A 576,716-nucleotide genomic window follows, 5' to 3' on the forward strand; every position below is an offset into this window, starting at 1 on the left:
ATATATAGGCTACACCACAACACTTAAATACAGTCCAAAGCCTTTCATCAAATACCTGATCAAAACTGAATACAGGGTCATTCAATTCAATCATAATGCTAAGGTACAGAGAAAACACTTTGAAGATGTACCTCAGATCAATCTTCATGAACTCTCTGGTTTGTGATTGGTGTGTGTGTGTGTGTGTGTGTGTGTGTGTGTGTGTGTGTGTTTAATCAAAGCCATAAAACACTTGCAATAGACAAACATGATTCAAAGGCCCATAAGGTGTTGAAGCAAATTTGAATAAGACCATAAACTCAATGAACATTCATGAACACTTTTTAATAATGAAAATAGAATCTCTAGAGCTAACGATATAAACATCGAAAGAATTGTCAATTTTTTTCTAAACCTTGACTCTCATTTTCCTTTGTAATTTATATGATTGGTCATTCTTTATGCTTGGGTGGATTAATCAGCACCTTTCCTAGGCAGATTCCCTCTTTCCTATAACAATCGAGAAACTCAAGAAAGAGTTGCACCTTGGTTTATGATTTCTAATGCCCTGGAATCACTGTTGCTGTGAACACAAAAGGGCTCAGGCAAACTAAGATCTGTGATGAGTGATACGGCTTTGGGATTCTTCTGAAATATGTTTTCTTCTTTGTACCATATTTTACAAAAGTCATTTTAGTAGATAGCTATTTTTTTAAGTTTATTTATTTTGAGAGAGAGACAGAGACAGAGACAGAGAGAGAGAGAGAGTATGAGCAGGGGAGGGGCAGAGAGAGAGGGAGATAATCCCAAGCAGGCTCCATGCTGTCAGTGCAGAGCTTGATGCAGGGCTCAATCTCACAAACTACAAGATCATGCCCTGAGCTGAAATCAAGAGTCAGATGCATAACCAACTGAGTTACCCAGGTGCCCCTGTAGTAGATATCTATTAATTGATCTCTTTGTATGTAAAGTATGACATAATTAACAATACAAGGAATATAATTATTTTAATTGCTCCTTTAGTTTTTGGAGACAAAGGTTACATAAATGTAGCATAAAGGGATTTCCTGGAAGTGTTGGCAGCTAGACCAGTGTTTTTTGCCTCCAAAACTACGACTTCACATAAGAATTTTATGGCATATCACAGACATTGCCAGCATCTTTGTTCAGTAAACTGACATTAGAACCCTAAAAAATTAATTTAATTTTTTTTCCAACGTTTATTTATTTTTGGGACAGAGAGAGACAGAGCATGAACGGGGGAGGGGCAGAGAGAGAGAGGGAGACACGGAATCGGAAACAGGCTCCAGGCTCTGAGCCATCAGCCCAGAGCCTGACGCGGGGCTCAAACTCCCGGACCGCGAGATCGTGACCTGGCTGAAGTCGGACGCTTAACCGACTGCGCCACCCAGGTGCCCCTAAAAAGACATGCTTGTAAAGTTGTGTGGCAAGACTAACATACTAAAAAATTGTTGATTGTAGAAGATGTGCTTCACCTGCCAAAATGATAAAGTCTAGAAAGCTTTTATTTCTTCTGAAGATCGCAACAATTTGGCTCTCAGACATATAAGGAGAGTATATTTATAAAAAGCACAAAAAAGACTTTTAACCCAGTGAGTGCTGGCACATTTTTTGAGGTATACCAGCAAGGCTTTCCCTTCCAGGAAGGTTTTCCCTTCCAGGAAAACAGCATGAACCATTCCCTTGATCCTACTATCATGGTGGAACTCATGCTCCAACTCATGCTCTGCTATAACAACATTTTATTTTTTTATTTTTTTTTAATTTTTTTTAATGTTTATTTATTTTTGAGACAGAGAGAGACAGAGCATGAATGGGGGAGGGGCAGAGAGAGAGGGAGACACAGAATCGGAAGCAGGCTCCAGGCTCTGAGCCATCATCCCAGAGCCTGACGCAGGGCTCAAACTCACGAACCGTGAGATCGTGAGCTGAGCTGAAGTTGGATGCTCAACCGACTGAGCCACCCAGGCGCCCCAACAACATTTTAAAAATAAGTTATTATTATATAAGTTGTAAGTGTATGGCTTTATAATTCACACCTGTATACCCTATGAAGTGATCACCACCACAAGTCTACTTACCATCCATCACCATTTATATATAAAATATGGGGATGAAGGAGGATATAAAGGTAAATATTTGGAATATGCTTTAAATTAAGTTGCTATCAACTTAAAACAGACTGCTATTTACATAGGGTGTTTATGTGACCCCATGGTAACCGCAAGGAAAAAACTTAAGTACACAAAAGAAAATGAAAAAATAATCTAACCATAAAACTAGAGAAAGCCATACAACCACAAATAAAGAGAGGAAAAGAGAAAGAAAGAAACAGAGAGGAACTGCAAAAACAGCCAGAAAACAATAAACAAAATGGCAGTAAGTATATACTTATCAATAATTACTTTAAATGTAAATGGACTAAATTTACAAATCAAAAGACACAGAATGGCTAAATGGATAAAATTATAAGATCCATCTGTATTCTGTGTACAGAGGCTCACTTCAGAAGTAAGGACACACACAGGGACACCTGGGTGTCTCAGTCGGTTAAGCATCTGAGTTCGACTCAGGTCATGATCTCATGGTTCATGAGTTCATGCCCCTCATTGGGCTTTCTGCTGACAGCTCAGAGCCTGGAACCTGCTTCAGATTCTGTGTCTTCCTCCCTCTCTGCCCCTCTCCTGCTCACACTCGTTTCTCTCCCTCAAAAATAAACATTAAAAAAAAATAAAAAAATAAAGAAGTAGGGATACATACAGACTAAAAGTGAAGAGATAGAAAAAGATATCCCATGCAAAGGAAATGAAAATGTATCTGGTATAGCTATACTCATATCAGATGAAAATGACTTTAAAACAAAGACAGCAATAAAAGACAGAGAAGGGCATTCTATGATGTTAAAGGGATCAATCCGGCAAGAAGATATAAATTTATAAATGTGTATGCACCCAACATAGGAGCATCAAGATATATAAAGCAAATATTAACAGATCTAAAGGGAGAAATTGAAAGTGATACAATAATGGTAGGATACTTTAATACTCCACTTTCATCAATGGGTATATCTTCTAGACAAAAAAAATCAATAAGGAAACATCAGCCTTAACACATTAGAGCAGATAGACTTAATAGAAATATGCAGAACATTCCATCCCAAACCAGCAGAATGTACATTTTTCTCAAGTGCACATGGAACATTCTCCAGAATAGATCACACATTGGGCCACAAAGCAAGTCTCAATGAATTAAAAAAATTGAATCTCATCAAGCATCTTTCCCAACCACAATGGTGTGAAACTAGAAATTAATTACAAGAAGAAAACAGGAAAAACACAAAAACATAGAGATTAAACAACATGCTACTGAACAGCTAATGAGTCATCGAAGAAATCAAAGGAGAAATTAAAATTTTTTTAACGTTTATTTATTTTTGAGAGAGAGAGACAGAGCACAAACAGGGAAGGGGCAGAGAGAGTGAGGGAGACACAGAATCCAAAGCAGGCTTCAGGCTCCGAGCTGTCAGCACAGAGCCCAACGTGGGACTTGACTTCACAAACCACAAAATCATGACCTGAGCCAAATGGGATGTTTAACCGACTGAGCCACACAGGGGTCCCTAAAAGGAGAAATTTTAAAAATGCTTAGAGACAGATGAAAGTGGGAATATGACATAGCATAATCTATGGAATACAGCCCAAGTGGGTTTGAGAGAGAAGTTCACAGCAATACAGGTCTACCTCAAAAATCAAGAAAAATCTCAAATAAACCATCTAACTTTGTACCTAAAGGAACTAGTAAAAGAACAAGCCCAAAATTAGTAGAAGAAAGGAAATAATAAAGATCAGGGTAAAAATAAGTGAAATAGAGACCAAAAAACACTAGAAAAGATCAATGAAACTAAGAGCTGTTTCCTTGAATAAATAAACAAAATCACCTAGACTACTAACCAAAAAAAAAAAGAGGACTCAAATAAATAAGTTCAAAAATGTAAGAAAAAAAGTTACAACTGATACCACAGGAATAGAAAGGATCTATGAGACTACTATGAAAAAGTCTATGCCAACAAACTGGTAAAGCTAGGAGAAATGGATAAATCTCTAGGTAGATATAATCTAAGACTGAATTATGATGAAATAGAAAATGTATATAGACTGATGACTAGTAAGGAGATTGAAAAAGTAACAAAAAACTTCCCAATAGGGACACCTGGCTGGCTCAGTGGGTACAGCATGCGACTTTTAATCTCAGGGTTTTGAGCTGGAGCCCCACATTGAGTGTAGATATTACTTAAAAATAAAATCTTAAACAAAACAAAACCCCAAACAAACGAAAGTAAACTAAACTCCTCCCAACAAACCAAAGTACAGAAGCAGGCAGTTTCACTGGTGAATTTTACCAAACATTCAAAAAATATTTAGTACCTGTTCTTCTCAAACTCTTTTCCAAAAAATCGAGGCGGAGGAAAGCTTCCAAACACATTTTATCAGGCCAGTGTTACCCTGACACCAAAATCAGACAAGAACACCACAGAAAAAGAAAATTACAGCTAATATCTTTGAAGAACATAGAGGTCAAAATCCTCAACAAAATATTGGCAAACTGAATCCAACAATACATTAAAAGGATCATACAACACAGTCAAGTGGGATTTATTTCAGGGATGCAGGGATGGTTCAACATCCACAAATCAATCAACATGATTCATCACATTAACAAAATGAAAGATAAAAATCATATGTAGCAATGTTTTAATAGTTGGCTAAGACTCCTTGCTCCACTATGATAGTACTGGGTGAGATGAACAGATCAGACAAACGAGCAAGAGCCCTGATTATCTAACTTCACTTGTGGGATAGAAGTCCCACTGATACGTCATCTTTTTTCTAGATGAGTGCAACAAAAAAAGCCACAACAAAGAGGATATATAGCTCCAAAGGCCACTAAATAAGATTCATTTCTCTGAGGCATTGTACCTTGCTGATCCTGCTGAAGACTGCCTCACTGTCAAGCCCCAAGTAAAAGTCCCCTGATTGTATTCCCAAGTGCTGATTACAGGCTAATGCAGTCAGTAGGTTAAGTAAGAGTCTATTCAGAATGAATGACCCAGAGAACCAAGAAAATATTAAAGACCTAGATCAGTGCTGGTCAATAGAAATATAATGGGAGCCACATGCGTAAGTTAAAATTTTCTAGTAATCATGTAAAAAAAATAAGTAAAATTAATCAAAAAAATTTTTTAATGTTTATTTTTGAGAGAGAGACAGAGTGTGAGTGGGGGAGGGGTCTGAATCTGACCTGAAGCAGGCTCCAGGTTCTGAGCTGTCAGCACAGAGCCTGACATGGGGCTCGAACCCACAAATGGTGAGATTATGACCTGAGCCCAAGTCGCATGCTTAACCGACTGAGCCACCCAGGTGCCCTGGTAAAATTAATTTTAATAATAGATTTTACTTAATATAACCAAGATAATCTGTAGATCTTAAACAAATTTCACTAACTATGCCACTACTGATACGTTTCTGGTCCAAGATCCAGTCTGGAGTCTCCTTGATCTGGAATGGTTCCATATTTTTTAACCTTTTAGATCTTGACATTTCTGAAGTGTCCTGCCCAGTTATCTTACAAATATCTCTTAATTTCGGTTTGTGTGATACTTCCCTATGATTAGACTTAGGTTATATATTTTGAGCCAAAGTACTAAAGAAGTGACATGATGTCCTTCTTCATGCATCATATCAAAGACACATAATATCAATTTGCCTCACTACTGGTGATTTTAACTTTTAAAAATTGAGTTGTAATTGACACACAACATTATATTAGTTTCAGGTGTATAACATAATGATACAACAAATGTATATATTGTGAAATGATCACCACAATAAATCTAGTTAACATCTATATCCGCACATAGTTACAATACTTTTCTTGGGATGAGAACTTTTAAGATCTACTTTCTTTTCTTTTCTTTTCTTTTCTTTTTTCAATATATGAAATTTATTGTCAAATTGGTTTCCATACAACACCCAGTGCTCATCCCAAAAGGTGCCCTCCTCAATACCCATCACCCACCTTCCCCTCCCTCCCACACCCCATCAACCCTCAGTTTGTTCTCAGTTTTTAAGAGTCTCTTATGCTTTGGCTCCCTCCCACTCTAACCTCTTTTTTTTTTTTTCCTTCCCCTCCTCCATGGGTTTCTGTTAAGTTTCTCAGGATCCACTTAAGAGTGAAAACATATGGTATCTGTCTTTCTCTGTATGGCTTATTTCACTTAGCATCACACTCTCCAGTTCCATCCACGTGGCTACAAAGGGCCATATTTCGTTCTTTCTCATTGCCACGTAGTACTCCATTGTGTATATAAACCACAATTTCTTTATCCATTCATCAGTTGATGGACATTTAGGCTCTTTCCATAATTTGGCTATTGTTGAGAGTGCTGCTATAAACATTGGGGTACAAGTGCCCCTATGCATCAGTACTCCTGTATTAAGATCTACTTTCTTAGCAACTTTCAGATATACAATATGGTATTATTAACTTAGTCACCATGCTATATATGACATTTCCAGGTCTTATTTACCTTACTACTAGAAGTTTGTTTCTCTTAACCACCTTCACCCGTTTCACTTACTCTCCACCTCCCACCTTGGTAATATTGACTTTACTCACTTGATTCAGTGGTGTCTATCGGACTTCCCCACTGTAAGGTTACTAAATAATTTGTGGGGAGATACTTTGAGACTACAGATGGTCCCCAACTTAATGATGGTTTGACTTACAATTTTCTTACTTTATAAAGGTGTCAAAACAATATGCATTCAGCAAAAGCTTTACTTCAAAGTTTGACTTTTGATCTTTTCCTAGGATAGTCATTTGTGTTCAATACTCTCAGGATGCTGGGCAGAGGCAGTGAGCCACAGCTACCAGTCAGCCATATGTCATGGGGGTAAACAACTGATGTTCTTAAACCATTCTGTACCCGTACCACCATCCTGGTTTGTTTGTTTGTTTGTTTGTTTTACTTTGAGTACAGTGTTCAATAAATTACATGAGATATTCAATACCTTATTATAAAATAGGATTTGTGTTAGATGATTTTGCCCAGCCTTAGGCTACTGTAAGTGCCTGAGAACGTTTAAGGTAGGTTAGGCTAAGCTATGATGCATGGTAGGTTAGGTGTATAAGTGCATTGTTAGCTTATGATACTTTCGACTTATAACAGGTTTATTGGGATGTAACCCTATCACAAGTCAAGGAAGATTGTTCTGTAGATAGTTTATTATACTTTTTTACTCTAATTTTAGCATCTGTTGATGATTCTTGCCTGAAATAATTATTACTGTGATGTTTGCCAAATGGCAATTTCCTATTTTCACCATTTTTTTCCATATTTATTAGTTGGAATTCTATTGTGAGGGAGGACTTTCTCTTCTTCCTCATTTGTTTAATTATATTAGTATGGAGTTGAATTCCTATTTTTATTCAAAGAGTTATAATCCACTGCTAAGATTATTTATTTTGTTGCTCAAATTGCTCCTGATTGGCCATTTGGAACCCCTTAACATTGTTTCCTGTATCCTTTCAAGATATATTCATCCTTTTTTGAGCACTTCCTTACTTTTTGTCACTGCAAGGTATCCCAGGATCATTGTATAGTTTTCTTGTCCAGACCTGGAATCAACCATTGATAAGGAACCTTGGTTCCTTTTAGCGATGGTATTTAGAAGACAACATCAGTATGTTAGGTTTGCTCATTGCCATGAAGTATTTCTGTTCCTTGGCCCTCTTCATGAACAGAAGTAGGTAATACATGTGTATATACATATACATATACATATACATATACATATACATATACATATACATGCACACACACCTGTATTTACATCTATATTTATTTCTGTATATATCTATATAAGCGAAAATCCATAAATTCATGACAATACCTCCAATTCCAATCCAACACTAAGAGGTTGACTAGTTTTCTCCTTTTCTATACCTATAATTCTTTTCCAACAGTGAGAAACCTAGCCACAATTATTTTTAATGTATTACTCCTTTGATCAATTCTCCTATATGTAACCCATCTCCTAGAAGCCATCACCACCCCTTTTCTTGCATGGATGCCTGCCTCACTACACTTAGGCTATAACATGCTGTCAGTGTGGTCCTATGAACTGGATGCCTTCCTCATCCTGCTTGGACTCTGACACTTTGTGCCTGGCCAGCCTTCTCAACCCTTTACACCTTAACTGAGTCCATAGTCACCTGTAGAGGAGTAAACATAATCAGGGCTTAGCAGAAAAGGAGGGGAAAGTGAATTTTGGACAGGTTGCCAACAATGCCTATTATGGTACCCATTCCCATTTTGATATTAGTAACCCACTTTTTCTTTGGAAAACTATGCTTCTCAAATTGTTTTGTGATCTGAGTGAGGCTCCAGTGAGAGTGGGCTTAACCATATTGCAAGCATTTGACCACTGTGGTTGGTTCAAGGATGGGCACATGACATAAGTCCAGCCGATGAGAGCTAAAAGGATTATATAGAAATAGAATCTCTTTCTACTGGCGTTGCCAAGCCTGGGGCTGCTGATAATCATCTTGCTTATCCATAAAGAAAGCCAGCCTAAAAGAAACGCAGACCTATGACTTGGAAAGAGAGAAAAATTTTGCTTATCATTGTTAGGCATGTGGATCCAGCAATACTGGAAGCTAGAATACTGCTGGGCTAGTCAGTTATATGAGCCAATAAATTCTTCCACTTAAGCCTATTTGACATGGGTTTCTGTCACTCACAACCAAAAAAGTTCTAACTGATACAGCTGGGCCTTAGATGACTTTTATATTCTCCCAACAGCTCAGGAGGGCTTAAGTACCATAATTCTTAGCCTAATATAGTGGGATGAGACAAAAATGAAAACATGGAAACTCCAAGGAAAATCAAAGTGTTAATAATGATTTAAAAAAAAAATCTCTGTGGACCCTAATATATTTTAAAATTATATGCCAGTCTTATACTTAACCAGTCTGTTTCCTTTCCATGTGTGAAAATGGTGACAACAATACTAAAACTTTCAAATCACTCTGCCCAAATATCAGGCAAGGAATTATGAGCATACATGTTAAGGCAGCTTCAATTCCTCAAGAGATCCAGCTAGGTGAACTCTTCATCCTCTTCTCTACTGTGTTTCTATTCATCCTCTAGATGAACAACGGCCAGAAACAAATACTGTTATTAGACTCTTGTACATATGGCTTACATAACTTTTCAAAAAGCAAACTCCCGTGAGAAAGAGACTTTGAAGGCCACATCTGGGCATCTCAAGAAAGAAGTTCCAAAAAGAAATCAGAAGCCACAAATGAACAAAATGGGTGCTGGAGTCCAACGACAGGGATTTGGTTTTCTATGTTGATGTAGTCATCCGCCTGGCATTGAGAGGGAGGTCACCCACCCCCACCCCCATTATGCACTGCAGCATCTTGCCTTGGGGTTAGCAAAGAAAAGCAGACAAAGAGAAGCTGAGTCAGCATGACCCAAACGGCAACTGTGACAAGAGAAATGTGACGTGAAGCAGCTTTTCGTACAGCTGTACATCTGACGTTGTCTCTTCAAACCTAAAAGGAGGAATTTTAGTTTTCTTTATTTTTTTCTTTAAGATGACAGATTTCTCTTTTCCTTTGTCTCCTGCAATTTCTGCCTCCACCTCACCCTGTGTGTCAGCCCCGCCCTGGCTTGAGGTGGTGGTGGCGTGTGACCCAGCCCTGTGGCTGAACCCCACAGTGACTACTCAACTGCCATTCAGTTCCCAGTGGAAAAGACTTAACAGCTGTAATCCTATAATCTTTTCTTCAGACAATGACTCTATTTCACTTGAAGTAGTTAAAATGAATGGCTTTTGTCATTTAGAGTCTGGGCACGTATGGATTTAAAAAATGAAACCATTAAAATTGCAAAGAATATTTCTTGCTTTGAGGACAAATGTGATCTCATCATATGAAACACATGTTGGAGAGCTGTTTATTCTTATTTCCTCATCCTTCTGAAGTTTTCAGATAGCAAAGCTACTACTCTGGCTCATGCTAATCAGGTAAGGAAGATTGTACTGAGAGGGAATATAGGTGGAGGAAGTTCTAGCCACATGGTAATTTAGAGGTTTGCTAAAGAGAAAACAAATAAAGCTTCATATATGGCTGTGTAAGGTCACTAGCAATTTATTATTAATTATCACAAAAAGAATAACTTTAGTGGGTAAATTTAGATTTTTTTTTTTTTTTTAAAGACAATGGGTCCAAATTTTCTCCTGGAGACTACAAATCCAAAGCCCGAACCCAAGGAAACCCCTGGATAAAAGAGAAGCTTCACGACTCAACTTTTTACTGAACTTTCACACTTCTAGAGTGATCTAAGGAATGAATTGATTTTGCACCCCAGTGAGATCTTTGGAAGATGGAAAACATCTCTTGGTTCCTTTGCGCCATTAGTTCCTACAAAATCAGTCACCACACCTAACAGAGTCCACTTCCTAAAGAGTTGTGGTGTTGGTTTGCTCGTCTATAGCTCCATTTGTTCAAGGCTCTGTTATTTCTCCCCCCAGTTACTGCAAAAGTCTCTTAGCTGCTTTCCTTGCCACAGTCTGGAATGAGCTTTCTAGTCTGTATTCTGTACCGTCCCTCCTTTGCATAACTTTTATCAGTGACTCCAAATTGCATCCATTGTAGAACACACACAGTCCTTTTTTGTCTGGTCCCACTTGTTCCTCCTGCCTCAGTTCCCCCACTATCCACTGCTTGTTACTCCAAGATACTAAATTACTTGGGAGCTGTCCTCCTTCTCTGAAGAGGAAGGAAGACAGCCTTCCTCTCATTTGAGCCTTTCCATTTGCTGCTTCCTCCCCCTAGGAACTCCTTTGGCCGCTTTGTCGCTGGTGAAATGACTGCTGCTAGAATTTCAAAACTTAGCTGAAATGCCAACGCCTTTCTGACATCTTCCCTGACTTTTCATCTGCTTCCAGGTGAAAAGCCTTTCCTATTGCATCCTGTGTTCACTTCCATTATGGCACTTACATTCTCAGTAGTAACTTTTCACTTGTTTGTCTTACACATCTGGCCTGGGAAAGGCTGTTTCTTTTCCTTCTGCACTCCCATTATCTACCAGATTCTTGGCTTATTGGTGGTGTTCCAATGTTGAATGAATAAATAAATGATGTGGAACATGGAGAATTGGCTCGATTATATAAAGTTTAATATTTTGTGTTTGGTTGTTTTTAATTAGGAATGGCAATGACATCTTTAGGTCACATTTAAATCTATTCAGTTGGACATTTTTAGTTAAGTTTTTAGAAGCTTTGAAGTGTATCTTGAATCTCTGTTTTAGTCAACTGTAGCTGCACTAAATTAAGTATTCAACACAGAACACCGGAAGGCAAACGCATAAATTCACCGTATGTAGCCAACAAAATGTGTTGGAAACAAAGGGGAAAGTTACTGATAAAATGTGATGAGGTTTTGAGACAGGGGCAATATTTTCTACTTAAATTTCAGAGACTTTATTCACAATCACCAGCAAACAAAGGAATATATAAAGTATACAGATTTGTTTTGGAGTATTTGGGAGATGGAAATAGTCCTTCTACTCCCGGTACCTGAGTTTTGTGATCAAACTTTATGCCTTACCATTCCCCTATCTGATCTTTATACCCTAGCAGGGCTAGTTTCCTTACTATTTTCTAAATTTATGATCTTCAGTGCAGGCTTCATGTCCTTGCTCATATATTCCTCAATGTTCTATTTTCTATCCTTTGACTAATCAACCTAAGTTCTTATCTGTTCTTTATTCTCCAACTAAGTCCTATCACCTTCAAGGAAAACTCCTCCAACTATTCTGGCCCGTATGAATAGTACCTTTTCTGATTTTCCACAGCTCTCATGTAGCCTCTTCTCATATCCTGATTCCAACAGTCCGCATACTGGCTGGAATCTACAATTCATTGGCACCTTTACACTGTCCCACATCCCATATGTCTTCCCTTTCTACCTGGTGCAAGTGACCTTCATGATCAACCACTATAATCACTCTCTTGAATATATTTCAACTGTACTTATGATGCTTACTTAGCAAAACCCCAGTCCAGGTCCGGCACTCTCTGCCTGTGGTACAACTGCGTTCACATAGCTGAGCATGACTAGAAAATGTCACCAGGCCAACAAGTCTCATTTGAATACATGAACACTAACCTTGAATGGGTTCTTAATACTGCCTGGCAATCTTTTTATATTTCCCTATTTGCATTCACTGTCCCATTCTCCTAGACAACTGTATCATGTTGTCATGTGATTATATATTGGCCTGTCCTCTGGTTATTTAAAGAAACCTGTGTTTGCAAGGCTGTATATCACTTGAAGGCAAGAGCCCATTGTCAGAGGCCCCCTTTATATCCTTAATGATGGTAACCAAGCACAGGAACAGCGTCCTGTAAATGGGCCAAGGTCCTTGAAAAGCTCCCATCCCACCCTCAGGATATGGCAAGAAATTCTGAGAGGCTCAGAAGTTCAGCTAAAAGTAGAAGGCCTAGAGCCATTTGAAATTGCCCCTTACAGAGAATATTGATAGTGAGGGTGACAGGAGAGAGAAAAATGAGAGAGTACTTTATGTTCACTGGAGGTTGCCATCAAGGAGGCAAAAAAGCTAATTATCTGGACAACCGGCCATAGATTCAGACTGCCTGAGTTTGCTCCATTACAGTTGCTCTATTACTAGCCAACCATGTGATCCTGGGTATGTTCTTTTTTTTTATTATTAAAAATTTTTTTTAATGTTTATTTATTTTTTAGAAAGAGAGAGACAGAGTACAAGAGGGGGAGGGACAGAGAGAGAGGGAGACACAGAATCTGAAGCAGGCTCCAGGTTCTGTTAGCACAGAGCCCGATGTGGGGCTCGAATCCACAGACCACGAGATCATGACCTGAGCTGAAGTCAAAAGCTTAACCAACTGAGCCACCAGATGCCCCAATCCTGGGTATGTTCTTAATTGATCTTCATATCTATTTCCTCTTTGGCAATGAGACTAAAAGTAATACTTAGCACATAATGTTTAGAAAGTTTTGGTGAGATACACATGTCAAGCACCCGCACATACATTTAAATGTCCAATAAATACTAACTATAATTTTCAGGAATCAGGGGGAGGCTGAACAGTTTTGCTTGAGCTTCTCCAGCTTAAAGGCAGTGTCAATCCTCTCATTCTGGTTACAATGAGCGTTAGTATATTATGGGGCATTAAGTTTTTGAGACCCTAGACACTTTGTTAAGCTCTCTAACGCCAGCTTTCTCACTGTCACCCAGTTCATGGACCTTCAGTTAAAGAGGCCTGTGGGGCATATTTGAGCTATTTAACTCTTCACATCAGACCTGGGTCTTCCAGTTGGTACCACTAGCAGCTGGCCTAGGTGATAATAAAACTTGATGGAGTAAATTGGATTTTGAAGAAGGATATAGGAGTTGACCCTGGCTGCAATAGAAATTTATAGAATTCCCCTCACTTCACATTATGGTAATTTGAATGAACAAACATACAGACAACTTCTGATGAGCAGAGAGAACTCTACAATGGGCCAGTCAAAATCCCGGAAGATGACAGAGCTGGCAACCTGAGCCAAAAAGAGCTTTGATGCTGTTTGGATTCAGTGTATGATAGTCCTCTCTGTGCATCTGATATGTCCTCCTCTTAACATCTATCAGTCTCTTGTTAAGTTTTGTGCTAGGTGCAATGGAGAATATAAACCAATGCACAACATTGTCCTGTCTTCAAAAAACTCACAGCCTGGCTGGGTCAGAGACCCTCAAATTCACGCACTCGAAGTTGGGGATATGGCGTGGAGTCAGATGTTAGACTATGAGATAGTGCTCAGAGAAGAAAGCAATCAGAGCCTACATGTGGCAGGAAGGATTACTAGCTGACCCTCATCCGTAATATTGCTATGTATGTATCTGTTTAGAAGTTTGTGTGTGAATGTCTGCAAAATTTAAGTGTTTGATCTAGAGATCTAATCTTCTGGTAAACACCGGCTAGGATAGCTTTCTGCTTTAAAAAGCAATATAGAGTCTCAAGGGTCCATCAATTTCACATGTATACAAAGTTCTTACCACTTTCTTCAATGCCAGACACACATACAAAGGCTAGACCATCCCATTATATGCCCCAGGGAGAGAATATATTGATAATGTTGTCATATACTAAAGGGTAAACTCTAGCTGCAGCTCTGTGAGAGAATATAGAGAGAACAGTTGTGTAAAATAAGGGAGAGAAATGAGTGGGGACAGGTGATCCAAGGACACACCCCTCACATACACCTTTCCTTTTGCTGCTTGTCTCTGCTGTAGCCCTTCAAGGTGGACTCAATGGAATTGGGTAGTGTTCGTATATGACAAAGTCTCCAGAATCCCTGCCTCCACGGAGAGTGAGGGAATAAGTGGTAGTTTCTGGGTACCCAAGCTTAATTCATTCTTTAAATCATTTGTTCTTTTTCTATTCAGTCACTGCCTCTCTAGCCTCTTTAATGTTGAAATATTATATTTGTCTGGGTAAAGATGGAAGGAACAAGTGATATTAATAACTAAAAGTGCACTGTAGAGAGAGGCAGTAAGGAGACACATTGTCCTTATAACAGCATTCTTAAAAAACATGCCTGGGCTATAACTTCTGACTGAAGTCACTCATCTCAGTAGGTTTTTCCCTTCCCTATTAACTCTGCCACAGTCTGATAAACTAGTCCACACTACATTTTATGAGATTTCTTAAAGGAAAAAAAAAAGCAAAACCTTCTTCTGTCCAATAAAAATTTTCCTAAAATTTACTACTGGATGAGGGAAAAGCCAATGACCCAATTAGCATTATTATATTTTGGGAAGAATCTGAGATCTGCATCTGGTTTGAATTAATTTGGAGCAGTTAATAATCATCATTTAACACTTATTTTGTCAAAGTCATGTCCCAGCAGTTACTAGTCCTAACCTCATCAAATGCAGATGATAATAATACTTGCTAACGTTTTGAGCTCTTACTATGTGCCAGTCACTTGCTGAGCAAGGAGCTCTAATTGTATTGCTGTTGATTTAAGTGAACAGGGGCTTTAGGCCTCGATGTGAATCAGCTCATCAAAGAGAGTTGACTGAAGTGGAGAAGCACCAAAAAAAATGTTGCATATATCTCTTAAAACATTTTGTTTAATTAAAACATAGAAACTCATATTCATCTGCCAGTCTTTTGATGCTTACCAATAGCTTTTCTTTTAGTATAGGTCTGCTGCATGGAGTTTTGGATGTTTTTGTTTTGTTTGTTTACCTTTCGTAAACAACACCCATAATTAAAAGTTTGTCGTTTCCACATTTATTTTCTTTAAAGAGCAGCAAGAACGTCGGCATACTTGGGAAGCATCTTAGATGCAGAATCCTTCCAGATTTTTAAGATTGTTCCCCAATCTTTTACAGTCATCCAATTCACATAGCAATTGCTTTCCTTTTTTTCCTTTTCTTTTTAATTTTTTAAAATTTCAGTATAATTAACGTATAGTGTTACATTAATTTCAGGTGTACAATATAGTGATGCAACAATTCTATTTCTCAGTGCTCATCATGATAAATGTATTCTTTTTTAAAGTTTATTTATTTATTTGGAGAGAGAGCACCAGTGGGTGAGGGGCTGAGAAAGAGGGAGAGAAAGAATCCTAAGCAGGCTCCATGCTCAGGGTGGAAACCAATGCAGGACTGATCCTATAACCATGAGATCACAACCTGAGCTGAAATCAAGAGTCGGTCACTTAACCAACTGAGCCACCCAGGTGCTGATAAGTGTACCTTTTTTTTTAATGTTTATTTATTTTTGAGAGACAGAGCACAAGCGGGGGAAGAGCAGAGAGAGAGGGAGGCACAGAATCTGAAGCAGCCTCCAGGATCACAGCTGTTGGCACAGAGCTGGATGGGGGGGGGGGGGGGGTGGAACTCACACACCAGGAGACCATGATCTGAGCTGAAGCACTTAACCAACTGAGCTACCCAGGCACTCCCCGATAAGTGTACTTTTAATCTTCACCTCCTCCAGTCACCTCCTCCAGTTACCTCCTCTGGTAACATAGGTTTGTTCTCTTGTAGTTAAGAGTCTGTTTTTCTGTTCTGTCTCTTTTTTACCCTTTGTTTGTTTTGTTTCTTAGATTTCACATATGAATGAAATCATATGGTATTTGTTTTTCTCTGATTGACTTATTTCACTTAGCATTATACCCCTTGATCTGTCCATTTTTGTTGCAAATTTGGCAAATTTCATTCTTTTTTAAGGCTGAATAACATTCCATTGTACATATATACTACATCTTCTTTATCCATTCATCTATTGATGGATGGACACTTGGGCTGCTTCTACAATTTGGCTATTATAAATAATGTTGCAATTAATATAGGGATACATATATCTTTTTGAACTAGTGTTTTTTGTATTCTTTGGTAAATAGAATCCAGTGCAATTACTGGATCATAGGGTAGTTCTAGTTTTTTCAAGGAACCTCCATCTGTTTTCCACAGTGGATGCACCAGTTTGCATTCCAACCAACAGTGCACAAGGGTTCCTTGTTCTCAACATCCTCACAAACACTTGTTGTTTCTTGTGTTTTGATTTTAGCCATTCTGACAGGTGTGAAGTGATACCTCATTGTGGTTTTTATTTGCATCTCCCTGATGATTAGTGATATTGAGCATCTTTTCATGCATCTGTTGGCCATTTGTATGTCTTCTTTGGAGAAATGTCTGTGCATTTCTGCCCATTTTCAATTGGATTATTTGTGGGGTTTGGTGTTAAGTTGAATAAGTTTTTTATATATTTTGCATACAAACCCTTTTATCAGATATATCACTTGAAAATGTCTTCTATTCAGTAAGTTGTCTTTTAGTTTTGTTGATAGTTTGTATGCTGTGCAGAAGGCTTTTATTCTGATGTAGTCTAAATAGTTTATTTTTGCTTTTGTATCCTGAGGAGACATAACTGGAAAAGTGTTGGGCAACAGATGTCAGAGAGATTACTGATATGTTTTTTTTCTAGGATTTGTATGGTTTCAGGTGTCACATTTAGGTCCTTAATCCATTTTGAGCTTATTTTTGTGTATCGTGTAAGAAAGTGGTCCCGTTTTATTCTTTTGCATGTAGCTGACCAGTTTTCCCAACACCATTTGTTGAAGAGACTGTCTTTTCCCCCATTGCATTTCCTTGCCTCCTTTGTCATAGATTAATTAACCATTTAAACATGGGTTTCTTTCTGGTCTCTCTATTCTGTTCTATTGATTGATGTGTATATTTTTGTGTCAGTACCATACTGTTTTGAATACTACAGTTTTGTAGTATATATGAAATCTGGGATTGTGATACCTCCAGTTATGTTCTTCTTTTTCAAGATTGATTTTGGGGTTTTTTGGGGTTCCTTACAAATTTTACTGCTATTTTCTCTAGTTCAGTGAAAAATGCTGTTGGTATTTTGATAGGGTTTACATTAAATTTGTAGATTGCTTTGAGTAGCATAAGTATTTTATCAATATTTGTTCTCTCAGTCCATGAGCATGAAATATCTTTCCATTTGTGTATATTATCTTCAATTCTTTCTTCAATTCTTTTAATATTTTATAGGTTTCAGAGTACAGGTCTTTCACCTTGGTTAAGTTTATTCCTAGATATGTTATTATTTTTGGTGCAATTTAAATGGTATTGTTTTCTTAATTTCTCTTTCTGGTATTTTGTTAATAATGTATAGAAATGCATTGGACTTCAGTATACTGATTTTGCATCCTGCAACCTTACTGAATTCATTTATCAGTTCTAGTAGATTTTTGGTGGAGTCTCCAAGGTTTTCTATGTATCTGTCATATGCAAATAATGAAAGTTTTACTTTTTCCTTACCAATATGAATGCCTTTTATTTTTGTCCAATTGCTGTGGCAAGGACTTCCAGAACTATGCTGAATAAAAGTGGAGAGAGAGGACATCTCTTATCAGGAATTTTGTTTCTGATCTTAGGGGGAAAACTCTCATTTTTTCCCCATTGAGTATAATGTTTACTGTGGGTTTTTATTTATTTATTTATTTATTTTGTAATAGAACTTCTTTTTTTTTTCAATATATGAAATTTATTGTCAAATTGGTTTCCATACAACACCCAGTGCTCATCCCAAAAGGTGCCCTCCTCAATACCCATCATCCACCCTCCCCTCCCTCCCACACCCCATCAACCCTCAGTTTGTTCTCAGTTTTTAACAGTCTCTTATGCTTTGGCTCTCTCCCACTCTAACCTCTTTTTTTTTTTTTTCCTTCCCCTCCTCCATGGGTTTCGGTTAAGTTTCTCAAGATCCACATAAGAGTGAAAACATATGGTATCTGTCTTTCTCTATATGGCTTATTTAACTTAGCATCACACTCTCCAGTTCCATCCACGTTGCTACAAAGGGCCATATTTCGTTCTTTCTCATTGCCATGTAGTACTCCATTGTGTATATAAACCACAATTTCTTTATCCATTCATCAGTTGATGGACATTTAGGCTCTTTCCATAATTTGGCTATTGTTGAGAGTGCTGCTATGAACATTGGGGTACAAGTGCCCCTATGCATCAGTACTCCTGTATCCCTTGGGTAAATTCCTAGCAGTGCTATTGCTGGGTCATAGGGTAGGTCTATTTTTAATTTTCTGAGGAACCTCCACACTGCTTTCCAGAGTGGCTGCACCAATTTGCATTCCCACCAACAGTGCAAGAGGGTTCCCGTTTCTCCACATCCTCGCCAGCATCTATAGTCTCCTGATTTGTTCATTTTGGCCACTCTGACTGGCGTGAGGTGATATCTGAGTGTGGTTTTGATTTGTATTTCCCTGATAAGGAGCGACGTTGAGCATCTTTCATGTGCCTGTTGGCCATCCGGATGTCTTCTTTAGAGAAGTGTCTATTCATGTTTTCTGCCCATTTCTTCACTGGGTTATTTGTTTTTCGGGTGTGGAATTTGGTGAGCTCTTTATAGATTTTGGATACTAGCCCTTTGTCAGATATGTCATTTGCAAATATCTTTTCCCATTCCATTGGTTGCCATACTGTGGGTTTTTAATATATGGTATTTATTATGTTGAAGTATGTTTCCTTTAAAACAACTTTACTGGGGTTTTTTATCATGAATAATGTTGTACATTGTCAAGTGCTTTTTCTGCATCTATTGAAATGATCATATGCTTTTTATGCTTTCTCTTATTGATAGGATATATCACATTGATTGATTTGTTAATATTGAGCCACCCTTGCATCCCAATAATAAGTCCTACTTGATCATGGTGAATGATTTTTTTAATGTATCATTAAATACAATTTACTAATATTTTGTTGTGGATTTTTACATCTATGTTCACTAGAGATATTGGCCTGTGGTTCCCCTGACCCCTTTTTTTGTGGTGTCTTTATGTGGTTTTGGTATCAGGGTAATGCTGTGCTCATAGAATGAATTTGGAAGCTTTCCTTCCTTTTCTATTTTTTGGAATTGTTTGAAAACAATAGGTATTAACTCTTCTTTAAATGTTTGGTACAATTCACCTGTGAAGTCATCTGGTCCTAGACTTCTGTTTGTTGGGAGTTTTTTGATTACTGGTTCACTTTCATTGCTGGTAATCAGTCAATTCAAGTTATGTATTTGTCTTGATTCAGTTTTGGGGGAATGTATCCATTTCTTCTAGGTTGTCCAATTTGTTGGCATGTAATTTTTCATGATACTGTTTTATAATCCTTTGTATTTCTGTGGTGTCAGTTGTTATTTCTTCTCTTTCATTTCTGATTTTGTTTATTTGGGTCCTTTCCTCTCTCTCGCTCCCTCTCTCTCTCTCTCTCTCTCTCTCTGTTTCTTTCTCTTGATGACTCTGGCTAGAGGTTTATTAATTTTGTTGATCTTTTCTAAGAACCAGCTCCTGGATTTATTTATCTGTTCTATTGGTTTTTTAGTTTCCATTTTGTTTATTCATGCTCTAATCTTTATTATTTCCTTCCGTCTGCTGGTTTTGAGTTTTGTTTGTTCTTTTCTAGCTACTTTAGGTGTAAGGTTAGGTTGTTTATTTGAGATTTTTTTCTTGCTTGAGGTAGAGCTGTATTGCTATAAACTTCCCTATTAGAACAGCTTCTGTCTCATCCCAAAGATTTTGGACTGTTGAATTTTCATTTTCATTTATCTCCATGTATTTTTTTATTTCCTCTTTGATTTCTTGGTTGACCTATTCATTATTTAGTAACATGTTATTTAACCTTTATGTATTTGTGTTCTTTCCAGATTATTTCTTGTGGTTGATTTCTAGTTTTATAGCATTGTGGTTAAAAAGATGTATGGTATGACTTAGATCTTTTTGAATGTATTGAGACTTGTTTTGTGGCCTAATAGGTGATCTATTCTGGAGAATTTTTCTCATGCATTGAAAAGAATACACATTCTGCTGTTTTAGGATAGGATGTTCAAGATACATCTATTGCATCCATCTGGTCCAGTGTGTCATTCAAAGCCACTGTTTCTGTGTTGATTTTCTGTTTGGATGATCTATCCACTGATGTAGGTGGGGTGTTAAAGTCCTCTACTATTATTGTATTACTATCAATTACTTTCTTTATGTTTGTTATTAGCTGCTTTTTGTATGTGGGGACTCCCATTTAGATGCATAAATATTTATAATTGCTTTATCTTCTTGTTGGATTGTTCCCTTTATGATGATATATTGCCTTTTTGTCTCTTATTACAGTCTTTATTTTAAAGTGTCTTTTGTCCAATTTAAGTATTACTATCCCAGCTTTCTTTTCACTTCCATTTGCATAATACACTCTTTTTCATCCCTTCACTTTCAATTTGCATGTGTCTTTAGGTCTGAAACAAGTCTCTTGTAGGCAGCATATAGATGAATCTTGTTTTTTTATCCATTCTGTCACTCTATGGTTTTCAAATGGAGCATTTAGTCTATCTGCATTAAAGTAATAATTGATAGGTATGTACTTATTGCCATTTTGTTAATTTCTCTCTTGCTGTCTTCTCTCTTAGTTTCCTAGATTTCTTTAGTGATGTACTTGGATTCCTTTCCCTTTATTTCCTGCATATTTATTACCAGGTTTTGATCTGAGGCTACCATTAGGTTTATATATAACATCTTATACATATAGCAGTCTATATGAACTTGATGGTCACTTAAGTCTGAGCCCATTCTTTACTCCTGACCCTCCCCCTACCCACATTTTAGGTATACGGTGTCATATTTTACATCCTTTCACTTTGTGAATCTCTTGACTGATTTTTATAGACATACTTAATTACTGCTCTTGTGCTTATTTTTCTTACTTCTGCTTATGGTTTTTCCTTTCCACTCAGATCTCCCTTTAACATTTCTTGTGAGGCTGGTTTAGTAGTAATGAATTCTTTCAACTTTTGTTTGTCTGGGAAATTCTTTATCTGTCCTTCTATTCTATATGATAGCCTTGCTGGATAAAGTATTCTTAGTTGCAGGTCTTTTCCTTTCAGCACTTTGAATATATTATGCCATTCCCTTGTGGCCTGCAAAGTTTCTGCTGAAAAATTAGCTGATAGCTTTATGGGATTTCCCTTGTGTGTAACTGTTTTCTTTTTTCTTGTTGTTCTTAAAATTCTCTATCACTATTTTTTTTTGCCATTTAAATTACCATGTGCCTTGGTGTGGACTTCCTTTGGTTGATTTTGTTGGGGATTCTCTGTGCCTCCTGGATCAGGGTTTCTGATTCCTTCCTGAAATTTGGGGAATTTTGAGGTATTAATCCTTCAAATAAATTTTCTGCCTTCTTCACTGCCTTTTCTCTCCCTCTGGGATCCCTATAATATGAATGCTATTATCCTTGATGGTATCATTAAGTTCCCTGAATCTATTTTTCTTTTTTTCTTTCTCCTATTTTGCTTGATTACTTTCCATTACTCTGTCCTCCAGATCACTGATCCATTCTTCTGCTTCCTCTAGTCTACTATTTATTCCATCCAGTATATATTTTTCAAAGTTTATTTATTTTGAGAGAGACAGTATGAGTGGGGGGAGGGGTAAAGAGAGAGGGAGAGAGAGAATCCTAAGCAGGCTCCACACTGTGAGCATAGAGCCCAACACAGGGCTCCAACTCATGAAACCATGAGATCATGACCTGAGCAGAAACTAAGAGTCTGATGCTCAACTGACTGAGCCACTCAGATGCCCCATCCATCCAGTATATTTTAAATTTCAGTTATTGAGTTCTTCACCTCTGATTGGTTCTTTTTTATGTTTTCTATCTCTTCAGTAAGGATATCACTGAAGTCTTCCAGTCTTTCCTCAAGTCCAGTGAGTATCTTTATGACCATTTCTTTCAATTCTCTACAAGGCATCCTACTTATCTCCATTTGGTTTAGCTCTCTTGCTGTGATTTTTGCCCTGTTCTTTCATTTGAGTCATATTCCTCTGTCTCCTCATTTTGTTTCATTCTCTCTGTCTGTTTCTATGTGTTAGCAAAGTCAGCTATATGTCCTGCTCCTGAAAGTAGTGGCCTTATGAAAAAGAGGTCCTGTAGTGCCCTGCAGTGCAATGCCCACTGTTCACCAGAACCTGGTGCTTCAGGGGTATCTCCTATGTGTGTTGCATGCACCCTACTTTTGTGGTTGAGCCATGTTTGCTTTCAGTCCAGTCATCTGCAATGCCTCTGTTTGCCTGTTGTAGGAAGGTTTGTATCCCTGTGTTGTTAATGGACCAGTCTGGAGTCTCCCTGGGCTCAAGCTCAGTTGGACCACGTGTTTGGCAGAGATACAGTAGCATGGAACTGCATCTTGCCCCTCATATTTTTCCTTGAGAGGTTTTAGTGGGCAGACCCTGCGGTCAGATCAGACGTCTGCCCCCCCAACACTGCAGGGGCTGCAGTTGAACTTGTATATGTGGTTATTTTCCCATCTTCCCAGGGCAGAAGTCACTTTGGAGTAGTGCTGCCCCCTGTCGGAGCTGCTTCCATACTGCCACACTTGTGGTGGCACTTTGGTGGACTCCTGTCAAAGATGTGTTGGAGGGAGTGGTCTGCAAGAGAACATGGGAGTTGGGTGTGTCATTAGCAAGCTAGGTAGAGAATGTTGGCTCTGCACTGGTTCTTGTGTCTGTGTATCTAGGCTGGGGAGGGAAATTGTGCCCACCAGGTCTTTTGTTATTGGAGAAGTCTACAGATCTTTGCCCCTCCAGTACATGTTCTGAAATTAGTAAATAGATTTCCTTCCCATATACCCTGGGCATTTTTAAAACTGCCACTTCTGTGCTATACTTCAGCGGGGTTATTTGTTATACTGTCTCTTTAAGGGTGGGGACTCAGTTTCCTATTGCCCTCTAGATCTCCCAGTGTTGAGCCCTACTGATTATAAGAGCTTATGAAGTTAAGCCCCTCTGGTTTTCAAAGCCAAATGTTATGGGAATTTGTCTTCTAAGTGTGGGTCTCCTGTGTCTGGTGTGCCTGGTGTAGGGTCTGCTCCTTTCCCTTCCTTGTGCTTTCAGTGTCCCTCACTCTCACCGACAGTCTTGCAGTTCCTGACAGTTTGGTTCCTGACCATGTCTCTGCCCTTCTGATCCTTTTGATGTGGCCTGCTGTCTACATTTAGCTGTGGACAGACTGTTCTGCCAGTCTTCAGGTCCTTTTCTGGGTTATTTCCACTGTTGTGGGTGTTATCTAGGTGTGTCCATTGGACAAGGGGAGCTTTAGATCCTCCTACTCTGCCAACTTCCCAGGAAGTCCCCCACATAACAATTACTTTTCAATGATTTGCCTTTCCTGAAATTTTTCAAAAGCATTCAACTTGATTACATGCATTTTTTACATTAAATTTTTTACAGTTTACATGTATTTTTTATCTCTTTAATTAAATTAACCAATTGCAATAAGTACAACAGTCATAAACAGGTTTGGGAATAAACACAATGACTTATTAAGAATTATAATTTAATTGGTGGGGGCAGAAGTGTGCATGCATGCAAGAGAGTAGATTACTAGCTTCAGCCAATAACTCTGCAGTTACCCTAAGATCATTGAGAAGGGCAATTATTTAGCCTCTCTTAACCTTAGTTTCTTCATCTTCAAAATGAGGAAGATAGTCCCTACTTGTAGGATTGCTACTGGGATCAATGAAATAATTTATATAACATATTGGCACACAGAAGGAGCTTAATAAATAGTGCCTCAGAGGAAAAAAGGGCCAATGAATTCCTCCCCTTTGTTCACCATTGTAATTATAACAGAGCTATTTTTCTTGCCTGAAGTGCCATTCCTCTGTCATGGTTCATCTTATTCCTAATTCTTACCTATTGCTTCGTTTGGCTGGGTTATTCCATATTTATTCTTCCCTTTTAAATAACTTACCATATACACCACTTTTTTTGCAGTTCAATTCAATAAATGTCAAAGTCTTACCATAAATAAGACTGTAGTCATAACTTCAAGAGATATAATGGAGAACAAGACACAGACTCTGTTTTCAACAATTCCCAGTCTAATTAGTGATATAAAAGATGTACACAGTTGGACTTCATTAAAATTAAAAACGTCTGTCAAAAGATGACATAAGTGTTTAAAAAGGCAAGCCACAAACTGGGGATATGTTTTTTGTAGACTATATATCTGACAACGTTTACACCCAGAATATATAGAATTCCTACAAATCATTGAGGAAAATAAAGACTTGACTGGGTACTTCACAAAAGAGGATATATCCAATAAAAGTGTGCTTCACATCATTAGTCATCAAGGAAATTTAAATTAAAATCACAATGTGATACCACTTTGTATCCAACAAAATGGTTAATAAAATGTTTAACTGAATATTTAATTGTTGAGGATATGAAGCTACTGGAGCTCTTTTCCACTGCTGGTCAGGGTATAAATCAGCACACCCCTTTTGGAAAACTGTTTAGCAGTATCCACTACACCTGAATGAACACTTACCCTATTACATATCAGTTCTACTCCACAGACACACTATCAAAAATATGTATCAAATATATGCACCAAAACATATGTACAAGAATGCTTATAACAGCATTATTTATAATATCACCAAACTAGAAACTACTCATAGCAGCATTATTTATAATATTAACAAACTAGAAACCACCCAAATACCCCTTTTAAAGACAAATTGTGATGTATTCATAACATAAAATGTAATATACAGCGATGAAAATTTAAAAAATTGTTGCTACACTTAAAAACATGGATGAATTTCAAAAATGCAATATTGCATTAAGGAAGACATACATAAAAGAATCCAAACTGTATGATTCCATTCCATAAACTATAAAAGCAGTTAAACCTAATCTGTGGTGATTAGTTACCTTTGCAAGCAGTGACAAAGAAGGGAATTAAAGGAAGCTTCTAGGTTGCTGTGATATTGATCTGCATGGCTGTAACACAGATGTGTTAACTAGTAAAAGAATCATCAAGCCATTCACTTACAACTTGTGTACTTTTCTGTATGTATGTTATATATCTATAAGAATCTTTACCAAAAAGGGAAAAGAATTAGCTCTTCAGGGAGAAAAAAAAGATGAGCACAAGAGAAAACATGAGAAGTGCCATAAAAAGATTACAAAGTGAAATGCTGTGGAGCAAGAGAGACTGTATCAGGATGGACAAAATCATGGAAGCTGAATTTAGTTTGCCTGGGAAGGACAAGGGTGAGATACGACAGGGCAAGAGTATTTCCACTGGGAGAGATAGCAAGCGTGAAGATATAGTATATGTCCAGGGAACCACAAATATTCCAAGTTGGCTGGAGTATCACAAGAGGAATAATGGGGGAAAACAAAGTCTGAAAAATAGGTTACAATTCCATTGAGTGAGGCCTTGACAATCTGGTTCAGGAATATGCATTCTGTTCAATAGAAAATAGAGAGCCATTGAAAACTTTGAGCAGTTTACACCTTTGTACAATCACATGAATGGTAGTAGGAGAAAAATGTAGGAGCATAGGAAGTAGAAGCCAGGCCATCAGTTAGGAGTTTATCTCAAATGGACTTAAACCTTAGGACTTGAACAAAGTTGGAGGCAATATGCATGGAAAGGAGATGTTGAGTGCAGGTGTTGACATAGAAAGACACTTCATAGAACTTGCAAAACTGACTGGACATTGGAGCAAGGGAGACAGAGTGGTCAAACACAGATACCCAAACAGTCTGTGCAGCAGGATAAGGGTGTATTCACTGTGAGAAAACGTTAAACTATTAAATCTTCTTATTTCCCAATGTTCTATTTCAAGCTTCAGATTTTCTAAGAGCAGAGCACATGTTATAATTTCTTATATTCCCAATTCTTAACCTGATGCCTTTCATATAAAAGTATTCATAAGGACATTTGTTTTTGATTGTTATCATGACAGGGACAGCATGTGGCCAAGACTTCCCCTCACTGCTTCTAGGTAGACTACAAGTTTGACTTTGCTTTCAGTTTTAACATTGCCAAATTCAATAGTGCTCTGGCCCTACAAACTAGTTGAGCAGGAAAGTATTTCCAAAAACAATCCAAGAGTTATCACATGTCAAACACTCTTGAGTTAATATCAAAAGACATCTGGATATATGAGTCAGGATTGTTCTCCCCAAAAAGTTCTTTATTCAACCAATATGTATTAAATATCTTCTATGTGTCAGGCACTTTAAGGAACCCACAAGATTTGTAAAACTCTTTTTAAGTGGATTTATGGGGTTTCAGATTTTAGACATCAGAAACAAAGATGTCAATGGGTACCATTAATGACACTTGGTTGGCAGAATATCCTTAAGTAACCATATGTTCAGGCCTCAGGGACAATTTAAATTTGTCCTACAGTCATCTTGGTTCACTGTTTTGTAAATATAATCCTTAGACTTTGTATTATTTTCTTTAACTTCAGCACCTGGGCTATTCATTAAGCCAGAAACTGACCTTCTAAAATACCCTCTGAAAAGCTGTGTTGAGTATTTGGTCTACAAAAACAACTTTGAATTGTTTCCTAAACAAGACTGTGGTTTTTGTTTTCTTTGGATCTTATGAGCTAGACCAGTGCTGTCCTAAAACATTCTGTACTGATGGCAGATGTTCATTTTGAGCTGGCTAGACAATAGCCTGTAGCTACTACTAAGCACTTAAAATGTGGCTGAGGTGACTAAGGAACTAAATTTTTATTTTATTTAAATTTAACTATATTTAATTTAAATTTTAAATAGCCACATGTGACTAGTGACTACCATATTGGACAGCACAGCCCAGGGCGTTAGTAGTTAGCTCTCTCAAGGGTGCTCAACCATCCTACCAACAACACAGCTTAATGTGGAGTATATTCTGTGCAGAAGATGCTGGCTTTCGTGTTTAGTATAATGCTGAAGTTTCTCAGGAACCTGGAGGAATAATAAGAACTTCTGTGTAGTTCATTGATTTGACTCCACAAGCAATTATTGGCCACTTTCTCAGTACTGCACCCAGTACTAGTAAAATGGTTCTTGTTTGGAGGAAGCCCACAAACTAGATAGAATCAAATAAGCAGATAATATACATTCAATGTGGAAAAGGTAGAAGAACACAGGAGGAGAATACTTCACCAAGGGCTTTCTGGTCAATCCTGAACTGAATCTTGAAGGCTCAGTATGAGTAAGCCAGGCAAAGGGACAAGGGATAAAGATGGAAGGAGAAGAGTATTTAATTAAGGCAAAGGGAGAAGTATGGGCAAAGCTCAGTGCTGAATCAACATTTTATTGTTGCAATGAAAAGTACAAGGAGAAGAATGGCAAGAGACAAGGCTAGAAATGTAGACATGGACCCAGATTCAAGGGGTTGATTCATTTAACAAATATTCATTGAGGACCTGCTATGTACCAGACATTATTTGAAGCTAAGTTCTGAGAACACAAAGATGATCACATGACTTGTCCTCAGAAAGCCCAATATCCATTAAGGAATACAGAAACATACGCAACTCTACAAAATTGTGAGATACTACAATAGACTAAAAACAAGATGCTTTGAGGACACATAAAAGGGGTACATATCCAACATCAGTGTGGGGAAAACCTTCCTCAAACATTCCCAAGAGTTACAAAAAGTCAAAATGAAAAGGCAGAGGTTGTAACTCTTGTTGGAGAGAGAGTTGGACAACTTTCCTTAGTGGCAGGATTGTGGAGTACAGAACAAATGGGTACATCCCAAACAACATTTCACTTAATTTTCACTTATATATGTAATGTATAAAAATTGTACTGCCCATTAATTCCTCTGGTATTTTGTATAATTCAATATCCCTGCTATAGACTGTGGAAGGAAAAAGAGATCTAGTAACTGATAGACAGTTGGGACTTTTGAAATAAAGTATCTTTTAGGTATCATCTCTTTATTTTCACCAAAAATTGCTCTATGACTTATGATTATGTTTGAAAATTAAACTACTAAGTTCTCTCATTTGTATATTGCTTCATCCAACATTTGCTGAGGGCTTTTTTTTTAATTAGAGCTTTTTGAGGACCGAAACCCTATCATTCACCTCTTTTTCCCCAAGCATGGAGTCCAATATACAGAGTTCAAATAATATTTGTGGAAAAAATTGAAAGAATAAGTGAAAGAATGCCAGGCAGGTACTAGATGTTACAAATATAAGAGTTCAATATAATGGCTTCCATTGACAAGCTCATGGTCCAAGAGGGAAACTGGAGACATACTTCCATCTAATGTAAAGTTGCATTTTTTAGAGTGTGTTTTATGGAACTTTGGTGTTGAGACATGATTTAAGAAAAGATAAGTCCTGGGTCAATTAAGTATGTGGAAAGTCATGTGTAACATATCTCTTCTTTTATGGATTTGCAAATCACACTAAGATATAAAAAACCCTGAGAACTCCTGTGATAAAGAAACCTGTTTAGCCAACCATTTGCCAAACTAATGTGATCTATTCTTTTTGCATAATATCCATTAACATGCCACAGAGCTAATGTCCTAAAGAGAACATTTTGGGCATTTCTGATAAAACGTGATAAACACTTTTTTACACTTTTCAGAGATATCATAAATATATAATGATGTTATCTGTTTTCATGAATGCAATGCTTATTTAACATTTAAAATGCAATCAAAGTAATTCACCATAGTAACAAACTAAAAAGAAAAACATGTGATCATCTCATTATATGCAAAATAAGCATTTGACAAAATTCAGCACATTTTAATGATAAAATCTCCTGGCAAACTAGAAAAAGAAAGGAACTTCTTGAACCTGATAAAAGGCATCTATGGAAAACCTATAGCTAACATCTAGACCAAATGCTGATCTTGGTAATCACTTTATAATGCATATGCTTATGAAATCATCACATTGTACCCTTCCTATATTTTTCAATTATTCTTCAATAAAGCTTGGGGAAAAAAGACTAAGTGCTTTCCCACTAAGATCAAGAAGAAGACAAAGATATCTGATCTCACTGCTTCTATTCACCATTGCACTGGAGGTCCCCAATGGTCAATGAGGAAAGTAAAAGAAATAAAAGGTATCCAAATTGGAACGAAGAAGTAAAATTCTTTATTCACAGATGTCATGAAACTCTATGTTGAAAATCTGACAAAACCAACAAAAAACCTTTTAGAACTAATAAATGACTTAAGCAAGATTGCAGGATGTGAGATCAATAAATAAAATTCAATTATATTTCTATATACTAGCAATAAAAACCAAGAACCAAGTGATAAAAATATCACTTACAATACCATCAAAACATAAAATACAGAAAGATAAATTTGACAAAGACATGCAAATTATAGAACATTGCTGAGAGAAATTAATGAAGAGAATAAGTGGAAAGATATACTCTGCTCAGAGATCAAATAGTCAATACTTTAAAAATATCAATTCTCGGGGCGCCTGGGTGGCTCAGTTGGTTAAGCGGCCGACTTCGGCTCAGGTCATGATCTCACAGTCCGTGAGTTCGAGCCTCGCATTGGGCTCTGTGCTGACCGCTCAGAGCCTGGAGCCTGTTTCAGATTCTGTGTCTCCCTCTCTCTCTGACCCTCCCCTGTTCATGCTCTGTCTCTCTCTGTCTCAAAAATAAATAAACATTAAAAATTAAAAAAAAATCAATTATCCCCTGTTTAATCTACAGATTTGAGGCAATCCCAATCAAAATACCAGAATTTTCTTGAAGAAATTGACAGCTTGATTCTAAAATTCAAAAAGAAACACAAAAGACCAAGAATAGCACCTTCCCCCCCAAAACCTTTATAAAACAGCAACAAAATCAGAGGACTTACAATGCCCAATCGCAAGATGTATTATAAAACAACAGTAATCAAGACATGGTATTGACATAAAGATATTTGAATAGATCAATGGAATAGAGTATATAGAGTATAGAAATAGACTGACATATATAGTTAATTGACTTTTGACAAAGATGCAAAAACAGTTTAAAGGAGAAACATGTCTTTTCCACAAATGTTTCAGGGATAACTCAAAATCCATGTGTAAACAATCTAGTCCGTACTTCACGCCACATATAAAAATTAATTCAAAATAGATCATAGGCCTAAACATAAAACCTGAAACTGAAATTTCTAGACAAACACATGGAAGAAATCTTTGCGATCTTGAGTTAGGCAAAGATTTCCTAGACACAACACTAAAAGGAAAACGTGATGAATGAGATTTCATCAGAATTAAGAATTTCTGCTCTTTGAAAGACACTGGTGAGAAAATTAAAAGATAAGCCACAGACGCTAGAAAATATTCACAAATCAGAAATCTGAAAAGACTAAAATCCAGAATGTATATGAGTACCTCAAAGTTCAATAGTAAGAAAACTCAATTTTTTTTTCAATATATGAAATTTATTGTCAAATTGGTCTCCATACAACACCCAGTGCTCATCCCAAAAGGTGCCCTCCTCAATACCCATCACCCACCCTCCCCTCCCTCCCACACCCCATCAACCCTCAGTTTGTTCTCAGTTTTTAACAGTCTCTTATGCTTTGGCTCTCTCCCACTCTAACCTCTTTTTTTTTTTTTCCTTCCCCTCCCCCATGGGTTTCTGTTAAGTTTCTCAGGATCCACATAAGAGTGAAAACATATGGTATCTGTCTTTCTCTGTATGGCTTATTTCACTTAGCATCACACTCTCCAGTTCCATCCACGTTGCTACAGAGGGCCATATTTCGTTCTTTCTCATCGCCATGTAGTACTCCATCGTGTATATAAACCACAATTTCTTTATCCCTTCATCAGTTGATGGACATTTAGGTTCTTTACATACTTTGGCTATTGTTGAAAACTCAATTTTTTAAGTGACTAAAAGGTGTGAAGAAAACTTCATCAGACAAAATATGTGGATGGTAAATACGTGGATGATAAAAAAAATGCTCAACATAATTTTTTACTAGGGTAACATAAATTAAAGCCACAATGACATACCACTGCATACCTTTTAGAATGGCAAAAATGAAAAAGCTGATCATACCAAGTGTTGTGAGGTTTTGGAGTGACTGGAAACTCTCATACACCACTGTTACAAACTCTTACCTACCACTTTGGAAAACAGTTTGACAGTTGCTTAAAAAGCCTATCTAGTCCAAAGAGATGGAGTCAACATACTTTTTCCTATTCCTTCCACTAAGTGCAGCTATAACCCCTGCACATTATGTATAAAATAAACATAATAAAATTCTGAAAGGTAACGAGAAAACAGACTGGTTAGGAATCTTGGACCTGGTGTGGCAGTGAATTCCCTGGGTTATTTGTCTGTTTGTTTGTTTTTTCCTTCATATACCCGTTGCAAGAAGCTTATAAACCAGAAAACCCACTAAGTATGGTCAAAACAAAAACAAAAACAAAAATGCCTCAAGAAAGGCCTGATCACGCTAGCCAAAGAACAGGAGAGGGGTATCCTAACAAGACAAAAAAAAAATTACATAATAACTGCTCTATTGCAGCCAAACACCACAGAAAAACTATGACCCTATCCATGACCATGTGGAAAACCTTGCCAGGCTGTAGTGAGGTACCCAAATACCATTGCTGGGATGGTGTCAGGAGGCCAAGTATGGAACTGGGACTTTCATCTCTGCTGGATGGTAATGAGGTCCTTCTTCCTCTGCAATATCAGTAGAGACTCCTTAAGGAATCTGGACTTGTACCTCCACACAGAAGTGACAAGATACCCCTCTCCCTTTTCACTAGGTGATATCCAAAAAAGTCGAGGGCAAAGTTAGGACTTTCCTCATAGCCCAGGTGCTAATAGGGCACCTCCTATGGTGTCAGTAGAGACCACAGTGGAGAGCTGGAACTACTACCCCACGTAGCAGTAATAAAATTGAGTGTGGAACCTGGATTTCTACCTTCATCTTCCAATAATGAAGCATTACCCTCTTGCCTTCTCCTACTGGATTAGTGTCAGAGGAAGTCAGCTAAAACAGAATATTTTACCCAGAGTCTCATAATATCCTAAATATTCATATTTCAATTGGAAATCACTACTCATATCAAGAACTAGGAAGGTCTCAAACTCAATGGAAAAAAAACCTCAGTAGATGCCAACATTGAAATGAAATTGAGATGTTATAATTATCTGACAAGGATTTTAATGTATCCATCATAAAAATGCTTCAACAAGCAATTATAAATACACTTGAAACAAAATGAAAATGTAGCATCTTTCTAAAGAATTGGAAGAGATCAGCAAAGAAATAGAAATATAAAGAAGAATCACATGAAAAATTTAGAACTAAAAAAATACAACAAACCGAATCAAAATGTCAGTGGGTGAGCTGAACAGCAAAAGAGAGGGGGCACAGGATGAAGATAGAACAATAGAAGTCACCCAAACTGCACAGCAGAGAGAAAATAGACTGAAATAAAGAGAGCTTTTGGGACCTACAAGATTATAACAAGAAATCTAACATTCATGTTATTGGTATCTCAGAGGGAGAAGAGCACTATCCCAGTACTTGTTGTGGTTTCCACAGGACCTTTCCACCACGCAACTGAGATAATCAAACAATAGTTTCATGGACATTAAAGGATGCAGGAGATTAAAACATAAAGTTGGGGTGTTCTCTTGCAAATGAGCACCAACATTCAAAAACTGAGCAGTGCCTTCTCAAATGTTTAACCCTATGAACAGCAAGGATGTAGGCCAGTGTTTCCTAAAGTCTGGGACATATACATAAGGACAGGCTGAAAAATAGGGGTTGGAAACTTTCCAAATTTAGCAAAAGATATAAGCCTACAGATTCAGGAATCTTGGTGAATTCCAAACAGGATAAATTCCAGGACATCCATACTAAGATGGAGTAGAATCAAACTGCTGAAAACAAAGAGAAAACAGAAACAAAATCTTGTGGTATTTGGTGGGTTATAGGACTACAGGAGGATAATGATATTTGTCTACCACAGGAGGAAAATTATAAATGCATAATGCTTTGAGAACCTTCATGTAAATCTCCATATTCTCTTTCCAAGCTTCTACTATGGTTTTGAGGCATGTGATAGACACTGACCAGTGCTAATCATGACAAATAAAGCTATTCATTGTAGAGATCACTCACTTAGAAGTAAAGGTCGATCTAAATGCAGCAAATTCAAAAAGTCTTTTTAATAATTTGTGCTTACCAGGGAAGGGATCAAAGACTTGGAACAGAACTGAACCTATTGTATTACATAACCCATTGCATATGAAGTATCTTCTAAAACAGTCCTTCTTCCTGGTAGTAATTGTTGGCATCATATTTCAGGCCACATGAATTTCTAATATTGACATATGAGCCATAAAAGCAGGCTTTTAAAAAATGAAGTGATACCTCTATGATATACGTGCTGAAGGCCATAGCTATCAGTTGCTTAACACTTACTGTGTAGGTAGAAACTGCTTTAAAAAGAACATTATAAATGCTGGTTCTTTCTTTTTTTCTTTATCCCACCTCTGGTATTATTGGCAACGATAATTGAATTCCTTACGGGAAAATTCTTGTTCTGTTACATGTTCTGGCTTTATTGATATGAAAATCTCAAAGGCTTTCCCTCACTGAGGCTTTGGCTGGGTGGCTTCAACTCTGAGAAGATGCTTAATCATGAATGGCTGTGTCCAAATTCCATTGTTAATTTTGTGATTTTGCTGTGAGCCATGGTGGGGTTTTGTGGAACTGTCATGGGGTTTTTGTTGTTGTTGTTTGTTGTTTGTTTGTTTGTTTGTTTTGTCCTTGAAACTGCTTCCAGGTTTTACTTCATTTGTCTGTAAAACATGGACTATGTCCATAACCTCCCATGCTTCGTAGCTTGGGATGATCATAATAACATCATGTATTTTATATAGACCATTATATATACATAGATATCTATTGTCTTCATACTCTTCAAGGCAGAGATTTTGTAATTTATCCAAGTAACACATTAAGTCAATGGCAGAACCAAAATACGAGCTAGAATTTCTTCAATTGCACTGTTTTGCTCTTATCACAACCCTGAATTTGCAGACATTGCAAATAAGAATAAGGAAGAAAATGGGGCGCCTGGGTGGCGCAGTCGGTTAAGCGTCCGACTTCAGCCAGGTCACGATCTCGCGGTCCGTGAGTTCGAGCCCCGCGTCGGGCTCTGGGCTGATGGCTCAGAGCCTGGAGCCTGTTTCCGATTCTGTGTCTCCCTCTCTCTCTGCCCCTCCCCCGTTCATGCTCTGTCTCTCTCTGTCCCAAAAATAAATAAACATTGAAAAGAAAAAAAGAATAAGGAAGAAAAGAAGAGGCAGCTTACCGGATTGAGGTAACAATGTTTTCCTAGTGACAAAGAAACTTCTAGTGAGAAAGAAATACAAGGTCCTGCCCACTCTCCAGCTTCATCTCTTGCATTCTTGCCAGTTGCTTTCTCACTGGCCTTCTTTCCATATTCTGGAAATAGATCAAGAATAGATCTGGAATAGACCAAGCTACTTTCCACAGCAGAACTTTCAAACAAACTATTTGCTTCAGGTGGATGCTCCTTTACTCCCTCAGCCTCCCTCACCTGACCTTTCATGTTTTTGTTGACTTGTCCCTAGTTCCCAATCTAAGTAAGACCCATGTCACACTTAACTCAAATTTCCACCAGAGCAGAGCTAGAGACAAAGACTATTGTATAATAGGAGTGAGAACAGGAGAGTAAAAGAGGGAGTGCATTACTGAATTGACCGCAGCTATGTGCGACTAGTTGCTTGGTCACACAGGACTTTCTGGGAATCTTATGAAATGCATTTGGCCACTTAGCCATTCACTTCTGTGGGGCATTGGCTGAAAGAGGTTTGGCCAGTAGCTCAATGCTACATGAGGTTTAAAATTCTCTAAATAACACTCTATTTTTAAGATAGTGCAATCTCGAAAACAGATGGGACTGCTGATCACTGGGATCTCCTATACCTTTGGGCCGCTCAGCCATAACTAAAGCTGTAGCACGTGGATAGAACCAAGACCCGCAAGTTCTACAATCCTTTCACTTACCATACTACATATTGCTCGTGTTACACCTACCACATAACCCAGTGGTTCATGTTCCATTTGAATTTCCTCCAAATCACCAAAAGTAGTAGTCTCAGTAATTGTGATGCTATGGTTTATCAGCACACTACCAGCAACAAGTTGCTCATTGCCCTCTAATTGGCAAGTTGATCTAGCTCCAAGTTCACATTCTTATCCTTGGTTTCCCTTCCACCCAAAGCACAGTCTAAGATAAAGACTTTTATATGAATAAGGAACAATGGGATGCTGATGAATGTTTAACAACCAGCTCTCCAGAAAAAACATATATGTATATACATACATGTGCAAAAGTACTACAAATTTTTATGGACCTAAATGATGCACAGTAATTCCTCCTTATCCGCGGTTTCACTTTCCCCAGTTTCAGTTGCCTGCAATCAACCATGGTCAGAAGTAGATGATCCTCCTTCTGACGTATTGTCAGGTCAACAGTAGTCTAACGCTACGTCACAGTGCCTACATCATTCACTTTGCTTCATCTCATTGTGTAGGCATTTTATCAACTCATGTCACAAGAAGAAGGGTGAGTACAGTGCAGTAAGATATTTTGAGAGACCACATTCACTTACTTTTTCTTGCAATATATTGTTATAATTGTTCTGTTTTATTATTGTTGTTTGATCTCTTACTGTGACTAATTTATAAATTAAACTTTATCATAGGTATATATATATATGAAAAAACATAGTAAATATAGGGTTTGGTAGTATCTGCAGTTTCTGGCATATCCCTGCAGATAAGGGGGGGCTACTGTATAGTACAAAATTCCCAATTTATGATAAAATGTACAGTTCTCTTTACAGTAAATTCCATACAGCTTATTGACCCACAGAATGCTTTCATTGATTTTTGCAGAAGTTTTATATCCATAACCAACCTATGTTTGTAATTGACAAGAAAGTGCAGTTTCAATATGACTGTTGATTTATTTACGCTAACAAGTAAAATAAAAGGGAAACTGGGAAGGTGTGTTCAATTTCATTCATTCATAAATTATGTGAATGACTTGCTGAATCAAGTGATAGTTTAGGACACAGTGTTATGTGCTATTCACAATGTAATTGCAGGAGACACAACACACTTCTAAGTTCAACCTACATTATTAGCATTTTCTCCATCATTTCCTAAAGTCTAGACAATCAAAAAAAAATCAAATTTTAATTTGTAGCGTTTGCCTATTTCTGTGATACAGATACTTCAGCTATGGCTAATATCAAGCTACTAACATAATGTCACTGAATATGCAGGTGGGAAGAGATGCAACATTACACACTGTTGTATAGTATTTCCACCAAACAGATACAATAATAGATGTCAATAACCTCAAGAGCACAGATAATAATAAGATGGAATAGAATAATTAGGAACCTTGAATATTTATTTGTTTTTAAACATAATTTAATTTTAAATTTGTATGAGTTAATTTTAAATAATGCCTGTGTTTACCACCAAATGGCAAAATTCCTGAGATTTGACAACTGGCTCTCGCCGCACACCGCTGGGGTAGGGGAGTGAATGGTGGAATGAGGGAGAGACAATACAAGGATGCATTACTGAGTTGAACACTGCTATGAATGACTGTGTACTCAGTCTCACAGGACCTTCTGAGAATTCTTGGAAATGTGTCTCGAAAGCTCCTGCCATCAGACTTCAGAAAGAGGGAAGCGTTGATACAGTGGCTCCCCACATGGCATTAATCCTCCCACACTCTCGGTTGCACATGCATGAGTCTTCAGTGGATTCTCAAAGTCATGCTACACCATGAAAACTGAGAAGCTCCGGGTCAGGAGCCTGGACACCAGTAGCACAGGCCTGGTAGAGTTGCAGTCACCGTTGTACTTGCATGGAACTCGTTGAAGCCTGCTTGGAACTAATTACCATAGCAGTCCCTGGAATAGGACATGAGGCCAGATGGATTTGAAGTGGCAAGCAGGCAGCACCTGATTAAATCTTTTACTCTCTCACAGCACGCAGCTCTTTCCTTTATTTTTTTTTCATGGTACTCATTTATGTCAGTAGTTTTTTTTTTAATATTTGTTAATTTTGAAAGAGAGAGAGTGTGTGTACGTGCACCCACACAGCCACACACCCCACACTTCCCCCCCCCCCCCCACACACACACACATAAGCAAGGGAGGGGCAGAGAGAGAGGACAGAGAATCCCAAGCAGGCCTCGCACTGCCAGCACAGAGCCTGATGCAGGGCTCAACCCCATGAACCTGAGCCAAAATCAAGTGCTGGGGGCCCAGCCTACTGAGCCACCCAGGCACCCCTCAGTATTTTCTTTATTACAGTCATTCCACTGCTTGGCTATAAGTTCTGTGATGTCAGAACTCTCTCTTTGCCTTCTATGGCCCCCAGTACCTGGCACTTGCACTTTCCCCATTATAGGTGATGAATACATTTGTTGACAAACAAATACATAAATAGGACATGACAGGAACTCTTCAGTCATCCTTTAACCTCTCCTTCCCTCCCACAGTTACCTTCCACCTTGATAAACAACAGCACAAAAATCAAGTTTAGGTATGTAGTAAACATTACTAAAGTTGGGAGTAATGAAAAGATGCAGCCACATCTGTTTCCTCCTCTGTCCATTTGGGCGGGGGGGGGGGGGGGGGGTGGGGTGGGGGTGGGGTTCCTGTCATCAGGCTCCTCCCACTAATGGGAACACAATTAACCTTTCTTGCAGTAGTTGGCTCCTTCTCCGCTCCCAGAAACACTAACATGCTCTGCCCAGCAACAGTGAATTTGCTTCCTGTCCCTGTCTCTAGAAGCACAGAAACCTCACCAGGAGGATTGAAATTCCCTTCTTTTCATTTTCTTCCCTCTTTCCCCAGTCTCCTCTTGGAAATGAGCAACACGGAGATTTATTTCCCCACTGATGTGAATTATGGTACTTCCCCCAGTGAAAAAATTTCCAGAAGGAAAAAGCACCTATGGCTAGTTTGGGTTTGAATTGTCAAAATTTCCAGTCTTCATCACAAATGCCTAATACTTGGGAGAGTACTTCACACATAGCAGAAACCAATATCAATTCTGTTTACTTTTGCCAGTGTTTCTCAAACCTCAATCATTCCCATGGAATTTTCACATTTTTGACATATTTGTATGCCACCAGAAAGACTGCTTGTTTCACAGTTTCTTTCAATCATGTCACTTTTTTATTTAAATAAGTTTATTTAAGTGGTGAATTGTATATGCCTACCATAAATAGAGCTTTTTGAATTACCTGTTATAACTAGAAAGCAACCATAAAACATATTGTTATGGATTGAATGTGTGTCCCTCCAAAATTCATTTTTTGAAGCTCTAACCATCAATGTGATGACCCTTGGAAGTGAGAACTTTGGGAAGTAACTGGATTTAGATGAGGTCATGAAAGTGGAGCCCCTATTATGGGACTGGTGTTCTTATAGGAAGAGGAACAGGCCAGAGCTCACGCTTTCTTGCTCACTAGAGTGCTCAAGCTTGTGTGCACATAGTCTCTCTTTCGTCTCTCCCTCCTTTCTCTCCCTCCCTCCTTCCCATGTGAGGATAAGTCTAGAAGGTACCCATCTGCAGACTAGGAAGATGGCCTTCCCCAAAACCTGGATCTGCCAGGACCTTGATCTTGGACTTTCCGGCCTCCAGAACTGTGAGAAATAAATTCCTGTTGTTGAAGCGCCCCCTGTTCGGGTATTTTGTTGTAGAGCCTGATCAGACTAAAACACATGTATATCATGGCAAGCAATTCATTAATCAAGTACTAGCTTGATAAATACCTGATAAGTGCCTGGAGTGTGATGCCTGTTCTCTCATTGTTTAAAAAAATAGGTTAGCAAATGTGAGAAAAGTTTTTAAGAACATGGGAGATTTTTCTCTTGACATCATCAGAAAGATTAAAATGGAATTTAAAAGGGAGTGACTTCCCTACTATGGAGGCCTATGATTTGTAAAATTGTGTTTGTGTACTCCCCCAAATTGTCTTATGCATGCATATGTCCCAGACTTTGGGAAACACTGGCCTACGTTCTTGCTGTCCCTAGGGGTAAACATTTGAGAAGGCACTGCTCAGTTTTTGAATGTTGGTGTTCATTTACAAGAGGACACTCCAACTTTACGTCTTGATCTCCTGCTTCCTTTAACGTCCATGAACCTATTGTTAGATTCTCTCAATTGCATAGTGGAAAGGTGCTGTTCTAAACCACAACACATACTGGCAGGGAGGGGGGCCTGTCCTTCCTTCAGGCTACATAAAGTGGGCAGATCCCTGAGCTAGCTTTGGTTGCTCTACCTATAAATGGGGTGTCACAATCAGTGGGAGAAATGAGGCAAAATGACAGGAAGGGAATGTAGAGATTGATCCTACCCCATGTTCTGACTGATCTATGTCAAAGCTTTTAAAACAGCTACGTATAACCATGGGAAAGTGCGTTGTTGTGAACCTTATCTATCACTAGTATTGTAGCAGAAAAGCTGCTGAGAATACGGAACCAAATCATTATCCCCAAAATGTGACAGGCATTGTTTTGCGAACTGATTTGAGGTGGCACACACGTACAAACGTATCCGCAGTCGTAATAGTTCTGCATCAGTTTTTACAACTGCCTTGCTAATTATGGAATAGAGGAAGTTTCTATTTAAAATGAATGCACTTAAGGGGTGCCTGGCTGTCTCAGTTGGTAGAGCACGCAACTCTTGATCTTGGGGTTGTGAATCTGAGCCCCATGCTGGGTGTAGAGGTTACTTAAAAATAAAATCTCGGGTGCCTGGGTGGCTCAGTTGTTAAGTGTTTGACTTCAGCTCAAGTCACCATCTCATGATTCATGAGCTGGTGCCCTGCTTCAGGTGAGCACAAGCCTCACTTTGGGTAAGCTCGAGCCCACTTGGGGTGAACAGGACCCCCACTTCAGGTGAGCCCCTCTTCTCTTTCTCTTTCCCTCTCTCTCTCTGCTCCTCCTGGGATTCTCTCTTTCTCTGTCCCTCACTCACTTGCGCCCCCCCTCAAAAAAAATCTTAAGAATAAACAAATAAATAAAATTCATGCATTTAAGTAATACAGGTGAGTCAGTTTAAAGAAATACACTCCACTGATGAACAAGGCATGACATGTGAATATGACCAAATCTATGAGGTGGACCTCAAGCAGCTGAAGCTTAGGAAATGCCAGCTCGATCTTTAAGACACTTTTCATCTAAAGCAGTAAAATTCTGTGCCTTACTTTCCCCCAAAGTATAGTAGAAATTAAGACGCTCATCTATTTTCTAAGATGCTGTGAAAAGTAATTAATAAAAAATAAGGTTGCAAGGGCAGGAGGCTTATGGGAAACTCTGTACTTTCTGCTCATTTTTGCTGTGAACCTAAATCTACTCTCACAGATAAAGTCTATTTTATTTATTTATTTATTTATTTATTTATTTATTTATTTATAAACGTTTATTTAATTTTGGGACAGAGAGAGACAGAGCATGAACAGGGGAGGGGCAGAGAGAGCGGGAGACACAGAATCTGAAGCAGGCTCCAGGCTCTGAGCTGTCAGTGCGGAGCCCGATGCCGGGCTCGAACTCACGGACCGTGAGATTATTACCTGAGCCGAAGTCGGATGCTCAACCGACTGAGCCACCCAGGCGCCCCAGATAAAGTCTATTTTAAAAGAAACCAAGGGGTGCCTGGGTGGCTCAGTGGGTTAAGTGTCTGACTTCAACTCAGGTCATGATCTCGTGGTCTGTGAGTTCAAGCCCCGTGTTGGGCTTTGTGCTGATAGTTCGGAGCCTGGAGCCTGTCTCCGATTCTGTGTCTCCCTCTCTCTCCGCCCCTCCTCCACTCACATTCTGTCTTTGTTTCTCAAAACTAAATAAACATTTTAAAAAATCAAAATCAATAAATAATAAAAGAAACCAAAAAACAAAACCAAAAACCAAAAAGTGAATGGTAAAGCATTTCATGTTATAGGCACAGAAAACTTAGTAACAAACACTCTCCTACTGCAGTTACATGAGTAACCCTTTGTTATATACAGAAGATATGTGTTTTGACCTCTAAATAAGCAATCTTAATGACTCACTCTTTACTGTATGATATTCCTCTGAGGTTACATAAGGCAATGTATGTATGTATGTATTTAGTGCTTCTTTTTTTTGTTAAATATTTTTTTAATGTTTATTTATTTTTTATTTTTGAGACAGAAAGAGACAGAGCATGAACAGGAGAGGGTCAGAGAGAGAGGGAGACACAGAATCTGAAACAGGCTCCGGGGTCCGAGCTGTCAGCACAGAGCCCGACAGGGGGCTTGAACTCATGGACCGCGAGATCATGACCTGAGCCGAAGTCGGACGCTCAACCGACTGAGCCACCCAGGCGCCCCAGCGCTTGTTTTTTTAAAAAAATGTTTATTTATTTTTGAGAGAGAGACAATGACAGAGAGTGAGTGAAGGAGGGGCAGAGACAGAGGGAGACACAGAATCTGAAGCCGGCTGCAGGTTCTGAGCTGTTGGCACAGAGCTCCGTGTGGGGCTTGAACTCACAAGAACTCACAAATGGTGAGATCATGACCTAAGCTGAAGTGGGACGCAACCAACAGAGCCACCCAGGCACCCCATTATTTATTTATTTCTAAAAAATGTTGATTTTTTTTTTTTATTTTGAGGCAGGGGGGAGGTGGGGTTGGAAAGGGCAGAAAGAAAGGGAGAGAAAGAGAATCCCAAGTAGGCTCAGCTGTCAATGCAGAGCTCAACACGGGGCTTGCTCCCACAAACCATGAGATTATGACCTGCGCCAAAATCAAGAGTTGAACACTTAACTGACTGGGCCACCCAGGCACCCCTACTGTTTATATTTTCCAATGCCAGTGTTAACCATAAGAGCATGAACTCCTACAGAGAATCACTGAAATTACACAGTTCTTATTTCACGGCTCCTACATGCATACGCATTTCATTCTTACCAGAATTCTAGAAAAGCTGCACAAAACTAATTCAACTGTTTCTATTTCACTTCATGATATTGGCACATTCTACCAACACACTACTTTGCCTTACTGGTGAGTAAGGAAGAGCTGAAAGGAAAAGGATCCATGGGTTACCTTATCTTCCCCTTTCCTTCTATGTTGTCTTTTCGAGTGTCAGTGGCTGGCTAACAGGGAAGTCCTCCTATGAGGGAGAAAGGATGTGATAAGGTTCCTTGGTTTTCATGTTAGAATGCCATCACCTTCGGGTCCCTGGGTGTCTCAGTCGGTTACGTGTCAGACTTCGGCTCAGGTCATGAGCTCATGGTTTGAGGGTTCATGCCCCGTGTTGAGCTGTGCGCAGTCAGTATAGAGTCTGCTTGGGATTCTCTCTCTCCTTCTCTCTCTGCCCCTCCCCCATTTTGTCTCTCTGTCTCTCAAAATGAATAATCTTCAAAAAAAAAACCCTAAAAATATAAATACTAAAATTCGTGCTAATAATGAAGAAAACTTTTTTTACTTAGAATAACATTAAATAGCAAATAAAAATCATCACAAGTCAAAAGAGAGATCACAAGAAAGGAAGAACCTTTATATTTCAGTACCTTTAACACTACTTTTTTTCCTCTTTTTGAGCAAAGGGTTCCACAAATGATGTAGGCTTCCCTGTTTGTGAGAATGGTGTATATATACAATCTTGGCTAAACACAGAAAGATAGTGTGGTTTCTAAAGATACTTTTCAGCCCAAATATTTCCTAATTCCTTGTACCTTAGATAATTCTCATGGATCCTTAAAGGATCTTCTAGGCCTGTACTACCGTATGGGACATTTAGAGGCCTTCCCTGAGCATCTCTGCCCCAGGAGAAAGTTAACCAGTACCCCTCTGTGCTGCTACTGTACCCCCTACTCAATTTTACTGTTGTACTTAGAATAAGATGTTATAATATGTTTATAGATGTGTTTTCCGTGATAGACTTTGGGCTTCTTGAGGAGAAAGACTTAATATTTATGTCTGTAATCCCAGGAACCTGGCTCAGAATAAATACTCAGTAACTGTTAGTAAATCATTCAAATTATTTTTTAATTACTTATGTATAGAATAGATTAAGGAATGTCTCTAGAGTTTCTCCCCTGAAATATCTGTGCATTTGTGCCAGAACAGCTCTGGACAAGCACAATACCAAAGAAAGTGTTACAGTGGGATTTGGATTCTAGTGTCTCCAAAACCGATATCCTTTTCACTATATGGCACTGTTTGCAGTCAGGGGAGAGCAGAATAGAAAAGCAGGAGACTGCCGATTGTGGTTCTACCCCTTGGCTAGAGCTTTCCATATGGCTCAGGGGCCCGACGGTGACCTCATCTGTCTTCAAGCCTGCCCTATATAACGAAATTGAAGGTTGGTTAGAGATATCTAAACCCCACACAGTGTTGAGTTGAGAGTCAACCCTATTTCAGTCAAATGTCTTACATTTGGAAAAGATGCTCATTTGTTAAAGTTATGTTAGCTATCAGAAATTTAGGTAAATCACGCACATAGTGTGACTTGCATGGGAAAATGCAAACAGTATCAGCAACAAAGATATCTCAGAGCAATCCAGGAGCTGTGGAGAATAGTCAGGCGGCCTCATGTTTTAGGGCGTTTGGACTTAAAGTTAGCAACAGTCAAGAAGGCATTTCTGAATGTCTTGTCACCACATAGATGATATGCTTCCTGTTAGTCTAAACCCGTGGTGGCAGAAATAAGAGCTGAGTGAGCTCTCAGTGGAAAGGGAAGGTAAAGGATGGGATTAGGCAGACCATCAGATCCCTATCTAAGATAATACAGAGTGAGGAAATCATGCTATAATCCAAGTTACCCAGTTAATAAACCAAATCATTATGCCCAAATCATTTTTGGCTTGACACACAGAAATAATTAAATCAAAAAATAAAAATAAAAAATAAAAATAATTAATTCATTCTTCCCTTCCGTCTGCGAGTGGTAGAAATGGATAAATCCTAACACTTTGCAGAGAGCTCTCTGATTTCTGTGTGTAGCTGTTCTCATGAGGCACAAATCATAACACCTTCTTGGAATCCTATAACCCCTGGTACAAATGAGCAGTAGCTTTTCTTTCTCTCCCCCTTTTTCTTGTTTCCTTCCATCTCACATCCTTAGCCTAAATATATTTACATAGATGCTATAAGCCAGGTTCACTTTTGTAAAGTAATTATGTATATTCCTTTAATGACAAAATATCTGGTTCTGACTGTCGTAAAAAGGAACGTCACTGGACTTGATAAATAATAAAACATCCACTGCAGCAAACATAACTTTTATTCTCAATGCTCCTTTCAAGGTAACAGCCTTGGGCATACTAATAGGCTCAAGTCAAGCAAAGCCAGGAAAATTCCATTGATGTAGCAGATAATTTGCCCCTGGCAAAATCCCAGGCCTAAGACCAGTGTTGACTTGGCAAATCAACCTGTATTTTTCAAGTGCTCATTAACTGTAAGTCTTTTAAAAATTGCTTGGTTAGTGTATTTTCGATCACAACCTCCAGGTATAGGCTTAAGAGGACAGCATGAGAAATGGTAGCCATCATTAATGGTAACGCTTGGATCATCTTCATACTCCAAGTCTGTGGGGTGTGTGTGTGTGTGTGTGTGTGTGTGTGTATGTGTGTGTGTGTGTGTGTTGTGTGATAGAGACAGAGAGACAGATAGGTAGGCAGGGGAGGGAGGCAGGGGAAGAGAGATAGCCAGTTACCATCCCACAGTTCACAAATGGACCAGTTGTCTTCACAGCAGCAGTGCAGCAAGGAGAAACCACCAGACTTGCTCTCAGGAGACTTGGGCTCTGGTTCTGCCTCTGCCACAAGATGTCAGGGAGTCTGTCAAATCCTGCCACTTCTCTGGGACTCTGATGTAATGAAGAGTTTGAATAAAATATTTGAGTTTCCACCAGCCTATAATATTCTGATCACTAATTCTGAAATTATTGAAGAGACTTCACATTCTCTTCTTTCTGTGCCTAGTTCATCCCTCTCCAGCAGGAGGTTCAAATTAGCATAAGGGGGCTTCCTTCGTCATTATTCCTCCTGCCCGTGCTTGCTCCTGCACCCCAATCTGATTCTGAATCTTCTAATTTCTCATATACGTAGACTATATTACAATGTACTTTGTTTCTGAGCCAAGAAACAATTTGCAGAAGCCTCTCTTCCCCAGTTAGGCCAGGCTTAGTGTGGCAGGATGTGCTTCTAGGCACCAAAACGTGGTGCCCGGTACTAACCACGGGGCACGTTCACTGTGCTCCACGTTGCAAGTGCCCTAACATTCTCAAGCTTCTTACAATAGGCCCCTGAATTCCTTCTCTTGACTACCAAAATTTTGAAAAATTAAAGGAAAAATAGAGAAGAAACCATAAACCGTAATCCCATTACCCAGGCAACCACCCTCAAATTTTTGGTGTTTATCTGTAGCAAATTGTTGCAGCAAGGACCCCAAATGTATCCTCACCTCCCTGTAGGCTCAGCCTTGGGTACTCTTTTCTCACCACTGACTCAGGGATTGGCCAATGGGACAATAGCTAATGTATCACAAGCAGAGACTTAGAAAATGCTTATAACTGTGCTTACCCTCTCTTGCTGCCCTTGCAATGTACTGCCATCCTATAAATCAGCCAACGCTAACCTTCTGAGTGACAAGAGATACATGCCTAGTTACCCCTGTCACATCAGCCAACACTCAGCAAATCCCCATAAGCAGAGCTGCCTAGGGGAGTGGCAGGTGAACACAGACACTTTAGTGAACCCAACCAAGACCAGCAGAAGAACCACCAGGAAGCCCAGTCCAGAGGGCAAATTCCCTGAATCCCAAGCTAAATAAATGGCTCTTCTCTAAACCAAGAAGTTCTATAGTCTGTTATGCAGCAAACGCTAACATAAAATAACCCTTTATTCTTTTCATATATAATAAAGTCAAGTATACCATACATAGTATTCTACACCAGCTTTTTTCCACATGATATTTCCCAAATCTTTAATAGTATTTTCCTTCTCACATAAATTCCACCAGAGTGAGGAATTATACCTCTTTTATGCAATGCTGTATTTCTAATACATAGAACATACTGCAAACATAGTCGGAACTCAATAAACATTTGTCGAATGAGTAATAGAGGATACGATTTTTTTTTTTTGGATGATTGAATAGTGTTATACAGAGTTAATCACCTTTGCCACGTTCTGAGTTCTTGCTGCTCTAATAGAGTTGGTGTCTCAGTTTTCCACTCGCACTGGAATTCAGCTGTGTTCTTCCTATCACCTAGAAACTGGACTTTTGATCCTAGATCATAGCCAGGAGGAGGGCTTTGTTAAGCAACCTTCAAACTTCAGTTCAAATAGCATGTCCTGTGAGGGTGTACTTGTCCCTTATCAGGGTTTACATATTGTGTGATACAGATCTCTACCATGGCAAGTACATGTCATTGTATTTAATTTATGAGTCTATTTCTTCTACTGCTTTGTGAATTTCTGAGGGTAAAGACTCAGCTCCCAAAGTGCCTGGGACATAATAAGCACTCAATCAGCGCCTGTGGGACAAAGGAAAAAATTAATTCACACATTGCAAAGGACTTCTCTGACAGCAGTACACCTGCAATTTCACTCATTTTTTAAAAATGTTTATTTATTTTTGAGAGAGAGAGTGTGCACATGCACGTGAGGAGAGGAGGGGCGGAGAGAGAGAGAGAGAGAGAGAGAGAGAGAGAGAGAGAGAGAGAGAGAGAATCCCAAGCAAGCTCCATGCTGTCAGCCCAGAGCCTGATACAGGGCTTGAACTCATGAACCGTGAGATCCAAACCAAGAATCGGACACTTAACCAACTAAGCCACCCAGGTGCTCCGCAATTTCACTCTTTTTAAATAAGAAATGCACGTTTACTACAAACAATAAATACATTAAGGATTATAATAACATTGTGCAAAAGCATACTTATATCCAAAAAAACCTTAAATAGGACATACCACCATGGAGGACATTTCTTCTTTTTTCTTAAATTTTTTTTAACGTTTATTTAGTTTTGAGAGACAGAGAGACAGAGAGAGAGGGAGACACAGAATCTGAAACAAGCTCCAGGCTCTGAGCTGTCAGCACAGAGCCCAAAGAGGGGCTTGAACCCACTAACCATGAGATCATGACCTAAGCCAAAGTTGGATGCTTAACCAACTGAGCCACCCAAGTCCCCCTCTATTTGGATCTTTTTAAAGACATGAGGAAATGAAACTCGGAAAGGGGGAAACAGAAGTGGGACATAGAAAGAGAGCCTAATACTCTAGTTTAAGTTTACAATAGTCCATTATCTGCCATCGATAGGAGGCAGACAATATCAGTTTGCATATTGGTTTAAACACAGTTAAAACATAGAGGTTAAAGCCTGAACTCGGGCTAATGTCAAACAAAGGGGATACTAGGTCTGCCATTGATTAGAATTCTTTTTGGGATTCTTTGTTGAAGAGAAAATGCCGTGCTTTTGTGAAAACAACCATTCTGTGAAAAACTATCTAAGAATAGGACTTTGCCAAGGAATGTTAAGACTTGCATTATTCATGCACATGTACACATGTGAAATTCCAACACATTACTCTGATTGCTGTAATAAACTTAAAAGACTTTGGTTTAGACAAGAACGGGGCTTTGTTATAATAAGCATAAACTCTAATTAATTAATGTGTTGCAGTTCTCTCCTTTTAAAGGACATTGGCTTAAGTTCTGACTTCAACTGAGTATAATTCATACACGTGAACATTTTAATATACTCACCATATGTAAGTCTATGCCAACAACATTGTTGGTCATTCTTTAACTATCAGAGGGCCGAGACAACATTCTTTGAAACTCTCTTAGGCCATGGAAGCAGCATTTACTAAAAGTCAGCTTTGGTTCCAGCCAGGGTTTTATTTTATTATTTTTTTTTAATTTTTAAATGTTTATTTATTTTTGAGACAGAGAGAGACAGAGCATGAGCGGGGAAGGGGAAGAGAGAGAGGGAGACATAGATCCGAAGCAGGATCCAGGCTCTGAGCTGTCAGCCCAGAGCCCAACGCAGGGCTCAAACTCGTGAACTGGGAGATCATGACCTTAGCCGAAGTCAGATGCTCAACCGACTCAACTACCCACGGCCCCTGAGTTTTATTTTTATAGCATAAAAATGCTTTTATTGTATTTTAATTATTTATTTCAGTTACTCTTTGACATACTCAGTTCAAGTAAATTGGTAATTCTATTTAAAAAATAATAAATTAAATGGGTCCAGGAAACAGGAAACAAGAAAGGGATGGAGTTAGGAAAAGATTTTAGTTGTGACAAAGAGATGAGTAAGACTTTCAAGTTTTTATCTGGAAATAAGTGTTAGTTAGAGCACTGTAAGTACCAAGATGCTAGCATTTGATCTTAGAGATTTTGATGCTGATTTCTAACTTTGTGCTCATTTTGACAAAACAACAGAACAGAAAATTTTCAGTTAGCTCACTTTTTTTTTAATTTGTCACTCAGGTTTAATAACTTAATATTTGGTATTGTTTGCTTCAGATTTTTTTTTTACACTTTTAAAAAATTGCAGTATAGTTGACACATAATGTTACATTAGTCTCAGGTGTACAATATAGTGATTCAGTAAGTCTATACATTAGGCTACACTCACCACAGTGTAGCTACATCTGTCACCATACAACACAATACCACTGCCTATATTCCCCGTGCTGTACCTTTATACCTGTGAGTTATTCATTCCGTAATTGGGAACCTGTATCCTCTACTCCCCTTCACCCATTTTGCTCATTCCTCTAACCCCCTCCTCTCTGGCAATAATCAGTTTGTTCTCTGTATTTATGGGTCTGTTTCTACTTTTTTTTTCTTTTTTAAAATTTATTTTATTTTATCTTATTTGTTTAATTTACATCCAAGTTAGTTAGCATATAGTGCAACAGTGAGTGATTCCAGGAGTAGATTCCTTAGTGCCCCTTACCCATTTAGCCCATCCCCCCTTCCCCAACCCTTCTAGTAACCCTCAGTTTGTTCCCCATATTTAAGTCTCTTATGTTTTGTCCCCCTCCCTGTTTTTATATTATTTTTGCTTCCCTTCCCTTATGTTCATCTGTCTGTGTCTTAAAGTCCTCATATGAGTGAAGTCATATGACATTTGTCTTTCTCTGACTAATTTCGCTTAGCATAGTACCCTCTAGTTCCATCCACGTAGTTGCAAATAACAAGATTTCATCCTTTTTGGTTGTCAAGTAATACTCCATTGTATATATATATACCACATCTTCTTTATCCATTCATCCATTGATGGACATTTGGGCTCTTTCCATACTTTGGCTATTGTTGATAGTGCTGCTATAAACATTGGGGTGCGTGTGTCCCTTTGAAACTGCACACCTGTATCCCTTGGGTAAATACCTAGTAGTGCAATTGCTGGGTCCTAGGGTAGTTCTTTTTTTAGCTTTTTGAGGAACTTCCATACTGTTTTCCAGAGTGGCTGCACCAGCTTACATTCCCACCAACAATGCAAAAGAGATCCTCTTTCCCTGCATCCTCGCCAACATCTGTTGTTGCCTGAGTTGTTAATGTTAGCCATTCTGACAGGTGTGAGGTGGTATCTCATTGTGGTTTTGATTTGTATTTCCCTGATGATGAATGATGTTGAGCATTTTTTCATGTGTCAGCCATCTTGATGTCTCCTTTGGAAAAGTGTCTATTCATGTCTTTTGCCCATTTCTTCACTGGATTATTTGTTTTTTTGGGTGTTGAGTTTGAGAAGTTCTTTATAGATTTTGGATACTAACCCTTTATCCGATAGGTTGTTTGTAAATATCTTGTCCCATTCTGTTGGTTGCCTTTTAGTTTTGCTGATTGTTTCCTTCGCTGTGCAGAAGCTTTTTATTTTGATGAGGTCCCAATAGTGCATTTTTGCTTTTGTTTCCCTTGCCTCCAGAGATGTGTTGAGTATGAAATTGCTGCAGGCAAGATCAAAGAGGTTTTTGCTTTCTCCGTGAGGATTTTGATGGCTTCCTGTCTTACATTGAGGTCTTTCATCCATTTTGAGTTTATTTTTGTGTATGGTGTAAGAAAGTGGTCCAGGTTCATTCTTCTGCATGTTGCTGTACAGTTTTCCCAGCACTACTTGCTGAAGAGACTGTCTTTATTCCATTGGATATTCTTTCCTGCTTTGTCAAAGATTAGTTGGCCATACGTTTGTGGGTCCATTTCTGGGTTCTCTATTCTGTTACATTGATTTGAGTGTCTGCTTTTTTGCCAATACCATACTGTCTTGATGATTATAGCTTTGTAATACAGCTTGAAGTCCGTGTTTCTACTTTTTGTTTGTCCATTTGTTTTTTGTTGTTGTTTTTTAATTCCACATATAGATGAAATTACATGGTATTTGTCATTTCTCTGACTTGTTTCACTTAACATAATACCATCTGGGCCCATCTGTATTGTCACGGATGCCAAGCTCTCGTTCTATCTTACAACTGAATAATATTTCATTCTATATATACATTACATCTTCTTTATTCATCTATCAATGGACACTTAGATTGTTTTCATATATCTTAGCTATTGTAAGTAATGTTGCAATAAACATTGGGCTGCGTATATCTTTTTGAATTTGTGTTTTCATTCTCTTTGGGTAAATAAGCAGTAGTGGAATTACTGGATCATATGATGATTCTATTTTTAACTTTTTTTTTTTTACAAGTCAAGAGAGCTCTATCAGATATTTTTTGCCACGTTTATTTCAGACCTTGTCATGTTTTTAATTTATTTTTTAATTTTTTAATTTTTTTTATGTTTTATTTATTTTTGAGACAGGGAGAGACAGAGCATGAACAGGGGAGGGTCAGAGAGAGGGAGACACAGAATCTGAAACAGGCTCCAGGCTCTGAGCTGTCAGCACAGAGCCCGACGCGGGGCTCGAACTCACGGACGGCGAGATCATGACCTGAGCCGAAGTCGGCCGCCCAACTGACTGAGCCACCCAGCGCCCCTATTTTTAACTTTTTGAGGAAATGTCATACTGTTTTCCACAGTGGCTGTACTACTTTACATTCCCACAAATAGTGCATAAGAGTTCCTTTTTCTCTACATCCTGTCAACACTTGTTCTTTCTTGTTTTTCGATTCTAGCCATTCTGACTAGGTGTAAGTTAATACCTCATTGTGGTTTTGATTTGCATTTCCCTGATGATTAGTGATGTTGAGCATCTTTTCATGTGTCTTTTAGCCATCTGTATTTCTTCTTTGGAAAAATATCTATTCAGGTTCTCTGGCCATTTTGTAATTGGATTTTTTTTCATGTTAAGTTGTATAAGTTATTTATATATTTTGGATACTAATGCCCTTATCAGTATATCATTTGCAAGCATCTTCTCCCATGAAGCTGAACTGGATTCCAGCCAGGATGTCCTGGGATGCTCCACGTAGGGGGTGCCCTTGCGAGGTGGCTAGACCCAAGGGGTTTTAGGGTACTCCATGCAGGGGGTGTCCTAGCAATTGCCACCCAAGGCTTTTAATTGTTCCAGAAGAGTTTAGGGGAGTTGTTTCACCTCCTTTTCCTGGATTCAGGCAAGCAACTCAAATGGTATCTAATTCATTTGTTTACATTTTCTCATAAAATTTCATTCAAAGATAAAAAAAAGGTTTTATGCCCTGGGTGCCAATAAGGATAAAGGCTTCAACAGAATCCTTCAAACTGCAACTCTGGCCTGTGGCTGCAGTCCCATGACCACAGGCTGCACCTGGAACCCTGGCTGTCCATTTTGTAAGTAAGAACCCTAGACTCACAAGAGGATGAAGAAGAGAGGCTGGGTCAGAGCAGATGGCAGGGAGGCCAGGCTAGAGTCCCTTGGCTGTTCTTTCAGTACCAAGATTGGAAATAATGGGAAGCACCTGTACGGTAGACACTGTTAGTGATATAACATACATCTAGTAAAAACAAAAGGTATTACAATAACATTGTAAGGAAGCATATTTATATCCAGAAAAAAAAATTAATTAGGAAGTACCATCAAGGAGGAAATTTCCCCACTTCTGCCTTGCTAATAAAACTTTAGTTTAGTTCAGGGCATCAGTGTTCGCAGTCCCGGGCAAAAATAATAATGACTGATCTAAGTTATTCTTGGCAACCCTATTTTCTCCTTTCTCTGCCTTTTGGAGGGGGCAGACTTTATTTTTTAGGACAGTTTTGGGTTTACAGCACAATTGAGCAGAAGGTGCAGAGACTTGCCATATACCCTCTGTCCCCACATACTTCCCGCCACCCCAACTATTGACATCCCACACCACAGTGATACATCTTTTACATTCAATGAACCAACATTGATACATCATTATCACTCACAGTCTATAGTTTACATTAGGGCTCTTGCTTGGTGCAGTGCATCCTATGGTTTTTGACAAATGCAGAAGGACATATATCCACCATTTAATATCATACAGAGTAGTTTTATTGCTCTAAAATCCTCTATGCTCTGCATACCCATCTTTCTGCCTCCTCCCCATCCCTAGCAAGCAACTATTCTTTTACTGTCTCCATAGGTTTGCCTTTTTCAGAATGTCATATAGTTAGAATCATGTAGTTTGTGGCCTTTTCAGATTGGCTTGTTTCACTTAGTAATATGCATTTAAGTTTCCTCCATATCTTTTCATGGCTCAACAAGTCATTTCTTTAATTTTTAGGGTTTTTTTAGGTCATTTCTTTTAAATGCTGAATAACGCTGCATTATCTGGATATACCACAGTTTGTCCATCCGTTCATGTACTAAAGGGCATCCTGGTTGCTTCTAAGTTTTGGCAATTATGAATAAAGCTGCTATAAACATTCATGAGGTTTTTATGTGGATATAAATTTTCAATTCATTTCGGTAAATAAACAATGAGCACTATTGCTGGATGGTATGGGCAGAGTATGCTCAGTTTTATAAGTAACTGTCTTCCAAAGCAGCTGTACCATTTTGTATTCCCACCAGCAATGAATGGGAGTTCATGTTGTTCCACATTCTACCAGCATTTAGTGTGGTCAGTCTTTTGGATTTAAACATTTTAATATGTCTATAGTAGTGTCTCATTGTTTTGATTTGCAATTCCCTAAGGACATATGATGTTGAACATCTTTTCATATGCTTACTTGCCATCTATATATCTTCTTTGGTGATGTATCTCTTAGAGTATATTGCCCATTTTTCTAATTGGGCAGTTCATTTTCTTATTGCTGAGTTTTAAGTGTTAGTGTATTTTGGACAGCTGTCCCTTACCAGATGTGTCTTTTGCAAGTGTTTTCCCCCAGTCTGTAGATTGTCCTGTCAATCTCTTGACAGTATCTTTTTCAGAGCAGAAGTTTTTAATTTTAATGAAGTTAAATATCAAATATTTCTTTCATCAATTAATTTCTTTGGTATTGTATCTAAAAAGTTATTGCCATATCCAAGGTAATCTAGATTTTCTCCTATGTCATCTTCTAGGAGTTTTATACTCTTGCATTTGTTTTAAGTTTTACTTTTTTAAGTAATCTCTTCATCCAACTTAGGCTCAAACTCATGACCCTGAGATCAAGAGTCATGTGCTCTTCAGACTGAGCCAGCCAGGTGCCCCTCTACTTTTGCATTTTATATTTAAGTCTATAGTCCATGTTGAGTTAATTTCTATGAAGGGTGTAAAGTCTGTCTAGATTTATATTTTGCATGTAGATGTCCAATTGTTATAGCATCATTTTTTGAAAAGATTATTTTTGCTCTGTTGTATTGCCTTTGCTTATTGTCAAATATCAGTTGACTATATTTATGTAGCTGTATTTCTGTGCTCTCAATTCTATTTCGTCAAGTTGTTTATTTCTACTGATTTATTCTTTCACCCATATCACATTGTCATGACCATTGCAGCTTTATAGCAAATCTTTTTTTTTTTTTAATTTTTTTTTCAACATTTATTTATTTTTGGGACAGAGAGAGACAGAGCATGAACGGGGGAGGGGCAGAGAGAGAGGGAGACACAGAATCGGAAACAGGCTCCAGGCTCCGAGCCATCAGCCCAGAGCCCGACGCGGGGCTCGAACTAACGGACCGCGAGATCGTGACCTGGCTGAAGTCAGACGCTTAACCGACTGCGCCACCCAGGCGCCCCGCTTTATAGCAAATCTTGAAGTTGGGTAGTGTCAGTTCTCAAACTTTATTCTTCAATATGTGGTGGCTACTCTCATTCTTTTGCCTCTCCATATAAACTTTAGAACCAGTTTGTTAATGTTTACAAGATACGTTTCTGGGATTTTGATTGGGATTGTACTGTATCTATAAATCAAGTTGGGAAGAATTGATATCTTGACAATATTGAGTCTTTCTATCCATGAACATGGAATATCTTTTCATTCATTTTCTCATCAAAGTTTTGTAATATTTTTTAAATTTTTTAAAATATTTATTTATTATTGAGAGACAGAAACAGAGTGTGAGCAGGGGAGGGGGAGATAAAGAGGGAGGCACAAAATCCGAAGCAGGCTCCAGGCTCCAGGCTCCCAGCTGTCAGCATGGAGCCTGATGTGGGACTTGAACTCATGAACCGTGAGATCATGACATAAGCTGAAGTCAGACACTTTACTGACAGAGCCACCGAGGCACCCCATGTAGTATTTTTTAATACATAAAACTTACACATATTTTACTAGATGTATACCTAAATACTTAATTATTTATATCAAAATATTTTATTGGGGATGCTAATGTAAATATCTATATTTTAAATTTTATGTTCCACTTATTCATTGCTGGTATATAGGAAAGCAACTGACTTTTGTATATTAACTGATGTAAAATGCTGGGGTCTGGGAGCAAACAGTCAAGCAAGAATTCTTGAAATATCCTCAGTGCAAAAAAGGTGGGTTTTATTAAAGGACAGGGACGGGACCCATGGGCAGAAAGAGCTGCATTGGGGTTGTGAGGAGTGGCTGATTATGTACCGTAAGTTGGGAGGGGGCTAGAGGAAGCATAAGTCTTTAAGGAATTTGGTAGCAAGGTTTCCAGGACCTTGAGGGGTCATTTACTACTGTCTAGTTAAACCTTAGTGATGAGACCCATCAGATGTATATCAGTGGGCCATATGTTTGGAGGATGATTGCTAATATATATCTTGAGGTGGGTAGAGATAAAGGAAGTTTCCAAAGGGGGATGTTCATATGTTAAAGAAGACTTACAGGATCCTGGAGTTTGGGCTATTGTCAAGCTAATGTTTATATTGAGGCAGTTGTGTTACTGGAGGAAGGCCACTCTGCCTGTCTCAAGTACTTGACAATGGGCTGTAAGTTGTAAGGAAGTTTTTTTTTCTCCTATATTTATTTTGCCTTTGTTTTCCACATCATTAACCTAGTATCCTGAAACCTTATTATAATCTTATATTAGTTCCTGGAGGGGTTTTTTGTTGTTGGTGGTTCTTTCACATTTTCTACATAGTCATGTCATCTACAAACAAAGACAGTTTTATTTCTTTCTTCCCAACATGTATGCCTTTCATTTCCTCCTCTTGTCTTACTGCATTAGCTATGACTTTTAGTATGATGTTGAAAAGGAGTGGTGAAAGAGGACAATCTTGCCTTGTTCCTGATCTTAGCAGGAAAGCTTCTTGTTTCAAATTATTAGGTATAATGTTAACTTTAGAGCTTTTATATATGATGATCTTTACCTAGTTGAGGAAGTTTCTCTCTGCTCCTAGTTTGCTGAATTTTTATCATGAATGAATGTTCAATGTAAAAAACAATTATTTTAATGTTTATTTATTTTTGAGAGAGGGAGAGACAGAGTGCAACAGGGGAAGGGCAGAAAGAGAGGGAGACAGAACCCAAAGAAGGCTCCAGGCTCCCAGTACAGAGCCTGATGCGCGGCTTGAACTCACAAACCCTGAGATCATGAACCGAGCCAAAGACAGACACTTAACCAACTGAGCCACCCAGGTACCCTGGGTGAGTGTTCACTTTTGATAATGCTTTCTCCATTGATATGATAATGTGATTTTTATTCTTTAGCCTATTGATGTGCTGTTTGCCCTAATTTATTTTCTTCCTTTTTAACAGCTGGTTGGTGGTGGGCCTTGTGACCCATTCTGTTCAACATGGCCCTAGGGGAAGTCTGCTGGGCTTGTGTAGGAGGATGTGTGAAAATACCACTGCCACTGCTGTTTCCTCTTTCGTTTGGTTTTGAATGTGGATGGAATAGCTGGAGATACAGCAGCTGTCTTGTTATCAAATGGAAGGAAAAAGTAAGGGGATCAAAGGTGGCTCAGTCGGTTAAGCATCCAACTCTTGACTTCAGCTCAGGTCATGATCTCACAGTTTTGTGGGTTCAAGCGCCGGGTCGACGGTGCAGAGCCTGCTTGGGATTCTCTGTCTCCCTCTTTTTTCTGCCTCTCCCCCACTTGTGCTGTCTCTGTCTCTGTCTCTCTCAAAATAAATAAATAAACTTAAAAAAAAAGTCAGTAGAATTGCAGAGACATTAGCTGTGAAGTCATTATGGAATCTTGTGTGAACACTGACTTCTAAACTTCTTGTTATATGAGAAAAATAAACTTTTTGTTTAGCGACTATGGTTGGGTTTTATGTTATGTGCAGCCAAACCTACTTTCAACTGAAACTCATGTCATATCTATAACAAGACAAATGGAAGTCATCAAAGAAGACTACATTATTGCTTTGTTTCTGAAAGTGGTACTCTATATTTGTGCAAGACTGGCCATGAAGAAGCTGACAGGGTAGGGAGGAAAGTGGCTGAGTAACAGGAAAACAATAGAGCATCTGATTGCTAGGGAACTCCTGGGTGAGACCAATTCAGAATAGGAAGACTAACACATGGCCAAGAATAAGGCACATGTCTTGGGGAGGGCAGAAAGGTGTTTGAGAGGTCGCAGAATAAAGTGAAGAAGCAACATGGTAGAGTAGAAAGTAGATGAGCCTAGGGACCAAAGAAATGGTAAATTAAGTCCTGGATCTGCCATTTCTTAGCTATATAATTTGGTCCAATTATACAAACACTATTAGCCTTATATTAGCCTATCTTTTCTGTAATATGGGAAGAAAACAGTATGCCTCACAGTCACTGCAAAGATTAAAAACAATGACATATTTGGAGTTCACAGTTATATCACATTTGCTCCATTTCTCTCTTCACGTGTTCAATGTCAAAGTAAGTTTAGCGAAAAGATCAAGGTGACATCTGTTAGGAAAACAGACAGGAGGGAAACTTGAGTGTTAATGAGTTATGCTGATAGGAACTAAAGGTCTCTTAGAGTCAGCAATCCAAAGTGTCTACCTGGAGTCATCCAGCATTGAATGACTTGCAACTAGGGAGCATAAAGAGCTTTCAAACTTAACTGAATCAAGAAGTCAAAATTAATATTCCCAGAAAACAATAAGAAATCATTGGCTTCCTTGTACGCACTGCCTGTGAAAACAATCTGAACATCTAAGTACAGTCAATATTTGTTGAATTAATGATATGTTAAAACACTAAAACCTATTTAGTAGTCCCTATAACAATATTTACCTGGCTTATAAAACCGTTTTGGTATTTCCTTACAGTCATAATTGGAGAAAACTCTTATAGCTTTTACCTAGGAGGAGGTCTAAACCGAATTAAAGAACACCTTGAGAGTTTTGAACCAGTTTGATATGATATTTCATCGCAACCAATGTAAATTAAATTACATTATTTTAGGAAGAAGCAAAATCCAAAGGAGATTTAAGCAGTTTAACCCATGAAGGAATGAGGATTATACTAATTGAAGTTGGTATTATGGTCACATTTAGTGATAATTGCAAATATTTCCTTAGAGTAGGGAAGATTTCCCATGACTGGATTTCCTTCTAACATTAGATTTATTCATTCTTTGACCCAAGAAGCAATTAGTGATAATCTTCCAGGTGCTAAGCACAGAACTGGAAGTACTTGTAATATAAAACAAAAAACAAAAAACAAAAACACCTTATGATTATAGTATCTGTTCTTACAGTACAATGGTCCCAAGCTCTGTATGCATAAGAATCACCTGGTAGCTTATTAAAAATGCATTCTAGGGGCACCTGGCTGACTCAATCAGTGGAACATGCAACTCTTGATTTCAGGGTTGTGGGTTCGAGGCCCACATTGGGTGTAGAGATCACTTAAAAATAAAATATGAAAAAAAGTATACTTCTTGGACTTATCTTAGAAATTCAAATAGAATTTCAGGATGGAGCTAAAAATGTTTACTTTCATAAAGCACTCCAGATGATTCAAGGGCAGATGGACTGAGAATCACAATGTGAAGCACATTGTTCTACAGGTAGAATATATAAGCTAGTTGGAAAAAATAAGAAATATATATTTCAGGAGGTCAAGAACACAAGATGGCAGATTAGAATGAAAGGTGTCAAGACAGAGGCAGAAAATCAGAACAAGCTGGTTTAGGGAGCAGATGCACCTGATATTTTCTGGGAAGCTGTGATCATGAGTAGCTTAGAGCGAGACAAAGAAACAGTCTCAATTAGAACATATAATAATCCTACAAATTAGGGCAAAGCAATAATTGAGACTAAGCAGAAAACCAGAAGAACCAAGGGCAGTCAAGAATTACAGATTTTTTTTTAAAAGACTAAAAATAGACTCTGATTTGGGTGATAGTTAGTCCTATTGAAAAAGTCCTTACAGGGGTGCCTGGGTGGCTCCACTGGTTGAGCAACTGACTCTTGATTTCAGCTGAGGTCATGATCTTACATTTCATGGGATTGGGTCCCACGTCAGGCTCTGAGCTGATGGCGTGGAGCCTGCTTGGGTTGCTTTTTCCCTGTCTGTGTGTCCCTCCTCCACTCACGAGTGCTCTCTCTCTCTCTCTCTCTCAAAATAAATAAATAAACATTTAAAAAAAACTACTAAAACCCAAAAGGTCCCTACAGGTCTCCCACTGGGAAAGAAAGCAGTTCTGGGGTGAGGCTTGCCAACAGGAACGGAGGAGTGGTACAGAGAAGAAAGTGAAGGATTGAAATGGAACCATGGAACCTGCTCACTTTGGGAGAGCAAGAAGGAAAGAAGCCTGGGAAAGGGAAATATCCTCTGGCTTGAGTTTAAACTCCTTCAGTGTGGTAATGTCCATTTCACCAACTTAGCAACCAACCAGTAACTAAGACATGTTGATGGATAGAGGTGGCAGAGAAAACTGAGGAACAGCCACTTCTCTTAAATCCAACGGGCCAACTGGGATCTCGGTGAATAGTCTTCTTTGAAGGTAGATTTCAACATCATTCATCAGTTTCCTCATCCGCAAAATAGGAATAATACCAAATTCATCTAGTGGCAGTAAGTATTAAGGATGTAAACCACTTAGCTTCCTGCCTGGCCTACCATTTAGCTTCCCAGAAAGCCTGGCCTACAGTTAGCACTCAGGACAAACTGTTTATTTGTTATTAACCCTGCTTTGGATTTCCACTTTTCACCATGCTTGAGGTTTTCCTCAGGTTAAAATTGTAGTCAAGTGTCAACTTAATTTGGGGATATTTTTCTTTTCTTTTCTTTTTTAAGTTTATTTGGTTTGAAGGGGGGAGAGAGAGAGAGACAGAGGGAGGGAGGGAGAGAGGATATGAGTGGGGGAGGGGCAGAGAGAGAGGGAGAGAGACAATCCCAAGCAGGTTCTGCTCTGCCAGTGGAAAGCCTGATACGGGGCTCAAACTCACTAACCACGAGATCACGACCTGAGCCAAAATCAGGAGTAGGACGCTTAACTGACTGAGCCACCCGGCGCCCCAGGATATTTTTCTAATAAACAGTGCCAAAGCTTTGTCACATCTTGTCTTTTGAATGCTGGTCCCACTCCTGTAGCTTACTCTACAGGACCTCAGGTCTAGGGGTGCTTACTGGTTGACATTTATTGAGTTCTGTCCATGTGTTGAGTCCAGCATTCAGTGATTTGTATAATTTATCACAATTTGGGGCACCTGGGTGGCTCAGTCCGTTAAGCGTCGGACTTCAGCTCAGGTCATGATCTCACAGTTCGTGAATTTGAGTCCCGCATCAGGCTCTGTGCTGACATCTCAGAGCCTGGAAACTGCTTTGGATTCTGTGTCTTCCTCTCCCTCTGCCCCTCCCACTCTCACCTTCTGTCTCTCTCTCGAAAATAAATAAACATTAAAAATAAAGGTTTAAAAAAATTATCACAATATTCCTCACAAAAACCACTTGAAATAAATTCTACTACAATTACCTTGATGGTACAAAGAAACTGATTCTTAGAGAGTTTTGAAAACTGTTCAGTTTACCAACTACGTTGTTGTTAAGTAGGATTTCCAGACTGATCTTTCTCCCCATCTCCACCTCTCCACTTTTACATCTGCTTCTTTTCTCTCTGCTTATCAGTCACCACTGTCATCAACCACATTTCAACTTTATAGCCTATGGCTTCAGCCACCTGAGAAAATGTAATCTGATATTTTTAGCCCCAAATCCAAAAATCACAAAGGAGGGAGAAATCCCACCTTTCAACAGGTCAACTGTGGCCAAGATACCCACAGAAGTATGGCAGCTCCAGGGATCTGGGTGGCTCAGTCTGTTAAGCATCTGACTTTGGTTATAATCTCAGGGTTTGTGAGTTCGAGCCCTGCATCAGGCTCTGTGCTGACAGCTCAGAGCCCGGAGCCTGCTTCGGATTCTGTGTCTCCCTCTTTCTCTCTCTCTCTCTCTCTGACCCTCCCCGGCTCTCACTCTGTCTCTCTCACAAACAAACAAATGTTTAAAAAAAAATAAGAAAAAAGAAGTATGGCAGCTCCTTTATTAATAATAGCATGAAATAGAGGGAAGAGCAGTTTGTCAAAGAGGGTGTTTTCTTTTTTTTTTTTAATTTTTTTTCAACGTTTATTTATTTTTTTTGGGGACAGAGAGAGACAGAGCATGAACGGGGGAGGGGCAGAGAGAGAGGGAGACACAGAGTCAGAAACAGGCTCCAGGCTCTGAGCCATCAGCCCAGAGCCTGACGCGGGGCTCGAACTCCCGGACCGCGAGATCGTGACCTGGCTGAAGCCGGACGCTCAACCGACTGCGCCACCCAGGTGCCCCTAAAGAGGGTGTTTTCTAAAAAGGGGTGTTGGACAGCCAAAAAACACATATCCACTGCATCAATCTGGGCTATGCATTCCCCACAACCTCACTGCATTTTTAATGTTTTGAACTTCCATTTTTAATCATTTGCCAGTGCAACAGAAACTTAAGAGAAAAAAATACAATGTTTTGGTGACTTGCTTCTTATAGATTTCAATTCAGTATTTTCAATGGTTTTTTTAAGTAATTTTAACACCTTCTATTCCCTAAAACTGACAAAACAAAGGAACCAGGCAATGAGAACTGGACCTGAGACAAGTCTGTCTGGCCCCAATTGTAAGCACTTTTCTAATAGAGTTGGATAAGGTTAGCGGAGTTCAGTTCTCTTGAGGGAGGGTAAACTCTGCAGGTGTTTGTCACCAGTGATTACAGAGCAGGCAAAGGGCTTGATCCTTTGAGGGAGATCTTTTAGCTCTACTAATTAGCCACCCAGCCCTCTCCCCTTCCTTCCACGAGTGAATTTCCCTTTGATCTTAATTGTGTACGGAAAATGATTGTGATTAGAATGATATAGTACAACAAACATTTGCTAGTAAAATAATTTGATAAAATCAAAATGCAAAATGGTGTAAGTAGCATTCAGTAGCTCTGGACAATTTTAGTTCTTCCATGCATAATGTAATCTTTGGCATCTATTCAGTCTATTTTTGCATATAAATGTGAGTTTGAGGGCAAGAAGAAAACAGCATACCCAAAATTCCTCCTCAAAATTTGGACACCTGACAAATCCTCTTCTGGATAAGTCACGGACAATTTATACAATGATGCTTTGTCCTCTCCCAAAACGTAAAAAGCACAACAAATACAAATATGAAAAAGTACTGACATTCAAAAAAACTTTAAAAATTTGTGTAAATGTATTCTAAATGGAACAATCCCTCTGATTGAAATAATAGCTAATTCAATTTTTAGAGCAGTGTATATAATTATTCAATGGCTTTAAAATAACTTGGCATTGTTCCTTAAGCAGAGGCATTATTGCTTAATTGCAGATGAGTCATTTCCCAAGTCCCGAGTAATTAATCAGTGTTTCCTAAACTTGCCTAAAATAGGAACCATCTGGGGTTTTTGTTAAACATACAGATTCCCAGGCCCACCCTAGACCTACTGAATTAGAGTTTCTAGGGAAGGCACATGGGAATCTGCAAGTTCAATAAGCATCCCAGGTGGATCTTATCAGACAGGTTTGGGAAATAGTTTGGATTCCTTTGCCAGTGGCATTAAATTTTTCAATTACTATTGTACTGGGTCACCAGGATAGAGCTTTATCATTGGAAGAAAAGAAAGCACTCGTGGGCTGTAAACCAAAGCATGTTCTATTTTATATAAATATATCTTCCTGTTACCTAAAGCGAGTACTATGTGTTTACGTATTTTCCCTCTACCCATTCGGGTACTCAGAAGTTGCTATTGCTTTATGAATAACCCCAAGATTAAATTCACGACCATCTTGAAGAAAAGAGCATAAGGAGGAAAATATGTCTTATTGAGACTCTCACCGTACATCAGGCATGATTTTGATAGTTGGTTTACATAAGTTATTTCCCTTAATCTTAACAGTTAATGGGTGGTGTATTTACTTTCATTTTATAAATGCAGAGGGGCACCTGGGTGGCTCAGTCGGTTAAGCGTCTGACTTCGGCTCAGGTCTTGATCTCAAGGTATGTGAGTTACAGCCCCGCTTTGGGCTCTGTAGCTCAGAGCCTGGAGCCTGCTTCAGATTCTGTGTCTCCTCCTCCCTCTGCCCTTCCCATGCTCATGCTCTGTCTCTCTCTGTCTCTCAATAATAAATAAACGTTAAAAAAATTAATAAATGCAGAAATTGAGGCTTGAAGAGATTAATGAATTTTCCCACGATCACCCAGTAAGCAAGAGAAGCTGGTGTCAAGTCCACTTAGCACTTGCTCTTACCGTGATACTGGCCTTTAGTCTTTAAATTGGAAGTCCAAGAATTCAAATTTCACCAGGCAGAATAATCATGGGTTTGTGAAAATTTCTTCTCTTAAGGTCAAAAAAGAGCAATTTTTTTTATATATTTGGGCTGAGCCGGAGAGGGAGGAAAAGACAAATTTCTGAAAGTCTGATTGCCTCTTATAGGATGATAAGCCTCCTTTTTTCTTGTGATCAGAAAGAAATCTATGGTTCTTCCCTAAAAAGTAACTCTCCCAAAGGGCAAATGAGAAAAGTAAATAAAATTGTAAATCTAGATGTGTAGTATACATCTGTGGAACTAGATTTTACTCTATCCAACTCATTCTCTGTCTTAGTCTCCCTGTGCCGTTTATTCTGGTTGAAATGGTTGCAGCCGGAAACAAAAATGCCCCCTTTGGGCTTTCTTGTTTTAAAAAAAACCTTTTTTAAAGGGTTTGTTTTCTCAGGCTTGGAAGCTGTTGAAAGGTGCCAGATGGATAGCCATGGACGCTGTGAGTTCTGTGTTTATCTGCAGAGCAGGCCGGTGTGGATGGGGCTCCCTGGGCTTCCCACGCAGCCGAGCTTAGGAACACTGGCCTCCTTGATGACAGTTAATATTAAGTTGGGAAGCTGGAGGACTCCCTGAAATAAAAGCAGACACTACAGGTCAGCAGCACATTCCTTCATTGTTGCCATTGTTGTTGGTATCACAGGCTAAGACCTGGCCATCCAATCATTTTTAAAGTAGGTTGTTAAGGAGGATTTTGGAGGAGGTAATCCAGTACAGGAATGCAGGAAGAAGGGAGAGAGTAGGTGACAGAGGGGAGAGTATGGCAAAAAATAGTCTGAACTTGACTTTTCACACCAGGCTATCCATGTTTTGTGATGCCTGTTTGCCTGCTTGCCTTTCTCTCCCTTCTTTTCTTACCTTCTTCCTTCCTTCTTTTCTCTTTCTCCTCTTTCTTCCTTCCTTCCTTCCTTCCTTCCTTCCTTCCTTCCTTCCTTCCTTCCTTCCTTCCTCCTTCCTTCCTTCCTTCATGTATTTTGATTTCTATAGAGATATACCTTTTTAGTATATTAGCTTTTTTAATTCTTTTTATTTTCATTGTTTTGAAAAAAGTTTCAGTATGTTCTTTATGTATATATATGTGTATATATATATGTATATAAACAAGTGCATATTAAACTTATATAAGTGAAATTAAGTTTCTGTGTTACTATTTCCATATCATTCAAAAATGACCCAGATGGGAGTGCCTGGCTGGCTCAGTCAGTAGAGCATGGGTGACTGTTGATCTCAGAGTTGTGAGTTAAAGCTTCATGTTGGGAATAGAGAGTACTTAAAAATAAAATCTTACAAAAATAAAAAGACCCAGATGGATTTTTACCAAATTTGAAGATATGTTTATGTGACATGGTGTATACTGTGGGGCCTAAAGGAGGTGGAATTGCAGAGATAGAGTCAAATAAGAGCTGGGATTTGAAAGCCTACAAATAGTGGGGATGCCTGGGTGGCTCAGTTGGTTAAGTGTCCAAATCTTGATTCCGGCTCAGGTCGTAACTCACAGCTCATGAGTTCGAGCCCCACATTGGGGAGCTGGCTTGGGACTCTCTCTCTTGCTCGCTCTCTGCCCCTCTACCACTCGGTCTCTCTCTCTCTCTCTTTCTCTCCCTCAAAATAAAAAAAATAATAAACGTTAAAAAATAAATAAAATAAAAGCCTACAAATAGTTAATGATTCCTGGAACAATGTTGGAGATGACAGAACCTACTAAAATTTTTTAAATTATAAAGGTGGCATTATTTAATGAAGATATAGTTAAAATAAAATTCCTAATGCCTATTAAAACAAACCAACCCAAAAGAAGCAGATGATAGGTTTCTATCAAAATGGTGAACAGAATATATATCTATTTTTTCTCTCTTCCCCAAATCTTTTAGAGTGATGGAATAGAGCAGTACTAAAAAAGAACAACCAGGGAGTGAAGTCAATGATATTGTAATAGTGCTGTATGGTGACAGATGGTAGTTACCCTTGCAGCCAGCATAGTGTAACATAGAACTTGCTGAATCACTAAGTTGTACACCTGAAACTAATGTACCATCGTGTGTCAACTATACTCAAAAACATTATAAAAAAGGAGACTAAAAAATAATAAATAAAAGGAAACAGGCAGACCTGGCAAAGAACTGGAACTTCTACTAGAAAGTTCTTCAACTAGAGCTTCTACCAAAATATCATCAGTGACGTTTAAATCTCCATGAGTAAGGAAACCAGAAAGAAAATGACACAATATCTGTGTTTAAACAGAAATCACAATTACAGGGACAGTAGATTTCTCATCACCAACGATGAGGGCTGGGAGATAATGGAAAGACGTCTTTAGATGGAGAGGGAAAAGAACTTTCAGCCTGACATTCTACAACCAAATAAACTATTCAAGAGTGTGGGCAAAAAAGACGTGGTTAGATAATTTTGTCATTCACAAACTCTTACTGAAAGACACACTAAAGATTGTTCTTTAGGAAAATGAAATCTAAATCCAGAAGAAAAAGGGGGAATGAAAAAAGCAAATGAATGTCTAAGCATGTTGGTCAACCTAAGGATTGGCTATACTGGTAATATTACTACTACTAAAGGCTAATGTGAATAAATAAAGAGGAGTTAAAATAATAGACAATATTAACATGGGAGGCAGGAGGGGAGAGATTTGTTAAAGTTCCTAAGTTCCTTGAAGGATGAGGAGAGAGAAAATTATTGACTTGACTTTTATTTTTTGTAACAGCTTTACTGAGCTATGGCTAACAAACAACAGACTATACATATTTATAGTTTATACTTTGATAGATTTAATATATGTCTATGCTCATGAAATCAGCACTGTAATCAAGTTAATGAATATATCCATACCTCCAAAAGCATTGTCTGGTCCTTTGGAATCCTCCCTGTCTCTTTCTCCCAAACAAACATTAGTGTGCTTTCTGTCCATATAGACTAATTTGCATCTTCTAGAATTTTATATAAATAAAGTCATACAATATGTCCAGTTTTTTTGTCTGGCTTATTTCACTCAGCATAATTATTTTGAGAGTCAACCATGTTGCTTGTTTATTTTTGACAGAGAGAGAGAGATAGAGAGAGAGAGAGAGAGAGAGACAGAGCACAAGTGGGAGAGAGGCAGACAAAGAGGGAGACACAGAATCCAAAGCAGTCTCCAGGCTCTGAGCTGTCAGCACAGAGCCTGATGCGGGGCTCAAACTCATGAGATCATGACCTGAGCCCAAGTCAGATGCCTAACCGACCGAGGCCCCTGGGTGCCCCAGTAGTTCATACTTTTTTTTTATTGCTGATTAGTATTCCATTCTGTGGATATACCAGTTTCATCTGTTGATGGACACTATCTGCTATGAACATTATGTAAAAGCCTTTGTATGGACGTATGCTTTCATATTTCTTGGGTAAATATCTATGAGCAGAATGGCTAGATCACATGGTAGGCGTAAGGTTTAAATTAAAGAAAAAAACTCCAAAGTCTTGTCCAAAGTGGCAGTTTACAATCTCATCAGCGACATATGAGAGTTCTAGCTGTCCCACATCATTGCCAACATTTGGTATGGTCAGTCTTTTTAATTTTTGCCATTTTAATTGATGTGTAGTGGTATCTCATTGTGGGTTTAATTTGCATTCTTCTGATAAGGCATGATGTTGAACAGCTTTTTATGTGCTTGAAGCTATGGATGTATTTCCATGTGTGAAGTGTTTGTTAAAATTTTTGTCCATTGTTTTCTTTTTATAGAGTTATAAGAATTCTTTATGTGTTCTGGGTACAGGTCCTTTATTGAATATACAATTTACTCACATTTTTCTCTTAGTCTGTGGTAGGTCTTGATTCTGTTAATCGTCTTTCAAAGAACAGATGTTGCAAAATTTGGTGAAGTCTAATTTATCAAATTTTTTCTTGCTGTTTTTTTCTAAAAAATCTTTTAGATTTTCCTATTTTCTTCTACATTTTCTTCTAGAAGCTTTTTATTTTATGTTTTGCACTTGGGTCTCTTGTCTATTTTGAGTTGTTTTTCAGATGGTGTGGGGTAGATACTGAAGTTCATTTTTCAAATGTAGATACTTAGTTTCTCCACAACCACCATTTCAACCACTTGTTGAAACGACTATGATTTCTCCCCAGAATTGTCAATACACTTTTGTCAAAATCCATTGTCAACTTATGTGTGAGTGTGTGTGTGTGTGTGTGTGTGTACTGTCCATTCTATTCCATCAATCTATCGGCCTGTCTTGATATCAGTAATCAGTACCATACTCTCTTGATTACTGTACCTTTACAATAAGTCTTGAAATCAGGTAGAGTTAATCCTCCCATTTTGTTCTTTTTCAAAGTTGTTTTGGCTCTTCTAGGTCCTTTGCATTTCCACATGATTTTTAGAATTGGCTTGTCTATTTTTACAAAAAAGTCTGCTGGGGTTTTGTTTTGTAATACGTGAAATCTATAGATCCATTCGGGGGGAATTGGCATCTTAAAAATGTTGAGTCTTCTGACCAATGAACACAGTATACTGTAGTTTTCAGTGTACAGGTCTTGCATATCTTTTGCCATATTTATGCCTGGCAAAAAGAGAAATTTTATGTTTTATGTTTTTATATTTTTGATGTTGTCATAAATGGTATTTTATAATTTAAATTTTTGAAAGTTTCATGCTGTATAGTTATAGCATATAACATTTTTTCCACCCTACAATGCTATTAAAATACCACTGACTATATTCTCTATACCTTTCATCCCCATGAGTTATTCATTCCGTAACTGGAAATCTGAACCCATTTTGCACGTCCCCATATTTTAATTTCATATATCAATCTTGTGTCCTGAAACCTTGCTAAACTCACATATTAGTTCCAGTTACTAATTTATAGATTCCTTAAGAATTTCTACATAGATCATGTCATTGTGAACAAAGGCAATTTACTTCGTTTTTTCAAAACTGGATGGCTTTTTGTTTGTTTGTTTTGTCTCTTATTACATTGGCTAGAACCTCCCACACAATGTTGAATTAAAATGCTAAGAATGGGGATACCTGGGTGGCTCAGTTCTTTATGCATCTGACTTCGGTTCAGGTCATGATCTTATGGTTCATGAGTTTGAGCCCCACATCGGGTTCTCTGATGTCAGTGTGGAGCCTGCTTTGAATCCTCTGTGTCTGTCTCTGCCCCTCCCATGCTTGTTCCCTCTCCCTCTCTCTCTCTCTCAAAAATAAATAAACATAAATAAATAAAATGGTGAGAACATATATTCTTCCCTTTTTCCTGATTTTAGGGGAAAGCATTTAGTCTCTCACCATTAATTATGATATTAGTAGTAGGTTTTTTGTACATGCCTTTTATCAAGTTGAGGAAGTTCCTTTCTGTTCAGACATCTGGAGTTCTTGCAGCTTTTCCCCCCCCCAGTACTCTGTCCTGAGAACACTAGCCTTTTTAGGTTCTCTGGACTCTCACCTCTGCCTTCTCAAGTCAGGGACTCTGTTAGGCCCAGTCTGGGTTTCTTCTCTGTGCACCGTGATCTAGAAACTCTCCAGGAAGTGAGCTGGGGTGATTGTAGGGTTCACTTCATTTTTTTCATTGCCTCCCAGAAGATAGAGTTGAGTTCAGTCTTCTTTGTAAAACACTGGGAACAAGGCTGTTATGGAGGAATAAGATAGCTACAGTCAAAGATCATCTCTAAAGCTTCCCCAAATACTCTTTCTATCTCACATAACTCTTGAGGGACATTGTTTAATATATTTTGTCCTGTATTTTATTACTTTCAAATTCAGTCTGGTCCCTATTACTCTATCTTGATCAGAAACAGAAATCTCATTATGCTTCTAACTCTAAATGATAATTTTAGAGAACTACTTTTTAAAAGTTTATTTATTTATTTTGAGAGAGGAGGAGGGGCAGAGAGGAAGAGAGAGAATCCCAAGATGTGGGGCTCCATCTCATGAACTGTGAGGTCATTGGCCTGAGCCAAAATCAAGAGTCAGACGATTACCTGACTGAGCCACCCAGCTGCCCCAAGAGAACTATTTTTTTTTTTTTGAAGAAAGGATACTGGTTTGGAAATCAAAATACATAACTTGTAACTCTGTCACTTGTATAAACTAGGGAAAAATCACCTTGTTGAGCTTTAAATTCCTTGTTGTTGTATTGACAGGATGAAATAAGATCAAGCAAGTAAAAGTATTTTGTGGAATATGAAGTCCTATGCAAATATAAAGTCATATTCAAAGATGTGAAATGTGGGGGTAGGAGTTAGAAGATGTTGCTGTCTCCCCATTTCTTACTCATATCTATTCCCTTTACCTTTTATCTGAACCTTGATTCTATCCAATTGAGGAACTGTGACCTCCCCAGGTTTTATCTCAGTCTCCCAGGTCTTCCTGTAGCAAGGGATGACTGTCTCATTCAGTTCTGGAACATGAGGAATAACGGACTTCTGATCTCCTGATAAAAGGAACAGACCTCTGAACAGACTTGAAATCACCTCTTCCCCACTAGTTGTCCCGAGCACATCCTTGATTCATGGCACTCTAGCGGCAATTTTGTAAGTATGTAGGAAAGACCAAGCCATCACAGAAATACTGGTCCTAGCCTTCCTAAGTTGCTGCACTAACACTAGCATCCACCTTTTTCAGGATTTCAAGTTTAATGAGAATATATTATTGAAGCCGTCATTACTTGGGTTTGGAAACTGAATAAACCATGTTTACATTTTGTTTAAAATCAATGGGAGTATCAGGTTCATAGTAAGCGCTCAATAAATATTTAAAAAAATAAATATAGATAGATAAATCTTTCAGGACTCTTGTGGATGTAAATTGACATAAAGCAATCACTCTAAAATCCCAGCTATCACTATTTCATAGTTTTGATTCAGGGCTATTGATGGCTTTGTTCATCGTAGGGTGCTTGTCTCATTTCTTATAATTACACACACAAGGAGAATCTTCTTACACCAGTGCCTTTTTAAGAAGTTAAGTGAACTTAGCTATAGAGCACCTCCTTACATTTAAAACTTGAGGAGATACCAGTGAAACTCAGCTGACCTTGTAGGAGGAGTATTTGTTTTGAATGGAAGAGCTTCTTTGAAAGCAATTACACCATTATGGGGGAATTCCTGATCAAGCCATCCTTGGCATAACTTGCAAATGCCTAGTACATAGAATATAAAGTTCTAACATTTCATTTTCCATGGAAGGTGAACGGATAGTTTTAACAGTTAATTTTTTGCCAATATTTTGCAACAGCAGCTATAACAAATCGTATGTCTTAATAATCAGAAAACGAAATACATATTTAAAAATGATCACCCCGGGCTGCCTGGGTGGCTCAGTCGGTTAAGCATCCAACTTCAGCCTAGGTCGTGACCTCATGGTTCGTGAGTTTGAGCCCCACGTCTGGCTCTTTGCTGACAGCTTGGAGCCTGGAGCCTGCTTCGGATTCTGTGTCTCCCTTTCTCTCTCTCTCTGTTCCTCCCCCACTTGTACCTAGTCTCTCTCTCTCAAAAATAAATAAACATTTAAAAAAATAAATAAAAATGGTCAACCAATTTAAATTTTGTGGGGAGAGTTTAAGAGTGTTACAGTCAAAGAAATGTCTTCTTCCTCCTCCTCTGAGCCCTCCTCCAAATATTGTTTGATAGAAATTCTTACAGAAATTGTATAATGGAGTGTTTTGTTTATTTTTATATTTAATAACACTCACAAATAATAACCAAATATTAAAGATTGCAAACCTTGAAGTGGCTGAGTTCTTTTGGTTCATGGATTTGCACACTTTGTCCTTTGGCTCCTCTCAAAGTGTGACATTATGAGAGAGACTAGATGTGATAAGACTTAAGGGGAGAAAAAGGTCCTGGTTACTGGCAGAAATATGGCCAGAGGGAGTCATAAATGTAATAAAAAAGGATTTCTCAAGTGCAGAAAAGAACTCTAGCTTCTCCATGCAGACGGTCAACCCCCTGGGTGGGCTGATTTTGTGTCAATCAGATCCAAAGTATATGTCTAGAGATTGGAAAGAAAACAAATACATTTGTGGGTCAGAAATGTCTCACTTGGTTTGAACTAACTGCTTTTCTTTCTCACTCATTTTCACTAGTTGGGGTATGTGTATGTATCTACATTCCTGTTTTTCTTTCTTTGATGGGTAACATGCTTACCGTTAACTTTGATACAATATAGTTTTGAAATACAGGTTGCATCTATTCAGACTTTTAATTTGAATTTATTTATCCTCTCTTCCTTCTTTTTAAAAAGACCAGAAGTCATTTATTTAATAGATGATACCCACACACGAAGTATTTATGTGAGTATTTGCTCCATAAGCTTTTGGTGAAACCCATTTGTCAATTCAACAAATAGTCATTGAACATCTACTATGCTCAAGGTATCTTGGGCTTTATAAAGCTAAATGAAAAATGGGGTCCTTGATGTTTAGTCTTGGTGTGTTACCTTCTCCAGAAGCAGTTGCTTTTTAACAACAGGTAACAGCTTTGGTTGCATATCAGAATGACCTGGGGAGCTTGTTAAAAATACACCTGTCCGTGCTCCAGCTCTCAGCTCCGGGAAATTCTGAATAGGCAGGGTCCAAGGTGTGTGGCGTTTCCACAACAAGCTCCCCAAGTGACTCTGATACACCAGGATTAAGAAACATGGCTCCAAGCGCAGAAAGAACGAATTACAGTTGTTCAGCCACAAGTCAACCAGGTGGATGCCCTTGAAATCTACAACATGGGCACCTGGTTAAAGTCGTTTATAAGGTTGGTTCTATTTCCACTGCTTTAATGTCGGATAGTGATAATCTGGAAAGCATCCCAGAGATAAGGCTGGATCCAATCTTCTTTGTAAAACACCTGGAACAAGGCTGCTATGGAGGAATAAGGTAGCTACAGCCAAACGCCACCTCCCAAGCCTCCCCAAATACTCTGTCCTCCTTTCTATCTCACGTGAGATATGGTTATTTGTGTAAAATTTCTCCTGCACTACATTGTGAAGTATTCCGGAGCAGGAGCAATCCTCTTTTTCTCCCACGAAGGAACCCAGTAACCCATACATAGTAGCTATTGACCGGTGTTTTGAATCGAACGGAATCCTTCTCTTCCAACTTCTAGCGTCTGACCATATATACATACAACTATAATGGATATTTATAAAGAAAACCCATACAAGTATGTATTTGTTTAGAAAACATTTCAATCACACAAAAATGATTTACGTAAGGAAGAAAGAACAATCAAATAAGCACCCACGGACCCACTCCCCAAATCATGAAGCAGGACGTTGCCAATACCTTTCAGGCCACCTGTTAAGCTAGAGCCTTTTGAACAGTAACAAGCTTCTGAAATTTAAATCAGAATGCTCGCGTTCAATCACCGGTTGATTGGATCATGCATTCACTTGTCAGGTGTGCCTTCTACGTCTCAGAACCCACGTAGACGAGGTGGTTATTTCTACCGTGGGAGTGAGGAGGGGTCTAAAGGGACGTAAGCTGCAGCCAGGAGCGTGCACACTGCCTCTGCGGCAAGCGGTCCTAACCCAGCTCGGCCCTCTCCGGAGCGGGCGGGGTTTGCTGTGCGGACACTTTGGGCAGAAACTACGCGTCCCGGCAGTCCGCGGGGCGAGTGGGCGGGGCCGGGCCGGGGGCGGGGGCCGGGCGAGGGGGGCATTGTGTCGGGAGCGCCGAGCCGCATTTGTCTGCTCGAGGTGCTTCGCGAGAGAGCGTTGTTTTCGCCGGCCGGGGGCTGCAAGTGTCAGCGGCGGCCGCGGCCCGGCGCAAGACCGAGTCCGAGGACGCACGCGCCAGCTGGCCGCGATCGCAGGCAGGGGGCGGCGTGCCAGAGGAGCAACATGCAGATAGGCGCCCGGCGCCCTGACGACCCCTCCCGAGGCAAAGAGGCCGGGGCGGCGCTGGGGCGGTGGAGAGCATGAGGGAGGCCGGGGGGCGGCTCGGCTCGGAGCGCTGCTAGGGAGCGGTGCGCGCTGCACACTCGCCGGGGCGCAGCCGAGAGCGGGGAGCCGGGCGGGTCGCGCCACGGGGCGGGAGCCGGCCGCCGGGAGCTGTTCTGATTTCCGAAGCGAACGCGAGGGGCCCGGAGCAGCCCCCGGCCCCGGCGTGCAGCCAACATGGGCAACGCGGGGAGCATGGATTCGCAGCAGACCGATTTCAGGGCGCACAACGTGCCTTTGAAGCTGCCGATGCCCGAGCCAGGTGAACTGGAAGAGCGATTTGCCATCGTGCTGGTGAGTGCGCGGCGGGGCTCCGGGCGGGGAGGCGCAGCTGACCCCCGCCCCCTCTTCTTCTCCCGGCGCCGGGAGCGAGCCTCCTGTCCCAAGGGGGAGGCGCCCACCTTCCCCATTGTGGCCTCCCCGGCCTTACTCTTCTCCGCTCCCCTCCAGCCCCCGCGCTCAGCTCTCTCGGGGTCCCGGGATGGGGCCGGGGGCTCGGGGCGGGCTGCCTGGCCAGCCCAGAGCCCATTGTCTGGCGGGAGAAGCACCACGCAGCGCGTGTGCCGGGGAGGTGCGGCGTGGGCGTGAAGGGAAGGTGGCGCGGGCCGGGGAGAAGGGGGCGGCGTGCCGCTAAGGCTTTTTGTTAAAAAAAAAAACAACAACAAAAAAATAAAATCCCAAAGCCCCGCACCCCCCGAGTCCCTGCGGACCGTCCGGCGTGCGGGGTCCCGGGCAGATGGGTGCATGTGGCCGGCGGCGGGTGGCGCGCGAAGGCGAACTTGGAGGCGGACGTAGCGGCTTGGCCGACGAGGGGAGCTGGCCCGAAAGGGAAAGATAAGGAAACCCGCGGCAGTGCGGCGCCCCGGTCCCTAAGCTGGGAGGGGCGGGATCTGAAACCCGGGCGGGAGAGCAGCTTTGCCTCAGCTCGTTCCTTTTGGTCTTAAACCTTAGACCACAAGAATGTGCAGTTTTGCGGGGACGTGTTTCGAGCTGTTCTGACATCAGGGTCGACCCCTTCCCTCCCCCCCCCCCCCCAATCCCCGGCACACACAGCAAAATCCCCGGCTCCCTCTTGAAGTCTGCTTTTAGCTTTTTAAATCCAAGACACTGAAGACTCCCTTCTTTCTCCCTTCTGCTGGGACTAAGTTTCTGAGCCCCTCCCAACCACAGCTTGTCAGTGCTGTGAGCTCCGGAGGGTGTGGCGGCCTCCCCCTCGACCCAGCCAGAGTCTGTACTACAGCTGGTCCCCAGACTTCCGATTTTTAGTGACCCAGCCTCCTTAAAGGGATGTTGGAAGGGAAACCGGCAAGATCCGACGCGTTCCTATTCCTTACACTTGGACATTTACCTTTTCTTAGCTAGTTACCTCTAAACTCTACGAGGCTAGGCAGCAAGAGAAACTTGTGCTCAAGGCAGTCAAATTTGCGTGTGCCTGCGGGTGTTTGGCGTGTAACCTCCTAACTTTGGGAAGGGTTCTGAGTCTGAACACCGGGACATTTACATTTGCCTTTCTTCAGGCCTTTTAAAAGGGCAGGTTTGACAGGGGGTATAGCGTTCTGGAGGCTGGGTTAGCTTTGTGCTCTTCGAGACAACAGAGGGCAAAAGCTTTTTTCTCGCCACCCGTAAAGTCTGGTGTGGCAGTCGGGAGATAGATGAGGCCGCCTGTCTTGCTTTGCATCTTCTGTGATCTCCCACAGCTGCTCCTGTCGTTGTGCAAGATGGGACACCCTGAAATGAAACAGCATAGGCTTAATTACTTCTCAAGGCAGCCTGGGTGCATACTTGACCTGTCTTTCCAGAGACAAACGTTTTTATTCAAAATCCTCTTCCTTCCAGACAGATGGTTCTTACCTCCCAGCTCTGGGCTTTCTGTCTTTTCATCCTGTGGTGCTGTGTGTATGTACGTGTATACTGGAAATGGAAGGGCCAGTGACACAGGAAAACCAGATCACAATAATGCAATTAAGCTCTGCTCAATTGGGATAGCGTGTTTTGCCTGAGATTTCAGTTATGCTGTTGATTAATAACACATGATATGAATTAATCTTTAGAAAAATGTTTCATCATTAGCATGGTGGATTTGTGTTACTCAAGTCTAGCAGTCACAGACTTAGTATGTCACATTTATGATTCTGCATGACAAACTCCTTGGGGCAATGGTTGGTTGTTGTGGTTACTTTTACTCTACTGTGTGTCACACACAATTGCTGGATGTGGTTCTTAATTGTTGATGATATTTAAGCACCTCACAACAAAAAACGAAACCAAAAAATATCAGGCTGACCTTTTCGGAATAGAGACAAAGCTTTTGGAGAAGTCTCAGCTTGGGGACTGCCTTGTTGGTGATGCACTTGGACGTTAATGTATTTATTGGAACTCCCCCTAGTCAGCTGTAGCTGCTGTTTGGAAACCTACAAGAGGAATTAAAAGGTGTCCTCTTTCTGCGCTAATGGAAGTCCAGAGTTAAGGTGATTTCTCTTAAGATAATTTTTTTTTTTCCCTGAAGTTATACAGGTGATGCTCTCAACTTTGGTTTTCTTTGTGAGTTGCTTAAGTAGTCAACTCAAACCATTTAATTCTAGAGATCAAGGTAGAAGGATAAATTTTAGGTGGCATATTTTGAGGTACCTATGTGGAGAAAATTCTTTACCCTGTGGCACAGGGAATCATATTGGCATTATTGATACTAGACTTCCTTATGTGATAAACATATATGTGATTTGGGAGGAAAACTGGATAGTAGTACTGTACAGGAAAGCATACAAGCACCTCGTTGTAAGTAAGTATGGTTTACGTCAATAATTAATGAGACATTTCAGACATGGAAAACAATTACACTCTCAAGCTCTAGCATACTTAAAGCATTGGGAAGGAGTAAATAAAAATGAAAATGACAAGTCCATCTATTTCTGGAAAATCTTGAGACCAAACCTACTCAGAGACTGTTTCCTTACCTCTTCATCAGTCTAAGTTACATTGTATGACTCTAAAAAAACTAATAGATATGAATGGAAAGAGGAAAGGAGTGAGTTAGAGATTGTGGAATTAAGATCAGTGGAGGGGTTAACTTTAAAAAAATAGTGATTTTTTATAGGAAAAGTTTTGAAATAGATTTGAATTCCTGAACTTCCTGTAATTAAAGACTAGTAAAAATTGGATCCAAATCTTAGGAGCTTAATCTTCCTAAGGAGAGTCTCTCTCCTTGAGCTTGTCTTCAGCACTGTCATAGTAGTTATAAAATGTACTTCTGGGAAAACATTACTCCTTGTATACATGTAACTGTTTGCATCTTTGTACCTACCTTTCAGATAGGGCAGTAAAGTGGTGTGCCTTTGTGCATACGTGTGTGATGTTTTTGTTAAACTGTTCGATAGAAGTATTTCATAAACTCGGTCACCTACTTTTATTCCTTTAGGGTGTGTATGTCACAAATTTTACAGGTAACATTGGTGTGTATGTATTTTTTGGGTCCTACACATTTATAATTAAATATCCATGTGGCTCTTCATTGTATTAAACATTGCCTAAATGTTGGAAATATACATACATACATATACATACACCCTCCTCTGCCCTTTATTTTCAAAGATGATGCTATGAAGTTTATTTTGGGGTGGGGTGAAGAATTGATGGTCTCTGTCCAAGAACACCTTTTTCTACATTAGACATTCCGTACCATTCACTAATTTTTGGCTTGAAGTCATTGTTTACAAATGAAATATAAGTTCCCTAATGCCTTTGTCAAGGAGCTGTCGCAAGGATTCGTTCTTTGAATGTCAGAGGAGAGGATAATTTTAAGCCCTCTATCCTAGCTGCTATATCTCTGTGTGATATCAGATATCAGGCTGCTGTGCAAACAGATTCAAAAAGACGGATTAGAAAGTGATGGTTTAGGGCAGTATTATGTCTGATACTGAGAACTACTTGGGTGTGTGAATAATTTGAGTCGATTTCTTTCCAGTTTTTTTTCCTTCTTGCCCTGAGGTTGAACATAGTCATTCTGCTTTAGGAAGAAGTAGGAACATTTTCTGAGTACCTATTATGAGTTCCCCCCCCCCCCCCCCCATGCTTACATTATTCATTTAATCCTCACAATCATTCTGGAAATAAAATTACCTAAGTTGCCCACAGTCCTACAGATATGGAATAACTGATCTAGGATTTTTAATCCAGATTGGTCTCTCTGCCCCCTCTCCCCCACCCCATATTATATTATACTTCCTGAGGCCTTTGAACTGGAAAGGGGGAAAATGCCTGGAGCTAGCAGTAAAGCTGTTTAAGAAAAAAAAAATCCCTAAATCTGATAAATGCAAGTTTCAAGCTGTATAAAATAGACAAAAATGTCTTAGAAGTGACCGCTGTGAGGTGCGCTTGATGTTTTATTTTCAGTGTCAAACATTTTGGCATCCTCACTATGCCGTTCCATTTTTCAGGCATGGAGTTAAATACTGATTTGGTCTGAAAGTGTGCTCTTTGGTTTTTTCTATCAAGGCAGACTTGAACTACCTTGGTTGGGAATTTAGGATTTCCAAATCAGAGGAGAGACAATCTGTCAGTGCCATGCATATACTGTGAATGTAATTCCTTGTGAAAGGACAAGGAAAGTCAAGTTTTAACGTTTAAGTTTATTTCCCTTTGCAAGGTGTTGTTCTCTTTTAACCACTTCCAAGGAGAGCTCTTGCCATGCAGTCTGCTGAGCAGATGGATGGGTGAGAGTGTAGTTAGGTCATCGTCAGATGCTTGCTGACTTTTCTCACATCCTTTCTCCTATTACGGAAAGGAGGTAGAGAAGTTGGGCTGGGGGCAGGGTGGAGTGTGGTAACTTTGAGCCATTCTAGCTCATCCTAGGTACTATCACTGAGCCGCTTTATTTCACCAAAGTTGGGAATATATGCTTTTTATTGGGGTGCATTCCACCTCCCATAATGCCAGTATATTTGGATATCCAGTACAGAAATCAATCAGAGGTTATTATCTGAATACAAATGTTTGGCTCCAGTAAGAGACTGGCAGCAACACAAACTGATGACCTTTGGGAAGAAAAGGTATGCATGCCCTTAAGTCCTTGGGCGATAAGAATTACTTTTGCTGGTGGCCTCTCATTTAGCAAATAGCATTGGCCTGGGAGGCAGGAGACCTAGTTTCTAGAATTAATCTGCTGCACCAGGTTGAGCAAGTTAAAATCTTTCCTCTGGTTCTTGATTTTCTTCCTCTGTAAGTTGGAATAAAATTTGACACAACTATTAAGATAGGAGATTTTTTTAGATGATAGCACTTGAAAGTGTAAAATTTCCAGAATCTACCATCCTGTGCTGCATCAGCTGACTTTGCATTTTGAAGAGCTTGGTGCAGGACTGTGTTTTAGCTGTATTCTGTGTGGTCTAGAGAGTAGAATTGCCAGGGTCATTGACTGAAAGCCCCCTAAGCTTAAGGAAAAGTATATTAACATTTAGAGTTGTCAAAGAAATGAACAGTGAGCTCTCCGTTAGAGTTGCTCACACAGAAGCTGTATGAAAAATGCTGGTGACTGGAAGTTCTTTGCAAACCCAAGACCTGGCTAGTGTATTATTGGCTTCAGTGGTGCCCTCTTTGAGGTGAGCCTGCTGTCGGCAGTTTCTAGACCTAGAATCCTAGCACCTGAGAGTGGGGAAGGATCCCCTCCCCGCCGCGTAGAGTCCTCCTGGGCTTAAGAAAAAAGTGTGGGCTCATGTTTGTTCTGGAAATTCATTTTACTTTACAGAAACTGTTGCTTGAAGGGCTTGGTCTTAGAAGTGTGCTCCTTTTTTTCATACTTAGGACTTGGGGCAAAAGGGCAAGGTGAAGTGGGCTTCTTTATGCTTACGGGTAACAAACATGTGGCATGAAGATGGCTGATAGAAGCAGTGCTGATTCCAGATGATCCTTTCCACTTGGCAAGAGGGTGCTGGCAGTTGGAAGCCTCTTAGGAACAAAGCACTGACACCTTAGAAAAGAACAGACTGAATTGCTTAAGAGTGGGGGAGTGAGTTGCAAACTGTCTCTTCCCTTCTAGAATGGGGATGTTTCTTCCCTTTCCCCACCACGAGAACTATGTCCCCAGGCTTTGGGGTCATGATTTGTATAGAGAGACTTCATGCACCTTGTTCGCTCTCATCTACTTGAATACTGCTGGCAGAGATAACTCCTGTCTTTTCTTTCCTTTAAGATAGTGCCTGCACAGACTGCAGGTGGTCTCCCCCTTTCCGAGTCACCCTGTCCTCTTTTCCCGGAGCTTTCAACCAAACACCAAGGAGTATGCAGTTTCCATTGGATATAATTTGGAAGCAGTGTCTAGGGAAGAGCTGGTAGGCCGGAGAGCTATGATGCAGCGGAGGCCCACAAATGTGGGCCAGGATGGCTGGGAATTCCTACTTGAGGTTTAGTGGTATTTGTTGTAAACAGGAGAAGTGTACTTTCTGCTCACAGTCTTAATAAAAAAAAAACCAAACTGAGTCACATCTTCGTGCCCACCACACACAAAACAAAAACCCATGACCAGTGGCAGAGCTTACAGATAGTCACCTCATAACAAACTTTTTCTAGCTTTTAGGACACACCAAAGGTGTTCCTCAGATCACATTTTTGGTGTTCTTGTGCAGCCTGTAATGGGCTTTAGTGACTTGGAATTCACACATATATACTTTGTTCTTTGAGGAGTTGCTGTTTGTAAGTCCCTCTGTCCGTTGCTACAAAAGCTGAAAGCTTTGAGGTGTTTAGATCCTGCTATAGCCGCAGGTAATCTCTCTCGACTGATTTCTGTGGGGTAAATGGTGCCCGTGCCTGGTTTATACTAAGAACTTGTTGGCTTTGGGAAAGGTGTCCGATTGTTTACATTTTTGGCCCTGTGGCTCATGTTGGGCACTAAGGTATGCCTGTTACCTGAAGGTCCTGCCTTGAATTAAGGATTTGCGCTGGAACCTGACTTCTTTTCTGTGTTCTTTTTTTGCCCTTGGGAGTTGCGCTGAATGCTTTAAGGCCGGATAATGAAGGGATTGACAAGCCTAAATGGTAGTCCTCAAACTTGGCTGTATATTGGCATCACCTGGGAGCCTCAAACCATAGATGCCTGGGTTGATAAGTTGGGTGTAGTAGGAAAGGAATTGTTTAAGAAGTACCAAAAATTATGGGGAAATTAGGCTAAGTGGAGAAGAGGTAAAATAAATAAATAAATAACAAACAAAATTTTCCCCCCAAAATCTTAAAGACCTTTGATTCAACTGAAAGCATCAAGATGAGAAATAAGAAATGGATCCAAGTCTGTTGAATTTTAGACTCATTTAACTATTTAAGAAATGATCATCAAATAATCATGATGAAAATTGACGGAGAAAGTTCTATATATTATAGCTCAAGAGTGAACAATGGCCCTGAGGTGTACTTCTGGAGTAGGAAAATCAATAAATCAATTGTATTTTTGCTTAGGCCTCTATTCTCAAGCTTAATTGTTTGTTGGTTCAATGTAGGCCTTTTGCTTTGATCTCTGGTTTTACCACTTACAAAGACTTGATGAGCTTGGCTTCCCGGAGAGAAATTCAAATACACTTGTGAAATGTAAACAACATTCATTTATTAAGAATCCTATAATCAGGGCAAATTGGCATGCTTATATAAGCAATTAGCTTTGAGAATAGAAAGATAAATAGGATGGTAGGTCAAGAATGAGCTGATTGTTCTCCATGCAAGACTCTAGTTATTTCTTCAGTAGTTATAAGCAAATAGACATTCCTCTTATTCATAATCTTTAGCATTTGTGGTTTGGGATTTGAGGACAGCGTATGTGGTTTTTTGAATTGAGAGGATAGAAGCAATTATTGTCTCATTTTCATCTAGAAATATAAATAAATCATTCAAGGAAATGTAGGTAGTTTATAATCAGATAAAACTTTGCAGTAATTGGGAACAGGGCAAGAGAAGGTTTGGATTTAGATGGGAATATTAAAGAATGATAATGGAGTTATTTTTATTTTGGTGGGGAAGGTAAAGAAGATGACTTACAATGGCAGAAAGATGGAAGATAAGCTCATTTATTTACTTTTAGGGAGTGTGTGTGTGTGTGTGTAGAAGAAAGCATTAGGATAACTAATAGGAGACGTTGGTAGGACACAATTAGATTTGTTCCATGGCAACATTGCCCAGTGAGGTCAGTACTGCCCCACCTCATCTCTGTGAAAGCTGGGGAGCCTACTTGCAAAGGCTAAGAATCCGGTCGATGGGTTTTGTAGGTTAGTTTCACTTCTGGCCCTTTTAGTCCCCAGTATGGTCAGTCTTGTGGTTCTTCCGAGGAAGCTGTCTCTTTTTAGTGACAGTGGGCTATCTTGAATAATTGGGATTTGTTATCCCCAAGGACTTCTGCCTGGTGAACTTAGAAGGCCAAGTCAGTCCAAATGTCTTGGGACCGGGAAGCTATAAACTTGGAATTGGTGAGTCCTCGGGCCTTATCACACAATCCTTATTCCACTGCCAACGAATGGGGCCCTCCAGATGTGAACCAGTAGGGACTGTTTAGAACTATGTGGCCTTCTGGGTTTGTGGAACCATTAAGCTTGCCAGGTTCATTCTCTCCAGTGTCCTTTCTCAATAGCAGTTTTGAGTGTCAGAGTTGTCGGCCTTGTGGAAAGCATTTGTTTGCTTTAGAAATTTCTAGATTGTGAATTTACCAGATCCTCATTTAATGGAGTACTTCTTTAACATTAGTATTTTTTAAAAATAGGTTTTGTTTTGTTAATTTTTTTTTTTTTTTTTTGAGAGAGTGCTTGGCATGCGTGAGTGCCAGGGGGTGGAATGGGGGGGGGGAGGGGAGAGCATCCCAAGCAGGCTCAACACTGTCAGCACAGAGCCTGATGATATGTGGCTCGATCCCATGAATTGTGAGATCATGACCTGAGCCAAAATCAAGAGTTAGACATGTAACTGACTGAGCCACCCACGCACCCCTTGAAAACTTTTTTTGGTTGTTATGGAGGAGGATATTTCCAAATCAGCCTTTAGAAGATCTTTTTATTGAAGAAGAAGATACAAACAGAAATGGGCCCATATCATTAAGTATGCAGGTTGATGGATTTTCACAAACTGAACGCACTGTTGTAACTGGATCAGGAATCAGAATCTGTTTTCTGGTTTTTTTCTTCAAACGTGGTTCAGCTTGGCTCCCTGCTGCCCAGCCACTGTCACTCACCTGAACTTAACTTTCTGCGTGGTCAGACGTACGTGAAAGAGTAGACCACAGGATTGTGCCTTGCGGTCTTCTTGTAAGTGACTCTAACCATGAGGTTTCCACTACTTCCTTTGAGAGATTTCCTCAGCCCAAGTAGGCCTGACCGTTAGGAAATATTGACATTGTAGCATCTTCCTGTTGTTTGTGGTTATCTCCTCATTGATAACCCTAATGGTATTTCTTTTGTGTGTGTAGCATCTCTCTTTTTCATAATACTGAGAGGAGGACATTTTGATTTGTGTTCCTAGAGCAAAGCGTGGATGAGGAGCATTTGCACTGGGGTTTCACTACTTGGAATTCTGCACCCATAGATACAAATTTTGTTTATTCATTGTAAGCCTAAATTCTGGCCTTTAGCTTTTGCCATCTTCCTTGATTCCTTTGAAATATTGAAAGGTATCAGAGTGCAGATTTAATCTTGTGGCCCAGTTTTCCTGTCAAAGCCCTATCGTGTTATTCTAGACATTGGTGTGATTTGAGAGGCTCTTTGGCCATGTTTGTTGTTAGGGTTTCCCTTCCACACTCACCTCTGTAACTTCTGTATCCCTCCCAGAGCTGTTCTCGAAATCGTCCACAGTCTGGCCAGACCCCTCTCCTCTTCTGTCTCCTTGCTTGAACACTCCCTGCACACAGAACTTTCCCTCCATTATGCCTTTTCTCGCAGTGACTCTCCTGCATGGCAGGTGCTTCTTGGCTTCTCTCTTTCTAGGATTCTACCCAGCCTTCAAGGCTCTTCTGAAATCACTCCTCTTCCCAGTGTCCTTGTAGGCCAGCATCAGCTTGGAGGAGGTGGGAAAAACAGTTCTCCTCTTTTTGATCTTTTTATTGTATGAATAGTATGAATTATTTCTCTTACTCATCGGGCCCTTGATTAAATACCACCTTGTATGAGGTGTGATTGTAAAATAAAGGGATGCTTTTATGTGTAGCTTCGTAGCCATTCATTATACTCTTAGCCATCATTTATGTCTGTTTTATTTGCCAATTCACATTGTGGGCTCCTAGAAGACCAGGGTCATATCTTACAGGCCCTGGCACTTTTCCTTATTCAGCACAGCGCTTGGCCCAGGGAAGAGTCTCAGCAGGCATTTACTGACTTGGCTAGAGAAGGATTTGATATGGGCTGAAACAGGACAGGAACTGAGTAGCTGACCACACTGGGCTGACTGTTAATTGCACATAACTTGCCAGTTGTGTTGAAGTGACACTTTGTAACAGATTCTTACTCATCCTGGTATTCTCCATATCATTCCTTTGTAGTAGGCGCCCAGGAATACTAAGCGTTCATAGTAAGTTGACATCATGCTTCACATGACTCCTTGTGGAAAACTGGTGAATTAAAAGAGGAGGAGGACAGTGAAATGGCCAACAAAATCTATTTTTTTTCACTGTCACCAAGCCAGATCAGTCTGTCATGATGTACCATCATCAAGGGAGTAGTAGTAGCCCAGTAGTCTAGGGCTTTCTAAAAGCAAAATGTTCCTTATGATGCTTTATTTGGAGTCAGGCACGTTTAAGTGAGCAGTATTCCCTATTTGGGCAATTTGGTGCTTTGCTGTTTGTGAAATGTTTTCAAATTATCTTTTGTGATTCTATGAGTTCTTTTATTTTTTAAGTTTATTCATTTTTGAGAGAGTGTGAGCACGTAAGTGAGAGAGGGGCAGAGAGAGGGGCAGAGAGAGGGAGACAGACAGAATCTGAAGCAGGCTCCAGGCTCTGAGCTGTCAGCACAGAGCCCAATGTGGGGCTCGAACTCATGAACCATGAGATCATGACCTGACCCGAAGTTGGATGCTTAACCGACTGAGCTACCCAGGCGCCCCATGATTCTAAGAGTTCTCAGTAATTGAGGCAAATGTGGCATGAGGGTGTGTGGCTTGAAGTTCTACAAGAAGGTAGGGAGGTTTGTGATCCCATCTAGGTCCTTAGCACCAGAACTCCAGTGGGGTTCTTATATTCCATTGTAAGATAAGCCACTCATGTGCTTACTCATGTTCTGTCTTGTGCCTCATAACCATTATCTCTGATGCTCTCAGCAACCTTTGGAGGGAGATACTATCTTCCTTTTACTAATGAGGCAGTGGGGCTCAGAGTGATGTACCAAGTGATGGAGGTAGGATTGGAATCCAGGCCTGTCTCATGAAAGAACCTGCTGCTTTCTCCTGTACCACCCTGTATTTTCTGAATTAGCTGTGAGATGTCATTAAATTTGTGTTTTCTTCATTTTTCATATACCTTCTGGATTAAATGCATTAATTCATACTCTTGATGTAATTTGTGAGTCCCGTGTCCACATGGTTGTGGATACACTAAGCTCTAAGGGTTCAGAGGGAAAGTGCTGTTTCTATATTTTGACTATTTAGCAAAAGTTTCCTTGGAATAGGAAGTAGAGGGATGCCAGCTTGGTTGTGCCCACCGTGAGGCTACGTTTTTTATTCTACATTATGCAATCGTGCCCATTTGTCACTGCTTAAGAAGGGATTGTACTTGAATCAGAGTCCAAGAAAATTTATTGAGCACTTACTATGTGCCATGTAGTGTTGTAGGATGCAAAGGTGCATGAGGTTGTCTGGTCATCTGCCCTCAAGGAGTTGATGATCTAGTGGTAGGGGAGGACAGTGGGTGGGTCGGGAGCTAGACATGAAAAGCGTACACACGTATGTAACTGTAGCTGTCCCGTTGCTGCAAATTGCTATACGGAGTATAAAATAGGAAAATGTGAGGTGGTGCCTTGTCTGTAAGATCTGAGGGCTGGGGAGTAGGCAGCCCGCGTGTGAAGATCAGGTGGAAGTCCTCCAGTAGGAGTAGCAGCCAGGGCTCCTTTTGTTTCTTCCCTTTATGGCTCAGTATGGGGTTCTGCGGACCCTGGAGCAAATGAAGGGTGTAGCATGTGGATGTCTACTCGGCTTTAGACCTTACCTATGGGGAAGCCTCAAGGTGGAAGCCCAGGAGTCTATTTCCTTTGTCCTAACAGAGCCGTTTCTTGTAAATGGCCTTGTGCAGTCACAACTCTGCCGCTTGTTAAATTCAAATGACTTTTTTTTTCTCCCACCTGACTTCTAACAAATGATCATTGCGGTACTATCATTGTTCTAGACCCATGGGACATACCATTTAAGAATGGAATATTTGATTAGTGTGAACAGTGCCCTGTAAGTAAAGACCCTCTGAAGGCTGGTACTTGGAATGGCCCATTTTATCTGCTTGAAACCAAAGGTTGACCTGGGTCAGGCAAGGTATACAGAGAAATTGCATTTTTGCTGTAACTTGCTACTAGCTTATTGCTCAGATTCTTTTTTTTTTTTTACTACTTTTTTGATATCTGATTTATTTTTAATTTTAAGGGCATCTAAGAGGTTTGATTCTGAAGTTAAAAATAAAAGTTGTATGTAGCTAAAATTATCCCTAAAATCTCCTGAGTTGCTGTGAAGGTACAGCATGCACAGTGCTGGGAGATACAAGCCTAGGACGTAATTGTTACACGTTAAAGTTGGAGAAGCTGCAAAAGTGTACATGCAGATGTCTGGGCATTCAGGCCATTCTGTCTTTCTCAAACCTCTGACCATGACTGGACAATGGGTGGAGAATGCTAACATCTTGCTTGCCTGTGGATTTACTCCATTCCTATCACAGGGATCCTTTAAGTCCATACTAGTGAATTTGTTTCTTTTTTTTGGGAATTTAAGAGAATTTTAAGGCAGTTCTCAGGTTAAAGGTTGTTTTGATGCATGGATAGCAATAAAAACAATTTATGGCACTTACTGTACATTTCTTTATTTATGGCAGTAAGCATGAAGGTAACTCAGGATCCCTGGAAGGTTGGTGTCACCCCTGTTTCATATGAGAAACTCAGAGGAGTTAAGGGACTTGCCTGAGGACACACATTTGTAAAAGACCTTGAAGCTGAAAATCAACTACATTGACTCTAAAGCTGTTACTAACATACTGTTTTTTTTTTTTTTTTTAAGTTTATTTTGAGAGACAGAGTTTTCCCGCACATGTTGGGGAGGGCCAGAGAGAGAGGGGGAGAGAGAATCCTAAGCAGGCTCCGCAGTGTCAGCACAGAACCTGATGCGGGGCTCCATCTCAGGACTCTGAGATCATGACCTGAGCCGAGATCAAGAGTCGGACGCCTGAGTCAGGCACCCAGGCGCTCCTTTAACATACTGTTTTGATTCCCAATTGCAAACATATAAATATGATAAACAGCAATGTAACGGTTCAAAGTAAATTGAAAGCCCTGTGAGGGTAAGTTCATCTTTGTAGCCTGGATTAATTTTGTTGGTACCTACCCAGAGCCAACAGTAACTATATATACCCTTCAAAAAAGTTAAAGATAAAATAAGAACTGGATGAATAAGCCACTGTCCACTGTTGAAATAGTAAAGGCCAAGTAAGCTTGCAATCAAATTGGCTTTTTTCTAGTAACAGTTGTCCTCTGAAGCCTTTCTGAAGGCTCTCTTTCAGACAACTGTCTCTGAACCTTTGTATTTTTTTTTCCTTAATGTCCCTAGTAAAATGGCTGTGTTGTTACAGCTTGAAGCCTGTGTGGTAAGCCTTTTGATCAGCCCTCGGTGATAACCCACAGACTTGGGCTTCCTTGTGCTGGGAACAACCATTATCTTGTGTTAATTACTGGGCTTTATGTTGGGGGTTGCTTGTTTTTAATATACAAATTTTATGTAATCCCATTCACTTATTTAGAAAATAATTTGCTCAAAGCCATATGCTCTTAAGATGCTGGGACACAAAAGTGAAAAAAGCATCATCTCTACCTTTGAGGAGTTGACTGCCTGGTGGAGGAGATAGATGTGAAAATGAAAATAGGACTTTTAAAGGCATTTATCATGTGTATAAGTGCTACATACATAATGCGCTATGGATGGGTATATTAAAAGCAAAGTCTTAAAACATGTTAGGTAAGCTGATGAATCTGGACAAGTTAGTTTGGCTGAAAGGTGTAATTCATAAAGGCTAAACAAAATGAATTCTCTGTGACTGAATGCTTAAAGATTCAGGTGTGTTTGTGCAAATCATTTGGAAGGAACTAGTAAAAAGTCCTAATTCCCAGGGACAGATTTTCAGGTGGTAGACGATTCTGCCCCAAAGAGTAATGGACTGTGAGGCTTATTCCCCTGCCTTGCATGCGTCGGAAATGGAATCAGCTGCTTTATTTATTTATTTATTTATTTACTTATTTATTTTTTAATTTTTTTTTAATGTTTATTTATTTTTGAGACAGAGCGAGACAGCATGAACGGGGGAGGGTCAGAGAGAGGGAGACACAGAATCTGAAACAGGCTCCAGGCTCCGAGCTGTCGGCACAGAGCCCGATGCGGGGCTCGGACTCACGGACTGCGAGATCGTGACCTGAGCCGAAGTCGGCCACTCAACCAACTGAGCCACCCAGGCGCCCCATCAGCTGCTTCATTTATGCTACACTCACTTTGCTAGAAAGCTTGCAGTCATATCTACAAAGCTAATCATGGGAAGCGATGGCATTGGATCACTAGGACCCAGAATGGGCATTTAACTGAACTGTTGAAAAAAGTTTAACTTAAAAAAAAAAAATGCTTGTTTATGAATACAGTGTTCGGAATTAGACCTGAGTTGGAATCAGGATGTTGCTGCGCGTTAGTGGAGTGTCCTAAGTCCGGGTAGCCGTGCCTGTCGCATAAGCTCAAGCACTACCTCTTTGGCTTGCTGCGAATATTAAATGATGTTGCTTAGTACAGTCAAGTTGTGGCGTTCAGGTGAGCACTTCACAAAAAGTGGTGGTTCTGGTTATTTGGCACCTGTCATTATTTCACTTCGTTAAAGTGCTGACGTTAGGGGTTAGGCTGTGGACTCCGATGGAGCTTTAGTTAAACCATCATTGACGCCAAATTCAAAGAGGACCCAGAGTTGAACTGATGGTAGCTTGTGCTTTATTATTCTCCTCCTAAGATTGTACTTACTGAACTTTTATTTTATTTTTTTTTGAATGTTTCCTGATCCATTGTATGCAGCCTCTACTTGGATATTTTATCTTGATCTCTGACTTCTATTTTGTGCTGTCTAGAAAAAAAGTCTGATGTTTCACTTGTTAAGCTTAAAAATAAGGCAGTCATTTTACTAGCAAAAAATGGGTTTATTTGGGAAATAGCCGAAAATTAAAATTTGGGACATGCCAGCTACAGCAAAACTAGAGGCAAGTCCAACGAGCAACAAGGAGAGGAACATTTTATTTTATGGAGAAGGAGGAGGAAATTGGGTGGGGCTGTTTTGAATGAAAGTCCCATTGGAGAAAGGCAGTGTTTAAGGTAATGACAATTTCTCATGGGCTGAGATTGTGGATTTCTTGTAGGAGATGCAATGCACATCTTTTCCTAATAGGTTCTGTAGTTGATTCCTTCCTGTTGACAGTTCTGTTGAGGTCTGTAATTGACAGTCTTCCTGTAATCGGTGTGGAATGGTACCTCCTGAGAACTCTCCTTCTCTCCTTTTCCAAGAACTCCGGAGTAGTGACGTTTCCCTTTGTTAATTTTTGCACAGGGTGTTGGACTGTTCCATTTCAGAGCCTAATGGAAGCCTCAACATTTTCACAATTGGAGTGGACAACCACCATGCAGTGTACAGCTGTGACCCTTAAACAGCTAGTTCACATGAGAAAATACATTCAAGGTCATGACCATCTGGGCCCTGAAGGAACTGCTGTTGAGATTTTGTTTGGCTCCAGCTCCATTCTGGGACGGATAGAGTCCTTTGGACTTCATTCTGAATTCCAATAATGGCAAAAAAGATTTGTGTGACTTGTGTATAGATGGCCTTCTGTTTGAACTGATTGAGATTATGAGCATTGTTTAATAAAAGCTTTGTCCTTGTTTCAGATTAAGAATACAATGCCATCTGATTTGATCTAGAAGCAAAGTAATAGTCACGATGGTTTGCATTCCCCCAATTACCCCTTGTTTTATTTTTTCTAGAAGGGTCCTCAGTTTATTTGGGTTACATCCTACAGAGTTAATCTTACTGAATCAGGTAGAGCTAAGCTTAGGAAATAGGCTTGTCTTACCTCAGATCAGTACACTACTACCATCTAGAAATGAGGGCCTGAAATTTTCTAAAGATACCTTTTACACACTCTTTTTTTTTTTTTTTTTTTTCTCATTTTCCAGTGAGGAAAATTGTTCCTTTTTCTCCCAGGTGATAAATGTCACTTTTGCCCTAAATTTTAAAGTGGGATTCTACTTTTAAAACTTAGATAAAAGAATATTTGATAGAACTGTCAGACTAGTACAAAATAAAATTCTCTCTGTTCTCAGAGCCTTGAGGGTCTTTAAATCTCATTGGCTGAAGCTGCTGAGTGTTTCTGTTGGTGCCCCATTTCCACATCATGGAGCTTTAATTTTCGGATTTTAGTAATGAAGGTATGAACCCAATCTGTCAGGTTTCGTGTGCCGTTTACTATAGCCCTTAGCTTAGAATTGAATGAAAGGAAGTAATAAGCCAACTCTGAGAAGGTCCAGATGAAAGGGATTATAACGTGGTACAAAAATATTAGCATGCCCAGCCCTTCCATGTGACTCATTCCTTTCAGAGTATCCATTTTGACAGCTTTTTTGAATCACACATCAATCACGATGTTGGTATTTTTGGCGAGGTGGTAGACCTTACCCTGATGTTCACAATCATAACTGCCAAAAGTGAACAAAGAGGAGAATTCCAAGTGAAACATAACAGCATCACAAATATTTAGTTTTGTCTTGAGCAGAAAGAGAATCAGGAGTTAGAGGATGTCCTTTACATTGCCCTAGGAAAGCCACTGCTTTATTCCGGTGAAACTAAGGCCCTAATGGGTCTTATCCAGCCTTCAACTGTAGGAACTATTTTAATTTTTTGTAAATTTCTTTTATTCTTTTAATGTTTATTTAAGAGAGTGAGACAGTGTATGCGCATGTGAGGGGTGCGGAGCCCGACACAGGACTCTATCTCATGAACTGTGAGGTCATGACCTGAGCTGAAATCAAGAGTTGGATGTTTGACCAACTGAGCCACACAGGTGTTCCCCCCCCACCCCCCGCCCCCTTTTAAATTTCTTTTAGAGAGTTTGTGGGGCAGACGGGCAAGGGGCAGAGGATCTTAAGCAGGCTCCACGCTCCGCCTGGAGCCTGACACAGGGCTCCATCCCACAACCCTGGGATCACAACCCTAGGTGATATCAAGAGTAGGATGCTCAACTGACTGAGCTGCCCAGGCATCCAGGATCTATTTTTATGTTAGTTTCCACTCCAGAGTTTCCCTTCTCCAACCTTCTCTCCTATCCTAGGAATAATTCATTTAGGGCTTAAGGTTTTTCCCTTGATGTCCTGGGGACTAAGCTTGCTCTGGGATCATTCTACCCTGTGCTGCATGTATTCCTTCGGGGAAGAAAATCCTATCACTTCAAAGGAGCAGCGGATACCCAGGGTGTATCTAGAAATAAAAATTTGACCCTTTGTCTCTGTCCTTTTCATCCCTCTCTCTTGCAGGCAGCCTTTCCTTCTGTGCAAACAGACCGTTGTAATAGTGGTAGTCTGTCATGCTGTTAGATGATTTGCATCACTGCTCCAAGTGGATGCTGTAATTTCATCCGGAAATCTCCTTTCATGCAACTGACTGCTGTAAAGTGCGCATGGGGCTTGCAGCACATGTCCTTCGATGCTGAGAAATAGCTTTGATGGACAAGGTCTTGAGAAAATAGTCCCAACGTTGCAGAATATTTGGGTAAAATACCCACATACGTAAAGAAAAGAAAAAGTTGCAGATGACAGTTCAAGCTTCTCTGTCCTCATTTCCTTCTTTCCCTCTTCTAAGGAAAACTGTGCCGAATTGGCGTTCCTGTGCACATCTGGCACAAATAATTTACAGTTTGAGTTTATAGAAATGGTATCTCCACGCACATGTACTTTTGAATCTTTACGCATTGGGTTTGAGAAGTACTCCTGTTGATGCATGTAACTTTGGGTCCTTTAACTTGTAAGTCTTATTTGTTGAGTGAATGTACCATAAATTATTTACATTGGGTCCTCATTATTTGTGGACCCTTGATTTGCAGGTTTGCTTATTCAATGAAATTTATCTGTAACCCCCAAATCAGTACTTGTGCTTTTGTGGTCATTCATGGATCAAGGGTGGTGAAAAATTGCAGTCACCTGATGGACAACTTACCAGATGAGGCCAAACGAGGTGGTCCTCTGCTTTCTTGTTTCACCTCTCACTACAAGCAGTTGTCCTTTTTGCGTTTGATTTAGTGTCATGTTTTTCACATTTTGGTGCTTTTTGTTGGTGATTTTGCTATGTAAAAAGGCAGAGTGATCCAAGCAAAGTGCTGAAGTGTTCTCTATGTTCCTGAGCCCAAGAAGACTGAAGTGTGCCTTGGGGAGAAAATACATGTGATAGATAAGCTTTGTTCAGGCGTGAGTTAGCTGTTGGCTGGGAGTTCAGTGTTCATGAATCAACAATAGGTATTAAGTAAAGTGTCTTCAAACTGAAACATGCATGACAGTTGTATGTAATGATGTGACCAGAGGTTTGTGGAAACCTAACCCTGTATTTCTCACAGGAGCAATGCTTCAGTATTTGCTAAATGTTTCCAGAATAGGACCATTGTGAAGTAGGAGAATCAAGTTTCACCTTATTGATGGATATTTAAGTATTTTCTGCAGTTTTTAAATTGTTACAGTCCTTGTCTAATGTCAACCGATGCATAGGTGTTGGTTTCTAAAGGTTATATACTTAAAAGTACTGTTGCTGAGACCTGGGTTCGCCCACCTTCAAAGCAGAGTGACTATCATCGTAGTGCTCCCTGTGGTGGTTAATTTCCCCTAGTGGAATTGATGCTAGTGAGTTCATCCCTTAGGCTACTCAGATCATGCCTGTGTATCAGTGAACTAACAAATATGTTTCAGTACCTACCCGGTGTTAGAGATTGAATAATAGTGGTGAGCTGTCATCCAGGAGTTTATAATCTATTTTTTGGTTATAAGATTTAGAAACATAAACTGGCTGCCATCCATTTTAACCTTTATCTTTGAGATGAGTATAGATTGAGATTTTTTGGGGAATGGTTAATAATAGCAGCTAATACTTATGGACTTCCCTTTGTATTGGACTAGACATCTCTTCATGTATATCATCTTAGTAATAACCTAAGAGAGTAGATGGATGTTATTAGTCTTACTAAAGAGGGAACTGAGGTGCAAAGAAATTGATCATCTTTGTCCAAAGTCACACAAATAACAAGTGACAGGATTTGGACTTAGGCTCCCTGGTGCCTGAGCTTCCATTCATAACCGTTGTGCAGTATGTCCCTCAGTTTACCATTTAATTTCCTACATGTAGCCATGGCCTAAGAGGTGATCGGTCTTTACAGATAAAAAATACTTAAGGAAAGTTGGGGAATCATGTAGCAGGAAGTAGGTATGGGGTTGTGTATGTGTTTTATTTTAATTTTTTTTAAAGTTTATTTATTTTGAGAAAGTGTGAGTTGGGGAGGGGCAGAGAAAGAGGGAGAATCTCAAGCGGGCTCCATGCTGTCTGCGCTGAGCCTGTGTGGGGCTCTAACTCAGAAAACCGTGAGATCATGACCTAAGCTGAAATCCAGAGTCGGATTAACAGCTGAGCCACCCAGGCACCCCTGTATGTGCATTTTGAACCAGATGTAGAGGTGAGGTGGGGCACACCAGAGGACCATCTTGTCCTCTGCCAAGTCTGGCTTCAGTACTGATTATCAAATCCATCTTTTATACTGGTGAAAGGGATTCTTAATGTCTAGCTATTTTCATCACCATTTACAAGGCCATTGAGTAGTTTTGGAAGAAGGGGAAAATTTGTGTATTCTTTCTGTCCTTGTTTTATTTGCTCAGATGAGGGTTTTGCTACTTCTGCGAGACGGCGTTGAGAAACTTTACCACTTTTTGAGGGCTTTTCTGTGGACCAAGCAGTGTGTGAGCACTCTGTGTATAGTTCTGAGAGCCACGTTGTAATGCTGTAATAAGTTACTTGGTGTTGAGAAGGGTTTGAACTAGGTAGTCGACTCCATAGTCGACACTTTCCACTACTCTGCATTGACTCCCTTGGTAGAGATGGATGGTGGGGTTGGCAGGGGTGGGGGGTGGAAGGAGCCTGAAGTAACTATCACTTAGGAGGGTGACATCCCTCCCTGGTAAGCTGCAGGCTGCCACTCCGTGGTAATTTCTCCTCAGAAAGGAGAAACTGCGAGTGAAGCATTGCATTGCAGAGGGTCTGAGGGATTCAGAGAGCCACTGATAGTGCCATTGGAGATAGCTTTGGAGATAGCTTACTTATCCCCAGGAAGGTGGACGAGATGTTGGAGATGTTCACAGTGAGGTGTCTCAGAACAGTTGCCGCCTCGTTTCTTGGAACTGGTCACTTTTTTCTTATTAACACGTGAGCTATACATTATCTTCTGAGAGCAAATATTCACGGCCACTCAGAGCTAAGATTATTCTCTGAATCCATGTCTTTCAAACTCTTGATTGCAGCCTGTGCTAAAACACAGGTTACATTCATGGCCCAGTATATACAGGGTCTATAAATCCAAATAAAAGATGCTCTTTCCTAAAACAATATTTATCTTTGCTAGGTGAATGGCACCCCATTTCCTACACCATTTTATTCTTCTAAAATATGGTTGACTTTTAGATGGAGAAGATGCACTTATATGATTTAAATTCCAGAAATTATTTGTACTATAGTATTGAAGCCACCTGGTTGGATATCATTTAAACTCCTTAGCTCATGAAGCCCAAACCAAAGAAATTGTTTACTCTTGAGATTTGATCATGAGATTATTTAGGTCTTTGATGAATTGCCAATGTCTATTCCTTGTGGTTATGCAGAGATTGGAAACATTTGTTTTATAAAAGTTTTGACTGCATAATAAACACTGGAGAATCAAGACTCAAGAGGATATTAAGAGAGCCTGTTGCAGCAGGTATGTTACTATATTTAGATCCATAGTCTCATTTTTTTTTTCTAGAAAAACATTTATCTGGGAAATATTGCACTTCCAAAGTAAAACACATTTTTTTTTTATTCTTTGATAACTTCTGATGTAGGTCTTCTGATGTATGATGTTTTGCACATGTGGGAATCTAGATCCTAATAACACAACTTAATAAATTTTCGTTTGAAATTTTGCTTGATATCTTCAACTTAATTTTTACTCAATGAAATAACTTCCGCTGAAATAAGAAACCAAAATCACAGGGCAACCTTGTGCAGTGTCTGTTCTGAATTGTTTGTGGGTGACTTCTGGGGCTTTTTGCTTTGTTTCAAGTATACTTTTTAAAACTTTCTGGTGACTTTGTAAGTAATTGTCCTCATTGTTTATGCCTGTATTTCTATCCACATCTGCTCCTCTTGACTTCAGTAGTAAAATATTATCACAGTGGGAGGTGGTTTGATATTTTGTTTCTGTGTGCCTAAATTTTACACCTGTAGACGTCACAAAGCAGCACAGTTCTCAAAAAATTATTCCTTTCCCTGGGTTTATTTTTCTGATTTACACTTGAACCAGGAGGGCTGGAATGCTTAAGCCCAGGGGCTTTAATCCCAGCCTTGCCATCCACAGTCCTGAGATCTCCTGTATTGTAACTTTATCATCTGCAAGTGGGAATAAATACTTCTCTTGCATCCCAGAGCATTGATGTGGGATAAATCCTGAAAGAGCTTTGATACAGGAACATTCTTCTATACGTAATAATATGGAAAGAGGCATTATGCTGACTTGAAAGTTACCAAATAGAAGACACCAATTTACACTCAGTGTGAATGCTAAACATATTTAAAAGTAATTTTTTCTACTAATGTGAGTAGTGTATGCTCATTGTAGAAGATCAGAAAATGCATTTTAGAAACAAAATATCAATGTTTCTAATTCCATAGCCCTGAGACCAGCCCTGTTAACTATTTTGTTACATATTCTGCCCATATGATTTTATTTTCTCTCATGTTCACGTCAGCAACATCTTTTCTTTAACTAGAATTTCTTGAGTGCTTGCAAACTGTTAAACTGATGGGTATTTCACAGTTAATTGAACTAGTTCCTTGTGGTTTGAGTCTCAGGATGGTCTGTCTCTGGCTGCCTCTTCAGTTTCACCAAGATGAACATCCCTGTCTCTGAGTCTTGGCACACATTCTAAATCATTTCCGTAGGATCACGTTGAGTACAGTTTAAAGAGGCAGTTCGGAGTGGTGAAAATAAAATGGGCATTAGGAGAATTAGGTTTGACTTTTACCTTCTAATTGTTACTGTAACCTTTAAATCACTTTCTTTCCTGGGCTTCATTTTGCTTCTTAGTTACAGGGGTAAAGTGAGCTAACTCGTGAGGGGATTTCATTCTGAGTGTAATCACTTGGGATATTTTACAGATGGGGAAACTTGGAGTGAAAGGGATGAGCGTCTCTTCTTCTTTTTTTTATTTTTTTTTATTAAAAAAATTTTTTTTAACATTTATTTATTTTTGAGACAGAGCATGAACGGGGGAGGGGCAGAGAGAGAGGGAGACACAGAATCAGAAGCAGGCTCCAGGCTCTGAGCCATCAGCCCAGAGCCCGACGCGGGGCTCGAACTCCCGGACCGCGAGATCGTGACCTGAGCCGAAGTCGGACGCTCAACCGACTGAGCCACCCAGGCGCCCCGAGCGTCTCTTCTTCTAATGAATACCGTGTTTGGTAGTTGACTCTGGTGGTGTTGAAGGCACTGAGCAGCCTGTGGTGCTTTAGAATAGACGTAGCTATCGTCCTCGATATTCCTGGGTGATGATGAATGGTGTCTGTCGCTGAGCCGGTTCTGGTTTCAGGGAACCCCTTCACTGACAAAGTCCCACTAGGTAAGTTATTGACTTCAATGTTGTTTCCTTTAAAAGTCAGGCTCCTCACCTGATGAGCAGATAAAATTGGTCTGTCCATAAAATGGAATATTATTTGGCCACAAACAGGAATGAGGTACAGGGACAACCTGGATGAACTTAGAAAACATTATCTAAGCCCAAGAAGTTAGTCACAAAAGATCACATAATATGATTCCATTTATATGAGGTGCTTGTAACAGGCAAATCCATAGGGACGGGATGTTGATTTGTGGCTGCTTAGGGTGGGGGGACAGAGAGGCCCTGGGGGGGTTGGGGTGGGGGATGCTAAAAGGTACAGGTTTTCTTGCTCACATGATACAAATGTTCTGATTTGATTGTGGTGATGATTACACAAATCCTGGAATACACCAAAAACTATTGGATTGTATCCTTGAAATGGGTTAATTACGTTTCAATAAAGCTGTTACCAAAAACAAAACAAAATTCTAAAAACCTTTTGTTTCTAGATGTTTGACTTGTAGCTGAGTGAAAACCGATCATATTAAACTCCTCATGTGTTGTTACTTCATTTCCTGAGAATATCCATTTGAATCTCAATATAGGAAGATGACTGAATTACAAGACTCTTCTTTCCCATTTGGAATTTCTTTTGAGGACTTGTGTTAGTAAGATGCCTCCTAATGTCAGCACTTTCTCATCTGTCTCCCTTGTTTGTTAGGGTTTCTGAATTGCTTTTGTGACACTCACTTTGGCTGCTCCTGAAAAGTCAGTATTTTGATAGCTTCAGTGGTGGCTTGAGTTTTGTATTTGATATCTCATAGATAAAACTGTGCATTAATTAATTTGCCATTGCAGAACCAGATAGGGAGGGGTTAATACTTTGTTCTTGATGCTTACATTGCAGTTCATAGCTTTGGGTTTTCTTGGTGAGATTGAGGAGTTGCCCATGAGGTAGTCGGCTGAGGAGCCCCAGACACTTGGTCTCTGTGAAGGCACTTCTTCCTCTTACCTGTATTAATTATGGAAAAGTGAGTTCAGCCAGGGACAGCAGAAGTAGGGGTAGGCATTGGGTCCCTTAGAAATTCAGACTGTGTTTGGTCCTTTTCAGTGAAATTTTCACATCCTTCAGGAATTTCTACCAGATCCATAAACGCTAAGATTAAAATTCAGTCAACAGATATTGTTTGTTTTTCTTTACAAGGGCCTGCAAAACGTGCATGGAGTTCTTTAACAGTGAATTACCTAAGGGGTGAATGAAAGAAAATGCTGGCGGTTTTGTCTTATGCCTCTCTTGTTCTGCCATTGCATTTTGTCATGATATCAACCAGAGAGAGTGAGGCTTTTAAACCAAAACATGAGTGAACCATAAAATGTATCTTGAGACAATCTAATGTAGCAATAGCAAATTTGGCAGAATTTCTGAAGCAGCCTCATGACTAGTATTTCCAATAAATCTATTTAGATATGTTTGGGGTACTTTTCTTGGCGAGATGGTGAATTGTGCAACTAGGAGGGACTAAGTCGGATCTTGGAATTAGTTTGAGACTTTGATCTTACATAAATAAGTTTCGATCATGTTTCTGTTTAGTATCTAAAATCAGCTTCAAGAAAGTTTTTAGCTGGACTATTTTCTGTGTTGTTACTGAGAGGTCAGAATTGTCTCCTTGGTGAGTGAAATTTGTTAATAGTGGGTTCTTGAAAATTGAGACCTTTTTTTCTCATCTGGAACATCCTCCCTGTAAACTGTAAATAACATCTTGATTTAAGCTGTGAGGATTCAGAGAATTGAGATAACAAATGAAGTACAAGTATTTTTGAAGACTTTTCAGTACACATATGGTATGGCACACCTACTATGTGCCCAGCACATAACATGTGACTTGCCGGTTCATTCAGTGAAGATTTATTGGGGATTGATATGTGCTGGGTACTATAGTGAAGTTACAGAGATGAAAAGGCAGTGTATTTATATATTCTTACTATAGCATTTACTGTATGTGTAAATGACAGTCCGGAGGTCGTATATGTTCTTTGAGGGCAGAGATTGACAACGAATTAGAAAAGAAACTGAAGAAGAGTTGACTCCTGAATTGGAGAGTGGGACATGAGTGGGATGGCTTGGAGTTGGGGAGAGAAGGGGAGCAGTTTGGGGGGGAAGGTGTTCTAGGGAAAGGCCTAGAGGTAGTGGTGTGTTTGCAGGGACTGCATGTGGTTGATATGCCTAGAACAGAAGATGCCTGTAGAGGTGACAAGAGAAGTGATAAAAGTTATGTTTTAAGAATGTAATCTAGGAACAATCTTAGGGTGACTTACAGCGGATACAGTCAGAGTTAGAAAGCCCAGTCAAGTCTGCTCTCATAATCAGGCAATGAAGGACTGTGGAGATAGACAAGGTCTTGAAAGAAAGAAGGAAGGGGAGACCAGGAAGGTGGTGCCTTGGAAGAAAAGGGCAGGACTTGAATTCCTGCTGGTTCTTACCTAGCAGTCCTAAAGGGACTCCTTTCAGATTTTTACGAAATTTTTGGGTCTTTATATCAAGAGAGGTCCACAGATCTGTCTTCATGTAAAAATCAACACGTGGTCCAAAAACTCATTCATAGACTATCAGAGGTCTGTGGATCCCAGATTCAGAAGCCTTGATCCAATAGAAGGATGGAGAAAGGAATAACTCCCATGGGAATTTGACATGTTATTGGTACAGCCAACAGACTGGGCCAATTGCATAGAGTATCTTAGAGGATGAGGATATATTGAGATTTTTAGAAGTATTGAAATTTCCTCATAAGCACAAGAACTGTGCACTTGCCTCTGTTACGTGTTTATTGAATACATACGCTGTGCTAGAGACTGCCTGATGCAGGGGGTGAGGTTAATAAAGTGTACTGGGCTAGATACAGGTCTATACACACAAATAATTCTAGTAGAACTGTGGCTTTACATGTAGTGTACCCTGGTTTAAATGCTCTGGGGTGGTTTTATTTTACTTGTTTGGTGTAGGAGGCTGCCCTCTTACTGAATATTGTCTGTCTTGACTTTAGGTAGTATGCTTTTTATATTCTTTGATGAAAATGTGACTAATTGCTGGAGACTATTCAGAATAAGGATGGAAGAAAAGGGGATTATCACATCTAAGCAGGTCCTGTTTGTACACATCGAATGCCTTTGCACTCAAATGTTCCATATTTCAGTTGACAGAGTTCTTAAGCAATAATTTCTGTATCTGAGGCATCGCGCTTGGAGAGTATCTTGGATTCCTCAAGATAATTTGTAAAACAGGTTGGAAGGGGATTGTGAAATCAGAGTCTGTCTTCCAGGTGTATGAGGTCATCTGTCTTGCTTCCTCTCTACCAGGTTGAAACCACACCTCAGGGCTCCAGGAACCTATGCATTTGGTTCAAAGAGATTTTGTATTCTGGGATTTCACAATTACTTTTCGGTGTCCTTTGTAATTTCCATCTTAAGTCTCATTGATGAGGAAGGTTTATATGATCTACTCCCTTTAGGCTAGCTTCTTGATCAATACCAATGGGTGTAGCTCCAGCAGTCCTTTGGAGAAATGCTCAGCTGAATTGAGAGTTAGAATGAACAGTCCTGCCACTCTGGTCTAGCTCCTTGCCCTCAAAGTGTGGTGCCAGGATTAGGAACATCAGAGTCACCTGCAAACTCGTTACAAATGTAGATTTTCAATTCCTGTTCCTAATTTACTGACTGAATTTATATTTTACCAGGATCCTACAAGTGATTCATGTGCATGTTAATGTAACGTTTGAGACTTACTAGTTTACCTGCTGTACAGGAGCCTGGGGGGGGGGGGGGCGGGTCTCAGAGCCCTTTTGCTGAAGTTTAAGCCTTTTCCCATTTGTTTTCTACTTAGAGGTAATGGGGGAACATCTGGTGATCATCTTTCATATATACATTTTTGTGGATGATTGGGGTGCCTTCTTAGCCTTCTCTTTTTAAGGTTAGTAACTGAAATTTGTATAATATCTCCTCATAGAGAAGATTGTCTTCTACACTTTTGCTTTTTAGAGAGAGAGGGAGGGAGGGGCAGAGAAAAAGAGAGAGAGAGAATCTTAAGCAGGCTTCACGCCCAGCCTGGAGCCCGATACAGGGCTTGATCTCATGACCCTGGGATCATGACCTGAGCCAAAAATCAGAGGTTGGACACTCAACCAACTGAATTACCCAGGCATCCCTGTTTCCTAGATGATTTTTTTTTTTTTTTTTTTTAAAAAGCAGGCTTTACACCAAGCGTGGAGCCTGGTACGGGGCTTGAACTCACAACCCTGAGATCAAGACCTGAGCTGAAATCAAGAGTCAGATGCTTAACTGACCGAGCCACCCAGGTGCCCCTCCTAGATGACTTTTACAAAATATTTCTGAAATGGGCAAAATATCAGGGTCTGGTTGCTGCTAAGTAAGCGAAAATAATTCCTGATCCGTGTGTTTTATGTTCCTACTTTTAAGGTCTAGAGGCTTTTGGCCTCATTTTCAGTTTCATTTTGAGAAGTTATTTTTTAAACATGAAAACAGCAGCTAATTCTTCCTTGAGGGAACTTGAGACCGAAAAAGTACTGTCTTCTCCTCCTGTTTCTGAAGGGTGGAACAGGTTGACCAGTGGTCTTGGAGTCTCTCTTGGGTGGCATTTTAGGCTTATTGGAAAAAAAAAAGAGAGAGAGAGAGAGAGAGAGAGAGAGAGAGAGAGAGAGGAAAGAGTAACAGGAGACAAGAAGGGAGGGAAGGGAATAATTCAAAGCTGAAGAACTATCAGTTGGTCAGATGGGAAAGGAGGAGTTTGATGTTGGTGGAGGTTTTATACATCTTTTGGTTTTTGGATTTGAAGAATTCCTTGAAGAATTAACATTTTTCTCCTGATTTTTTTTAATATCAGAGCTTTATCCATCTCTTGTTTATGTAAAATTTGAGTTTTGGTGAAGGAAAAAAGGTCATAAAATACATCTGCTGTGGTAAAAAATTTGTAAGGCATCAGGGATAATATCAAAGTTTTCCTTTTGTATATTCTCAGTCTGGGCATCTCTGAATTTAATGTAGTTTATAGCTCTGCATGAGATGCTCCTTAACTTTCTGCAATAAAGCATCCAGTTGAGAAAGGGATGGCAGTCTAGGCAATATCTTTTAAAGTGATGCTTTAAATCATGCCTCCTGCCCCCTCCACCCCCCAAAGGGTATTTGTATAATTTTAAAACATTATAAGAGCTGGGGGAAACCTGGCACATTTGGGATTTACTTGAGCATCTTGTCACAAAGGGAGGAGATAGTAGTGGTTAATTCATTCATCACTTTCCCTCACATTTACATAGGGTTTTGGGTTCAGCATTCCCTCGTTGGATTATAATGTAATGAACGTGACCAGTTTTCTTTATCTTACTAAAGTCCAAATTAGTGCTTACAAAAGCCGTGAGGCTGTTTGGCAAAGAAGACTTGGACGAGTGCTTGCTCTGCAGTTAAGTTACAGTCTACTCATCTTAAGTATGGCTTTCATTGTTCAGTAATGACTATTTGCTTGAGGTCCTGCCTTTGATACTTCATTTTATTGATTTTGTTTGCATCCCTGGTAATCCTCAAAATTTGTAGGTCTGGGAAGGCTCTCTGTTGAAGGAGGTAGAGGTTCATTTGTGCAAACACTGCACGCCGATTGCCTAAGCCACTGAGACCTGCAATTTAGCCTTCCATGACTGGACATGTACCTAGTTAACATGAAAGCATTTCTCTTTTCCCCTCGGCAGACACATGGCGTCTGAGTTAGTGTGAAAGAATGCAAGGATGTGGGACCTCATGGCTGTTCTTACTGCTTCTGTGTTCCTTGGAAAACAGCCATTGCCCTGTTTTTTGAAGACGGGGGAAGCAGATTATTTTCTAGGGATTCTATAAGAATCAATAAGTATTTCGTGAAAAGACATTTATGACAAATGATGAACCATTGTTTGGCTGTTTATGTGCATCTCCTTGGGTCTTTTTGATTTTATGGTTTTGTTGGTTCCTTGTTTGCTCAATTTTATGAGGTGGGGGGAGCGGGTAGAGCGATGAAGCCTGAGGGCAAGAAGGAGAGGCATTAGATGTTCTGGGATTTGAGTTGGTTTAACAAGGGAAAGTTCAGATGACTGCAGATTATTTGTGTACACCTAGTTTTTGCTTCATATCTCTTCAAATAATGTGAACTTTTGTTAGCATTAGGATGGACTATATGGATTGAGTTGGTTGAGGTGGATTTTCAGAAGTAACTTCCAGCACGTGTTGGTCCTGTGAAGAGATTGGCTTGAACCACCGGAAGGGACACAATTAAGAACAAACGGTGCTATACTCTTAGTTCTGGAAGGTTGAGTTAATCAGAAAAAAGTATATTCATCATCTCTTGCTGTGTGACAAATGACTTCACAAACTAGAGGCTTGAAATAATAGTAAACATTATCTCAGTTTCAGAGATTTCTATCTCCAGTTCCCAGGAATTTGAGTGGTTGTGCCTCAGGATATCTTGTGAGGTTGCAGGCCTGTGAAGGGGGTGCCAACATAGGAAGGCATGATTGGGGCTTGGGGATTCACTTCAAAGCATCTCATTTGACATGGCTGGTGAGTTGCTGTTGGCAGTTGCCAAGAAGCCTCACTGTGTCTCAGTGAAGGTGTTTTCATGGACTGCTTGCTTGTGCCCACAACAAGGAAGTTGGATTTCCCCAAAGCAAGCAAGCAGTCTGAGAGGCAGGAAGATGGGAAACGCAATGTCTTTTACTCCCTAGTCTCAGAAGTCCTATACTATCACTTCTGTGATGTCCTATTGGTAACACAAGGCAGGCCTGTTCGTTATGAGTGGTAACTATACAAGGCGTGAATAAGGCTCTTTGGGGCTCTCTTGGAGTCTTTTTAAAAAAATCTTAGATTTTTTTTCCCTTAGATGCTTTTCTCTTTCTAATGGTCAGATAACACAAATTTACAGCTTCCTTAAGCTCATACATGGAGTGGAATATATGGAAGACCAGAGTTCTCAGTTTGGTTAGGAGAACTCATACGCTTTAGGGTAAGGATTTTCTTAGGGCTAATGAAAATATTTAAATGAATAAAAATGAATATACTAATTGGCCTCTATTACTAGCCATATGTATTACTGTTAAAATTTTTGAGCTCTGAGATAACTTTGTAGGGAGATGAATTATAATTAGAGGTCCACCAATGGAGAGTCTAATCTAGTATTTGAGGCAGATTTATTGTTCATAATCTCTTCATTATATGAGAGATTCTCTTGGAGACTTGGTCAGTTGCCTGCCCTAAGATAGCTTAAATAAACTCTGCACAGCATCCCTTGTGAATTCATACTTATTGTCTTGATAGTTGGAGGTTTTGGTTTATTTTTAGATTTTAAGTTTGGCATAGGATCCTATGGGAGAAAGTTCATTACTTTCGGTAATCTGTCATTACAGTTCATCTGACAGATGACCCATGTTTATTTTTGGGATGCCTTCTACATGTTCGTACAGAGTTTACATTCTGTACTTACTTGCCTTGATGAAGACCTTGACCTCCCTCATTGTGTTTTAACCTTGGCAAGATCTTTATGGCTGACCTTGCACTTCTCAGAACTTCTTTGTCGTTTCCTCTGGGCCTCCTGAATAGTGACCATTTAATAATAGCAGTTGAAGGCAAGAGCTGTTCCTCTCAATGGATAGTAATTAGTTGTTACAGTCCATATTCCAGTCATCTGAGATGGGGCTGCTTTCTTTATTTTTACTGAAGACTATCTAGCTCCTTTTGTTGTTGTTGGCTGATAAAATTTGACGAAGAGGGAAATGCTCATTTGAGGATAGGGCTATTCTGACTTTAAGGAGAGGTGGCTGGGACACAGAAGACGTGGGCACCGTTCCTACCTTATTGTGGCTGTGTTGGGCATATAAGAGAACATGGTGAAATCAAACAGCCCAGGATCCATGTCAGGGATCAGGTTCTGGTTCCAGCCTTCACACTAACTGGTTGTGTGACATGGAACAAATCATTTCCCCTCTTTCTGCACCAGTTTTCTGATACATTAAATGAAAGGTGTAAACCAAGTTATCTTTATTGTTCTTCTGCCCCTAAAGTTCTGTTAAAACTTGGCTGTTCTTCTAATAGATGACATTCAATGTTATGAGACCAGTCCAGTCTAATTCTTCAGCTTGAGGGTTTGAGAATCAGTCTCTTAAAAGAAGTTCTTTGGGCATTTAGTGGTGATGGGAAAAGTCTGGTCCCTCATGACAGGTATAATTAGTGGAAGATTTTCTCTATGAACAGTTTGGAAGAGCTTGACTTTGTTCCAGAATGTAGATAGAAGAGTAGAATTGAGTTTGTTGTTTCTGAAGCACTTCAGCTCAGTGGGATTTTAAAGGAAATCCCTAGTTAGAGAGGATTATTTTTTAACTCTTAGAAATCTGAGATATGCAAGTTCAACCTAATTTATGAAGCATGATTTATCTCTGTACTGCTTTTCACTGAAAACCAGGGCACAGGATTGGGTGAAGGTTTGTCTGCATTGGAGAAGTAGGCTAGGAGATGTTCTTGGCATACAAAATAGAATTTCCTAGGTGTTGTGATTGGTTGAAACTATGGTTGATCGGCAAAATTCTGGGCATATAGAGGATTTGCTTCTAGGTACTTTTCCCTTTCAGAGTGATGTTCAGCATAGAAAACATCTCAGTTATGTATGTAATAGTCATTAAATTAATAGTACATGAATGAATGAAGAGATTTAGTAACAGATTTATCATTAAAAGAGATAGGCTGCAAGGGGGAAATCTTTTACCCTAAATTCTGAAGATTGGAGTGGGGGATTAACAACTTTGAGGCCGGGGTATTGTTTTTTTCAAGTGCTAAAAGGGAGAGAAACTATCATGGTTGGCATATGGGTGACAGTTTCAGTCATCAGGGCTCTGTAATATATTCAACCATTCATTTGCAACAAAAATCACATACCATGGTCTTTAGCACTTAGACTTTCTTCATCAGATAATACTTTGACAATGCCAGAAAACTGAGTGATGATCTTGTTTCAGTTGTCAATATTAGTTTAGAAGATGTGAGTTCTACCAATGGCCAATTTCAGTTGAGGTGTTTGAAAAAGAGGTAGATAACTGCAATGAAGGTCAGGTAGGCAACTGAAAAGTCTTAATTTTAATGGCTTTGCCTTTATTACGTAGGTTGAATTAAGGCTGAATAACTTGAGGCAGAGCAATTGGAGACCGGTGAGAATATGCTTTGCAGTTGATTTTCTCTGGGCACCCCCTCACTGCCATTTGGTGAAACCTACTTTCCTTCTATTTGAATCGGGATTTAGGCCCATCTTTTCCCTTTGTCTCCAGATTCCATTCCACACACTGCTCTGTACACCCCTCTTCTCACCAAGCCCACATTTATAGACTCTATCAGAGGCCCCCTTGCTCTTTAGTCCAGTTTTGGTTAGCCTGTTGAAATCAGAAAGCAGGGGGTGAATTGGCACCCGCTTTCTGTCCTGCTCCTGGCTGCTCTTGCCTTTAGGGCTTGACATGATCGCCTCTCTTCACTGTTGCTGTTGACTTGGAACTATAGTTTTCCATTGGTGGATATGAGATGTTAGTCAAGTTTTCAATATATACATGTTTTTCATACAAACAGCTCAGTTATTTTTATTGTTTCTATAGTGAGTTAAGTCATTGGAGAGCTGAGTTTTACTGCTTTCTAGCACCCAAGAATAGTACTACCTATTTTTGTTAAAGAACCTTTACAGGGAGGAAGAGCTTTGAGATTGTATCAGTTTGCAGTGAGTGAGAAGTAGTATCCAGAGCACTGACCAGATGTTGGAGGCCAGACAATTCAAGTCAGGTCCACCATTCACTGCTGGCCAGCTTTGCTACCAGTAGTGGCTCTTTCAGACCCTGAAGGGATAGGCACATGCCCTGGAGCAGAACCCCATATAACCCTAAGTCTCATGCCTGAAGATGGGGGTTAGTAAGTGTTATAAGATCATGTGTATGCTTAGAACAGGCGTTGGCACGTGGTAAGTACTCAGTGACGGATAATGATCTAGTCTAATCCATTCATATTTGGGGAGGAAAAAAATAGTAGGTGGGAATGTCAAGTTTAATGCAGATGAGAGTTTATTAGAAGGTCTTTCTGACCTCTGTGTGGGTCATCTAAAGTTAAAGGTATATGTAGGACTTTGTTTTCTATCTCTGAATAAATCTTTAAACTCTTAGTTTCCTTATCTGCAAGTTGGAGATCCTCTTGGCTTTTCTTTGACCTTTGTGTTTTTTTAAGGTTTCAATGAGAAACAATTTGTGAAGTTTCAATCTGAATTTAGGGAAGACTTCTGGAAAACATCACCATTTGGCTTTCTACCAGTTTAACTACAACTGGGTTGGGTTCTACCCCTCTGGGCTCCTGCCATTACTTTGTTACGGTTATCTTAAGAGGTTGGTTTCTTTTTTTTTTTTTTAAATTTTAAATAACTTTATTGAGATATAATCTTTATACTGTAAAATTTGCCTCTTTAAAAATTCAGTGGTTTTGAGTATATTCTGAGTTGTGTAACCATTGCCAGTGTTTAATTGTAGACTATTTTTATCACTCCATAAAGAAACCCCTTCCCCATTATCTGTCACTCTCTACTTCCTCCTAAGAACCACTCTTCTACTTTCTTTATAGATTTACTTCTTATGAGTATTTCATATCAGATGGTATGTGGCCTTCTGGGACTTGGCTTCTTCCATGTAGCACAAGCTTGTCGAGGTTCATCTGTGTTGTAACATGTATTCGTACTTCATCCCCTTTTAATGGCCGAATAATATTCCATTATATGGATATACTCCATTCTCTTTATGCATTGATCAGCTGATGGATATTTGAATTGTTGTTTCTGCTTTTTGGTTATCGTGAATGATGCCACTGTGAACATTGATTCACAAGTTTTTGTGTGGACATAGGTTTTCTTGGGACTTATTCTTGTTTGTTTCTAGCTGAGCCTTCCAGTGCCAGGATCATTTGAAGTCTGTATGTGTCTCTGGTACCATCAGAGGAGAGGAGGATTCCCCTGAAGTCAGGAGGATCTGTCCTGGGGAATTCTACAAGGCTGTCCCAAGGACTGGTGGGATGTAAGGAAGGTGTTTTGAGCTGGGAATGTCTGAGTGGACACACAGGCACAGCTGTGCAGTATGGCCTTTTGGGAGATGGGTCTGTCTCATCTGTAGGGGAAGAGCGATGTTAACTACTGAAAGTGTCTGGAGAAACTAGTGAGGATTGGCTGTTGGTTGCTCTTCCTTTGCTCTCCTCTCAGAGTTAGCCCCGCTGTAGGGTTTAATATAGTAAGATCTTTGAGGAAGCTAGAGAAAGGGAACTTGCATTGCTGTCTTGGGAATGGAGTATTGTCCTTTGCTTGGTTAGGACAAACGTAAATCTCCAGCATTCTAGGTGGAGAGTACCAGGTTTTTGAAACTTTGGGGAGCATGTGATCAGCCACGTTATTGAAAGTCTGAGGCTCAGAGGACTGAGAGCTTGAGAAGGACACAGTATGGTCCTGTGAAAATCTGCTGTCTGGAGTTGCAGAGATCTGAGTTGGAATCTGGTTTTTGCCAATCTCTCTGAAGTTACTTGATAGGAAGAGGGATGGTTATTTGTCAGAATTGTAGGGAGGATGAAATAGGAGCTCAGTGTAAAGAACTTGTCACAGTGGCTGACACATAATAAATTATTTGTAAATATTAATTCCCTTTTTCATGTGGTTCATTGCTGAGCTTGTAGGCAAACTATCATCTTGGAGAGAGATTGGTGTGGAGGGCCAGTGTAACTTGTAACTGTTAGTATTTATTTGACCTTAGATGTGACTTCACTTCCCTTTCCTGGAACTTGAAGTTCTGTGATAGTATTAAAATTCTTTGGGGAGCCTGGGTGGCTCAGTTGTTGAGCATAACGACTCTTGATTTTGGCTCAGGTCATGATCCCCGGGTCGTGGGATCGGGCTCTGTGCTGAGTGTGGACCCTATTTATGATTCTGTCTCCCTTTGCCTCTCTCCCTCAAAAAAAAAAAAAAAAAATTATCTTAGATATGCACCTGGTCTTATTTTTAGAATTCTAGGTGGGACTCTGGCCTCTTTTAAAGGGTTCTTGTTGAATATTATGCATTTCTTTTACCTTCTTTTTTTTTTTTCAACGTTTATTTATTTTTGGGACAGAGAGAGACAGAGCATGAACGGGGGAGGGGCAGAGAGAGAGAGGGAGACACAGATTCGGAAACAGGCTCCAGGCTCCGAGCCATCAGCCCAGAGCCTGACGCGGGGCTCGGACTCCCGGACCGCGAGATCGTGACCTGGCTGAAGTCGGACGCTTAACCGACTGCGCCACCCAGGCGCCCCTCTTTTACCTTCTATAGTTGTTTTCTCCAATGTCATAGCCACCAGCACCATATGTGGCTATTTGGATATAAATTAATTAAATGTAAAGAAAGCAACAAATTCAGTTTCTTAACTGCACTAGCCACATTTCAAGTACTCAAGATCTACAGATGGTAATAACCTCCATATTTGTCAGTATAGATATAGAACATTGCTTTCATCTTAGGAAGTTTTATTGCCCAGTACAGTTTCTCTTCTGTAGAAGCTATAGAAGTAGGAACTTCAATAGAAGCTCATTCTTAGATTCATTTGTATGAATCTCTGTGAGGCTAAAACTTATTCTCTCACTCTGGATTACCAAAATGGTTGGTACCTGCAGTACTGACCCATAGTAGTGTCTCTGTTCAGGTACTTGTTTCTCAAGTCTCCTTAAAGTTTGAAACTTAAAAGATACGAGATAAATTTAGCGTACATTTACCCTGTAAACAATCTCACCAGATCTCCAGACCTTCATCAAATCAGAGGGATTGATTTGTGTGCTTGGGTGAAAGTTTATATGCAAGCATGTTCTCAAGTAGGATCATTTAGAAAGAATGTGTTTGAATTGAGTTTGCTTCAAGTAGTACTTAACACATGAATATCCTTTTCTATTTATAGAAACATCTAAACTAACAAGATTTATACATCGTTTTCAGAATTCTAGTACTTTTTTTTAGTGCTGGAATGACTATATGTCCATATCCTAACATGGACTTATAGATATGTCAGGCTTATCGCATTTGGATGTAAGTAACTGGATATTTATAATATGTATTTGATTTTATGTTTTATGTTGTCTCTGTTTTTGTTTTCTTCTCGGCATTGTATTGGTAGTGAGAAGATCTAATGTTTATTCGACCACTCCACACCCCTTTCTTGCTTTCTTATTAATTAAACATTGTCTTTGGGAGTTGCTGAGAATGTGGAATAACCACAGTGTGGTTTTGGCTTTGGAGGGGCTCCTAGTTCCTCATGTGTGAGTGAGGATGGTAATACATGGCCCATGTGCCTTCCTGCTCTGTCAGTGTATTTACCAAAATCTTAAGTGTGAGGTGCTGTGTAGACTGCTCATTGTTATACCAACATCAAGTATTATCCCTTTTTATTTTATCTTATTTTATTTTTTTAATATAATTGTCAGATTGGTTTCCATATGACACCCAGTGCTTGTCCCAACAAGTGCCCTCCTCAATGCCCATCACCCACTTTCCTCTCCCCCCCACCCCCCATCAACCCTCAGTTCTCAGTATTTAAGAGTCTCATATGGTTTGCCTTTCTCTCTCTCTGTAACTTTTTTCCCCCTTTCCCCTCCCCCATGGTCTTCTATTAGGTTTCTCAAGATCCACATATGGGTGAAAACATATGGTATCTGTTTTTCTCTGACTGACTTATTTCACTTAGCGTAATACTCTCCAGTCCCATCCACGTTGCTGGAAATGGCCAGATTTCATTCTTTCTCCTTGCCAAGTAGTATTCCATTGTATATGTAAACCACATCTTCTTTATCCATTCATCAGTTGATGGACATTTAGGCTCTTTCCATAATTTGGCTATTGTTGAAAGCACTGCTGTAAACATTGGGGTACAAGTGCCCCCATGCATCAGCACTCCTGTATCCCTTGGGTAGATTCCTAGCAGTGCTTTTGCTGGGTCATAGGGTAGTTCTATTTTTAATTTTTTGAGGAACCTCCATACTGTTCTCCAGAGCGACTGCACCAGTTGGCGTTCCCACCAACAGTGCAAGAGCATTCCCGTTTCTCTACATCCTTGCCAGCATCTATAGTCTCCTGATTTGTTCATTTTAGCCACACTCTGACCGGCATGAGGTGGAATCTCAGTGTGGCTTTGATGTGTATTTCCCTGATGAGGAGTGACATTGAGCATCTTTTCGTTTGTCTTTTGGCCATCTGGATGTCTTCTTTGGAAAAGTGTCTATTCATGTCTTCCCATTTCTTCACTGGATTATTTGTTTTTTGGGTGTGGAGTTTGGTGAGTTTTTTTATAGTTTTGTATACTAGCCCTTTATCTGATACGTCATTTGCAAATATCTTCTCCCATTCCCTTGGTTGCCTTTTAGTTTTGTTGATTGTTTCCTATGCAGTGCAAAAGCTTTCTGTCTTGATGAAGTCCCAGTTGTTCAGTTTTGCTTTGAATTCCCTTGCCTTTGGAAATGTGTGAAGTAAGAAATTGCTGCGGCTGAGGTCAAAGAGGTTTTTTCCTGCTTTCTCCTTTAGGGTTTTGATGGTTTCCTGTCTCACATTCGGGACCTTCATCCATTTTGAGCTTATTTTTGTGTATGGTAAAAGAAGTGGTCTAGTTTCATTCTTCATTGCTGTCTAGTTCTCCCAGCACCATTTGTTAAAGAGACTGTCTTTTTTCCATTGAATACACTTTCCTGCTTTGTCAAAGATTAGTTGGCCATACATTTGTGGTTCCAATTCTGGGTTCTCTGAGTATTATCCCTTTTTGATGGGTTAAGTGGAAGTGTGAGCTATTCATGAGATTTTTTCATTGAGTTTTCTGGAGAGATTTTCAAGAGTGAGAAGAGTTGTGCCTTGGGGCCGATGAGATGGGAGAACCTATTCCAGGTGTTGAGATGTCTCGGGAAGGCTGGAATGGAACAGCCATGAGACCCACCCAGGCAGAAGACTGGAGGTGAAACCCAGCTATCTGTCCTTCTGCATTCTTGGAGGAAAAATGCAAACTTTATCAGCAGAGTGACATTGAGCCCTGCTGATGAAGAAGGGAGATTTGTTTAGAGACTGTTAACGGTCTGTGCAGTGTGTCCATGTGCTAGTGATCCATTTAAATCAGAAGCCACTGTCCTGTTTTGGGACAGGTGCTGGGATGTGGAAGCTAGGAACATAGTTGCAGCACTTTGTTGGTTTATTGGTTTATCGTTAGTGCTTCCACGTTGTTGGTGAACTCTGATAGATAGGACTGTCAGGTAGCCTGTTTGCAGTGACTTCCTTTAAAACTAGGATGGTTTGTAGTGAGGGAAATACATTTCCAAATGGTCTTACTTAGTCTTACTGGTCTCAGGGTTAGATATCTGGCCATCTTGATGTATACATCAGTGCTTGATTAAGTGAAGGGTCATATTGGAATAGGGTTAATACTCCATTGTTTGTTAAGCTCCTCATCCTTTAAATTCTTAAATTTGTATCTAGTGTTTTTAAGGATGTTAACATCATTTTTACTTCATTTTCCTTTTAAAACCCAACTATTTTAATTACCTGCTAAAGATGCAGTAGTACTAGAAGGGAATGCTTTGTCTCAGGTTTAAGAAATAATCTAGGAGCGCCTGGGTGGCTCAGTAGGTTGAATGTCTGACTCAACTCAGATCATGATATGACGCTTGTGGGTTCAGGCCCCGTGTCTGGCTCTGGGCTGATGGCTCAGAGCCTGGAGCCTGCTTTGGATTCTGTGTCTCCCTCTCTCTGCCCCTCCCCCGCTCACGCTCTGTCTGTCTCTCTCAAAATAAATAAACATGATTAAAAAAAAAAAAAAGAAATAATCTATTCCCAGGACCATGTGGGTGCCGTGCCGAATCCCTAGCTATGGTAAAGGGGATGCTAAAACAAAACAAAACAAAAAAACAAAAACTTGAAAGAGCAGTCTTAAATACTGGGAAGGATGGAGATACCGTGCATTGTCTTGACAGTTTTGAGTTGACTCTCTTCAATAGATAACAGGGCACACGGATGTGGGGAACGACACAGAACTGGTATAAAGGCAGTTGTTTGAAACACCTCTTAACTTGATCTAGTTGATAATTTCTCGAAGATGTCACCGTCCTAGAAAAAAGTAATGAAGTCTGTGAAGACGGTAGGTTTATGAAAATGTCTACAAGTATGTAAACTAGAAATAGATGCAGTCATATCGGAGGTAGGCCTACATGTGGACAAAAAGGTGAATCAAGGAAATGTTTCTGCTCCTACCCTTAGAACAGGAACCTAGTTAATGACACTAGTCACTCCCTATTTGCTATTTTTATGGCATTCATTGCCTTTTAATTATAGGGGCTGCCTTCTCCTGGGCTTTGAGCAGCCAAGAATAAGGCCAGTTCATCTTTGTATCCCCAGCATTTAGCACGGTGCCTGGCACCTAGAAGGCTTTCAGTAAGTATGCATTGAATGAATGAACCATTTGTACGTGCAGAATCGGATCTCTGTGTTTCAGCCAAAGGAGCCATTGTCCACCTCGGTGAGTGTGCTGCTGGGAAAGTTTTGTGCTTGTGTGGTGATTGTAGCAGCCGAAGTCTTCTGTAAAATGTGAAAACACCTTCAAATGACTACTCTGTGATCTTCACGAAGACAGCAGTATCTTATCCGTGCTCTACTACTTGTACATAGTAACTTCTACCTGTATCTAGTAACTTCTCAGAAATTCATGAGGTACTTGGAACCTTAGAATGTTTTATGACCCTGGTGTGGAGAAGCGGGAATGAGGTTGAAGGAGCTTCACACCCTGGGCTCTCCCCACTCTGTACTTTTACTCATTTTTTTTTCCTTTCACCTGGAATGCCTACCCTCTTGCTTTCCTGTGGCTGTGCCCTAATAGATTACTCTGGAGGTTATAGCCATCCTTCTGGGCTGAGCTTCTATCTCACTTGTGTTAAAGACCGTTTTGTTTTGTTTTTGTTTTTGTTTTTTTTTAGTTTTTACTTGTGAAGAGAGAGCATGAGCAGGGGAGGGGTGGAGAGAGAAAGAATCCCAAGTAGGATCTGCATTGTCAGCATAGAGCCTGATGTGGGGCTCAAACTCATGAACCATGAGATCATGACCTGAGCCGAAAACCAAGGTTCAGACACTTAACCGGCTGAGCTAACCAGGCGCCCCTAAAAGACTGTATTTTGGATCAGTGGGGAAAATTTTTTTTTTTCCTTCCCCTTATACCCAGTACAGTTGGTTTGCAGATGACTGTAATTTGTTTTACACAGTGTCTCTTACACTGTGGTGACTTTACGGTATCTGTGATACCACCCCAGTTTGAGAGCATGAAGGGTAGCAACAGGGAGATACTATTGGCATTGTCAGTTGCTAACTGTGCAGTTTGTTTATGGCTAATCACTAAGACTGAGCCTTAGTTTTTATAAGCAAAATGGAAACTTGGCCTGACCGAGTGGGAGAATGTATACAATGTTTAGGGGAGGCTCTCAGTAGGTGCTTAACAAGTACTTGAGATTCCTTCTTTTTGTTTCAAATGGAAAAGGAGGTAAAAGGAGCCTTAGGTGCTAATCTCAGGAAGCCTCACCAAAGGATATTGGTTGCTGCATATTTATTGTCATGGTTTGATAACACCTGATTTGTTTTTGGAATTGTTGTGGAATTTATTTAAGCATGTGGGATTGATATTATAGACGATGATAGTTTCACAACAGTCTGGTAGCTTGAGAAGCAGAAATGACGTGAGAGCAAGAGACACGGAAACTCTCTGCTGTGGTATATTTCATAAATCTCAGACATGGTGTATTTCATAAAGTTTAGATTAGTGTCCAGGGCTGCCCCAAGGAGAGGAGTTTCATGATCCCTGAGCTCATACGCATCCTTTGCCTTCTGCCTGTTTGCGGGAAGGGAAGCCAGATCTCCAAGCACACTCGCTCCTGGGGCAACAACGAGAGGAGGTCTTTGTTCACAGCAGAGATCTTATTTGAAGTTCTCTTCAGCAAAAAGAGCAGAATGGAAATGATTTCATATTCTTGCCCTTGGGGATTCCACCCTGCGTGGGGTCACACGAGTTACAGCCTTTATTCTGGTTCTCGAAATGACAGTTGTTTCATTTTGTAAAATGCATCTCATGGTTTTGGGAAAGCGAGAACTGTTTCTGTGAACTTCCTGATTGGCTGTACTCAACACAGTTGCTGTGGCATTTTTGAAAAAGAAATTGCAATGCAGTGATGTTTCAAATGGGCCACGTTAAGAAACCATGTAACTCCTGATTATTTGGCATAGCAAGTAACAAAACATCTTTCCATACCAGTTTGAACTATTTAGTTCTATTTTTTTTTTTTTGAAGCACTTAAAGTAAATGTGCTTATGGAAATGACTTATTTGATGGAAACACATAGCCATGAGTGGTTCCCAAAGAGTTGACTCATCCTTAAGAGTGCTCCATTTTTGTATGGAGGTTTTTTTGTGCCAGCCAGTTGGGTTTATTTTTGTGGTAGGCTTAATTAGGATGCAAGGGGAGGTTGCCTTTAAGGAAAGTGTGTGTGCCTGTGCCTTTACTTCTTTCGGATGTCCTGAAGTGAATTATTCTGGATTCTCCAAAAGACATTCCAGGAAGCTTGGGTTAGTAAAGCATGAGCAGCATTTTTTGACCTTCAGCTGTGTTTTCTGGGTCTTAGGGTGAAAAGCCAAACTTAAACAGAGGCTAGAAGGGAGTCCATCCCCCTCCGCAGAGAGCCTGATGCCAGCAGAGGCTGGCTGGAGAGTTCCTGTAGGCTTCAACTCTGTGTTATTAAGCTCTTAAAAGTAGAAATGTGTTGAGGGGAGGACTAAGAGCAGAGAGAAGTAATAGTCTTAATTTCTGGGAGGAGAGATGCTGGTGTTAAGTTTCCTTTGCTTAGGAACTCTGGAAAGGGGCAAAGCAGGTGGGCACTGGAAATCTAGAGGAAGCTTTTTAGGAGGTGTAGACTCTTGAGAGCCAATACTTGTTTGGTGGTTTGGGTGGCAGTACTGTGGTAGGCTCTGAATTTGGGTTTTGTAACTTCCTCTTAGGATATTTCATTTTCTCTTTTGGAATTTGTTTCTTGCAGTTGATAATCATTTGCTCTTCATGCGGAATGTTACAAGCTTACTTAAACTGAGTGTAGGAAGTACTCCATAAGAACAAGCTGCTATGAATAATTGTATAATTATGATGATAGCATGTTACTATTAGTTATATTTCCAAAATGGTTGTAGTGGATTTGGTTTTCTTTCCTTGTGACATTACCATAAACACTATCCTCAGAAATCCAAGAAGCTTGTGGAAGAACTTGTAGCTGCTCCCGAACTTCTAGAAAATAAAATTAGGAAATTCTCTTCATCTTGGAGGGTCTTGATTACTTACGGTGAAGAAAAAAGCAGAAATCGTCATGTAGCTTGATCTCTAGCATCTGTTTTGTTTAGAGAATTTTGACATCATAAACCAGGAATTTGTAAAAACTGGTGTGTGTGTGTGTGTGTGTGTGTGTGTGTGTGTGTGTGTACGTGCGCGCTTGGGTGCGTGTCTGTCCTGCACCAGGGTAGCAACCGCGTGTTGTACAGATCTCAGCCTTTACATTTCTAGAGTTGTATAGTCAGAATTGTGTCAGGTAAAATCTCACTCTTGACCGGTATGCATTCACAATTGCCTTTTGACATGACAAAGTCATGGGACTATTGATTATCACTTACCGAGTGCTGACTTGGTGCTTGCTTAATTTTCATAGCAGCTCTGCAAAGGAGGAGTTTTATCCCTCTTTTACAGATGAGGAAACTGAGATTCTGAGGAGTGAAGTCATTGGCTTCAAGTCTTGTGACAGATGAATAAGTAAGGGTACCCAGTTTGGAACCAAGGATTCCAGAGCTCCTTTTCTCTTTACTCTTTAAGTGGTGAAACTTACATGTAACCGATGCATTGTCCTCACCCCATAGTTTAGGTTACTGGTTTCTGTGGAGTCCAGTAGAAGTGGGGGCTGTTGAAGTAGGGCTCTGGCACTGGGGTACAGGCATCCGTATTGTTGACCATATGAGGACCAGGCCATGGAATGAGGATGGGTAGAGGTCAGCTTGTGGAGAGGTATGATCTGGTAGAAGACTGCCATTACTGAGTGGGAGCAGGGTTCTCTTGACCAGTGCCTGGTTTCCTAGGGCAGGAACAGAAACTCTCCTTTAGGCTTAATGAGTGGGAGAGCCTCTTTCAAGCATCACACTGAAAGATGGACTCTTCTCTCCTTGGCTCAGGGAAGCCCGTCTTACTGGGTCCGTCGGGTTCTCTTTCAACCTGGGACATCTCGGTTCTTAGGAAGTTGTATCTGGATTTTGGAAAGCAAGAACTTCTGGTGGGCGCGTGGGTGGATGGGGGGCATTATGCCTTCAGCAAAGGTTGGCCTTCCCTGGTCTGGGGCCAAGACAGTGTTCTAAAATCTCTTAAACTCCCTCCTGCCCCACCAAAGAAAGAAAAAAATAGCTACACCTTAGGTTTCTTGTTTAAGGACACTCCTTTAATTCCTAGTCCTGAAACTCTAATCAGCACATCTAATAAAGTAATCCATTTTAATGTGGATAATAGAAACATGTTAGAGGCAAGATTCTTTCATTATTATGATTTTTTAAAAACATTTATTTATTTATTTATTTTTGAGAGAGAGAAAGAGAGCAAGCTGGGGAGGGGTGGTAGAGAGAGAGGGAGAGAAATCCCAAGCAGGCTCTGCGCTGCCAGTGCATGTGGGGCTCAAACTCATGAACTGCTAGATCATGACCTGAGCAGAAATCAAGAGGTGGACACTTAACTTACTGAGCCACCCAGACACCCTGAGGAAGAATTCTTTTTTATTTTTAAAAAAAATTTTTTTTTCAACGTTTATTTATTTTTGGGACAGAGAGAGACAGAGCATGAACGGGGGAGGGGCAGAGAGAGAGGGAGACACAGAATCGGAACCAGGCTCCAGGCTCTGAGCCATCAGCCCAGAGCCTGACACGGAGCTCGAACTCCCGGACCGCGAGATCGTGACCTGGCTGAAGTCGGACGCTTAACTGACTGCGCCACCCAGGCGCCCCAAGAATTCTTTTTTAGCAGGAAACTCCAAAGGCCGTACTCTAATTCACTGGTGATCCTGGCAATGAGAATTTTAATCTGGAGGCTCCAGGGAGACACCCCTCCCCCCCAGAGGGCCGGGTTGCTCCTGTGTTCTGATCCTGCCTGTTTGCTGCAAGAGTTAATGGTGACCCTAAACAATGAAGCATCTGTTTTTGGTGCCAAAGGCACACACATGTGCAGGAAGCCAAGTCTGCCCTGGGAATGAAGTGATCTGCTGGTGATGTCAGTCGGGAGGTACCTGCTCTTCCAGAGAGGGAAGATGAAATAGAATTGCATCCATAGAAGGCAGAAGGGAGGGAGGGAGGCTGGGGGTGGGAAATGAGCTCGGTGGGGTTTTCGAAGCCTTTGTGGCTTTGAAGCTCAGGCTGAGGCCTTTCACTTGTCTGTGTTCTCACAAATATGCTTCCAATAAAAACAATTTGAAAGGCAAAATATAAAATTCTTCCATTTTAAGAGCACCTTGCTGAGATCAGGGTAGTTGTTTAAACTGTGCTGTGATTGGAACCATACTCTGTGAATGTGTAATATGTTGTCAGGCCAGATGGTCTTATAATGTTCACTGTCCTGGTGAGTTTGTAGTAAGAAGACCCAAGGTGGGGAACCTTGTCTGGGAAAGGCAGGGGAAGCCCAAAATATATTGTTGTCTGTCTGAGGGGCAAACAAAGCATTCAGCTGCTTTGATGTCTGCAAAAGTTTACCATAGCAATCGGTCAGGATTCCTTGCTTTTTAATGTTAATTGGGGTCTTGGTCACGTGCTTTGTGGTCTGTCCGGGAAGCCTTTTCCTAAATGACTTATGAGAACTATCAAGATGGTTGCTCTGAAGGCCTAAATTATGTTCTTAGACTGTAGACTTTTTTTTTTTAATGTTGACTTTCTGCTTCAGCAGGTTGGCTGCCCAACTGTGGTACAAGGCTGTCCGTCATGACTCAGTTTATCTTTCACCCTCCTGGACTTGCTGTCTTCTTCCTTAAGTCTAACTGGCATGTGCTCCGTGTTGCAGACAGCAGTCTGTGCTTCAGCATCTCAGAGGTAGAGGTCATAAGGTCCCCAGACATCTCTTGGGAGGGAATGTGCTTGCTTGTTAATGTAGCAGAGAAGAAGTTAGGAATAGGAGTATCAGGAATGGTTCCATAGTTGGTGACAGTAGAAGGCAGGACAATTGTAGGGAGGCAAGGAAAATGAGATGAGCTTATCTTTCCACCTGCACACCTTGATGAGATTTATGGGAGGCACCGTCATGGATGGTTATCTTGGAATTCCTTCACCAGTGGTCTCAATGAGATAGGAGCAATTTATGGAGTTCTACTCCCCACTCCGATCCTGGGTGCATGCTTTTGTCCTTGATCTGTAAGTGGGAGTGTCAGATGGATTTCATTGAATATAAAGCTCTTTTGAGCACCTTGAATGTTGTCTCACTATAGCCTCCCTTTGGTCACTTGTGTGTTCTTTCCTTTTGCTATGTTACTTCCTTGTTAAGGGATCTCTGCTGTTTGCTCCTCCTGTCTTTTCTCCCTTAGGTTACACTTTACTGGTTGATAAGTTCTGTGATTTTATTTTATTTAATTTTTTAAAGTTTGTTTATTTTGTCTGTGCTAATGGGAGAGGGGCAGAGACAGTCCCAAGCAGGCTCCATGCTTAGCTCAGCTTGGATCCCAACAGGGGGCTTGATCCCATGACCACAAGATCATGACCAGAACTGAAATTAAGAATCAAATGCTTAACCGACTGAGCCACCCAGGTGCCCTGATAAGTTACATGATTTTAAAATACCTCTTAACTTGGAGCATGTGGGTGGTTCAGTCAGTTAAGCATCCAACTTCAGCTCAGATTGTGATCTTATGGCTTGTGAATTTGAGCCCCACATTGGGCTCTCTGCTCTCAGCATAGAGCTCGCTTTAGATCCTCTGTCCCCCTCTGCTGCTCCCCTGCTGCTGCTTCTCTCTTAAAATGAATAAGTATTAAAAGTAAAATGCCTCTTAACTTGGTAGGGTCAGTAAATGAGGTAAATGGTTTGGCCATTTATTCATTAAGTTATTCAACACATTTCAGGCTTTAGTTTATCACTTTTTAATTATCATCTCCTTTGCTAAGTATCTTATTTTGACTTTCATGCTATTGACCTTAAACATACCTGCTTATCCTTCTCTGTAGGACTTTGGTGACCTTCCTTTTCCACAGCAGTTTATTGTCTATCTGATCTAATATTACTGCTTTGAGGCTTGGGGACTTCTTACACAGAGGTGTTTTCCATTAACCTGGATAAACTCAGAAGTAAGTTCTCATAAATCACTGACTTTCAACATCTCCCCACACCCCATTTCTCTGTTCATTATTCTCCATGGTCTAATGAAGTCCATTCAGTAGTAATACAGAATGAAAAGTTTCTGGTTTCAGAGTGGATTTAATTCCTTTCAACAACAGATTGAGATAAGCTTTGCTTCAGGAGACTAGATGACTCTCCTGGACCAGGTTTGCTGCTCTTCTTCCTCATTCCTCCTCCTCCTTCTCCTCCACTGAGTGTCCAAGAAGCTTGAAAGAGGATTGGTTGACAAGAAAAGGTCATGAAGAAGGACTGGTTCCCAGATATTTCAAGAAAAAGTGTGGCTTGTCTTGGGCTTAAGCCCTTCTTTGGGAAGTAGGAATGAGCTTTGTAGAAGACCACACACTATAGATGCCTTACAAGGTCTGGGTTACATACTAAAGCCCAGTCTGCTCTCTGTGAAGTCTGTGCGGTTTCCAAGCTCTCAGTGAAGTTTTAGTGGAACAGACCCCACTGTGGTTGAAAATGATTTGTATTATCTCTGTTGGATGAGTGGCTAGCCTAAGTTTCTACCCCAGACAGATGCTTTGCTTAATGACGGGCACCAGCCCAGAGCCTTGCATCTTTAGACCTTTGATAAATGTTAAAATTTAATTGGGTGCCAAATTGTTGATGACTGAGTTGTGATTAGTTTAGCCCTAATACCTTGTAACTAAGAACTGTTACTCAGGCACAAAATGGGAAATTCTCTTATTCTGAAAATGTATGAAGTAAAGACAAGCCTAATGGAGGAAGATTGTGACTTACCCAGGGGAAGCCGGGTGTCCTGTTTATATTGCATTCAGTAGTAGAGGTTCAGTTTTTAATGTGTAAGTTTGAATTCCATGCTTGGTTGTTTTTTAAAGCGTTTTAATTGAGCCTATCAAGTGGAGGTCTGAGTAACAGGGCAGAATGCACCATGTTAAATATGCTTCTCTGGAACACGGTGCACAGAATATAATGTGAGGAGCACATTGGAAAATTCCATGCTGGCCGTTCCACTTTCCCTTGGGATGGGTAGGAACAATCATGTGGACACCGTGTTGCTCCGTGCTGGGCCTGTTGAGAACCCAGTGGCTTCTCTGATGGCCATGTTCCCCTGGGCTTTCCTGTTCTTCTGGTCTGTGTGGAGAGCCCTGCCTGCTAGCAGGCGTAAATTTCCTATTCTAGGGGGGCATGGACTGATTCCAGCCATCAACCAATGCTTTTAAAACCATTTTAAAACTAAATAAATACTAGTATCGTAATTAAGAGATTCCTTAGTGTTTAATCTTAAAAGAAGTGCTTTTCTTTATATATGTTCCTCATCTGCCTTTTGAGCTAGGTACTGGTACTGTGATCCTGGTAAGCCTAGAGATCCATGATTTCCATGATGAGCTTTGTAAATATTACTGTCTGTAAGTCCAAGAGCTACTTGAGGATCTTAGAGCTTCTTATATCACACCTGATTGTAGACCTTCAAGGGTAATAGTTTTTGTGTGTGTGTGTGTGTGTGTGTGTTTCAATGTTTGTGTCTTTATTTTTGAGTGAGAGAGCGAGCATAAGCTGGGGAGGGGCAGAGAGAGAGGGAAACATAGAATCTGAAGCAGGCTCCAGGCTCTGAGCTGTCAGCACAGAGCCCAATGTGGGGCTTGAACCTACGAACTGTGAGATCATAACCTGAGCTGAAGTTGGACCCTTAACCTACTGAGCCACCCAGGCATCCCGGTCTCTTAGTTTTTAAACTAAGACATTCTTGAACTTGCTTTCAAAGTTATTCTGGGTGTTTACCATCAAGTTATCCTTCCTCATACTTGTCTTGGATGCCTGTGACTTTGTGCCTTTTCTTTGAACATTTTTTTTTTCCTCTTATAGAGAAGCTTCTTTGGTAATTAGGCTAATATTTTAAGACTTGGGAAAACTCTGTTTTATCATCTTTTCTTAAATGACCAAAATTCATAGATTCTAGTGGCATTTATTTTGCACCTCCTTGTAATGATTAGCACTGAAAAGCTGTAATGGAGATGAGCTCGCACAGAGGAGGAAAATGCCTGTGGGCTAGGATCAACTTACATATCTCAAGATATGTGAGCACAGAAGTGTTATCCTCACCCTTATTCTGCCTGAATTAGGAGGCTATCTATAATAACTGAATAATTCAAGTGCCTAATGTCACCACTGGTTTTTTTTTTTTTTTTAATTCCTGATTTTTCTAATGGCATCAGAGGACCTTCTGATTGATAGTTTGTTCACAAGTCTTGAGCTCAAAGGAAGTTGTTGTCATTTTCAAAGAGATTCATGAAGTGAAGTGCTATTAGAACCAGTGAGGTAGATACTGAAAATTACTGAGGTAGTCACATTTCTGGATGTCGGGGACTATCTAGTTCTCATTTACAGAGCTCATGACTATGTTTTAAATGAAAACAATCACCTCAGTCTTCACTAAAAACAAGGATTGTTAAGAATATCAAAGTTCAGGGGTGCCTGGGTGGCTCAGTTCGTTGAGTGTCCGACTTCGGCTCAGGTCATGATCTCACGGTTTGTTGCTCGAGCCCTGCATTGGGCTCTCTGCTGTTAGTGCAGAGCCTGCTTGGGATCCTTTGTCCTCCGCTCTCTGCCCCTCCCCTGCTCATGTGCTCTCTCCCCCTCCCCCTCCCCCTCATGTTTAGTTTATGTTAAACTAAACATAAAAAAAAAGTTAAGGTGGCCAGCAATAGGAGGCAATAAGTCACGAGTCAAGTGAAAGTGTTAATGTCCATGGCTTCTTTGGTTAGAGTCTAGATACTGTTTCCCAGCTGAGACAGAGCTGACAGGTGGTGTGAATGAAGGTTCACGGGTCATGAGGGAGGTACTTAGGTCTTTAACTCTGAATTCTTAGGTGCCTCTTAGAACTGATTTCCTCATTTGTAATGGCAAATTATAATGATTAAGGTAGTTGTTCAGCTAAGGTATGAAAATATATGAAATATGTGAAAATATTGGAGACAAAGGCAGATAGGATATTGGTAACTTTCATACTCTGTTTGAAAGGATTGTTACCGTCCTTTCTTGGCTAAACTGAGGCATAAATAAATACACAGTGGCAACCACACTCTTGAATTGTATTTCTTCAGATTATTATCTCTTCCTGCAGCTTAAATAAAGCACAGATTACCAAACTCCCAGTCTAATTTACAGCATTATGTCTTGAGGACTTGTCGATAGAGGTGGAAGTCAGCATCTAAGTTAGATTCAGCCACTCATGCCTTTTGGGCGACTTCACTTTGAACCCTCAAAGTATGACTTAGAGAATGCCAAATAAACACCCTGGTAACTGGTAATGATCTTCTGGGAGATTCTGATAGAGTGTTCACAATGACCACAGGTAAAGAGACTTAATTTTTCAGAAAACAATTACTAAAAAAAACCCAAATGTACAAAACAACTTGTGAAGGCAGTGAGTGTGCTTGAAACGTATAGAGGGACAAGTTGGGAGGAGCACAGTTCACCACACATTTCTCGTGTACCAGGTTGGGAGGTGTGAGTGGGGTGGAGAAAGGAAAGGAGAGGGTGTGAGAAGGCATGGTGGTAGGAGTAAGGCTGAGTGCTAGGGGTGGCCAGTGGGCTCTCTCAGTTGGCACCACGAGTCTTCGATATAGTGACTTGAAGCAAGGGCAGTTATCAGGTCTGTAGTGCCAGATCTCTGAGGGTCTCTGATGAGAAATAGTGAATTTAAAAGATCTACACGAGGGGCACCTGGGTGGCTCAGTCGGTTAAGTGCGTGACTCTAGATTTCAGTTCAGGTTACGATCTCATGGTTTGTGAGTTCGAGCCCCGCGTTGGGGCTCAGTGCTGACAATGCAGAGCCTGCTCGGGATTGTCTCTCACCCTTTGTTGTGCCCCTCCCCCACTCTCATGCATGCTCTCTCTCTCAAAACAAACATTAAAACATAAAAGGTACAGAAAAGTGGGAACTAGAAATTGATTCTTTTTAGCCCCACGGAGTCTGGAAAACACGAGTTTATTTACATCTTTGTCTTCATCAGCTCCTTGATTTAATTTGCCACTTACCTCTGCTATTCGAAATAACTTACTCTTTAATATGGTTGAAATGAGATCCTCTTTTTAACTAAAACTGCAGTTATTTGTAGAACATATTAGTTGTGTGTAAACATTGTGGAAAATGTTTTCTTTTATAACTTGTTAGGGAAAACCCAAATGTTGGACTTTTCAAATCCCTGTTTTCTCATTTCCCATCATCAGAATTGTTTTTGAGGTGACAAAAGCCACTTAGGTTCTGGTTTATTGGGTGATGGAGGGTGAGATCCCTTAAGCTTTTGAGATTTACTCCTTCCCACCAATTGTCATATTCCCCATTGGGTGGTAGGGAGAATAAGACGGTTATTCCTTTTCCCCTCCCTGGATGTGTTCTCTGCCCTCCTCTCGGGTGAGCAGTGGTGCTGTGTCCTCTATGCTTTTGATTAGATTGGCCAGTGGGGGACTTGACAGCTGAGGGTAGGAGAAGTAAGGTACCAGACGTCCTGACCCCTGCTGCCATTTGACTATGTCCCTTCAAGGAATCATTCTGCTTGGTGGGCACTCTTCCAGGGCTCTGGTGGCACTCTTTTCTCCCTTTTGTCTTCAGGTTGCTCTCTGCCCAGGTATATAGCCCTTGTTGGTTCCCTTCACCATCCCTGCATCTTTGTAAGTAAGCCCTTTAATCAAGTCTCTTGTGTGGAACTATGTAGTAGTTGCTCCCATAGGAGACACTATTAATTAAAATTTTTTTCAATGTTTATTTCAGAGAGAGAGGGAGAGTGCACATGAGTGGGGAAGGGCCAGAGAGGGAGACAGAATCCGAAGTAGGCTCCAGGCTGTCAGCAAAGTGCCCTTGAACCCCCGAACCATGAGACCATGATCTGAGCCGAAGCTGATGCTCAACCGACTGAGCCAGCCAAGTACCCTAGTGTGTCACCATTTTAATATGAAGAAACATAGTGCATTAAATGTACCGGATTATAAGATATATCTTGATTGCACCTACATTAAAGTTTGAAAAAAGAGTTGAGTGAAACTTATTAAGCTAATGGTTTTTCATTGTATTAATGATACTGTAATAATACCTTTGGATTCGAATTTGCCCATATTCCAGGTTCTGTCCTGAGAAGCAAGTTAGGGACATTTTTTAGACTTTTCTTTTTGCCAGATGGCTTTCTCAAGTGTGGGACCTTTTTAGAGTGTCACCACCAAAGTGTTACTCATTGTATCCATGACCGCATTGTGTTGACTTTTTCAAAAATCTTTTTTTTAAAGTTTATTTATTTTGAGAGAGAGAATGTGAGTGGGGTAGGAACACACACACACACACACACACACACACACACACACACACACACACACACACACAATATTCCAAGCAGGCTCTGTGCTGTCAGTGCAGAGTCTGACACCAGGCTCGATCCCATAAAACATGAGATTGTGACCTGAGCTGAAATCAAGAGTTGGATGCTCAAGCGACTGAGCCACCCAGGCACCCTCAAAAATCTTTCTTAATTTGACACGTCACAGAGATTCCTTTAACCTGGCACAAAAGTGAACATTTTCTACGTTGTTATTGTATCTTTTTTCTAATTTAAAAAATCCCCTTTGCCTACTTCTTTATTGGGCTTCATTGTTTTTCTTATGCATAAGCTCTTTGTATAAGAGGTTAGAGGTCAGCTAAATTTTTTTGGGAAGGGCCAAACAGTTATTATTTTAGGCTTTGTGGGCCATGCAGTTTCTGTCCCAACTAACTCAGCCCTGCCATCGTAGGGTAAAAGCAGCCCCAGACAATCGGCAAGTGAGTAAGTGTGGCTGTTCTCCAATGTGGCCACTGAAATGGGGATTTCATATAGTTTTTACATGTCCTGAAATCTTCCTCTTGATTTTTTTCAACCACTTAGCTCGCAGATTGTGCAAAAATGGGGAGAAGGCTGGATTTGGCTTCTGGGTCACAGTGTGCCAACCCCTGTAACAGATAACTGATTTAATTGTTGACGGTCTTTGCCACTTCCCTTTTTAGAGCAACATTTTAGACTTGCGGAAGTTTAACCTTCCTACATAATCAAAAAATTTCAATTTTGATCATTTTTGTCATTTTAAAATTTAGGATGTCCTTGCTCAAGATTGAATCCAAAAATCTACAACTTGACTTTAGTTTTGGAAACTTATTTTTTAGAGAATTAACTTTTACTCATCTGGAATTTATTTTGGTGTATAGTTGGATCTGGAGGTCTAAATTTATTTTTTTCCAAGTAGCAAACCACGAGTGGATCATTTTTGAATACTCCTTATTAGTATTGGGTTCCCAGTGCTGCTTTGGAGGCTTTCGATCTCAGCCTTGCACCATGATAATGCCCCCACTTTTCACTTCTGTGCAAGAAGTATGGCACCAGCCTGTGACATCAGTTCCGCTTCTTGGCTTGTCTGTTTCCATTTCAGCTTTATAGGACAGTCCGTTGGAACCTTTGTAGGCATAGTAGATACATATGGAAGTAGTTCTCTAAAAAAGGCTTGTTTTATGTACACAAATATTATTAATGAAGCATGACAACCTGATCTACACTAAGAAATATGCAGTTCGGTTAATAGTTTATATTACAAATGTTGTTTTTTTGCCTTTGGGAAATAATGTATTTTAAATCTATCATCCATCCATCCGTCTGTCCATCTATCCATGTGCCCATCTGTCCGTCTAGCTATCTATCACAGGTTTACCCTGTAAGGTTTGGCAGGAATTACCTTTTAGGTAGTGGTTATAGGTGTGCCGAAGTGACTTGAAATACAAATCGAGGATGAGTGTAAACCCATTTTACTGAGATTTACAAAGCTCAATACGCGGGAATGGTGTGTTTACTCTTGAGAATTAAAACTTGCCTGTTCTCAGTTTAGTTGACTATGAAGAATAGATAAAATTTTTTATTTTCAGATAGTAACAAGTTAGTCCTGCTGAACCAGAATGTTGTTAGAGTGTCATTGATGAATTTCACTTTGTGTTCTCACAAAGCTATACTTTTTACAAAATCTTGAAGATTTCTAATTCTTTGGTTCACGGAGGAAAGACCGTGCTGCAGAAGCCCTCCTCCGATGAGACTGTATTTGCAGTTAGAGGGTTCTTTCAGGCTCAGGAATGTCTGTATGTTCAAGCAGGTTGCCATGGTGCTGTGTCACTCGAGGTGGCCAACCCCACACGAGAGTTAGAGATGAGTAGTTCTTGGGATACAGATTATGGAAAGTACAACTCGCCAAGATGTTCTAGGCAAGAGGTTGGATGAAATGTCTTAATCCAAAGAGGAAGAGTTATGTTCCAAGGTGCCTTGGGTTTAAATGAGATTCATTGCTTGATTATTCCCCAGATGGGCTGTTAGCTTCGCTTAGGAAACTAGTTCCAATTTTGTGTCTGCAGTGGTCCTCATGTACCATCTGGACTGGTCTCTTAAAATTAAAAGTTATGTTCGATATGATCTTTGGATTTGAAATTTGAAACCTGTTTTTGTGTTTACCCGGACTACAATGAAATAGTTGGAATTTTTGTTCAACATCCCCCACTCTGTATGAATTTGGAGAAAAGTAGGAATGAGTGAAAAATCAACAGGTTCAGATAAAATGAGAGGGCAGTGTGGAAATCTCCTTGAATTCCTGTTTATAAGCCAAATTTATTTTTATAAGCCTTTAACAGAAGACAGCATGTTCTTATTTGGATAATTTGCCCAGGCTTTGTCCTCCTTTTTCATCTGTGCTTCAACCAAATACTCAACTGTGAGATGAATAGGAAAAATGAATTTGAGAAGTAACAAAACAAAACAAAAACACCTTGTTTTTTCTCAATGTAAAAGCAGAACAGTCATGTGGACGCTTGTGTTTTTAGTAATTCTCATGAGCTGTTGTCTTTCGACAGTCAGAAAGTTGTTGTTGAAGCATATTTGTCACTACAGAGAGTAAATGGGATTTTGAAGCCTTTAATGTGGTTCTGTAAATGTAAGCCTTGTTGTTTAATCAGGGCATTGCTGCAGAAATGAACTGTGCCTGCATTTCTCTCTCTTTCTCATTTCATTCGGTGTCTTAGATCTAGACTAAGCATTTGAACAGCCACCGCTAAGTATTTCCACATTGGAAAACTAGAAGAACTTGGCTGGATGTAGTTCTGATTTTCACGGGAGGGAATTATTTTTCCTTTTTCTGCTTTAGAAGTCATATGCTATATACTTGCTATTAGGGCTGAACTGGCTTGAAAAGTCAAACAGGAATGAGTCTAGCTACTAAATTTAGAGAAGGGATTCATAATTTCTTGATTTTATACAGTGGACAGTATTGTCATTGACTGTTTCATTGTTTCGCTGCTTGCCAAATCTAGAGTGAAATCCAGAGCTGTTGCTCAGCCCTCTGTGGCTCTGGTAATTCATTTCTCCGTGTCCTGCTCATTGCTGCAGATGACTTGTCACCAAGGGTCCTGGCTTAGTGGCTCCTGCTGTGGGCAAATTTCTTTATTTCAGAATTCACACATTGTCTTATCCCCCCTACCCAAACTAACAAGTATGTTTTTACTTAGGGCAAGCTTGAAAGTTCGAGTGTCATCAACATTTTCTTTTTTTCTTTTTTTTTTTTCCTCCCACACTTTTTTTTTTAATTTTGGGTGGGGGGTGAAGAGGGACAGAGGGAGAGAGAGCAAGAATCTTAAGCAGGGTCCACACTCAGTGTGGAGCCCCATGCAGGGCTCCATCCCATGACCCTGGGATCATGACCTGAGCCAAAATCCAAGAATTGAATGCTCAATCGACTGAGCCACCCACGTGCCCCTGTCATCCACATTTTCTAAGCCTCTTTTCAAGTATAGCTAAGCAAGATTTAAAATAGCTGGGAAGGGGTGCCTGGCTGGCTGAGTCCATAGAGCATGTGACTCGTGATCTCAGGGTTGTAAGTTAGATTCCTGATCTCGAGATTATAAATTTGAACCCCGTGTTGGGTGTAGAGATTACTTAAAAAATAAAATCTTAAAAAAATAGCTGGGAAATTACTTTTTGTATTATTTTTTCTTTATTCTCATGTGACCTTTCCACTTACCATTTAGAGCAACAGTTGTCAGAGCATTACCTAGATTGTGTCATTTTAAGAAACTGTTCCCCCATCTGCACACTACCCCCATCACTATTTCTGAAGTTCTCTAAATGCCTGTCTCGCTTAAGGAATCATAAGACCGTGGAGATGAAGTGCACTTGGCTTGTCGTTCCGTATTCCATGAATTTGTAGACTAAATATATTATTCTTTCTGTGGCTCATCCAGAAGACGTCGTCATCTTTTAAAATTGCAATTAGCATTGTTGTAAAATCGGCCAATGGAAGATGATATATTAAGGTTATGTATGTTTTGGATTTAACGTTGCTTTACTTAAGGATGTTAGAGTTGACCTAATCCTGCTTCACCTGGGATATGCAGGAAGGAAAATTGAGAATATATTTTTTAAAAATAGTTAAATTATAAATGGAAGAATTTGGTAACTGGGTTTGAAGAATTTTGTTTAAAGTCACAAGCACAGATGGTTCACCTGGATAATTTGCAAGGAGACCAGATGGGCAGAATGCAGGGAGAGATTTAGGGAAATAGTCTGGATAATTCAGCTCCCTCCTCTTTCACTATCTGTGTCACTTAGAATAAATTGAGTTTTTTTGCATGTCAGAATTACCTGCTTGAATTGTATGTGAACTTTCCAGAGTAAACATCAAAAGGGAGAAGTTTAATTTTCCAGTATGACATAAGAAAATAAATAAACTGAGGCGTGCTGGGGAAAGTGGTGGAGCACTTCCAGGCTGTGAACCTCTGGTGATTTCCTGGCCATGTCTTGCAGCTTATAGTTTCCTTGTCCTTCCTTCCTCTCCCTGTTTCTCCTTTGCCTCCTTCTATTACTGCTTCCATTTATCAGTGTAAGGTCTTTGGAGAAAATACAACATCTGTAAATTTCTGATTCCTTGTGGTCCTTCCCTGAGAGCTGATAGAAAATCTCAGCCTATTTGTTCTCTAGCCATGAACTTGCCAGGGGGAGCCTGGTATTTATTCATTGTTGTATCCCAGGGCTACATGAATGGGGAGAACTGCACTTTATAGAGGCAGTGGGCTGAGGGGAAGGAACATAACATTTGTAGTCAGATTAGTTCTCTGACTTTGGGCAAAATGCTTAATTTCTCTGATCCTTATCTGTAAATCAGGAATAATACCTAATTCAGAGAGATGAGGGAACTACAAGTTACATAGGGGGTAAAGAAAGTACTTTATATATTGTGGGTTGCACATGGTGGACCCTCAAAAAACGCTAATTTCTTTCTTGCTAGGCCTTAATAATTGTCCTCTTGGATGGCTGAATTAACATTCAGATGGTGGTTTTTGAGCAATTAAAATGTAAGACTTTGAGCCTTAAGAGAGGGATAAAACATAAATGATAGGTAGCAGGTAGCATTTGGGTGCACAGGCACTGTTTTAAGCCATGGACGCATTTTCTCAAGTTTAATCTACTCTGCATGACTGAGATATGCATCATTATTATCCCCGGTTTCTGGATGAAGAAAGAACATGGAGAATTAATTTACTTGAGGCAAACAGCAAGTAAGTGGTGAGTTCGGCTGAGGCAAAAAGATAAACTAATGAATATAATACGAGGCACGATATGGCACTTACTCTAAAAAAGTGAATCATCTGCAAAATGAAAAGATAACCTACCAAAGGGGAGAAAATATTTGCAAATCAGATATCTGACAAGGGCTTAATATCCAAAATAAATAAAGAACTCAGTAGCAAAACCCCCAAACAATTCAGTTAAAATTGAGCAGATGATCTGAATAGATGATCTGAATAGAAAAAATAGATTTTTTTCAAAGGAGATCTGTATAGCTGGTCAATTGGTACATGAAAAGATGTTCAACAAAACTGATCATCAGGGAAATGTGACCTAAGCCACAACGGGATACCACCTTACAGCTTTTAGAATAGCTGGTATCAAAAAGACAGTTAACAACCGTGTTGGCGAGGATGTGGAGAAATGGGAACCCTCTTACACTGTTTGTGGAATGTAAATTGGTGCAGCCATTACAGAAAACAGTATGGAGATTCCTCAGAAATTTAAAGATGGAACCACCATCTTGTGTGTATTTATCTAAAGAAGGTGAAATGCTAACTCGAAAAAAATACATGCACCCTCATGTTCACTGCAATACATTCATTGCAATAGCCAGGATATGGAAACCACCTAAGCGTCCATCATTGGATGAATGGATAAAGAATATATGGTGTGTGTATGCACACACACATAATGGAATATTACTCAGCCATAAAAAGGATATCATGGCATTTGCAACCATATGGATAGACCTTGGGGGCATGCTAAGTGGAACAAGTCAGAGAAAGACAAATAGTGTATGATCTCTTAAAGGGGAATTAAAAAAAAACGAAACGGAACTAGTAAATACAGAGAACAAACCGGTGGTTGCAGGGGTGGGGGCATGGGCAAGAATGGGTGAAAGGGATTAAGATGTACAAGCTTCCAGTTATAAATAAGTCATGGGAATGTAATGCACAGCATTGGTGACTTCAGGTAATATTGTATGTACATTTGAAAGTTAAGAAAGTAGGTCTTACAAGTTCATATCATAAGAAAAATATTTTATAGCTATGTGTAATAATGGATTTAACAAGATTTATTGTGATGATCATTTCACAAAATATATAAATATCGAATCATTATGTTGTACACCTGAAACTAATGTGTGTCAATTCGGTCTCAAAGTGAAAATGACCAATGATTGAAAAGAGAAGACCATTTTTTCTTTGGCGTGGGTGGGAAAATGAGGAAGGGCTTTAGGGAGAAACTATCATTTCAGGTGGGTACAGAATGTGTGGGTGTATTGTGGAGAAGTAGAGATGGGGCCAAGGAGGGAAGAAAGTGATGGTCACAGAAGTAGGAAAGCTTGGGAAGTGCCCGGGAGCAGCAGACTAGCTGACTGAGGAATACTGAATGTGTGATAAGCAATCCCAGAAGCAGCCCCTGGGGCTTGCGGGCAAGGCTTCCCTTGCCTGTGTTGTGGCAGTGGTGGGGGCTGAACATTGACAGAAGTCCAATCTGAAGCCAGGTGACTATACCAAGAAAAGTTGTGGAAGTGAAGGGTAGAGAAGTAGAAAGTGGCAGAACACTTGAGCGTTGAGGACATGAGTGAGAATGTTTGAAGTAGTAATTGTAAGGGGAGCCTAGAGAATTCTCTGAGCCAACAGTAGTCTCCACTGTCTTTTTACTCTTTTTTATTTTTAAATGCTTATTTTTGAGAAAACGCAAGCAGGAGAGGGGCATAGAGCAAGAGGGAGACAGAGGATACAAAGCGAGCTCTGTGCTGGCAGTGGTGAGCTTAATGCAGGGCTCAAACTCAAAAACCTTGAGATTATGACCTGAGCCAAAGTCAGATGCTCAACCGACTGAGCCACCCAGGTGCCCCTTATATGTGTCTTTTTAATAGGTGCTGGTGATTCTGGACACGGGTGGGTGCAACTTATTAAATGTTATCTTTGAAGTACTGACCACCGGTAGGAGACCAGAGGTTCGAAAGGTAACTTGGAAACCTCGAATCCCAAATACCAGTGTCCAGTTCAGAGTGGAAGAATCTAATAGGTTGTTGAATGGTTTTTGGGGGGTGGGAAGGGGGACATAGTGTCAAAATGGGGATTATGCTCAAGGACGATGGATTTGACGTTTGTATGGGGATGCTTTGACTTTTTTTGAAAGGACCTTTAAGTTGGGTGCCTTTACATCTGGAAGTGGAATTCATAATTCTTTGCAATTGATTTGATTGGACAGTGGAAGATGAGGAAGGAGTAAAAAAAATGACTGTTTTTAATTGTTGCTTCATTTAATAGATACTTGCATGAATTCTATGTGGTAGACCGAGTGCTAGGTCCTGGATATGTGGTGCTAAGCAACTGTGTATGTGTGGATAGGTGGGGAGGGATAGAGTGAAAAGTGGCTCTTTCCAGGTTTAAACCTGGGTTTGGGGAAAGTGGTGTAACATTTACTGAAGCAGGGCAGGTAATGAGTTGGCTCCAAGGTCCTGATGATGACTTTTCTCTCAATGAGTTGATTTGCTATGATTGACCTCAGACTCATCAATTGTAAAATTAGACCTCTTGTGCAGAGGCTGGACATAGCCATGGATGGACAGTGGATCAGAAAACAAGGGTCATGTAGAGATGCAAGGGAAGAGGGCAGAAGACAAGACCTTGAGAGCAAGGCTTAAACTTCAGGGGACGGAAGGAAGAAGCTGCAAGGAGGATTGAGGAGGAATCTGTGTAACTTACATTTTCCTACATGGACTTTTTGAAAGGCAGTTTTCAAGGTCTTTTAGTTTGTTTTGTTTTTGTTTTGTTTCATTTTGTTTTAGGGCTTTAGAACAAGGTTTCTTAACCTCAACACTGTCTTGGCATTTTGGGCCAGATAATTTGTGCTGTGGGGCTGTCCTGTGAATTGGAGGATGTTGGCGGTGTCTCTGGCCTCTACACACTAGGTGCCAGTGGGTATTCCTTCCTCCTCCCACTTGTGACAATCAAAAATGTCTGCAGACCTAGCCCTGTGTGCCCTGGGAACAGAGTCACCTGTATTTGAGAATCACGGCTTTAGAAGTGATGATTTTGTCATTGTCTCTGATTTTTTTTCATGTCTGTCCCTCCCAGACCACAGCCAGAGCGGAATTATGGGGCAATGACAACAAAAGGCTTGAACCTTTATTTGGATGCAAGTGTTTTGTGACTCAGTTCCCTAGAAAGTTAGAGGGGAAAGGACTGGAAGTTGCACTGGGAAGCTGGTTCCTTACAATGGAGGCACAGACTTGTAGGACTCTTTGCTTTCAGCTCTTCAGTATGTCTGGGCCCGTGACATGACTGCGCTTCCAGACATCAGAGAGGAATGGAATGGGGGACTTTAGCTTTGGAAGTTTGGGGAATTTATCACTTTTAAAAGGATTATTATTTCACAGAAGTCCCTGTGTAGTTCTTCAGTGTTTTTAGGAAAAAACCATGCATTTAAATGTGTCCTAGCAAAAAAAAACATAGATATGTGTGTCCTGATAAAGTTCCCTTAAAATTCACATTGAACATTTCCCTCTTCCCTCCACCAAATAAATTGACATGAGAAGTGTATACAGTTCCAGTGGTTTCTCTGTAACCAGCACAATACCTTTTCATTTAGTAGATGAACTGAATGGAAATCCTGGCTGTCTGTTACGCTGGAGGGCTTCTTCCCTTTTGATCTTGAAAGAGGAAAGAGAAGTGCTGGGAGGCAAAAAGCATTAGCTTAAATCTGTGCAAGATATCAAAGACCAAGCTCGTGACTATGTCTGCAGCATCTACGCTTTCACTTGAAACTTTTATTTTCAGGTGGCCTATGGATTTCGGTGTGCTTGTTAGGTCAGCAGATGGGGGGAGGGTATGGAATCAGGATGTTCCTCCCCTTCCTTGGAGTTCTCCAAGTGCTCCCCTCATGCCTTTGAACCTCAAATTGATTTCTGACAGGTGCTTGCTGAAAAAGTGGTTGCTGTTACCCGTTCGGTTTCCTGAGCTATTCATGGAGCTGGAGACATTGTCAGGAAAGAGAAGCACACAGAAAAAGAACTATTTCTAAGTAGTTTCAGTTTTGTGTTTAATCCCTCTAGAAGCCCGCAAATGCCAAGAGTTGGTTCTCATTTATAAATAGTGGTGAAACAAAAGCAAAGAGATGTGAATGCATGTGCTCTTACTCAGAGGGCGGGGCTAAGAAACCTAAGCAGGTTTTTGGGGAGCAGGTCTGGGGATCTGTTCTGTCTTTGAAAAGTACAGAAAGTGTCCATTTCACTTCTGATCACTGAATAAGATTGGGACTATCCCCTGAGTGTGGTCCAGCTATTAACAGAAGCAAATGCAGCCCCCAACAGAGTTTTTTGCCTTCAAGACCTTGGGTGGTGGTTACTAGTCCCCAAAAATAGTAGTGAGGGGTAGGAAGTGGTGAGGGAAGATAGGCAGTTGCCGCTGAAGTGAATCTGGCCAGATCCATCCATCTGTTCCCTTTTACACCCTGCCCTCTCATTCCCTCCTCTTTTTTGTTTTCTTCTTATTGTAGAACAATTTTAATTCTTAGAGAAACTGAGACAGTAGTACAGAGTGCCCATATCGTTGTACCCAGTTTCCACTATTATCCTACCTTAGTATGGTATGTTTGTCACAGTCAGTGAGCCAATACCGATGCATTATTATTAACTGTAATGCATACTTTATTCAGATTTCCTTAGGTTTTTTTTTTTTTTTTTTTTTTTTTTAACCTCATCCAGGATATCATATTATACATTTAGTTATCATGTCTTTTTAGGGTCCTTTTGGTTGTGACAGTTTCTCAAAATTTCTTTGTTTTTGAGGACGTTGGGAGTTTTGAGGGGTGTTGGCCATCTTTTTTGTAGAATGGGCCTCAGTTGGGATTTGTCTGCTGTTTTTCTCTGATTAGACTAGGGTTATGGGTTTGTGGGAAGAAGACCTTATCATGTCCTATTAAGTACTGTTAGCATGAGTTGTCACTGTTGATATTGACTTTGCTCACTTGGCTGAGGTAGTGTTTTCCAGGCTTCTCCATTGTGATCTCTCTCTCTCTCTCTCTCTCTCTCTCTCTCTCTCTCTCTCTCTCTCTCTCTCTCTCACACACACTCACACACACACACACACACACACACACACACACACACACACACTCCCTCACTCCCTTCCCATTGCTTCTTTGCATACTGCACTCTTAGGAAGGGAGTCATTTCCCAGCCCATAGCCCAGGAGTGGAGAGTTAGGCTCCACTGCCTTCATATGGAGTATCGGTATAGGTCATTTGGACTTCTTCTATGAGGAAGATTGGTCTCTCCCCACCACCCCTCCTTTATTTAAGGTATTCTTTATGTCAATAGGGACTCAGATATTTATTTTTTTCTTTGGGTTATAATCCAACACTATTCTATTCAAGTTGTTCTGGTTTTGGCCACTGAAAGCTCTTCATTTGGCTCCTGTGTCCTTTGAGCATACTGTCTTCATTGTTTTATTTATTTGTTTTATGGAAGCTCTTCCTTATTTTCTGACATTACAGGTTTCTCTTTGACTTTTTCTCTGTAATGCTTTCTGCACAGCATGTAGTAGTGACAGGTTATGTTTTGGTCTCATCTCAGCCGAACGGTTTCCCTCATCTTGTGATTGTTTTCTCTAAAACAAATGTACCACAAGTCTTTAGCAAATAGAATTGTAAAAATCAGATGAACTGAAATGTTTTCAGTCAAAATAAAAAGCTCTGCTTTACAGCAAAGAGAAACCAACAAATTTAAAGGCAGCCAACTGAATGGGAGAAGATGTTTGCAAATAATATATCAGATAGGGGTTAATAGTCCCAAAATATAAAAATAACTCCTACCGCTCAATACGTAAAACCCCCAAATCCAATTAAAAAATGGACAGAGGTCTTGAATGGACATTTTTTCCAAAGAAGACCAACAGATGGTCTATTAGACATATAAAAAAGATGCTCAACGTCACTAATCATCAGGGAAATGCAGATCAAAACCACAATGAGATACCACCTCACACCTGTCAGAATGGCTAGTGTGAAAAAAAACAAGAAATAATGAGTATTGGTGAGGATGTGGAGAAAAGGGAACCCGCATGCACCATTGGTGAGAATGTAAATTCATACAGCCACTGTGGAAAACAGTGTGGAGGTTCCTCAAAAAAATTAAAAATAGAAATACCATATGACCCAGCAATTACCCTTTTGGGTATTTACCCGAGGAAAACAAAACCATTAATTTGAAAAAATACATGCATCCCTATGTTTATTGCAGCTTTACTTACAATAGCCAAGATAGGGGAGCAACCTAAATGTCCAACAATAAGTGGGTAAAAAAGATGTGATAGGTCTACAAAGTGGAAAATTACTCAACCATAAAAAATGAGATCTTGCCACTTGTGACATGGATGGAACTGCAGGGTGTTCTGCTAAGTGAAGTAAGTCAGACTGAAAAAGGCAAACACCACATGATTTCACCCACATGTGGAATCTAAGGAACAAAGTTAACAACAACAAAAACCAGACTCCTAAACACAGAGAACAGACTGGTGGTGGCCAGAGGGGAAGGGGATGGGGGATGGACAAAATAGGTGACAGGGTTTAAGTATAAACTTCCGGGTATAAAATCAATAATTGATGAGGATGAAACACACAGCATGGGGAACATAGTACTATTGTAATAACTTTTACAGTGGTACGTGGTAACTACACGTGTGGTGGTAAGCATCTCACAATGCGTATAATAGTTGTATCGCTATAGTATGCCTGGAACTTAGAATCTTGTATGACAACTATACTTCAATTAAAACCTGTAAAAGGGACGTGGAACTTCAGCATGTTATGAGGCTCTGCCTATTTTTTGACTTTGAAACACATCTTTAGGATTCTATCTTGGGCCTTCCCACGGCTCCAATATGTGCCTTTTGAATGAACCAGAGCTCATTCCGTGAATGCAACTCCTATATTGCATTGTCAGTTGTCTGACCAATTTAATGTATATCGGTTAACAAATTTTTGCTTTCCTACAGAAACATTTTGGGTTAAGGTAATTTTCTTGTGTCCCCCTCCCCACATACAGGATAGCATTGTCTCACAAGTACTGACATCTACAGAGAAGCAACTTATGGAGAAAGTAGACCCCAAACCGAGTGTAAATATGAAAAACAATGAGGGAACATAAATAAGCTTTCTGGTTACTGTCCTCTCTTCTTTCTTCCTATTACCTCAACCCTTAAAATGATCTCCTTTATCGTAATCAAGTACTTGTGTCGTTAGGTTGCCAGTAATGGATGGATGAATGAGTAAATGCATGCTGGGAACCATGCAGAATTCTGATTTGGGAAGGGATTCAAAAGCTTTATCTTTTGGATAATTCATCTGAAAGATTTTGTAGACTCCAAATGGTGAATGTGGTGGTGGCATTAAACACAGCAAAGGGGGAATGGAAAGCCTTATTTACATTGTTAAAATCCAGTGGGGATTTGGGATGTGGTCAGCTGCAGTCCTAGAGGAAGCACAGGAAGAGATTTGTAACTTTTAATGTTTATTTTATTTATTTTGAGAGAGAGCATGTGAAGGTGGGAGGAGCAGGGAGAGAGAGAGAGAGAGAGAGAGAGAGAGAGAGAATCCAAGGCAGGCTCCACGCTGTCTGTGCAGACGAGCTGTGAGATCATGACCTGAGCCAAAATCAAGAATCAGAAGTTTACCAACTGAGCTACCCAAATGCCCCAGATCTGTACTTTTTATCTGTTTATAAATAAATCTATATCACATATACATATTACGATTTTTTTTGTATAAAGAGGAAAAGGTGGTGAAACGTGACATTTTGTAACATATATTGCACTATGATGTGAGATGGAGAGCATTGGCATTGATGTTTCTCGAAGGGGTGAGTTTTGGAAGGTCAGGTGAGCAGTGAGCCCTCCCTGGGATGGGTTTGAGGCTGTTACTCATCTTCTTTCTCTTTGATTTTTTTTGCATCTGTCAGGGGTTCTCACTGGTCTTTGTTCACTTTTCCTGCTTCTGAAGGGCATGGTGCATGCAGGACTCATTTGCATTCTGGCATGTTGAGGAGAAAAATGTCTGCTTGGGGACAAATGAGGAAATGGCTGGTGGTCTTGCTGGCATTGGAAAGCTGTCTTGTCCACAGCATCTAGTTGCATGTGTGGACTCTAAGGTTCTAGAAGTGAGTTCTTCCACTTTTGTTGTTATTGCCAAAATGAGGCTAGAAGGCTGGATTAGGAAGTGCTTGGGAAGCAAAGATTCTTCTGATATTCAAGGCTTCTCCCTTTCTGGTTTTTCGTCTGTCCTCTGTAGGAAGCCAATCTGGTTCCTGTCCTCTTGCTGACCGATACCTAGAATGTTAACAGAATGACTCATGTTCCCAACATCCTGTCCTTGTTCTAGAGAAAGGGAACTGTTTGCCTTTGGAAAACAAAGCTTACCTCTGTGGAAAACCCCCAAAACAAGCATTGCTTTGACACAGTTCTTCTTAAATGATGTCTTGTGATTTGTTTGGTGTGACTTTTTTAAAAAAACGTGAAAGTGTTAGGTTTTTCTGTGTGTGTACTGTGTGCACCAGGCGATGGAGAATTCAAGAACTCTGGATGTGGGAAGGACTTGGGAGACCATCTGGTCCAACTCCCTTTTCTCCCTCTTCTAGAAACAGGCCCAGGTGAAGTAAAGTGATTTGAGGTCAGGAAACTGGTCGGTGATCATCAGGACTGAATACTACCTGAGTCTCCTGCTTCCTGGTTTTCTGGGCCATGACTTTGTGGTTCATGGTGGGATTTTGAGTATCTCATTTGCCTCATGAGAGGTTCTGACTATGTAGAATGATCTTGATGTCACTGGGTGTTTACAACCTCATATAATCTAGTAAAACGGTTAAGGATACATGACATTATATATTAAGTTGTCCCTCAGAAGCTGAGGGGATGGAGAGAGATGAGAATTGTCCTGAGGGTTAGGACATTCTGTCACACTGTAGCTTCCAGACAGCCTTTGAGCAAGTCTTCTCTCTTGGGACTGGACTCAGAAAGGTGCTGGATTTGATGATTTTTGTTGTTGTTGTTTCAAGGTCTGAAACGTGATCTCGTGTTTCTATGAACATAGGTTGTATATCTTTTTTCCCCACAGTGAAACAAAACATCTGCAAAGTGGGTAAATCGTTTTTCTTTAATTGCAGTGTGCTAGAACATGGGTTTTATATTATTTACACAGGTGTTGTTTTTCTTATGTTTGTTTTGAGAGAAAGGGTGCACGAGAGGGGGAGGGGCAGAGAGCGAGAGGGAGAGAGCGAATCCGAAGCAGGCTCCAAGCTGTCAGCACAGAGCTTGATGCGGGGCTAGATCCCACGAACTGTGAGATCGTGACCTGAGCCAAAACTGGGAGTTGGATGCTCAACTGACTGAACCACCCAGCTGCCCCATAGATGTTGTTTTTCTTGTCAAAGAGGGGGCTACCTCAGTTCTCAAAGTTACCTGCCATGTTGACTAGCGTTCTGAGAGAGGAGAGGTGTAGTCATGTAGGGCAGAGTTGGGGTTAGAACAGGCAGAAGAACCCTGGGAGAACAGGAGGCAATTAGTGTGGGAGTTATGGACCCATCATGTAATCTGACCCTTCTGGTGTCTTAAATGCTGTGCTTACTCATAGGTGGCTGGTGCCATAAAGACAGTGGTGGCAGTTCCTTCTGAGCCCACACTATGGTCTTCTAGATGTGGACTTTGATCATCGTACTAGAAACGGTCTGAACGGTGCTGGAGAGTGAATCACAGCTTTTGCCATTATTACCTCCATTTTATAGATGAGAAATTTGAGTCCTAGGGAACGTATGTACTTACCCCAAATCCTGTAGCTAGTGTAGGTGAGATCTCTAACCCACGTCTTTCTGACTTAGGGTGTGTGCTAGTACCTTCCAGGTGCTGTGTGCTGCCTGCCGGATTGTCAGTATTCCATGTGTCATTTGCCTTTTTTTCTTACTGATGAGGAGTTCACAGTTTCTAGCGCCTGGCATAGAACTCTGACAGAAACATTTTTATTGATGATTTAAAGGTAGTGAATGTAATGAACTGAAAGGAAAATGAAAGGCCAAGGCTGCTGAGTTACTCAGACGTATACTGGCTCTGTCAATCTGTAACCTTGGGCAAAAAAGTAACTTCTCCAAGAACCAATTTCGTTGACTGAAAGAGTAGGGAAACTGGTATTTGCTGCACTGGGCTGTTGGGACATTGAACTTGTTGCGTAGTGCTTAGCCGGAAATAGGTAGTGAGTGGTCGCCATGATACTTAGGTTGATGTTTAAACTAATAAAAACCTGAAAGATTGCTTTGACTTTATCTTTTTTTTTTTTTTTTTTTTTTAAACCTCCTAAGGACAGAACATATCATTTCCCCTAAATGCCTGCTCAGAGTTCTCAGTAATAGGATGGACATGTCATTGATGGAATTAGAGGGTTAAATGCTATCACATACCTTTTTTTCGTTGCCTCTTTCCTTTTCTTTCCCAAGTCATTTGGGAAGAACTCCTGCAGCCTGATGCCCTGTGGAGTGCTGGCTCCAGCTTGGCAGGCTGACTCCTGGCAGGGCCCCCCTTCAGGGAGCGGGATGGAACTTGTGTGGTGACCTCTCTCTTTTCTTCAAGCCCCTTTGCTCTGTTCACTTTTCTTAGCTCTGTGGAAAAGTCCCCAGAGCTTTACTTCTGCTCAGTTGTGGTCCAGTAGCCGGAAGTGGCCATTGCATTAAATGGAGAGAAACCTGCTTCTGCCCTTGTTTTTCAGCACTTTGGGATTGGAAGTTTGGTCTGTCACACTGGTCTGTTGGCTCCTGCTGCTGCTGTCACTGACTACCTCTTCCTTGTGCTCATAAGCCACTAACGGTACCCTTCTCGTGGGTTGGCGTCAGCTCATTCATCAGTTTCATCTAAGGAATAAATCTCGATCTCCTTTTCTTCAATTTCCTGGGAAAAATGGATTTTATAGGTAGACAAAATTTATCACGGTGATAAGAAATAAGACCAGTCATCAGTGCAGTAGCTGGAACAGCACAGGTACTCAGTCTGTGAGAGAAACTCTAGGTGACTATAGTTGTTGTGGCTCTACAAACACATTCAGTATTTTGAGAGACTGAGAGATCTGTCAAGGATGAGAGTTGCGGGGTGCCTGGGTGGCTCAGTCGGTTAAGCCTCCGACTTCGGCTCAGGTCATGATCTCACGAGTTCGAGCCCCATGTTGGGCTCTGTGCTGACAGCTCAGAGCCTGGGGCCTGCTTCAGATTCTGTCTCCCTCTCTCTCTCCCCCTTCTCCATTCATACTCTGTCTATCTCTCTCTCTCAAAAATAAATAAAACATTAAAAAAAATAAAGGATGACCGATTCAGTAACTTGAGTTGGAATTTTACTGTTCCATCTCTCTGAGTGACCCATGAGGATGGGAAAGTGCCAAGGAATAGCGGTTGGGTGAGTGGATTAGTGTAACTCCTAACTTGGAATAAGGGACGTACTGGAAAATTAACAAAGAGCCTTGAATTAGCTGCTGCTTGTAGAATAATGAACACATGTTGAATAGTTGTGGTCGGTTATGATACATACCACTTGTTTCTGTCTTAAAAGAACTTTTAAAAAAAAGGCTTTATTTTATTTTTATTTATGCATCTTTGGGTGCACAAGCAGGGAAGAGGGGCAGAGGGAGAGTGAGAGACAATCTTAAGAGGGCTCCATGCTCAGCACGGAGCCGACATGGGGTTTGATCCCGTGACTGAGATCATGACCTGAGCCGAAATCAAGAGTTGGACACTTAACGGACTGAGCCACCTGTCACCCCTAAAAAAACAAAAAAAAAACCACTGTAAACAGTGACTCTACCTTGTGTTCATCAGAGCCTAATGTTCGCTTCCATGTTTTTGTTGTGTTACTTTTTGTTGTGTTTTGTTTTGGTTTTTTGGTTGAGCGAGTAAGCTTTGCCACTTGGTTTGTAAAGCATCTCTGAATGTCAAGTCTCTGGGAAGTGAGAGTTGAAATGATAGTATCTAGAGCTTTACATTTGCTGGTAAACTGCTGGCTTAGCATTCTTCTATTTGTTTTTCCCAGGCTGTAGACTCTCTCAATCAGAAATAAAATGCAACAAATGTGATTTTTGTGGGTTTTTTTTCTTGAAGTAGTTGGTTCTGACCGTCAGACTTGAGTGAAATGCTCGCTGTGCGTTGATTTCTTTTGTGTGTGTGTATGTGTGTGCATTGATTTCTAAAGCCAATCTGTAGCAGATACTGAAAAAAATTGGGAAATTTTTTAGTTCAGAGAAAAGAAGGCTTTGCAGTCGGCTTCATAAAGTTTTCTGTGGCTTTGAGTTGTGAGTCCCGAGCTGTTGTTGGACACTATGCATCCTGTCCCTTCTTATCTCTTCATTTATTTTATTTTTTTAAATATCCATTTATTTTTGAGAGAGAGCGTGCGAGAGAGACAGAGCATGAGTGGGGGAGGGGCAAAGAGCGAAGGAGACTCAGAATCCAGAATCTGAAGCAGGTTCCAAGCTGTGAACTGTCAGCACAGAGCCAGACACGGGGCTTGAACTCATGAACCGTGAGATCATGACCTGAGCCGAAGTTGGACGCTTAACCGACTGAGCCACCTCTTTGTTTATATAACAAGATACTTAGGTGGTCCAAAGAAATCAAAATATGCTCATTCCAGATGATTAACTGTTTTCTGCCCACATCTAACTGCCTTGTGCATGGCTTACAAACATTCCCTCTCCAGGGGCGCCTGGGTGGCTCAGTTGGTTGAGTGTCTTTGGCTCAGGTCATGATCTCACAGTCCATGAGTTCAAGCATTGCTTCGGGTTTTGTGCTGACAGCTCAGAGCCTGGAGTCTGCTTTGGATTGTGTCTCCCTCTCTCTCTGCCCTCTCCCCTCTGCTCACACTCTGTCTCTCGGTCTCTCAAAAATAAACAAACATAAAAAAATTTTTTAAAAATTCACTCTCTGTGGAAGATTAGGAAAATGGCAGCTGGCAAAACCAACGTTGTATCAAGGTGATATAGTACCCCTTACTCACTAATTCTTTGTATATAGCAATGTGTTTCTTGAGTGAGGAGATAGAGAAGGTAAAATTGTGGCCCTTGCCATAGACTAAATTATGGTCTGAGAGTTTTAGAAGCTTAAAGAAGAGGCAAAGAGCAAGCAGTGAGTTTTGCCAACTGTGGAGGAAGTGAAGGAGTGTGATGCAGTCATGGGAAAGGGTAGGGGTGGTGGAAGGTTTTATCGTCAGTAATGTAAGCTTCCTATTTGATCTTGGATCTAGTTGAATATTAAATGAAGTGGGCGTCTACAGGGCTGCTAACGGTGACTGTGGGTGCCAGAGGCATGGTGGAGTGGTCAGTTCAGCAGTGATGAAGACCCGGTTTACCACGATGCAGCTGCTGATACTGATGCTTTATCAAGCACTTAGCACATGCAGAGCACTTGTTTGCTTTTCCCCTTTAATCCTCGCACTGACCATTTTCAGATGGTAGTTTAGAGGTGTAAATCATTGGCTCACAATTATGCAGCCAGTTGGAGCTGAGATTTGAAATTGTGATGTAACACTGACCCCCCCCCCCCCATGAAGTCAAGGTTATCAACATAAAGAAGAATTAAACTAGAGGAATATTTCAGAGACAGAAGCCACAATGTTTAGTAACAAGTGTGTGAACTTGAGGCAAAATAAGGACAAAGATGATTAAAAAAAATTTTTTTTTACATTAATTTATTTTTGAAAGACCACACAGGCGGGAGAGGGGCAGAGAGAGGAGACAGAATCCGAAGCAGGCTCCAGGCTCTGAGCTGTCAGCGCAGAGCCCAACATGGGGCTCAAACTCACAAACTGCGACATCATGACCTGAGCTGAAGTCAGATGCTTAACCAACTGAGCCACCCAGGTGCCCCAGGAAAAAGATGATTTTTGACATTACAGTTCTGAAGGAAAAGCAAGATCATAGTGCTCGTGATGGGGTATAAAGAGTAAACAACAAAGTTCTGTCTTGGGCATGTTTCTGGACTCCTCCTCTTCCTAGAGAACAGCCTTTTATCAGTGTTAATTTCATCTTCTGGCTTTCAGAAAACAGCTGTCACTCCAAGTGTTTGCTGTCAACATGGAACACAGGTTGTGAACATGCTGCTTTTGTGCCAAACTCCTGTCACATGAAGATGTTGACTGTAGCAGCAGACCAGTCCCCATTGCAGTGGAGCCCAGATTTGTGCATCACACCATCACGTTGTCCACTGATTTAGCCAGTGATATTACTGGTGTCTCTTTCCTGCTGTGAAGTGATTGTCCGTGGTTGAGAAGACCCTCCTCTGGAAGGATTGCATTTATTCTAACTTCTCCAGATGAGCCTTTGGTCAGAGTTGACGCTGGGTGGATGCAGCATTCTGAAAGGCATTGTGGGAAGGGCTCCGGCATTCTCAGGCCTGACTGAGCAACATATAGCTGATCAGATTTCTCCCTGACTTGGGAACAATGCTGACGAAATCTGGAGTTTGGTATTGTGACTTCGTTAGTGAGTCTGTCAAGGGGCCCAAGCCTGTTTGACCACCGTCCCTCCCCACCATGTCTGTCTGTGCATGGCTGTTTGGATTTACCATGAATCTTTAAATGTTTTTATTTTCTTCATACAAGCTTATTTTCTTATTTTACTGGGTGAAGAAATCAGTCTTCCCCACTGAAGGATTTACTTGATTAAAAAGTCTCCCCTTAGAAGAGAATATTAATGTTGTGAGTAACGTGGCCTTACATGGCTGGCCACCTGCTTAGAGGCGTGCTTCTGCCTTTTGCCCTAAATTATTTCTTCCACCTGCTTGCTACAAAAACCACTGAGTGTGCTGGTAACTGTTAATTACCTCCATTTAAAGAAGAGCAAGCAAGCCACCTGCCTCCCAGGTAGTCTCTGGAATGCTTAAGGAAACACTCGTGTAAGGAAATATTTTCCTTTCCCACCCTGCTCACCCCCAGCAAGTATTTTTAATTAGGAGAAACACAGGAAGCCATTCAGTTAGTTTGCATTTCCTTTCCTAAGAGACAGCCAGCCAAATATGCAGTCCTGAGAGAATTAGGTACAGGCAGTAAGTTTTTGATAAGAGTTGTGAAAAGAGAGAAATTCTGCGAAGGGAAAGTGAAATGATGTTCCCCAATAAAAGTCTGAACCAATAGTAGACATAATTGCTTGTGTGTTTGGGTGTGTGTGTCAGTAATGTGGTGAGGGTTTTACACACCATCAGGGGAAGAAGAATGTTGGAAAAATGGCAGATGTTTACTCCAGACAAGAAATCCATCACTTCCTTTCAGAATCTACCCATTGCCCACATTTGCTCATAATATCCATTGATTTAATTGACCACACTCTCTTCACAGTTAACCCACTTTGGGCTATGTAGGTAAGCCAGCAGGATTATAGTTGAGCTCAGGTACTGGGGCCTGATCATGTGTTCACTTTACCAGCTAGGGCTTGGTGCTTTCCCTGCCCCCAGCTTCACCTCCATTTTACTCCAATAAATCTCAGCAAATTCCTAGCACTCTGAATGGTGCAGGTTACGTCAGTAACTCTTGGGTAGCTGAGCACATGGTGGTACCCTTTTATTTGATGTCATAAAATAACCTTTGTACCTTTTGGATTCGAGCTTTTAGTTGAACTTCTAGTGGGTGGTGGAACATTGAAACCATTAACCAATACTGAGTTTTAAGAGAATGTAACAATGTAATGTTCCTTTCAGTTCATTGGTGTGTGTTAACCCCATTGGTGTGTGTAGCTTGTGTGATCAGGGGAGGTGACCCCGTTGTGGTGGCCTCTACTCCCCAGCTGAGATCATAAAAGCACCCCAAGCGTTATTTGGAAGTCAAATGCTAGGTCACAGTCCTTTTGGGGGTTAAGCTCTTATGATTTCCCACCCAGGGGTTCTTCATCAGCTGGAATGCTAACTAAACTGCCATTTCCTGTACTGTGTTATCACTTATTAAATTTGTTCTTCTTTGTATAACCTGTACAGATGAGGCTGGTTCTTGATCTTCTGTGCTGTCTTTGAGCTCATGGCAAATGGCATTTGGAGCCCTGTGAAGGCTGACCTTGTGTATTGTTTTCATAAGGTAAACAAGGCACAGAAAGAACACCAAAAGATAGGCTTTTCCCCAAAGGGTAGGAGGGGAAAAGGAAGATAGACAATTTGCAGTTTATAGAAGAATCTCATTTGGGTGCCATTTACAGGAGAGTATTTTCTGATTCTGTCTTCAGTCTTATATCCTACCCTTTCTTTCCTCCATACTTGTTACATAATGTATTAGTTTTTTAAAAAAAATTACAAACAAAATTTATGCTAGTCTTCTGTTGAATTGATTTTAACTTTTTCCTGGATTAACCTATTTTTAGAGCTTCTATTAATAAGAGACATATGTGTTTCTAAAGACAATAAAATTCATTTGGGACAGGGGAAAGGCAAAAAGAATTTTTGGTTCTAGTCTGATACATATTCTACAACCAGATGGTTAGGGATTCAAAGATTTTTGATCTATCAAGCAGCAATTTTATAACAGGCATTTCTGACAGTTCAGTATTGATGAATATCAAAATAATTAAAGACTGCCATGGAATATTAAGCCTGTCCATTTCCTTCTGTCCTGCTTCCTTCTTCCACATCCATTTCCTGTGTCACCTCTTTCTCATTTCTGTAGTTTGTCCATGCTAATTCAAGTATTGATGTGTTTCTATTCTCCTTTTCTTCCTCCTTGTGCCCCTCTGTGTAGAAGGCAAGACCGATGTTAACGGTCTTGGTAATGTATTGAAGTTGTTTCCATTTTCAGAGAATGGACGGGGAATAGTCTTCATCTCGGTATTTCTTCATCGATAGGTGAAAAGTTTTGTGTATAACACAGCAACCCTTCTCCCTAACAAAAAACTGGAGAGACCTTTTGGTAGGGAAAAATGGAGAAACTTGGATTGACTGAGGCAGAAAGTTACAAGAATACTTGTCTAACTAATATCTGTGTTAAAGAAAAAATCATTTTTTACAAGTGAAGAAATTTATCTCTTAATATGGTAATGTTAAGGTAAATAGAGGTAAACTGAAATGGGCATTTACTTTCATAATCTGTCTCAACCAAATGATCAAACATTTCTATTGCCATTCGTTTGAACCATATGAACCTGCCATTGTTACAGGTCAAAAATAGTGGAATAACAGGAATCTCAGGTGGTTCAACCCATCAAACCTGATGAGGAAATGGAGACCCAGGAGGGTTAATCAGCTACCGCTTGTACCCTCCCAACTTTCTGTCCTTGACCTCAGTAAGCAAAGTTCATTTGATTCTCTCTCTTCCTTTCTTTTTCCTCCTTCCTTCCTTTCCTTGAAGAATTAACAGATATAAAGGAATAAAGGATATCTTTGTAGGAGAGACTGTTGGAAAGTCAAAGTGACTGATATATTGGAGGGTGAGCGGCAGCAACAAAAACTACCTCTCAACACTAGGACGATAATTACACCAACATTTAAAGACAAGGATACAATGGAGCCAGCCTCTATAGAAATGAGTGTATTTAGTCACTGGTCATTTTGTTGGATTGTCTGAGCCACATCATGTTGTCCTTGAGGAGCACGGATTGTGCTGTTTTTCATTGCATTCTTGACATGCTTAAAACAAGGCTGCTACAATCTACTGTAGTTGATTGATGCCGGGAACGGGAACGTTTGCTGCACCTAACAATAGCCCTTCTCCATGAAACACTCCATTGATACTTTTAGAACTCATTACTGCTAACCAAACAGTAGTGGTTTTATTACTGTACTAACGGAGCCTGGTACTTGGAGGCTGGGACTTGGGGGAGGGGTGAGGGCGGGACAAGGAATGTGGGCAGGGAAAAAGGACCCCTTTCCACGATCGGTAGTGTCCCCCAGAAAAGTTGTTAGGCAGGTTCCAATAACACAATGTGATAATTTAGATACAATGAAGGAATTAATATGCATGTGCAAGGATGCACTAAATGAATTATTCCTAGCTGGGAGGAACAAGGGCTCTCTCAGTAAAGAGTCAGCAAGACAGCAGAGTTTTCTATGGCCTTTCCAATAAAGTGATTTGCTTTCTTAAACAGTGCATGGAGGCAGACAAATGAGTTGTGAAAGATAGAGATACTGATGCACACAGGATTGTGCTTGAATTGGCAGGCTCCTCCTTGTGGGCACCAAGACAGACCCAAGTGACAACTTTTAGCCTCTTTTCGTATTTTTTGTAATGTACTTGCGTCTCTCCTTCTCTCCTTTGTTTTTATGTTATTCTAATTGAAGTAGTTTATTCACTTATCTTTCGTGAGGTTACTGATATTTGAGGTTTTATCTACCATCTTACAATTTGTTTTCTATGTAACCTGTTTTATGTTCTTTTCTCTCCTTGACTTTTTTTGGATTAAGCAAAAAATTGTGGTTCCATCTTTCCTGGTTATTGACTTACTAATTCTTTTCCTTTTTTTTTTTTTTCCTGTGGTTATCTCCAGGAGTACAGGATATATCTTTGACTGCAGTCTAATACAGACTTTTCTTTTCTGTCTTGGTTTTCATACTGCTTGTATTTGGACAAGTTCATGGTTTTTAACGAACCTAACTGGCAGTAGAATAATTATGTCCATATTTCCTGCTTGAATCCCTCCCACAGGAACTGTTACTTACTGAAATTGCTTATAGTAACTCTCATTAAAGCTCTCGTCCAGTGTCACCTGCCCTTGGAGATGCTCCAAGTGGATGTCCCCACTGCTGACTTGTTGGCTCTCTGGAATAAATATGGAAGCTTTCTAGTGTCCCCATGAAGATTCTCAGCTCTTCAGCAACAAGGATGTTACTATCCCTTGTGCCATGACATCCGGTGTGCAGCAGTCCATCAGGGGAAATCTGAATAACCAGGCTCACTCAAACCAGATACTAGGGCCCACCTTAGAGTCAGGGTGCATGCTGGAGGGCTTTAGCCCATTTTAGTAAGCTCTAATGGTAGAGCTCTACCAGTTGCTACCCGTCTCTTCTAGCTGTTTCAGTTGAATCAAGGTGGTCATTGGCTTTCTTATCTCTGGTCATTCTGTTCCACGCACACATTAACTTTCAGCCGTAGTCACTCACTGGTGGCCACCTGTAATGCTATTAAAATTTTTTTATGAAGTGACTGAACCCTTGAGTATCTATTTGCTGCCATTCCAGGGAAATGTGAGGAAAGTGCATGAACATAATGTATAGAAAGATCCTTAAGTTTCTCTGGGACTTGTTGAGATTTGTGTGCCCGAAGCGTATAAATATGATAAAATCCCAATACACAGTATCTCCCCACAGAGTCTTCTGTGTGTAGGCCACTAATATTTAGGTTATTTTAAGCTGTAATGAAGAAAACCCTTAGTAGAGGTGTAAGCCTTGTCTTCTGGTGCAGCTTTATGTCAGGTCTGTTATGTAATTGGTTTTCTTTAATAATCCTAGAGATGACTATATATAATATATATGAGTATCCACTTCTCAATGACAGAAGGCTTTTTTGAATCATGCAGGTTCTTTGCTTGGAGACAGTATACTCTCTGCAGAAACAGTTGGATTTGTCAAAATCTAAGTTCCCCATCCAGCTTTCCTAGTTTTTGAGTCCCTGTGAATAAGCTGTATTCTTTCTTACCTGTGCAGTAGGGATAATACTCAGCTTATTTCATAGGCTTCTTATAAGTCTAAAGTTCTATATTGGTTCCTAAAAACAGTTTTAAACACTGTGAGTCACTCTGTAAATGCGTTTTCTGCATTTTCTCCCACTAGGTGTTTTCCATTTGGACAACTTAGAATATAGGCACACTTCCAATAGAGCTTGCTCACGTTTATTTATTTATTTTTTTTTAATTTTTTTTTCAACGTTTTTATTTATTTTTGGGACAGAGAGAGACAGGGCATGAACAGGGGAGGGGCAGAGAGAGAGGGAGACACAGAATCGGAAACAGGCTCCAGGCTCTGAGCCATCAGCCCAGAGCCTGACGTGGGGCTCGAACTCACAGACCGCGAGATCGTGACCTGGCTGAAGTTGGACGCTCAACCGACTGCGCCACCCAGGCACCCCTCACGTTTATTTTTGAAGTGGGTGGTGGAACATTGAAACCATTAACCAATACTGAGTTTTTTTTTTTTAATTTTTTTTTCTCCACGTTTTTATTTATTTTTGGGACAGAGAGAGACAGAGCATGAACGGGGAGGGGCAGAGAGAGAGGGAGACACAGAATCGGAAACAGGCTCCAGGCTCTGAGCCATCAGCCCAGAGCCTGACGCGGGGCTCGAACTCACGGACTGCGAGATCGTGACCTGGCTGAAGTCGGACGCCTAACCGACTGCACCACCCAGGTGCCCCAATACTGAGTTTTAAGAGAATCTCTTTCTCCCTTTTTTTCTTTTTTAATGTTTATTTTTGAGAGAGAGAGTAAGAGTGGGGGAAGGGCAGAGAGAGAGAGGGAGACACAAAATCTGAAGCAGGCTTCAGGCTCTGAGCTGTTAGTACAGAGCCTGATGCAGGGCTCAAACTCATGAATGGTGAGATCATGACCTGAGCTGAAGCCGGACACTCAACTGACTGAGCCACCCAGGCGCCCCTCTCTCTCACTCAGCATAATTATGCTATACTTGGTAGCTTCTCCAAGGACATTAAGTTTGTTCCAATTTGAGCCAATTTGGGGCTCCATGATATATAATAGAAGTCAGAAGGGAGAGTTATTCTGCTGCCTTTAAGCACTGTAAACTTTCAGAGAGGAGTTTTCTCAAGATAAATTAGCAATAAGTTGTTTCCTTAGACAAAGGCACCCGGTTGATGTGAATTGACTCTCCAGAGAAATATTTACCATGGCTTCTTCTGCCAAAGTGAATGTGGTCACCAGGGGCAACAATATCCAGACAAGTGCAAGCCCTGAATTCAGATGCTTCTTCATGGGGCTGCCAGCTGGTCTGAAATTTGGAGTGCAGGAAATGGATGAACAGTGTTGGCTTCCCTGGGTATTGGAAAAACCCTGTTTATCGGAGCATCTGCTAAGCATGGATGGAGGAAAACTCCTTGAGAGACTAGTAAGTAGAGGGATTATTGTATAGACATACTGCTCAGACTGTTTCGTAGGAAACTTTTTAATGTTTATTTTTGAGAGAGAGAGAGAGACCAAGCACAAGTAGGGGAGGGGCATAGAGAGAGAGACAGATAGACAGAATCAGAAGTAGGCTCCAGGCTCTGAGCCCTCCACACAGTGCCCGACGTGGGGCTCAAACTCGCGAACGGTGAGATCATGACTTGAGCTGAAGTTGGACGCTTAAGAGACTGAGCCACCCAGATGCCCCCAGAGCTGTTCTCTTATCAGGATCCTAGGAGGGCTGGAGAGGGGTGGTGGGGGAGAGAAGGGCATCTCTCGGAAGAGGGTGTTTGGGGTACTTACCACATTTCTGGAATTGACTTGGAGGAGTGATGTTCACTTCTTTTTTCAGAGCAAGATGAGTAGATAGTGACAGTAACTAGTGGCTAGTATTTTTTTTTTAATTTTTTTAACGTTTATTTATTTTTGAGACAGACAGAGACAGAGCATGAATGGGGGAGGGACAGAGAGAGAGGGAGACACAGAATCGGAAGCAGGCTCCAGGCTCTGAGCTGTCAGCCCAGAGCCCGACGCGAGGCTCGAACTCACAGACCGTGAGATCGTGACCTGAGCTGAAGTCGAACGCTTAACTGACTGAGCCACCCAGGCGCCCCTAGTGGCTAGTATTTTTGTGTACAGCTTTTATGAGGAATGCGAACCCATCTTGTAATTTCTGTAAGAAACTGCATCATTGCTTAGCCCTCACTGTAGGGAGTTGGCTACGTGTTTGGCCCAGCTTCTTTAAAATCGCACGGGTTTCAGACAGATGAAGCGAAAGACCACTTCTTACCCCCTCTCAGCTGCAGCCTTTACAAACGTAGCGCAGTTGGAAGTGCCTGAATCCAGAGCTGTCCGTGCTGTCCTCTAGCCAAACCAACACTGTGACACTTCTGTGATTGGGAGGAGACTTTCAATGAGATTAGGTTTTAGTTGCTATATTTAACATTTAATTATACTCTATTGGGATAAGTTTTAATTTCTTAAGCGTTACAGCCAAAGCATGAAAAAAATGGGTCAAGTAAGCCAACAGAATTAAAAAAAAAAAAAAAATTCTGGGATCCATTGTATCTCAGGTAATTAATTAGAGCAGCGTGTGGTTATTGACATGTGTAAATGTTTCACGATCTAGAAAAATAGTCCCGTTATCTCCTCGATTGAGAGTCTGCTTTTGAAAGGACTTGAAATAATGAGATTCAGGTACGAGTTGTCCTCTGTGGGTATCTGCAGTGAATTCCAATTCTGTGTTGATTTCCACGTTGTTAGTTTCCATGTTTCCCTGGTCTCACTGGGGAGTATAGAGTTGCCGGAGCAAACCTAAGGTAGCATGGACAAATCTGACATGTGCTAGGTTCCCCAAGTTAAATAGAAAATATAAGCGTTTATCTGGAATCCAGATGATACAGGTCCCTTTTCTGCCCCTTGGGGGCCTGTGATTGAGAGGTGACTTCTTGAGGTTTGTATTGAACTTGGGTTTGTAGTCTCCAGATAAAAAATGTCAAGGTTGTGGCTTAACCAGAAGATTTTGGGAGTTCTTTGAGTGGCATGGACACACACAGAAAATCCCTTGGCTTTCTGTCAGCTGAATCTGCTGACTGGTTAGGCTCTTGGGGCAGGGGAGCAGCCTTGCTGTTGGTCGGTACTGTGTGCTGACGGTGGGGCCCAGAGGGTTTGGGGTGATAGTCTAGGGCTTTGGGGGTGTTGGATGTGCAGACACACAGGTATTCCTGTGATCTGTGCACATCAAGATAGGACCTTGGGGCTTAGAATTGATAGAATTGAGGGGCTGGCTTTTAAGACAAAAAAGAGAAGAAGGAAAACAGGTCAGCACATGAGGTGTCTTCTCCTTTGCTCTGTTACCATCTTCGTTTGTGGCTCCAACCTATAACCTGGCCTTCCATGTGCCTCCCTGAGTTAGTGCTAAACTCTCACTGACCCTGAACTGTTAGTTTGACCTGCTCCATGTGCTTCTCTGTGCACCAGTGAGGGTATGAGTTAACGCACCGGTTTTAAAAATTATAGCAGCTCTTGGCACAGTTGGAACCCAGAAAAGTCACTCATTATTCTATTACCTTTCACATGGTAATTTCCTTTTCTCTTAATTGATGTACATAGAAACTTTTTGCCACATTTATTCTTTTAATTGTGGTAAAATAAGGATTTTACCAATTTGAGCATTTTTAGGTATACACTTCAGTGGTATTTAGTACATTCACATTGTTCAGTCATCACCGCTGTCTATCTCTAGGACTTTATGGCTCAATTTGAAACTCTCTCTGCATTAAGAAACACCTTCCCAACCCACTTCCCTCCAGCCCCTGGTAATCTTCTATGCTACTTCTCAGTCTCCCTGAGAAAACTGAAAATTTGCCTATTCTGGGCACCTCATATAAGTGGAATATGTCCTTTTGTGTCTGGCTTTACTCAGCATCATATCTTTAAGGTTCATCCATGTGGTAGTTTATATCAGAATTGCATTTTTTTTTTTAAGGCTGAGTGATATTTTATTGTATGTAGAGGCCACATTTTGTTCATCTATTGATAGACATTTGGGATGCTATTACCTTTTAGTGTTGTGAATAATGCTGTTGTAAACATTGGTGTGCACGGGTCTTCGTTTCTGCTTTCAGCTCTTCTGGAAATGTACCTAGAAATGGAATTGTTGGATCACGTGGTAATTCTGTGATTAACTTTGCACAGTGGCTGCACCATTTTATATTCTCATCAGCAGTGCACCGGGGTTATGATTTCTTCATGTCCTTGCCAACACTTGTTATTTTCTGTGTGTGTGTGTGTGTGTGTGTGTGTGTGTGCGCGCGCGCGCGCGCGTGTTTTAAATAATAGCTATCCTAATAAGTGTGAAATGATCGCATTGTGATTTTGATTTGCATGTGTGCATAGATTTAAAAAAAGTGTTTAAACAGAGCATACTTGTCTTGTGTCCTTGCTCAGTTAATATTTTATCATGTTCTCTTTTGCCTTTAGAATGACGTTTTTAATCGTGTCTTTCTGGGATCCATGTTGAAGTTGAAGTTTCTCTGAAGAATTAGATTTTGATCCAAGAAGGCATATGAGGCCTTTGCTACAGACAAGAAAAGGACGGAGTAAAACTGTGTAGATGCCCCTGAGAATATCCCAGCAGGAAACTGTAGGGCTTTCAGGGCCCCTTTTGGGCCTCTGAAGCACTTCACAGTGAACATGTGCGTTGGATGTTCCAGAGTATGGGCAAGAGTCTGGTTGTGAGAGGCAAGTTTCTGGTTAGACTAAATGGATTAGACCAAGACCCCGCCAGGCAACAGAGACAGAGCAGAATCATCCAATTTATCATCCTTTCTCCAAGGCTGAGAGGCTACTAAGTAGTTTGGGAAAACTTTGAAGATGTAGGGAAAGCTTGAGGATAATTGAAAAACATGTCCCCTGCAGGCCAGTTTGTTAAAAGCCCAATTTTACCAAAAGGCTAAGGCAGTGATTAACAAAGCCTTTGAAAAAGAATCTTAAAATACCCCATTAGGAGAGATGACAGGGTATGGTTATAAACGCCAGAGTATTTAAAAGGGAATAATCCTGCAAAAATGAGTGCTTTGTGCGAAGAGTAATTTGGTCACCAAAAATTATAGAAACTTTCAGAAGATACTGAGAATGCTTGTAAGCAAAATAGAACTTGGTAGAACGGAGTTGAAACATGCTTACTGTGGAGCTTCATTTGTAAACATGATTGTTAAGACTAAAGCTGAATATTACTTTAAAATGGTAGTAGGAAAACACCCATACCTCTTTCCTAGGGACTACTTTTTAACTTGTAGTTTTGGAAAGAAGCATCTATTTGTGAGTATTGTCTGGGGTAGGGGAGGGAACACCAAAAACAAACAAACAAACAAACAAAAAAACAACCATTAATCAGGTCCCTCCCAGAGAATGGAGATGTGTCCTATGAGGCAAAAGTGACCAGGACCACACATAAGCCTGGGTCATTAGGCATCAATGGTGAGCTCATCCATGCTTCAGGAAGGAGCTGATTAACCATCTCTGAGTCCAAAAATTGCTAGCCAGACACAGTCTACTCTGAGCTGCATGGTCATTCCAGCTGACTGGGTAGAGATTTGCAGATGAGAGCAAAGAGAGGAGTGAATTGAATGGACCCGAGGGACTTTATCCACATCTGTGGAATCCAGCTTCATGGAGGGGTTACAGAGGTGGCTTCCTTGAAGACAATCCCTCCGTAAAGATACTTAGAAACACCGTGGTGAAAGGAATTTGACCAGGTTCCACTCTGCATCTCAGTTGTAGAGGAACGATGAACACAAGATTAGTGATAGCAGACCTGGGTTCCGGATGTGGGTTTGCCTGTTGTTTGCCTGAGATGTCTACTGTTGGATGATTAGTCATTCTGGAAGGTTTGTAGGCAACTGTCGGATGCATCACACGTGTGGGAACATTCTGGAATGGTAGAATACTGTAAGCATTGTTACTAGTAAGTCAAATAGTAAAACTGATAAGGAAGAGTAAACTCCTCTGTCCTGCTCTGTCCTTAACTCATTTCCTCCTTTGATATTACTTAGGGTTCTCTAATCAGTGGATGAAAAGCCCCCATTTAAAGTCTTTGGCTCTGAAGACCTCAGAATCGAATGAATGACTTCAGAGTTGGAAAAATAAATGATTGGCCTAATGTGGACCTTCTGGCGGTTTGCCTAATCCCAAAGCCAGTAACGTGAGGTACTTCAACTAGAGGAAAAATTAGTTCTCTTTTTCTTTTCTGTGACAATGTTAAGGTTGCAGGTCAATACTAATGTGTCTGGGAAGCTTAGGAACAATTCTGAAATGTAGGTGTCCGCGCACTGGCCCTGCAAAGAGGATGCGTATTGGAGTGGCCACTTAGTTTGTAAAATCTACAAACGTGGCCAAGAGTAAATAGTTGATATGTTCAGACTCCCTCAACTCTTCCACATAGGGTTTCCTCCAAGTGCTTATCAAGGGACCCTGAATTCAGCTAGCAACTTAAAGAAATGTAAGAGGACTCAATTCTCAAGCATGCTTTCCTGTTGTGAATCTCAGCTTCTGTGGAGCTCATTTCCTTTTGTACTGAGTAAAGTGCAGTACAGAGAGAGTACCAGGGATTGATGTTGTAGGAATAATGTCACTGTAGATAAATAAAATTGCTCAGTTGCCTTGTTATTTTGCACTGTGATATCTTCATTTATATGTGTTCTGTTTAAATATAATTGCAACGTAATTGCTAAATATAGCACTACTATGTTTGAGCATCTATCACGCGCCAAAGTACTAGGTGCTTGACACTTCCTGTTTCCATTCCTGAGTAACACCTACAAGGTAGGTGGTTTTCCTGATGAAGTAACTGTCTTGGACAAGTCCTATGAAACTGTTCTGGGCCACTGGTTGGGTTTGAAGTGAAATTTGCTTTGCAAACCTCACAATTCCTGAGTTGGTTAAGTCCTGTGCTGCCTCCCATATTTAGCGGAATAGGCTTAAGAAATTCAGGAAAAGTACTTTCTTGTTGAGGCATGTTTTCTTAGTCACAAGTGCTTAAATTGTTTTGTGCGTGTATGAAACATTGTTCCCGGAAGCTGAAATCTTCCTAGGGATTCTCTTGTTCCCATGTTTTACCAGTTGTTTAAGTCATGGATACCGGGTGTGAGGAAATCACATGTGTTTACGATGCCTTGCAAAGAGGCGCCAGGAAGAGGGGTTTGCATCTTGGATTCTCATCCCAACCTAGCTTAGAATTTTGATTTTCATTATTTTGACTAAATAGTTGATTGAATTAGGTTGATTGGTGGTTGTCTCAATTTTTTTTAATGCTTTACTGAGGTATTACTTTTGCCACAACCCTCTCATTTTGATGTGTTAATGCTTCTGTAGTAGATTTACAGAGTTGTGCCAGCATCACCACAGTCTAATTTTAGAACATTCCTGTTGCCCCCAAGAGAAATTTTGCTCTAGTTATCCAGTCTTTTAAGTTCTTCTTTATGGCATTATCCTCTGATTTGATAACAGGCTTTTTAGCTGATGGTGAAGAGGAAGAAAACATTTTGTTTGAATTTTATCAAACATTTAATACAGTATTCATGTCACGCACTGTTCTGAGTGCTTTGTGAAGATTAACTCACTTAATTCATTGATTCCTCATAACAGCCTTTGAGGTAGGTACTCTTATTATATGAAGAGATATATAGAGAAGTGATATATCCTGACTAGTGGTGCAGTGCCAGTCATGGTAGACTCAGGAATCAGAACACGTCACTCTCAGTGTTCTAAAGCACCCATGAAATGGGAAAGAGTGGGGGAAGCAGTAGTTAGCCAGATGTGTGAAGTGAGTCAGAAGGAGTAAGCTAGTAGTGTGCAGGAAAGATTCCGGGTCTTGAGTGAAGCCCTGCTTTTGGATGCCTTAGTTACGTGTTAAATAAGTTCTGACAAGTCCATCCTGGTAGTCTGCACGGCACTTCTTGTCATCCAGGATTCATTGCTCTGTTCACTCTGCCTTTTGCCTTGGTGTTCTAGGAAGAGAAATATGCTTTCGTGGACTTATTTTGGTTTATATATTGGGCGCCAAAGAGGTAGACTGTCGGGCTAGAGGTCCCTTACCTGAGAGGGGTATGTGTTTTGGTGGGGAGGATGGGGGCTGTGTTCTGGTCAAAAGGTCCTTGGCAAGGATCTGAGAAGCCTGACCTGGAATGATCTGTGACAGGAACTGGGCACAGTCCATTGCCCTGTGTCCTGTCCTTAGACTGGCCCCATTCTTATCGTGTACCTGGTTGTATCATGGCTTTGGGGGTCTTCCCATTAAACTTGTTTGCTTTGAAGCCTGGGACCTTGTCTCTGTTTAAAGATATGGTCTCTTGTTGTCTCAGGGCACTAGAATTCTGGAGAGTCAAATGCATAAGGATGGTACAGTGCTTGAGTTCAGCTGCCCACCAAAAATTTCTTGGGAAATGGGGAATCTGGAAAACGCGAACCACGGTAGTAATTCCATCCTAGCTTTGAAGGGGAAAGCTGTCACTCTAGTTTTTGCTTAGCATTTCTTTCTGTCCTTAGTGCACAGGAAGGTGGTAGAAATATTGAAGTAGCGTGAATGAGACCATGCCCTTCCCATACTAGATATGTGTTCACATTTATATTTAGTAAATATTGATTAGTGGATTTTGTGGGAGGAAAATCTATTGATGATTAATCTGTAATATACATGGGATTCAGTAATTGATGTATTGGCTCATTTCAAATATACTGGCTTCATGGTTTTTTTCAGACCTATCATCCTTTCATTCTGCCAGGTTATGGCCCACATCTTGCTTCTGGCAAATTATCATCCAGTTGAAGTTATCCGAACTTACTGAAGATCACAGGAGGGTGCCCAAGAGGGAATCCGACAGTCTGTGGAATGCAGGGCAATCTGTCAGAACTGTTTGGATGTATTAAAAATTAGAAAATTGCTGGCTTTGAAACGTCACTGCTTTTTTCTTTCTTGCATGAACTTGTGTGGATTTGTTTTTGGACTACAGACGTTAAAAGCAAAACTCAGACATAGGATCTATACTGACTGAGGCCCAGTGAGAACTTATGCCTTTAATAATTTATTTTGATCAGTGTTCAAAAAATTTTTTAACGTTTATTTATTTTTGAGAGAGAGAGAGCACAGAGGGGAAGGGACAGAGAGAGGAGAGAGGGAGACACAGAATCTGCAGCAGGCTCCCGACTCTGAGCTGTCAGCACAGAGCTTGACAGGGGGCTCGAACCCTTGAACCATGATATCATGACCTGAGCCGAAGCTGGATGCTTAACCGACTGAGCCACCCAGGTGCCCATATATTGATGAGTTTTATAAGTAGAACAACAGCAACAGTATTTGGGTACCTTTTTTGAGTGGGAGATGCTAAGAATATATGAAATGTAACAAAACCATTTCTCCTGATCTAATGAGTATAATGTAGCTTCTCTGTCTTGCATTAATCAGCTTCTTTCTGTTGGAGTCCTAGATGAGGTGTCAAGCTTAGTCTCTACTTGTAGAGATTAGGTAACTGATGATGACCTGACCTGGTAAACAGCCCTTTCGTCTGGATTTTGCAGCCTCTGCTCAGAGAGTGGTAGGATGCCATCCATGGTATTAGCTCAGGGTCAGTGTAGTTTTGGAGTCTGGATTGTTAACCTTTCTTAGTCTTCTCTGTGTGGACGGGGTGAGGGGTTGGGGTGGGAAGGAGATGGGGATGACTGGCCCGCTGCATGCCTTGTGGCTCTCAGTGGGTTTCTATTAGAACCACATTTGATCCAATGTTTGCTATAATCTTCAAGTGCTAGATGTTAAGTCTTGGCTTGACCTGTGAAACAGCAGAGCTGAACTTTGGGAGCCAGAAAAGGGAGGATTCAGGAGTTTGAAAGACCTCTTTTCACCAGATGATGTGGATTGGGTGATGGGTAGCTCTTTTGGGGACTCAGGACTGAGGCTCCAGGCTTTGACCTTTATTTAGCGTTTGCCCACGAGTGAAATATTTGTTTTTGTCCTTCATTTTTTAAGGGACATTCTTTGGCAAATATCAGATGTCCAGGTTAAGAGACTTTCTTGGCATTTGCCCCTACATAGGTGCAGTTTCCAGTAGTGCAAAAGGCCAATATAAGCTTAAATTCAACTCTGGCTTTCTTTGGATGTTTCCTTAGCTTTGTGTGACACATGGTCATGCCAATTAGTGTAAAGACCCCTAACGTTCTGACTTGTGCAGTGGTATTAGGTACCTCATGGGTTGACATGTGGTTTAAATTAGATGAAACTAAAGCACTGATGATAGTTTTTGTTATTTGGTAGTCCCATAATTATTTCCTCCTGCCACATTCCTACAAAAGACTATTCACTGCATTTTCTACCTCTTGATTTTCGTGGACCTACCTTTCTGTGTACCCAGCTCATTCTGTCACATGGTCTCACACTGCCTTGCTCAGTAACCTAACTGCTTCACATATGTGTGTGTAAATATTTACATTTGTAAAATATCTTTCCAAATTTGTAGAGTTCAGGAATCTGGCCATTCCTTTCTGCCTCCTGCAGGGTCTGGTACAACAGGCATCGGCCAGACACCTACAAGGAACGTTGACCAAAGACGTGTTGGTGAGATTGGTGCTGAGTCTCTAATGTTTATTCACTTTTAACCTTTCAGGTGTCCCCCCCGCTTGTAAATTAGAAGAGGTTTTCAAGCTGTAAGGAACTTTAAGCAAATCAAGTGCAATGTGCTCATGTTACATATGTATGCATGGAAGCCTAGAATAGTTTAGTCAGTTTTATAACATTCAGTAAGGAGTTAGATGAAGTGAGCAGTCCATTGTCCTACTTAATTTTCTGCCACTTCTTCAAAATCCAATATGGAGTTTGATAATAAAGTCAAGGACACCGGCCTGTGAGATCTTACTTCCTAGATGATGATGCCATATGCTACCTCAACAGTGGATCGGAGACAGAACTACTTGGGATTAAGTAACTGCACGGTTTCCCACTGTTCTGTGCTGTTGATTAATGCTAAATCGGACTTAAGGATTCCCGCTGCATGTGTTGAAAGTGTTGGTAAAATCTCTATAAATGACGGGTAGAATTCTTACTTATTACATATTTTTCTTACAGCTCTTCAATTCCTTGACTTAATTGCCAGACAAAAACCAGAACTAAAAAATGATCAGGAATGCTTCTTACATTTGTACGACTTCTATTCCTTTTTAGTAACTGAAGTAAAATAACAAAAGTGCTTTATCTTAATATGCCAGAACCAGTTAGAGTTTAAGTCCCATTTACACCAAGTATTTTATTGTGAAACATGTCCCCTAGTTACACCTGAATGGAGTTCTAGTTAGGTGATGTCTGTAATGTTGGGAAGAGATAGGAATCCCCCCTTAGGCTGAACATTCCAAGAAGCAAATTGTGTGATCTTTGACAGAATATGCAGAGCGGTTTGCAAGACATTTTAGCGATGTTTTTTGGAGGATTCTGAGTTGATTCGTGGGACATACCCTCAATTAACGTTTGGTTATACATTATGGAAGATGTATGATAGGGGCCTGTCGTGTCTGGGATGATGGTGGGTTTTTTTTTGTTTGTTTGTTTGTTTTTTGTTTTTTGTCTTTTTTTAAATCCCTCATTGCCACCATGGAAAATTATTAAAGAGTTACGGCATCTGAGTAAATGGAGATGGGAGATAGAGAGGAAGGGAATAAGGAAAAGAAGGTCAGGGTGTTTTAGGCCACAGTGGACCTTGAGCTGTGTGAGTCATGGGGTACTTATTTTCATAGCTGTCTGTGGCTGAAACCCCACCAGAATAGCTGTAGGTGTTAGGAATAACAGTCTAGCAGGGTATTTGTGTATTGACAAGACCTTTATTAGTGCTGCTAGTGGCACAGACAAGCAGCCAGTGGAAAGACACACAGACAGCAGCCCCTTCAGTATCTTGTATCACTTATTTTGTTCACCTTTAGCTCCAAAGGCAGTGTTACTGTACCCTCTGAGTGCTCAAGAATTGTTTGTGTAATCCTTGGAAATTCAACCCTCATTTCGTCAAATAACAGGATGAACACATACTCAGCCTTGATGTGAAATGTGTTCTTTGATCATCAGTGAAGACACCCTAGTTCTGATTTCATTGGTCTGAGGTGTGGCACGAAGAGACTGGATTTTTTTTTTTTTTTTTTAAAGCTCCCCAGATGACTTTGATAGGCAACTGAGGTTGAGATGTGTCTTTCTTAGAAGACACGAAGAGGCTTACAGAGCAATGATATATTTTACCTATGCTCACTGCTTGACAGTTTCAGAAAGGCTGTGTATAGCCTATTGCTATTGTTAATTTGAATTACCATAAACTCAACCTTTAAGTTTATTTCCTTATCACCTGTTCACATTTAGATAATTCCAAGAAACCTAGAAGGTATTTGTATGAACAGTAAATTTTTAAGCACAACTGAACCATCTGAGGAAACAAATAGTCAAGCGCTTACAGCATACAGGGCCTGCTCTCTGTGTGCTGGTCCCCAGCTCTTCACTGCCCCCCACCCCCAACACCCCTCCAGGCAGGTGGCTCATGTAATAGCAGACCTGGTGTTTTGTATTCCCAAACCTTCAGTGGACCTTTTCCTACCCCATAGGAGAGGATCATGCCAATCTGGTTTGTTTCTCCTAGTCTGATGTTGGAATGATTGGGAACAGGAAATGATTCTGATTAGGCCCCAAACAAGCATAATATGAAAACCAGTGCTCTAACCACGAACTTCTAAAATAAATTATGCAGAAGAATAAAGACAAGCAGGGAAAAGTTAGTTTAAAAACATTTGTTGTTTCACCTTCTATATCTTTACTTTTCTTCCTTCTAGCAACATATCTCTCTTAAAAGGAGATTAAAACTTTCAAAGTAATGTGTGCAGTGAAAACGTGTCAAAAGGTAGAAGATGAAAAATAAGACTTTTACCCTCTTGATGTGTTCTCGAAATGCAAATTCCATTCCCCAGTATAAGCAGGTAATCTCTGAAGTTTTTTTTTATAAATCAGAGTTTTAGATTTTAGAGCAGGGCCCCTGGGACCAAATAAGTGGATTGTATATAGGTTACACTATGGATAATTCCCTGTGGTGTTGGATGATGTATACCCCCCTGGCCATATGATATGCTTGCTCTTTATAGAGTATACATACATTGCCTTCAAAGCAAAATGAAGTAGAATTGTACTTAATGTACTGTCCTGTCTCTTGTCTTTTTCACTTAATAGTGTATAATGGAAACTTTGCCTTTGTTTTTATTATTCATTTAAAAATTTTTAAAAGATGTTTATTTTTGAGACAGAGCATGAGCAGGGAAGGGGCAGAGAGAGAGGGAGACATAGAATCCAAGACAGGCTCCAGGTTCTGAGCTGTCAGCACAGAGCCCGATGCGGGGCTCAAACTCACGAACCGTGAGATCATGACCTGAGCCGAAGTTGGACACTTAACCGACTCAGCCATCTAGTAAGAGTATTACTGTATTGCCATGTTGCCAAATTATTCTTTAAGAGGTACTGATTTACATTCCTATCAGTGTGTGCAAGTACTTGTTTACTTGTTTCCCCCGTTCTCACCAACTTTGCATTTTACCAAATTTGAAAAATGTTTGCCTGTTGTTTGGTAAAATGTTTATTCCAAAAATGTTTTTAAGTGACTCCTATGTGCTAGGTTTTGTGTTTGGTGCTCGAAGACCATAGTAAATTGCAGGCCTGGTTCCTGATGTTATAGAAGTTCAGGGTTTATATAAGTGAGGGACAAAAAATAAGCAAATCACAATTTACAATTAGTGTATAAATTTATCATGGAAACAAAGGGGCAGCTGTAATAATCTGTTATGGTTTAATTTAAAGCTTAAAATGCCACAGAAATAGGCCTTGTTGCTGCAGTGTTTTTCTTCTCCTTTGTAATACATTTTCTGTTTGATTTCTTGTTGTATCTTCGAAGTAATCTATGTCTAGAATTCAAGAACCTTTTCCTTTCACTCCAGATGCATTAAATATACAGTGGATGCCAACTCTTCAGACTCTCCTTTCAGAACATTTCTGAAATGATACCATTTTTCTTTTTTAGGGGCCTACTGTACAGTGCATTGTGAAGATGAGAAAGTTCTAGTAATTTGAAGTAAGAGTTGATAGAAAACCTTGTGTTTTAAATAAATTGTGTTTTATAACTCTGTAATGTGCGTATTGGTCTCAAATAATCGGTGACTTTGGATAGAAATAGCTTAGGTTGTGGGATAGCAAGAGTTCCTAGTTTTTACTGTGTGTCATATACACCTTAGTGCAATGTCTGATGTCCTTTTTCTGGTCTGTCTAGAGGTTTGCCTAACATTGTTGCATGAAAATGCTTAAAGCCTGAGGCTTTGTGCAGTATCCATCCAGATGTGCCCATGTAGGGCTGTTCCCTCTTGGGCTGATGCCCTTGCCTTAAATTGTGTGTAAACCTCTGCTTCCTTATTACTAGAGTCTGGTTCAGGGCTTCCTCTCAGAACTGGAGCATGAATTGGCAATAAATGTCCTGCCTGTAGCGATTTATTTTTCCTTTCTACACCGTTTCAGAGATAGAAATTTTCTTGAAATTTGAAGGGAGAAAAGACTAAAAGCCTAACATTTCAATTTGCCAGCTATTGCTGACTCGTAATAAAGCACTGCTGTCAAATTAGTGTGGTTAGTGTTTGTGAACACATCCCTTAAATGACCCACTTCTCTCACTTCCTTCTCGTCGAATGCTCTTTGTAGTTCCCATCTTCAAGTTGCTTTCCATTTTGGTGGAATTCTTTCACTTTTAACTTCTAAGTTTTTTTAAGAACTTGATCTTCTCAAATTTGTATCTAAATTGATACAGAACGTTAGGAATCCAAGACCTGACCTTGCTCCCGAGAGCCATGAGTGTTACATTAAACAGGTTAAAATTTCTATGCTGTAGTTTTCTTCTCTGTAACAGGAAGATGTTGGACTAAAGAGTCACCGTCTTTTTTTTTTTTTTTTTTTTAAAGTAATCTCTTCACCCAACTTGGTGCTTGAACACACGATCCCAAGATCAAGAGTCTCAAGCTCTACTAACTGAACCAGCTGGGTAGCCCTCCATCTTTTTCATTCAGGTCAATAATTCCTTGCATATACTGCATCTACCTGTTGGTGATGAATTAAAAAAAAAAAAAAGTGTTCGAGCAGGTGTAGACTGTGAGCAGTCACTTCGGGATGTTTATTTTATCAAACAATTATTCCCTCACTTACAGAGTGAAACAGTATTCATTTTCCATGTGGAAGTTGAGAGATTATAATCTGAGTTTAGGAAATGTGTTTTCCTGTTAGTCTGCTTTAGAACTTGGGGCCAGGCGCTTCTTTGTGTCTTGGCAAATGGACTCGGTGTGTGCTGGGCCTTTTACATCTCTGTTAATGTTCTGGTAGGTCTAAATGAACACTGTACTGAATGTGTTTTACTAAAGTCATTTAGTTGGGATGAAAGTGAAATATCATTTTCTAATGGCCTTTTAGATGACATAGACTTAGGTCTATGGAGCTGGTTGAAGACAGGAACGCTGCATGGAAAGTTAAAGTTAATTCACTTACTTTTGTATCTGTTAATCCCTTATCTTTCTTTAAAGTTTTGTTTCAGAATTTATTCAGGATATATTCCAGCAGATCCTGAGATTACAAGACCCTAATTTTTTCCCCGCCTTATTCATGGTTAAAAGTGGACCTGAAAAGTGCATTTCTTAGACTGCTTTTCCTCTGTTTTGAATGCTTGTGTTTTGCTTTGCAAAAAGGGCAGAGTGACTTTTGGGCTAAATGCTCAGCTGGTGTTTTGTTGCTTTCTGCAGAGATCTTGAAAATAATGGTTCTTTTAAGGTCAATCGTTATTTTCTTTATCATATGAAGAAAAAAATAAGACCTTTAGGAAGCACTGCTTTAAATGATCTTCCTTGAATATTAGTTTTCTGTTACTTCCTCCCAAAATGGAGGAAATCACCTCCCCTTATAGGCTCATTGTAAGATTCAATTGAGATAATGATGTGAAAACATTGAAACCCAGACCTAAGAGGAATTGAGTTAATCTAGGATTACTTATCAATGTCTCAGTAACTGAAAGTTTAAAATGTGTTTTGTCTACCAGCTTACTCCATGTGTGCAGTTAATCCAAGAGGCTCTGTTTTTCAGCAAATGGAGAAGGAGTCATTTCTTTAGGGATCATAGTATGGGATGAAACATTCTAGCTGCCACAGGAAACATGTTTTTTTTTTTTTTTTTTGAAACCAATGCAATTTTGACTTAGTCACTTAAACACCAAGTGACACTGTATTTAGCTTCAGGTACCATAATTTGTGTTAGCATTATGTAAAACTTATAGCACCTTGGCTAAAGTGTAGGAATTAATGTGCCATGTGCCTGTTTTAAGATTAAATCTGAACATTTTTAGTCTGAAAAGTATTCTGTTTTTGAGAAAAGATTCTCTCTTTGCATGAAACTTTATGAAATATGGTTTATGCTATTGTTATCAGTGTTTGGCTACTATCTGTGTAAAAGGAAAATGGTGTCCTTGTATGCTGAGTGTGTGTGTGTGTGTGTGTGTGTGTGTGTGTGTGTGTGTGTGTGTTGACTCCTGAATCGGGACCGGTGGTTGCATTTTTTAGAATCTCAGATGATTTGAGTCTTCACCTCCACTTTACTTGCATTCTGGTATGGCTTGTGTTGATTGAGCGTGTTAAAGCTTGACATCATGATTCAGTCATTTTCTGATTTTGCAATAATTCAAAGTGGAGCGGAAGCATCATGAGAAAATCATGCCAGTTTTCTTAAGGTCTGACACACCCATCTTAATTTACAGTCTTGTTCTAAGGATGCACCGGAAAATACACACATAGCCCAGTGAGACATCTGAAGGGACTTGGCTACCTCCTGTCCTTTTCCTGTCTCCTCCCTTTGTTTTCCAGATGCATCAGCAGATGGCTGTTCAAAGCTCTAAATTTGTACCTTGTGTGACCTTTAGCCTGGAGAAGGGCAAATCTCTTCTGAGGGTGCACTTCCAGGCCATTCCACAAAGCTCTCTTGTTAGTCGTCTTAAGTAAACTTGTTTTTGGATGTTCCTTTTGAGGTTTAAATAGAGTAGCCTTTCTTGGGACTATAACACATTGAAAGGTGAGTGAGACAGACCTGGAGAATGTTCCATGATAGTTGGCTTTGAAGGAATTTTTTAGCCTTTGAATCGTGTTGTCAGGCTATATGGCTGAGGAGGTGTTATCTTTGGAATCCGGCAGTCCTGGGTTTGAGTTCTACTCTGGCTGTATGCTATCAGATCATACCTCCTTGAACTGTTAGTATTTGATGAGGTCCTGTACATACACAGCCCATCACTGATCGTGGACCTAACAGGTGCTTGATAAATGGTAAGTCACTTAATTTCCTGTCATAAGAAGTTATTCTTAAGTCTCTGTATTCAAGGGCAGAAGGCTCTGGAACTAATGAAGGAAAGGGAAGTAGTGTGTTGCCAAGTGGAGAATCAGAAAGAGGATCATGTGAATAATTTTATTAGCTTTTTATCTATTGTATAATTCATTGCCTTAGGAGCTTTTCAGCTGTTAGTATCATAAGCAGAGGACGCAAGTTGTCTTGAAGAAGTGGCATGCCCTTGTTTGTGACGACTCATTTTATGGGCGAACTCATACAGGGTTAACATACGTCCATAGGCCAAAAGACCTAACGTTGGTCGGTCATTATGGAGGAGAGAAAATAAACCCCACCTCCCTTGCCTTCCCACTGCCAGGCTGCAGGGTTAGCTTGAGAATGGGAAATCTTGTGTAGTGAGTTGACTCTTACTGTCCTGTACTAAGGATATCAAGGTTGGTTTGACAGTGAAGTTGAATGTTTCTGGGCATGCTGTTCGCTTGCAAGTTGAAGAAGTTGGAAAAAAGGTGCGTGGGGTTGTTGAGCATAATGGCCTAAGGGACCTTGGGTAAAATGTCACCACATTAGGTCGGCTATGACTGTTTACATCAGAGAGTGGTAGAGAGAGCAGGGTCAGCATTTTGCTTCCCTCCTTACTGTATTCTTCTAGTCCTCTCCATTATTCGCCCTGCCCTTCTCTCTCTCTCTCTCTCTCTCTCTTTCTTTCTTTTTTTTTTTCTTTCTTTTTTCTTTCTTTCTTTCTTTCTTTCTTTCTTTCTTTCTTTCTTTCTTTCTTTCTTTCTTTCTTTCTTTCTTTCCTTCCTTCCTTCCTTCCTTCCTTCCTTCCTTCCTTCCTTCCTTCCTTCCTTCCTTCCTTCCTTCCTTCCTTCCTTCCTTCCTTCCTTCCTTCCTTCCTTCCTTCCTTCCTTCCTTCCTTCCTTCCTTCCTTCCTTCCTTCCTTCCTTTAATTTTATTTTTTTAATTTACATCCAAATTGGCCCTGCCCTTCTAAAGAAAAATCTGTGTGGACAGCAATGGGGGAAAATTAGTCTGATGTAGTCTGGAGAAAATTTGTGTCCCGCCCTACTTTCTTCTAGTTTTGAAAAATCTCAAATGTAAGGCTAGACAATGAATTATTACTAACATGATAGAGGAAACTGGTACTATTAATGTCATGTAAGGAGAAAGCCCATTTTGAGTAGAAACAGAAGGACATTTATGAGGGAAAAGTTGGCTGGCTATGGCAAAACTGAGTCGTAGGAAATTTAACTATAATTATTCCATTGAATTTTTTAGACGTGCTCTTCGAACTGTTGGAGGTTGGCTAGTGATTAGCATAGTAGCCATTAACACCAGGACACTGTGACCTAGAGCAGCAGGGAAGGGAAAGGGTCAGATATGTAAATTGTGTGCAGACTATGTTGTATAGCAGGAAAGCATGCACAGTGAATTTCCACATTAGATCAGCCTCGTTTAAAATTTACAAATGCCAGGGGCTGTGGGTGGATGAAGGCATTAGGATTATATGTGATCTGGTGGCTCTTTGAAAACTGCATGTGTGGGGTTTGTGTTTCTAGTCGGAGCTAAATCTGAATTTGAGATTTTAATCCCCTTGAATCGAACTGGGTATATTATAAGAATTAGACATTTGATCTCCTGCATCTTCCCCAGTACACAGGAACTCTAGTGCTTCCTAAACTTCAACAGAATCTGGATCCCAGCTGGCCTTTGATTTTAATTTGTGTGCAGTGATTAGGTGGCACCTTGGTGAAGGCGAGATCGTCCCACGAAACCAAAGAGCCCCTGCAGGACGTAAAAGTGGGTTTATTAACCTGCCTACCTCTTGCTTGCCCCACTGGCCTGGAAGTTGGCTTTAGGTAGCTGATTGGTGTGGTTTTGGCCATAATTAGGTAGGTAGGCTTTGCTCTTTTAAGTATTCATGCCACTTTGAGAAAACATAAGCTGCCTATTCAGAGTTCCAGGGCCTGGAAGAGGGCGGGAAGTCTTTGGCTAGACCAGCTGCAGGATTAGCATTAATGTGATACTAATCCCTGGGACGGTGCCTCAGCACAGTGCCCCCACATGTTTGTTTTTCACGTCCAGAGTCCACAAACACACTCTCAGTAAAGCTGAATGGGCTCTACCATGCAGTATCTAGATTACATGGTTTATGGCTAAAGAGGTTTGGAGCATTTGTGAGAGTCACGAGTATAGAGAGAAGATTAGAGACAAAGTCTAGAAGGTGTTCTTATATTTAATGTCTCTGTGGAGCACCGGAATCCTGTGGCCTAGATTTCTCAGGTACCTGTATACACACACCATTCATTGCACTCTCCTCACATACCATTTAAGGATAAATGGGATGAGTTCTATAAAAATCTGTTGGAATTTGGTTGAAATTCTGCATCCAGCCAAAGTCATTGATTATATTTAGATATCCCATATTGGTTACACTTGGGCATCTTTTTCTGTTCCATCCTTTGGGCTTAGGATTTGTCATACGTAGTAATACCTGAGTACTGTTTTTGAACAGTATCCTTTTGAAAGGATAGTGTCCTATACCAGTTAGTGGAAGGTAAGCTGCTATTGGATAGAACCTCAAGGAGACTGAATAGAAACGGCTAAAAAAAAAAAACAAAACTTAACAAGGGATGGTACATTATGTATCCACAAAAATGGCAAATGAGGAGAAGGGATTTCAGTATTTGTTCCGGTATTTTTTCCCAGTATTTTTGTTTCATTCATGTAGGGAGTGAGAGATGCAGCTAATGGAATCATCAGGGAGGGGAAGAAATGAAAAGTAATTTAACAAACTAAATTGGTAATTATGTCCTCTGCAAGTGATTGTGATATCCTAGCATGCTGTTATTTGGTACCTTATTGGACTTAGAAGGACCCTGGCTGTTCTGTCTCTGGAGGGTACAGAGGCCACCATCATCATGTGCCTCCTTGACCAGCCTGCGTGCATGTTGTTCAGAGCCCCAAGATTGTTCCCTCCACCTTTTTTTTTTTTTTTTTTTTCAGTCTTAACACAGAGTGTTAAGCTCTACAGGATATGTTCATAAACCGTTGTCCTGGGGCACCTGGATGGCTCAGTTGGCTAAGCATCTGATTTCAGCTCAGGTCATGATCTCATGGTTTGTGGGTTCAAGGACTGCATCAGGCTCTGTGCTGACAGCACAGAGCCTGGATCCTGCTTTGCATTCTGTCTGTCTGTCTCTCTCTCTCTCACCCTCCCCCATTTTCTTACTTTCTCTCTCTTTCTCTCAAAAATAAACAAACATTAAAAAAAGAAAAAGTTGTCCTTACCACCAGAAGTCTTGTTTATTTCTCTCAATGTCATGCAGTACTGCAATCCCAGGCTTGATGAACTTGCCCCATTGGATTTCCTTGCTCTAGTATAAATCTAGTGTAAAAGTTAAGAACTAAATGCTTATCTGCTATATCAAACCCGAATTTCACTGGCCTAGTTTTTTTTTTTTTTTGTTTTGTTTTTTTGTTTTTGAGTGTGGGGAGGAGTAGAGAGAGAGGGAGACAGGATCCAAAGCAGGCTGTGTGCTGTCAGCACAGAGCCTGATGCGGGGCTTGAACTCCAGGACATGAGATCATGAACTGAGCTGAAGTCAAACACTTAACCCAGTGAGCCACCCAGGCGCCCCTCATTGGCCTGTTTGAATCTCACTCATCTAACGGCTTCACACAATGTTCTTGGTAGGTGGGAGGGTTGCTAAATTTCCTTCTGTGTCTTACTATTCCTGTGGCTTAGGAATCCTCTGAATGTAGCAGATGGGGAAAAGAGGGTGGAGATACTCTACTTCCTTGCCATCTTTACCCAGAAGTGATGTGCATCACTTCCGTTGGTAAGAAACAGTCCCAGTATTCCACGTAGATGCAAAGGCCCTTGGGTGCAAAACCACGTGGTAAGTGACAGGTTGACAATATGCAGGGGAAGGAGGAATCTTGGTGGACAGTTAGTCCCCTTTGCCCACAACATTTATATATTCAAGAATCTAGATTGGATACTGTTTGGATATCTCAGGGCTACGCATTAGGTTTGTCAACATGCATCCAGCATGAAGTCACGTTGTAAACTTCTTGGGATATATTTTACCACCTGCCATGCCTGTTAGCGTAGGCATATTGTACAGATGATTTGAGAGAGAGAGCATACTGAGAGGAAATACTGTGGCTGCAAAGCAATGGAATAATGACAGCACACTTTGCAATGGAAAAGATGCTATAGCCCAGCAAAAGTGATGCTTCATGAAACCATTCCCAACTTGCAGCAGATTGCTGGATTGATTTAATGCTGTGTTTTTTGTTTTTGTTTTTTTTTGAAAACCTTGATTATGCCTTTTTACCGGGTATCCGTTTGTCTGAAGCTGACTGTGTTTGTAACCAAAGTGACAGTGAGAACAGCTGGGATACCATAATCCCTTAGTAAAAATCTCAGATTCAAACAACAGAAAGCAAAGTGACACAGCAGTCCCTTCTTGGCTATTCCTTGTCACACCTACACGAATTATATGGTTTGGTCTTTGAATATCATTGCCCTTTGACTGTTTCTTGGATTTATCTACTAAAAGAGGCCAATTTGGGTCCATTTACTCAGTGTTTTATCACTCATGCCTGTTGTGAAAGACATTAGAATGTGTGGAGGAAGAAAAAAAAACAGCCCTTTATAAAATGTATACTTGAAACCAGAGAGATGCTTGCCTTAAATTTGGCTGTGATGCACAAAGGAGACTTAGATGAACATTTTGGAAGCTATTTGTAGTGAATTTTGCCCTTAAAGCCTGTCTCGTCTCTTAATGCCCGTCTCGTCTCTTAATGCCCAAATGAGAAGGCAGGGTACTCAAATGCTAGCGTTTGATCCATTAGAAAAGGGAAAATTTGCATAGAAAGTGGGAAATGTGTTCAAATGAGAACAACACAGACATTGGGGAAAATAAGAAGGCCTGTTAAACCCTGGGTTTAAACAGAGTAAGTAGGAAATGGTGTCATGCATTGTTGACTCATCCTTCTGGGAACAGGCATTCAGAAACCAAAAGCAATTGACTAGCTTCCCCTTGTTATCTAGAAGTATAAAAGGGTCACCAACCCAGATATGCGCCCGGGGCCATGCAGATCACTTCAGTGCATGATGCAGTTTTGAATTATGAGTGGCAAATGGGGAGATCAAGTTCCTGGAGGAAGCGGGAGAAAGTAGATATTGAAGCTTCACAGAAGCACAGGACTAGTCTTGTCAGGTCTTCAGATTTTTGGAGAAGCTAGAAATGTGTGTGTGGGATGGTTTTGTTTTGTTTTGGAGACATACACTGTGTAGGTTAGTGAAAAATTGTCAGCTTGTCTCAGTTGTCCTGAGAGCCACTTGTCTGTGGCTCCTATTTTAGTGGTAGGGGAAGGCATAATTGCTGTGGGCATGGGATAGACAGGGCTCTCTGGTTTAGCAACACATTCTTTGGGTAAACAATCGGGCTCAGTTTTTGCAGTCCTAGCCTCTGGGGGTTAATGCTGTTTGGAATCTACAAAGTTGTAGTGGCTATATGGGGAACCTGCTGTTACTTGATACTTTTTCATAAGCAGAAATTTTATTTCCTTTATAGAAATGCCATAATCGTCAGTTGCCCACACTTCTGTTTTTAGTATTTCGGTTTAGGAAATCGGCAACGATGGTTTCCTTCCAGATTGAAAGCATTATCAGTTTATAATCTCCTCAGTACAGAAGGAAAGTAGAATACAAGCATTCAAGTTCTTGGCTGGTCCATAAAGTGGATGGAATTCAGTTTAATAAATTGTGTGTGTGTGTGTGTGTGTGTGTGTGTGTGTGTGTGTGTTGCCATAGCTAATTCCAGTGTGCTAGGTTTACTGTTTCTATCTCCTTAGGAGGTTTGGCTTTTAGGGAAAACATATTCTTGGTGCAGAAAAAAAATAATCATGTAACAAATGGATATTGACAAAGATGAAATGTAACCAGAGAGAAACTCTGCTAGGGGTGCTATGTGCCTGTTTAAAAACTGCTGGTTTGATGATTGAAAATTAAACCAGCTACTCCTTAGAAAGTAAACATTGACAGTAACTCAAACCAAGGGTTGAATGTTGTGTTACGTTTAAGATTTTCTTTTTTAAATGTTTGTTTATTTTGAGAGAGAGAGAGAGAGAGAGAGAGAGAGAGAGAGAATCCCAAGCAGGCACTCCAGTGCTGTCAGCTCAGAGCTGGACAAGGGGCTGGATCTCACTCACTCACTATGAGATCATGAGCAGAGATCAAGAGTCAGATGCTTAATGACTGAACCACCCACATGGCCCAGGTTTAAGATTTATTTATTTGCTTTTCAGAGAAGACAAGTCTTATTGGGTATATGTGTGGTCTGATTTTTTTTTTTTTTTTTTTTTTTTTTTTTGTCGAGCCAAGTTTCATTTTACTTTACATATTGTGTGTAGTAAAGAAGAAAACAGCTTTTAACCACCCCCCCCCTTTTTTTTAAAGGGTGTTTGGTTGAATAATGCATGAAAGAGCTGGGCACCTGGGTGGCTCAGTCAATCCAGCTTCCAATTTGGATCCTTAATCCCCCCTCTGCCCCTCCTCCACTCAGGCTCTGTCTCAAAAAAGAATAAACATTAAAAAATATAATGCATGAAAGTGACTCTGTAAGTTATTGGGTCTCTCTGAACCTTCATTTGTAAATTGGGAATAGTTTTCCCTATTTTGCCGATTGCTCCTGAGTATTTTTTTTGTAATTTTTTTTAACGTTTATTCTTTTTGAGAGGACAGAGTGTGAGTGGGGGAGGGGCAGAGAGAGAGGGAGACAGAATCTGAAGCAGGCTGGAGGCTGTCAGCACAAAGCCCTATGCAGGGCTTGAACTCGTGAATTGTGAGATCATGACCTGAGCTGAAATTGGCCGCTCAACCGACTGAGCCACCCAGGTGCCCCGCCCCTGAATATTAAGTATTTACATAATGTGCCTGTTGCAATACATAATAAGGACTCATTCCTTTCTTCAGTGTCTTTGGGGTTAAAGATATCAGGGTACTCTGACTCCTAAGGAGGTTACCATAACTGACCCTGGCCAGGGAAAGAATATAGTTTAGACCTTTTTTCTTTTGGGTCATGTTTGACTTAGTTTTCCTTGGTGTGCTCTGATTATAATTCTTATGCAGCATTGACCCCTTTTCCTAAACTCCCCGGAAGTTACAGGCATATGATACAGCAGGTGTTTAGAGTGGATTTTCCATAAATAACTTGTTAAAATCACACCCTTTGTAGAATTGGACAGAAAAATCATCTTAACCATCAGCAGAAAGCAGATAATAAACTTGAAATACTACCAAGTGGCCCTCTCTACTGAGAACATCAAGAAAGAACCACAAACTGAGAAGTGGGCTTGAAACACCCTTCCATCAGCCTGCCTTCCCAGATGGAAGAGTTGGGGATTTATTGCATATTAATTTGTCATTTAAGCACCTAACTCTACTGTGAGGTTGCTTGCTTGTGGGAAGACTTGGAAAAGAGAAATGTTTGAGAAATGGGTGTGCTGTTACTTTATGCTTGCAAAAAACCAAAATCTTAACAATTGTTATTATGGTTGTAAATACTAACATGTCCTGCTTCTTGACAAACAGTACTGATAAGGACAAGGGAAACAACATGACTTTGACTGTGTTTGGGGTCAGGAATTCTTCCTCTTTCTTTAGAAAAAAAGAAAAAAAAACAAAAAACAGTGTTTTCTTGGAACATGACCTTTGAAACTGCCTTCACACAGTTCAATCCTGTGACATTAGTTGGTTTCAGAAACCCTCCTTGATATGTATCCGTGGTTCACAACAGTGATTAACTTTGTGGTTAAAAAACAAAAAAGAATAAGTTGTTACCGTTAGAGCCAAGTGGAGAATGCTTGTTCAAGCTTTAAGTCTTCATGGGTGATTGTGCTTGTAGAAGACAGAGACAAGTTTTCCTTCTTTGCCTTTGAAGTGTTTTCTATAGACTTCTCCCACCCAAAATGGGAGACTACTTGTATGGGAATGATAAGGATGCTATCATGGAAGGGTTATTAAATTCTTGTTTACTTAAATGTGAAATATGGCTAAATCTTACTGTAAGATGTGGTTGAAATGTAAACCTCCACAGAATGGTGGGAATCAAAGAAAAACTGACATACCTTGCCTTTTTTAAAGAGAGAGATACAGGGAAGGCAAGATTCTTCCTCTTGAAGACTTTTTGGAAGTGTGATTATTGGGGTCTTAGTCAACAGCATTTATGGACTGTGTAATGTATGCATAGCACTAAATGTGACTATAGGTAATAAATCTTTTAAGTTGGAATTGACCTTAGTTGTCATTTTATTGAACCTACTCTTGACCAAGGAAGAATTTACCAAAAATGACAGCTCAAAGACATTTACTTGGGCAATTAGAGTTGCAGTCCAGAAGACACAGATTCAGGAAGAAACCTACACTGTGCACTGAGGAAGACAAATTGGAGGGCAGAGTTATGTAGGCAAAAGACTAGGGGGTAGTTCTCATTTAGGTCTTTTGTGTGTAACAGGGATTGAAACTAGATTAACTAAATTGGTTGAGTTACTATGCAAATGAGGGTTGAAACTTGTTAAATCACACAGGCTCCTTTCCAAGTGAAGAATGCAGATGATTTGGGGTTACTGTGAGGAGGAAGTTAAGTTTAGGCTGAAGGCTTGGACTTTCAGTTGGCTGAGAGTTGTTTTTTTTTTGTTTTTTGTTTTTTGTTTTTTGTTTTTTGTTTTTTGTTTTTTTTTTTTAATTAAAGTTCATGGTTTCAGGGTGGCTGGGTGGCTCAGGCGGTTAGGCATCTGACTCTTGATCTCAGGGTCATGAGTTTAAGCCTCATCATGTTGGGGTCTGAGCTGGGCATGAAGCCTACTTTGAAAAAAAAAAAAAGTTCATGATTTCTCCAATGAGCACATACATAAATTCTTTCTCCCTTATGGCCTCCCGACCCTGATTTAGAAAGAGACTCTCCTAGACAGGCTTGCTTGCTCCATTTAGAAATCTCCTGTTACACTACTTATATTGAAAATGAGGAATTGAGAAGAGAAACAGTTTTGTCCTTGAGGTAGTTCTATTGAACGGATGCATATGTCTTTTTAAGTATTCTTGAGTTGTATAATGTAGCAGCTGATTGATACTTACACAAATAAGTAACCGTAATGCATTTATGTACTGAGGATCTATAGAGTGATAAATGTGCCTGACTAGTGATATACTTACACCAATTTTAGTAAAAGGTGAGGGACTTTGGGCAGTAGGGTTAAAGTAGATGTAGAACCGTGATAGGAAATGAGTAATTGGCGAGGACCTTAAAGGCCAATTTGAAGTGTGTGTGTAATTTGTAGAAGCAGACATTGATAGTGTAAGTTCTTACTATTAAACTTTTTTTTAATGGACACTATATATACATATATGTGTGTTTATTCTATGTATACTCTAATATACACATACATGTGTGTGTGTATATGTATATATGTGTGTATATATATGTGTATATATACATATATATGTGTATATATCTATATATTTTTAAATTTACATCCAAGTTAGCATATAGTGCAATAATGATTTCAAGAGTAGAATCTGGTGATTCATCACCTACATACAATACCCAGTGTTCATCCCAGCAAGTGTCTTCTGTAATACCCTTTGCCCATTTAACCCATCCCCCCACCCACAACCCCTCCAACAACCCTGTTTGTTCTCTGTATTTAAGAATCTGTTTGTTTTGTCCCCCTCCCTGTTTTTATATTATTTTTGCGTCCCTTTCCTTGTGTATCTTAAATTCCACATATGAAGTCATATGATATTTGTCTTTATCTAATTTTGCTTAGCATAATATGCTCTAGTTCCCTCCATGTTGTTGCCAATGGCAAGATTTCATTCTTTTTGATCGCTGAGTAATACCCCATTCTCTCTCTATATACACCACATCTTCTTTATCCATTCAGCTTTTTTTAAAATCTTTTTTAAAAAATAAAAACAAAATGGTGGCCAGGAAGTTCTGTATGTGAAATCTGTGTTGTGGAAGATTTTTTGGTTAGTGAAAGTGGGACAGGATGAAGAACAGATCTACTTGTGACACATGAGAAAAGAAGGGGAAAAAATTATCATTTGCCATCATGTTCTTGGACACCTTACCTTTTCAGCTCCACCTCTTGAACATTCTGAATATTATAATATTGAGAATATATCTCAGTGTGCTGTATTTCTCTTTTTAGACCTTCTCACATGCTGTTCCATTTGCCAATAATACATTTCCCATCCCCCCACCAAAAGGCTGACTCATTATCTGGTCATATGTCTGTTTCATCCTACTCACTCTAACTCTCATTTTGGGGTCACTGTTTCTACAGTAAGTTATATGGAAGAATTCGGTCTTTATTGTAGGAACAATGACAAACCTCTGCAGAATTACATTTATGTTTTTTTAAATGTTTGTTGTGTGAGAGACAGAGTGCAAGCAAGGGAGGGGCAGAGAGAGAGCGAGATACAGAATCCAAAGCAGGCTCCACACTGCCAGTACAGAGCTAGAGCTGAATGTGGGGCTTGAACTCACAGACCGTGAGATCATGATCTGAGCTGAAGTCGGACGCTTAACAGACTGAACCACCCAGGCTCCCCACTACAGGTTATATTTTAAAGCCTTGGCTCTCAAACTTTTTTGTGTGTAACAATTACTTGGAGGGCTTCTTAAAACCGAGATTGCTGGGATCCACCCCCACCATTTCACATTAAGTAGGTCTGGGTGGAGCCTGAGAATTGGCATTTCTTCTTTAAAAAAAAAAATTTTTTTTTAACGTTTATTTTTCTGAGAGAGAGAGCAAGCAGGGGAGGGGCAGAGAGAAGGAGACACAGAATCTGAAGCAGGCTCCAGGCTCCGAGCTGTCAGCACAGAGCCTGATGCAGGGCCTGAACTTATGAACCATGAGATCATGACCTGAGCCAAAGTCAGACACTTAACCGATTGAGCCACCCAGGCAACCCGGGTACTGCTTTCTGAGATTTGTTTTCAGCTGTATCTTTTACATTGCCTGGTAGCTTTTTAAGTCATGTTAACACATCTTTAATGACGATGAGATTGGTGTGCTTGTGATGAGTGGGATTCAGTTGTTGGGACACCGGCATTAAGCTCAGAGGTGAGTGAAGCTGCTGATACTACTTTGGGAATCAACAAGTTGACCCCTGATAATAGGTGAGATTAGCTAGGGAGGGGAGTAAGGAGAGCCTGGGGCAGAGCCCTAAGGGTTGCAAGTAATTAACAAAAGTAGAGGAGAAATGGTGGCAGGTGATAAAGTGCCAAGGGTGTGCACTCTTTCTGACCTGGAGGTCAGGAGAAGTGTGTACTTTAGGAGGGAGGAGAGGAGAAGAGACAGTGCCAAAGGCTGCTGATTCGGCAAGGAAACTAAGCACTGAGCTGGTTCCATTTCATTTAACTACATGAAGTCCACCATGCATGTATTCAGTGGTGACTAAGCCTGTTAGGGACCGGGCTCTGTACACTGACACTTCAATCATGATGTCGAATTTTCAGTGACTCGGAAGAGCTTGAAGCCAGACAGCAGTAGATTTAGGAGGAGCAGGACAGACTGTTTAAATCTGCACTCTAGAAAATCGGGTGGTGACGGAAGAAGAGGGCACAGTTGGTGGAGCAGAGGGAGGCCGGTGGCATGAAGTTTGGGAGAAGGTTTGTTTTGTTGTGATGGAAGAGACTTGAGCATGTTTAATAGATTCGAAGGAAAAGTCAAAGGTTTAGAAGGGTGGGAAAATTTTGAGAGAGGAATGTCTGTGAGAATATGGGATGGGAAGAAGACCACAGCACACACCCCCGCCCCTCCAGCCCCACGTGGGTGGTTTGCCTGTCTGTCCCACATATACCATGGAGGCCAACTTTAGACCAAGTGATGCTGTGATTTGGGGGTGCCCTCATCTAGGTTTTCCTCACTTAAGTGCCACACAGCACTAAAGATTTATATCTTTGGACTGCTCTGCTTAAGAACCATCAAAAATATTCCTCGGAGGGATAACCTGTTACAGAAAAGACTCTTGAGCAAGTGAATTCTCAGCTCCCCATTCATTCTGATGGGAGGTGGTAAGCTTCGAGCACTGAAGGAGAGAAAGGAATCTTAAGATCCTTTCCTAGCCTGCCTAGTTGAACTTCGGGTTCAGTGCAGCTATGTGCAATATTATACAGTGTTTACAGCCATCTCCTTGAGGTCAGTACAGAGATGGTATTAAAATATGATAGAGTCCGTTGAATGTGCAGCAAGCATATGGGTAAGCTGGTGTCCTCTACTCCACTGCCCTGTGGGAGGGCACACGGAGGATACACATGAGGTCATATATATATATATATATATATATATATATATATATATGTATATATATATATTTTTTTTAATGTGTAATTATTTATTTTGGGGGGGAACACAAGTGGGGGAGGGGCAGGCAGAGAGGGAGAGAATCTCAAGCAGACTCCATACTGACAGCACTCTGTCCCACAAATTGTGAGATCACGACCTGAGCCATAATCAAGGGTTGGACACTTAACCAACAGAGCTACCCAGGTGTCCCACACGTGAGATCATATTAGTGTTACTAGTCAACTGCTGGCCAACTCCTTGTGCCTGCCTAGCCAGTAGGCAGGATCTCCGTCCTCTTGACGTCTCTCGTTTGTCCCTGCTGGCACTGTGATGGTTCACAAACAGTCCTGTCCTGTTCTCCTCCTCGGCCAAAGCCACCGGAGGCAGGTATCTGCCCTCTGCTTCTGGGAGGATGGAGAAGCCGCTCTGGAGTCTCATGGAATCCCCGTCTACCCAACTATTGAAGAACTGGTTTATACTGATACTTTTGTTCCTACTGCCTCAGAGTCTTACCTATTTAGAGAAACCAGTTTTACTTCCTACAGTCTGTGTTGCACAAAGTCCCTGGTGAGGACAGTAGCTTTAGCAGCTGCCTGTAGCCCCATCTGTTTTCCATGGACCTGGACCTGGCCTGTGTGGCCACACGGGACAGCAGTCACCATACCCTTTACCTTTTTCTCCAATTCTCTGATTTCCCACTATGGAACCAAATCATGTACCACACACCCGGAGGCCAGAGTCATAATCCCACTTTTAGGCCCCTCAGTACTAGAGAAGCCTTAGAGTCCATGGATTGTAAATTAAAGCTCAGTTTAAATGCTCTAGACCACTGTTGCCCAGGGGAACCTTCTGTGATGGTGGAGATTCGGTCTGTAGTCTGCACTGACCCATAGGGTAACTACTCGCTACCAGCAATGAACTGAATTGTTAATTCTATTTAATTTCAATTACTTTAAGTAGCCACATGGGGTTCGTGGCTACCGTGCTAAACAGGCGATTCTGAAATTTTGGTGTACAGCAGAATCTTCTGGAGGGCTTGTTGAAGCGTAGATTGCTGGGCCCTGTTCCCACAGTTGATGATTCAGGAGGTCAGGGTTAGGACTTGAAAGTCTGCAGTTTCTGACAGGTTCCCAGGTGATGCTGCTGGTCTGCAGAAGACACGCTTTGAGAACTGCACTGTAGGCCTGTTTCTAGGATCTAATTTTCATGCTGATTAACATTGATAGACATACCATCAGCCCATCTTGAGGGCCCTGGTTGGCTAGTTGCCAAGTAGCCTAGTACCCCTCCCCTCCCCCAAAACCCACACTAGATCCTTTTTCCAAGTCATCACAGCTGATCTTTCAAGCTGACTCATGATATTTTCTGAGCAGCTACAGTAGCTGAAACAGTGGCCTTCTGGGGAAATTCCAGCCTCCAAAAGACTTTGGTTTTCATTCCAGCTTTATTAATTTGTTCTCTAACCTTACAAGAAATAAGACCATGTGTGTGGTGTATGTAGAGTCTGAATAATTTTATCTTTGCCAAGTTCATGCTTGGCATTATGTTGAATGATCTCTGCATCCATTCTGACTGGTTCTCTGGACAGGGCTCAGATGGACTGTGCCTAGGATCCTGTTTTTAACCAGGAGCTTTTTATTTTAAGCAAAGGATAGTCAGTTTTTAATACCCAGGCTATCTAATAAAAAGTTTCTTGAATAATAAAGCATTATCTTGTGGGTGATTGCTTGTAACAAGGTCGTTGTCAGAATGCATGTTGAGGTATTTACAGATGAAATGCTCTTTGAGGTTCTCTTTAAAGTACTTGGATTCTAAAACATTGATGATTCTGGTAGGTGCCTGGAGGTGTGGTATACTATTCTTTCTGCTTTTGTGATTCTTTGGATTTTACATAAGTTAAACATGGATCCTTTTAGAGAATCAAAATGGAGCATCTCTCTGAAGTACCAGGTGAAGAGTTGAAAATGCAAAGTAGGTTGGTGGTTTTGCTCTGGGGAATTCAGATGAACAAAGATTTTCATTCAAAGGATGATCTGAAGTAAATGGAAGAGAATTGCAGTTGTTTAAATGTAACGGATTACCAGCCGTCCTTAGTGAACAGTCTGCAGACGAGTGTGGTACTTCATGTGTGTTGTGGTATTTAAGTAGGGGCACACACTCCCTTGCTAATGTTCCTACATACTGTTACAGATCTCTCCTCTTACAAACATACATCCCCAACACAGCTCATGCTTACTTTGTAGTTTTCTGTGATTTGGAGAAGGCGAAGTTTAAAAAAGAAGAGGGTCTACGGCACCTGGGTGGCACAGTCGGTTAAGCGTCTGACTTTGGCTGACAGTACAGAGCCCGCTTCAGATCCCCTGTCTTCCTCTCTCTCTGCCCCCCATTCCTAAAAATAAACATTAAAAAAATGACAAAAAGCAAAAGGGGGGAGTTCTGGAGAAGGAAAAGGTCATGATGAATCACATTGTACGATTCTGTAGGCAGCTAAGCCCTGGTGGATAGCTACGTTGAGAGTTTTCCAGTATAGTGATGATGTTTACTCTGATAGAGAATGTAAGATTTTTTTAGACTTTTCATGATCTTTTAAAGGCTGTTCTTTTTAAAAAAATTTTTTTTTTTAACATTTATTTATTTTTGAGACAGAGAGCACATGAACTGGGGAGGGTCAGAGAAAGAGGGAGACACAGAATCTGAAACAGGCTCCAGGCTCTGAGCTGTCAGCACAGAGCCCGATGTGGGGCTCGAACCCACGGACTGCGAGATCATGACCTGAGCCGAAGTCGGACGCTTAACCAACTGAGCCACCCAGGCGCCCCTAAAGGCTATTCTTAATAGGGGCACCTGGGTGGCTCAGTCAATTAAGTGTCCGACTTCAGCTCAGATCTCAACAGTTCGTTGAGTTCAAGTCCCATGTCAGGCTCTGTGCAGACAGCTCAGAGCTTGGAGCCTGCTTCAGATTCTGTGTTTCCCTCTCTCTCTGCCCCTTCCCCACTTGCTCTTGTTCTCTCTCTCTCTCAAAAATAAACAAACATTAAAAAAGGGTACTTGTGCAGTGTTAACAAGGCCCCCAGTCTTCATTTAGTTTTGTTACTTACCTGTAATTTTATAGGGAATAAGTTTTGCAAAGGGGGTATCTTCATCAGTGTGATGATGCATTGCCCCCAAGCCTGTTGGCTGTACAAGTGTTTCCAGACATGTTTTTTCCTACATCCATTGAATTCACTGAAACATACCTGGCTGCACCTGTGAGGGAGTTGCTTAAAATAAATATTTGGCAGCATAGATTTTTGCACCTAGCATTTGGCACTTGAGAAAAAGGAATGACAAAAAGCCTGTTCTGTACTTGATTGTTTCTGCAGCCCTTGGTGTTTAAGTATTTATTACTTTTATTTTTAAATTTTTGGATAATAGGATTTGTTTTAAGCTCCTTTAATAGAGCTGTTTCTAAGACTGTGTGCAGAGCATTAGCCGGCAAGTGTTTCTACCTATTTGGGTTTTACATGTGAGTGAGTGAGAGAGAGAGAGAGGGAGTGTGTGTGTGTGTGTGTGTGTGTGTGTGTGTGTGTGTGTGTGTGTGTTTTAAAGGACATGGTACCTTTGACTCTTGAATGGAGTTTTAGTAATATTTGTACAAGAGTGACATAAAAGAGTCCTCTGGGGACATGAACTGTTGTCAGGACAAGCCTGGGCTGCTCCTCAGTCAAACCAATAACGCTGAGGGGCTTGCTCATAAAACTTTTTCCTTGACTGACCTTGGAAGAACAGGCCAAACATGGAGTGTCATTCTTAGTTTTTTTTTTTTTTTTCTCTCCCCCACCCCCCATATTTATTTATCTCCTTCCTTCCTTCCTTCCTTCCTTCCTTCCTTCCTTCCTTCCTTCCTTCCTTCCTTCCTTCCTTCCTTCCTTCCTTCCTTCCTTCCTCTCTCTCTTTGTTCTTTTCCTTCCTTCCTTTCGTAGTTTTAGTATGGTATAAATGGAAACCTTTTATAACTTCCTGAGAATGCTCTCTGAGCCAGGATGCATTCATCAAAGCGTTTGTTGAACACCTGTGCATTAGGTTCTGTGATTCTCTTGAAGCCCTGCACCTTTTGTAGTAATGAATTTAAAAGTGGGTCAGTGACCACTTTAGGGCTAAGAAAAAATTTTTTGAAAAAAAGAAAATCCTTGGGGAATGCTGCTTTGGTAAGTCTGTGTTTGCCTCCTATAACTGATGAAATAAATGCACGTGCCTGAATCTTCTATATCTCTCGTGCTCTTGTCCCTTGAAGAGTCCTTAGAATACAGAATTATTTGGTGCTTTTAAGCCTTGCACTTCAGCTTTGTGGAAACAAAACTGAAAGACTTGTGCCTGACAAAGGTAATGTTGAAGCCTGTAATTGGGTAAGGTGGTGCGGAGTAGTCAAGGTCAACACTGAACTCATCAAGCACCAGCCAAGGGGGTGGGGGGAGGGGGGTATTGAGTGTTTCTCTTTTTGTAAATACCTTTGTGCCTCTTACTCGCTAGAAAGGAGAAATGTCTATTTTGAGAACACTTATTTCTTTCCATCTTTCTTTCGTCTGTCTTTCTGCCTGTTTCCACTCTCTGGTTTCCCTCTCTTGAATTTTCCTCTTGGATTTTTATTGCATGAGGCCCCTTAGAAGTGTGACCTTCAAGGTTAATTTGTGTTCATATGCAGGCAACAGACTGTGTTTGACTCCACTCATAGGTCTTGGGATAAAAGATCCTTTTCTAGGATTTTCCTACCATGTGATGGATTTCTGCAAAATTAACTAATAGTGTAATATTTCTCAGTTTTTTCTTGATTTCTCCCCTCCCAAATAACTTGTCATTTTAAGGCAGGACTTTGGGGCTTTCACCCTTATAAGGAAAGACCAATCAACTTTTCTCAAGGTAAATGCCTCTTTCAGACATTTAAAATTACCTGCTGTTAGCTTCTAGACAGGAGGGAAAACCATTCATTTTAGATCCATTCCATTTGAGAGGGATGGACTTCGGGGTTGTACAGCATAAATGGTCTTACTTAGGTCTTGTTTTCATTGCTTAGTAATGTAGTGCAAATGGATATATGTAAGCGTTGTGGCTTTTAAAACTAAAGGCAGTCCTTAAAAAATCCAGAGGCTTTAAAATGAAATTTGCTTTTAGAAGAAGCTACTCTAATATGGTGTCAAAACTATTTGCTAAAACATTAATGTGGTCACAAGTTCTACATTTTCCCAGAGTGGTCTAATAAATTACGACCATCTTCATACGTTCCACCCCAGATACAAACTTCAGCTTATTCACACAGATTTCAAGGGTGAGCCCCATCCCATTCCAGACGTCCCAAGTGCTGCCTATTTCCCCTTTCCTCCAAATTTAGAGCCTCTGTAGCTCTAGGTCTTTCTCAGGTACCCACAGAGAAATAATTTAATTCATGAAAAGAGCCCAAGATCAGTTTCAATCACTGCATGCCCAGGGAATTAAAACCAATTTTAATATTTGCGCTGTCAAAACAATGACATAAATATACTATAGATAATGATACACATTTCAGAACCCAACACAAAAAAACCTTATCAATCAGAACTTGTAGTTACATCAGATATTTTTCTCTGCTTTGTGTTAAGACACAAGAAGAGCTAAAAGGAAAGAATTAACAAAACACAAGCTTACTTTTGAGTAATGTAATGAAGTGGAGACATGATCAGCTTTAATTTTTACTTCTGTAATAGTATCTACAGTGAGAATTGATGTAACAGCCCCTTAAGGTACTACACGCTTTTCATGTGTTGTCATTACAGCTGGAAACTTGATTAATACATTTCTGCATTATATATAAGGATGAAAACAAAATATCTTTTATGCCTTTAACTAGATTGATTACTCAAAATTCTTCTACAGTTTGTTAAAAAATGGTTAGTCTTCATTATTTATAACACACTGTACCACACACATATAAGAATCCCTACAGTTAGAGGTCAGAAAGCAGAGTCCTCTTTAGCTCTTCTCTCCCACCTCCCCTCTCCCACCTTCTAAGTCAACCTCCTATCTCCTGTGTTGCCCAACTCCTGTCTCATTCCCATCCGCCCTGTTTCACTGTCTCCTGCCTGAGCTCTCACAGAGTCTCCTACCCAGACTCTTAGGTCTGCACTCCATCCATCCAAGTCATTGGCTGTTGTCCTCTCAAAAGACAAAAACATACCCAGAACAAGATCATGAGATTGGGTCCCTGCTCTGTGTGTTCGTTGCCTGGGGTGATGGTTTTCAAAGGTGTTTCTCAGATGTGGCAGGGTCATTGGACCTCCAGGTAGTATCCCCCCTACCCCCAGCCTCAGCTGGAATAGCTACACTTTTGCCTTTTAACTTGGGGTAAGATTCTGTTGAACAAAATGTTTCAGGATTACAAAAAGAAAAGTTTGAAAACCATGGGATCAGATAACTGCTAAAGTGCTTTTGTCTTCCTCCGTGTTCTGCTGGAGATGCTAATTTTGACTTTTTAGCATGTTTTTTTTTTCTTTTTTAATATTGCATTTTTAAAAGTTTTTTTTAAAAATTTTGAGAGGGAGACAGCATGAGCAAGGGAGGGGAGACACACACCCACCCACCCAAGTAGGCTCTTTGCTGGCAGCACAGAGCCCAATGTGAGACTTGATCCCACGAACCATAAGATCATGACCTGAGTAGAAATCAAAAGTTGGATGCTTAAATGACTGAGCCACCCGGGTGCCCATTTTTTTTTTTTTAAAGAAGTTTTTATATTGTTCCAGGATACATGTGTTTATGTTCAAATCTCTCAGTTCTCCAGTTCATGGGTTTGTGTTTATTGAGTGCTTTTGTGACTAAAGTTTATAGGTGTATTCATTTATTTAATCTGTACCTGATTGATAAAGATGCTGTTATTTAGCACCATTTTAGGGGTGAGGAGACTGAGGCACAGAGGTTAACTGTCTTGCTCAAGGTTATACAGTTAGTAAGTGGCAGAGCCAGGATTCTGACCTCAGTGACTTTCTGCAGAGAACCCACACTCTTGGACACTAGTCTTGTAGAGCAAACTCGGTGCATGAGCATAATGAGGAGGCTTTTAAAGACTTGATTGGAAGAAGCACAGCCATCAGACACTTTGAATTTGGGGCTCAGTAGGCCCTTACGTTACTGTTAAGCCCAGGCTGGCTGGGGCCCTTGGAGAGTGTACAAGAATAGGAGCAGGGGAAATGGACCACGAGGCAGAGAAAAGAGACGCATCAGACCAGTGCCCCCAGCCCAAAAGGCTCTGGTCAGTAGGTTCTTGACCTTGTTTTGAAGTCTCTGGGACCATTCACTTGTACGTGCATGTAATTGCTGATGTCAACACAATACCTGCGGTCCCCCTGCCCCAACTGTATGGTTCCCCTGTCCTCTAAACTGTTTACTCCTAAGTGTGTAAGTTGTTTTTTTGCCGTTTTGGTCACTGGAGGTGTTAGAATCTTCTGTCCTCTCCCCATCCTGAGAGACGGCTGGGGGCTTGTGGATGGATTCTGAAGAAAAATCTCTGAATCGCTGCGATGAGGTTTTCAGGAGTGTAGCTCATTTAAAGTCTCAAAAGCAACAGCAGAAATGCTGGACAGAAGGTGGCCTCTATGCCTGAGGCCCCCGCCTCCTGCCTTGGGTAGCATTTCAAAACAACAAAAGCTTGTCTGTGTCTTTTCTCACACACAAAGTTTTGCTCCCCGGAATCATCACTGTGGGGGCTAGTCAGGGCTGCCACCTTATTTTTTGTGGGCAGAAGCCACTACGTAGTGGGTTGATGGAGCAAAAACTTCTTTACAAAGACAAATAAATGTGGGTTGGTAGGAATTTGTGCAGGAAAAAAAAAGGTCTTTTAAAAAATGCTTTTGTAATGGTACAAATGTGACTGCTCAGATCGTTCCCACATGGCTGCTTCAGAATATGTTCTCTCTCTCTCTCTGTCTCTCTTTTGGAGGTGAGGGGGCAGTTTAAATATGTGGGGGAAGTAACTGAGAACTCTTTGAGCTGGAGAGGAAGGCCGGCCTGCTTTGGGCCCAGGGCTTCCTTTGCACACTTTGTCCAGGGCCAGGCTGGAGGGGTGCTATGCCAGGTGACGTGCAGTTAGTGGCTAATCTCACTTCTGGAAGCCGCAGGGCTAGGTTCTCAGCTTCTCTGTCCAAGTGTAAACCAGAGTTTAGCCTCAGTGTGGTGCAGGATTAGAAAGAAAATACGGCGGAATGAAAGGTCAGGAGTGGATTCTGGGGCCTGGCTGACCCTGTGCGATTGTGAACAGACACCTCAGCTAGGAGCAGAATTCTGCTAAGACATACCCCCCATAGATGTGTATTTAAAGGGAGCTTTCTGCATCGTGCCTGACATGTGAATTATTGGACATTATTAACACTTGGTGGGGAGGGCCCTTGTCCTCAGAGGAAGGGACAGTCCAGTTTGTGGATTGCCAGGATGCTTGTTTTTGTTCTTTTTCCTCCCCTGCTACCCTGCCTTCTGGCTGTTTTACTGCTTATTAGCCTCTTTGTTAGAGGAAGAAACAAACAAAAGGATTTTAAAATGCAACTTCTGGTCTTACTTCTGGCTTAGCACCTTTCAATAAAGGTTATTTGGGTGGGTTAAGAGTGCGGAAGGTAATGATCTAAATTATCTCTAAATTATCCGTTCCGGTTATCGATTAGTTTAGACTGCCTGCCCTCTGTCCCTTGCAAGTGTCTCTTTGCGTGTACAGCCATAACAAGCTGAAAGTGAAAGGGGAGATTCTTTGTAACAAAAGGACAAGGCGTTAGAGCCTGATTGTAAAGTATGCATGCCCAAAATGTGCTCCCATGTAGCCAAGAACATGGTTTCAAAAACATGAAAACGGAGGACTATGCAAGTGAAGAATCCTTTAGAAAGCTCCAATAGCTGAGATACTGGATGGCAGGACATGAACAAGTCCGTATTCGGATTGAGTTTGTCTCTGCAGTTGGGAAAAGATATGCAATAGACTGATAAAGACAGCTAATTTTCAGTATTTTCTTAATCCTTTTTTTGTCTTGTATTAAATTTAAGACTGTAAGACTTATCACTAGTTCTTGGAGACACGTAGGTGAAAATCCTCACACATCTAGCTGAAAATATCTCTCTTTGGGCGGGTGTAATATTTCACTTGAAAAGAACTGTTAAAATCCTGTGGGATCACAGGTGACAAATAGAGTGCAAAAGGCACAGCAAATCCGTGCTTTTGACTTAAGGCGTTCTCTGAGCCTATGGCTGGTTACAAACTGTGTTATTCCTGCTGCCGTCTGTCCATATTTGCTCAGTGCTGGCTTGCTGTGAAAGAATGTGGCATTAAGGGGATCCCAGGAGCTGCTCATTAAGCTCAGGCTCCCTGTCTTCAAGGGCCACTGAATGATTGGAACTTTAATCAACATGCATGAAGGAGGGACCTAGGGTAGCTGTTAATACCATTGAATTAATCAGAAAAAGGACCACAAAGAAGGGGGAAGGGGCGGTGATGAGTCCCCCTCCCCTTCACTCCCACAAAGCACTCACCACTTGTAGCTTTTTCTCCTGTGACATAAAAAGCGGTGTCCCTGGAGGAACTCTACATCTGATGCAGCCTCAGGGCAGGGAAAACCCTGTCCTGATACCTTCCTTTGGAGTAGAGAGCTGATAGAGAGGGTCTCCAGGCTTTTGTGGGGAGTCCCCTAGACCTACCAGGGCCTGGGGTGGAAGCTGTTGCTCAAGGGAAGGCCTGGTGATATTCAAAGCCCACCTCAAAGGTTGTCTCTTCAGAGGAGGATCCCTGCAATGGAAGGCACACCCCTTTTGTATCGATGGCCAGAAGGGAGGTCAGGGAAGGAGGGCGAGGGGAAACCATGCGCCAGAAGGCAGACAGAAGAGAGAAAAATGAAACAGATGGGGAAAGTGCACTTCAAAGGGATGCGAGTGGGGGTAGCCATTGAAAAGGGGGAGGGCCTCCGGGAGGGAAAGCAAACAAATAAGGAAATTGAATCAAATCAGATGAAGTCCTTTTAAGGAAAAGATGGTGTTAACAAAACAAATAAGTCTACTGGAGGAAAGTCCCAGCAAGTGTGAAGGAGAGAGGGAAGCTCAGATTTGAAAGCGAGGCTAGTGCTCTTAAGGAGGTTGGAGGCTGGGACATCTTTGAGCTGGGGGTCATGGAAGCTTATATATCATGTCATGCTTTTCTTCATTGATGATGCCTGGAAAATTCTATATATTAATACATTTAAATGTAAAGGTGGAACCTTACATCCATGTTAAGAAGGGAAAGTTGTGAGAAGAGGGACCAGTTTTGTTCTCCTTTATTTGTGTTACTTTGACACACTGCTATTTTAATCAGATTTTCTTTGCAACCGTCCTGTAAATAGTAGGAGGAAGACTTTGTTAGCCTCATTTACCAGAACCATAGATTTGGGATGCGAAGTTTGAAGAGGTACAATAAAGGAAATGGGTGCCTCGATCTCTTTGCTCACCTGTGCTGTGAATCAGAAGCAAAGTACAGAATGGTGCATTGTCTGTAAACTAGATTGTAGACACAGTGGTATGTTGATTTCAGCCAAGACCATTTATAGTAGGCCCATTAGTTTATTCTTGTTACAAAGAAATTAGGAAGAAGTGGTCTGTTTTGAAGGCATTTGCTAGTTGATGGTAGTTTCATTACTGGGATATTTTTGAGTGATAATGGATGCTTGCTGTGGCGATTGGGTTATGATCATGGACAGCCTTCAGGGCCAGAAGAATGGAGTTGGCTATTCATTTGGGACTAGTAAAAAATACTGAAATATCAAGTAAATATCTAAAATAGGATCAAAGTTGGATAAGGGTAAGAAAGAATCTTTGAGAGTAAGACTTGTCTGTCCCTTTATTGAGCACTTACTATAGGTTAGACACTGTGCTCAGATCTAGTAAAATAAAGCTGAATAGAGCTTCATGGTGATTATTCGAGAATGGGGAGACAAACATAAACAGATGCTTTTAAACCTTACCATGATCGTAGTGACCTGGGTCGGCCTCAAGAAGACTTTGCATTGTTTCTGGAGATGAGTGACCTTGGGGGAGAGGTATATAAAGATGATTGATGTAGGATGAAGGCACACTCATTCTGCTAGTGCCTAACTGCCCCCTTTTCACCCTTGTGACTTTAAATCTCTGAAGCGAGTGACCCGGGGGGGGGGGGTGTCTGTGTACTACTTGTCGTGGGTGGACATAGGTCTGAGAGCAGTGTATAGTGCAGAAGGCCTCGGTAAGGAAAAAGGAACAGAAGATGTATGAGTTTTCTATTGCTGCAGTAACAAATTGCCACAAACTTAGCTTTTTAAAACAATACAGATTTATTATCTTCAAGTTGTGTAGGTCAGAAGCCTGACGAGTTCACTCACTGGACTAAAATTGCGGTGTCGGCAGGCCTGCGATCCTTCTGGAGGCTCTGGGGAGGAACTGGTTTCCTTGCCTTTTCTTGTCCATATTCCTTGCCTCATGGCTCCGTTGCTCCATTTCGAAGCCAAGTACTGTCAGGCCAAGTCCTTCTCATGCTGTCATCTCTCTGGTTTTCTGGCCATGGCCTTGAAAGGTTGAGCCCACCCGGATAACCTCAGGGTAATTTCCCTATCTCAGGGTCCTTAACTCTCACCATCTCTGTGAAATCCCCTTTGCCATGGATGGTAGTATGTTTCCGTGTTCTGGGGATTAGGGTGCGGACATTTTTGTCTGCCAGAAAAGGACTGGGTTCTTACCGCCGTGTCTTTGGTTCTCTAACCCAGCAAAATGGGCCTCCAGATTTTCTTGCAAATGTTTACACCACTGCCATAATTGCCAGGCAGCTCTTTTTGATATGTCCTTCCTTGACTCAGAAATACTCCTTGGCAAGGCATGCAAAGGAGGGTCCTTCGTCATTGCTTCTCATCCTGGTCTTGAGCGAGAACTATGTGTTCTGGTTGAATGTGTTGACTTGCCATTGCCCTCTGTCCCCTGTTCAGTTCTGCACGTTCCTGACTCCATGTCTTTGCCTGAGTAGTTGTGTCTGCCGGACCGAAACACTCTCTTCCCTTATTTCTGCCCATCCTTTCTATAAAATCTGAGACTTTGGCCATCTTTACTCCACATCTGCAGTTGATCATAATTAGCTAGTGCTATTATTTAACTTCTTCATGAATGCATTTGATCTTTCCCTCTAGACTAGCCATCCTAAGGTGGTTAAAAAGCAGAGTCCTGGATTCACCCTCAGAGAGATTGATTGAATGGTCTGGGATGGGGCCCAGGAGTTTGGCTTTTTAACAGACTCTGTGGGCGATGCTGAAACAGGCAGCCTACAGGCAACATGTGCTGGAAACTCCTGGAGTGGGAAATGAATGATTTATCTGGACATAGTGATAGACATCATGCTGTCCTTGTAGGGGGAGATTATTATGTTTTTGAGAAACGAATGCCTGTTTTCTGCAGATGAGTATTAAATCTAGAAAGAGAGTGTCTTGTGGGAAGTGTGAATTAGATAGAGTTAAGGGCACCAAACTGTGGACCATCTTTTTGGAGCTAGTGTTGAGTTGGAAAAGTTCTGTGCACTCCAGCGGAAGTGGGTAAGACAAATAGTGCAGTTGAGATTCGGGGATGACCTGTTTAGGATGGCAAAATTGCCATGCCTTCAGGTTTACTTTTTTATTGAACTTTGCTTTGTTTCAGGGGCCTGATGTGAAATATCAAAAGCAGAAATTCTGTTGTGGAAAGAGGGAAGATGGCTAATTCTTGGGAACATGCACAGGGAATTCTGTACTTTTAGTGCATTCTCATAACAAGTTCTTCTTGACAATTGGAATGCAAAGACTACCCAAAAAATCTGAATTCCCACTGAATCAAGCATTTTTGGAATGAGGTCTTTCATGAATACGCCATGATTTTGATTTCTGATTTTGTTAAAATTGGAATGGAGTCTTTGTTATTTTACATTATTTCCTAGACCCCTTAGAGGGCTTGGGTCCAAATGATTTATTGTATTTATTTATTTATTATATGAAGTTGATTTTGCCTTTTCACAATTGGGGGGGGGGATCTTATTACATTAAATGAAACTATTACAAGGCTCATTAAGCAAAATAGTCTTTTGTTTCAATTTTCTACATTTCATTAATTTTTCTGTCCACCTTATGGCAGAAAGAGAAAACATTAATTTTTATTAAAAGAAGAGCCTTAAATAATTAGCTATTTTACAGTTCCTGTAATGGGTTCTATCTATTGTAAAACATTAAAGGAAATTAATCTGGGCCAGAAGAGGAGGGTATTCAAATTAACACATGTTTCTGTGAGCTAGAAGCTGTCACAGAGGTGATACAATTGAATTGGAAAGCACCAAAATTTCCTTTTGGTTTCCTAGTCACCAAACAAAACATATTGTTTTTAAAAATATTGCTTTTTTTTTGTTGTTGAAAGGAGAAGAGCTATTATAAGATGAAGTGTGCTAGGCACTTTAATAACCAGGCTTTGATTCAATTTAAGCCAGTTCTATGTGTGCCTGTTAAATAAAAATAATTCTGTAAATTCAGTAAATTGTGAAAGTTCTTTTTTTTTAGTGAGCTTATTTGCATACTGGGTCATTTCATTTTCAGTTGATTGGTAAAGTTCTATGGCAATCTTAGATTCTGATTGAATTAAGTGGGACCGAAATACCATGCTCTGTGCATGTAAAGCTAAATTAAAATATTGATAATTAAAATATTTTTTAACATTTATTTATTTTTGAGAGACAGAGCATGAGTGGGGGAGGGGCAGAGAGGGAGAGGGAGACACAGAATCTGAAGCAGGCTCCAGGATCTGAGCTGTCAGCACAGGGCCTGATGTGGGGCCCGGACTCACCAACTGAGAGATCATGACCTGAACTGAAGTCTGACGCTTAACCGACTGAGCCACCCAGGCACCCCTAAAATATTGGTAATTTAATTATTTGGTTGTGAATGCTTGATCTTTCTTTCTTTCTTTTCTTTCTTTCTTCAGCAGCCATTATATATACAATGTCCTACCAGGTAAAATAAATTAAAAAGTTGGAGGAAGTTACTATTTGTCTCTACATACATTATTTCTTCTGCGTGGAAATCTACAGTTTGTTACAAAACTCAGTTAAAGTTTGTTCCAGTGTAACCAAACTTAGGAGCAATCAAAGTATTTTGGCCCTGGTATTGAATTACATTGAGTCAGTATTTGTTGAATATCTTTCCTGCCCACAATGCCTCTCTCTGTAGAGAATAAGAACAGAGTAATTATACACACACACACACACACACACACACACACACACACACACACACACACACACACTTTGCCTTCAGAGAATTGGTAGTCTAGAACAGAGCTGTACAATAGAAATATTATGAGAACCACATATCTTATTTAAATTTCCCAGTCGCCACATTAAAAGACAAAAAGGACAGGTGAAGTTCTTTTTAATCCTATATTTTAAACCCTAGATTTTTAGGCTTTTATTTTTTATTAACATAAAAACACTTAGACTAAAATATCAAAAATATTTCAACATGCAATCAATATAAAACTTATTAATGAGATGCTTTACATTCTTTTAAAAATCAGTCTTCAAAATCTGGTGTGTGGTGTATTTATTTATAATTTTTTTTTTTTAACGTTTATTCATCATTGAGAGACAGAGCATGAGCAGGGGAGGGGCAGAGAGAGGGGGAGACACAGAATCCGAAGCAGGCTCCAGGCTCCAAAGTGTCAGCACAGAGCCCGACGCGGGGCTTGAACTCACAAACCATGAGATCATGACCTGAGTCGAAGTCCGACGCCCAACCGACTGAGCCACCCAGCCACCCCTGGTGCGTGGTTTATTAAAGCACATCTCAATTTGGTTGCTAAATTTTCATTGGAGGGTTCCTTGGCTGGCTCAGACGGTAGAGCCATGTGACTCTTGATCTCAGGGTAGGGAGTTTGAGCCCCATGTTGGGAGTAGAGTTCACTTAATTAAAAAAAATTTTTTTTTTCATTGGAAATACTAGATCTTTACTTAGGTTATAAAATGTAGAGTTGAAAAAGTAGATTCACATGTTGAATTTGTCCTAAACATACCTAAATGTTGTCCAGTAACTGAACTGAACATCTGTTTTTAAATTTGAATTGAAAATTAATAATAGTAAGAATTTAGTTCCTCAGTCACTCTAACCACATTTCAACTGCCAACAGCCACATGTGGCTGTATTGGACTGTACAGATTGAGATGTTGAGATGACATTTTGTACCTTCAATACTTAAATAATTGAAGATAGTATGTAAATACAAAATGCATTCCTATCCATTTGTATAGGATAATGAAGAGAAGTATGTACTAGAGCAGTTCTGTCCAATATAACTTTCTGGGATGAAAATATTGTACACTGGCCCAGCTTAGTAGGGTAACCGCTAGCCCATGCTTTTGAACACCTGAAAGACAGCAAGTTCAACTAGGAACTATATGTGACATTTAATTCAAATTCAGATAGTCACATGGGCTAGTGGCCAGGGTATTAGTGCCGAAGAAGAGTCTAATGGAGTAGCTACAGTGTGAATTAGTGTAGGTGGTGAGCAGAGAGTAAGACATTACCGAGTGGGGAAATAACATGCACCAGTGGTTCCCAAATATTGCTGCATGTTGGAATTACAGGGAGATCTTTATAAAAGACCTGTACTTCTCTGCCACATCCAAATATGCTGATTTAATTGGTGTGGGTGACCTAGTCCATAAGAGTTTTCAAAGCTCCCCAAGTGATTGTTATGTACAGCAAATTTGGAGACAGATCTGTGCCAGTATTATACATTCTCCACAAATGTAATTCCTCCCTATTCATATCATACATAATTTTGCTAGGAATAAACGGAAATAAAGAAGGAACCAAATGAATGCCTGGTATTTTCTACGTTCCTAAGATTGTCCGACATATACCCTTATTTGATCATACAAAGGCCTGTGTACTGGATGGAACAAGACTGATTCCCATTTGGCTGATAAAATGACAGAGACTTAAAGGTTAGTTGGCTGAAGGTCACATCCATGGGGTGTCCTGGAGTCATGTTTTGAACCTGGATCTTGTGTTTCTGTCACCACATGCGCAGAGCAGTATAGAGTAGCCTCCTCCAATTCGTGGCTTGTTTTCTCTCTTCATAATAGAGCCCTTGTGCTTAGATTTATAAAGAATGTTTCTTTTGATATTTAGGAAAAAAAATCTCATTAACAATTGGATATTTGTAGTTCAACAGATTCATGATCCTCTAAAGAGCACTGTGCTGGGGTGTTGGGAGATCTCTTTTCCTGGTGCAACACATGAGCTTGGTGACCTTGAGCCGGCTGGTTAGCCCTTTAGTAAGTACATCAGATTTCTAGTTGTTAGAACAGGAGTTCTCAAATCCACCTGTACCATAACTTAAAGGATTGCTGTGAAAAAAATGTCAACTGCCTTAGAGAAAAGATTGTTTATCCTTCTTCAGATGGTACTTCGAATACTTAAGGAAGTAAAATGTTTGTTTTTGTTTTTGTTTTCTTTGACTGTGTTTAAATAATAAGGAGCACTATTTGTATGCCAGACTTGAATTAACTCAACCCTTAAACACCGGCCTCCTCCAGAGATTGGGCTTATTTCCCCTCTGACTGATAAAGAAGTTGAGGGTTCAGTGACTTGCCCAAAGTCACACATCTTAGGAGAGGAGAGCTGACATTAGAACCAACTTGGTTTTGTTCCAAAGCCTTTGTAATACCTACTCCAGAGAACTAAGTCCTACCCCTTACGGCCTGAGTACAATTTGCCCTCAGTAGGATGTTGACCTTGTTCTGTGGTAGCAAGAGGTGGCAGGATTGATTAGTGACTTTGAAGTTCTCCCAATCAGACTTAAAATAGTTGGTGGCGGTTTCCTCAGTCTCACATAAAATTTGAATAAAAGCATCTTTAGGAGATACTGCTATTTACATGGTTTAAACTTTAAGAGCAGTTAGCTTGCTCTATGCAAAGGCAGCTTTCCTTCAGCCTTTTCTAATACGGATTCTGGAGAAACTCGTACTATTCAGCCAGAATTTAATTCGAATTGAAATAGTTAATAACTAATGGAATGTTGTTTTCTCTTCTTCCTGGCTCCTCCCCCTTGGAGAAAAGTATTTTATTTTTATTTTTTATTATTTCAATGTTTATATATTTTTGAGAGAGAGCGAGCGAGAGAGCAAGAGGGAGTGCACAAGCAGGGATGGGGCAGAGAGAGGAGAGAGGGTATCCAAAGTGGGCTCTGTGCTGACAGCAGACAGCCTGATGTGGGGCTCGAACTCACGAATGGTGAGATCATGACCTGAGCCAAAGTTGGACACTTAACTAACTGAGTCACCCAGGTTCCTCGGAGAAAAGTAATTGAAACCTAGAATAGATATTTGCCTTATTTCATGCTTAAAGTTCATATATGTCTTTCCCCCGTTCTTTTGCTTTTCTGTTTGGCAACAAATAGAATGGATCCTTTTGTTATCCTTATCTCATTTGGCTAGTGTAAAACATGTTGTTCTTTTAGTTTTATCACTTTCCTACAAGCTTGATGAGGACTTTTTTTGTTTGTTTCCCATTCACCAGCTGTGACAATTCTCAAAGTTTCTGTAGCTCCTTGGGAAATGCATCTTTATGAACTGAACTTCATCTACTCCATTGAAATTGTTTGGGAGAACAGGGAGCAGGATACACCTAGAAGGTTTCTTCTGGCATTTGTTGATGAGCTTTTATAATTGGCATTTTACTGTCTTTGCCCCTGGAGGCTAACCTTGGATCTTCGTGTAGGCTTGATTGAGTGTAAGTTGAGTTAGCACGAGTGGAAACAGGATCAGTCCATGAGGAGGGGTCTCACGCACGAAATCCTCTAGTTGGATGAATTGAAAGCATTTCCCTCAGAGCCTCGCTGGGAATGCCTGTCCTGTTTCTTAGAGAAAGAAGTTACTGAGCTCATGCGGTTGCTGTTGATGACTTTGATATTTGTGCTCAGTTCTGCGGGGAATACAAAAAGTTTCTCTTATGTCTGGCCTCAGGAAGCTTACAGAATTGAGGTTGGGGGTGGGGACCTTATCTGTTAGACATGCATCTAGCTCCTCTCTGCTAGACACAAGATTCCCGAAGATTTGAAAATGCTTCTCTTTTGATTTACAGCTTAGTGGAGAACTCATCCGTGGCTTGTAATGGTGTGATCAGTACTGCGATAGAAGCATGAATAAGAAAGTGAGGGCTCACAGCCCAGAGTGAGTGATGAACTTGCCAAGGGAATCAGGGAGACATGGCAGAGAGGTGGAGTTGAGCAGACTTTTGAAATGGTTTTTCCTCCGACTACTGGGATAGAGTGTTTTTGGAGACAAGAATACCATGTGCAAAGGTACTGAGGTGTGAAACAGCCTGGTGTGTTGGTGAATTACCACAGGTGTAGAGGAGAACCTTAAGTACTATTTTGTGTGTGGGAGGCAGTACAATGGAGCCCCAGGGTAGGAGAGCTGTATTACCCAGACTTGGAAATACATTCCTGGGATGCTCCAGATTGGTGGGCTACATGGGCAAAATGGTTAAAGGGGGATAAAGGCCCAGGATGGGCAGGAATCATGGAGGGAAAGAGAGACATGGCTCCTTTACTGCCCTGAATGAGGTTTTGGATATTAGTCTCAGTGCAGTGCTCTCTTTGCATTGCTTTAGCTCCTATTTTTTTAAAAAAGACATATGTTACTCAAACCCCACTAATTATTCCAGATGATGACAATGGATCTATCCTCCCTGCTACCCAAACTGAACAGTTTGCATGAGTAGGGAACAAAGACTCAGCACTATTGACGAGAAATACTTTTCTTTAAAGAGGCCTCAGTGGGAAAATGATGTCAGCACACTAATCTTAGTGCCCTTGGCCCCTAGACATCAGTGGTGTTGTGTACCTGGAACAAAGGAATTGGGTTCTTTAGAATTTCCTTTCTGCATTGGCAATGTACAGGCATGATAGAATATCTTTGAAAAGGTGTCCGTTTATGGTGGAGATGAGAGTTTGTGATAGAAATCAGAATGATTGCTGGTAAAGGTTGCTAAATGGGGAATTAGGGTTTCTTTTTTCTTTTTTTTTTTAATTGCTTTAAACGTTTTTATTTATTTTTGAGACAGAGACAGAGCATGAGCAGGGGAGGGGCAGAGAGAGAGGGAGACACAGAACCAAAGCAGGCTCCAGGCTCTGAGCTGTCAGCACAGAGGCTGATGTGGGGCTCGAACTCATGGACTGTGAGATCATGACCTGAGCTGAAGTCGGACACCCAACCGACTGAGCCACCCAGGTGCCCCGGGTTTATTTTCAAGAAACAACTTGATGTGTTGTGGAAAAAGCATGGGACAAGGATTTGGGGTCCTATCCTGCTTCTAACCTAACTAGTCTGAGGACCCTGGTCTCTGCAAGCCTTCATTTCCTAATGGGCAAACGAAGAAAATAATGTTGGAAGAAGCAAAAGAGCAATACACAAGCCTAGTCAACCACATAGCACCTTCCAGGTTGTGAGCTCTGCCTGAATCCTGTCATTTGGCACCTCCACCTGGCCTCTGCTTCCCGTCCTCCTGCCTGCCCTGAGGGAGAAGGTAGTCCTGGTGGGCCGGGCCTGGACCAGCCTCCAGGGGACTCCCTGTAGTTCCACAGATCACCTTCACTTTGAAGACAGCATTTTCATTACCTGTAAAACCTCATGTCTTGAGTTTATTTTCTCTCTATGGTTTTCTTAAACTGAGATGATTTCAAAGAAATGTGTGGAATTTTCATTCTCCCTTCGCCCTTTATAGCCTATGTATCTCCAGTCACCCCTTCAGAATTTCTAATTAATGGCACGTCTAAATCTGGGCCACTTTATATTTGAGTCATCAAAATGGGAGTCTGGCCAGTAATTTGGTTTCAAGAAGTGTTGAGCCGAAGTCACCTCATGAAAGAAAAATGGCACAAGGCCATTCTGTTAACATGTGGCCTCCGGTTGTCCTTCGCTCTCATAAGGCCCCTGGGGTTTTAGTATTGAGGGGCGGGGAAGGTGGTGGTGTGGACAGCCCTCTAGCTGTGGTATTCCTGAACTAATTACCTCTAAAGCATTATAAATTCTTACACATTTCCTCCTTTGTACTTTATAGAGCAAGTCTTGCTTTCTCAACCTGATCCAAAGAAAGACAACATCTGCGTTCTCCTGAAGTGTTTGTTATAAACCAGAGGCCAGCAGTAATCGTCAGATCTTTCTGTGGAGTTTGGTTGTGCTGTTGAGCCCGTGGCTTTTCTTCCTGAGGATCAGGCTGCAGGGGTTGGGTCCCTCAAAATTTTGATGGTGTGGAGGATTATTCCGTCTGTCTTCTTCCCTCCTCTTCCAGCCTGGGAAGCCTTACTTGTAGCCTCAGGGGCTGAGGGAGGCAGAGCTGCTCTGGCCGTGAGGGAAGCCACAGTGTTCTTGGACTTGTCTGCTTTTATTTCTTGCCTGGACTGACACCGCCTTACCTTAACCCCTGAGTAAGCCCAGTGCCCAGGCAGAATCTCTGTTCTCCTTCCTTGCTGGTTAATTTGGCTCTTTTATCCCCAACGAGAACTGGAGCCCTGTGTGCCCTACCACCCCACTCCTTTTTCCTGGAAGTGCCAACACATTTCTGTATGTGCTGAACCTGTTCATCAGTAATTCTTGATGGATTGTCCTTCCTTTTGGCAAACTGAAATAAAACACAAAAATCTCAAAATAGAAGTAACCAGACTCCTCCAACTTAATAAATACCATATGTGCTTATACTTGGAATTCACTTTGTCCTGTTTGGTGAGTGGTACCTCTCTTGTGCTCCTGCCTCTTCCCTACCCACCCACCCCCCAATTTTCTGCAGATGGAAGGCTGACAGATCTTTTCCAACAGCTCACGCCTGTGTAGTTACGCTGCATCTATTTTGGATCTCACGAACCCTGTTGGATAGCATATATACACTGTTAAGAGAGCCGTCTGTATATTGTTTGTGGAGGATGCTAACAGTATAGGATTGATTCTGCTTGGCATCTGCATAGTGAGCTAGCTGCGGGGTTTTTCCAGTGTGTGCCTGGCATGTGCTTGTGCACATGATGGGTTCTTGCCATGTGGTGCTTGACTTAGAGCAGGTCTGGTGAGAGGTTGTGCAAGCCAGTAGCATTGTCTTACCGAGTTCTTAATGTGGACGAGGCACTGTGCTCAGCTGTCTGCATTTGTGCACATTTGATCTCAAAATAACCTCATTTGGTGTAGGTATGGCTGTCGTCGTCATTGTCGTCATCATCATCCCATTTTCCCATTGTGGAACCCAAGACCCAGAGAGGGTAAGCTACTTGTCCAAGGTCCTGTGGCTAGTGGTCTGGATTTTCAACCCAATCAGTTGGGCCCCAGAGCCCATGTTCTCACTCAGATCTAAATTGCTATACCAAGTTACCATTTGAGGAACTCACTTAACCCCTGAATGAGAAAGCATAGACTAGTCATGGTTTTGATTTAACAGTGATATCTTTATTTGAGAGATTCTGAAGAATTCCGACTTCATTACCTCCCTTGAGGCCTATAATTAGAAACAACTTTCCCTCATACATAATGAGATTCCTGCCTGGCTTCCTCAAGAGGGAGTGTGCAGGAATCCAGAATCCGTATTGTCCGATACGGGAGCCGCTTACCTCATGTGACTATGATGTGTTGAACTGTGGTTGGTATAACTGGTGGCAAACATTTTCATTTTTATCTCATTTTAATTAATTTAAAATTAAAGATGGTTACTTCAGTTAATGGAAAACTAAGTGTTCCGTATGTTTGGAACACCTCGTATGAGAATGTACTTTTTCAACTGTATGTTTTGTGAAATCTAAACATGGATCAAGTATATCGGATGGAAATTTAGCATCTGAATTGGGATGTGTTTTATGTTTAAAATACTCTCAGGATCTTAAAAACTAATTTTGCATTCTTTTTTGGATATTATCTCATTAATAACATACTGTCTACATGATGATATACCTTACTTCAACCAACCAACCTGAAATAGTATCATTGAAATCATTTTCACTTCATTTTAATTTTTAATGCAGCTACTAGAAAAATTAATCCCACATGTGGCTCACATTGTAGTTCTATTTGACGATGCTCTTCTTGAGCCTAGATGTGAATGCCCCCCTATAGGATAATATTTTGCTAAAGCAGGTGCTCAAAAGATAATTAGTGAATGGGTGATTTGTTGATAGAGCTGCCTAGAAGAACAGATTCAGTGGGGAGGGCTGATGGAGGAAGCTCATTGCTTTTGTTGGAATTGGTATCTTATTTTCAGGATATAACTGAAGTAATAATGATGCATAATATGCTAGGCATAACATACATAATGTTTTATGACCTTTTGAATAAATTACCACTTTACATATCATGTGATAAAATGAAGGTAGAGAAAATTAGCATGAGTCCATTATTCTCTTGGTCAAGAGGAGTTTCCTGTTTCTGCTGTGAGCTGAATTACACTGTGGCCCTTGACTTGTTTTTCCTTCCCTTCGCTGGGATTTGGCAGTGAAGTGTATGAAGCCCTCGTGAGCGGCCTCCTGCCAGCTTCTGTCTTCTCCCCTGCTGCTCACCGTTTCTCTCATGATCGGAGAATCCCTGCACATACAAGCCGTTTTTGGCCTCCTCGGGATCCTGCGTGACACCCAGGAGGCAGGCAGTGTCCCTCGAATCACAGTGAAGGGTCCGTGTTGCCCTGGGAAGCAGCGCACCCTGCGTAGGGACACAGAGATGTTGTACCACCACCCTCCCGCTGGCCATCTGCCTCCGACTCCTCTGTTCTGGCCTCCTGTTTAATGGTTCTTTTTCTACATGCCCCTGTTGGTGTACTGCTGGGCTCGACCCTCCTTCCTCCTCTCATTTCTCCTGTATTCTCCACCCTTGCTGAGTTTCCCAGGCTCTTGGGACTTCGGTTCCCAGTGGCTCATCAGATGGGTGGCAGCGCTAAACCTCATGAGTCCTTGCACCCTTCTTGGCGTTGGGTCGGGGGAGGGCATCCATTTACAAGTCTGTGCTTAGTTGATCATGCAGTTAAAAGTCAAAATTCATGTTCTGATGTTTTTTTCTGCTTTTTTTTCCTAGTCAGCATCATTTTTTTTTTTTTTTTTTTAGTACCGTTAATGTCTTGGTTCTTTGTTTCCTCCATTGTAAAACGTGAGCATTTCACAAAGGAGCATTATATACAGCACTGGAGAGAAACTCAGTGACTGCAACTACATTTGGCTTCGTGCTGAATTTCGGATTAGCTACCTGCCTCGGCTTTGAAACAGTACATTAAACTGAGACACTGGTTTTACCAATGAGAGTTTATCCCCATTAAAGCTCTTTGAAATTGGATGTCTTATTTGTCTCTTTCCTTTCTCTTTTCTGCCCTCACCTCCTGTTTTGTTGTCTGTTTTATTTAAAAGTCTCAAACAGATTTGAATAGCTCTTACCTTTACAGATAGTCTTTTGCTTCTTCCCTCTTGTAGAGGATGAATGTTGAAGAGGCAGGTGATATTGGAGGCAGAATGGTGCCATGTTAAGGGCATATATTTAGAAAGTGGAGAGATCTGGGTTCTAGTTTCATTTCTGCCTATCCCGTCATGGTGTGAGTTGAGGATGTTCCTTAGCCTAAGATGATCTGTATCTCCCTTACAGCTTGGCATGTTATGCAGCAGTTGCTCAGTAAATATTATTGGCCATTTTCTTAGAATGTCACTTGTAGATTTAGATGAAAGTATTTGAAAGCTTGCTATTTATGAAGTGTCAACCATGGTTAACAACAAAGACAATGTACTTAGGTCTTAAAGAGAAGTTGGTAAAAATGAAAATATTATCCATAATGGGGATAGAAGATTTCTTCTTCTAGGTGAGAAACTGTAGATAATATTCTACAAGAAAAAAATTGCCCACTCAATCTGTTTCCCCTTAATGGCCATAATTAAAACATAGTCCTGCCAACAGAGGTTTAGAATGTAGTCTTCTCATATTTTTAGTTTCCTTTGCAGGTTGAATTCCCGACTGTACACAGGATCTGCATTGCACTATGGAATCAATGATTATAATGGTCAGAAACATTTCCAGTAAGGAGTGAATCCTATGTTCTAGTTATTACGTGGATGGGAGACCCAAGAATTCAGTTAGCTAATTTGACATCGAGTTAGAGAAAACTGTATCTAAAGGAGAGAGTACAATTCTCATTTGAGAATGGGAGCATAACCGGAGCTTGAGAGCTGTGTGTTCTTTTAATGAAGGCTGTTAATTTAACTGTTTTTTTTTTTTTTTTTTTTAACAAAACGAAGGATTGGCTTCCCACTAACAGTTAACTGGCCTTGATCTTGATTTCTCATGGTATGACCAAACTGTTCTGTGGAAGTGTTAGAGAATGTTTGGCTTCACATAAGAGACCTCCCTTTCATGTCTAAAGAGGCAAGGAATGTAATTTTCAGTTGCTTGGAAGATTTAATTTTCAAAGCTGTGCCATAAAAAGGAATAGAGCAGAAAAGTCCTGTAGGCTGTTGGTTTCTTAGTTTTATCTGAGTTGATTTGGCCTTGCATCTTTGCCCTTTGGACCGACCATCTGAACAGCCAGGGGATATCAGTTTAACTCCCTTGGCAATTTGGGACCATATTCTGTCTTTTGGCGAATGTAGTTACAAGTCACGTTTTTTACAAAACAAAGTGAGGCCGTTCAGCCCCTTATTTTGATCCTCTGAGGAGTGAGAGACTGTTTACATTGAGCAAGTAAGATATATTTATTCTTCTTGACAAAGAAAGCCAAATTATTTAGCAGAAAGCTCTTTAGTTTCCTGTACCTAGCACTTGACTGCAGGGTGCCTTAAAAAAGCAAGGGACCAAAAATAAGCAAAAGAATGAGCTCTCAGTACAATCCTTGTGGGGGTGGGGGGTCGGCGCCTCTGTATGGTTCTGCAGCAGCCCCACTCGGAGCTGGAGCCAACATTTGTTTCCTTGTGGTTAGATTTAGAAACTTTTAACCCTGCCTTCTTGCACTCCCTGAAATTTATAAATAGGAACATTTTCTCATGGTGGATCACTTGGAGGCCTGTTAATAGTTCTGAAGGATGATGATATTTTGGGGAGTAGTGCTCTTTGCTCGCAATGTTGCCAGGATGTTTGAAACAGGGAGCCCACCTTGGTGGGTATTTTAACCCCATCGTTCTCAAATGTGGCTGCACAGTAGAAGCCTCTGGGGAGCCTTTGAAAACTCTCAACAGCAGGCTGTACCCTGTACTGAGCCTGTACTGACTGAATCACAATCTCAGGAGAGGGACCCAGGTGTGTTTCTTAAAGTCTCCCAGGGGATTTCAAAGCACTGAGAATAGGTGATCAGATCTGCTCTAAAGATTGGCTTGTGCACTACCCACAAGAAGAAATGATACGCTTCCTTTCAAATACAATGTGATGGTATAAGGTAATGTTCTTACCATACTATGGTCAAGCGGAGTGATTTCATTGCTTTGATTAATTGGTGTTTTTAACATTATAGTAGCTGAGGCTTTATGACTCAGACACATCATAATCTTCCTTTATTGAAATAGAAACTTCCCAGTGGCATTTTGAAATGTCTTCAGGCACCTTCAGGGAAGTACTTTCTAATTACTGGTGATAAAAGATCAACACCTTCTAAATGTCCAGTTGGTGTATGTGAAACTACTTCGGACACCCATGTCTCAATTTGTACTTTTCTGTACAGGTCCAAAACTCTGCATTTGTAATTCTGATTAAAAAGCTTCAAAAAAGAATTTTTCTTACCAGTTAATTAAAATTTACATCCAAATTAGCATATAGTGCAGCTTTTCCCAACAAGTGTCCTCCCTTTAGCCCATCCCCCCACCCACAACCCCCTCCAGCAACCCTCAGTTTGTTCTCTGTATTTAAGAGTCTTTTATGTTTTGTCTCCCTCCCTGGTTTTATATTATTTTTGATTTCCTTCTCTTATGTTCATCTGTTTTGTATCTTAAATTCCGCATATGAATGAAGTCATATGATATTTGTCTTTCTCTGACTAATTTCTCTTAGCATAATACACTCTAGTTCCATCCACGTTGTTGCAAATGGCAAGATTTCATTCTTTTCTTAAAAATTTTTTTTCAACGTTTATTTATCTTAGCGAGTGTGAGTGTGGGAGGGGCAGAGAGAGAGGGAGACACAGAATCTGAAGCAGCCTCCAGACTCTGAGCTATCAGCACAGAGCCTGATGTGGGGCTCAAACTCCTGAACCGTAAGATCATGACCTGAGCTGAAGTCAGATGCTTAACTGACTGAGCCACCCAGGCGCCCCTTCATTCTTTTTGATTGCTGAATAATACTCCATTGTATGTTTGTGCGTATGTGTGTGTATATATATATATATACATACATACATACATGCATACATATATACCACATCTTCTTTATCCAGTCATCTGTTGATGGACATTTGGCCTGTTTCCATACTTTGGCTATTGTTGATAGCGCTGCTGTAAACATTGGGGTGCATGTGCCCCTTCGAAACAACATACCTGTATCCCTTGGATAAATACCTAGTAGTGCAATTGCTGGGTCATAGGGTAGTTCTATTATTAATTTTTTGAGGAACCCCCATACTGTTTTCCAGAGTAGCTACACCAGTCTGCATTCCCACCAGCAGTGCAAAAGGGTTCCTCTCTCTCCACATCATCGCCAACATCTTTTGTTTCCTGCGTTGTTAATTTTAGCTATCCTGATTGGTGTGAGGTGGTATCTCATTGTGGTTTTGATTTGTGTTTCCCTGATGATGAGTGATATTGACCACTTTTTCATGTGTCAGCCATCTGGATGTCTCCTTTGGAAAAGTGTCTATTCATGTCTTTTGCCCATTTTTTCACTGGATTATTTGCTTTTTGGGTAAGAATTTTTCTTTTAAAACAACTCATTTGGTTGGCAGAGCTGGGCACAAGCTTACCTGGCATTCAATCTGACCCCAGCGAAAGTGAAAGCTACTGTACAATCTGATTTATCCCACTTAATGTGAGCTTTTATGCTTTGCTGCTGTTTAAACTATGGGATGCTGCTCCCAGGCACCACTACAAATGTCAAACAAGACTTGGCACTATGTTGATTACCTTTCTAAATTCTGAAGAAACAGTTGTGAATTCTGAACTGTATTTGGCTCCAAGAGATTCACATAAGGGATTGTGGATCTGTGCTGTGTCATCATTGTGCCAAGTCTAGAATCTCCTTTGCAATTACACAGTTTGCCTGTTCATTATGGCTCTGCTACTGATAAGCTGTGTAACCTTGGCAAGTTACTTAACCTTTCTGAGCCTTTGTTTTGCATCTGTAAGGTGACACAAATTATATTATCTACTTTAAGAGCTCTTGTGAGGATTAAGAAGAATAGTGTACATGGTGTTTTAAAAATAGAAGTTTAAGGAAGTTGTGAATATCACAGGTTTTTCCTTTGGGAACTATAATGGCACATGGCAAAGCCTCAAATACGGGTTCTTTCCAGGTGCAGGTTCACAATGTATTATAATGATACACAATGAAATGTCCCCCCCCCCCCCCCCGCCAAGCTGTGGGTCAAGCATTGGGTCTTGGAATCTATGTTGTCATTTCTGATCTTGTGACTATGTAGGAAAGAAGTATAGTAATAAAAAGAATTTGTGTGTTGCCTAAAGTAAAGCTTTGCATGTGATTTTTTTGTACATGTACATTTGTATATGTGTGTCCTGAGTCATGATCCTTGCATTGAGGGAGTAGCAAATGGGATTGAGGTGTCTCCAAATTATAGCTTGTGGTCTGCTCAGTGTTAATGTACCACGATGGTCCTATCCACATATAATACATGGTGAATCAGAGAATTGAGAAAACTATGGGGAGGATAGGAGTCAAAGTTCTTTTTGCTTATAATATCCAAAAAATCAAAGCCAAAGATTGCATTTTTTTGACCATCTGAACGTTGCTTTCACTCATGATTTCATATTGCATATGCAGACCCTGTATTGAAAGGTCTCCATAGAAAATATTGACAATACTCTTCTGTTAGGAAAGTCTGAGTGTAAGAAAGGCACATACTGAATTTCTTGGACCATGAAGTATTTGTGTATTTTATTGCACTTGGGACTTTTTTGCTCCTCAGGAGTTTGTGTTTAATCATAGGCCAAATTTACTTAAAACCAAACCAAGGAATTGCCTTTGCTCTTGTCCGATCTTGCTTTCCCAGCCATGGTGTTATCCAGTGGTCTTGTCCCCGTGCCACTGTGCTGTCACTTCAGGAAAAGCTATTGGCTTTTGTGATTCATGATGATTTTTTGTTTATTGGCCCAAGAGAAGTTCTATCTCTAAATGTAAAGAATTTTAATTAAATGGAAAATGAGCTCAAGTAATTTTTTGTAACTAAGGGTCATTAATTACATAGTTAATGTACTTAATTAAATCAAAACTGATTTCATATACATGTTTAGACTGACCTTTGTTGACAATGATTAATGATCATTAGATGGCTCTGAATGGACCTGTGGAACCATGGAGCTTTTTCTTGGTAGTTCTTGATCTGATGGCTGGGAAGTAGAGGAATACAGTATCCCATAGCCATTTGTGAAAGGGTGTCTTTGTCTTTTTGAGGTTACTAAATTGATTACAGGGATTTTTGTCTTTTTTAGAGGCTTTATACCATAGAGGGTGAAGTAACAACTTGGAGCTTCACCCCTACAGCTTACTATCTTAAGTTCTAAGTGACTGTGAACAAGTCATTTAATCTCTTGAAACCTATTTGCTTATCTATAAAACAAGCAAACTGCGTGTGCCCAGCTCACCTTGAATAATTGTGTGAAAATGAGTGAAATATGTGAAATCATTTTGAAAACTGGTAACTGCTATTCAGTTGATAGAATACTGGAAAATTTTTGAGATAGGATCTGTATCTGATTTATCTTTGTACCTATCAAATACAGGTAATAGATTGCTTTGTAGCAGTTAATTCTGGGATGTTTGTCTCTGAATGACTTTGAAGGCTGTGAGTTTTATTGCTTTCTGAAGTTTTTAGATGTGAATTTCGAGAGGATGAGGATAGCTGTCCCACCTCTTAGACTGAGGTCTTTGCACCAAAAATAAGACTTAATTCTGGATTTAGCACTTTGGGTGATTGTACATTTCTAGTAAGGATAGGGCATTTGCCATTGTTTCGGGGGGGGGGCGGGGTGGTAGTCCCATGATGCACTCTACCTTCTCTTTTGTAAACACAGTGACAATTCATTTAGAAATTTCTGCATTAAATGGTATTTTAAGGAGCCTGTGAGTGATGTCAACCATGTGGCCCCCTTTCAGAGTCTTAGGCAGCAGCTGGTTGAAAGGCCCCAAGCTTGCACCATTCTAGGAATGGCTGTACTTAAAAGACCAGCTGTATTTACTATTTGATGATATATTTTTATTAGCCATTTGTGTGTGTTTTCATTTTATTCTCCTATAGAGAAAAAAAAGTATCACCAATCTTTTGTAGAGAGATGGGGTTTGATTTGCACACAGTCATGCAGTTACTAAATAGCAAGATTCTACAAGAACTCACCAGTGTAGGCTGAACACCCTGTCTGATAAATGTTTCTGGGGTTTTAAAAAACTAAGAATTATGCTGACCATGTAGTCCTCACCTCTACAAAATAGAAGCTCACTGGAAGAGTTCTGGTTGGAGAGGTGAGTCCGTTGTCTGACTGATTTGGAGGCAGAATTTCCTATCTAGGAAGTTAGACTGTGTAACATCCTGTTTACCTTCTCAGTCTTCAGCACAGGATTATAAACACCATTTAGTTCTCAAAACATAAAATGCCTTTGGTTAGAAACAAAAAATATGGAAACGCTTTTCTGAAAAGACAGGTCAGATAGCTTAAAAAACTCCCTGTTTAAAAGCTTGTCGTATTACTCGTATGAATTTGGTACACAGTCAGGAAAATAGTTTTGTTGGTTAACAGGAATATTAGTTCATTTAGCCATGTCAGATAGCTAGCTGCTTCTTTTAAAAAAAAAAATTTTTTTTTTTAATTTGAGAGCGCGCAAGCAGGGAGAGGGAGGGAGAGAGAGAGAGAGAATGAATGAATGAATGAATGAATGAATGAATGAATGAATGAATCAGTCTCAAGCAGGCTCCATGCTCAATGTGGAGCCTGATGTGGGGCTTGATCCCACAACACTGGGGTCATGACCTGAACCAAAATCAAGAGTTGGATGCTCAACTGACTGAGCCACCCAGACGCATGTAACTAGCTTCTTAACTTCACAAACGCTTATTAGAGAAGAGGCTACTTATCATTAGCCTTCACTTTTGGAACTAAAATTTTCCTTAGTAAATTCAGGGATGGGTAAGAGCTACAGGGATACCCATACCAACTGAGAAAATCTCTTAGCCATCTGTAAAATGGAGGGGGCTGGATTAGATGACCCTTGAAAAATCTTACAGGAAAAAACCAAACCATGGTGTTTAGGTTCTGGTGCTGTGCTACCCCCTGACCCAGACTTGTGTTTTCATTCTTTGACTCCTTTCAGCCTTGCTTGCTATAGATCAGAGATCATGACAAGTCAGGATCTCAGGAAAAGCATTAAACATGACTGGAGTCCTGAGCAGATCATCTGTTGAAGATTTATTATTTAGGTTTTGACCTATTTGGAGCCTCTCAGGTTGTAGCCAACCCAAATAGGTGAGATTCTTACATAATTTGACACTGACAAATTTAAAAAAACAGGAAAGTAGAAGATGGACATTTGAGTATAGGTTGGACAATAACAATATAAAAATGGCTTTGGATTCTTTATAATTATGGTCTGACATGGTTCCAGTTAAGGTGTCTTTGGTTAAATGAAGTGATGCATGGTGTATATATACACACAAACTATATACATGTAAACATAGAAGGTTCTAAATATAATGTTCCAATGTTGTTTTACACCACATGTGATTTTTATTGAGACAGCGTGTCTGCTAAACCAAGCCTCGGCAAGACTTGAGCTCTTGCTTAACCTATTCTAAACACTATTGATAATTCACAATTGGTGGTTAAAAAAAAAATTAAAAGAGCAGAACCTTGGTTTCCTAAATTAAAACGTACACAGAGCCACAGTATATAAAACAGCTAAAAGCGAAACAGTTCTATTTTTCTGGGCTCCTTTGGGGCCTGCAGGGGAACTTTGGGACTTGGGGTTATATTGTCTGAAACTGATTGAAATAGCTCTCAGTTATCAACACAAGGAGGTAAGATAGACTGAATAACAAAATTATAAAACACCATTCACGTATCGTAGTGGTGAAGTGGTTTTGTGTTTTGTACCGCAGGAGTTCTCTTCATTGAAAATCCTTTGTGTTGAGCAGTCAGAGCAAATATCCATCCTAGCATGAGTGATGGAGCATGAGAGCTGAATTTCAGTACAGTTTATTGCCTTATATTTGCTGAAAAAAGTATGATGGAGACAAAGATGAGCTTTAGTACAAAGTTTATATTGGCCAAGTTAAGTAGAAAGAAGAGATTAAAATTTGACAGCCTGGTGAATTTCAGAACAATATATTGAATACATATTGTATAAGCCTGAATATAAGGCAACCCAAAATAAGACCGTATCCTATTTTCTCAAGAGGAAGATCCAAGACCAAAGTTTTGAATAGACAAACTTCTTGGAATATAGAGAAAGTAATAGAAAGTATATTAATAGTTGCATGTTATATAAAATCTGCACTTTCCACTGTTTTCATGGACCTGTATTATTTCTAAAAAGTTTATTTTGAGAGAGAGCACGCACATGTACAAGTGAGGGAGGGGCAAAGGGAAGGAGAAACAGAATCCCAAGCAGGCTCCATGCCATCAGCACAGAGCCCAGTGCAGGGATTCAAACTCATGAATCTGTGAGATCATGACCTGAGTTGAGATGGAGAGTCAGACACTTAACTGACTGAACCACCCGGGCATCCCAGACCAGTTTTATTTAAACTCTTTACCTGTGCTTCAGCATCAGCTGCTCCATCCCTGGAGCCACGTTTCACCTCCTCTTATAGTTCTAGAGCCCATCCTCTTCACTTCCACCTAATGTTTTAAAATACAGCATTTTTAGAGTCTAGATGATGTTACGTTTGTGTTAATCCCCTAACTTCAATGTTTTCAAAATTTAAATTACCTTTATGGTGCCAAAAACTAATTATTTGGAAAGAAGAAAAAGCGAGCATGTTGGGTTTTTGTTTTAGAACTGGCAGATTAATGGATCATGGTTGTTGTAGATTCTTTTCATGTCTTAATCCCCTCCTCTGCTAGGTGACTAATGTTGCATGAGAGCGTATTTCCTACTCCACTGATACTGGGCTTGGCCTTGTAACCTATTTGGCCAAAAGAATATAAATAAAAGCGAAGCAAGCAGTTGCCTTAAATGGAGTGCCTTAAATGTAATTGGGCTGTTGTGTTCCTAAGATTGTCATGAAGAAAAAAGGCCCCCACTCAGCAGCCTAGACCCCATAGTGCATCAGGGGTATGGCTGACCTGATCCAGACTCTGACCAGACAGGCTCAAATCTTTAGGATGTATCAGACTACAGCTACTTGTTGGCCTATCAGATCTAATTTGGCTACTATAATTCACAAGTCTAATACTAGTCTTGTTACTTATGTCTCAATTAGCGGAGTTAGAAGTTTCACTCAAGAAAATCTAGTTTGGTAAATTCCATATCAAAAGTAACTTTGGGGATGATGACTACTAAGGGCTGAATGGTTTATGCAGTAACCTAGGATTCTTGACTGTAGGCATTTTCAAGAATACACCATATACTGAAACCAGATGTATGCAGTAAAAATATTGCCAGACTTGAGTGCACTGTTCATTTTTCCAGTGAGACCTCCAAAGGGTCTATGAATAGAAGTCTGGTGTTTTCCTCTTAGATGACTCATTTTTGAGTATAGTAGGAACAAAATTTTGGCTCTTGTGTTAGGCACAGTTTCAAAGCCTCTCAATACATTTGCATTGAACTATGCATATATATGTACATATATACATATATATGCATATATATGAATACCTCCCATATTTGTAGGTTTTAAGCCTATATATATGTTTGTGCATAGCTGATTTGCCTGTGTGGCTGTTTAGATACATTTATTGCCTGTACTTTTCTAGCGCTCTCTAAAGAAAAGTAAACACTACCTGTACAAAAAATTGATGTATATTTTTTAAAATGTCCTCAGAAGAATTTGAGATAAAATATCTCTAGTTCTGTCTGCATTTATCTGTGGCCTACCCAGTTTACTGAAGAAATTAAGATCCCCAAGTAGGAAATGAAAAAAAAAATTTTTAACATTATTTATTTTTGAGAGACAGAGCATGAGTGAGGTGGGGGTAGCAGAGAGAGAGGGAGACCAGAATCCGAAGCAGGCCTAGGCTCTGAACTGTCAGCACAGAGCCACAGGGCTCAAACCCACAAACTGTGAGATCATGACATGAAGCGAAGTCAGACAGACGCTTAACTGACAACCACCAGGTGCCCCCCTCCAGTAGATAATTTAATTGAAAATAGCCAGTTTGTGGTATGTCTTCCTAAAATACATTTAATTGGCCAAATTTTAACGCCCCTCCATTCATAATCACCCATTTCGAGCCCCGCATTGGGCTCTGTGCTGACAGCTCAGAGCCTGGAGCCTGCTTCTGATTCTGTGTCTCCCTCTCTCTCTGTCCCTCCCCTGCTCATGCTCTATCTCACTCTGTCTCAAAAATAAACATTATATAAAAAAAGAAAGTACTTAAAAAAAAAAAAAGTGGCCCGTTTCCTTCCCCAGAGATTTTGATTTAATTAGTCTGTGATAGGGCACAGGAACTGGTATTTTTTTTAAAGCTTCCCAGGTGATTCTGACTTGCAGTCAGAGGTGACAGCCACTGATAGAAATACAGCTTTCCTGCACATTGAATTATGTAAACTAAGAAATTCAGGTTAGAAATTTGTTTTACATGTACTGTTGTCCAGTTAGGTCATCTTCATTGTTCACATCAACCTGATAATGTCAGATCTTTCTAGGAAATTAGCATCATGTTGAAGCAGCTTTATTTCCTGTTTTCAGTCTGCTTTGGAGCATTCTTGGTAGGCTAAAGGAGGAAAATTAGCTGCATAAAAATTCCTTAATGCTAGCCAGGGGATCGCTGCCTTTCTTTATGACTCCATTTGGCCGTTTGGGTAATTCTCAAAGTTGTCTCTTAAATCACACTGCCTCAGTCGATCTTACTGAAACTGATTTCACTTGTGGTGAGCTTTCCTTCACTGTGGGGAGGAGCCTTGTGGATTTGCTTAGGTGACCTCAGTTACACTGGTTACACCAGCACAGTAGAGCCTTGTTAAGGACTCAGGAGGCAGTATCTTACCTTTCTCTGCCAGATGCCTATGTAAATAGTCAATGACAGGTTGCTATAAAAGTTTCAAATGCATAAGTGAATACTAAGCTTTAAAAAGAAGAAACACAAAGCCTTAGCATGTGTGCCTGTTTTAGAAAAATTATTAAATCCACAGAACTAAAACCATATTTTCTTCTACCTTATAAATCTTTTCAGAAGAAGATAGGATTTTCTTTTTCCTCCAATTGATACTGATCGTTTGGCTGTAGCCTAACTGCATGTATATGAATTTCTTTCCCTTCATAGCTGAAGCTGTGTATTTGTTACACAAATCAGCAGGACACATACTAGTGAGAATTAGTGCGATGGTGATGCTGAGAACCTTCCATGAGGACTCTCACCAGCTTGTGGGAGAGTTTATGGAGTTTATGGAGAGTTTTGTTAAGGCTAACTTTAATGTGTGAGGGGATGTGATTCAGAGTACAGATTCTGGACTTGGGCTTTTTGGATGTGAATTCTGGCTTTTCCACTTCATAGCTGAGTGATTTAGGCACCTCCACCTCCCCCCTGCACTTCCTTGAAGCCTTATTTTCTTCACCTGCAAAATGGGAATGATCATGGTTACTATCTTATAAGGTGGTATTGATGGTTATATGAGGTGTTTCAAGCAGTTTCTGGCATTCTCTAACAGTTTAGTGACGCTACAACCCACCACTGTTAAAACTAGCATAGTTCCTACTGCTTTTCCTGGTCCTGCCCCAGTTAGTCCTCTGTTACCATATAATATAGCATCAGGTAAACTGAGGTCATTGGTGAATTAGAGAAAAAGAATCAAGTATTCTTCTCTAGGCCCCTCTTGGGAGTTCTTTCCTGTGGTCTTCTGTTTCATAAGTCGGAAGCTCATCTCCCTCTAAGAGCCTCCCTAAAGCTGATTTTAGGACAGGAGTCTCTTTTGTTCTACTTTAAAAACAAGCAGTCCCCACCCCCATCTCAGGCATGCACAGTTTTGTATGTCAGCTGTATTGAGTATATGAGGCTGTTAATCTGAATCGTATAGTATAATCCTATAGCCATAGGAACTCCATAAAAATTGGACAATGTTCATGATACAATTGACTCAACAAAACAAAACCCACAAAAAGCCCCAAAACCTAAAACATCTTGGAGCGGCTGAAAACTGGAAGCTTCCTTCTCCACGTTCATGTCTGTGTCACTGTAGTCACTGACTGGAAAGTCATCGTTTCCTTTAACCAGAGGAATGTGCTGAAACAGTAGTAGGTGTTGGTTAAAATTAGAATCAACTATTTTCATAACCAGAACTATAGACATGTTTTTTTAAAAAAGTGACAGAGCTCTACCAGTTTGTGCTTGTGAGTTCAAGAGGTTTTCAGTCCAGTTCAGCTAACTCCAATTGGATTCTGTCCGTGAATTTGGCACATGACATGCATGGCTGACTTCCTAAAGCCAGTGATGGAAGCTCAGAACTCTTCCCAGGGACAGGCTCTTCAGAATTGTCATCGGGAGCGGAACAGCAAATGGCATGGCATGCCTCTGTCCTCTTCTGTCTCAGTTGTGCCCTCCCTCCCTGATGCTGAGCCCCAGGGAAGGATTCAGCATTGACGTTATTTGCGTTTAATAGCTCATTACTGTGACCACGCTCTCCAACTCTCCTTTAGTAGCAGAGTGCTTGCCAAGACTCGAGCACTGTAACTGTACATGTGTTTCTAGACTACTATATGAATTGTTCATCTCTTGAAGCTATTTATTTGTAGCTAATAGCTAGCATTTGATGTCTCTTGAGAAATGCATGCACAGACGGTTTCCATGGAGAGGGGAAAAAACGACCCACCATCGTGGCTCCTGTTTTTCTGTAAGGAAGATGCAGTTTGTATGAGCAAGACTCTTAAATGGTATTTGTACAGGCTGCAGGTGGTAGTCACTGGTGCTTAGTGTATCTGCAGAGATGGGGCCAGATAATGAACCCTCTAGATTGGTCAGTTGTCTTGAACCAAATTGTTGTCAGAAGCTCCCAAGTAAGCAATTTCTAATGGCAATGGCTCCGATCACTTCACATGTGGTTTATTTTGGCCTCTTTCCCCTTCACATGCTGAATTATAACAGTGCCATTGGTGTGCAGCTCCAGAGTTTCTCAGTTTTTCCATCAGATACCTAACATTTACAAAATGACTTTAAATATTTGCCTCAGTCCAGGGTCTTGGCACCCAGCACCTTTTTTCTTGTTTACTTAATTTTGAAAGTCCGTGTTGCCATTTTCTCAATGAGCAAGCCTAATTGGAAAGAGAGAGAGCTCAATGGTTTAGGATTTGGGCTGTAAGCAGTGATGCAGAAGAGATTTTCTGAAGGAAAACAAGATGCTCTAGGGGAGTGGGGAGTCTCTGATGCATTAGTGCTTCATGTCTTGAGAAAAAGCTGGATGTGGTTTTGTAACAGCTTCTAGGTGTGAGATGTGGTCATTTTTAAGATTGCTCACGTGGTAGCACAGGTGGTATTTCACGTTTGTTACTTGTTGTTTTCAAAGAGGATTTTAAGTACCTTCATTTTGACTTTACTCTGTATTTGCTGATTAAGTTCTTTCTAGCTTCTCTTTTTAATTCAGGCAGAAGACACTGGGGGCAAAGCATCCAAAACTACCCTCTCAAACAGTAACAGCAGCCCTGAGCTAGCAAGACCTCACTGATTGACCCCAAGAAAAGGATCCACCTGACCTTTACTGCCCACCTGTGTGTACTCACTGACCTTTGTGCCACATTTTCTTTATATAAACCTAGATTGCAGTACTTTGGAGACCATCTTTGAGAAGTCAGTCCACAGCCTTCCTGGAATGGCATCACTGAAATAAATTCTTTTCTGGTTTTACTATGACCCGTCTCTCTGCCTTCAGATTTTGTCAAGCAGCAAGTGGCCAAACCTGGTCTGTTTGGGCCACCTGGGGCCAGGTGCTTTTGCGCCCCAGTGCCCTAGTTAGTTTTTATTTTTTAAATAAACTGATTCTAGAACTTAAAATAGTCTGATAATGGGCAGTTTTCAACTTGAAAATGATAGTGCGTGTGTTTTTGCAAATTTGTGTGATGGTTGTTTGAAAACTGAAAATAGTTCCTTTATACAATAATGTTATAAATTAAAAAAAACTAAGCATGTTTAACATAAATGTGGTAAGAGTACCTCATGAAGGGGAAATCCAGTGACTCTCTGAATAAGGATATTGTTCTCTGGTTGGGGGCGGGGTCCCTTTTTCCTAGCAATTATAGCAGAAGAGAGACTCCCCATCCCTCCCGCCCCTATCCTATGGGGAAGGAATAATTCGAGAGCAAGCTTAGTGGATTCATTGTCAAAGGAAAACTTTAACAAATATCTATTTATTTGTCACACTCCATCCTGGTCTGTGCCAGGGACATGGGGGGAGCATGCAATTTTTGAAAACATATTTAGAGATAGGATTTTATTGTATAATTGGCAAACGTCTCATCTTTGGGAAGTTGCTTGATTTCATGGAAAGGGCCAAACACGGCTATCTTGAGGCCTGTGATAAATAGGCAGCAACAGATCATGCTGGTCCCCACGGTTACCAGGAGCCCAGCTTAAGTGGATTGCTGTCCTGAGTGCATTTGTGTCAGGATCTGCCTGTGTCACCTTTCAGCTCTTTAGTATTTACTCTCCTTGAATCAGCAAAAGAAATTGCTATAAAATTACTCGAATTCGCAGGATGTTCCTCTGTCACACTGGATGCTTGTGTTTAATCACAAGACTCAAGCTTCTGGCTGCCCTCTGTTACCCTCTATTAATGGACAGCTCTATTAAGGAAGAGCTTTTTATAGTCTTAGCAATTATTAGATTCTTTCCAGAGCTCTTTACATAGTTGGGGCAGGTTAATAGAGAAGTGGGGACTAGGTTCTAAGCATTTTAACTCAGAAATAAACTTTTGGGGTGATTATGAACTGCCCTGTACAATAAAACCTCGGTTAACTAGGATTACTCTGAGGAAGGGCAGTTTCTGGTTAATTGAATTTTCTTTCGAATTGAAGGTTAAACATGTAACCTTTTCTCAATCCTTAATAACTTTCTTTGGCTTTTGGAATTCAGATGTCAGGACTGTGAAAATAAGTTGATATTTCTTTGCATTAGTCCATTGTAAAAGTGCTTTGAAACATCCTTAGGAGTTATGAATTTTGTTATTCAGGCTTTACATTCTATAGGGATTTAAGAGGCTCAGGGAATGGCTGCTGAGTTCTGTAAGGTTTTTTTTTTTTTTTTTTTTCGTTTATTTTGAGAGAGAGCGAGTGAGCAAGGGAGGGGCAGAGAGAAAGGGAGAGAGAAGACTCCAAGCAGGCTCTGCACTTGGCAGCTCAGACAGAGCCCGATGCAGGGCTCGAACTCACAAACCGAGCCGTGAGATCATGACCTGAGTCAGACGTTTAACCGACTGAGCCACCCAGGTGCCCATGTAAGTTGTATCTTTTGTGTTACTTGGTTTTCTTCCATCTTTCTGAGATTGAGAATGAAAAAGGAACCTCCCCACGCCAGTATCAGTAGGCCTAGTTAGTGATATAATCCTCTTATTTCAGGCTTACAGATAGATATTCTAGCAAAATATAATAAGTGGAATGAGTTGTCTGTAAACGGCTTGTGATAGTGATTTTTCTTCAGTGTGAATTAAAATCAAGTTGTATTTGGGGCGCCTGGGTGGCTCGGTCGGTTAAGTGGCCGACCTCGGCTCAGGTCATGATCTCACGGTCTGTGAGTTCGAGCCCCACATCGGGCTCTGTGCTGACAGCTCAGAGCCTGGAGCCTGTTTCAGATTCTGTGTCTCCCTCTCTCTCTGCCCCTCCCCTGTTCACGCTCTGTCTCTCTCTGTCTCAAAAATAAATAAACGTTAAAAAAAAAAAATTTAAAATCAAGTTGTATTTGCTTTAATAGGCTGTTGAGTTGACTGTTCTGCATAATCTTGACAATATGTGCATCTAACAAATATTTATTGAACATCTGCTCTGTGCTCTTGATACACCACGTTAGGCAGCTTCAGTGTCAGTCATGATGTCACAGCATAAATGTACCTACCACCTTCTGGCAGCCTTTGCATAAATCTTAACCTTCTCAAAGTAAGGGAAACTTGTCCCTGACGGACTTTGTGGCAACAGCAGTTATGATTTCCTTGTTTGGTATTAGCGTTTGAAATATTGTTAAGCTTTCCAGCTTTTTTCTTTTGCACTCAGTACTTAAAAGAGATTTTTTTTTAATTTTTCTTTTTTTTAACGTTTATTTATTTTTGAGACAGAGAGAGATAGAGCATGAACGGGGGAGGGGCAGAGAGAGAGAGGGAGACACAGAATCGGAAACAGGCTCCAGGCTCTGAGCCATCAGCCCAGAGCCCGACGCGGGGCTCCAACTCCCGGACCGTGAGATCGTGACCTGAGCCGAAGTCGGATGCTTAACCGACTGAGCCACCCAGGCGCCCCATAAGAGATTTTATTCTAAATGTTAAAATACTGTAATTTTCATAAATCATAAATTATAGATATTTAAAGACACAGAGAACTTGCCTGAATGTAGGTAGAGAGCTTAGGTGAAAGGACTCCTTTAATTTCATCCAAATTCAAATCTTGATTTTTCAAATGTGATGTTAAGAGTTGGGTGTCTCCAAGTAAAGATCAAGTTTACATCCTCATCTGTAAATGATAACAATGGAGCTAAATTAGGAAATAAGGCAAAAATAATAGCTTATATTCCAATTCTGGCTTTAATCAAAATGGAACCACTTTCCAGTGGTTTCTCACCTTGGTTGTAGCCATGCAATGACTATCAAAAAATAAACTTGAAAACATACCACTCCCACCCCTCTTACCCCTATCTGCAGAAAATATAGCAAAGGTGAAGTTTTGGTAAGAGGTGGGTCGGGGGCGGGGGGGAATGCATTATATTCTCCATACTTGTGTGTTTGAAATATACTAAAAATACTTTGAGATGAATCGTTTCTTTTATAATTCTTTTCTTTGTATCTGCAAAAGCATTTCATTTGAGTACTGTGAGATGAACGGACCCTATGCTGGGGCTTGTTGGGGTTTGTGATTTATAGATGTTAAAGTAAATTTGACTCTTTGAAGATGAAGCTATCTGCCTCTATCAGGTCTTTTTGAAGAGCTTGCCTGTGGGTGATAAGACCAAGTGTCATCTTATTACTTGACAATTGAGGGCAAGAGAGAGGTCAGGCTGTTGGTGGAACTCTTAGAACTAGCAAGTCAGCAAATACACTTTTTAGCTGCTTAAGCCTAGTTTTATTGGCGCTGAAGCCTTGGTCACACCAGCAACACTCACAAACGTGCTATTTTTTCTTGTATGCTGGTCATAAAATGATCCTGAGATAGCCATAAATGATTTTACTTACTGTAGATGTACGATGTACGTTGGATCCATGTACACACATAGACACATAACATGCCTATATATCCTGAATCACAGTACTTCTTTGTAATTTATGTAGTTTGTCTCTAAAACCAGTAGCCACATATTAATGCCTGTAGGTTAAGTTAGGTTGGCTTGAGACATCCTGCACACTCCTAGCCCATGGTTTTTGTGTCCTTTGGAGAAAGAGATGAGGGAGAGTGGCTATTGTGGAACTACATATAGGGCAAATCTATTTACAGTGCATACACTTAACGTGGGTTTATTTCTTTTCCTTCCCATGGAATGACAGAAAAGGAATAGACCCATAGGAAATAAGAAAGGAACCCTTAGAGGGTAAGAAATACTGAGGAGTTTCTGGAAAATAGATAGCAACTGGGGTCAGAAAAATGCTCTTATGATATAGCTTCCCATAAAGAGAAGATGAGGCCATTGGAGACGTGAGAAGTAGCTCCTTGTTGGAACCCCAGACAGTGTCTGAGTTCAGAGTCCACTGGACAGGGAGTATGTATGGCCATGCACTGGGTTGGAGACTGTAAAGGATGTCTGTGGAATGACAGAGTCAGGTGGCACCCTCCTCCCCACCTGGTACCTGGGGTGGTTGGTTGATAGTTGTTACTGGGCTAAAACCATGAGAAGAGCTCTCTAGCCAAAAGGAGCTTTGGCAGTGGGGAGAAGGAATAGCAGGGGTTTGCCCCATAGAAAGGAACAACGGAAATTGCGGGGGAAGGCAAAACAACACTGGAAAAAATTTCTGGCTGTCCGGGCAGATGGAAAGGGAAAAAGAAAGGGAAAGGCAGCACCCCAAAGGGAGGTAATATTACACCTGGAGTAAGGCCTTTCTTATTTGGCAGTTCTGTCCCTCCTTCACCCCCCTTCTCTTCATGCCTTCTGAACTCTACTTGAGAAGAGTGTTTGACGCTTTCTCTTTCAGAGATGAGCCAGATGTAGAAATGTCTTAACTGGGGGAGGGTAGCCCTCATCCGCTACCTATACCAATAGGGGCTGTGACGTTTAAGGAAAATGAACGGTAGGAAAGAAGGGCCAAGATGGACAGAGCAGCTGACCCCATAGCAAACGGCATAGCTACGCGTTCCCTGTGCTTACTGTGCTTACAAGCATAGGACATAATGCTTGGAAGGGCAGAGCAAAGGGCTTGGGGAAGGACGTGAGCTTCCACGGTTCACAGTATTTCATTTGGAGAGATAGAAATGCGAAGTGGGATCTCAGCTTCTCACCCCTGCGTGTTGATGTTACTTCATCGATTAGAGTGAGCACTTTGAACTTTGAAAAACTTCAAGTTTTTAAAAAATGGGTAGTTTGCATCTTGAGCATAGGAGATGGTGCCATGAAGACAGCCTGCCAAAGATTCCATTGTCAGAAAAGTTTGCGAGCCTGTGACAAAAACAATCTGTCAGTCAGAATAGAGTGAGAGTTTTAGTACTATTAACTGAAAGTGTTGCCACTAGGGAATACAAAAAACATGCCCTGTATGTTTCATGACAAACCACCAAGAATAGAACGTGTTCTAATGAGCATCGTGTGGCTGCTTACAAATTAGCAAAGAAAATGTGTAACGGGCCCTTTTAGTTCTCCCTAATTTAGGAGAACAGGTAATGAGATCTCTAGTTTTGCCTGTTTCTGGGGGAGATTTAAAAATTGCACTGAAGATGTTTTTTTTTTTTTTTTCAACTTTTTTTTTTTATTTATTTTTGGGACAGAGAGAGAGAGAGCATGAATGGGGGAGGAGCAGAGAGAGAGGGAGACACAGAATCGGAAACAGGCTCCAGGCTCTGAGCCATCAGCCCAGAGCCTGACGCGGGGCTCGAACTCACAGACCGCGAGATCGTGACCTGAAGTCGGACGCTTAACCGACTGCGCCACCCAGGCGCCCCGCACTGAAGATGTTTTAAAGTCTGATTTTTGTCATGGCAGAAGTGATGAGGGAACTTGCAGAAGAGGGAAGCGGGGAGAGAGAAATAGGTGCAGTAGAGGTACACATAATCCCTCAGTGGGGAATGAGTGTAAAATGAAGGGTGACATAATGGTGGAGGTTGGGTTTGGAGAAGGTGAGGGAGAATAAAATGCAGGTATAGTATTCCTATTTTTTTCTTTGAAAATCAAAAACTTACACCCCCATGCTCGGGCAGGTTCTGTGAGGACTTGAGTTCGTTGCCCCAGTGGAGGTACCCGAACATCAACTTTCCTGGAAGTCCTTGGCCTTTGAGCTAACTTGTTCCCTGTTGTGTGTGAGGCAAGAGTTGAACAGCTGTGTTGCATGCGAAGGCTACAGATGCTTCTTTAGCTTTTGTGGTCCAAGTTGTACGTCTGTGTGTGTTTGATAAACTTAAAAGACTTGTTGACTTCATGCCATGGTGATGAGCTACAGCCTAAATGTGAGAATCTCATTTGGCCTCACCTAACACACGGGTATAATTATAGTTTCAGGAGACGGTCGATGGAGGTGAAAATAAATAACAAAAAGAAAAGTCATCAGGCTCCAAGCAAGTTGTTTATGGACTAGCGTGTGAACAGAACATCTGACTTAAAAAAGAAATTATAGATGGGTGGAGATGGAAAGGCAAATATGTTATGTAGCTGGCCAGTTAGTATTTGGCTGTGTCAAAAAATGGAAAAAAAATACTCTTAAATGAGTTAAATTATTTGTTTTCATTTCATCTTGCTTACCATTTGCCTCAATGCTGCTGTTTCCCGAGCCCGCTGTGTTACTCCATTGTGCTGTTTGTAGGGGAGCCCAGGGAGGCTTGGTGCTGTTTGTGCTTGCCTCCTGCTTGCTCTTGCTGGTGCTGTTTGAAAATCAGTAGTACAGGGAATGTGTTTTCATCTCCTCCCCACCCCCCACCCCTTATTATTATGTGAAAAAAGCCTATAAAAATGAACATCTGGCAAAGGAAACCATCCTCATTTCAGGAGGAAGTTCCCCGGATTTATGATCTCCCGTTTCTGTTCAAGTATAGGTTGGAGACTAGCTGGGGAGAGAATTTTCTGCTGTTATTCAAGGGGCCGGGTGGGGCGGGGTGAGTCTCAGTGCTGGGGTTGCTGCCTGGGCCGGAAAAACATTTTGCATCAGCTGAGTGGCTTGCTGGCCTGCCAGGATGCTGTTGTTTTCTATCCTGATTCAGTTTTGTGGAAGGACAGTGGGTGTGATTGTTGGCTGGGAGCGCTTGTCCTTTTGATCACTGACTGGAGTTAAGCTAAATTGGCTACAAGAAAATTCAGCCTCTTAAATCCCACCTACTAACCCCCCAAATTTTGCCTGTTTAACTCCTTTCCTTTAACTTTGTAAGATGTATTTTTAATTTATCTTCATAATGACTATTAAAGGTGGTCTTAAAAACGAACTCTGTGATACAATGAAATGATACTGGTCTAAGGTATATATTTCTACCTAATCACCGATAGACTTTGGAAAGAAATAAATTGATTAAAAATTTTTTTGAACATTGTTCCTGAAGGGGTTTTGTGGACATTTGGTAAATCCTAGTTCAGGTATGTTCCTGTCTATTAAATTCATGGTCATTGTATAATAACATCTCTTCGTTCTGTCTCCTAGCCCCTGCCTTGAACATTTTCCTTGCTTTATGTAATTTCTTGTTGGAGTAATCTCTACCGTCAAAAGCAACTGGGATAGATTAAGTCAAGGTTCACGGTCAGCCTGTAAAAACAAGAACTTCATTTTAAGATAGATTTTTGTAAGATCACTTTCTAAAATAGCATAGTATCAGAAGTATTTCAGTAATGCTTTTTAGTGCAGAAATTAGTTCAGTGTTTTTGGTTTTGTCATCCCAGTAATAGATTTGTCATCTCAATAATAGATCCATTCTGTTGTTACAGTTTTTGCTTTTATCAGCTAGAGGATGATTTTAGTTCAAGTGCTTTGAAATTGCTAATTTTTTCTTCGATTTGTATCTAATGCTTTGTAAGTGGGATGCTCAAGTGCCTTGTGGAATCAGGAGAACTTGTTTTTCCTTATCGTACATCATTTTCCATATTTGTGTTGAATTAATTAGCTTTGATCCAGAGAGGAAGCTAGCATTTTAAAAGATCCTCTTAGTATATATATTTTTTGGTTCCTTTTGACAAATTTGACAAATTTTTCTCAGGACCTAGGCAAATCAGATATTGTTGCTTTCCTTTCTTTCTATTGGAACTTCCTAACTGAAATTTGTTTTCACCAAGAAACAGTTCTTATGGGTTGCTGATAAAAAGAAAATAGCTGACGTATTAGTAATTGTTCTGTTTTTCTTCCACCTCACTTTGTTGTGCAAGATGATTTCATTACCTCTCCCACAGTTTTCCTGCAGACATTGGCGACAAGGATCATATATCTAAAATTGCCCATTACACCAGCCATAATCGTGGGTGGAAATAGGAGATGTCTCTTTCCTAGCTTTACAGAATGTCTCCTCTCTAGTCCTGAGTTCAACAGGAGGGACGTTATGAAGCAGTTAATGATGAGCGTGAGCTGTGTTGGGAGAAGTCCTAGATGGTATGGTTTAGCCTGCAAGAGCAATGGGCGTTTAAAGAAATGAGAGACTCTTGAGCAAATATGGAAAATGTTCTTGAGGAGGGGAAACGAGTTGAGCGTTCAAACCATTTTCTCACCAAGCTTGTCGTCATTTTAAATTTGGTGGTTGATAGGCTTCCAATTCAATATCTTCTTCCCCTTTGCAAAATGCCTCGAGATTCCTAAGGGAAGATACCAGAGTCTTAAAAGTCAGCTGTCCTAACTTTCTGTAAGAACACGGTTACTGTGGATAGAAAGAAACGAAGGTGTTGATGAAATGAGTGGTGTCTGTCACTTTTAATTTGGGCTTGTAGAGTAGACAGCCTTTAGGGTCCTGCAGTTTTCTTCTGTCTGTCTGTCTTTGTCTTCTTTTCCAGAAAAATTCAATTCAGATAGTACCAAACCATTTGGCTTATATATGTTATTTGCTTGATAAGGACACACACTTGATTAAAAACAAAAGAAAATACGCATTGATGATTTATAAGAAAAGAAAGCCAACAGCATTTCCTGGTGGATCCCTTTACCCATCTGCCCCAGGAATGTATGCAGCCCTGGAAGAAGTCAGACTGAGGCCTCTGCAACACTGGATGATTAACAGGGGTCACCCGAGTGTGAGGCACGAGGAAGGGACCATCTTCAGGAAGCTCTGAGCTTTTCCTTTTGTGGGGTGAATTGTTTGGCTCGCCCCAAGTTATAAAAGGCGTTTGACCTCTATGTTCTTGTCCTTCTTGTTTAACCCTAGGATCTGACCCCAAATAACTAGAGACGAAGCTGACAAAGAGCAATCACATTCAGAAGGAGCTCGATTGTAAAACAAGGATTATAAACTGCCCAAAGGGAGGTGGGAGCAAAATTCGTGGGGCAGCTACTACCATCATCATCATCACCATCTGCAGTGTTTTCAGAGCTGATGTGTACTTGTTTTTTTTTTCATGTTGCAGTAGTGTTTAACTTTGGCTTTAAAAATCACATAGAGCTAAAATAGAATTTATTAAGTTGCCGCTAGTCTTTCTCCTTCCAAAGAGCATGCGTATGTATTTGATCTAGGAATTGTCTTTTGGTTGTAATTAACAATTGTTTGAAGGTTGTTACAGTCGTGATGGTGGGTAGTTTTTTGCCCAAATTGTCACATGATGATTTCAGATGGCTTTTTATATTTGGCTCAAAATGGAAAGTTGTGTGTGACAGCTCATTCCAATGCCCCTTGGCTATTGTCAAAGAAAGCCCTAGGATATCAGGCATTAGAAAAGTGACCTGGTATGCTTTGGGACTCTTGACTGTGAAAGCACAACATCACGACCATGTGGATTTTATTCATTGGGCAGAAACTTAGTGTGTGCTTAATATGTGCTAAAGACTGTGTGTGGAAAGCACATAGAGTCCACATGGAAGCAAATGGAACTGTTGAGTCAGCACACGGGAGCCCTCCTGCAAGGTCAGCTTTTGTGCCTTTCCTCAACTGAATGAAGAGGAGGAGGAAGGTTGGTTTCAGGAATTCATCTAACACCTGGAGATTGTGTCTTGGAACACCCTATTTGGCTATGCTCCTATTACTCTGTACCTTACAAAGCCTGGACACGTAAAGGGAAGTTCAGAGTTCTTTTAGGAACAGCTTTGATTTAAAACAATACCAAGAGGCAACAAGAGAGCCATTCAGGGTTAAAGAATCCTTTGAGTTCCCCCGTAGTCTCAGATGATTTCTTCGATGCTGTAGGCACATAATCATCTTTTAGTGTTACTGTGTTTGTGTTCTGTGTCGATCACATTACCAGATGTGGGAATGGCATGTAGAGAAGATGTTGATGCCCTAAAGGCCTTTAATTTCCAGTCGAGGTCACAGGACACATGCACGTGCAGGTACATACACATAGCTAACTGCAGGCAGCATGTAGTGCATGGCAATGGACTGGGATGCCTTATTTAGTGTTTTAAACTAGAGAGTGACATGGATAGCTATTCTGAAGCAATGTTAGCATTTCTTATACTCTAATGCTAGCTATTTTCACCTTTCAGTGGGTAATAATTCCTCATATTTACCCTGGAGTCAAGCTTGTGGCTTCAAGATATGCCAAACCCACTGTGTGTGTCTTCCATCAGCTTGTTTTTTTGTAGATGACTTCAGGTTAAGAAAAAAAAAATTTTTTAACTTTTCATTTTGAAAGAATTTCAGACTTACAAGTTGCAAACTAGTACTAAGAATACCCCTGTAACCTTTATTCAGCTTTCCCATGTGTTAACATTTTACATAACCATAGTGCAGTGATCAAAACAAGGATAGTAACAGTGATACGATACTATTAATACTTGTCCCACTAATGCACTGTTCCTGTTCCAGGATCTAGTTCAGGTTCCCACTTTGCATTTAGCTGTCATGGCCCCTCAGTTTCTTCTAATCTGGGACAGTTCCTTAGTCTGTCTTTGTTTTTGATGATGTAGATCATGTTGGAGAGGATTGGTCAGTTGTTTTGTAGAATATTGCTCAATTTGGGTGTGTGTGGATTGGGTTCAGGTGATGCATTTTTGGCAAGAATACCACAGCAGTGATGATGTGCGCCTATGAGCGTATTATCTCAAGATGTACATGACATCCACATGTCTTTCTACTTTGCTAACTTAATCAGTTAGTTAAGGTGGTGTCTTCCAGGTTTCCTTGCTGTAAAGCTCCCATTTTTCCTTTTGAAACTAATAAATATCTTGTGGGAAGATCCTTTGCCACTCTGCAAGTATCTTGCTTCTTATACTACTTTGGCTCATTAATTTTAGCATCCTTCGATTCCCTGCCTGAAATAATTATTGCCGTGCCATTTGCCATGTAGTGATTTCTCTCTTCCCATCATCCTCCCTTCATTTATTAGTTGGAATTCTGTAAGGAAGAGCTGTGCCTTCTCCCCTTATTATTTATTAAATTATTTCTATTTGTCTGGACTAAATGGATATTTTTCTCTATGAGTTATAATATGTTACTATCAATTTTGTGTGGCTCAAATTGTTCCAGATTTGGCCATTGAGAATCCCTTAAAGGAGTTTAGCTCTTGGGGCCTTTTGACATGTTCTATTAGTTTTTAGAGCAATTTCTTACCTTTTGACACCATAAGATAGATGTTCCAGGCTCATCTTGAATTTTCTTGTTCCAGAATGAGAACCAACCATTTCTTCAAGAAGCTCTAATCCCTTGTACTGGAGAAAGGTATATAGAAACCAAAGTCTGGGCACTAGGTGTGCTTATTGCTACCGAGACGTCAAGGCCATGTGAGCAGACAGAGATGGAAATGCATATTTGTATACATGCGTGCACATATGTATTTCTATATGGAAAACCACAGGATTTATTCTGGCTTTCCCCTTGTTTGTAACTCCTTTCTCTGAAAGTAGGAAACCTGGCTCATTAGCCACAATATATTTACTCATTTATGCAATCCTAAACTACACATAAGGTAGTTTCAGAATGCTAACACATAACCCTGTGAGAAACGTCTTTACTAACTAGAATATTTGTGTCCAATTCTTTTAGCTTCAGCAGTAGAACATATAGTTGCAGTAGTGTTTTTCAGTTCTTCTCTACCCAATTTGGTGGGCTTTTGTCACTTATTTGTAATACAATTAGATTGATACCTGCCACATCCTGGTTGATTTTATTTCTTTATTTTTGGGCTATGTGAAATATTGCCATAGTTCTGAAACTTGTGATTATATGAAAAGTGTACTCACAAGGTGTCCTTTCCCCCTCAACCCTCTTACATCCTTTTCATTCTTCCATTGTTTCCACTTTATTCCCACTCTCTCTCGTCAGTGAATATTCCCGTTAATTCTTAGTTTATCCTTCCTGTGTTTATTTTTTTGCACAAGTCCATAAGAACATGTATTTTCTTAACTCTTTATTATATGAAAGGTGGTGTATTTTCTGTTGCTGCACAAAAATTACCACAAACTTAGCACCTGAACTAAAACAACATAATTTAGTATCTTAGTATCTCAGTTTCCGTGGGTAGAGATGTAGGGATTAGCTTAGCTGGGTCTTCTGGGTCTCAGTAAGCTGAAATCAGGGTGTTGTCTGGGGCTGTGATCTCATCTGAGATTTGGGGTCCTCTTCCAAGTTGACTGGTTGTTGGCAGAATTTGGTTCCCTGCAATTTGGGGAGCTGAAGCCCTCATCTCCTAGAAGGTGCCTATCATTTCGTGCCATGTGGAGCTCTCTACAGTGTGCAGCTTGCCTTTTCAAGACTAATAGGAGAGTGTCTCTGCTGCTTTGAATTGCTCTTTTTTCCTCTGACTCTAGACTCTCTTTAAAGGGCTTACTTGAGTAGATCAGACTCAGCCAGAATGATCTCCCTTCACCTTTGCTATATAATGTAACTTAATCACAGGAGTGAAATTCTATCATATTCATAACTCCTGCCATGTTCCTGAGGAGGAGATTATATAGGGCATGTGCACCAGAGCAGGAATCTCGGGGGCTATCTTACAATTCTGTTTTATCAGGTAGCATACTACAGGTACTGTTTTTCATTTTACTCGTTAGAATGAGATATTATGAAAAAAAAGAACTGTTGAATTTGCTGTGCTTCCCTTTGGAATATGTAGTCTTTGTTCTTTCATTTAAAATCTATTTTTTTAGGGGCATCTGGGTGGCTCAGTAGGTTGAGCGTCCAGCTTCCGTTCCCTTCATGACGTCACGGTCTGTGAATTCAGGCCTCGCCTTAGGCTCTGTGCTGACAGCTTAGAGCCTGGAGCTGATTCGGATTCTGTGTCCGTCTGTCTGTCTGTCTGTCTGTCTGTCTGTCTGTCTCTCTCTCTCTCTCTCTCTCCCTCTCCCTCTCCCTCTTTCTGTCTCTACCCCTCCTCCTCTCACACTGTGTCTCTCACTCTTTCTCAAAAATAAACATTAAAAAAATTAAAAGAGGGGTGCCTGGGTGGCTCACTCATTTGAGCGGCCAACTTCAGCTCAGGTCATGATCTTATAGCTCATGAGTTCGAGCCCCACGTCTGGCTGTGTGCTGACAGCTCAGAGCCTGGAGCCTGCTTTAGATTTGTGTCTCCCTCTCTCTCTGCCCCTGACCCACTCGCATTCTGTCTTTGTCTCTCTCAAAAGTAAATAAACATTAAAAAAATTTTTTTAAAGAAATATTGGAAAGTTGATTTTGAGTGAGAGAGGTAGAGTGAGTGGGGAAGGGGCACAGAGAGAGGGGGAGAGAGAGAATCCTAGGTAGGCTCTGCACTGTCATTCTGGAGCCCAGTGCAGGTCTTGAACCTGGACCAAAGTCAGACGCTTAACTGACTGAGCCACCCAGGCACCCCTTAAAGAATGTTTTTTGATAGGAAGGTTTGAATTTCTATTCTAGCGGTTAGCTTTGTACTTAATCTTTTTAAAAAATGCCCTCAGTCACTGGCTTCTTATTTATCCTTATATTATCTGGTTTTCCAGGATATTCTTTAACTCTCACATATTTCCTATACAACAACCAATGAGTTTTATTTGTTTGTCTTTCACTTTCCCTTCTTACCTTTTCTATGTTGTCACAACATATAACATTATTACATTAGTCTTCTAGATTTGCATTTCATTTTTTGTCAAATTTTACTGATGGCATGGTTTTTATGGGACTTATTTTTTCTTATTGTTTTGCTTCATTCTGGGGAAACATGTTACTGCTTTCTTACAGCAGTATTGTTTCCTTCCCTGCCCCTCCACTTCTTTTTCTTTAAAATCACTGGGATACTGAGTTCTTGGAATCATCAAAGAAAAAAGAATTGAAGACAGACAAATCTACCTGATTAGACACCTTACCATTCATGTGTATCATTGGAAGCATGGAAAATGGTCTCTACTTCCAAATGAGAATTCGTTCTTACTTAATTAGTGAATGGGTTTGACATCTTCACAAACATAAAAGGCCTAAATGATGAATATATGGCTTTCTGAGAGACAGTAAGCATTAAGGAAAATGACCCCTTAGTTACTTACAACCTGAGCTGGGTGGGAAGAACCAATGGCATTCTTTAAATAGGAAAACAGAGTCCATCAACAGCTTTTCACACCTGGGAGTTTGGCAAGCTGCATTTCCTCTTAAGGCCGATTGGGGAGTGAGACTCTGCCTTTTGGAACAGTGTTAGTGAGGAGATGCGGATCCTAGAGGATCAACATCAGGATATCTCTTCAGCTCGTTGGAATTCACGGCTAAAAAGCTGTTGAAGCTCCAGAAAAATGAAATGAATAAATCAATCAAAATTTATATTGATGTATTTCCCTAATGATAGTCTGGAATCCTGATAGTTCACCCTCCCTCTGCCAACCTTTACCTTGTTGTTTTAAAGGTTAGTGGAGGGTTTAGGTTGTTGGGTTTCCTAATGTCTAGGACTTTATGTAACACAGCTCTAGAACTTTCCAGAACTGTGACTTAATTAATAACCAAGGCTTTCTCAAATCTAAAAGAAATCACTAGGGGTGCCTGAGAGGCTCAGTCGGTTAAGTGTCGGATCTTGGTTTTGGCTCAGGTCATGATCTCATGGTTTGTGAGTTTGAGCCCTGAGTCGGGCTCCACACTGACGGTGCCCAGCCTGCTTGGGATTCTCTCTCCTCTTTCTGCCCCTCCCCTGCTCGTGAGCTCATTCACTCTCTCTCAAAATAAATAAACTTAAAAAAAAAAATCTAAAATCACTAGAATGGAGAGGGATCTGGTATGGGCTTTCTCAGTGTGTATGTCTTTTAAGCCTGACTGGGTTCTAATCTATGAGAAAATTTGGGTGCGAATAGGTTTTATAACCAACAGATGGTTGACAGACATAGCCATCAGCCTTCCAGGCTTGTGATTCTAACAAAACTGTCTTCTGTGGGCACAAGCCTAGAAAATGTGTGATCCACAAAAACATACTTGTGTGTGTATATTAGCTACCATCATTCTGAGTTCTAAGTTCTTGTTTTTGTTATTTTGATTATCTGGCACTTTTGGTTCCCCTGGTAATGGTTTCTGGAGGATTAAATTGTGCTGTGTTGCCCCAAATCTGACTCTGGATTCACTAAATAACTCATCTGAATTTTCTCTCTCATGTTCCCTCCAGCCTGGAGGAAGTCTGTCTGCTTTCTCTTTTGCACAGTCGGGAGACAGAATGTTGACCTCTGAAGCAATGCTGGGTTTACTTTATTGGAGCTAACCTGGTGTTAATAAAAGCAGAGCCATGATTCAGACAGTGCTGACTTAGTGGGAGCAGGACAACTTGGGTGGGGGAATCTCTGAAGATAACATGTTATGGGCAACACCCAGAGGGAAATGGACAAACCATGATAAAGATCATGGGATATTTCTGTCCCACCAGGAAATGAGAGTGAAAAGTAAATTGTCCTCTCAAACTTAGATTGAGAAATCCGTCTGATTTTCATTTCACAATATGACTTTTATCAAAATGAAAAACAAGACTGGCCCTTGACTGGGCGGTAAATGTATTATTCTTCTGTTACCCTCCTTATTTCTGCTTAGGCCCCCAGCACCTGATTTATTAAATGCTCTCCACTGTCTCCCCAAAACCTTCCCTCAGAAACTACCCCAGACTTGTTTGACTAACAGATAAACACATGTTAACTACTTCAACTAGTTCCCCTGCCTTCCACCATACCCAGGGCCTTAGCAAGGGCCGCAAAACAGAGATCCACATTTGGATGCCTTGGTCAGCGGGCAGGCACTACTCAGATTTAGCCTACAGTGGTGAGGCAGGCCGATGTTGCAAGGACTGCCAGTTTTTCAGAAGATGGCAGTTTGGATGGTTACATAAAATCTTCCGTGTCTTTGGTGACATCTCACAGTTTTAAGAATTTTGTGGACAGTATACATGACTCCTTAGGCGCTTGGTGCCCCTCGAATCAAACCGTGTAGGTCAGTACTTTCTAAACAGAGGTGCATGATGCGATAATATGCTTTCCTAACGTTACATGGATTTAGCTTAGGGGTTACCTTTTTACTAGGAGATTTTTGTCCTTACTCTATTATTGGTGTAAGAATGTATTTGCTGTTATGAAGTAACCTGTTAGGGAGCAGGGTGGTGAGGAGGAAGGCGGCTTTTGCCATATTCAGTTGAACTTGAAGGGTGACCTTCCTAAAAAACAAGTGAAAAACTAGATCCCCAGTATTTCTAAAAGACATGTCTTAAAAGTTAAAAGCATAATTTCTTGTGAGCCGATATCGAGTGCTCCAGTGGGTCGATGGAAATGTAATGAGGGCTCCGTTCATTTAAGAATTACCTTGAATGAGCAGCCAGCACAGAGGCCGCAACCCAAACCAGCCAGCTTGCCTGGTGCCTGAGAAGTGAGATTCCTTAGACTGTCCAGGGTTTTGAGTGAGAAGGTTTAAGGACTTATTTACACAGAAATGGGCAAAGGGCCTGATGGTGTTCCTGGATTTAACAAGTCAGGTATTCATTTTCACTCCGCAGAAATTTGTGTAGTGCCCTCCACCCTTCTCCTTTTTGAGAAACTAATTGGCAAGACTCCTTCATCCGGAAGGATGACTTCTGTATGGGTCTCGTGAATGTGCATCCTGTACTGTTTCTCTGATGGAGTCCTATGCACCCTGGAATTTAGATAATGACAACAAAGTATGGCATACACTTTGAATGTCATCCAAATGTTTTTCTAGTTCATTTAAATTTCATAATGTAACATAGTTCCCTGAAAGAGAAACTGGTAACCGAGTGTGTGGTAACAAGTATGGAAAGAAACATACGTCTAGTAATAGTTTTCCCTATTGCACCCCACCATTTAAAAGTAGACCTGAGGAGGGGTGCCTGGGTGGCTCTGTTGGTTAAGCGTCCAACTTCAGCTCAGGTCATGATCCTGCCATCTGTGAGCTTGAGCCCTGCGTCGGGCTCTGTGCTGACAACTCAGAGCCTGCAGCCTGCTTTGGATTCTGTGTCTCCCTCTCTCTCTGCCCCTCCCTCACTCATGCTCTGTCTCTCAAAAATGAATAAATGTTAAAAAAAAAAAAATTAAGTAGACCTGAGGAACTGTAAAATCAGCAAAAGCAAGAAAATAGTGGTGCCTTAACTTTTTACCCCTTTGTGCCCCATACTAGACTATGAGGTAATTTTTTCCTATGAAGGTGAATATTTGAATAGTTTCCCAGGTTTGGGGGAATGTGGCAGTAGTGAGAATTTTGTTTGTCGCATATGCTTATCTGATTCTCATTCTGTACTCCAAAATGGGATGGATTGTTTTATCCTTGGAGCGCCCACTTGGACACAGCTCTACTGGAAACCTTAGTAGTGAAAACAGTAATTATTTATTGAATATTTTTTAATGGGCCACACACTGTGCTTTGTGATTCACAGATTATAACAGTTATTTTTCATAATGGCCCTATGAGTAGAGATAAAGGAGATGATGGTCTCCAAAGACAGGAGGAGACAACTTCCTTTATTTTACCCTGAGGAGAGTGGAAAAGGAGGCACAGATGTGTGTGGTAGGCTCGTCAGTTTCGTAGCAGGAAGTGGAGAGAGTCTGGTTGAAGGGTGTTCATTTCCTTTGTGAGGTAAAGGGGCTCCATTGAAGCAAGGGTGAAGAGACAGGATGGACATTGGAGGTTTGAAGAGCTTGGAAAAGGGTTGATGTAAATCTGTGAGCAGCATGAGTTGACTTGAGAAATGGAGAAGGTTGTCTGAGCGGTGTCAAGGGACATTGGAGATTGGTCATCCAAAGAGAGGAAATGAGCCTGCTGGTATACTCTGTGCTCACCTGCTGACCCCGGGATGGGCGGAGTTGATGACCCACAGTTTGTCTAGGCTTGGGGCTTGTCAGATGGCTGCCCAGAAAAGAGAGCTGGTGAGTGGGGCAGGAGACATCAGTGGGTTGCCAAGGACATTACTTACTGGGGCCATAGATTGTAGGTTGCAAAAGGAGGGAACTGCAGATAGGAATGAACTGATGGGAGTTCTTTACTAAGGATCAGACCTATTTGGGGAAGGTGATGTAGCGCAGAAGGAAAAATCATTAAAATAGGAGCCAAGATGTTTCCTTGCCACGGAGTGTTTACCCTTGCTTCTGACAGGTGACCCGCTGGCACACTTTTTACTGTGAGGAATGATTTGTGCATTTGTGATTTGTAGTTCGCTCCCCACTGGCTCCTCCTACCCTCTGCAGAATGACTTATTAAAAATCTGTCCAGTCTGTCTCCCCATATGTTTCTCATTTTATGTTTTTTTTTTCCCCCAAATACACACTCGTGCTCAGAATCATGAGAAACAAGTCAATGGGCTATTTACTGAATTGTAAGCCTCTCTCTTATGCACTAAGGCACCTTTTTATCGGTTGATCTCAAGCATTATGTATATAAGGATTCCTCCAGAGATTTTGAGAGATGTGGATTCCTGGGCTGGAATCCCACAGTCTCTGAGACAGTACCACGGGGCTGGAGCCTAGGAATAGGCATATTGGATGTTAATTCTCCAGCGACTCTTGGAGAAATGTTGCTGTCATTCTCTTTCACCTTCATCTTCAGTCCTAAGTGTAGGAAGTACTCAAGTGTCTGAAAGCAAGGGCGAAACCACTGAATTAATTTGTCTGGAAACGCCATTGTATTTGAAGCACAGTTGTTTGGAAATTGAGTGAACATATCACGTGGTATTTCCCTTTATTTAGCTGAAATTATTTGTATTATTTCTGTCTTGGATGTTGTGGGAAGTCAGTGATGAATATGCTCATTCTTTAGCAGTCTGTGTTTGACTAAGCCAAAAGTTTTTTTTTTTTTTTTTTAAACCTTAACGCATGGGAGGTTTTTTGGGGGAGGGAGGGAGAAAACTTTGCAATTTTGATTTTTAATGAACAGGAGACACTGTGAAAACTATCCAGTCACTGAGATTCTTGGGGAAAAAAATATAGTGCCGGTATATAAGTAGGGGGTTTTTGTTTTTGTTTTTGTTTTGTGTGAGCTTCTTGGGAAGAAAATATAGTGTTGGTATAGAAGGTTTTTTTTTTTTTTTAAGGATTTGCCTTAAGGCAAGTTGGAAGACTATAAGAAAAAAATGGTAGAATTAGTGAAAAGATCCAATTGTAGCTATTTTTAAATGAAATATGACATTTGAGAAACTTTTGAACAAATGAGAATTTAGAGTTCATGAATTGATATTTTTTGTGATGTTTTCTTCTAAGAGAAGCCTAGTTATTAGCTTACTATTATAATTATTAACAAAACATGCATATAGTATGCAAGGTACAGAGCTAACTCATCAGTCGTTTTGGCTGCTAGACCTGCTGATTCACTGCATCATTGATTACAGAGTCACAGGCCTGCAGGATTAAGAGAATATTTGGCATTAACTGGTCCCAGCCTGGTCTTTGAGTTTCTGCTATTAAGGTTTTCAAAAACAGAAATCAAGTATTAAAATTTTTATTTCTTGCTTAGCTCCAAATAGACATTCAAACCTTAATTTGTTCGGCATGTAGTTGCCCTTTAAGTGAGGGTGGCTGTATAATTATCCTAATTGGAGTACTTTTGAGAATGAAAGAAGATGCTTTTCATAATGATGCCAGGACATCAGGCATTTAGAATAATAACTCTATCCTAAATCACCAAGGTCTGTCCAATGGTTTTGAAACACTGTAGTTAGCCTGAAAGCTTTCTTTAGAAATTACAAGGCAAAAGATTTATTTAGACTGAAGTTTATTCATCAAGGTGGCTAGGATGCTAGCCATTATGTGACACTTGGTTTATACATGGAACCTCCAGGGAAATCTTTCCTTGTTTCTTTTTTTTTTTTAAAGATAAAATTTCATTTGTCTACTTGAAAAATACACCTGTTTTTCTCAAACAGCCTCCTCTAATTCTTTAATTACTTATATATGGCTGAAGATGAAAGGTTAAAATGGTTTGTAGAGGTCCTTTTGTTTTAGAACACGTCCAGAAACCAGTAGGATCAGGGGTGATGGGTGGGCAAGGTGCACATATAATCTAGCTGAGAGGTTTCCATACTTTTCTCCGTTGGTAGTGCCCTTAGAATCTCAGTAGTTTTACATGGTGGCCTGAGGCCAAAAGGAATATCTAACTGCTCTAGTTAAATTTTCATGTGCAAACAACTTAAGTATTTACATCCTAATAACTTGGTGGCTATTTGAGAAAAACACTATATGTAAATTGAAAGAACAATACTTCCATTGTATTCTTTAAAAGAAATCACAATTATATGTAAATATGTGTGCACCTGTTGGGCACTGCATGCGTTCTCAGACTTTGCATTCAGATGGAATACCACCAGCCTCATTTCCTGTTTGATTTTCATTTTCTCCTCTTACTCTACCGTAGCAACTGCTGAAAAATCACCTTTGCAAAAGTAAGCTTTCCTGGAAAGGAATGTAATGTGACTTAGTGTAAAAACAGTGAAGTCCTTCAGGGTAGGGGTTTGGGTGGTATCAGTAGACTTAGAGTTTCTGTTGTTTCCTTCAGAAATGTAAAGTAATTCTACACTTTACCTGTGAGTTCACTGTAGTGTGTTGGGATGCCTTGGCACTCTGTTTGGGAACCACAAACGTAGATGTTTGTTAAGTTCATCCTTTGGCCTATTGCTAAATATGCGTTGTATCTATAGGACAGAAAATCTTAGGTAAGTATGTGTTTGAGAGTCTCAAAGGAACTATGTTGTAGAAGTTGAGATGCTCCTTTCACCCCTTCCCCTTCTTGAGGTGGTCGTATTGGATTCTGGTACTCAGTAGCTAAAGTTTATTGAAGCCTTATTATGTCACGAGCTCAATGCAGGACATGGCAGTGTTCACTCCCTTATTTTTAGTGGCCTTACTGTATAAAGCCTCTTTTATCAGGCTCGTCTGGAAATCCTCCTGGAGTAGCTTGTGGCCTCCTTTTAGGTGAGGAAAATGAAGTTCAAAAAGTTAAGTGACTTGCTAGTGAACCTACATACAGCAAGTAGTTGTAGTTCTGTGATATAAACTCAAGTTGTTGTTTCTACTCTGAAGACTAGAATTTTGGTCCCCAGCCACCGACTTTGCTGGAGACCCCACACCACCATCTTTGTGTCTCCCGTAAAAGAGGTACGTGTTTCACGGTGACCCTACTTTACCTTTCAAGGAGGTTCCTTTTGTCCTCATTTTCAGGTGAAGGTAATGAGACTCAGAGAAATTTAGTTACTTGCCAAAATGAACGGCTAGTAACTGGAATTTGAGCCCAGGCCTCGGTGATTCCAACCACAGAGCTTCTCATTGTAGTTTATAGGGATGACCAGAAGACCTTGTAAAATCCTGGCGTTCTTTGAGAGTCATGTAAAAAAGATTGTTATGATAATATAGCTTTTGTGTTAATGTATTTTGATAAATCCCATTCATTTGAAAATCATGCATGGTATGTGTGGCACCTCTTTATTAAACAGTGTCTCCATTGCCCAATCATGTGTAATAACAGAGAATATATTGTGCTTACCATTTATAAATATATGTATAGAAGAGAGAAGGGGGGAATGAATGGGCCTGTTTGTCAGCGGACCAGCTGCCACACATGGAACATTGCCGCAGTTCTAAGCCAAGACCCCCGAGATAGGGAAGTGTGGGGGACTGGATTTCAGGATCAGGTTTTAAAGATTCATTTAAGAAGTAGAGTAAATACTGGGGCGCCTGGGTGGCTCAGTCGGTTGAGCGGCCGACTTCGGCTCAGGTCATGATCTTGCCGTCCGTGAGTTCGAGCCCCGTGTCCGGCTCTGTGCGGACAGCTCGGAGCCTGGAGCCTGTTTCAGATTCTGTGTCTCCCTCTCTCTGACCCTCCTCCGTTCATGCTCTGTCTCTCTCTGTCTCAAAAATAAATGAACGTTAAAAAAAAAAAAAATTAAAAAAAAAAAGAAGTAGAGTAAGTACTAGATAGTAAGTACTAGGTAGTTTAAGGAGAAAACTTTAATATCCAACAGTGGTTCATTTATATGTGGAGTTGAATTACTCTCTAGAACAAGACGGTTCCAAATCAGGGGCACACTTGAAGCTGGCAAACTCTTTGGATGGAGGTTACTGGATAAATTGTATTGCATAATCCCTCAGGTCCTTAGGACTTGAACTTGAGGTTTCATATGCAGTAGGATAAATGGATTCATGTGAGTTGGGTTTGGTGTCTTTCTTGAGTGAGGAGAGTGAAGTTGTTTAAGGATACAGAGATTAAATGGACACTTTTTGTGTTTTGGCGTTTTCCCCAACACTTAGAGCTCTCTTGGAGAAGCATAACACTGCTTTGTAGGAAACAGAAAAGTGTTTACATCCAGAACATACTGAGTGGGTGTACTGAGTTCAGCAGCCCAGGGTCATGTCCCCCAGGCCTACTGTTGTGGTTTAGTCAGCTGGGAAGCACAGGGAATCCATATAGTTAGATTCCATATCCCCTTCTCCCAGCCATTTGTCCATCTTGCTCTTGTTTGCCTGCTTTGTTGCTCCTTTTTCCTGTATACAGCTATGTCTAATACTTAAGATTGAATGTAGTGCACACCCTGGGGCCTGCTTCCCAGAAATTTGTTGTCTGTAAACGGAGGTGTTTGCTTTCCCTTGAAGGTGCTTTGTTGTTTTTGCTTTGCTTGGTATATTTGCAGACCATTCATCCTCATTTTAGACTGAGACCAGATCGTACGCTTAGGGGACACCTTATACCTAGAACACATCGCTGTCGTGTGAGACTGTAAAACCAGGAATAATTCACACGATGTGGAATATGAACCTTAATATTCTCCTAGAGAGAAACAACAAAGATCAAAAACCTCTGCCCTGAAAAAGGGATATCTCTTACCAAGGTGTCCGAGGGTTCGTGTTTCTACTACACGATTTAGTTCAGTTGTTTAGTAAATCATGTTATTTAATGTCATTGTTTTGTATTGCATGTAAAAAAAAAAATCTTAGTTACCACGTATCAAACACCAGAAGGTTTCATTTTGCTGGTATTGTATTGGTATTTACTTAAACCAGGAATGTGTATTAAGTGTCTTACCTGTCTGTACATGTTGTAAATATTGTGGAAGAGATCAAAGTATATCAGGGAGCTTTCCCTCACATGAGTGAAACAGCCTACACATGTAAAATGGTGGGGCAACACACATGATCGTTTGGTCCCCAACACAAGTGCTTTGGGAGATGATTTATAACAAAGGCAACTCTAAGCATCATATATGGAAGACCCAGGCTCTAGATGGAGTTGTAGATTTTGGTGGAGAAAGATGGAGGGGGATAGTAGGAGGGGCAAATATGGTATGAGCTGGAGGATGAGGGAATGTCATTCTGAACCTTTTAAATGTACCTAATTATTTATTAAAATTTTTTTTAACATTTATTTATTTTTGAGAGACAGTGCAAAACAGAGCATGAGCAGGGGAGGGGCAAAGAGAGGGAAGACACAGAATCTGAAGCAGGCTCTAGGCTGTGAGCTGTCAGCACAGAGCCTGATGTGGGGCTCGAACCCACGGACCATGAGATCATGACCTGAGCCAAAGTCAGATGCCTAACTGACTGAGCCACCCAGGCACCCCTAAATGCTTTTTTTAAATTTTAGATGATTGAAATAGGCATTGTTAATAATATTTAGTAACTACCTGAAAATATATGTTGGCTATGTTAGGGCTCTTGTGACCCTAATAATTTGTTTAAAACAATACAGATCCAGCAATTGCACTGTTAGGTATTTACCCAAAGGAAATAAAAATACGGATTCGCAGGGGTACTTGCACCCCAATGTTTATGGCAGCATTACCAACAATAGCCAAACTATGGAGAGAGCCCAAATGTCCATTGACTGATGAATGGATAAAGAAGATGTGGGGTGTGTGTGTGTGTGTGTGTGTGTGTGTGTGTGTGTGTAAAAGGTAATATTACTCAGCCATCAAAAAGAATGAAATCTTGCCATTTGCAATGACATGGATGAAACTAGACTTTATTATGCTGAGTGAAATAAATCAATCGGAGAAAGAAAGGGAAAGTGGGGAGGGGACAGGAGAAGAGATGGTAAGAAACCACAAGAGACCCTTAATGATAGAGAACAAACCACGGAGGGAGGTGGGTGAGAGATGGGCTAGATGAGTGATGGATACTAAGGAGGGCGCTTATTTTGATGAACATTGGTTGATGTATATACACGATGAATCACTGAATTCTATTCCTGAAACCAGGATCGCACTGTATGTTAACTAAAATTTAAATAAAAAAAAGGAAAAACAGCAAACTAATAAAAAAGAATACAAAAGACATAGTGGGGGGTATATCTTTATCAAAATATAGCTTGTGTGGCTGAGCTGATTCAGCACATAATTATTGTGCACCACCTGAATGTTGGGCCCCTTACGAGGGGCTATAAAGAGGACTTCCCTCTGGGGACTCTGCAGTGTGGTAAGGACAGAAAGATAAATCAGTAAAAGAGAATAAGACCAGTGGTCCCTCAAGAGTTTGAGGTTGTTCAATAATTCTTTTTTTTGGTTGTTGAATAATTTTATTCTCAATGTCAGTTATTTTGGGAATTTTTCAGTTTTTGTGACATCTTAAGCAGTTAATGCTGTAAAAAAATTAAATATAAAAGTGTCACATTAAACCCCATGTGTGAACTAACTTGAGGTTGTTTGTTACCACAAAAATGCCAGAGGCTCAAAATAGCATTTTTTTCTTAATTTAAAATCAGAAAAATATTTTAGCAATAAGGGCATTCAAATAATAATGCAAAACAATAAAATAAAGGGTATTTTTGCACACATATTTTTTTAATTATGTATTAAAGTCTTCAAGGTTTTATGTTCTTTTTCAACTTAATAGGTTTGTTTTTGTTGTTTTGTTTTGTTTTGTTTTTTACAGGTTTTTAAAACTAACTGATAGTAAGAGGTACCTCATTTGGTGCTTTTTTATACCAGGATGTTATATACATAGAGACAGAAGTTGACTTGATGTTTTTTCCCCACAACTGTGTAGACAAAAGGCTAAGTAATAGACTAATTGGAGAGAAAACCAGGAGCAGAACCATGAGGACATGTTGCGTGTCAGAAGGCTGCCATCCAAGGACTCTATCTTCCTGCCTGGCTTGGCTGGGCCTGTCTGTAGATGCTGTGGGTCTCCTGGAACAAAGTCCATCAAGATCGATAAGCGTATGTGCAGTGAAAGCTAGGGTTTGCCATTGTCAGTGTGTTAGTATGGGTAGTGTAGAGTTTTATTTCATACCGTGTCTTCATATGAACTAGTAGGTTTATTTTTAGATTTTTCAGTAATTTAATCTTAGGATATTGCCTCGTTCCCCAAGGTTTTCCATTTCCTACTATAATTAAGTTCTGGCTTTTATCAATTTGAAACACAGCATATGAAGTGGAAATCATGCCCTTCCTGACCATTGGCAGTGGGAAGCAGATATGAAAATTTTGGAATTTGTTGCGGAAAGAGGGAAGCCATACAATGGGGGAGCGAAAGCATTGTCAGCCAAAGTATTAGTTTTCTGTTGTTTCTGTAACAAATTACTATGAATTTAGTCACTTAAAACAACTCAGTTTATATTATGGATGTGAAGGTTAGAAGTCTGACAAGGGTGTTAGTGAAACACTAGGTTAGTGACACACTAGGTTAGGAAACCTAGTCCTTCAGCAGGGTTCCACTTCTAGAAGGTCTAGGGGAGAATCCATTTCTTTGCCTCTATCAGCTTCTAGAGGCTGCCTGCTCTCCTTGGTTTGTGGCCTCTTTCTTCCATCTTCAAAGCCAACCTTGGCTGGTGAAATTCTTCTCACATTGTGTCACTCTGATTTCTTCCCTCTGACTCTCTCCTGCCTTATTCATCTGTTTTTTTTTTCTTTAAACTATTTTTTCTTATTGTGCTAAAATATCCATAACATGAAGCTTATCATTTTAATCATTTTGAAAAATATTTATTCATTTACTTAGAGGGACAGAGAGAGCAGGGAAGGGGCAGAGAGAGAGGAAGAGGGAGAGAATCCCAAGCAGGCTCTGCACTATCAGCACGAGGCCTGACATGGGGCTTGATCCCACGAACCATGAGATCATCACCCGAGCCAAAACCAAGAGTCGGATGTTTAACCGACCGAGCCACGCACATGCCCCTCATTTTAACCATTTTTAAATGTATAATTCCAGTAGCAATAAGAAAATTCACAATGTCATATGATCACCACTACCTTTTTCCAAAATTCTTTATCATCTCATATATCTGTGCCTATTAGGCAATATTCCCCATTCTGCATTTTCCCCAGCCATGTAACTTCTAATCTATTTTTTGTCTTTATGGTTTAGCCTTTTCTAGATATTTCATATGGGTAGAGTCAGATAATATTTGCCCTTAAGTGACTGGCCTCTTTCACCCAAGCATGTTTTCAAGGTTCAACCATGTTATAGTGTGTATCAGAACTTCATTTGTTTTTATGGCTGAATAATATTGTTGTATGTATATAACAAATATTGTTTATCCATTCACATTTTGACGGACATTTGCATTGTCTCTAATTTTGGCTTTTGTAAATTACGCTGTCATAAATCCTGGTGTACAGGTATCTGGTTAGTCTGTTTTTGATTCTTTTGAGTATATAACTAGGAGTGAAATTGTGGGATCAGCCATTAATTCTGTTTAAATTTTTTGAGAATTACCACAATATTTCCATGGTGGCTGCACTATTTTACATTTCCAACAGTGATGTACAAAGATTCAAATTTCTCTACATCATCAACAAATATTTTCCATTTTAAAAATTCTTTTTCTACTGTAAAGACTTGTGATTACATTGGTTGATTTAGGTGGTATAGGATAATCTCCCAATCTCAACATCCTTTTTTTTTTTTTAAGTTTATCTATTTTTTGAGAGAGTGCGTGTGCATGCAAGTGGGGGAAGGGCAGAGAGCAAGAATCCCAAGCAGGCTCTGCACTGGCACCACGGAGCCTGATGTAGGGATTAAGCTCAAATTGTGAGATCATGACCTGAGCTAAAGTCAAGAGTCGGTCGCTGAACAAACTGAGCTATCCAGGCGTTGCCCCGCCCATCTCAACATTTAAAAAAACAATTTTTTAAAAATGTTTATTTATTTTTGAGAGAGAGAGAGAGAGAGAGAGAGAGAGAGAGAGAGACAGAGACAGAGCATGAGCATGAGCAGTGGACAGGCAGAGGGAGAGAGAGGAAGACACAGAATCAGAAGCTAGCTCTAGGCTCTGAACTGTCAGCACAGAGCCTGATGCAGGACCTGAACTCACAACCTGTGAGATTGTGACCTGAGCTTAACTCAGACGCTTCACTAACTGAGCCACCCAGGTGCCCTCACCCCCCCGCCCCACCCCATCTCAACATTCTTAACTTAGTCGCGTCTAAAGTAACCTCTTAATGTGTAAGGAAACATTCATAGGTTCTTGGGATTAGCTTGAGGACATCTTTGGGAGCCATTATTCTGCCTATGACAGCAAGTCTGTCCTAGAAGTCACAGCTGTGTACAAATGAGGAGCTATAGATTTCAGGCTGTAGTTTTTGGTCCTGGTTGTGGTAGAAATCTTCATTTTTAAGTCAACAGCATAATTTTTCACATGCTGTCTCAGAAGGTGTGATGTTAGTGGAACGTAAACTTGAATTATTTTCTTCCTTTGATGATACTCATCCTAAGATTGAAGAATTTGAGCCAGTAAGTTGGGCTAACCATGAATATGGAACCAGGTTCAGTAGTCTTTTCCAGAGTAATTGGTAAGGGGAGAAGGAGACTAACAGTGACCCTAATGATCTATGAAGGGAAATTAAGGCATGTTGCTGGGAAAGTGTTGGGAGAGAATGAGGCCAAGGCATCAGAGGAATTGGACAGGATGAAAAAATAAGCTTGTTTCATGTCAGCAGGTGATAGAGATCACATTCTTAGGGCTTGATTGTAGTGGAATCTGGCTATCTAATGTGTTATAATTAGAGCTTGGTGTCTGTAATTCTCAAAATGTTTTTACTCTGAAGAATCATATGTCATAGAAAGTTAACAACATATCAGTGGAATATGAACCCTTTCTCTGGATTTTGATCCACTTTGGTCTGTGCCCGAAATCCCAGCACTTGAATACATTTGCCCTTATGTTGTCAAGTGGTTGCCCATGAAGTAATTTTTTAACATCTTAAGTGTGGCCTCTTGTGTGACTCCCCCATCCCAGTATGCAAGTTTGTGCAGGTAGACATAGCTCTTGGCACAGTAGTTGGCGGACAATTGGTAAAGAACTGTTTGAATTCGAAAATATGTCTGGGACCTATCAGGCCTCAGGCTTCTAATGACAGATATGATGTGTGAAAGAAGTTGAGTATTGCTTTCCATTATTCCCTTCAAATTTAAATATGACTAGAATCTGTATTTCAGGAGTTGGCATGAAGGCCAGAGAGGAGGGATGTGTGATTTTGTTGGTATCTGTTGGGTATTGAATCACTTAAGCTGCAAAGTAGTAGTAGATAGGTGGCCTATAGGAAAACTTGGCTTAGACTACTATAGTTCTGCCTTTCTATTCTTTAGGTAAGATGGGCTTTCCCACCTAGCTTTACTCATGTTGATGATAATGGCCTTGCAATTAAATAGAAACACTATAAATATATATACGTGTGTGTGTGTGTATAGCAATACTTGTTTATTCCCATTTGCAAAGGGCAGTGAACGTGTGACTAATTTAAAGCAGTAGACAATTTACATGAGGATTTGGGAAGTTTTTTGTGTTAGTGTTTACTGGTAAAAACATAATTTTCTAGAGATTCGTAATTTTGCAAATAAAATGAGTTGTTCTATGAATACAAAGCCCTGAGTCAAGGAGGAATGATGGAGACAATGGCAAGTGCTGGTACTTATTATGATAGAAGAAAACCTGTGTAGTTGGGGTATGACAGAGGCTTACTAAAGCAGAATAGTTATTCAAGCATTGTAGTCATATTCCTTAAACTGCTGATGATAATAAGAGTAACACTATCTAATATATATTGAGTACTTAGCATGTACAGGATTTTTTGCTAAATACTTGACCTGCATTATGTGATTTACTTTTCTAGAATATACACGTATCTGTGTACACACACACACACACACACACACACACACACACACAGTAGATGTAAGTGGGCCTCCTTTCATGATAATGGAAAAAGAGAAGCAGTCACAGAGCACCTGGGAGGTGGCTCAGTAGGTCAAGCATCCGAGTCTTGATTTTGGCTCAGGTCATGATTGCGTAGTCATGGGATCGAGCCCCAAGTTGGGCTCTGCGATGAGTATGGAGCCTGCTTGAGATTCTCTCTCTCCCTCTGCCCTTCTCCCACATGTACACACACACTCTCACTCTCTCTAAAATTAAAAAAAAAACAGTAATAGTCCTATTGGCCTGGATTCCAGGTTCTAGTACTGATAATAACCACTTACATGAATGTGGACCTTGCCTTTAGTTTTTTGAGAGTGTGTGGTTACCTATAAGAGACAGAATAGGACTAAAATACTACAAGCTTCCCTTCTAGCCCCATACTTATTATAAAAATGCTGTGGAAGAGTTATTTGTATTTAGTTCAGTCCTTAGAAGAAAGCCTTCCAAGAAAACAGGTGTAACTAAAATCATGAATGGGAGGTTAGAGGTAGGTCTCATTGTCCCAGTTCCCCAGAAAGGACTGCTTTCTAGTCACATTTTATTTTGAAGATGAAACTAGATGAGGGAGCAGGCTGATTTCTCCTGTTGTAGGCTTTTCTGGCTGCAGCAAATGATATTAATACCCTCAGTGATTAAATACAAATAAAGTGGCAGTGAAAGATGTCTGACTGATGATTCCTTGTGGAGACTGTTGGGCTGACTGCCTGAGTCCTGTGCCAGGAAAGATGCTGAATGTATTTTAGCAACATCCTCTAGGCTAGGAGGATACTGAAATTTACGGTGTCAGGTAGTTGCTTGGAACTGGAAGGAAATGGTTTGGAGGTTGGCTGAATAGAGGTGCCGGCTATGTATTGAATTTGCAGCCTCCCTCTGCTGCCCTAAGATGTTGCAGTTTTAAAGTGAACTCATGGGAGAATTGGTACATTACTTAGTGATGCACAGAGAAACCCTTTATCTTGAGGACCCCAAAGGCTTGCTTTTCCTAGATATTTCTTGGGCTGATGGATTCTCACTGCCTGTCAAGTAAAGTTGAAATGCTATGCTCTCATGTCGAGGACCTGGCCTTTCTAACTCACACTATCCCCTCCTTACCCTCTGGTTTATTCTGTATAGTGCACAGTCCTCTGCCTTTTCCTACATTCGTATGTCTGTTCACTCTCTCCCTTCACCTAAAGTAGTGAGAATAATAAGATCTAACCTATTTAGTATCTTCCATGTACACTTTGTGCTATATGTGTTATCCAACTTAATTTTTCTCAGACTCTATGAGGCAGGTAGTTCATTATTACCGTTGTCACCATGGCTTCTCGTGGTGATCACCACTAATCTTCAGGGAATTGAGGTTCAGTTTAAGTAATGTACCCAAGATTACAGTATTAATGAGTAGTGCAGTTAAGATGACGACCCAGGTGGCCCATCTCCAGAGGCCAAATATTAAAAACCATATTATGCCATAAAATGCCCTTCTTTACTGCCCTCCTCACACATCTAAGCCCAGTCATTTTCCTTTAACAAAACGACAAAAAGTATCAAATCAAATAAAAAAGGTTTGATTATATTATGTAACCAGTTCTGTTTTGTATTAATGTACTCATCTTGCCTTGTGCTTCTCTGAAGCCCGAGTTTACCTCATATTTGTATCTCGACCTTTGTTTGGTTTTTATTGGGGCTTATTAAGTGTTTCCTGAGTTGCTAGAGTACCTGGCTACCTGTAGATTTGACCACCTAACCCTTTTGGGGGATTCTAGCTCATATTTTTTAAAGATATTGAAGACATGTTAAAATACCAGTATTTTGGAATGCCTGGGTGGCTCAGTCAGTTAAGTGTCTGACTTGAGGTCGTGATCTCACAGTTTGTGGGTTCAAGCCCCACATCAGGCTCTGCACTGACAGTGCGGAGCCTGCTTGGGATTCTCTTATCTCTCCCCTCTCTCTGCCCCTCCCTGACTTGCACTCTCTCTCTCAAAATAAATAAACTTAAAAAAATCCTAGTATATGCTCGAAAATATTAATAGCTTAAATAATGTGCATTTTCATCTTAACTTTATATGTTTATGATCAAGTTTCTGGATATTCAAGTAGAATTCTTGGATTGTTTCGTTGAGACAGGTCATGATATAGAAACACTTAAGTGTCATGGGAAGGGGGTGATCAATCATACAGAGATACTCTTCTGAGTCCTGGCTTTGTCACTTCTCTCCTGCAGGGAAGAGTTACTTAATCTCCTTGTCCTTCAGTTTTCTTCTGTGTTAAGTGGAGAAGATAATACCTACTTGTCAGGATTATAAAGCAGATTAAATTGGCTAATGCATGCAGAGAGCCAGAGTGCCTGAGAGACCATCAGTAAATGGTACATCTTGTTGTTTTTAACCCTCAGCTTTGATTCTGACCTTCTATTTTAAATGACAGTTACTGGCTTCTTCAATTCGTGACTTTCATTTTCATTTGCTTTTGATTCAAATTGTGTGGCCTATGATCACCAATAATAAGTGGTAGAGTCACAGTTATAATCGAGCCAGTACAACTCCAGAACCCAACTAATAAATCCCTGCCCCATACTGTCTCCTTCGATCCCAGTCCAGCCTGTGCTGCCCAGTCATTTATGGCAATCCATCCCAATTCCTGCCTGTTTTTTCTGTAGGAAAAGGTAATGGTTCTGGGGAGGGGGAAATGAGGAGTTATTTGCATATAGAGCTTCAGTTTTGTAAGATGAAAGAGTTCTAGAGATCAGCACTAAATATAGTTCACACCTCTGAACTGTGGTTGGAATGTGGTTGGAAGGGCAAATTTTATATTAGGTGTATGTATGTTTTTACTGAAAATTAAAAAAAAATAATTGTTTCTTCTTTTCAGTTCCCCTGAAACTTCTGTACCTTTTATTGCTTAAGAACGCCTGAGCTGTTTCTCCTGTGACATGCTTTTCCTTGCTTCCATAGGAGACATGGCTTGTGAAGTCCATGTTTCTTTGTTTTTCTCTATGCAGGTGGCTATGGAATAAAAGAGCTTCTGTTTTTGAATCTGGTGACTTAATACTTGGAAGTTTTAATTTAGAGATTATGAGAACAAAGGTGTATTATGGTTACATAAGATGTATTTGATAGGGCTCACTTTCACTACCGTGTGTTTGCATATCACTGTGGGTTTCTCAACATGAGCCTCAAGGATATCAGGGAAAAAGAAGGATGTTGTGCAAGTTTTTCAGTGTTCCCATGAACCTAAGATAAGAGCTGATGTCAGAAAGTTATATTCCTAGGACATGGGTTTATTAGGTTCAGAATAATTTGGGTACCTTCATTCTGTCTGTAAGTATGACTTCAGATGTATAGACTATCATAGACTCTTTTTAACCATAATTAATGTCTCCATCATTATTTTCCTTTGATTTCTCAAAAGGTTTTAAGATGTAAAGCCCACTTAAAAATAATATAAAATAGAGTTAAGCAGAAAACCAGAATATAGACGATAAATGTAACTACAACTTGCGGTAGATAAATTGTTACAGTAGATGTTGATCTGAATTTACTGGCAATAAAAACAAAACAAAATGAAGTTCCGGTCCCATGATTTATTATGTGTGGCAGAAGAATGCCTACAACATGATTTTTCTTTTTAGGGAATTGTCACCAGAGTTGACCTTGAAGATTTTTTTCCCCATGAATTCTTGTTTGTAGGATAATTACTAATGAGTAATAGACATTATCATTGAGGTTTTATAATGAACAGAAGCACTCTTTAGTGTATAGACTTTAATAGCTGAAGCATAAATCCTCTGTCAGTGAAGATATTTTCAGACTGAACAGTATTACTGAGTTAGGTTGCATTTCATTTATTTAGCAACCTGCCTAGTGCTTACTATTTGCTATAGTTTGTGCTAGACACTGGGGATTAATGGGAGAAATTGTCCTTGAAGCACTTAGTCCAGTGGGGAATTGAGGTGGGCAAACAGATTATTATAGTGTGCGAATTGCTGTAATGGAGACATGTGTACCAGGCCGCTGGAGCCCAAGAGGGTATGTCGTCTTGGAATTGTTGGGGGAAGGTTCTGATGATACATGGTATTTGAGCTGATTCTTAAAAGTTTGCATGGTTGAAAGGAAGGAAAGCGACATGTCAGTACAGAAAAATGTTCTTGGATGCTCTAATTTATCTTAGCTAGGAACTTGTATGATTGAGAAATAATTAACAGCCACTAAACTTTTCAACTCAAATATCGTATGTCTTCAGTGGATGCTTGGCATGTACTTGAGTGCAGCAACTTTATGATTAAAATCTCTTCTATTCCTAGAGTGCAAATATTCTGGCCCATGGTCAAAGCCCAGTAAATACTGGATGGATAGATGGATGAAAGGAAGGAGAAGAGAGTCCTATGTCACAGATAACACAAAGTATGGATGAGGTAGAGTTGTCCAAACATTTAGCTTGAACTATAGAGTCCTGCCTTGTGCAATGCAAAAGTAATGAGATCGTTCTAAAAAAGTTTTAAGGGCAGTTATTACCAGCTAATCGCAACATCCTTGGACTCTAGCCAGGCCTCTGTGGAGTGTCTGCTTTTGAATAGAGCTGCTGCTACTTGGTCCCTGTAGAATTATTAAGATGTGCACTGTATGCCTCAGCAGTTCTGAGGACTGACCCGTGGAAGAAGTTATTTCAGATGCATGGCGAATGATTACCAAGTGCAGTACTGGTTTTGATGTGTTGACGCTGAGCATCTTTTCCAGATAATAACTAGTCAGCAAGCTCAAAAACACTTATCATGACTCTTCTCATTCAGAAAGATGTAGACCTTTTTCTCGACCTTCAGAATCATGTGTTTACTTGTTGCCTGACTGTTCTTCAGGATGTGTCAGAGCTATCTCAGACCTAAAAGGGGTCACTTAGAAGTCTTCTTCTTCACCACTTCCTCTAGACCTGTGCTGCCTTTTATGGTATGCTCCATTCATCTGGTGACTCAGGGTAGAAGCATAATATTAATTTGTGACATCTTCCCTTAGCCTTTATATCTAATCAAACAATTGCAGTTAATATTTTTGACATCTATCCACCTTCCTTCATTTGAGTCATTGGCCTTGTCCAAGCCACAATCATACCTTTGAACTGTTGGCCTCTGCTTCCACTTTGGCTGTTTCTAATCAGTTCCCCACATACACATAGGATCGTCACTGTGAAACGTAACTTGCTTATATCGTCTTATGCTTATGAGTCTTCAATGGTTTGCTGTTGTACTGTCGATAAATAAAAGGTATTTATCTTGGCCTACGTGGCTGGGCATGATACACCCTTAACTTGGCTCTCCAGCTTTATCTTCCCCTCATTCCCTCTCTTACTCTGTCTCCACTCACAATGACTGTCTTTTGGCTTTTTGATGTGCCAAGCTGCTTCCTGACTTAGTGTCTTTTCCCCATTTCCTCTCCCCAGTATGCTGTTGTCCACTCTTGACCTGGCTCAGTCCTTCTCATTTTTTGTTAAATTGTTACTTTTTCCTGAGGGGTCTTTTCAGATGGACCATTCTAAAGTGCCCTATGATAATCTCTGTCAAGACTTAACAGAGTTTAAGAAGATGAGTTCGTTTCATTTGTATCTCCCCCACCATGCTATGATGCTTGGTGGGGCCCATATCTGTTTGGTTCCCCAGTGCACCATGCGGTACAGAGCTTGCATAAGGCTGATGCTTCAGAAACATTTGTTGAATGAAAGACTGTTCCATTAAAACAAAAGTTGATTTAGATAGAAAGGCAATAACAGGGACTCCATCTAACTCCCGTAGCAGTGTTTGCAAATTGATTCTACTTGAGTGTCTGGTAGAGTACTAACAGAAAGTCAGTTATTACCGTGTTGCCTTGCTGAAAAGAAAAGGTGCATTTTTAGTGTTTATTTTTGGGAGCCTGACAGACTCAATTTGGGTTTTGTGGTGCTCATGTAAAGCTGTACAACTAGGAGCAAGTTAACCAAGTTCTCTGAGGTCTACTTTCCCATACATAAATTGGGGAAATTTATATCTCATGACCTTGTTGCAAAGATTTGTATGAGCTTATGTGAAGTGCTTCATACAGTGCCTGACACCTTGGAGGAGTTCAGGCCTTCTTTTTCTTATCCCCTTTATATCTCAAGAGATTAATAAGGACTCAGAAAAACTCATTTAACTTACCTCATAATCTTACTGTTTTTATTTAATGCATAATTACACCCAAGAGTATTAATGTGGGGGTCAAAATCAGTTTAGGGGGAAATAATCCATCTCTAGGGTACAAATAAGCAATGATGGACTGGTTATTTAATGGTCAATAACATTGGTTCCCCTCAGAAAGGTAGACATGGAATTCTTCTTTGTCTTGTCCCAAGGGTGGTTCTTCAACCTAGTAAAGCTGTAATTACGCATAAATACAAGTAGTTATTTTTCTTTCTAGTTCAAGGAGATATTCTGTGGAGATAGGTGATAGGAAAACATTTCCCCATTTTAGATATTTCTATGGAGAAGCCTTGGCAATACCATTGCAAACTTTGAAGTCCAAAACTCTTCTGTATATGTTATCAGCTTTGGGGGCAATTGAAAATAGTAGTATTCTGTTGGATTGGACTCAAATTAGTAGGTGGTCTACATCTACCGTTTCCTTAGGCATCCCCACTCTGGATGCCAAATTGAGCTTAAAGGAAAATGCTTGACTTATATCTTCAAAATTATAAAAGTTAATTCTCTATCATTAAGTCAGAGTAACTCACCCATCCTTGCCTCTATTAAATGTATTCCACTGAATGATATGAGACAGTAACTGTGGCATGTTGAATTGCTTCTCTATAGGCCATATTTTTCAGAGAGCTAAGGGCTCTAGCATTAAAAGTTGAAGACCTTTGGATGTGTCTACTCAAATACTGACCCAGGCAAGGATCTGCATTGTTAATTTAGGGATACGTATGATTTAGAGCATTGTTATGAGGGGATACATAGACAGTTAAGACGTACAGCATTAATTGACTACTTAGCTCAATTTAGAGCATGGAAACTTTAGGGAGGCCAAAGGAGCGGATATGAATTCCTTCTGGAGCTCTCTCACTCTGCCCTGTTCTGTGGCCAAAGATCTCACCTCAGACCCAAGCCAAGTATCTTGAAAAAGTTTGTAATTGGTCATTTGGGATATTGGACTAAAAACATGTGAATGTGGGCGCAAATCCATGACCAACACTGCAAGAGGTGTGCTGTATTGACAGAAGGAGGTCTGTATGAGTTCCGATGTCTAGACATCTCCTTGAGCTCGTGGTCAGTGTCTCACTGCAAACCCAGCTTTATAACCAATATAGCTAACCCGGGAATCATGGTTGCTAATGTTAACACACGTCCTGAAGGAGTACATTCATCTCCCAGAGGTAACAAAAGCCACTCGCACTGTTTTCAGTTTTTTCTTTCTTTCTTTTTTAACGTACTCTTTTAGTTAAAATAATCTATGAAAGTAAACATTGGTGTTGTCTGTCAATGATTCTGGTCATTGAGTTGGTTTTTTTGTTTTTGCTTTTTTTTTTTTTTTTTTTTTTTGGTGTTTTGTGTGTCGGGTGGGGCTGCGGCGCTTTAAAATGAAATTGGGGTCATATGTTCTCAATGAGTAGAGTGGGAGCATACTATTAAATGAAGACATAATGTATTATTTTTGGTGAAATGCAAGTCTGATAGTTGAAAGCAGACCACCTCAGATCTAGCATAGGACTTCAGGGATTCTCTAGTCCATTAAACTGATTCGATGTTTAAATGACTTCTGTAGGTGTTTTGGTTTAATTAGATGCTAGGAATTGTATAGAAGTCCTGAAAGACCCACTATTGTATTCTTTGGTCTGCCTGTGAGTTAGCCACCCATTAGCAGCCTGCTGTGGAATGTGACCTCTTTCCTTTTCTTTTTACAGAATGCTATGAACCTACCCCCTGACAAAGCCAGGTTACTGCGGCAGTACGATAATGAGAAAAAGTGGGAGCTGATTTGTGATCAGGTAAGACACAGTGATGCTTTTATCAAGAAACAATAAAAGAAGAAAAATCAATTTCCTCTCTAAATACGATAGACTGTTTCTATGATATGCATGGATTTCTGTTTTGTGACTTGTTGCCTTCATATTTCTTATGACCAAAGGTAAAGCTAGGTGCCTTTCTTTTCCTTTTCCTTTTTCTTTCTCTTCCTCGTTTTCTTTTTCCTTTTTCCTTTTTCCTTTCCTTATTTATTTTTATTATTTTTCAGAGAGAGAGGGAGGGAGGGAGGGAGAATCCCATGCAGGCTCCACTCTGTTAGGGTAGAGCTGGAAGTGGGGTTTGTGCTCACCCAAAGCGGGGCTCCAGCTCACAAACCTTGAGATGATGACATGAGCTGAAGTCGGATGTATAACCAACTTAGCCACTCAGGCGCCCCAGTAGATTTTCTTCATAAGAGCTTTGTATTTAATTTTCAAAGCAGTCGTATGCATTCATATCCCTATTTGATAGATGGGGAAAACAGAGGAAAAAAAAAAATCATTGCTGAAGGTGACCTAGCTGTTTAATGGTAAAATGGCCTAGGTGGTCTGATTCTGGAAAACATGCAGATTCAGGGAGTTGTATGCTTACCCACTGCTCTTGGCTCCCTTCCTCATAAAGTACTCAAGTATATGCATGAGCTACTGAGCAATAAATAAAAACTACAGGTTGTATCTGTTTCTCTGGCTTGCAGTTTGATAGGCTTTCCTGAGAGAGGGGGGTGGCGGTGGGGAGAGAGAGAGAGAGAGAGAGAGAGAGAGAGAGGAAGGAAGGCAGGTGGTTGTAACTTAGGTACCAAGCCTTGCCTGCCCACATTATCACTATGGTGAACTGCTATGTTAGATTAACCATCAGTAATTTAGAAAATTGTAGCAGCAGAAAGCTTTTAGTCACATATGGGTAACCCATTGGTGTGTCACACACCTAAACATCATTTCTCCTGTTTATGTTTGTGAGGAGAAAGGTAAAAACTATGAGCTTAAAGCATTCATATGGTAAATGTCAGATATCGATGTTTATTGGTGGAATGTTTGTCTTGTTATCTACATGGACCATGTCAGATATTTATATTTGGTACCTAACCTATATCTATCTATGGCACCTAACCTCGTGGCCTCTCAAAATGTATTTGCTTTTAAAATTCCATTTATATGGTGGGGTGCCAGGCTGGCTTGGTCAGTAGAGCATGCAACTCTTGATCTCAGGGTTATGTGTTCAAGTCCCATGTTGGGTGGAGAGATTACTTAAAAATAAAATGTAAAAAAAAAAAAATTCCATTTGTATGAAATGTCCTGAATAGAAAAATCCATAGAGAAAATAGACTACTGATTGCCATGAACTGGAAGGGAGAAGGGAGTGGCTATTCATGGGTGTGCAATTGTTTCTGTGTTTTCTGTTTTTGTTTTGTTTGGGTGTGATGGAAATGACACCAAGTTACTTGGTGGCGGGAATTATATTGTGGTGATAGTTGCATTGTCTTGCAAATAGAGTAAAATTGTACACCTCTTTAAGAGTGTGCATTTTATGGTGTATGAGTTATATCTCAAATAAAAATATATTTGCTTTTGCAACAATCAAAGATAGGCTAAAAAGAGGGGAGGAGAATTTAAGAGAAATAACAATGTGTGTGTGTGGATCTTTTTGGGTCTTGATAAGAACAAACTAACTATAAAAAGACTTTTTTAAAGAAAATTGGAGAGTTTCTCCAAAGAAATTAGCGGATGATTCTAAGAAATTGTTGACTTGGTTAGGTTTGATTTTGGCATTGTGGTTGTATAAAAAATCTATCTTTATTTTTAAAGAAATGTGTCCTGATGTAGGAATGGAATATGACTGGAATATGGATGTAAAATACTTCAGCAAAGGAAAACAAAAAAGGATTAAAATAAGGAAATGTGGGAAATTCTTGATGATTGTTCAGTCGTGGTGTTGGGATATGTTGGGGTCTATTAAACTCTCAACTTGGTGTATATTTGAAAATTTACAACATAAAATTAAAAAGTAAAGTATTTGTTTACATAATCTTCATTTTTTCCTCAGTTGTAAAATGTAGTTAATGCTAACATTTTAAAGGAGGCAGCTCATTCGGTTAGGCATCTGATTCTTGATTTCAGCTCAGGTTGTGAGATCGAGCCCTGAATTGGGCTCTGTGCCGAGTGTGGAGCCTGCTTGGGATTGTCTTCCTCTGTCCCTCTCCTATGTGCATGCTTGCTCTTCCTCTCTCTCTCTCAAAAGTAAAAATAAATTTAAAAAAATTGGGGAAAAAAAGGAGGGGACACCTGGCTGTCTCAGTCAACAAGAGCATGAGACTCTTAATTTCAGGGTCCTGAGTTCAAGCCCCACATTGAGTCCCACAACTAATATTTTGAAATTATTTTGAAGATTGGAGGCAATATATGTACAATACATACATATATGGGCTAACATTTGCCACACTGTAGGTGCTTCATAAATGGTGTTGCTGCTTCTGCTGCTTCTGAGGGGCCCAGATATTAAATACTGGTACCATTATTATTTTTTGTAATCAACTTGTCTTCAAAAGATTCAAGGAAATTTACTGTATCGAATCTATCATCCTATATTACCTAAATATGCTTGATGGTTTGCATGCATGTTGTTTGGTGCTATCAGCAAAAGCCATAGCTATAGATTTTCAGTCCAGGAAAATACCACGGCATACCTTGTGTCTTATTTGTGAAGTCTTAAAACAATGGCTGTAGTGTGTTGTCATTGATACCTGGCACATATACTTTGTCCCCAAACACTGTATGGAATCCAAATACAAATTTTATTTCTTTGTGAGCAAATAGTACAGATATGTTATTATCGTAAGATACCTGTTATAGGCAAAGTGTGCAGGGTGCACAAAATGAAATGGGAGTATTACAGACATTTTATTCCAAAAGAAGTATGTGACCAAGAATATTGGAGGGCTAATGGAGAAGTTATTTCATGTTTCAGTTCCATGAAAAATTGTCATGTGGACAATATGAGTCATGGAACTGGTCATGTTTCTCCTTTTTTTTTTTTTTTCTTTCCTTTGCTGCTGGATTGCTCTGAGCCAAATTTGTGTCCTGTCCTTACCAAGTACACGTACCTTAGTGTTAAGCTTTTTGTTCACCAGCCTCATGTGTGGCTTTCTGGCCACATTATCCCTCCACACTGATCTCTTCCCTTAAAAACAACCTTTTAAGGAGTCCTAAACTTTCATAAGTTATCTTTTTGAACAAGATGAACGTAAAATATGATGGGGTTACTGGTGAACAAAAATTATATTGCTGTTGATTGCAAAGTTTCTACATGCTGTGGACATTGAGCAAATTGGTGCATTGAATATAATGTTTTTCTCTGAAGAAGCAAATAGGAAGGGTCCAGATAAAATACTTTATCATGATTTGGCCGAGGAAAGACCATCAAATTGGATATAATCCATCAACCTTTTTATACTTTCCTAGTTGTGTTAGTCTGTCACTTTGTTTTCTGTGTTGAAATATGCCCCCCCACCCCGCCCCCAACCAAGAATGAGTTACTCAAGGGCATGGGCCTTGCATCATTTATTTGTGTATTTCTAGTACCGTGCTTAGTGCCTGAAGCATAATCACTGCTTACTGAAAGTATGCTGAGTGAAAGAAAGAATAGCTAAATGATATGTTTGAGAGACAGTGGAGAAGAAAGGGGAGGCGGAAGAGAGAAGGTTGGTGGGAGAGGTGGCCTAGAAGTAATGGTTTGCTGTTTCTTTTTACCCTTTGCACCTTCCTCTCCCTGTTGGTGTAATCTGCTTGTGATAAATGAAACTAAACATCACTGCCCAATTCTCAGAGCTCCTTAGAAGTGGGAAGGGTGCCTGCTGTAGATCTGAAGGAGTCTGTATGAGCATTTCTGCAAGGACACTCTGTCTCCACCTACCCATGGTCAGCTGCAAGTCCAGTTCTTTGCCTAATTCTAGGAGCAAAATAAACATTTAAAAAAAATGTACTCGTTTATTTTTGAGAGAGAGAGAGAATGTTCATGCATGTACACAAGCAGGGGAGGGGCAGAGAGACAGGGAGACAGGATTCAAAGCAGGCTCTATGCTGTCAGCATGCAGAGCCTGACTCAGGGCTCGAACTCAGGAACTGTGACATCATGACCTGAGCTGAAGTTGGCTTAACTGACTGAGCCACCCAGGTGCCACCAAAATAAACATTTTTCAAAATAAACATTTTTAAATCCCAAAAGCTGTGTGTGCTAACAGTGTTCTGGTGGTGTCCCATAGTCCTTTCCTAGGTGACTCCATAAATATAAAGTTGACCTGAACTTCTAGTGGGTCTCAGTGGTTAAAGTAGCTTAAGAGAACTGTCTAACTCTGGTCCCGGTGGGGCTATGGAAGCCGAAGGAAGAGAGACTTCCATGCTGGATTTTGGGTAGTGTGAAGCGCATTCCAGAGAACGTATTTCTCTGTTGGAGTAAGTGGGCAGGGTTCCCATGAGGGCTTCAATTTGAGGACACTGAGGCACGTTTTTGATAGCTTGAGGTGACCATGTGAGAATAAAAAGCCGGAAATGTTAGGTTGCTCTGACAACTGCAGATGAAAACCCAGAAGCTGCGTAGCAATGAGGGAGCTCTTTCAGTGGGCTCTACACCTACGAGGAGAGAAATCCCTTTGCTCTCGCTCCTGCCTCAGTTTTCAATGCTCCCTCAATGCAGACCCTGACTGTACTGTTTGGGACTTGGGGTCCTGGCTACTTTCCAAAGCTTAGAGTAAAGGCTGCATTTCAGGAACTTTAGGATCTCAGATGAAGTCCCAAGACTTTCAGGTCATTGTGTCTGGAAGAGTTGGTAGAAGGGTTGCATTTATTTCAAGCCTTTTTTTTTTTTTTTTTTTTCCTACTGGAAAAGTTAACATACACTTGTCCAAACAAAAGTATCTGTATTGGAGCATATGAAGTAATGTGAAAAGACCTTTTGCTTTTCCCACCTGTTCTCGAATCAGTGATGAAACTGAGGTTTAAGAGCATTAATGACAAGGCCAACCCCAAGCCCCCCTGGGCTCATTAGTGACATGAGAACACCGATTTCCAAACTCCAGCCATGAGTCCTTTGAATTAGTCCCTTTTACACTAGGGACCCAGACACGGTTCATGGAAGTGAAACTTGCACTTAGGTAAGTAGCTCCTGTGACTTGTCAGGGGATTTTCTTGGAGGAGTGGGGCTTAGTTCCTAAATGTGCCTCTGCTTAGTGATTAAGTGGAAGTGGTTAGTCAAGAATTCAGGATGTTGCAGATGACTAATGCTGATGGGTGTAGATTCCATGAATGTGTAATGCAGTCCTGAAATGTTAGCGGTGCCACACCTGGGCTTGGTTAGAAACTTGCCCTGTGGCTTTGCCGGTGTCAGTGGCATGATGTGTGAGTTATGGGGGTGGTTTGGCATGGCTCGACCTTGCCCCCTAATGGCTGGCGCTTGTTTTGCGTGGTAGCCTTAGTGAGAGATGGGGGTCTCCCCCTTCCTTCACTTGTATGGGATGATATGAGAGAAGGAGGTTAAAACCAACAAAAACAAAGGTGAGAGTGAAGAGGTGGCAGGAAATTATACCCACTTAGAGTCAGCTTCCTGTGTTAAGCACTTCAGGGAGGTTGGATTTCAGCCCTCAGGGCTTGGCAGGCAGCCTGATCAGGAAAGGGGAAAGCCCTGCTGCCGCTCAGCCGGAGCAGAGCGGAGTCAGGCCAGTGGCACTGAGCTATCCACTACAGCAAGAGTTGCTTTTTTGTCTTTTTTCAGCACAGCTGACCCACGTCATTTGAATGTATTTAGTCATGAAGAATACAATTGTTTTTAAACCTTCCATTTGTATTTCCTAATACTGTTTCTTTCAGAAGACAAGAAAGTTACTCATTGGATAACTTGTGTTGGTAGTTAAGCAAATTTGCTGCTAGAATATGATTTACTAAAAAATTAGAGAGCAATATATTGCTGATTTTTTTTTTTTTAACGTTCATGTTGTTGTAAGCTAGCTAGAACTCTTGTCTGCCAGGTAAGCAAATATTACTAGATATGGATACGTTAATTACTGTGGACCATCAGATTCTAGGTGATAAGGGCTTGTCCTTGGAGTGAGGGGTGATAAATGAATAGTAACATTGGTAGGAACAGGTTATAGCCCATTTGAGTGTTGATGGCTGCCATGGTAGTCCTTTGAGCAAGCCTATGGATGGTGTATAGACAGTGGAGAAAGGAAGGGAAAGATAATGATGTAGCAGTAGCCTTCTTGCTCTACTGTCCCTGCTCCTTGCTCCCAGACTCCAGACTTCATCTGCCCTCAGCCCCTATCCCCAAGTTCCAGGCTTTGATTCTACATTTAGCCACACTAACTTCATTGTGGCTTTACCAGCTGTTGGGTTTAGCAGACAGCCATTTCTCCACCCGCTGCTCCTAATTCAGTCATCTGCCTAGCTGATGTTTTTACTATATTTAATATTGTTTGACGTTAAAATTGTTTGAATTTTTACCATATTTCCCTAACTGGAATGTTGAAATGCTATCTAATTTTAAATCATGACTAGGTTTTTGCAATCTGTGCAATCCTTTTAAAATTCTCTTTCAAGCCCTTAGTTGTCTGTTGTCATTTTGATATGTGGCCTTCCTCCTCGATGTGATCTTTGTTTTGGCTCTGCAGTAGTGGATTTTTTGTTTGGTATTTTGTTTTGTAGTTTTATCTTGTTAGAAAATACAGCGTGCATCTTATAAAAATGAGAATTTTCTCTTATAGCCAATAACGTCACAAATAAAATGAATAATTCCTTAAGACTGTATTGCCCAGTTCGTATTTCCCAATTTTCTGTAATGTTCTCTTCATATGGTTTGTTCAAATGAGGATCTAGTTCCGCATCGATCACATGTTCCATCTGGCTATTCTTGAAATCTCCTTGAATCTAGAACGTGATGCCCTATAGTGAAGAAACGAGGCAAGCTGTCTTGTAGAGTGTTTTGTTTCCTGCACTTACCCAACTGTTTCTTAGAGATGCCTGAACTCCTGAATTTTCTGTTAACCAGAAGTTAGATGTAAAGGCATGATGGGTTGATGCTGAACATCTTTTTCTAGAACATCATAGGAGACAAATGATGTCTCATCATTAGATAGTACTGGTCTGTCCTATAACTTTCTTTTTTCCCTTGAGCCTAAAGGAATCTGTGGTATGTTGCTTTCACACGGTATATGTGTCTGGATACCTACCAGCCTTGTGCCAGGTGGGTGTAAAACCAACTGATACCTTATGCTGCATTACTTTCTGGAGGAATTGCACAAGGATGATTTTCTAATTTCATTTCCCTCCTGTGGTAAGCTGGCAACTAGAGCCTTCAGCTGGGTTTTGGTTTACCCTGGAATATAATTATGCCTAGAATTCTTTCCTTCCCTTTGCCATTTTTCAAAGTAAAGATTTAGTTTAAAAGATACCTCAAAAGGTGGCAAATGAGTTCCCTCTGGCTTTCTGTTAAGAGTATCCTTGTGAACTCTGATTTTCATAGTCCGTGTACTTCAGCCAATACAATATTATTTTGAAGCTCATGTTATCAGTACTTTGATGTATGAGGACACTTTCATGCTGGTTCCTGTGCCCTTTTGATGTGACTCTGTTAAGTCTTGAGAGCTTGTTTTACAAGCTTTGTGCTTTACAAGTACAAAACCCATCTCTTAGGCTTAACTTGTACCTTCCTTGTCCTGGACCTAGAATAAGATGTTTCCCTAAGGAGCCCTTTTTTTTTTAGTGTGAGGTGGTATTAGAGGGAAAAACATGAGAGCCTAGACCTTCAAAATATATGTAATAATTATGAGTTCATATTTATATTTCCAAGTCAATTTGAAATATTAATTTACTTAATTTCCTTGATTTTATAATTATCACTTTTATATTGCATTGTTGGAATCATAACATAAATTTGTCTTTTCTGTAATGTAAAAAATGTTTTAAAATAACATACCAATATCATTACTAACCAAAATATTAGTTACTAAAATTACTGAGTGGATACTTTTTTTTTTTTTTTTTTTTTTTTGCAGTTTTGTGTCCCTACAATGTATCCTATCAAAGATGCAGGAAGTACTCTGATTTAAGTCACTTGATAGAGATACCTTCTCTGTTATTAACTTCCAGTTAAAGTGACAAAAAGATGCTGTGTTAGTTTTCTGTGGCTGCCATAACACATCACTACAAACTTTGTGGCTTAAAGAAGCAGAAAAGTATTCTGTTGCAGTTCTAGAGAGGACAGAAGTCCAAACTCAAGATGTCAGCTGGATCATGTTCCCACCAAAGCTCTAGGGGAGAATCCTTCCTTGCCTCTCCCAGCTTCCAGTGGCTCTTAGGCATTCCTTGGCATGTGGCTGAATGTCTCCAGTCTCTGCCTCCATCTTTACATGGCCTTCCTTCTTTTCTCCCCTTATTTACTTCTCTTCTGTGTCTTAGAGGGACATTTATTATTGGATTGAAGGCCCACCTGGGTAGGCTAGGATGCTCACATTTCAAGGGCCTTAACTTTATTACATCTGCAAAGACCCTTTTTCCAAATACAGTTGCATTCACTTGTTTGGGCTTAGGGCCTAGACCTATCTTTCGGCAGGCCACAATTCAAACAGCTACATATACCACGATGTGTGATGATTTGCATAATCTTGTCATTCATATAACAATCCAAGTTGGTGCTGTTGACCTTCAGGGGTTACATTGTACACAGTTAATCACGGACCCAGGTGAAGGTGTTTTCAACATAGAGCTTCAGCTTTGCCTTGAGGTTGTCTCCAATCAAAGGAAGAACAAACAAGCAGGTGCATACCTGGGAGGTTTTCCAAACCAGGCTTGGAAGTAGCCTGAGTCATGTGCAGTTTTACTGCATTGGCCAGACCTGCAAAGGAGAATGAGAACTGTAGGCTGGCTAAATATATGCACGCCAAGAGAAAAATGCTTAGTAAAAGCAGGTCTCTGCCGTGGTTATCAATTTTGATAGGCTGATAGTTTCACTTGTCTTAGGTTATGTTTAGTATTAAAACTTGCTTTTATTGATGTATTCAGTAACTTATTCATTGAATACATATTTAATGATAAAGAGAAGGGAATGAAGAGAGAAAACCGCGAGAGTATCGATCGGAGTTTTCCCAAAACAGGTGCCTCATGTAATACTTTCAGTCTGGAAAGTCATTTGTGTCGAATGGTTTCTGGTATCAAAATAAATTGGTTCTGAATTCCAGCAGTGTGCCGGACATGAACTGGCTATGGGACATGTCTTTTTGTCAGATTTAAAACAAACAAATGAACGAACCAACAAATTTTATCTTCGGGCGGTCTTCTGCTTGAGATTTTAAAGGGACTGTGTTCCTTATTGTGAAGTCTCCAAATCTGAAGAAAGGTACTGAGTTAGCCACTGTTAAAAAGAATGCAAGTTTTAGGACGCCTGAGCGACTCAGTCAGTTGAGTGCCCGACTCTTGATTTTGGCTCAGGTCGTGATTCCAGGGTCGTGGGATCGAGCTCCTGTCGGGCTCCAGCCCTGTGGCAGGCTCTGCACTGAGCATGGAGCTTGCTTAACTAAGTTTCTCTCTCTCCCTCTCTCCCTCTCTCCCTCTCTCCCTCTCTCCCTCTCTCCCTCTCTCCCTCTCTCCCTCTCTCCCTCTCTCCCTCTCTCCCTCTCTCCTTCTCTCCCTCTCTCCCTCCCTCTTCCTCTTCCTCTCCCTCCCCCCCCCCCCAAATTAAAAAAAGAAGAAGCAGAAAGCAAGTTTCTTTCGGTTTACTTCCTGAAAGCAAAGTTTCTCCTCCATTGAGATCGACTCTGGGTGTCTGATTCTAAACCACTGGTGAAGCAGTCAGGGGAGCAGATGCCAGTTCTCTGTTGAGCAGCCTCACATGTAGCGTCTCCAGAGTTGTGGAAAATTGAGTCTGAACCTAGAAGGGAGTTTACATCTTTTCTGCTACCAGAGGTTCTCTTTATCCTAGGCTTTTTGTAGTGGGGAAAAAAGATGCTGGCCTATTTCATGGGATTAGGAAGGGGGGCAGAAAATAGAAGGTAGAAGGGGTGAGTTACTCCTTTTGAAACTAATCCTTTTTGGCAGCTTGTTATAAATGCTTGGTTAAAAGTGCTGTTCAACATCAACAGCCAAAATAAGAAACCCAGGGTGTTCCGTCTGATTTCAAGCTTTTAGGTTATCTTCTGCCAGAATGAACATCATATTACCTTCCTTCCTGCCTGGTAATAAAAAGGAATTGTGAATCCTCCTCCCAACACCCCTTAAAATGACTTAGGTGCCCGAGTTGTCTTAGACAACTCCTTATGTTGTTTGAAGTGAACTTTGTTGTGTCAACATCTTTTGTAAACATGGAAATGCCATTCTAGGAACTGAAGAGTCATACAGGCAATTAAATAACGCATATGGGTAGGCTGAGGTTGACCTTTGACACCATCTTTTAGAAAATAATTTAAGTGACTTATTAATTAAGGTGCATTAGCCAAGAATTTCTGCTAGGTAACGTAAACACTGCATTGTTCTAACACCTGAACGGTAACTCATAATGTCTGCTATGGAAATATGTGTGTGTTCAACTTTCACAAGAAAAGAAAAGTGTGACCTAGCAAGTAGTTGAGCTGACCCTTAAAAAAAAAAAAAAAAAAAAAAAAAAAGAAAGAAAACAAAATTTCTGTATACTAAAAAGTACCATAATGGTTTGGAAAAGTTTTTTTTTGTTTTGTTTTGTTTTCTTTTAAGTGCCAGTGGATGACCTTGATCACAGTGTGATTGTGGCTCTTTTTATCAATCCATTTGTTAATTAAAAGATTCATTGAGTATGTACTGAGAAGAAGGATGTGCTAGATGTTATGACCATAGTGCTTCAGAAAATTAAGTGCTAAATCTTTAAAAAAAAAAAAAGGGGGGGGAGGGGATTGAAAAAGGTAAGATATCATCTTAAAAGTAAATTCTGGAATGAGTAGATATGTAACAGAACTTTCAGCCCATATGCTCTCTCCTACTCCTGTGTGTCATTCATGCAGATCTTGATGAACTTTTAACTGTTTTATTTATTTTTCAATATTTGTTTATTTTTGATAGTGGGGGAGGGTCAGAGAGAGAGAGGGAGACGGAGAATCCCAAGCAGGCTCCACACCATCAACACAGAGCCTGATGTGGGGCTAGAACTCATGAACTAAGATCATGACCCAAGCCAAAATCAAGAGTTGGGTGCTTAACCGACTGAGACACCCAGGTGCCCCTTACATGTTTTAAAAGAAGTTATTTTTTGAAGTCATGGGGGAATTGAGGTGTCTGTGGGTGTTTATCTCTGTTAGAGTAGTAAAACAGCATATTGATGATTTCACTGAAATACAGAAATATAAATTGGTTTTGATTTCTAATTAGACTTGGGTGCAGGGAGATAGGAAGAAAGTGAATTAGAAATAAGGCTCAGGTTGGGGTACCTGGGTGGCTCAGTCAGTTGGGCGTCCGACTTTGGCTCAGGTCATGATCTCACAGTTCATGGGTTCGAGCCCTGCATCGGGCTCTGTGCTGACCGAGTCTGGAGCCTGCTTCAGATTCTGTGTCTCCCTCTGTCTCTGCCCCTCCCCTGCTTGTGCTCTGTCTCTGTCTTTCAAAAATAAATGTTAAAGAAATATGGTTCAGGTTTTGTAAGGAATGGAGAGCTGTATTAAGGGGGTGGAGACTGCGTATATTGTACGTCCACTTGGTGGACCAGACGATGCCTTGCAGTAGCATCTTCGGGTTCTAGAAATACCATCATTAGGGAGATGCTGGTTACCCTTAAGGCCTTAAGGCCACCACTAGTTGTCTTCACAAGAGCCTTGACACAACTCCTTGGCTTATATTTTCAGGTATAACTTTCCAAGTCCCATCTAAAACCCAGTGGACTGAACACTTGTAATAGATTGAGGACTATGTTCTATATCTATCACATTCAGCAAGTGTCCTCAACAGTGACCGGTTTCAGAGGAACTGCTTCTAGCTTCCACTCAGCCCAGGCTGTTCAAGCATTGTCTGAGAACATGACCTAATGACTTAAAAAAAAAAAAAAAAAAAAAAAAAAGATTAATTTTGACCATATGATCACAGGTTGAAACTATTGTTGGCTTTAATCTTGTGATCTGAGGATGCCAAGAAAGACCTGAGGCTGATTATAGAGACATGAGGCTGGGTTTGTAGTGTTAAATTTGAAGTTATGGAAGATCTAAGGACAAACCATAAAATATCTAAGGGAAGCTTGACTTTTAAGATTCAGTTGTCAGGTTGTTAGCATACATTGTTTTGTTTTGTTTTTGTTTTTGTTTTTTATCTTAGAAGGTAAATCCTGTATCTAGGAAACTGGGATATGTGGGGGGTGTGGGGAGGGTGGGGAGGGTTGGATGGAGATCGTGGATTAAATCTCATGAAATGACAGTGAAGATACAGTAATAGTTGGAGGTGTGGAGGTAATTGAAACCTAGGTGAAAAAAACTGTGACACAAATTCTAGAATTTTAAATTCTTTGATTTTTGATGTAAATGTTTTGAAAAACTAAGAGGTTTATAGGACCCCCTCAGAGTGCTTTATTTCTTGCAAAAGTGTTAACTGATGAAGTTGATGGCATGTTTGCTTGTGGTTTTCTTTCTAGTTGGAGCAAGTAAAAAAACAAAATACCAAGGAAAACCTTTTAAAAGGAAAGCTGTGCTCGGTAATGAAGTAAATAAATGAATCTAAAGCAATTACTTTGAAATACTGTTTTTTGATCATCTTTACTGAGAGATCATCTTTACTGAGGTTTAATTTACATACAGTAAAGTTCACCAGTTGTGTTTTCCAAAGTGGCTGTACCATTTTACATTCCATCCAACACTGTCATAGAGTTCCAGTTGTTTCAAATCCTTTACCAACCCTTGGATGTTGTCAGTCTTATTAATTCCACTCATTTTTATGGGTGTATATATATATAGCAACACATCACTTTGGTTTTAGTGATACCTCACTTTGGTTTTAATTTGCATTTCCCTGATGATGAGCATTTTTTTTTTTACATGCTTGTTTGTTATTTGTGTACCTCTGCTGAAGGATCTGTTCAGATCTTTTGCATATTTTTAAATATTGGATTGTTTTATTATTGAACTGTAGGTTTAAAAAAATATATGTTCTGGATACAAATCTTTATCGGACATATATCTTGGAAGTATATTCTCCTAGTTTGTGTCTTGCCAGTTTTCATAGTCCTAAAGTGTTTTTCAGGGACTAAAAGGTTTTCTGATGAAGCCGAATTTAGTTATCTTTTATTTAAGCGGTTCAAGTATTTTGTGGCTTGTCTAAGGAATCTTTGCCCAAACTCAGGTCACAAAGGTGATCTCTTCTATGTTTTCTTCTAGAAATTTTAAGGTTTTGTTTTTATGTTTGGGTCTGTGGTCGATTTTGAGTTAATTTTGGTACATAGGATGAGGTAAGGCTGGAGATTCACTTTTTGTGCCCCCCCCCCATATGTATATCCAGCTGTTTAAGTACCATTTGTGGAAAAGACTGTTCTTTTTTCATCAACTACCGTGGTATCTTTGTAAGACCAATTGACCATATGTTTGTGGTTCCTGTTTCTGTGCTCTCTGTTCTGTTCCACGGATCTTTGTTTCTATCCTTTGTCAATATGGCAGTTTCGATTACTGTCTTTAAAATCAGGTAGTGTGAATTCTCCAACTTGGCTCTTCTGTAGAATTATTTGGCTATTCTAATTCCTTTGCATTTTTATATAAAGTTGACTATTAGCTTGTACATTTCTAAGAAAAACCCTCCAGGATTTTGACTGAGGTTGCATTGACTCTGTAGATGAATTTCAAGAGAACTGACATCATAACAGTATTGATTCTTCTGAATGATGAACATGGCATTGCTATTTATTTAAGTCTTCAGTATCTCACAGAAATGGTTTGAAGTCAGGTCTTGCATGTATTTTGCTATATTTATCCCTAAGTATATCATGATTTTTAGTGCTCTTGTAAGTGATAAAGAAAATAATTTCCAACAGCCTTTTTCTTAGAGAAATACTATTTTTGAACAACCTCTTACTGCTTCATTGATACCCATGCAGAGAAAGGTGGTTTATGGTACGTCATTGCATTTTCAAAATGATGTCCTGTACTTGAAAACTATCTTCACGGCTTCTGTACTGTAAACAGCAGCCTTGGGTAAATGTTGAAGTTTACTATTCTGAGCTTGGTTCTTAAGTCTAGTCCTAAAGTAAATGGAGGCAGGTGGTAAGGGCATGATTAAGACCTAATAACTTGGCTTCCAATTTTCTGTCCTTAATGTTCTGTTCGTAAGGATGCTTTCCTTGCATGTGTCAGACGCTTGTTGACTTCAGTGGAAGGCAGCGTCCTTCTCCTGGTCTTTCCACGCCATCTACTCTGAGGGTTCCCTTTTATAAATGATACCCTTTACAAATATTACAATTCACTCAGTGCAGCACACACCTCTTGAGATTCTCAGAACCATGTAACTGTGTAACAATGTGGTTGTACACTTTAAATTGGGGCAAATGAAACTTCAGAGAATCCAGTTAGTATAAACTGTAGGCAGAAATCCTTAACATAAGAGTTTGCCATTCTTGGATAAAGAAGTGAGATGTGTACACACACACATGCGTGCGCGCGTGCAAAATGGAATATTATTCAGCCATAAAAATGAATGAAATCCTGCCATTTACAATACCTGGATAGAGCTAGAGAGTATTATGCTGAGCAAAAGAAGTCAGAGAAAGACAAATACCATGTGGTTTCACTCGTGGAATTCAAGAAACAAAACAGATGAGCAAAGGTGGGGAAAGAAGGTAGGCAAACCAAGAAATAGACTCTTAACTATAGAGAACAAACTGGTGGTACCAGAGGAGAGGTGGGTGGGGGATGGGAGGAATAGGTGACAGGGATTAAGGAGGGCAGTTGTGATGAGCACTGGGTGTTCTGTGCAAGTGTTGAATCACTGAGTTCTCCCCAAACTAGCGTTACACTGTATGTTAACTAAGTGGAATTTAAATAAAAACTTAGCAAACTTAAAAAAATTAAAAATAGTTTGCCATTCTTTCAAATTCTTGAGTGATTGAGAAATATTAGTACTTTTTTATCTAAATCTTTAACTATCTAATGGTTTCTGCAAGAAATTAAAAGCTGCTGTTGCTTCCCCCCCCCCCCTCTTCAGGACCAAAACTTTGTTACTTTTCTTTTCCTTCCCATGTTTTATTTGTATGATAAATGGTTAGCCCTGGACACTTTTAAAAGCGCTTCAATATGTGAATCCTGTTTGAGAAGGCATCCTTAAATAAGGTTTCTGGAATATGTAGTATGTGGAAGAGAAAGGTTTTATTCTTCTCATTTTTCAGATGAAGAAACAATGAGGCTTGTTTATACTCCCCTGCAGTTTTTAGAGGAAGAGTACTCTCCAGGGATTTTGTAAAAGTTTCGTGAAATCATAGGTTGTAACTATAGTCTTATAATGTAAGTCTGTATCTTTAAACATAACTGAAAACATTCCAAAGTCTTTGCCTAACAGGAATATGCACATTCTGTTTGTAGACCGAGTAAAGAGAGGGATTCAAGTATCCAAAGGAGGAACTACAATCTAAAGCAATTAATAAGCTTTACTGTACAGAGGAGCCACTTGGGGAATTTAAGACTGTGGATTTTTGAGTATCTGGTGGATTGTGTCAGGAGAATGTTTGCAATTTAACAAGCATCCTCGATTGTTTTAAATGCTAGTTTTTGGTAGTAAATATTTTAAGAAATGCCAGTCTAAAAGAAGGCAAAGCTTTGGCCCATGAGGGGAGAGAATGAAGATGTGAAGATTATTTCGAGGTTTTCCAGTATAAATCTAACCTTCCATCACTCTGTCCAGTTCTTAAATCCTCAACTTACAACTGCTTAACACCTCTACATGTCCAGCGCAGTCAGGGTTCAATATTTGCTTAGGACAACATGAGATAATAAACTTTATTAGAAGTATGACCTGACTATCAAATTTAATTAAAACAATTTTTAAAGTGGGGAAAAAATGATGAACTATGAAAAGGATTAAATAAGTTCAATTAATATTATCTATTAAGGAATGAATTGTAGGATGTTTTGTTTAGGAAAGACCTGTTGAACTAGAAGAAACTTTTGCTAGTCTAAATAAAGGAAATTATTTGGAAAAGTCTCATTAAAAGTTATTTTCAGTCTGAGGGTTGTAATGGAACACTTGGAAAGTTGTCCTCTCCTCTCCGACCAGGAAAATGATTTCATATTCAGAGCTGAAGAATGCTTCAGGGCTCTCCAAGAAACTATGGCTGTGGAATGAATCTGACATGCTTATTTTTCAAGTTTAGTTTAGTGCAGAAATGGCCAGCTTTTAAAGTTGGCAGATGGAGAAAGAAGAGTTGTACAGTATTAACTGTATGTTGCTACACTATTTAAAACCCCTTATTAACTTCCTATTGTCTCTCATATGTCTCTCATAGGTCTCTTGTTGTGTCGTATGAGATGATTATTTGACATCCACCATTTTCTGTTCCAAGTTACATTTAGGTTCTTGTGCCATTATCTTTCATAAACTGTATTACTGGAACCCAGCTAAACCCATGATGTTACCAGCACATTTCCCGTGCTTCTCTACTTTTGTTTCCTTGTACCCCCATCTGGAAAACTCCTCTGTCTCCTGCCTTTCACACTGACCCAGGGTATCTATATGCTGCCTGCCCTTTAAAACTCAATTCAAAAACCACTTTTTCCAGCGAAGTTCCTTTGATCTTCTCCGTTGGAAGAAGCCATACCTTTCTTTGAACTTCCAGAGGATCACATATGGCTCTTACCATATTCAGGATTGTATTACAGCAATGTCTGTTGTGTCTCACAGATCAGATTTAATGCTTTGGAATGGAATTTGTTTCATTTTGTGCTTTAAAAAATTTTTTTTAAATGTTTATTTATTTTTGAGAGAAACCGAGAGAGACAGAGACAGAGGATGAGCAGGGGAGGGGCAGAGAGAGAAGGAGACACAGAATCTGAGCTGTCAGCACAGAGCCCGACGCGGGGCTCGAACTCGTGAACCATGAGATCATGACCTGCGCTGAGGAGGGACGCTTAACCAACTAAGCCACCCAGGTGCCCCTCATTTTGTGCTTTTCACACAGTGTCTTGCATAATGTGTTTTGGATGAATGAAATAATAAAAGGATCAAAAAATTTTTAAACTTGGTATTTTTCATGTTAGTGTTAGGAAAGAGAGACCTGCTTGTGATAGCAAGATTTAAGGTGTTCAGAGGCAGGGGCTTCCTTAGCAAAAAGTTTTCTTCCAGTGATAACCACAGGGACCCTTCTAAGTAGGAGTGCAGCTGACACTCATTGCCTCTGGTAGTGGTTACACAAAATTAGAGTCTCAACTTGCCTTCTTAATCGTCTATAATTGTGAGTGGCTAGAGTCTTAATAGCTTTTCCTTATTTTCTCTAAATTCTCCTCTTTCTTCATACCCATACTTTCTGTAGGTGCGAGAGTCTGATAGCCTGTCTGAAGTTCCAGAATTTGTTTCTGTCTTTTTGGGGGAACATGGAATATGCATTTCCTTGGGGACTCTGGTACTCTTGATTTCTTGGGGGGACGCTAGATCTCTTTGTGTAGACGTTGTTTTTAGTCGTATAAATGGTTGGCCCTGTGAGAGCTGAGGTGTTACGAGTTACCTTAGTCCTTCCTGCTTAGGAGCCTTGATTCAGATCTTGGCACCCCTCTGCAACCCCCCACACCCACGCCATCACACACACATACATACGTGTGCTATTTCTTGGCCTCTGCTGTACTTTGTAACTCATCTCTGTCTATAAACAATATTAAAAAAATATTTTTTTTAAATGTTTGTTTATTCTTGAGAGACCGAGAGAGACAGCGTGAGCAGGGGAATAGGCAGAGAGAGAGGGAGACACAAAATTCGAAGCAGACTCCAGGCTCTGAGCTGTCAGCACAGAGCCTGGCGCGGGACTTGAACTCACAAACCATGAGATCATAACCCTGAGCCGAATTCGGACACTTAACTGCCCAAGCTATCCAGATGCCCCTATATACAATATGAATATGGTATTTTATTATGGTCTTTTTTTCTCCCTGTGAACTCATGTTAGCATTATCCCTTTTAGAGGGTAAACCCCTTGAGGACTTGGATTATTCCTGTCAACAGAGCTCTGAAGAGCACTTAGCACCAAGCTAAATGCTGCAAATTAGTACACACTAATGGCAATGATAGTGATTGTAATTATGGCTCATTTAGAGACCACAGTTTGCTGACTCAGCCTTGGGAAAGGGAGCCCAACTATTTTCAGCTTCTAGGAAGAAAAATCATTCAAGCGTAGTGAGCTTATGTGCATAAAAGCAAAGTCCTTTAAATTTTCACTATCTAAAAATTACTGTAGGAGCAGAATAATAAAACATTAATAACGGCATAATGATGGTGACCTCTGATTCATCCCTAAGGGTGTTTAAGCAGTTTATGTAGCTCTGCTAATAGACTACCGAAATAGAGCCAATGACCCTGTGACGGTCCCAGACGTTGGGACAAACTCGGCAGTAAGTGTGTCCCCCCATGAGCCATTCATTTCCCAGAGATTGCCTCGAGTTTCAGATGTCTTGCTATAATGTCTTTCCTTTAACTTCAGAATATTAAGGTGTAAGATAAACTTGAATGAAATTCTGTTTGATTTTGGAGCTGCTTATCCAATTTATGGAGTGGAAATGCTTCTGACATGCTTGTTGTAAGTCCAGCTGACACCAAATTAACCTCAATTAAGTAATTTCTCATGTAATTATACACATGGATAGAGAGGATGCAAAGGACCAGAAATGTTTTGCTAGATGAGTGGAGTGCCCAATTCCAGACTCTTAGGTAGAAAGGCTTTCAATGACAAACTTTATTAGGTTTAGATGGAGAAAGGAGGGCATGGAGGAAGGTTCCAAAGAAACAGTTCAGCTGGTTAGAACCTAAGGCTGCCTGTCTGTGTCTAATGAGAAAAGGCCATGTTGTAGCCTAGCTGATGAGTTCCGTTGACTGTGACTTCCTTAATTAACCCAGTATGTATGTCCCTGCCCAGCCCCTTCACTGAGTTCCTTTAAGAATGGCCTGGTTTTCTGATTTGGGTTGCCTTAGTCTTGAACCTTAGTTATTAAGTGGAATCCAATAAATGCTTTGCCTTTTCCTTTTCTGCAGAGCAGGCCTCTGCATAGGCAAGGTAACCTTCCTGGTGGCCAGTGAGGGGAGGCAGGAGGCTAGCTAGCATAAGCATTAGTAGATTGAATTAGTGAGAAATGTGTAATTATGGAAGTCATTAGGAGATACACCAGGAGAGATACCATAGAGGTTTATCCACAAATGTCCTTTAGCTGTGACATTAGTTTGAGCTGATTTCTATCTAGCACAGAACCCACTGGGTATGTGCCCTGTACAGAGTGTTGACAATCTGTTTACATGCTTTTAAACTTTAAAAACGTACCCCTAATTTATGAGAGACGTGACTTGTATAGGATTTTTAGAAGAAGTTTAATTTTTTGAAAATTATTAAGTCTATGTGCCAAGTATTCTTCTTTGTACTGGAACTCAAATAGAACATGTTTCTACTCTTTTAAAAGCTTTTATTCTATCAAAAGCTAGATGAGCACATTTACTGTGGTATAGTAGAACAAGGATCAGAGAGTCAGAAAGCTTGAGTTTGAATCTTTGATCTGGTGTGTGTGTGTGTGTGTGTGTGTGTGTGTGTGTGTGTGTGTGTGTGTGTGTGTCTGATTTAAGGCAGATAATTTATCTCTGAACTTCACTTCCCCCATCTATGAAATGGAGTTAATATCTACTTACCACATAGGGAGGCTTGAGTGCGATAAGAGGTTTAAAGAATATGATAAACTGTAAAGTGTTACTGAAAGATATGTCAACAATCTTTTAGAAACAAAAAGCACTGCCCCAGATGGAAAGGTAATTGTCTTCTTGGGTTTGCATTAATAAAGTCGTTTTTAGCAGGGAGAAGAAATTTTGAGATCATTACTGGAGAAATTTAACTCCTAGGTCTCTAATTTATTAAAATACTTGCAATTGACATAGCAGCTTAATGAGGATTCTGTGATTCTTGGATGTGAAGGTGACCTGGCTGTGACATCTGTCATCCCATTAATCCTTCACCACTCCTTGTGTGTCCCTCCCTAAGTTGTGCTCTCGGTCTAAGAAGAGCACCATCCTTGATAGAGGAGTGCCTTTCTTCAGTCAGAAGTGTATACGTAGCTGCATTCCCTTGCTACAGCCTCCAAACAAGCTCTCAAAGTCCATTTGGAGTAGAACGTAGGGTGTCAAGCTTGCAAGACTCCAGACACATCCAAATGAGGCACTGCACATGGCAGTCTGCCTTTCCTTGGGGGGAAACAGATTCTCTGGTCCTAAGGTTTGTTCCCTCCCAGTGCATTTTGTGGCCTGGTGTCCTGAATGTTAAGAGGTAACTGTGTACTCTTTGCTTTGAATGCTTCTGAGGAATGATTAAAAAGCCCCAGAGCAATTGTTATTTCCCATCCAGAAACGTTTCATGAAGAAAGTTTGATCACACAAAGAGATAAATGGCAGGAGGTCAAGATGGTGGTCATGTTATATAATTAGACATTTTGAAGGGAATTTGGATTTTATTTTGTTGTTATATATATTTTTTGTTTTAGAGAGCATGAGTAGGGGAGAGGGGCACTGGGAGAAAGAGAGAAGAGACTCTTAAGCAGGCTCCATGCTCCGTGCAGAGCCCACTGCGGGGCTTGATCCCATGACTCTCAGATCATGACTTGGGCTGAAGTCAAGAGTGAGAGGCTCAACTGATTGAGCCACCCAGGCACCCCCGAAATTAGTATTTTAAAAGCTCTTCCAAATGACATCAGTTCATATTGACAAATCACCATGATTAAAGAATACTTTTATCCCCAAGAATAATATTTCTGTATAATGGGACTCAAGTTATTAAGCTACTCGTGTCAGTGTGATGTTGGGCAAGGACGTAACTAGTTATTGAAAATCGCTCATGGGATAAGCAGACCTGGAGGTGAGGATGATGGAAAATTGCCAGCCAAGGCGTTTTTGGCTTTCAGTGCAAAACCCCAAATTCTAATATATAGAGGAAAAAACTGTTAATTTAAATAAATACAATGCCAGTAATCCTTCCAATGTCCTTCAAAGTAAATGTGTTTTGGCGAGGTGCTGATATTCTCCAGAGTAGTTACCCAAATGTTTTTATTGTGCAAACAGCCATATTGAAGACACGGGGCAGGCGGGGGCGGGGGGAAGAGGTTTGGTGAGCCAGATGCTGGATGTATAAATCAAATAGTAGCCCCTTTTGAGATTAGACAGACAACTCCAGGTTTTAGGAAAATGACTGGGGCTTTCTTTGTATTCTTTCTCCATACCAGTTTTATTTAAATCCCTGGACGGAGGCTTGAATTTTCTGAGTAGTAGATACAATGTAGACCTCCTATGTTGTGAAGCGTCAGGCTTCTTTATGTTCTGTTGTGGTTTTTTTGTTTTGTTTTGTTTTGTTTTGGAAATAGATTAGTAAATTATTCAAACAAATGAAAACTGTGTAACAACAGCAAATTTTTGTAAGCGCATTGGAAAAAGTATGTATTAAGTACAGACTTCTATAATTTCAGGGGAATAATTAAAAGGAAATACTTACAGGATCAATAATTGCATATTTGATAAAGCCCCTCTGGATCACGACAGTCTTGAGCAGAAAATGGAGAAAGGTGCATTTATTGATTGTCAAAAATGGGATTCACTAATTGAGTGGATGACAATATGTTACATGTGCTAGTCAACCAGATCTTGTTGTTTTAAAGGAAAAAAATACAGCTCTTCTGTTGTGAAGATATTATGTACAAGAACAATCATTAGACATCTCTCAGCAACTGTCCATAGATTTAAATGTCGGTCCTCAGGTAAATACCACATTGGTCAGAGTAAACTTAATGTTGAGTTTCCTGTGTTCGGGACCTTATTATATTTAGAGGTAGGAGGTATTTGCTATAGCACAACGGAACACAGTTTGAGTTGTTACTGGCCATAGGAATTTTAAATTTGGATAATTGGATTGTATTATTAAAAAGAGTAAGTTTTTCTGATATCCTGATATATCTCTGGCATTATCTATTGTTATACACAAGGTTGGATATAGTAACTGGCTTCTAGATGGTTTATCAGTTCATTTTTTGGAGTTTTTTTGGTGATTATTTTAGTCTTCAGCTGGGCTATTGTTAAAGCCCTGTGGCAGTTGGATCCTATCTGGCCCCTTAGTGAAGTGATGGTGATTTAAAAACAAACAAACAAACAAAAAGAAAAAGGACTTTATACATAGACTATTGACACTAGAGATGTCAAATACCTGTGAATTGTTATTTAGAAGTTGCTCGCAGATTGGAAAATGGGGGGGGGGGGATAATTACAAACATGCTGATCTTTTTTGTTAACAGCTATGTTGAGAATCAGTTCATCTACTCTAAAATGTCTCCTGATCATCTTCTTAAATGTTTATTTATGTTGAGAAAGAGAATCCCAGGAGCCTGAAGTGGGGCTTGATCTCATGAACCATGAGATGATGACCTGAGCCAAAATCAAGAGTTGGATGCTTAATTGACTGAGCCACTAAGGTGTGCCCCCTGATCATTTTTAAATAAAGGGGAAATATGGACAGTTGTCTCACTACAAGTCCCTTCCATCTATTTTAAAGCATTTTAAATAACAATAAAATGTATGTTTTCACTAATGAGATGATCTTTAGAAAGGCTTTTCTATATCTATAAGCAAGAAGACTTGAGTGGACCAGGAAGGATGTTGTGGTTCCCTGTGTTGGAAATACACGTGCTTGAACATGCTGGCCAGTTGTCAGTGTTGTGAAATACTAAAACTCCATTGTGGCATAAGCAATAATCAGGTTAAAAAGAATTACTAGAAAAGCATCTTTTCAGGTTGTCGTTGGAGGAGACCCTGATAAGAATTGTTTCGATTTCATGATAAATCTTAGTTTTTCCTTTTAGTGCTGATTCATTTAAACTTTTTTTGTGTGTGAAGGGTAGCATACGTCCAGAGAAAGTTGTGAAACCTAAGAACAACACAATAAGTAGGATAAAGTCAGCACCTGTATGACTACTACTTGGGTCAAGAGAGAGAACCTTGTGGCCTCTTCGGTCACTTGGAATTTCCCTTCCCCCACTTTGATCCCTGGTCATTTTTATGCTAATCATCTCTTCCTCCATCCCCTAGATGTATAGGTATGCATCAGTAAATAAAATCACCTATGTATATGTCCCTATTAAAATTTAATTTTGCCTGTTGTGTAAATCCATAGAAGTGAAGTCACATTCTTTTTGGCTCAACATCAGGTTTATAAGATCCATCCATATAGGAGAATATGGTACAGTTTGTTCATTTTCATTGGAATATAATGTACGATTATATGAACATAATACAAGCATTCATCCATTTTATAGTTTGTGGGCATTTGGGTTTTACCCAGTTTTTTACTGCTGCTTATTCTGCTTTGGACATTTACGGTCTGTAATACCTGATAACACATGGGCATGAGTTTCTCAAAGTGTGCTTCCATCCATAGCATCTGTATACCATTTGTTAGTAATGCGGATTCTCAGGACCCATCCCAGATCTGCATTCAAATACTACCTTGGAATGTATATTGTATATATTATATGCTTATCTTAGTGACCATGCTTTTGCTACAAATATTTCCAGGTTTTCTAATTTGGAACTACTTCGGGAACCCATTAATGATTATATACGTGCATATGTACTCATACAAAGAAACACTCATTGAGTCTCTTAGCAATTGACCCATTCCTCATTTTTGAAACAAATTAGTTTCATCCAGTTTGAGTCAAGTTTTTGGTATTTTTGAAAAATAACGTTCAAAAGAACTATTTGCCAATATTGAAGATAGTCCAAAAAATACGCAGTAGACGGAAGACCTGCCCAAAGAGGACGTGAATACACGTTGCATGAAGCATCATTCTAGAATGAGAGCAGCGGAGCACTGAAGACATAGTGGACTGACTCCACAATAGGGCAGACGTGGGCTCAAATCCACTGCTAACACTGACTAGCTGTGTCGACTGAGTTTCTCTAAGCTTCGGTTTTCTTCTTTGCAAAGGGAGGATAATAACATTTACTCCAAAGATTCAAAACCATCAGTACATCAAGATCATCTGCAGGGTCACACTAGTAACTGTGAACGCATGTCAGCCGTGGATCAGCAGTATTAATCTGAGTGGGGTGGGTGGTCACACCTTCGTAGCCCTCATGCTTTTTACTTTTGTGCTTCCTGCAGGAACGATTCCAGGTGAAGAATCCTCCCCATACATACATTCAAAAGCTCAAAGGCTATCTGGATCCAGCTGTAACCAGGAAGGTAAGATGGATTTGTTTGCACTCTTTGCTGTCCCTTCCTCATTGGTGAGCGGGCACCTCCTGCACTGGAGGGGACTTTCCTTCCTCTGCATTATAGCCTCTGCTTGAGCCTCCAGCAAGACAGCCACCATGAGGAAACAAAGAAGAAAGCCATCCTTCTCATGTAAGGAGGTGTTAAAAAGTGCTTTCCTGAGATGGGAGTCATGTACCTCGGATGGTTATTGAGTCACTGCCATTTCCAATCACACAGGGCTGCGAGTCCAGAGGTGTTAAGGCCCCTCAAAAAAGCAGGCTTAGCAAAGGGAATACTTGTCTTTCATGCTTTGGTGCATTTCCAGAGGCCTTGAAAAATCACTGTGGCTTTGTCATCCCAGCTGTGTGCTCATATCCTGTGTTGATGCTATTAGCAGCTTCCCCCGGGCCTAACCCTGCCCCTGGCCCCAAGAAGGTAGAGAGAGAATAGCTGATTCCGTTCTCAGCTGACTCTCTCCTTTTACAAACAAGCTGTGCTTTGTGCAGCCACACAATTGGTTTAAACTGATGCCTTGTGGTAAAGCATGTAGCCTGGCACAGCCCCGCGAGCTGGGATCGGTCCTGGGATGTCTCAGGGCAGAGTTGTCCTCGCTCAAGATGGGTACAGGCACTCTTCACCAGATAGCACTGGTTTTTTGGTTGACCTTCCACAGCTCCTGCTTTCAAGGCTGCAGCAACAATAACTTGAGCTGAATTCCCTCTGTTTCAGTGTGTGACTCATGAGAGAAGAAAGGCACACTTTTCCTAGTTGCCCACTGTTTCTAGGGCTCTTATAATTCTTTTCAAATCTTTTTATCTTCTGTTTCCACTCTAAACATCTCCACCACCCCCATCCAAGAAAATCGAGCAAATGAGAACAGCTTTTACTTCCTTTTGGAAGTTTCCCGACCTTTTGTCCTGTGGTTAACATGAGACAAGCAGAAGAAATACAATCTAGGGGTGACGGACTGTAGACCTTTACTGTCAGCTAGATGCCATATGTGACTTGACTGTGGTGCAGACTCCTCTTCTAAGAATGTACCTGTCAAAGTATCATAATATCCCCACCCCACAAATATGGCTCACGCATGGTTCTTTTCTTAAAAGAGCCTCTGTCAGTCCCCCTGAATGAGTCTGTCCCCTCTTTCTTGTTTCCTTTTCCAAGGGTATAGCAGCCTTCAATTTCATCAGATTACAGAGGGTTAGATGAAGGCACCACCCCTCTTCCCCAACACAACCCAAAAAAAACCAGGAGAATTTTTTGGCTATTTCTTTTTATAGGGGCAGCAAGATTGTGTTTTATTATTTTTAATTTTATTATTATTATTTTTAGAGAGTGTGTGTGCCCATGCTAGTGGCGGAGGGGCAGAGAGAGAGGGAGGGAGAGAGTCTCAAGCAGGCTCCATGCCTAGTGCAGAGCCCAACACAGGGCTCGATGTCACGACCCTGGGATTATGACTTGAACCGAAATCAAGAGTCAGACACTCAACTGACTGAGCCACTGAGGCGCCCTAAGATTCTGTTTTAGAAATAATTTCAGAAATTCCCCAACTTCGGGATGCCTGGGTGGCTCAGTCAGTTAAGCGTCTGACTTTGGCTCAGGTCATGACCTCATGGTTCGTGAGTTCAAGCCCCGCCTCGAGCTCTGTGCTGACAGTTTGGAGCCTGGAGCCTGCTTTGGATTCTGTGTCTCCCTCTCTGCCTCTCCCCCACTTACACTCTATCTCTGTCTCTCAAAAATTAAATGTTAAAACAAATTAAAAAAAGAAAAAGAAATTCCCTAATTTATAAACCTTCAGGCGGTGGCTCAGACCCTAGGATTAGGAACCCTCATGTTGCTAAGTGAGGCAGAAACGTTGGTGTTTATGCGTAGACTGAGTGCTCCTCTCACTTACAGCAAGTTCTATTCCCAATTACCTCAACATTCTCAGATTCTTAGGAAAAAGGAGAGGATAAGAGCACTCCTTGAGAACGCTTCTCTGAGTCCATCCTCAAGTTCTGTAAGAAGGAGATGCTTGGAGAGAAAAGGTGGCTTTCTCCTGGAAAAGGCCCAGTTCTCTTCTGGAACCATTATTCCTGAGCTAAGCGAAGAATGTAAAACAAATAAGCTGTTTAGAGAGTGTTTTGCTCCATTGCAAATAACTTCATAAAGGACAAAGATGAGGATATCTGTGTGGGCTGACCTTCACTCCTGACCAGATACCAGACCATGTGTTCACCTGAGTGGCCTGCTTTGGTCTGTGCCTTGCCTTTCAAGATCAGTCATTCTGCTGAGAAAAAGATAAAATGGATGTTGAATCAACCACCCTTGCACTTTCTGTCAGGAGCTGGCAGTAGGAAATGATCTTTTCCACTCAACTTAATGCTCATGCTTAAAGCCTGGAAAGAGGAAATTTTGCTTGGAATAAGGCACGGCTTGCAGTTAGAACAGGTTTGAGATTCTCAGCTGTACTACTACAGTGAGGAAAAGGGAAGATTTCAAATCGGGATTTTCAATTTTAGCCACTCTAGACTGAGTTGTCTTCCCTAACCTATGTCTGGAGAGCTTAAATAGTTTAACTCATTTATCTTTTGTTCACAATGAATAGAAGATACTTAATTTGCTGTCTTGTAAGAACATTTCTTAAGCATATTCTGTTTAGATTTTCTGCTAAATAGTTTTAAGGGAAATCCTGGAGGGTAAGGAAGGAAGAGCCTAAATTCTATATCTCTGTGACCAGGACTCTGCAAAATAGCCTCCTCGTTGAATACCAGGCGGTGCTGGTGTGTGATTTGGGGAGGTGCATTCATACGTCGCATGGGAAAAGACCATGAAGAAAGGAGTGTGGTTATCTGCAGGGTGTGCAGTTGTGAAATGAGACCTGTTGCGTGGATTTCCAGGGCTCCTCTGTGCGCTCATCCCTGGGCCTGCCTATAATGGAGAGGGCCAGGGGGAATGTTCCACACTACTCACTGATGGTACCTGGCTCCTTGTTGCTGCTCCCCACAAGCACATGGTTTTTGTGTGTGGTGTTTTGAAGCATTCTCAATACATTGTCATGGCGCAGAGTGCTAATAGTCATTTCCTATGTGTTAGAGAGGTGGATGTCAAGGTTTCTCCATGGTCCCGAGTCCCACTGACAGTTACACAACCCTCGAGAGAATATAATACAGGGACAAAGTCAGTTTGGTTTTCTCTGTTACTGTGCAGTTGTAAAACTGTAGTGCCTGCCATAGTAAATACCTGAGAAATGTTATCTGTTACTGTTGTCGTTCCTGGTATCTCCTGGTGTTTTGATGGAGTGGCTCTATTTTGATGTATGCCTCTTAGCCCTTCAGCAGATCCTCTTTCTACCCTATTGTGTCCTCGGTGCTACACAGGGTGCCCTTGTGGCTGATGATGAGCTTTCCCTGAGGACCAGCAAAGGCCACGGGGAACGAGTCAGAACTGTGCACAAAGCAAAGCTGGGAACGCCGAGTTGCTTTCTAAAAGGCCACATATGCAGATAGTCTGAGACTTGTGACTCTGACATGGGAATGGCCTCTCCAGAGCAGCCAGCAGGCCTGGGAATGGGTTCCTCAGCTGTGTGGCTGTAGACTCTGCCTCATCAGCGGTCCTCATTGCTGGAAACCTCTTCAGGAGACACCGGGTTTGGATGTCCCTCCAACTGATACATAACTCTTCTGTCATTTCCTAGGCCTTTCTTGACAAAAGAGGGGAGTGGCTCTTTTTTCATTGTTTTGGGGATGCTTTAATTTCATCTATCTCAATATACCCAGATTCTAAAAACCAAGAAGGTCTTTGGAGTTCTTTAAGGATGGCAGTCAGAGGAAACCGTCAGATTGTTGGCTTTCTTGGGGCCCTGGTGAGAAGCAGGTGGGGTAAAGGAGAAGAAGGTAACAGAAGTCCACCCTTGCTGATCAGGCTTCCAGTCTTCACCGGGATACCAGGTCCTTCCTGTGGCATGGCAGGGCTTGGATCTGTCCACCGCACATCCTCCCTTTCCAGCCTTCCTCCATTCCTTCCTGTCCTTGGATGCCTTCGTCTTTGGAACTGGATGAGCCTATTTCCACCACAGTTGTGGTAACAGAGGAGAAGGGTCCCTAATATCCTGAGCTAGAATTCTCACAGCCTTTTCTTGAAAACTGTGTAACATGCAGGTGGTTTGGATTTGTAGCACAGAGAGCATAGAACTCTTCTTAAAAGGCATGGTGTATCAAATGTGCTACTTCCAGAGTGGCCTAAGACTTTGGTTACTCTAAATAAATGTTTCAGTAGGAAATCGTGTTCCTGACAATGGATGTGCATTGCAACTCAGTGATACACGGGGATTATTTAGAGGTAAGAGGATAAAGAAGCATATGTTTACTAGCAGAGGGTGATTCATTGAAGAAAGAAAGACCTGAGGGGGTTCTAGAAGGATTGGTAGGGTTTTTATTGGCCAGGGAACGAGGAAGGACATTCCAAAAGTAGAAGAGACCTTCCAAATGAGGGCTCATAGGTAGAGGTAACTCTGAATGCTGACTTTTGGGAAACATTACGCTCTATAGAAAATAACCTAACAGTCCTGAGATAGCTGCCTTAGAAAGACCACCTTGCAAGGGTGGCTCTTAGTTGGCACTTGGGAACTTGCATTGCAGGAGAGTTCATAACTTTCCCTGATAAGAAGGATTCGCTGTGCCTAAACTGTTCATGCCAACAATACAGTTTATGCTGACTGCCTTCTTTTTTCTTCCTGGGAGTCTGGACTTGTGGTATGTGCTAGGCAGAGAATGCCTAAGTGACCAGCTCTCAATAAAAACGCTGGCGGACAGCTTTTCTGGTGGACGGCATTTCACAAATACTATCATTTGTGACTCCTCTGGGAGAAGACTATTGGAAGCTTGTATCTGTTTTCCTCTGGACTTGACCCCGTGCACCTTTCCCTTTGCTTAGTGTGCAATAAATCTTAGCCATAAGGACAACTGTATGCTGAGTTCTAGGAGGGAGTCTTAGGAAATCATTGAAACTGGGGGTGGGTGGGTAAGGGAACCCCAACACTTAGGTATTTTGGTGAATTTTGTAGGGTAGGGAAAAATAATGTACTTACTCAAAGACACCTAGTATATATGATGTAAGTAATTTTTCAGTCCTTTTGCACAAGCTAATTTTCATGATGAGAATAATTTGTATGCTTTGCAAAAGGAAATGCAAGAGAAGCCCGCTTTAAGAGCAGAGATGTTTTCATATTGTGTTAAACAAGTGGCAGTTCTAGCAGTTGATGAAATCTTTTTTGTGAGATTATGTGTTCTTGAATTACAGAAATTCAGGCGGCGTGTTCAAGAATCCACACAAGTGCTAAGAGAACTGGAAATTTCTTTAAGAACCAACCATATTGGGTAAGTGAGCCCATTTAACATTTTAGCTTTAAGGCTTTTGAACACTTTACCAAAAGGCTGAATCATATCCAAAGAATTCAGCTTCCTTGTTGATCATTACAGATTAAGAGACTGAGGTTTAGATGGGCGGAGCCTTTGTTAGTACTTTAGCTGCTATCAGTAGAAGCAGGACAGACCGTCTTTGATTCGGATATTAATAACAATCCTAAAATTCTTTGCTTGGATACAGTGATAGTGCTTGGTCTCTTGTGTGTGTAACAATTCCTGGCAAATCAGGAACTCACAAACAAGTAATGTATCCTGGGATCCTGGAGGATCTCTCAGGGAAGTCTTGCACCTGGTTAGTTGAAGCTGCTTCATTGTGCTTTCTTCAGCTCCAGAAGGGACAAGAAACTGGAATGATGTCATCTGACGCCCTTCATTGCACTTAGGTGTTCTGAGTATCTCTGTCCTGCATCCCTAGACTTCAGGACCAGGAGTGTAAATCCACTCCGGAAGATAAAGTTGGGAGAATCTTAACACTAAGCATTTCTGGGAATTTTGCATGCGACTTGCCTCTAGCGAGTACAACTGTATTGCATTCTCCCTTACTCCTAGAATGGCATAATTGTACAGTACCTTAGAATAAGAGGATTCATCTCCAAGGCAGAATGATATCAGATAGGCTCTTTTGCAGCTTTAGTTCTTCGGACATACCTGTTTAACACCCAGCCAGTTATTTGGCCCCTCTGTGTTTTGATTCTTTAAATTTAACAGAGAGAAGATTATAGACTTTAGATCTTTCAGAATTTTTTCCTGCGACATTCTTTGCAAGTGTATTGGAAAAGAAGTTTTGTATGTATGTTACATTACAGTTTTGCAGATTATTATGTAAAATAAATACACTCCAGCAATCATAGTTTACTTCTACTTCAGGCTGTGCTTTGGTATAAGCCATTCAAATGGTTCATTTCCACAGTTATTTCAGAATAAGCTTTTTTAAAAAAAATTTTTTTATGTTTTTATTTATTTTTGAGATACAGCGTGAGAGGGGGAGGGGCAGAGAGAGAGGGAAACTCAGAATCCAAAGCAGGTGCCAGGCTCTGAGCTGTCAGCACAGAGCCGGGCACAGGGCTCAAACTCACGTACTGCGAGATCATGACCTGAGCGGAAGTCAGATACTTAACTGACTGAGCCACCCAGGCGCCCCAGAATAAGCTTTTTTAAATTGCAGATTATGCGAGGTTGATTTATCGGTGATGAAGCTTGGGTGAGAATGTTCATTTCCTAAAGGATAACTGCACATTTGTCACCTTGAGAATGAAGTATTTGGAAAATGAACTGATTTCTAAAGTTGATAATCACTTTGTCCAAGAAAATGGACTGTCAAGCAGTGGGTCATAGAATCATGGTATTAGAACTGGAAGAGAAGTTAAGGATTACCTAGTTCTTCATTTACAGATGAAAAACATTCAAGACCAGAGAAGGTGAGTAACTCGTATAAAGTCTATGGCTGTACAGCCAGGTGCTGTGGTTCAAAATGCCGTGTTCTGTTTCTTACATAGTCTAATCTGACAGCTCTTTCCCTGAAAGGAAGTAAGGTAATCAGGGCCCTGGGATCAAAGCAATGAGGCTTGTCTTTTGGGGGTGAAAGTGGTGGTGATTTAATACAGTTGGGCATCCAAGCTTAGGAAACTCAAATACTTTCCAATATTTACAGATCAGGAACTAGATTCCATTTGGGAAGGTCCAACCCTGGACTGTTGGCACTTCTTCTTGACTGACAATGGTAGAATGAGCTGCAGCCAGGGTTTCTACAAATTGTCAAAGAGCATTGCTGAAATAATGTGAAATTGACCATCAAATACCAAAGCAAGACAATCCTTTCTGATACAAAGTTGGCTGAAAAGAAGAGCCTGGGTTGGGCTGGAGCCAGTGCAAATCTGCAAGCAATCCGAGTAGTTTGCTGTTTAGGATCCTATAGGCATGTTGAAAGATTCTTACATTTCTTTCATCTTTAGCATCTGAAGTTTCCCTTTGTCTACCACCTATTGTGTGAGACTTTGTGAAAGCTTTGGCTCGAGCAGCAGAAAAATTCATGGCGGCTCATTTTCTGGTTGCATACAACCATTTTTTGGCTTCTCCTTATATGGAATGAAGCCACGCACCAGGGCTTTGACCTATCTTGACTGTCCTGAAAACCCAAACTTGAACTGGACTCTTCATTATGGAAACTAACTGGCTTGACCTCATTTGATTGGAAAGTCTTTTGAAGAATTACTCAGTAATGTGAAAATCACCAATTATTACAGTGAGGAATTCTTGGAATGCAATGTGCTATATAAGGTATTCATAGATTTTATTGCCCTTTATTGAGGTACCATAATAGAATAATTGGGTGTCCATTGTCTTATGGAAAAAGAGATCTTGGTTCAGATTTTTGCTGTGCTCTTGATTAGTTATTAAATAAGTTATTTAGATAAGTTGCATAAGCTCTTTGTACTTACTCTGTGACCTAAGTTAACTTCTTATCTATAAAATGAGGATATTATTTACCAATATGAATGTTGTAAGGTTAAATGAGATAACTTATGAAAGACCTAATATAGGCTCTAATACATAATAGTTACTCAAAATATGATAACTATTATTGTTAGGCTTATTGAAAATAATGTTTAAGGGGCGCCTGGGTGGCGCAGTCGGTTAAGCGTCCGACTTCAGCCAGGTCACGATCTCGCAGTCCGTGAGTTCGAGCCCCGCGTCGGGCTCTGGGCTGATGATGGCTCAGAGCCTGGAGCCTGTTTCCGATTCTGTGTCTCCCTCTCTCTCTGCCCCTCCCCCGTTCATGCTCTGTCTCTCTCTGTCCCAAAAATAAAATAAAAAACATTGAAAATAATGTTTAATAATAATTCAATATTATTATTTTACCTCTAAGGAATTCCATGCAGAGATTGTTACTTTCTCTGTCTAAAATGACCCTGACACCTAGGAAATTGTGATTCCCAGAAATTAAAAGGAAGAATTACATTTAAAATCTACTTGTCTTGTAAAGGTTATTCTTGGCACATGCTTGTATTTTAAGCCTAAAGTCTGAGACTTTGCTGAGATAACATTCCAAGGTACAGCTTTGTCCAGCAAAGGGTTTGTTCTGAGTTGTGATATAAGCCTAAAACTGTATAAATGGAAGCAATCTTCTGAGAAAGAAAATTAATTTTCTTTGAGCCAAATTGAAGTAAGAATTGGACTAGAAGTAATCTTATTCACTTACTCTTAGGAACTATAATAATAGAGAAGAATTGGATTATGACTTATCCAAGCCCTTGAAATGACTTGAAATACCCTTGAAAGGAGCCAAGTACTGTGAGAACACTTTGGCTATGCAGTGTGAGTAGGCAGAGATATCTGTGGTGGTATTTTGGATGTCAGGGCGATAAGATTCAGGTGGTGGTGGTGGTGGTGAGCTGGGTAGGTTTATGGGCTTTATTCCTGGCACTGAGGTATAGGTTCTGTCTCTTTGCAGGTACTTTATTGTAACAAAACTCTCCATTAAGAGAGAAAATTACTTTTCATCCTGAGTGCAAGAACATAGATGTTCTGAAAGATGCTCATTTCACTTTATCTCATTGGAGCTGCAAGAATGGGCATGCGGTCGTGGGAGGAATGTGTCATTTGGCAGGGAGAAGAGTTGTGGAAAGGGGAAGGAGCCCAGAAACTGCTCAGTGAAGGTCTTTTCTCCTGCAATTCTCAGAATCTTGGTGAACAGGGTCTGGCTGGGCCAGGCCAGTGAAAAGAGAGAGAAGAATAACTAAGGCTTTTAACAGGTGTACAGCTGATTTGGGGTGTATGTATATATCAAACTGTGCTATGATTAATTCATTCTTAAGTGTTGATTCTTAGAAATCCTAAAGATTATGATCTTGTCATTTATTAAATATGTTCATTGTGTTATTTCTTTACTTTTCTTTCTTTTTTTTGTGTGTGTGTATGTTTATTTTTGAGAGAGAGTGGCAGAGCACAAGCGGGGGAGGGGCAGAGAAGGAGACACAGAATCTGAGGCAGGCTTCAGGCTCTGAGTTGTCAGCCCAGAGCCCGATGCGGGGCTTGAACCCACGAACTCTGAGATCATGACCTAAGCCGAAGTTGGATGCTTAACCGACTGAGCCACCCAGGCACCCCATCATTGTGTTATTTCTTACAAAAATCTTTTTATTATTGCCCTTTACCTCTCAGCCTCTGTTTATAGATGAGGAAAGTTAGAGTCAGTTACTAATTATCTTGCTTCAGTCCACACAATTGAGAAGCACTGAGATTTGAACCTTGATATGTCCAAACATAAAGTCCATTATCTGAACCAGCAGTTTTTAAATTTTTTTGATTTCAGGATTCCTTTACTCTTAAATTATTTTGAACCTTAATACGCTTTTGTTTGTGTGGGTTTTATCTCTTAATGTTTACCATATTGGAAATTTAACTGATGAATTTTCACTTTGCTTATTTAATAAAATTTAATTTTTATTTTAAAGTAAATATTTAATAAATACAAAGTTGTAAATACAAAATAATAAACATAGCACAAACAAGATATTTTGTGAGAAATATCTATTTTCCAAAGCAACAAGAAAAAAATAGTAACAGGAATGGCGTTGATTTACATTTTTATAAATTTCTTTAATGTCTGATTAATAGAAGGCAGCTGGATTCTGACTTCTTTGCATTTGATTTGTGGTAATATGTTGTATATGTATGTGAAGATGTACATGAAGAAAAACCGGCCTTACACACACATATGCACTTGAAAAAAGGAGTTTTAAATAACCTGCAGATAATTGTGGGTATTCTTCTTTCATAGTACACCATCCTTCAATGAGTGGTAATTTCTTTGTAGAATCTGAAAGAATATCAATGGGCTTTTGTACTTGGTTAAACTGAAATTCACTGTGGGTTTTTTTTTTTTTTTAATGTTTATTTTGAAAGAGATAGCACGAGCTGGGGAGGGGTGAAGAGAGAGGGAGAAGGATCTAAAGTGGGCTTTGCACTGACAGCAGTGAGCCTGATGTGGGTCTTGAACTCAGGAACTGTGAGATCATGACCAGAGCCAAAGTCAGACCGTCAACCGACTCAGCCACCCAGGTGACCCCACTGTTCTATCTTGAAAATTGAATGGGTCGTTCCACCCAGGCATAATTAGGGTAACATCATGAATTGGTTATTTGGAAAATATGGTTTCACTGAGTTTTTCTGATCTCTCAAAGATTGAGACATTTTATTCTACAATATGAAAACATTCACATTCATTAATAATTATCAGTGTAATCTGAATATACTTTAAGGATTGGGGAGTTGTCAAGTTCGTGGTGGGGAATACAAGTGTTCCAGAATTTTTAGTTGTTTGTTTGAAACCTCATATTTTATAATGGACAACAAATCCTCTCAGTTGTTTTCCTTGAAACGATACGCTCACTTCGTTCACTTTTGAGAAAATGTCTGCCAAATACCCAAGACAGAATAACTGTATTTGTTAGTCATTTTATGTTTCATGTAAAAAAAAAATAAAAAATAAAGAACAACAAAAAAACCCAACAGCAACTTGTTCAGTTGGTGTCTCAAAAAACTGCACAAGTGCTTTTCCTGGAGTCAGCCGTGGCACTTGGGGAAAGTAGGGGAGAGAGGTGTATGTGGGCTTTCCATTTTGTTAGATAGAAAATTAAAAAGATACAGACTCATGGCACAAGCTATAATAAAATCAGTATTTTTTTTTTTTTTATTGCTTCCTTAAGGACAGTTTAAAGTGAAGCTGACTTTTTTCTCTCCCAAGTGCTCTGGGTGAAGAACACTAAATAGGTGTATTTTGTGCTAGTCGCAGTTTTCTCCACCATTTATTTTGTACCATCAGTGTGGGTGTCAGCACTGTGGAAAGCAATTACTATCTTAATATTTTCGTGAAAACAGTTTTAACTTCCCAAACCCCTCAGAGGGTCTCAGGGACCCCTAGTGATGTGTGGGCTGCACTAAGAACCGGTTGGTGACACTGTCTTGAAGAATAGATTTGGCAGCTGATGGTTTATCTGAGTGACGCTTACCTTCTTTCTCTTGCTGCTTGTGATTCTTTTGCATGATTTTTCCTCAACTGCAGTTTCCGCCATGTATTAGGAGCACCTCCAAAAGGAGACTGGCAAAGGGAATTCACCACTGTCCCTTATCTTGTGATCTTGGGTCTGCTTTGTTTAATCTTAGAAATTTGGAGCCAAAAAGGTCCCTTGAGACTTCACTTTCTAGATCAGAACAATGAGTTTCTAAAGTTGGCCGGGTTCAGGGGTGGGGTGAGGAGAGTGGAAGCAGAGAGGAACGAGCAACTCTGAAACAACTTGAACCTGTCTATGATAAAACAGTAACTGTTGACATCTGCACATAGATTCCTTCCTTGAGTAAGAGTTTTTTTCAGAGCTCTTTTTCCTTATCATGGTCTCTTCCAGCTCCTGAGCAGCTGATTTGGAATTTGCCTAATTCAAATTTACAACATACGGTAATTACACTGAATCTGTGGGGGTACTCAGTGATGCATGCTATCAGAGTCAGAAATAATTCTTGTTTCCAGAACCTATAATCATCCAATTTGAAACGGTGTGCATGTTGGCAACATGTAAAACAAAACAAAAAACTATATAATATGCACAGAAGTGAAAAATGGAAATAATTTTTTAGAGGAACCCTAAATTTATGATATGTCATTGCAGGATCATGTATGTGAATCTGCACAGTAGGGCTTCCATTTTTTTATGCCTTTAAGTTAAAGATACTGCTTTGAAATTTGCCCAGTTTTCATCTTTACCCATTTTGTTTGTATACTGTTTGCTCTCAGAAGTTCACTCTCACCTCTGTTCTCTCCTCCACAGTATATCCCAAATGTAGAGGGGCTAGGAATTGATAAGAGAGGGGAAAAAGTGAAGACTGTTTTGGTTTTTTTTCCCCTGTAAATGCATAGCCTTTTTGCTGAAATGACTTGGCTAACCTTGGATCATTTGGCAAAGAGGATAAGGAGGTCAACCATGGTGGATTTAAAAAGTTTTTTTTTTTTAATTATTATTAAGTTTATTTATTTTGAGAGAGAACGTGTATGTGTACGTACAAGCAGGGGGAGGGGCAGAGACAAGGAGAGACAGAATCCCAAGCAGGTTCCACATCATCATCGCAGAACCTGATGCAGGGCTTGAACTCATGAACTGTGGGATCACGACCTGAGCCAAGATCAAGTCGGAATCTTAACCAACTGTGCCACCCAGGTCCCCCCACTGTGGTAGATTTTTATCTTACTCTTCCCTAAATCACCTAGGGGTGTCTGGGCCATATCAAAGACCCAGGGAAGATCTCAGGGTTTAGAAAAAGAGATTAACCTCATGAAATTAAACCTCTCAGAGGCAGGAATTGTTACACTCTAGCCGGCTTGTTAGGAACTGTGCAGTTTGTTCCTGCCTTTCACTGTGAAAATTGTTTTTAAGGCACTTATACTCAAAATCAGCAACTGGGGCTGGAGGCATCCATAATAGCATTGGATTCAAGAAAGAGAAGCTAGCTAAATAGTCTTTATCCCTGCATGAAAATGTGTTCATATTAGTACTTTGAGTCAAGAGAATTGTGGCTCCTGCCGCGCGTGGCTCCCTCCCTCCCTCCCTCCCTCCCTCCCTCCCTCCCTCCCTCCCTCTATTTTATTTAAACATTTTCTTATCTGTGAGTCATTTGCCTCCCATTTAGTTTGTGGCTAAAATCCCTGAGTTGGAAGTGCTGGTGGTTAAGGCAGTGATAGGTCCACAGGGTGTCCTGGACCATCTCTGCTCTTTAGAGGCTATGTCTAGAAAATCAACCAGAAGGAACTACAATAGTTGTTGTTCTCAGCTCCTACACTGGAGTGTTTTTATGAGCCACTGAGATAGAAAGTGTAGAATTGAGATTGCTCTGTATCATCTGGAGTGTATGGTGACTCTTCATTCTAAAATGAAGACCTCCGTGCCCAGCCCCCGGGATTCCTGCTGCATGCCTGCCATTGAGGGCCAGTTTCAATCACCCAGCCAGAGCTCACAGGCCAGGCCACTGGAGAGGCCTCGGAGAAGCTAAGAGGCTTGAGTTTCCAGAGCAGCTAGTCAGCGGATTTCCATAGTGACTGCCAGCCTTGCTTTAGTGTCCTACCATTTATAAAAAGAAAATTTATTTACTATTTCTAGGCTTCTAATTATTTGCACTTAAAAATGTACAGTGCCTCCTGAGATCTAGCTGTAAAGGGAGAATAATTAAAATAAATCAACTGAAAGTATCCAGAGGCAGAAGCCAGGAGACGCTGTATGTGGTGGTTTTGAAGCCTGACGGGTGGCCAGCTCTTTTAGTTTTTGTCAGCTCTTTTTTTTTTTTTTAAACGTTTATTTATTTTTGAGACAGAGAGACAGAGTATGAACGGGGGAGGGGCAGAGAGAGAGGGAGACACAGAATCGGAAACAGGCTCCAGGCTCCGAGCCATCAGCCCAGAGCCCGATGCGGGGCTCAAACTCACAGACCTCGAGATCGTGACCTGAGCCGAAGTCGGATGCTTAACCGACTGAGCCACCCAAGCGCCCCTTGTCAGCTCTTAAGAGACCCAATGGGTGGTGTTCCTTTACTTTCCTCTCTAGGTATCTTTTTGATATTATTTGCTTATATGTGGCTGTGTTAGGTGCATACATTTTGTGATAGCCTGCCTGAGACACTTGGGAGAAAATACGAGGTAAGCTGCCTGCTTTTCCTGCCTTGCTGCCTCGGGGGGCTACCTGCAGACGTGAGTTTGCATCATGGAGATGAGAGGAATACAACAAAGAATGAGCTCGAGGATAAAGGAAAAAGGCCCCAAACAGAATTTAAAAACAGGCATCCTGAGTCCATCAGATTTTTGTTTTCTTCAGTCAAGACGAAGATATTAAGGGATTTTTCATCCTTAACAATACCCAGACGATTGTCGTGCTGTTGTTATAACAGCTTTCGAAACTAGCTTCTAGAGTAGCAATCGTGTCCAGAGCTGGTGGGCCTGTTTTTTGCTTGGTGTTTTTGGAGGAAGGAAACCAGTTTTGGAACGCATGTGGGTGATGTACCTCAAGTCCCATTTCTGTGATAGTAGCAGACTTTTTTACTTACTTGGCAGTACCTAGTGAAGGCTTATTAATCAGGTATCATGCATTCTTTGAAGATGAATGCCCTGGAGGAAATCCGTGGTAGCAAGTGTTTATCCTCAGTGCCTGAAGGTTCTGTTTGACCACTCTGCTTCATCTCTAGGAGTTATGGCGAAGTGCAAATAAAAATCAGTAAAAATTCTCACTGAACTGCATTCGAACCCACCATTTAAATGCAAGGTGATACTATTTAAAATGAATTAAAGAAAAACATGATCTGTCATGTCTTGGCTTTGATGATGGTATGCGGCGCCTGCAAGTTTTTAAGAGGTTTTAACGTTCATGGAAAAAATTAAGCAAATCATTAACCCTATTGAATTTCCAGAAGCCCCTAAATGCTGGTTTCTCATTGGCTAGTTCAGTGTTTTCTGTGGCCTAGTGTGCCAAGAAGGACTTGAATGTGGATTTGGAACCATGCCTGAACTTCACTGCTTATGTCGTCACGTTCCTAGCTTGCCGCATTCCCTGTGTAGTCTTGGCTCCTTTAACAAGCAGGCTGTGGGTCAGTTGTGGTGGAAAAAATACACTTAGCAGGTTCCTTTTTTAGAACACTTCCTACAGGTCACCTCAAGTCTCCTAAGCAGTAAAATGCAAGGGAGGCACATGTATACCTTTTGCCCCCTTTTCTTGCACGTTGAAATGCTGTGGTTTTTATGGTTACCATATTGAAAAGTACCTACTTCGTGTGATGGAGTCTAGGTCTGCCTCCGTTATTTCCTTGAAGTGAAAGTTTCTGGTGCAACAGTAACTGTGTTCACTGGGCTTTCTCATGGCAGAGCATGTGATGAACCTCTGTGATAATTGTTTTTATTTTTAACAGATGGGTCAGAGAGTTTCTGAATGAAGAAAACAGGGGTCTTGATGTTCTAGTGGAATATCTATCATTTGCGCAGTACGCGGTCACGTAAGTAAAACTTGGCTTTTGGCTTTTGAATTTCATGTGGTCACAGAAGATGCAAGAGAGTGGTAAAATTACATACCGCATTGAGGGGGAGAAACCCAGCAGCAGATGTGGTAAGGTTTAAGGAGGTTTGTTTCCACTCAAGTAGCTAAAAGCAAATCACGTAATTGTTATTAGAAATGCTTTCAAGGCAGAAGTAAAACGGGGGAATCAAAATCACCCTTGGAGGAGTCCTTATTTTTAAAAGAGGTAACTTTCTTCAGTGCTCAAGTTACATTACGTCCATATGGTAGAATACCCTAGCAGATACTGAAAGAGGTATGTGATATACTGTTGAGTGAATAACACATGACACAGAAGAGTGACTTTCTTTTTATTAGAAAACAAAACAAAAATATATACATCTGTACGTGCTAGCAAATGCGGAGAAAATAATTGCAGATGGGGATACCAAATCTAGTGGGACTGAGGGGAGGAGTAAACAGAGGCTTTGCTTTTTTACTTGATGGGTATTTGTGTTGTTTTGACTTCGCCTTCCTAAGGTGAGGGAGGAGAAAATTGGGGCAGAGCAGGAAAAAAAAATCAACGTATTTAACCTTGTTTTTTGTTAATTCATTAAATTTTCCCATTTGCGAGGCTTCTGGAAGGATTTACAACAGGAATGAGAAATGTACATTTCGATGAGACATTTTCTTCTCCACATTCCCTCCTTTAGTCAAAAAAAAGCAAAAAGATTGCAGTATCCACCGATAGACTCTCTCACACACACAGATTGAGGAAGTAATACTTAATAATTGTATTTACAATTTGTTTGGAAGACATTTTGACTTGGGTGATAGTGTTTTCCCCCCTCTCCATGCTGCCTTTAAAAGCAGTAACTTGTTTTTTTATATCGCATCATTCCAAAGAAGTCCTAAGACTGAACCAGATGTTATCTTAGAACCCTCAGCACTTCCTTGAGAATGCGTGAGGAGAAAGCTGTAATTACTCCTACCTAACGGATGCAGAAATGACAGTATTAACTGAGACTAGCTTAATCAGTTTCAGGTTTGATAATTCTGGTGTATGATGTGAAGTAGAGTAAGAGACACCGATGGACAAGTTCTTAGCTTTTTAAGAAGTTGTCCTCTGAGGTATAACCCCACTTTTTATAGCCTATTCTTGCAAAGGGGGTTTCTTGTCTATGTCCATCATGTCAAAAACTGCTAACCTCTTTTTCACTTTATATTCTGTGACAAACACGATAATACTACCCTGCTGCATTGTTTAAAATCTGAAGGAATGGTTATGGAATCGAGGAAAAGCTAAGAAATTTCAGTGGAAATTTCAGTGGAAAAGGATGGCACGCTATGTATGAAATGTTTGCTGTGATTAACCCTTTACCTATATCACGATAGAGCCTGTGAACCAGTTTTCCCAAATGTACCCTCACTTAGGACCAGCAGGAAAAGGAGGTGCTACCACGAGGGGATCCTAGTTGTGGCATAAGATCAAACCCAGCAAAAGATCAGAACTCAGAGCTGTGGTTTCCTAATCTCATTTTTTTGGCGTTGCCTTTACATTCTCTGCTTGCTAGGTTTGGTTTGCTTTTGCCTTGTTTAGATAAGTTTTATATAAATACATAACTTACGTTCTTTCTTGAAACTAATGGGCTGAAAAGTTCCTTACTGTTCCTTGGCTTCTGACAGTTTCCTAGCCCAGGTAATGTGAACCAACAGGTTCATGTTCCATCCCTACATAGGATGCTTAACTAAGGTGTGTGTTTCCTAATTCTGCTCTGTAAGGGGGGGTTGGGAAGGGTGAGCTGAGAGGAGTGGGAAGCTGTGGAACAGCTGACCAGTGACTTGGGGGTCGCAGAGTGACTTGGCAAGAGTAACAGTGACACGGGTGATCTTGGGGTGCCCCCCTCAGCTTACCTTCTCCAGTATCAGTTGTAGACTTCTATTTTTAGTTCTTAAGGATTTGATTACTCAATCCCATCTCTTTTCTGTTCAGCTCTGCTTCCTGCATCCAAAAGCATGACAAAATGGCCAGATCCACTCACTGACGATACATCAGTGGCTCATCCGAGTTTGCAGATGACCATTCGGACGGAATTCTAACAGAATAACTTTATTTTGGCCATCGTATTTTTATAAAAAGTCAAATTTTTTGACAAAAAGTCCTCCTGGTTTTTTCCGATATGTATTGTTACTGTCTCTTCTGCAATAGCCTCTTGAATCTTCCCTGTGATATTACGTATAGCTGCCTTCTGTTTATTCTCTGATCAGGTGTTGCCGGGTGGAACTATGGTTAGAAACACTTGATGAAGTATTTTGTTGAGAAAGGGGAGCGACTAACTTTGGGAGGAGAAAATGCATACAACACAAAGGCCTGGCTGTTTAACAATTTTGTTCCTAAAATTATGCAAAAATGAGCAACTTAACTCTCCATTTATTCTAACATGGTTAACATGAGTAATAACCTCAAAAAATGTCAGAGAGAAACAACAGTCCTACTTTAAAGAGCACCACATTGGGAAGAGATTCCAAAATCAAAGCAAATCCATAACTTTGCAAGTAATGTATCACATATGGTTGGAAAAGTACACTTGCCAACACACTAGGAGAAAATGCTCAGTGAAAATTGATGGGTAGGAATAAATTAGTCTAAGCCTACATATTGACTTGTTAAAGCAAAATGAAGACAGCTGTAAGATCTTTCCTTCCCCTTCCCCCATAGCAGTGTTAGCAGTTGGTAAATTAGTAAGCCTTGTAGTAAAATACAGATAAAACATTACTATTTATTTCTGCGCTGTTGTTCAACTATTTTTTTTGCCTTGCCCAGTATTTGTCATTTTGTATTCTGCAAGTGAACACTGAGTCCGTGAAAATTCTTTTATGTTTCTTTTTCAGTTTTCTTTGTTTGCAAAGACTACCCATTGTAAGGTGCAAATGTATACTAGGAAGGAGCATGTTATGCACATCCCTGCATTTGTGTGACTGTGAACTTTTAAGGCTTCAGTGGCATTTCTCTTTTGTTTTAGTTTTGATTTTGAAAGCGTGGAAAGCACTGTGGAGAGCTCGGTGGACAAATCAAAGCCCTGGAGTAGGTCCATCGAGGATCTACACAGAGGAAGCAACCTGCCCTCCCCGGTGGGCAACAGTGTATCCCGCTCAGGAAGGCATTCTGCACTGCGGTGAGTTCCTTTAATCAGGAGGGAGGCATTGTGATAGGATATGCGGGGACAGCAGAGTTCCTGGCTTCTGGTGATGATCCTGGGCTACAGATTGCTGTAACTTCTCACGCAACCCTTGGATTTCTATTGATGCAAAGGAAAGTTTCCTCAGGAGTTTATGGGAGCATCAGTGGGACAATATTCTGTAGCTTTAAATAGATTTCTGGGAACACCACACCTGCACTCAGCACAGAAAGTTCTGCCAAATGATGGAATGCAGTAGACTCCATCGGCAGCTTAAGTTTTCAAAACCAGGGAGATGCTGACTTTGTGATTTAGGCTGTGTGTTCTGGGTAGAGGCAGCACCTCTTGAGATTTGGGGTTCTCAAGAATTCCTTGTTGGCTCTTCATACTCTTCTCCCCTCCCTTCTTCCATTGGTAGCTCGGGTGTGTGCTCTGTGGGACGTGTTCTTAGTCCTAGGTGCACAATGCTGTAGTGATCCTTTTTATTAATGAAATGCCTTTAAGCAGTGCTTCTTTGGTTAGGTGTGCTCAGTTGTCAACCTTCTGTTTCCTCCTAAGAATTTGTTCTCTAGTCTTTCATGGTTGAAATACCACCATGCTAAGGAAGGATGGGTGCTGATCATCTCTACTGCTAACGGCTGGAATGTCACTGCGATTGATTATTCACTCATTTCCACATTCATTCACTGAAAAATATTTTTGAGCTTCTATAATTTGCCAGGCACTGTAGTTAGAGTTAAGGTACACGGATGGATAAATCAGAACCCTGTCTGTCAAGATGGAGATGACATCTAGAGCAAGTTCTTAAAGGTTGCTGTTTTGCAGAAGTTTAATAAAATTTTTTATGAATAAATGCCTCATTCCCAAATGTTGCTTATTCTTTGCAGCTTGAAAAATTTATGTCACTTATTTCAGACTTGATCTGGCAAGCGGATGTTGTTCCTGTCCATGTTTAAGATCCCCATGGATATTGGGTCATTGGTGGTGAGGTCCCATGTGTCAAGTTGTAAATCAGTGAAAATGTGGCTTTCAGACTTTTCGTAACTGGTAGCCTTTTATTTACCTTTTGTCCCTTTGACTTAGGTTTTGGTCATAGAAAGTTAATATCTCAGTAATAAAGTTCAGTTTTGCTGAAGGATTTGACATTTGAATGAGATGCTTCCAATCAACCATTCAGATTTTCCACGTTTGAAGATGCCAAAAATAATAATGGGTTTTGAATGGTTCAATAATAATGAAGAGCAGTGTTTCAGTTCGTCTCGTGGTATTTGCAATAGGCCAAGAGCTATATAACTTGCTAGTCTACGTCAACTTTACATGTGGACGAGGCTGATTTGGAAGTTGAAGAAAGGCCAGTCATGCCTGAGGAATTCCCTAATGACCTTGGTACAGGAATGGAAATTCTTACCATTAGTGTAGATATAATTATATGTAAGGAATTTAATTGACAAAAGTACATTTTAATTCACTTTTTTATCATTTCCTACTTTGAATGTATCATATATTGGCTAGGTACCACCTTCACAGGATTCATTTTTCTGATTAATAATTCATTATGCCTAATTTTGAATTATTAAAGACTGTTCATTGAGAACACATTGTTTCTAGAAGAGTGGAAGAATCAGGAAAATACGGGAGTATTTTAGGTATAAGGAGAATGGTAGTCCTGGACCCTGGAAGGCATTGTTTGGCAGTTGGCTCAAGGTAGATCCTGTTAGAATTCATTTTATTTTATTTTTTTTATATGAAATTTATTGACAAATTGGTTTCCATACAACACCCAGTGCTCATCCCAAAAGGTGCCCTCCTCAATACCCATCACCCACCCTCTCCCCCCTCCCACCCCCCATCAACCCTCAGTTTGTTCTCAGTTTTTAAGAGTCTCTTATGCTTTGGCTCTCTCCCACTCTAACCTCTTTTTTTTTTTTTTTCCTTCCCCTCCCCCATGGGTTCCTGTTAAGTTTCTCAGGATCCACATAAGAGTGAAACCATATGGTATCTGTCTTTCTCTGTATGGCTGATTTCACTTAGCATCACACTCTCCAGTTCCATCCACGTTGCTACAAAAGGCCAAATTTCATTTTTTCTCATTGCCACGTAATATTCCATTGTGTATATAAACCACAATTTCTTTATCCATTCATCAGTTGATGGACATTTAGGCTCTTTCCATAATTTGGCTATTGTTGAGAGTGCTGCTATGAACATTGGGGTACAAGTGGCCCTATGCATCAGTACTCCTGTATCCCTTGGATAAATTCCTAGCAGTGCTATTGCTGGGTCATAGGGTAGGTCTATTTTTAATTTTCTGAGGAACCTCCACACTGCTTTCCAGAGCGGCTGCACCAATTTGCATTCCCACCAACAGTGCAAGAGGGTTCCCGTTTCTCCACATCCTCTCCAGCATCTATAGTCTTCTGATTTGTTCATTTTGGCCACTCTGACTGGCGTGAGGTGATACCTGAGTGTGGTTTTGATTTGTATTTCCCTGATAAGGAGCGACGCTGAACATCTTTTCATGTGCCTGTTGGCCATCTGGATGTCTTCTTTAGAGAAGTGTCTATTCATGTTTTCTGCCCATTTCTTCACTGGGTTATTTGTTTTTCGGGTGTGGAGTTTGGTGAGCTCTTTATAGATTTTGGATACTAGCCCTTTGTCCGATATGTCATTTGCGAATATCTTTTCCCATTCCGTTGGTTGCCTTTTAGTTTTGTTGGTTGTTTCCTTTGCTGTGCAGAAGCTTTTTATCTTCATAAGGTCCCAGTAATTCACTTTTGCTTTTAATTCCCTTGCCTTTGGGGATGTGTCGAGTAAGAGATTGCTACGGCTGAGGTCAGAGAGGTCTTTTCCTGCTTTCTCCTCTAAGGTTTTGATGGTTTCTTGCCTCACATTTAGGTCCTTTATCCATTTTGAGTTTATTTTTGTGAATGGTGTGAGAAAGTGGTCTAGTTTCAACCTTCTGCATGTTGCTGTCCAGTTCTCCCAGCACCATTTGTTAAAGAGGCTGTCTTTTTTCCATTGGATGTTCTTTCCTGCTTTGTCAAAGATGAGTTGGCCATACGTTTGTGGGTCTAGTTCTGGGGTTTCTATTCTATTCCATTGGTCTATGTGTCTGTTTTTGTGCCATAGAATTCATTTTAATTGGAAAAAAGTGGACCAAAAGTATAGATAGACATGATGGAAATGCTGTTCTGGGAAAGTCAGCAAGTATATGACATGGATGGTTGGCAGATGTGCTAGAAGATGACCAATTAAGAAACCAATATCACATTCTTCTGTCTTGTGTTTGAACAGTTTTAAACTGAGGAATGGAACATTTGAATTTCCTTTGACTCTTCCTTCGTGGGTTCTAGTAACTCCAGAAAATCAAGGTGGCAGTAACTTTTATGCTGCTTATTGACCTGAAGCATAGACTTTTTTTTTTTTAACGTTTATTTTTATTTTAGACTTTTGTTTTTGAACAATGTATATCAATGATACTCCAGCTCTTGTGGTTCATGGATTTGTGCCTGGATTCTAATTCTGTATTTGGTCATTTGATAGCATCTGTGACTTAAAAAACAAAACAAAACAGCAATCAGAAGTACAGGCATATGGTACATGTTGCTTTTCATATACCCAAAGATTGTTTACATTTTTTTTCTTTTCCTCCTCCTTCTTCTTTCCCCTTTCTTTCTCTGCTCCCCACACTTCCTTCACTTTTTGCTTTCTTTTCGTTGCCCTTCTTTTTCATTCTTCCATCTCATTTCTGATTGTCTTCTCGTCCTCTGCTTTGTCCTCTCTCATCCTCCTGTCTCCTCTCCCTCCGGTTCCATTCATGTCTTACACCACCACCAGATTGGTTTCTCTGCCTGAGTATCTTCAGTTCAAATGCCACCAGAGCTGCTCCTCTCCCTGTTGCCTCTGGAGCAGCTTCAGTTTACACACTGATGATGAGGCTTCAAACCGGAAAATCTCGTAAGTCACGGGTGGACACGACACCCATGAGAGCTCGTAGCGCATGGTGGCAGGGTATTTCGACCTATCCCCAGGTTATAATATGATAACCTCATGGCTTACTACCATCACCCTGTGCTGCAACAAAGTCCACTGCCTTTTAAACTTTGGTGAACTCTGTTAGCATATTATGATTTCTCAATTTAAGAATCTGACCCTTTAACGTATATTGTGTTAATATTACAGGTTTTTTGAAAAGAGTAGAAGGATATGAGTTCATGTACTGTAGCTTATTCTGGTAGCTTTGTTTGATAAGAGTGTCTTCTGTATCCAAATGCAGATTTTAGTTCCCTCATCTTAATCTCCAGATAAGAACGTTGATTGAATAGAAATCTGACCCTATATCACTTGGCAAAAGGGGTTCAACTTGGAAGAAGAAAGGGGATTTCAGAAAATTGACAACATTTTATAAATGGGGCTTGATGAAAGAAAAAAGGAAAAACACTGTTTTTACACAAAATTTTAATGTTGATGGACACTCTCCTCTTTGTATTCAGTTTTTAACTATTTAAAATGGAAGATTAAAAATTTTAGGATATGACATTCACCTTGAATTATATTAACTGTTAGGTTTTATCTTATCAATTTGTCAACTTGGCCAGTGGTAAAAACATTGATATTGATGTGGTGGAAACCTGGGATTGTAAGCCTAGGGCCTAGTTTTCCTTCAGTTAAGATTTCTGTTAATGTGGCCATAGGTCTGGCTAAATTAAATGATGCTATATATGCACATGAGTGAGTACATGTTTGATTTTTGAAGACAAAGGTTGTATTAATTCAGATGTAAGAGAAAGTCATTTTTAATTTTTAAGAACAGTTACTTAGTGTCATTAGACTAAATAAGCAGTGACATAGTAAATAGCTGTTTGGATTACTTTTTTAATGTTTGTTTATTTTTGAGAGAGACAGACAGCATGAGCAGGGAAAGGGAAGAGAGAAAGAGGGAGAAACATAATCCGAAGCAGGCTCCAGGCTCTGAGCTGTCAGCCCAGAGCCTGATGTGGGGCTCAAACTCACAAACTGTGAGATCATGACTTGAGCCAAAGTTAGACACTTAACTGACTGAGCCACCCAGGCGCCCCTCTGTTTTGAGTTTTAAAAGAAATGGGTAGAATTCTAAGAGCTTGGAAGAAGGGGCCAGATTTTAACTGGGACTTTGGGTGATGGCCAGAGTTGATCTTCAGGGTGAGGAGAGTGCTTCAGGTAGAAGTAAAATGAAGAGGCATGAGATGAGCAAACGTGTATATCTGAGATCTGGCATGTTTGGGAAAGAGGGAAGAACCTGTCCTTTGTGATGGAGGTAGAGGGCTATTTAATGGAGACATTGGGTCATAGACAAACAAAGCTGGAAAGGGTGTGTTAGCAACTGCCTTGTAGGTAACCCCGACTGACCCTTCCCATTGTGGTAAGGGAACCAAGATCCACATTTCCTCTAAGATGTTAACTTCCATAAATATTTCTTCCTAAGATCCCCCAGAACAAATTTCATATTTTTTCCTGAGATTATTATCAAAAGGAATGACATTTCCTGAGTAGTCATCAACTGAGTATTTACCATCTATTATCCTTAGTGGATTTACATGAAGAGCCGAAGAGTTCAAATTTAGATCGTTGTTGATAAACACTTTAGCACAGTTACCCCATTCCTGGCAGTGTTTTCCATGTCAGTAATTAAAAAAAAAAAAATTTTTTTTTTCAACGTTTATTTATTTTTGGGACAGAGAGAGACAGAGCATGAACAGGGGAGGGGCAGAGAGAGAGGGAGACACAGAATGGGAAACAGGCTCCAGGCTCCGAGCCATCAGCCCAGAGCCTGACGCGGGGCTCGAACTCACGGACCGCGAGATCGTGCCCTGGCTGAAGTTGGACGCTTAACCGACTGCGCCACCCAGGCGCCCCTCCATGTCAGTAATTTTTAAAAATATTTAACAATAGGCACAAAGGTAATGGATGACATTGATAGGATTTTTATTGGGGGGAAAAACATACTGAGTGTCTACCGTGTGCCAGGCACTGTTCTAAGGCCCTTCAGTGATTTACTGTTCACCATGGCTTTATGGGATAGTGATGACTCTTATCCCTGCAAAGAAGCTGAAGTCTCTAGTGGTTAAGCAACTTTCCTGAGATCAAACAGTGAGTATAGGAGGCGGGATGTGAAGTGAGCTGGCCTGACTCCAACTTTTTTTTTTAATTTTTTTTTTTTAACATTTATTTATTTTTGAGACAGAGACAGAGCATGAACGGGGGAGGGGCAGAGAGAGAGGGAGACACAGAATCGGAAGCAGGCTCCAGGCTCTGAGCCATCAACCCAGAGCGTGACGCGGGGCTCGAACTCACGGACCACGAGATCATGACCTGAGCCGAAGTCGGACGCTCAACCGACTGAGCCACCCAGGCGCCCCATGACTCCAACTTTTAAACCATGTTATCCTGCCTATTTATTCACAGGATGATTTTTTTCTCCCTCAGTAAATAGTCTCTGTTATATCAGGGTGTCCACCTGTCTTGATGTCAGTTGTACCCTGCAGGAAGGGCTTTTGCTGATCCTTCTCAGAAAATGTGCCTTTTTCTACTTCATGCAAAGATGCCAGAGGAGCTACTGGAGACCCTCATCAATATGCTGTCAACATAAATGATCAGTGTAGCTTAGCTATTACAAACAAGTTACATAGAAACATGAAAAAGTAATTTCTAAACAAAGGACAAGAGTCAGACAAAAAGTTCTGCATTTATATGATTTCATTTTTGCCTACGTGCAGATGGGAAGGCATTGAAAAAGAGTTTATCAAATGAAAATAGTGACTGTTTTTCACCAAAGGCGAGATTATGAGTGAGCTTTTTTCAGATTTTTGTTTGTACGATGTTTTAGAACTGATGGAAAATACATGTAGTATATACCTATGAATCAGACGCCACCTAACAAAGAACCTTGAATTTTGGAGTTTGGGTTTTATCTGGTAGACAGCAGAATGGGAAAACACATGAGGTAGTTGAACTTTTTGAGCGCGTAGGGTCTAGTGAATGCACTGGGTGTTGATTGGAGGAACAGATGGCTGATGCTTGGACCTCTAAAGGAGGTACCTGAGAACTTAGAACATAGAGCAAAGGCCAAGTATGAAGATGTTCCAGAATTGACTTGGTGGTCAAAGTGGTAAAGAGAAAATTTTGTGTATGATTGATTAGAAGAGAAATAGAATCATTAGTAGAAACAGCAAAGTTGGAATCTGGAAGAGATCTCATATGTGGTTATTTGAACACTTTTTGTTGATGAGGCACGGAGCTAAGACCTTGTTGTCCAAGGAGTTACCTAGTTCCTGCAGACCTATTTCCACGCATGGACCAATGGCCCATGTAGTTGATTCGGCTTTGTTGCAGTAAATACTTGTGTCCACAGCAGTATTCCTGATGTTATTTAAATATATGGGAACACCAACTCTGTACCAGTTTGCGTGAAAAGTAGGAGGTATTCTGGAAGAAGCTTTGAAGCTCTTACAAGTTCTTTTATTTCAATAGTAGAGCTTTACCTTCAATTTTAACTGTTGGGGGAAGAAAATCATGTAACCTCTTAAACCATTATAGTATTAGATTTAAAAAAAAAAGATCTCTTAATTGTATAATTAGAAGCTAAAGCAGTTTTTACCTTGATTCAGAACAAGAAGAACAGTGTTCTGTTCATTTTCTAGTTTATATAAATTAGGGATGTAATTTCTAAAATGATCGTTATTCTCTTTTCTCTTTCCTCTTCTGCCCTCAAGTTACACAAAATCAACTCAAATTTTTTTATAGTATTTTATAGTCTTCATTATTGAGAGTTGTAATCTGTATTTTGTTCTAGAAGTAGTTCTCCTTGACTGCATGTATTAAAACTTTCCATATGGAAAGATACTGGAAAATCTAATCTATTTCCATAGAGTCCAACTTAAAGGGGGGAAAATTACAAATAAAAATAGGTTAAAAAAAATGTTCTCAAAGCCTGAGTTCTCTCTGTTCATCAGAGAGTGGATACTGTTTGAAATTTTCATTAACACTGAATTTAGAAGGAGAGAAAGAGAGGAAAGTAAAGAAGAAAAGTAAAAAGGTAAGATAAAAAAGGCAAAAAAGAAAGAGTAAAGGAGGAGGAGAAAAAAAATGAGATGTTCGTTAAAGGCAATACTCGAATGTTGTTTCTGAGGGAAGAGAAATGTTCAAGATACTCCTTAACCTGATGGACTTTTGTTCTGAAGATCTAAGGTTCCAGAATGCAGTATTTATATAACTATATATAAAATACTTTCTAAATTTTCAGACTTTATAAAAATAATCTGCAACTACAGACTTCCAATTTTACTTTTCAGCACAATTTATAAGAGAAACAACTGAAGGTGTTGGGTTACTGTGTTTCAGGTTTTTGTATTGCTTTGTTTATTTGAAGTTGTAAATAAAGAAAAATGTACTTGGATTAAGAATGTACATTTCAGCTTTTCAGCTAGGAGCTGATATTAATGGCCCTGCTGGTGAAATTGATGATAGCTCTATAGCTTGTGGTGCACCATACAAGCAGATTTGTCAAGTGTTTTCCACTATGAGAAACATTTATCTCACTTGTTCCACCTCTTCATTGGGTCTTTTCTCCAATGGAAGACCAATTGAAAGAGGTTATGATCTGGAAGTCATCTGACCAATGCATTGTTGGGGATCTGTCTCACAGGTACTCTGTTACATATGATAGGGTCTGGGACCTCCCTCACATGTTATGATAGTAAAGAACTTGGCTCCATAGTGAGCGGACAGTCCATGTTAACCATATAGGGTTGAGGGGAAAATTTGAAGATGACGCAGGAACTTCCTACAGCTGTGGTCCAGGACCTTCATCAGCAAGACTTAACCATATACTTAACAGGTGAATGGTGCTTTGCCAAAGTGCTGAGGATACAGAAAGATACATAAACTATTTGTATAAGATTCATGGTTACTAAAGGACATTTTCATGCTTACATCATTAAATCTTCATGAATTTTGGGGGGCGGGTATTTAAGGACTATTAGCCTGATTTTACAGATGAGGAAGCTGGGACTCAGAGAAGTTATCCATACCTAGTAAGTGACAGAGCCAAGGTTTATAATCAGTCTTCTGACTTCTGTGTCAGATGTCTTTATGATTTGATTGAGAAACATGTGTATGTGTGTGCTCCTGCACACTGACCTATGTTAAGTGTCATATGAGTATAACCAACACCAGTGTATGGAGGCCAGAGTGAACAGTAAAACCTAGGAAAGATTCATGATGTGGTCTGGATGTGAAAGAGCAGTGAGTAAGACTTGGAGGAGGGACTCTGAAAGGGGAGAAGGAGGGAGAGTGGAATGGGCAGTGGTTCAGTGGTAAGACCACATGGTTTGTTTAGGAAACAATGAATAGATGAGTCTGGCTGGAAGCAGTTTAGAAGCAGTTTATGTAATATTTTGAAGGCCAGGGTATGGAATTATCATTTTAGCTCATTGGCAATGATCTATTGAAGGTTTATGAAAAGCAGGGGTGATTTGGAACAAACATAGAAATATTTCTATTTAAAGGTCACAGGAGATAGATGGTTTCCTTGAACACTTTTCACGTAGGGATATATATGAATTAATTAATAACTCAACGGCAAATACCTTTGTCAGAGGGAATGTAATGAAAGCTTAGAAGATTCAGACAAATAAGGCTCTCCATTCATATAGTGGGTTGGCACGCTGTTTACCCACTTACTCTGTTCGGAAAGCATGTATGGAGATCTTTTGATTCATAGGTTCTGTCTTGTCAGCTGGTCCTGTAGGAAGTCTAGGCAAACAGAAAATTTCAAAAACTAATTAAAAAGGTCCATTAGGAGATTTGGGTATTTCTGACTCCCTCTGCCCTCCCCTTTGTTTCCTCTTCTCTCTTCACCTCCGCTCTGAACTATCTGGATTCAACTGTTTGCCCTCTGTTTCTTTTGGCTGTGGAGACCGTCAGAAAGTGCTTGTTTCACTTTTTTCAGCATCATATATTTTATGAGGTTAATTGATAGAAGAAGTATGCCCAAGTGATGTCATGTCTGAAGAGTAAGTGAGGAAACCTAAAACCCCAAATCTTGGTAAAGTTATATTAAGCCCAGACCTTGGAACCATAAAAGACTAGTAAAATTAGGTCAAATCGTGTGACATACCCAGTTGGCATTGCAGCCCTATTGGGTTGAAACCTTACCTTAGCTTCCAAGGAAGTTCTAATTACTGTTCTTTATTTATAGGTAGATATTAGTTTGGTATCTGAATAGTTAGACTGTGTGAAAATACTTTTTGTGAGAGAATATACCCTTTCTTTTTCCTGTTGCCATTAGGACTTCGATATTACAGACTTCACACGTGTTGGCAAGAAAGGTCTACAGACTTTCGAAAAACATTTTTTTGCCAGACTCTGGGAAAGTCTGGTTTAGGTCAGTTCAGGAAACACTCATTCAAGGTTCCACAGTAATATATTGTCTGTGGATAATACAAGGTCACAGGGAGAGACAGACATGTACACCAACCCACATACAAGAATATGTCTCCATGTCTAGAAGTAAGTATATGTTAAAACAGTAAATTCTGATCCGACTTACTTCAAGGTATCACTGGGTGAGCAGCAGCTTGTCTTGACTGAGTACTTGGTGCTTTGCAGATAGATCTCTGAACATATCTAGCATTGATCACATCCAGCTTTTGTTCAGAAGTAGTGTTCTTTCCCCTGTACTTCCAGAATTATCAGACATGCTGTGTGTCCTTCATTCTTAAGCTTATCACCTCTTTTTTTTTTAACATACCACTTTTATTATTATTTTTTTATTTTGTTAAGAACACTTAACATGAGACCTTATCCCCTTAACATTTTTAAGTGTACAATGCAGTATTGTTAACTATGGGCACAATGTATAGTAGCTCTCTAGAACTTATTTATCTTGTGTAACTGAAACTTCATTGTCATTGATTAACAATTCCCAGTACACCCCTCCACCCAACCCCGGGCAGCCACCATTCTGTTCTCTGCTTCTAAGAGCATGACTGTCTTAGATACCTCATTTAAATAGGCTCATACAGCATCTCTTTCCTAATGGGACTGGCTTATTTCACTTAGCAGGATATCCTCAAGGTTCATCCATATTGTTGCCCATTGCAGGATTTCCCTTTTTTTTTTTAAAGACTAAATAATATTCCATTGTATGTGCATACATCTTACATTTCTTTTTTACTTTTTATTTTGATATAGTTTAAAAAATGTAATAATAGTACAGTGATCTGTCTTATGCTCTTTATACGGATTCAAGAATTAACATTTGTCCATTTATTCCTTGCACACTTGTTTTGTAAACATACACACCTTTAACCATTTGAAAGCATGTTACAGAATTGTGCCCTTTTACACCTAAATATTTTAGTGTAGATTTCCTAAGACAAGGATTCTCTTACATAACCATGGTACAATTCTCAAAATAAGAATGTTTTAATATGGACACTCTTTCTTAGTCCAATCTGTTAGTTTCATCTATTACCCTACTGTCTTTCATAACATTTTTTTTTTTTCCCCAAACCCTGTCCAGGATCCAATGTAAGGATCATTTATTGTGCTTAGTAGTTGTGTCTGTGTAGTGTCCTTGAACTTGGAACAGTTCCTCATCCTTTCTGTGTCACGGCTTAATATTGTGTGTGTGTGTGTGTGTGTGTGTGTGTGAGAGAGAGAGAGAAAGAGAGAAATAATTTTTTATTGAGATAAAATTTTATAATGTGTAAGTTTCAAATGTACAACACTATTTGAAAAATTTGTATATTGCAATATGGTTGCCACAGTAGCATTTGCTAACACCTCTATCATGTCACATAATTCCTATTTCTTTTCTTCATGTATTCATCTGTTGATGGACATTTAGATTGTTTTTACATCTTGGCTATTATAAATAATGCTGCAATGAATACAGGTGTGCAGATATCTCTTGCAGATTTTGATTTCCATTCTCTTGGATAAATACCCAGAAGTGAGGTTGCTGGATTTTATGAGGTTGCTGAAGTTCTATTTTTAACTTTTTGAGAACTCCATACTGTTCTTCTTGGTGTCTGTATAATTTATATTCCCACAAACAGTGAATAAGGACTTTAATTTCTCCACATCACTGCCAGCACATGTTATCTCTTGTTTTTTTTGTTTGTTTGTTTGTTTTTTGATAGTAGCTATCCTGACAGAGGTTAGCTGAGATCTCATTGTAGTTTTGATTTGTATTTTCCTGATGACTGGTGATGTTGAGGATCTTTTTAGATACTGTCAGTCGTGTGTATGTCGTCTTTGGAGAAATGTCTATTCAAGTCCTTTGCCCATTCTTTAATTGGGTTATTGGTTTTTTGGGTTTTTTTGTTTTTGTTTTTTGCTATTGAGTAGTGGAGTTCTTTGTATGTTTTAGGCATTAATGGTTTGTAACTATTTTCTTCCATTTTGTAGGTTACCTTTTAACTCTTTCCTTTCTGTGCAGAAGCTTTTTAGTTTGATGTAATCCAACTTGTTTGTTAGATTCTTAAACATGAGACACTAGTTCACACTTAATATAGCTTCCTTTTTAAACTCTTACAATGAGTCGTCGTCTAAGGGTGGCAAAACATGACTCCAACCAGAAGTCTAAGAAGCATTAACATGTAATTCAGGCTACTAACATGTGTCTGGCAAGAAAAATTCCTGTGTGTCTAACTTGTAGCCACGCAGATTCCAAGATCCTTACTTTCCTAGGTTTTCTTTCCTGGCCTTGCCATTCTTTTTTTGGAGTCAAAAATTCAGGTTTTACTTGCTTGGTCATTTCTTAACAGTATCAGTCAATGGATTGGAGCTCACTCATCAGTCATTCTGAAGAGCTTTTGAAGTAAATACTTTCTTGGGGTACCTGCATGGCTCAGTTGGTGGGGCTTGACCTCAAGACCTTGAGATCAAGAGTCACGTGCCCCACAGAGGCGTGCCTGGGTGGTTCAGTAGGTTAAGTGTCCAACTCTTGGTTTTGGCTCAGGTCATGATCTCGTGGTTCACGAATTTGAGCCTCACACGGGGCTCTGTGTTGACCATGTGGAGCCTGCTTGGGATTCTGTCTTTTTGCCCCTACCCTACTTGTGCATGCACACTGTCTCTCAAATACAAACTTAAAAAAAAAAAAAAATCTGTTTCTTAAAAATAAATAGAATGAACCAAATACCCTCTTTCCCCATGGGACCTGCTGTCACTGCTCTGCAGGTTGACATGCTCACCACCTGCCTCTCAGCACATTCATTGCTGCGCATGAAGTAGGTGGTTCAGATGGCAGTTGTCACCGTAGTATTAAACAGGAAATGTTTTGTATAGGTTTCTTAAAACATATCTAGAAATTGCTTGGTTTTTTAATGCTTATTACTCATACTAGCTTTGACTTGTACCTTCTTATTTTGTATACATATATATAACTACTGGTGCATATAATTAATATAAATGATTAGAGTCAGTTCTCTTGGGTTTTGGTCTTAAGTTGGTTTTGTAATCTGTTTCTGTCCATATTCACAGAATTTTGTGAATTCCAATTGGCAGTTTTTCCAAGACAGTGTGTCTTCTTCAAATGCTAGGGTAACATTTAGGTTTGAGTTCAGTGCTTGACAGAATAGCAGACAGTTCTCAAAGCTGATGAAAAGGGTCTGAGAAATTTGGTGGTGTTAGTTTGCTACAAGGTTTTGGTCAAAATGACTTCTCAGAAGACAGGATTTCCTTAAAATTCTTGAGATCTCGAAAAAAAAATGTCTAAATATTCATCTCCCATTTTCTTTGTTCTATAAATGGTAGGAACTCCAAAAATTGGACGGGGAGCTGTTTTCTGCCTCTGGGAAATCATCTTTTGTATCCAGGCATCCAGAGCCCCAGAGCACTGCTTGCCTGAAGTGGGGAAGAAAGGTTCTCAGGACAGCCTACATTTAGGTACTGCGCTCCAGTGGTGCAGGCATTGGTTCACAGTCCCTCCATTAAATAGTTTATTCCCTTGTTTTTTCCTCTGGAATCTGAAGGAGTTCTCTCCAACCCTTACGTCTCCGGGAAGCTGTCCAGAGTCACCAGAGAGACCTGATTGTTTTAGGACCTCATTAGACCTGCTCCCATTAACTTGAAGGAATAGTGACACATAGTCAGAATGACTTCATTGGGCAGAAAATGATCTCTAAATGTCTGATATGGATGTCAGTGAAAATGAGGGAGTCAGGACTCTTTCAATGCAGTCATCCATAAAAACAATGAAGAAACTGCCTAAATATGCCAGAAACCATTTTTTTCCCCCAGAATTCCAGGAATTAGCTAGTCCTGCAGCAATCTGGGGAGCATGTATTTAGGAAAAATGACTCAATCTTGGTAGGAACAGCTGGCTTTGTGGCATTTCACTTACACTGACCAAGCCCCCCGGCCCCCTCCCCAGTTCCACAGTAGCCTTGAAAACCAGGAGCTCCATAATCACAGGGAAAACCATCAGGCTGGCAGCCAGCAGGGGGAAGAATGGAAATGAACTTCCTTCCAAGCCTCTTCGTCCTTGTCCTAGATTAAGCTCTGATGTATTTACTGTGAGATTTGAGAACTAGGGAAGATGCCGATTTTAAGCCTCTCTAAGGGAACTTATACCATTCGTTCTTGACAGAGTTTGGGATCATTAGAGACAGGAGTAAGGCTCATAGGAGGAAACCAGGAGAAAACTAGTGCTGCCTCTCACTGGGGCCTTTTAAATATAACCACAGTGAACCAGAGGGATAGTCTTCAGTTGGCTCTGTTGAGTCTGTTTTATATGAAGTTTCGTAATAACTTGAGGAAGGAAATATTGTAGTAATTGGTTTCACTGTGTAGAATTCTATAATGGTACATGTACCAGTCTGTTAGATTACCACAGAAGCACCCACATCTCCTGCTGACTCACCCATTTAATCCTTGTAAAGCTCAGGTCTTTGTGGAAAGTTTTTTCAAAGGGCTAAACTAAGATGTGATCAGTGCTTGTGTAAGGTGAACATGGCTTAGCCCGAACCCGTGGCATGAACCGGATGCAGGCTCCCTTATCTGCTGTTCTTTCAACTGTGGTATATGGAATCTTATTGACGTGTGTCAACGTGATTATGCACCAGCACCTGTGCATACATTTGGTTGTGGTGACTAGTTTCAAGCTGCCTGAGTTTTTAATTGGTAACTGATTATTGCTGGGATTTTCCAACTCAGCCTAAGGGAATCGGTGTAATTCATACATTTGGTGGAGTTTTGCATGGCACTAATCAGTTCCCTTCATCCTTTTTTCTGTGGAAACTGTTAATCATTGTATTCAGCCTTATTGGCATCCAGGTGGACATTTGGCACCAGGGAACAAGATTTTATTCAAAGCCCAGTTTTTCTGATGATACTTTTTTTTTATTAAAAAAATTTTTTTATGTTTATTTTTGAGAGAGAAAGACAGAGGATGAGTGGGGAAGGGGCAGAGAGAGAGGGAGACATAGAATCCAAAGCAGGCTCCAGGCTCCAAGCTGTCAGCACATGGCTCAAACCCATGGACCATGAGATCATGACGTGAGCTGAAGTCGGACGCTTAACCAACTGAGCCACCCAGGCACCCCTGATGATACTTGTTTTGTTACATGTGTTGTGGCGGAATTTGGGCTTCTCACAGAAATGTTACACTTTGCTTTTTGAGGGTAGAGCAGGACCAGCTCTCCACCTAAGAGACCTTTTGGGAAACATTCTGTAGGGTGATTGAAGTGGAAGAAGCATTATGATCACATCCTTAGTTAGCCCTCTGTGTTTATGGGGATCTAAACCTAGACCATCCATAAGTACTTGCTTTTGTGCAGCTTCCCCCTCCCCCCTTCTTTATATGGAAAGTAACACGCAGCCTTAAAATATGAACAAAAATAATGAATCCAAGGATCACAAGGTGGGTATGTTTTACATCTGCACTGTTAATAGTTCTTGTTCAGTTGGGTTCACTGTCATGTCACCTTTATGAGGCTTTCCCTACAATTTGTCCATTCCTTTTAGATTTACTTCTTTTTTTTTTTTTTTTCAACGTTTATTTATTTTTGGGACAGAGAGACAGAGCATGAATGGGGAAGGGGCAGAGAGAGAGGGAGACACAGAATCGGAAACAGGCTCCAGGCTCTGAGCCATCAGCCCAGAGCCCGACGCGGGGCTCGAACTCACGGACCGCGAGATCGTGACCTGGCTGAAGTCGGACGCTTAACTGACTGCGCCACCCAGGCGCCCCTAGATTTACTTCTTGAATTAGAGCCCTGTTGAAAAAAACCTCTGATCTGCCTAAAGACTGTTACCAGGAATAGGTCTGTATTAACTCAGTCAAATTGGGCTTGATTGAGAAAAGGTTGACTCTGTGGGGATTTTAAGTATGATACTTTGCAGAAAAAAATGTTCTCCTTTATGATGGGACTGTCGTCACTCTACCATCTTGGGCTGCACAGGTGTGTGTTACTGCTGAGTCTATTTTGTGCATTGTGATGTGCATGTGACAGAATGGTGGGCTGGGGGTGGAGTGTGGACCCAGCACACTTCATACAGGGGCTGACAATATACTCATCTGTTGCATCCTAAACTAAGTGATGAGCCCTCAAAGGCAAAAGCAGCATCTTTCATTGTCTTTCATTTTCCCTTAACACTTAGTAGAGTTTAGCATAAACAGGAGATGCTTAATAAAACCAGCTTTGGAGCTCAAACAAGAGATTTGGTTTGGTTTCCTGTGGCTGGTGGAGAACATCAGAGGCCAGTACTCTTATTTTATTTGTAAGTTTTTGTTTAAATTTCAGTTAGTTAACATACACTGTAATGTTAGTTTCAGGTGTACAATATTGTGATTCACCATTTCTATACAATACCCAGTGCTCATCACAACAAATGTACTACTTCATCGAGGCCAGTACTTTTATAAATTTTAAAAACAAATTTTTTAATGTTTATGTTTGAGAGAGAGAGAGAGAGGGAGAGAGAGAGCGCGCACCAGAGTGTGAGCGGGGAGAGGCAGAGGGAGACAGAAATCAGGAGCAGGCTCTAGGCTCTGAGTTGTTAGCACAGAGCCCGATGCGGGGCCTGAACCCGTGAACCATGAGATCATGACCCGAACCAAAGTTGGACACTCAACTGACTGAGCCATGCAGGCACCCCAGTACTTTTATAAATGAAAAAAAAAATTTTTAATGTTTATTTTTGAGAGAGAGAGAGAGACACAGACAGAGTGTGAGCGGGGGAGAGGCAGAGGGAGACACAGAACTGGAAACAGGCCCCAGGCTCTAAGTTGTCAGCACAGAGTCCGATGTGGGCCTGAATCCACAAACCGTGAGATCATGACCTGAGCCAAAGTCAGACACTCAACCAACTGAGTCATGCAGACACCCAGTACTTTCATAAATTTTTAAAAAGTGTTTGTTTTGAGAGAGAGAGAGAGAGAGAGAGACAGACAGACAGACAGACTAAGTGGGGGAAGGGCAGAGAGAGAGAGAGACAGAATCTCAAGCAGGCTCTGCACTGTCAGCGCAGAGCCCAACATGGGGCTCAAACCCACAAACCATGAGATCATGACCTGAGCTGAAATCAAGAGTCAGATGCTTAACTGACTGAACCACCCAAGTACCCCAAGGCCAGTACTTTCAGATTGCTTACCTTGTCCCGGTGTCCTTGTTGTGTTTAAGTGGATCCAAGAAATTGTTATTAACTCTTTTGGTATTTTAGCATCAACCGGTTAAACAGATCTGTTAAAACCAGCTGCACAGGGACAGTTTTTTTTGGGTATTCTATCAATATTGTACATTGGAGCTGAATTTCAGACTGTCCAAAAAGAAAAAAGTAACTCAGTTGATATTTAAGGCAAATGAACCAAATATCTACCTAAATAGGTAGTCAAATACCACAAAAAGTGCATGTTGGAGAGTAGATTAATGTACATGCGAACCCACGGCACAGCTCCTAACACCAAGCCTTAGAGATTCAATGTGATCCTAAATTATTTACGAATATTTTGTATTTACAGAGGTAAAGAGTTGTGACGTTTATCGGGGTGCATTTACTTAATGGGAGAAAATTCTTTCAGAATAACAATTCCAAAATAGAGCAAGATTTCCTATTAAAACTAATCTTCACTTTTCTGATATGTGATAGAGGATAAAGATTTAAAAAGAAAACTGCTTACCAAGTGCGTGGACCCGTGTGTTCTGAAAAAGATGCCTAGATGCTGCTGTTCTTAGCAAACTGAACCTTAGTCCTGCCTGGAGAAATAATTACTGGGAGTGGGGTAGATGATGCCTGTATGGACCCAGTGCTGTCAGGATGACTGATACGAACGTTTGACAAAGAACTTGCCAGCACAGATGGCTGTAGGCAGTAGCTTTTTCATATGATAACCCAACAGATTGTCCATGAGTTGTAACTTGTAAAATGACACTGCCCTGCATCTCTGTGAGGACACTTAAAGTCTCGTCTCTTGATTTTTACTTGCTGTGTGGTTGTAGTTTCTTTGGGCTTGAGTTTTCTTAGCTGTATCAGGGAAGATTGGAATAAATGATAGCACAGATCTGTCTCAGCTTTCAGTGCTGATTGTTTTGGTTAGTGGTTGTACTGGTGATTTTTAAAAAACACAGTGATGCAGTGATTTTAAACACAACAGGTTCAAATGTTGCCTTTAATTCTTTAGTTTTCTATAAACCCAAAACGGGAGAAAAATAAATTGTAGCTCAAGTGCCATATATTTTAGAAAAGAGCTAATCTCTATTTTTTAAACACAGAATATCAACAAATCAGATACACGTTTTTACTTAACTGACATATTTTTAAGCTCCTTAAGTATTGTTAAATATTTATGTACTGTTTACATTAAATACGTTTTAAATATTGATCCAGAATGTGTATTTGAGATTACCTACCTACTACAATGAATAGAAGCCTTTTGTGTTAACTTTGTAATTAGAATATTATAATTAATCTGTTTTTGCTAGTTTCTACCAGTACAAGTAATGACAAAGACATATTCAATCGTTAGAGTTCTATTACAATCCTGAAGCTGAAGAACTGGATTAATAAGTAAAAGGAAGGAACTTGCTATGTTGCTTTACATCTCTTAGGAAACACCATTGTAGGTTTATGTTTGGTCTACTTGGCAGAACCATTAAAATGTATATGGAAGTGATACAGAAACACACACTGACCTGTCCATCGTCCTTAAAGAGTCCCTTGCTTTGGTCAGTGAATCTCCTGCAGTCGTGGCTGCACGTAAATATAATTTAGTAAAGGATGTTTGATTCCCTTGAAAGTCACCTTTTTTCTTTTTCCAACTTAATCACAGATAACTTCATTGTGCTCTGGTAGCCACTGCATTCAATTAAAAATGCCAACCGTCTCTCTCTCTCATCAGCTATGATATACTTGACAGGTGACGCCAATAAAGAAATGCAAAACAGGTTAAAATAAATTCAGAAAGAGGAGGGGAAAGAATTTCTGAAAGAGACCAGGAAGACCACAGACATTTGGGTCAGGTTGGCTGCATGGCTGTTATTTAAAGAGACACCAGTGTCTGTCAGACCTCCATAAAGTGTGTTAGCAGACATGCTCAGGCTGGGGCTATGGTGAAGGGACACATTTTGCAAGTGTATTTTAGAGGTTGAAAGTGTCCTTACTATCACGCGAGTCTGAATTTGTTTCCTTAGCTTTGTTTTTGCATTCAGAAGTGAATTGTTAGGCCAACTTCCATGCTGCATTTTTATTTCTAAGTGTGAATAAAGCAGGAAAGCCCTTGAGTAAAGCATTCTTCTTAAGACTTCCATCAGCAAACTATTTTATCCATTCAGGTATACGGAGGCAAGTTGACGTATTGAAGTGCTTTTCACCAATTTATTTGGCTCATTAGTAGGCTTATGTGAAAAAATCATCCTCTGTTTGATAGTTTTTGAATAGAAAGTGACTTAAAAGGGCTGCTCAGCTGGATAGCTTCAGACAGACCTGCCGGTTCAGTGTTCAACTCATAGCCTGCACCTGTGGGACTTTTGAAAGCAGTTAACGTTAATCATAACTTCCTTTAAATGTTTTAATTAGTTCAGGAAGAAGGAAGGCCTCGGGCTGATGTTTTATAGATCATTTCTGTCATTGACTCTATGGGAGAGTAGTTGACAATTTTTGAAATTGGCTTTTATGTTGGTCTTGGAGTTGCAGAGAAAGCTGTATTTGGGGGCACTGACTAAAAGCTCACATTGACGCTCTTGGCGTTGTTAACTTGTCCGCTAGCACTGTGTTTACCTTGCCGCTTCTTTACTACCTGCAGCCTCTGCTGAATCTCTAGACAGAGGAACTGAGGCTTAGCAATGTAGGATCTCTAGAATGAGTTTTAACATTGAAACCTCTTCACCATGCGACATGCCAACACATTTCCATGTAAGCTTCAGCTTCCATACCGGGCTTTGGGTGAGGGATCAGGCTGTCGAGGCATTTGTATACTGTTAAGGTCTTGGGTACAGTTAAAGTCTAACATCACAAGCTGATATCAAAGCTGGTAATGTGTGACCTTGCCTAGCCTTAAACTCCTCTAACAGGGACTCCTGAGGGCAGCAATGGGAAGGTGCAGTTAAACTGGGGGCAGATGACTGGCAGTCTAGGTATAAGCTAAGGCTTCACCCCTTCGCTTGTTTGCAAATGCAGTCTGCATGCATGCTGTTTGAGATCACCTCTGCGAATCTAGCTTGGCTTCCTGATTGGGAGCCTGGGGTTGTTGGCTGATCTCCTGTGCAATCTGATGTGCTGTATGCTGTGAGTGAAGTTGAGTTTCATTGTCCATGGTATCTGGCTTGATGCGATGGTGACCAGTACACAGAATCGTGTAGGCTTTGCAGTCCCCGGAAATAGCTTTGTGGTGATGGATTTGTGGTGGTGGTTTCAGCCTGTAATCCTCACTTAGGTGCAGATGAAGATAGAGAACGCTTTCCATTTTTTAAGTGGCTGTGTCTGTGCTAAGAAGGTAACCTGTAGTTTCATGGAAGTTTCCCTTTTTATTTGTAGATATAATACTTTGCCAAGCAGAAGAACCCTGAAAAATTCAAGATTAGTGAGTAAGAAAGACGACGTGCATGTCTGTATCATGTGTTTACGTGCCATCATGAATTACCAGGTATGTTTGTGTTCTGATTCTTTAAAAAATCTGAAAATTCTGTCAGATTCAGATCTTGTCCTCTTTGGTTTCTTTGTATTTCTCTTTGAAATAAATGTCAGGATTTAATGCAATTCAACTGAAAAAGGGTCTGGTTCATTTTAATGCTCAAGATTTAACTCACTGCCTTTATATTTTAGTTAGCATTTATCCTTTATGATGTACTTGGAGGAAGATGTATTCCTCCTACGGTCATAAACTTGTTTAGATGAGTTGGTGAATGTTTGTGACCACTTATGACAGAATAAGCCGCTGTTTGTGGGCAATAATGGACCAACTTTAGAATGTTAGGAGTGAGGGATGCCTGGGTGGCTCAGTCAGTTGAGCATCCAACTCTTGATTTCGGCTCAGGTCACGAAATCATGGTTTGTGGGTTTGAGCCCCACATAAGGCTCTGTGCTGGCAGTGCGGAGCCTGCTTGGGGTTCTCTCTCCCTCTCCCTCTTCCCTTCCTCTGCTTGTGTGTGCATGTACTCTCTCTCTGTCTCTTTCTCTCCAAATAAAGAAACATAAAAAATTAAAAAAAAAAAACATTAGGAGTGAATAGACTCTTAACATTGGTCAGTGGTCCTCAAAGGGTTATATGGTAAAAAGGTGAGAAGTTGCAGTTACTGTCTGTTGGGCTTAGTGGTTCTTAATCTTTAGAAGAAGTGCCTGGAGGATTCTTGTTGAAAGGGCAGATCCTCCTCCAGGTGATGGTGATGCAGGTTATCCCCAACATAACAGGGAGAGAGACAGCTTAACGTGTGAATTGGATTAACTTTAACAACAAAGTGGAAGTTGGTGCCCGATAGGGTTTAAGTTAGGTAAGTGGAACCAGGAGTAAGAATCAGAGAAACGTAATTCAAATATAAAAATAGGATTTGATATCCATGGGTAGGGATGCTAAAGGTGGGTCTAAGCAGAAGTGGAAGGTAAACATGTAGGTAGAAGGTATTAGAATTCAAGCCCAACATAAGGGTGCTGAATTGAAGAGGGAGAACGTGCATTTTATTTTTTCTGTCAGTCAATATTTTTTGAGCATTGCCAGAGAGACCCACTTCTGGGCAGAGGGAATAAATGCCCCAGGGAACTTACTTTCTAATGAAAGGGGTGACAGGTGATAAATAAATTGGTAAAGCATGCAGTGTTGGAAATAACAGTAATGAGGATGAGATGAAAGGAAAGCTCACACTTAGAGTGTTTCCTAAGAGGACCAGTGCTTTTAAGCCTGGTACTTAATTTAAAGCTTATAACAGTCCTATGACATTAGTAATACTACTATCCCCATTTTACTGATAAGGAAACTGAGACACAGAGAAATTAAGTTTTACTTAATTAGCCAGCAAGTGGTAGAATCAGATTTAAATCCAGGGAGACGAGCTCCAGAGCAATGTTACTAATACTGTGAAAAAACTATTCAGGAAATAAGAATGGGAAGTGATGAAAGTGTGTGTTCAGTTTTAATGAGGCCAACTGGGAAAGTGTCCTGGAGAAGTAGCAATTTTTCACAGTAGCAGTTTGAAGAAGGAAACAAGGTGAGAGATTTTAGGGAAAGAAGATTCTAGGTAGCAAAAAGGATGACTGCAAAGGCCATGGGGCAGGAATAAGCCTGATGTGCTCGAAGCCCAAGAAGGAGGCCAGGTTGGCTGCATCCGAATAAGTAAGAAGGAGAAGAGAGGTAGATGAAATCTGAAGTTAACATGGGGTCCTGACTGTGGAGGGCTTTATAAGCCAGTGAAAGGATACAGTCTTTACTGTGAGTGGAAAGCTATTGAACAGTTCTGAGGGAAAATGTGACATGATCTGATACTTGATTTTAGCATGACATTCTAGCTTCTGTGTTTAGGATTGACCTTGGGGGCCATAGGCGAAAGGAGGTAGACCATTTAGAAGGTTGCTGCATTAGTTTTAGGTGAGTGTTGATGGTGGTGTGGGCCAGGATTATAGGAGCAAAGATGATGACAGGTGGCCGGATTCTGGTTTTCTTTTCATGGTAAAGGCAACTTGGATATGTGGTAAGGAGTGGAGGGTGGCCTTGAAGTGTTTGTCTTGGGCCCTTACTAAGATGGGGGAGGCTACAGGATTTGGGAGACTAGATTAAGAACGAAGTTTCAGGGATGTTACCTTTAAGATGTCTGTAGTCGGGGCACTTGGGTGGCTCAGTCGGTTAAGTGTCCAACTTTGGCTCAGGTCATGATCTTGTGGTTCTTGAGTTCAAGCCTCTTGTTGGGCTCTGTGCTGACAGCTCAGAGCCTGGATCCCACTTCAGATTCTGTGTCTCCCTCTCTCTCTGTTCCTCCCCAACTCATGCTCTGTCTCACTATCTTTCAAAAGTAAATAAAGAATAATAATAATAAAAATGTCTGTAGTCATCCACATAGAGATCTTAAGTAAGTGGTTGGATATGTCAATCTGGAATTCAAGGCAGAAGTCTGAGCTGGAGTTAAAAATTTGGGATTTAATTGATGGTGTTTAAAGCCAGGGGAGTGCATGAGATCAACAGGGGTAGACAGAGAAGCAAAGAGATCCAAAATATGAACCCTGAGGCATTCTGTTTAAATGACAGAGACATGAGGAAAAACTAGAGAGACTGAGGAGTAGACAGGGAGGTAGGAGCCAAGTAGAGGAAGTTTGAAGGAGAAAAGAGTGCTCAGCTGTGACCAATGCTGCTGCTGTGTCAAGATGAGCCCTGAGAATTGGCCATGGGCTTGGCAAAGTGTGGGTCATTGGCATTTCTGGGATGAACAGTTTCATTGGAGAGGTGGGGATGATATGCCTGATTAAAGTGATTGCAGGGTGCCTGGGTGCCTCAGTTGGTAAGTGTCCGACTTAGGTTTAGGTCATGATCTTGTGATTTGTGGGTTCCAACCCCACATCGAGCTCCACGCTGACAGTGCGGAGCTTGCTTGGGATTCTCTCTCCCTCCCTCTCTCTCTCTGCCCCTCCCACTCTCTCTCTCTCTCTCTCAAAATAAGTACATAAAAACTTAAGGTGATTGCAAGAGACGTCAGTAGGAGGAGACCATGAGTGCTTGGAGTTATGCTGTCCATGTTAGCAGAGAAACAAGGCAGCAGGTAGACACAGGTTGTAGGGTCAAGAGGGATTTTGCTGTTGTTGTTACCGTTTAAGTTGAGTTTTTATGCTAAGGAATCAGGGAGAAATAATGATGAGGGCTGGGAGAATTGCTGGAGCCTAGGCTCTTCTTGGGAAGGGTATCAAAGACTTACTTGGAGGGAGTGGCCTTGGATTGGAGCCCACGAGGGTTCCTCCTCAGGAAAAGGTGAGGGGGCAAGTGGTGGATCTGTGGGTGGGTGGATATTGGGTTGGGAGCTTTTAGAAGATTTTTTTTTTTTTTTCTGATGCCTTATATTTTCTCTGGGTAATGAGAAATAAAGTCACGAACTAAGAGTGAGCTTGGAGGAGAAGGAATGATTCCTCAAATCAGAACCAAGAGTGATTCTGGAGCCTGTTGTTGAACTTGTTATTTCCTTTAATTAACATGCCTCAGGATAAGGCATTTGGGCTTTGGTCCTGATAGCCATTGCCCAGAGAAGGGATGAGAAGCAGTGGTTGTCAATCCTGACTGCATAGAGAAGTCAGCTTAAAAAATGTTCAGATCCTTGAGATTCAAAGTATATTGCATTGGTGTTTCAGTGGTAAAATTCTCGCCTGCCAAAGTATATTGACCTGAGGTGTATCCTGGAAAATCAGTGTTATGTTTTTTTGCTTTGTTTTGTTTTGTTTTTTTTACTCTTCCTCTTCCACATGATCTTGATGAGCAGCCAGATTGAGAATCACTGGACTGGAGCCTTTTCAGCATTTTAATAAAGGGAAACACATAGTTCAGTCATAAAGAATGAGAATATGGTCTCTTGATAATAGCATGATTCCTAAAATTTTTCATAGAGAAATACATTCAGGCACTGTTGTGCTAGAAACATAAATGCATTTGTGATGCTATAAATTACCTTAGGTAGAATTTTCAAGTTCTCCTCATTTTTTTTAAATCACTATGGACAGTCCCCCTTAAGCTGACTCTCTCTAATGCTCTATTTCATATTAATTTCAGTATGGTTTCAACATGGTCATGTCTCATCCACATGCTGTCAATGAGATCGCACTGAGCTTGAACAACAAGAATCCAAGGTAAGCTTACTTTGTAATTGTTCAAGTAAAAAGCTACCTAACGGAAGCAGAGGGCTTCTAGCCAGGTTAGAGTTTGGAAACTTTCAAATGTACCTCTTTGGATTAAGATTGCCAGTACACTCCTTGGCTGTGTAGAATTTTCTTCTCAGCGAAGTTACAGTTGTACATGTGGTGGAGTTGAGCACCTGGAGACATTACCCCTTCACTGTTCTCTTCAAGCTTTCACTTCTTTCTAGGCCTGGTTTTTAGCATCCTTGCAAATTTCGCCAGATCTGGTAGAGAGCATGAGTTTGCCTGGTTGTTAGAACTAGGGCCAGGAGAGCCTCCATACAGACTTAGCTACACCACTTACTGCTGAAAGCTAACTGCAACCACTCTTCCTTGTCTATACTTTACTTGGCAGCCTTTACATATGTAGTTTTTATTACCAGACAAAAAAAAAAAACACACCAAACAAAAATAACTGTGCACGTGGATTGCCTCTTCTACTCCCTTGCCTCTAAAAGCCAGTGCCATATTATTCACATCCCATATTATCCCTAGAAGCCTGTTTTCATCAGTTTATTTTAGTTACTATAATGTGTTTTCCATTTTGGTGAGGGATTCCGCATTTCACAAGTCTTACTCCCTTCACCAGATACCTCTGCATGGACCATATATCGAAACAACTGGTTAATGCCACCAAAAATTCTGGTTTCAAATGAGATCCTTTCTGACATGGAATGAATTGCAAACTGTAAAGTCCTATTTAAACGTTGAATATTATTTCAAACTTCCCCTAATTAATGGTTTTTGCAAATTTACAATTGCTTCCTAAGTTTATTAGGAAATCTGGGTTTTCTTGCTTCTTTGTCCCTGCCAACTATTACAGAGAAGCTGTTATTCATTTTTCTTAAAGTAATTGACATTGTGGATATCAGGCCGGTCTTTATTTAGTGGTTGGCAATAGCTTTTTTCCAGAAAAAAAAAAAAAAATACAGAAGTGATCTTATGAAAAAAACAATGCTCTTCTTGATGTTGTATTTGACAACTTAGACTGTATTGCCAAGGGTTTCTTTCTAAAAATACTTCAGATGGCATTTTATTTTTTTTCTTTAGTCAGAGAAAATATTCTTGTATTAGCACCGCTGTAATCCAGCTCCTTTCAGATCTCCTCCATATAAAGAAGTGGTGACAAAAACTTGCATTGTCACAGGGGATCTTTATGGCGCCATCTGTCAATTAGCAGATTTGAAATAATAGGACATTAATTTCAGTAGATTTTGAATTTGGGAGGCAAATGTTACTTCTCTGGCTCTAAAACCAGAGAAGGTATTTAACCAATGGGTTGTTTTTCTGAATATTCTCAAGTTCCCAATTGTCTTTAGCTTATCAATAAAACTTTTTCAAACATATCATACTGAGTCACCCACTGATAGAAGTGAAAGACTAATCTTCCCAGAATTAATTTTCATTATTGAGTCATTTTAATTCGAATGTTGGGAGTGGGAAACATTCCTTCCAACTTTGGTACCTCAGATAAATCACATACATAGAAGTTAGTAAAAGTTTAAAAATGTACTTTAATATAAATATACCTTAGTAAAAGTTTAAGAAATATACATGAACAAATTATTTTATTATCATAGCCATTTTGGAAGGAAAGGAGAGTTGATTCATCATGTTACTTCACTGATTTTTTTATTTTTTATTTTTTTGCCTGTTTCTTCTCGTTTCGACAGAACAAAAGCCCTTGTCTTAGAACTGTTGGCAGCTGTTTGTCTTGTCAGAGGCGGGCATGAAATCATTTTATCAGCATTTGACAACTTCAAGGAGGTAGGATACTTTGGAGTTCGCTCACACAAACATATTTGGACATCTTTGAACAGAATGATTTACATTTTCTGTGTGTATGTTTTATTATGAGATATAATTGCATATATTAGTTTCAGGTGTACAATATTTGTATATGTTGTGAAATGATCACCACAATAAGTGGTGATCACCATGGTTTACCTTTTTATTTATTTTGGGGCCTACGGGGTAGACTAGTTAATTTTCTAAGACGTCACTGAAGGAGAAGTAGTGAACTTAGTCTAAATATCTTAAATGGATGCATTAAATTTTCTTTGATGTCTCATTTCCAAGAAAAGTTAAAAACTATTTGCAGGATCTATTTCCATTTGGAGAACATGGAAATGCCAGTTTGCAAACAGTTTGCAAACATGTTTTGTTAAACGTCTGTGGTTTTCATTATGGTTGATACTTGAGCACCCACCGTGTACATTTTATGAACTCTTCAATCGTAGCTATTTTCCCCAAATCACATACATTATCATTGCCGTGCTGAATGCCACCAGAAACCTCTCAAATAAATACACTGATTTTAGCAGTTTGTAATCTTAACCAGGTGATCCTTTGCTAGGCAAATGGTAAACCCTGGGTCTTGCATGGTTGAAAATGGAAACTAAACGGGCTACAGAAGAAACAGTTGCACACAGATAATATGATACCAAGGATTGTGGCCCACGGTATCAAGACATCATGACTGAAATAATCACTGGGTGGTAAGAGTGCAGGGTTACATGGCCCCAAAGAGTGCCTGTTGGCTCCCCTTGTATGTGCCTAACATCTGAGGCTACTTTGAGGTGGGATATTACAAAAATAAGTAAAGGCACTTGGAGCTCAGGCTTCAATAAGACTGTCAGCCAAATTGTGGCTTATCCTGGCAGTCCCATTTGATTCCAGATGCTCCTGGATTAGAATCAGATTTAAGAGGGACTTATAGACTCTTGCTCATCTTTTCCTGGGAACCTCTGGAATAAAACCCTGCTAATATTTATTGAAGACCTACTCTATGGCAGGTGCTATGCCTAGGTGCACACATGTAATCACGTGGTTCTGTGAGAATATATGAGACAAGCATTAATGTCTACATGTTCTAGAAGACTAAACTGAAATTCCAAATACATTTTGTTTATCCGTGGTCACATAGCTAGATGAGTGGCAGAGCCAGGACCATGATTTGGTGCTCCTGATTCTGAACTTCTATTTTATTTTATTTTATTTTATTTTATTTTATTTTATTTTATTTTATTTTATTTTATTTTATTTTATTTTATTTTATTTTATTTTATTTTATTTTATTTTATTTATTTTATTTTTTTATTTTTTTATTTTATTTTTTTATATAATTTTAATTTTTTTTTTTTAACGTTTATTTATTTTTGAGACAGAGAGAGACAGAGCATGAACAGGGGAGGGTCAGAGAGAGAGGGAGACACAGAATCCGTAACAGGCTCCAGTGTCTGAGCTGTCAGCACAGAGCCTGACGCGGGGCTCAAACTCGGACCGCGAGATCATGACCTGAGCCAAAGTTGGACGCTTAACCGACTGAGCCACCCAGGCACCCCTGTTTTGACTTAGAATTTTAAAAGCTTTGACCAGAATCTGCCTCATTTCTGTAATTACTTATATAAGTGATGGTGTTTAAGATTGATTCTTCTTGGACAGGCATTTGCATGTTAGAGAAACAATGCCATGAGGGAAGAAAAGGGACAAGAGCCATGTTCTCTGTGTCCTCTTGGCATGCATTAACCTTAAGGAGGTGTCCATGTCAAAAGAGCATCAACCCATTTATCTGTTCAGTCTTAGGGTGAAAAGCATATTTGTATTGATCCTTTTTTGTTTGTTTTTAATGTAATGCCATTGTCAGCCCAGAGTCTTTTAAATTTCTTCCTTTTCTCTTTTCTCCTATTTTATGTGAGGGAATTTATTTTCTCATACATCACAGTTAATAGTGTATTCTTTAATCATTTTGGCAAAAATGTCAGTGGAATCTTCTGGGTTTAGGGAGATGTGGGAGGCAGCTGTTCCTGATCAGGAAAAGTTGTACTTAGGATTTCAGATGCTTGTGCAGATAGGGTTTGGGTGAGAGTAATCTGTATTGAGCTGATCATGGCAGAGAGAGAGGTACCATAGCAGGTACTAGGTAGGATACTAGGGAGTAGGGCCAACAAAAAGTCGTTACCTTCAAGAAGATTGTTTTTAAAGCTTTTTTATCCCTTTTAGTAAGTTGGGATTCCATTCACTTCCTAAAGAAAAATGAAGGGATTTTCCCTGTTTTCACCAGGAGGACTGATGGAAAGTAGTCGTGGGGTTCCACATCAGACATCAGTATCTTGTTTTGCAGATAAAGTAATGTGCAATAGAGAAGCCAGTCCCTTTGGGCTTTGATCATTGTTAAGGCACAGCCAAGCATACTGCTGCAATATGGTACCAGATTCTAAAGGGAAATTTAAAGACCATGTGTCTTAAGAATGTAGCAGGATGTTTTCCCTCTCTCCTTCTTGAGCCAACAAATCCATTCTGTCTTATTTGACCACCACAGATTAATTCAAATGTAAATTAAAGGAAGGTATCTTTTAGCTTTTGATCGACTTTTATGTGTGATTCCTTAAATTTCTCACATTTCAATTGAAACTCACAATCTCAACAAGTTTGTTTTTCTGTGTTTTTGCCAAGAGTTTTGCCACATGTCTGAAGTATGTACTTTAGGAAAAGAGGAGGTGCTTCCAATTTAATGATTGCTGATGGCAGGAAGAATATTAACCCAAGGCCTTGCTTTTCATGGGAGTGGAGGTCCCATGAGTAAGCACATATATCACCTCAATGTATTTGATGATAAATGAATTCTTACTCCAAGCCTGGTTTATGACATCCCTGAAAATGTGAGTGTAAGGTGTACGTAAAGACTAAACCATTCAGTCAACCATGTACTCCTTGAATTCTTTGCTCTTAAAAAAATTTCCCCTAAATAAAAGGAATTAATACATCTGGTTTTGGTGTTGAAACATCTCCTCATGAAAATTTATGGTCCTGAATTGAAGACCAGGGTGAGAACAAGGAGTCATCTCTTTTTCACTTACTGGCTAATTTAGCCATGTGGAGGGATGTATTACCATCTTGTCTGAATCGATACTTTCTTAGTTGCATTGCAATGTATGTTTTTGAACAGTTGGCCTACCCGACAGGGAGAAAAAAATAAAACGTTTCGAAGCAAAGGTTGTTCTGTTGGTATTTGCATTAGTGCAGAGTCTTGTTTGTGTGAACCAGAAACTGACTCTAATGTACAGAAGAAAGGGTTGATTGGAAGGATGTTGAGAAAGGCACAGGGTTGACAAGGAGCCTAGAGAAACAGCCCTGGAAAATGGGCAAGTGTTTCTAAAATGTGGCTAGACTCAGGCTGTGTGCCCTTGAAGCCTAGCCACCATAAACACTTCTTGAGTTTCTCATCATGCTTTTTCTTCTCTCCCAAATACCATGGACCATAGCTAGTGATCTACTAGGCCATAAAACTACACTTATGGGCAGGACATGAACTAGCCCCAACTTTAGAGTTATAAGCACTATTTAATCCAGTTTCCCTTAGGAACCTTGAAGTCTTCTACCTAGACCTTACTCTTTCCAACTTTTCTTAGTCTTCCTACTTTTTTGCATTCTATTCTTTGATAAGTTTGACAAACTGCTTTTAAGAAAGTGTCTCCAAAAGTCTGGCAAAAATGCTCCCATTTGAAATTAGAGGGAAAGATGCTAAGGCCCACAGATTCTGTAATGGAATAGCCTGCTATGATACTAGTAATAAAACTCTTGGAGGGTTTTGAGCTACCAGCTCCCCCAGGCTGCTGGGAGGTGCACCTGGAATTCATCAGGATTCCAGAATGATTATAACTGTGTTCTCATCTGCTTCCAAAATGACAGCATCTGGCTTTAACAAATAAGCCTGAGGCCTGAGTTGGGTTATTAAAGGCCTAACTCCTTCCCACTTCTGCCCTTCTAGTATAGAGAGGTGGAGCCTTGTGAAATGAGTCACTCAAGGCCACCAGTGCTCCAGTGCACAACACTCTTGGCAGTAGCCATTATTTTTTTGGCCTTTTTCTAGAAGGCTTCTTAAGAAAGCTGATGTGGTTTAGCTACCGGGCACTGGAAAGCACTCATGCTACACATTATTAAGTTGATTTAAGAAAGCCTGTCAAGTTTTATTTACAATGGGCCAAATTGGGCAGGAAGGAGAGCAGACATTTTGGTGTGCTTCCAGCATCCTTCTGAGTTTAATCCCGTCTAATCTAACCTCTTGAACATTTGAGGGTATAGGATTATAAATTCAGCACAAGACCATCCGGATAATTCCTTCACTGGTAAAAATTTTCAACTCGGAGGGAAGGGTACTTTGTTCTGTCTCTCAGTGAACTATAAGCAATGTATTTTCTCAGATCTCAAATGGGGAGCTACATTTCTAAAGCATGCATGTATTTCACTGTATGAGACAAGAATTACACTAATCTGATTCACTGAAAGTCTTCTCTGGCCGGTCCATCTTCCAGGGATCAGGAAGCAGAGTCACAGCAATTATTCTTTTGAACTATTTATTAACTGTTACAGTTATTGCTTGTGTATAATAAATTACCCCAAACATAGTCTTATTATGTTCATGGATTCTGTGGATCAGGAAGCCAGGCAGGGATGATTGTCCCAGCTCCATCATGCCCAGGGCCTCATCAGGGAAGATCCCAATGACTAGGGGTAGGAATTCATTTGGAGGCTTCTTCATCAAGTATCTAGCTTCTGGGCTCTGATGACTCAAAGACTGAACTCAGTAGAGCCTGTCATGAGTTCTCCATGTAGAACTCCATGTGGCTGGAGGTTCTTAGAGCATGAGAGCTGGCTTCCAAGAGGAACTGTCCAGGAAGGAACATCTAGAGATCAGGTATTCAAAGAGATAGAAGTTGCAATATGTCTTCTGAGCTAGTGTCAGAGCCATCAGTGTCGTTTCCGCTGCATTCTGTTGATGATAAGTGAGTCACTAAGGCCAACGCAAATGCAAAGGGGAATCAATGATTTTACCTCTTAATGGTGGATTGTGAGGGTCACAGTGCGGGAGAACATGTGGGGTGGGAGAGCCTGCTGTGGTCATCTTTGGAAAATACAGTTCACCTCAGTAACTTCTTAAGAATTACCAACATATCTATAGTTGTTCTTGTGTTTTCTCTTTCTCCTCCTCTCAACCCAATACTTGGTTTCTCCTCAAGACCGAAAGCTTTATAAACTTTTTCACTGGAGTTAGAAAGGGTGGTTATTGCTTCTTTCAAGCGAGTTCACTATGGGCAAATCATATTTTGAGAACCTTTCTAGAGGAGAAAGGAGCCATTTACAGAGGATTTCTGAGTCCCTGGTAATGAACTAGTTATTTCTTTATCATCTATGTCTTTATCATCTCCTAAGGAAGTGAAGGCTGGTCTCCTGTTGATCATTAAGGGATGAGTCATGCTAACTTACTGGAAAAATTTTTCATGAACATTTGAGTGCCCCTTTATGTCAGATACATTGATAAACACTGGCAATAAGAAAATGAGTAAGACATGGGCCCTACACTTAAGGCGTTGAGGGGAAGCATCCCAGTCCAGTTAACAAAACAGAATAAATATTTTTGACAGTTAAACTACTAGACTTTATGAAGGTAAATGTCAGATGCTTTGTAAGAGGAATAACAGCTAACCAAGAGGAGGTGAAGGAAGGACGGCAGATGAGGTGGGAATTCCCAGAGGAGGCTTCCTATTGGAAAGGGTCCCTGAGCTGAATTTAGGATAAGAGTGAACTAGGTATATTAGTTTCTTATCACTGCTGTAATAAATTGCCACAAACATAGTGGCTTATAACAATGCATATTATCCTACAGTTCGGTTGGTCAGATGTGTAAAACGAGTCTATAGAGTGAGGTTCTTCTGGGTAATCCATTTCCTTACCCTTTGCGTTTCTAGAAGCTGCATATGTTCCTTGCCTTGTGGCCTTTTCTGACTCTGATCCTCTGGCCTCCTTCCTTTAGTGACCATTGTGATTATATTGGGTCCACTCAGATAATCCAGGATAATCTCTCCATCTCAAGATCCTTATCTTAATCATACCTGCAGAGTCCCTTGTATATGTAAGGTAAATATTTACAAGTACCAGGGATTAGGACCTGGACATCTTTGTGGAGGACATTATTCAGCCTACCATGCCAGGTAAAGTTGTCCTTTTATACAGAGAAGGTAGCATCCTAACAAAGCTTCAAAGACTATAGTTGCTGTAGTTTGCTGTACTTTCCATTCTTAAAAGGAGCAGGGTGTGGGGAAGACAAAAGGTGGAATATGAAGTTAAGAGCAGATCAGGAAAGACCCCATTGCTTATTCCAGAGCCTTCATATTGCCCTGTAGCCTAAGGAAGCAAGAAACAGTGGTAGGAAATGTGTTCTCCAAACATTTGCTGTTTAGATCTACTCTTTCAGTAAAAAAAAAGAAAAAGAAAAAAAAAAGTTATTCTTTGCTGCATGAGTCCATTGGCAGTGGGCTTAGCATGAGGTCACTTTGACAGAGCAGGGTGTGGTTAGGGTTTGAAATTGGTTTTAGAGATTTTGCCATTCCTATTTCTCATTCCTTGGATCTCTGTTGTATTCATTTACTCCTAATGTCTACAAGACTTTCCTTTGGTGTGGGCCGGGAACGAAAGAACAAAAGTGCAAGAAGGTAGTGGCACCTGGGGACAGAGAGATTATCGTGGTATCTGGGAGCATTTGTAGAAATGCTTTGCTTTTCAACCTTTTCAATTAGACCCTCCCTTCTCTCCACAAGCTCAGTGCATTGTACCCAATAGGGAGCCTCATGTTCTATTTCATTCATTGCAGCCACCTTAAAAAACAAAACAAAACAAAAACACGATATTGCCTCCTTTTTGTCTTTATTCATGTAAAAATGCCGTTTCCAAAATCTGGGCCCTTTGCCGGCTGTAAAATTGTAGGCCTATATGTCCCCTTGGATATTCTGGGAAGATAACAATGAAAGACCTCAGGAAAAAGCCAGTGAGAGCTGCGTGTTACTTTAAGACCTCATAGAATCTGCACCAGGGGCTGGCACAGGTCCCTAAACACAGCACTTTCACTTGAGAAGTGTTTCTTTGACATTTCAAGGTTGTTATGGTTGTAAGGCAGGTATGGATGATAAGAAGTACTCTGCTGCGAGTTGATGAGACAGTTGGAATGAGAAGTCTTACAGCTCTGACAGCATCATCCGCAACTCCTCAAACCATTAGAATGGGGAGCTTTTAGTTCCCGGTCAGGATTTGGTTGCCATTCTGGTATTTACTTCTGCAGAATAATGTTTGAATCTATTTTAGGGACCCCTTGGTTGCTTTTTCCTGTGTGAAAGAACACCTCCCTATTCTTTTTCTCCCTCACTCCACCCTGACTTGTATAAAAAGGAGTTTTTTGTCTTTATCTTGGTATTTAAGTATGCTTGCATACTCTCTATTTGTCCTAGGTGCTTTTAAAAGCACGTTTATATTAAGTGAAAATAGAATTGTTTTAAAATGTCAAATCTGGATTATAGGTTATTTTTAGCGGTCATTAAGTTCAGTGTTAAGCAGTGGCTAAGCCTTCGACCCAGGGCTATATTAACCTTCTTATTAACTAGGCTGCTAGGTTTACATAGAACTGTTAAAATAATTATGAAAGTGCTATGCTAGATATGCCAACCAGGAAAAGGATAAATCATATATATATGTCGTATGTATGTATATATGTGTGTATATATGCATGTGTGTATTATGAGTAACAGCATAAAGATGTATTTATGTAAAGTAACAGGTCCTAAAGGGAAACAAATGAAGGGGTTTGGAGTAGCCTTGATTTTCTGTGTGTGTGTGTGTGTGTGTGTGTGTGTGTGTGTGTGTGTGTGTCCTGTTGCTTGTAGTATTTGGGAAGTAACCTGCCTCATGTGGCTAAATGTCCCTATTGTGTATGGTAGATTTTTCCTTCTAGTAGTGTTTCTTTAATTTTCTAAAATTCTTAAAGTTCTGAACTGTGCATACAGTTTTTTTCCCTATTATAATTTAAACTAGTTGTAAGTTACTGCCATGAGTATGCTTATTGAGCTTGACTTCCTGTGTGAGTCAAGCTCAGATTTCATTTGAAATTTAAATACTTGTAAAACTTGAGCACCTTTTTAAATTTATTTGCGCTCCATAGTTAATACATAAGGGTTTTATTTGGTTGGTTTCTTTTAAACTAATCAACAGTCATCTTCAGAAAGAAAACACGAGCAGAGTTCGTGAATCAATTCCATTTTATTCCGTGTTGCCATTAGCCAAAAGATTGTCAGGTGTACAAAAAAGGCATATACACATATAGAAATAGGAAGACTCCTATTTATTGTTTGCTGAATACCAACAGGCTACGATATATTACTTTAATAGGGTTCACCCTATGAAGTAGGAATAAAGAACAAGAGGTTTAGAGTAAATAGACCTACTGATATACTTTAGTAAATGGCAACTTTGGGGTTTTTATCAGATCCATTGACCTACAAGGCGCAGTCAATCTTACATAACATGTTGTCATCTACCATACACATGTTTATACAACACCCTCAATTTTCTACTACAAAACAAACCTAACTGGAACAGTTATAGATTGAGCAGCTTATTGGAGGGTTTTTAGTTATTAGTAAAATTCAGAACTAACTGGGCTATCTGTATAGGGCCCGAAAAGAGAGGATTGGTCTTGAGCAGCATTGTAAAGGAAGGAAGAGATGTGTTTGGTGGGTGGAGGGAATTCTGGGAACAGAAGGGGAAAACAGCTTTGGTCTGTCCTGGAGTGGGGTAGGTCAGGATAACTGTGCTGCATGGCAAGGAACCACGTCTGACCAGGGTCCATGATACAGAATAAAGCGTGGCAGGACGCAGGCGTGATTCAGCTTCTGAGGAGGGAAGAGCAGAGAGATTTGAAACCTGTGATAGAATCTCGACTGGAAGATAAAGTAGGAAGGAATAGAAAAAGGGAAAGAGAAGCAACTAATAGTTATAAAGCACTTTACTGTTTATAGTGTCTTTATATCTGTTCTCCTTGTGTCTGTGGAAATCTGAGAAGGGCATTTTAAGTAATTCTGATAAATCTTAGAGTACTGATGCTCTGTATGAAGTGTGTGAGAGGGGAGAGGCTGGAGTGTGGAAGGTAAGTAGTTCAGGTATTAAGGGACTGGGCCCTGGATCAAGTTTGTGGCCATGACAATGGATATGAAGCCACAAAATCAGGACAGGATAATCCATTGAATTTGGGGAGACATAAGAGGAGAATAAACATCTATTCAAATTATATACATTTAATTAAGAACAAAGTAGCACAGCCACAATAAACAGATAGCTGGGATTTTTTTTTTTTTTTCCGGAGAAGAAAATAGGCTTTGATTTTTATTAAATTCATTCATGCTCAGAAGAGACCGGCACAGGGCACAAAAGACAGTCAGGAGAGTTAGAATATACCTGGTGGGTCTGGTATCTTGTGGTGCAAGTTCCTGCTTCAGATGACAGGTTAGTCACATGGTCTCTGTCCCTTCCAATTCTACAGTTTCATATTTCTATATAAAATCTGGTTTGCACATGCCTATGTGTGTAGTATGTATTATGCATATATGTTCAAATGGTTCCATCTGAGAAAGGTTAAGTGCTTCTTGTATTACAGATATGAAAACAAAGTACCCAGATAATGAAATGTTTGGTACAAAAATTTACAAGCAAGAACAGATGTAACAGGTCTAAGGGCGGTTGGTAGGACTGAAACAAGCTTAAAATAAAAATAGAGCACTGTGATTTTAGACTATATTGGATTGTTAGTCCCTTGGAAATGGCCGGAAAGGGCTGCATCGGTTTCTACACCCAAGTGTCATTAAAAAAATCTGCAGTGTGTCAAAGAAACTTGCTGCTTCCCTATCCAGAAAGTGAACTGGATGTACTAGAGGTACATGGTACCTGCCGCTCATAAGGGCCTGTCTGTGAAAGCATCGCTTTCTTGGGCAGTGTTTGGAAGACTGAGCTTCTGAGCCATGATTCAGACTTTTCATTTACTGGCTCCTCCCTCACACCCAGACTCTGTTCTGCTCACTGTAGTCCTGCAGCCATTCCTCCACCTTAGTGGTGCATGTGGCTCCTGCCTAGTTCTTTCATTCTTTGTATCAATCTGCCAAGGATGTATAGTCCTGCTTAGTTTTCATTCACAACAATTGTCTCAAACACAACTCAGAAGAAAATGGCTCCGTGGTTCCTGACTGTGGTCCAACAACCACTGTCAGTCACCCTTCATCATCAAGTTGAGCTCTCTGACGGAATTTTCCCCCCAGCTCTGCGTCACTGGAGAGTGGAAATGGCCAATTACAGTAACATGAGCTATAGCCCTGTTTTGTTTCAGCAGTATGGTTTTGGCCGTGGAAAATGAGAGCTCCTTCCCCGCAAGTGTACCAGCAACACGTGTGGTATCCCGGGTTTACTGGTATACCGCTAAGAACAGCACCGAATTTGCCATTTTGAAGTATTTTCCAGGAATTAGGTGTAAAACTAGGAAGTAGTGTTTTCTGTGCAGTAGTTACCAAGGGCATGTTTAGTGCGTTGTTAAAAGATAATCATCTTTTTGTTGCTTGCGTATGTGTCCTTTATTGTTTGATATTTTAGTGTATCATGTGTTCTAGGGCAAATCTGTTTACTTGGGTAGATTCACTGAGTTTGATTGTCCCAGAACTTTGGGGAATGCATGCCCTACAGACCATGTGGGAGAGAACGGTTTCATCTCTCTCATATTCTTGCTCAGAATTCAGCGCTCACTTGGCTTTGGGAGAAGAATATCTAGCTTTGTAATGAGCCTCCATGCTACAGAGGTAGGCACATCCCAGAGACAACGGAGAATGGTCGGGATCCACTGCTCTCTAACCTGTCTAATGCCAGGGATTGTACTTGTCCTTGTGTAACATAAGAACTAAAGACTTCTTCTTTTTTTTTTATCTTTTTCTACCTTGTAAACTGGTGGAAGGTTTCTTGCTGTCTAGGGAAATCTGCCCTGTCTGAAAGATGTGACTTCATCTTTGTGGAGACATGGCAGATGTCCTAGTCCTTTGTATGGTGTGATGGACTCCCCGACAATCTTGTAAGACATTTTACTATTAGAAACCCATTCATTTGCTTCTGCAGGTTTTGGGTTTTGAGAATTCATCATCTTTGTAGAAATAAAGAAGCTATTCTCTAGTAGTATAATTTAGTACTTAAACTTTTGGCCTCACAACCTCTTTTTACATTAAAAAAATTTTTTATGTTTTTTTTAATTTTTGAGAGAGAGAAAGCAAGCAGGGAAGGGCGGAGAGAGAGGGAGACACAGAATCCAAAGCAGGCTCCAGGCTCTGAGCAGTCAGCACAGAGCCTAACATGGGGCTCGAACCCATGAACTGTGAGATCATGACCTGAGCCGAAGTCGGACACTTAACCAACTGAGCCACCCAGGCGCCCACCCCCTCCAAAGTTTTTTTTAAAGTTTGAGCAATCTCTATATTCAGTTCAATGTGGGGCTTGAACTCACAATTCTGGGATCAAGAGTCACATGCTCTTCTAACTGAACCAGCTAGGCATCCCAACATTCTTAAAAATTATGAAGGATCCCCCAATTTTTTCTTTATGCAGGTTATGTATTGGCATTTACCCCATTAGAAAGGAAAGGAAAATTTTGATACTTATTCATTAAAAAGGACATGATAGAGGGGCGCCTGGGTGGCTCAGTTGATTAAGCATCTGACTCTTGATTTTTGCTCAGATCATGATCTCAGTTTGTGAGTTTGAGCCCCACATGGGGCTCTGTACTGACAGAGTGGTACCTGTTTGGGATTCTCTGTCTCTCCCTCCCTTTGCCCTTTCCCTGCTCATGCTCTCTCTCTCTCTCTCCCTCTCTAACTATCTCTATCTCTCCAAATAAATAAATAAAAACAAGAAAAAATAACATAATAGACTTATTACATGTTAATGTTATTAAAAAAATCTGTTTTTCAAAATTAAAAAAAAAAAAATCAATGACAGGGGCACCTGGGTGGCTCAATCAGTTAAATGTCTGACTGGCTCAGGTCATGATCTTGCAGTTTGTGAGTTCGAGCCCTGCGTTGGACTGCGTGCTGACAGCTCATTGCCTGGAGCCTGCTTCGGATTCTGTGTCTCCCTTGCTCTCTGCCCCTCCCTAACTTCTGCTCTGTCTCTGTGTCTACATTAAAAAAATTTTTTTTTAAATCCATGTCAGTAGTGGCTGTTTTAGTCATCTTGGGCTCCCATAACAAAATATCATACACTGAATGACTTAAACAACAGAAATGCATTTCCTCACAGTTAGGGAGATTGAAAGTCCTCATGCCAACATGGTTGGATTCTGGGGGGTCCTTGTCTGGCTTACAGATGGCTGCTTTCTTGCTGTATCCTCATATGGTCTTCCCTAGGTGTGTGTGTGTGTGTGTGTGTGTGTGTGTGTGTGTGTGTGTGTGTGTGTGTGTGTGTACGTACGTACACAGGTCTCTTTCTTTTCTCCTAAGGCCATCAATGTCATTGGATTAGGGACTCACCCTTATGACCTCATTTAACCTTACCTGCTATAAGCCCTATTTCCAAATACAGTTGAATTGAGGGTAGGACTTTGATATATGACTTGTGGAGACACAGTTTAGCACAGTCCAGTCCATAATAGTGCCATTACTTTAAATTTTTATACATCTTTTTAAAAAAATTTTTTTTAAATGTTTATTTTTGAGAGAGAGAGTGAGCGAGCAGGGGAAGGGGTAGAGACAGAGGGAGACACAGAATCCAAAGCAGCTCCAGGATCTGAACTGTCAGCCCAGAGCCCAATCCAGGGCTCAAACCCACAGATTGTGAGATCATGACCTGAGCTGAAGTCGGATGCTCAACTGACTGAGCCACCCAGGCGCCCCTGTATTTTTATACATCTTCTAAAGTCTAGCTTAATATTCATGCCCCGTCTGCCTCTGCATTCAGTTGTGTTGTTTTGGTGGAAGTAGTTGAAGAAAATTCAGCCTCACACAAATGTATAGATTGAAAAGGAAGTATTTTAATAGAATTTATAGTTAACAGTGGATATTTATGTTTTGAAGCTATACTATACAAACACTGGACAGGTAGTAGCTTCTTAAAGTAGAATCTGAAACTGTATTAATGAAATTCTTGTACTCTTGTTAACTTTAAAATTTATTTGCTTGTCTTGTACCTTGAATGATTGTAGTTTTGTAACAATATGCAGTAGTTAGTTGGGAAATACCAATTCACTGAATTATTCACATCTTCTAAATACTGACAGATTTTATCATGCAATATTTAAAAGAAATCACATTATTTTCACCACCAAATTCATCAGAAAAATCTGTAAATATTGGAAAAGCTGCCAAACTTACGAGGAATAGAAGTTCTCCACAATTCTCAGCTTTGCTTGAAAGCTCAATTTTTGTCACTGGGAAGAAATATTGTCCGTTTCCTTCATCCATTTTCAAGAAAATTTCCTGCCACATTTTTAAGTCTGAATAACTGTAGTGTGTTAGTTATTCTTTTAAATAATGAAAAGATGGCTAGATCGTCTTGCAACTAGAATAATCACAGAAGCCCTTTTACTCAAGACACCCGTATTTTAGTAAATAGCAGAAGTGCTTTAGGCAGGCTTCCCATTTTGTCCTATAGAATACTAAACAGGTATATATTCACTGGTCAAGATGGAATAAAATTAATATTTTTTATTGCATCATCAAGGGTATTTTTTATTTAAGCTTTTAATTTTAATTCCAGGATAGTTAACATACAGCGTTAGAATAGTTTCAGGTGTACAATATATTGATTCAGCAGTTCTATACATTATTCAGTGCTCTCTATGATAAATGTACTCTTAATCCCCTTCACCTATTTCACCCCTCCCCCCACCCACCTCCCCTCTGGTAGCCATTTGTTTATTCTCTGTAGTTAAGAATCTGCTTCTTGGTTTCTCTGGTTTTTTCCTTTGTTTGTTTTCTTAAATTCCACATTATGAGTGAAAACATTTCTCTGACTTATTTTGCTTAGCATTATAGTTTTTAGCTCCATCCATGTTGTTGCAAATGACAAGATTTCGTTCTTGTTATGGCTGAATAATACTCCATTACACATACACACACACGCCCCACATCTTCTTTATCCATTCATCTATTGATAGACACTTGGGCTGCTTCCACAATTTGGCAATTGTAAATGATGCTGCGATGAACACCGGGGTGCATGTATCCCTTTGAATTAATGTTTTTGTATTCTTTGGGTAAATACCAAGCAGTGCGATTACTGGATCATGTGTTAATTCCATTTTTAACTTTTTGAGGAACCGCCATACTGTTTTCCACAGTGGCTGCACCACTTTGTATTGCCACCCGCAGTGTAAGAGGGTTCCTTTTTCTCCACATCCTCGCCAACACTTGTTGTTTCTTGTATTGTTGATTTTAGCCATTGACAGGAGTGAGGTGGTGTATCATTGCGGTTTTGATTTGTATTTCCCTGATGGTAAATGATGATCATCTTTTCCTGTGTCTGTTGGTCATCTGTAGGTCTTCTTTGGAGGAATATCTGTTCCTGTCTTCTGCCCATCTTTAATTCAGTTTTTTGTTTTTTTGAGTGTTGAATTGTATCAGTGCTTTAGGTGTTTTGAATACTAACCCTTTATCAGATATGTCCTTTTATCAAGGGTATTCTTAAGTGACTCTGGCTTTTTGTTTTAAATGGACACTGATGAATGCAATGATTACTGTAATACTTAGTGCCAATGCCTTGAGTTGTGCCCAGGCAGCAGTGGTTTTATTCACCCACCAATTGTTTCTGCACCACTTCTGCCTACTCTGTGAAAAAGGCACTAACACCTTAGTGTCATTGTAATAATAGTTCTGACCTCACAGACTCTGTGAAAGGGCCTCAGAAACCCTTGGACCCAGAACCATTACTTTAAGAACTGTTTCCCAAGTACACTGTCTGCTCTCTTGTTGGGCCAGGTGGAAGTGATTCCATTTAAATGAGAGTAGGGTCCTCCTGATAGACATCCAGGATTAGGGCAGAGCACAGAAGAAACTGGAGGAGATGTGGAATGAGAGGAGGGAGCAGTGGACAAACCTCAGGCATTTGCCTGTTTGTGCACCGAGGTCTTTGATCTAGCAAACAAAGAGTCCTTGTCTTTAAGGGCTCTGAAGTCATTGCACATCTTTGTTAGATTTAGTTCGACTTGTGATTCGGAGTGAAGAGAGCATGGGTTGACATCTGCCTCCCAAGCAGGCCCTGAGATATGTGGTGACAATGCCACAGGATTTAAACAACTCCTCTCCTGTGCTGTTGGTACAATTCAGTGAACATTCGATGACCGCTAGAAAGTGTCATTGTGTCCTCTCCCTTGCCTTGCTGGGCCAAATTGGGTATGCTCAAAGGAGGAATCTGTGAGGAGAAATGAATGGAAAAAAAAAAAAAAGGATAGTGTTACGCCTTCTCCTACTTTAGAGGAGTCTGATGGATCAGTCATCCCAGAGAAGACCAAAGGCCTTTGCTTGTCATTTAGTCCTCAGGTAGCTAGTTAAATACCAGTCTGTCTTGAGCTGCAGTGTATTCTGGTCTTCCTGTAGGAATAGAAGACTTGAAAGAATCTCCATATGTTCTTACTGATGGCCAAGAGATATGTCTTATATTGAAGCCAGAAAGAGTCAAGTCAAACATTAGGAATATTTCTGGAAGATGTCATTTGTGAAGAACTGTATTGTGCAGTCTTACTCTCTAGAATGTAGTGAAGGTCATTTTTGTTCAGGGAAGTGGTAAAAAGGCATTTCTCATTTAAGATGTGGTGTTTCAACGAGTTATTCTTTGGGGACTTTACTAGCCCTTCCATCTGTGTCAGGACTCTTTCGGTACAGCAGAACACATATATGAAAAGTAGAGGGTCATCTGGATGTTTTGTGTGGCTCATGCCAAAACATCTGGATGTTTGAAACATCTGGAAAAGTGGCTGAAATTTCCACGAGGGTGATTAGCATTACGTGGATGAAACCTCTGGCTCCTAATCAGATATTTACCGGTTCAACATTGACAGAAATGTTGTATTAATTTATGGGGGAGGAGGGTTGAATAGACTGTAGAGTGCATTCCGTTGTGCAGCTTTCCATAGTTTTCTGCAGAGTGGAATAAGGTGTTTTAGTTGCAGAATGTTTCAATCTGATGAATATTTCTGCCTTAAGTCCCGGGAGACATGAGAGCCAGCAGTAGGTCCAAGTGGTGTGCTTCTGACCCAGCAGCCGGGTGGTATCAGTGTGTGAAACGTCCAGGTACCTGAGGGGAGAGAGGTTGTAGACCCCTGCAAGCACAGAACACCCCAGCAGAGTGGTCTTCTGTCAGGCCGTCATGGGGTCAAGTAATCCTCAGACCGGGGGCACTCTCAGTGGAAGGTAAAAGATGCTCTTCACCTAGGGCAAACTATGAAACGACTGTTGACTTCATGCGGCCCTGAGAAGAAAACGGAACTTTTGTTCCTGGGCAGGCCCCGGGAAGGGTAGCTTAATCAGTCATAATAGACCGTGCCTCCTAAGAGGTGCCTTCCTGCGGGGAGCCGTGTGGATCACAGGGGCCTATTGTGAGGGAGAAAAAGAAAGTATTGAAGCAGGCACCAGGCAAGCAGGGCAAGAAGGAAACGCTTAAGCAAGGGGCCTTTAATTTTTATGTAACTAACCCAGAAGCATGTTTTATAACCACCTCATAAGAGTCAGGCCTCAGTCTGGCTGCAGACTTTGTGTGGTGCCCTGGGAGCTGTTGCTGGGGAAGCCAAAGACAGTCATTGACCTTGAAGGGGGACGGAGAGGTGGCTGAAGGCCGGCAGTCTGTTGTTCATTTCAGCATCTGGCTGGCGAGAATACTCTTTATTACAGGCTTTTGTAAAACCATCTTTTCTTTGCTATTAGCCTTAAGGGAAATCCTCCCCTAACCCCTGTTCACCCTTAGAGACGCTTTAAAGCACTGCCTCTTTTGCATCCAGAGCCCCAGATTTATCCAAATGGTTTGGGACAGTGTTCAGAAATGTCTTTCACAGATGGAGAGCAGAGTTGAGTCGTTTTTTGGCACAAGTTGTGCTTTTGCTTCAGTTCTCCTTGAAGTGAAAATGTATGTTGTTTGTCCTGGGTGTGGCCCATTTTATCTGGGCAGGGCAGGATTTATCTGCTTTATAGGAACCAGTGAGCGAGATGCTGTGAGATAGTGCCCTGGCCCTTATGTATGGTACACAGGACCTGTGTAGCTGAGTGCCTCCCTCTAAATTTGGTTTGTGTAGAGCTTCCAGGCTGGTCAGTTTGGGAATATCATGTTATATGGCCATGCCTAGATTAGAATTTTAGAGCTTCAAGATAGCAAGTGAGGTTTTTGGTTTTTTTTTTTCTTCAAACTTTTATTAGCAATGAAAACCTTCAATGAAACTTTTTTCAATGAAATCTTATCAGGCAACTCAGTGCAATAAAGCAGAGCTGGATAAACCAGGACGGCAGTCCCAAGAACCTTTCTTACTTGTGTTTTTCCTTTGCCTGCCAAGCTCCCCCTTTGGGAGCCCCCCAAGTATTCCTCTGTCACCCTTAAGGCTTTCTAAAAGCAGCCTTGAAAACAAGAAATATAACCTAAGGCTCTTGAATTAATGAATGTGAAAATGGAAGTCTAGAGAGGTTCACCAAGTTGTCCAAGCTCACAGCAGAGTGGTGGCAGAGCTGTGACTTATGACCCAGGTTTTAGGGTCCCCTGCTTAGTCCTATATCTGCCCTCATATCCCCTGACCCCATCAGTGTTAGAGCTTCAAGGTGCAAAGAGGAGTGGATGTTAGGCAGGACCTCAGGGATGGGTGGATGTTTAGTAAACTGAAGTCTGTGGTCCACGACCTGAGCCTGAGGGTTTTTGCTTTCTGTGGTGTTAGTCAGGGCCAGGGTATTGACTCACATGAGACTGATTTATAAATGAAGGTGCCTGTTCAGTTTACAGCAGAGTAATGTTTCTCCAGGACATACGCTTTTATCTTCCTGCTGTCGGACTTAATTTTTGGTAGCCCTGGCTGCCAGTAGTGGAAGCCTAATTCCCGATGGAGTATTCTCTGCAGTCTCCTCTTCGGGGCCTATCTGTGGCTGCAATTTCTTCAATTTGCTCATTCCCCCACCTACTTCAGTGGCTTCTTATCACCGATACAGTAAGTTGGTGTTAAAGCTAGCTGGGGGGAATGAGAAATACCTTTGATTATATGAAAGTCAAGAAATGACAGATTTCAGTTGCCACAAAACAGTTTTTTTTTACTTGAAAGTTCTCATATCATACGTTGTCTGGCCTTTGTTGGCACATGGCAGATCTCTGCAGCAATATATAACGTTCAGTAATACATACGTGCGGATACGTTCCTGGCTCTTATGTACACTTTGGTGAAGTCCTTGCGTGCATCCCCATGAAGGCCAATCAATGTGTGGATTCTGAATGCAACTGAGAATTGCATCTTGTTTCTTTTATCCTTCCCGTTTTCTAAAACCAGGTCAGTGTCAAAGGAAAGAAGAGACACGTTCAGCCATGGTTGTCCCATTTGAACCAAGTGTATGGGGGTGGTCCAGATGTGAGCAGTATGAGCTGAGACGGCTTTCCTTTGATGCCGAACACAGCTTTACCAACCTCCCCAAACATATCTTCCCATTTCCTGTGGGATTACGGTATACACTTGTTTAATGATTGCTGAAGTATTGTAGGAACAAATGTGAATCTGGTTTGCATGCTTCCTTTCCTTCAGTAGAAATAAAGGGGGCCTCTGGAATCCCTGCTGTTCCCATGGAGCAGTGTCAGAAAATACCACCCTGAATTCATTAGTCGAGATTGGCAGCAGAACTGTCTACCTAAACCTCTCCAGAGAGGGGCTTGGTGAAGCTGACAGGAGAGGCCCTTCTGGGTCTCCCAGTGAGTGAGGAGAGTGGTCCATCAGATCATGCTTCCAAAGCTCCTTGAAGCTGGCATCTCTGCTGGCCATATGTCATTTTTGTGCATTGGGATTCTTTTCACCAAGCTTACAACAGCTATAAATTGGAAGATATTAAGTCTGTTGTTTTTGACAAAGGTATTTCTGTTTCCTAACACATATGTTCTTAGCATGGATTTATCTGTTGACAGGATGCTCTCTAAAGAAATGCTTATATTCAAAGCTCTTTTATTTTATTTTTTATTTATTTTTGAGACAGAGACAGAGCATGAGCAGGGGAGGGACAGAGAGAGAGGGAGACACAGAATCCAAAGCAGGCTCCAGGCTCTGAGCTGTCAGCACAGAGCCCAACACGGGGCTCAAACCCACAAACCATGAGATCATGACCTGAGCCGAAGTTGGATGCTCTACCGACTGAGCCACCCAGGCGCCCCTATTCAAAGCTCTTAATGTCTGTTTCAGTCCTGTCTACCAGGGTACTACATGGTTTTTGGGATCTTTACCCAGCACGAAATTAATCTAATATTGCTTGTCCTAGTTTTGATGCCTTTTTAAAAAAAAAAAAATTTGTTAACAGGCTGTGAATCATTTTCTTGCTGCCCATATGTGCTTTCCTCAGCCATATAAAATCCCTTTTTTCTAATGCCTTGCACACAGTCTCTGATTTGGGAGTTACCTTATTATTCATTGTACCTATGCAGGGGCAGTGGGTAAATTCCTACTTCATTCCCATGATAACCAGTTATAGTAACTGTATCTCCTTATTGTTAAGTCAGACATTGAATGAGTTGGAGGATTAATGATCTGGTTACCTGGTTTACAATTGGTAGTCAGGCTTTAATCTGCTGGTCTATATTATATAAGCTACTGGTTCAATAGCCACGGATAGTTGTTAAAAGCACAGATTCCTAGTTCCATTGTGGAGATTTTCATTCAGTAGGTCTTGATTTGGATCCAGGAATCCACCATTTTTAGAAGTTCCATGGAAGAAGAAAAAAAAAAAAAAAAAAAAAAAGGTTAGAGTGCGAGAGAGCCAAAGCATAAGAGACTGTTAAAAACTGAGAACAAACTGAGGGTTGATGGGGGGGTGGGAGGGAGGAGAGGGTGGGTGATGGGTATTGAGGAGGGCACCTTTTGGGATGAGCACTGGGTGTTGTATGGAAACCAATTTGTCAATAAATTTCATATAAAAAAAAAAAAAAGCTCTTGACTGGAAAAAAAAAAAAAAAAAAAGAAGTTCCATGGAAGACTGGTGCAGGCACATCAAGTATATGCCCAGTGTCATGATTGTGGTTTTCTAACAAGAACATTTTTCATCTGTTGTTGTCTCAGATGCGAAGATAGTTTAAAGCATTCCAGGATTAAGTAATATATGTTTATCTGCACATTCTAGGCTGTGTTGGAGAAAGAACATCAATCAGGCTGGCACTTGGGGACCTGGTTCTAGCTTCTGCATTGACTTTTCATCAAATTATAGATGTATGATCTGTCTAGGTATCAGTCTCATTCATAAATAGAGGGCACCAGGTACTTTCCAGATTCCTGACATTCTTTGATTTGAATGGTTTTGCGTGGAAGGAATTGTATTCATCATCACTGTTCATTGTTAGCTGTTGCTTCTTCTAGTTTATTGAGTGCTAGCTGCTCAACAGACCATTAGTCACAGCTTCTGGTAGCTGGTAGCTGTTTGCAGTTTCAAGACAATTTCTCTTCCTTTCTCCTGCCACTACCAACCTCCCCAAAACAGATTGAAGTAAACCATTCACCTGGGAAACAAGTTCTTATGTTGGGGTTTGTCTTAAAGAAAATTCAGGTTGTAATTCTGATCCTTTCCATATCCAGCCTTGGCAGTTTTCACCCACTGGGTCCTTTTTGCAGGCTAGGGAGTTTTGTCCCTTTGGGCACAAGATGTGGCTTATGTCATAGTCTAGGGAGCTGTGCTTGTAATGCCTCAACCCCCCGCCTCTTAACAAACCTTTTGCTTCCAGGAATTTGCTTCATATTCTCCAGAGGGGCTGGCTGAGATGAGTGGCAGAACAAAGTATCCCTTTAAATGTCTCTGCCTTTGTGGAGTTGCATCAAAATGATCTGTAGTGTTTTTTAAATTTTTTTTTAACGTTTTTATTTATTTTTGAGACAGAGACAGAGCATGAACAGGGGAGGGGCAGAGAGAGAGGGAGGCACAGAATCGGAAGCAGGCTCCAGGCTCTGAGCCATCAGTCCAGAGCCCGACGCGGGGCTCGAACTCACGGACCGTGAGATGTGACCTGAGCTGAAGTCGGACGCTTAACCGACTGAGCCACCCAGGCGCCCCTCTGTAGTGTTTTTAAAATTGTGCACATGCGTGTCACCCAGCACCCCCCGGTCCTATTGAATCAGGCTCTGTCGGTGGGATTGGATTCGTGCTTTTAAAGGCTTGACTTCCAGTGCTCCCTCTGGAGCCTTGTTGTCTTCCTCCGGACTGGGTTCATGCACTGTTTCTTCTGTAATTATTTTTTGTTAAGGCAGGCATAAATACGTGGAGAGTCGTTGTCTGAATACGGTAAAGTGTGGTGTGCATCTATTGAGAAAATTAAGTTGCCTTGGGACTTAGAAGGCCCTCAGAGGCTGAAGGCTTAATGTTCCCATCACATGGTTTGGACAGGAATTACCACTAAAGATTTACCTGTAGCACCTGTCTACTATGGGCTGATGGTTCTGTTTTCGTCAACGTGATCATCCTCTCATTAAGTGTATCTTAACATAATTAGTCATTTGTCCTTTTTTCAGTGTAATTCAACAAATATTATTGAGAGCTTCCAACATGGTAAGCATTGTTTTAGATGCTGAAGGTAGTGTAGTGCACCAAACAGACAAAACTGCTGTCTTCTTGAATCTTCCTCTTCACTGAAATAAATATTTATGTGGGATTTAACATGGCGGAATTAAGTGGCTGCATTATAACATTATGAAACACCATTTTGGGGGAATTTTTCAGGATCATCCTACATATATTTCTAAGATCACAAATAGAACCAAAAAACTGAGCTAAGCATGTGAAACCCGGATTAAATTCAAAATGTTAAGACTAGGGACTGTCTTACTAACACTACATGTAGCTCAAGGGTGTTCAGGTGCATACTTTCTGAAGGCAGAAAGAATAAGCCAGTGGGCTCCAAATAAAGGTTGGTAAGGTGACTGGCAGAATTGAAGTTTATCCTTTAATTTTGGGAACAAGTCTCCAGAGAGTTCTTACTTGTTACGAATCTTTCCTTGACTCTGTATTTTTGACTCAATGTAGACCCAGATCCTTTGGAGCACTTGAGTTCATAGTGATTTATCTTGCCCTTTTACCTGTTCGGTGAAAACATTAATTTGAGCTGAATGTTTCAGGCCTCTGGGCTGCTAATTTATAAGTTCCTGCAAATTTCTGTACTTGCCTTAAATGAGTTAGTAGAACTTCCCAAGTGTCTACTGTAGTACTAGATACTTTACTGCTGTGGTGTCTACTTCTGTGTTGTAGTTTATGTTAAAATCACTTGATTTAGATGTAATAGGAGCATTGTCAATCTGCTTTTCAAGGAACTTAAATACTGAATTGTCCAAATCTTTTAGCGTACCTGTTTTAAAAGTGCTTTTGTAAAAAGGAAAATGGGGGGGGGGGGGGGGGGGGCGTTGCTACAGTTTTCCTCTTTTAAACCATAACATTTTGAGATTCTGCATGCAGGCTAAAAAATTGTTGGACTGCAAAAATAACCAATGAAAGGAAAACACATTTGACATAGATTTCAATATATCGGGGAACATTTAAAAGAAACTAAGGCTTAGCTTTAGGGCCTGGCTCATGTTGCTGTTTGTGAGTTCACCAGCTTAGAAGAGAAGGAAACAGTGTGTGAGAGAGGCAATAAAAAGATATTCTGGAAATAATTATTAATGCTAAAATTCCTGCCTCTAATTTTAGAATGCTTATGTTTGGAATTTCATATGCGTGATGAAAATGTGTATTTCAGGTTTGCGGAGAAAAACAGCGCTTTGAGAAGTTGATGGAACATTTCAGGAATGAAGACAATAACATAGATTTTATGGTGAGTTATTCCAGGACCACATTACAATCAATAAGGCAAGCTCAGTTTCTGCACTTTTTCCTAAACCCATTTATGTTTATATATGATACATATGTGTGTGTATGTGCATATAAATGTTACAAAGGACAGAAAATTGAGTGTAATCTGCTATAGATTCGATCTAGAGTGTTCCTCACAATCTGTATTTTTCCCTTACAGTGTTTATTTCCATTTTTATTCCTCGTGCACATACTGTACTAAAGACCCAAAGTACTAATTATTTATAGCAAATAAAGGATGAAAGCATGCATTTGGGAAAAGGATGTTAACTGCTGGGACATATACCTGCGGTTGCCAGCTTTAGCTGTCAGTAAAGCTGCATCAGGATCCTGAAGATAGAAGTCAAGAATCTAGGATGCTTGGGTGGCTCAGTCAGTTAAGCATCCAACTCTTGATTTCTGCTCAGGTCATGATCTCACGGTTCATGGGATCGAGTCCCATGTCAGGCTCTGCACTGACAGCATGGAGCCTGCTTGGGATTCTCTCTCTCTCTCTGGCCCTCTCCCGTCTCTGTCACACACACACACACACACACACACACACACACACACACACACTCACTCTCTCTCTCTCTCTCTCTCTCTCTCTCTCTCTCTCTCTCTCTCCCCCCCCCCCCCCATCTCTCTCTCTCTCAAAATGATCATGGGGGAAAAACAAACAAACAAAAAAACCCAGAAAACAAGAATCTTGCCCATTTTGCTTTTTGTATACCTCAGCCAGTGGCTTTCTCCAGACTATATTCTCAAAGACTAGAGTGCTTTGGTTTGTAGAATTGACTGTACATATCCCCCAAATTACTCTACAGGGGTGATTCCTGCCCTGGTAACTCTGTGAGGGCAGAGTTAGACTGCAGTTCTCCTTAGTGGGATAATTCACATGTAAGGACGTGTGGTTCAGCGTTAGGACTATCCTCTTCAGGTTTGAACAGCAGTAGGAGTTTGAGAACTTCCAAATTCATACACTTAAACCTTAATCTTGGACTGAAGATAGACAGTTTCTGAGACACACTTCCCGTGGGTGGATCCAGATCTGCAGGCTTTCTTTGACCTAATCCAGTTGACATACACAGCTCCTGCTCTGGGGAGGTCTCACCTGGGCTTTGTCCCTCAGGTCACTTCTAGCTCGGAGCAGGTATACCAGTCACTCCTTAACATTGTGAGTCTTCTAAAACTTATGCTTAGGGTGCCAGGCACAGTTTTCATTTGAATTGCTTTAGTGGCTGTAAAACATGAAACATAATTTTGGAGATTTCTAACCCTTTTATGTGAATTTTTTTTCTGGGTCTTTACATTTTATATGCATCCTAGCCCTCAGGCCCTTCTGAAAGTAGTGAGAATGATGAAATTGTTTATAGAGAAGTCTTGCTGTTCCATAAAGCATGTTATTTGCTGTTTAAAAAGGCAAAAAATGTGAGACAAGGAGTGCTGTTACACTGGCTTTTTAATTAAAAAAAAATTTTTTTTTAAATTTATTTTTCAGAGAGAGAGAGGCAAAGTTCAAACAGGGAAGGGGCAGTGAGAGGGGGAGGCAGAGAATCTGAAGCAGGCTCCGGGCTCTGAGTAGTCAGCACAGAGCCTGATGCAGGCTCGAACCCACAAACTGTGAGATCATGACTGACCGAGCCACCCAGGCACCCTATACATTGGCTTTTTAATTTTGCTGTTAGGATTTTGGGGAGTGTTTAAGGCCCGTGTTTGCACTAGTGATAAATATGTGAAGAAGTCATACCCTGGCTCACTGTGGCAGTTTCTTTGCTCTGCCTTCATAGGGGCAACTTATTTGTTCCTGAAAGCTGAGGTTGCAAACTGGAGGCTCCCAGGCTGAGCCAGCCTATAGGCTTGTGAGTTTAGTCTGACAGTGATGTCCTTCCATTAAAAATTTGAAAGTTGTGCATACAAATATAGATTTCTAATTTTTTCAATTAAAAATTTCTGCCAACACTAGGCCCTGTTTTTGCAGAGTATCAAGTGCTGGAGCCAAGTAGTCTGTCTGTCTGTCTTTCTTTCTTTCTTTCTTTCTTTCTTTCTTTCTTTCTTTCTTTCTTTCTTTCTTTCTTTCTTTCTTTCTTTCTTTCTTTCTTCATTCTTTCAATGTTTCCTTATTTTGGGGGGGGAGAGAGAGGGAGGTGGAGCGGGGGAGGGGCAGAAAGAGAGGGAGACATAGAATCAAAAGCAGGCTCCAGGTTCTGAGCTGTCAGCACAGAGCCCGATGCAGGGCTTGAAGTCACCATCCCTGAGATCATGACCTGAGCCGAAGTCGGATGCTTAACCCACTGAGCTACCCAAGCTCTGCTCCCCCCCACCCCGCCCATTTTTAAGTCTAAATATCCTCCTTCTAGTTTGCCGTGGTCCACACCATTTCTTACTGTATTACACGTGGTATACTTCACTCATTACCATACCTTGTGGATCCCTCTGCCATTTGAGTTTGTGCTGAAATTATATATAATTAAGCCCTTTAAAATGCCTGCACTTCTTAGAAATGAGAATATATTTCTTGTCATTTACTTATATGTACATGCATCAAGGAACCTAATTTAGAAACTGCTAATATACAGGTACAATGATCAATTCATCTGTCACCTAGCAAAATAGTTGCTTCTCAGGCATATCATAAAACTCAACAACTATTCAGAAGAGAAATGGAAAAATCCAACCATATTTTCCTCCAGAAAATGAGGCTTTTCTTAAACTGTCCTTGGGAATGCAGTTAAGTTGCACAACCTCCTTAACAACATATTCCTCATAAAATACAATATAAATTTTTCTAATGCAGCAGAAGGAAGAAGGAAAAAAACCCTGACAATCTTTCTTTAGCTCATTTAACCATAGAACTTGAAGTCATTTTTTCAGTTACATTGCAAAAGAATCTCCTTGAACCAAGAGAGTTGACATATCTTCCAAAGATAGCCAGTGTATAACATATACTCAAAGAAGAGTCTAACTCGATAGAAACAATTTGAAAAAAGATAAAAGAAACTGGGTTTGGAGGAGAGAGGAAGAAGGCAGTTTTCAGAGTAAATGTGCATCTGGATCCCTCACTCACTTTACCTTTTTGCGCAGGCTGTGTTTACCCATAGAGGGAAAGGATTAGTAAGATATTTTTACCATAAATAAACTGTCACTATTTTTTTTTTTTTAATCATTTTGCCTCCTTGTATAGACTGCATTTACCCATTGAGGGGAAGTATTAGTTAGGTATTTTCACCATAAATAAACTGTCATTATTTTTTTTTTTTTAAGTTTTATATATTTACTGTGAGAGAGGGAGAGAGCAGGGAAGGGCCAGAGAGAGAGAGAGAGAGAGAGAGAGAGAGAGAGAGAGAGACAGAGAGAATATCCCAAATAGGCTTCACATTGTCAACTTGGGGCCCGATGTGGGACTCAGGCTCATGAACCATGAGAGCATGACCTGAGTCAAAATCTAGAGTCAGATGCTTAACTGATTGAGCCACCCAGGTGGCCCTAAACTGCCAGCATTAAAACCAAGATAGGGACTCCTGGTTGGCTCAGTTGGTAGAGCATGTGACTGTTGATCTTGGGGTTGTAAGTTTGAGCCCCACTTTGGGGACAGAGATTACTTAAAAATAAAACCGTAAAAAAAAAGGAAAAAAGAATAGATCTGTTCAACTTTGTTTTGTTCTTTACCAAACCGGGGACTGATTTTCTCTGTGGCAGGTCTCAGGGCCACTGATGCAGTTGTGGGGAGCTAGTAAATCGAGGGGTTTTGTGGAACGGAAGCCGGTTGATTGTTTAAAACAGAAAGATGGGTCAAAGATCCTATTACAATCTTGTTGGTATGGTCGGGCCCATAGTGAAATTTTAGAAGTGATTATCCTGTGGTACGATTATAGGTGATTTTTTAAAATGTTCTTTTTTATAATAATTTTCACATTTTCTATAACATGCCTGTAATAACTTACACAGTTTGTTCTATATACCCACCCATAAGACTTTTTAAAAAGTTTTACTGACAGGTGGTTAACATAACATCTAACCTACCCATTGAAAGTGGACAATTCAACGCATTTTTTGCATACTTGCAGGGTTGTGTGGCCATCACTGCAGTCTAATTTAGAACACATTGTCATCCCAGAAAGACCCCGTCATAGTTACTGCCCACTTCCTATCCCCAGACCTAGGCAGCTGCTAATCTACTTTCTATCTCCACAGACTTGCCTGTTCTGGATACTTCATATGGATGGAATCATAACTTATATGGTCTTTTATGACAGACTGGTTTCATTTAGCATAATGTTTTCAAGTTCATCCACATTGTAAGATGCATCAGTACTTCACTGCCTTTTTATTGTCACCTAATATTCCATTGTGTTGATAGGTTATATTTTTTAACCCATCACTTGATGGACATTGCGTTCCCCCCCCCCCCCCCACTTTCTGGGAAATAATGAATAATATAAAATAATACGATATATAGAATATATATTAGTTATACTAATATAAATAATAGTAAATAATGCCATTATGAACATTTGTGTATAAGTTTCTGGATGGACATGTATTTTCATTTCTCGTGGGGATATACCCAGGACAGCGTTGCTGGATCCTATGGTAACTCTGTCATTAATATTTTGTGGAATGGTCAAACTTTTCAAAGTGGCTGCACTGGTCTACATCTCTGGCAGCAGTGGATGAGGGTTCCACTTTTTCCACCTCCTTGCAGCTCTCGGTATGGTTTTCCATTTTGATCATGGTCACCCTAGTGGATGACGAGGGGTATTTTACTGTGGTATCTCTATGACTTTTGAATTTGAAAAATTACAAAATATTTTTAAAGACCCAATGAAACGAAGGAAAAGGAGGTCGGTGAGTGAGTTTAGATTTGTGTAATTGAAAGCATATGCCTATGTTTAAACTGAGAAAACAAGTTTTCAGCCATCTAACCCACTGGCAATTTCATTGCAGGTGGCCTCTATGCAGTTTATTAATATTGTAGTCCATTCAGTAGAAGACATGAATTTCAGAGTTCACCTCCAGTATGAATTTACCAAGTTAGGCCTGGATGAATACTTGGATGTAAGTATAACTGTGACCTTTGGCTCCAATGTAAGACTTGATTTATTGCCTACCTTCAAGATACACTTCCGCCGTGACTAAAGAACACTTCAGGCTCTGTACAGTCAAGTATCGTAGCACTAGTTAAAGGGAGCCTGAGTGATGCAATTTGCCAGGGAAACTGGATTCTTGAAGACCTCCTGGGAGCTCAGTCTGTCTTCTGCCAGCAGCCTTTTAGTGTTGGAGTCAGACAACCTCTTGTAGCCTCTCACTGTAGCTCACCTCTGCTCTTGAACTCTGTCTGGACCAAGTCTCATTGCACCCTTCATCTGGGCTATTGGGCAATCCACGTTCTTGGTTACTCTGGGGACCCTATCTGGGCAGGGGAGGTCAAACCAAGACTGTTAAAGAGTGATGAATAAATGCTTAGAGTATAAAAAAGTCATGAGGAAATGGACACTAGAGACTTCCTCCTGTAGCTGTTAAATTCTGTTTAATGCATTTGTGGCTTTAGAAGTTCCACTTTTAAGTTCTCGGTTCGTGAAGAGATCTAAAGTTTCTCTTTCTCTGCCTCCCCTGTGGAAGTGCTCAGCCAGTTCCCTATAGTTCTTCCTTCACCTAAGAAACAGCAAGTTTATGTGAAAATCATAAATGGACTTGAATAGCTGTGTGTGCACAGGATGCCCTCATGTCCTTTCACTCTTGAGCAGTTCTGTTTTCCCTTCTGTACACCAGTGGTCCCCTTGAATTTGAAAGGCTACTAGTGAGAGGGCAAGAATTGTTGAGCTCAATTTCAAATCTGTTTCTAGCCCTGAAGAAGAGATATAAGCACTTCCCTTGGACATCTCTGGATTTCAGCTGCCCATCTTCGTCAGGACTGAAGCCAGGGAATTACAGTGTACTGTGAGGCAGAATCGTAGCATTGGTTACTCTCTGAGCTCATCAGCTGGCTTATCAGACCAGCCAGGCTGCCCTAGGGTATACTGGCCTAAAGTTGTCTAAGGACTGTACTCAGGGAGAGTCTGATGGATTTTCATTAAAGAGTGGTTTGAATTGTTTTCTTATCTAAGTTATCACTAATATCTTTGACAGAATATGGTATTGAGAGGTTTTTTCCTGCTCTGAGGTCAAGGTTTCTCAATCCTCTTTCCCTACGTATCCTGGGAGTGGCAGTGTTTGAGCAAAAATGGGGTGTATAGATTGCTAATGGCATTCTGGGTTCCATTTTGTGATGGTCGTGCTGAGCTCCTTCAGGTCAAGGCTGCGATAGCGAATCATAACACATTAGGCAGTGCCTGTTACTCATTGTGTACTTTGTGAAAAAACCTTCTGAGCTGCTTCCTCATTTCCCTTTCTAGGCTTCGTCCTTATTGTGATGTCTTTTTCAGTTTATACTTTTTTTTTTTTAATTTTTTTTTTTAACGTTTATTTATTTTTGAGACAGAGAGAGATAGAGCATGAACAGGGGAGGGTCAGAGAGAGAGACACACAGAATCTGAAACAGGCTCCAGGCTCTGAGCTGTCAGCACAGAGCCCGACGCGGGGCTCGAACTCACGGACCGTGAGATCATGACCTGAGCCAAAGTCAGACGCTTAACCGACCGAGCCACCCACGCGCCCCCAGTTTATACTCTTAAACTAAGATGGAACGTACTCTCTTTAGGGCACACTAAGTTGAAGAATTCCAGATTAGACCTAGGAGCAAATCCCTCTTAGAATTTATGTCGAGCCTAAGTCCTCTGAAAAGTTGAAGATTTTCCCCAAACTCTGTATTTCTTGAATTTTTGTGGTGTGTTGGTTCTGGACCCTCATAGAGGTGGTTAGAAGATTAATATTATAAGCACATAATAAATACTTCATTCGTTTACAGAAACCCAGCCTTGTTAGTGGCCATTGATTTGTTCAGTAAGTATTTATTGGTGTCATCTGTATGCCAGTATTATCCTAGCCACTCATCTGTTCCCCCAGGGGAAGTCAGGACTTGTGTTACTTGTAAGGAAGATTCATAGGTTACCTTGACCTCTAATTTCACCTTAAAGCTGGTTGACTTCCTTTGGATGCCTGGGTCTGTAATGCAATGAGTGGCTTCCTGATCTGTGCTTTGGGAAGCCCAGAACTCCTTATGCTGGGGCAGTATCTTAAGTTATGATGGAAGGCAGATTCTAGCAACTTATGCTGAAATAAGCCCCCTGGCTACTTCACTCTCTACCCATGTCTTCTCCACCTCCCATCCAACCTAATCCTCATTGGAATTACCATCTCTGCCCAGGCAAATTACTGCTGCTACTGTAACCACCTCTTGCACACAGATGCCTCTCAAATTTGTTACGTGGGACTGTTGCTCCTTCTGCAGCTGCTCTTAATTTTTCTATAGTCCGATTTCACCTGTGTCAAGATGTATTAGTTTGGAATATGCCTACATGGGGACTATATCTTTGGGAAGGATTAGGAAGGAAACTTGTATATATTTGGAAGAGGGTGTTCATCGGAAAGTAATGTGATTATACCTTCTTAGAAGAACACTCCGTAATTGTCGTGAGGAGGATGCTACATCAAACCTTCTCTTGGCACAGATTGGACTGTTTGAAACAAACAAAAACCACATAGGCTGTTGTATCATTATGCTCTGTGTCCACAGCTGTGCTGATACCGCCTTCTCTTGTGTTTTGATTTTTAGAAACTGAAGCACACTGAGAGTGATAAGCTGCAGGTGCAGATTCAGGCTTACCTGGACAACGTATTTGACGTGGGAGCTCTGCTGGAAGATGCTGAAACCAAGAATGCAGCCTTGGAGAGGGTGGAAGAGCTGGAGGAGAACATTTCTCATGTAACTACATCTTGGGAAAGGAAAAACTGTCTTTGTGTAACTGGGTGCCAAGCAGAATGAGTGTTGGCTGTTACCGCAGAAAATGAAAGGATTTGGAGTATAGGGATGAACTGCAGCTTGAGATCGAGAGCTGTCAAAAGCCACCCGGGGTTCTTTCAAACAAGGCATGTTTGTTACTTAAAACTAAAGGGAATCCATTGCCTTGCCTTAGCTCACCTGCTCAGTTTCTGCTGAGCCCAGATTTCCTGGCCATCTTACTTACCCCAGAGGGTGAGGTGATTGGCGCCATGTAGAGGGGAAATGAAACTTGAGTATGTGAATTTGGGCTGATGTGAAGACCTTTCTACTCATACTCTCTGAATATAAGTCATCTTCTACCACATGCGTTCACACGGGCCCATGGAGGATGGGTTCTAGCGCTTTGTGCTAAAATAAGCCCCAGAGCGAATAGACTATTATCAGTGTCTTCCTCACCTCCCACCCAACCCAGTCCCTCAGTGGAACTGCCATTGCTACACATTTCAATTTCTTTGGAAGTTTGGATTTATTTTTTTCTTTAAAGTTTGTTTGTTTGTTTAGAAAGAGAGAGGAAAAAAACAAGTAGAAAGGAGCAGAGACAGAGAGAGGGGAGACAGAGGATCCAAAGCAGGCTCCGCACTGACAGTACAGAGCCCGACGTGGGGCTTGAACTCATGAAACGTGAGATCATGACCTGAGGTGAAGTCAGACGCTTAACTGACTGAGCCACCCAGGTGCCCCTGGAAGTTTGGTGTGACGTATCAGTAAGTTCTATTTCACTCCTGGTCTTCTGAATATAAGTCAGGTTCTGCTGAATGTGTCCATACAGGCCCGTGGACAGGATGGTCTTGTTTCTTCTTGATGGCCAGTCTTCTAGTCCTGCCTTATGCTTACTCACGTGCAGTAAAAATTCATTTCAGCTACAAGGATTTTCAAGGAAATTAGTGAGCGTTCCCTTAAATCTTCTTCTTTGAGGAGTGTCCTATCAGTGTTACATTAACTCTGTCTCAGGGCAGGGACTTATTTTGATTTGAGGGATTTATTTCACCACAGACTAAGTTGAATATAAGTCTAAAGGCCTTCAGAGGTTGTCCATTTATTCATCCATTAAGCAAATATTTGAATATTGTGAGAATGAACAGAAAAATGGTGCTTCTTAAAGACCTAAGCATTGTGAGAACCAGATTTGTTTGTTAAATTCTGCTTGACAGTGTCCTTGGCTGTAATTGAATTGTCTCTTTTTAGAACAATATTATTTTCCCATTTGAATGGTCCGATTATTTCCCTCTACACTTTCTTAGTTGAGAGTATTGTATGTGTGTGACGTCCTTCACCTTTGTCCCTCACTCTGAAAATGGCATCTTCATGGCTGTGGTTAAGCCAAGTTGGTGAGCCAGCCATTCCCGCCGCCGCCCCCTCCCCCCTTTGTTAAGTGTTGTAGTGACCTGCTTGGCACCTGCTTAGGAAGGGCATTTATCGGCCTTGCCCTGAAAGATTCGTATCCTATTCTGAACCTGATCAGCATTTTAACCTCCACCCTTCGTCCTCACCTTGCCTCTCTGGTGTTCTTTACTTGTGATTGTTTTCAGTGAGATGTGGGAAATCAGAAGTAGCTCACTTTCAGAGGCTTGTGGGAAAAGTAATTAGTTAACACGTGGCTCACACTATCTTCCTCTTGAAGCCTCAGCCAGCTGTCCATAACCATACTCACATAACCCACTTTTTTTTTTTAATGTTTTATTTATTTTTGAGACAGAGACAGAGCATGAGCAGGGGAAAGGCAGAAAAAGAGGGAGACACAGAATCCGAAGCAGGCTCCAGGCTCCAAGCTGTCAGCACAGAGCCTGACGGGGTGGGGGCTCGAACCCACAAACCATGAGTTCATGACCTGAGCCGAAGTCGGACACTTAACCGACTGAGCCTCACATAACCCACTTTTGAAGTAGGCTGCCTGTTTATTTGAACTGTCCCTCCAAATAACTTTTATTACTTGGGTTAGTTTGGGTCAAAACAAGCAGTACTATTTTTTAAGCTGGTGTTCTGTAATATCAGAACCATGTTTTCTGGATGGATAAATTTCAAAAGCTTGTGCCTAATGGCCTTTTCTTAGTGAAGGAAAGGTGAACTTCCCCTCTTGCCTCACCTCCTATTTCCCACCCTTGCAGGCTCACGTTGGTGGCCCCTTCTGCCAGCCCCTGAGGAAATTGAGGGAGGTACACTGTGTATGTTGAAACACTAAGGAACTGACATATGGGTTTTATTAAGGATCATGTATAAATTATTAATTCCTATTAGAAACAAATAGGTATTCAGAATCGTATTATGAATATTAATGTTTCCATAAAAACAGCTTGCAGAACACATGCAGGACTCCGGGCCCCAATAGAGCTCTACTTTCTGAGAACCGAGGACCTGATGAGAATGGTCGTGTGTTGTGACACAGCTTCTCTTTTATACCTTTATAGTTGTCTGAAAAGCTGCAAGACACAGAGAATGAAGCCATGTCCAAGATCGTGGAACTGGAAAAGCAGCTGATGCAGAGGAACAAGGAGCTAGATGTTGTTCGAGTGAGTGTGCTGACGGCAGCTGCCCCAGATGGGCATTGCAGGGAAGGTGCCCCAGCTTTAGTAGAATGTGGACTACATTCATGTCAGAGGAATGCATTGATGCAACGTATTTATTGGAATCATTTCAGAGGCGATACTCAGATGAAAAGTACACATAGTTAGGGATGGATACACATGTGTTTGCAATCAAATGTTGGGGGTTCAGTACTTCCTTATCACAGTTTTCGAGAGCAACAATATTTTCCCATCTGGACAAGTCTGACTTGATTCAGTGGATCACCCATTTGCTTGGAAATAAAAACACAGCACAGATTTAATTCATGCCACTTATTTATTTTTACTAGGACTTGGACTTCTTTGTATTTTTTTGCTTTGCTTCTACTTGGAACCAGATTTGGTGGTTGCCGTGGAAACGGTGAAATCACAACACAGGCAAGATCTAATGTCATTCACCAAAAGAATTAAAAAAAAAAAAAGAAAAGAAAAGGCAAAGCAAAACCAATCCATTTTATTATCAGATGATCCCAGCTATTTTATTTGGCCTTAGCATTGTTTTACCTTACATGTCAGGTTTTTATGGAGTGCCATCCGTGTGTTTGGAATTGTGCAGAACATAAAGTCACCAGAATGCCTGGAGGGCTTTCAGGCAAATGGCTTGCCTCTACACCATCGTTGATGAAATGGCACATTTTACGCGATGCTTATCATGTCTGTGTGTGTTGCTTGATATTTTGACATGTCCTACAGTTAACTCTAGGAAATTTATTTTTTGGCACGCCATCGAGACAGAGTTGTAGCATATGGACTCAATTCAAGTCAGACTCTCAGATTATTAATAATAGACAGGGTGTGAAGAATGTTTCCCTGCCTGCTGGAGGTTTGTGGTGAGAGATCACATGTGCAAGACCCAGCAAGTAAGTTCCAGAAAATCCTTTCCCTGGAACCTGCGTGAGCCCCTTATGAAAGGAACGAGGACAGCCTTTAAGTTGAAAATTGTAACTTTTTTGTTTTCTGCTAAAAACCTGGACAGAAAAAAGTAATTAGTAGAGGGAAGCATTGGCCTATTCTGTTAACTGCAAACCAAAAGGAAAAGGTTACAGTGATTGCTGTCCTAAGCTTGTAGGAGGGCATTGTGAAGGCCAGAGAAACCCATTCAAGAACAGTCAGCCCCTGGGTATTCATGAGTAGATTCTTCTATGCTTTGCAGATTTTTAATCCCAGTCTGACTTCTATCCAAATCTGACTTAGGGACTTTTGTCTACTGTTAGCCGATACGTGTCTAGGAGTTACAAATGAATTTTAAAACAAGTAAAAAGGAAAACATTCTGCCCCACCGGAACATCCTCGGGATATTCCAAAGTCAGCTATAAAATTATTTTTGGGTCATCTCTGCCTTGCTTGTCTCCACCTGCAGGGAAAATTGAGTTAGCTGTACTTATTAATGGAAAGAACTATATTGGTGATAACTATATTGGTGATAACTAATTGGTGATATTGCATGCATTACCAGTGAACAATTGAGAATGAATAGGACTTTTATAGGAGGCTGAGTTCTATAGAATTCTTATGTGTATATCAGTATCCTTCTTTTTAATTTTTTTGGTTATTTTCTTAAAAATTTTTTTTTAATGTTTGTTTAATTTTGAGGAAAAGATGGAGTGTGAGCAGGGGAGGGGCAGAGAGAGAGGGAGACACAGAACCAGAAGCAGGCTTCAGGCTCTGAGCTCCGAGCTATAGGCGCAGAGCCCAGTGTGGGGATCGAACTCTCGAACTGTGAGATCATGACCTGAGCCACAGTTAGATGCTCAACCAACTGAGCCACCCAGATGCCCCTTGTTTGGTTATTTTTTTGATCCTCAATTTGCCAATCTGATGGTAAGAGGTATGGATGTTGCATGAAGATAGACTGGTGACTGCGAACTCTTTTGCAGGAAATCTACAAAGATGCAAATACCCAGGTTCACACATTAAGGAAAATGGTCAAAGAAAAAGAAGAAGCCATTCAAAGACAGTCTACCCTGGAAAAAAAGATTCATGAACTGGAGAAACAAGGGACCATTAAAATTCAGAAGAAAGGGGATGGGGACATTGCCATTCTGCCAGTTGTGGCTTCTGGCACATTGTCCACAGGGTCAGAGGTGGCAGTGGGTAACTTTGTGGGACCAGCAATGGGGGTTGCCTCCTCGGGCCCCCTGCCCCCTCCTCCCCCACCACTACCTCCATCGTCAGACACACCTGAAGCAGGTGAGGAGCCTGGTAGGAGAATTGAGGGTAGTATTTGGGATATTTGTATTTCTTCTTTTATCCGCTGTCCGTTTGTGCACTTTGCTTTTCTTGGCATTTTCTTCTACTCACTGATTTTAAAAACTTTTTACATTTTGAGATTTAGGTTATAAAACTTCATTTTACATATGCTGCAGTAGATTCTTTATTTCTCACTGAGTAGATTTTAGAGTCACTGAAAAAAATCCCGTGTCCTTTTCATGATTTTGATTTTGGATTCTTTTATGTGCATGTGACATCCAGCAGGTGAAACCGTTCTCCTATTTTCAAAGGCAATTTGTGTCTTCTTTTTTTTTTGCTAGTGCAAAATGGCCCAGTAACGCCACCTATGCCACCACCGCCACCACCCCCTCCCCCTCCCCCACCGCCTCCACCCCCTCCTCCTCCCCCTCCTCTCCCAGGTCCTGCAGCTGAGACTGTGCCAGCTCCTCCTTTACCTCCCCCACCTCCTCCCTCTGCACCCCCGCTGCCTGGGACGTCCTCACCCACAGTGGTTTTCAACTCAGGACTAGCAGGTAAGAGCTTGGAATGGAGTCCTGGGTACTTGTGCAAGAAATACTCATTTGTGTTACCCCTGGAGGCCTTAAAGCCGTTCTTTGGAAGTCCAAGTCTCGTGCAGTCCCATGTATCTCCTCTTAATATCATTCCTGCTAATGTAGCCAGTAAAGGGGAAGTTCTTCACAGGAGGCATTTTTCTCTGAGTAGCTGTTGTTACACTCTCTCTAGCAGGGAGTTCTGATTTGCCAGTCTTCCCACCTTCCACTCTCCCCACTAGGAAAGGGAAGGAAAACTAGTTACCTTCTTAGGGATAAGTGCATTTTCATGGGTTCATCAAACACCTGTGGACATCTGTAGTAGTCAGAGCTCTGTTTTTGGAAGGTATTTGCAATGTTCTTTACAAAAGGAGAAAATGCCTTTCTGTGTGATTGCCTGATGTAGGTTTCCAGGCATTTCTCCTGTGCATTTGAAGATAGAATTCACTATAGTGGAGCTGAAGCTTCAAGGGAAGATGTTGCCAAAAGCGGTATCTGTGTGCCTTGAAATGCTTCCGCATAGCACATGCTGCCCTCCTGCTAGCCAGGGTAGAATGCGGCACCCCTCACCAGAAATAGGGTGTGGGGGGGGCGAGAAGAAGAGAGCTGTTCTAATGCCTTGAAATAGAAGTTCTGATTTCTGTCTGTTGGAAGTGACTTTTTACTATTTTCTAAAATACCACAGTGATTTTCTCAGTCATGGAGCATTTCTCTGGCATTTTGAATTGCTCTGAGCTTTGCCATGTCATGTCTGCGTGACATCAGATAATTCTGCTTCGTCCTCTACGTCTGTCTCTTGGTGAGGTCTCTTATTTCTGATGCAGAACTACCACTCTTACACGAGTGGTAGTTCCCAGAGCATTTTGTCCAATGTCTACATGACCATCTTAGCTGTAAGACATTTCCAGGCTGCCCACTCCATCCCTCAAGAGTGTCCCAGCAGCAGCTGTACTGGCTAGCCATTAGGGCACATTCATCTGAGTGACCCAGAGCAACCTCCTTAATTCATGTCGAAGCTGTGGTGTTTACTTCCACCCCAACCTCCACAAAATTGTCAGAGAAAGAAATAAGATGCTTGTTGAAAGTAATGTTCACAGTAATCCAGTGATTTAGTTCTACCTTTCAAGGTCTCCCCCATTTAGTACTTTCTTCTAGAACTTCTACTGCTTCTGAAGGACAAAAGTTGAAGGTGTATCTTCATGGAACTGTTGGGTTTTGGAATGTAAGCAAACCAAAACCTCTTGAGAAGCCCCAGGAATCCATTCCATCAACAGGCTGCTCTCAGTGACTGAGTGTGAAAACCTGGAACTGGCATGTGCACCTGGCTCACTGATGAGGCTTTCCTTGTAGCGCCCGGAGACACGGCTGCTATGGGGTGTCTCCTTTGCTACTACTTCCTTTGTCCTTGGCAAAAACTCCGTGTGGCAGAGCCTCCACTCCCATTCGCTCGAGCTCTCCTCTAGAACTCACAACTGCTTTGGCGAAGCGAAAGAGCCATGAGGCTACAATGCACAGGTCCAGGGCTCCCTCCGGTAGAACGCTTGTCCTCTCTGGTTAATTTTTTTGCCTGGGTTCTTCTCGCTACTTAACTTTAAAAATTTGCAGGCTCTCTCAATTGCCTCATCTTTAGAGTGTGGAACTCTCTGTTCAGCTGATGACCACTGCTACCTTCAGGGTTCTGCAGTTGGAAGTTGTCCCTTATGTGTCTTACACCATTTTTAGAGGACCGTATGTGGGATTTATGAAACTTCTCTAAGTGCCGTAAGTGCCCATTGATGGACTACAAGATGTTCTGTTTTATAAGATTTAAGGATTATGAGATCATTATGGAGCACATTTTGTGAGGTGTGTTGCCAGTGTGTTGGGTAACTTTCTCCCTGGAATCAAGAGGCCAGACAGAGTCAGGATGTCCCAGTAGGGCCAAGAGACAGAGCTGGGATGATATACCAAGGGCTCCCGGAACTCAGAAGCCTGTGACATTGCTAGGCCCTGGGATCCATGGGCAACAGGATGGCCTATCTCTTCAACAAGGCAATGAGCAGGTGTGTGCTTGGTGGCTAAGACGGGACCTGAACGAGGTCCTCTAATTTTATCTAGTTTTCTTTGCATTTTAGAGAGAAAACATAGTGTGGAATGTATATTTGGAGGGTAAGGCTTCTTCCTCAAATCTTTGATGGAGCAGTCTGGCTTCGTCCTCTACGGTCATCTGTAACAGACTGCTGTGCTGTCTCTTTGGGAGAATGTGCTTGGGAAGTTCACGATGAGAATTTATACTTGGCTGATTATTTTTCATTAAAACATTTCTCATTTCTTCTGCAAGACCTAGCACAATTCAGCATGGCTGTTTGGGACCACTATAATGAAATCATTTTTTCCCCTTTTCTAAAAAGGATTACTTTTTAAAACAAAATAATAAGGGAGTCTTCAAGTCAGGTCCAAATGGAAATAAATTTTTGGCTCTGTGCTGCCTTGTGAAATGTGTCCAAGAAGCATGAAATTCTCTGCTAAAAGTGCGTGAATTGCTGAGTGGCTTGACTCTAACCATATCTAATTTTTTTTTTTTTTATATTTTCTTTGTTCTCTCTGCTTCCACAAAAGATGGGCCAATCAAGCTTTTCTGTAGGTTGCTCCTCACTGAGTGTTTTGAGTGTTTGCCATGTGTTCCTGTTGGTCACACTGTGCCTTGACATGTTTTCACTCCATCTTACATGGAACCATTGCATTTTGACCCTGTGTCTGTGGGAAGTCTCGCTGTTGGCTGACTGTTGTTCCAGGTTTGCTCGTGCATTTTAGTAGAATAGATCATGGCTCGGCGAGCAGACAGCCTCGATTTTATATGCCATATTCCTTTCCCCCTAAGAGAAAAGGAGTGGGTTTTTTTTGTTGTTGTTGTTGTTGTTTTGTTCTGTTTTGTTTTTCCCTTTTAGTTTAATTGTCATAGTTGGATCCAAGGCATCAATTCTAGGAGGATTTTAGATTTATTCTGGGGGAGAAAGGGTAGTTGCTCCACAGGACAAGGACAGGCTGCTAGGTGCTGTGTTTCCAGGCCTTTCCCACTGATCTCCAGCTCTCTCCATGGAACACCTACCACCACGTGGAGCCGCTGCCTTCAGCCTGAACCCTGCGAGCACTGTGTCTGTCATGGTCACCTGTAGGCCTCTCCTTCTGCAACCCACCCCCCCATTCCCCATTGGGAGTTAGGATCACCTTTCTGAAGATGACCTATTTTTGCCCGTGTTCTGATCTCAGGCTTATTTTTAATCTTGCTGAGGAGTTAGAAGTAGCGTGGCTGCAGATGGAATGACTTTTAGCCAGTGTCCTGAGGCCTGCGGTATCTGTGGATGGATGGCGGAGTCCAATGGCACCAAGCCGCCAGCTCAGACTGTGGAAAGATCCCCGTACAGCTTTTCCTCTACTCTTGCTTTTTCTCCCTCCATGTTGTTCAAAGGCCAGATTAGAGGAAGGTCTCTTTCTTTGTCCTGTGGAGGACATGGGTTTTCCTGGGCAGTGTAGACCTAAATGAAGGGCAGCGAGCAATCCAACACTTCTGGGGGTGGGGACTAAGGTGTCACGTGGTGGTAGAAAGGCCTGGTTTACAAAGGCAGTGTTTGTGTATTCCTGCATGCTTTTCTGTGGATTTATCAGATGACATTCCTGCTGTTTATATGGCTTTCGTAACTCTGGAGGAATGGCAGGCAGCCAGGTAAAAGCCCAGCGTACGTTGGGTTTATTTTGTTGTGCACTGCAGTTCTCTCCTGTGCTGATGATGGCAGATAGTGAAGCTCCCAAATAGTGTAGTGGGTGTCCCGGGATAGACTTAAGAGGGTACATGCGTCTAGCTAGATGGGTCTGGAAGACTGCTTTATGATGTGTCCTTAATTAATGGAGTTTTTAATGGGTTTCCTTTTTTTAGCTCATTTCCCCACAGTGAGAGGATTCGGCAGTTCCTTACCTGACTCCTAGAAGATAGATCCCTTCCTCTCTATTAAGAGGTTTTCTGTGTTTTTTAATGGGTTCATTGATACCTTCTAGCTGCATCTAGCTGACTCCTGGGGAGCACTTGCTCCTTAAAAAAGGGGGAAGGGACTGTGGCCAGTCTCAAAAAGCAGTACTAATCCTAATTTCTAAGCATCCCTTCTATCATCTTAAATATTTTCTGTTTGGGGCTGTTCATGGCCCTTGGTGTGGTTGGAATAACTCAGCCTGAATATAATCCCCATTGTCAAAATGGTTCACAAGAATGTGTTGCTGCTTGACGTTACAGAAAGTCAGTCTTCTTGACGTCACATTCCTGGTGGTATAGACAGCCACTCCCTGCAGTCCCTGATCATCTTTTAAGATTGCTTTGGAAATGTATGTTCTAGAACTGAGAATTTAAGATTTGAAAATTTGACTCACATTCACCAGTGTCACTGAGTATTTGTCCTCTCTGCTGTCTACTAACATCATTAATAATTTTTGCTCCCTGGTACTTTGTCCTACACATTGTCCTAACACTGTGATTGTAATGCAGCAATCCATTTGCCTGCATTAAAAACAAAAAAACCAAAACCCTGGCTCTTTGCAAACTTTCCTACAGTGTTGCATCAGTCAACCAAATGATAAACCTCGGATTACTCTTGCCAAAGCCATGTGTGATGTTTTCTGTGTTTAAAAACACTTGGGCACCTCTTGCCAGTGTTCCTGCAGTGTTTAAGTGGCATTTGCAAGGACTACTCTGATTGTTCTTGAGAGTCGTGGGGTTTGGGTGGAATCTTAATTTGATCCTCTCTGACTTCTGTAGCTGTGAAAATTAAGAAGCCAATCAAGACGAAATTCAGAATGCCAGTTTTTAACTGGGTTGCCCTGAAGCCAAATCAGATCAATGGCACAGTCTTCAATGAAATTGATGATGAGCGGATTCTGGAGGTATTTTTCTTGTTGGTTAGAAACCAGGGGCTGGCTCTCTGTGTGGCAAAGTTCAAATGGGTGCTCTGCTAACCTGGAAGTTTCAGCAATAAAACGCTAGTATTTTAAATGCCTTGATGGAAAGAAGAAAAGAAAATTCTCTAATATTAGGGAATAGGACAGTATTTTGCAAGATTGTTTCAAAACTGTGTTTAAAAGTTATGTTACTATGGAGTGGTTTTGATGATCTTCAGTAGATGCCACAAAATATGTATCTGACACAAACCCTGCCCTTAATTTATAAAAGGGCATAAAAACCCTTTATTGAACTACAAGTGAATAAGAACTCAATAATTACACTCACTAGCTGTTTGATGGATCCTTTAGTCTATGGTGGCCAGCTCTGCAAGGTAATTAGTGAAAGGCAGCTGAATTGGCCAGATGGAATCAGCTCTCTTCTTTAGACCTTCATGGCTGTCTGTGTGGCCTAAGTCATGCCATAGCACAAACAGGAAGATAGACCAAGCCTTGATCAAAGGCAAATACTGAGTAGAAAAAGTAAGTTCTTTGATGCTTAAGAAACTGTCAAAATGGTTACCTGAGTTAATTTTTGTATAATCCAATTTGCCTGTTTCATCCCTTTTTACTCCAGGATTTAAATGTGGATGAATTTGAGGAAATATTTAAGACAAAAGCTCAAGGTCCTGCCATTGATCTTTCTTCAAGCAAACAGAAGATAACACAGAAGGGATCAAACAAAGTGACGTTACTGGAAGCAAATAGGGCCAAAAATCTAGCCATAACTTTGAGGAAAGCTGGAAAGACTGCTGACGAGATATGTAAAGCTATCCATGTGTAAGTTCAGGGCATTCTGGAAAGTTAGATTCTGATAAATTTATAGGATAAAACTGAAAATAAGCAAGTGATGAATTGGTAGGTAACAAATATTTCAGTAGCAGGGCAAGATCAAAGATAAAAGGTGGGGCAGTTCTTGATATCCACACACCAGAGATTCCCTTTGTTACGTACGTGTGACATCAGTGTTGAATGAAATGCTGCCACCAAAGGGGTGGGCCAGAAATAACTCTTTGGGAGTGCCATCTTAGAGTGAAATTTATTTGAGAAGAATGACAAGTGGATTGTGGTATCACTTATCTACTTGGTCTGGTATCCTATATGCCTAGAGCAACACTTACATACAAAGGATGGAGAATTACCCTAGCTAAGGAAAGGGAGAGACTGTCACTCTTCTCTGGAGCATCTGAATTCTCTCTAGATGTGTTGAATACAAATTTGATGGCATTTGTGGAATGATACAGTTCAGTGCCAAATGCAAATGGGATACAGATGCATCTTTTAATTCATAACAATAGGAATGTGATTCCTGTTTCTTTTAGCAACTTTCAGGAAATTTTAAACAAAGTTCAATTCTTTTTTCTAACCTTGAACTGCAGAGAAGGCATTCGTTTTATTTGCTTTCTATTAGAGGAATCTTTCGGCCCTTCTTGTGGTCATGAGGATGTTCAACTATGATAAAGAACAAATGTTTTAGATGTGTTAGGAATGAGTTCATTGTAAATTTGTATTTCTTTTTTTTTTTTTTAATTTTTTTAATGTTTATTTATTTTTGAGAGAGAGAGAGAGAGACAGAGCATGAACAGGGGAGGGTCAGAGAGAGAGGGAGACACAGAATCTGAAACAGGCTCCAGGCTCTGAGCGGTCAGCACAGAGCCCAATGCGAGTCTCGAACTCACGGACTGTGAGATCATGACCTGAGCCGAAGTCAGCCGCTTAACCGACTGAGCCACCCAGGCGCCCCGTAAATTTGTATTTCATAAATTTCGGTGAGAGATTCATGGAGGAGTATATGACCCTCAGAAATCATTTGTTCCAATTTCATGTCCTCAGTCTGGATTGTAATCCAGTAATCTAGTGTATCTTATACTCTGTTCTGATTTTTGATGTTGAAACGTCATATGCATTCTGGTTTTTAACCTGCATATACCTTATTTGTCATGATAGTTAGATGTAATTATATTATTTTGCCAGACAAAGATTGTCCAGGGAAGAAATTAGAGGTTGTAGCAAATACTTGGTTTGTTCAAATTGAGCATATATCTAAAAAGATCTGGTTTACCTTCAAGGGATGTATGCATTTAAGCCACAGCATCCATTTTGTTTAGGCATTTGGATACATTTTTTTCTAAAGAAGAAAAAAATACCCCAGACTGTTGGTTTAATTGAAATATATTAGAGTTTACCCGATATTTTGTAATTGTGTAATATTAATTTCCCTAATTAGCAATACTTCATATGCCTTAAAAACCATTTACGTGTCCTTGAACCACTTAACCATCAGATGTTTTAGCCTGCCTTCTTGCTTTTCCTGCTGTCATTTACTGTTGATTTCTAGAGACTTAAAGCTATAGTAGTAGGCTAAAAACTGAGCATGGCTATTGTGATAAGGTGTGGGTTCTCAGAAAGCAGCTATTTGTTGGGCAGTCAGGAGCCAGCACCGATTGACATCTTCACAGTTCAGCTATAGGCATCGTCAACTCATTGCTTGGTGGTTTATGGATAGGACTAAATGGTGGTGTGGTTGAAAGGGTAGGAGGTGTTCACTCTAACACTGACATGTCCACATCTGTCTTCAGATTTGACTTGAAGACATTGCCTGTAGACTTTGTAGAATGTTTGATGAGGTTCTTGCCAACTGAGAATGAGGTGAAAGTGTTCCGGCTCTATGAGCGGGAAAGGAAGCCCCTGGAGAACTTGTCAGATGAAGACCGGTTCATGATGCAGTTCAGTAAAATTGAGAGACTCATGCAGAAGATGACCATCATGGCCTTCATTGGGAACTTTGCGGAAAGCATTCAGATGCTGACTCCTGTGAGTGTACCAACTCTGGCAGGGGAGAGGGTCCAGAGAGATATAGAATCATTTTTTTCTTTTAAGTCTCTTCCAGAATTTGCACATAGCGTCATGGGCTCTAAAGACTCCTTCCCAGAACTTTCTAGATTGCACTTTGATTTTGGCAATTTTTTTTTCATATTGTTTATGCCAAGTAATGTGAAAATAGTGGATTTCCATATTCCGTATTGCTATCCTCCTCCATAGAATGCCATTTTCTGTGTCTACAGATGTCCTCTGGGTTTCCACCTCAGTACATAGCTTTAATTGGAAGCATTGTAAATTTACCACAGGAGTCTTTTTCCTTGGAGATTTGTTATAGTACACTGTGGTGATGCAGAAATAAGAGCCGACCATCTCTTGTCCCTTTGTGTTAATCTGGTAGAGACTTATTAATATTATAAACATAAATATCATGAATAGTTCTTTCCCAGTTCTGTTTCTAAATAAACTTGTTAATTACCGACTATAGTAGCATGTCTGTTCAACACATGTTCTGAGAACTTCTGGAGGTTGATTATATTCCTTTGGTGTTTTGTTTTCATTCTTGGACAGCTCCATTCATTTAAAAACATATTGTCTTACATGATGTGAGGAGGTGGGCAGGGAATTGAGTTCTACTAGAAGATGCTGTGGATTCTGTGCTCTGAGTCCCATTGGTTACAGATTTTGTGATAAGTTCTGACATTTCTTCTTATTTCATATACTTAGAGAGAGCTTGCATGTAATGATACGGTTACCTAAGACCTAGCAGGACAAGTTAAATTTGTTATGTTGAAGAAAAATAGAATCTCAGCATATTTAAGGTCTAAATGCAGGTCTGTTTTCTTCTGTGTTAAATTTTTAGTTTCCAATTAGAGTTTCTTATTTTTAACATGTCTCTTTTTTTCACCCCCTTCCTTCCTTTGAATGGAATCTAGCAACTGCACTCAATTATAGCAGCATCTGTGTCTATAAAATCATCCCAAAAACTCAAGAAAATTCTGGAGGCAAGTAAAGTTTTCCTTGTATACACGTAGGGAAGAGCTGACTCCAGCCACATTCGTTGGCCTGGGAATACCTGGGTTGCTGTTCTGATGGGCTTCTCTTTTCTCTCTCTCTCTCTCTCTCTGTCTCTTTTTTTTCTTTTGCAGATTATCTTGGCCCTTGGAAACTATATGAATAGCAGTAAGCGAGGAGCAGTTTATGGATTTAAACTTCAGAGTTTAGATCTGGTGAGTGGACTGAAAGAACTATAAGAGCTATATAAGGGACAAAACAACTGGCAGAGATTAAGTCCCAGAGTGCAGTCTGCTCTTGGAAGTGGGGTAGGATGTTTTGATGAAGATTGCTGTAAGTGGAGGATGAATGGGTACACATTTTCTGGCACATCACTGGGTAGCAGGTGCTTAGAACTTTAAAAATACTCAAGCCCTATGACCCAGTGTTTCCATTTCTGGGACTCTTTCCTAAAGAATCTGAATTATGGATGCTATATTTAGTTTATAATTGCAAATAATTAGCAACAATGTAAAGATCCATCATTTTGGAAAATTATTAAATATAACAGTAGTTAATATGATGAACTCTTCTTTAACTCTTAGAATGTTTGTGAAGAATTTTCAAAGAAATAATTTTGTGGGGTGCCTGGGTGACTCGGTTAAGTGTCCGACTTCAGCCCAGGTCTTGATCTTGAGGCTTGTGAGTTTGAGCCCTGTGTCCGGCTTTGTGCTGACAGCTCAGAGTCTGGAGCCTGCTTCAGATTCTGGGTCTTCCTCTCTCTGCCCCTCCCCAACTTGTGTTCTTTCTATCTCTCTGTCTGTCTCTCTCTCTCTCAAAAATCAATAGGGGTGCCCGGGTGGCTTAGTCGGTTAAACATCCAACTTTCACTCAGGTCATGATCTCATGGTCTGTGAGTTTACGCCCCACGTCAGCCTCTGTGCTGACAGCTCAGAGCCTGGAGCCTGCTTCACATTCTGTGTGTGTGTCTCTCTCTCTTTCTGCCCTTCTCCCGTTTGTGCGTGCGTGCTCTCTCTCTCTCTCTCTCTCTCTCTCTCTCTCTCTCTCTCTCTCTCTCAAAAATGAAAATAAACATAAAAAAGTAAACGTTAAAAATTGTTTTAAAAAAATGTGTCTAGAAAAGAAAGGAGGGTATAAATTTCATGTACAGTTTGATTTCACCCACGCAAAAAATGCAGGAAAAAAACTGAATGGAAGTAGGTAAAGATATCAACAGAGAGGTTGGATAGAATTAGGGTTTTTGTTTCAGAGTGCTTCTTTTTACTTTTCTGTGTTTTCTAAATAAAAAAAGAAGCGGGGGGGGGGGGTTGCTTCTAGGTGTCTCAGTCAGTTGAGCATCCAACTTCCATTCAGGTCATGATCTCATGGTTCATGGGTTCGAGCCCTGTGTCAGGCTGACAGCTCGGCGCTTGGAGCCCTGCTTCAGATTCTGTGTCTCTTTGCCCCTCCCTCACTCATGCTTTGTCTCTCTTTCTCTCTCTTTCTCAAAAATAAATAAACATTAAAAAAAAATTCCCCTCTGGATGGAAAAGAGTATGCTGTTTTTCAGAGTTATCTAACTTATGTGGGCAGTGATAACCTTCTCCCCCACGGCTGGGGCTAATGTGGCTTCCACATGAGAAGGTTGAGCTCTGCTCAGGCAGAGTCCTGAGCCCTGGGGAGACATGGCTGTTTGGTAGCGAGTGTCTAGTTGGTCCCACTCCTGGCCCCAAGATGGTCATGTGTGGCCAGCCCAGCTGTTTTGGGTCACAGAGGCTGGGGAATGAGAGAGCTGAACTGAAAATGGGTAGACTGCATTGTGGGAGTCCTGCCACATAGGGAGTACCCGTGTACCACCAGCACCACACTCACTTCTCTGCTCCTTCTCTTTGGAAAGCACTCGGAATGGGGGCTTCCCACTTTTAAGTCAGGGAAAGTCGTATCCCATGTGGGGTGGGACAGTTTTGTGTGGGTAGAGATGTGTGAACAGTTTTTGGTGTTGGAGTCCTGCTGGCGTTGAGCATACCCCCTGGCGGAGAAGTCCTGCGGTCACTTACAAGTCAGTTGGTTTAGGGGAGAACACGTCCAGATTTGACCCTCCTGTGGTTCACTTTGGGGTACCGTCCTCCATTACTCTGAGTGGGAGGACTTCACCTGATGGACAAGTTTCTCATCCTCTTCTACCCTAACCCCTGTTCCTTTTGTTTTCAGCTCTTAGATACAAAGTCAACAGACCGAAAGCAAACACTGTTGCACTATATTTCAAATGTTGTAAAAGAAAAATATCACCAAGTGTCCCTGTTTTATAATGAGCTTCATTATGTGGAGAAAGCTGCTGCAGGTACTTGATTTCAGCTATTCATGTTACTCTTGGGTATCGAATGCCTTTAATCATGGATCATGGGGGAACCATTCCCTGCTAAACCACTCTTCGGAACTCCTCTGGAAAGGCAAGGTGATGAGAACATCAGAAGCTCTTTGCTGGGGTACCTGGGCCAGGGTGTTTCCCGCTCCTGGGAGCCATGATGAACAGGGACATAAGGGAGACCCTTCTGTGTCCTGTCTAAAGAGTCCGGTCTCTGGACCCTGGGCAGCTTCTGTCTTCCATTTGTTGTCTTTCTTAGTTCTTGCCGTCACTTGAAATATGAGAATGAAAATCAAGAAATCACCCCCCGCCTCTGCCAGTTTGATTTTGTGCTGTCCCAGTTGCTCAGGTGTGGTAGCTCAAGCATTGTGCCGTTAGCCTGAGTGGGAGCTAAATTATCGGTACTTTTGGCTGTTATTTTGCTATGGCAGTTTATGCATTTTTCTCATTTAAATCCTCAGTGATTCTGAGCCAGCCAGGCTATGATAGGTATGTAATGGTATCCCCCATGTATACATGAGAAAACTGACATTTTAGAGGTTAACTGTCTTGCCCAAGGTCACCGGGGTAGAACATGAGCGAGACAGGACTGGAACCTGTGTCTTATATAGTGTACTGTCTAACGTGCAATGTCTTCTCCAAAGGCTGTTATGCTAGAAAAAGGAACAAGATGCAGATTAACCTCAGTGTTGGTTACATACACTGATTCTCATTTTAGGATCTTGAACCCTGAGCAGCCAAGGTGTTTTCTATAAATTCATATTCCTGAGGTCTGCTTCAGACTTGGTGAATCGAATCTTTAAGGGCAAGATTTTTTTTGACTTCCTCAAAGTAAAATGGCTGCTCCTTTTGTGTTCTTACAATAGAGCATTCCATACTATTTCATACACGATGGGTCAGATTTTACTATAACAATTTACATGTCTGTTTCAACCTGTGGACTTAATGGGTAATATCTTTATTTTTATGTATCTTTGTAATTCTCTTAGCCGCTAGCACATTGATGGGGGGAGTAAGTAAATGAGCGAACGAATGAATGAGATGATGTACTGTTAGCTGGGGTAGGTACCGAGGACGCCCTAGTGGAGACTGAGAGGCAGGTGGGAATGGTCCTTTGTGAAGGGCTGTGCAGTGTGGGCCATAGCAGACCCACTGAGGGCACAGGGCTCACTTACGCAGTTACTGGGACTTCTCTTCTGGTGGAGTGATTTTCCTTTTTTCAGGTTTCTCTGCCTAAATTAGGGATTGTTTAGCATCACAATTGTAACTAAGAAAAACGTTTTATAAAAATTTTTGTTTTGGCTGATTTGTTTGGCTCAAGTGAGATTCCCCAAAAGTGTCATTTGAAAAAAAGTCAGAAAGTGGAGAGATTGAGGATCTCTGGCTGGATTGTCTTCTGTGTCCTCTCTCTGGTGGCCAGTTGAGCTGACAGAGATTCTTTATACCTTTGCTCCTTTGCTTATCCATTGAACCTTTGAGTCCCTGCTGTGGACGTGGCCCTGTCCTAAGCATTGAGGAGTCAAAGTTGAATAAGACTGTGTGAGTCTAGCAAGGGAAAAACATAACTGGCCTGTTCTGTAATTCATCCATGTGCAGAGCGGAATCGGGCAGTAGGGAGCCAGAGGTGGGGCCTGGTCTTCTGCAGGAGGCTGCAGGAATGTACCTGCTCTGGGAGCGTGGCCACACTGCAGATGGAAGAAGGGTTCATTACATTAACATGAACCCTTCAGGAACAGAGTAGGGTTGATGGACCAGAAGAAGCTGTCCAAGGTTGCTTGGTTTCTAGGGGTCAGTCATAACTAAAGTTCAGCATTTAAATGCTACCCCCTGCTGGAGAGCCACAGAAATGTAAAAGAGGTCCAAATCTTGGGCCTGGCACAGTTACGGAACCTCTGAGTCTACAGACCAACCAACAGCTTATCATCACCTATAAGAGAAATGGAATAGTTGGGTATAATCCCAGGATTTAGGGTCCATGGTTATCTGAGCCCCACCTCTGCCACCTCCTAGCTGCACAATCTAGGGCCACATAACCTATTTATGCTTCCTTTTTTGTTGCTGGCAAATTGGGCTAATAGTGCAAATGAATTAGTGCATATATAGAAATTAATGCAGTGCCCGGAAGTGAGCACTAGTAAATTATTCATATTGTAAGATCTCTGCTCTGAAAGTTGGAAATCAGAGCTACGGCCCTTGAGTAACCCTAGGAATCCACTGAAAACTGGGCTTACCAGCCACACACACTGTGGTTTTGACATTCATGGGGACACTGCTGTCTCTGCTTCAGTCTCCCTCGAGAATGTTTTGCTGGACGTCAAAGAGCTCCAGAGAGGCATGGACTTAACCAAGAGGGAGTACACCATGCACGACCACAACACGCTGCTGAAGGAGTTCATCCTCAACAATGAGGGGAAGCTGAAGAAGCTGCAGGATGATGCCAAGATTGCACAGGTAAGTACTTGTTCCCTGGACACTCATGAGGAAGTGACTGAGTCCCTTAAGCCCACCTGGGTGCCCGTCCTGGCTTTGGGGGAAGATTGCCCTCTGTCTACCGAGGGTAGATTTTCTTATGGAACCGATGACTATTGGACCTGGAAGTGCCCTGTTCTGCTCATTGTCCTCTTCTAATTTGTGGTCTTCACCTCTTCTCTAGAGGCCCATCCCTCTCCCCTTGCCCTCCCCTGCCACTCCGAGGCTCCCTCTGTGTGAGTCCTGTATTCATTTTAGCCAACATGTGTCATTCCTGTGCTTAGCAAAACGCTGTTCCTGCCTAGGGTGTTGGGTTTCTGTAGGCCTTGACCTTGAAATCTTATACTACACTGGGGGTTAAGTGTATACATTTGAAAAACAGCCAAAACGGACTGTGCATGCCATCATAGAAGGGAAGGCGGAGCTTTGTGGGAACTCAGAAAGCAGACGTGGTGCAATGGCTCCCAAACGAGGCTGTCTTGTGCCGGGAAACAGTTTAAGTGGAGACTGGAGCGTCCCTAAGGTGGGAACACCATAAGGAGCATTGAAGCCGCGAGGTGGGATTGGAGTCTGAGTGACTTCTAAGATCCCTTCTAAACCACTGGCCTTAGGAAGCTCTCAAAAGGGGTAGCTTCTTGTTTGTATGAAGGTGTGCACAAGTGCAGGGGGTCCCAGAGATGAATTCCTGTGTGGCACTATCACCTTCTTCTGGTCACCTTTGCCTGGGCTTTCGGAGGAAACAGGAGTCCCTAGAGAGTCGTGGGGAAATGAGAGGGACAGACGAGCTGTGGTGGCGGCTGGATCCTCCCTGCTGCTTTGCTGCTGCTCTTCCCCCACAGAGTCAAGTTCAGATGCTCGACTTTACGAAACTCAAGAGAAGTTTGTTTCTTTACAGGATGCTTTTGATGATGTGGTGAAGTATTTTGGAGAAAACCCCAAGACGACGCCACCCTCTGTCTTCTTTCCCGTCTTTGTCCGGTTTGTGAAAGCCTATAAGGTAAATAGGAGCATGGGGTCCTTTAAAGTCTTCCTTGGCATTATTTCTCAAATGCGTGTCCCCCCAGAGCTGTGCCGGAGTCTCTGCGGCTGTGCAGAGGCCTTCCCTGTCCTTTCGGCAGCTGATCTGGGAGGTCAGCGTGAGGCCGTGGTCTCCAGTTCTGTGGAGGTCCTCACCCGTGAGGCTTCCTTTCTCTACCCAGCCAGGACTGGGGCTCAGCCTGAAGGCAGAAGCTCTTGGCTGCCCTTTGGGGCAAGTGAGACACTCCAGGACCATCACTTCCTTCCTGACCGTTCACTCCTGTGGGCAGAGTTAAGGACTTAGAAACTCCAGGCCTCCCGTGCAGTTGTGGGACAAGTCAAGGGAGCAGACTCAGGCCTCCGGCAAGGGCTCTGTAGCTGAGGTCAGAGACAGCCTGCTTGGGTGTGTCCTGCCCAGGCCTTTAGGTCATCCAGACCTTTCTCTAGTGTGGACTGAAAGATGGCACCAGGAAGGATAGTTACTGTCTGTTTCCTCATCTGGACCAATAATAGCCCTTCCTTTATTTATTTATTTTTTTTAAAGTTTGTTTCTTTTGAGAGAGAGAGCATGAGGGGGTATGGGTTAGGGGCAGAGAGCGAGGGGGGGAGAGAGAGAGAGAATCCCAAGCAGGCTCCACACTATCAGCGCAGAGCCTGATGCAGGGCTCAAACTCACAAACTGTGAAATCATGACCTGAGCCAAAATCAAGAATCGGATGCTTAACTGACTGAGCTACCCAGGCGCTCAGTGGCCCTTCCTTTAAATAGGATATTTGACCCAATCCAGGGCTATGGTTTTGAAAAATCATGTGACCCAAAGAGGTATGTGTTGGAAGAATTTGTTCCTGAGAAGGAAGGACCGGGAGGTGGGGGGGGGGGGGGGGGAGGTGGGGTTGAGGGGGGGCGTTAAGGGATGTTCTTATACTTAGGAGATATTGCAGACATTACACTCCAGGGTTATCTACCCTATAACCTTGGTGGAAGAAGGAAGAGTATGATCGGAGGAGGAGGAAGAAGGTGGCAGGGTCATCATTTTTGAGAAACATCCTGTCGGATATAGTGGGTCACTTCTCTAGCTCCAGAACTATCCTTTGGCCTTTTACTGAAATTCGGAAGGTTACGTTATTTAGCCATCTTCTCTCAGCATGGCTTTGTGTAGCCGTGATAATCACAAGCTGTTGGCAAAAGGAAAAGTGGGGATAAACCCAAACACGGCAAAAAATCACTGGGAGCTGTGAGAGGTGAGAATGTCACCGGTCACCAGCTGCTGCTGACTGTGGTACCCTGGGTTCACTGGGCTGGTGATGCCAGTGTGCTGCAGAGATCACTCAAAGTGATTCTTGTGATGTGCTGGGACCACACTTAAGGGAGGCTGGCTTCAAAAGAGAGAATGCCCAAGAGGGCTGAGCTGAGCTGAGCCTGTTTGATTCCATGTCCCAATTTATCAGACTAGTCACTCTGCCGCCCTTGGGGAGGAGTGAGCTGTGGGGAGAGACCTGAGAGTGTCACTCAGGTGAGACCCTTGAAGGAAATAAGAGGCGAATGAATGGAGATTTCCCCCTAACCGCGGGCACAAGGAGAGGAATCTGAACTCCTGCTTTCAGAGAAACTGTAGGTAGGTGGACAGATTCTGGAAGCAAAATAAACTTATGTGACAATCACGGAGCAGAGCTGCCAGAAGTCCCACATCTGTGGGACGGAGACTGAGGAGCATTGTGAGTGGAGAAGGGGGTCATCAGGAAGGGATTTCTGGACTAGAATTGGAATTGCTAGGAGATGTCCTATAGACCAACAGTGAAAGCCCAGATCAGAGCCCTGCATAGACTTAAGTGGTAGATCTTGTAAGCTTTCTGTTCACTCTGATTCCTGGCTCATCAGGATTGTCTAAGAGTGACTTTAAAAGAATCTTGATTGCCATCATTCCTACTGACGTAATCTTTGGGTTCTTTTGATTTGACCCAGCAAGCCGAAGAGGAAAATGAGCTGAGGAAAAAGCAGGAACAAGCACTCATGGAAAAACTCCTGGAGCAAGAAGCCCTGATGGAGCAGCAGGACCCAAAGGTGAGAAGTGCCTGACCCCTGAGACTGTCCTCCTGGGAGGGGAGGCCCTCGTGGTTCCTCGAAGCCAGCAGGAAAGAGGGGCAAAAAGCCGGATTTGCACAGGAGCCTTACAGCTTCCTTCTAGGGCTTGCAGACGTGGCACATGGATTTGTTACTCACTACTTTGTTCAGCATACAGTGGAATGAGGTGAAGAGCATGTTTGTGTAGCATTTCCAAGTTTACGGAGATCAGGCACTTAAAATCTCAGGTGGATATACAGTGAGGTCACACCAGATAACCTGATGAGTAACTGCTTAGTGTCCAGGGAAGGCTTCATGGGGTTGCCGTTGGTGCTGGCCATGAGAGCTGGAGGGCTTCGCTACAAGGCATGGGGAGGAGCATTCCCTGGAGGGAAGCAGCCTAGGTAAAGACCACAAAGGCTGGCAAATCAGAGTGTTCTTCATCATGGTCCTCTGCACCAAAGTTTAAGAAGTCCATGGTTAATACCAGCTGTCTCTTGTGGCTGCAGGATCCAGCCTTCCCACTGCTGCCAGCTGGAGTTTTGTGTGTGCTTCAGAGAAAGTTTGTTTTCGTCCCAGAAGCTTTCTGAGTTTTTCTGTGGGCAGAATGTTGGAATGGTGCCATTTGTGTTTTTGTCTGAGGCTGCTTATTCAATGATCACGCACATTTGGACCAGTGGTGCTGGTCCCACTAATCTCTGCCATTTTTTTTTTCTGCTCAGTCTCCTTCCCACAAATCAAAGAGGCAGCAGCAAGAATTAATTGCAGAATTAAGAAGGCGACAAGTTAAAGATAACAGACATGTATATGAAGGGAAAGATGGCGCCATTGAAGACATTATCACAGGTAAAAGATATTTTCTCGTTGTGGCCCATAGAGACCCCACTGATCTTACCCCTAGTGAGCTACTCGCCCATTGTGCTGCTGCTTTTATCCAGGGTTTACAAGTTCTTCAGGTGACTTTATTCAGGTCCAGAATAAAGGGGAACTCCATGCTAGTGTTAGAAGCATATTTATAGTGGCTGTATACTGCCTGTCAAGGAGACCCAGCACTCTCTGAAAAATCTGTTTCTCATTATCATTGGAATGTTGCAGATTTCACCAGGCCCCGCCTTCTGATGGTTTTCCATTGTCTTTGATTTGTTAGCCTGCTCCATTTTCTATGTGGCCACTCCTACCCAAGTGCCTGGTTAAGATAAATACTATGGATAAAGCCCATGCAGGGTTGTGTACTAACCGGAGTCAATGCACATTGTTCCAGCATGCTCTTTACGAGCTTTTTTACTCCTTCAACGTAACTGAGGACAGTAGGAAATAAGGAGCCAGTGCTTTCATTCTAATGGGCCAGCAGGCTGCTAGCCCACGGTTTTCAGTGAGTGGTGCCTAACCCAGCCTGGTCCTTGTCTGATTAAGTTGTAGCCTAATGCTTGCTGCTTGAATCCGTTTTGTAGAGATACTGCATTCTCTTACAGATCGGGAAAGTAATTTGAGCCACTACCTTATGACTGTGGCTACTAGTGACTTTCCTTTCTTGTCTGTTGCATATGAATACTGTTTGTTAGCTTCCAAGAGACTTCAAACTTTTTTTTTGCTGTAGGAAATTTAGAAAATATGCCATGCAAAACTGTAGAGAATAGTATGATGAGTTCCCATATGCTCATCACCTATTAATAATTTTCAACTCATGGCCAGTCTTGTTACTTGTCTGCTTCTGCCTGCTCCCCATTTACCAACCTGTAGGATTATTTTGAAGCAAATCTAAGACATACAGTTTCATCTGGTTATATTTCTGTTGGCGTCTTCAAAAGATAAGGACTATTTAATAAAGCAAACAAATACAGCCATAGTACCATTATCACACACCTCCAAAACTAACAACTTTTTAATATCAAATGTGCAGTCATTAGTCACATTTCCTCCATTGTCCTAATTTTTAAGAAATGTAACTTTCAGATTTTTGACTTCTCATTTTTTGTTAATAGCTCAGTCAGCATCGTAAATAGGGATCGATCCCAAACCACCAAAATCACAATTTTTTTTCCCACAAGCTCAAACCCAAGGAAATAAAATAGGTAAATAAATCACTAACAGGAAGTCAATAAAGAGTGTCTGGCCAAGAGTAAAGCCGTCTCAGTCGTCAGTGGATAGGTAAGTGGCCGGTGAAGTGCCTCGGTATGGCGCACACGTAATCTGGACACGCATGTCTGCCAGTGTCTCATTGTTCACTCTGCAGTGACTTGCAGATGGCCCCTAGGGAAAGTCCCCATTGTTTAGCCCCCCTGTTGTTTCCCCCACACTGAGGGAGAAGCTCTGCTCTGAGCAAGACCAGGAACAGATCTTTTTGGGTAAGCACCTGCTAGCCTCTGTGCCGTAATAAGATTAACTGCAGGGAGACGAGCATCGAGCCTCGCATATTAAGAACTTAGAGTTCCTTTTCCATCAGTCTGTTCTCCATGTCAGTGACACCTGGCTTGTAAACTGAGTGAAATGTCCAGTTTCTATTTGCCTGACCTAATCGTTCAGCCACCATTGGAGGTGAATGAGTATCGGCTTACAGAGCAGGTTTTATTCTCATTAAAATACTTTCCACCCACCAAGCCCCAGACTGACTAACTCTGTTAGACTTTATGAACTCACTTGGGTATATATTGCCTTTCCCTCCTTCCCTGGCCACCTCCCCCCTTCCCCCCCTCACCTTCCCCAGGTATGATTAACAAAGCACTAACCATGTACTAATATGATAGATCTTGGCTCTTACTCTCTGCTGTTTGTCTTATTTGGCTATCATTTTCAATGCAGTGCTGAAGACTGTGCCCTTTACTGCTCGCACCGCCAAGCGTGGCTCTCGATTTTTCTGCGAACCTGTTCTCACTGAGGAATACCATTACTAAACTATTACTCTTTCTCACCTGATGCTCTTAAAAGGTTGCTACAGATTTTTTGACCTCTTATGCCCCTCTGTCTGTCTGTTAGGGCCACCCAATATGCTAGCATGGAATTGCTGTCTCCACCATGTTATATTTTATGTTGCCTTCACACTGCATGGTTTTGCATTTCAGTCATTACTGCTTACTCACTGCCACTTTCAGTATGTCTAGGAATCCACACGGCTATGGTGGTCTGAGTCTGAGGGATTTGGATTAATAGAATTGCTTGCAGAAATTTTTAGAAAAACACTATAAATAGAGCACTACTTTGAGAATTAGTATTCGGACCAAGTAGGCTGTTACAAGTCTTTTGGGCTAGTGTCTTTGAACACAAAATGATAGTCATTAATAACAGTAACTACCATACCTAACATTTATTGAGCACTTGCTATTTTGTCATGAATGTACAGATATTAAACCAGCCTCTTTTCTGTACTCACTTAACATGCTTTGATGAAATGAACTGTGTGCAAGTGCTCAGGAATGCAGAGTGCTCTAAAGTTTAAAAATGATTTGCAGAAAAAAGTGTGAACTACACACAGTTGTAAATTGGGTCTTTCTTAACTCTCTTATACCATCTGTAGCCATCACCCACAGCATGATGGAGCTCATGGTATAAGCAAGTAGCCCTTTGGACCTAGAAATCTGTATAAGTTGATATAGGCAATCCATAGCTGTATATTCCACGTCTTCTCCTGAGTGTCATGCCCACATTCAGATATCACGTTGGAACAAGGCTGTGAGGCAGGAAGTGAAAACAAAGGCTTTAGGAGCTCTCCATAGTCTTTCCTCATTTGTGCTTCTTCACTGTTGCTCGGTTCCGTGTCAAATCCAGGGCATTTCTCTTGTGATGAGATCATATTTGGACCTGCATCTTTGGTCAGGATGGTGGCAACTAGAAACACTAATAGCAAAAACCTATTCTCAGAGAATGCCACTGTTCTTAGAATCAAAACAAAACCAAACCCCAGATTTTCAAGAAGTAACAGCCTGCCCTCAGTTCCTGATGGCTAGATAAGAGACAAACTTCTCTGCAGGGCCCAGTTGATTAGAAAATGGATAAGAGAAGCACATATTCTAATTGGAAATGACCATTAGCTTCCTGTGCTGAGATTGACATGGAACGGGGTACCTGTTTTGATTGTGGCATTAGCTTGTCTGTGAATTGCGCTTGTTATGTATGTGCCTCTGTCACTGAGGATCTCATAGGATGTGGTGTGTGGTTGCCCACCCTGCAGTGTACTTACCCACCAGTGCTTATTAACAAGGCTAGACACTGTCATCTACTCAGCTAATGTTCCTGTCAGCTTTGCTGCTGGACTATCATTCTGGAGCCATATTTCAAAGCAGCTTGGATTTGGGTGGTCAGAGGGGATGGGTGGGAAGATCCTCTCCTCTTTCCCTTGTTTTATCTAACACCTCTTGTATTAATGGCCTCCCACTCTCTTCCTCTGTTGGCTAACATGCCGGGTATGTTAAGCACTAAGTTGAATTGCTTTCCATTTTCATCCCATTTTTACTTAACCATCATTTTGTGTTTTTGTTTTTTTTTCTGTTTAGCCTTAAAGAAGAATAATATCACTAAATTTCCAAATGTTCACTCGAGGGTAAGGATTTCTTCTAGCACACCGGTGGTGGAGGATACACAGAGCTGGCAAGCATCACTTTTTACTTAGCTTCCTCCTCTCTCTGTATGCAGATCAGTGGTTTCAGTCTATGGCTGAGGGTGATACTGGTGAGAGTCTGACCAGGGAGAAGTCTTTGTAACCTCGCATTTCAGTGATGTGAGGCAGAGCCTCTCTGTTGGACTCTTTCTGGCCTGCTTCCATGTTGTTAAGTGTGATGGCTTGGGCAAGGGTATTTGCTGATGATTGTACCTGCTTTGGGTGCTAGGCTGTCCTTCTCCGACCCTTTTCTTGGCCTTCGAGTTAAGCAGTTAACCTCTTTTGATCTGAAGAAGTTGAGAGCACTTCCTGGCCGGGGAACATGATCTTTATGGCCTTTGAAGATGATGATCTTTACAGCCAGTTGTTCAGAAGACTCAGGCATCACAGAGCTACAAGTCACTTAGCCAGAAGTGGAATTCTGAACTTTCCTTACCACTCTGGGCCAAGAAGCAGAAGCTTGAGTGGATTAAGGCATACAAAACTATTCTTCCCTTGAATTTAGAAGGGCAGGGTACCAAATTCCAAGGAGTCAGGAGCTTACGTCTCAGCACTGACTCAGCTCCAGTCTGTTTTTGCCATGTGAAAATTTGGGCTCAGTGTTGCCAAGCCCTCCAGTTTTCCAAGGGAAATCAGAAACCTTGTTTTTTACATTAATTATTTAAAGATCAGGAAACTGTATTTAAAAATACAAGTTGGAGGCCAAACATTCTGTAGGCCAGATATGGCCCACTGGCTCCATTTTCAAGCTACTTAGTAGGTAAAGGGATAAACAAAGATTTGATCTGCTTTAATTCTGTTGTTTATGTTTCCCCTTCAAGATATAGAATGTTTCCTAACAGAAGTCAATAATATTAAGTTAATGAAAGGGAAATATATACTAATTAAATGAAACAGTGGGAAAAAGTACAAAGCCTGCCCTGCCCTATCAAAAGCAGCTTACCTGCGTGCTAGGCAAAGCATGTTTTCATATTAAAGAATACTTACATAGAATAAAATCCCTTGTTCATGCCACTTTATCCCATTAGAACAATGGCTTCTTGAGCCAATATGCAGTGATTGGTTCACTTATTCAACAAAGCTTTGTTGTTTTTGTTATTTTAATGTTAGGCATTTTAAACATTCTCTTTAAACATTTTAAACAAACTGGAAAATTGAGGAGGGCCCATTCAACTTCTTCCCTTCAATGAAAAACAGGAACTACTTATGGCAGGACAGAACATACAGAAATAGAGAATTATTTTGATTTAGTGATTATCTTTCTTTAGTGGTTAATTGGGCATTATGTGTCTAATTCACGAAATAAAAAATGGACTTCAGCTAATATTGAATAAAAATTATGGAACCTCTGCAAAATAAGCATAGTGTCCTTCCTGGATTAAAATTTCAGGTAAGATAGGACAGGGCTTATTAGTTTTGCAGTTTAAGATTCATTTTAATTATTGTTGATACTCAGTTTCCAGAAAAAACAAAAACAAAAACAAAGAAAACTAAGCCACAGCTTTTTCCAATTGAAGAAACACTTCAAAATAAGACTCCAGCTAGACTCTGGCCAGTGACAGGAGCAGTTGCCTCTCCTCTGTATTTTTCTAAAAGTTCCAGAATCACACCAGTATTACATCCTGCTTTGTTTAAATATTGAGGGCAAAGTACATGTCCTTGGCTCAAATACTCAATGAATTTTGAAGGGCCTGTTAGCTGACTCTTCTACACAAGCTGCTTTGATTGGCTGCCAGCTGACTTTTGTCTTGCTTAGACACATGATACTAAAGGTTGCAGTTCTCTTATTGGTAATCTTCTCTTTACAGATCTTAGAAACCAACCATACAGACGAGCCGATGCGGTGAGGAGAAGTGTCAGGCGGCGCTTTGATGATCAGAACTTGCGTTCTGTTAATGGTGCCGAAATAACCATGTGAACCTGAGACCTGCCTGTATGAGTAGAGAGTGCGTGAATGAAACTCTCCACATGAACTTTATGCGCTACCCTTTAACTGCAACCTTGAACATTGATAAAATATTCTAAGGGCTCAGATTTAGCAAACACATAGGAATTTAAAAATGACGGGCTCTCCTTTCAACCTTTGTTAACAAGTGCCTAAAAGTGGAAGTACCTGCTCAGATTAATCAAAGCAATAGGGTTTGATTTGATTAGGTATCTTTTTACACCAGTATATTATCCAATTTTTTAACCAAAATGTAAATTTCGTATTACATTCATTATCTGCCATTGTGATTGTCCCATGATGGCACACCCTGGTTTCCTGATAAGCTGTAAATAACGTGGATGTAATCTGCTCTGGGTTTCCTTTGCTGAGATGTCTTAAGGAATTTTGTGTTTTAGCCATACCCATCAACTTTGTATTTTAAAGGGCTTGCAACATGGAAGAAGGAAAAGGTCACATGACAGACTGCTGTCCATAAGCAAGCCCCAGCGAAGTACAAACAGGATGTATTGCAGTGGCACAGGATAAGTCCCTCAACTCTTATCTCATTACACATTCTACTTCTGTGCTAGGGTTATGATGCCCTGTGAGAAAAGTTCACCGGTATGAATGCAAGGATATAGTGGCATACAGATTTGTGTAAGATTTATTTGCAGTACTGTGTTCTTCAGCTAGAGGCAGCTTTTAAAAAAAATAATGCAAATGTATTTATTAATTAGCACTAAAATTAACATCTCAGTAATCAGTATTAGGATTTCTGAGGACTATTATGGGCCAATCCTGAGAATAGAAATTGGTGCCTTGCTAGCCAGGGAGAAGCTCATTAAGCTTTATCAACAAGCATTCAAGATTACTTCTGCTAGCTAGTAGTGTTAGTTAACCCAGCCTTATTCTGACAATCGCAAGTTTTTTTCCCCCTTCTTCTTCCTTTTATAAATTGGATATATTTTGCATTACATATCAAAGCTAAATTCTTGTATTTCCCACATTACTTTATGGGAAATTGCAATTAAATTGCTTGAAATATTCACATTGGGATTAAGCTTACATGATAGGTAATGGGACTAAATCAATGGCCAACTAAGCCACTGTTATTTTTCCTTCCTCTCTGGCAGGGCACTTGATCCATTCCAAAGTCAGAAACTGGACTAAAGCTAATTTGTACTTTCCATAATATACATTCTGCTTCTGGCTTACCTTCTTGGTACATTACATCAATATATTAATTGTAAAGTTTATTGTATAGTATTTAACCACTGAATCTTATTTTATGTTGTGCTTATGTGAGCTCCTTGGTGAAGGTCCCATTTTCCTTGGATAATGTGTAGTTATATGATCTCTTTTTAAATGTACAGATATTTTGCTATAAAATTGGTGCAGTTTTTTATGGTTTTTACACTTTAATTCCCACCTAAGCCTCTGGGTAATATTGTAAATATTGTTTAAAAATGCATCAGCCTGTGCTATACAATCTGAATGTTATTTTAACTTATAGGTTTTTTTTTTTTAATATATATATTTAACTACAAGGACAGTTTAGGGATCAGTTACCACATTTCACTTTAGCATACCTATTTACAAAAAATTACTTTTAAAACTGCCACCTGCTAGCACATTTTCATAAATGTGTACTTTAAAAAGAACATGCTGAGATTTTGTCTGTTGACTCAACATTCATTTTGGTGAAAAAAGCAATTTGACCATGAGCTACAACACAAGTAGTCGGCCCTTTATCACAAGCAGCTGTTTTCCAAAGCTCAGTGCTAATGAGCATATATTAAAATAATTACCTATTTATTAATCTACAGATAGACAATAATGTTGGCATGTTCTTTTGTTTATTAATGGGCCTGCTTCTTAGCAATATTAGAAATGTTTTATAAAAAAGCAGTTCATGTTACTTTTCTGGTCTTTTCATGGCATATGAGCAAATAAACTATTTACACTACTATCCTGTAATATGTTGTGATCTTTCAGGGGCATACTTTGGCAGGGGGGTTACTAGTTCCATGGCTCAAACTCAAGATACAAACTCTTGATCACTTGCTATATGGAACATAGGAACCACATTTTCATAGTGAGGGATACATCTCCCAACCATTAATGATTCTGTTGCTTCCAGAGAAGCACTTTTGTTTGGTGACGTATTGCCTCCCCCAGATTTGTTCAGTGAGGATGTTGTGTGTATACAGACAGGTTATGTGTGGACTACAGAGGTAACCAGGTAACCTTGCAACTGACAACCACATCAAATGGTTGACCAGGTATGTACAAGCCTTTTGGCCTGCATTGCCCATACTGTTATTTGTAGTGATAATTCCAAGTCCTCACAAAAACTTACGTGCAACATTCAGTATAACTTTTTAGGGAAGCAAGGAAATTTGATATATATTTTTTAATGTTTGAGAGTGAGTGTGAGTGGGGGAGGGGCAGAAAGAGAATCTGAAGCGGGTTCCTGGCTCTGAGCACACAGCCTGACACGGGCCGAACTCACAAACTGCGAGATCATGACCTGAGCTGAAGTCGGATGCTCAACTGACTGAGCAAGCCAGGCACCCCTGAAATTTGATATTTTAGAAAACCGTCCGAGTGGCTTTAAAACAATTTTCTTACAGGGGCATGAGTTATTTAGTTGTTGTATTAGGTTTTTGTTATCAATTCAGTGGTCTTCTCACTGCACCACAGTTATACAATGTAGTTGAAGCTTTATTTTTATAGAGAAGAAAAAGTTAAATTTCACTTAGTAAAATTCTCTAGTTTGTGCCTTCATGGTATTAGAAATAAGATTTTTTCATTAAAAAAAATTTTTTTTAGTGTTTATTTGAGAGAGTGAGCCAGGGAGGGACAGGGAGGGAGACAGAATCTGAAGCAGGCTCCAGGCCCTGAGCGGTCAAGCGTACAGCCCAACGTGGGGTGTGAACCCACAAACTCTGAGATTATGACCTGAGCTGAAGTTGGATGCTCAACCGACTGAGCCACCCATGTACCCCAAGATCTTTTTTTGTAAAGTAGGCTTCACGCCCAGCATGGAGCCCAGTGTGAGGCTTGAATTCATGACCCTGAGATCAGGACCTGAGCTGAGATCAAGAGTTGGATACTTAACCCACTGAGCCACCCAGGTGCCCCAGAAATAAGATTTTTAATATTATACAAATTTAGAACATTTTCAAACCCAAACCACAGCAGTAAGTTCAAATGAGGTAGATATGGTTAGGTGTAGGCCATTATATACCATTAGTCACATTTAAGTTTTAATGTTTATTCATCTTTGAGAGGGAGCACAAGTGGGGGAGGGGCAGGGAGAGGGCGACACAGAATCCCAGCAGGCTCCAGGCTCTCAGCACAGACTCAGGGCTCGAATTCATGAGCTGTGAGATCACGACCCGAGCCGAAGTCGGTCGCTCAACAGACAGCCACCCAGGTGCCCCTAACCACATTTAAAGATGCTTGCCCATGACTCAGAATTAAGTCTCCTGATTCCCCACTCCCAGTCCTCTAAAAGTCTAAATTCTAATCCACTAAAATTCACTGCAATGAATGTCCAAAGGGCCCTGCTGACTCAACAATGCTCAGCCCAGAACGGGACTTGATACATCACTGTGGTTCAACATACTGGATTTTGTGAAATTATCTTTTACATTGGAAGATATGCTTTTATAATAGCTTCACAATTCACATACCAATTAATGTGATAAAACTGCTCTTAGCCCTAAGATATTTTAAAAAATTTTATCAGAAGTGTCTGCAAAAACGATTGGGCCGGTATATGAAAGGATTAATTTTTCTCTTAAAACTAATACCTGCTCTATTTTCAAGAAAAAATCTGAAACTTGAAAAAGTGCATCAAGTTGCTGACAGACTTTCTTTGGTCTAATTTTCATAGAGAAAATCAAGTATGACACTGAGGAAACAATGCGGGCATCTAGCCTCTCACAGCACAAAACTGCTGCATATGAGGGGTGCTTAAATGAAAAGTTGACACAAATCCAATTTACTTAGTAAAAAGATGTCATTTTTTCTAATAAATTATATTTATTTACAAAAGTCTAATTTTATATAACTATTAAGGTTCTTTACATCAGAACAATATATAAACAGAAGAGAAAATCTGGTAATTACAAACACAGAAAATAGAAACCTGTTCCCCCTATTATTACTCACCTTTCAGAACAAATCTTCAGTTTAGTTGTAGAGAGGTAGGCAAGAGACCAAACCTACCAAAGTTTCAGGCAGGGTCAAAATAAAAGAATATAAATAGCACATTTTCGATACCCCAAGGAACAGCATAAAAGGGCATTAAGAAATGGCTTTTGGATTCTGATTAGGCAGCCACTCTGTTTCAGACTATCACTGAAAACTGGGGTGGGGAGTTAGTTCCCCTAAATTGCAAACAGCAACAGGCCATTGTACCTGGGGCAATTACCAGTCATTAACAATAACAAGATGGCCTTGAAGCATAGATCCTATGGAGTCACAAAAGCAGTTTTTATGTAGCAAGTCTGAAAAGCACAGAAAATCTACTTAAACTTAAGGAACTTAGGCCAAGGAGACAAGCTAAATAAAATGGAGAATGGAGTGTGTAACTGGAGCCCCATTTTTTCACTTCCCATACCTCACGCTTTGTTGGAAACAGCCTGAAATAATTAGTTCTCAGTTTAGAATTTAGGAATTTTGTTGTTTCCAGCATGGCCTTTAAAGACTAATTCTGATCTAGCTAAATTACTACTTTTGAACTACTATAACTTATGAATATGGAAAACTATGTTTTAAATCACAAGGGATTTCCTTTCCTACTCAAAACCACATGGAAGTAACATGTTCTAACAAGCTTTTGGAAATTTCTGTAGTAAAAGTGACAAGGTACAATCACTAGAACTTGTCCTCAGTGCATTTCGATTATGTATGTGGCTTTAGTTGTGGTTTAGTATAGATTATTGCATGATGCTTTTTCAAGCATCTCCTATAATGCAGAGGCTGGGTACCATGGATATTGGGTAAGTCTGTCAACTAAAATTTTACATCCATTCAATGTATGCCTACTGTGTGCCAGGCACTGTCTTAATCCACAGGATATAGCAGTTAACGAAACACAAATCCCTGTCTCCAAGGAACCTATCATTTAAGTCCAAACAACTGAAAAACTTAAGACCAAGGTAAGATTTAATAAAGGTAAGAATCATTAGACTGAAATATGCTATTAAGCCTATTTAGAACACAGTTCTGTGAAAAACTACTCATGACATTTTGCTTTTCCTTTACGTAGAGTACACTTTTTCCTAGAAAATATGAAAGAATTAAAATTGTACCTGGTACTGAGATACATCCCCAAGGGGAAAAGCAGCAGCCTGATTTAAGATACAAGGAATTAATGTGCTTTGCCTTATGTTGCTTTTAGAAATGTTTATTTGGTTCCTTAGTTTTGTACTTTACATTTAAATTACATAATACTCTTAAATATTCTATAAAGCATTCGTCACTCCTCCCTGGGCACTATTTGATTAGAAACCGTTCTCTCAAATAGCATCTAAACTATAAAAAAAAAAAATCTTTATAAGGCTACCCCTTTCTGGATGCAGAGAAAAGTGGCTGCCTAGTCAGCACTGAGTTGACCATTAACACTGGGAGAAAACCAAGATCATCTAGACAAATGCTTGGTAACACAGGACAAAGGCCCTTTGAAAAATGATAATTATGGACCGTGTTTCCAGATAAACGTAGAGACATTTCAGCTTTTACATTTTCTTTACTCCACCAATGAATTTAGGCCTTACTCTAGGCCATTTTTATTTTATAGTTGTATGAATTGAGGCCCAATTAGCCAAAGTCAAGCTGTGACATTTTGATCATTTTCGAATTTACTGGGAGGCATAAAAAGTGAAGTTTTTATTGTTGAAAAACATGACTGATCTATATGCTGAAGCTCATATGGGTATTAATGAAATACTCTTGCTGTCTTAAACAAAAAAAAGGACCATTGCTTTTATTTAAAAGCATTATTTAAATAAATTTGGGAAAGTGTAAAGAATTCATCATATTGACTAAATTCACTTCATACAAATTCAATTTTCCCATATAGGAATTACTGGACTGCAAGAAAAAGAAAACATCAAATATTTGAGATTCTTAGACTATTATGTTATTAAATATATTAGCAAATTTAATCCAATAATTCATTAATATTGATGTTACAGAGGGAAGAAAAACCCTCATTTACCTAAGAGTCTGATGCTTAACTGAAAAGTATAAATTCCCCTCATCTGCAAATAAACATACTTCCCTGTTTGAACACACGTTCCATAAGGAGTTTGAACAAATCTGTTTAACAGAACCAATATTCTAAGACATTTCAGGTTGTAGCAGACTGAAAATTTAGAAACCTAATCTAGTAAATTAAAAATATTCACAAAGAACTCTTGCTATAATAAAAGTTTCCATCACCTGTGCCTTCAGGGTTATACAGTATCTTTTTGGTAACTAAATTCCATTTGATGGGTTTGTTAAAGAAAGCAAGGATTATAGTCACTTCAGTTATATCTCTTATAATAAGGATATTCTATTTTGAATTGCAATCTCAGTAGTTTTGTTTTTAGGTCAAATAATTTTCATGGATGAACTACAGAGAAACTTGAATTTGTATTAAAGGAATGTGAGGTGATAAGACAGTACCTCTAAGAAATACAGAAATCTATTTTGAGGACATGCTAAAACATATCAATAGGTTTTTATTTAAATAGAAAAATTAAAACTTAAAAAAAAACATCATTCATGGAATTAAAATTTTACAGATTCTAAATTCTCTTGTGAAACACCACTAGTACTTCTGCCAGTATGATATGCACTTTAAAGATTTTACCACTGACTTCCATGTCAAGTGTTTGACATGATTAGTGATATTACCTATCATTATGAGACGTTTGAAAATTAAATCTAGGCAACTCCCTATTGCCAAGGTTGTTATATGTTTTGGTTCCAATATACAATAAGAGACCAACCCTCAAGTAAGCAACTTCATTACTTCACATATTCTAAGGATGTTCTCATTTTCCACAGTCCTGTCAGTTTTCACAGCAGAAAAATGACTTGGCAGAGTAGAAACAACTTTCCCACCCCCTTTTTCTTGAGGCTTGAAACAGTGGGCAGGGATGGGAGAGTAGTCCTGGTCATTTCATTAGAATGGTGAAGGAAAAATAAGATGAACTTTTTGCTCTTCTAAATGCCAATTGAAATAGGATTGCTCCAAGTGTCCAAAATAAAAAAATACATAATGCCAAAGACTATGTGCTAATATTTACTTATTAAAAAAATCTCCTGCACTGAAGGAAAATAGTATAAATTACATTACCAACTTGCAAAAGTTAGCATGTAAAGAGTATTCTAGCTTCAAACCACTGCCTCTCTAAAGTTTTCTATAGGAAATTTGTAGATCAAAAACAAATTATAGGGGCTTCAAATGTACGGATTTATAATATTCTTAAATATTAAAAAGGTAAAGTAACCTAGCTATATGGGTAAGATGAAGCAAAATTTCAAGGATTTAGTATCTTGAAATGATAATACAATTTTCTTAGAGCTGAGTAGTTTAAGTAGAAATAAATACTAGTACACGCTAGAAGAGAAGGTTTAATAATTGATAAAAATGTACAAAAATATTCAAATCAGAAATGCTTTAGAATGTGTACCACGAAGTCAATACTTCTCAGTGAGTAGGGAAGATAAAAGACTTCCTCAATGAAAAAAAGCAAGAGAAAAGATTGGATTTAAAAAAAAAAAAGACAACTGTTAAAGAAAATGTTTAAGTCAACATTGATTTTTGTTTCAGACAAGGATATTGCAACTATCACTTAAAGTTTGGTGGCACATTCTTTAGTAGGTCCTTAAGGCAAATATATTTAAACTAATTTACAATTTGATTTGATGTTATCTTTTTAAACATCACCTCAAAATAATGCCCTCACGACAGCCTTTTTAAAATGTACTCCGATGTTTCATAAAAAATAATGGTGGCTTTATTATAGTAGGTGCTCATTAGCACCACTATAGTTAAGGGTCTACCAGGTTTCCATTATGAACACCTATTTCTGAGTTCACCATAAAAGATCGTATCAGCTTTAACCAGTTGGGTAGTGCACAAAAAAGCAGTTTTGTCAGTTGCTGGTGCTTTTTTTGTACTACTAAATATCAAAAAATTTTTCGTTATATCTTCAAAATCCAACTTCTATAAAGTAAATCAAATCGCCTCATGACTTAGACTTCAGAACAAAGTAGAGACATCTGCAGTTATCAGTAAATTGCCACCTTTAATCCATCCTGCAGTGCCCTATGAAAGGGTCTCAGAAAGACAGTTATGACCGTATGAAAATATGATTCTTGATACAGAATCAAAAGTTATTTTCAATTTCCTTTGCTTTTATAAAGTCCACAATAACAATACTTAAATGCACTTTTTTTTTTCCTGTGATATAATTAAAACCCAGTGTTATTTCAATTGAACTTTAAAATAGAGTCCCTGGTCTGAATTAGACTTTAAATCATACTGTAAACATATATTTGGTATAATTTATTGATCATCATCCAGTTGCTCCAGAAGGGTCCTTCTGCGCTTTTCCAATTCCCCTTCACTCAGCTCACTGCCAGAAGTATCCCAATTCCCCTGAAAGACATTGTATACAATTACATTTAATGCCAGTGCTCAAAATATTAAGTAGTATTAAACCTTTTAAAACAAAAATCCAAAATTTATACGGATTCTTTTCCATAGCAACAAACCCATCACACCAGTTTAAGGAATGACCTCTTTTCCCAAAAGTCTACCAATGAGCTGCTCACTACTCCTTGGTTTATTAGGGGAGACAGAACAAACTTTTAACACTGGTTACTTTTCCTTTCTGTTACACCACTGAATATGAAACATCTTGTTTCCATTTAATGGGAGGAGGGGGGGGTTCATTACCTAAGGCACTATATTCCTTGCTAATTTTGCAGATTCTAGGTCGCCTTATAAGGTGTTTTATATTACAGAAAAGTATTATGCTTTCAGGATACTATCCTCAGATAAACATTTAAGATTTATGAACAGGACAACACTAGGTTAAAAAGACTAAAAATTAGTATTTGTGAAAACCTTTAGAAAGTGGATAATTTACCTATTCTCCTTCCCTTCAGAGATTTCATTGAACTTACTACAAAGAAGAAACTATTGAACTGCTTCACCAAGGATGTGCATTAGACTCACCAGGGCAGCTTTTTAAAATTTTTTAATGTTTATTTTTGAGACAGCATGCAAGTGAGGGAAGGGCAGAGCGAGGGGGGACAAAGGATCTAAAATGGGCTTTGTGCAGACAGCAGAGAGCCCAATGTGACTCAAACCCACGAGCCATGAGATCATGACCTGAGCCAAAGTTAGATGCTTAACTGACTGAGCCATCCAGATGCCCCACCAGGGCAGCTTTTAAAAAGAACTTCTGTTATCAACTGAATCAGAATATCCAGAGGGAGGAGCAGGGTATTTATCTACACAGTTTAAATTCTCCACAGGTGGATTCAGAGACATTATTCCTGCTAAGTCCATAGTATTTGTGGAAAGAATGGCAAGGCTAAGAAGGCTTATGTTATTGTGCTGTCATATATGTATACACACACACATATATATGGGAAACTGAGCAACTATTTATGTAATTTGATATTAAAATGTTAAGTTAGCCTTGTAGTTAATCTCCTATCCCTTTGCCCTCACCTCTTTCCTCATAATGATTACTCCTAAAAGTTACTGGAATACTACCTTTTGAAACTGGATTTGACAGTAACAACTGTGCACACCTGGAGGGAGAACCCCAGAACTGAGTCTCATATATTCCTTAAAAAAATCTGACAGAAAACGTACAGTGGTACTTCTTAGAATTACAAAGAAGACCGTATCCTTTCTTAGTGTGTTAAAATAATAATCATAGAAGATTTTCTGAGGAATATCCATTTTTATATTTTGAAAACACAAGTATGAAATAATTCTGAATGCTTACAGAATCCTTTCCAGTCTTTTTCTTAGGTGATTTGTGTTTTGATTCTGATCTTTGTCTAGTTCTGTCTTTTTCACTTTCTCGGTCTTTTTCTTTTTTATCCTTGTCTCGCTCAGCATCAGACTCTGGAGAGTCCTGTGTAAATGAAAAATAAAGTTAACATTTTGATGAAGATACCAATCATTTTTAAAATATCCCACATATAGGTAACATATAAGAACATCCATGTATTATAGGGCATGTGTTCTTACTATGGTGAAATTTGGAGGGCCTTTTCTTTGGGAAGGATGACATTCTAATAAAGTAACATCATGAAAGAGCTTTACTAAATTAGAACAGAAGGCACACAAAATGGGATTTTATCTATTATTATATAAATGCAGACGAACATGACATTTTTTACCAATCCAGTAAAATGTTCAGATATGTACACAAGATGCTGTGATTAGTTTAATCATCTATTAGGATGACTGTAATATAAAATTCTCTCCTCAAAACTGCAACTGACAAGTAGTATTTAAAGTATACCGTCACCACCTAAATAAGTGGTCCTTAATTAGATACGTGCAAATTTAAGTGAGCAGCATGAAGAAAATAGCTCCTTAGGTATATCTTGATGCATATGTAAAATTAAGAATGAGGAGCAGAGGAAGCAGCCAAACATTTAAATCTGTGATTCTCACCATAGCTGCATCACATACATACACACTTGGGACTTTCTCTAAAATTACTTTAAAAAGCCAGAGTGGGAATCTTAACACTGTTGTGTGTGTATGTGTGTTTAAAGATTGCTAGAAGGTTTCTAAGATAAAGATTAAGGTGAAGACAAACTATAAAATTCCTGAGTCAGGTGTCCACCTGAACTGTGCTGGACTGCACAGGACCAGACAGAAGAGTTCTGTTGCCACTGAACAAGTTAAGGGCTAATGCCTAGGTGTAGTATAAAAAATTAAAAACTTGCTTACAGATTTATGTCTCCTCTTCTTGCTTTTCTTCTTATGTTTTTTTGACTTCTTATAACTTCTCTCTAAGCAACATGAAAAGAAAAAAAAAATGTCAGAATATGAGGATATACATCCCAGTGCCAATGATTCTAATCAAGTTAAAAGATACACTTACCAGATTCAGCACTAGAAGAATGTTCTGAAGCAGACCGAGACTCTGATCGCTGTCTTTTTTTCTTTGAGTGGCTGTCATCATCATCTGAATCTGACCCCTACATAATTAATACACATAATTTCATTCATAATGTTGCTAACAAAAAGTTCAATACACTTAGGGTGCCATAATATTAACTTCCTTACCGATCTAGAGCGGGAACGTTTCCTGTGATGTTTTTTAGATTTTTTAGAATGTTTCTTGTTCTTTGAATGATGATGTTGACATTCATGCTACAAGCGTAGGAAGAATTTCAAAAGTTTACATTTACTTTAGACAGCAGATCATAAAGAATTTTGAAATGCTATACAAGTAATTATTAGAGTAAAAACCTCATTTGTTTTGAACAAATTTAGGACATACTTCCTTGCAACTGTGAAGAATTAGCAATGTTCTGTTTGATCTCAATCATCCTTCCTGTGCCCACTCGTTTCACCATCTAAACACGGCAAAGTATTAATAAAGAAAGTGTCCTTGGGGCGCCTGGGTGGCTCAGTTGGTTAAGCGACCGACCGACTTTGGCTCAGGTCATGATCTCACAGTTCATGAGTTCAAGCCCTGCGTCGGGCTCTGTGCTGACAGCTCAGAGCCTGGAGCCTGCTTCAGATTCTGTGTCTCCCCCTCTCTCTGCCCCTCCCATGCTCATGCTCTGTCTCTCTCTCAATAATAAACATTAAAAAAAATTTAAAAATAAAATAATCTGCAGAGCAGTCCACCTGCTTTCAACAAGGATGAAATAAAACAGCATTTAGATAGTTTTTCTGATGAATCTGGCTTTGTTTAGCAAGCTAGGCTTGGCACCATGAAAAAGAACTACCTCAGAGCCATCCTTGACCTAACATGAACGAGGTTAGTCTCAGAATAAAGCAAAATCTATTCCTTTTTCTCTGCACCCAAAGAGCATTCCCTTCTAGTCAAACTCAAGATCTCCAAAGGCAATCTAACTCAAACACCACATGAAATCAGAAAAGGAAATCTTGTCTTTGTGGATTTTAACTCACTTATTAATGCTGCAGTAAAAGCTCCTTGCCTCCAAACTTACCTATGGCTTTGAAAATAATTATGCTTCAGTTTACAAGTAAGTAAAAGATTTAGCTCAAAAGGGAAGCTCCTTTTACTGTGGTCATTGAATGCTAATTCCTCCTCCTTTTCCAACTCAAAGGCTCAGATCACTGGGGTCCCAAAACTTATTCCAAAGTGACTGGCTCCTCCCTATGCAATCATCTTCAGCTCCATTTGAGACCTCACCACTTTACTACCAGCATACATCACCAAAGAATCCTGTTCATGATTAGGAACTGGGGGACAATGCTAAGACACTAGCTACAGTAGAACTTCTCACAATCAATTCTATTGTAGCACTTGAGAATCTTGTTTGAATGACTCCGATGCCAGAAATTCTGACATTCTGAATTTCTTACAAGCTCCCAGGTAATGCAGATACTGCTGCTCTGAAACACACTTTGAACAGAAAAGATCTAGAGGCCTCTAGGACTAGATCGAAAGGCAGGTGGGAAATAAGAAGGGTGCACTGCTGTCAACATTGAAATTCATCAAGAACAAGAAATCCAAAGAAACAGTGAACAATTAAGTGACCTGCAGTGCCCAATGACCACACCATTCAACACTCTAATGTTAAATAAATTCCAGCTTTCAGCATGTTATAAAGGATCACTTTACATAACTGCCAGGATAGGGCTGTTAAAAGCACTGACCCTAGAGTCAAACAGTCTGGGCTAGAATCCGTTCCCTGCAAATTACTTCTCTTTACCTCAGTCTGCTCATCTATAACTTCAAAGGGTTGTTGTGAGGACTAAGTTCATGTATGTAGTATTTGCAAAACCATTAGAACAATGCCTGGACCCACATAGGCACCAAATAGGATTATTCAGCATTACTGGCCAATTTAGCATATTTACTATATATACATACCTACCTGAAATCTTCATCAAAATACTCTTATTCAGCTAATGGAGTAACTTACTACTTATTCCATAATTTTCCAGACTTCCCTGAACATTCAACACATCTAACATAGTGTAATATTGAAATGTGTGCTTAAAAAGCTGTTTAAGTTTTCTTTAGGTTTACCGCTCATTCTAGGAGGCTGCTAAATTGTTGCCACACAGAAAATATGAAACAAATATAAACTGTCTCTAAAACAAATCTTTACAATGACATGAAAGCTTAGTTCCTTTGGCTTAAAGGCAGTTTCTATGGAAAAATCAATCCTTAACCATCTTAGCATTACCTAACATTTATATAGACATTTATGTAGAGGCAGTATAATTTAAGAAACATACTTTAATCTTTTTGTTTATAGTTTTATGTATTTTGTAATAATTGATTCAATTATGAGAATACTAAAATTACCTCAAGCACATGCATAAAATCTTTAAATATTCGTTTTCTTTCAGACTCTAGAGTTATATCCTCAAATGCTGGCTCTTTTACAAATCTCTCCCGGATCTGAAAAATTCAGATATAAAATGAATACATAAATAACAAGAAAAGTATACCAACAAGACTAAAAAGAATCACAACATCAAGTGGTAACTGTGACAGCCTCATCCCCTCAAAACCTATTAGATTTCTTTTTTTCTGAAGTCCAAGCCATTTTTAATAAATATTCCTAAATGCAGGGTCTGAGCTGACTTTATACTTTGAAAACATTCTGAATATATTTAATGTATATACTATAAGTAACTTTTTTGTGGCTATAAAATGAGAAGGAAATTAAAAATATTTTTATATTCAATTGTAAAGGAAATGAATCATGAGAAAAATTTTACAATTATACATACATCTTCCCAGACAGCATCCAATTCTATTGGAGGAGTAGCTTGTTTCAACATACTCTTAAACGCAGATTCTTTTCGTTTCATCTTCCGAGCCTCCTCTTTTTCTCGTTCACGTTCACGGGCTTCTGCTTTTTCTAGTAACTTTTAGAAAATCATATTTAATCAGTTACAATAGTACAGCTGAAATAATTCATTATTAATTTAAGCATTCTCCCATTATATATAAGTTACGGGCCAATTTATAATACCAATTAATTTGAGCAAAGGAAACTTCATCCTTATCTATTTTCTTTTACTTTACTCTGAAAGACTACTACTCAGTGAAATCCTACTCATGCTCCCTTATTTCAGTAGCCTACAGCTTAAGTACTTCTGGCTGAATATATTAAAAACTGTACTGAAGTAATGATTTAGAACACAAGTAAAGCTAGTTGTTTTTCATAGAAAAGTTGAAAACTTACACTATTGAAAGCCAACTTAATATTTCCGGCATCTAATGTGGTTGATCTTTTAGTTGAACTGATTATGGCCACGAAGTCTTCAAAAGTAGTATTCACTTCAACTACAAATCCTTTATCCTAAGAAAGAGAAATCTTGTTAACACTAATAATACATATAAATCAAAGGAACACAGTATCAATTTTTAAAATATACCGCATATTGACAATAAATAGTAAGTGTACTGTTTACCTTTAAGATGTCTTTTATGATCTTCTTCTCATCATGATAACGTGCTTTAAGATCCTCAACATAAAACTTGAAAAGGTCAAGTGCAGTTGATCCTAATGAAAAAACTAAAGAAGTCAAAAGCTAGCTCTAACCAAAGAGCTGCAATTACTTTTTTGTTTATAAAACAAAATAAAGCACCCCTCCATTCCCCAACACAACCACTTGCTTCTCTGGCCCATTCCAACTACTGTCATAACCATAAATAGGGAAAGAAAACAATCTCACCCGGCTGACCAAGCATATTAGTGAATCTGATGTCGGAACTAATTGTTGGATACAATTCCATCCAAGATGACATAGAATGCAGTTGTCCATGTTCGTGCAGTTCATCTAAAAATATCTGGGGAGGGAAAACCCAACAACAAAAACCCATTATACTGAAAAATCATCTTCAAGGACCTTAGAAATATTACTGTAACATGAAAACACTTTTATTAAAAAAAATTTTTTTTAATGTTTATTTATTTTTGAGAGAGAGAGACAGAACGAGCGAGGGTAGGGCAGAGAGAGGAAGACCCAGAATGTGAAGCAGGCTTCAGGCTCCGAGCTGTCAGCAGAGCCCGACGTGGGGCTCGAACTCATAGACTGTGAGATCATGACTTGAGCAGAAGTAGACACTTAACTGATTGAGCCATCCAGGTGCCCCGAAAACACTTTAAAAACAATATTTGAAACTCTTGTACCAATGTATCCCAAATATGTTTAGGTACAAAGAATACTTGCTCTCTCATGGAAGTAAAATCTGCTTTTAGGCAAAAAACTCTTTCGCACTTCAAAGAAAAGGGTCTTTGAAAAGCTACATTATTTTTCCAAGGTTCAGTTTATTATCCTTTTAAGATGGACATTTCAGTTTAAAATATATATATAAAAGTTAACTTGAAACATTATTATTTGTATCTAATGATGTGGCTAAAGAATGTGTATGCATGTTGCCTGTAAAATACACTTTTTGTTTTTAGACACAGTGCCCAGTGTATCCTAGGTGTTTTGTTTTTTTAATTAACAAATGTGGGCCTGCCTCTAAAAGGATGTGTATTACTAAAGTGATACATACAGTAGTCTGAAGAACCAAAATTCAACCCCATATCCCATATTTGATTTTAAAACCTATTTCTTCTCTTCCATGTCAATTTTATATCTCAAAATTAAATATATGCTTATTCCAATTTGTTCATTATTATTTTTTTTTTTTTTTTGATTTTCAGGGCAACATATTGAAAATTTTGTACTCAGCAATTTCCACATTTCCTGATTCCCCAAATCCATATGGAGTTTATAAACAAATGTCTCCAAAGAACTATGCCCCACCCCCCTACAAAACAAATTAAAAAACAAATATGGCCCAAAATTCTGCTCCTGAAATTCCTATACCTACACTGTTCAATACAGTAGACCCAGGTCAAATGTGGCTTCTAAATACTTGAGATATGGCTACTCTCAATAGAGATATGCCATCAGTATATAACTGACAACGATTTTGAAGATTACCAAAAAATATCAATTTTTAAACATACTGATTCCATGCTAATATTTTGGATATATTAAAGATTACTGAAATTAAAAAATAATACAAAAATCATATATGAGGCATACAAATTTTTACTGGCCACCAATGCCCTGAGGAAAACCAGACACCTCATCAATTACATCAAACAGGAATGGATGCAAAACCAATGTAACATGCTGACACCAGTTATAGAAACAGTAATCAGAAACCATAGCCATATTTTAGGCTTGACTAAAAGACCCACCTGGAGTTTACATCAGGATTTCCCTTTTATATTCTCCAGTCCTAGTACTGACATAGTACATTCTATTTTCTATGACCCAGATTTCCTTATTTTTATTGTATTATTATTTTATCATACAGGTCTCTTTTTTTAAACTACTGCAAACCCTTCATAAGAGGTATTAAAAGTTCAATGGTTGCAGAAGAATATTAAAAGACTTAAAAATATGTTCTTCCCTTCTTCCCAGGCACAAGGCTGCTCACTGAAAATGCAGGTTTTCCAGTATTATTTGTATCTAGTTGCAGCCATGTGACTAAATTCTTAGAAGCTGAATATGAAGAAGAGTAGAACTTCTACATCATCGGCTTTAAAAAAACAACTACAACAAACAACACACACACACAAAACCCCAAAAACAATTGCCCTTGCAACTTCTTCCAAGCTGAAATGTGATAAACTGGACAATATAGTCCTAATCATGCAAATAAGGCTAATGGGCTAGAGCAATTCTCAAAGCATGGGGCTATCACGTGGAAACCTGTTAGAACTGTAAATCCTCAGAATCCACCCAAGGCCTACTGACTCAAATTCCAGGGGTGAGGCTCAACAAATCTGTGGTTTTAAGAGTCCTATAGGAAACCACTACAATAAAGGAACCCACTAAGAGGAATAAATATTAAGTTTTTATGGAATGAGGACTAAAATAATGCTATTGGCCATGGCATTTAAGATGGCTGATGAGCTTTGGCATGACAATAAGAGTTTATTTAAAAGCCCCCTTGGGGCGCCTGGGTGGCGCAGTCGGTTAAGCGTCTGACTTCAGCCAGGTCACGATCTCGCAGTCCGTGAGTTCGAGCCCCGCGTCAGGCTCTGGGCTGATGGCTCGGAGCCTGGAGCCTGTTTCCGATTCTGTGTCTCCCTCTCTCTCTGCCCCTCCCCCGTTCATGCTCTGTCTCTCTCTGTCCCAAAAAATAAAACAAAACAAAACAAAACAAAACAAAACAAAACAAAAAAAACGTTGATAAAAGCCCGCTAGGTGGGGTGCCTGGCTGTCTCAGTAGAGCATGTGATTCTTAATCTTGTGGTTTTGAGATGGAGCCCCACACTGAGCACAGAGATTACTTAAAAAAAAAAAAAAAAAAAAAAAAAAAGGCCTTTGGGCGATTCAGATGCACACTAAGTTGTTAGAACTACTGCTTTAGGGAACAGCAATGTACCCTATGCTACACCACACTATTATCATTAAAGAAGAAATACACTTATTTAAGCCACTGTAACTTAGCATTATCTTAATACAGCATTTAATAGAAAAGATCCTATAGTTAAGACTGCAAAGATTCAAATTCTGGCTCCATTGTTCAGTTGTCGAATTTGGGTAAGTTTCTTCACCTCTATGAATTCATTTCCTTAACTATATAAATGGACATAACAAAAACAGTACCTACTTTTATAAGACTGTTATAAAAATTTAAGTGACTGGGGTTTCTGGGTGGTTCAGTCAGTTGAGCATCTGCCTTCAGCTCAGGTCATGATCCATGGTTCATGGGTTCAAGACACGCAGCTCAGAGCCTAGAGCCTGCTTCGGATTCTATGTCTCCCTCTCTCTCTGCCCCTCCCTGGCTCATGCTCTCTCAAAAATAAATAAACACTACAAAAAATTTTAAGAAATTTAAGTGATTATCAATTTAAAAGGCATATCAGTAAGCAATCAATGCTAACTGCTATTAAGACAATTACTGAGGAGCGCCTCAGTGGCTCAATCGGTTAAGCGTCCCAACTTCAGCTCAGGTCATGATCTTGAGGTTCACGAGTTTGAGCCCTGCATCAGGCTCTGGTGCTGTTGGCTCAGAGCCTGGAGCCTGCTTTGGATTCTGCATCTCCCTCTCTCTCTGCCCCACCCCTCCTCCGCTTGCGTCTCTCTCTCAAAAATAAACATTAAAAAAATTTTTTTAAAGATAATTATTGAAATAGGTAATCTGGTGAAATATGGAACGCAAAAACTCATTACTCCATCTTATTCCCTATTAATGAGAGGATAAAAGTGGTATTTGGAGGTGAAAATGAGCCACTAGTCTATATAAAGGCTATACAATTTCAGTTTCTATGCACAGAATTATGGCCCATCCTCAAACTGTATACCCCACTGCATTCCTTCCCTACTGTTCTCTAGACACTAAAAATCAACTAACACGAATGAGTCATCACACCTATTTTGTTTTCAGTCTTCTCTCATGCTACTCCTCTTTCCCAAGTGAAATCTTAATCAGTTTATCAGTGCTCACCTTAAACAACAAATCTGCTACAGGCTTTTATGTTCCCCTGGCCTAAAATGGCTGCTTTCCTTAGGTGGATTCAAAACTAATTGTAGCACCTGAGATAAATGTGTACCAATCCTCAACAAAGCCTAAGTCAAAAGCCTAAGTTAATGATCTGGGATCAGGAGGTCTCAAATTCGTTTCTATCATTGTTCAAGCTCACTAACCACATTATGAAATTAAGCTAGAAAAGAGAATTTTGTAAATTACCTGAAAAGATTCTCTATTTTTACGCTGTCGTCTCCTTTCCCTTAGCAAACTCTTTTGTTTTTCTTCTTCTTCTTCCTTTTCTAAAGCTCGGATGTGTTCTTCAAAGCAAATTAATGCATCTTCTTTATCCATGTCTAGAGTTTTTTGAGTTAAAGAGAAATTAAAATGTCCAATATCAGTAAGATACACAATTTACATTAACTTCTTACAAATCCCAAATTCGCCTTTCCAAAACACTGTACTTAAAACTTGAATATGACTTGTCATCTAAATAGAAAATGTTTAGAAAAAATTCCTAAACACCCTCATTAAAAGATACCTTGAAGTTAAGGGTGAAATGAAGACCATGCACATGACATAATTAAGGAAAATAAAATGGTTACTGTAAAATTTGTCAGCAACATTAGAATTACCCAAAGAGCTTTTAGGCCTTACCCCAAACCTACTGAAGCAGGTTATTTGAAGGGTAATCCAGAAAGGTATAATTTAAAAAGCAACTATGTAGTCACAAAAAGATAGAATGTGGGGAAGCTTAGTATAGGATATTGCTAACACATTTTTTTGCTGTTTGCAAATCTCTAAAGCCATTACCTCAAGGAGACAGTGTGAGTGAAACTGCGGTAATTAATCTGGTTCTTACTAAGTCACATAGAAAAGGTAAAAAATATCTCAGGTTTGATCTAGGACATATATATTTCAAGGATTATCTAATAAAGCTAGTATTTTCTTCCTAAATAATGAAACTCAACTAGACTCTATTTGGAAACCAACAAACACTGTATCAGGAATGGACAAACATCTGTTCAGTTAGTGATCTCTAATAAAAGTGAGAATTCTTTGCTGTTGGGACTTTTAAAAAACTTTCTCCCGTCATTATTCTTACTCTGCAATTCCTCATCTTCTGCAAAGGTTGGATTATCCATCAGATACTGCTGTGCTTCAGACCACGTAGTAGAGTATGTTACATTAGCCATGTTGTCAAGTATGTTTTTTAAGGCTTCCCAATTTCTCTTTCGTAACTGCTTTGCTTGCTCCTAAATCAAAAGTATGAATACATATTTTGAGGTTCAAACAAAGTATGGTATCTGAAGTACAATCATTGAGGGCTTATTTATTACAATCTGATGTCCCAATTTCATGTTACCCATTTATTTTAAATATCAACACTACCTTTCAAGTGCCCTTGTCAAAATGCTTAGCTTGGTAATTGCTTGCCTTCTATTTGTTTTTTGGGTTTTTTTTTTTTTTGCCTCTCTTCTAAGAAGCTGGAATCTGGAAACTGTATCTCCCCAACAACTCTATAAATCTCTCTTCCTATAACTATGCATTATAGACAAAGTCCAAAACTAAAGTTACTATAGACAAGACACACAGTAGGTAAATATTACAGTCTTTACCTTCAGTTATGTTCAAATTCTTGTTAATAATTACATTTCTATAAATTTCTTAAGAGTGAATAATATACAACAATGCATAATAAAACAGATACGAAGTGCTTTAAAACACTATCCTATAAGCACATTTTAGTGGTAACAATTATATATCACTGCTGTTCCTATAAAAGAAACATATAGATTATAAACAAAATTACTGAGTATTTTAAAAACTTAATGAATTTTAAAAAAAGGTATCTTTCAAAGTGGGCATAAGATAGCCAATTCATAATAGTTCAAGTAATAGTTGGATAAACCTGTACCTACTATGTACACATCAGTAACTACCATTATAGGAACTATTTTTTTTTTTTAAAGCTTATTTATTTTTGAAAGAGCATGAGCGTGCGCATGAGTGGGGTAGGGGCAGAGAGCTCTAACTGAGCCGAGCTGTCAGCACAGAGCCTGATTCAAGGCTTAATCCCATGAACTGTGAGATCATGACCTGAACCAAAATCAAGAGTCGGATGCCTAACCAAATGAGCACCCAGGCATCCCAGGAGCTCTCCATTTTTAAACCTAACTTCTAATAAAGAGATCTGCAACACCACATAAATTGAATAAACAAAAAAATGGACAGGTTATAAAGTAACTCCTAATCAGAATGAAGAAACAACTTGTTTTATCTAGAAATATGAATAGCAAGGAGTGAATAATACCTTTTCTTTTTTTGAAAGAAAGAATAAAACATCTTCATAGATTTCAAGACGATCACGTTCTGATATTGCATTCCAGACTTCCATCTCTCCAAACATTTGCTCTGCTTTTCTAGTAAAAAAAAAAAAAAAAAAAAAAAAAAGATGTTACTCTATATTGCTCAATAAAAATTAATTTGAGGCCAATTTTATGGTAAGTTTAAAACCACCCGATGAGCATTCTTTTCCACTCTAACTTCATGAGTATATTATACACAGGAAAGCTTCTGGATAATTAACAAAAAAAAAAAAACAAAAGAGGCCTCCATTCCTCCCTAGAAATGAAGTGGATAATTCTAACTGAGCCATGTTTTGTAGTCAAAACTGTATTTCTTAGGGTAGCTACATGGGTAGCTTAGGGTGGCTACATGGACACTAACTGTCCATGGAACTAAATTATAGACATCAAAGAGTTGCCAGAAGTTTAGTTAATACATGAGAGGACTATTTAAAAAAATGAAGAGTTCCTCACTAACAACTTTCTTGAAGACAGAGGAAAATAAGGAAGCATATATGGAAAATGAACTGAACAACTTACTGCAAATATGTTAAATCTCACTTTTTATAATAAGTAGAAAGAAGTAAAGCTTTAATTATTATATTCAGTCTACCTCCCCTTTTTAGTGCCTAATTAATAACTCAGTATGAAGTTAAATTCTACATTTAATTACTGATTTATCTTGTATCTTATGAAACTGCCACATTCAGTCATTTAGCTTTATTTAATGAGCATCTGCTTGGGATTAGTTATGGCATTTGGCAAAACATCTGACACAGTAACAATGCAGTGAACATACATTATGCATTTCTAAAAATCTTACTTGTATCTGGTTGTGGAAGTCATTTTCTCATGATTTTCAAGAAAACGCTGAAAGGATTCCTTAGCTTCTTTGTATTTCGATCTTGCTTCTTCTTTTTCTTCTTTCTCTGTCTGGACTTTGTAAGCATTAAAGGCCTGCTTTTTTTCACTCAACTTTGCTAAAGCACTGAATAGAAAAATACCATATAAGAGTAAATGAAGGCAGGATGATCAAATGTCAATGCTTTGGGAAAATAAATTCATTCACAAATTAAGAAAATTTCAATAAGATATTAAAAATTAAGAAATGATTATAGAAAATAATTTCTTCTTTAAAAAGATTCTAGTTTTCTCTGTGGCAGGGTGCTCAAAAATGTATGACAAGTTTTTTGGCTTTTTTTGGTTCATATCTGACATAGAACAATTGTTCTTGATATCCAAAATTACAGAAGACTATGAAAGTGAAAAGTTATACTATTTTACACAATTTTGAATTTGCTAGAGTTGGAAAAGTAAATAAGAAACTTCAAGTGTTACCTGTATCGTGGATCATTAATGATCATTTTCATAGCTTGTTCCCATGAAGCATTAGATGGTACTCGCTGAAAACCATTTAATGACAAAATTAGAACTTTGCACGAATATAATAAAAGTCATACAACAGGAAATAAAACACAATACTCACTGCAAACATCAAGCACTTCCCTTTGCACAAGTTTAAAAGAGGTCTAATAACTTCATATTGAACCAAGACAAACCTTGGTATTATACAGACTAAAAAGAAAACTTAAAACTGATATTTAAACAGAGCATGAATAATTTTTAAGACTATTGATTAAAAGGTAAGCAATTTTTGTAAATAAAAAACATTATATCAAATATGGAGGTGGAATGTGCTGTGTATTACACTATACATGATAGTTTTTTTTGGTGAAGATCAGTTCCACAAAAATATTCTTCAAAAAAGATTAAATTATTAGACAATAATTATATGTCACATAAAAATGTTTAATACCTTTTCTTTTAATAATTCTTTAAATGCTTGCTTTGCCTCCTCCTTTGTATTCCAAGTATAGGTCTTTTTTGCTGGTTGGCTTTCCTCCTCTTCTTTTTTGGGAGTAAAACTAGAGCGAAATTTAAACATGGGACTTATAATTTAAATATACATTTGCTTCACTAAGAAAAACAATGTTGTAATTATTTAAGCGTCTGTATTGAGATTAAAGTTTACAATTTTAGAAATAATATATTAGAACAATAAATTTGGTTAAGCGTCCAACTTCAGCTCAGGTCATGATGTCATGGTTCGTGTGTTTGGGCCCTGTGTCAGGCTCTCTGATGTCAGTGCCGAGCCTGCTCTGGATCCTTTCTCCCCCTCTCTCTCTGCCTCTCCCCTGCTCACACACTCAAAAATTAATGAACATTAAAAAAACACACACACACAAAAACAAAAAAAAAACTTATCCAGTGCCTTCATATCAGTGTCTTAATAACTAAATATTTGGCTAAGTGTATACAAATATAAAAAAACATGTTGAGGATCAATAAAATCAGAGGGCAAACTACGCCTTATGTGCCAAATCTAGACCACTTCCTGTTTCTGTAAATATATAGCTTTACTCACGAGCTTGTATAGTGTTTATGGCTTATTGTGTGCTACCACAGCAGAACTGCATCACTGTGACAGACTATGATCCACAAAACCAGAAGTATTTACTCTTCGATAAGTTATGAAAAAATATGCCAAACACTGACCTCAAACAAAAAGAATTAACGTACCCAAGAATTACCAATTGTACTAGTATGGGGATCTTTATGAAATGCAAAGGCCATATAATTCTAACGTGTTCTTCCATATAAAGGGGAAAAATGCAGAAAAAACAAAAACAACTAAGTAGAATGCTTACGGAAAGATACTAGAACAAATACTAACAACAACAAAAAATATATTCACACTCTCTCAATCAAGTAACCTTACTTTGGGAAGTTCATTTAAAACTGTCAGAAACAATATAAAGAGCTCAAACATTAAATGGTCTATACTGCAGTAATTAGATTATACTGACTTAGGAACTGTAAGAAAATACTAGAAAGAAAATAAGCAGGAAATAACTGTCCCTAAAATTATGAAAAAATAAATTATGGAAAAATAAAGTATAAGAGATATAAAAAATATCAATCCCGGGGCACCTGGGTGGCTCAGTTGGCTGGGCGTCCGACTCTTGATTTTGGATCAGGTTTTGGATTTCATCTTGATTTTGGATCAGATTTGGATCTCATTGTTCTGGGATCGAGCCCCACATCAGGCTCTGTGCTGAGTGTGGAACCTGCTTAAGAGTTTATCTCCCACTGCTCATCCCCCACTTGCGCTTGCTCTCTCAAATATTAATAAAATATTAAAACAAAAAATAATACCCCAAAACCTAAATACCTATCAGAACACTGAAAATTATATTTATGTAAATATAATATGCCATCATCCAACATGATGGAGTATATGTCTTTACAATGTAGAAGACGTTAGATAGGTGCATAAAATAGATAATGCCCACATTTTTAAATGCACAGAAAATGGGCAGGAGGGGCACCTGGCTGGCTCAGTCAGAAGAGCATGAAACTCTTGATCTTGGGGTTGTGAACTGGAGCCCCATGTTGGCTGTAGAGAGTATTAAAAAAAATAAAATTTAACAGACAAAGATGAAAAAAAAAAAAAGGGAAAAGAATATAAATAAAATGTTAATTACTCTTTTATGCCTTAAATATACCTTACAGAGTCCTTTTTCAACTTCTAAACATCAGAAAAAATTATAAAGTTATTTTCGCTTTGGGAAATGTTCTTGTAAATATTCATGATATGTACAGTTGGGAGATGAAATCAATGTATTTAAATATTAAGATGGATGATCATGTTTGGAACTTGACATCATGGTTAACATTATTTTATGAGGACATCATTAAAGTCAAGAAGCATAGTACTTTTTGTATCTGTATAAAGCACAGCCATATGAAATTTTACCAGATTATAGCGAACACAAGTACATGTAAACTATAAATTGACAGATGCAGCTGTTTTGCCTTATTAAAAAGTTGTACCGATTTAATTACAAAAACAGTTTTCCAATATCCTACTGAATCTTTATTTTTGCTTACTTAATTTTTGCTTCTGTTTGTACACCAAACCATAGCACTTCCTTGCAGGGCTGTGCTAATCCATATTTGACTATCACATAATATGGAAAATCAGGGGCGCCTGGGTGGCTCAACTGGTTAAGTGTCCAATTTCGGCTCAGGTCATGATCTCACAGTTCGTGGGTTCGAGCCCCATCTCGGGCTGTGTACTGACAGCCCAGAGCCTGGAGCCTGCTTCAAATTCTGTATCTCCCTCTCTCTATGCCCCTCCCCTGCTCTCACTCTGTCTCTCAAAAATGAACATTAAAAAAATAAAGAGAGAAAATCAGTAATACTAATCCTGTCTTTAAAATTTTATTTTATTAATATGGACTTTTGGCATTAATTCTGATCTAAAATTAAAGATTACTGCACCATTATTGATATATCGTGATTACTAAGGTGCCTGGTAATTAAGAACTCCCTTTAAATTTGTGTCGCACCCTATATCTACAAATTCTGCTTCCTAAAACTTTTGAGGATTAGTTTTCCAACAGTTTAAGAGCATGACCCCACAAAATTCAGCCATGAAAAGGATTCATTATCTAAAAGCTCATGTTTTGATGCTCAACAACCTTTTCAACACTTAATGGCCACCAAGTAAACTGGCAATTTCTAGTACTAATGAAGTCTGGTACTGATTTGCAAAAAAGAAGTCACTAGACTTACTCAGCTACTGCTTCCTGCTTAGCTGTTTCTTCTCCAGTATTACTGGATACTTCCATACTCTGATCCTGAACAGCAGGAGTACTACTAAGTTGTGCTTGTTCTTCAGTTGAAATTGTTACTGTATTTTCGTTATCTACAACAGTAGCAACAATCGAAGTAACCTCAGGCTCAGGAACAACTGGAACAGTTCCACCCACAGTATTAGAAGCAGAGGTGGAAGCACTGGCATTGGCTGCAGCAGCAGCGGCAGCAGCTGCCGCTGCGGCTGCAACAACAGCGGCTGCAGCTTCTGCAGCAGCCATGGTGCTCATTGTGGTCGGAATTTCGGTTGTAGGAACTGGGGCTGTTGATGTTGTGGTGCACTCTTCTTGCTTACTATATGTTAAAAAAAACAAAAAAAAATTGGTCATCTCATTAAGTCATACATCAGAAAGCCAAACAACACTAATTTTTATCATAAAATCAAATGAATAAGAGAAACCATAAAAGGGAAAAAAGGCTGTATGCCAAACTATTAAGCTATCTAAAAAGACTGAAACCAAAGAATGAAACTGGATTACTCTGAGCAAACATTCGGGATAATTTATGACAGGGACTCATGAACACTCTGAATTTCCAAAAGTCCATTAACTGTTTTCATTTACAAAACACCCTACTATCAGACTGCACTACAACATAAAATTTGGCCTATATCATAAATTTCTATAAGAACTTTAAATTTTATCCATTTTACATACTAAAAAAAGGAAGAGATATATAATACTTTATCCATTACCAAATTGATGAATCAAACCAAATCCTGGACTTTTCTATAACACAGTCTCCTTAATTCATAAAGGATGCAGTCCAAATTCAAACAATCACTAAGGAAAGTGTCATTTGTGTGTCTTCATTAAGTATCCTTCCCCTTCCCCCAAATCCTCCAAAGACATCCAACCACCAGACCTAACATATTAAATACTATTTATTGTATAAAGCAAAGAATTAAAATAAGAATGTTATAGGAGATACCAAATTTGTAACTTGCACTGATATCCAAAAATTGCTTACCTGGTTTCTTCAGCTTTGATCATTGCTATTAAAGAGAAAAAAGAAAGTTACATGACATGGTTTTTAAATACAGTCACTGAAAACAAACTTTAAAGGGAGATAAGGAGAAGTTTCATACAATAAGATTTAATTTACCATCCACAAATACATCAACTTTTTCAGAGCAAATGCTTGCTCCAAAGTTCCAGGGTAGCAATTAAAGAATGAAGACAAATTTAAACGACAGCAGTTTTTAGGAAAGTTTCTCTGCACACTGCTACTTTCCCAAAGGCTGCTGGCTACTGCAAAAACTCCCTGAAAATATCTGTATAATTCTGGAATAAAACAGTATTTTTCTCAGAGATAAAACTATGTTTTTTTTTCAAAGATACTATATTCAAAACGAGACCAAATTCATGTTATGAAATTCCAGCACATATATACTAGCACTGACAGGTAGATAAATAGTTATGCACACCAACTATTTGTAGTAGGGTTATATCAAAAATGAGCTTGGTATTTCTTACATGAATAAAATGGGATTCTACCTATCTACAGTATTATTATTATTATTATTATTATTATTATTATTATTAGCCAATGCTAGTGTATAAGTTTAAATTGGGCTTTAAAGATTTGCATTCAATATTTTAGCTTTTATTCCAATTAACTTTTTCTTTATGGGTAACAAAAATATTCAGCTTCAGTAGAGAATGAGGCCCTCCACATAAATGATAACAAAGCTGAACTTAATTAAAGTATTTTAAAAATTTATTTCCCTTTAATGAAAATGATTTCTGAAAATACGTTTAGGATGGCTGACAAAACATACTAAAGGAGTCATCACCGCTAATATTAATGTTTTTTGGATACAATGATGATCTAAACCAATTATGTGACACAGGAAAAATGTAAATAGACTTAAGACCACAGTGCCTTTAAAAAAATTTTATTGTCTTTACTTTTAGATATCATTCTGTAGACATCTTTATTCTATACTGTATTCTACACTGTAGACTAATTATTAGCCCCATTTCTAAAATCTATTGCTTCTAAGTTGATAGTTTATGACACCAGATTCTACTAGAAGTGAGAGTAAAAGAATTAAATTTTCAATTCTTACTCTAATCTCTGCTATTTGAAGAACTAGGTTTTATATTAGGTAGTATTTCCAGACTTTCAGGGGTATTCTGAATAGCTGAGGATAATGAAAAACTCTCCCTTTGCAAGTAAAGCATGGCATTTTGTTTAATTCTCCCATTAACACACATAAAGGCTATTTTAAATTTTTTTTTTTTTTTTACTGTTTATTTTTGAGAGGCAGAGAGACAGAGCATAAGCAGGGGAGGGGCAGAGAGAGGGAGACACAGAATCCGAAGCAGGCTCCAGGCTCTGAGCTGCCAGAACAGAGCCCGATGCGAGACTCGAACCCACAAACTGCGAGATCATGACCTGAGCCGAAGTCAGACGCCCAACTGACTGAGCCACCCAGGTGCCCCATATAAAGGCTATTTTAAAATGTGCCAAAATAAAATCAGCATTAAATGTATAGTCTGACAATACATTAAAAAGATTTAAACTGATTAAGACTCAAGGTTCTTTGCTATCTGCTACATGAGTTAAGCCACCTATTGTATGTATGTACCAACACTCACAGCTGTATTTAGAAATACTGTACATGATGTCCTTATTCAATTTTCCAATAGTATATTAATGGCTTTAAAAATAAAAGTATTTTAAAAGCTCCAAGCTCATTTATAATATAACCCTTAAATGAATTCTTTGAATTAGAGATTTCTCACTGCAGATTTTTCCAATCATGGTTAGTGAACATTAGTAACATACTCTAAAAATGTTAAATAATGACAGAAAATGAATTATCAAAGCAGCTCACCATGCAGGTTTGATTTTGTAATAAGACTTCCAGCAACAATGGTATTCTGGTATCCTAGTTTCAGTGGAATCAAATCAAATAAAAATCTATTTAAAATCTATAGAACTGATATCTAGAGCAACAAGAAAATAAGAGCCCATAAAACTGTTATACCATTTAAAACGTTCTAATCATTTAATTTTTAAAAATAAGACCTGTGTTTGAACAATACTATTTATGAAGGATTGCTTCACTGTGAATGACAATATGTAAAAAATTAACATTAAAAGTTATATTTTCCTGTGTTACCTTCAAGATCCTCAAGTTCTTTAGGTTTGGCCCAGCGGGATTCTTTTGTTTGAGAATTATAATAGTAAGGCTTTCCAGAGTCAGATTTGTATTCCTTCCAGGGACATTTAGATAAAAGTTGCTGAAGGAAAATAAAAATCTTCAGTTAACAATATATTTAGCATCACTCATCATTCACATCACTGTTTCACTAAATATTATCAATCTGTGCAAATCAAACGCTTGTGAGATGATAAGCTACCAAATGTAGAATACTTACCAGGTGATGTTATTTGAAATGTTTATCTTTACAATAATACTGCAACATTCATATTATTTCAGATTTATGCTGTTACTTAAGGAAACTCACTTAAGATAATACACCTAATTAAGGGGCAGAGGCAAGATTCAAAACCAGGTCTATATAAATTTCAGATCGTATTTGCTCTTGCCATTTATACCCCACCATAGGTAAAAATTATCATACATATTTCAGAGACTTCTCAAATACAAATTAAAGTAGGAAAAACATAAATGCTAGGAAAAAAGCAAAATCTGGTTTAGCCTGCTTACATGTCAGTTTTATGGCTAATAATTTATTAAACCTATATGAACTCTCTTATGTAAGGAAACAAAGTATGATATACTTAAAACCTAATACAGAAAACTGGTTAGGGTGGCATGAGAATGCTATTGAAAACTTAACTTTAGACAGTGTCTTAGTAATATTTAATGATGAAATAATTGTCTACATTAGTACTGGGATTAAAAAAATAATTATAGTATCTGCCAACCTTCCATCCCAAGTGTTGCTACACACTGCATATTAGTGTGGTGGCCTGGAAAATATTTTTATCTGCTCAAATTCCTCAATTTAGAGGGAGAAAAAAATATATGCTGCCAACTAGGAAAAATCTCTAAGTATGGCTTGAAATGCCAAGTCAATTCTTACTTAGGACTCTTAATTAGTTCCTAATTAAACCACATGCTATAATGCGTACTTAGTTTATTCCTTCAATGTACCTTCCACATCTATACATTCTGAACAAAACTTGCAACATAAAATGAAATTTACATGCTTTTCAGGGGCTTTCTCCACAGAGACAGATAATTTTCAGCTCTAAGAGAAGGAAGCACTTGTATTTGTAATTTAATTCCATCTCCATTACCCCCAACCTCACTGGAAATTTTAAAAAATTCATTGCAAGACATCTGCGATCACCTAAGTTTGCTATAAAGAGGAAAACAATTTAAAATGTGAATTTAAAGAGTAAAGGGCAAGCAGAGAGAGAGTCTTATTGCTCTTCCAATTTATTCTTTAAATCAATCTTTCCCAATCTGATGCCACCCAACCAATAAGCATTCCTGAGCAGGGGCCAAAATCAGTAAAAAAAGGACCTAATCTATTTAACAATCCTTAATCTCCAAGCCTCAAACTTGTACCTCAGCAGGTGTTTTCAGATCATCCGGTTTCTCCCAAGTAGACTGTTTTGTTTCAGTATTGTAGTAGTAAGTCCTTCCATCAGGTGATTTATGTTCGGTCCACATTGATTTCTAAAGAAAAAAAATTACAAAAAGATTCAAATTTTTTAACAGTGCTATGACAGTGAATATTAGTTTTCATTAGTTTCATTAATAATATACAAAGAAATTAAAAGTACAAAATGGACATATTTTTGACAGTTTAAATCACTTAGAATAACACATCATTGCAAGTGGGGAGTTAACTGCAAAATAGACCATTTTAAAGTACTTCAAAAGTAGTATGGCTCTATTGAGGTTTTAGAATCTCTAGATTCTACCCAGTCTCTCAGAAGTATAAGGATATGACTGTTTCACTTAAAAACAGTAACTTTGTAACTGTTGTAACGTATATAGCGCATAATATAATCTTTCAGCAATACAACCTATGCCTTGTAGATAAAATATATGAAGTAGATGCTGATGTAGTATATAGGTGGATTGATCATGAGCTCAATAACTTTATTTGCATCAAGCTGGACAAAGTTCTAAACTGACATGCCATAAAGACAGCTGTCAAAATTAGAAAGGATAGGTTTTAGATGACAATCAGAATTTAACAATCAAGGTGAAATTTAAGAGGGATAAAATGTGAATGCAAATGCCTCAACACAATAGAGGTGAGGAAATTTTATGTGATACTAGTTTGATACAGAATAGAACTTCATTCTTGGGTCCAAAAGAACTACTAAGAGCATATTAAAAGTTGCTAGTAAAACCTCAGCCATCAATAGACATGATGCCTCAAATTAAGGCTGGTTAAGAGTTTTACAGGGTTCCCATAAGTATGCATTTAAAATAATCACAAAAGGGGCAGGAAGAAACTTTGAGAGGTGACTGGTGTCTGCGGTCTTGGTGGTGATAGTTTCTCAGGTGTATGTATTCCTCAAATCATCTAGTTGTACACGTTAAATACATAGTTTAATATGTCAATCATATCATAATAAAGAGGGTTTAAAAGTAATTTTACAAGGAATCATTAAGGAATTACTGGATGAGATCAAAGGTACTAAGTCCAGTTCCAGGTACCAGATCATTTAGATAGTAATGAACTGAAGTATGATTGAAAGAAGATTAGAGATGTCCTATATCACATTTCTTCAAATCTAAGACAAAACATTACTGTACATACCTCTAAAAAAGAAGTAAAATCATCTCCAAACTATTCCATGCTTTTTAACCCTGAGATTTTGTTAACCTTTTGAAAGATGTATTCTTATTCAGACACTGATTTTACAACAATTCCATTTTTTGAAAAGAAAAATAGGCAAATAAAATAGTTAAGCTATTCCTTAAACTTCACATTGAAACCATTTTTTTGTACAAGAGCTGCTGATGTCCATTAACTTTCACACCGTATCACCCTCTATGCTATAAAAAAATATTGGTAATGGAGCATTTATTAAAACAAAAACAAAAAACTAAGTCACCAGTACTAGTTCTTAATGATCTTCTGAACTTATTTAAAGCTGACCTACCTTTCTTTTTTCCTTATCAACTTTATTGAGAAATAGAATACATCTACTTTTGATTTCGGCTTTGGGAATGTGGCTCAACATACATTATTTCATTGCTTTTTCTGCTCTCTCACCATAATCATTTTATTCCTAGCTGATAAGAGTGCTGTGCCATTATTTCTAGAATTTTCTTTCAAACCACTGACACTTATTCTTCTGATGTTGGCACTTTTGTTGTTCAGTCATGCACAACAAAGCCATAATTGCTGCCTGGAGAATGGAGATCATAGGACACTATGTAGATTATAGGATGCATCTTAATTACAGACATGTTCAATGGTCAAAGCAAATATGCTAAGTGATTTAAGAAACATTTGCAAAATGTGGGAATGGAGAACAAGAAAAGATGACTCAAGGAGAGAAATTAATGTCATTTAGAACACAAGTAGATGAGGGAAGATGATTATTTTCTGGAACTTCTGAGGAACTAGAGTTAATGTGAAGGGATTATAAGCAGTCATTAGAATCCAAAGAAAAAAATTGATAAAATTTGAGCGGTTTGGTAACGAAATGTTTGGCCTTTTCTATATAAATTCGTTAAGTCATCTGACATGACTGCAAAATGGCTTTCTGCACGGTGTAGGATAGTTAAGATAGTTCAAAAGGTATATTAAATTCTTTAACTTGTTCTAGCACTTCATGCAGAGTATGACAAATACAATCTCTCTGGAGCAAACAAGACTGCACTAAAGGGAAATTGACCTAAGTTCCAAAATTATATTTAAACTTCCCAAGTCACATCTGCTAAAGAGCATCAAGGAAAAGAAGTTTATGAAACAAATTTATGAAAAATTGGAAACAAATTTATGAAAAAATGGAAAGAAAAAGGGTGCCAAATAATAGGGAAAAACAGGAGAGAGATATACAAACCACTAAAACAAATAGTAAACAATTTACTATTCATTAGCTACTACTTTATTCAAGTCTTACAGCTACACTACAAGCAATATGAACACTATCCTCCTTTTTCAAAGAAGAAAACCAAGATTTAGGAGGGTTAATATAACTTGTTCATAGTGATTCAGTTAGTAAATAATAAAACTAGAACAATTCAGTCATATTTGCTTCTAAAGACATCTACTCACGCTGAAATGTTTTGTCAGGGATATTCTATTCAGAACAGTCTGTCAATAAGGACAGATAAATTCCTGATCTCCTAATGAGTAAGAAGCACTGTATCAATTTTCAGTTAATTCTTTTAATAACCTTGCCAAGATAGATACAATTTATTATTTCCACTTTATAGAAGAGAAAACGGAACACAACAAAACACAAGAATATGCTCAAGGTAACACAGCTAGCTAGTGAGTTCATTAGAACACTGGGCCCACATACTGAGGTCCTATGAAACAAGTCTCTAACACTTTGCATCAATAGAAACAATCTATACCAATGCCTTAACTAATATACCAAATCCACTTATAGAAGTCAATTCTGGAGTAAGGAAAATGATTTATCTGATAAGCTTTTGCTCCTTTTCCTTAAATGCATCTAATCTGCAACTTGAAGTAAAACTGTATCTCGCCTCTGGCCAAAACTAGGACTAATATTTTAAAAGAAAAATTTAAAAACAAATGTATGCTGAATGTTGAATATAAGATGAAGAATGGCATAAAATATCAATGGGTATATAGATAACAACTTTCTTAATAGGATAAAACATGACTTCTGCAAATAGTTGTTAAGTACTGAGTACAGTCTATTCAAAAAACATTTTCCTAAAAATTACCATTTTTTTTAAAAGAAAGACCTCTCCAGACCAATACACCAATGATGCCTATCAAATATTTAGACTGCCTTTGCATAATTGGAGAAAACCTAATAAACATGTAGATGTGTAGTATTCTGAATGGCCCCAAACCAGGACATTACTTTTAACCTTAAGGGTAGCTGCTTTGAGGGCTTGTAAGAGATACTAAGATAATCCTTGCACTGGAGCTTTATTCTGCACTTTTGTCACAGATGACAGCCTTCCCAAAATTATTTTATTGCTGACAGTTACTGTATTATTAAAAAACTGTCAAGACAAATGGCAGGTCTGGGGAATCAACCAAAAGTTGACATTTTTACAAATGATAAACTAGAAGGATAAACATGAAGAAGAAATTAAAAAACTATCATTCTTAATATACAAATATCTACTACAATCATTAAGATGACCTAATGGAAAAATAAACATCGCCATTAACAAAACTCAATGCAGATAAGTAGATATTCAACTTCATTAGTAAATCAAGGAAGCATACATTACGTGAAAACTTTCTGTTCATCAGATAAATCACAGACTTAGTATACAATGTTAAAGGGTGTGAAGAAAAGTGCACTGTCATGCTAGTGTTGGGAATGGAATTAGTATTGTTTTTCTGAATGGCAATTTGCTAGTTCTCATCAAAATTCAAAATGCAAGCAATCTCTTAATGCTGATATTTTATTCACAAAACCCCATTTATATAGTTGCAAAGATGTACAAGAATGTCCTCTACAGGATTACTTGTAATGTCAAAAAATTTGAGATTATTCAGTATCCACACTCATAGGAAAACAGTTCAATTAGGGTCCATCATACTGTGGACTTATGGAGATCTGTTTAGAAAATGTCGAAGATACAGTGTGAAAGAGTAAGACGTTGTGATATATCAGCAAAACATACACAGAAAATATTTAAAAGGAAGACTAGGTAAAGGGAAAAAATGCACATATATAATTATCAAGAGAGCTCAAAGATTCCAAAAAGCTAGTCAACAATTAGGTTCTGAATAAATTCAATGAACATATAAATAATTATATGCACATGAGATATGCATTTATACATACATAGACACTTCTGTAAACTATAAGCCCAACTGAACAAAACCAAAAGCAAGTGACTAAATCTAACATTAAATAGACAGGAAAGTCCTCTCAACTACTCTAAATAAGGAAAAGGAGAAAAACCCAGAATATAAGATCAGAATTAAGGAACAACATAACCACAAACAGATGATTTACAATCAATTCCCCAAATCTAAAGGAAATTATTTCCTCACAAACGACTACAATTTACCCTAGAAGAAAACACATCATACATGAATATTCCAATTACCATAAAAGAACCCAACTAGACAATTTCATAAAACACCACATCATAAACTTTAAAAAAAACAGAGACGTACAATATAATTCAGATAATCAGAAAAGATGAAAAGTTCCTTACTAATAACAAAACTCAAGAGAAAGGTATCAAAAAAGAAAAGCAGGGGCGCCTGGGTGGCGCAGTCGGTTAAGCGTCCGACTTCAGCCAGGTCACGATCTCGCGGTCCGTGAGTTCGAGCCCCGCGTCAGGCTCTGGGCTGATGGCTCGGAGCCTGGTGCCTGTTTCCGATTCTGCGTCTCCCTCTCTCTCTGCCCCTCCCCCGTTCATGCTCTGTCTCCCTCTGTCCCAAAATAAATAAAAAAACGTTGAAAAAAAAAATTAAAAACAAAAAAAAAAGAAAAGCAGGTAATGTTACTTATGAATGTTATTTTTAAATGTAAAAATTTAAATATAACATTAACCCATTAGCCAAAAGAATCCTGCATTGTATATATTCGGACGAAGTAGAACTTATTGTAGAAGTGCCAGGTGGTTTGATATTGGGAAATCTATGAAGAAGAAATTATTTCTGTTAACAAATTGAAAAAAGAAAACACCACATGAGCACACCAACAGACTTGGTCAAATCACATCTTGAAAATTATGACCATTCAAAAGTATTAAAAAAAACAAACACACTTAACAAAAACACCTGAATGATAAAGGCCAACTTATCAAAAACCAATAAAAATTACTGTAAAGCCACTTCCATTAAAATCATGAACAAAATGCAAGCCTGCAATCACTGTGTTTCAACAAATACATTATGGCAATAAAATGAAATAAATAATTGGTATAAATATTTGGGAAAGAGATATATTCTCTTATCTTTACTGCTAAAGATTCAAATAAAATCTAGTTAAAATGAAAAAAAAAGTATTCTAATTTTCTAGGAAAATAAAAAAGTATTCCAATATTCCACTATGGCTATAAGGTAAATACATAAAAATCTTTCAACTAACAATAACTAGCTTGAAATAAAAACACAAAAATATCCTATTCACAATATACCGAATTTTTAGAAGGTAAAATAAATAAAAATAGCTATGATAGCAGTTTATCCCACCTAAACAGAATTTAAAGCAAAACCAAAATGAAACCAGAGGGACTTCTGTATGGGTAAAAAGCAACACACCAAACTTAGCATGCATTTACCAATTTAGTCTTGAAATCACAGCAACAATAAAAAAATACAGGGAGAAAAATATGAGATCTTTTCAAGTTAAAGATTTTAAGACACTCCCCCCTTAGGTAGATCAAACAGATGAAAGATACGCCAAGACAAAAGAATCACAAATTAACCTTAAATTAAAAGCACACAAAATATTCCAAAAATCTAATCTTAAAATGAACACAAATGAAGGTTTAGTACAATGCAAACAACAGCTCATAGACTGCTTTCTAAAGATTATATGCAAAAAAGTATACTTCATTAAAAAAAAAAAGGAAAAAAAATGTCACCCAAAGACATGATCCATGAAAGAAAAGAAGTAACTGTCAGAGACTTCATTAAAAATTTCTGTTCTGCCAAAGTCACAGTAAAGAGAATGAAAAGACAAGCCAAAACCTGGGAGAAAACATCTGCAAAGGGCACAGGTGATAAAAATTAAAAAAAACAAACAAACAAAAAAACCACCTGTTAACCAGAATATACAACCCTCTCCCCCAACCCCCGCTTTTACTTTTTTAAAGTTTATTTATTTTGAGAGAGACAGAGCATGAATGGGGGAGGTGCAGGGAGGGAGAGATCCCAAGCAGGCTCCATGCTGCCAGGACAGAGCCTGATGCAGGGCTTGAATTCACGAATCTGTGAGATCATGACCTGAGCCAAAACCAAGAGTCAGACACTTAACTGACTGAGCCACCAGGCACCCCAGAATACACAGAGACCCCTTAAAACTTAGCATTAAGAATACAAACAACCCAATCAAGAAATGGTCAAAGATCTGAACAGATACCTCACCAAAAAAGACATACAGGGGATAAAGAAGCCTATGACAAGATTCTTAACACTGTACATTATTACAAATTAAAATTAACTCCCATTTATTACTGGTGAGACTTCAAAACAGCATAGCCACTTTGGAAGAGAGTTTGGGAGTTTCTTAAAAAACTAAATACATTAAAAAAATTTTTTTTAATGTTTATTTTTGAGAAAGAGAAAGATAGTGAGCAAGTGCACACAAGAGAGGGGGACAGAAGATCCAAAGTGGGCTCTGTGATGTGGGGCTCTAACTCACAAACCATGAGATCACGACCTGAGTCGAAGTCGAACACTCAGCTGACAGAGCCACCTAGGTGCCCCAAAAACCAAATACATTTTTACCATATGATCAAGCAAGTATGCTCCTTGGTTATTTATCCAAATGGCTGAAAACTTATGTCCACACAAAGGCCTACTAATTAATGTTTGTAATAGTTTTAATGATTGCCAAAACATGGAAGCAAAACTAAGATGTCTTTCAGTAGATGAATGAATAAACTTGTGGCAAGTCCAAACAATGAAATATTATTCACTATTATTAGTTACTATTGTATTATTCAGTCCCCAAAAGAAAAAAGGTATTAAGCCATGAAAAAAAAAGCATATTAAATGCATTTAAGTGAATGAAGCCAGTGAAGAGGGTATATACTGTATGATTCTAACCATAGGATACTCAGAAAAAGTAAAACTATATAGGCAATAAAGAGATCAGTCATTGCCAGGGATAAGGGGTGGACATTTTTAAGGTAGTGAAACTACTCTGTATGCACTGTCGTGACAGATACAACTCATAGAATGCAGAACACTGAGACTAAACTCTAATGTAAATTGGACTGTGGGTAATAAAGATGTGTCAATGTAGGATCATTAATTGTAACAAATGTAACACTCTGGTGGGAGATGCTGATATGCATCTGTATGCAAGTAAGGGGAGGGGGTATTAAGAAACTCTCTACTTTGTGTTCAATTTTGCTAAGAACCTATAATCGCTCTACAAAACAAGTCTATTTAAAACAATCCTAAACCTAGAAACCAAGAAAAACATACCACTTAATACCCTTTTAACAAAGAAGTCAAATGAAGGAAAAAGAAAAGATACTGGGAGCTGAGTGAAATGAAAACTATGTCAAATCTTAAGCAACACAGCTATAGCACTATAAAAAATAAGAATGTGTAACAACCATGAGTTAAGTACTCAAGAAACTAGAAAAAAGGCAAGAGTAACCAAGAAGGAAATAAAGATGACCTCAGAATAAGCTGAATGGTTGTCCCCTCCAAAATACAAAGTAAAAGCAATGATAGGATTTCTAACTCTATGCTAAATAATTAAATCTCAATAAAGTAGGTATCTGTAAAAACATAAATTAGAAGAAAATTAAAAGTGAAATAGCTCAACCACCACCACAGAAATTGAAATGGTAATCCAAAATCTCTATCCTCAAAAAATATTAGGCCCAGTTAGTTTTTAGTTGTGTTCTATCAAGCTGTTAAGAAATAAGTTATGCATCATTTATATAAGTTGTTCTAAGGATCAGAAAGAAAAGGGTTACTACCCAGATAGAAACAACCTAAGTAAGATATTAGCGAATTGAATTCAGAAGGAATAAATACACACGTTCACGTATATATATTCTTAACACCCTTAATGAATAACTAGGATTCACTTTAGTAATGCTAAGATGAGATATCAGAAAATATATCTGTACACTTGCACTTTAACAGACTACAGAAGAAATACCATGACCATCTCAACTATGAGTTTTAAAATCCAGTTCATAATGACCTCTCTCTCAGCAAACCAGGAAAAGAAAGCATCAACTTAGTAAGGGTCATACATCAAAAAGCTGCAGTAAACATATTAAATAGAGAAATTCAATACATATTTGCTTTGAGAGAGAAAACAAGATAAAGATGACAGTTTATCACTGCTACTACTCACCATAGTACTAGAGGTTCTGACTGACACAATAAAAGTTGAAATATTAGATATGATGATTAGAAAAACTCGTTATTTGAGGAAGATAGTGTAACACACACAGAAAACCCAAAAAGCAACAGGAGTTCAGCAAACCTCCTGGATAAAGTATAGGAGAAAGATTCAAAATAGCACCAAATCTTATAAAACATCTATAAATTAACAGAATGAGGGATAGACAAGCCTTCAATAGGAAAAACTTAAAGCCGTATTACAAAACAGACAAAAAAACTGACTACCATGTTCACTGATATGACTTAATATTGTAAATACGCCCCACAATCTATAAATTCAATGCAACGCCAATCAAAACACCAAAATTATCTTTTTGGAAAACCTGACAAACTGATTAAAAAATTTAGATAGTATAATGTCATTTATAGAAAAAAAAATTATATATAAAAAACCTAAAGACTTCACCAAAAAACCTGTTAGAAAGAAATTCAGTAACATTGCAGGGTACAAAAATCTGTTGCATTTCTAAACACGAACAAAGTTAAGAAAAATTAAGAAAAAAAAAATTCCATTTATGAATGCACCAAAAATAGTAAAATGTCTAGGAAAAAATGTAAGCAAGGAGGTGAAAGACCTGTACGCTGAAAACTGGATACTGATGAAAATAACTGAAGACTAAATAAATGGAAAAGATGTTCCATATGCTCATGGATTGAAAACTGACATTGTTCAAATGTCCATACTACATAAAGCAATCTATAGAATCAATGTAATCCCTATCAAAATTCCAATGACACTTTAAAAAAAAATAGAACACACTGTCCTAAAATTTGGATGGAACCACAAAAAGACTGAATAGCTAAAAAGTAATCCGAAGAACAAAGCTGGAGGCATCATGCTCCCTGCTCTCAAACTGTATTACCAAGGTATTGTAATCAAAATAGTATATAGTACTAGCATAAACACAGATATCTAGATAGTATAACAGAATCAAGATCTCAGAAATAAACTTATGTATGGTTGATTTACGACAAAGGAGGCAAAAATATACAAGAAAAGGACAGCTGCATGCAAAATAAAACTAACTAGTTAGATTAGTATTTTCCATCATGCATAAAAATCAACCCAAAATGGATTTAGGCTCGAATGTAAGACCTGAAGCCCTAAAACTCCTAGAAAAAACGCGACAAAGCTCCTTGATCATCACTCTTGGCAATCATTTTTTTGGATCTGATTCCACAGCAAACATAACAAAAGCAAAACATACAAGTGGACTATATCAAACTAAAAACCTCTGGCACAACAAAGGAAATCAACAAAATGAAAAAGCAACCTACTGAATGAGAGAAAAATATTTGCAAAACATGCATATGATAAAGGGCTAACATCCAAAACCTTATTATAAAGACCTCATACAACTTAACAGCAAAAAAACCAAAACAAAACAAAAAAAACCCTAAAAATCTGATTAAAAAACAGGCAGAGGATCTGAATAGACATTTTTCCAGAGTAGATATACAGATGACCAAAAGACTTATGAAAAGATGCTCAACATCACTATCAGGGAAATGCAAATCAAAACTACAATGTGATTATCACCTTACATTTGTTAGAATGCTTATTCTCAAAAAGAGATAATAAATGTTAGCCATGTTGTGGGGAAAAGGAAATCCTCATGCACCACTGGTGGGAATGTAAATGCTGTAGCCCATACAGAAAATAGTATGAAGGCTCTTCAAAAAATTAAAAGTAGAACTACCATACTATTCAGCTGTTCCACTTCTGGGCATTTATTCAAAGAACACAAAATCATTAACTCGAAAAGATTTATGTACCCCTTGGTTCATTGCAGCATTATTATTTACAACAGCCAAGATATGGAAATAACCTAAATGTCCCTAGATGGATGAATGGATAAAGATGTGGTACACGCACAAAAATACTATTCAACTATAAAAAGGATGAAATCTTGCCATTTGCAACAACACAGACGGGCCTTGAAGGCATTATGCTAAGTAAGAGAAGTCAGAGGGAGAAAAACAAATACCTTAAGATCTCACTTACATGCAGAATCTAAAAAACCCAAACTCAGATACAGAGAACAGATTACATGTGGAGGTTCAAAATCGGTGGAGAGGGTAAACAGGTACAAATCTCCACTTATTTTAAAATAAGTAGGTTATGGAGATGTAATGCACAACATGGTAATTACTATTAATACTGTGTTGTATATTTGAAGATTAAGAGAGTACATCTTTTATTTTATTATTTTTTTTTTTTTCAACATTTATTTATTTTTGGGACAGAGAGAGACAGAGCATGAACGGGGGAGGGGCAGAGAGAGAGGGAGACACAGAATCGGAAACAGGCTCCAGGCTCCGAGCCATCAGCCCAGAGCCTGACGCGGGGCTCGAACTCACAGACCGCGAGATGGTGACCTGGCTGAAGTCGGACGCTTAACTGACTGCGCCACCCAGGCGCCCCAAGAGAGTACATCTTAAAAGTCCTCATCACAAGAACAAAAGATCTGTAACCAGGTATAATGACAGATGTTAACTAGATGTATTGTGATCATTTCAAAATGGATACAAATATCAAATTATTATGTTGTAAAAAAATAAACATAAAGAATATAAAGAAATAAGAACAAGAAAAAACACCCAAAAAATCTACACAAAAAATTTCCTGAACTTTTCCCAATACATGCATTTCTGAGGACATGTATCCAAGTGATCACCTATTCAGGAGGGTAGATGGAAGTGAAGATGAATAAAGTGAAAAAATGTGAGGAATCCTCTCAGGATCAATGACAATGACTATCATCTGAAGAATTCAAGTAACTCAAATTTGTGTACCTGAAATCTAGTAAGAATTAAAGCAAAAAGAAGTTTTCAAATATACAGTATTTTTAGATGGGAAAATTTAATAGAAAAGTAGAAAATGTCAATTCTCCCAAAACTGAAATGAATTAAATATAATCCCAGATAAAAACACAATTTTGTCTTTTGAGTCTGTGTGGGTATGCGTATACTTACAGATTATTTTTGGAGGGGGATACAAGAATTCATGTACTAACTCCAAAACCATTTAAGGAAATAATGAAAAGAGAAACCATGAAGACTTGCCTTACTAAATATTAAAGTTATTTTAACTGGAAAACGTGGGAAATTGGATGAAAAATACATACAGCCAATGCAGAAGAAAACTCAGAAACAGATGTCAGAGTATGTACAAATTTAATATATGATAGAAAAGATTCTTCCAATTGAAGGAAAAAGGGGTTTCACAGACAATGGACACAACCAAAACATTAATGGTGGTGGTCCCCTCAAGGTGGAAAAATTTAGGGTGAAATTTACTTTCTTCTTTTTAACTTATGTTTGCCTCTTAATCCCTCAAGTGAGCCTGCATTATTTAAATCAATAGGAAAAACATGCAGCAATCACTAGTCAAAAATACAATAAGGCACTTACAATGGAAGAATACGACATGGACATTTAAAAACCATTCAACTTTAAAAAACAGAAGATACAAGAAACTTTAAAACACTTAAATACAGTTCACAATTAAAAGTCTTCCCCCCCATATTTAAAATATTAACATATTTATAATCAAGTCACAGCTTTCTGTATTTCCTCAACCATAATATGAGGATAACAGCTACCTCTCAGGACTATTTTGATTAAATGAGATCATACATATGAAGTCTTCTTTCCATTGATCTTTAAGGAATTAAAAAACACAAAAATCTAAGAAAACCTTGAGGCCAAAAGCTATGGCTTTTATCAAGAAGGATAAAATAGGAATCTTTTTTGGTTTTTTTTAACGTTTATTTATTTTTTTTGGGACGGAGAGAGACAGAGCATGAACGGGGGAGGGGCAGAGAGAGAGGGAGACACAGAATCGGAAAACAGGCTCCAGGCTCCGAGCCATCAGCCCAGAGCCTGACGCGGGGCTCGAACTCACGGACCGCGAGATCGTGACCTGGCTGGAGTCGGACGCTTAACCGACTGCGCCACAAAGGCGCCCCAAAATAGGAATCTTTAAGTAAGGCTTTCAAGCTTATTTTCCCAAACATCATAAAAATATGTAACAGAACACCACATACCGAAATATTAACAAAAATAACTGTAACTACTATCTTAAAATCAAGTATGGAGAAAAAGAAATGCAGCATAGAGGTATCATTCTCTCCTTCCCTAAGGGAGGGAAAAGTCAAGCAATTCTGAATATCGTATTGGTCTTTCTGACACAATTAGGGAAGGTACAAGCAAAAAGGTATTTTAAAATTCTGTGTATTAGGAAAAGTTTATGTAAGACTTATAGTAATAAACAAGGGCACACAAATGTTTGTATACGAAAGCACGTTCTAATATAAACCTTATGTGAAAATTATTGGTTAATTACTGTGTTCCTACTAGTTCTGTTTCCCTTCTAATTGTACCAGGGAAATTAAAATCTTTGTAAAATCTGGTATGTAGCTGATTCTTTTTTTTCTCATTAAGTCCCATCAAAATTAGATTTTATGGTGGGGCGCCTGGGTGGCGCAGTCAGTTAAGCGTCCGACTTCAGCCAGGTCACGATCTCGCGGTCCGTGAGTTCGAGCCCCGCGTCAGGCTCTGGGCTGATGGCTCGGAGCCTGGAGCCTGTTTCCGATTCTGTGTCTCCCTCTCTCTCTCTCCCCCTCCCCCGTTCATGCTCTGTCTCTCTCTCTGTCCCAAAAATAAACGTTGAAAAAAAAAATTTAAAAAAAAATTAGATTTTATGGTAAATCATTCAATTTTTTTTTTTTTTTTTTTAAGTAGGCTTCATGCCCAACATGGGGTCTGAACTCACACCCTTAGGATTAAGACCTGAGCTGAGATCAAGGGTCAAACACTTAACTGAGCTACCCAGGTGCCCCTCAAACAATTTTTCAACCTTTGCCATAGAAAAGAAAGAAAAAAACATTCAACTTTAGTAGATAAACTTTAAAACAGAAATAAGGATCAATGTAGGCTAAAGAAGTATAATGAAATAAATATATTCCAGAGGTACTTACTGCACCAGACGCTGTACCTTTAAAAAAAAAAAAAAGAATATTTACAATGTGATAAATCATACTCTCCTTGAGTGAACAGTTTTGAAGTATTTGTTCATACTATTTCTTCTGCCTTATCCTAGCACACTGAATATAAGGCTGTTCCATGTGATCTATGTGCATGCTCTCTTTTCCACAAAACAAATACTACAGCCTAAAGCATTTTCAGAATAAAGTGGCACTTTGAACCTGCAAAATGAAAACTCACTTGGATCCAGTTTGAGAAGTATTCACAACCTCTGCCTTTTGTTTCTCGTCTTGCTGTTATAGGTGTTTATCTTTACTAATTCCTTTCTCTACTACAGTACTGAAATATAATACGTCAGACTTCAGATTCTATGCTTTAGATTTCTGGCAACTTCCACTATATAAATTCCATACTTGTGGTGTACAATACAGTATCCAGTAGCTACCACACGTCTGCTTAGGTTAAAATTTTTAATAAACATTAAATAAAATAAAAAAATTCAGTTCTTTTGCACTAGCCAATTTCATGGACTCAGTAATCACATGTGGCTATTGACTACTGTATTCAACAGTACATATTACAGAACATTTCCATCACTGCAGAAAGGTCTATTAGATGGTACTATCCTATATTATTATCAAAACCCCTTTAGACATAAGGGGAAATCCCCATTAGTCACCAAGTTCAAATGAATAAGCTTTAACTTTAGAAACTAGTAATTTAAAACTACGTGTAAAAAAGAAAGTATATGTAAAAAGAGAATAAAACAAAGTAAACACACACACACATATATACTGAGAACAATCAAAGGAAGCTACTATGGATATCACTGGTAGAGCTAAGGCATTTAAAAGGTAATTAAGAAGAAATTTTATGAGTCTGTTTCTGACTTACAGACACAGGAAACAAATTGTTGGTTACCAAAGAGGGGAGGGCAAAATAGGCAAACAGGATTAAGAGATATAAACTTCCAGTTGTAAAATAAGGCAATGGAATGAACAGCACAGGAAGTATAGTCAATAATATTATAGTAACTCTGGATGGTGACAAATGGTAACTAGACTTACTATGGGGATCATTTTGTAACGTATTAAAATATCGAATCAAAATGTTCTACAACTAAAACTAATAGAATATTGTATATCACTTATACTTCAGTTAAAAAAAAAAATTTTAAGCTGATTTTCCAGGACTATTTAGGCTAATAGTAACAGTAATCAGCTCTAGATATCTAAATAGGCAAAATACTATACTATGTATTTCAGAACATCATTTCAGCTTAAATAAATTTGTGAAGTATCTTAAAAAGACCAATTATGCCCCATATAAACCTGCAGAAAAGCACAACATAGTGCATTTTAAATGTTTCAAACCATGTTTAAAACAAGAAATGTTTTGGCATAATCATGGAATAAGGCTCAGCATCTGTAAAACCAATTTATCTGGAACATTATTTACTCATGGATAATTGAGGCATTACTATTATATATGGAAAGTACACTAGGTGAAACAAACAGTTATTGATAACTGGCTGGTTTACCACAAGGTTTACAAACTCCAATGGCTACAAGGACGAAGTAGTCCAGAAGGCCAATGAGAGTTGGCCTTCATATCTAAAGGAAGGAGTTACTACCTCATTCCACAATGTTTGCGGAGTACAAGTATGGGCTCAACCAGAATTTCTCATTCAAATATTCTCTGATTACCTACTGTGTTCATAAGGACCACTGTCAACAATGAATATTCAGATAATCACATTTTTCAAGATAAATTCAAATCTTTGTGTAAAAAGATACATTTAATTCTTACATAGGGCCTACAGACTTTAAATGTTGTCAACTAATTATAAAACTTAAAAACATTTGGGTAAAGAGTAACTGTAGACCAAATCTGGTCCCAGGACTCCAGATCTAGTAATTTTTTATGGATTAAATTATGAATGCTACCCCTGTTTCCCACGGCTTAAAAAAAAAAAAGAAAAAATAATCAGGAGTTAATCATAAAGCCCCAAGAGACACTGCTTTTATTACTTATTATAATAAAACGACAGCTACTGTTCAAATGAAGTTTAATATTTAAACCATAAATGGCATACATACCAGCTGCTACATCCATATTATTTACTCCTGGCTGTAAGAAAAAAAATGAAATTAGTAATGTTCACCTGTTTAAACTATATTTTATATATGTTCATCATAAAGCACAATCAGTCCCCTTTATGTATAATTCTCAAGCCACTGATTCAAAGTTTCTCAGTAAGTTTCAGTGGTATTAGTTCCCTGAGCTTGCTATAAACTGTAAAAGCACCAATAACTTGGGGCTACTGAAGCACTTCAATCTAAGTGTTTTATTTATGTGATCATCAGTTACATACAGTTCCACAACCCTTTACCCACAATTCTGAAACAGAAAAAGCTCTAAAAACCAAGTTTTTTCAAGTTTCAAATCAACACTCATTAGAGTGGCAAAATCTGCCCTGAATGACACGAGCTCTTTGTCTTTATTTATCCCACTCCAGACAGAATATCCCTAAGATACTGCTACAGAAATATTGTGTTCGAAATTATAAGGCACTGTCCAAACACCCTGAGGGAAACCTTTATATGATATATAGAGTACACAAAGTACAATTTTACAATATTAAACAACTTAAGAATATATTTGGCCCAAGGGTTTTGGATAAGACCTTTGCAAATCTACCACCCCAGTGGAGTATGCCACATCTACTCATTAAAACCACTAGGCTACCAGGTAATAAATAAGTTATGCTCATATGAATATAATAATGATATACATATTGCTATACAATTCAATAAGGGTGAAAAGGCTGTCAAGCATTTTCTAAGTAATGTGCCATCACTGAAGTCTCATGTAAGATAAATTTCGAATAAAACCTTCTGATTTCTAAATCTAGGATCGAGTACTAAATCCCACTACATCAATTTTTAATTAACACTCCATAAAGCAAATGTCTACTCTTTAAGATTAAAATGCTACCAGACCAGGGGCAGGGTGGCTCAGTGGACTAAGTATCTGACTCTTGATTTTGGCTTAGTTCATGATCTCATAGTTGTCAGATCAAGCCCCATGTTGGGCTCTGGTCTGGGCAGGGAGCCTGCTTAAGATGTTCTCTCTCCTTGTCTGCCCCTGCCCTTTTGGGGCACAACTGCTTGCATGCATGTGCGCTCTCTCTCTCCCGTCCCCCCTCGGCCCCCCAAAATGCAACCAAACCAATAAAATGCTTCTACTGGATAGGTTATACTTCTTAGTTATTCTACTCTTGTTTAACATAGATTAAAAACTAAAGATTACACATAAGTACAGGAAAAAATGTGAATGTCTGTCACTGAAGAACCTAAAAAAATAAAAGCCCACTGTAATTCCCATTTTGTGTTACAGTACTCAAGACATACTTAAAAAGCTAACATGACAGCCTATAAAAAATTATATATAGCATGTTACGTCATATATAAAAGTGGTAAAGCAGTCAAAACATCACAGAAAATAATCACTTTTACTGGATTACCGGTAAGGCAGGCTGCATGGAAGCTTGAGACATATGAGACATCATCATTCCAGGCATTACTGAAGACATCATTCCAGGCATCTAGAATAAAAGTAAAAAAAGGTTACTATATAAAACCAAAGCATTTAACAGGACTTTAAGAATCTATCTGGTTATCAAAGTTAATATGTACACCTCAAGATTTAAACCCAATTAACACTATTATTACATGAATAGTATGCTTAGTAAGTGCTTGTTGAATGAATGAAGTATTTTATCAATGAGCTATTTTAATATTTGCCATAATTTATATGTATAGTTAAAATTATTTTAACAAATAAACTTAAAAGTTTGCACTTTTATTTCCAATGTAAATTTGAGAATATTAACGTCCTTTTCATTTTAACTCCTCACTCATGTTTTTCTCCCTTCTTCGGAGACAAAAATTTTTTCTATTTCTCACCTTTGACTTTTAATATCTGTAGTAAATAAATTTTACAGTAATCTGGCTCTTTAAAAAATTCTAGATCAAAGGTACTTAAAATTCAATGAAAAAATATGTAAAAAACCCCAAACTTCAGACATAAATCACCTATGCCTTCTCTTGAAAAGAAAAACTTAATAAAGCACATAAACGAATATCTGAAGAAAGAAAATACTAGTTTTGGAGGTTAATCTAGCCTACCAATGTCTGCCATCCAAAACTATGAATGAATCTTTACTACCAAAAATGAATTAGAAAAACATGTGGATTAATATAAATTTCCAAGGGATTTTGACCCAACAGTCATCCATATTAGTATAATCCCACATTATAACCTTGATTGTAATAGGAAAAAATCTAAGAAAAACATGGAGGGGGATAAAAATCGTATATGATAATCATAGGTACTGGAACACAGTAAGTAGGTATTTAGTTTCAAATTAAATGAAAATTGGGAGAAATAGGAAATACAAACAAGTATATTGGTCAACAGGAACATATAAAGTCTACTAAAGGTAATAAGAACACTTGTATACTGAATTTTATTATTTGAGAAAATCAACTCAGAGCAAAACGAGGCTAAAGTACCATTAAAATGAAGTATCATTGTATTAATGGATTAAAAAACTAACAAAAAAGGTTTTCTGTTCCTTAAAATACCCGATAAATTGCTTAAACATCATGAAACAAGAACCTGACAGAAAACATGTGACCAGTACTTGGAATATATGGTGAAATTAACAGTTGGAAAAAAAAAAAAAAAAAAAAGGTTCAGAATTTGAAAACAAAAGTACAAGCTTCCACTACCCAGGCTAAAAGAATTAGAGAAATAATTATACATTAAGAGAAAAAAACAGAGCAATCAAATGAGAACTAGGCTTGTTCCCTCCTTGCCCTACTCCCAACAATATATACTCACACCTAATTTTACTTTAGGCTAATAGCAATGTAGTTTTGCATTCTTAAAGTACTAAATAACTGATTATGAGAGGAAGCATACTGGGTAACAGAGAGAAACAGCCTGGTACTTAAAATGGTCTATATATAAAATCCAAAGCTGTCAACATATCGAAAAATTAGAATTCTAAGCTAAATTGAAAAGCTGAACTTTGAAAACTTGGGAAAGAAGTATTTTCTCATAACAACTAAAGACATTAAGTGGGGTAAAATCTCCATCATGTAACAGAACACTTCCACATGGTAGCAGTACAAATGAATCTAATTTCAATTTGAAATACTCTTGACTTCAGAAGACAGTGATCAAATCCCATTTAAAAACCAAGGGACAAAAATCCTTACATATAACAAAAGTTGACTAGAACAGGCCAGTGACAGTTAAAGCAAACAATATTTGAAAATCATTAAACAGTCTGACAGAGTTCTCAATTGTTTTTCTTCCCACACTTCAAATCTTAAAACAGCTAGGAAATTTGCGTTTAGACTAAAACTCATGGAATTGGATTATAGAGATTTAGTGTTAAATAAAAAGCTAAATACTCCCTCAACATCTCTGTGAATTCTGAGGGGCAGCAACTAGTTAGGCTTGTTCAACTGGACAAACACTGGAAAGATTCTTAAATTACGTACAACTGAGCATCTGAAAGTAAATAGATTATTAATGTAATCTTAGACAAAAACTGTGATATTTTAAATATGAAGCTAAAGAACAAAAACATAAATACGAAATATACTACATTCTTATGAAAAGCTATTTTAAGTATTAGACAAAATAAAAACTCTTCCAGACACCTGAGCATCACAAAAAGCCTGTTCCCCGAAGCCTAAAGAATCTACTTTGTGGAAATGTTACGATTTCCTTTTTTAAACATTAATTTTAGGATACACATAATATGGGGATATATGTTTCAACTCATCTGGATTCTTCCAGAGGATTTGTGTTAAGTTAGGCCAGTCATTGGCAGCACCATCAACATGATACCATTTAAAATTTCTAAGTTATCAATATTTTGTTTTATACAAACTGATCCAGGTTGCAAGCTTATGAGACTTCTGGTTCAAACCCTCAGAAGTGACTTTTCCCTCCCTCGGCCCAATTGCCAAAGTTGAGGCATTCAGAAGTTACTTTGTTGTCCCTCTGCAGGTTTACTTCTTGCTTCACATGAAGGGACTAAACAGCCCCTTGGTCTCCCAGCTTTATCTGAAGAGTATTTTAGACTTCTCATTAGGTTTTTTTTCTAAGGGCACATCATATAATGGAGTATCTTACCACTAATAGCATCTTAAGTTCAATGAAAATAGGATGTTGACTCAAAATAGTTGAAGGAAAAATTCTTAACACAGTTGCTACAATGATGCCACTATGAATTCCATCAGCCAGATCATTCTCAAAGCTACAAAGCAGTAGTTCATATAAGCTTAATGAAAAGTACACTAGAAAATCACAGTCATGTAGAGCTTCACAAATTTCAATTTAAGCTACTTTTGAGAATATATTATTATAATTACAAAATTTTAGTTATTAGGAAACAGAAGAAAATGGAATGGTAGAACACATACATGTGAGCCATAAGTTAAATTGTCTAAAATATTAAATATCTGAATTTTATGGACACTTTGACACTTCTTAAAACCATAATTAATTCAGATATTCTACTTGGCATACTTTATTCATAAACGGCCAACCATTTGTGTATATATACTATATAAAAATTTTTCTATGCGTATTTCTATTCTTTTAATAACAAGTTTAATCATTTATCACAATGTCCTCAGAAGAAATACCAGTGTGAAAAAAAAAAAAAAAAGTAGAAACTGGGGAGCACTGCACAATCTGCTCATTCTTAGCATCCCAATTTGGGAAGTTCCTAATGTTAGATAAAATCAAGCCTGTTTCATTCTTTACCAGATATTTTTAAAATTAAAGGTAAAGTAATAAAAGCAATTCCATCGACGCTACAACACATTAGTTGCTCAAAATGTAAACTAAATTAGCCTAGTTGTTTTATGATATCAAAACAAAGTGAAGATCTTCACATGGGCACTTCAAAATTCTTTTCTTCATTATTATTTCCTGAAGTTTTTCCTGCTGGAAAGAAATCACACAACCTAAGCTATTTTTGTCTAAAAATTAACTTTTTAAATCTTGTTGATTATTCAAAACCATTATTTCTGCAAACCTGAAGTTGTAAATTGATTATCTAAAAAGTTAGATTGCTCTTTTTAAAAAGTATACTTTAATGTTTATTCATTTTTGAGAGAGAGAGAGAGAGAGAGACAGAGTGCAAGCGGGGCAGGAGCAGAGAGAGAGGGAGACACAGAGTCCGAAGCAGGCTCCCGGCTCTGAGCTGTCAGCACAGAGCTCGACGCGGATCTCAAACTCACAAGCCGTGAGATCATGACCTGAGCTGAAGTCGGGCGTCTAACCGACTGAGCCACTCAAGCACCCCGTAAAAAATTAGATTGCCTTTTTATTTGGTTCCTCTTAAATGTGGTGTTAAAGTCAAATTCCACAAATAAGTACACAGAGGGTATTAAGTCTTATACTTAAAAACCATGATCCTTTATACCACTAACTTACCTTATGAATGAATGCAAAAAATTTATCAGTGAAAAACTGTAAAAACTACATCTCTGAATGTAAGCAGATATTCATTTGATTAGAAATAAATAGAAATACTTCTGTTTAAAAAGTATATCCTTAACAACCCAAAATAATAAGTAGCTGCATTTTGGGACAATTATTTAACTTAAGTCCTCTTCATCTACAATTATATATAAATTCAAGACATTTGACATTTTCTGAGATTACATTTAAACAAAAAACAGACTACATTTGCACAAACTGGAATAGAACCTTACCATTCATGATGTTTCATTAATTTTAGGATACACATAATATAGATATGTATGTTTCAACCCATCTGAATTTTTGAGATGATTTGTGTCAACTTAGGCCAGTCACTTGGCAGCACCATCAGTATGAAACCATTAAAAGTCTAATAATTTAATTGCCAGGATTTAGGTTGCTAAATTCTCTCAACCTGGATAGTTTAGAATTGCTGAAGTATACACTATTCCTTCAGAATCTAAGGAGGTTAGCTTAATGACATAATCTCCTACTGCTATACAAGGAAGCAGTCTAGTATAGCTATGAAGTATAGTCTAGAGTGAGACTACCAGAATTCCTATACCAGCATGGCCATTTACCAGCTGTGTGACCTTGGGCTAATTTACATAACCTATCTGGGCCTCAGTTTTCTCCTTATAACCTGGGGGAAAATAGCACTCATCTATTAAGACTGCTATAGGGATCAAATGGAACAATGCATGGAAGGTGCACAGAACAGTGCTCTATAAATACAGCTGTTTTATTACAACTGCTCTCCTTCAAGTAAGATCATCAAAGTTTCTCTTATATTGCCCAGTCTCTCATCTATTCCCTATTAGATCGGCACCTCGGTTCTTTAAAGATACCCAGTAAATAATGTAAAATCATCATCTTTGCTAGGAATCAACATGTGTAATAAGGCAATCCATTTTGAGCATCAAATTTAGTGCTGGCTCTGCAATGTCACTGGACAAATCACTTCATTCACGGAGCCTTACTACTGCCATCTATAAATCAGACATTCATCCTGTAGCCAACTCACTGTTCAGAGTCAAAAGGATCAAATCTCTCAAAGTTATATACAAAGATGGTGCTAGAATTACAATCCTAATACAGATTAGGCATCACCACCCTATTTCCTAAAACCTTAAAAGAAAATTATGTGCAAAAGGGCAAGTAAATAGTTTACATTGTTAACTGGTACTTAGCCCACTATCTCTTACTAAACTCCAAACTTAAATGAGGGCAAAGAAAATATAAAGAAAACTACTGGGTATGGATATATGACACAAAAACTTAAAAACAGAGTTGAATGAAAATAAACTAATTTTAATTTTTAAAAAGCTCTAAACACAGACTAGGGATACAAACAAACTGTGATGTCTCAAATCACACAGAATTATATTTTAAAACTTCCTTTAAAAAGTCACCCAAGCCTTCTTTCAAACGTAAACCATCTGGTATTCAAGTATAGAGGGACATACAACCATTACTATCTCCTACCCCTTTAAACTAGACTCAGTTTTGTAACTAGTTAGTTAAATTATTACAGATTGTTTATATGAAACTTTATTTTTTAGTTTTCTCTCAATTGTGGGCATCTTTACAACACAGAGCACATCTCATTTGTGTACATATTATTGGTGCAGAGGACAGGTACACAGACACAGCAGAAACTCAACCTGTATTAGTCAACTTTATGACCAATTCTTATTTCTGTATAGGAGAGAGAAATTTTCCATTGTATTTAACAAATACATAATGACCTCAAAATTACTGAAAAAAAAATCACCTTTCAGAGAATTAACTATTTTCTTGTATCACATGGCCAAAGAAACTATACCAAGTCTATGTTTCTGATCAGAAACTTAATATTCATTCATGAATCAAAAGATAATTTTAAAAAATCTTAACCTCAACAGAAGATGAGGACCTAACAAGTAAAAAATTATGTTTGTATTGTAATGAGAACATTTTTTTTAAGTCTAAGATAAATGAGTTTTAAGGGGGGGGAGGGGGAGGGGGATCAAAGCTGAAGATAAAGCAAACTATCTGTCAACTCAAAACAGTCCTCACTTGCTGGCAGGTTTACTCTTTTAACAGACATAGCAGCATCACCCAGATTTGGAGAAGATTCAGGTTTCCACTTTCGGTGTACTGTACACCAAGTAAAAAAGAAGCAATTAGAAGCAGGTTTTCTTTCAAACCCATCATGCAAAACATCATTATCTTTAGTAACCACTAACCACAATTTATTTTTCTTTAATAAGCAGAAGAAATGTATGATTACTTGACCAGAGAAAGAAAACAAATATAAAAGATTCATCTCCACAAAACTTCCAAATGTCTGGAGTAACACGACAGCCATCAGTTAGAAGATGAGAAAATCAAGCATGTGAGGAATGCCTGTAAGTATTCAGTACAGGATATATAGATTCATTTTAACATCACAGCCAGAAGACTTAAATGCTTATTGACTAAAAGTAATATAAAGGTATGGTAAAAGAAAGAAAGAACGAAAGACTAACAACTTCCATATGAGACAGTCATCTACTAATTCTTACTTTCATAAACCTTCAACTTAGCTGTATTATTTCTCTACATAAAAACCAAACATCCTAGTACAGAGTTATAGGACATATACACACAACTACCAAATCTTTACCTAGCTATTGATATACAATTCCATGATTCTAAGTCATGTCACAGACCTTTCTAACAAACCCAATTAAAAGTCAACCTGTTAACCTGTTGAGATTTGTTCTCTTTCCTTTTTAATCCTGTTACTCAATGAATACATTCGTTGCACTCTACAATGCTTCATTCATGTCTGTTAATACTAATTTGGATGTTGCCTTTTCCTCCTAAAGACCAGACTAAATGAATAAACAGCCCCAATAATAGCATTTCTCACAAAATGCTAATTCCATGCAACATTAATTCCATGCAATGTGCTAGACAAAGCAAAATAAACACATAACAGGGAGGTAAAGAAGGCTGGGGAGGTGGGGGAGCAGAAGATGGTAAAATAAAACCAAGAAACACTGAGAAAAATGGTTTCAGAAGGCTTCTGCAAGACTTCTCAACATCTTTAGAATACTCTGCCCTTGAATGTCAAAGGCAGAAGAGGGGTACAGTTCATTTTTCCACACTTATAGTCTTCTTAGAGCTCTCCAAATATTCTCCATACTTACAAACACTACTCTAGCTAAGGGTTTTGAATAGGTAAGTTCATATTTAACTGAAATACTATCTAAAGAAAATAGTATCGTTAGTAAATTCATCAAAATCTAACCACATACACACAGCCGAGAAGTTATACAAACACATTAGTTCTAGCTCAATCTATTTTTAAAAAAAATTACTTGCCTGGATAACGTAAATGCATATAGAAAGTTACTGAGATTCAACAATCATGAGCAAATAACTTAAAAAAAAAAAAAAAAAGGCTTTTTGTCACTTACTAACATTCAATTCAATGGCATGGATTCTCTAAATACCCAAAAGTAAAGGTAATTCAAAACCAATAGGAACAAATCAATTGGTCAAATCAGCCAGAAAAACCTAAGACACCCAACACTTTGGATTTCTCTGGAAGGCCTATATTCCAAATCATTTTCCCTTAGGGTATGGAAAAATTAACGTCTTAAAAAAACGATCAATAAATCATACTGATAGAAATATATTTGCTTATAATTTAAAATAAAAGGAAATAAATATTTTTGCTTTATTCACCAAACAAAAATTATTTACTTCATTTTATCTTCCATTTTTATCAAATGAAAAAGCAACTGTAGAGAGGCATACACTAAGAAGTGGTAACAATGTAAAGTCACAAGTAACCAATGAAAATAGTCACATGTAACAACTACTATCTTCAAGGCCTATAATGTAGGAAAGAGTATGTTTTTGTTTCATTCATTCAACAAGTATTTTACTGAGCACCCATGCTGTGCCAAGAACTGTGCTCAGCACCTGTGGACTTCTTAAAAAGTAGAAAACACAGGTCCTGCCCTCTAAGAGCTTACAGTCTATTACTTGCTGGAAAGACAGAGCAATTAAACCATTAAACAAAACAAATCAAAACTAAATCCCCAAATAACCAAAACAGTAAGAGTTGTGGGCAGATTTCATAGGATTTTATTTTAATATTTTGAATGGGAGGTGTATGCTGGACAAAGTTATTGCTGAGGATCTTTGAGAGAAAGCAGAACTTGAAATGGTAGAACTTAGGTAAGAAAAGTTCATGGTGGTAGTGGGCTGTGGGCAGGAGGGCATGAACATCATGAGCTCAGTCATGAACTGATTCAATCACCCAAGATATAAAAAGACCAGCCTGGTTTCAAATTAGGGAGTGTGAAGACATGCAGCTCAGAATCATGCACTGAACTGTACTATGGGAGAGTCTTGGAAGTTAAATTGTGAAATTTAGACATTATACAGGTACAGAAAAACACTGGAGGTTCTTGGGCAAGGAGACAACATGCTGAAATCTAAAAGAATTTGAGGGGGCAGCTTAAAGCAAAAACAAACAGAAAACAAAACAAAAAAGCAACAACAAAAACAAAAAAACCCTAAAAGTTAAAAGCATCTTGGGCATGAGAGTGTAACTGCTTGGGTCCAGATGGCAGCAGGAATAGACTCAAGATCTGTTAAAGCTTGTCTTACTCAATTTAAGGACAAGAAAATCAAACTCATTTGTAAAAAGCAATGATTCATTTATCAATTTATTGAATAGAGCCCAAAAAGTAATGAATAATTAGAATTAGGGAGGCACTAATAAAAGTATTGTTACTTCCACATCAACCCATAATATCTCATACATATCACCTACTCTTCTTATCAAATGATCTGAATTGAACCATAGGTTGTTAGAGCTGAAAAAGTTTAGTCTTTTATTCTACTTTTCTCATTAAAAGAAAGATAAAAAATTAAAAAAAGAAAAAAAGAGCCAGCTAGAAGGACTTTCAGTGAAGGCAAAATCACCTGTGATAAAGGAAGGACTTGCATGTCCTTTGTGTACGAAGAACAACAAAAATTAGATGTGAAAACATTTTAAAAGCAAAACATTACTTACTATATAAGTAGAAGATGGCCTCACATATAATCACATCTTAAGGCAAATCTCTACTGCAAATTTTTGAGTACTGCCAGCAAGCAGGGAAATTATTCATAATGGTTTTTTTAACCAGTGATAAACCATTATTTAATTTCCATATTATTTAAAGGTTACACAACTTTCAAGGTCCCTTCCAGCTGTTAAGATTCTATAATCCTGTAAAAGCAGAAGAACAACTTTCCCACATGAAGTTAACATACAGTAAGAGGCAAATTTAACCTATACAACAGATAACTGATATAAACTTGAAAGAAATGCACTTTTTAGTACTAATAGATTCAGCCTGAATTCTAAAAGGGGCACTGTAGGTTATCTCCTGAATAAAAACAAATAAAAAAACTCTTTAAGAAAACCATAATACTCCTTTAACCTGTAACTTGATGCATCAAAAAAATTACGACTTCTGGCTCCATACGTGGGTATTCTGTCCAGTCAGCATACTATTTTACAAACAAGTTTTAAAATTTCACGTCATGTTCACTAACATTCCAAAGACCAGAATCATTTAGCAAGTAAGACTGGCACCAATTTTCATCTTCAGCTGGTCCCAGAATGAGGTATTAATGTGAACTAGGCAATATACATGAAGGTTCCATAACCTTCAGTCCCAAAGTCTAAATCTGTAAATTGACTTTTTAAAATTGAATGGCAGAACCCTACCAACTTTGTGTCACCACACTGAACTACATAGGCACCCTACTGTTTCTCATTATCTTCTGACCATTAATATCTCTAAGTGGGAAGACAGAAGAGATGATATGCAGAAAAAAGATCAATTTTGCTAATTAGCAACTTTTATCTTTAAGGTAGTTGCTTACAGGGCTTTAAATTAGATTTCTAGATTACTTGAGAATTTAAATTATCCATGCCCTCCTAGTCTGTTACCAAAGCTCAAATAAGAATTAGTTTTAGTAATTTGGGTCCCATATAAGTTAGATATTAAGAAGAAAAAAAGAAACAATCTAATTTTAAGGAAAAACAATGGAGTTTCTTTTGGGACCCTCAGAGCTGGACTCTTAAGTCATCCATTCATTCATGACCCTAACAAGAGCCAAGAGGGAGACAGACTTTTAAACTTCTAAATAGTCAGGTACACTTACAGATACATAGCATACACTGGTCTAGGGAAAAAGAAAACCACAAGGTAAAATTCAAAGGATTTGAACAGACGTGTACCAGATAGCAAGTAACCTTACTAGGAAGATGGTCACTGATACAGCTAAAGAGAAAGGGCCATAAAGCAAACTGTGACCAGCTTATGTCAATGAGATACACAAAAGTACTTGAAAAAATAAATAAAATCTGCATTTTACTAGAAATGACTAGCTGGTGTCTTGGTCTGGTAGTGCAATAGCACCATTACAGCAAGGGTAAGCAGGTCAATCCCTTGCAAAACTTACCTTGATTGGCCCAATGGAAACAGAAGGCCCCAGAAAAGAGAGAAGCATCTGGCAGTAGCAAATTGTTTTATTTTATCTTTCTGTGGAAAGAAACTAATTTTAAATAAGAACCAGAGCATTTAAAGAATAAATATTTTTTAAAGCTCATTATCTAGTTAGAGCAGCTCTACTAAGAAAACCAGAAGAGCTCCTTGCTGCTTACAGATGGAGAGAAACAGAAGAGGAATCAGAATTGTTTCTCCATCACCTAAGGGAGTTTTAAATCTTGTGTTATTCTAGAATCACAGAATAAATGGTTCTTTTATTAAAAAAACAAACAAACAAAAATCCTCCCAGCAGAATTTTGGGGGCCTGGTGTCTTTGAGTAAAAATTTTTATACAAACTTAAGGGCTATATTCCAAATAAAGAAGAAAGCCACTTGACATTAACCCCTTCTACTCCTAAGGTTAAGTTAAAAAGAGAAAGACACAGAGCAAACTCCTTTCTCCACTATAATTTCACCAATAAATTAAAATATCAAGGCTCAAGTGATTATCAGCATAAACAGTATTAATTAGCAGAAAGACCATACCTAATTGGCTTTCCAAAATATTTTATCAACCTAAATTTTTGATGATTTATAGATACTAAAATGGAAAGAACTCAACCAACAAAGAATATATGTATCACAGAACCTGACAGGGGGCATAAAATTATTCATGGTAACTGAACCTGTTACCTTTCTTGGATGCTTCTCTAGGAACTCAGTTCTACTGAATTCACTGAGTCAGCATTAAAACCTTTTGATCCAAATCATTCCCACAAAATATCCGTTTACAATTTATACTGGAAATGAAAGGGACAGCTCAAAAGCAGGAGTGCAGAAGCAATAAGCATTTAAAACAAAACAAAACAAAACAGTGTAAGTGGAAAATGAACCACCTATTTGGCACTGTCCTAATGAAGAATTAAATTAGAGTAGAACCTTCCTATTCTATCCCCAACACGGGCGCGCGCACGCACACACACACACACACACAGAAGAGAATGCTATTTCAGGAATCAACTTTATTCTAAGCCAAGACCTAAACAATTCTGTTTTTTTAGACTCTATGCATTTACATGGTCCACGGACATAAATTATGTTGACCTATAATATTCACTACTCAAGCATTAACTTCAATTGACATAATAGGAAAAAGAAAGTTATTAAATTAAAAAGACTACATATACAGCTACTTAATAAAAGAACTGAATTCTGTTGTTGGTAGAAAATAAATCTTTTATACAGAAGGCTTCTCCTTACATTCAAAATTTGATTAGTGTCATCACTCAACATTTGACTTATTTGACATTATTTTGGCATAAGCTAATCCTTAAACAGCTGCAAGTATTCACCCGGATTTTGAAATCTTGACACAATGATACCACAGGCAAAAATAAACAAATAAATACAAAAGAAAACAAAAACATTCTTACTTGTCCCATTGGCGGCCCTCCCATAGGGGGCATCATTTGCGGCATCATTCCATGAGGTACAGGAGGCATATTGGCTCTCTGACCCATAGGGTGCATTCCCATTGGGGCATAATGCATGCCAGGGTGCCCCATCTGAAAAATAGGGACAATTTAAAAATGAGCAAGTAACAATAAATGCTTCTCAAAAATCTGATTTCAACAAATTGGTTATGTGCAGCGGCATATTAGGCCAATGTGTAATTCAATTACTGGATTAACTTACACTTTCTTAAACAAACAAAATGCATTATACATACCAGTACTTATAAAGAACTTGAAACTAAACAAATTACAGAACAAAATGGAAAGAATTAAAATAAATACCGGATAGCTAAAGCATAGGTTTTCTCTTTTCTTTCTTTCCTTCTTTTTTTTTTTTTTAAAGCACACTGCTTACTAGCTGGCTTGCTAAACTCAGGGAACACGCATGTGAAAACCAATTTAAAAAATGTTACGGGTGAAAAACCACAACTTTGTTCTAGTTCACACAGACAGAAGATAGCTAACTTATGTCAGAACACTAATTATCCTTAAATTTATTTTTAAGTTGATCTTAAATTCTGAAATGAGAATCTACCAAATTAACTAAGGTAAGAGCTGGTCTTACCAAAAAAGAACACATTACGTGTACCCATGGGCGCTTAACTCCTAACATATAAACATATTATTTCCTAACAGAATCTTTAACACAAGTAGAATTACTTCTGCCAAAAAAAATTTTTTTTCCAAAGACTAAGGTCTGTCATTCACAGACCCTAAAGACAACCAACCAATACATCCATTTTAATTCGCTTTTAAAAGACAACTATTTCTTTACCTGTGTGCCCATTGTTCCGGGTCTTAAAAACAGGTAGTTATCCCCTGCCAATTTTCCCAGCTGTACCCCCTGCAGACACCACTACTATTGGTGAAAGCAGATTTTACCAGCCGCTTTTAAAATCTACAACATCAAGTCTCCGCCTCCCCCTTCCTGCTACAGCCGGCCTACCTCTCCAAGAGGCTCACCGCGCCCAAGGCCCAGCACCTCCACCGCGCATCTGTCTAGGCCAAGCCCAATGGGAACTTCCAGGGACCCACATCCTTCCCTTTGTGCATCCCCGCTCTCCAATTCTCTTCCTCGTTACATATCCCACCATCTCGAGCTCTTCCTCCGTCCGCTCTTATCTTCTTCTCCTTCTGGAAAAAGCTTCCTGCCTCTCTGACTCCGTTTTTCATTGTGCCGCTTTCCCCCTGCTCCACCGATCCCTTACCGAGGGCCGTCTCCTCAGGAAGCCGTCAGCAGAGACCCAAGAGCTGGAGCAGAGGCTTGAGCCGGACAATCTCCGCTCCCCGTCCCCGGGACCCCGCGAAGGAGGATGGTTCTCCATTTCACTCACCATGAGGCCTCCACGCTCAGCTCCCGTCCCCGGCCTCATCGTCGGGCTCAGACTGCTCCGCCGGCGGCCACTGCCGCTACACATACCAACAAGAAGCGATCTGAGTGGCTGGCGCCCGCTGGGGCCAAAGGTTAAAGGCTGCCCTGCGCTACGGGGCGGGATCAGCGGGGCCAATAAGCTGACAGGCTTCCCCGCTGTCCAATCAGAGTGCGCTGTCGACACGCAGCTCTTCGGCGATTCGCCCCCAGCCTCTGCCTCACTTGGCGTCGCCTGCATGGAGGGGGGGGAGGGGGACGGAGGAAGTTTCTGCGCCTCCTCCGGGAAAACTCCACCAACTTTCCCCGGGGAAGAGAAGACAACCTTGTCCCAGCTTCCCGAGCTTAGACCGCCTCACCCCGTAGGGGGTGGGGCAGTGGGGGCCTGCCACCTTCACCCACTCCGCCCGAGTTACGTACGCCCCACAAACCTGAGGCTGCCCGCGGTGGGGTGGGGTGGGGTGGGGGTGGGGTAAGCAGCTTCTAGCGTTAGCGGTGGCCGGGGCCGGACGCGCGCGGGGGCGCGCGCGGTGCTCGAGGCGGAGGGGAGGGGGCGGGAAGAGGAGAGGAGGGGGGGCTCCTTAGAAGAGGGTTAAAACTCCGTACGCACCAGCAGCTGAGCCCACTCCGGGGTGGAGGGGGCGGGAGGGAGGCGTGTCGAGCAGCGTGGAGGGAAGTTGTGATAGGGGCGGGGAGAACAATGCAAAAGAAAAAGAGGGAAGGGCAGTCTGGACGAGGGGAGAGCGTTTGGGCGGTGAGCTGCCGTTAAAGAGGGAAGCCAGAGAAGAGTAGGTGCTTACGGCGGAAGAAGGGAGAAAGCAAATCGGTTCGGAAATGTGAATCAGAAAGGTATGGGAGGGCGCTAGGACCGAGCGTCGAGAAGATACAGCTTTGGGGGCTGCCGGGGCGCGCGGTTGCCTAGAGGTGACGCGACGGTGGCGGAGGTCTCTGGCCGGGACGAAGCACTGCAGGGAGAGGAGACTTGGCTACCCTCAGCCTCGGGTCGCCTCTCCCTGTGCGCTTCCCCGCTTCCCTTCCTTCCTACTAGCCGGGGATCGTGCTCTGGCCCCGGGGCACCCACCCTTTCCTTAGGCTCCACAGCACCTTCTCCGCCCCGTTGCGCACTCCCGGACACCCCTGCGCATCAGTGCCAGGTGGTGGAGGCTGTGGGGGGGCCTGGCCGCTGATTGGCTGCTGCGAGCGCGGGGCGGGGCGGGTGGTAGTCTCTCGACGTCCGCTGGTCCCCTCGTCTTTCCCGCCATGTCGTTTGTGGAGAGCGGGCGGCGCTCCGCTCCTCTGCGCCGACGCCTCGGCACCCCTGTTCCGTTTGCCCGGCCGGCTTTTACCGCCTTCACTCAGGGGGACAGTTGGGGTGAAGGTGAAGGGGACGAGGAGGACGGATGCGACCAAGTGGCCCGCGACCTGCGGGCGGAGTTTTCAGCCGGGGCGTCGTCGGAGCCTAGAAAGGGCTCGCTACTCCAGCGGGACAGGGACGGGTCGCCGGTTCTGCCCGATAAGCGCAATGGCATTTTCTCAACGGTTGCGGGCGGACGAGCCCAGGCCCGGCGGTGGCCTGTCCAGATCCTCTCAATTCTCTGTTCGCTGCTGTTCGCCATCCTCCTCGCCTTCCTCCTCGCCATCGCCTACTTGATCGTAAAAGGTACTGAAGCTCGGCCTTGAAAGTCTCTCCAGAGTGAAGTTGAGCCTGTCTGTGGCTCTTGCCTTCCCTCTCTCTCCTCCCCATCAGAGGCCAGCAGTCGGGTAGCGGCTTTCACCCAGAGTCCTCATTGGCACCTTTCTTTGCTCTTCCTCTGTTTTTTTCTTAAGGGTGGACGACCTTGGTCCAAGCTTAGGAGACCCGTTATAAGGAGGGGCCTTGATTAAATGGGTACTCTGGAATAAACAGTGGAGTCAGTGAACACTTGGGGTGAAATGTTGGCAAAATTAAGCAGTATGTAGGACGGTAATCCTTAAAAGACGGTAAGAAGTGTGCGACTAAAATAGGCTAAATATGTTCAAAGACTTGGTTTGAAGTCTGATTCTTTTGTACACTCACCGAATTCCTGAAAGACCAGGATTTCCATCCCACAGCCTAACGTTCTACCTTTGTAGATAATTAGCTCTCTTGATTTTGTGTTAGGTCTTCAATCGAGTGTAAAGTTCTTATAGGAGCTAGATAGTTTATTATTTTTCTGGTTATTAGTTTTATTTTCCTTTGTCTGAAGTTTAAATACAGGGCTGATCGTAATAGAAAGATGTGCCATGAAAGATTTTTCAAAATTTATACAGTTGTATTACATGGCTGGAATATTTTATGTTACAGTGGAAAGAATCAGACCAAAGTTTAAATCTCAGTTCTCACTGTGTGTGACTTTGGCCAAGATATTGACATAGAAAAGTTGGTTAAAACAAAAACACTTTAGTTCTCTGAGAACTTTAGTTCTGAGAAGCACCCAACACGGTGTCACTCAAGTATTAGTTTTACTTCACTCAACAGAACTATATCGGCTTAACTCCAGTTGTAATTTTTCGTCATTGCTTCCAAGCCCTTATTGGGCTGCAGGTGGCATCTAACAACTTATGCTTGATTTTCGTACACAAGACAGATGGGCAAGTTAACACGAACCTCTGTACAATGGTTTTGGGTGTAAACTGTCAACATTAAATACGTGGCTGCCAGTGTTTCATTCCTCTTTCACTCCTCTTTTTTTTTCACTGTAACTCGCAGAGTTTTGTACGTTATTTCTCTTATGCTGTGAGAGCTCCCCTTTATGTTATAAAGTCACAAAACTTGGTAAGTCGAGTCCATTGTGGAAGACACTGAGTTGTGCTTATTTTTGAGACTGGAAGAAAGGAACCTGATATGCGTGTAATTTGTACTACATAGAATATTTTCAGGGGCATCTGGCTGGCTCATTTGGAAGAGCATGACCTCGAGGTTGTGAGTTCAAGCCCCACATTGGGTGTAGAGATTACTTAAATATGTAAACTTTAAATATATATATATATTTTCACAGTAACACTGAAGTTGACTCAAATACCTTATTTGCTGACTGAAGGTGAAGTAGCTAGTAAATGAAATCAGAACTTAGGCCCAGTTGATTATGACTCCAGAGCATTTTCCACAACTCCACAATATCTTTCCAGCCTTTGAGCTATTGTTCAAATTGTAAAATCATCTTTTTTATGCAAGCCCCTTTTTTTGTATTTTACAGAGTTACATGCTGAAAATTTGAAGACTGAAGACGTAGACACTGGGCTACTAGGTATAGACTTAACTGTCACTTAATTTGCTTTTGACTTCATTTTTATTTTTTCAGATCGTGTTTATACAAAATTTTAGATAAAATGCTTGATGTATTCCCTTGTGTGGTTCAGTGTTAATTTATTTGCGTTTGTGGGTGGCAGATTTTGTTAGATTTTCTCTTTATGTATGTTTGGTGTGTGTATACACTGCCCACACTAGGAATACAATTTTGAACATAACTGTACGTGATGAAGATCCAGAGACTATTTAACATTTTCTAATTCCCTTCTGGAAGAGTCTCCCTATATACCTCTTCCCAGGAATTAAAAACAAACTTATAAACTAAGCAAAAATGACACCGTAAGCAGACCTCAGGAGAAAGTTAAATTCAAATCTCCATTATAAGCAACTTGTTTTTTAAAAAAACGTAGAAAGCATTGGGCATATGTGTACAGGTTAGTGATGACGAAGAGACGAGTTTCTGTGTAATGTCTGTAGAATGCTATAAGATACAGATTACTAATGAAAATTTTGAGGGCTATTTATCTTGTATTTATTTCTTTATGCCAAAACGATTTTGAAATGTTCAGAACTTTAACTTTTTAGTGTATTTTTCTCCTGTTTGCTGTAATTTATTTGATCACTCTGAATTGGACCAAAAAAGTGGTTGAGATCCTATCCTTCATGTTACCTCCCTCCCAATTTTAGCTAAACTATTTAATGTGTCTTCAAGACTAATGCCCTCACAAGGATACAAAATAGAGTCTGCCTGATTTTGCAGAAGGGGAAACCTTTATCTTCAAATTATAGAAACAAATTAGTTGCTAGATGTCCCATGAAAACTTGTCTATGGTCTTTTCAACTTCTTGCATGAGAAAATGTACTTTCTGATGATTCACTTTATCAATGTATGTTGTTACACTGTTTCATGTCTAAAAACAGCCAAGATTATAAGGATTTTTGTAGCATTTATTGATCTATCAACTCAATACATAGAATCTCAGTTGTTTAAATTCTCAGTTTAAAAATTGACAAGATTTCATGGGGTAACTGGGTGACTCAGTTAAGCGTCCGACTTCAGTTCAGGGCATGATCTTAACAGTTCATGAGTTTGAGCCCGCTTTGGGCACTGTGCTGAGTGCTCAGAGCCGGAGCCTGCTTCGGATTCTGTGTCTTTCTCTCTGCCCCTCCCCCACTCGTGCTCAGTCTCAAAATAAATGAAAAAAAATGTTTAAGTTGACAAGATTTCATTCACATTTATGAAAAGCATAGGTGGCACTTGTCATCTGAAGGAATGGCTTGTTCAGTATCAAAAGGATATAATAGGGCTTTGTCATTGCCCTACTTTTCCACTTCCAGTTAGTCTGGTATTGCTTTTAGATGTGCCTGATAGATATATAATAATTGTGACAGCATATGTGAAGATCATTAAGTCTTTGCTAATGCCATGAATACACTTTGGAGATTCAGGAACAATCTCAGGAATGAGGGGAGAAACTGCTGTATCTTTTTTTTTTTTTTTTTTAATGTTTGTTTATTTTTGAGAGGGAGAGAGCAAGAGAGAGAGAGAGACCGGCACAAGTGGAGGAGGGGCAGAGAGAGAAGGAGACACAGAATCCGAAGCAGGCTCCAGGCTGTGTCAGCACAGAGCCTAACGCGGGGCTTGAACTCAGGAAACGTGAGATCATTACCTGAGTGGAAGTCAGACGTTTAACCCACTGAGTCACCAGGCGCTCCTGCAAATTTTTTTTTATTTCAATTTAGGCCTAGTCTGAGATTGGCATAGATTGGCATAGATCTGCTCATTAAGAGCAGATTTAACAGCAGTTCTCCTGTTAGTATGTGTAATAATCACCTAGACTTGGTTTTAAAAAGTGCCTCTAGATTTTGTTTCAGCTCCAGGTGGAGGCTGAGAATCTTCATTTTTAACAGGTGATTTTGCTGTACCAACCATTAGAGAAATACTTTTGCAGGGCGAGAATCTCACTTTTTTAAATTGTGGTTTTTTGTTTTTGTTTTTTTTAAAGATTGTATTTTTAAGTAATCTCTATACTCAATATGGGCCCAGACTTACCACCCCAAGATCAAGAGTCGCATGCTCTACCAGCTGAACCAGCCAGGTGCCTCTAAAAGTATACTTAAGAGCGGTTAAAAGGGTTAAAAGTCCTTGCAAGTTGTCTAGTGACAGTAATAAATAATACATATGCGCACAAGCCTCTTTAGAAACCTGACTTTGAATGAATCTAAGACACTGCCATTCTCTTGCCATCTTTGTCTGAAAGAAATCTTCATGGGAAACCCTGTTTATAATTTAAATATAAAAAGGTTCATGATGAGCATGGTGTCTGGGCATTTGGGGGGTTAATTTATCCTAATAGCTAGTAGGATTAGGGAGGGTATCATTGTTTGTCTTTATTGGTGAGGTATTCCAGCCAGGGAGGTATGATTGCCAATATCACCTGGTTTTAGAACTCATCTCCCTGATCTTCCTAGGTGGCATTCGAAGGGCTTTCCTTTTGTATAATTGTCCTTTACACCATCTCCTACTATAAGCCTGTTTTTCAGGGAGATTAATAAAACTTAAGTTTACTTAGTTAAATCACATTCTAGTCCTTCCTCCTGAAGGTTATTCTCAGGCCAAGTTGATTGCACTAATATACAACATATGAGTTGTTTCATTTTTGTACATTGGCTTTTGTATCTCACATTTTCCAAATTTTGTCACTCTTCACACACTTAGTTCTATTTCCAATTTTTGCATTTTTTTTCATAGTCTTACTGTAGGGTGTGATAAAAGGACCTTTTATTTGAGGCAAATCTGAAGTAAGTACATAAGTAAAACAGAAGGATTTGCCTTTACCAGAAAATGCTTAATTTTTTTTTTTTTTTTTTTTTTTACATTTGTTTATTTTGGGGGAGAGAGAGAGAGAGATGAGAAGAAGCAGTGCGGAGCCCAGCATGGGGGTTGAACTCACAAAATGTGAGATCATGACCTGAGCTGAAATCAAGATTCGGATGCTTAACTGAGCCACCCGGAAGCCCCAGACTAGTACTTTTTTTTTTTTAGGACTAGTACTTTTAATATACATGCTGTAAGTAGTTCTGTACAGGAATTATAATCAACTTCATGGAGTTCCTTCAGTTTGAAAAGCTTCTGATCTTTTGTGCCTGTCATTCTTTGACATCTATTTAATAGTTAACATTAAGTCCCTCTTGTGGCTAAGACCAAATTCCTAGCATATTGCAGTACCAAGGGCTATTCTTGTTTTTGAGCCGCTCATTTAGTTCTGTTTTATGACTGAGATGTTTCTAGCTTCTGAACATTTCCAGAGATGACTGACATAATAAATTCAATCAAGGATGAAGCCAATTCATTTGAAGAGTATCATTTATTCTGCAGAGTGATGAAGTGAGACTCTGCCATCATAATTTCATGATACAGAACATTAGAAAATGGTAAAAATTTCTAAGGGAAATGGTGTGTTGGGTGACCCATTCTCTTAGAAAGGCACAAATTGAAAACAACTCACTCAGTTTCTTCCTTACAGTGAACAATGATTGAAACTGTGAACTTGAACTTTTTTTTAGTGAATGTATGAACCTTGTAATTTGAGGCCACTGTGTATTAAGGATATGATATATTGCTATCTGCAACTGTGTGGGGCAAATTCACAAATAATGTTATCCTCTTCTGTGGCAGTTTTTGTAAAATTGTGTGTGTTGCTTACTTATATTAAATAAAGAATGATCACTAAGGTAACAAAAGAGAGAAAAATGAAAGCCCAAAATGACTAGAAGGATATAACCAAAATTTTAGATAATTTACCTGGGTTTTGGAATTATAGGTTCTTCTTTCTTTCTTTCTTTCTTTCTTTCTTTCTTTCTTTCTTTCTTTCTTTCTTTCTCAATACAGTAATGAATGACTGTAACTCTCAATAAGGAAAACTGTGTTTAAGAAAAGCACAAATTTAAGTTTAGGAAATAATACATTGAGCATTAATAAAAATATTGAACTTTTACAGTATATCAAAACTTTAATTTTTTAGATGTGTTATTTCACCTAGTATTACCGACTGTCCTGCATTCATCAATATAAATATCTTCTCAACCAAAATTCATGACAGTGTATATTAGACTTTTTATGTTATGAGATAGTGTAGGCACAATAGCAAGGCAGAAACAGTATGAATTATTAGGGGGAATTATCATTGTGCAGCTAACTTATTAGTCATAAAAATCATTACAGGTCTCCCTAATACCTAGAAGCAGTAATGACAAGGAGACACTGGGACTTCTAAATCTCAAGAAATTGATCTGGGGGGATGTTTCTTAGGCTAATGAAGTCAAACTTTAGCTGGCATCAGAATCAGCTGAAAGACTTGTTAAAACTCATTTATTGGGCTTTACCTGTTCTAGAGTTTCTGATTTGGTAGGTGTGGGAATGGAGCCCACAAATTTGCATTTTTTTAAGTTCATTTTTATTTATTTTGAAAGAGAGAATGGAGAAGGGACAGAGACAGAGAGAATCCCAAGAAGGCTCCAGCACAGAGCTTGATGTGGGGGCATGAACTCAAAAACTGTGGGATCATGCTCTGAGCCAAAGTCAGACACTTAACTGAGCCACCCAGGCACCCTGAAGTTGCATTTTTAATAAGTTTCTAGGTGATATTTATGCTGCTGGTACATGAGAGCCACTGGTTTAATGTTTCCCAAACCAGACTTATCAACAACAAAACCCTGCAGATTTTCTTTTTTTGAACTTAAAAGATTTCAAAATCTGCAGATTTTTTAAATTTACAAGATCCTTATCTACTCAAAGTCACTTAATTGGCTGCATACTTTAATGTTTAATATAACATCAGGGCTCCTTTTTCCAGTTTCATGAGCAGTTCTATTTGTAAAGATTGATATTTTGTGACTTTAATTCTTTCTTGGGGCATCTTCAGAGACTAAAGGGAAAATTGAGTTAAATTTTTTGATAGAATAAAGGTTATTTAACCTTGAAGTTACCATATTGGTCTTTTGGATCCTTTTCTTAATCTAAAGTACATTATGAAATTTTTGTCATCTTTTCTATATCTCAGTTTTGCTCTTTCATTATATTAGGAATAATCTTAATAGTACTTACCAGTTACTTTTTAACTTTGCTAAAAATAAATTATGATGGAATCTTCTAGAACAAACAGTGGCCTGCAGACCAATCTGACCTACCTGTTTTTTGTAAATTAATTTTGTTATAGCCTAGCTTTGTCCTTTCCTTTATATATTGTCTGGCTGTTTTCATGTTACAATAGCAGAGTTTAGTAGTTGTAACAGACCTTACAGCAAGTAAAACTCAAGATACTATTCTGACCCTTTTCAAAAAAATAGAGTATTCTCGTTCAGTTAGTCATTCAACAGAAAGGGCTTCAGGCAGAAATACAAACCGTCCTCTTTGCTAAATGATGTATTTTATTTTTCGTATTTTGTGATATTTGTCTGCCCTTATTTCATAGTGTTTGTAAATGGACAAATGCTGAAGGCATCTATGTATAAAAAGGTGATTGGAAAGAAATTTTAAAAATTCACTGGGTTGATGATTCAAATTGTTCATAATTCTAAAAATGGAAATGTTTTGCAAATTATGGAGCAAAGTAGACGGTTGGCCTCTCTTTGCCATGTGTTTTGTGTTTTGGTGATGCACGTGCAAAAAGAAAAAGCAAAACTAATGATAAGCTGAAACCACTTAAAGGTGTATCTGAAGTCTGGAATCAGTATTTATAAGATAATTATGTTCCAGATTCATGTATGAAATTAGTAATCAGTTACTTGCACTTAAGAGTATATGGCCATTTCTAGGGTGTATATTTTTAAAACCAAGGAAATTCAGAATGAAACTTTGGATTTGTTGTATTTATATTTTATTAAAATTTCTAACATAGTTTTTACATGGTCTTTTTAGTCTTCTGTAAATTGTTCATCAAATGACTTAAAATAAGGAAAGAAAGAAAAAAAAGATAAGGGAAAGGGTATTTTGGACATTAGATGATAGTAATAACTATTTTGCCTATTATACTAAAGATTATATGCTTCCAAGAGTAATATAGGCTTAACAAGATATGACGAGTTATATAAAGATGAGTGGTCAATCCGTGGGGTTGCATTGTACTTTTCCCTCTACTTTTGTGTATGTTTGAAATTGTCCATGATAAAAGAAGTTTTCTAAAAGTTTCCCATGTGAATTGGATGATTTAACATGGTTGGAAACTACAGATGTTACTTAATTTTTCAAGTTTTTGTCACTTCATCTTTCAGAATGTTTCCTTCCACTTTCCTTGCCTTTTTCAGCAGGAATGGGAGTGAAATTGCTACATGCTGAGCTGCAGGTGAACAGGCAGTTGGGTAGAGACCTTTATCAGGTGACACTGGAAGGGGAGGAAAGAATGCTTTCATCTGCTCCTGTATTTGGAAATAATAAGTTTGAAGATCAAAGGCTATCTAGCTTTCTGTCTTAACATGCAGAGACACACGTTGGTTAAGGGATTTGAAGACTTGAGCTGTCGGTAGACTGTGTTGAATTTTAGAGAAAATACTAAATTATTTAAAATGTTTTTGCCCTCCTAAGTTAGAAAACTATAGAATCTGATAAAGTTGCAAAACTTTGCTTAACATTTAAAAATAGTTGATTAATTTTAGGTATGAGTACATCTAAGGTTTTATTAGTAACCAGCTATAGTTTTTACAACTTTTAAAATTACCTAAATACTAATTTTAATTTTTAATTTCATGAGTTATAGAAATAATATAGTCTCACTTGGAAAGAAATTCCAACAATTAAAGCAAAGATTCCCACTAATGTACTTGTATATCTTTTCAGATCTTTTTCTATTCATTTATATGTACAGGATCATTCAAAATGTGGTTTTGTCATTGTCATAGAAAGAACATAATTGCAATCATGCAGCTTTATTAAAATGTCTTGGAGATTAATCTGTATCTTTATATATAGTTCTACCTCATTCTTTTTTGTTACTGCACTGTAGTATTTCATAGTATACAATTTTATCTAAAATTTTCAAATTGTCAGAAGCTCTGAAATAGGACTTGGACATTATCAGCATGCTGTGACATTTACTCATTCATTGTTTGCTTATGGCACAAATAAGTTTTTATGAAGGATGTATTTGCATAACAGTGTTTTAATAAATTTTTCCCAATATCGGATCACGGGAGGTGTTTTGTTTGTTTGTTTTTCTAGTTGTTTCTGTTTATAATGTGCAAACTATTGCCTTCACATATCTGATTTCATAAAGCTTCTGAAAGTCACCTCATCCCTGTAAGCCTGAAAGTGCTAAATAAAATATTTAAAACATACAATCATCTTTCTTTGTTGGCAGCTTTTATAGAAATACAGAACTGCCAGCATATTTTTAGAGTAGTAACTGCACTTTGACACCAAAATCATTTATTTTAAAAAGTGAACCAAAACAAAATATACCATGAGATAAGTGAATATAAAACTCCAGCAAAAAGATGGGGATAGGAATTTTCCACCTACCCCCCATCTTTGCTTTAGGTAAAAACATTGAAGCCCAGACGTTTCAGTTGGTGGAAAGATGAATTTCCATCAACTGATGAAAATTGAACTATAGATAAGAACAAAGGATGTATGTATTTATTTAAAGGCCTATATCCTTTGATACACCAGTTCTTTGGAAATTTGTTACAGATATCCTTGTATAACTGTATAGTTTAAGGATATTACTTGCAACATAGTTTTTAATAGTGGAATAATAAAAATATGTAATAGAAGTGTAGCTATGTGTACTGATATGAAAGGTCTCCAACATTGTTATGTGAGAAAAGCAAAGTGCAGGACAGCTTTTCTGGTGAGAATCCTATTTGTGGAAAATGGAATCTATATGTATTGTATATTGTACATAACTAGCTCCATATATATATTTACATTACCTAGAACACTATAACTTAGAAAAGATGCACAACTTAGCTGATTGCTTTTAGGAGTGGAATTGGTGAATTGAGGTAGAAAGACTCTAACTTAGTTTTTATATGCTTTTGTACTTTTTAAAAATTATGTTAACTTTTGGTAAAATGGGTTTACGTAACATTAGTTGTCAAGTTTTTAGCATGAGGGGTTCTGGAGGAAGGGACTTGCTGCAGATATAGTTGTGTAGTTACCAACTTGTGTGGATTTTCTGCTTGTTCACAGACAAATTGAGTCATTTTCTGAAGTATAAGCACTTGTAGACCGTAATATTGCAATGTACTTTTTTAGGCATATCATTATGAATTGGCTTTTGTCAGTGATGTAACTCTTGATTCGTTCAAAGTGAATATAAAGTAAAACTACGCAAGGTGAGGTAAGCACTTAGGTTGTAGAATAGTGGTCAGTTTTCAAAACTGAAGAATATTCTTATATTAATTTTGACGAGTGTTCTATTTCACTTGAGTGAAAAGGCTTGATGGGCTTTATAGACAGCCTCACATTTTATTACTTTTTTACCTGTTATTTTGTGTCTTTCTCACATTTTTTAGATATTTAGAAGTTTCCATTATTCTACAACAGTCCCCAGATAGTTGAATTTTCATAATTACTGTCTTTGTTCTGCAGACTTTATGTATTGTAAGATGTTAAACTTAGTGTAAACCTGTCAGTTGTTTTATCCCCTTTATCAGTATTCATCTAAATAATAACAAATAATAGCTATTTGGCAGAATAACCATCCTTAAGTTGTAGCTGTGTGTACAGCTATAAGTAATCTTACAATTTTTATTTTGGTCTTCTATCTCACTGGGTTGGCAGGAAGATTGTACCTCAGTCTTTGCTAAGGTTCTGTCTACCCAGTCCTAGGTTCAGTTAAGGTTCTAAAGTCTGACACTGTGCCAGGACATTGGGGTGGGATGCAATCTAGTCCTCAAAGCATTTGCTCAAATGAGTTACTGTGGAAGCATCTTGCTTTCTGGTCAGGATGGCCTTTCAGATGTAGCACTTTTTTTTTTTTTTTTAATCTTTTTATTTATTTTTGAGAGAGAGAGTGTGAGCGGAGGAGGAACAGAGAGAGAGGGAGACACAGAATCTGAAGCAGGCTCCAGGCTGTGTTCTGTCAGCACAGAGCCCAACACCAGGCTCTAACTCGGAAACCTCCAGTTCATGACCTGAGCCGAAGTCGGACAGTTAACCCAACTGAGCCACCCAGGTGCTCCTCAGATGTAGCACTTTTGTAGCCACATGACCATCTGCTGTTTCTGTGCCCCACTTAGGAGAGAGACATCTGCAGGCTTGGCTCTGGATCCATCTGCCAAGCTGCTGTATATAGCTACAATCCCTCTGTGGTGGTGTGTGGCCTCCTCTCCTGGCTCTGCCAGGAAGTGCCAGCAGTACTATCCCCTGTCCGTACACGCACACACACCACTTTCTTCAAACCAGGAGAGTCTTCCTCACCTGTGCATAAAGCCCTCACTCTCTTTCTCCCCGTTCTACACAAAGGTTTTGTCTATACCCGATCAACTCATCTTTGCTGTCTATTCAAGACATTTTGTGTTTGTCTACCCTCTTGCTTATATTTATCCCCCCAGTTCCCTGAATCATTTTGCAACATAAAAACCAAAGAGACACTGAGGCTGTTTCTCTTTGTCACATCTTTCTGTGGCAGTGAACACACAGTTCCTTATCTCCTTAAAAGGGGGTAAAGGAAAGGGAACTAGTGAGAAAAGATTAAGGTTAATCTTTCAAAAATACTTTGCCACAGTATTTCTTAATACTTCATTTCTCTGAGTTTGTCTTTTAGCAGTTTTATCGGACTGTTACCGGACTTCGTATGGCTTATAAACAGTCCAGTGCACGTATTTCTTAACCGCTTCTTGCCAGAAGGCATCTTAGTTGTGCATTTTGTGCAGCCAGGAAATTGGTAGTTCATATATTATTCTCAACCATAGTCTTCACAGCCTTTCCTCCCTCCCTATACTACCTCAGTAGGTACAGCCCGGGACACACAATCAGTAGTGGTAGCTTAATAAACTCTCTTAAGGAGGCAGTTTGAGTATGTGTCTAAAAACCTTCAAATTAATTTATTCCCTCTACTGTTGCTTTGTTCATTCCCCCCATTCTTCCATTTCTCAACCTTTTCCCCCTTCCCTTGAGTTGAAGATAATACCATGCTTTTGACTTAAGAATTCTTTGAGAAAATCTTCCAGTCTTCCCCTCTGAAAATAAAATTTAGGATCCCAACTCATTTGTAAATTGTGAGTTAACTTTTGTCCATATACTGAGAAAATTGAATCAGCTTAGGTTAATAATGTTTATAGGAAAGGTATAAAGAGTATACACTGTAAAATTCTTATGTCAAAAGTGCATAGTATGGAAAGAAAGGAAACACTTATTGTAGGTAATAAAAGATAGCAAGCTGTGATTCATAGAGTTAAATGAAAAATGTCAAGACATTTTAACAGTGAAGTATTTTAACTATTTCTGTAGTCCAATTTTGTAAAACTGAAGATATATTAAGTTGAATTTGTACTCTTTTCCACATATTAAATGATAATTGAAATACCAAACTATTGTTATTTACATTTTTAGTTATTTTATATTTTATTCAATTATAATTTAAATATTGAATGATATGACTTCTAATTGTGCTTTAGTATTTTACACTTTACATGGTTTAGCTTGTACTAAGCTCAAATCTCTTGTATCACCTACACGCAATTCAGAAGTTCAGAAATACACATGATCTTCTGAACATGAAGATACTGGTTTAATTTAAATTGCTTTGCTGTTAATAATTAAAGTTTTCTTCCTCTTTTCCCATTAAGGATTCTGGACTCTACTTATAATCTCTCTATCTGCCGGATTCTCCTGTTGTAGCTTTTCTTGGACAGTGACTTATTTTGACTCTTTTGAACCAGGAATGTTTCCTCCTACTCCTCTTTCACCTGCCAGGTTCAAGTAAGTATTCTTGTTTCTTTTTTAACCCATTCCAACCCTGTTGAAATGCTAAAATATATAGAAGCAAGAGGCTGCTTATTTGTAAGATAACATGTTGAGTTCCCAGTCTCTATAAAATATAAATGACTTTAAAGTTTCCAGATTGGCTCAGCCTTTAGATAAATGGAGACTCTTTTAAACTCCTTACCTAGATAATGCAGTGGTTTTTTAAAAAATGAAATTCAAGAGTTGATCTATGAAGTAAGAAATTTTGATGGATGTTTGTCCTCTCGGGCTAGAATTTCATTTAAACAGTTTATGAAAGCTAAATTTATATCAGCATAGTGAGAGTTTTACTAGATGCATCTATAAATGGTCAGATTTATATCAACTTAAGTTGGATTGGACTTTTCCCCAGATTTCAGGTTTCTGTAATAATTACCAAGCATTTATGGCACCCAATTTAAATGTCTAGATCAGATTAAGTGCATTTCATAGTGGAACAATATTAGATTTCTTTGGTCTGTGTTTTCTATAGTTCAAAGACTTTCACAAAATTCAGTTCTAACCTAGTTTTAATCTAGTTGATTTATGTCAAGAAAGCTCGGGTATTAAATACTATAAATTTCCAAATATGAGTTTCTAAGACGTCTAGTGTATTCTACAAACTGAGGGGTTGGGGAAAAGGTGAAGAGTAGAAAATAAACTCTGGTTTAAAATTCATGTGTTATCAGAGTATTATGGTTGTTATTGTTGCTATTATAACTACCAGCACCAGTTTACTTTATGGACAGTTTGTAGAGATCAAATAAAATGTATTTGAGAGACTCTGTAAATAGGAAGTTTTATAATAATGATATTTATTTGTTAAATGCTTATTTTAGAGAGAGAGACTGAGAGAACGTGAGTGGGGGAGGGACAGAGAGAGAAGGGGACAGAGGATCCAAGCTCTGTGCTGAGAGCACACAGCCCAGCATGGGGCTCAGACTCACACACCATAAGATCATGACCTGAGCTGAAGTCAGATGCTTAACTGACTAAGCTTCCTGCCCTTACTAATGATATTTATTAGTAATTGTTATTAACAGCTTTCTTTATTAGTAAGCTCATATTTTTCTGTCTTATAAATCTGTCTTTAAAACTTGTGGCTTTACTTCAGATGAAATTTGTTTGTGTATCTTAAATGTCTTAATAAATCCCTATCTGTACATGAAACATAAATCATAGTTGGCATTACATTTTGTATGTGTGTGTTCAAAGTGGATAATGAGTAATAATTAAATTGAGTAAGTTGTTCCTAATAGTGCAATGCCATCCCATAGTTTACGTGACTACCATTCATTTGCAAAGTTTATTTTCCTGTGTGATACTGTGTTCAATTCAAATTCATATTCTTGATGCTTGATGACATTAATTACTTGGTAATAAGAGGTATGCATCTAATGTCAATAATATAATGAGACTCCTTTTATAAGCCACCAAAAAAACATCTTATTTTTGCCTTTTATTTCTTTATATCACACTTCCCTCTGGATTTTCAGCCTTACATTTGTAGCTATTTAGTAGATCTTGTAGCCTGGATATCAGAAAACACCTTGCACTTAAAATTACTTACACTCTAGCTTGTCTTAAAGACATCACTCTCCATCCAGTTATCAAGGCTTGAAACCCGTATTCACTGTATTTATCCTTTGCCAAGTCTAGCCATTCCTGTTTTTTGAAATGTTACTGGAATACTTTGTCTTTGCACCCTCAGTGTTTTTGCCCTTTTTAAGGCCTTAGCCTGTGCACTTCACTCCTTGGTCTCCTCTACTCCAAGCTTTCACTCTTCATATTCGTCCTGTATTTTGTTACCTCTGTAAAAACAGATCTCTGTCGCAGCTCTTCCCTTGCTTAGAAGTCTTCAGTGACTTTCCCATTGCCTTCAAAATGATGTCCAACTCCCAAGTACAGCATAACAGTCTGTCCTCAAATGATCCTTCCTTACTTTTCCAACTTTATCTTCAGCTATTTCTCCAGTGCACCCTTTTCTATAGCCATATATCAGATTACCCTGGCATTCCCTGAATAAACTGTACTTTTGAGATGTCATGACTTTACTCTTACTGTTTTCTCTTCCTGAAATACTATTTTCCCTCACAGATTCTCTTTTACCCATACAAGAATTCACAGGCCTCGTAGATGATAGAAGCTTTTGGAGTTACAGAAAAGCATTTCAGTGTTCTCTGAAATACCTGGAATGCTCAGAGCATTTAGTTTCTTAAAAAGTATCTTTGCTTTTTTTATTAAACTAGAACCAGTAACAATGGACCTCAGTTTTCAGTGTTATTAGTCATTCAGTTTTAATATGAGATAGTGCCAGATTAGAGACTTAGATGGTGTATGTTTGTTAACACAGTCCTAAAAACCACAGTTTTGAAATATACATTGTATGTACATATGTATATATTTAAATTCCTTTCCTCATGTATGTTAGGTAATTTTATATATGCTAAATCAGCTATTAAATATATCAAGACCATGACTGAAAATGTAATTTAATATTATCATGTGTTGATACAGATAAGGCATATAATAAATTTAGTGATAGGGGATTGCATATTAACAGAAACCACATACCAAAAACACATATAATTCAATGATTAATTGGTGAAACGGGGTTTTATAGTGAAAACCCTGCCCTCTAGTGCTTGTGGAAAATAATGCAATTACTGTGCTTCTGGAATGTTAGAATAAGTTTATTCTCTGTGTCACCAGTAGAGTGAGAACTTGTACAGGGAAACAACTTTTCTCCTTTGAGAAAGTTTAAATCTTCAGACTCTATTTTCTTAGAAATCAGATTAATGTATTTCATTAATTTGCAATATCACACTTTTATACAAATATCTATCTTTGTAACAGGCTCTGTATTCCTTTATAACTTAAGCAATGATGTTAATATAAATATTTTTCCTGATTGTATGAAAGTACAAGTCCTTAGTTGAAAATTCAAAGACAAAGGCCCCCAGAGGCCCCGCCTCCTAATTCCATCACATTGGGGGCTAAAGTTTGTAACATAAATGGAGAAGAGAATGTGGATGGGGGTACAAACATAGTCCATAGCACATATAATTTAGAAATTTTCACTTTTACATAAGCACAAGACTTTAGGAAATAAAAGATAAAGAATTTTGCAAGGGATATTTTTAGACAGGTATTTAATAGACTTCAAAAGGGATATTTTAAAATAATGCCTTTATTTATTTTTTTAAGTTTATTTTCAGAGAGAGAGGGGGAGAGAGAATCCTAAGCAGGCTCGGAGCTGTGAGTGCAGAGCCTGATGCGAGGCTCAATCCCATGAACTGTGAGATCATGATCTAAGCCAAAATCAAGAATTGGATGCTTAACTGACTGAGCCACCCAGGCATCACTCAAAAGGCATATTTTGAGGGGTGCCTGGGTGGCTCAGTCCGTTGAGCACCCAACTTCAGCCCAGGTCATGATCTCACGGTTCGTGGGTTCAAGCCCCGCGTCAGGCTCTGTGCTGACAGCTCAGAGCCTGGAGCCTGCTTTGGATGCAGTGTCTCGCTCTCCCTCTGCCTCTTCCCCACTCATGCTCGCTCTCTCTGTCTCTCAAAAATGAATAAATGTTAAAAAAAATTTATTTTGAAGGCATATTTTGAAGAAAGATTGTTATACTGACTTTGCAAACTTTGCTGAGTTAAAAGGTATACTGCAATGTTACACACACAGAGTTGTTTATTAGAAAACAATCATTTCCTTTGTGTATTTGGATCAATTATACTTTTAAATTATTTTCCTACTTCTGAAAATATGTTACTATGTTAAATAATGAGGCAGTAAGTTTAGATTCTTTGAAGTATCTATATAGGCTTTCCCCACTTCTTGCTACTTTATAATTAATTTTTACTGTTCTATGCTACTTAATCAAAATCTCCAGTTCACTTCACATTAGTTTTCATCATTCATTCATTCAGTTTGCTCAGTGGTTTCCAACCAGGCAAATATGACAGTGTGTATGTAAACAGTATTTCATATGTGATTATCCAATTTAATTACAGTTTGTAGGAGTTAATGCATCTAGGTATGTGACCTACCCATGCAAAGATACTGCATTTATTTGAGTTCTCCTGATTGGAAAGGAAGTTAGATATGGATAGATGTGCCTTAAAGCTGCAATTTTCCTAACAGTGAATGAATGTTCTAGGATTGCTAGGGAAATAATAAAGATTATGAGGGAACCAAGTCCCTGCTAAGCCACCCTTACGTATTATCATTAGTTCAGGCACTTCATTTTTTAACAGATGAAGAAATTGAGGCCTGGGGAATTTAAGCAAGTTGCACAAAGTCAAATAATTTGCATGTAACATAGCTAACGCCTGACTCTATGTTTAGTGTTCTTTGCCATACTAGCTAAGCCCACCCACTTTGAATTATGAAATGAATCAAAAGGAGGTAGTTCACTAATTGAAACAGCTTCATCTTATTGGCAGTTGAAGCACTTATTGGCGCTTTTGCTTTGTGGCAGTTTTGCCCATGTGATACAGCCAAATCCAATCAAAACCTGTTCTTAACTTCTCACTGTCTTTGTTCTCCATTGTTTTTTCTTGAGTGACCAGTGTTCTCCACTTTAGACTACTCTGCACATTTCACATTACCTGTGCCCCATCTAGTGGTGCAATGATGTAGCTGCATCATTGGTTTATAGTTATTCAGCATGCTAAATATAAAAACCATTTAATTAATTGTTGGGGCACCTGGGTAGCTCAGTTGAGCATCAGACTTTGGCTCAGGTCATAATCTCGTGGTTCATGAGAGTTTGAGCCTCACATTGGGCTCTGGGATGACAGCTCAGAGCTAGGAGCCTGCATCGGATTCTATGTCTCCCTTTCTCTCTGCCCCTTTCCAGGTCACGCCCCGTGTGTGTGTGTGTGTGTGTGTGTGTGTGTGTGTGTGTGTGTGTCTCTCAAAAATAAATAAACATTAAAAGAAATTAAAAATAAAACATTTAATTATTAAAATGTCCCACCTAGGATAGAAATGTTACTATATAGTCTAGAAATAAATTTAGAGGAAAAATGATAATGTAAGTGATGGATTTAACAAACAACACAGTGTAGAAAGCTCATTGGTTTTGTAATTATGAAATAAAATATTTAATAACAGTAATATGAAAAATAGTGAAAAAAGTCATTAAATTTGTCCTACAGTAATTTAGTTAAGAGTCAGGGGTCAAGGCCAACATTCTTTTTTTTTTAAACTTTATTTATTTTAAGAGAGCCTGAGTGCTAGTGGGGGAGGGGCAGAGAGAGAGAGGGAGAGAGAATTCCAAGCCAGCTATGCACTATCAGCATGAAGCCCAGTGTGTGGCTTGAACCCATGAACTGCAAGATCATGACCTGAGCCAAAACCAAGAACCAGATGTTTAACCATCTGAACCACCCAGGTACCACTGAAAGGCCAACATTCTTTTTTTTTTTTTTTTTCAACGTGTATTTATTTATTTTGAGAGTGAGCACCTGTTGTGTAAGTAGGGGAGGGGCAGAGAAAGAGGGAGAGAGAGAATCCCAAGCAAGCCCTGCACTGTCAGCATGGAATGGGCCAACATTCTTAAGTTAAAAGTGTTATTTCATTGCAGTCAATAATGTTAATTAACAAAAATCTTATTGTTGGCATGAAAAAATGCACAGATAAAAATTAAAATTTAACAGCATGTGACTGTAACTTACAAGCCAACAAGTTAAACTTTGTAGGGATAGGATTATTATTTTGTGGTAGAAATACCCACAGAGACTTATTTTCAAGGAGAAAAAAAATCAATACGTATGTGTAAAGTTATTAAGGATGGGCTAACTGTGTTATAGAAATCAAATATTACTGGAAATTTCTAACCTCATGATGGTCAAAGGTAGTATGAAGTAAGATTTCTGGTGAATTGGCTAGCTGAGTCCAAAGTCTGGATTATTGAATCTCTTGTTGAGAACCTGCTTTTAAATAATTTTTCTTCTTGTTGAGAAATATTGTGTAAATAACATTTTATGCATTCACAATATTGTAGATTTTGGAGAAAGTATCAGTTCTTCATAAATCTATATCATCTTGAATCTTGTAAGTGAAGATGAGTCTTTGTGAGGATAGAATGAATTGGTTGTAATTATGGCTTATTTGATGTGGGGTTCATGGTCAAAAAGTAGGGACACTTTGAATTACTGGTATTATGTAATGATTTCTAAGAATGTGCCAGCAAAAAGAGTAGTGTCTTTTCACTAAAGCTGCTTTAAATATCATCTATAGAATTTGGCATTATTTCATAGTTAATATACAAACCAGGGACTATATGTTACCTTCTGGAACTGTTAGTCGTTTTTGTCAAGATGACTGTAAGTTATCCACCTTGTTACATCATTTTCTCATCACAAATGATACTTGGTAAATATCAAGATAGTTTGAAAAATCACATGCTTTAAATTTAATTAAAAATTAACATATTTGGGGGCACCTGAGTGGCTCAGTCTGTTAAGCATCTGACTTCGGCTCAGGTCATGATCTCACGGTTGGTGGGTTCGAGCCCCGCATCAGACTCTGCTGACAGCTGAGAGCCTGGAGCCTGCTTTGGATTCTGTGTCTCCCTCTCTTCCCGCCCCTCCCCTGCTCACACCCTATGTCTTCTTCTCTCTCTCAAAAATAAACATTAAAAAAATGTTTTAATTAATTGATTTCTACAAAGTCTTTTTTTTTTTTTAAAGTATATTAACTTACAGTGCTATTTGGAATCTGCAAAGTAAATTAGAAGTAAGAAAAAAAAAAAGGAACAGTTGGTTTTTGTTTGAATTGCTTTCTGATAAACTGTTTTTGGTCATTGTTTTACCAAAAGAACACATGATCTGTTACTTATTTTCTATGTATGGTGTCCTGGATATAACTAGATGCTGAAATACTTAAATTTTCATTATGTTTGTATATGAGTATGTGTTGTTGTAGATGTGAAGCAGACAATGAGTAAAATATTCCTCCAGGATTGACATTGCTGTATTATAATATTCTTTCTCTATTCAAAACTAGATTTATTTTTCTGTTATTAAAGAGTTTTCTCTAACTTCTTGTTCTTCTTGTACTTGGGGGCTTTAATTCTTGGGGGTTAAGATATGGACAAATAGAACAGTAAAAATCATAATAGAAATGAGATTATGAGTCTTGGGCAGTAGTAGAAGTCTTAGAGGTAAAGAAAAGTGGGTGATTTAGTATTTAAATTAGAAGTTCCTTTTCCAACCACACTTAATTGAGTACAGTAAGTTGACTCTACTCTTCTTTCATACAGATTTTGGAGAGCTTGCTTCTTTGTTGAGTCAGATTCTTTATTGCCTCGGACTAATGAAACATGTCAGATGGCTAATTGCAATAGGAGAGAAAAGCTAGTGACAAAAGAGATAGATCAAGAACTTGGCCTTGATATTTGAATATTATTAAGTTTCATTATCTAGGCACTATTTGGAGTCATCCCTATGATCACTATTAATGAATATATTGATGGTCCTGCACTGTGGCTTCTTGAGGTGAAGAGTTAAAGTCATGCGTGTCTTATAAAATATATTCCATTACTGTTTTGAATGGATACTTAAATAGACGTAACAAAGTCCATAAGAAATCATATTAACTATTGGTTTCCTTGTAATATAGCAATGAGTATTTGCTTTGTACACGTTTGCTATGGGTTTTGCTTATGGTAATTTACAATGTTTTATGTATGGGCTACTGAAAAGGCAGTATCCATATGCATAGAACATCGCTGATGAGAATTACCTAATACTTGCCAGTTTTGTTCTTGGAACTTTTTATGTGTCAACAGTCTTTGTAAATTATAAGAGGCAGCCTGGTATATGAAAGGGCTTACTGGCAGGAGAACTTTTGAGCAAGTCAGTCAGTGTCTCTAAGCCTTAATTTCCTCCTCTCTAAAATGAGATAAAAACAATCATATCTGTCCTCATAGGCAATGAATGTAAGTTTACTGATTAAAGCAACAGATACATTAGGTGAAAAAGCAGTCATGGTGCCAGAGTATTTCTTTTCTTAATTGAGATCCTTCAAGCTGAATGTGGACTTGGCCTGCTACTGGCTGCCAATTATATTGTTTTTGGTAATTTTTATTTATTTTGAGATTTTATCCCTTCCATTCTTTTCTTCCCTTTTTATTCTTTTGATATAGGTACTCTTTCTTTCATGAAATAATGCTGATATTAGATGGTAATGGTTTTCTTTTTTTTCCTTACGTTTATTTTTGAGAGAGAGAGCACGTGTACAGAGCGGGAGAAGGGCAGAGAGTGAGGGGGACAGAAGATCTGAACTGGGCTCTTTTCTGACAGCAGAAAGCCTGATGTGGGGCTCAAACTCACAAACTGTGAGATCATGACCTGAGCCAAAGTCGGACTCTCAACCAACTGAGCCACCCAGGTGGCCCTAGATGGTAATGGTTTTCAGACACAGTTCTTGGCAAAATAAATTGGCAAAACATGGTGTCATTTACTTCCTTTTTTCAAAAAAAAATTTTGAAACTGACTCATGAGTCTAAAAGCTTGGGAATCCGTTATTCTTTATCTTTTGTACTATTTTCCCAGCTTTTTATGGAATATAGACTTTGTTTAATCAAGATAGTGCTTAGCACAGATGGATGTTTGAGGGCATTTTTCTACCTCAACACACTGGTAAATAAAGTTAAAATGTCTGACATTCAATTTGCAGCCAGGTAGACTGCTATATATGTATATAAGTAAAATAAACTGTCGCTTAATATGTACTTCATCCAACCAGATAATACTTGTATTTCCCTTAGACTGATTTTCAAGGAATTGTAGTACAATTAGAGATTTTAAAATGTATATATATGAAATTTCATTTTAAAGAACTTTTCTCATCTTTAGGATCTTTCAGTGCTCATAGGTCATTACATTGGTTATTATTGCACTGGCAAAGCATAGGATTGGGACTCAACTAAAATTTCCAGTTGGTAAAATTCTAGATAAAAGACTTTACTGTATATATGGAGGCATATTTACTGCAGAATGGAGATCCAGAAGGAATTAAAGACCTCAGGCAGACCATCCTTATGCTATAGAAGTGGAAGTAGGACCATAGAAGTTGGCAGTATGGCTAGGAAACTAAAATGCTAAGGAGAATAAAGTCTTTTTAAAAATGAAGAAACCCTAGGGGCACCTGGGTGACTCAGTCTGTTAAGCATCTGACTTTGGCTTAGGTCATGATCTCATGGTTTATGTGTTCAAGCCCTGCATCGGGCTCTGTCCTGACAGCTCAGAGCCTGGAGCCTGCTTTGGATTCTGTATCTCCCTCTCTCTGCCCCTTCCCCACGTTCTCTCTCTCTCTCTCTCAAAAATAAATAAACATGAAAAAAATATTTAAAAATTAAAAAAAAATGAGGAAACCCTTAAAGTTGAAATTCTAAATTCTCTTATAACATAGTTTACTAATGTGTAGATTGATAAATGAGCAAATTTTTCCTTTAAGATGGTAGATACTTTATTAACTGATATTTATAATGCAAAACATTAGATTAATTACAAGGGTAATGGGGCAATGGAGCAAATGCTCAAAATGTGCACCATCAGCTCCTATGTATTTTTAAGAATGATACGTTACAGTTCAACATTAAGTATTTCCTCATTTTTTAACATCTTTTAAGTGTTTATCCAGATAATTGTTACCTTAGAATTATCATGAAATCTTGAAGTACATACACAGTCATGTTTCTAATGACTTTATATTTTATTTTATTATTTTTTTTAATGTTTATTTATTTATTTTGAGGGAGAGAGAATCCCAAGCAGGCTCAGCATCAGAGCAGAGCCTGATGTGGGGCTCAATATCGTGAACCATGATATCATGACCTGAGCTGAAATTGAGAGTTGGATGCTTAACAGACTGAGCCACCCAGGTCTCCCTAATGACTTTATATTTTAAAAGCATTTTGTATTTTTCAGTAATTTAGAAAATTATTGGGACAGTGATTGTATCTTAAAATTTCTCCTTACTGATTTTTTATTGTGATTATAGAATTCTTAAAAACTCATCATAAAACACAGAATTATATAATTTTGAAGGTAAAAGGCTTTCAGAGTCTGATTTTAAATAACCCTGAAATATAACTAGTGTTAACAGGCTAGTTTACCTCCATATTTAAAAACAAAAATCTATACACATGCAAGTATTTTCTTTTTTTACAAAACCATAATCATACAGCACATGTTATTGTTTTTGTTTAATTTTTTTAACGTTTATTCATTTTTTTTAAACTGAGTTGAATCCTCAGCAGCTTTTTGTTTTTTTGTTTTGTTTTTTTAAGTTTATTTATTTTTGAGACAGAGAGAGACAGAGCGTGAATTGGGGAGGGGCAGAGAGAGAGGGAGGCACAGAATCTGAAGCAGGCTCCAGGCTCTGAACTGGCAGCACAGAGCTCGATGCGGGGCTCAAACTCACGGAGTGAGAGATCATGACCTGAGCTGAAGGCGGACACTTAACCGACTGAGCCACCCAGGCGCCCCTAGCACATGTTGTTTTTATAATTATTTCTGTATTAGTAAAATCTTGTGACTATATACGAATGTGAGTATGTGTGTATATGGTTTATATTTGTGTATGCATTTGAAATATATCACTCTACCCAGATATAACTATACCTTAAAATCTGGTAAACTAATAAGATAGTTTTAATTTGTTGGGATGAGCACTTGGGTGTTGTTATGGAAACCAATTTGACAATAAATTATATTTTTAAAAAAAGTTTTAATTTTATTCTTTGATGCTTCATTCCAAAAATATTTTGCCATCTTTTTATACTAATAGGTTATTTTGAATGTATGTATGTGTACACACTTATACACCCAGTGTGTAGCCACTATGCTAGCAAGGTAAATATATAATAGGAAGAGAGAAATAGAGAAATTTTTCTTCCCATGTAGTCTTTTGCTTGATTTCTTGAGTTCCCTGTCATATAATATTTTAAAGAAGTCATAAAATCTATTTAGAACATGATACCATAAACAAGTTTTATAATTATTCGTTCAACTTATTTCTTTAAAATTACAATAAATTTGAACTTTTGGTATAGAAAGTAATCGGGATAGACTTCTGAAGTGATGGTCTGGTTAGAAATCTCCTTGCTAATTTATAGATTTCCAAATAGAGACCATCAGTATTTACTTTGAAGCTTTTAGAATCACCAGAAGATCTCGCTGAAAATCGAGATTTTGATTCATTATGTCTGGGGTGGGATCTGAAATTCTGAGTTTCTAAGAAATTCACAGGCATTGCTTATATATTGCTGGTCTGTGGACTACACTTTGAATATGGACTAGACTTTTAAGACAAGTCAGCGCACTTTCTGTCGGGCCATTTTTAGCTTTGTGGATCATATGGTCTGAAATTAGGTAGTGCTTACAAAAGATTATTAATTTGGGCATAAAAATATATATATTAGGTGGGGTAGGCTTTGTGTATTCACATAGTTCCATTCTAATTGGTTAGTTTAATAGCCTTAAGGATATGACACCCATTTCTAAAAATTAGATCTCAATTTTGGAACACAAAGAACTACTTCATACCTAATTGATAAACTTATTAACTCTTACTGTACATCTGAGTTTTAATGAATGAATAATGACACTAAAGTAGCAATGAAAGTTCAACTAAAGGCTACCTATTTGAATAAGCAGGAAAGTTTACCATGAGGTTATTTAAAATTATTAAAAAAATAAATAAAATGACTGTAAAGCCCATTGTGTTTATTTCACTTCTCCTTTTATATCGTGAATCCAAAGTGACTTCCTTGCCAAGCCTGGGAAATGTGTTTCGGGGTTAAGAATGGAGTAGGAGACATAATTTAGTGGCAAGGAAAATAATTTTAATTCAAACTTTAAAATAGGAACCCCAAAGTAAATAAATAAGATTTTGTATTTTCAGTTGTTATGAACGGTAGGAAAAACTAGCTTCCTTTTACCAGGTCATTTATAAAGGAAAAAGTTTTAAGTGCCTGTTCTAGAAAATTGCAAAGTTGTAGAGGTCAAAAGAAAGCTCAAGTAGGAGAGAGAGCCCGGAGCAAAGCTAGTGAAATGTTAAAATAGCAGAAGACCTCAAATTCATTCTAAAATAGGCCAAGGCCTGTGGTGTTCCATATGAAGAGGATAATGAGGCATAGTTGAGTCATCCAAACTAAGATCTGAGTAACTAGAGTTAACAGCCCTCATAGTCTGAACTAGAATCCCAGCTAGAACTATCTATCCATCCATCCATACATCCATTTTCTACCCCCCACCCCTGCCGTGGTTATTCCAAATCTGTATCACATCACACTCTTCAGTGGATTCCATGTCAAGTCACCAAAAGTTCATTATGAGTGAGCTTCCTGCTTCTTTCATTCCCCTCTCATGATTACAAACTTACTTTACATACATCACTATTATCCCACCCATTCTCAGCAAATGGAGTGTTCTTCCTCCTGCCCAAACTTAATTTTACTTCCTTTCTCTAGATCTCATGCCCTGTCCACCCCTGCATGTCCATTTTTCATATACTTCAGCCTTTCTCTTGTATCTAATCTTCTTAGAGTATTTCTAAAACATTCAAGTTTCTCCTATGTTAGAGAAAAAAAAAAATCCTCATGTCCAGTTTTCTTCTCCACATCAAGGCGTCTTGGGAAACTAGAGAAGAGGTAAGCCCTATATCCGCAGTGACTGCAGTTGCTACCACAGGTGTCTTGTAGGCACCCCTATCCTAAATTTTTTTCTCCTTGAATTGACTGCAGTCCTCCTGATTATAAACTTAAATGTTCATTTTTCAATCCATTATTTGAAATGGCTTATGATTGCTCTTCAGAATGCTTTTCTTTGTTAATTTCTGTGACACCACTACCTCCTATTTTTCTTTCCAGCTTTCTGATCACTGCTACTTACTTGTGGAATCACTTTTTTTTCAGCTACTACTAATTGGCTGAAGACTTCCTAGTCTATCTGGCCCATCTTGAGCCTCTTTTCCTGGGAAACCTCCCCTTTGGTTTTTATTTGTATTTCCTATTGCTTGCTGGGAATTTTTACCTCAGTGTCCTGCAGGTGTTTTCACTACAGTGTATCTAAAATTGCCTTCATTATTTTCCACTGCCCACCATCCTGTTTCTTTTCTTGGGTTCCATATCATGGTGAATATTTTATCTAGCCAGTAACTCAAGTGAGAAATCTGGCATTGCCTTCAGCTCTTCCTTCTCTTAGTAACTCCCACCAGTTAAGGGCACAAAATAAAGGCTGGCATTTATTGTGTGTGTGCTCAATAAATGCTAGGCACTGCAACAAGTATTATTAATAGTATCCCAGTCTTCACAGAAACACTAAGGAGAGGAACTGTTATTCTCATTTTCAAGATGAAGAATTAGATTTTCAGGTAGGTTAAAGTAGTTTTATAAAGTAGTAGGGCCATGGTTAAATTCCACTTGAAAGAGAGTTGACTTTCCAGGTCCTTCAGCCTAACCATACCAAACCATTAACCATCTCCTGCACTGTCCATTGTCTCTTGTTTCGATATATGTTGCTATTTCTTTAGACTTCTTAACCTCCTTGGGGTGCCTGGGTGGCTCAGTGGGTTATGCATCCGATTCTTGATTTCAGCTCAGGTCATGATCTCATAGTTTGTGGGATCGAGCCCTGTGCATTGGGCTCTACACTGACAGCTCAGAGCTTGCTTGATTTTCTCTCTCCTCTGCCTCTCCTCCCAGCTCATGCATGCACTCTTTCTCTCTCTCAAAATAAATAAACCTTTTTTTTTAAAAAAGAACTCTTAATTTCCTCATACTCAGTTTTAGATCAGGCATTAACCCTTCTTGAAAATCTCTCCCCTGTTACAACCTGATGGTTCCTTTCTGTTCAGTAATGTCTGTAAAACTTTTAACACTGAGGACACTGTGTCATTAGGCTCTGGCGTTTGAGGGCAATACTGAGGGAAGTACTGATTCTTGCTAGTTTCTCTATCTCCCATATGTCACACCTGATACACATAATTCATTATGTAATTTTTGTTGAAGTAAAAGAATAGAGAATTGAGAAAATTATAAAATAAAAAACTTTAGAGTATAAAGTAAGGGGTGAATGTATGTTGTGTTTTCCTTAATGAGAGCATTTGCTAAGGGAAGGAAGCGGTCTTTTTGAAATTCTAACACTTATGTCCTAAATACCATTGGTAAAGTTAGTTGGAATACACACAGTTTTATTCTCCAGCAATTTCTAATAAGTAATTCCTAGGACAAAGAGTACAAAAGAAGTTGTATCATTTTGTGTTTCTGAAAGAAACATAAAAGGAAATGCTTTGCAAGTAATTGAAATGTTGGTTGCTTAGTTTCTTTCAGATTTTGGGTTTGGCTAAGAACTTTTGATTCCAGATAAAGAACTGACAGTTATTCCAACCAAAGCTCACGTAGCTTAAAATTCTTCGGGAATTGGAGATTTCTTTTCTAGGAATAGAATGAAAATTAAAAGGCTCAGATATGTGAAAGGGGAATAGATTAGTACCAGCTAGCTCATCCTGTCTCCAACTGAGCCAGACACAGAAATAAAATAGCCAGTTGGTTCTTTTTTTTTTTTCTCAGTTTATTTATTTATTTTGAGAGAGAAAGAGAATCCCAAGCGATCTCTGCACTGTCAGTATGGAACCCGACCCTGAAGCTTGAACTCACAAATCGAGAGATCATGACCTGAGCCAAAATTAGGTGTTGGGCACTTATCCGACTGAGCCGCTCACATGCCCTCAGTTGGTTCTTATTGTAGACCCTTGATATAACTTCGTATTCTGGCAAGCACAGAGAGCTTTCTGCTTAGATCAAAATCAGTCAGCAATGAAGTTACTGTTTCATATGGGAGGAGTTGTGTCATAAAAGTGTGTCTTTAAAAAAAATTCTTTTGATCTTTATTTTTGAGAGAGAGAAAGAGTGCAAGTGGGGGAGGAACAGAGAGAGAGGGAGACACAGAATCTGAAGCAGGCTCCAAGTTTTGAGCTGTCAGCACAGAGCCTGAGGCAGGGTTTGAACTCACTAACTGTGAGTTCATGACCAGAGCTGAAGTTGAATACTTAACCGACTGAGTCACCCAGGCGCCCCCGTAGAAGTGTTTCTTAAATGTGGAAATATATATGAGGGAAAATAAATACTGGAATTTATGATATAGGATGTGATATGATACAGGCGTGAAGACTTCAAGAGAGAGTAGTCTGGTGTGTAGTACAGAGATTTAGTTCAGAGTCAACCAACACTGGAGTAAAAACAATCAACAACATAAAACAAGAAAAAAGACCTGCTTGGAGCACCTGGGTGGCTCAGTTGGTCAAGTGTCCAACGATCTCACGGTTCGTGAATTTGAGCCCTGGATCAGGCTCTGTGCTGACAGCTTGCAGCCTGGAGCCTGCTTCAGATTCTGTGTCTCCCTCTTTCTCTACCCCTACCCAGCTTGCTCGCTCGCTCTCTCAAAAATAAATAAATAAATAAAAATTAAAAAATAAAATAGACCTACTTTGAATCTGTTGGTCTCTTAAATGAACAAAGGCAATTTATTTGAAATTTTGGCAATGGCTTATTCAGTACCTGAATTTGTGGTTTCCTTTAATTGCTAGAATCATTGAGTTCATTTGAATCTTAAGTTTTATATGTATTCCATTCCTATAAAATGTAAATAATTAAAATATAATTCTTATATACTTTATTCATTTTATAAGTTACTATTAAATGCCAATATAAATATACTGCTAGAAAGTACATTTCCAGACTACAAAATCTGGATATAAATATTGGAAGTCTAAGTTCTCTAGTGAATTATAAAGGAAAGTGATTATGAATTTGTAGGAAGAGGATAATACCAAACAGAAATGCACATATACATATACAAGCCCATAATTCTTCAGGTTCTTTCTTATCTACCTCCTGGTTCTGTTTGTATAATCTTATTTTTTGTTTCTTTGTTTTGGCTTTGGGATGAGTCTAGTTGTAGGTGTTTTGCTTAAAAGAAGAGAGAATGAAATGGAATGTAAAGAATTTTTTAAAATCTCATCTGCAGCTAGCTTTCTTTACTCTATAGTGGCTAACATTTATTGATTATTTGCTATGTGCCAGACAACTGATTCTTAGCTGTATAAGGGAAGATTCTATTTTTGTTTCCATTTTGGAGAATTGAGTGTTAGGTCAATTTTTCTACCTTCATACCTCTTCTAAATGACCCAGCTGGCATTCAAATGCATCTAAGTACAGAGCTCCAATGCTTAAACACTAACAGGAACCAAGTAAGTACGTTGTTGCAGGATTCTTTATTATTGGAGAGGAATTCTTTAGAACCAGAACCAAATAGTATCTTTTTTATAGTTAATCTTTTAGGATATGGAAATAGTTCCATTATAATGAACTTACCTTTGTAACCATATTTTTCTAATATCTTTTATTATTACTGAATAATATTTCTCATTTCCATTTTGATTTTAGAAATTTGTTGCAGTAGAACTTTATCCCAACACAATACACATTTAGTAACTCTTTTTTTTTTTTTTAATTTACATCCAAGTTAGTTAGCATATAGTGCAACAGTGATTTCAGGAGTAGATTCTTTAATGCCCTTTACCCATTTAGCCCATCCCCACTCCCACAACCCCTCCAGTAACCCTCTATTTGTTCTCCATATTTAAGAGTCTCTTACATTTTGTCTCCCTCCCTATTTTTATATTATTTTTTCTTCCCTTCCCTTGTGTTCATCTGTTCTGTGTCCTCATATGAATGAAGTCATATGATTTTGGTCTTTCTCTGACTAATTTCGCTTAGCATAATACCCTCTAGTTCCATCCACGTAGTTGCAAATGGAAGATTTCATTCTTTTTTGGTTGTCGAGTAATATTCCATTTTGTGTGTGTGTGTGTGTGTGTGTGTGTGTGTGTGTGTGTGTGTGTGTGTGTGTGTGTGTATACCACATCTTCTTTATCCATTCATCTGTTGATAGACATTTGGGCTCTTTCCATGCTTTGGCTATTGTTGATAGTGCTGCTATAAACATTGGGGTTTAACAGCACACCTGAATCCCTTGGATAAATACCTAGTAGTGCAATTGATGGGTTGTAGGGTAGTTCTATTTTTAGTTTTTTGAGGAACCTCCATACTGTTTTCCAGAGTGGCTGCACCAGCTTGCATTCCCACCAAGAATGCAAAAGAGATCCTCTTTCTCCGCATTCTCGCCAACATCTGTTGTTGCCTGAGTTGTTAATATTAGTCATTCTCACAGGTGTGAGGTGGTATTTCATTGTGGTTATGATTTGTATTTCTCTGACGATGAGTGAGGTTGGGTATTTTTTCATGTGTCAGTTGGCTGTCTGGATGTCTTCTTTGGAGAAGTGTCTATTCATATGTTTTTCCCATTTCTTCACTGTATTATTTGTTTTTGGGATGTTGAGTTTGATAAGTTCTTTATAGATTTTGGATACTAACCCTTTATGGATATGTTGCTTGCAAATATCTTCTCTCATTCTGTTGGTTGCCTTTTAGCACATGTAGTAATTCTAACATTTCCTGTAAGAAACATTCTGGTTTTGTCAATAAGTTCTATTTTCTACATATTTTTAAATTTTAAAATTATTTTGAATTCTTATGTTAGAGATGTCATCTGTTAATTTTCATTATATTTTGGGTCTCCTTGATTGACTCTTTGGAATTAAAATATTTATGTAGTTCTACTCCCTACATCATTGTTTTAGTTGAAGTACAGGTAATGTTGATCACTAACCTATTTTAATAGGTAGAAAAAAAACCTATGTAATCTTTCAAGTATTTTTACCTTGTCCCTGCTACTTTTAATAGTTACAGAAATTTAGAACTGGAAGGGACCTTAAGTTAATCTGGTCCAGCCCTTCACCTGATAAATAGGAAATCTTAAGTGTGAGTTCACTTCTCCTGGTTCTGTCCTTTGTCCTTTACAGTGGTACCTCTTTTGTCTGTTGGTCCATTGCCACACTAAAAGCTTGGGTCAAAATTTACATTGTTAAGATAACTTGACCTTGTTAACTGTATTGTTTGCTCTACTCAGATATTTTATATACAGTTGACACAAAAGCATTTTCAACAAGAGGGTATTTTAGGAAAATTAATCTGGTATAGTATGTTCAGGTATATAAGAGAATATGAGTAGCTTGGAAGGAATTTCACCTTGAATTCATTTTCACATTCATAATTGAAATAATAATTGTAGCAGATCTCTAAAAAGCAGTCCTGTCGTTTTCAAAAGTTCTTTCAGCCTATCACAGAGACCTCGTGAATACTGAAATAAAATGGAAGGTTTTCAGAGTTAGACATTTCCATTATGTCGTACTGTGAGACAATAGGATTTGTTTTCTGTGTGTGTAGTGTGGGTGTATGTGTGTTTTCCACCTATTCAGTAGTATCGTCCAAATTAGAAATCCATATGGCATGACAAAATCAAATCAGCTTGACACCCACTTTTATGGGTTTGACAGTATTAATATTAACTAATGCTGACGTTTTACTTATTCTGGATAGAAACTTTTTTATTTTATATCTGATCAAGTTTCCCGTAATATACTTTATTATATAGGATTTTAAAACCATAGTTATTATGCCTTATTGTTCTAAAATACACAATAGAGGAAAGGGCTACCCCTTCCTAAAAATTTTTTTAATTTTTAAGTAATCTCTACACCCAGTGTGGGGCTCGAACTCACATCCCTGAGATCAAGAGTCACCTATTCCAGCTACTGGGTCAGCTGGGTGCCCCCGGAAAGTGCTACCCTTCATCAGGCTTATCATTCTTCTGAAATGTGATCTTTTTCTTTTCCTTACCTTTCTCTTCATGAAATCATAGAAGAACTAATGAGCAAAAATTGTATATACTCTACCCAACCTTCTCAAGGCCCCCGCCCCCACCCCTATGTTTTATTACTATTTGCCTACCAGTGTGTGATTGCTTCAGATTATGAAAATAAAAGGTCATGAATGACTTAGAACAGTAAAAAACATTTTGGGATCCTTAGTAGACTTCATGATAAAACTGAATGAAACAGCACATAATAGATGCTTTGGACCAGTAGGGTTTTTATTTTTATTCTGCTCAAGACCAGTAAGTGCCTTGTCTTACATATCCAGGCAAATTAAAATTAAGAATTTGTCATAGACTTCAAGTACTGCTTGAAGCCTATACTCACACTGAGCCTCACACTGAGAGTGAGCCTATCGAGAACCTACAAACACTGGAATTGCAGGCATTTCCCCCTTTTAATCGAAAAACATGACATTAGTCTTATTATTTTTTTCTTAATATTCAGAAAACTTGTGGGAATTACACAATAAGACCAAAGAACTGAAAGGAAACTGCCTAAAATCACCAATTCTTTTTATTCCATGTAAATGTAAATATAATGACAGCTCTTTTAAAGTGATAATAAACTGAGTCTTGATTTCTCTACACTGGTAAATGAAAATCCATGATTAGGAATAAGCAAGAAGGAACTTGAAATAATTGTCAGTTTTGTTCCATCTAAGTTCTTAAAAATGCCTATTGGCAAAATGTGAAATCTCCATGCATATATTTAGTCACCTCTTCCCCCAGCCCCTGTATACTTACTCTTACAAACAGATCTGGTTTGGGATGCTGAAGTCTTTTCCGGTGTCTTTTTATTTCTGATTCTGTTTCCTTCTTTTTTTAAACTACTTTGTTTTTATGTTACAACTTTTCTGATTTCTCGGAATTTTTCTTTGCTCCTTTTGCACCTTTACTGTGTCAGGTGAGCTTAGTATCAAAGTGTCAGTTTCCCACCAAAGTAATTTCGTTGAGCTACTACTGAGATTGCATTGAATTCATGGTTTCTTTTCAAAGTAATTGATATCTTTACAGTATTGAGTATTCCTAGATTATGGTAGATATTTCTCTTCACTCAGATACTCTTTTAATGTCTTTGAATAAAGTTTTATTTTTTTTTAAATTTTTTAATGTTTATTTTTGAAAGACAGAGGGAGAGCATGAGCAAGGGGGGGGGGGGGGCTGTAGAGAAAGAGAGGGAGACACAGAATCCAAAGCATGCTCCAGGCTCTGAGCTGTCAGCACAGAGACTGACATGGGGCTTGAACTCACGAACTGTGAGATCATGACCTGAGCAGAAGTCGGATGCTTAACCAACTGAGCCACCCTAGCGCCCCATAAAGTTTTATTTTTAATTGCAGTGTGATTCACATAACATAAAACTCACCATTTTAAAGTGTGTAACTCAGTGATGTTTAGTATATTCTCTATCTTATACAATCATTATCACTCTCCAATTCCAGAATATTTCCGTCACTCCAAAATGAAAACCCCATACTTATGATCAGTTACTCTTCTATTATCCCCTCCTCCAGACCCTGGAAACTCCTAGGCTAGTTTTTGTTTGTAGATTTGTCTACATGGGCATTTCATGTGAATAGAATCATACAAGTCCTAGAATGTGGTCTTTAATGTCTGACTTCTTTTACTTAGCATACTGGTTTTAAAGTTCATCCATGCTATAGCATGTATCAGTACTTTCCTTTTTATGGCTGTATTATATTCCATTGTATGAATATGCCACATTTTGTTTATCAGTTGATGGACATTTTCTTAGCTTCTACTTTTTAGCTCTTATGAATAATGCTTCTGTGAACTTTCAGGTGCAAGTTTTTGTGTAAAAACATGTTTTCAGTTCTTGAGTATACACCTGGAATGGAATTGCTGGATCATATAGTAACTCAACTCTTTGAAGAACTATCAAACTCTTGTATAGTAGCTATATCATTTTATGTTTGTACCAGCAATGAGTCAAATTTCTGACTTCTCCATCCTCACCAATACTTGTTGTTTTCTTTCTGTTCTTTTTTTGTGTTATAGCCATCTTTGTGGGTATGAAGTATTCACTCATTGTGGTTTTGATTTGCATTTCTATAGTGAGTAATGATGTCTAGCATCCTTTCATGTGCTTGTTGGCCAATGTATATCTTCTTTGCAGAACTGTCTATTCAAATGCTTTGCCCTTTTTAAAATTGGAGTATTTGCCCTTTTTTTTTTTGAGTCCTAAGAATTTATTTATATCTTAGATAGTAGATCCTTAGTAGGTATATGATTTGCAAGGGGCACCTGGGTGGATTAGTTGGTTAAGCATCCGACTCTTGATTTTGGCTCAGGTCACGATCTCATGGTCATGAGATTGAGCCCCACATTGGGCTCCACGCTGGGCATGGAACCTGCCTGAGATTTCCTCTCCCTTTCCCTCTCCCTCCCTTCAGCCCCTCCCCTGCTTGCTTGCTCTCTTTCTCTCAAAAAACAAAACATGATTTGAAAATATTTTCTTCTTTTCCTTGGATTGTCTTTTCACTTTCTTGATAGTGTCCTTTGAAGCAGAGAAGGTTTTAATATGATGAAGTTCAGTTTATTTTTTCTTGAGTTTCTTATCTAAGAAACCATTGCATAATTCAAGGTTGAAAAAATTTATACCTTTCCTTCCTCTTAAGAGTTTTAATTATTTCATGTAGATCTGGTCCATTTTGAGGTAATTTTTGTATAATGTATGAGTTAAAGGATCAAATTCATTCTTTTGCATCCATTTGTCCCAGCACCATTTGTTGAAAAGACTATTCTTTCCCTCTTAAGTGGTCTTGATACCCTTGTTGAAATTTAACTGTCTATAGATCTATGGTTTATTTCTGGACTGTTAATTCTATTCCATTTGTCTATATGTTTATCCTTATGCCAGTATCATGCCATTTGATTACTGTAACAAGTTTTGAAATTGGGAAGTGTGAGTTCTCCAGCATTGTTCTTTTTCAGTATTGTTTTGACAATTTGGGGTCTCTTATTGCCATACAAATTTTGGGATCAACTTGTTCCGTATCTGCAGAAAAAGGCAGTTGGAAAGGAAAATTGAGGAATTGCATTGACCTTATAGATCAATTTAGGGAGTATTGCCATTTTCAAAATGTTGTTTTCAATTCCATGAACACGGGATGTCTTTTATTTATTTAGATCTTCTTAAGTAAAGTTTTATTTTTATCTTCATATGAGTCTTGCACATTATTGTTAGTTGTGCTTCTGAGTTTTTGTAGTCTTCAATATAAGGATATTTTAGCATTAAATATTTTTTTGGCTTTGTAAGTTTTTATTTTAATTCCAGTTAGTTTAACATACAGTGTTATATTAGTTTTAGGTGTATAGCATATTTTTTTTTAGTTCACCAATCCTGCTATATAGGAAAGTTGTTGATTTCATCAGGGATAAACAAACAGACCCAAAGAATAGAACAGAAAGCTTAAAAACACCCACACATAGATGCTTATGTGACTTAGGACAAAGGTACCATGGGAATTTAATGAGGGGGGGAAAAGATGGTCTTTTCAATAAATTGTGCTGAAACAATTGGACTTCCAAAAGGTGTAACATGAGCATTCACCACTACCTTATACCACATAAAAAATTAATTTGAGTTGAATTATAGACCAAAATGTCAAAGGAGAACAATACAACTTTCCTAAAAATGGATTATTTTCATAACCGTAGTCAAAGATTTATTGAAAAGGCCACAAAAAATACTAGTCATTTAAAAAAAAAAAACTGTATTTAAATTAAGAACTTGTTCATCAGTGGATCTTGTTAAAGAGTGAAAGGACAAGCCATAAATACGAGAAGATATTTATGACACATATTGTTGACCAAGGACTCTATAAACCAATAGAAAAATGAGCAAAAAGATAAACAGGAACTTCAAAAAAGAGGATATTTGAATGAGCAGTAAGTATGTTTGTCACCAGAAAAATAAATATTCAAACCTCAACAACATAATCTGTAGACCCACTAAAGTGTAAAACACTGATGATGCTAAATGTTGGTGGCAGCGTGGAGCTACTGAAACTCTCAGATATTGCTGGTAGAAGTGTACAGTAGTCATCTACTTTGAGAAAATGTTTGATGTTTTTACTAAAGCCAAATTTACATCTCCCTTATAACCTAGCAATTCCATTCCTAGGATATATACCCATGAGAAATGAGTGCAGATGTCTCACACCCACCAGAGATGTGTAGCATCATGTTCATAGTATCCCTATGTATAGAAGCCTCATATTGGAAACAATCCAAATGCTCTGTAGTAGAACGGATACATTTTGTTATTTTTATACAGCAGGGTACTAAACTGCAGTACAAAAGAACACATGCTAATGCTACATACAACAACATGGATGAATCTCACAGACACAATATTGAGGGAAAGAATCCAGACACAGAAGAAGACATACTATATGAGGGCATGTAAGATGAACAGGTGAAACCAGGCATCGTGGTAACAAATGGTTATAGCGGTTATCTCAGGATTTGGGGGAAGGAAGAGGAACAAAGAAGCTTTCTGTGGTACTGGAAACGTTTTGTATTTGATCTGGGTGGTTGGTACATGAAGGTGTAACATGATATTCATTGATCTGTATTCATGTCAGGCATTTGCACTTCACTGTGTGTGTGTATACTTTAATTTTAAAAGTAACATGCATATATAGAGAGAGATTGAATAAAATAGGCACCATACTTAGGCCCAATTTTGCAATTCAAAACTTGCCCTTTACAAGAGATGAAGGATGTTGACAAAGGGCAACCAAGATACCGTCAGTTTTTTACAGGACTTCACAAGTAAGTCATAGGAGAGGAAACCTGCGGGCAGGGGTTGTCTTTCTTTCCGGAGAGAAGAAAATCATGGTGAGTATTTTGGAAAGGAGTTTTAAAGCAAGTGATTACTCAAAGATTTTAAGTCTATTGCCTAGCAGTACATGCGTGACAATTGCTACTACGTTTCTAGTGGGAAGGGATATGGTGCGTTTGAGATGGTAGAAAGAGAATCTGCTCTGGAGCATTTCTTCATTGCCATTAAAATTCCTTGCTTTGCCTGTTCTGTAAAGGTCACTGAACATTCGAGCATGTATAGCTCAGTAAAATTCATTTATACCAACATTGTAAGTTTTTATAATTTTCTAAAGTTTGGTAAACTACTTCAAAGGTTTTCCTATTTTTATGGGAGTGCAGGGTCAAAAACTAGTGAAAGAGAACAATTAACTCCTGAAATTCTGTTCCATGATTAACTTCATTTTGTTAGTATGAATTTAAATGTTCATGGGTCATTAATATTCTTTAAATAATGAATGACAATGCTGATAGTTTAATTTTATGATTAGCTTTCTGTTCACTAATCAGTATGTATTTGAAGGAATATTTTTTAGAAGTAAAGCATCTAGAATATCTATTTCATTTTACCATGTAGTAGGTTAGTGCAGCTAAGTAGATTAACCCTTAATGTCCATGAGAAGTATCTTAAACTAGTTCCAAGGTGAGTAAGTTGAGTGGAAAGTGTAATGATAATAACAACAGCTATCAGGAAGTATCAGGGCCTTCAGTAGTCTTAGATGAATGCAAAGGTGATGTTCTTTGAAGAGCGCATCTTCTTTGCTCCCTACCACAGATCTTGTAAGACTAGAATCCTTCAAATGTTACTTCAGATCCAAGTACCTCTCTGTCTTTGACCTGTTCTTAGGAAAGGAGGTGAGGAAATAGACATGGTGACCCTCAGTCCAGAGCTCCTACTACTAATGATTTTGGGCTCTTATTCCTGCTAGTGCACCTCCCTGTATGTCCTCGATTTGGATTGCTCCACTGAGGAAAAGATCTTCTGCCTCTGACACTAATTGGACATTAGCTTCTATTCTTTTTATCATGTCTCATCTTTATGAGGATAAGCAAAGAGTATTATTGCAGTAGTTAATGGAAGAAATCTTAAAGAAAATGTAAAATTACTGTAAAATAGAGGAATCAAATGTCAGGGGAAATCTGTACACATAAGCAAGCTGGCACTGAGTAGTCGTAAAACATGAGACGTGCCTTTCCTGATACTTAGGAACTCATTGAAGGCCACTTCAATTAAGTAACCTATTGAGAACTGAAATGTCTATAAAAGACATAATCTGATTTATGACTCACATATGGGAAGTGCTGTTTTTAGTGCTTATAAAGAGTAGAGTTTCTTCACGTAATCCAAAGATGGAACAAACAGGACAGACACCTGAAATAATATGTATTTTTAGTTCTAAACAAGAGAACAAGGAAACAGTGCTAATTAATGAAAGAGCATGTTTGTAATGTAACAAGATTTAAACCTAGAATTAGGTTATGATACACTCAGTGACTATGAGGCACAGTAAAGAAGTATAAGGGATTAAAAACATTTTGCTCTAAGTAATGACACTGAAAAACTGTATTTGATAAATAGGACAGTTTTGGCAGAGAACTTAAGGTCACTCTATTTATTAATCCTACAAATGTCTAATATTATTTTTTAACGTGTATTAATGTGTAAAATATTAGGGAAGCATTTTTACGTTGTAAGCATTTTCAGTGAAAACTGATGGTGTTTCTGTTATTCCAAATTACATTTTCCTTTTTTCGTTTTTTTTTCCCCCTAGGAAACTGACTGGACACTCTTTCCACATGGGCTATAGCATGGCAATTTTGAATGGCATTGTAGCTGCTTTTACTGTAGCATGGTGCCTCATGTAAACCTACACCGAAGCAATATTTTTGGCAAAACCTAGTCATGATTGCTTTGTAATCACAGGGAAGAACATCATTTGCCTACTCAGAAGACCAAGAAACCTGCTGTTCGTTATGTGGTTCAGATATGTATCATATCATCGACATTATGGAGGACCATCTTTTGTTGTTGTTTTTTAAAGGAGGACCTTCATAACCATCATTCTAGAGCTTAGGCATTGAGAATATCTGAGTATTAAGTTTCAAGTAATTTCTTAAAAGTGTAAGATGTTTACCTCATCTTTTTACTTTTGTATGTGTTGTCCTTATAAATTATAGAAAACATTTTAATGGAGATCAAACATAAAAACTTGAATACAGGGCAATGCTTACCTTGCTATCTATAATACTACATTTTTGCTAAGAAGTACTAGTAGTACTGTTTAACTGAAATGGAAATACTTCTTATTTATTCATTAAATGAGGAAAGCAAACAATGCCTACTACTTTGACATTTTATAGAAGCTACTTTTAAATCAGAATATTTAGTTTTCAGTAGTCATATAATCAGTAGAAGGGTGCATTTATATTTTTTAATGGGGTATAGTTCCTTACGCGGTTTTTGGGTTTTTTTTTTTTTTACATATTTTCTACTACATACTGAATTCGTATGTTTTTAAAATTGTTACATTAGACAAATGTAAATGTTATTTTTTAGTTGGTGCAAACCTAATACCTACAATTTTAAATGAGTATTTTGTCTTTTAAAAAAAGCAAAACAAAAAAAAAAAAAAACAAAAAAAACCCACCAAAAAAGACAAACTGCACTGATCTGAGTTTAAAATTAAATAAACCTATTTTAGCAAAAAAGGACTGAAAAAAAAGTAAGTTACTTAAGCCATTAAAATATTAAGAAATTTGAATTGTTCACTATTTCTGTTTCCAGTTGCGATATTTGTCTTGGTGTATATATGGTTACTCCAACAGAACTGATATTATTTTGTTTTTAATAAATATAAATCTGAAATTTTTATATTTAGAAATGCTTGAACTACTTTGTTTTTAATCTCAAAATTCTAGTTACCAAAATAGAAAGAAGGTATTTTGATACAATGTATATATGTATAAGTTTTTTATATATAGTTTCATAATTTTCCTATTTAAATGTTCTATAATTGTGGTGTTAGTTTTTGTTTTCATAGCAATTAAGCTTAATTGTTCCCACTTCCTTTCTAAATACCTGTTTAGAAAGTCGCTTCAATTTTTAGAAAGATAGACCATTTAAAATGCTATTTTCTCTGGCCATGGAACAACTTATCTTAGGAAAGCATTGTGTAGCAAAACTACTTTATTCAGGCTAAATGGGAAATGAATATGTGCAGTATGTTCCTGTTATCTGCTAAGTGTTGTTACTGAGTAAATGATTTGATATTTCTAAAAGTCTTAACACTTTTTTACTACTCAAAAACGTTTCATTGGAAATAACAAATTGTGCTTCAATTTATCTGAAGTGTTTACATTAATATGGGGGGAGGTGTGTGTGTGTGTGTGTACACTTACATACATGTACAAATCCCATGGCTTAAAGTATTCCTTCTAAAGTGGTTGTTGAAATGAATTTCTTTTCACTCCCTGCCTTCCTCTTCATACCCTCCCAGTTCTTCCTAAGTTGTAACAAAATTAGTTTTTCTTTTCTCCACCCTTCAAAGCCCTCTCCCTCAAATTTGGATAGTCCTTCCAGATCTTTGTGTCATATGACTAGGAAAAATATTACAGTACATCTTCTATATGTAGGTATCTTTAAGATACTACATTTATATATAATATAAATACGTATAGATATATATCTATAAGATATTTCTTTTGGAGCGCTATTTCTGCTGGCCTAGCACTTCTTTTTCTTGGGAAGTTCCTGTCTCCAGTCCATCATAAGGTCCGAATATAAATCATCCTTCTTCCATAGCAGAGTGATTGGCTAAGGATAGGTACATAACCAAAGCTGGGACAGTCCTAGTTTTTCATCTCTCTTGGCCTCTGTGATCACAACAAGCGTGCCAGCAAGGTTGGATTTCAATGAAAACCCCTCTTCCTGGTTTATAGAGGATGTCTTCTCATTGTATCCTCACATGGTAGAGAGAGGGCTAGCTGTCTTCCTCTTACACTAATTTCATCATGGGGCCTCCACCCTAATGACCTAATTACCTCCCATAGGCAGGTAATTTAGAAATGCTGGTTTTTGGAGGATTAGAGTTTCAACAAATGAATTTAGGGAGGGGACAAACCTGCAGCCCATAAAAATATCCAGTATCAAAAGTAGGTTCTTTGAAAGATAGGTTTCTAGTAAAACATTTTAAGAGGTTTTCTGTATTTGTTCATTTTCCCATTTCTGTTCATGTTTCTGATTGTATCAGGACCTTATATTGCTAACAGCAGAAACCATCTGACTACCTTGAGAAAAAGGGAGTTTATTGGAAGGATATCCAGTGGCTCTCAGAACTGGTGGGCAGGAACCAGGACATACTAGTGGTGGAAAGTACAGGAAGAGGAAGCAAAGAGTCTGCTTGATAGTGGGAGCAGCCTGGTCAGGATGATATAATGAATCCTCCCTGTCATTTCTCTTATTCCTTGCAAGATTAGCTCAGGGTTCAGAGTCCTTGGAGAGAGTGCCCAGTTGGCCAAGATTGGGTCATGTGCCTATTCTTTTGGCTTCTGTAATTGAAGGTAACATCTGGAACTCTTCTGGGATGGGTGAACGTGTAATCATCAAAAAAGACAAATGTTCACTACGGTTCACTCTTGGGTATTCAGTTTCCACACACATTCCGTTCCTTTTATACTTCAATTTCCAAAAATACTCATACCCAACAGTGCAGCTATTGTTTACTGTATTCATGGCCAAGGCCTTTGGATTATGTTCATTTTTCAAGTTTTGCTACATTCTCATTGATGTTATGCAAATCATGCTAATTAAACAGTCATTTTAGTACTAACACAGACAACAGAAAGAGATGGGAAACTTGTTCAAATACATGTTACATATGACAGCAAGGAAATACAGGTGGAAGTTATTGTCTTATTTAACTGCCTTAGACTTTACTTTTTCTGCATCTATTCTTTTATTTTTGTTTTGGCTACTGCCTTGACCAACTATGTTTCTTCCCTGAGAGACTGACCAAATTTAGACAGGTCTAAACTCTTGTTTATTTTATCACTATATTTGGCAACGTAAGAATACCCCTCAGAGAATCTTCAGTTTTCCTTCCATACTCTTCCCTGCTCTTATTTGTGAAGCAACTGTATCATAAGGTTAAAACCCCAACTAACATGGCAACCCTCTTTTTTTTTTTTTTTTTTTTTTTTTTGCAAGATTACCTGGTGGCATAAAGAATCCAAAATTACCATGTGGCTGTGTGAACTTCCAGTTACTTTCAACTAATTTCTTTCAACTAACTCCTAAGTGCTAAAATCTATAAAAACAGTAGAGTATGGAGTCAGAGGAACAAAAAGCAGATGTCTTATTAGAGGATAATTGGGTGAAATAGAGGCTTCTTAGTTCTTGGAGCTAATACAGGAATGGGAGAAGTAGCATTAAAAATCAGTTGTTGAATATAAACACACACTGCATTGGGAGTGTTGTCTTTTAGCTGGCTTCATAACTAAGTCTTCAAGCACTTTATCTTATGTCTCCTGTGTAATAAGTTCCTTGGCCAGAACAATGTGTGGGAATTCATGATAATGTATAATTATTTAGTAAATCCATAAATGGTGGTGCTGCCAGAAATGTCAAGGGCAAAAAAAGCAAAAAAAACCCATATTGTGTATCATTGAGGACAAAACTAAAACATTACCTCTTCTAATGAAATGAGTTGGTTACCAGGGAGCTGGCTGACTCCCAAGATATGTTACCAGTAGAAGTGCTCTAGGCAAAAGCGAAGTGGGGAAAGTAGAGAAGGTGAGGGAGGGGAGGAGGCAGTTGCCAGAAAAGCCTCTGAAAGTGCAGTTCTGTTTGTACACCATCCTTGCTATCTTGGCACTTTGTTAATACTCCCATTTAGCACTGGCTTGACAAGATATTAACATTTATAAATTTTTTTTTCAACGTTTTTTATTTATTTTTGGGACAGAGAGAGACAGAGCATGAACGGGGGAGGGGCAGAGAGAGAGGGAGACACAGAATCGGAAACAGGCTCCAGGCTCTGAGCCATCAGCCCAGAGCCCGACGCGGGGCTCGAACTCACGGACCGTGAGATCGTGACCTGGCTGAAGTTGGACGCTTAACCGACTGCGCCACCCAGGCGCCCCAAGATATTAACATTTATAGAAAAGGTTATCTTGTTACCTAATTATTCAGGGCCTCTCTCACAATGAGGGCTTTGCTGTGAGCGTTAACATAGCTCAGAAACTTGCTCACATTCCGGGTCCATTTTAAGAAATCCACCTATATACCCCTTCCAACCTTTCTTAAGATGACACCAATCCTTTTCCAAGCACCCAAGAATCCAGCCAAACTCCAAGTTCACTTTCCATGAATATTCATAATCTTATTTCATACCATATCCCTTCAAGCCAAGGAGACAAAATGAACTGCTCAAGTCCCTAGGAGGACTGACTGTCCTCTCCTTTGCTGCCAACCATGAACAGGGGATTTAATGCTCCCCACCACCTCCTTTGTGGCTGGTAGTAACATAATACACAGAACCACCTATAAGTCAAGCTTGAATTTTTTTCCAATATCAAGTTATCTATACGGAGTTCTTGTGAGGTGATAGTTGTGAATTGAATGAAAAGAGGCAGCATGGCAGAAGAGCATACTGGGAATGTGATCACACAAGTTACTTATGCCTTTAGGACTGGCTCAGGACACTTTTCTGGATGATAGAACTCAAAGGATTCACTTAGGTCAGTGATTCTCATCTGAAGGCAATTTTGCTTCTCAGGGGTAAAATACAACAATTTAATGAAATATTTAGAGACATTTTTGATTGTCACAATTGTGGAGTGCTACAGGCGACTAGTTGATAAACCAGAGATGCAGCTAAACATCTATAATACTCAGGGCACCTTCCCACAATAGAAAGTAATTTGGGCCCAAATATCAATAGTGCCAAGGTTGAGAATCCCTGATTTATATTTATTATGTCTAGATAATATCCTGTTTAGAATGGACAGCCAGGATCAAGGTTACCTGGAGTTCCAAGATCAGGTGTTCATTCTCCAAAAGACCAGATAGAATATGCTGTTTCTCAAGATGAGAGAGTTACTAGCCTGAGAGGACTTGTCTCTGTGCCAGTACCCATTTGGACCTCTGGCTGGCAAGGTCTGTCACAGACACTAGTCATTAACTACAGTGACCTTGTATATTATTAACGTTTCTCACATACTACTACTTCTGGTCAAACAATTCAGTTCACTTAAAAAAAAAAAAAAATGCTTCCACAAAGGTTATATACAACAATGCTGTTGTTGAATTGGAAACTGAAACCAGACCACATTTGGCCATTTCAAGTACCTTAAAGCCCTGCGTACTGTCAAAATGGGTGGTAAGGTACTGAGTGTAGTGGTTGATAATCCACCAAGGGGAAATCAAGTTACTGCTACACAATGAGTATGGACAAAACCCCACAGGCTCTGAGTTGCTTCCTTCTTAGACTCTCAAGTTAGAATATTTTAAATAGTCTTAACACAGGGGCTTAAATTCCTCAGGAATAAGGTTTTAGTCACCCCACTGGATAAAAAACCTACACCCATTAAGAATTCTGGCTGAAAGTCAAGGGAACATGGAATGGGATTGGATAAACTAAGTCATGAATACTATCTAGAGTCTCATGACCAGTTTCAAAAACAGAGCTATATAGCCTCTACCTATATTCCTTTCTATGGCATGTGTGTTTTTAAACCAAATTTAGCTTTACTTTTTTGTTTCTTCCATTGTTATGTATAGGATTTTTGACATTGGCTGATCTAATGTGCATAGATTGCAGAATATTGTGATGGGATTAATATAGAACTGGGGAGGAATGGACGTTCCTGAGGTCCTGGATATGGAACTGAATATAGTAACCTGAGACTTGATTGTCTTTCTGTGAGGAAGAGTGCATTCTTAGTTGAATGAGAGATGACTATTTTGTTAAGTGGGATGATGTTTTGAAGAAGTATAGTCATGGGAAATTGTGTATGGGATTAGGTGTTCGGGATTCCTTGTTAGGTGTTTGTGGGAGGGAAGACTGCATTACATTAGAGAAGGCTAAGAGATTAGATATTTTCTTTCTCCCAAACTGATTGCTTGGTGCCACCACTTCTCCCAAACCTTGGTGCCACCACTTGTATGCTCCTGGCAGAGTTTTGAGTTGTGAATGAATGACACTGTAACAGAAAGCTTAGAACGTATTCTCTGTTGTACCATTCTTTGGCAGTGGCAGTGGTTTCTAGGGTGTTCAGCCGTGATTGGGCCACTGATAGAATTCTAACTAGCCTGTTTTGAAGCTTCTCTTAGCTATAATCTCTGCTACCACGCTTTCCTTGATTTCTGTCGTTTTATGATCCTAGCTTTTGGCCTTTCTCTCAATTCTGTAAGATACTCCCTAATCTTAGAACAAAATTACTTTCTTATCTAGCTAAAATTAGATTCTGATGTTTAAGATCAAGAACTAAGAATTCACGATGCCTGGGTGGCTCAGTTGGTTAAGCGTTGGACTCTTGATTTTGGCTCAGGTCATGATCTCGCGGTTTGTGAGTTGGAGCCCCACGTAGGCCTCTGTGCTGACAGCATGGAGCCTGCTTGGGATTCTCTCTCTCCTCTCTCTGCCCCTCCCCTGCTCACATGCACACTCTCTCTCTCTCAAAATAAATAAGTAAACTTAAAAAAAAAAAACAACTAAGAATTCATTGCATATCAACTTTTCACCACTACATGTCCACAAAACTTCTTTGAAAAACTTTGTCCTACCATGATTTCTGCCGCCTGGACTCATTGCTTTTACTACTAATTTTAAAAACTATCATATACTATCCAGCCTTTCTATTTTGTAATGACTCATCTTCCTAAAGACTCTTTTAGACTGTTTTTTAATGTACACAATACTTAGGCTGAAGCTTACAACAGGTGCTCAGTAATTGTGACATTTATTGAACATTTAATCTGCATCGAATTACAAATTTGTGTAAGGAAAAATGAAAAATAATTTTGGAAGAAGTAACCTCAGATCTTGTGTATCTTATATAGACACTAAGAAAACTTCCTATAAACGTGTGTTTCCTACACTTGTACAAATACCGTTTTGTAAAATACTGAAATTTTTCAGAAATATAAAGGTAAAAGGAATGTATAATTGTGACTTTTAAAATAAAACCTATTCTTGGATTTCTTTTAGATCTGACCATTTGCAGTGCCATTGGATTTAGCAGATAAGTGGTACAAATAAAGGACAATCTAAATGTAATTTATTTAGATTTTCATAAATTAATATATCAGAACCAGCCTCCATAGTAAAGTGGTCTTACATATAGAATTACTGGGATAAAGACCTAAGTTATACAAAACTATAAGTCATTGCTCTGAGTAAAGAAGTATCCAACAATGGAAGATGGTTTGTCAAACATCAGAGCTTAGGATGGTAATTTTTACTTATAATCTGAAGAAGTTGTGTTCAACAAAACTTCCAAATTCACAATGACACTAAACTCTCATATATACTGAAATTTAGAAGAAACTGTGTAAGAATATCCCAGGAAGACATACAAAAGGGCAGAACAATGACAGTTGATAGTGGACAACTTGACAACATTATGGGGAAAAAGTGCAACTGTGTATGTAAGGGACCGCTAGGAAAAGTGTTACAAACAAATTGAAATACATACTTTGAGTTAAAGTTCTGACCTCTGCTACTCAAGAAAAAGTCAGAAATGTTTCAAATCCATGCTGAAAAAATGGACCCAAATTGAGTGTAAGAAGTCCTCAGTTTGAAATTTTTAAGCTTAAAAGTGTGTGTGTGGGGGGCGGGGGGGCACTCACAAGTATTTTATTTTTTTATTTCTATTTTCTAAAGTTTTTTTTGAGACTGCGCATGCACATGAGTTGGGGAGAGACAGAGTGGGAGAGAGTGAAGCAGGTTCCACTCTGTCAGTACAGAGCCTGATGTGGGGCTTGATCCCACAACTGTGAGATGACTTGAGCCAAAATCAAGAGTTGGAAGCTTAACTGATTGAGACACCCAGGTGCCCTGCTATAATATACTTTACAAACTTATCTTTTGGTTTCACTGTTCATATACCATGGAGGGTGGTTTGTTACATTTTTTGCATTACCTATATCCTTAAGATTTATGTTTTAAATACCAAGAAATTTCTAATTGTTTCAGATTTTAATTGTTAGATTGGGGGAGTATTTGCCTGTTTTGCATAGCAATAAACTACTAAAATTATTTAAATTTCTTATCTAAGATTTTTTTCTAGGAAAAACTAAGGTGTTTTTTGTTTGTTTGTTTTTCCACTGATTTTATTTGAGACTCTTCTACAAAGTAGAAATTTAGTTCTTATTGGGGAACAAATAGGAACTATTAATGGTTTTTATTTATAAAATATACGTCCATGATTCTTTTTTGTGTCTGTAGACTTCTATTTGCCATGAGGTGAAATATAAAAATTTGTTTTTGTTTTTTTAACTTTGAGAGAGAGCATGAGCTCTAGCGGGGGAGGGGCAGAGAGAGAGAGAGGTAGAGAGAGACTCCCAAGCATCATCAGCATAGAGCCCAATGTGGGGTTTGGTCCCAGACCATGGGATCATGACCTGAGCTGAAATCAAGAGTCGAATGCTCAACTGCCTGATCCACCCAAGCACTTCAAGAAAGGTTTTTAAGAAACCTTTAAGGTTTTCTGAGATTCACTTTAGTAGGTCCTTCAATTTAAAACTATTATATCAGTTTTATGAAATATTTCTTATTGGATGCCTATATGACACTTAAAAGTATGATTCTCATTTTAATTGTTTCTCCAAACCTGAACACAAATGGAAATTTGCTCACTCTGAAGGTGCTCAAACTGATAAAATAAATGTCGTGCACTCTATATTTTATATCACTATGAACTTGCAGCCCCCAACAGTGTAAGCATTAGTTGTATTTGATGTAAAATGGAAAATTATACTCTCATTACACTTTCAGATTCAGCATACTGACTTTCACCTTAGGCAGATTTGTACAGCACTAAGAATTATAAATGATTATAACTTGCCTAGAAGTAGTAATTACTTTCTCAGTATCTAGCTAAAATACAGATATATAAAGTCCTATCTTTTTGATACATAAATTGTGCTGACAGAATTTAAAATGGTAGTTTAAAAAAAAAAGGCTAAGCTTTTCAGTAGTAAAGCCAACACCTACAAAAGTTTTATGTGTGTGTGGGTGTGTGTGTGAGGATTTTTGTTTTTAATTTTGAACGGTTCTTAGGAATTCATATCTTCCCTGACATGTTATACCAAACTGATTATCCAGATCGATTCTGAGGCCGACCCAAAGCCACTAAGTGGTTGGCCTTGCAGTCTTCTCTAAAGACAAAGAAAATATGATTTCAGGGAGTCTAAGATGGGCCCATCTCAGCAGTTAATTCTGTGTAAGCAAGTGTAAAACAAATGTTGATTTCTGGGAACAGAGGGAGAAACTGGGAGTATGGTGCTGGAAGAGGTGTCAAGGCAACAGTATTATTAAATTTTGTTGGAAAGAAAAGGCTGCCAGGATAAATGTCAGCAATTTCCATCTCATTCACTGCTTTTTCACAGTGGTACCACAAAACAACTCTTGGTTACTTTCCAGAATTTTTACCCACAAGATTAATTGTATATATCTCTGAGGCATTCTACTTTGAAAACTGCAGTACTCATTCATGGTCTTATAAATCTTTACCAAAGCCATCTAGATTTTTAGCCCATACTATCTATAGGTAGAAACTCTAGAAGTTTGCAATACACGAAGGAATTTTTTCCCTCAAAAACTATCACATCTGAGTTCTAAGGATCCTTTATGATTTTTTATATATTGGGAATTTGCACACATCCATTTAAATTCTATTTCTTTATGATTTAATAAGCCACTAGTGGGGTGCCTAGGTGGCTCAGTCGGTTAAGTGTCTGACTCTTGATTTCTTCTTAGGTCATGATCTCCCAGTTATGGAATCAAGGGCCACGTTGGCCTCTGAACCAAGAGTGCGGAGCCTGCTTGGGATTCTCTCTCCCTGTATTTGTCTCTCTCCCGTTCATTCCCTTTCTCTCTCTCTCTCTCTCTCTCTCTCTCTCTCTCTCTCTCTCTCTCTCAAAATAAATAAACTTAAAAGGGGGGGGTACCTGGGTGGCTCAGTCAATTAAGCTCCAACACTTGATTTCGTTGCAGGTCATGATCTCATGGCTCATGAGATCAAGCTCTGCGTTGGGGCTGTACTAACAGTGCAGAGCCTTCTTGGGATTCTCTCTGTCCTCTCTGCCCCTTCCCTGCTTGCATGTGCATGCATGCATGTGGGCTCTCAAATAAAATTTAAATTGTTATAGCAAAGCTGTTATAGCAAAGCTCATATTATAATGTACTATGTTTATTCATATATTCCTATATTAAGGCATATTTTTCTGATAAAAAGAAGAAAATATGTAGTAAATGGCTGATGTTAACACCATGAAGCTAGAGGGGTATAGGAGTACTAAAACTGTAGTTTAAGACATGCTCCTTCCTGGTTGAATATCTGAAGGCTTGGTTGGAACAATTCAATGAGTGACTAATAAAACCTTCAGTTTGGCAATATATTAAAAGCTTTGATCCCCCAGTTTCACTTCTAGGGTTTTCCCCTAAATAAGTAATATAAAATAGAGAAATCTGTACATCAAAGATATCCTTCATAGCAAATAAGTTGTAGGAAATAATGGAAGCAAACTAAAAGATCAATAACATATAGTACAGAAACAGTGGAATATTGCACAGTATTAAAAGATGGATATTAAGAGGAGCAACAGGAAGTATTGTTATAATCTTAAAAAGCAGGACACAGTTGTATAAAACTGAGTTTCAACTATGTAAAATAACTGCACAGAAAGAAGATATGAAGGAGATTAATTGAAATACTGTCAAGTTTTCTCTGAGCAGTGAAATTATAGGTGTTCATGTTTATGGATTTCTACATTTTGTAAAGTTTCAATAAATGTATATAATTTCATAATTAGAAAATATAAGACTTTAAAAAATAAGAGTATTTAGTTAGCTATGTATAGTTTTTGTGAGGATTAAGTAAGAGACTAAATGTGAAATTCTCTAGGATATGCTAAGTATTGCCTTCTAAACATAAATAAGAGAAGGGATAGGTTCCCTGTCTAGCAGTCAGAGTTGCTTGTATCATTGACAGGGGACAGTAACAAAAATTCTTGCATGCTACATGGAATCAAATCCTGTCACTCTAATTATACACATTTTCAGGGATATTAATTGAAGAATTGTTTTAATAGTGAATAGCAGGAAACAACCTAAATGATCACAACAGAAGATTGATTAAATATATTTTGTTCATTTATACAAAGGAATACTAGGCAGTCATTAAAAAATGAGATATGTAGGCATTAAAAATGAAGATGTCCATGATACAGCTTTAAGTGAAAGTTAACTGCAAAACAGAATTAGTGTATAATCCTCACTTTATCAAAGACAAGATCAGGAAAAAATTCTTATATTTTATAGGTCTGATATAATAGTCTCAAGGAGGTGTACAGGTGACATGACAGAATCTCTGATAAAAATCTCTCTAAAAATCAGAAACACTCTGGCTCAAGTGCCCATCTGTATTTAAGATTTTAACATTTAAATCAACATAATCTAGATATCTTTACCTTTAGTAGTACAAGACACCAGCAATTTATTAAGATTAAAGTATCTACTCAACATCACTCATCATCAAGGAAATACAAATAAAAAACCACGATCAGATACCACTTCACACCTGTCAGAATGGCTAAAATTAATGACACAGAAAACAAGGATTGACGAGGATCAGTGTTCTTATCCAGTATAAATTGTTGCAGTTCTGCTTTTATTATTTTTAATTTTTAATTTTCTGATGAAGTCACCTTTATTGTGAATCTTTCCTATTTTGGCAGGAAAAGCATTAGTGGATTGTGAAACCCATCACTTGTTCTGGAGCTATGTGGCATTCAGCAAATCACTTGAATCTCAGATTTCTGAGCTAAGAAGTAATTGATATAAGCCTACATGATCTTTAAGGTCCTGTTTCATATCAGTTTGGGTCCTCTGAGAATCAATGTCAAGAAAGAATTACGAGTGCAAGAAATTTATTAGGGTGAATGCCTGTGAAAGGTAAAGGGGTGAGGGAGCTCCTAGGAGTAAGCAGAGAAAATGATACCGTCTGAGAGGAAGAGGAGAGAGGAAGGAGGTTTAGTTAGTAATCCTTAGACTTTAGTGCAGCTCTGACAAAATCCCAGAGAGTCCCAGAACAAAGGTTACCCATTAGAAGAGTCCTGCTGCGGGCTGGCTTCAGCACCCTACTGCGTCATCAGCTGTAGGCAGCCCCGGAAGAGTGTAGTCTCAGCATGACCAGTGTTTTAGATCCCAAAGTTAACTGGTGGGAATCAGGTAACGACAACTCTTACAAGTTCTATCTTGAAGGAAGATCTGAATGGCATACCTCTAGAACTGTCACAATACCCATATCTCTAATTCGTAGATTATGACCGGTATGGACTGCATGTTCGTGTCTTCCTTTCCCCCAAATTCTTGTGTTGAAGCTCTAACCCTCAATGTAATGATGGTATTAGGAGGTAGGCTCTTTGGAAGGTAGTTAGGTTTGGATAAGGTCTTGAGGGTGGGGCCTTCATGATGAGATTGGTGTGTCATTTTTATTTTAATTAAAAAAAAAATTTTTAACGTTGAGGCTTCTGGGTGGCTCAGTTGGTTGAGCTTCCGACTTTGGCTCAGGTCATGATCTCATGGTTCGTGGGTTTGAGCCCCACTTTGGGCTCTGTGCTGGTGGCTCAGAGCCCAGAACCTGCTTCGGATTCTGTGTCTCCCTCTCTCTCTCTCTCTCTCTCTCTCTCTCTCTCTCTGCCCCGCCCCCACTCATGCTCTGTCTCTCAAAAATAAAAATTAATTTAAAAAATTTAATGTTTATTTATTTTTGAGGGAGAGAGAGAGAGACAGAGCTGGGGGCTTGAACTCATGGACAGCAAGATCATGACCTGAGCTGAAGTCAGATGCTTAATCGACTGAGCCACCCAGGCTCCCCAGTCTTTCTTTTTTATAAGAAAGAAACCAGAGCCCCCTCAGTCATGTGAGGATAGAATGAGAAGGTGGCTCTCAGCAAACAAGGAAGAGGGTCCTCACTAGACACTGAATCTGCTGTCACCTTGATCTCACACTTCCTAGACTCCAGAATTATGAGAAATTTTGTTCTTTAAGCCACCCGGTCTATGGTATCTTGTTATATAGCAGCTCAAACTAAGACAAAAGTAATTCCTCATTTTCATTAAAGAGAGGGAGGGAGAGGGAGGGAGGGAGAGGATTTTCCTCAGTTTCAGTCAGTTTCATGGATTTGAGAGCCAGAGGCCAGGTTTGCTAGGAAGCAGTGTCTTAAGTGTCCCTGCTTGCTTCAACCTGCTCCCCAGCGTGTGTTGCAGATTTAGTTTTCCGCTCCCTCATGCTCTCTCTGTGTGTCCTCTCACTCTGAACCTCCATCCACCGCAGTGATACAGTAGGCAGTCATGCAAGGGTGGTAGCACCACTGCGGGCTCTCCTTTTGGAAAGCAGTGCTTCTTAACCTTGGCTGTACATTGGAGCCATCTATGGACCTTCAAAAGTGCCCAATGCTCAGAGCATGCCCTGGCTCAAGTAAATCAGAATCTCTGGGTGTGGAGCCAGACATAAATATGTTTTAAGACCCTTCAGGTGGTCCAATGGGCAGAGGAGGTTAGAAGCACTGCTTCAAAGGATCTTAGCCCAGGGAAACAAAGAAACAGGCTAAATTAGTAGAAACACTTTCTTTTCGAAGAAACATCTAACTGTTCTTCTTAACTTGCTTTTTGAGGTAGAAATAAAGGACATTAGTTTTATGCAAAAAAGGCAACACATAAAAGTAAGTTCAAACAAATTTTCCTCACTGTCATTCCAGAATTTGCCATGCAAAGTATTCATAACTCAATTCTTGTTTTCTTACCATGCTAAATTATTATTTACTACTGTTTTGGGTTCAAGGGGAAGTTATGTTTCAATAATAATGAAAAAAAGAATTTTTTTTTTTAATCCTTTGAGACAGAGTTAGTTGATTTCTATAATGCTTTTGTGAAGTTGGGGCCATACTCATGGTGGAAGAGTTGAGTTGAAGTAGTTTTCCAACAACATTGGGCAGTTTTAGATGCAACTTGTTTGTTCAGTTTTTATCCTACCCAGCACAAAATCACTGCTTTCAGGAAACATGTCTGTTGCTCTGAATTTAGTAAAACAGGTATTTATTGTGGGCTTACTATGTGGTGGGTACTGGGGTTGGGATCAGTGATATAAAGATGAATAGAAGAGGTTGAGTCTATTAAAGTGGAAGTAGTTAACTAATTTGTGTAGTATTCTTACAATGGATGTGATTAACTATGAAAGAATCAGATACATACTGACATGTTCAAAGTTATTCATGATAATGATGTTAGGTGTTTGTAGTTTATTTATTTAAGGATTTTATTTAAAAGTGTGTGTGTGTAAGCATATTAAAATTTTATTTTTCTTATTTTTTTTTAATGTTTATTTTTAAGAGAGAGACATCTAGACAGAGCACGAGTGGGGGAGGGGCAGAGAGAGAGGGAGATACAGAATCCAAAGCAGACTCTAGGCTCTGAGCTGTCAGCCCAGAGCCTGATGCTGGGCTCGAACTCACGGACTGCAAGATCATGACCTGAGCCAAAGTCGGACACCCAACCGAGTGAGCCACCCAGGCATCCCAGCGTATTAAAGTTTTAAAAGAATTCATAGAAAACAGTGGTTAGTAGTGAGTGATTGAAGCAAGCAGAAGGAGTCTTTCATACTTTTATGCAACTTTAAAAAAAAATAGTACCATTTTAAGTGACTATAGACATGGAGTTTTCTGGTGTTTTTGAAATTAAGAAGGTCTCCATAAGAAAGAAGAAGTCTATTTCTTCAGGGAATTGAGGCATAATTTTAAGATGTTTTAAAAGGATTTTGCCAATAAGTCAGAGGTGTTTTCCTGGCTTCCCAGTAATAAAAGAAACTGGAAAAAGTATAATTTAATAGCCCTTATCCTTTCCTGGTAGCCTGCTTTGTTTTGAAACAATGACCCTGCCCTGTAAAAAAAAAATTGTTATTTTCTTTACAATACAAACATATGAGACAAATTTGTAGCAATCAAAGAACAAGCATTTCTCTCAGGTCACTTGTTGCAAATTGAACTCAAAGACAGCAAACATCTTTTTAACAGACACCTTATCACGATTCCAACAGAAAAATAGAACCAGTGGAAGATATATATATCTCATATATAAGCCTATTCCTTGCATATATATTGCATATATATATATATGCATATATATTCCTTGCATATATATTCCTTGCATATGATATATATTATTATAATTTGTCGTATAACATATACAGATGTGTACTTTATATATATATATATATATATGCATATCTATATCTATATATCTATATCTATCTATATCTGTATCTATATTAAGTATATGCACACACATAGAGATTTATGACAAGTAATTGGTTTATGCCATTGTGAAGGCTGACTGGACAAGTTCAAATCTTTAGAGAGGGCTGGAAACTCTTGAGAAGGAAGTGACACTACAGTCTGTTAAAAGAATTTCTTCTTTGTAAGGGAAAACTCAGTCTGGCTCTTAAAGCCTTTCAACTGATTGGATTAGGCCCACCCAGAATGTCAAGGATAATCTCCTTTACTTAAAGTCAACTGATCTAGATGTCAATCATATCTACAAAATATCCTTACAGCAATACCTAGATTAGTGTTTGATTGAATAACTGGGTTCTATAGCCTAGGCAAGTTGACACATTAAATTGACATCATGGTCCACCCTTTGTCAATTTGGCACCTGTACACATCCCCGTAAATGATACTTAATCTCCAAATAAAGACAATAACAAAGTCATACTTCTCTCTAACGTGACTGAACAATCCTGCATACAAGTTAAAATGCACTAACCTTTTCCCTAAATGAGGATGCAGTCTTACAGGGAATTTCACTGTTCTCCTTGATATTCTGTAACTTAAATATTACAATATAAAGTTAACAAGTATTAACAAATATTATGTTAAATGATAAAAGAATAAGAAAGGGATAAAATAATATGTTCTTGTTTCATATATATATATACATGAAATACTCCTAACTATTACAATCCTTCCAGGAGTGGTTGTATGATATTTATAATTACCTTCTTGCACTATCCATTCCATATCCCTTTGTCCTCAGTAAGCACTCAGATAATTGTGGGTTTTTGCCTACTTGGATGACCCAAATGTTTATTCTTGAAGATGATGGACCGTCCATTAGAAGTCCTGCCTGAGTTAGATTGTTGTAGTTTTCCATTGACATTAAACACCACACACGGTTGTACTAAGAGACACCCTAAGGAATCTTTTGCATTTTAGGCCTAATTTTACCTCCACTGTGTGGTAGCAGCCCAATATCCCTTTGGTAATCAGGATCAATCACTCCAGCCAGTATGGTAGCAACCCTCTTTTCCTGTTGATTCAGAAGTATGGGGAGCTAAAGTGGCTGGGTGGCAGTCTTAACTTGTAGTTCAACAAAATCATTATTGGGCAGAAGCATCCTTACCATTGAGATTAAGACCTTAAAACCAGAAGAACATGAGGTCACAGGAGCAAGAAGCAAACATTTTGCCAGTGGATTACTCGAGTAATAGTGAATAGTGCTCTCCCATTTCCACCCTTTGATTCCTGGACCCATGAAATTTAGATAGGGGAGAAACAGCACCTTATATTGAATGCTAATCAAAGCATGTGTAGCCTCCTGGGGAACCTTTGCTCCTGTCCTGCATGGTATTGCCACCTAGATGGCACTGTAACTGAGTCTTCAAAAGTTATTTTCACCCTCTTATGAAGCCAGCTGCTTCAGGATGATGGCAAGACTGATAAATTCCATGAGTATGTGCCCACTGCTACACTTTATTTGCTGTGAAGTGAATATATTGATTAGAAACAGTGCTGTGTGGATGATGGATAAAGGCATTCTGAAAGTGCATGGACAGTAGTTTTGGAAAACAATGGTATGCAGGGAAGGTAAATTTGTATCCAGAGAAAGTGTCTGTTCCAGTAAGAACAAAATGCTGCCTATTTACTGATGGACATGTCAACTTTCTGCTAGTTAACTGGCTGATCACTCTAGGGAATGGTGCCGTATTAAAGACTTAGTGTTGGTTTCTGCTGCTGGCAGATTGGGTACTCAGCAGTGGCTGTGGCCAGGTCAAGGCTTGGTGAATGGCAGTCCACGTGGCTTGAGTCTGTGCATAACCTCCATTCCATTCCTGCCAAAATGGCTGCTTTATTCATGAGCCCATTGGGCAATGACAGTACTGGCTGAGGAAAGAGAATGACTGGTAGGCACAGAATGGGTCACCCTATTCAATAGGTTATTAAAATTTTTTTTCTTCTGGACTCTGCCAGTGTGGGAAAGCAGGTCTTATTTGACAAATCCACCTAACATCCCAATGTCCCTAAGCCTTTCATTCCTTCCTCTATAGTATACGAAGGCAATTCTGGCATTTTAACTTTATTTAGTGTAGCACACATTTTGGTCCACGTTTCAGTCAACCAAACAAACAGAGTCCTATCTAACCCCTCAAGCTAAATCATTGAGTCCAGAAACTGTGCTTAAGGGGCCCATAGCAGTCAATTTGGTATGATCCAACTTTGTATTCTCTCCAACATTTTTCCACACCCTAATATCCACTCTCCAGATTTCTGTCTTTATAAATTAGAAATGTCATGTACTTCTTTTGTTGTATAGAGAAACTATTCTTGTGTTACACTTAAATCTTATCCTTTAGGGCTTTTGGGGATTTGAGCCTACTTTTAGTTGTAGAAGCAAAGAGAGTGACAGTGGTAGATCCTGAGGAGAATCAACAGTGTCTTGTAAGACAACTATCTCAGAAGAGGCTATCATAGGTTCTTCGGGCAAAACAAGGTTAACCTCCACAGACAGGGTGGAAGGGTTGCTTCTACTAGCAGAATTTAAGGGTTCTATGTCCCCAACTTCATGGGGATCTTCCCACATGTCTCCATTTCAATGATCAGGATCCTATTCCTTTGCAATCAATTCATTCACTTTCACAGAAGACTCTGGGCAAGGTTGAGCATTCAATTTGCATTCTAATTCATCCACTGGCAGGATAAAACTCTGGTTTGTTTTTCAGAAATCTCAGCCTTGCAGCTATTGGAGATGAGGTTTTCTTTCGGATCAAAGGTAGCGACTTTCAGGTCATTTATGCAGAGGTTGAGTCAGGAGTTTGAAGCCCTAAGCTTATCCTTTTCCTGCCTACTTTCTCCAATGCAACTGGGAACGACCAGCAAATATTATTATACTCTTCAGTTTGACTAAATGTTCTAAGGTATCAAATACATGGTTGCTGAAAACTTCAACTTACATAAATATTTCATTGGGAGTAGCCAATGGTGATATTTTGCATTGATATTGGCACATCACACTATAGACTACAAATACCCTCTTTACTACTGAATAACCTTAGTATTAAAATCTACTCTGGGGGCGCCTGGGTGGCTCAGTCGGTTAAGCGGCCGACTTCGGCTCAGGTCATGATCTTGCGGTCCGTGAGTTCGAGCCCCGCGTTGGGCTCTGTGCTGACAGCTCAGAGCCTGGAGCCTGTTTCAGATTCTGTGTCTCCCTCTCTCTGACCTTCCCCCATTCATGCTCTGTCTTTCTCTGTCTCAAAAATAAATAAACGTTAAAAAATTTTAAAAAATAATAATAATAATAAATAAAAATAAAAAATAAAATCTACTCTTTAGACTCAGTTCAAGAAAACCCTGAACCAAATCAGAAAACTCATCCTTAAGTTTTGTTCCTCTGTAAGTATTTCAGATACCAAAATCTGTATCAGTCAGAGTTCCACCAGAGAAACAGCTATTTATTCTCTAGAGTGCATAATTACCTTGTTTTGTTTTGTTTTGTTAGTTTCTATGCATTTCTCACTAATTCAACCTTAATCTCTTCTCAATATATTCTGATACACAGACATTCTATTTGTCAAAAGAATGTCTCCTGAACCTTTGGACTTGTTCCAGTCTCTGCCTGGGATACAGTTGTCACCTTGGACTCTCTCATCATAATCATTGTAGGGATTTACTCTGCTTTTCCCTTTAAGTTGAATATCTTATTTATTTCCCCCCATGTTCCCTTTTCTTGTTTTATTCCTCACTTTGGTAGAGCACATTTTCCAGTAACTTCCTGAGGAAGGATGCTTGGGAAGTAACTGATATTTTAGAACATACAGGTCTAAAAATGTCTACATCCTCCTTACACCAACTGATACCTGACCAAAGGTTGAAAATCTTTTTCTTCTCAGAACTTCGAAGGTTTTGTTCCATTATTTTGTGGATTCTAGTGTTGATATGGAAAACTCCTGAGCCTTTGTATTTTATCTGTGCCTCACTCTCCATTCTAGAAACATTTGAGTTTCCTCTTGTAGCCGTGCTCTGAAATTTCTTGATACTGTGTGTTTCATATTAAAATTTTTTTTTTTTTCTACTTTGCTGCATGCTGAATGGAGACTTTCAGTCTGGACACTCACATCCTTCAGTTATGAAAAGTCTTCCTGAATAAGTTCGTTGTTATTTTCTTCCTTCTGCTTTCTCTGGTCTTCCTTTCTAGAATCCTTATTATTTGGACATTGATTCTCCTGCTGTAGTCCTCTAGTTATCTTATATTTTCTGTTTACCATCTCTTTGTCTTTTGGCTCTATTTTTTGGAAGGTTTTCTCCTTTTTTTTCCCAAAAGTACAGTTAAGTTTAAAAAAATTTCATCCATCATATTTTTAATTTTCAAGTTTAAAAATTATTTGAATGTTCCCTTTTTAAATTAGCATTCTATTTTTATTATATGTATGTGGTGTTATTTTCTCTTTCCTCTTAAGTTCTTTATAACCTTTTTTTTTTTTTTCCTTTTCTTCAGCATACGTAGTCTCTATTTCTTCTAAGTTGCTTTTTTTCCTTTGCTTGTTGTCTTCTTTCTTTTTTATGGAAGCTCTCCAGCTGCTAGGTAATCCTTGGCTTTCTCTTCATATTCTTCATATTGAGGAGTAAGGTAGTAAAAAGCTACCTTGGTTATATACCCGAGAGATTTGAAAACATATGCCCATATACAGTTTGTACACAAAAGTTTATAATAGGCAAAAAGTGGAATAGCATTCTTCATAATAGCCAAAACCACACCTGATGATGGGTGAGCAAATGTGGTATACCCATAAAATGGAATATTATTCAGCCATAGAAACAAAAGAAGTACAGACACGTGCTATAATATGTATGGACTTTGAAAACAGTATGCTAAGTTAAATAAGCCAGATACAAAAGATCATATCTGTATATATTTTTTAATTTGTATGATTCCATTTATATACAATGGTCAGAACAGGCAAATCCATGATGACAGAAAGCAGATTAGTGGTTGCCAGCATTGCAGGAGAGAGAGCAATGGGAAGAGACGCTAATGGGTACAAGATTTCCTTTGGGGGTGAGGAAAATATTCTGCAAATAGTGATGGTGGCACAAGTTGTGAATATAGTAAAAACTACTGAATTATACATTGTTTTTTAAAAAACTGCCTAGAAGTTATGAGTGTGTGTGTGGTTTGTCAAATATAGGTTCACTGTATAGTGATCTGGCTGGGTCATTTCATTAAGGAACCTCCAAAATCAGTATTTTTAGGTCTTTCCTCTTGGGCTAGTCAAATTCTGAAGATAATTCTCCCATCTCCTGCCTGAAGGATATAGGCTTGTTTGCTAGCATTGTAGGTTCAAATGAGAGAAAATGGCTACAAATCTCAACATTGAATATATAAACCTTCAGTTAATCATCCCTTTTCTTCACTATAACCCTGTCCCAACTCTGCCTGGTGTCCCTGAGTCTAGAAACCTCTTTAAGCTCTCTCCAGACAATAAGATTTCAGTCTCCTGCCAAGTTTATGGAGGGTGGTGGGTGGGAGGTAATCTGATTGTGTGATGGGAGAGATTTCTTAGATAGAGTCTTCAATAACTTTTTGGTTTTTATTTCCACTTTTACCCTACCTGCACAGGTTCCTAGTGTTCCCAGTTCTGAAGCTTTTGATGGTTCTATTATATCAATCTTGTTGCCTCTGAGCTTTCTCCTGTTTGCTTAAACTCACCTTTCTCCAGTATGCTAAGTTAATTACTTCTGGTCCATCTGCTTCCCTATTTCCATCATTTTGTTGCTGCATTTCCCCTTCTGTTCTTGTCTGGGTAAATACATTAACAACAAAACAAAACAAAACAAAACAAAAAAGCAACAACTAAGCAAACAAATTCAAAAACTTCTTTACTGTCATTTTAGTGGGAATTTGGGAGACAACAAAAGTAAATGCATTTGTTTAATCTAGCATCTTTACCTAGAAGCCATTGATAGGATTTGTAAGGATGAGCTATCTTACATTCCTGGGATAATCTCTGTTGGTCATGATATTGCATGATTGGTTAAATAATATTTAACCTGGTATTTTTTTACCTCATTTCATAAGTAAAGTTCTCCTAAAATGTTTCCTCTGTTACCTATGAATGGTTTTGGTATTACTATCATTCTAGTCTCATATAATTAATCAGGGAACACTTCTTTCTTTTTTTATTCCATGAGTTTGTTTACAGGAGTTGTTCTTTCCTCGAAGATTTGGTAACAGTTAATTGTAAAAGCCTCCAGAGATGGTGCCTATGATTTGCCTTTACTCTATCACTGTTGCCCAAACACTCTTGATTGCTATGAATTTTGATATTTGTGGATTCAATAATATCTTAAAGTTATTACCCTAAAATTTACATTTCATGGTACAGTTATATTACTATAAAACCAGAAGACATTGAACTCAGTCTTAGCTGACTCTAGAATATATTCTAAGAACTTGCACTGAAAATGTATTTCTTTAATGGTGTTAAGATTACAGTGAATAGCCCTAAAATAATTAAATTAGCCACTTCAAAAATTAATTACATAGAATTTAACACTATTGCTTCCAGATGATTTCATACATGTGAGTTTTGCTTCCCAGCTAAATTGTAAGCAACCTAATTCTAAGGACCATGTTTTATACATCTTTGTATCCTTTGTAGTACTAGGAATTGTGTTGGACAGATCAATATATCATGTAAACACTTTTGACTAATTTTGGCATATATCTTACCATCTACATCTTTCCTAATGAATGAATGTAGGAAAAAATTGAGTTTATCAAGGATTCTGGCTAGTTAAGTTCTAATGATTGATTTTATTTCTTTTAAAAAATTATGCATTAATCATATAATAAGTGATTAAATTTCTTTTGAAATTGTTGCCCAGTTTTACACAAGGTCCTTTGACTTTTTATCATTTGATCTTAATGACTAGCTTAGGCTGCTCATAAAAGTAATGACCCATTCATTTGCTTAATTCATCTCAATAATTAATGCAGTTCATTGAACCCAGTGGTTCAGCTGGTGTGATTGATATTGAAAGCAAATGTAGTTGAAATAAGTATGACAATCATTCAAGAACCTTGTTTGTCTACTGCAGTGTTGTGACCCCTAGAATAAGAGTTTATGGGGAGCCCTCTTAGTTGTCTGAGACACCCAAACTAGTATGATATTGGCTACTCTATGCTCATTTCAGCCAGAATAGTTCATCTCTCTTGCTTAGTGACATTCCCCATTAGGTGTTGTTTGAACAAAAGCTTTCTGGCTAAAAACCAACAATTTTTTTAAGTAAGCTCTAGGCCCAATGTGGGGTTGAACTCACAACCCCAAGATAGTCACATGCTCTACCCACTGAGCCATCCAGACACCCCTGGCTAAAAACAAATTTTGAAAACCACCCATCAGTTGATGAATAAATGTGATCAGTCTTCTTAATTCTCCATTGCACTATCATTCATTCATTCATACATTTATTTAATTTATTCAAGAAATGTTTTTTGAGCACATATATATGCTGAATACTAACATAGACTACGAAGACAAGCCCCTGCCCTCCAGAGTACCAATAGCTAGTTGTTCTGGACCAATCATTTATTATTATTCATTATTTCTAGTGAGAGAAAATAAAAAGACAATTTTCAAGGATTCCCTCTTGTACTCTTATTCCAGTTTACACAATTTCCTTTCCCTTGTCTTCTAGATAAACAAATAAGTGGGAATAATTAAGTTTTAACAAGTTTGCATCACATTAAACTGAAAAATATGATTAATATTCAGAATATGGTTAAGAGGGGTGCCTGGGTGGCTCAGTCAGTTAACCGTCAGACTTTTGATTTCAGCTCAGGTCATGATCTCATGGTTCATGAAATCAAGCCCCGCATCAGGCTCTGTGCTGGCAGCATGGAGCCTGCTTGTGATTCTCTCTGTCTCTGTCTCTCTGTCTCTTTGTCTCTGCCTCTCCTCTACTCATGCTCGCAGTCTCTCTCTTTCTCTTTCAAAATAAATAAGCATTAGAAAAAAAAAAAAGAATTTGGTTGAGAGACCATAAAATGTCTTTCTGTGAAACTGAAATTGGTCTCTAACTCTGTCTTACCAAATTCTCCAGAGCCCAACTGCTACTGGAAGAGCACACGTGGGGGTCCAGAATGTGCCACCTAGAAATTGTTACAGGGCTTTATCCTCTCTGAGTCCAGTGAGAGCTCTAAGACTAACATGGCACACTCCATGCTGAGATCCTGTAGAGAGCTGCCTGAAGGACCCTTGACTTTCAAGGGGAGAGTCAACTGGTGATGGTCCAGGGAACAGGAGAAACAATGGTGGGCTGGTTCTTTTTCACCTTGAGCTGGAAGAGTGGAGAACAGAAAGCAGAGGAATTTCATCCTGATGATTTGAAAGAAGACTGGTGACTTCTGTTGCCACACTGCCAGCCTCACTTAAGGTATCAATCACACCAGAATCCCAATGAGCAAATGAAGAAAATACAGCACATCTAAGCAGGCCTAATAATAGAAAGGGATAAACGAATGGAACAATCAGAATAGGCCTGTAATGACATAGAGATGCTAGATGATCTCGAGAACAACTTGAACAAAACAATAATTAGAACCCTTAAGGTTTCAAGTAAAACACAAATTAGACTTCCTAGAAATAGGAAAACATGATTTTGAGATAAAAAATTCAACATGTGACTTAGAGGATGGCTATTAGTATAATCAGGGAAGAGACATACATATTTTCATGTGAAAAAATACATTGAATATCTACTATGTGCCTGACAGTATGTCAAGTCCTAGAGGTGAGTGGCAACAAGAAAATTATGGCTTTCCTTTCCTGGATCCAAAATATTTGAGAATAACAAAGAGTGATCAGGAAGGATCATTCTGAAAAAGTGACATGGTAATGCATATGATTAAAATTTTAAAGAGAATGATGCTCATAATAATAAAAAAAGAAGTAACATGGACAAGATTATTCATCTCTTTGAAGTTACCTGATTGAGATGAACTTTAAATATTCCACTTAATGCTGTTGAATGCTTACCAAGGAACTAGGTAGTCTTCAGAAATCTACCAAGAAGAGCAAAGTATAAATAATAGTATAAAGGCTATGAAACAATTGATTTAATATGACAAAGGATATGTCATAATGGTAGTGCAGTAAGTTGATAGCAACTGATAGATATATCTTGTGCTTGCTAAGCAGTACATTTATTGTCTCATTCATGCCTATAAAGTGGCCTCTATACCTTCTCCATCTGATGCATAAAAAAAGCAGAGGTGACAGAGTGGCTATTTGTCCAAAGCTAGGAAGTAGCCAAGTCAGGATTCAAACAAAGCTTTTACTGATCACAGTGAATTCATTTCCACTACCCTGAGAGTCACATTCTCATGTGTCTGCTACAGTTCTGGGAGAAGAGAGATCTGATGAGGAGTCCTATTTCTGGAAAAAGAAGTATTCCTTGTGCCTGCAAAGCAGTTCATTAAATAGATTGTTGTACGTTGCTTAAAATGCCCCTTTTCGTCATTCAGTTCTCTTGTCTTTAATTCTGGACTCTCCATCAATAAATTGGTTTCTGATCATGAAAACCATGTGTTTTGCTTAGTGAATTTAGGTCTTGTGAATATGACTGCTGGCTTTTCTGACAAATAGACTTCCTTTTGTAATCTCTTCTGGCTTCTCAGGAATTTGGTTAGTATGCATCAACTGCTCAGACCCAATCATGGTTTTTAAAATGCAATTTCTTTTCCTGTTTCTACTTTTAAAAACAAATGATGTATGCCCTATGAAACTCATTTCCAGTAGTCATCTCATGGACTTTTATTATATATTTATCTGCAATAAAGAAATTATCTTCCAGGAGTAGGTACCTTCAGATGAAATCAATAGGGCCTATACATTCAGCACTGATACTATAAATATTTTTTTTAAGCATAGTAAAGTAAACATGCACAGAACATCAGTTTATTATGTGAACTCCACTAAAAATTGTACAAGAGAAGCAAATAAGGTTTAATTTGTGTTAGACAAATGATGAAGGAAGACAATTTAGATACAAAGAAACTTATTTAACACTTCATGAAGCGGACGGCGTCCTTTCAGAAAGTGTAGAATTGGGTGGAAGGCAGAAAACCTTTCTCAGATAAAAAATAAAGAACAAGGAAGAGCAAACAGAAAATATCTGATCAGCTGGAGCCATGTAGTAAACCTTGTTTGGGGTGAGATGGTGCATAGCTGGCGTGGCATTTGGGGACTTGGCTGTCTGAATATGCTGTATCTGGTCAAGAAGAGCATTTACAGGGACACAGAAGTTTCCTAAGTTTTGGTTTGAGGACCTGCCACCTTGGTCAAGAGCCCCTCCATTTTGGGCCTACAGTTATTTCAACAAGAGTAACTTCTTTCTCTCCAGGTGTCTCCTGTGTTTACATGAGTATACAGTTAATAAACTTGTTTTTCTCTTGTTAATCTTTTTTAAATGTTTTTATTTATTTTTAAAAGTGGGGGGAGGGACAGGGAGAGGGGAACAGAGAATCTGAAGTGGGCTCTGTACTGACAGCAGAGAGCCCAATGTGGGCCTTGAACTCACGAACTGTGAGATCATGACCTGAGCTGAAGTTGGACACTTAACTGACTGAGCCACCCAGGACCCTAATCTGTCTTTTTTTTTTTTTTATAGGGGTCTTGATAAGACCTCAGAAGGGTAGAGGGAAAATTATTTTTCCTCCCTTACATCATCAAGCTTTTCAGAAAATGTCCAATCAATTTCCTGATACGATAATTAATGAGGAGGAGCTGTCTTTTCTCTTTCATTTAAAAAGTGGAATTTATGAACTTAACAAATTATATTTAAAAAAAGTGCAATTTATGGGAATGATATGAGGATTAATATTTATAAAGTACTTTTTGAGATGGAGCAGCACTGTGATTGTTCAACAGAGTGTAGAGTTATTGGATAGTAAGATTAATCTCTTGTAAATCTCCTTAAGTAATTAAGATGGTTATGACAAAGGACTTGATCAGAAGCCCCGAAAAGGCATGATGTGCTCATCAATGTGCACTATCAGGCTTGGCAGTATTTCAGAAAAGTCTGCAGAGTAGCACTCCTCCTGTGTGTCTCCTGCCAGTGTAGCTTATTCCTGGTATAAAACCTTGGTAAGACTCATGGGCAGCTATTATCCATGCCTATCTAATTGTTCTTTTTAGCAAGATGTCACATTGCAAAAAATAGGCCTGCTCCACAGAACAATGTCAATTTTTACTGAATATTTAATGCGGATTGTTCCAGAGAGTCTGGGTTATGTACATACCACAGTAATACTTAGTAAGATCTCTATATTACATCTGATCTGTTCCCAAAGGCTCTTTCTGGCTGACAGTATTTTCAGGTCCACACCCTAATCTCTCCATGGCCCCCAAAACCTGTTTTCTGGAGTCCTTCAGCTCTGTCCACACCTCACTTTGCGAGACAAAGCATATTGGCTAACCGGGCTTTTGCCCCTAAGAAATCAATTCAGGTTAGGGACTATCTGTGGTTACTCAAGTTTGTCCTTGAAGTTTTAGTCAGTACCCCAGGAAGCAAAGTATTTATACTCAAAAAGGTGTGTGGGTGAGGGTGGGGGAGGAAAGAGAGGAGCAATTCTGCTATTAAACAAGATTTTCCTCTTTTTCTCCAAGTGCTAATTTCTCTATCTTTAAACTTAGCTAGTACCCAGAGTCAATCAATTAAACAGAAGATCTGATTGGAGATAGATGATATCATAAGCAAGTATAAAATTACAGTGCCTAAATTTCATCACCATTCAGTGTGTCCCAATGAAGACCTTTAATCTAAAATAGTTTGTGAGCAGAGTTAAATTCAAGAAATTGCAATTGACCAATAGTCAATCATTTCTATCATTTTAGAAAAAAATGATAATAAGCACCTGTGTGGGTAATAAAATAAATATATTTTAAAAATGTGATTACACAGTAACAAAACAATATTAACACAGGCCTAAGAACAAAGGAATGAAAATTGAGTAAAAAGTGACATGGGAAAGTTGTTTAAAATAAGCAAGCAGATATACTTACCTTTGGGAGGATTTCACATTAAATTCAAAATATTTAGAGAGGTAATGAAGCAAAGAAGATAAAGTTTATAATTTAGATACTTATGTTTTGTGTGAACTCAGTTTGAAACGAATGTAAGTAAAATATAAAATGCAGAAAAAGTATAATGTTTGTTAAAAGATAAACTGAAGCATATTAAAGCATATTAAAATTATTAAGAGTTTATTTGGGCACAAGTTTATTTAAATTGGGCAGTGTCAGAAAGGAAATGGTTCGGAGTGCTCCCCTGACAGGAGACAGGGAAAAGACCTATACAGAAAAGGTACAGAAACAAAGAAAGGAAATGATTTGATTGGCTATAGCTCAAAGCCTGGTTGGCTATTTGTGACTGGTTGTCCTTAGGTTTGGACTTTTGTAACCTTGAGGCATTTGTGGGCTTAAGTTTTGGTTTGCTTACATAGGCCACCGGAACATTAGAGCCACTTCAGTCTAGTGGCATCCTTGTTTAATATACTGAACACTATAAAACAGATCATAAAATTAAATTAAGAAAATATTTATAAAGATAACTCATCAAGTGATATAATTTTCAATATTTAAGATGGGCACAATAAAACACTTCAAAATAAGTATTCGAGAGTTATTATCCAGAGATAATTATGAAAGGGGAGAGATCACTGAGCTCTCACCTCTATGTGGCTCTCCGATGTGAAGACCACATGACTGCCTCCAGTGATACAGGTTATTATTGCCTTAGGTTGGATGATTCTCCTAATTGTTGAGAATTTTAACTGTTGGCAATTCTGTTGTTCAAACAGTGCTGAAGTGTTTTAAAAGCAATGAATCGACATGCTTTGTGTATATTTTCTAAATCTTTAAGCAGGTCTTCAAATATTGAGATAGTAGGGGGAAATTGTGCTTCCTTACTATAGCTACAAGAAATAAGCAATATAGGGAACTATATAGTTCCCTACTCTACATTGTCTGGAGCACATCCTTCCAGGTTACCTGCTACAGATTCTATGGGAGCTATTTTACAGCTCTGAAACTTGGAGATAACTAATAGCAATGTGAAATAATTTTTGTCTATAGACATACAACCTTTCTTCTATAGAGGTTCCATTGAATTTCCTTCCCTCTCTGAGGATTTAAACTAGGTTTGCATCTGTTTGCACACTTATCTCACATTCCTTGTCTAGAAATGTGTCTGTTTTTTGAATTCTTCTTTGAACTAATTATAACATCTTACCCATTCCTCCATTCATGGGTTAAAGAAAAGCTTTAATATATGTTTATTTTTATATCTGTATGAAAATTACAATTTTACTTATCAAAAAACCCAAAAAACAAAACAAAAAAAACACCTAACAACAACAACAAAGGAAAACACCAAGCTTGTCCTTTAACATTCCTTAGGAAACAAGCATCTTTCTACATCCAATTAGTTGAAATGAGTGACCAGAACATCTATCTCAGTGTCATGCTGTATCTTCCCACACTAATTAAACATATTCTCTGCTTAGTGAGTGTGTTAAAGAAATTTCTGCTCTAATTAGTTTCTCACTAATCAATCATTTTCAGTCTGATTATCTGCTCTGTGGAGGATGCAGGGAGGTAGGGTTTACCCAAGGGTAATCTCTGTAACAGCATCCTAACGATTCTACATTGTGACTGTTTTTCCTTTTTTATCGGGCTGATGCTATTCTGTGAAATATGTGACTGAGACTCCTGGTAATCTCATAGCTGCTAACTGTGAGACCACAAATCTCCTTTGTTTTATCTACTCTCATACTTCTGACACCAAATATCTGTGGGGGTTTTACCCACACCAACCAATTCTCCAATTCTCTGTGGACATCAACTGGGTATCTCCTCACTTTAACTCAGTTCTGACAGTAACTGCCTGGAGGTAATGCAGATGAAGGACTCAGTTCCATGAAACTGCTTCCTCCTACATCAGACACCAATCATAAGTCCAGGTTGTCACCTGTGCTCCTGGTGACTTGCTATAAATTGAAGGTTCCCACAGCTCCTTCCTCAGATTCGATAATTTGCTAGAGTGGCTCACAGAACTCAGGAAAGCAGTTTATTTACCACTTATAAAAGATACAACTTGAGAACAATCAAGTAGAAGGGATGCAGAGGGGGAAGGGGTGTGGAGCGTCCATGCTCTCTGTGAGCACAGGACGCTCCTAGCATCTTGATGTATTCAACAACTTGGAAGTTCTCTGAATCCCTTTGCTTAGGGTTTCTATGGAAGGTCCATCACATAGGCGTGGTTGATTCAGTCTCTGGCCCTCTCCCCTTCCCAATGATCAGGGGAAGGGCTGAAAATTCCAACCCTCTAACACCTGGATGGCTCCCCTGGCAACCAGCCCCCCCCCCCCCCCATTCTTAGGGCTTTCCAAAGTTACTTCATTAAACAAAAACTCAGATGTGGTTGAGAGGGGGCTTGTTATGAATAACAAAAGACTCTCCTTTCACCTTTATCACCCGGAGCTATATCAAGAATGGAACAAAGACCTAATATTATAACAAAAGATTCTCCTTTAGTTCATCACTTAGGAAATGACAAGGATTTTGTGAGCTCTGACCAGGAGGTAGAAGACCAAATATGTATTTCTTATGATATCACAAAATTAGAGTTTTCTTTCCTGAATGATGGGAAAAAATGTGGTGTGTATTAGTCAAGCAAATAAGTCTTCGTGCAGGATGCATTTGTTAAGCACCTAGTTTATGCTGAGGTCTCCGCAAAATGCTATAATATATAAATGACACACTTTTCTCCAACTTTTCCATCCAATTGGCAAGAGGAAATTAAAGAACAAGAAAATAGGAATCAATAAAAGGCTAAATTGGTGAACATTAACAAGGAAGTAGAAGTTCAGAGAAATAAGTAATCAGCATGCACTGGAGTATTAAGGGAGGGCTTCTTGGAAGAGGTAATACTCACACTGGTATTGAAGGATGATCTGAAATTAGAAATTTGTGTCAGGGGTGGGGGTTTAACATTGTAAACACGAGTTTTTAGCCTGGGATCCATGCTTTAACTTAAGGAAATCCCTGAATTTGTTTCTCAAATTTGGGCATATTTGCACTTGGGCATATTTCTCACGAGTGGGTCCATAATTTTTATCAGTTTCTCCAAGGGGTCTGTGATCATTCAAAAGTAAAAAACACAAAAACAAAAACAAAAAAAAAACCCATGACTTAAAACTATATTTAAGAACCAGGGACCTTCAATCTTGGTCTTCTCCTGGGAAGTGGCAAAATGTTACATTAAATGTAATTTCAGCACTTACAGTAATGAAATACCAGAAAGCAGTCTCTAGCATGCAGTGTGATAAAGCATTGATAGGTGGAATAAAGGGCCAGACACATTCCTGCCTGCAGCAGCAGGACAGAAGCCACTTTCCTCCAATTTTCTGTATTATCATCTGTTTTCTAGACACATATAAGGGTCTTTCATTTGGGTTTTCTAACCTAAACTGGATACTGTGTGTGTGTGTGTGTGTGTGTGTGTGTGTGTGTGTGTGTAGTTTCACTCATATGCTGAAAAAGTGAAGTTTCTAGGAAAACAGATAAACCTGATAAATTAAAATATGATAGATTTTTTTTCTTCTCAAACTTGAGCATGCTTATACTTTACTCCTATGCAACTCTCTCTCTCTCTCTTTCTCTCTCTCTCTCTCACACACACACACACACACACACATTGAACACAAAAAGACATAAAAGTAAGGCAATTTGTACACAAATTATTTCTCTTTATTTCCCACATCTCCAGTCTTGAAGGTAGAAATAACACCTTTCCTTTTCCTTTTCCTTAGAATTTTGTGTCTAATTTAAAGACGTGCTTAGTAAGTATAGAATTCTTAACTAAGATGCAATTTCTATTTTAAAAAGAGTGTGAAAAAAAATAGAATCCATTACTTAGAACTCTTTACCCAATTACTTTTGCTCTATCACAGTTTCTAAGGGTGCCAGCTGTGTTTTCCTTGTGGTAAAGGCAGGCAATTTGAGTAAATTAAAGAATGTTTGCAATTGATGTGTACAGAGCTGTCCTTGAAGTGTACATGGTATTTTCAAGATGATAGACTCTAATAAATGTTTTATCTTTTCAGTGTTAGGACTATAAAATTCTGTCCCTTTTCTTTCTTAGTCATGATAAGAAACTAACAACCATACAAAATTTTATGTAATATCTGTATTGCTTTCTTGTAATGCAGGCTGCCATTACAAAGTACCCCAACCTGGTGACTTAAAATAGCAAAAATTTATTGCCTCACAGTTTTGGAAGTTGAAGTATGAGATAAGGTGTTGGCAGGTTTGTTTTTTCCCAATGGTTATGAAGGAGAATCTGATCCATGCCTCTCTTAGCTTCTGGTGGTTTGCTGGTATTAAAAGGTAACCTGAGGGGTTGGCTCAGCAACTGGCTTTTGGTTTCTGCTCAGGTCATGATTGCATGGTTTGTGAGATTGAGCCCTGAAATGAGCTCTGTGCTGACAGCATGGAACCTGCTTGGGATTCTTTCTCCTCCTTTCTGTCTCTCCCCTACTCGTGGCCCAGTGAAGAGCACTGGATTGCCCCACAGCTAGGCACTTACTGTGCCATATAGAGTATGCCCATGAGAAGAATTGTGTCATTATCACTGGAGCAGCAACGACCACACCTGGCTGCTAGATATTAAAGTCAAGGCCTGCTCTGGGTACACTTGAGTGAGGTCAGAAGGCAAGATGTTGGGTACAGCTTCTGTGTTTTCTTCTTTTCTCCTTCCATCTCCTTCCTTCCCTAGGTTAAGTGGGATAGGGAAGGGATAGTCTCCATTCTTGAAAATAGCTGTGTTTAGAATCAGCCCTATGGGGGCGCATGGGTGGCTCAATTGGTTAAGCTCTGACTCTTGATTTCCACTTGGGTCATGATCTCATGGTTCATGAGATCAAGCCCCACGTGGGGCTCTGTGCTGACAGCATGAAACCTGAGGGTATTCTCTCCCTCTCTCTTTGTCTATTTTCTGCTCTCTCTCTCTCTCTCAGAATAAATAAACATTAAAAAAAAAGAAGAAGAACAAGAAGAATCAGCCCTAGGTAGAGAGGGCACTTTGCCTATGCCATCAATAGTGTAACTGACTTTTCCAAATTGAAATCAGACATGCAGAAGTATATCCAGAATGTAATACTAAAATAATATGTGTAGTCAAGTTTATGAAATCAGTCTCACTGTTATTCATTTATTCAGTCATATATTCATTCAGCAGTCATTGACAACCTGTGTAAAGTAAGGGTTGAGGCCAAGGGCTTGGGAGTCAGAAATATAGGTGAGTTCCAATGAGGATTCTATTATTAACTAATTATGTGACCTGGAAAAACTTCTTTAATGTTTTTGTTTGATATTTTTTTAAACCTCAGTTTCCTCGTCTGTGTATATTTGGAATAATAACACTGTCAGTATGTATTATATTAAGATACACCCCCCCCCCCCAAATCGCAGTAGCCTGAAAGAACAAAAGTTTGTTGTTTGCTCATGTCCATTCTCGCTGACTGGATTCTCTACACCATATCACTTGTCCTCCAAATGACAGAGGAGCCAATATCAGGAACATTTTCCATCACTATGGGAGAGGGAAAAAGAGCTCTGGAGGGTTCTTGGCAGCAGTGCTGTGGCTTGGAAACAGTTCTGCTCATAATTCATTGGCCAGAAACAGTCACTACCATCTAATCACAAGGGGGTCAGGAACGGAGATCCTACGTTGGAGAGCTATAAGACCTAGTGAACAATATAAGGGCTATCACTAATACCCTTCTATAGGGTGACAAGAAGGATTTCATGTGTGTGTGTGTGAGAGTTTGTAAATATATAGTGCCTATTACAATGGCAGGTACATGATAGGCAATAATATAGCTATTATTATTCTAGTACATTATGACTATAAGGCTCCTACTATATTCCAGGCACTGAACTAGGTATTGGGAAGTCACAAGCTGTCAATTAAACTCTAACCCAGGATAAGGAGTGAGAAAGTTGTTACTACTGAAGAGGGCTATTGTTGGTTATCTTGAGTGAACAAACTAATAAATTCATTTTATGCATTGGTCCCAAGGCAAATGAGCTAGAGAAGTGTCCAAATATGTCTCGTTTAACCCTAACACCAACCTATCAGGATTATTTATACCTATTCACAGAAAGGGAATGGAAGCCTAGAAGGACTGTGTGACCTGCTTGAAGCCATACTGCCAGCAAAGGTCAAAGAGATTTCTCTGAGGACAATACTGGAAAATGCCCTGAGGACTAGTATGCGGGTACCTACTGGGTGATATTTGGGAGCCTGGGGTTGGGGTGGAATTAGTAGATTTGATAGATATGAATACATTGTTTTAATTATGGATTTAAGTTGGTATTGGTATGAATTTTTTGGTATTCAATTTTTTCAGTGTAAAAGTAGGATAATGTTAATAACCATTTCATAGGATGTAATTTGATTATAGTTATAAGCTTTTAAGATAATACTGTTCACACAGTAAACTTTCCAAAATGTGCGCTATCATTAGTTTTCCTTCAAGTGCAATTAATTTAATTGGTAATAAGGTAGTGCATTTGAGGTAGGTAAAAATAACTGTTTTTTTCTGTAATCTCTGGGCCTGGGTGCTGCTTCGTCCCTACAGGGAAGAGAAGGCTTTTCTGTAAACCCAGAAGAATTATTGTAGAAGTCCACCCAGCATGTAGACCTCTCCTCTGCTTAAAGTCCTAAGCCAACTGAAGCCATTTGCTCCTATCCACTGTGCTTAGCCTTGATCTCTTTCAGGGCCTAGCAACACATCACTTCTCAGAAGGAGCAGATTACCCAAGAAATTGTAAAGTTGCCTGTCTTGTGACTCCTGCCCAGTCTAGAGTTAGGATGAAATCTAGGCATGGTATCAATAAAGCATGTGTGAGTGTAAGCTCCTCAGGAGACAGGCAGTATATGGTATTTGTTGAGCCTAGACTCTGGAACCAGACCTGCCTACTTGGCTCTTTGCTACTACTACTTGTTGACATCGCTTCTGGACCTTGTTTTCTTCAATGACGGCATGGGTGTGACACTGAGTTGTGTAAAGCACTTAGAATACTGTCTGGCACGTAACAAGCACTTGACAGCTGTGGCTCCCCTGATGCAGATGGAATCCTAACCCAGCTGTTTAAAAAAAAAAAAAAAAACATTTATTTTGAGAGAGAGAAGGAGGTAGGGAGGGGCAGCAAGAGGGAGAGAGAGAATCCCAAGCAGGTTCCACACTGTCAGCTCAGAGCCTGATGCAGGCCTTGATCCCAGGAACTGTGAGATCATGACCTGAGCTGAAATCAAGCATCAGAAGCTTAATGGACTGAGCCACCCAGGAGCCCCTAACCCAGGTGTTGATTGAGCATCTACTGTGTGAACAAGTCCAGGGTTGTCTCTGCTCTTACACAGCTCCCAGCTACGACTGGCTCCAAGTCCAAAGTCTTTCACTATTATACCTCAGTTCTGATGCAGCAGGAGAAAGAGATTCTGTAAGAACTAAAAATCACTTATGTGATTTTAACTAGTATGTCTTACATTTTATTAATTTTCCTCATTGTGAAAGTGTCAAACAATAAAGAAACATTTAGGATGTAATGTCAAAGCCCCTCTCTTTTCCCCTTGCTCTCAGTCCTGCCAGATTCTACCCCACTTCAGGGGGCTCACTGGTAACAATTTATTGTTTATACTTCCCATCCTCCTTCTCTACCTTTACACACATGTATATGTATGTATGCATATGTGTATATACACATCTATATCTTAAAAGAAAGAAGTCATTCTTCATGCAACATATTGCCTATTTTTGACTTTATTTTCACTTAAGTATATGTGTCAGACATTTACTCATGTTGATACATGTAGATATAGTCCATTTTATGACTGTGACATAAAGTTTTCATCACTCCCTATGAACATTTAGTTTATTTCTCACAAAAAATTGTTTTTACAAACAGTGCTGTAGTGAACATTTTTTTTTTTGTGCACATGAGAAGATTTATTTAGATTAGAAACTTAGAAGTGAAATTGTTGGGTCTAAGGGTGTGTTCATTTACAAAGTTTTGTAGATGTTAATAATTATCTTTCAAAAGTGCTTCACCAATTTTTACTTCTATGAATAGTATATAATAATGCATATTTCTTTGTATCCTCTCCACAACTTCCTGTTATCAATGTTTTAAATGTTTATTAATCTAAAGAAAATAAATACAATTTCTATGGCTGTTTTGGTATGTATTTCCCTGATCACTCATGAAACAGAAAATGATTTTTTATGTTTATTGAATATTTGTACATTATTTTTGTGAACTGATTGTTCATATATTTTGCCAATTTTTCTGTTGGATTGTTGATATATTTTTTTAATGTTTATTTTTGAGACACAGTGAGAGCACGCTCAAGGAAGGGGCAGAGAAAGGGAGACAGAGGATCCAAAGTAGACTCTGAGCTGACAGCAGAGAGCCCTGATGTAGGGCTCCAACACATGAACCCTAAGATCATGACCTGAGCTGAAGTCAGACGCTTAACCATTGAGCCACCCAGATGCCCTGATATTTTTCTTATTGACTGTAGGAGCACTTTAAATATTGTAACGGCAATTATTTGTTGTATATGTTGAGAGTATTTTCTGTCTCTTTCTCCTCTTTAATATTATATATGGTATCTTTTACTAATATAGAATTTAAAATTTTCCAAGTTCAGTTTGGTCAGTCCTTTCTTTTGTGGCTTCTGGATTTTGTATGTCAATTAGGAATCTTACCCATCCAAATAAAATTAATCCTCTGTTTTTTGTTGTTGTTGTTTTTAAAATTTTTTAATTTTTCTATTTTTAATTTTATTTTGTATTTTTAAGTGCCCCTTACCCATTTAGCCCCTCCCACAACCCCTCCAGTAACCTTCTGTTTGTTCTCCATATTTATGAGTCTCTTCTGTTTTGTCCCCCTCCCTGTTTTTATATTATTTTTGTTTCCCTTCCCTTCTGTTCATCTTTTTTGTCTCTTAAAGTCCTCATATGAGTGAAGGCATATGATTTTTGTCTTTCTCTGATTGACTAATTTCACTTAGCATAATACCTTCCAGTTCCATCCACATAGTTTCAAATGGCAAGATTTCATTCTTTTTGATTGCCATGTAATACTCCATTGTATATATATACCACATCTTCTTTATCCATTCATCCATCAATGGACATTGGGCTCTTTCCATACTTTGGCTATTGTTGATAGTGCTGCTCTAAACATTGGGGTGCATGTGCCCCTTCGAAACAGTACACCTGTATCCCGTGGATAAATAATTAGTAGTGCAATTGCTGGGTCATAGGGTAGTTCTATTTTTCATTTTTTGAGGAACCTCCATACTGTTTTCCAGAGTGGCTGCACCAGTTTGCATTCCCCCTAGCAGTGAAATAGAGATCCTTTCTCTCCGCATCCTCGCCAACATCTGTTGTTGCCTGAGTCGTTAATGTTAGCCCTTCTGACAAGTGTGAGTTGGTATCTCATTGTGGTTTTGATTTGTATTTCCCTGATGATGAGCGATGTTGAGATTTTTTTCATGTGTTGGTTAGCCATTTGGATGTCTTCTTTGGAGAAGTGTCTATTCATTTGTTTTGCCAATTTCTTCACTGGATTATTTGTTTTTTGGGTGCTGAGTTTGGTAAGTTCTTTATAGATTTTGGATACTAACCCTTTATCTGATAGGTCATTTGCAAATATCTTCTCCCATTCTGTCAGTTGCCTTTTAGTTTTGCTGATTATTTTCTTTGCTGTGCAGAAGATTTTTATTTTGGTGTGGCCTCCATAGTTCATTTTTGCTTTTGCTTCCCTTGCCTCTGGAAATGTGTTAAATAAGAAGTTGCTGCAGCCAAGATCAAAGAGGTTTTTTGCCTGCTTTCTCCTTGAGGATTTTGATGGCTTCCTGTCATACATTTAGGTCTTTCATCCATTTTGAGTTTATTTTTGTGTGTGGTATAAGAAAGTGGTCCAGGTTCATTTTTCTGCATATTGCTGTCCAGTTTTCCCAGCACCACTTGCTGAAGAGACTGTCTTTATTCCATTGGATATTCTTTCCTGCTTTGTCAAAGATTAGTTGGCCATATGTTTGTGGGTCCATTTCTGGGTTCTCTATTCTGTTCCATTGATCTGAGTGTCCATTTTTGTGCCAGTATAAGTGGAATTTTTACATAGGATCTGAGGCAATGATCTAATTTTATCTTTTCCTAAAGGAGTAGTCAGTTGTTCCAATTCCAGTTTTTTTGTTTGTTTCCTTTTGTTCATTTGCTTGTTTTTTTAATATGAAATTTATTGTCAAATTTGTTTCCATACAACACCCAGTGCTCATCCCAACAGGTGTCCTCCTCAATACCCATCACCCACCCTCCCCTCCCTCCCACCCCTCCGTCAACCCTCAGTTTGTTCTCAGTTTTTAAGAGTCTCTTATGGTTTGGCTTCCTCCCTCTCTAACATTTTTTTTCCTCCTTCCCCTCCCCCATGGTCTTCTATTAAGTTTCTCAGGATCCACATAACAGTGAAAACATATGGTATCTGTCTTTCTCTGTATGACTTATTTCACTTAGCATAACACTATCCAGTTCCATCCACATTGCTACAAAAGGTTATATCTCATTCTTTCTCATTGCCACATAGTATTCCATTGTGTATATAAACCACAATTTCTTTTTTCTTTTTTTTATTTTTTATTTTTTATTTTTGAGACAGAGAGAGACAGAGCATGAATGGGGGAGGGTCAGAGAGAGGGAGACACAGAATCTGAAACAGGCTCCAGGCTCTGAGCTGTCAGCACAGAGCCCAACACAGGGCTCGAACTCACGGACCGCTCGAACTCACGGACCGCGAGATCATGACCTGAGCTTAACCGACTGAGCCACTCAGGCGCCCCCACGATTTCTTTATCCATTCATCAGTTGATGGACATTTAGGCTCTTTCCATAATTTGGCTATTGTTGAGAGTGCTGCTATAAACATTGGGGTACAAGTGCCCCTATGCATCAGCACTCCTGCATCCCTGGGGAAAATTCCTAGCAGTGCTATTGCTGGGTCATAGGGTAGATCTATTTTTAATTTTTGAGGAACCTCCACACTGTTTTCCAGAGTGGCTGCACCAGTTTGCATTCCCACCAACAGTGCAAGAGGGTTCCCATTTCTCCACATCCTCTCCACCATCTATATTCTCCTGATTTTAGCCACTCTGACTGGCATGAGGTGATATCTGAGTGTGGTTTTGATTTGTATTTCCCTGATGAGGAGCGACGTTGAGCATCTTCTTACGTGCTTCTTGGCCATCTGGATTTCTTCTTTAGAGAAGTGTCTATTCATGTTTTCTGCCCATTTCTTCACTGGATTATTTGTTTTTTGGGTGTGGAGTTTGGTGAGTTATTTATAGATTTTGGATGCTAGCCCTTTGTCTGATATGTCATTTGCAAATATTTTTTTCCCATTCCGTTGGTTGCCTTTTAGTTTTGTTGATTGTTTCCTTTGCCGTGCAGAAGCTTTTTATCTTCATGAGGCCCCAAGAGTTCATTTTTGCTTTTAAGTCCCTTGCCTTTGGAGATGCGTCAAGTAAGAAATTGCTGCAGCTGAGGTCAGAGAGGTTTTTGCCTGCTTTCTCCTCCAGGATTTTGATGGTTTCCTGTCTCACATTCAGGTCCTTCATCCATTTTGAGTTTATTTTTGTGAGTGGTGTAAGAAAGTGGTCTAGTTTCATTCTTCTGCATGTTGCTGTCCAGTTCTCCCATCACCATTTGTTAAAGAGACTTTTTTCCATTGGATATTCTTTCCTGCTTTGTCAAAGATTAGTGGGCCATACTTTTGTGAACCCAATTCTGGAATCTCTATTCTATTCCATTGGTCTGTGTGTCTGTTTTTGTGTCAATACCATGCTGTCTTGATGATGACAGCTTTGTAGCAGAGGCTAAAGTCTCGGATTGTGATGCCTCCTGCTTTGGTCTTCTTCAAAATTACTTTGGCAATTCGGGGTCTTTTGTGGTTCCATACAAATTTTAGGATTGCTTGTTCTAGCTTCAAGAAGAATGCTGGTGCAATTTTGATTGGGATTGTATTAGATGTGTAGATAGCTTTGGGTAGTATTGACTTTTAACAATATTTATTCTTCCAATCCATGAGCACGGAATGTTTTTCCATTTCTTTATATCTTCTTCAGTTTCCGTCGTAAGCTTTCTATAGTGTATAGAAAGCTATAGTATATACAGATCTTTTACATCTTTGGTTAGGTTTATTCCTAGGTATTTTATGCTTCTTGGTGCAATTGTGAATGGGATCAGTTTCTTTATTTGTCTTTCTGTTGGTTCATTATTAGTGTATAAGAATGCAACTGATTTTTGAACATTGATTTTGTATCCTGCAACATTGCTGAATTCATGTATCAGTTCTAGTAGACTTTTGGTGGAGTCTGTCAGGTGTTCCATGTACAATATCATGTCATCTGCAAAAAGTGAAAACTTGACTTCATCTTTGCCAATTTTGATGCCTTTGGTTTTTTTTTTTTTGCCTGATTGCTGATGCTAGAACTTCCAACACTATGTTAAACAACAGCGTTGAGAGTGGACATCCCTGTCATGTTCCTGATCTCAGGGAGAAAGCTCTCAGTTTTTCCCCATTGAGGATGATATTAGCTGTGGACTTTCCATAAATGGCTTTTATGATGTTTAAGTATGTTCCTTCTATCCCGACTTTCTTGAGGGTTTTTATTAAGAAAGGATGCTGAATTTTATCAAATGCTTTTTCTGCATTGATTGACAGGATCATATGGTTCTTATCTTTTCTTTTATTAATGTGATGCATCACATTGATTGATTTGCGAATGTTGAACCAGCCCTGCAGCCCAGGAATGAATCCCACTTGATCATAGTGTGTAATTCTTTTTATATGCTGTTGAATTCGATTTGCTAGTATTTTATTGAGAATTTTTGCATCCACATTCATCAGGGATATTGTCCTATAGTTCTCTTTTTTTTGCTGGGTCTCTGGTTTAGGAATCAAAGTAATGCTGGCTTCATAGAATGAGTGTAGAAGTTTTCCTTCCCTTTCTATTTTTTGGAACCGCTTGAGAAGGATAGGTATTATCTCTGCTTTAAACGTCTGGTAGAATTCCTCTGGGAAGCCATCTGGTCCTGGACTCTTATCTGTTGGGAGATTTTTGATAACTGATTCAATTTCTTCTCTGATTATGGGTCTGTTCAGGCTTTCTATTTCCTCCTGATTGAGTTTTGGAAGCGTGTGGGTGTTTAGGAATTTGTCCATTTCTTCCAGGTTGTCCAGTTTGTTGACATATAATTTTTTATAGTATTCCCTGATAATTGCTTGTATTTCTGAGGGATTGGTTGTAATAATTCCATTTTCATTCATGAATTTATCTATTTAGGTCATCTTCCTTTTCTTTTTGAGAAGCCTGGCTAGAGGTTTATCAATTTTATTTTTTCAAAAAACCAACTCTTGGTTTCATTGATCTGCTCTACAGTTTTTTAGATTCTATATTGTTTATTTCTGCTCTGATCTTTATTATTTCTCTTCTCCTGCTGGGTTTAGGCTGCCTTTGCTGTTCTGCTTCTATTTCCTTTAGGTGTGCTGTTAGATTTTGTATTTGGGATTTTTCTTGTTTCTTCAGATAGGCCTGGATTGCAATGTATTTTCCTCTCAAGACTGCCTTTGCTTCATCCCAAAGCATTTGTAGTGTTGTATTTTCATCTTCATTTGTTTCCATATATTTTTTAATTTCTTCTCTAATTGCCTGGTTGACCCATTCATTCTTTAGAAGGGTGTTCTTTAACCTCCATGCTTTTGGAGGTTTTCCAGACTTTTTCCTGTGGTTGATTTCATGTTTCATAGCATTGTGGCCTGAAAGTGTGCATGGTACGATCTCAATTCTTGTATACTTATGAAGGGCTGTTTTGTGACCCAGTGTGTGATCTATCTTGGAGAATGTTCCATGTGCACTCAAGAAGAAAGTATATTCTGTTGCTTTGGGATGCAGAGTTCTAAATATATCTGTCAAGTCCATCTGATCCAATGTATCATTCAGGGCCCTTGTTTCTTTATTGATCCTGTGTCTAGATGATCTATCCATTGTTGTAAGTGGAGTATTAAAGTCCCCTGCAATTACCACATTCTTATCAATAAGGTTGCTTATGTTTGTGATTAATTGTTTTATATACTTGGGGGCTCCTGTATTCGGCACATAGACATTCATAATTGTTAGCTCTTCCTGATGGATAGACCCTGTAATTATTGCATAATGCCCTTCTTCATCTCTTGTTACAGCCTTTAATTTAAAGTCTAGTTTGTCTGATGTAAGTATGGCTACTCCAGCTTTCTTTTGAGTTCCAGTAGCATGATAAATCTCCATCTCCTCACTTTCAATCTGAAGGTCTAAAATGAGTCTCTTGTAGACAGCAAATAGATGGTCTTGTTTTTTTATCTGTTCTGATACCCTATGTCTTTTGGTTGGAGCATTTAGTCCATTTACATTCAGTGTTATTATAGAAAGATATGGGTTTAGAGTCACTGTAATGTCTGTAGATTTCATGCTTGTAGTGATGCCTCTGGTACTTTGTGGTCCTTGCAACATTTCACTCACAGAATCACCCTTAGGATCTCTTGTAGGGCTGGTTTAGTGGTGACGAAGTCCTTCAGTTTTTGTTTGTTTGGGAAGACCTTTATCTCTCCTATTCTGAATGACAGACTTGCTGGATAAAGGATTCTTGGCTGCATATTTTTTTCTGTTCATCACATTGAAGATTTCCTGCCATTCCTTTCTGGCCTATCAAGTTTCAGTAGATAGGTCTGCCCCCAGTCTTATGGGTCTCCCTTTGTAAGTTAGAGCCTGTTTATCCCTAGCTGCTTTCAGAATTTTCTCTTTATCCTTGTATTTTGCCAGTTTCACTATGAAGTGTTGTGCAGAAGATCAATTCAAGTGGCCCCTGTCTGGGCTACTTGCACTTGTGCCTTTTGGATTTCAATGCCTTTTTCCTTCCCCAGATCAGGGAAGTTCTGAGCTATGATTTGTTCAAGTACCCCTTCAGCCCCTTTCTCTCGTTCTTCCTCTTCTGGAATTCCTATGATTCGGATATTGTTGTGTTTAATTGCATCACTTAGTTCTCTAATTCTCCGCTCATACTCCTGGATTTTTTTTTGTCTCTCTTTTTCTCAGTTTCCCCTTTTTCCATAATTTTATCTTCTAATTCACCTTTTCTCTCCTCTGCCTCTTCAGTCAGTGCTATGGCTGCCTCCATTTTATTTTGCACCTCATTCTTTAGCTCCTCATGCCTATTTCTTAGTCCCTTGATCTCCGTAGCAATAGATTCCCTGCTGTCCTCTATGCTTTTTTCAAGCCCAGTGACTAATTTTATGACTATTATTCTAAATTCTTGTTCCATTATATTGCTTAAATCATTTTTGATCAGTTCATTAGCTGTCACTACTTCCTGGAGTTTCTTTTGAGGAGAATTCTTCCATTTCGTCATTTTGAATAGTCCCTGGAGGGCGCGGAACTGCAGGGCTCTTCCTCTGTGCTGTCTAGAGTAACCTGCGTTGGTGGGCGGGTCCACAGTCAGGCCTGATGTCTGCTTTAGCCCACCGCTGGGGCCACAGTCAGACTGGTGTGTACCTTATCTTCCCCTCTCTCAGGGGCAGGACTCACTGTGGAGTGGTGTGGCCCCTGTATGGGCTACTTGCACACTGCCAGGCTTGTGGTGCTGCTTCTATGGGATCTGGCATATTAGCCGGGGTGGATCCACCAGGTGCACAGGGATGGGAGGGGCAGACTCAGCTCACTTTGTCTTCGGTGGTCTTCTTCGGTTGGGGGGGGGGGCCTGGAGCACCGGGAGGGAGGCCGACCCATCAGAGGGATGGATCCACAGAAGCACAGTGTTGGGTGTTTGTGTGGTGCAAGCAAATTCGGTGATGGGAACTGGTTCCCTTTGGGATTTCGGCTGGAGGGTGGGAGAGGGAGATGGCGCTTGCCAGTGCCTTTGTTCCCCTGCTGAGCTGAGCTCTGTCTTATAGGGCTCAACAACTGTCCCTCCCGGGGTCCTCTCACCCTTCCGCTCTCCGAGCAGAGCTGTTGACTTATAACATTCCAGATGTTAAGTCCCACTGGCTGTCAGAACTCATGCAGTCTGGCCCCTCCGCTTTTGCAAGCCAGACTCGGGGGCTCTGCCTTGCTGGGTGGGCTGCCCTCCACAGCCCCGGCTCCCTCCCGCCAGTCTGTGTGGCACGCACCACCTCTCCGCCCTTCCTGCCCTCTTCCGTGGGCCTCTTGTCTATGCTTGGCTCCGGAGAGTCTGTTCTGCTAGTCTTCTGGTGGTTTTCTGGGTTATTTAAGCAGATGTGGGTGGAATCTAAGGTATCGGCAGGATGAGGTGAGCCCAGTGTTCTCCTATGCTGCCATCTTCCAGTTCTGTTTGTTTGTTTTAATGTTTATTTATTTTTGAGAGAGAGAGAGACAGAGTGCGAGTGGGGGAGGGGCAGAGAGAGAGAGAAAGAATCTAAGGCAGGCTCCAGGCTCTGAGCTGTGAGCATAGAGCCCGACAGGGGGCTCGAAATCACGAACTGTGAGATCATGACCTGCGCCAAATTTGGAAGCTTACCCAACTGAGCCACCCAGTCAGCCCTCCCCACCCATTTCAGTTTTTGATTTGCAAATTCTGCTATAGTTATACACACATGATTTTCTAGACAGGTTTTTTTTTTTTTTTTTTTTTTTTTTTTGTAATTATAGTATTCTGTTGGCATTGCTACACTGTTTTATTTCTGCTCTGATCTTTATTATTTCTCTTCTTCTGCTGGGTTTAGGCTGCCTTTGCTGTTCTGCTTCTAGTTCCTTTAGGAGTGCTGTTAGATTTTGTATTTGGGATTTTTCTTGTTTCTTGAGATAGGCCTGGATTGCAATGTATTTTCCTCTCAGGACTGCCTTCGCTGCATCCCAAAGCGTTTGGATTGTTGTATTTTCATTTTCATTTGTTTCCATGTATTTTTTAATTTCTTCTCTAATTGCCTGGTTGACCCACTCATTCGTTAGTAGGGTGTTCTTTAACCTCCATGCCTTTGGAGGTTTTCCAGACTTTTTCCTGTGGTTGATTTCAAGCTTCATAGCATTGTGGTCTGAAAGTATGCATGGTATAATTTCAATTCTTGTAAACTTATGAAGGGCTGTTTTGTGACCCAGTATATGATCTATCTTGGAGAATGTTCCATGTGCACTTGAGAAGAAAGTATATTCTGTTGCTTTGGGATGCAGAGTTCTAAATATATCTGTCAAGTCCATCTGATCCAATGTATCATTCAGGGCCCTTGTTTCTTTATTGACCGTGTGTCTAGATGATCTGTCCATTTCTGTATGTGGGGTGTTAAAGTCCCCTGCAATTACCACATTCGTATCAATAAGGTTGCTTATGTTTATGAGTAATTGTTTTATATATTTGGGGGCTCCGGTATTCGGCGCATAGACATTTATAATTGTTAGCTCTTCCTGATGGATAGACCCTGTGATTACTATATAATGCCCTTCTTCATCTCTTGTTACAGCCTTTAATTTAAAGTCTAGTTTGTCTGATATAAGTATGGTTACTCCAGCTTTCTTTTGGCTTCCAGTCGCATGATAAATAGTTCTCCATCCCTTCACTCTCAATCTAAAGGTGTCCTCAGGTCTAAAATGAGTCTCTTGTAGACAGCAAATAGATGGGTCTTGTTTTTTTATCCATTCTGATACCCTATGTCTTTTGGTTGGCGCATTTAATCCATTTACATTCAGTGTTATTATAGAAAGATACGGGTTTAGAGTCATTGTGATGTCTGTATGTTTTATGCTTGTAGTGATGTCTCTGGGACTTTGTCTCACAGGGTCCCCCTTAGGATCTCTTGTAGGGCTGGTTTAGTGGTGACAAATTCCTTAAGTTTTTGTTTGTTTGGGAAGACCTTTATCTCTCCTTCTATTCTAAATGACAGACTTGCTGGATAAAAGATTCTCGGCTGCATATTTTTTCTGTCTAGCACCCTGAAAATCTCGTGCCAATTCTTTCTGGCCTGCCAAGTTTCAAAAGAGAGATTAGTCACGAGTCTTATAGGTCTCCCTTTATATGTGAGGGCATGTTTACCCCTTGCTGCTTTCAGAATTTTCTCTTTATCCTTGTATTTTGCCAGTTTCACTATGATATGTCGTGCAGAAGATAGATTCAAGTTACGTCTGAAGGGAGTTCTCTGTGCCTCTTGGATTTCAATGCGTTTTTCCTTCCCCAGTTCAGGGAAGTTCTCAGCTATTATTTCTTCAAGTACCCCTTCAGCACCTTTCCCTCTCTCTTCCTCCTCTGGGATACCAATTATGTGTATATTATTTCTTTTTAGTGTATCACTTAGTTCTCTAATTTTCCCCTCATACTCCTGGATTTTTTTATCTCTCTTTTTCTCAGCTTTCTCTTTTTCCATAACTTTATCTTCTAGTTCACCTATTCTCTCCTCTGCCTCTTCAAGCCGAGCTGTGGTGGTTCCCATTTTGTTATGCATTTCGTTTAAAGCGTTTTTCAGCTCCTCGTGACTGTTCCTTAGTCCCTTGATCTCTGTAGCAAGAGATTCTCTGCTGTCCTGTATACTCTTTTCAAGCCCAGCGATTAATTTTATGACTATTATTCTAAATTCACTTTCTGTTATATAATTTAAATCCTTTTTGATCAGCTCATTAGCTGTCGTTATTTCCTGGAGATTCTTCTGAGGGGAATTCTTCCGCTTGGTCATTTTGGATAGTCCCTGGCGTGGTGAGGACCTGCAGGGCACTTCCCCTGTGCTGTGGTGTATAACTGGAGTCGGTGGGCGGGGCCGCAGTCAGACCTGATGTCTGCCCCCAGCCCACCGCTGGGGCCACAGGCAGACTGGTGTGTGCCTTCTCTTCCCCTCTCCTAGGGGTGGGATTCACTGTGGGGTGGTGTGGCCCGTCTGGGCTACTTGCACACTGCCAGGCTTGTGATGCTGGGGATCTGGCGTATTAGCTGGGGTGGGTAGGCAAGGTGCACGGGGGCAGGAGGGGCAGGCTTAGATCGCTTCTCCTTAGGTGATCCACTTCAGGAGGGGCCCTGTGGCAGCGGGAGGGAGTCAGATCCGCTGCCGGAGGTTTGGCTCCGCAGAAGCACAGAGTTGGGTGTTTGCAGGGAGCGAGCAAGTTCCCTGGCAGGAACTGGTTCTCTTTGGGATTTTGGCTGGGGGTTGGGCGGGGGAGATGGCGCTGGCGAGCGCCTTTGTTCCCCACCAAACTGAGCTCTGTTGTCCGGGGGCTCAGCAGCTCTCCCTCCCTTTGTCCTCCAGCCTTCCCGCTTTCCGAGCAGCGCTGTTAACTTATGACCTCCCAGACGCTAAGTCCCGCTTGTTGTGGGAACACAGTCCGTCAGGCCCCTCCGCTTTTGCAAGCCAGACTCTGGGGCTCTGCTTGGCCGGCGAGCCGCCCCTCCGCCCCGGCTCCCTCCCGCCAGTCCGTGGAGCGCGCACCGCCTCGCAGCCCTTCCTACCCTCTTCCGTGGGCCTCTCGTCTGCGTTTGGCTCCAGTGACTCTGTTCTGCTAATCCTCTGGCGGTTTTCTGGGTTATTTAGGCAGGTGTAGGTGGAATCTAAGTGATCAGCAGGACGCGTGGTGAGCCCAGCGTCCTCCTAAGCCGCCATCTTGCCGCTTCCCCGCTACACTGTTTTAATAACTATAGCTTCATTGCATGCCTTTATAGCCGTTAGGACCAATCGCTGTCTTCATTCTTCTGTTTCAAAATCTTTTTGGCTACACTTGTATGAATTGACAACTTTGGAATTTGATTTTGAAGTCCTACAAACTATTCTATTGGGATTGCCCCAATTATATTGATGAATTGGAGAAGAATTCACTTCTTTATACTGTTGAATTTTTCACATCCAGGCACATGATCTGTCTTTTATTTATTTAGGTTTACTTTTCTGTCCTGCAGTGCAGTTTTATAGTTTGCTTTATGTCACTTTTACATATTTCATTTTTAAGACTAATTCAGCTTCACTTTTTAAATTTTTTTGTTTTCTTATTAATTTTTTAATTTTTTAATGTTTATTTTTGAGAGAGAGAGACAGAGCATGAGGTGAGAAGGGGCAGGCAGGGAGGGAGACAGAATCTGAAGCAGGTCTAGGCTCTGAGCTGTCAGCACAGAGTCCGATGCAGGGCTCAAACTTACAAACCATGAGATCATGACCTGAGCCAAAGTCGGTGCTTACCCGACTGAGCCACCCAGGCACCCCTCAGCTTTACTGAGGTATAATTATCAGATGAAATTGAAAGACATTTAAAGTGTGCATGGTGGTAATTTGATATATGTATGCATTGTGAAAGAGTTTTCCTCATCTAGTTCATTTACATACCCATCACCTCGCATATTTGTTTATTTATTCTTTTTGGTGGAAACATTTAAGTTCTAGTCTTTTAGCAAATTTTAATTATACAGTAGTGTCACGGTTATAGTCACCATGTTTTACATTAGATCCTCAGAACTTATTCATCTTATAGCTGAGAGTTTGTATCCTTTTACCAAATTCTCACTATTTCCACATCCCCCAAATCCCCGGCAATCATTTATCTACTCTGTTCCTTTGAGTTTGACTTTTTTTTTTTTTTTTTTAAGATGCCACACGTAAGCGATACTGTGCAGTGTTTGTCTCTGGCTTATTTTACTTAGCATCATGCCCATTGTGTTGTCACAAATGGTAGGATTTACTTTTTTCTCATGAATAATATTCTATTATATATGTATACCACATTTTCTTTATCCATTCATCAGTTGAGGGACAGTTGAGGGACAGTATTGTAAATACTACTGCAATGAACATGGGGCTGCAGATATCCTCTCAATGTCCTGTTTTCATTTCCTTTGGATACTTACCCAGAGGTGGGACTGTTGGATAATGTGGTAGTTCTATTTCTAATTGTTTAAATAACCCCCATACTGTTTTTCATAGGGACTGCCCCAATTTACATTCTCATTAACAGTGGACAATGGTTTTCTTTCCATGTCTTTGCCAGTGCTTGTTATCTCTTGTTCTTTTGCTGATGGCCATTCTAACAGATGTGAGGTGATATCTACGTGTGGTTTACTTTGCATTTCCTTAAATAATTAGTGACTTTAAGTACATTTTCATGTATCTCTTGGCCATCTGCATGTTTTCTTTAGAAAAATTTCTATTCAGTTCCTCTGCCCATTTTTTAATCAGATTTTTTTTTTTTGCTATTGAGTTTTGTGAGTTCTTCATTTTAGATATTAATCTCTTGTCAGATATATGCTTTACAAATGTTTCCTCCTTACATATTTCTTTTTAGTATTATTCCCAAGTATTTATGAGTTAGTTGCTATTAGAATGAATGTTTCAATTACAATTTCTGATCTAATATTTCTGATATATAAACTTTATTTTTGTTGTTGAATTTGTATTGCTTGGCTTACTAAATTTTCACATGGGTTTTAATAATTTTTCATTTGATTCATTTGGGTGTTCTAAGAAAAAATTGTGGAATTTACAAAAACCAACAGTTTTCCATATAGCCAGTCTTACTGGAAGAATAAGAATATTTACTACAAAAAGATTTTAAAACAGGCAAGTGGTTACAGAGGTGAAGGGGGCCCAGGAAAAACCATACCAGGAACACAGAGATAACCCAGGGGTCAATAACAGCAGGAAGCCACAACCACTAGACTGAAGAGATAAAGGGAAGAGGCAGTGTCAGTAGACCTTGGGGACCAGGGTAACCCCAAAGACACTGGAAGCATGGTGCACCTGTCTGGTGGGAGCAGAAGTCAGTCATGCAGGAGACATAGCTGCTGCCAGAGAAGCTGTAGGAGGCCAAGAGGAAGTGGGAGAAATACCTTGTCCTCTCCTCCCTCCCAGCCCCACCCCACCCTGGCCCAGTCTCCCACCAGTGGCCTCTCAGTTTTGAACACAGGTAGGCCTAGAATTGGCTCACTTTCTTATATTTATGCTTCTTGATCCTTTTTCTTCTTTTGCTGTATTGGTGAGGGCCTGAAGCATAATATTGAGGAGTGCTGGGGAGGTCAGGTTTCCATGCTTATTCTTAATTTTAGTAAGATTATTTCTAATGTTTCCATCTTAAATAAGATGCTTATAATTGCTCATAATTTCTCTATTAAATTTTTATTTTTATTATTATTATTTTTTAAGTGTTAATTTATTTATTTTGAGAGAGAGAGAACGCACAAGTGGGGGAAGGGGAGAGAGAGAATCCCAAGCAGGGTCCACACTATCACTGCAGGGCCTGATATGGGACTCGATCTCACAAACCATGAGATCATGACCTGAACTGAGATCGAGTCAGACACTTAACCAACTGAGCCACCCAGGTGCCCCTTTATTAAATTTTTAAAAAGAAAATCTTTTGTTTAGCATATACTGATATGTATATATTAATTTATTCTGTTCATATAGTGAATTTAGTGTAGTGAAATCTTACACTAACAGATTTGATATTGGTGAATCGGCCTTCCATTGTTTGGAAACACTTTACTTAATCAGAGTGTATCATTCTTTTTAGTAAAATACTATGCCAGATTTGTTAACATCTTATTTTGGTCTTTTATACATATGTTCATAGCTGTCATGAACCTAGAGGATGATGCTAACCTTGAGAATGGGTTAAGACTCTTTCCATCTTTCCTATGCCCTGTATATATGGTATAAAGTTTTCATGATTATGTGTTTGGAAGAACTCCCACTTAAAATCTGGTGTCTGATGACCTTTTAAGTGATAGAGTATTCATAACCCTCTCAAGTTCTTCTACTATGACTCTTTCCTTCTTTAGTCAACTGCTCAAAGTCACTTTAACAAAACTTTGTCTAGGTGGTAGGAAAGCTGGGGAAGCCACAGGCATCTTGGTCTCTGACAGCTGGCTAGGTGCCTTGAAGACGCACAGTCCCTTGTGCATTTGAGGAGGGTTGCGTTAACCAGGATGCTTTTTCCGAGATTGATGATTTGCTTCTCCAGAAGAAATATGTACCTCTCTAAGTGTCAATGATGTAAAGAAAGATTTTTAACCAGTAAGCCATTTATTCCATCATTTCAGGAAGGAGTGTGCCTAATTGAAGCTCACAAGGAGGAAAACAGTGGTACCGACTTAGACGAAGAAGTGTTTGGGGACAGTATCCCAGCAGTCTTTTCATGATATTAGTTGGAATGGAAAAATGAGTCATTTCCAGGGTAAGCTATTTCAACTAATTTAATCCATTTTAAGACCAGAGGTCCTTTTACTTGCATTCTTCACTGGTATTGGAAAAAGGATTTATTCCTTTTCTCACACTCCTTACTGTGAAGCAAGAAACCTAGAAATGTTTTTAATTTAAAGTTGACTGTATATAAATTATGAAATTATGAAGGCCAACGTGGGATACTATGAGGCAAGTATGGAGAATGATAGTTTTCTTGAAACCCCTGACTCTGTTGATACAAAGGCAATTAGGTTAAAATTAACATCCAGGGCAGCCTTAAGAGAAAAAAGTAGTGAATTTCTGGATTGGTCTGGGCTATTATATTTATGCAAGCATGACCATTGGGAAGGTTAGTTTTGTTCTAATGGAGTTTTGGGTTGCTTGTATATTTGTGAACTACCCACTCCCTCCGTAAGATAAGTCACTGCATTCTCTGTGTTTCTACCACTTTTACTTCATTGCATTTTCACCATTTTCCAGGTCCCCACCTGACTGCAGGTGCTCATTCTTACTCTCACCCCAGATGCTGCAGGTGCCGGGGCACCAGAGCAATTCTCCTGGTAAGCCACACTAACAGGAAAGAAGTAAGAAAGAGCTGTTTTGTTCCAGGCACTGTGCCAGGTGTTTTTGTACATTAACTGAGACTGATTGCCCCTAACAATGGTCTCTCAAACTTTAAAGATGAATCACGTAATGTAGTATTTTTAATTTGATTCCTGATACGTAAATTTAAGATCTGCTAACTTGGCTACAAGAGCTCAGCTTCTCTAGTTACACAAACTTTGATTTGACTATGTTTTTGCTGCTTACTATATATGTTGCATTGACAAGTGTACTAACCATTTTAAATTGGTCTTATATATTAATAACAATATTAATAATAAATGAGAATAAATGTGCATATCAAGGGCTTAGCACAATACCTAAAACAGTCAGTAATCAAACAATGTCAGTTATTATTACTGAGTTAAAAGACTTGGATTTTCATCCTAAGTAGCATGTAACTTCGGACAACTTACATACAGATCTTCCTCAACTTACGATGAGGTTATGTCCCAATAAGCCCATCATAAGTTGAAAATATCATAAGCTATCATAAATATCATAAGAAAATTCATTGAATACACTTAACAAACTGAATCATAGCTTAGACTGACTTACCTTAAATGTGCTTTGAATCCTTACCTTAGCCTACAGTTCGGCAAAATCATTCAGCACAAAGCCTATTTTATAATTAAGCATTGAATATCTCATGTAAGTTATTAAATACTAGTATAGTACTAGAAGTGAAAAGCAGAATGGCTAACTGGGTGCAGAATGGTTGTAAGTGTATCGATTATTCACCCTCGTGATCACATGGCTGACTGGGAGCCATGGCTCACTCTGCTGCCCAGCACCAGGAGACAGTACTATACTGCATATTAGTGCTGGTTGAGAAGAGATCAAAATTTAAAGTACATTTTCTATCTATCAAAGACATGCCATTTTTACACTACTGTAAAGTTGAAAAATCGTTAAATTAAACCATAGGGTTTGGACCTATGGTCTGGGTGAGGGTGAGGACCAGCTATAATTGTTTGTGCCGATATTTAAATATCCCCCAAATACATTTATGTTTTATTTATTTTTATAATTTTGTGATGTGTTTTTATCTCTTAACAATTCTTTAAACAATTTTGTCCATTGTTAAAAAGAGAAACTGAGACAGATTAGTGCATTGTCCATGATCACACAGTTAATCAATAGATTTGAACATAAGTTCTCTAATATTAGCTCCTGATTCTTTTGTCTTTCTATCACAGTGGTTCTCACGTGAAGGAGTTGAACATATAATGGTCCCTTTTGTCACTAAAATGATGGCATCAAGTGTTTCACTCTTGGGGCAGCTCTAAAGGAATTGGGTGCCCTGGGTGAAAATCAGGTCTGAAGTGGTCAAAACAACAAAACAAATGAAGAAGTACAATACTGAAGATGGCTAACTACAAAAAATGCAGGCTGTGTGAGGAAAATTATTAGGTCAGTGAATCCCTTTGTGAGGTGCTCAGTTACCTTCAACTATGGGATTAAAGCCCAAACTGCAGCCACCTATGTGAATCTGTTCCCCCATCCCCCTGCCACCACTCTCCCACAGTAAAGATATTCAAAGAGAGACAGCTGGGCAGGGGTGGGATTGGGGAGGGGGACTCAGTCGACTGGTGAGACCAAGAGTGGATTCAAATCCACTTTCTGAACAGCGGTTTTGAGAGGCATGACATCTCAGTTGTCCCAGGGTGTCTCCCTCTATGTGCACAGCTATCAGAAACTTGGCAATGGAATGAGCATGAGTCTACCAAATTGGAATGTCTTCACGTTAATTTTGGGCTATGTGTCTGTGCAAGTGTAACAGGATGTTGAGTGGGGTTTTTCTCTCTTTCTTAGATCCTTCTGCATCCAAGTTTTGTTTTCCAGCATTTTTGGAGGGTATCAAAAAGGTGTGACTGAGCCCAGAATTTAGAGAAAGAGCAGGAGCTGTGGAGCTGCTGGCTAAAAACTAGGATGTCTAGGGTCGATGACCAAAGATAGGAAATACAGCATATTCTACAATGAGCTGCCAACAGTTAGGGCCAGTCTCCTGCCTGCCAGGCTCACAACCAGGGGACAGTGTAGAATCAATAGCACCACTATCCATCTACCTTCCCCACATCTCCCAACCCAACGTAAAAAAGAGGATGGGAGAGATGGGGCAGGGCATGTCCTTTTAGGACATTCAATAAGAGTGGTTTATTTTCCCTTCCTTTTTTTTTCAAGTTCATTTATTTTGAGAGAGAACAGGGAAGGGACAGAGAGAGAAGGAGAGAGAGAGAATCCCAAGCAGGCTCCACACTGTCAGCACAGAGCCCAACATGGGGCTCGATCTCACAACCATGAGATCATGACCTGAACCAAAATCAAAAGTCAGACGCTTAAATGACTGAGCCCCTATTTTCCCTTCCTTCTTGTGGGGGCAATGATCTCTCCTCTCCAAAGCCAAGGGATGGGATCTCCTCAAGAGTCACCCATGTTTGCTGGGGGTATCCTCCAAGCAGGAAGTCTGGCATTTCGTTATCCACAGAATGCTTAATGAGCTGTAGACCCTGCAAGCACAACTTGAATGTTTTCAGAGTTGTTATGGAGAGAAAGTTCTTGAAGAGTGTCCTGTGAAACTAGGAATTCCCTTGTATTATATGGTGATTATGAAATTTTTGCCCAAACTGGGACACTTTTGAAAGTGAAAGGGGACATTATTTATAATCTCTGGACAACAGATGTAAAATAAGACTCCCCAGGTCAACCAGGATGTCTGCTTATTGTATCATCACAGAGAGTATGATATATGCATATTAATTAGTTTTAATCTACTAATCCTATGGGTGGTTAGTTAATATTTGAAGTTCTCTTAATTGGACATGCACACTTTGAAAGTAGTTAGTTAGCATTTGAATGATGGATGAATCAGAGATCCACTCTCTTAAGGCACACTGACTTCAGTTATCTTTGTTAATTAGCAAATGAATATTAGAAAATTTTCATTAGTGAAATCAGTGATGCTCAAGATGTGTGAATAGACCAGTAATATTGTACAGCCATTTCCCCCTTGTATGAAGAGAATGTAAGTGCTCAGGGAATTCAAGAGCCTACACTATTTGGAACAACCCCCTTGGTGTAGGATTGCAAAGAAATTGGGAGACTGTTTTCAGTTTCCTATTGGAAGATTTTGTTACCTGACTCTGACCAGAAGGCTAAATGAATACCATTGTACCTGCTTCAAGAGAACTTTCATGCATGGTTGGACAGAACCTGAGGATTGTATTAAACCTCCAGTACATATTGTAAGACTATTTTGTTGCCCTTTACATGCTTGCCAGTAGGGGTAGCAAATTTATTGTAGCATACCATGTGGTAGCAAGGTTGAGGGGAAGGACCTACACAGTTCTTACCTATCTCTAACTGCAGAACTATAGATATCTTCCAGGAAGATTCAAATTGGTTTAGACCAGTGTGAAAAACTTGCCATTTTCAGCCTCTTCTTCACTGTGGAAAACTGGAAATTCTTGACATCAGTCCTCAGAGATTTGAGATATGTAAGAACCTAGAGACTAGTGCCCAGTGAGGCCTGGAGATTTCTGACAAAGGGAAACCAATGGAGTAACATATGGTTCCAGAAGTAATTGTGCTATAGTACGTCTAAGAAGCAGAGGGGAGGCACTAACCCAGACATCCAGTCCTTAGTCCTTGGAGGGTGTGGAAAGAGGACTTCAATGAATGACCCAGAAATTACAGGAGGGGTAGGAGCTCTGGGTGGGTAGAGAAGGGATTTACCCATTATGGAGGGGGCCAGAGTGAAGTTTTACACTATTTCAAGAAAAAAACACATGTAGTCTTTATGCAGCAACTACCACATAAGCTAAGGTCTTCAGCACTACCCAGCAGAACAAGAGCAAAGTGGGAAACCCCTTCCTAACACTGACAAGTAGTCTCCCATGACCTCTGCCTCCTTAACCTTCCTCCCCCACTATGGGTGATGGGTCCTAGAAGAGGGAGAGGGAATATATGTTCAGAGCCTATTTTTTTTCTCCCGACTCCAAGCTCTCAGAAACAAAGAAATGGGTATTTTGCCAACGGTTTTGTAGGCCAACCAGCAGTTTTATGAAGTATGAAGAGAAGAAAGTTGATCAAATTTAAATTATTCATCTATGTTCTTTCCTCAAATTCTTTCTTCATTTGTCCTAGAAGAAGTCTCCCCTCACTCTTCCTTTACGTATGGTTTTAATTACTAATTTCAACGAGACTGCTACTATCCATTAGGGGATATCTGTGGGAGTGTTTTTCCACTGTTACTATGGAGGGAGAACACTACTGGCTGTGATGAGCTGGAGCCAAAGAAGCTAAATGTTCTTCAATGTGTAGCAAAGTCCAACACAACAAATTGTACCATGTCTTCCTTGACCCTTGAATGTCCTGCTGGATATTCACATAAGTGAGAAATCCTGTCATTATCTGAACCTAGAGCTCACCTACAGTGTGTGTGCATGTGTGTTTGGCATGGTTTGTTTGTTTTTTTAATAATTTTTTTAACGTTTATTTATTATTGAGAGACAGCGAGACACAGAGTGTGAGCAGGGAGGGGGCAGAGAGAGAGGGGGAGACACAGAATCCGAAGCAGGCTCCAGGCTCTGAGCTGTCAGCACAGAGCCCAACGTGGGCCCGAACTCACGAATCATGAGATCGTGACCTGAGCTGAAGTTGGTCGCCTAACCAACTGAGCCACCCAGGCACCCCTGCGTGGTTTTAATATATGCCAGATTTTTCAGGAATGCAACCACTGTGGAAATCAAAAGAAGTTGGTGGCTTGTTTTGTCTTAGAGGGTGTTTGTCACTTCATAAAATCACACCATTAATGGCTGTAATACAGTTATTTAAATGGCCAGTGACCTACCAATATCAGTGCATTTGTACCTATTCCAATTGCAGTAATTCCATCATAGGTGCAAGCATCTGACTACCTCATTATGTGTCCTAGTGTAGTCAAGGCTGAGCAGTTATATATTCAAATAACTCTTTTGTTATTGTTCCTTCTATAATTATGGTTGTCAGGTTTAGCAAATAAAAATATGGGAAGACCAGTTAAATTTAAATTTCGTATAAACAATGATTTTTTAGTATAAGTGTGTCCTAAGTATTGCCCCTCTATCTAGCAACCCTACTTATAGTACTTTTAAGGCATTTTATCAAATTGCAAATGTTCATAGATAGGAAATATCCAATAATTTAATTTCTGGAGAACTTATCCAATATTTATCATAAGAAGGGGCCAGTGGAGCTTAATAGAATTTAAAACCACTGGTTTCATGCAAAACAGATGTAGCAAGGGAGAAATTACTTATTGTCTACAAGCATACTTCTTGGGCAGAGGGTCTCACATTTACTATCCCCATCTCTATGCATTCAAATCATTAAATAAATATTATCTCAATCTAAAAAAAAATCTTCCTTGGAAAAAATCGTGCTGCTAAGAAACAGACTTTCTTCATTTTGTTACATCTAACTCTAGATTAAATCAAACTACATGCTCTGTTTATGGAGAGGAGGGTGTATGCAGCATTGATCACCTAAAACAATTCAAATATTATAAAATTTCTATTGTAAATATTAATAAGTACATTTTCTCTCCTCAAACTTAGTCATTTGTATTGCTTTCCAGACACTAAGATACCTTTTTTATATCTTTTAAAATAGAAGTATAATTTTATGTATAGTTTTAATTCCTGCAACTTTAATACCTGATTAAAATATTGCTACCAAAATGGGTAAAATAATATTTTAAGGTAGTATGCCCTATTAAGAACAATCAAAGATTGAATTATGGCTTTTTGATTAGATTCTGGGAAAATATGTAGACTATAAGCATCAGAATGCCTTCAGCTAAGCTTTATAAGGCTCAGGATGAATCACCAAGTAATTTACAAAGGACAGAGATATTTTATGGTTCAGAAAACTGCAGAAGAATAAATAAATAAGAATGAAATAATAATCATTAGGAGAAGCCGAGGCTTATCTGGAGTTGCTGGAGCCAGGAACATCTTCCAGTGCTGCCACCAAAACACATTATTTCTCTGCTTAAAACTCCTTGGGTACTTAGCACTGAACTCAGAATAAAGTTGAAAATTTTCTACAAGTTCCTGCATGACCTGTTTCCTGCTTCTTTCTCCAGCCTCACCTCACACATCTGCTCCAGCCTTGTTGGACTCTGTTCACTCAGGTCTTTTTCCTTAGGATCCCGCCATTTGAACATACTGTTCCTTCTCTTGGAAATCTCCATACTTCTCACACTTTGCCTGTCTAAACTATTGTTTAGGTCTCAATCTAAATGTATTTCCCCAGGGAAGCTTCCCACTTTCCCTGGATTAGCTTCAGGACCCTCAATATATGCTTCATAACGCCTCATTTAATCCACTTGAAATTATTTAATTTAATGCATGTAATTATGTATACAAATTGTCTTAGATCGGTGTGCAGCACCTGTCATTTTCAGCCTCATTCCCACTATGGAGAAGAGAGAGATGCTTGACCTTAGTCTCTTCAGATTTGTTGGAACCCCAAATCCTTGAATATATCTGTATACCTTACAGCTTTGTTAGGTCTGGGGTTTTATCTGTCTTCTTTACTATTATATATTTTTTTAAGATTTTATTTTTAAGTAATCTCCCCAACATGGGGCTTGAACTTACAACACTGAGATCAAGAGTTGTATGCTCTACTCACTGAGCCAGCCAGGTTCCCCCCTCATCTATTGACTGACAAAATAGATGCTTAATATATGAGTTTTGACTAACGTGGTAGTATTGTTAAGAGTGTCATTTTTGAGATTGAATAATAAGAATATGTATTTTTCATATAGTTTAGGAGTGTAGGGTTCATATTTCTTTAGTTTGCTTGGTATTACACGAAGATATGTATTTTAAAAGATTGATTCATTTACTTAATAAATATTAAGACAGGTCTTAGCATGTGTGGGGCACAATGCTAGGCACTGGGGATATAACAATGAATGAAGCAGGCAGGCATGATCCCTGCTTAAAGGAATTTTGACAGAAAGTAAACAGATACATGCATTTCATTATTTAATTGTAATGCTGGGAGCATTATGAGGTACAAATTAGGGTGGTAAAAGAGACTGACAGGGGGCTGCTATAGACCAAATTTGTCACCCCACACTTATATGTTGAAACTTAATGATGCCCAATGTGATAGTATTTGGAGGTGGGGCCTTTGAGCTTGACCCTCATGAATGGGGTTAATGCTCTATGAAAGAGACCCCAGAGAGCTCCCTTGCCCCCTCCACTATGTGAAGTTATTGTGAAGTGAGCTCTCACCAGATACCAAATCCGCTGGCACCTGAATCTTAGACTTCCCAGCATTTAGAAGTATGAGAAATAAATTTCTGATGTTTTTAAGCCATCTAGTCTAGTCACTGGTATTTTTGTTAAAGCATCCCAAACAGCCTAAGACAGGGGTCTTATGCAAGCAGTGACATTTCAGCTGTGATTTGAAGCAGTCTGGTAGGAGTTGTTGTGTGAAGTACCTTAGAGAAGAAGGAAGAGTATATGAGGCAGTTTTCAGAGGAGAAATAGGATGGCCTTGCTGGAGGCAGAACCCAGGTGTCAGCTGGTTCACAAGCTCCCCAGGTGATTCTGATGTGGATCCAGAGACTTTCTACTCAAAATGAGGTCTTTGTGCTGTGGTATCAGCACCACCAGGAACTTGTTGGTCCTTCCCTCAGTCTCCATCAGAATCTGCAAAACAAAATCTCCAGGTGATTCATATGTATGTTTCAGTTTGACAAGCACTGGCTAGAAGAGCAAAAAGAATAGTGCACTGAGGACAGTGCACAGAGAATAAGGAGAAATATGACTGGATGAGGCTGGTGGAGTAAGCAGAGCTCAGATGATGTAGGGTGAAGAACAGTGTCTCCAAAGAGGAGAGATGCTCCTCAATGAGTGTGAAGAAGCAGCTCATTGGAGTTCGGAAACAAAATATTAGTGTTTCTATCTATGTATCTATGTAGCTGTGTATGTATGTATGTATGTATCATTTATCTAGCTTTCATCTATTTTTTAATCCAAAATGATGAGAAAATGTATCCACCATGTTTTTTTGATTGTTCCATAGAGGGAGAATGCTACTGGTTTTGGTGAGTTAGAGCCAAAGAAGCTTCATGTCCTGTAATGTGTGCCAAAGCCTCCCACAACAAAGCGTCCTGAGTGTTCTTCATGGCCCTTATATTTTATTATAACAGTGGATGCATGTTGTTATACATTTGTCCAAACTCATAGCATTTACAATACCAAGAGTGAACCCTAATGTAAACTATGAACTTTGGGTGATTTTGATGTGTCAGTGTCGGTTCATCAATTATAACAAGTGTACCACTGTGGTGAGGGATGTTGATAATGAAGGAGGCTATCCATATATGGGGCAGAGAGTACATGGGAAATCTCTATAGCTTCCTCTCAAGGTATGAACCTAACACTTCTCTAAAAGATCTATTAAAAATGAGAAAATATGAGAATATGATAGCACTTCTTCCTCAGTCCTGTCCATGCATCAAATGTTTCCTAGTTGTGTATAAGTACATGAGATATTTGGATGTAAGCTTCCCCAAGGCAGAGGTAACAGAGACACCCTCACATGTTTGCTGGCTTTTAGAAAAATGTGGTATGATGTGTGCTGTGTGCTCAGTTAAGTGAATGTAAAAATTATATCCTCAGTTTTTACTTAACTACCACAAAGTTGGATATCCACAATGGTGTAAAAACAGGGTTAGCAAACCCTTTCTCCTTCTGAATAAGAACTTGCCCTTTTATTAACTTTCTAGTACTTCCCTTAGAGTTTTTATAAAGATATGTCACGCAGGTTGCTTGGCAACATTGCTTATTGGCAAAAATGACTGAGTGAAAGGCTGCAACTAGACTGGGGGAACTATATATTCCTAATGGAGGCACTATAGCCTTTGGCTAAGTGGTGATCTTGGATCCACAGTATGTCCCTGTGGGAACCCCAGATCTATGGTTACGGAGTTGCTGCAAGAGACACTGGCTATCAGGACAGATTCTGAAACAACCCAATGTGGAGGATTTCCTAGTCCTGAATCTGAGCTGTCACATAGGGAGGTCAGAGGCCACCCTTTGGAGTGCAGCAAGAACTGCTCAAGGACTCTGACAGAAGAAGAATTCTTAGCTCTGCTTAACTCTGTTCTCTGGCAAGCTGTAACTCCTAGCCTACATCCTTTTGAATGAATCTGAAGCCAAGTGTGACCTGTGATAGTCCAAGAATATGAATATTTAGTAGAGCCTTAAGAAGACCCCCCCTAGTAAACACTGCAAAGGCCTCAGAAGATTCTTGTAGAGGGCCACCTGGCTGACTCAGTTGGTTAAATGCCCGACTCTTGATTTCAGCTCAGGTCATGATCTCACCGTTCATGAGATGGAGCCCTGCATGGGCCTCTGGGCTGACAGCGCAGAGCCTGCTTGGGACTCTCTCTCCCTCTCTCCCAGCCCCTCCCCACCAATCAACATAAATAAGTAAACTTAAAAAAAAGATTCCTGCCAAAAAAACTCTGCTGATGAGAACCATGCTAATAATACAAACACAGGCAAACAAGAAGAAAATGAATGTGTTAATACTCTGACTCCTTATACAAGCTCTCCATCAGCCACATTGCAAGGTAAAACATTGGCAGTCTAATCAGATCTAGCAAGCAGTCAGCAAAAAAGATTGGGATTATCAAGAAGACTCTTTGAAATAGGAATTTATATCCACCATCACTAATGATGTATGCTTTCAGATACATGGTTACATATTGACTTGCATTGTGCTTTAAGCTATTCTGAGATGTAAACAGTGTATATTATGCTGTGAAATTGTAGCTAGTGGCATGATATCAGCAAACATTTAAGAACTAAGTTTCTGGAATTTCACTAGAAATAACTTTTTAAGTACTGGCAAAAGAGCTTTGATGCCATTAATAAATAAAACATAATTAAAATTTTTTGTTTTATTTTATTTAAAAATTGTCTGTCTTTGAATATTTTCAATTTTTTTTTTAAGGTTGACTCATTTTTGAGAGAGAGACAGAGACAGAATGTGAGCAGCGGATGGACAGAGAGACAGGGAGACACAGAATCTGAAGCAAGCTCCAGACTCTGAGCTGTCAGCACAGAGCCTGATGCAGGGCTTGAACCCATGAACTGTGAGGTCATGACCTGAGTGGAAGTCGGATGCTTAACCGACTGAGCCACCCAGGTGCCCCAATCTTTGCATATCTTCTAAGCATATAATACATAGTATAGTAAAACTGGCTTACATTTCAATAATATCTATCTATCTATCTATCTATCTATCTATCTATCTATCTATCATCTATCTATCTATCTATAGATACATGCTGAATTTTTTCCCCAGTGTACATGGATAAAGATATTTAGAGACCACTGCTATGAATGATAATCTCTTCTGGCTACTGTTAGAATCACTTTTTTCAAAATTTCAGAATGTTTGGGCTCCTTGCTAGACATGTAGTGTTAGAATTTCTGGGAGTGAAATTCAAGGACTAATAGTTTTAAAAGTGGCACAGGTAATTCTGTGAATTACCAGGGCTGAGAATCATAGTCTAGAGACAAGGGAAGACTTTTTCAAAATGCGCTTAGTTCCAGACCACCTGCAGCAGGATTACCAGGGGGAGGGTGCTCACTGAATCAGGACTGTGTTGGTACTCTGAATTTGGCACTGTGCTAAGACTTTTGCTCATTATTATATTTTAAACTCTTAAATACAATGTAGATGTAATTCCCATTTTAGACAAGAGAATACTGAAGATCAGAGAGGAGAAGGGACACACAAGATAAGGGTCATACAAGTTCAGGTGGGGACAGGGAATCTGAGTAGTTTACAAGCTCTACAGAAAAGTGGTAACCTACCAGAATTTGAAGAGCACTAGTACAGAGCAGAGAAGTGGCCCTCCCCACTGGTCACCTTCATATTAAGCAATTCTGAAGCAGTTGCCAGGAGCTATTATGCCAGAGAAAAATTACCTTTCTGTCCTTAAACATTCGCAGCAATTATAGGAGTTCATCAGTATGAAATATATTCACATTAAAGAGTCTCTGGGTTAGCATTTATATTATTTTGATAATTCCTTTATTACAATATAGTAGTCATTCACAGGGAAAGCACAGAACAATAGCTGCCTTCTGTTATTTCACATGATTCATACAAGCAGAATAAATATAAGTAAAGTGCAATTTTTAAAATTTGAGTATAATCAAGGTTGACAGAAGCTAATTAAGTAGGACGTATGCAGAAAGGCTCTTAATTAGCCTTTAAAAAATTGTCACTTATCTTGTGACTTCCACTCTTAAGAAAGGATCCAGAGGAAATGGCAAAAGCACATGTGTATTGAAGAAGGCTGTGACTCAGACCATCTGGGCACAAAGGCAGTTGTTAAAAACACAGGAGAATGGTTAAGGCAGAATGACTCTGACCTTGTGTTCAAGAATTGTTGTCTGACTAAATAGAGGAGAGACTTAATATAATAATTTCCCCTGCTGGGATTAGCTAAATTCATGTCATCATGTTGGGAAATAATCAGTTTGAAAAGAAATAAAGTAAGGCAGATGGTTTCTGACAATATGTCCCCAAAGCCATGTGTACATCACAAAATGTGTGGTGTGCACATAGATACAGAAATATATTTGTCTATGCCTACTTAAATTCAGGTTGTGTTGCAGATGGCAATGTTGTTTGCCTTTTTAGATGAGTAAGGGCAGCAAGCCTACGGCCTTTAGATGTGAAAGGACAGTAGACAAGTTTTGTTTGACCTCACAATATTGGCAATACAGTGGTCCAATAATTTTGACATCCCTATCAACATGTAACTGTGGAAAAATTCCACATAAAACTCCAGATTTCTATTTCACATCCATTATGGGAAGATGTGGCAACATTTGATCTTTATTCCTACGTGGCATTCATACTGTCTTTTATACTCAGATTATTTTACGTTTACCGACATCTAATTTGTGAGGCCTATCCTGGAGAGATAAAGAGATGAGATGTGAGAGGGATAAATTTATCATGTCCTTATTTTATGCTTGGTACCATGCTAAGACTTATATACTCCTTATTTTATTTAAAATTGTCAAAGTACATTTCCTAAATGAGAATACTGAGATTCTCATTAAGAGAGGATAAGTAACTCTACCAAGATCACATAGTTTATGGCAGAGGCAGGAGCAAATCATGGTCTATTTCTGCTCTTTCTATGACTGTATGATCATAACTAGAGTGAGGACAGCATCCTCAGACTCTTGAACTCATCTACTTGCCTTCCTGTACTGACTTGTGTTGGCAGTGAGTTTTGTTTTTAGATAGACTTCTGCTGCATCAGGCCTATGAGTATCAGAGGAAACAAATCAACAAACATTTATTAGCAGCTGTTATATGAAAGTCAGTGAACTAGGTTACATGTCTTAGACATGGCCTCAGTTTATACTGGAGTTAAGGCATTGAGAAAAATACACAAATAACAATGGTACTAAGTATAGTATATGGGATGTATCATGATTAAGGTAGAAAGAAAGTGCAATAAAAGACGAGAGAAGGAAGAGATCTTTTAGGATGTGTAGCATGAACTCTTGAGTAAACTGTGTGGTTATTGTCTATCATCAATAACTTTTTATTTTGCTTTCTTCCTATGTTTTCAGGTCGCTTATATGAGGTATACATATGTATTTGTGTGCATATATATATTTTCCAAATGTGTGTGTATAGATATAGATTAAGATGTATTTGTTCATACATACTAAATATATGAAATGGGCCAGGAAAGTAATCTAGAACTCTTATTGCAGAATCACACAAGTGAGAGTCTAGACCCTTGCTTTTAATAGCAGTCAAATGCTGGTACAATAAACATTGAGAGGTGACATAGAATAAAGGCTCAGACTTTGGACCACACTATTTGGGTTTAAGTTCCAACTATGCCGTTTATTAGCTATACAACCTTGGGCAAACTACTTAATTCCTCTGTGCCTCAGTTTGCTTGTCTGTATATAGGGATACGAAAGGCCTTCCATGGTTATTGTGGGAATTAACGTGAGTTAATATATGGAAATTACTTAGAATAATGCCTTCCTCATAATAAATACTGTTATCATAGTTGGCTATTGTTATTATTATTATGACAATAAAGTAATACACTGATTTTTCAATACTCAGAAACATGTTTGATGATATCCATTTTTTTTGGCGTCCTTCCATTTAATAACATAAATAATCACCTATTCAGAAACTGCTGTTCTTAAGTCATTGCACCTTTCCCTCTAACTTCTGAGTTTGATGTAAGGCCTGACTGCTTCATAATCAGCACCACTAGGAAAATTCTAAGAAAGTAGGAGAAGAGGAAAAAGAGTAGATTTTAAGCAGCATTTGTAGTTTGTAATGCATGAACCTAATGAAAAACCACCCTGGGTCTCATTCCTTCAATTATTCTGGGAGCTGAAGTACTGCAATGTCAGGGGGAGACACCAAACATGTTCCATGGCTCAGTGTAGAAAGTTATTCTTTCTCTTCAGCTCCTTATTTAGGTCACGAAGAATCAGGAAGGAAAAATCAGGGATATATGAGAACACAGTTAAAGTGTTTGATTTCTTTGTAGAGAATTTTTTATTTTATCTTATGGGAAAATATAGATTTTGCACTAAAAGTGACCTTAGATATTCTGAAACTTGATTTATATGTAAGAAATGCTATATGTTGATATTATAATAAACACCAAATCCCTAAATTTATCTTTTAAACTACTTCAATGATGTAAATATTCAACAAATATTAAGAAATTTATCAGAACAATAGAACAGTGTGGAGCACCACTTTCAAGTGCACAATTATTTGCATTCAAAATAAAGAAAATATTCATCTCCTGAAAAAGTTTACTCATGCCACTCTGCAGTCAGTTGCCTTTGCAACTCTTGCCCCTAGTCAACTATTTGACTGCTTTCTGAAATTATGGATTAGTTTTGCCTATACTAGAATTTCATACAAATGGAGTAATACAATATCCTTTTCTAAGCATGGCTTTGTATGCTTATTGGTGGTCATTTGTATATCTTATTTTATGTAGCGTCTATTCTAATCTTGCCCATTTTTTGAGTTGTCTTCTTAATGAGTTACAAGAGTTCTCTAAATATTCTGGATACAAATCCTTTGTCAGCTATATGTATTGCAAATATTTTTTCTCAGTTTGCATCTTGTCTTTTTATTTTATTAGTGCTATTTGTGTTTTTTTAAAAAAATTAAATATTTATTTTTGAGAGAGTGAGAGAGAGAATGAAAGAGAGAGAGAGAGAGAGAGAGAGAGAGAGAGAGAGAATGAGTGGGGGCGGGGCAGAGAGAGAGGGAGACACAGAATGTGAAGCAGGCTCCAGGCTCTGAACTGTCAGCACAGAACTCTACGTGGGGCTGAAACTCGTGAACTATGTGATCATGACCTGAGCTGAAGTCAGATGCTTAATCGACTGAGCCACCCAGGTGCCCCTATTAATGCTATTTTGAAGAACACAACTTTTGGATTTGGATGGTGTTAGGCTGAACCTGTATTCAGTTTTATGACCTAGCTTCTGAAGTTATCTAATGCCATCTCTGTTGTATTCTGTTAGTAGAAGCCCTTGTAAAGCCCTGCTGAAGTTCAAGGGTATGAGTTGTAGACTCCCTCTCTTGATGGGGGAGAGGTAGGTTCTGAAAGAGCATATGGAGTAAGAATTATTGTACCAATTTTATAAAATACAATCTGCTAATATCTTTTCAAAAAGTCCATATCATCAAAATAGTTAAATTTACTAGCATGAAGGTGTTCATGATAACCTCTTAGTAGTTTTATAATATTAGGAGGATCTCTATTATTGTCCCTTCTTTCATTTTAATGGATAATTTGTGTCTTCTTTTTTTTTTCATGATTAGACTAGCTAGAGCTTTATAAAATTTATTCAGTTTTTCAAAGAACCAGCTTATGATCTCAGTGAAGGTCTCTTTTTATTTTATGGATTTACATTTTTATCTTTATAATTTAAAAAAAATTCTTACTCTAGATTTTTATATACTCCTTATTTTTGCTTATTAAGCTAGAAATTTAGATTTTTTTTTTTTAAGTAGGCTTCACACCCAGTGTGGGGCTTGAACTCACGACCCTGAGATCAAGAGTCACATTCCCTACTGACTGAGCCGGTGAGGCACCCCTATTCTTTTTTTAATATAAGTATTTAAGTGTATAAATATTATCCTTTGCACTTATATAAATGCATCTCATAAGTTCTGATATGCTCTGTTTTTATTATCATTCAGTTAAAATGTAGTATTTCCCATTGAGATCTTCTTTGACTCAAATTACAGATATTTTGTTGAATTTCCAAATAATTGAGAATTTTATATATTTTTTTTACTATTGATTAGTTTTATTATTTAGGAAAAATTCATATAATATAAAATTAACTATTTTTAGGGTCTGAGACCTGATCTTTATAAGCACACTATAAAACATCAAAGCCAAAAACTGAACAAATGGAAAAAATAGTACTTATTGGTTATAGAAAAATAAATTCTACAATAAAATTCTTCATATGGACCCAATGATAAATCAAATATTTTCCCTTTTCATAGCAGTTGATAAATTATAGTGTAATAAAGACTTAAAAATAGGCAAAGTTGGGGCGCCTGGGTGGCTCAGTCGGTTAAGCGTCTGATTTCAGCTCAGGTCATGATCTCGCGGTCTGTGAGTTTGAGCCCCCTCGTCGGGCTCTGTGCTGACAGCTCAGAGCCTGGAGCCTGTTTCAGATTCTGTGTCTCCCTCTCTCTCTGCCCCTCCCCTGTTCATGCTCTGTCTCTCTCTGTCTCAAAAATAAATAAACGTTATAAAAAAATAATTAAAAAAAATAAGCAAAGTTAAGAAATATATCCTTAATGATTTAAAGAAAAAATTCATTTACACAGGGTTTAATTAATGCCTAGAATCATGTTACTTGATGTTTAAAGATGCTTCGTCTAAACTAAGCAGAAGAAACCAGTTTTTCGCTGGATTATAATTTTTCTTTGCAGTTTTATTGAGAAATAATTGGCATGCATCACTGTATAGGTTTAAGGCATACAGAATGATGGTTCTATTTCCAATACTGTGAAATGATGACCACAATAGGTTCAGCTAACATCCATCTTCTCATATTGACAGAATACAAAGAAAAGAAAGAAAAAAAGAAGAAAGGGGAAAACATTCTCATTGTGATGAGAACTGATAGGATTTACTCTCCTAACAACTTTCCTGTGCAGCGATGTTAGCTATGGTTACCATGCTGTACATTCTATCCCTGCTAATTATTTACCTTATAACTGGAAGTTGACATATTTTGCTACCTTTCTCCAAATTCCTTTTTCCCCACCCTCTGCCTCTGATAACACAAGTCTGACCTCTTTATCTGAGAATTCCTCCCCCCACCCCAAACACATAAGTGAGATCATAAAGTATTTGTTTTTCTCTGTCTGACGTATATCACTTACCATAATGATTTCAAGGTCTATCCATGTTGTAAAAAAAAAAATATGATTTCCTCCTTTTTAAGGTTGAATAATATTCTGTTGAATATATGTGCCACAATTTCTTTATTTACTCATCTATTGATGTACATTTAGGTTGTTTCTATGTCTAGGCTATTGTAAATAATGCTGCTATGAAATGGGGATAACAGATGTCTTTTTGAGTTTAGTGTTTTTATTTCCTTTGGATATATTCTCAGTGTAGAATTGCTGGATCATATGGTAGTTCTATTTTTAAGTTTTTCAGGATTCTCCATACTGCTTTCCATAGCAGCTGCACCAGTTCACAATCCCACCAACAATTCACAAAGGTTCCCTTTTGTCCACATCCACATCAGAATTTGTTGTTGTTGTTGTTGTTGTTGTTGTTGTTGTTTGTCTTCTTGGTGATGGCCATTCTAGGAGGAATGAGGTGATGTCTCAATTTGGTTTTAATTTGCATTTCCCTCATGACTAGTAATATTTAGTGTCTTTTAATGTACCTGTTGGCCTTTTGTATATCTTCTTTGCAGAAATGTCTATTCATGTCCTTTGCTCATTTTTAATTGGTTTATTTGGCTTTTTGCAATTGAGTTGTGGGAGTTCTTTATATATTTTAGGTATTAATTTCATATCCAATGTATGTTTGCAAATATTTTTTCCTATTCTGTTGGTTGTTTTTCACTTTGTTGATGGTTTCTTTTGCTGTGCAGAAGCTTTTTAGTTTGATGTAGTCTTACTTTATTTTTTATTTTGTTACTTGCGCTTTATTACTATATCCAAAAAATCATTGCCATAGAGCTTTAGTTTTATATTTTCTTCTAGAAATTTCAGGGTTTCAGGTATTACATTTAAATTTTCAACTTATTTCTTGTTAGTTTTTTTTTAAATTTTTTTTTTTTTTTTTTTTTTTTTGTGTGTGTGACATTTATTCACCTTTGAGAGACAGAGCTGTCAGCACAGGGCCTGACGCGGGGTTGAACCCGTGAACCATGAGATCATGACTTGAGCTGAAGTTGGCTGCTTAACCAACTGAGCCTCCCAGGAGCCCCTATTTCTGTTTTTGTTTGTTTGTTTGTTTGTTTGTTTGTTTGTTTTGAGTAGTGTAAGTTATGACTCCAGTTTTATTCTTTTTCTTGTGAATATCTGATTATCCCATCACTATTTATTAAAAAGACTGTCTTTTCTCCATTGAGTATTCTTGACTTTATTCAAATATTAGTGGACTGTATATGCCTGGTTTTATTTCTGGGCTCTTGATTCTGTTTCATTGACCTATTTATTTTTATGTCAGTACTATACTGTTTTGATGACTATAGCTTTATAGTAAAACTTGAAATCAGGAAATACGATGCTTCCTGCTTTGTTCTTCTTTCTCAGAATTTCTTTGGCTATTTGGGTTCTTTTATGGTTCTATATAAATTTTAGGAGTTTATTTCTTTAGGAGTTATTCTCCTAAATAACTCTTTAGGAGTTATTCTTTGTAAAAAAATGCAATTGGAATTTTGATAGAGATTGCATTGAATCTATCGATGTCTTTTGGTAGTGTTGACATTTTATCAGCATTAATTCTTTCAGTCCATGAACACTGGCTATCTTTCCATTTATTTTTGTCTTTTTCACTTTCTTTCATCAGTTTCTTGTAGTTTTCAGAGTAGAGATCTTTCACCTCCTTAGTTAAATTTATTCCAAAGTATTTTATTGTTTTTGATGCTATTGTAAATGTGGTTGATTTATTTCATTTTCAGAAAACTCACTGTATTTAGAAATGCTACTGATTTTTGTAAGTTAATTCAATTTTATTGAATTCATTCGTGGGTTTTTTGGTTGGGTCTTTAGGATTTTCTATATGTAAAATTATGTCATTGGCAAACAGAGACAGTTTTATTTCTGTCTTTTTGATTCTGATATCTTTTATTTCTTTTTCTTGCCTGATTGCTCTAGGTAGGACTATTAGTACTATGTTAAGTAAGAGTGATGAGTTGGCACCATTGTCTTATTCCTGACCTGAGAGGAAAAACTTTCAACCTTTTACCACTGGGTATGATGTCAATTATGTGCTTGTCATATATGGCTTTTCTTATGTTCGAAATTTCTTCTATGCCTTAATTTGTTAAGGTATTTTAATTACGAATGGATGTTGAATTTTGTCAAATGCCTTTTCTTTGTTTATTGAGATGATCATCTGATTCTTTTTTTTTCTATTAATGTGATATATCACATTGATTGATTCGCATATGTTGAACCATTCTTGCATTCCAAGGATAAATCCCACTTGATAATGGTGTATGATTCTTTTAATGTGCTGCTGAATTTAGTCTACTAGTATTTGAGAATTTTTTGCATCTATATTTATCAGAAATATTTGCTGATAGTTTTCTAGTAGTGTTATTTTCTAGTTTTTCTACCTGGATAATGTTGGCCTTTAACATGAGTTTAGGACTGTTCCTTCTTCTTAAATTTTTCAGAAGAGTTTGAGAAGGATTGTCATTAGTTCTTCTTTAAATGTTTGGTAAAATTCATCAGTGAAGCCATGAAATCCTGGGCTTTTCTACATTGAGAGGTTTTTGATTACAGATTCAATCTCCTTTCTAGTAATTGATCTGTGTAGATTTTGTTTCTTTCTGATTCAGTTTTAGTAAATTGTATGTGTCTAGGAATTTTTTTCATTTTTCCTAGTTTGTCCAGTTTGTTAACATATAGCTATTCATAGTACCCTCTTACAATCCTTTGAATTTCTATAGTATCAGTTGTAATGTCCTCTTTTTCATTTATAGTTTTGTTGATTTGGATTCTTTCTCTTCCTTGGTTAGTCTAGCTAAAGGTTTGTGAATTCTGTTGATCTTTTCAAAGAACCAGGTTTTCATTTGGTTAATATTTTCTGTTGCTTTTCTGTTCTCTATTTCATTTATTTTTGCTGTAATCTTTATTGTTTACTTTCTTCTGCTAACTTTGGGGTCAGTTTATTCTTCTTTTTCTACATCCATAAGGCATAGAGTTGGGTTATTTACTTCGGATCTTTCTTGCTTCTTAATGTAGGCATTTTTTGCTAAGACCTTCCCTCTTAGAACTGCTTTTGCTGCATCCCATAAGTTCTAGTATGTTGGGTTTCCATTTTCATTTGCCTCAAGAACTGTTTTATTTCCCCTTTAATTTCTTCTTTGATCCATTGGTTGTTTAGGGGAAAATGAATCATTTTTAAGTGTAAAATTCACTTAGTACATTCAGAATGTTGTACAGCCATCACTTCTCTCTAGTTCCAAAACATTTTCATCACTCACAAAGTAACTGTGTACCCTTTAAGAAATCGTTCCCCATTCCCTCCTCTTCCTGGCACCTACAATCACTAATGTCTTTATATCTCTATGGATTTTCCTGTTTTGAATATTTAATATGAAAATTGAATCATATAATATGAAACCTTTAAGTCTGGCTTTTTTCACTTAGCATATTTTCATAGTTCAGCCATGCTGTAGCATGTATTAGTACTTTTTTTCTTTCTATGGCTGAATAATATTCCACTTATGAATATACCACATTTTGTTTATTCATTCATCAGTTGAAGGACATTTGGTTGCTTCCAACTTTTAGCTATTGTGAATAATGCTGCTATAAACAGTGTGTACAAGTTTTTTTATTTGAATACCTGTTTTCAGTTCTTTGGGGCATATATCTAGGACCACTCCTAGGCCATATGGTAATTCTATGTTTAACTTTTTGAGGACTACAAAGCTGTTTTCCACAATGGCTGCACCATTTATATTTTAACCAGCAATGTACAGGGTTCCATTTTTTTTTCCATGCTTGTCAACACCTATCTTCTAATTTTTGGTTATAGCCATCTAAGTAGATGTGAAGTGATGTCTCATTATGGTTTTGGTTTGTATTTCCCTAATGACTAATGATATCAGACATCTTTTCGTGTATCTGTTGGCCATTTAGTATCTTCCTGGGGGAAAAAAAATGTTTATTTAAGTCTTTTGCTCATTTTAAAATTGCGGTTGTTGTTGAGTTGTAAGAGTCCTTTATATATTTTTGATACTAAACCCTTATGAGATATATGATTCGTAAATATTTTCTCCTATTCTATGGATTGTTTTTTTTCTCACTTTATTGATAATGTCTTTGGATGCACAAAAGCTTTTAATTTTGTTTAAGTTCAACTTATCTGTTTTTTATTTTCTTTTGTTGCTTGTGCTTTTGGTGTCATATGAAAGATTCTGTTGTCAAATCTGTAGTTATTAAGATTTACTATATGTTCTTGTTGAAAATACTGTTTTTTCCCCATTGTATGGTCTTAGAACCTCAGCTGAAAATCAATTGGCCACAGGTATATGGGTTTATTTCTGGAGCCTGAATTCTATGTCATTGGTGTATATGACTGTTGTTATGCCAGCATTACTATGTTTTTATTACTGTAGAGATAGGCAGGATTTGCTTTTCATTTTTGCCCCAAAAAGACCATTGGGATTTCAAAAAGAATTGCTTTGGATCTGCAGATAGCTTTAGGTATTATCATCTTAATAATATTAAGTCTTCCAATCCATGAACATGGATGTCTTTCCATTTATTTAAATTTCCTTTAATTTCTTTCACTATGTAGTTTCTAGTGTACAAGTCTTGCAACTTCTTGATGAAATTTATTCTAAAGCATTGATATTTTTGATACTACTATAAATGGAATTTTCTTAATTTCCTTTTTGGATTGTTTATTGTATAGAAATACAACTGATATTTGCATGTTGATCTGTACCCTGCAACTTTGATGAATTTGTTTATTAGCTCTCATAGTTTTTTTGTGAATTCTTTAAGATGTTTTATATATGAAATTATATCATGTGTCCATAGAGATAACTTTACTTATTAATTTCCAAACTGGATGCCTTTTATTTCTTTTTGGAGGAAAAAAATCACTCAGTTAATACTTCTAGTATGATGTTGAATAGAATTGGCAAATTGGGAGCCCTGTCTTTTCCTGATCTTAGAGGGGAAATATTTTAGTCTTTCATCAGTAAGTATAATGTTAGCTATAGTTTTTTTCATAAATGCCATTGTGTTAAGGGAGTTTCCTTCTTCTTAATTTGTTGAGTGTTTTATGTAATTTTTTTAAATTTAATTCTATAATTGGAAAATATACCTTTACTACCTTCCAAGTTTATTGAGGTTTCTTTCATGACCTATGGCCATTTTGGTGATCTGTCATGTGTACTTTATTTTATTATTTTTTTAAGTTTATTTATTTTTTTTTTAGTAATCTCTACACCCAATGTGGGTCTTGAACTCATGACTCCAAGATTAAGAGTCACACGCTCTTCCAACTGAACCAGTCAGATGTCCCTATCATGGGTATTTTAAAAGAATGTCTGCTCTGCAATTGTTGGGAGTAGTGTTCTTCAGCTGTCAATTAAACCAAATTGCTTAATAGTCTTGCTCAAATTTTTTGTATTGCTAACTTTCTTTATACTTGTTTTATCAACTATGAGACAGGAGTGTTGAGATTTTCAACTATAATTATAGATTTATCTATTCCTCCTGTCATTTCTGTCAGTTTTGCTCTATGTATTTTGAAGGTCTATAATTATGTGCAGGCACATTTAGAGTCATTGTGCCTTCTTGATAAATTAACTCTTTAATAATTATGGAGCAACCTTCTTTATCTTTAATTTTGTGTCTTAAAGCCCAATTTGCTGATGCTAATGGAATCACTCTGATTTTCTCATGATTAGGGTAAAATAGTATATTGTTTATGATCCTTTTACTTTTAACATGTATCTTTATATTTAAAATGAGCTTATTATGGATAATGTAAATTTGAATATTGCTTTTTAAAAACCTGCTGGGCAATCTCTGCCTTTTAATGGAATATTTACCCATTTACATTTATTATATATATCAATGTAGTTGGATATAAGTCTTTGATTGTATTACCATTCTATATTTACCCATTCTACATTTTGTTTCTTGTATCTTCTTTTCCTAACTTCTTTTGGATTAATTGAATATTTTTTAACATACCATTTTATCTCCACTATTGGCTTATTAACTGTACCTCTTTGTTCTACTTTGTTTTTTTAGTAGTTATTTATAGTAATAGTATGTACCTAAGATTTGTGATATTTTGAACTTATCACACTTTACCTTCAATAATATACCATGTCACATATTATGTAAGAATCTCACAAAGGTATAATTTAACTTCCCCTCTTCCACTCTTTTGTGTTATTGTTTTGTTACATTTCTCTTCTACATGTATTATAAACTACACAGTAATTTTTTTAGTATTGTTATAGTATTTGTTATAATTATTTCTACTAAAATCAGTAATCTTTTATAAACTAAAAACTGAGAAAAATATATTGCAATATGATAATATATCAGATTAATATATTGTATAGTTTAAGTTTATATAATGTTATATATCAATTGTATCTCAATTAAAATGAGAAATATAAATTTTATTTTTGATCACATATTTATCATTTTCAGCACTCTTTATTGCTTTTTGTATATCATGTTTCCACATGGTATTATTCCCCTACTACCCAAACCCTTTTTGTAGTACAGATGCTGACTTGATATTTTCTTCTGCTTTAAAAAAAAATTTTTTTAATGTTTATTTATTCTTTGAGAGACAGAGAGAGACAGAGCATGAGCAGGGGAGGGGCAGAGAGAGAGAGGAAGACACAGAATCTGAAGCAGGCTCCAGGCTCTGAGCTGTTAGTACAGAGCCTGACGCGGGACTCGAACCCACAAAGCATAACCTGAGATAATGACCTGAGCCGAAGTCGGATGCTTAACTGACTGAACCACCCAGGAGCCCCTCTTCTGCTTTTATTTGCATGAAAATGAAATGTTTTCCTTTATTTTTGAAGGATATTCTCATTATATATAGAATGCATGTTGACAGGGTTTTGTTCATTTTTGTTTTTTATCACTTTAAATTTGTCATTACATTATCTTCTTTCTTGCATATTTTCTGATGAAGTCCATGTCACTCTTTTCTTTGCTTCTCCATGTTGCTTGTCCCCCTTCTACTGCTTTTGTCCTCTCAGCTTTATTGAGGTATAATTGACGAGTGAAAATTATATACACCACATACACAAAAAATTGCAACTATGTGATGTGATGGATGTGTTAACTAAGCTTACTATAGTAATCATTTCTCAATGTATATGTGTATCAAATCATCATGTGTACATCTTAAACTTATACAATGTTATGTCAATTATATTTCACTAATGGCAGGAAAAAACCTAAAGGAAAACAATCCAATATTCTAATTTTTTTTAAAATTTTTTTTCAACGTTTATTTATTTTTGGGACAGAGAGAGACAGAGCATGAACAGGGGAGGGGCAGAGAGAGAGGGAGACACAGAATCGGAAACAGGCTCCAGGCTCTGAGCCATCAGCCCAGAGCCTGACGCGGGGCTCGAACTCACGGACTGCGAGATCGTGACCTGGCTGAAGTCCGACGCTTAACCGACTGCGCCACCCAGGTGCCCCTAATTCTTTTTTTAAAATGTTTATTTATTTTTGAGGGGAGAGAGAGAGAGAGACAGAGCATGAGCAGGGGAGGGGCAGAGAGAGGGAGACACAAAATCTGAAGCAAGCTCCAGGCTCTGAGTTGTCAGCACAGACCCTGACGCGGGGCTCAAACTCACAGAGTGTGAGATCATGACTTGAGCCAAAGTCGGGCGCCCAACTGACTGAACCACCCAGGCGCCCCTCTAATGGCATTTTGTATGTCTTATAAAAAGCTTCTAAGTGTAGGGTTTTAGATTCTGCCAGCTAGAAATCTGCCAGGGCACATGGAAAGTTTCTAAAGATATGGAGGGGAGGAGGATGTACTAACAGATTTGTTTAACATCTCTTACTTTATATAATACATAAAAAAAAATACCAGCTGCGTTAAATACTGATTGTTTACAATTTTTTATTTTAGAGAGAGAGAGATAATGAGGAGGATAGAAGGGCAGAGAGAGAGAGAGAGAGAGAGAGAGAGAGAGAATCTTAAGCAGACTCCACGCTCATCATGGAGCTCGACATGGGCCTCTGGCCCATGACCCTGGGATCATGACTGGAGTTGAAATCAAGAGTCGATTGCTTGACTGACTGAGCCACCTGTCACCCCTACTGATTTAAAAAAAAAAAAATTAAGAACCTTATATGAAAATTAGTAAAATCCATTTTAGGGAGATATTTTAACCATGAAATCGAAGTCAAAATGCAGTTTAAAAAGGTAGACATGGGCGCCTGGGTGGCTCAGCTGGTTAAGCTTCTGACTTCAGCTCAGGTCATGATCTCAGGGTTCGTGGGTTTGAGCCCTGCGTCGGGCTCTGTGCTGACAGCTCAGAGCTTGGAACTTGCTTTGGATTTGGTGTGTCCCTCTCTCTGCACCTCCCCTGCTCGTGCTCTGTCTCCCTCTCTCTCTTAAAAATAAATTAATTAAAAAAAAAGAAAAGTAGACATATGGTTACATTATAAAGTTGTAAGACAAAAATTTCATATATGAAATTAAAAGGCAAATGGGGCACTGTGAAAAATATGCCTTCTATAAGATGGACAAAAGATAAATATCTATAATTGCTAAAGAACTCTTATAACAAGTGACAAACACTCCAATGGAAGAATTTTTAAAAGTTGTGAATAAGTAGTTCACAGAAGAGCAAATCCAAAATGACTAATAAGCATATGAAAGAGTTTTTTTATGAATTTATTTTTATTTTTAAAACGTTTTATTTATTTTTCTTGAGAAAGAGGAAATGTGCACATGAGTAGGGTGGGGCAGATAGAAAGGCAGACAGAGAATCTCAAGCAGGCTCTGTAAATATACAGCGGCAGCGAGATCCCATGAACTGTGAAATCATGACTTGAGCCAAAATCAAGAGTTGGATGCTTAACTGACTGGGACCTGATTTAAGAGTTTTTAAATCTTAGTGATAATCAGGGAAATGCAAATTAACCAATGAGTTCTCATTTGCCAACCATTGATTGAATTGGTAAAAATTAAAAAGACCCACTGCTGGCAAGAATGTGAGGAAGAGCACTCTCATGTATTTCTCCTGGGAATGTGGGTTGTTACAGCCTTTTTGGAAAACAATCTGGTAGTATCTATAATTGGTAAAAATACACATATAATTTTACTGGCTAATCCTACTCCAGTGTGTAAGATAGAGCTCCAGTGTGTAAGGATATATGTGTGTACAACCTGCCCTTCTGAGTGTTTATTGCAACATTTTTCTGGAAGTAAGTTAATGTAGTCATATGAATATACATATGACTATGCTTATAAATATGTATATTAATATACATATGGAACATACATATGAATATAGATATACAATTCATAGGATAGAATAGTATGTAAACAATAAAAATAATATGTTAGTTATTTGTACTAGTTGCTTGAAGGGAGTTGCATTATGTATTTTTAAGTAGGAAATGGAAGATATATATATATATATATACACACACACATATATAATGTATATTTACCATAGATACTTATATATTTATACTTATATATATAATATATAACATATATATTAAATTGCATACGCTTATGTGAACATGGACAAGGAATTAAGATCACACTAGGTTGTGAAAAATCATTTCCTGGTGGAGGAAGAATGAAGAAGTAGAATGTAAAAGATGGAGGAGAAAAAAAAGGGACTAGGGAAGATTCCCACACTAATAAAAACAACATGCGTTACAGAATTTCATTTATGTAGAATTTCATATGTGTGTATGTGTACCTTTGTATACACATGCATAAAGAAATGTTGGTCATTGATATTAAGGCGGGTGATAAAATATTTCATGATTATCTCAAGGTGTTGAATTTCAGGTGATTTTTACTCTCAGTATTTTTGCAAATGTGACACAGGTGGTAAGTGAAAGAGCCAGGATTCAGTGTGTTTGACCAACTGTATTTGGCCCCAAAGTCCGCACACTGTCTCACACAGTACACCTCTTCCCATGGGACTACAGCTCTGGTCGGATGAGCAAGACAGACATATTAGTAGAAGCCCATTTACCACAACAGGTGAACAAAACTGGGGCCTGCATGGAGGAAGGAGGCAGGAGTCCATCTATCAGAACTGGGATGTTAAAAGCCCATGAGAGTGCTGGGCAGAACCACTTAACTACATCCTGCTGGAGGTCAGGACTTGTCCAGACATGGTTCTACAGCATAGCTGCTCCCAGGATCCGCCTGGGAAAGTTGTAAATATACAAATGCCTGTCTCCTTCCCCCAGTTTGTATTTATTTGGTCTCATTCTGGGTACAGGGCGTTAAATGGCACCACAGGTATTTCTAGTATACAGCCAGAGTGGAAGAAAGATAAGTCTATGGCTTGAGTGTACCCACCCCCCCCCCCCACCCATTCATGTGTTGAAACCTAACCCCCAAGGTGACAAAGTAGGGACTTTGGGAGGCAAATAGGTCATGAGGGGCACTCTCATTAATGCAATGATTAATAAAGTCCTTATAAAAGAGGTTTAAGAGTGCTCTCTTACCCCTTCTACCATGTGAGGAGGACACAGTGAGAAGTCAGCATCCTGCAACCCAGAAGAGAGTTCTCACCAGACTCTGACCATGCTGGCATTCCGATCTTGGACTTTCAGCCTCCAGAACTATAAGAAATAAATTTCTGTTGTTTATGAAGTACTCAGTCTGTGGTACTGTGTTATAGCAGCCTGAACAGACCGAGACAGACAATAAACAAGCAAACAAACCAAGGGACAAGAGAGCTGGTTTTCTATAACTGTAACCAAGTGCAAGATGACGTGGCAGGGCAGTGGCATTCAAACCTTGGTGTGCATCAGGACCCCCTGGAGGCATTGCAAAATGCAGATTGCTGAGCCCATTCCCAGAATATTCTGATTTCCCAGGTCTGGGGCCTGGGCTTGAGAATTTGCACTTCTAACAATTTCCTCGATGCTGCTGAGCCTCCTGAGTGGAGCCACACTTTGAGAACCTTTGACCTTGAGGTTGTAGTGAGATCAGATCTGAGGCCAAGTGGCCGCAGTGGTGAGGAGAGTGGGCTGCTGAGACTGGGAACCAGGCAGGGCCTGATGACATGGTTTACCTTTCTAAATTCTTCTCACTTTATCAGTCATCGACCTGCCAACTCCTGCCAAAGCAAGACAACCTCACCTACTTCGAAAGAGAGATTTGAGCATCATTAGCTGTAATGAGATTTCATACTAATAAGACTTTATTGCTACACATAAAATATATACTGTGGCTGGTATGCCACAAAGCAGTCTGTCCTAAATGAGAGGAACTCAACTTTGCCTGGCAGAATAAGTGCAGGCGATACATTTTGTATAGCAGTATCTTTCATTTTTATGTTTTTTGTTGACATTCTCATTTTCTGAACTCAACAGTACATCATTAGTGTGGTTTCTGCGTAATTTTCATAAAGTGGTAAGAATATAATACGTTTTGAGACCACTGGATTAATTGACCCAGAGTATCTTCTCAGCATCCCTGGTAAATAAGTAATTATATCAGTTCTACTGATGGGACCTCAGTGACTTGAAAGGGAAAGAGGGGCTGCATGACTCAGCACACATGCTAGTGGTTAGGGACTGTGTATTCCTTCTGGAATCAGTTTCCCTCCCCCCTTCCTTCCTTCCTTCCTTCCTTCCTTCCTTCCTTCCTTCCCTCCTTCTTCCTTCCTTCCTTCCTTCCTTCCTTCCTTCCTTCCTTCCTTCCTTCCCTCCTTCTTCCTTCCTTCCTTCCTTCCTTCCTTCCTTCCTTCCTTCCTTCCTTCCTTCTTCCTTCCTCCCTCCCCCTTCCTTCCTTCCTTCCTTCCTTCCTTCCTTCCTTCCTTCCTTCCCTCTTCCTTCCTCCCTCCCTCCCCCTTCCTTCCTTCCTTCCTTCCTTCCTTCCTTCCTCCCTCCCTTCCTTTTCCATCCTACTTTAACCTATTTTATGATTGATCCAAGGATGCAAAAATTACCTGCTGTGTATATTCCGCATCAGCCTGCTACAGTTTCTTAATTCCTACCATGTTGGGCATTCTCTTAGGTCATCCTAGATAATGGAGTTTTAATGTTGGGATAAGGAAATAAAGTATTTTTAACCTCAGTTTTTTTTTTAAATTTTTTTTTCAACGTTTTATTTATTTTTGGGACAGAGAGAGACAGAGCATGAATGGGCGAGGGGCAGAGAGAGAGGGAGACACAGAATCGGAAACAGGCTCCAGGCTTTGAGCCATCAGCCCAGAGCCCGACACGGGGCTCGAACTCACGGACCATGAGATCGTGACCTGGCTGAAGTCGGACGCTCAACCGACTGCGCCACCCAGGTGCCCCTAACCTCAGTTTTAAAAATTCATCTTTAGTAAAGATTATAATAAAATCATAGAAAACAATTTTCAGTGGTATCCAATAGGATATTTTGACTAAATAATTTGAAATAAGATTAATCCTCTGACCCGAAATAAGTTAGACAAGATATATGAAACTATGATTTTTAAGGTATTGGTCATTAGGCAATGAAAAAAAGTAGTTTGTGAGAGATGAAAAACAAATAAAGTGAGCCCTATGATTGTCCCAGCTTGCTGTGTTGAGAGTTTCCAGGCTGTGGCAGAGAGGGTGAATCCAGATGGAGCCTGGAAGAAACTCCAAGGTGATGAAATGGGGCTGAAAATCCAGAGAGATAAAGGCAGTAAGAGTTCCCAAGAAGAGGTACCAGAAAATAGTCATGCAGAGGTCAACAGGGTACTGCTCAGCGTCTATATATGAGGAAACTATCTGAGACCCAGGAAAGACCACTGAAACAATTAGAGGGAATAGTGCTGGGGCCTCTCTTTGCACTCATTAGAGCCTGTTCCTATATTTCTATGTCTCCACCCCCACCGCCAATACACACTGGAGAGAATATTCTTGGGTAGATGGTCTTTCCCCTTAATTCTCTCTCTCTAAGATCTCTGTCTCCTTTGAGGAAAAGTTTCCATGGTATTTCATTGGAGCCCAAGCCAACTAATACCCTGAATTTCCAGTGTGACTATAGTTTGTAGTGTCTACAGCTATATTAAATAGAGAGACAGTCTTACTTCTCTGAATCCCTTCTCTGCTGAAGTTGGGGAGTGGATGCTTTAGCAGACTGTTGGAAAGTGCAGGATCTGATCAGCCTTAGTAACAGTTTTTTAGATCTGTCTCCTCAGGCAAGGGAAACAAAGGCAAAAATAAAGTGTTGAGACTACACCAAAATAAAAAAAAAACTTTTGCACAATGTAGGAAATCAGCAAAAGAAAAAGACAACCTACTGAATGGGAGAATATATTTGCAAGTGATATATCTGACAAGGGGTTAATTCCAAAAATATGTGAAGGACTTGTATAACTCATAATCCTCAGAGAAATGCATGTCAAAACCACAAGGAGGTATCACCTCACACCACTCAAAATGGCAAGAAAGAACAAGTGTTGACAAGGATGTGGGGAAAAAGGAACCCTCATGTGCTGTTGGTAGGAATTCAAATTGGTGTAGCCACTATGGAAAACAGTATGGAGGCTCCTCAACATATTAAAATTAGAAATACCATATGACTCAGTAATTTCACTACTGTGTATTTACCCAAAGAAAATGAAAACACGAATTCAAAAATAGATATGCACTTCTGTGTTTTTTGCAGCATTATTTACAATAGTCAAGGTATGGAAGCAACCTATGTGTCCACTGATAGATGAATGTATAAAGGTGTGGTATATAGACACAATGGAATATTACTCAACCATAAAAAGAGTGAGATTTTGCTATTTGTGACAACATGAATGGATCCAGAGGATATAAAGCTAAGTGAAATAAGTCAAAGAAAGACAAATGCCATACAATTTCACTTCTAAGTGGAATCTGAATAACAAAACAAATGAAGAAACAAACAAACAAACAAACAAAAGCAGACATGGACCCATAAATACAGAGAACAAACTGGTGGTTGCCAAAGAGGAGGAGTTTGGGGGGGGGATGGGAAAAATGGATGAAGGGGCTTGGAAGGTACAGGCTTTCAGTTATGGAATGAATAAGTCATGGGGATGAAAGGTACAGCATAGGGAATGTCGCCAATGGTATTATAATAGGTTGTATGGTAATGGATGGTAACTATACTTGTGATGCTACTCATAGCATAATGTATAGAGTTGTCAAATCACTATGTTGTACACTTGAAACTAATGTAATATTGTGTATCAACTATACTTCAATTAAAAAAAAAGGTCTGGACTAGGTGGCAGGGATTGGTGTCTGACTCTTCCTCTGGATAGCTTTATGATTCTGGGCAACTAAGTAACCTGTAATCCTCAGTTTCTTCAAGATATAAAATGGAAGTTACAATTATAGAATCTTCTTTATAGGATAACCTTAGAGGATTAAATGATAATATGTGAAGCACAGTGCTGGTTACATGGCTGAGGGTATCTCCAAAGTCTGAATTCTTGGCAGACCCCAGATCTGCCTGTACAGACTGTAGTTTGCTAGATATCCAGGGGGCAGTGTACAGGTTGGTCATAGCTACTGTCATTGGAGCCTTTGCTCTGCAGAGGTAGTCAATTAGTGGTAATGGGTGCTAACCAGGATTCAAGCTTGTTCCCCAGAACTAATTTGTCCCTGTTGCTAGGGCCTGAGTTCCAGGAGCTCTGTCTGTGGTAGCCAAGATTACTCTAAATGTTGGTTTCTTCTCCATGGTCTTCCATTAGCCTTAGCAGTGAGGAGAATTGGGAGGTGTTCTTAAGAACTTCTAGGTAGTTCAAGTGTTGATAGTATAAATAGCTCCAATAACTTCCTCCAATTCAGCCTCTGTGACTGATTGTTCTGGATTAAAATTACATTTCTTTCTGCATTGCTCTTTAGCCTCTTTAGTCATATAACCATTTTTATGCCATGGACCCTTTTGGTAGTCGGGAGAAGCCTATAGAATAATGCTATAAAATATACGAAATAAAATACCTATGGTTCTAAAGGAAACAAATTACATTGAAATACAGTTACCAATTTTAAAGATTGCAGTTTTTATTCTTCTTAACACATTAAATAACAAAATATAGCAGAAAATTTAATAACTACCCTAGTTTTGTAGTAGCAATAAATATAAACAATGTTTTTGGATATCTGCAATAACTATAATATACTATGAAAACATCCATGATTTCTATTGTCGACAAAGTCACAGATATTTTTCGTTTGCTTGGTTTGTTGACTACATTCATAATGGAAGTACATGCTAAATAACCAATCAAATAGTTGTGCCAATAAAGATATAATTTTTCCCCCATCCAGTTCATTTAATTCTGAATTCTTAAGGGGTTAAAGACCTCTGCTTTGCTCAAAGTACATATGTAGAGTTTTTGTTCTCCTTCATATAGATACATGGCCAAAATTCAGATGAATTTTAGAAGTCCTGACATTCCCTCAGTTTCAAATGTGCTATTAAGCATTTTAAATAGAAGCCAGTGTTTGTACAAGGCCACTGTGTGTTAAAATGGATGTTAGATATGTGGCAAGTAACTGATTGTACCTGAAGTATCAGGTGTGTCATGGAGAGTGTTTGTTGCCCACAGAAATTGTTCTCCCTTCTGTTCCTCCCTTTCCCCCCTTCTCCTTCCTCTCAACCATTGCCTTCCCTCCTTCAGGAGAACCCCCTCCTTCTTCTAGTGAAAATGCCTAAAGTATCGGGAATCATGTCTTTTAATGACTAGGTCACAGGCTTTTCTTGCACTGTGCCTTGTAAGATGTGCAGTCTACAATGGGCTTTCAGTCAGCTTTTTGATGGGCTGTATATGAAGGCTGTGAAAATGAAATCCAGGCCCTTATATGTTAGAATAGTGGCTTTCATTTCCCCCCCCCCCCAAGACCCAGGGTAATAAATACATTTTATATCATTCCCCAATACACAGACACACACTTTATATACTTGCAGATAGCATACATCCCTGCATACTTATAACTGAAACAGTGTTCCAAAATGATACCTAAGTGTGATGCATTCTGATATTTTCTATCCTATCCTATCCTATCCTATCCTATTGAAAATCACAGATTCTGAGGATCTGAAACTAAATGCATTAAGTTGCAAAAACACTATAATTCTCCTTTTACAAAATGAATATTGTTGCTCCCAAGTGGGAAAAGGGAGCTGGATAGAAAATCTAGTATTTCTTCTATCCCATTAAGCTCAGGCTCTCTTCTTTACAATCTGTCTCTGCCTTACCTAAGCATTTAGAAGGTTATTATGACTTCCTTGACAAAGAGTCTGTGCTTTTTCCAAAATTACATTTTGATTACACACCTTGGTCTTCCATGCCTCTCGGTGGTAAGTGGCTCTTCAGATGTATTTGTTTTGGTTTCACTGTGGACTCCTTATGCCTTTGTCCCTTTGTTGTTTTATGCCAGTTGGCCTGTCTCACAGCTTCCAAGATGGAAAAGCCACATGTCTTAGGATGCCATGACGAATCCTTCATGGATTGGGGTAATACTTCTTTTGAGCCACTTCCTTCAAGTCACATCATCCTCATGGAAACAATTACCCTGCTGATGCTGTGTGACTATGTGTCTCACGAGGACTGCATTGGGCAGGCAGCTGCTGCCATCTGGATTGTACCTGAGGAGGTTCTCTGACTTAGGGATGAATGGATGATAGTGGCTTTCAAATGGAGAAGTGATGACAATGTCAAGGGTATTCTTCCCATTCATGTCAATGAGTTAATTGCTATTGGGGTGTCCCTGAGTTGGGCATTGAGGCTGTCTGCCCCTATAAATTGTGGAATAACTGTTTCCTGTTACTTACTCATAGAATATTTAACACTGTGGTTAACCTTATGAGGCTCTCCAAATATATACAGAGCACAAAAGAGAAGAGGACTGATAAGGCACAGTGGTTTTTTCACAAGTAATTTTGCCTCTTTTTCTTTTCTTTTCTTTTCTTTTCTTTTCTTTTCTTTTCTTTTCTTTTCTTTTCTTTTCTTTTCCTTTCCTTTCCTTTCCTTTCCTTTCCTTTCCTTTCCTTTCCTTTCCTTTCCTTTCCTTTCTTTCCTTTCCTTTCCTTTCCTTTCCTTTCCTTTCCTTTCCTTTCCTTTCCTTTTTATTTCCATTGTGAGATTTCATTTTTTTGGACTGTTATGATTCATTTAGATTCTTTCTCAACTCAGTGAAAAAATAACAGCTGTAATATGCCACATAATCAATTTATCTGTAAAGTCATCACCCATATAATTTGATTTTCATTAAAAAATGCTCTCTGGACTTTCCTTTTTCTATTTAGCTTAACAGCCACTGAAATATTTAAAAATCTAATCATCTCCTTTAACAGAGAAAACTATGTTTTTAGTGATATTTTTGTATATTAGGGGATTCATAGGGTTTTGAGTCTCTTTCTCCTGGTCATTGGATTGAACCTGGCAGAAATCTGTACTGAGTATGTATATTGCACTCATCCAATTGTTAATCAGTAATTTGCTTCCCAGGCCAATATAGCTAACAATGTACAGGAAACATGCAACTACAGTGTAATAGCCTGGTGCTTATGGCATTATTAATGGATGGGATCCACTAGAGAGCCAAGGATTAGTTGCTATAATTATTGTTATCAGTACTCTATTGTTTATTTAGAGAGTCCTAAGTCAGGATCTGAGCTATTAGCTGCAAAATCATGAGCTAACCTGTGGGTATTGTAACCTGAAGACAGACATTGTGAGTAAAAACAAATATTTTCATCTTGAGTGTAGCAGCTGGGAAGGAAGATAAATACCAGCAAGGCAAAGACCCTTTATTTCACTGTGTAGAAGGAAAGTTTTGATTAGAGCCCTGCATGGCAGGATCCTTGGGGTCTGCTCAGACTTTATCTCTGGAGTCTGTGCTACACTGAATGATTCCTAGGTCCTGCTCACATAGATCTGCAGAAGTACGTAGATGCCTTGAGAGGGACAAGCTACTTCTGGGTTGGCTGCTGACAACGTGTCACAACTATTCAGAGCCTCCTTGAGGGATTTAGAGAAGAAGGAAGCTGAGGAAAGTTGGAATCCTAGTTGATGTCACTGGTTAAACTCCTGCATACCTAGCTAATGTTGCAGGTTGGTTCTCGGGAAGCAGATGCTGGGATGGAATTTGGTGTGCAGGGTATGTATTTAGGATTAAGGCCCTTAGAAGGGAGGCAAGTTGGAAAGAAGCAAGATTGGGCAGAGGTAGAAGTTGATGTGTGATACAGGCTTGGCTAAGCTATGGCCAACACCAGGGGGCGCCCTGGAGCACATCCCACGCATCAGTATCGCCTGTTGGGCTGAAATTGCTGAACCTTTTTTTTCTTTTTAAGTTTTATTAAAAAATTATTTTTTAAATGTTTTATTTATTTTTAAGACAGAGACAAAGTGAGAGTGAGGTGGGGCAGAAAAAGAAAGAGACACAGAATCCAAAGCAGGCTCCAGGCTCTGAGTGGTAAGCACAGAGTCTGACACAGGGTTTGAACCTATGAACCATGAGATCATGACCTGAACTGAAGTCGGTCATTTACCTGACTGAGCCACCCAGGGGCCCCTGAAATTGCTGAATCTTTAAAGTCAGTCAGGGTGTTGGCTATCTTCAGGGTATGTCCTTGAGTAAGATGATTCTCTGCAGCTTATGCAAACCCTAAAGGAGCTGACAGGTGACCCCTGGAAGGGAAGCTGGGTGGCACATCTCTATGTCTACCAGCTGGTTAGTGACCCAGTTGAAACTGAGCTTGAGTTCTGCTGATTCCAAAGCTGATGATGTTCCTTCCTCCTTTCATTCAATTAATAAATATTAATTGAAGACATTCTTAGTGACAAGCACTGTTTTATGTATTGAGGATTCAGCATTGAGGGGAAAAGAAAAAGAAGGGGAGAAAAATCCTTGCCCTTAGGGAATTACTTTTTAGTACGGAGTATAAACTGTAACAAAGAAATACAATACATAGCATATTGGATGATGATAGGTGCTGTGGTTAAAATAAAACATGAAAGATGGTGAGGACTGTGGGAGTGGGTGTGTAGGAGGGAAAGATAGGATAGAGGGTTTTGCTAATAAAAGCAAAATAGTCAAGAGAAGCACTCACAAGGAAGACATTTGAACAGTGACCCAAAGAGGAGAGGGGCATATCTTGTGGCTGCGTGAGAAATCATGCCAAGCACAGGAAACAAACGGTGCAAAGGGCTGAGGTGGGAGCATGCCCAATATTCTTGCCATAACAATGCTAGGGTGTTGTGCTTAGCTTAACACGTAACATAAGCTTTGCACAGAATGCAGTTTTTAAACTTACTTCATTTGTATACCACTATGATAATTTTTGTAATATTCATTCATCTGTACTATTATTTAGTTAGATTTTATTTAATGCCTTTTTCACATTTAAGTACATTTATTTTAGAAGGAGACTTTTTATTTAATGCCTTTTTCACATTTAAGTACATTTATTTTAGAAGGAGACTTTTGTGGAAATAAATGAAGACCACCCAAATGAGAACAAGCAGACTACTCTGAGCTCAGTACAGCAAGGGAGTCAGCCACCAACACTTGCGTTTGGCAGAGACCCAAAGGCAGGAAGTACAGTGGGAAAGTGGAAGAAATGGAAAACTTCAGGTAGGCCTTGCCTGGAGGCTAGTTGCACAGGGAATCTGTTGGTGGGCTAATGGAAGCAGGGCATCCTATGTGGTTGACTAGGGATGCATATTTAACTTTCTTTGGTTGGTCCTAAGTTGGAAATGGAGGCAAACACTAGGGAAGCTCTCAGTTAATAATACAGTTCTGACCATTTTGAGCCCATTGTTTACAGGGGTTATTGTTTGGCTTTCTGGACTGATTGAGAGAGATAACAATCAACTTGTAGACAGTATGTTGGGTCCTCGGACTAGTTACCATAAATAATGGTTTGGCTTCCTGGGCTGGTTGCTATAGACAGTGGGTTAGAGTTTTATTTTTCTATATGGTTTCCATTTGTATAGTCAGTCTCTCAGTGTTGTTGTTTTTTTTGTTCCCTCACTCCCTCAGTCTCTCAGTTTTATGTCCTTAAAAAATACAAAGTTGGTATCATTAAAATGTGTTCATATGTATGTCGGCTAGTATCATGATATGTTACTTATACTTCCAACATAATTACATATAAGTAACTGCAGAAACAAATACACATACATATAACTTTTAAAATAAGAGTGTTTTCCATTTGACATCTGAAATAATTTCACACACCATCTGGGGTACATCAAGAGAGATGTGTATCACAGTTTGGGAAAGAATGAATTATAGATATTCAATATATATTTTGTTTTAAATTATCAGCCTGTGTGGTAACCAGTATTTCTTAAATTATGATTGTATTCCCATTGAGTTTTAAAATGTTTCTGTTTTAATACTTTCTAATCACTACCATATTACTAATTTAGTCCTTAGAATTCGTCTAAGAAGATTTGTTCTAATTAATTGGTGTTATTTTCCCTAAGATCATGGAGGTTTTGATGCATTAGAGAAATGTGATGGGTTAATACTTTGGCAGTCCTAGAGAGGTTGCCTTAGGGCTTTGGTGCTGGGTATGAGAGATAAAAAGTGACAAATGCAGATTTTTCACAGGTTGTGGGAACTCAGATCCATGTTCCTTGGACCATATTCTTCAACCTAGGATAGGAAGTATCATTTTTCCATCACTATTTTGCCTCATCTTCACTAACACATCCTCTGTGCATGTTTACCTAATGTGCTTATTCATTTGGTTTAATGCCATTTTGTGTTTATCTTCCCCAATTGACTGTGAAATCCTTGAGGGTAGCTAGAATTAGTCTTCCACCTGCTTGAGCTCCTACCTATTAGTCCCGACTTTGCCAAATAGAAGATGCTCAATAAATGTCAATTAAATGAATTGGCAAACAGATCTTCGAGGACCTTTTCATGTATATATTTTTAAGGACCTTTTTATATTGTGCGTACTGTCTTCTTGAGCCTTATGGAAGTAAGGACCAGCAAGGTCTGTACCATTCTCCCTGTAGAATTTCATCAGCAAATTGGTTCCCATTATATGCTTGATGAGCAGGTAAAAAGAGAGCGAAGCGTGGAGGAGAACCAAGCCTTACTCCTTGGTGCCCAAGCTCATGATTTAACATTATGCTTCATAGACATTTGGCCAAATGAAACCCATTCTGTGCGCTCTGCCTGATGAATAACCCCTGTCTTCAACTGTGGAGGTTTGCTTTTTCAAAGATAAGAAATTAGGCATTTGATGGAAAATGTAGGGTATCCACTTGGCACTCTTTTTTCTATATCATTGTTGCATTCAGGATCAAAAAAGGCATGCTATACTTCTTGTCTTTTCTCTAGATATTCATATTTCTGATGGTTGAAGGTGGTCCCACTAACCGTATATTTTGAATAACCTAAAAATATGTGTTTCTCTAAGAATTGTGAAATGTATTTAATTTAATGATTTTTCAGTGGTTTATGTTTTCTCATATGAAAGTTATTATTTTAAGGGATTCTCTCAAAGAGTGCAAGTTTAATTTTTCACAAAGTTTTAATAAGAAAAACTCCATTAAAATGACAATCTGAACTTGTTCAGAGGAAGAGACTTGTGTCATCCTTGCTTATCTCAGCTTATCAAGGTCTAGAAGTAGGATTTTCCTCTTTTTCAAGAAATAATTAGGTATAGACAGGCTTGGTCAATCATGCCAGCTTGCTGGCTAGTGATGGGTGTTACAACCCTCAAGACACCAGAATGGCACAATAGTTTAGGGAAAACCTGGTTTCCTTTTAGATATTTGATTATGTTACTTGTTATGATGTCTGCTATTTACTTCAAAATACCTCCACATTGCAGTGTGTTTTATGTGAGTTTAAGCTGTGTTCTAAGGGGGAGGGTGGCAAGTTAGCATTTAATCAGAGTGGCTACTCTCTCTAGGTGGCTACGGCAAGCACTGTGTCTACCTCTGGTCGACACTAGACATTTGGCTAATAAGCATTATGAAAGTTAGAAATAAGTTTTCATAGATGAAATAGTGTGTGGTTAATCAGCATAATGGATTGAACAGTCCCTCATGAGAGAAGTCAGTGGTATTTATTTAGGATTATGTGACTTATTTTAGAGACAATTGCCACTATTGCATGAAGAGGGTACAAGAAAACTACCAAGTGTTATAGCTTTGGGCATGGAACCTGAGCGGTCCTGCTCTTTTGACCATCCACTGGCTGAATCAGGACCACCCAGATTATCTAGGATAATATTCTTTGTTTAAAGTCAACTAATTGTAGACTTTAATCAGCATTACCTAGACTAGTGTTTAATTGAAAAACTGGGGACTGTAGCCTAGCCAAGTTGACACATCAGAAAGACCATCATGTCCCCTTTTGGTTTGACAAGTAGCCAAGGCAGGCTTGGTGCCAGTCATTCCTGTCTGGGACCCCTGGGTGGTCTAATTATAAAAGGGCACTTATTGTGCTTAGTCTCAGGGTAGCAGTTTGGTCTCTTTCATTATTTTTTTTTTTGTTTATATTCATGAAAAAATATAATGTTTTAAAAGAGATTATTTTAAATAGCTTATCTTAACATTAGTGCTTTTTCCTCTTTAAAAAACTGTTTGGATTTTCAAAATGGGCTTCTGCAGTCCAATTCTCTGATACAAAGAGGCTTTTCTCTCCAAATACATTTGGCTGAGCATGTACCACTCTTCTCTATTCTCTTCAGAGCAGGGCTGGCATCTTGGAGTGAATGGGAGTGGGGCAATATGGGTTTAGAGTCTCATGGAATCTAGTAAAATTACATGGAGTCCAAGCTCCAAATCTTTCTTATGAGCTCTGAAATCCTGGGCAAATTACTTAGTCTATTTGAATCCTTGATTTTTTCATCTATAATAAAGAGGCAGTAAGAACTGTTATGAAGATCAGAGGCAGTTTTTGGAAAGTAGTAGACTTTCCAAAGTCTACTTTGGAAAGAGTGGTGGACTCTTAATACATGATTATAATCATCATTTAACCAACAACTGTAACTTCTGCTATACTAACTATACTATACTAACTGCTCTAATTAATACCCCAAACAAACAAATAAGCAAAAAACCAGAACACCAAGAGGAAGGAAAGCCTGGTGTTAATACCTCCAATGTAAATATTATCCATATAAAAATGTCAAAATTATAATATTGATAAAGACCAAAGGACATTTATTATCCAATTTGTAGTAATAAACTCTTCATGATATTGAATATTCTTTATACTTTCTTTTGAGTTGAGGAATGCATATTTATGACATTTTCTAACTTTTATTATTTTTTTTAATTTTATTTTTTATTTTTTAAAATTTACATCCAAATTAGTTAGCATATAGTGCAACAATGATTTCAGGAGTAGATTCCTTAGTGCCCCTTACCCATGTAACCCATCCCTCCTCCCACAACCCTTCCAGCAACCCTCAGTTTGTTCTCCATATTTATGAGTCTCTTCTGTTTTGTCACCCTTCCTGATTTTATATGATTTTTGTTTCCCTTCCCTTATATTCATCTGTTTTGTCTCTCAAAGTCCTCATATGATTTTTGTCTTTCTCTGACTAATTTCACTTAGCATAATACCCTCTAGTTCCATCCATGTAGTTGCAAATGGCAAGATTTCATTCTTTTTGATTGCCAACTAATACTCCATTGTGTGTATATAT

The 576,716-nt window shown here is 39.2% G+C and overlaps 3 protein-coding genes and 1 long non-coding RNA gene across 31 annotated transcripts; 3 read left to right on the forward strand and 1 right to left on the reverse strand.

Annotated features, from left to right (window-relative positions):
- Positions 1-73,265: 73,265 nt before the first annotated feature.
- On the forward strand, positions 73,266-386,082 carry FMNL2 (formin like 2). Of its 14 annotated transcripts, XR_006583203.1 has the most exons (30): positions 73,266-73,832; positions 254,290-254,373; positions 278,732-278,812; positions 284,105-284,181; positions 294,169-294,252; positions 297,275-297,427; positions 301,268-301,387; positions 318,452-318,560; positions 322,650-322,726; positions 324,448-324,541; positions 347,552-347,626; positions 352,591-352,701; positions 355,358-355,507; positions 357,991-358,092; positions 360,024-360,336; positions 360,678-360,890; positions 363,507-363,527; positions 365,692-365,816; positions 366,448-366,650; positions 368,450-368,684; positions 369,626-369,694; positions 369,839-369,919; positions 371,895-372,024; positions 374,336-374,499; positions 375,413-375,514; positions 377,497-377,595; positions 378,318-378,441; positions 380,395-380,520; positions 382,083-382,129; positions 383,995-384,159. XR_006583203.1 is itself a non-coding variant. In XM_045033816.1 (29 exons), the coding sequence occupies exons 1-28, from the start codon at positions 73,716-73,718 to the stop codon at positions 380,484-380,486; spliced, it is 3,405 nt and encodes a 1,134-aa protein (XP_044889751.1). In that variant the 5' UTR covers positions 73,266-73,715; the 3' UTR covers positions 380,487-380,520; positions 383,995-386,082. The 14 variants fall into 14 exon arrangements, 13 of the variants coding, with proteins under 13 accessions (XP_044889751.1, XP_044889750.1, XP_044889755.1 ...); XM_045033816.1 differs by lacking the exon at positions 382,083-382,129 and having other exon boundaries at positions 383,995-386,082; XM_045033815.1 differs by lacking the exon at positions 380,395-380,520 and having other exon boundaries at positions 382,083-382,176; positions 383,995-386,082.
- A 5,651-nt stretch (positions 386,083-391,733) lies between these two features.
- Positions 391,734-445,883, reverse strand: PRPF40A (pre-mRNA processing factor 40 homolog A). 11 transcript variants are annotated; one of them, XM_045033828.1, is made up of 27 exons: positions 445,749-445,883; positions 444,978-445,373; positions 443,689-443,820; positions 431,680-431,760; positions 430,253-430,283; positions 428,147-428,163; positions 414,485-414,595; positions 413,063-413,183; positions 412,775-412,828; positions 410,902-410,926; positions 409,852-410,226; positions 407,030-407,138; positions 406,552-406,616; positions 406,037-406,201; positions 405,180-405,288; positions 403,971-404,121; positions 403,088-403,221; positions 399,058-399,172; positions 398,794-398,897; positions 398,565-398,681; positions 398,107-398,244; positions 397,676-397,771; positions 395,449-395,535; positions 395,264-395,360; positions 395,110-395,171; positions 394,148-394,279; positions 391,734-392,781 (listed from the first exon to the last, which is right to left on the reverse strand). In XM_045033828.1, exons 2-27 carry the CDS (start codon positions 445,185-445,187, stop codon positions 392,689-392,691), a joined length of 2,931 nt encoding a protein of 976 aa, XP_044889763.1. In that variant the 5' UTR covers positions 445,188-445,373; positions 445,749-445,883; the 3' UTR covers positions 391,734-392,688. The 11 variants fall into 11 exon arrangements, with proteins under 11 accessions (XP_044889763.1, XP_044889764.1, XP_023115097.2 ...); XM_045033829.1 differs by having other exon boundaries at positions 445,104-445,179; positions 445,749-445,814; XM_023259329.2 differs by lacking the exon at positions 445,749-445,883 and having other exon boundaries at positions 398,794-398,885; positions 444,978-445,594.
- Positions 445,884-446,382: 499 nt separating this feature from the next.
- ARL6IP6 (ADP ribosylation factor like GTPase 6 interacting protein 6) lies at positions 446,383-486,402 on the forward strand. Of its 5 annotated transcripts, none has more exons than XM_006935285.5 (5): positions 446,383-446,798; positions 448,354-448,404; positions 459,198-459,330; positions 483,002-483,077; positions 484,832-486,402. In XM_006935285.5, the coding sequence occupies exons 1-5, from the start codon at positions 446,399-446,401 to the stop codon at positions 484,865-484,867; spliced, it is 696 nt and encodes a 231-aa protein (XP_006935347.2). In that variant the 5' UTR covers positions 446,383-446,398; the 3' UTR covers positions 484,868-486,402. The 5 variants fall into 5 exon arrangements, 4 of the variants coding, with proteins under 4 accessions (XP_006935347.2, XP_003990819.1, XP_019693676.2 ...); XR_006583204.1 differs by having other exon boundaries at positions 482,992-483,077; XM_003990770.6 differs by lacking the exon at positions 483,002-483,077.
- Positions 486,403-535,792: 49,390 nt separating this feature from the next.
- LOC123379149 lies at positions 535,793-541,055 on the forward strand. The gene is made up of 3 exons (XR_006583205.1): positions 535,793-535,925; positions 536,414-536,493; positions 537,736-541,055. It is a non-coding gene; the product is annotated as an uncharacterized LOC123379149 (long non-coding RNA).
- Positions 541,056-576,716: the final 35,661 nt, after the last annotated feature.

Source organism: Felis catus, chromosome C1 (genome assembly GCF_018350175.1).
Source record: "Felis catus isolate Fca126 chromosome C1, F.catus_Fca126_mat1.0, whole genome shotgun sequence".
NCBI classification, from domain to species: Eukaryota; Metazoa; Chordata; class Mammalia; order Carnivora; family Felidae; genus Felis; species Felis catus.

What these genes read in the sequence shown, in the direction of transcription:
- PRPF40A (XM_045033824.1), bottom strand. Translation starts at nt 445,379, where the DNA reads ATGCAGGCGACGCCAAGTGAGGCAGAGGCTGGGGGCGAATCGCCGAAG. An exon ending in TGGATGCTGTCTGGGAAGAT is followed by an intron (nt 397,772 to 398,106) that starts GTATGTATAATT and finishes TGAATTTTTCAG; the next exon opens with ATCCGGGAGAGATTTGTAAA. An exon ending in TTCTTCTAGTGCTGAATCTG is followed by an intron (nt 395,172 to 395,263) that starts GTAAGTGTATCT and finishes CATGTTGCTTAG; the next exon opens with AGAGAAGTTATAAGAAGTCA.
- ARL6IP6 (XM_006935285.5), top strand. Translation starts at nt 446,399, where the DNA reads ATGTCGTTTGTGGAGAGCGGGCGGCGCTCCGCTCCTCTGCGCCGACGC. An exon ending in CGCCTACTTGATCGTAAAAG is followed by an intron (nt 446,799 to 448,353) that starts GTACTGAAGCTC and finishes TGTATTTTACAG; the next exon opens with AGTTACATGCTGAAAATTTG. An exon ending in CCGGAGAGAAGAAAATCATG is followed by an intron (nt 483,078 to 484,831) that starts GTGAGTATTTTG and finishes TTTTCCCCCTAG; the next exon opens with GAAACTGACTGGACACTCTT.
- FMNL2 (XM_045033814.1), top strand. Translation starts at nt 73,716, where the DNA reads ATGGGCAACGCGGGGAGCATGGATTCGCAGCAGACCGATTTCAGGGCG. An exon ending in ATCCAGCTGTAACCAGGAAG is followed by an intron (nt 278,813 to 284,104) that starts GTAAGATGGATT and finishes CTTGAATTACAG; the next exon opens with AAATTCAGGCGGCGTGTTCA. An exon ending in TGGAGGAGAACATTTCTCAT is followed by an intron (nt 355,508 to 357,990) that starts GTAACTACATCT and finishes ATACCTTTATAG; the next exon opens with TTGTCTGAAAAGCTGCAAGA.